At 40.3% G+C, this 512,852-nt stretch overlaps 7 protein-coding genes, 2 long non-coding RNA genes and 3 pseudogenes across 51 annotated transcripts, besides 32 other annotated features; 6 read left to right on the top strand and 6 right to left on the bottom strand.

Moving 5' to 3' along the window:
• Nucleotides 1–10,076: 10,076 nt before the first annotated feature.
• ECPAS (Ecm29 proteasome adaptor and scaffold) lies at nt 10,077–133,775 on the bottom strand. Of its 11 annotated transcripts, none has more exons than NM_001364929.1 (50): nt 133,508–133,775; nt 122,289–122,392; nt 100,817–100,947; nt 93,770–93,886; nt 91,698–91,816; nt 89,764–89,913; nt 86,332–86,500; nt 82,625–82,764; nt 79,939–80,020; nt 77,434–77,553; nt 75,135–75,220; nt 74,810–74,888; nt 72,591–72,640; nt 71,526–71,592; nt 71,313–71,435; nt 69,409–69,512; nt 67,275–67,398; nt 65,664–65,744; nt 63,821–64,043; nt 63,287–63,378; nt 61,406–61,540; nt 60,372–60,534; nt 59,433–59,605; nt 57,963–58,064; nt 46,422–46,545; nt 43,552–43,697; nt 43,072–43,126; nt 42,160–42,274; nt 41,148–41,216; nt 39,376–39,493; nt 38,948–39,115; nt 35,769–35,848; nt 34,729–34,834; nt 33,914–33,961; nt 32,603–32,724; nt 27,972–28,122; nt 25,868–25,933; nt 24,505–24,594; nt 23,364–23,430; nt 22,707–22,798; nt 22,562–22,628; nt 21,821–22,012; nt 21,013–21,221; nt 20,114–20,157; nt 19,827–20,019; nt 18,427–18,565; nt 15,914–16,019; nt 15,631–15,719; nt 12,980–13,051; nt 10,077–11,561 (listed from the first exon to the last, which is right to left on the bottom strand). In NM_001364929.1, the coding sequence occupies exons 2-50, from the start codon at nt 122,308–122,310 to the stop codon at nt 11,422–11,424; spliced, it is 5,520 nt and encodes a 1,839-aa protein (NP_001351858.1). In that variant the 5' UTR covers nt 122,311–122,392; nt 133,508–133,775; the 3' UTR covers nt 10,077–11,421. The 11 variants fall into 11 exon arrangements, with proteins under 11 accessions (NP_001351858.1, XP_005251910.1, NP_001351859.1 ...); XM_005251853.4 differs by lacking the exon at nt 133,508–133,775 and adding an exon at nt 133,377–133,449; NM_001364930.1 differs by lacking the exon at nt 133,508–133,775 and adding an exon at nt 132,896–132,954.
• Nucleotides 48,735–49,261: an enhancer, noted in NCBI's record as "H3K27ac-H3K4me1 hESC enhancer chr9:114161623-114162149 (GRCh37/hg19 assembly coordinates)". NCBI's record gives its function as "activates a minimal SCP1, AML or CMV promoter by ChIP-STARR-seq in primed H9 embryonic stem cells {active_cell/tissue: H9 hESC(primed)}" and the evidence as "EXISTENCE:reporter gene assay evidence [ECO:0000049][PMID:30033119]".
• On the bottom strand, nt 61,036–61,134 carry RNA5SP294 (RNA, 5S ribosomal pseudogene 294; annotated as a pseudogene).
• Nucleotides 120,141–120,640: an enhancer, noted in NCBI's record as "H3K4me1 hESC enhancer chr9:114233029-114233528 (GRCh37/hg19 assembly coordinates)". NCBI's record gives its function as "activates a minimal SCP1, AML or CMV promoter by ChIP-STARR-seq in naive H9 embryonic stem cells {active_cell/tissue: H9 hESC(naive)}" and the evidence as "EXISTENCE:reporter gene assay evidence [ECO:0000049][PMID:30033119]".
• Nucleotides 132,405–132,824: a silencer, noted in NCBI's record as "silent region_20177". NCBI's record gives its function as "represses an Ori minimal core promoter by ATAC-STARR-seq in GM12878 lymphoblastoid cells {active_cell/tissue: GM12878}" and the evidence as "EXISTENCE:reporter gene assay evidence [ECO:0000049][PMID:35858748]".
• Nucleotides 133,095–133,214: a silencer, noted in NCBI's record as "silent region_20178". NCBI's record gives its function as "represses an Ori minimal core promoter by ATAC-STARR-seq in GM12878 lymphoblastoid cells {active_cell/tissue: GM12878}" and the evidence as "EXISTENCE:reporter gene assay evidence [ECO:0000049][PMID:35858748]".
• Nucleotides 133,335–133,874: a silencer, noted in NCBI's record as "silent region_20179". NCBI's record gives its function as "represses an Ori minimal core promoter by ATAC-STARR-seq in GM12878 lymphoblastoid cells {active_cell/tissue: GM12878}" and the evidence as "EXISTENCE:reporter gene assay evidence [ECO:0000049][PMID:35858748]".
• Nucleotides 174,474–174,823: a silencer, noted in NCBI's record as "silent region_20180". NCBI's record gives its function as "represses an Ori minimal core promoter by ATAC-STARR-seq in GM12878 lymphoblastoid cells {active_cell/tissue: GM12878}" and the evidence as "EXISTENCE:reporter gene assay evidence [ECO:0000049][PMID:35858748]".
• Nucleotides 174,571–227,528, top strand: ZNF483 (zinc finger protein 483). Of its 8 annotated transcripts, none has more exons than XM_047422864.1 (7): nt 174,571–174,654; nt 175,078–175,185; nt 176,660–177,199; nt 180,267–180,355; nt 183,131–183,257; nt 183,653–183,745; nt 225,757–227,528. In XM_047422864.1, the coding sequence occupies exons 3-7, from the start codon at nt 176,788–176,790 to the stop codon at nt 225,804–225,806; spliced, it is 771 nt and encodes a 256-aa protein (XP_047278820.1). In that variant the 5' UTR covers nt 174,571–174,654; nt 175,078–175,185; nt 176,660–176,787; the 3' UTR covers nt 225,807–227,528. The 8 variants fall into 8 exon arrangements, with proteins under 8 accessions (XP_047278820.1, XP_016869826.1, XP_016869827.1 ...); XM_017014337.2 differs by lacking the exon at nt 225,757–227,528 and adding an exon at nt 191,049–204,809 and having other exon boundaries at nt 174,969–175,185; XM_017014338.2 differs by lacking the exon at nt 225,757–227,528 and adding an exon at nt 191,049–204,809.
• Nucleotides 174,924–175,123: an enhancer, noted in NCBI's record as "active region_28793". NCBI's record gives its function as "activates an Ori minimal core promoter by ATAC-STARR-seq in GM12878 lymphoblastoid cells {active_cell/tissue: GM12878}" and the evidence as "EXISTENCE:reporter gene assay evidence [ECO:0000049][PMID:35858748]".
• Nucleotides 175,235–175,734: an enhancer, noted in NCBI's record as "H3K27ac hESC enhancer chr9:114288123-114288622 (GRCh37/hg19 assembly coordinates)". NCBI's record gives its function as "activates a minimal SCP1, AML or CMV promoter by ChIP-STARR-seq in primed H9 embryonic stem cells {active_cell/tissue: H9 hESC(primed)}" and the evidence as "EXISTENCE:reporter gene assay evidence [ECO:0000049][PMID:30033119]".
• Nucleotides 179,116–179,740: an enhancer, noted in NCBI's record as "OCT4-NANOG-H3K27ac hESC enhancer chr9:114292004-114292628 (GRCh37/hg19 assembly coordinates)". NCBI's record gives its function as "activates a minimal SCP1, AML or CMV promoter by ChIP-STARR-seq in naive and primed H9 embryonic stem cells {active_cell/tissue: H9 hESC(naive and primed)}" and the evidence as "EXISTENCE:reporter gene assay evidence [ECO:0000049][PMID:30033119]".
• Nucleotides 194,421–194,590: an enhancer, noted in NCBI's record as "experimental_105867 CRE fragment used in MPRA reporter constructs". NCBI's record gives its function as "activates a minimal promoter by MPRAs in K562 erythroleukemia cells, with activity observed for both the introgressed and non-introgressed 9:114307394 variant alleles {active_cell/tissue: K562}" and the evidence as "EXISTENCE:reporter gene assay evidence [ECO:0000049][PMID:34662402]".
• Nucleotides 194,654–194,823: an enhancer, noted in NCBI's record as "experimental_105871 CRE fragment used in MPRA reporter constructs". NCBI's record gives its function as "activates a minimal promoter by MPRAs in K562 erythroleukemia cells, with activity observed for both the introgressed and non-introgressed 9:114307627 variant alleles {active_cell/tissue: K562}" and the evidence as "EXISTENCE:reporter gene assay evidence [ECO:0000049][PMID:34662402]".
• PTGR1 (prostaglandin reductase 1) lies at nt 199,114–249,039 on the bottom strand. Of its 8 annotated transcripts, none has more exons than NM_001146109.2 (10): nt 248,995–249,039; nt 246,709–246,824; nt 243,614–243,659; nt 242,318–242,374; nt 235,390–235,557; nt 232,864–232,981; nt 228,188–228,343; nt 224,126–224,234; nt 219,483–219,601; nt 199,114–199,191 (listed from the first exon to the last, which is right to left on the bottom strand). In NM_001146109.2, the coding sequence occupies exons 2-10, from the start codon at nt 246,812–246,814 to the stop codon at nt 199,165–199,167; spliced, it is 906 nt and encodes a 301-aa protein (NP_001139581.1). In that variant the 5' UTR covers nt 246,815–246,824; nt 248,995–249,039; the 3' UTR covers nt 199,114–199,164. The 8 variants fall into 8 exon arrangements, with proteins under 8 accessions (NP_001139581.1, NP_001139580.1, XP_011516696.1 ...); NM_001146108.2 differs by lacking the exon at nt 199,114–199,191 and adding an exon at nt 211,959–212,623; NM_012212.3 differs by lacking the exons at nt 199,114–199,191; nt 248,995–249,039 and adding exons at nt 212,359–212,623; nt 248,731–248,823.
• Nucleotides 220,155–220,324: an enhancer, noted in NCBI's record as "experimental_105889 CRE fragment used in MPRA reporter constructs". NCBI's record gives its function as "activates a minimal promoter by MPRAs in K562 erythroleukemia cells, with activity observed for both the introgressed and non-introgressed 9:114333128 variant alleles {active_cell/tissue: K562}" and the evidence as "EXISTENCE:reporter gene assay evidence [ECO:0000049][PMID:34662402]".
• Nucleotides 222,245–222,414: an enhancer, noted in NCBI's record as "experimental_105891 CRE fragment used in MPRA reporter constructs". NCBI's record gives its function as "activates a minimal promoter by MPRAs in K562 erythroleukemia cells, with activity observed for the non-introgressed 9:114335218 variant allele {active_cell/tissue: K562}" and the evidence as "EXISTENCE:reporter gene assay evidence [ECO:0000049][PMID:34662402]".
• Nucleotides 243,301–243,470: an enhancer, noted in NCBI's record as "experimental_105923 CRE fragment used in MPRA reporter constructs". NCBI's record gives its function as "activates a minimal promoter by MPRAs in K562 erythroleukemia cells, with activity observed for both the introgressed and non-introgressed 9:114356274 variant alleles {active_cell/tissue: K562}" and the evidence as "EXISTENCE:reporter gene assay evidence [ECO:0000049][PMID:34662402]".
• Nucleotides 248,890–249,462: an enhancer, noted in NCBI's record as "H3K27ac-H3K4me1 hESC enhancer chr9:114361778-114362350 (GRCh37/hg19 assembly coordinates)". NCBI's record gives its function as "activates a minimal SCP1, AML or CMV promoter by ChIP-STARR-seq in naive H9 embryonic stem cells {active_cell/tissue: H9 hESC(naive)}" and the evidence as "EXISTENCE:reporter gene assay evidence [ECO:0000049][PMID:30033119]".
• On the bottom strand, nt 252,223–262,945 carry LRRC37A5P (leucine rich repeat containing 37 member A5, pseudogene; annotated as a pseudogene). Its single transcript, NR_034087.1, has 3 exons — nt 262,390–262,945; nt 258,406–258,661; nt 252,223–252,505 (listed from the first exon to the last, which is right to left on the bottom strand). The product of NR_034087.1 is annotated as a leucine rich repeat containing 37 member A5, pseudogene (transcript).
• Nucleotides 266,163–266,896: an enhancer, noted in NCBI's record as "NANOG-H3K27ac hESC enhancer chr9:114379051-114379784 (GRCh37/hg19 assembly coordinates)". NCBI's record gives its function as "activates a minimal SCP1, AML or CMV promoter by ChIP-STARR-seq in primed H9 embryonic stem cells {active_cell/tissue: H9 hESC(primed)}" and the evidence as "EXISTENCE:reporter gene assay evidence [ECO:0000049][PMID:30033119]".
• LOC107987116 (uncharacterized) lies at nt 276,313–280,595 on the bottom strand. The gene is made up of 2 exons (XR_001746897.2): nt 280,432–280,595; nt 276,313–276,840 (listed from the first exon to the last, which is right to left on the bottom strand). It is a non-coding gene; the product is annotated as an uncharacterized LOC107987116 (long non-coding RNA).
• Nucleotides 280,590–280,679: an enhancer, noted in NCBI's record as "active region_28794". NCBI's record gives its function as "activates an Ori minimal core promoter by ATAC-STARR-seq in GM12878 lymphoblastoid cells {active_cell/tissue: GM12878}" and the evidence as "EXISTENCE:reporter gene assay evidence [ECO:0000049][PMID:35858748]".
• Nucleotides 280,726–303,737, top strand: DNAJC25 (DnaJ heat shock protein family (Hsp40) member C25). Of its 2 annotated transcripts, NR_037148.2 has the most exons (5): nt 280,726–281,135; nt 292,249–292,486; nt 296,499–296,651; nt 298,845–299,315; nt 302,492–303,737. NR_037148.2 is itself a non-coding variant. In NM_001015882.3 (4 exons), the coding sequence occupies exons 1-4, from the start codon at nt 280,800–280,802 to the stop codon at nt 302,612–302,614; spliced, it is 1,083 nt and encodes a 360-aa protein (NP_001015882.2). In that variant the 5' UTR covers nt 280,726–280,799; the 3' UTR covers nt 302,615–303,737. The 2 variants fall into 2 exon arrangements, 1 of the variants encoding a protein (NP_001015882.2); NM_001015882.3 differs by lacking the exon at nt 292,249–292,486.
• Nucleotides 280,726–319,618, top strand: DNAJC25-GNG10 (DNAJC25-GNG10 readthrough). Its single transcript, NM_004125.4, has 3 exons — nt 280,726–281,135; nt 316,207–316,338; nt 318,664–319,618. The coding sequence occupies exons 1-2, from the start codon at nt 280,800–280,802 to the stop codon at nt 316,330–316,332; spliced, it is 462 nt and encodes a 153-aa protein (NP_004116.2). The 5' UTR covers nt 280,726–280,799; the 3' UTR covers nt 316,333–316,338; nt 318,664–319,618.
• Nucleotides 280,770–281,059: a silencer, noted in NCBI's record as "silent region_20181". NCBI's record gives its function as "represses an Ori minimal core promoter by ATAC-STARR-seq in GM12878 lymphoblastoid cells {active_cell/tissue: GM12878}" and the evidence as "EXISTENCE:reporter gene assay evidence [ECO:0000049][PMID:35858748]".
• Nucleotides 281,410–281,459: an enhancer, noted in NCBI's record as "active region_28795". NCBI's record gives its function as "activates an Ori minimal core promoter by ATAC-STARR-seq in GM12878 lymphoblastoid cells {active_cell/tissue: GM12878}" and the evidence as "EXISTENCE:reporter gene assay evidence [ECO:0000049][PMID:35858748]".
• Nucleotides 284,439–284,583: an enhancer, noted in NCBI's record as "145 bp enhancer 227 fragment used in the MPRA reporter construct; PK_construct_1320". NCBI's record gives its function as "activates an SV40 promoter by MPRA in HepG2 cells {active_cell/tissue: HepG2}" and the evidence as "EXISTENCE:reporter gene assay evidence [ECO:0000049][PMID:23512712]".
• Nucleotides 284,505–284,516: a transcriptional cis regulatory region, noted in NCBI's record as "FOXA motif; enhancer activity is reduced when this motif is scrambled". NCBI's record gives its function as "necessary for full MPRA enhancer 227 activity {active_cell/tissue: HepG2}" and the evidence as "EXISTENCE:site-directed mutagenesis evidence [ECO:0005528][PMID:23512712]".
• Nucleotides 286,181–286,475: an enhancer, noted in NCBI's record as "tiled region #12797; HepG2 Activating non-DNase unmatched - State 19:H4K20, and K562 Activating DNase matched - State 8:EnhW". NCBI's record gives its function as "activates a minimal TATA promoter and a strong SV40 promoter by Sharpr-MPRA in HepG2 and K562 cells {active_cell/tissue: HepG2 | K562}" and the evidence as "EXISTENCE:reporter gene assay evidence [ECO:0000049][PMID:27701403]".
• Nucleotides 287,030–287,199: an enhancer, noted in NCBI's record as "experimental_105958 CRE fragment used in MPRA reporter constructs". NCBI's record gives its function as "activates a minimal promoter by MPRAs in K562 erythroleukemia cells, with activity observed for both the introgressed and non-introgressed 9:114400003 variant alleles {active_cell/tissue: K562}" and the evidence as "EXISTENCE:reporter gene assay evidence [ECO:0000049][PMID:34662402]".
• Nucleotides 310,578–310,637: an enhancer, noted in NCBI's record as "active region_28796". NCBI's record gives its function as "activates an Ori minimal core promoter by ATAC-STARR-seq in GM12878 lymphoblastoid cells {active_cell/tissue: GM12878}" and the evidence as "EXISTENCE:reporter gene assay evidence [ECO:0000049][PMID:35858748]".
• Nucleotides 310,818–311,267: a silencer, noted in NCBI's record as "silent region_20182". NCBI's record gives its function as "represses an Ori minimal core promoter by ATAC-STARR-seq in GM12878 lymphoblastoid cells {active_cell/tissue: GM12878}" and the evidence as "EXISTENCE:reporter gene assay evidence [ECO:0000049][PMID:35858748]".
• On the top strand, nt 310,997–319,618 carry GNG10 (G protein subunit gamma 10). 2 transcript variants are annotated; one of them, NM_001017998.4, is made up of 3 exons: nt 310,997–311,107; nt 316,207–316,338; nt 318,661–319,618. In NM_001017998.4, the coding sequence occupies exons 1-2, from the start codon at nt 311,027–311,029 to the stop codon at nt 316,330–316,332; spliced, it is 207 nt and encodes a 68-aa protein (NP_001017998.1). In that variant the 5' UTR covers nt 310,997–311,026; the 3' UTR covers nt 316,333–316,338; nt 318,661–319,618. The 2 variants fall into 2 exon arrangements, with proteins under 2 accessions (NP_001017998.1, NP_001185593.1); NM_001198664.2 differs by having other exon boundaries at nt 318,664–319,618.
• Nucleotides 311,298–311,417: a silencer, noted in NCBI's record as "silent region_20183". NCBI's record gives its function as "represses an Ori minimal core promoter by ATAC-STARR-seq in GM12878 lymphoblastoid cells {active_cell/tissue: GM12878}" and the evidence as "EXISTENCE:reporter gene assay evidence [ECO:0000049][PMID:35858748]".
• Nucleotides 311,708–311,807: an enhancer, noted in NCBI's record as "active region_28797". NCBI's record gives its function as "activates an Ori minimal core promoter by ATAC-STARR-seq in GM12878 lymphoblastoid cells {active_cell/tissue: GM12878}" and the evidence as "EXISTENCE:reporter gene assay evidence [ECO:0000049][PMID:35858748]".
• Nucleotides 312,008–312,057: an enhancer, noted in NCBI's record as "active region_28798". NCBI's record gives its function as "activates an Ori minimal core promoter by ATAC-STARR-seq in GM12878 lymphoblastoid cells {active_cell/tissue: GM12878}" and the evidence as "EXISTENCE:reporter gene assay evidence [ECO:0000049][PMID:35858748]".
• Nucleotides 327,641–327,935: a silencer, noted in NCBI's record as "tiled region #3205; K562 Repressive non-DNase unmatched - State 23:Low". NCBI's record gives its function as "represses a minimal TATA promoter and a strong SV40 promoter by Sharpr-MPRA in K562 cells {active_cell/tissue: K562}" and the evidence as "EXISTENCE:reporter gene assay evidence [ECO:0000049][PMID:27701403]".
• Nucleotides 327,641–327,935: an enhancer, noted in NCBI's record as "tiled region #3205; HepG2 Activating DNase matched - State 8:EnhW". NCBI's record gives its function as "activates a minimal TATA promoter and a strong SV40 promoter by Sharpr-MPRA in HepG2 cells {active_cell/tissue: HepG2}" and the evidence as "EXISTENCE:reporter gene assay evidence [ECO:0000049][PMID:27701403]".
• On the bottom strand, nt 335,563–444,329 carry SHOC1 (shortage in chiasmata 1). 16 transcript variants are annotated; one of them, NM_001378211.1, is made up of 28 exons: nt 444,292–444,329; nt 440,766–440,846; nt 435,304–435,427; nt 430,322–430,409; nt 425,183–425,367; nt 408,087–408,240; nt 407,476–407,587; nt 405,717–405,870; nt 397,484–397,591; nt 395,626–395,734; nt 390,868–390,962; nt 387,672–387,914; nt 377,025–377,441; nt 373,184–373,303; nt 371,801–371,977; nt 367,576–367,680; nt 363,837–364,015; nt 362,492–362,564; nt 357,247–357,316; nt 355,960–356,138; nt 354,639–354,756; nt 353,273–353,384; nt 351,497–351,618; nt 349,346–349,439; nt 343,623–343,754; nt 343,191–343,340; nt 340,943–341,903; nt 335,563–336,262 (listed from the first exon to the last, which is right to left on the bottom strand). In NM_001378211.1, exons 2-28 carry the CDS (start codon nt 440,808–440,810, stop codon nt 336,162–336,164), a joined length of 4,527 nt encoding a protein of 1,508 aa, NP_001365140.1. In that variant the 5' UTR covers nt 440,811–440,846; nt 444,292–444,329; the 3' UTR covers nt 335,563–336,161. The 16 variants fall into 16 exon arrangements, 15 of the variants coding, with proteins under 15 accessions (NP_001365140.1, XP_006717038.1, XP_016869829.1 ...); NR_109816.2 differs by lacking the exon at nt 353,273–353,384; XM_006716975.3 differs by lacking the exon at nt 367,576–367,680.
• Nucleotides 433,051–433,220: an enhancer, noted in NCBI's record as "experimental_105998 CRE fragment used in MPRA reporter constructs". NCBI's record gives its function as "activates a minimal promoter by MPRAs in K562 erythroleukemia cells, with activity observed for both the introgressed and non-introgressed 9:114546024 variant alleles {active_cell/tissue: K562}" and the evidence as "EXISTENCE:reporter gene assay evidence [ECO:0000049][PMID:34662402]".
• Nucleotides 444,330–445,609: 1,280 nt separating the features above from the next.
• LOC124902249 (uncharacterized) lies at nt 445,610–451,456 on the top strand. The gene is made up of 2 exons (XR_007061734.1): nt 445,610–445,764; nt 449,005–451,456. It is a non-coding gene; the product is annotated as an uncharacterized LOC124902249 (long non-coding RNA).
• Nucleotides 489,220–489,326, top strand: RNU6-1013P (RNA, U6 small nuclear 1013, pseudogene; annotated as a pseudogene).
• Nucleotides 490,389–490,558: an enhancer, noted in NCBI's record as "experimental_106030 CRE fragment used in MPRA reporter constructs". NCBI's record gives its function as "activates a minimal promoter by MPRAs in K562 erythroleukemia cells, with activity observed for both the introgressed and non-introgressed 9:114603362 variant alleles {active_cell/tissue: K562}" and the evidence as "EXISTENCE:reporter gene assay evidence [ECO:0000049][PMID:34662402]".

Here is a 512,852-nt window from a genome sequence, read left to right on the forward strand (position 1 = left end):
GTGGTCTTTAAAGCTGACTTCTTTCCCTTATCATATGTTTTCAAGATTCATCCAAGTCATAGCATGAATCATTATTTCATTCCTTTACTTGCCAAATAACATCTCATTGTATGGATATCCATATACAATGAGATATTTGGCAAGTAAAGGAATGAAATAATGATACATGCCAAACATCTCATTGTATAGATATGCCACATTTAATTTTTATCCAGTCATCAGTTGAGCATTTGGGTTGTTCCCAGTTTTTGGTTTTTATAAATAATGTTCCTATGAACATTTATCTATAATTTTTTGTGGGACATATGTTTTCATTTCTCTTGAGTATATGTTACACTTTGTTTAAACATTTGAGAAACTGCAAAACTGTTACCCAAAGCAGCTGTATCATTTTACATTCCCACCAGCAATGCTTGAGGGTTCCAATTTCTCCACTTCCTTATCAATACTTATGTGTCTTCTTTTTATATAGCCATCCTAGACAGTTTATAGTGGCATCTCATTGTGGTTTGCATTTGCAATCCCCGAATGGTTACTGATTTTTAGCAATTTTTATGTATATATTGGCCATTTATATATCTTCTTTGGATAAATGTCTATACAGATCCTTCACCCATTTTAGAAATTAGGTTGTCTTTTTGAGTCATAAGAGTGTTTTTTTTTAATATATTCTGAATACAAGTTCCTTATCAGGTATAGAATTTGCAAATATTTTATCCCAATCTGTAGGTTGTCTTTTTACTTTCTTGATAGTTTCCTGTGAAAACACAAAAAGATGTTAATTTCAATGGAATTCAATTTATATTTTTTTTTCTTTTGTCACTTGAGCTTCTGGTATCATGTCTAAGAAATCTTTACCTAACCCAAGGTTAGGAAGATTTACTTCTAGATTTACTTTCAAGAGTTTTACAGTTTTAGCTCTTACATTTAAGTCTGATCCATTTTGAGTTCATTTTGTGTGCAATGTGAGGAAGAAGTCCAACTTCATTCATTTGCATGTAGATATCCAGTTGTACCAGCACCATTTGTTGAAAAGACTATTCTTTCCTCATTGAGTGAATTTGACACCCGTGTTGAAAGTCAATTTGCCATAAATGTAAAGGTTTATTTCTGGACTGTCAATTCTATTCCTTTGAATTGTATGTCCAGTCTTATGCCAGCACCACATAGTGTTGATTACCATAGATTTTTAGTAAGTTTTGAAGTCAGGAAAGAGGAGTAATCCACTTTTGTTCTATTTGGTTTTTTTTTTTTTTTTTTTTTTTGTGAGACAGAGTCTCGATCTGTCGCCCAGGCTGGAGTGCAGTGGCCCCATCTCAGCTCACTGCAACCTCTGCCTCCCAGGTTCAAGCGATTCTCCTGCCTCAGCCTCCCAAGTAGCTGGGACTACAGGTGCGTGCCACCATGCCCAGCTAATTTTTTGTATTTTTAGTAGAGATGGGGTTTCACCGTGTTAGCCAGGATGGTCTCAATCTCTTGACCTCATGTCCGCCCACCTCGGCCTCCCAAGGTGCTGGGATTACAGGCATGAGCCACTGCGCTAGGCCTACTTTTGTTCTTTTTCAAAATATTTTAAGTATTCTGGGTCCTTTGCACTCCACATAAATTTTAGAATTAGTTTGTCTATTGAATCTGTAAATCAACTTGGTCAGTATTGTCATCTTAACAGTATTAAGTATTCTGATCATAAGCATGGATGTCTTTCCATTTACTTAGCTCTTCCTTAATTTCTTTCAGCAATATTTTGTAATTTCCCAGAGTGTAATTTTTGCATGTTTCATTAAATTCATTCCTAAAAATTCATTTTGAACAAATAATTTTCTATTGCAAATGAAACAGTTTTCTTAATTTCATTTACAGGTTGTCCATTGGTACAACATAGAAATAAGTGATATTTGTAATTAACTTATAAATTCAATTATTAATTGATCCTCAACCTTGCTGAACTCATTTATAGTTCCAATAGGTTTTTAGTGAATTCATTAGGATTTTCTATATACAACATGTTATCTGAAAATATTGTTATTTTACTTCTTTCCAATCTCGATGCCGTCTGTTCTGTTTACTTGACTAACTTTCCTAGATGGAACTTCCAGCATAATGTTTAAAGGAAGTAGCAAGAGTAAACACCCTTATCTCATTCCTGAGCTTAGAGGGAAAACATTTAGTCTTTCTTCATTAGGTATCATGTAACCCTATTAGGTACTATCATGTAGTCTTACAGTGTAAACTATGTGTTTTTTGTAGATCCCCCTTATTAGCTAATGAAGTTCCCTTTTATTCCAAATTGTTGAGTGGGGTGTGTGTGTCTGTGTGTGTGTGTGTGTGTGTGTGTAAAATGAAGGGGTATTGGATTTTATCAAATGCTTTTTCTGCATCTATTGAGATTATAATATGGTTTTTCTCCTTTATTGGTATGAGGCATTATATAATTTGATTTTCATGTTAAACCAACCTTGTATTCCTGAGATAAATCCCTCCTGGTCATGATGTATAATCATTTTTCTATATTGCTTCACTCAGTTTCTAGTATTTTGTTTGCAAGTTTTGTGTCTATACTTGTAAGAGAAATTTCTCTGTAGCTTGTTTAGTTTTTTCATCTATGTCTTTGTCCAATTTTGGTACTAGGGTAATACTGGTCTCATAGAACAAGTTAGGAAGTACTCCCTCTTCTATTTTTCTGAAGAGTGTGTAAATAATTGATATTCTTTTGATACAGGCATAACTATTATGTACCCATAATTTAAAATTAAAAAATTAAAAATTTTAAAAAGAACTGGCATTCTTTAAAAATGTTTGGTAGAATTCACCATCTGGGCCTGGACTTTTTGTTGCAGGTAGCTTTTTGAGTACTAGCTCAATTTCTTTACTTGCTGCAAGTCTATCCATACTTTCTATTTCTTCTGAGTCAGATTTAATTTTTTGATTTGTAGCTTCCTGGGAATGTGTCAATTTCATCTAAGTTATCTAATTTGTTGCCATACAGTTGCTCATAGTATTCCTTTATATTTTGGTTTATTTTTTAAGATTAGCAAATAGCAATATCTCTTTCATTCCTGTTTTAGTAATTCAGGGGGTTTTGCTTTTGGTCAGTCTACCTACAGATTTGCTGATCAACAATTTTGTTGATCTTTTCAAAGAACCAACTTTCAGTTTCTTTTTTTTTTTCTTTCCTATTCTCAATTTCATAATTTCTGCTCTGATCTTTGTTTCCTCCCTTCAGGTTTAATTTGCTTTTTCTTTTCCAATGCTTTAAGAGAAAGGTTTGGGATAGGTTTTTTGTTTGGTTTGGTTTTTTGAGTCAGGGTCTCACTCTGTCACCGAGACTGGAGTGCAGTGGTGCAATCATGGCTCACTGCAGCCTCGAAATCCTGGGCTCAAGCAATCCTCCTACCTCTGCCTCCCAGGTAGCTGGGACTACAAGTGCATGCTACCATGCCTGGCTAATTTTTAAAATTTTTCAGAGAGACATGGTCTGGCTACACTGCATAGGCTGGTCTTGAACTGCTGGCTTCCAACAATCTTCCCACCTCAGCCTCCTAAACTTCTGGGATTACAGGCATGAGCCACTGCACCTGGTTTTTATTACTATTATTATTATTACTCATACTCTAGTAAGATGGCTTTTTTTCAGTTATAAATTCCCCTCTAAGCACTGCTTTAGCTGCACTTCATAAGTTTTGGAATTTTGTGTCATTTTCATTCATCTCAAAGTATTTTCTAATTTCTTTGGTGATTTCCTCTTTGTTCCCCTGGTTATTCAGAAGTGTGTACTTAATTTCCACGTTTATAAATTTCTCAGTTTCATTCACTTATTAATTTCTATTTTCAATTCATTGTGATTATAGAGTATATTTTCTACGGTTTCAATACTTTCACATTTTGATAGGAATTGCATTGAATCTGTAGATCAACTTGGGAGTTGTGGCTGGTTTTACGGCCCATGGACTGTTAATCCCTGCCCCAAGACACGTGATAACTATATGTCAATGTAAGTTCATCAATTGCAACAAACACACCACTGTGGTACAGGATGTTGATAGTGGGCGAGGTTGTGCATGTGTGAGGAAAGGGAGTATATGGAAATAAACCTCCCTTTTTGAAAGAAATATTCTAAAGGTGTTTTTCATACTTTTCTTCTTCCCTTACATTTTTTATTTCTGGAGAATAGTTCTCAACAATGTAAACCTTCATTTCAAAACTCTATTTCTAAAATTCCTGAAATGGCCAGAATAATTCAATGTCAAATTAGAAAGATCATATCAGCAAAGAATAAGCTAGAATCCAATACCTAGGAATCCAAATGAGAGAAAGCAGAAGTTACAAGTGCAAATAAATATACCATATTCCACACTCCATATTTGAAGAACTAACTTTTAAAAACCTGAACTCTCTCATTTTTTGACCAGAGGCAAAATTACCTACCCATATTCTCCTCTTCACTTAAAACTCAAATGTATTCCAGGTGCAGTGGCTCATGCCTGTAATCCAACACTTTGGGAGGCCAAGGCAGGTGTGTCACTTGAGCTCAGGAGTTCGAGACCAGCCTGGGCAATGAACATGGTGAAACCCCATGTCTACAAAAAATACAAGAATTAGCTGGGCACAGTGGTGTGCGCCTGTAGTCCCAGCTACTTAGGAGGCTGAAGCAGGAGAATCAATTGAGCCCAGGAGTTTGAGACTGCAGTGAGCCATGATCATGCCACTTTACTCCAACCTGGGCAACAGAGTGCGACCCTGTCTCAAAAACAAAACAAACAAACAAACAAAAAAAAGTGGTTCAGGCCTTAATCCCAACACTTAGGGAGGCCGAGACGGGTGGATCACCTGAGGTCAGGAGTTCGAGATCAGCCTGGCCAACATGGTGAAACCCCATCTCTACTAAAAATACAAAAAATTAGCTGGATGTGGTGATGGGCACCTGTAATCCCAGCTACTCGGGAGGCTGAGGCAGAAGAATCGCTTGAACCCAGGAGGCGTAGGTTGCAATGAGCTGAGATGGCACCACTGCACTCCAGCCTGGGCAACAGAGCGAGACTCTGCCTCAAAAAAAAAAAACCTTGTTTTTTTAAGATTTATCTAAAACATAATTCAAACAGGCATTACTTTTTAGAGAAGTTTCAGGTTCAAAGCAAGATTGAGAGGAAGGTACAGAGTTCTCATATGCCCCCTACCCTCACACATGCACAACCTTGCCCACTGTCAACATCTTGTACCATAGTGGTAAGTTGGTTGCAACTGATGAACTTACATTGACATACAGTTATCACCTGAAGTTCATAGTTCGCCTTCGGGCTCACTCCTGGTGGTGTACATTCTATAGGTTTGGGCAAATGTACGACGACATATATTCACAACCGTAGTATTATACGGAGTATTTTCACTGCCTTAGAAATCCTCTCTGCTCTATTTATTCACCCTTCCCTTCCCCCAACTCCTGTCAATCACAGATCTTTTTACGGTCTCCACAGCTTTGCCTTTTCCAGAATGTCATATAGTTGGAACCATACAGGATGTAACCTTTTCAGATTGACTTCTTTCACTAATATAAACGTATGTTTTCTCCATGTTTTTAATGGCTTGATAGCTCTTTTTAGCACTGAATAATATTCCATTTTCTGGATATATCAGTTTATTTTATACTTTACCATTCACCTACTGAAGGACATCTTGGTCGCTTCCAATTTTTGGCAATTATGGATAAAGCTGCTATAAATATCCACGTGCAGATTTTGCATCGACACAAGTTTTCAATTTGCCTGCATAAATACCAATGAGCACAATCCAATGGTAAGGGTACGTTTAGCTTTGTATAGCTTTTTAAAAACAACAAATATTCTCAAACTCTATGTCCAGTATGGTGGAGTAACTTCCCAGAAGACTGCCTTGCATATAGAAACTATAAACACTGCATTCAAAACAAAACAAAACAAAAAAAACCCAAACAATTTTCTTAAGGCTCTAGAGTCGGAGTCGGGTAGATTTCGGCGGAGAGCCAAAACATGGAAGGGGCCGGCAGGGGGTGAGTTTTGGGGCTTTGTGGCTTTGTCCTTAGGGTAAAGCACAGTCAGCGTGGCACAGAACGGTGGAAGCTCCCACTGAAAATCACCCTCTCTCCAGCCTGAGGCAGGCAGAGCCCACTACAAAGTAAGGGGAAAATCCTGGATATAAAACAGCAGAGAAGAAGAACCCAAGTTTCTGTGTGTAACTCTGCCCAAGTCTGTGACTAATCTCTGAATCACTTACGTTCACGGCAGACTGCAAAAAGCTCAGCCAAAAAAAAAAAAAAAAAAAAAAGAGCTGAACTGAGATCTGAGCCACCTACCAAAGGGGAGATAGTTGGCAGTTTGAGTTTAACCATGTTCACTGCCTGCTCAAATTGAAAAGCAGCTCTTTGGAGGAACAGTCCAGAGTCTCCACGACATAACATGCACAATGTCTAAGAATGTTGGGTTACAGTCCCAAAATACCGGATATACAAAGAACCAGGAAATGATGTTGGAGGCCTGGGGGAGGCAATCAAAAAAGACCAAAGCCAAGATGATCCAGATGTGTAAGTATCAAATAAGAACTCAAAAGCAACTATAATTATGCTTCATGATGTTTTTTAAAATGTGAGAAAGATTAGAAATTGAAAATTTTAAAAAGAACAAATGGAAACCTTAGAATGGAAAATTAAAATATCTGAAATAAAGACTCACTAGATGGGCTTTAATATCAGAATAGACATGGTAGAGTCAATAAATTTAAAGCGAATTTTTAAAAAATGACTAAGACCTGTGGAACAATATCAAAAGATCTAACATATGTTTAACTAGAGTTCTAGAAAGAGAGGAGAGAGGATGGCACAGGGAAAAAAACATGTGGGTAAATGGCCAAAACAAAACAAAATTCACAATTCAGTAAAATTCACACATTTAGAAATTCAAAAATCGAAGCAAAACTTGAGGATAAATATGAAGAAAAGCACACCTAGGTACATCATAGTCAAAGTGCTGAAATCCAAAAATAGGAAAAATCATGAAAGCAGACAGAAAAAAACTACACACCACATCTAGAGAGCAACAATTTGCTCTGAGAACCTCAGAAATCATAATGGAAACCCTGAAGGCCAAGAAACACTGGGGCATCTTTACAGTGCTAAAATAAAATAAATACTCAAAAATACTGATGTTCAGAAAAGATATTGTATTTGAAGACTGTTCTGGAATCAAAAGTAGCGTAAAAGAATTATACATCTAACCACTAATACCCAACATTGGTCTTAAGAGTACTCTTTTCAAGAATACCCAAACAAACACAGATGTTCCTATTACCTGTTTTCTCACTGTCCTTTATCTTTTTCATAAAGGTTTTTTCAATACTACTTGAATGTAAAAGAAATGTATCATTTTTAAAGGTAAACACTTAAAACTTTGAGAAACTATCGTTTGAAAGGCTGTTTCCAACTTTTGTAGCATTATGGTTCACTTAAAAAAAAAGTTACTCTAGCTCCCTGGCTCCCACCTGTAATCCCAACACTGTGGGAGGCTGAGGCACATGGATCACCTGAGGCCAGGAGTTTGAGACCAGCCTGGCCAATGAGGTGAAACCCCATCTCTACTAAAATGCAAAAATTAGCTGGGTATGTTGGCAGGCACCTGTAATCCCAGCTACTCAGGAGGCTGAGGCAGGAGAATCCCCTGAACCTGGGAGGCAGAGGTTGCAGTAAGCTAAGATCGCACCATTGCACTCCAGCCTGGATGACAGAGTGAGACTTCGCATTTTAAAAAAAAAAAAAAAAAAAAAAAGTTACTGTAGTAAGCTAATTTGGAACCTGCTTGAAAGGAAAAAGAAAAGCATACCAGGAGGGAACGGCATAGGCTTGTTGGCTGCTCCAGAGAATAAGCAAGGTAACTCACTTTCACAGTCTAAATATTAAGATACATGGCTATGAATGTAAAATGTCAGAGGTACAGGCATATCCTATACTGTAAACTGCCAAGCAAATACTTAGCCATCTTCCACAGTCTAAACATTTGCTTGGCAGTTTACAGTATAGGATGTGCCTGTACCTCTGACATTTTACATTCATAGCCATGTATCTTAATCTTGGTCAAAAGAACTGTCTGTTGTTTTTGTATGTTCCTTAGGGGTTACTTTTATGAGAAAATCAAATGTTTCCATGATACCTTTCCTCCAAGCATCTGACAGCAGTTGTTCAGGGAGTCTTCCTTTTGTTTCTGCTTTGTCTTGCAGCTCCTAAACACTTAAGCCAGCAATTTCTACTTACCGGAGTTAGCTCAGAATATGGCAGGCAGTTGGGTTTTTAATTGTTTTTTAAGTATAACTAGTCAATGCCTTGGCAGTTGAGCTATTTTCCTGGAGAATTAATAAAAATTAATGCACTACTTCAAAAGAACAGATCATGCAGCTTTTATTTGCCATTTAATATCTTCTTGGGCATGGATGGGATTTTCCTTTCAAATATCTATCAGACACTTAGCTAGCTGGGACATACTGCAGACGATTCTGTGAAAGTCACATATAAAATACAAAATTCTGTTACATATACATCCATTTAACAATAGTTTGTACATTACAATAAGGCCAATGTCAAAGTAACTCCCTGGACTTAACAAGCAGCATGAATATATTGTGGCAGCAGCAGGTAGAAATGCCCCATGAAGGGCAGACAGTGTGCGCGCAGTGCAGTTGCTACCAGAGCGAAGACCAACAAGGGCACATCTTTTTTCTTTTCTGTCTTGTTAGTAAGTACGCAGTAAAAGATGGAAGGGGGAAGCAATGGGAATGCGGTGGCAGTTTTGCTGTGCAGGTAGACTGTATTACAGGGAGGCACATGGAATTATAAATTCAACACAAACTTCATTAAGGAAACAGCTGCTCTTTATCACCAAAAAGACAATTATATACTACTTTGATGATTCTGATTTCCAACTTGCCACACTCTGGGTATCTCCTTTTCACATATCAGTACATTTAAGACGATACATCTTGTGAACTAATTCCAGGAATAAGGAATTCAGTAGTAGACCCTACCAATCAGTTGCTTGTATGACAGGTAACACTATTTCTAGGGAGAAAAGAATCAAAATCTGTTTGGGGGAGCTCTGGAAAACAAAGGCCGATGATATAAACTTGCGTGAGTCCTTCTGCCATTTGTTCACCAGCGAACATTCCACAATTACAAGCTCTGTTATTAACCCTTTTAAATAAATATAGGTACACATGCACACCAAAGATAAGGGGCATTGTGAGACAATAATTTAGCATTACTAGCTGTGTGAATGATTAGGCTGGTCAAGATGAAGGCATTAAGTGTACAAATTAGAAATGTGCTTAGAAAGCTAATGTACAGGAATTCAATAGCACGAAGCACAAAGGTTCGAGTGCCTCAGCACCATTCTTAGCACCAAGGGAAATTCCCAATATTAAAAAACAAAAAGCTTAAAAAGCGTAACATTTGACAAGGTGTTAACATTTGATATAGACTAAGAGCGTAATTCTTGCCTTTATAATCCTACTTTCTGAAAACATCCAACCTGCATTGTATTCTTGCCAAGGAAGAATATCCCAGGTACCATAAATGAAAGTCAGGGAGTACTTGGTGGAGGGGGAAATACTGATATGAAAAACACCAAGTCCTAAAAGACGCCATAAGCTTTCTAAAAAACATCCGAAGTTGATTTTTCCCCAAGCAATAGCCATTCTCAAATGAAAATCCGAGATAGATTCCTTAAAATTCATGATGCTACTAAAACTGACGTTCAGTATCAGCAAAGAGGATGTTTTTGTAATAAACACTTAAATTTTTATTTGTAAACTCCCTTTTCAATCAGAAACAAATCCCCAGCATATTCAGCCAAGTCTAGGTGCTATCTACGGCAGTGTTGTTTAAACTGTAAGTAGCAACCCCGTTGTGAGTCAGGAAATGAATTTAGAGAGTCTGAAGAGCATTAAATCAGGGGGCCGGGAGCAGACACTAAAGGGTATCACACAGTTATGTATTATTTCATGAAATGTTTTAAAGATTTTGTATTTAGGCATGCACATATATACACACACAAACACACATGTTCTGGGTCGTGATGTAAAAAGTTATTTTTATTATGACTTGCAGTCAAAAAAGTTTGAAATACATTGGTCAATAGAGACCACCAAAAATAATAAACATGGAGTTTCCACGAAAAATAATAAACATGGAGATTCCTGGTGTTAACGTCAATAAGGATGAGTACTGAATGTAAACCAGTCTTCTGCTCTGGAATCCAAGGTAAGCTACAGAGTTCTCAGTTTACCATCAACACTAAGGTTTTACTTGTTTTTCCTCTTACCCTACACTTTCAGGCAGGGGCATGGGCAACAGAAGGAAGGAGGAAAACCCCTAGTGGCAATGATTTACTTGGAGTGGTATCATGTTCTTTTGAGAAAAGGCATTTTTTAAAAGAGTAATTCCCAGGTGGCTAATTAAAAGGCTTTCCTTCTCCCCTATAAAGTCATACTGGTAGCATAAAAGTGAACAGAAATTTGTCATTACAGTTTTGACATTATAAATGGTCTAAACCACGGCAGTCTGCGATTTTGTTTCTGGTTTTGCAAAATATGCAGCCACAGACACAGATAGAATGTGTGATCTTGTCCTAATCTACTTTATCCACCTGTAAAAGGAAGACGATTGGAATTATCCGAAGGAGACTGACTCTGTCCTCTCCATCTGTAAAGATGCTAAACAATCATTTTCTCCAAATCAACCACCTAAACACATGACAAGACAATGTTTAGCTTCTGGCTTTCAGAAACCCAATGGTAAGGGTCAGTTTAGTTCTGGCACAAAGACTGCTGTGTGCCACCCTAAACGTACCTCATCTTGGAAGTTTCTTGGGTAAGCCGGGGTTAGCACTGATTTGGCAGATGGCCATAAAAGAAAGTATCCAGGGCCAGACATTAAACACCTGGGTTCTGACTTTGGCACAGGCCTCAGAAAGCCTCTGAGATGACACAGCTTCCTATTTCTTCAGGTGTAAGAGGGAGGTTAAAATAAGTTATTTATAGGGCCCCTTCCTGAAATAACTAATTTGAATGCAGTTCTAAGATTTTTATCCAGCTTGCTCTGCAACTCTGTCTATTAATTCCTTTAATAACAGCTTGAACTCTTTTAGTAACTATTTCTGCCAGTTTCCTTTACAACCACCCCTCAAACATCCAAGGTTCCATTAAGCTCACTCAGCCCAGATACTTTAAAAACATAAAGTAAAATAAAGCTAATAAGGAACAAAATTTAAGGCTTTTTCTTTTTATTTCAGCCAAGGAATGATGCATGCTACAGATTAATCTTTACTTTTTCCCACTTGGTTTTTCAAAGAACACCACCACTTCAACCCCCAATGAACATGGCACTTGTTTGTTTCTTCCCCTTCTAATTTATTCCAGATTTTCAAGTGTTTTCTTCAGTAACGCTGCTTTCTCCTGCAGTTCAGGTCTGCTGTCTGGCTCCATAGTAGCTAAAGACTCAATTAGGAGCACTCTGCATTCAGATGTCAAACATTCCCACTGTTTAGATTCTGCATGAAAAAAAAAAAACAAAAACAAAAAAAACAAAAAACAAAGCAAAAAGAAAAAACCCCAAAGAATCCTTATAGAACAAGCAAGAAAAAAATTTAAAAATATCCTATCCCCCAAATAAATGCAAAGCAACCTCTTGATAACAGATCAGTATATAATTATCATTACATACTGTCAATATGTGTCTCAAAACCTAATTCTTGACAGTAGCGTAGAGGCACATCAGGGAGTTTCCTCTCCTTCCCCCAGTATCAGTGGGAGTAAGAGAAATAATTACACTGAAGCATAGTAGGAAGAAGGAATTATCAGGGCAAGGCACACTGCAGCAAAAAAGTCATTTCAACAACACCATCGCAAGACCATTTCATAAGATACGGTCAGTTAAAAAAAAAAAACTTCTAAGAAATGTCATAATTGCAAGGTCAGATAAATAGATGACACTCCCTTTTCTTCGAGGAAAGCATCTGAGAACTACATGCACATTGAAATTTTTAGAAAATAAGAAAGTATATCAAATCTTAAATCTTGTTTACAAGGTTCTGTCACTTCCTAGCAATGTGGCTTCAGGCAAGTTTAGCTTGCCTTCAGCCTTATTTTCCTCATCTGGACTATATTAGTACATATCTGGCAAACTGAGAATTCGGTAATACGACTAAGTGCCTAGCTCTTTTATCTCAACAAGGAAAAAAGGGATTAGGAGATGTTTAGCGTTACTCAGTCTAAAAGTTCTGTTTGATGGAGCCCTAAGAGAGGTGTTTTAATTGCTAAGCAAAGATAGAGAAGTAGAAAGAGCAAATACACAAGGTTGCAGGAAAAACGTTTCCATCTTCTACATTCTTAATCCGTGAAAACAATTTGAGAGAGAGAGAGAAAAAAGAAGAGGGTCCTCCTTCTGAAGTCAGTAACAGATACACCACTGGAGAAAATGCTAACAGTTCCCCCCCACCCCACCCACTGATAGACCATTAGAAGAAAAAGAGGTTAGGGGAGAAGAAATAGGATTAAGAAAATTGCTACTGTCAGATTTGATGACTCAGGTAGATAACTGTTAAAAATGTTTTTCCAACTCCACTTTTCAGTGTGTCGTTCTGCTTATTTACATGTACACATGCCACTGTCAACCAATTCCTGTAATTAACCAAGATTAAATCAGGATTCACGATGAAAACAAAAACTTTATTACTTTAAGACAACTATAGCTTAATAATATATTAAAAATATATAAAAGTGTATCAAATTTAAATATTTAGTAAAATTTAATAGTTTTGGCTTTGTCCATTCTTCTTGCATGTGCATACATACTGATTTGTATTTCAGAGTATATGCTTAAGAGTATAAGCAAAAACGAAACAAAAAATTTCTAAAACATATGCCACATGGCTTTATGGTCCCCCAGTCAGAACTAACAACAACTTACCTTCAAGTTTTTTAAGCAGCAATTCTATCACAGATAAAGCTTCTGTTCTCACAGATGAGTAGGTCTTATTTTCTAAAAAGAAATATCATACAGTTCATATGGCCTGCCTGAAAAACACAACCTCCAAGATTAAATTTGTGTTGCTGAAAGAAAGATGTCCAGAAATTACAACTCTAGGGAAGGGTATATCTGATTTTTTTTTTTTAAAGGAAGCTTCCCTTTGCTAAGTATCAAATACTTGAAATGTGTGCTAATGTCCACAGTCTTTACTTTGGAAAAACAAAAACCTGTCAGCCAAGTATACCAATCACCACAACAAATGGCAATATTTAAATGATCCATTTTAGAAGTGGGAGATGAAAAAACTATCTCAAACACAAAATCATCTTCGTATCACGGATAAGAACGATCCTTAGGTCTACATGACCCTCCTCATTTTACCAAAGAACATTATATGACCCAGTGTTTAAGCCGATCAGGGACACCTGGAACTCAGCAAAGAGAGGTCTGTTGGCTGCCTGTTCTTTATCCATAAAAGGATGCTGCTGCCAACAACTGCGAATGAAACATGCTTCCTTGGCATCCACTCTTTGACACGGCGTCTGGTTCATGGTGAAATTGTCTACCAAAAAAATCAACACACAACCAAGCCCAAAGCAGGGTAGGCATGAGATGGGCCTTATCATCTTGTTATGCTACAAAGTACAAAAGTGCTACAAAGAGTGACGGTGACCTGTCAAAAGGACACAGGAGGCAGCTTGAAAGGGCTTCCACTGGCCAAATCTGGGACAACTGGAATAACGAATTAGATTTAAAAAATTAAATTATAAACCATTTGAAGGGGGAAAGATTCCATGAATCAATGCCAGTAACAGATAAATAAAAACATGGGCAGAAGAGAAGAATCTTGCTTACAACAGAATTCCAACTATCAAATGGTGAATGTGGACAAAGTGCTAGAGTTGCAAAATCATCTTAGTAAAAATTGGTTCAGGGAAGAATCATCAATGCATGCTAAATATAGAGAAGAAATTTTAAAGAAGAGAAACAAATTACTTGAATGATCTTAAGATCTGTTCCCACAGGCTACTTATTAGACACAAAAAGAAAACATAGTAACTATCCAGTAGAGAAAAACTGATAGTACCTTGACCAGGTAATCAAAATTAACATCACAAATGATGACAGATGGACACTGTGTGCCTCTTAATGTGAGGACACATCACTTATGTATGTATCCCAACTGGGAATTCACAACCTGGATATAATCATGAGAAAACATCAAACACCAAATGAGAAACATTCTGTTTTTTCAAAAAGGGAAGTCGGGGGGACTTTATTCTTCAAAATTGTCAATGTCCTAAGACAAAGAAAGGCTGACGAAGTATTCCAGATTGAAGGAGACTAAAAATATATGACAATAAAATTCAATAAATAATCCTGGAGGCCAAGGCGGGCAGATCACTTGAGGTCAGGAGTTCAAGACCAGCCTAGCCAACATGGTGAAACCCCGTCTCTACTAAAAATACAAAAATTAGCCAGGCATGATGGCACACACCTGTAATTCCAGTTACTTGGGAAACTGAGGCAGGAGAATCACTTAAACCCAGAAGGCAGAGTTGCAGTGAGCCAAGATCACGCCACTGCACTCCAGCCTGGGTGACAGAGCAAGACCCTGTCTCAAAAATAATAATAACCATTATCATCATCATCATCATCATCATCATCATCATCATCACCTGGACTGGATTCCCTAATGGAGGGGAGGGGGAAAAAATCCTATAAAGAACATTACTGGCTGGGTGTGGTGGCTCATGCCTATAACTCCAGTACTTTGGGAGGCCAAGGCAGGTGGACTGCTTGAGCTCAGGAGTTTTGAGACCAGCCTGGCCAACTTCGTGAAGCCCTGTCTCTACAAAAATACAAAAATCAGCTGGGCGTGACAGTACACACTTGTAATCCCAGCTACTTGGGAGACTGAGGCAGGAGGACTGCTTGAACCTGGAAGGTAGAGGTTGCAATGAGCTGAGATCACACCACTGCACTCCAACCTGAGTGACAGAGCGAGACTCCAACTCAAAAAAAATAAAAATAAAAATAAAGAACATTACCGAATCAACTGAACAAACTAGAATATGAACGATAAACATTTGATTTAAAAAACTGCATCCATGTTTACTACCTAAAGTTGACAACTGTACCGTGGCACACTAAATAATTGAGGAACAAGGGGGCCTGAAGTAAGCAACATACTTTCAAATGGTTCAGGAGAAAAACATGTATATAGAAGTCCAAATGACAAAGCAAATGGCACAAAATGTTAACAAATGATTCTGCATAAAGTGTATACATATTGCAGAGTATTACATGTACTGTCGTTGCAACCATTCTGTAAGTTTGAAATTACTTTCAAGTAACAATTTTGTAAAAATACTTGTCACGAAGGTTTTTCTAAACTAGATGCTAAAATCCTGTTATAGTTCCAGATTTAAATATTCCAGTTAAGGGGTACACATGGAGTATAATAAGTAGCAGAGTCCAGTAGCTATTTCAGAAATTTAGTTCCTAAGACAAAGTAGGAAATATTTGAAGCTCAGCTCCTTAGCTTTAAAATTAGGACTCCCTCATCAGTTTTAGTTTACTACACTCACCTAAAGAATATGTGATTGATTTACAAGTTTCAAGCAGAATTTCAGCCAAAGCCTCAGGATCGGCATGTTCTTCTTCCAAAAGCATTAACCTATACAAATCAGAAAGCAAGGTACAAATGCCAATTATTAAGAAACAGTCTAAAACTTTCCTGTCACAATTTCTATCTGTATGTATCACTGTCACTTTAGCTACCAGTTTTTAAATGTATAAAAATTCCATTGATTATACATAAAATGCTGCGGGGAGGAACAAAATAAAAAACTGAGCCATGAAGCAATTTACCCCTGAAAAAAGGCATTCATTGATTGCAGGACTCCTAGCTGCACTTTCCACGTGCTGAGTTTTAGCCGTTCACACATCAGTTTGCACAGCTCCTGACGATAACAACCTGGGAAAAAAAGACAAGGTGGGACAGAGCAGGAGACAGTATAAAAGAACAAGAGATGGAATAAATGAGGGACAGGCAGAGAGAGCAAGAGAAAGGAAGAGGGAAAGAGAAAGAGAGAAGGTGGGGAGGATAAGAGAGAGAAAAGCAGGAAAAAGAGAAATAAAACAATAAATACTTTTAATTAAAGCCATTGAAATTTCCCCAAAAACTTCAGCATGACTTTGTACTCAATCCCCAAACAAATTTCCTTGATCAGAAACTGCCCCCACAAAGGTGCAATATAATTGTTCACAAATATTCACTTTCAAGGCATATGGTTCTCCATGGAACTGAGAAAGCACTTTAACCACACTCCCTTTGCCCCTCAAAACTCCCTGAATGACAGCCACAGAAAGAACTCTGGAGGCCAGAAGCTCCTCTCTAGATGCTCACAAGCTTCTGCAAATTGCAGGTTTACCAAGAGTCAACAGTGCTTTATTATAAACCTGTTATGCCAACTGCAACTGTAATTATAACTATATAATTAATATTATGCCAACTGATGAATCAGCAGAAAACTCAACAACGAAGTTATTTTTAATTACTGTAGGATTTAGTAGGGCTCAAACAAATGTAAAAATGGGGGGAGGCAATAAAAAATCTAGAATTCTGCACTAGGATTGTCTCATAAGAGCTTGAAATTTCTTTCTCTGTTTTAAAGAAACAAAACCCAGAAATTGTAGATATATATGAGAAGCCAATGTGTAACAGTTAAGTTCCTAAAGAAAAGGCCTTGGTTCTCAATAAATGCACATTTCTATTAACAACCTTCTATGTCTTATATTAAAATAAACTGCTTTATGTTTGTATCATCTTTCTCATATAATTCCCTACTTTAGCTTTCTCTACCTATCAAGGAAAAGTTAATACTCTTTATGGCATCATATTAGTGGACTTCCATGGCAGTCTATAACATAATATTAAGAAATAAAACCACCTGCAAATTTGTATCTTCTGGGAAACCCTTCCTATAAACATAGCAAATATATAAGTTCACACAAAGGATGACAGGGCTCAAAGAGAACCTTAACTGATTCTAGACATATCCAATCACAAATAATCAACAGTACTTTTTATAACATTCAATAATATTGTCGCTGGGCATGGAGGCTCATACCTATAATCCCAGCACTTTGAGAGGGAGGCCAAAGTGGGAGGATCACTTGAGCCCAGGAGTTTGAGACCAACCTGGGCAACATAGCAAGACCTCACCTCTTCAAAAAAAATTTGCTGGGTGTCGTGGCATGCACTTGTAGACCCAAATACTTGGGAGGCTGAGGCAGGAAGATCACTTGAGCCCAGGAGGTAAAGGCTGCAAGAACTGCACCACTGCACTCCAGCCTGGGCAACAAAGCAAGACCCTGTCTCAAAAAAAAAACAAACAAAAAAAAAACGAATACTAAGATCTTCAGCAGGATGCACTGTAGGACCCAACACAAGGCAAGCTTAAAGGGTAGCATCATCACTTCTTGGCCTTTTGGCTAAGATCAAGTGTAAAGGGTAGTATCATCCCAAGGTTAAGGCCCTGTCAGGGGACTCCAAACTAACTGCAACCTCATCCAATAATAGAGGTTTACTGTTCATTTAATCTTTGGGAAATACATGTCCAGTTCTGAAAATTGTCCAAATAGTAATGAGTTTTTCACTGAAACAGGGATTTCAGTTGCTTACTGAACACTTGGTAACAAGACCATTCATTTCAGGATAAAGAGACCCTGCTAATAAACTTTGTGCATTCCTCTGAATAGAGCTATGATCATCAAGAAGATCAGTAGAACTCGTCTATCAAACTATCTGCATAAAATGTATCATGGTTATTATAGGTGGAACTGTGCCCCCAAAATTCGTATGTTAAAATACTATCCCCCAGTACCTCAGAATTTGACTGTATTATTATTAAATAGAAGACAGAGCCTTTAAAGAGGTCATATGAGTGGGCCCTAATCCAGCGTGCCTGGTGTCCTTATAGGAAGAGGTGATTAGGGCACAGAGACACCAAAGACCACGTGAAGACACAGGGAGAAGACAGCCATTCCCAAGCCAAGGAGAGAGGTCTCAGGAGAAACTAACCCTGCTGACGCCTTGATCTCGAAATCTCAGACTTCTATCCTCCAGAATTGTGAGAAAATAAATTTCTGCTAAGCCACCCAGTCTGTGATACTTTCTTACAGCAGCCCTAGCTACAGCGGTACAATGATCAGTGAGATCACAGACTCATGTAGACAAAAAACTTTCACTGGATAATTCTCATTATTAATCAATCAGGCTCGATAAGAAACAATAACTATAATTTGTCATAGAGAAAATTCTTCGCTCTCATTAAGTAACCTCTGGTTACAGCACTTCAAATGCAGTTTCTGGTGCTTACGTTGGGTCTCCGCGTTTCGCGGCCAGGCTTTGCCCAGGCTTTCAAAGGCACCCAGCAGATATTCCAGCTGGAGCTCCTTTTCCTTTTCATTCTCCTCTTCATTTTTGGTTGTCCGGACCCCACTGCTTTCAAGTGAGTTCTAGGATATATCAAAGAAAAGAAAATGTAATATTTTCTTCTTCAAAGTTACAGGTATACTATTAAAGCTATCAGGGTACCAACCAAGGCAGGAGATATTAACCAAGAGTTAAATGATAAATTCTCTACCATAAGTTTCCCTATTTACAACAAGAATTTATAACCAGAATACTGTATCTCTAATAAATTTAGGCAATACTTTACAGGCATCTGTAAACAAAAGCTAAAAAATACTGCATATGTAGTCTTTTGAGCATAACATGAAAAGACTTGCATTAGAATCAGATTTTAAAGATGGAAGAAACTCAGTAATGATCTAAATCCAAACTCTTTCTTGATAGAGAAACAGAGGCTAAGAGAAGCAACTGGTCCAGCTTGCTAGTGATGTAATCAACTTAAAACACAAGTCTCCCAAATCCATATGCTATCACTATGTTTGTAATGGAAATTATTTAAATAGCCTTATTACTGAAAGAAAACAACTGCAATTTAGGAGCAATAAGAAATAAGAATGTTACTTAAAATATTTCATGTTTCACAAATAAACAGGGAAACCACACCCTTTTTTTTGGGGGGGGGACCAGTGCCCAACTTTTAAAAATGAGTATTCCATTTTCCACATGAAACTTGAGTCTTTTTTTGACCCAAATCCTCCACTATATGGCAGAGGCAATTCACATGGCACACTGAGCTTCTTGCCTTTACTCTAGGATGGCTGGGGTGGCTTAGCTTATTAGCCAAGGCAAAGCTTATTATGACATAAACTGTTCATTCACTACCAAATCCACTCTCCCCTTCTCCCATGGAGGGCAAATGGACACCCAGAATGAAGACTCAGTCTGCTGCCAGGTGTGGCTAAGTACTGACCAACAGGATGGCTATAAGTCAAAGTGCCATCTAGCGGTGCCCAGGAACTCTCCTCAAGAGAGACATGGCATGCCCACTGTATCCTTCATCCTTGCTTCATCTCCTCTGCATTCCTGCCTAGAACACAAACACACTGTGGACCATGAGGATGATGACCACACCCTAGAAATGGCAGAGTTCAGAGCTGTAAAGAGACGGAATACCTGAACACTTTGTGATGCTCCCAACGCTTTGTGAGAAACATAGCATTGACTATCTTGTTTAAGGCCGTATTTTGGAATTTCTCTGCTACTTGCAGCTAAACTAATCCTAATAATCAGGACATAGGGGAAAACAATTTTTTAACTTTTTCTTTTTAAAGTATAAACCAGAACTGAGGATACAGGTGGTATTACCTTCTTGATGAGAGGTATGACAATGTTAGAGAACTCCTGGAATCTGTCCTCTTTGGTGGCCTTCAAGATATCAGCTGCACAGCTGATTGCTACAATCTTGTATTTGACATTCTCTTTGCTACATTCCTTCAGAACAGCTTGAAGAATTTCATTTGTGCTGGGTTGATTGGGCACAGACTTTTCCAGCTCTGCACTACAGGGTCCATACAAAAGCATCAGAAGTTAATAAAGGCTGCAGTTTTCGGGTCCAGTTTAAGAAATGGCATCTTCATTGAAAGAACATTTACCTGCAAGCTGTCACCACACAGGCAATGGCTTTCAATAGCTCCTCCTAAGGGGTTGAAAGATGAGGAAATACTATTAAGCCCAAACATGTCATTTACACTGTCTAAACCATGATTACAATTACCTTAGGAATTTTTGATAACTATGACAACAAAAATTAACAACAGTCACCTTATCTTTAATGCATAATTTTAAGCACATCCACCAAGTTTTACTCCAAACCATGGATGTAGGATAATTATCTTCACCTCCATTTCATAGAAGCCTAAAGAACTGATTCGACCCAGGTCTCACAGAAAACAGTGTCAACCACAGAATTGGAATGATGTCTGACTCCCAGTCCGGTACTACTTCATTCCTGCATGGGCCACTATTGACCTTTACAACATAAAGATCATTAGGTTACCACAATCTCATGTTCCCCACTGAGTGTTCACTGTTAAGAATCCTACTAAAGCTCTTGTGTAAAAAAATAACTGTTACTAATTCATAGGTCCCAGAGATGGGCATCTTCAGCCCCAGGTTTAGAGGCAGGCTACCTTGCTACTCTATTTCACATATGCCCAATCCTGATCTTTCTATGCCCAATCCTGATCTGTTCATGAGGTCAACAGGTACAAAATGCTGACAAGTTGGTTTAAGACGTAACTTGGAAGGCTGAATATGGAAAATGTATCTATCTCCAGCATTACTGTCCATTATGCAAGGCCACACGGGTTGCAGTTTGAGAGGAAATACCACAGTTAATCAGGCAAGGTTTACCCAAAGCTTCCACTGTCTAGGAAATCTAGTTCACAAAAATAATCCATTGGAAAAGTTACACAAAACCAGATCGTTACTATTATGCAAAATGAAAGATGAAGTCAGAATCCCTTTAACTGGGTATGAATGGTTCCTTTACCTTTCCTGCCCACGTTCTTCCAGCCAGGCCTTGCAGCAATGCGGTCAGTATCATTCCGAGATATGGAGGTACTAGAGAGCTAGTCTGTTTTGCAATTGATGCCATGGCAATTGCACCCTGGGCTTTCATTTTCCAGGACTGAGACTGCAAAGCCTTCTGGGTAATAGTAATTAACTCCTGCAGGTATAATCGAATGCCACCAAAGGATCCTAGGAAAGCAAAATTAAAACAACTTTTAAGTGACAAGAAAAATTAACTGATTTTTCTAAACCTGAAAAAAAGTCAGTGACCAACAGTCTAAAAGCAGTGACTCTCAACTGTTAAAACACACCACTCTCTCAAAGGGAGAGAAAGTGTGTTGGTGTTGTGACTTATTCTCACAATAGTAGAACTTTACGAACTTGGGTGCCCACAGGAACGTATCACACAAATGGGCATCATCAATTAATATGCGACAAGGTGAAAAACACATTTAGAAAACTACTCTAAAATACTCTAAGGCCACATAAAATCACACTCTTAATTAAAAATGTAAAGCTCTCCTTGCTCACAGGGTTTATATTCTCTCATGTGGGCAGTGATGAATGAGTAAAGACAAAAATCCTGAGTGCCAACCTTGAGAACTCAGCAATTTGGATGGGTTCAAAACTAAATGGGATGAGCAATTTGGATGGGTTTAAAACTAAATGGGATGCATATTAAGGTCCTGGGAAAGTAACTTCAGAGGAGTTTATGAATAACGAATGCAAGTAAAAAATTCTAGCTGTGATTCCTAAGAAGCAGGTTTAACTCAGGCCACACTACTAACCAGGTACGTTTTCCTGCCACACTTCGGTCCATAAATTACATTCTTCTTTTTCGGATTTCTCCTCATCAGCAATTTCATGCATGCCTAAAAATGCCAGAGGCAGGACTTCTTTTGCATGATTCTTTAATACATCAGGGCTGTATCGTCCAATAGCATGAATAGTCAAAGCACAAGAGGTCTTGTAGATAGGTTCTGAAAAGGAGAAACCAAAATCTTTACGATATTTATTGTTTTTAAGGGTAACTGATCTAAACAGGCTATTGTTCAACTCATATAATAGCAAAACAAACAGGTAAAATCAATTAGAAATGTTTCTAGCAGGCTGGGTTGTGGTGGCTTACACCTGTAATCCCAGCACTTTGAGAGGCCAAGGTGAGCAGATAGCTTGAGCTCGGGAGTTTAAGACCAGCCTGGGCAACATGGCGAAACCCCACCTATACAAAAAATACAAAAATTAACCAGGCGTGGTGGCACGTGCCTGTAGTTCCAGCTACTCAGGAGGCTGAGACACAAGAATCGCTTGAGCCCAGGAGGCTGAGGTTGCAGTGAGCTGAGATAGCACCACTGCACTCCAACCTCAGCGACAAAGCCAGACACCATCTCAAAAAAAAAGAAAAGAAAAGAAACAAATGTTTCTAGCAAATCACATAAAATCATGGAGGGTAAGACCTAATTTGTACTGTTTTACTGGGCTGTTAACATCTAAATTTAAAATGACATAAAATAGAAAAAGAAAGGTACCTTCTTTCTCCATATACCACCCATTGAGCTTCTGCAGGAGTTTTTCAGTGCTGCTATCCCGTGAGGTCTGAAAAAGAAACAATCCTAAGTATTTCTTTATAACTGTCAAAGAGTTTTATTTAACTAAGCAAGAAATTTAACTCACCCGAACTAAATGGCCCATAGCAAATGCACAAGATTTCTGAATCACACTGTTCCGATCTGTCAGGCCACTCAGCAAAGCACTCATAAGTTTACCTACCAGAAATAAAGAGAAAAAAATCTGATACTTGGTTGACCAAATGTTCCACTCTGTTCCCAGAACCCAAACAAACCTAACCCTGTAATTAACATCTGATTTACTCCACAGTAGTTTAGATTTCTGGATGTTATATTTATATATCCATTTGCTTCCTTTTACATGATATAAAGTTAAAATTAAACTAGAATATCGTGGAAAAAGATGCAAAATAAGAACGAGGTATATAAAGAACACTAGTCCAGTCTAGAAGCCAATCTAAGAAGAGAAAAATGCTGATGTAAAATCAGCTATCAATGGTAAGTCCTGTGGAAAAGAGGATACTTTTACCTCCTTATACCACTAAGGAATAATCAAATGTTTATGAACAGTGAAAAGCTGCTAAACTTGATAAACTCTGCACCTCCTGCAGACAAAGAAATGAAGGAGTCAGGGGACTGAGGGGAGAAAAGGCACACAGCATCACAAGCAGGTCTGAATGATAAGTATTTTTCCTTTTTAAAACTCTGTCACACAAGACAGGGCTGTGCAAAAATATCACCACACATCCCTTGACAAACTCACCTGAGTAAGGTGTTAGGTCCTGAGGACACTGAGTAGTTAATGACACAATGACACTGGCACAGCCACCCTACAGGGTTACAAAAGCAAAGGTCTAAATCTGATGGTCACAATGTTCTACCTACCAAACCATTGGCTTAGGTGCCAAAAATTTAAACATATAAAATACATGAAGCCTAATACCCCCTCCAGGACTCAATATAGAAAAAGGCAAACTCTTAAACTAGTAATGCAGCGATTTTTTTTAAACCTCCAAGAGAAAGATGGGTGATCTCAGACATTGTGAAAAAGAAAGAAAACTGGTACAATCTTCTGGAAAAGCAAAATATGTCATCTTGTCCATCACTGTGCTAACATTTCCATTTCCAGAAATTTAACCAAATATCTTCAGGTGTGCCTGAAGACACTCATCACAGTGCTTTACTATTTTTTTCAAAAACTGAAAACAAATCAGATGTTCCTTGATGGAGTAAAATAAATGATGTTACATCCATACAGTGGAGTATCATACGGCCATTAGAAGAGGACACTGCAGAAGATACATGTGCAGAAAAGACTGGAAGGAAACACTTCAAAATATTAACAGCAGTTATCTCTGTATGGCAAAATTCTGGACAATTTTTATTTTAACTTTCTCCTAATCTATAAATGCTAAAATTTTAAAATACCAGCAAGTGTTAATTTTGTCATAAGAAAAAATGTGAGTTATTAATTTGTTGTTAAAAGGGTGGTAGGGGGGTGTCTGATCCTTCAAAGATCTTGAAAACTAGGACATTTTTCTATTCAAACACTGCTGACCCCTCTGTGAAAAATGCAATTGCCACCTAAAACAATCCATGCCCTAATAACTGGATGTGCATTTCCATGAACTGCTAATGAATGACAACCCAGAGGGTATGTACACGGCAACCAGAGAACAGAAATGATTCCACTAAATAAGTTAATACTTACTGGAACAGTTAGATGTTTTATTTCTTGAACCAGTTACATGTTTTCAGTTATCAGTGCAACCACAGAAATAAAATGGTTAGTGTATAATATTAGATTTTGTGGTAAAACATGAATTTCAAACATGATGGCTGTTATATCCTTATGGCCAGAACTAATGAAGATGCACATTTCCTCTTGTGGAAAGTACACTTACCTTAGTTCCAAGACCTACACCACTTCTGATCAGTTCACACAACCTAGGAACTAGCTCGCCCAGCACTGACACATCAAGGTATTGCAGGCACTTTTGAAAAAGGACAAATATAAAGGTAAGCCTTGGCAAATAAGTCAGGACCACATCTTCAATTAAAAACTGCCCTTGTCAAACGTGTACCAACTGGATTTGACATGAAGTTGAAAAATCACTGCTTGCTTCTGCTCTGATTTCAATATTAAAACCACTATTGTACTACAAACAGAAAAATTATTCATCAGTGATTCAACACTAAAAACAAACAAAAAAATGAAAAACATCAATTTGCTAAAAAAGAAAAATAATGATTACTCAAGAATGAAGAATCTTTCTGGGCCTACTTCCTCTTTATCAATCCATGTTTAGTATAAAAAACCTAAACTAAATATTGATCTTCTACAGTGGGCCTACCCTACCAAACCCCCTCTAATGAGTCAACTTCTTAGATGACTTTTCCTATAAATTGCTGGCCTTTATTTTTGAAAATGCAATTAACATGTTTTCTATTACTAATGAATATAACTAAATGGTATTCACTAACTATTCCTATTTCTTTAAATTTTTATTTCCCCCCAATAATCCAACTAAGACATAACATTCTTAGACCAAATTTTGGTAATACTCCCCCAGCAGGCACTAAAAAATAGCTACTTCTCTTCACCAGTTTAACATAGTTTTTTGTACACTTCAGTTTTTTTAGGGGTTGGATCTATACCTTCAGAGTCCTGCTAAAGGTACAGATCTGCTTAGCAAACTAATTTCCAGTAAACACAATCATAGCTAACTAACCATTACAGGGAATGCACAACAGAGTAACTTTACCAAGACTCCAGGAAGTTTAGAAATCAGAACCTCAGAATGCCAAGCAGCCCTTTACTGCAAATGCCTTCCTATGACTAAAACAACATATCGACATTGCCCAATCTCTTCACATACCTTTATGTTACCTACTTCATTAAATACCTCCACAGCTTATAACTTTCCTAGTTCCTCCCAAAGATAACTATTAGGCACAGGCACAACTCTGAACCTTTCTAAATAGGCAGATCAAAAGACTACAGATGTAAATTTATAGAGAGCTCTTGATATGTTGTTGTCTCTTGTAATACAAATTTGGACCAACTGTTTCTGGTATTTGGGGAATTATTTATTCCACTTAGTAACAGAGAAGAAAAGAGAAATATACTAAGAAAAAACTGGAGTCACAACAGCTGCTTGACTCATCCCATAAGTCTCTGCTTCATTTAACATAGCCTGAAGACTTTGAAGAATTACACTTTCAGGTAAGCAAACAAACCCTCTCATTATTATTTAAGACACTCACCATGTTGATTGTTTCCATCATTGGAGAAGATTTGGCAGCACTAAGCCGAGCACTATCCATCGCAGCCTAAAGAAGAGAAATTAAAGTCACCCGGCACATTCAATTAATTAGGAATAATCCGCACAAACACCCATAAAAGACTTTCACTTCCAAGCTAAAGAACTTTAAAAAAAAATAATCCGTAGCTATAACAAAGGCAAACATCAAGTCTAACTCTAATTTCTTTTGACCTACACTCAACAATTTACCAGGGGAACCAGCACCACACTACAGGTGAGAAATTCAGATAACAGTTAAGAAATCAGCATAGTATGGCTCTGGGCAAGTCATCCAGCCTTCTTGAGCCTGAGGTTCTCCATCCACTAAATAAAGGAACTGACTAAACAAATTTCTAAGGTTTTTAAAATTGTGTCTAAGCAGTAGAAAATTTTATACGTGCAGTTCTTTAACTTTGTAATTACCCTTCGTATCTATGAAGGTATTTTAATCTAACAACTGTGCTGAAGGAGAGGTTAACACTATCCAGATATGATAAGGGAGAAAAGTAAGGCATACACAAGTGACTTGCCTAGGGCTACAAAGTTTAGACTAGAATTTATGTTTCCAAATTCTCAATGCTTAGTAAACATCCTATGGGCACCCAGGAAGGTGCAAGTCTACTGCTGAAAGAGGGAAAAATAATGAATGAAGAAGAAACAGCAATATTAGAGGCAAAGGGTAAAGAGAGTAAGTTATTAGAGAAGTTTAGGCAAGTTAAAGATCAAATAGTGAACAGAGGAAACATGTTGTATATAACAGGGTTTAACAGTTCTAATAAAAATATATAAATTAAAAAAACAGTCAAATAGAAAAATAGACATGGAACATAAACACAATCACAGAAGAAATATAAACGACTAATACAATATTGAAAAGGCAATGGACAATGCTAGGAAAAGAGTGCAAATCAGAAAAATGAGATTCTTGTTATCACACATACGTTATTCAACAGTGCCAAAGGTACGGAGAAAAAAAGAACACTTAAAACCTTTGATGTTGCAAAACCTCTCCATCAAAAATTCAAAATCACCTCACTGTAGAACACTATACATACATTAAAAAGAATAAGTGTATATATAGACACGATATACTGTTAATTTAAAAAACAAATCACAGAACAACATTCACGGTCTGATACTATTTTTAAATTAGTATGTTTGTTTGGTTTGGTAGCCTATGACTAAAAAGGAATTTGAGAGAAGGCACAGGAAACTTTTGACAGCAGGTGCTCCTCAGGGAATGATACTGTGGTGATTGGGAGACCTTCTATGGGATTACTTTCTATCCTTCTGTATTAACTTTTCACAATAAATATGTTTCATCTGAAGTTTTAAAAAATGACTCTGATCAGGCTGGGTGCGGTGGCTCACGCCTGTAATCCCAGCACTTTGGGAGGCTGAGGCGGGTGGATCACGAGGTCAGGAGATCAAGACCATCCTGGCTAACATGGTGAAACCCTGTCTCTACTAAAAATACAAAAAATCAGCTGGGTGTGGTGGCGCTCACCTGTAATCTCAGCTACTCGGGATGCTGAGGCAGGAGAATCGCTTGAACCTGGCAGGCAGAGGTTGCAGTGAGCCGAGATGGTGCCACTGCACTCCAGCCTGGGTGACAGAGTGATGCTCCGTCTCCAAAAAAATAAAAATAAAAATAAAAATAAAAATGACCCTGATCAGAGACCAGGTGACTCCATTACACCTAAAAAGCAGAACAATTTTGAGATATGCCAAAGTCTAGGTGCAAATACTCTTTGCTTACAGGGCGAGGGAGCCCATGGAAGGACTCTGAAGGTATAGATCCAAGCCCTAACAAAATTGAAATATACAAAAAACTATGTTAAACAAATGTTAATTCATTTTTTAGATGGAAGTGTCAGTTTTCATCCAATTCACAAGACAGTGTATGAGCTGACAACCTCTCTCCAAAAAAACAGTAAAACACTGCATGTGGTGACAGAGGGTGAGTTCTGGTAACAGTAGTGACAGTGTCATTCAAATGAACCTTGGTATCTTAACAGGGCTCTTCCCTCATGATACTTACCAATATGCCTGCGCTATCCACTCACCTTTTCTTGCTCTGTCGCCCGGAGGCTCAAATAATTGAGAACTTGGGGCTCCAATACACTTAAGGACTCTAGCAGAGCTGGAATGAGTTTTGGTGCATGCGGTTTCAACATGGCTCCTGCACTTTTGCTGATCTTCACAAGGGTGTTAATGCTACAAACATATGGAACACAACTCCTGAGTCCTTTTAACAAAAGTGAGAAGACCTACAAATCTAACCATGAGGATGTTCTGCAGTTCACTGCATTAAAGCATATTTTCACATGGTTGCAGAGCCTGGTCTGGGCATTACTTTTTTTAACTTTTATTAAAGAAACCTTGAAGCATATATAGAGGTAGGTAGAATGATAAATGAAGTAGGAAAAGCCTACCTTCATTAATAGTAGGAATGAAGTTCCATGTATTTATTTATAGTAGGAATTTATATTTATAGTGAAATTTTATGGTAGGAATTTATAGTAGGCATGAAATTCCATGTATTCTCCACCCAGTTCAACAATTAGCAACATTTGACCAATTTTGTTTCATTTATACCTCCTCCATACATACAGCCGCTATTCCCCCCTGCCACTGTATTACAGTCATGTGCTGCATGAGACATTTCAGTCAACAACAACAGACCACAATGTCCAGCAGTAGTCCCATAAGATCATACAAGAATACCTTGGGGATACTGCAGGTTCTGTTCCAGACCACCATAATAAAGAAAGCCACATGAATTTTCTAGTTTACCAGTGCATATAGAAGTTTTGTTTACACTATATTGTAGTCTATTAAGTGTGCAATAGCATTATGTCTAAAATAAAGTACATTAGTTAACTTTAAAATATCTTAATGCTACTGATCATCTCAGCTTTCAGCGAGTCATTATCTTTTTGCTGGTGGAGGGTCCTACCTCAATGGTGATGCCTACTGACTAATCAGGGTGGTGTTTGCTGAATGCTGGCGTGGCTGTCGTAATTTCTTAAAATAAGTCAACAATGAAGTTCGCTGCATCAATCAACTCCTCCTTTCACAAAATAATTCTTTGTAGCATGAGATGCAGTTTGATAGCATTTTGCCCACATTAGAACGTCTTTCAAAGTTAGAGTCAATCCTCTCCAACCCTGTTGTTGCTTTATCAACTAAGTTTATGAAATATTCTAAATCCTTTGTGGTCATTTTAACAATGTTCACAGAATCTTCACCAGGAGTAGCTTGCATCTCATGAAACCACTTTCTTTGCTCATCGATAAGAAGCAACTCCTCTTCTGTTCAAGTTTCATCAGGAGATTGCAACAATTCAGTCACGTCTTCAGGCCCCACTTACGATTTCCACCACATATGCAGTGACTTTCTCCAATGACATCTTGAACCCCTCAAAGTCATCCATGAAAGTTGGAATCAACTTCTTCCAAACTATTAATGACATTTTGACCTCCTCCCATGAATCATGAATGTTCTTAACAGCACCTACAATGGTAAGCCCTTTCCAGAAGGTTTTCAATTTACTTTGCCCAGATCCATCAAAGGAATCACTATCAATGGCAGCTCTAGCCTTACAAAATATACTTCTTGAATAGTAAGACTTGAAAGTTGAAATTACACCTTGATCCATGGGCTTCAGAATGGATGTTGTGTTATGCTAACAGCCATGAAAACATTCATTTCCTTGTACCTCTCTATCAGAGCTTTTGGGTGACCAGGCACACTGTCAATGAGCAGTAATACTTTGAAAGGAATCTTTGGGGTTTTTTTTGGTTTGGTTTTTGTTTTGTTGTTATTTTTTTGTTTGTTTGTTTTTTGTTTTTGTTTTTTTAGCAGTAGGCCTCAACAGTGGACTTAAAATACTCAGTAAACCATGCTGTTAACAGATAAGCTGTCATCCAGACTTTGTTGTTCCATTTCTAGAGCACAGAGCAGATTTAGCAGAATTCTTAAGGCTTTAGGATTTTCAGAATGGTAAATGAGCACTGGCTTCAACTTAGTCACCAGCTGCATTGGCCCCTAACAAGACAGTCAGCCTGGCCTTTGAAGCGTTGCAGCCGGGCACTGACTTCTCTCTAGCTAGGAAAATCCTACATGGTATCTTTTGCCAACAAAAGGCTATTTCATCTCCATTGAAAATCTGTTGTTGAGTGTAGACACCTTTATCAGTGATCTTAGCTAGATCTTCTGGATAACCTGCTGCAGCTTCTGTATCAGCAACTGCTGCTTCACCTTGCATCTTTATGTTATGAAGACAGCTTCTTTCCTTAAACCTCATGAGCCAACCTCTGCTAGCTTCCAACTTTTCTTCTGCAGCTTCCTTACTTCTCTTAGACTTCACAGAATTGAAGAGAGTTAGGGCCTTGCTCTGGATTAGGCTTTGGCTGAAGGGAATTTTGTGGCTGATTTGATCTTCTATCCAGAATATTCAAACTTTCTCCCTGTTAGCAAAAGGCTGTTTTGCTTTCTTATCATTTGTGTGTTGGCTAACATAGCACTTTAAACTTCGTTTAAGAACATTTCCTTTACATTCACAACTTGGCTGTTTGGCACAAGAGGCCTAGCTTTCAGCCTATCTCAGCTTTCATGACATCCCTTCCTCACTAAGCTTAATCATTTCTAGCTTTCTATTTAAAGTAAGAGACAGGCAACTCTTCCCTTCATTTAGACAGAGGGCATTGTGGGGTTATTAATTAGCCTAATTCCAATATTGTTGTGTCTCAGGGAATGAGACATTTGAGAAGAGGGAGAGAGATGGGGAACAGCTGTTCAGTGGAGCAATCAGGACACACACAACACTGACCAATTAAGTTCACCATCTTAAATGGGTGTAGTTCATACAACTCCAAAACAATTACAAAATAACATCAAAGATCACTGATCACAGATCACCAAAACAGATATAATAGTAATGCAAAGTATGAAATACCGTGAGAATTACCAAAATATGACATAGAGATATGAAGTGAACAGATTTGTGGCAACCCTGCATCAAGCAATCTAACTGCACCATTTTTCCAACTTCATGTTAATGTGTGCACAACCATGAAATCACCTAACGACACATTTCTCAGAAATATCCTTGTCACTAAGTGACGTGTGACTGCATTTGAAAGCATATCCCTTAACTAAACTTCACTATGAATATCTAAAAGCAAAGGCTCTTTATCATAATCATAATACCATTTTCACACTTTAAAAATATTAATGATTTTTTCATATCAAGTATCCAAATTTCTCTGTTTCATTAGCTTCTTAAACAGTTGGCATGTTTGAATCAGGATCCAAGCTCACTCACACATTGCAATCTACTGCATTTCTTAAATCTTTTTTAACAGTCTCCACTCTCCTCTTTTTTTCTTCTTCGTCCTCTTTGATTGTATTCCAGTCATGTCATTTAACATGTTCCTCTTTCCCCTGCACAGATCTACAGGCTAAACTGAGTTCACGTTCAATTTTGTAAAACACACACACACACACACACACACACACACACAAAGAATCCTTCCTAGGCAATGCTGTGTGTCCTATTCCTCCTATTCCATCACATCACCATGCACTGGTTGTCTTTTTGTGCTATAAGGAGTGATTGGTAGGTTCAGGTCTGGTTGCCCTGAATCATTATAAAGTTCTCTTCAGCCATTCACCCAGTGGATTTAGGGGCATCTAATGATCACTACTTAGATTATTTTACTGAGGAGAGCAAAAAGTGATACTTTTTTTTTTTTTTTTTTTTTGAGACAGAGTTTCGTTCTTGTTGTCCAGGCTGGAGTGCAATGGCGCAATCTGGGCTCACCGCAACCTCCGCCTCCTGGGTTCAAGCGACTCTCCTGCCTCAGCCTCCCAAGTAGCTGGGATTACAGGCATGCACCACCACACCCGGCTAATTTTTTTTGTATTTTTAGTAGAGATGGGGTTTCTCCATGTTGGCCAGGTTGGTCTCAAACTCCCAACCTCAAGTGATCCGCCCACCTCGGCCTCCCAAAGTGCTGGGATTACAGGCACCAGCCACCAGGCCCAGCCAAAGTGACACTCTTAATTGCGTCATGCCTTTGCATTTGTTAGGTGAGTCCTTCTAAAAAAAAAACTCTTTCATCAACTATCTACTTGCCATGAAATACCACTGGCAGTATTATTAATAATTTGTTCTACTCTTAAGAGTGAAATAACAATGGAACAGATAAAGTTCCTAGACAGCACTGTACTTTAAAAACAAACAAAACATACAAACTAGAATCCTACACTATTGGTTTTAACTTAAAGTAGTCATATATTATATCAAAACGTGTAAGTACATTTTTTGAATATTTCATCGTTGCAGGTGGTAAACAGCTTCTCTTAAATCTAATAATCTGTGAAATATTACTAAATATTATAATGAACAAACATGCTCCTGAGGACCTACAGTGTAACAGGAAGACGTGCTTGTTGGGAGCAGAGGCTGATGACAACAGAACAACACGCTTGACTCAGAATGCTAGGCAAAAATAAGGTCTCATGAGAATGTTTCTGTGAAAATATTGTGACTCACAAGTTTTCACAAATGACCCAAGGGTCATTCTCCTAAACCTCTTTCTCCATATTTTCCAGAATCTAACCTTGAAAGAAACACAATTTCTAGGAACTGAGCAAATCCAATACATTCATTTCATCAACGGATGCACACCTGAGGGCTCGAACTTCCGTCACGGTGCTCATCATTCCTTTGTCCAGAAGGCAAGGCAGAAGGGCAGCGATGGTTCTCTGGCCAGCTGCTCCTTTGGCAGGGTCACACATTTTCACACAGACCTCACATACAAAGAGCATGGACGTTAGTGAAAGTGACCGCGCATCCAATAAAGAATTCATCTGACAAAAGACTTTCTACTTCACATATCTACAGGGAAGAATAAGTGAATCTACTTTCTCTGACACTACAGAGACACAGAGGAATGAGATCGGAGATTGAGTCCTAGGTCTGCCAAGAACTAAACAGAAAATTTGGTAATGCATTTCACTCTCTAAGCACTGGTCCTCCAATTTGTGAAATACAGAACAAAACAGATGATGATCAAACCAGGAAATATGTAAGAAAGCACTTTAAAAAAGGTTTAGGGCTGGGTGCAGTAGCCGGCGCCTATAAAGCCAGCACTTTGGGAGGCCGAGGCAGGCGGATTGCTTGAGCCCAGGAGTTTGAGACCAGCCTGGGCAACATGAAGAGACCCTGTCTCTACAAAAAGTATGAAAAATTAGCCAGGCATGGTGGCATACACCTGTGGTCCCAGCTCTCCAGGAGGCTGAGGTGGGAGGATCTCCTGACCCCGGCAGGTCGAGACTACAGTGAGTCGTGATCACGCCACTGCATTCCAGCCTGGGTGACAGAGTAAGACCTTGTCTCAAAAAAAAATTAAAATAAAAAATTAAATAAAGAAGTTTTGAAGTGTTATCATCATCATCATCATCATCATCATCAATAACGCTGGGTCACAGCACAATATAGTGGTCAAGATCACATGTGAAACAGGAAAACACCTGTATTTAAAACCTGGTTTTACTATTTATGTGACCTATGGCAAGGTTTGTGCAACTAGAATGTAAAGTTCCTGATATATCACAAAATCAAGTTCAAGTGGGAGATAATTTAGTTTCAAAAAGCTTTCCAACCTCACAAATATGAAAGGTAGCTTTATATATAAACACAGCAAAAGCAAGAGAAAAGACAGGTGTTGCTTGATCTGAGTGATGTGCTCTTCAGGGTTAAGTCGAAGTTTTATCTTAATTTCACCATTTAAAGAGACCACAGTATACTCTGTTCAACACACTAGTACTGCAGTGTTTACAGCACTCACTTTCTCATTCATTCTAAGAGCAGTGAACTACAACATGAAGCCAATTATACTGCAACTAAATGTCTTTTCCTATGACAGTAAGTAAATCATTGTCATGGTCACCCAGAACCCTGCTCCACTCCATTCCCAATGTAAGACGGGGTTTTCACCTTGCTCAGAGTTTTCAGAGCTAGTTCTGCCGCTTTTCGTACAGATTCCTAAAAATGACAAAAGTGTGACATCATACAAGTTAGAGAGTTTCACTATCATCTACTCTACAATTTGCAATTTAATTGCCTCAGGCCCTACAGAGATTTGGTGGAAAATCTTACATTTCATATCATGTTAAAAAAATTGGTATCTCATCAGACTCTCTGCCCATCAAGGAACACATTACCATGCCATACTATTAATTTTTAAACATTAACTGTAACCTATTTTGACCTTAAAAAATTTAGCTATTAACAGTTGAGAAACTAAATGTATTATAAAAGTAAATACATAAAGATCTATGTGAGAATTCTGAAACACTTAAAAGCCTCCAATAAATAAAGCAAAAAGAAAGGTAAAACTGAAGTGCCTAATTTTAATGGTAAAATACCAAAATACCTAAAATTAAGATTGCCCAAGAAAAATTCAGAGGAATTGGCCACATTACTTGAGAATAATTAATCCCATTTACAGAACTGATCAAAATACTGTTACTATGTCCAAAACTGTTATTTGTCCCTAATCCAATAGAATCATGAGATCTCTATTGAAAGAAGGTATACAGCCACCTTTTTTTTCCCTAAGTCTATTTAATTTAGATCTAAGGATACCCAACCTTGCAACTTCACAGACACATTAAGACTGAAACTTTGGGGGAAAACGTTGGTCTCTTAAAATTATCTGGAAATGGAATTTTGACATACACAACATAAATATTTTAATAATTCCAATTTAACTTTTTGTATATATAAATGCTGATTTATTTCTATAATACCTTGATATCATCTTGTACTCTAAAAAGCGTTTCCCAAATTTCTGGAAGTTTATCAATGATGTCATCTAAGGGTCTTCCTCTCAATAAATCATTCAAAGCTAAACAGCTGAAAATCAAAATTTCATTTCAATATATGATGAAAAAGGTCAGTATTTTACTATGAAACATTTATACTAAAAAAGAATACAGATTCTGCCTCTAATTCGAGTTCTCATCCCCTCACCCCAAAACAGCAATGACTTCTCTCCAGGTCCCTCAAATATACCATATATATATGTAATTTACAATTATAAAATGCTTGTTTCCCACAACTATAATACAATCCCTTTGAGATGACACATCGTTTTTTATTCACCAGTGTGCCTCCAAGGCCTAGCACACTGCCACATACACACTGGGCACCGAATGAATCTAACTTGTATACAGAAATGCTATACTATAAAGTCATGACAATACAAAATACATCTTGGTGTCTACCAATTTAACAGGTAATCTTCAACTTCTTTGATTTCATACTTACATAAACTATGACAATTTAGGAAAATCATTGACCAAAGCTTAAACAGTTAAAGAAAAATAACTAATGTAGCCAACAAGAAATATGCTTTTTGGTAGTTTTTTGTTTTGCTTTGTTTTGAGACAGAGTCTCATCTCATTCTGTCGCCCAGGCTGGAGTTCAATGGCACAATCTCGGCTCACTGCAACCTCTGCCCCCTGGCTGGGTTCAAGCGATTCTCCTGCCTCAGCCTCCCATGTAGCTGGGACTACATGCACATGCCACTGGGCCCAGCTGATTTTTGTATTTTTAGTAGAGACGGGGTTTCACCATGTTGCCCACGCTGGTCTTGAACTCCTCACCTCAGGTGATCCACCCACCTCAGCCTCCCCATGTGCTGGGATCACAGGTGTGAGCCACCACGCCCGGCCAGCTTTTTAGTAGTTTTAATTTATTCCTTTTGCACAAAGTATAAAACCTAGAAATTTTGAAGGGAAAAAAATTCAGTTTTATTTGACTAAACTTATATTCCTAAAAACGGTACCTGGATTCTCGAACTCGCCACATATTGCTTGTAAGGTTCTTAACCAAATCTTGAAGAATTTCTTTCAAATATTTATCCACCTAATGAAAGCAAAAGGATAAAATTTAAAATGCAAAATCCATCAATAATCAAATTACTCAACTCTTAACCACACTGGTTAACCACACTTAACCACACTGACCATGTTTCTATATTTTACGGCCTCCATGTCTCTCTAGGCCACTCAGCCCACAAATCTCTTCCCACTTTGGTCACTATAAAGCTGCCAGGTGATCATTCTAAAATGTACATTTGATGCTTTTATTTTCCTCAGTGCATGAGAATGAAGTCCATTCACCCAGGCATGCACACAAAGCCTTCCATGACTCATCCAGACCCAAAAGTACCATATTCTGTCTCACCTCCATTCCTTGGCACATGCCACCTCTCCCTACAATCCCCTTCCCAGGTCCTACTTGCTTGGCTAACTCCTACTTGTCCTTCAAGGTTCATATTAGCCATCCTTTCCCAGAGAAGATTAGCTTGGGTACTCTCCTCTCTGTTCCCATAGCACCTTCTGAAGAAGCATCACACAAAATCATACAATAACTGTACTATTTCACTATACTGCAGACCCTCAAGGGGGTCGGGTGCAGTTATTGTACAGGACAGTGCAGTTACTGAAGGACAGAGTCTCACTCATCGTCAGTGCAGTTATTGAGGGACACAGTCTCACTCATCATCAGTGCAGTTACTGAGGGACAGAGTCTCACTCATCATCAGTGCAGTTATTGAGGGACAGAGTCTCACTCATCATCAGTGCAGTTATTGAGGGACAGTGTCTCACTCATCATCAGTGCAGTTACTGAGGGACAGAGTCTCACTCAACATCAGTGCAGTTACTGAGAGACAGTGTCTCACTCATCATCAGTGCAGTTATTGAGGGACAGAGTCTCACTCATCGTCAGTGCAGTTATTGAGGGACAGAGTCTCACTCATCGTCAGTGCAGTTATTGAGGGACAGAGTCTCACTCATCGTCAGTGCAGTTACTGAGAGACAGTGTCTCACTCATCGTCAGTGCAGTTATTGAGGGACAGTGTCTCGCTCATCGTCAGTGCAGTTATTGAGGAACAGAGTCTCACTCATCATCAGTGCAGTTATTGAGGGACAGAGTCTCACTCATCATCAGTGCAGTTACTGAGGGACACTGTCTCACTCACTGTCAGTGCAGTTACTGAGGGACACAGTCTCACTCACCATCAGTGCAGTTACTGAGAGACAGTGTCTCACTCATCATCAGTGCAGTTACTGAGGGACAGAGTCTCACTCATCGTCAGTGCAGTTACTGAGAGACAGTGTCTCACTCGTCAGTGCAGTTATTGAGGGACAGTGTCTCACTCATCGTCAGTGCAGTTATTGAGGGACAGAGTCTCACTCATCATCAGTGCAGTTATTGAGGGACAGAGTCTCACTCATCGTCAGTGCAGTTATTGAGGGACAGAGTCTCACTCATCAACAGTGCAGTTACTGAGGGACAGTGTCTCACTCATCATCAGTGCAGTTATTGAGGGACAGAGTCTCACTCATCTTTTTATCCCCAGTACCTTACCCAGTGCCTGGTTCATGACTGTTCAGAATGAAAGATGAGTTTTACTTTTTAAGCCTCTGTTCTGTTTTGATATACACTTAGCAACTTGGTAATAATGACAAAATAATGGTAGAATCAGTCTTATACCAATGCTGACATTCTCAAAAATTTACGGCTTTTCCACTTTTGTAGGTAGGAAAGGTTTTGTTATCCTTACTTACATGTAAGAAAACCAAGACAAAGAGGTAAATAACAAACTGATGTCTTCCTATGTCTGCTTCTCTCAACATTCTCCATGGATGATCTCATCCACACTTGTGGCTTAATCCTTTCACTTATAGAGATGACACTCACGTCTCAAGGGTCTAGGCTTGTGTCCTGAGCTCAGACCTACAAAGCCCACTGGCCTACTAGATCTTGGCTGACCCAAAAGTGCCACATGTTCTCCTGGAGCAAGCAAAACTCATTGAGTCTTCAAAGCTGAACCCTCAAGTACCTACCACCAAGAATAGAAACATATTCAGCCTAGTACCAGACAGGAGAGACAGGAAGGGGCCACATTACGGGCAGGGACTTGTAAGACATAGTAAGGATCATGGAATTTATTTAAAGTGAGCTGTAAAGCTACTAAAGGATTTTAACCCAAAATGGCACAATCTAACTTGCATTTTTAAAAATTACTTTTGCTACTATGTAGATAATTAAATGAAGAACGGCAAAGAGGAAAAAAAAAGATGATGATGACCTATTCATCAGTAAAGAATTAGGGAAAGAAGAGAGTAGATTCAAGGAATACTTTGGAAGCAGAATCAACAGAATTTGCTACTAGATTCAATTGGGGGTGGTGGTGAGACACAGATCAAAATAAAGTATGACACCAAGTTTTCTGGCTTGGGCAAATAGGTAAACAGTGAGAGTAGAGGGGGAAGGTTATTTTTTAAGTCCTGTTCTGGGCATGTTGGGTTTATGGTATTCTGAAACAACACTGAAGTGAAATTTTCAAGTAAACAGTTACATATGCATGTCTAAAGTGCAAGTGACATCTGGACCAAAAGTGTAAGGTTGGGAACTTTCACAATAAAGATGACATTTACATGCCTTGGAACTGATTGATATAGAGAAGGCTCAGAGAGCAAAAGATACTCAGAGACAAGCCCTGAGAAATCTTAATATCTAAAAGTGGGACAGAACATGATTAACAGCCAGATGAGAGGACACCAACAGAGAAAACAAAATGGCAATTGCCTGCTTCCTTGTCTGTCTCCCCAGCTAACTGAATTCATTGGAGATGGGACTATGACCCATTCTCCATTCCATCAACAGTCCCTATCCACATTTACTATTCCATTTGTGTGAATACATAATCATTTCCTTAACCATCTTCCCAGTGGACATTTATATTGTTTCCCTTTTGGAGATTTCAATAAATGTTGCCATACACATCTTTGATACCTTGAAAGAAGGAAGAAAGCATGGAATGAAAGACAATTTATTTGTTTAAACAAGTAAACATAAAAAGTAGAAAGGAAGATGGACACTGGGTTTAAATCCTATGCATGACCCTGGACAGTCTACAGTGTTTTCCTAACACAGGGGTTCACAGACACTTACCATGGATTTGTCAGTGACCAACGCATTCCAAATACTTGTCATGGCCTGTCGAATGCCAAGGTTGGGATCAAACTGGTAACGATAAAGTCGAGGAACTAGCTGAGGCAGAAAAGGAGCCAGCTGCTCTCCAGCTCTGGTAGCAATTACATTAAAACCAAAAGCAGCACCCTAAAAATAATAGGCTGAAGTGACTCAGATGCACCATTATAGTAAAATATTAACATAGCAAAAAATTCTCCCTCCAAACTTATGCCTAAATACAGCCTGATTTATTGGTCTTTCCAATCAACAGCATTTGTGGGGTTCAGCTTTCTCATCAGGCACAGACTTTCACAAAATGCACTACATACCATTTGCCACTGTCTGCCAATGTAGCATGTTTGGTTTGCATGAAAAAAATAAATAATTGTCCAGTGATAGCAACTTACCTTCCTAGAGTTCCACATTGCATGATGGTTGGCTAAATTCATAAATTTATACACCAGATCTGGCTGGCTAAGATCACTTGCCAGAGAACAAAGTTCCTTGTAAGTAGAAAGGCCCTGACTTGGAAACAAAGAAAAAGAGGTAGGCAATAATACACTTCTCTCTCTCCAGCCTAAAAAATTACATCATCAATATTACTAGGACATACTAAAATCAAATTTTCACTCAATTTCTAATACTGAGTTATCACCATGGAGACAGAACACAAGTTAGTAAGAATATAAAAAGTCACCTAATTCAACTATTAGCAATTCCTAAGCCCCTCTACATTGCTGCTGATAAATGACCTAAATGCACCTCTAAGTCCATAGCCACGGTCCACTCACCACCTGGAGATGCAACTCAATAATTCTTCATTATGTTATGCATAATCTCACGTGATCATAAGAGAGTCATTGGAAGACAACATCTGTCTTCCCTAAGTCTTTTCTAAGCTAGACCACCCTAATTCTGATTGAGTCTTGTTAACTTTCCTCTGAACAAATAATATTGGCTCAAATATCTAATTGTTTTGTTATTTTGTAAAATGTAAGCACTTTTTTAAAAACTTAGAAGGAGTCTACAAGGAGAGTTAAGTACAATGAAAACAACTTTTGATGTGATAACAGTGTACTGTGGGGGAACGTCAACGATGGAACAAACTGCAGCTTTCTCCTGCTGCAGACAACAATGAAGCAGGCTCGTGTGTGACACCACAGCAAGGCCCTGCAACCAGCAAAGATTTGCCTAACGATCCGTAGAAATAAAGCATGATAAAATAAAGGCGGTCAAGCTCAAGGAATTTATTTTAAATGCTAAAGTAGTGGCCTCTAAGATAAAGAATTACACCCACCCAAAACTAGCGGCAGTGGGTGCACCTAGCTATGCTTCCAGGTGTTCTGCAGGACTCAGCTGCCTGAGAGCTGACAGCTGTTGGCCTAGTCAGTCTCCCACAACTGCCCTGAGAGCCCAACATCATGGGCTCCCACGCAGCAGCCCACCACCAATGGCTGGTCACTGAGAGGACATAAAGGGCCAGGCTCCATGCCTCAAAGCAGAACAACTCCGAAAGGCCACCTGTGCCAGCTCAGAGCTCCTCAAGAGGCTGGTATCCACTGAAACGATGGTAGCAGTTCCGCCCCTCCCTCAGTCATAGGCCCTATCCTGCCTCCTCATCCCCCCAGAGTGACCCCTAGGGCACTCCCCAGTAAATTTCCCACACAGAAATCTAACTCAGAGTTTGTTTCCCAGGACACTCAATTTAAGACGTCAGCCTGCCAGGCACAGTGGCTCACGCCTGTAATCCCAGCACTTTGGGAGGCCGAGGTGGGTGGATCTCCTGAGGTCAGGAGTTTGACACCAGCCTGACCAACATAGTGAAACCCCGTCTCTACTAAAATACAAAAATTAGCCAGGCGTGGTGGCAGGTGCCTGTAATCTCAGTTACCTGGGAAGCTGAGGTAGGAGAATCTATCGCTTGAACCCAGGAGGCGGAGGTTGCAGTGAGCCGAGATTACTCCACTGCACTCCAGCCTAGGCAACAAAAGTGAGGCTCCATCTCAAAAAAAAAAAAAAAGACATCAGACTTTTTTCCATGTAAGTTTTCTTCTTCCACCAATAGATAACATTTCCTAAGAGGGTAGAAATCAACTTCATGACTGCTCTATTTACCAGACTAATAAATGCATATATATATTTAAAGATGTTTACCATTCAATGGATTTAGCATACTTACCCATCTGGTGTTTTGCCAAGAGCTCCCCCTTGAAATACCACTGTCTCTCCAGAAACTTCATGTTTAACTCTAAACCAAAACAATAATTTCAATAAGCTTCAAGCTTTTCATACCAACATTCAACTAGCCAATACGATTCATTTACAAAGTGATAAAACTTCCTATCAAGCATTTACTGTGTACAAGATATAAAAGTCCTTTCCGGCCGGGCGCGGTGGCTCACACCTATAATCCCAGCACTTTGGGAGGCCGAGGTGGGTGGATCACTAGGTCAGGAGTTCGAGGCTATTCTGACTAACATGGTGAAACGCCATCTCTACTAAAAATACAAAAAATTAGCCGGGCATGGTGGCACGCGCCTGTAGTCCCAGCTACTCGGGAGGCTGAGGCGGGAGAGTCACCTGAACCAGGGAGGCAGAGGTTGCAGTGAGCTGACATCGTGCCACTGCACTCCAGCCTGGGCAACAGAGCAAGACTACAACAACAACAACAAAAAACAGCCCTTTCCAACAGGCTGCAAATTTTATAAAATGAATTCAGAATGAACAAATTAACAGATGAAAAAGACATTTCACATAATTTCCACTGAATTAAATGTGGTAGCACATGAAAAACTATCCTTCCTACAAGGGAGGCAACATGAAGCAGCAATCCCTTACACAGATGATTTCCCCTCACACTCTTCACGGGTTAGACTATGAATGATATGCAAGCTTCTTCTCCGTATCTTAACTTCCATTTAGCCAACAGTAATTACGGCATTTTTCTAACCCAATACATTATCTGAGACCATTAAACTTTCGACGCTTGACCTAGTGGCATGCTCCTAAAGTTAACAGTATACCCTGGAATAATTGTGCTATCCACAGCACAACAATTATGGACTCGCAACTTAGAAAAGGCTTCATAAACCAAAACATGGAAAGCCGAATCTTCCTTCTCCAGCATCTTCTCACTATGTGTAGAGACTTCCTCTATGGGCTTGAATCTAAAATTTTCAAGTTCACCATACCTTTTGCCAGTCATAAGTGTTTCCACAAGTGTAGAAACCAATTCCTGTTGATCTTGTTCATTGCCTAGTTCATAAACCAACCCAAGGCCCTTTGATGCAACATCTTGGCTAAGTTCTACAAGAAAGTCAGACAAGATTGTATCACTTTAAAAAAAATTTTGTCTACTTGCTATGAAATCAAAATTTTTAAAGTTATGTTGACACTGACCCAAAATGATATCAAAGTAAAGATATAAAAACAGAATCAATATGCCTATTTTGTTAAAAATAATAATCATTTCAGGGGACATGGCACCACACAAGTTACTGTAAATGAGAACCACATTCACAGAAGATCCAGTTCACAAATCTAGACAATACTGATGGACCTATACAGTGTCACTGGACAGTGCAGCGACAGATTATCCATGGGCTGTAAGTCATACATCAGAGATAAAACAGCCTCACAAGATCTCAATACACTCAGACCTAACTTTTAAAAGTCAATGCAAGACCATATGTTTAAAACAAGTTATAAAACAAAGCTTAGTACTGAAAGATTTAACACATATACGTTCACTCTCTCCTAGCTTAAATCAGAGAGGAAAAGTAACCAGAGGCAGAAAAAAGCTATTAGGAGAGATACTAATGTTAAAGAAGGCCTCGGCTCCATTTTAAAATGCAGAGTTGAGGAACATGTTCTAATGTATAAACCAATAAATGAGAAAGAATCTAAGTTTCCTGTATCCTAACTAGAAATTTTGGTTTCTAAACATTAACATAATGCTTATCCTTACTACTAACAAATAAGGTTTAATAATTGTTTTAATCACACAGCTCAAGAAAGTTTTCTTTCATGTTCATTAATCCAGGTTTTTGAACATTTAAAATACAAGTTCAATTAAGTTTAGAAATCAAATATTAACAACCTACCATCATTTTCTGATAGAACTGAAACAAATGCACTTTGAATTTCTTTAAGATGAGACTGAAAGAAGAAAAAAGGCATTAGAACACTGAAACTCTACCTCTTTGAGAGAATAAGAGTCTTGCTCTCACCGTGTACAAAATTTGTAGTCTTATTATCCAAGCCAGTTACAATCGCTGTTTTGCTCTCATCTTTACAGGTGGCCCAAATCACCTGGAGCTGCACCACTTACACGTAGTCTAACACATGCAAGCTGACCACTGCCCCAACTGAGCCTTCCTATCTCAAGCACTTCTGACTTTATTCCTTCAAGGCTAGAATCATCTTCCAGCCTATATACATCAGGCCACCATCCTTCATTCCTTCATGTACAATGTATTTCAAAATACCTACTATTGGTTAATGACCTTCACCCTCATATGCTTTCCTTGCTACTTATAATACTGTGGTTTCCAACAGGGCTGACCACATACAGCATGGCTCACCTTCACTTCTTTGTGGGTACTTAGCTTCCTGACAAGGGAAAGGAGCCAGATGCAGGCTGCTTGCCTCACGTGTGGGTTGGGGCTGATGATATGTTTATTTAAAATCACATCCAACACCCATGGAACCACATCATTCACTTTGGCTCCTGGGGAAAAGCAAAGAAAAATAACAAAGAATTAAAATAACTCAACATAGTTTCCTGAAAAAATTAAATTCAAATCAACATTTACTCAACAGAACAATCCTATATAAAAATCTAAATGGCTAAGGTGTTTAAAGTTGCTGAAGGAATCAATAATTATCCACTCTAGAACCTAGTGTAAACAAAATTACATTTCAAAGGTACTCGAGTAACTTTTTAGTTCCTGAGAATGAAAACTTATCCCTAATCTCTCTAGTGTCAGCAATTTTTGTCTACTAGATGTTTCTCATCTTCCATCTAAAAACTAACAAACTTATTTTGCACTTACTTTCCTCCTCCAGCTACCATACTGTTTTTCTCCTTTCCTTTATTACTCCAGGGTTTCTCAACCTCAACACTACCGACATTGTGGCTGGATAATTCTTTATCATACAAAGCTGTGCTATACACTGCAGGATGTCTAGCAGCATCCTGTGCCTTCACCCACTAGAGACCAGTGGCACCCACCCTCCCCAGTGTCTAGACATTACCAAGTGTCTAGGGGGAAAAATCTCATTCCTCCAGTGACAAACCAATGATTTACATTAAGACCCTTCAAAATAGTTGTTTAAACTCATGTTCAAACTTTGCTCTTCTCTTTTTTGAGCCCACTCCAAATCAGCCTTTTACCTTCTCTTCTCCATAGAAATTAGTCATAGAAATCACGAATGACTTTCCTGTTGCTAAGTCCAATGATGGTTTCTCAATTCTCACTTTAGTCGATCTATTGGCAGTACATGACATGGTCAATTCCCCTCCGCCCCTTGTCCCTTCATAACTCCTCATTGATCACATTACTCCAGTTCTCAGAGTCAGAATCCCTTCTTTTAATTCCTGTAACCACAACTCTAGCTGCCAGCAGTTCTGCTATCTGGGCATCTACAATTATAAAACCAACAAGTCCTTACTAGATTCCCATAACATGCCCAGGATATTATGTAGAGATGTTAAGACGGCTAAGACCTGGGCCCTAACTGGCTTCTCAAATGCTGTTCATTCTACTCACAGCAAGATTGGTACACTGTAACCAACAATGACATCCAAAGGCTAAGAAGCACTCAGATGAGAATGACATAGAACACGCATGATCAAAATTCACGTCAGAGATTCATCATCCCTCCCTTCTCCACAATATTTTATGTTTTCCTTTCCCAAAACAGACAAAAATAGAACTTCAACATTTAATGGACAATTGGAGATTCCTTTGCATGAGTAAAAAGCCAAGCAGGATGCAATCTTCCAAGAAGAGTTTGAGGCAATACAAGAGTTCAGAGGATGAAGACTGGCACAGATGCCTCTCTACTAACCTCTACTTGCTTAAGTCACTAGGTAAAAAACCCATGGAGTCAAAAACATGCCTCTCACAGCAAACCCACTCCTCAGTGTGAGCCCTCCCTGTTGTCAAGCCTCTGTTACCACCTCTCACATGCAACCTGAAAATTCCCACTTCAGGTTTGGTTGTCTTCTTGTTAACAATGTTGCTTCCCTTCCTTACCTCCTTCCTTCTATACAAACTGCTCCTTGCCTTGCTTCATGTGTGTTCAAAGAAAAACCTCAAAGAACTGACTCTGATTCAGCTTCCGTCAATCCACAACTCTCATTACAGTGCAAGCAAAAGTGTGTTTTTCTATTTCCTTTAAATCTCTTTAGGGTGGCTAATGAAATAATAGGTGAACGCATTACCGTGGAGTTAAATGTTAACTGTAACACTAAGTGCAATAACTAAATTAATGCATTATTCATGATGGAACACAATATACAATAAAATTGTTACCATGAGAATACTCTCTTTTAATTTCCTCACTTGAGAGGATAAAATATAAAAATGTGGTGACTTTTCCTTCTGTTTAAATTTTTTTTTATTCTAGCTCAAATACTAAAATATATTTTCAATTCCAAATTCAAATCAAACCACAACAAACTTGAAATCATAATATATAAAACATAAAGTCAGAAACCACATGTTCCCTCAACTATATGCTGTCACTAAAAGCCAGTGTACCTAGAGCGCTAGCAGAAGGCACTGAGGCTTCATTATGTAATAAAGGATTAGAGGACACATCATCTGGAAACAACTATACCTTGAATTCTGAAACTGGCTAAATACATAAATCCTCGTGAAAAGAGCACAAGCTTCAAGGTAATCCAAAGCTGACTCCCCTGCTTGCTTGCCAAAGGGTCAGAAAAAGAAGTTAACTAATTTCATGCTGTCTGCTTTTTATTTTTTGAGACAGAGTCTTACTCTGTCGCCCAGGATAGAGTGCAGTGGCATAATCTCAGCTCACTTGCAACCTCCGCCTCCCAGGTTCAAGAAATTCTCAGGCCTCAGCCTCCCGAGTAGCTGGGATTACAGGCTTGTGCCACCACGCCCAGCTAAGTTTTGTATTTTTAGTAGAGATGGGGTTTCACCATGTTAGCCAGGCTGGTCTCTAACTCCTGACCTCAGGTGATTCGCTCACCTCGGCCTCCCAAAGTGCTGGGATTACAGGCACTCATGAGCCACTGTGCCCAGCCTCATGCTGTCTTCTTCACTCAACTATTTTTCTTGACTGAATGAAATTGGTAAAACAGATATAAATATTTGAAAACAGTAATATGGAATGTGTAATGTTTTTGCCTCAAATGTGATAAAGAGAACAAAAAAAGGTTACTTGATCATTATAAATCGATTAGCTGAATATTTGGTACCAGCAGGTGGAGTATATTCCTCTTCAGTCATTTGCCAGGCATCTCGGGCAGCCACAGAACTAGTTCCTATTGCAGCACTGGTAATGGCTTCGCCAATAGTGAACTGAAGTTCTATCTGCTTGGCCTGCAACGAAGGAAGTAAAAACCATGAATGAGAAAACACATTTCCCAAAAACATCCATTTCTACAGAAAGCCTGCTTAAAAGTGTGGTTCTGAGCATGTTTTGTTTTCACTCTTTGCCCTAGTTTGCTTTCGGCTAATTCAATGGCTCAAAGGCCAGGGATGGTGAGGGAGTGGAGGATATAAGAATCCCTTGAAGATATTTTTCAAAGTCTTTGCTGCCCTCCTCACCCTCAGTAGAGAACCACTAAGCAGTGATTTATGATCTCTGGAAGCATAATATGGTTCACCTAAGGAAGACAGAAAACCCCATCAACTTTGAAGCCATGTAAGTCTCAATATAAATTCTAGCTATCTCTCACCACCTATAAACCCTTATTTAAACTTCTATGAGCCTCAAAAACTTCATTTGTAAAAGGGGCATAATATCGTCATCCACAGCATTAGGCTTTAAGAATTAAATGAGGTTAATGTACATAAAACTATTATATAGGATGCTTGATTGTGGTTACTCCACAATAAATAGTAGCCATTATATTTTATTAACATTTATTTAACAATTATTTAACTCTTTGCACTCTTAAATTATATGATATCTTGATGTTACTTTTAAGTGGCTCAGAAAAAAGAGAATAATAAAGCATATGTGAAATGTTAAAATTTGGTAAATCTGGATAAAGGGCACACAGGAGTTCTTTACACTATTCTTACAGCTTCACTGTAAGTTTGAAAGCATTTCAAAAGTCAAACATTAGAAAATTCTATATAGTACCCACTCAAGTGTTTTAAAATTTTATTCAGAAATGTTGACATGATTCACTAGTAGGAGTCACTGACCCAACATGTAACTACCTAGACCTGCATTTTCCACTTTTTACTGTGAACCGGAAGAAATTTAGGAGGAAAAGGAGAAATAAGGGAATGAACAGACAGCATGTGAGGGCTATAAACACGCTACTCTTCAAAGCACAAAGACAACAGCTGAGACTTTCCTACGCCAATCAACAAACGCTCTAGTTGTGATGAGGCATCACGTACTAATGCCACAAGCTTCCTAGTCTGAGGAAAAAAGATTTAAAGGCTTTAGTCCTACAGCTTCCCTGGTTAAAAGCTTCTCTTGGCAACTTCAAGCTGAAAAAAGGTATTTCAACATAATCCTTATTAGGGGTTCATTTTATGTACCTGTACCTGTTTTTGCATGTTTCCTGTAGTTAATAACAACACAGCTGGCATGAAAAACAAAAACAAAACTCCACAGCTACATTTATGAATAATATACTATCTGGACATTGCTGTAAATAATCCAGAAATAAAGGGGGGTTCAATAGAGAAAATATGAACAGATACATGGGGATTCATTATATTATTATTCTATTTTTGTGTATGTTTGAAATTTCCTATAATAAAAAGTTACAAGAGGGAGCAGGCGGCAGGGCAAAGTGGCTGAACGGGGAGGTGGAAATGGTTAACAGGTACAAAAAAATAGTTAGAAAGAATGAATTCAGGCCAGGTGCAGTGGCTCACACCTGTAATCCCAACACTTTGGGAGGCCACGGTGGGCGGATCACCTGAGGTCAGGAGTTTAAGACCAGCCTGGCCAATATGGTGAAACCCCGTCTCTACTAAAAATAAAAAAATTAGCCGGGCATGGTGGTGTAAGCCTGTAATCCCAGCTATTTGGGAGGCTGAGGCAGGAGAATCGCTTGAACTCAGGAGGTGGAGGTTGCAGTGAGCTGAGATTGCACCATTGCACTCCAGCCTGGGCAACAGAGTGAGACTCCGTCTCAAAAAAAAAAAGAATGAATGAGACCTACTACTCTTTGATAGCAAACTAGTGTGGCTATAGTCAATAATAATTTAATTGTACATTTTAAAATAGCTAAAAGAATATAATAGGATTGTTTGCAACTCAAAAGAAATGCTTGAGGGGATGGATACCCTATTCTCCATGATGTGATTATTAAGCATTGCATGTCTGTATCAAAACACCTCATGTACCCCATAAATATATACACCCACCATGTACCTACAAAAACTTAAAATTGAGAAAAAAAAAGCCCAACAGAATCTCATCCCCTCCCCATCTAATGCAGGAACATCAAACTGAACTATCCACCAAAAAAGCACCTTCATAAAAACTAAATCAGGTGAGACATCACAGTACCTGGCTTCAGCATAATAACAAGAGGAGACTGACTGAATAGAGTGGGAAGTACACACTGCCTATACCACCCCTCCCCGAGTCCCAGGCAGCACAGCTTGGAAAGAGAACCTGTGTGCTTGGGTGAAGCAGAGCAAAATGAGTGTGATACTTCACATTGCAACTCAGTAACACCCGGTCACAGCATCAGGCAGAATTCTGCCAGTGCCCAAGGAGGGAGCACTTAGACCAAATCTGGGCCAGAGGGGAATCAGCTTCTTCACTGAGAGGAACCCAAGTCAGCTGACTAAAATGGCCTCAGGCCCACAAATAAATTTCACCAGCGGCTAGACCACACTTGGAGGGAGGAAAAGCAAAAATACAGAAGACTTTGTCTCGCAACCAGGCACCAGCCCACCCACAATAAAACAAAGGACCAGGCAGAGTCCGAAAGCCCCACTTCCAGGATGCTGCTGTGGAAGAGCACTTCTAGACCCACCCCAGGCAAGAAGGGAATCTGCTCATGTGGCATGAACAACCTAAGTCCCAAGTCCTGGTTGGCTCCAACACCTGCTGACTAAAGCAGCCTCATCTTTGAAAAAGCATCAGCGGCAGTCAGGTGGCCACAGGCCTTGGGTGAGCCCTGGTACTGTGCTGGTCTGGGAGGCCATGGGCTTTGGGTGTAACCCAGCATGGTGCTAGCTGCTGTGGCCACAGGAGTGCCCACATTACCCTCCCCTAACTTCAGGCAGCTTATTGTGGAGAGACACTCCCTCTACCTGGGGGAGAGAGAGGGAAGAGAGCAAGAAACTTTGCCTGGGAACCCAGAGAATGTTCCCTTATCTTCCCCAAGTCCATCAATGCTGGGTATCTAGGTATCTGTAAGAGTTGCAGCACACCTGGGCTTAGGGTGCCCTCTAGTGCTGAAACAACTGCAGTGACCACAGGCTTAGGGAACTCAACACTCAGTCATATTTGAATTCTTGGAAGGCCCTCTGAAGGACAGGTACAAACAAGGCCAGACTGTGAAGACTGGAATAAATATTTAACTCTTCAATGCCCAAACACTGACGAATGTTCACAAGCATCGAGGACATTTGAGAAAACATGTTCGAAAAAACATTCACCCTAAACAAACAGACTAAGCAGGCACCAGTGACCAATCCTGGAGTGGTGTAGATATGTGACCTCTCAGACAGGGAATTCAAGATAGCTGTTTTAAGAATGCTTAACAACTTCAAGAAAACATGGAGAAGGAATTCAGAAACTTATAAGAGAAATTTAGTAAAGAGATTAAAATGGGGGAAAAAAATCAAATCTTAGAGCTGAAAAATATAATGGATGACTGAAAAATGCTTCAGTGTGTCTCAACAGCAGAACTGATCAAGTAGAAGAAAGAATTAGTGAGCTCTGAGACAGGCTACTTGAAAACACACAGTCAGAGGAAAAAAATGCAGAAGAATGAGATACACTTACAAGATCTGGAAAACAGCTTCAAAGAGGCTAAGAGTTATTTGCCTTAAAGAGGAAACAGAGAAAGAAACAGGTTAGAAAGTTTATTCAAAGAAATAATCAAAAGAAAACTTTCAGAACCTAGAAAAAGATGAACACCCAGGTAAAAGAAGGTCAAAGAACACCAAGAAAATTCAATCCAATTAAGATTACCCCAAGGCATATAATAAACTCACAAAGGTCATGGATGAAGAGAGGATCCTCAAAGTACCAAGAGAAAAGAAGCAAGTAAGATATAAAGGAGCTCTGATACGTCTGGTGACAGAAACCTTACAGGCCAGGAGGGAGTGAAATAACATATTCAAAGTGCTAAAAGTAAGAAAGAAAGAAAGAAAAAAATCCTTGCAACTGAGAATACTGTACCCAGCAAAGCTATCCTTCAAATATCAGGGGAACCAGCCCCCAATATTTCAATGTAGGTTCTTTTCTATTTTCCCTAAGTGTCGGTTGGTCTGAGAAATAGAAAGAGTAAAAAGAGAGAAATTTTACAGCTGGGCCTGCGGGGGTGCCGTCACATATTGGTAGGACCGTGATGGCGACCTTGAGCCGCAAAACCAGCAAGTTTTTATTAGGGATTTTGAAAGGGGAGGGGGGTGTACAAACAGGGAGTAAGTCACAAAGATCACATGCTTCAAAGGGCAATAAAAGATCACAAGGCAAGGGCAAAATTAGAATTACTGATGAGGGTCTGTGTCCCGCTGTGCACACATTGTCTTGATAAACATTTTAGCAGGAAACAGGGTTTGAGAGCAGACAATTAGTCTGACTAGAATTCACCAGGCTGGAATTTCCCAATCCTAGCAAGCCTGAGGGCACTGCAGGAGACCAGGGCATATTTCAGTCCTTATCTCAACCACATAAGACAGACGCTCCCAGAGTAGCCATTCATAGACCTCCCGCCAGGAATGCATTCCTTCCCCAGGGTCTCAATTATTAATATTCCTTGCTGGGAAAAGAATTAAGTGATACTTCTCCTGCTCACACATCTGTCTACAGGCTTTCTGCAAGAAGAAAAATATGGCTCTATTCTGCCCGACCCTGCAGGCAGTCAGACCTTACGGTTATCTTTCCTTGTTCCCTGAAAATCACTGTTATTCTGTTCTTTTTCAGCGTGCACTGATTTCATATTGTTCAAACACACGTTTTACAAACAATTTATACAGTTAACACAATCATCACAGGGTCCTGACATACATCCTCAGCTTACAATGATGATGGGATTAAGAGATAAAGTAAAGACAGGCATAAGAAATTATAAGAGGATTGATTGAGGAAGTGATAAATGTCCATGAAATCTTCACAATTTATGTTCAGAGACTGCAGTAAAGACAGGCATAAGAAATTATAAAAGTATTAATTTTGGGAACTGGTAAGTGTTCATGAAATCTTCACAATTTATGTTCTTCTGCCACAGCTTCAGCCGGTCCCTCCACTTGGGGTCCCTGACTTCCCACAACATTCAAATATAAAGGATAAATGAAGACTTTCCTGGGTAAACAAAAGATGAGGGAATTCACTACCACCAGATGTGTCTTACAAAAAATGCTACAGTTCTTCAATCTGAAAGAAAAGAATTCTAGCATGCAACAAAAAATGTAAATACACAGACAAATTCAAAATACTCTAATACTTTATAGAGTATTCTAAAGATACTAAAGACACTCTAATACTGCATTTAAAGATACTCTAATATTGTGGAGTATTAAGAGTATCTTTGTATTAGAGTATCTTCAGTATCCTTATCTAATACTCCATAGAATCTTTAGTATGAAGACTAAAACATAAACTTTTCAAAAATAATGACCACAACAATTTGTTGAAAGACTGGCAATATAAAAAGATACAAGTTGAGAAAACAAAGAGCCAAAAAATGGGGGTACTGGAATTAAAACAGAGTTTTTAAGTTTTTTCTTTGCTTGTTTTTGTTCTTTTCTTGTGATCAAAGTGAAGTTGTCATCAAACTTGTTATATTTTCTGAACCCCTTAGGGAAACCACAACTCAAAAAAGTCTAAACAGATAAACTAAAAATAAAAAGTAAAACATACTATGAGAAAAAATCATTTATCCACAAAGGAAGACAGAAAGAAAAAAAGAGAGGACTTCCAAAACAACCAGAAAACAAAAAACAAACTGGCAGTAGTTAAGTCTTTACCTAACAATAATAAACTGACTGTTGATGGACTAACTTATCTGATTAAAAGATACAGAATGGCTCAATGAATAAGAAAACAAGACCAACTATATGCTGCCTACAAGAAATTCACTTTGGCTGGGCACGGTGGCTCACACCTGTAATCCTAACACTTTGGGAGGCCACAGTGGGCAGATCACTTGAGGTCAGGGGTTCAAGACCAGCCTGGCCAACATGGCAAAACCCCATCTCTACTGAAAAAAAAAAAAAAAAAAATTAGCTGGGCATGGTGGCTTGTGCCTGTAGGCCCAGCTACTTAGGAGGCTGAGGCAGGAGAATCTCTTGAACCCAGGAGGTGGAGGCTGCACTGAGCTGAGATTGCTGCACTCCAGCCTGGACAATGGAGCGAGACTCCATCTCCGAAAGAAAAAAAAAAAGACTTCACCTATAAAGACACAAATAGATTGAAGGTAAAGGTATGAAAAAGATACTTCCATGCAAATGAAAACCAAAAAAGAATAGAAGTAACTATACTTGCATCAGATAAAATAGATTTCAAGTCAAAAACTAGAAAAAGACCTAGGTCATTACATAATGATAAAGGGCTCAATTCAGCAAGAGCATATAAAGGTTATAAATATATATGCAAACACTATTGGAGCACTCAAACGTATAAAGCATAATAGATTTATTAAAGGGAGAGACAGACTGCAACACAATAATAGCTGAAGACTGACTTCAACACCCCACTTTCAATAATGGACAGGTCATTCAGACAGAAAATCAAACAACCCAAATCAAAACTGAACTACACTCTAGACAAAATGGACCTGACATTTACAGAACATTTCATCCAACTGCTATAGAATACACGTTTTCTCATCAGCACATGGAACATTTTCCAGGATAGACCATATGTTAGACCACAAAGCAAGTCTCAAGCAATTCAAAAAAAATCCAAATCATATCAAGTATCTTTTCTGACCATAATGGAATAAAACTAGAAATCAGTAATAAGTAGAACTTTGGAAACTACAGAAATACATGGAAATTAAACAACACGTTCCTGAACAACCAATGGATCTATGAAAAAATTAAGAAAGAAAAATTTAAAATTTCTTGATAAAAAAGAAAATAAAAACACAACATACCAAAATCTATGGGATACAGCAAAAGCAGTGCTAAGTGGGAATTTTATAGTAATAAAAGTACAAAGTACAGAAAAGTACAAAGACTTCAAATAAACAACATAATGATGCACTTTAAAGAACTAGAAAAGCAAAAGCAAAGCAAACCCAAAATTAATAAAGGAAAGAAATAATAAAATTCAGAACAGAAGTAAATGAAATTGAGACTAAAAAAACTACAGAAGTTTAATGAAATGAAAAACTGGGTTCTTTAAAAGATAAACAAAAAAATTATTAGAACTGATAAAGTAAGTTACAGGATACAAAATCAACATACAAACAGTTGCATTATATGTGATATGCTTTGGATTTGTGTCCCTGCCCAAATCTCATGACTGAATCGTAATCCCCAATGTTGGAGGAGAGGCCTGGTGGGGGGGTGACTGGATCTTGGGGGTGGACTTCCCCCTTACTGTTCTGACAGGGAGCGTGTAGCACCTCCCGCTTTGTTATTTTTCTCCTGCTCCTGCCATGTAAGACATGCCTGCTTCCTCTTCGCCTTCTGCCAAGATTGTAAGTTTCCTGAGGCCTTCCCAGCCATGCTTACTGTACAGCCTGCAGAACTGTGAGTCAATTAAACCTGTTTTCTTTATAAGTTACCCACTTATAGCAGTGCGAGAACAGACTAATATGCCAACGGCAAACAATCTGAAAAAGAAGTCAAGAAAGCAATCCTGCTTATAATAGCTACCAAAAAAAAAAAAAAAAAAAAACCTAGGGATAAATTATAACCAAAGAAGCAAAAGATCTCTGTACTGAAAACTATAAAACATTGATGAAAAAAATTAAAAAGAACACACAAAAGAGAAGACATAGCCCATGTTCATGGATTGAAATCGTATTATTAAAATTTCCATACTACCAAAAACGATCTACAGATTCAATATAATCCCTATCAAAATATCAATGACGTTCATCAAAGCAGAACTAGAAAAACAATCCTAAAATTGCTATGAAACCACCAAAGACCCTGAATAATGAGCAAGAAATACTGAGCAAAAAGAATAAAGCCAGAGGCATTGCATTACCTGACTTCAAAATATATTACAAAGCTATGGTAAGCAAAACAGCATGAAACTGGCATAAAAACAGACACATACACCAATGGAACAGAATAGAGAACCCAAAGATAAATCTACTGATTTACAGTCAACTCATTTTCAACAAAGGCATCAAGAACATATATTGAGGAAGGAACAGTCTCTTCAATAAGTTGTGCTGGAAAAACTAGATATCCACATGTAGAATAATGAAACTGGGCCCCTTTGTCTCACCATATCAAACCAAAATGGACTTAAATCTAAGACCTGAATTACAAGACTACTATAAAAAAACACTGGAGAAACACTTCAGGATACTGGTCTGGGCATAGATTTCTCAAGATCATAAAAGCACAGACAACTAAAGCAAAAATTGACAAATGGGATTATATCAAGCTAAAAAGCTTCTGCACAGCAAAGGAAACATCCAACAGAGTGAAGAGACAACCTATGGCATAGACGAAAATATCTGCAAATTATCCATCTGACAAGAGATTAAAATACACAATAAGTAAGGAATTCAACTCAATAGCAAATAAACAATCTGATTTGAAAAGGGACAAAAGATCTGAATACAGTTATTTCTCAAAAAAAGGTATATAAATGGCCAATAGGTATACAACAAAAAGTCTGGCATCACTGATCATGATAGAAATACAGAGAAAAACCACAATGAGATCTCATCTCACCCTAGTTAGAACAGCCATTATCAAGAAGACAGAAAACAACAGCTGATAGTCAGAATGTGAAGAAAGGGGAACATTCATACACTGTTGGTGGGAAAACAGTATGAAGGTTCCTCAAAAAACTAAAAATAGAACTATCATATAACCCAGCAATCCCAGTATGTATCCTGAGTATATATCCAGAAGAAAGAAAATCTGTATTCTGAAGAGGTATTTGTGCTCCAATGTTTACTGCAGCACTATTAACAATAGCCAAAACAAGAAATCAAGCTAAGTGTCCAGCAACAGATGAATGGATTTTTTAAAAGTGGTATATATACACAATGGAATATTATTCAGCCATAAAAAATAATGAAATCCTGTTGCTGACGGCAACATAGATGGAACCGGAGGACATTATATTTAGCAAAAATAAGCCAGGCACAGAGCAAATATCCTATGTTCTCACTTGTATGTGAGAAAACTGATCTCATGGAAGTAGTGAACAAATGGTGGTTACCAGAGGCCAGGAAAGGTACTGGAGAACGGGGAAAGAGAGCTTGGCTAATGGGAACTAAAATACAGTTACAAAAATTAAGTTTTAGTGTTTGGCAGCACAACAGGGCAACAATAGTTAATAAGAATTTATTGTATATTTCAAAATAGCAAGAAGGGAAAATCTGACATGCTCCAAACACAAAGAAATGATAAATGCTTAAAATGATGGATATCCCAATTACCCTAATTTGATCATTACACATTGTATGCTTGTATCAATTTAAAAAATTAAAAATGGGCGAGGCACAGTGGCTTATGTCTGTAATCCTAGCATTTTGGGAGATCCAGGTGGGAGGATCACTTGAGCCCAGGAGTTCAAGACCACCCTAGGCCACACAGGGATACCCTGTCTCTATAAAAAATTAAAATATTAGCCAGGCATGGTGGCGCATGCCTGTGGTCCCAGCTGCTTAGGAGGTGAGGTGGGAGGATGGTTTGAGCCTGGGAGATGTAATGTACTCCAGCCTTGGTGAGAGAATGAGATCCTATTGTAAAAATAAAATAAATAAAAAATAAAAACAGTTAAAAGAAACCAAAAAAACCTTCAGCACTGTGTCCTATTCGACTGTGAAGATATTCTGCTTCCGTTTCATGCTTTTCATTATTCTCATCATTTAATCTCTCTACCTTATTTCCATATTTCTAGCTTTTCATGTATTTCTAAACTCTTAAAATAATGGCATTAAAAGTAAGTTAAGAATCCAGACGAGCCTTCATTAAAAAAAAAACAAAACAGGCTGGGTGCAGTGGTTCACATCTGTAATCCCAGCACTTTGGGAGGCCGAGGTGGGCGGATCACCTGAGGGCAGAAGTTCAAGACCAGCCTGGTCAACATGGTGAAACCCTGTCTCTATTAAAAATACAAATATTAGCCAGGTGTGGTGGCGTGCGCTTGTAATCCCAACTACTTAGGAGGCTGACGAAGGAGAATCGCTTGAACCCGGGAGGTGGAGGTTGCAGTGAGCCAAGATCACGCCACTTTACTCCAGCCTGGGAGACAGAGCAAAACTCCATCTCAGAAAAAAAAAAAAAAAAAAAAAAAAAAAAAAAAAAACCTAGAAGAAACCCACCTCACTCAGGGATTCAAAAAAGGAAAAAGATGAGAAAACCACTATCATAAGTTTCTCTCCAAGTGGTTACAATGTTAATGACATCCCAGGAGACGTAGATTGTCTAAAAAAATTCACTTTAAAAATACTGAATTCAGAATCCAGACTAATAGCAACTCTCTTACTCGGGTGCCTCAGCCCTTAGCCTCAATTATCTCTTCTCCCTCCCATCATTTAAGGCCCAGCAGAAACCTCTCCTCCAAAGACATACACTAACTCTTCCTGATAGAATTACACCTTCCTTTGTGATTCTACTGCCTTACATGCAAATGTCTCTTCATCCGGTTACTTAGTCTGCCAATATTTACTGAGGTCCTACTATTACCAATCACACTGCTAGGCACTTGTTTTACAACAGTAAGCAAAACAGAGTCTGCATTCAGTCTGGTGGGCCATTAGAAACTGTGATAAATGCTGTGAAGAAAAAGAACAAGAGACATGATGGCACAAGTAACTAAAGAATCTACCCTAGTATGATGGGTCAGGGAAGGCTTTTCAAGGAGCACAGCAACAAGCCGAGAAGGAAGTAGGCGGCTTTCAAAAGCTCAGTGCAAGGCGGCCAAAGAGGCTGGTATACAGAAAGTGAGTGAATGTCATGAATCAAGGCTAGGAAAAGCAGGGCCAGATCAGGCCATGCTGAGATACTTAGTACAGTATCTTGGCATTTGCCTACTTGTAGGTCTTCTCCACTACACACTAGGCATCTAGAGGACAGAAGCTAAATCATCAGACTTGAAAACAACTGAAATACCAACTGAAACACTCAAGAACTACTGTTTTTTAGTGGCTCACTCCACACATCTGGCTGACGGGCTATGTGGATATGTTTCCCCTTCTACCCACACTGCACCGCACTTTGCTCAAAAATTTTAAGAAAAGGTCTTTCCCTCATAGGTGATTTAGTCAATGCTATACCTAGCACAGTGATGAGCACAAAACTAGTACTCAAGTATCTGGTGAATAAACAAGTAAATGCTTAATTAAAAATCTCACAGCATGCAAAACTGCACCTAAAAAAAAAAAAAAGACCAATGCCTTTTCTCTGAATAACTAACAATCAGGTAGCAATATAAATACCTCCACAGAATCCATCAGACCTTGCAAGAGGAGTTTCTGGTGAGGAAAATCTCCATCCCCAACTGGAAAATATCCCAGTGTTTGGATTGCTCGTTCTTTCATCTGGAAGAACACCAAATTTTTTTCTTTTAAACAGAGTATATAATAGCTTTACCCCAGTGCAGTATTTCCAAAATGAGATGACAGGGAAGCGCAGTCTATCTAACACATCAACGCAAAAGTTTTTACAAAAGCATCAAATTTTACAGTCGTATGTCTGTAAGTCATTGAAGGTAGAAACACACAAATGTGAGTCCACTAAGGATCCACAGCTGCAAAAGAAGAAGGAAGAAAGCCTTTAACTAGGCTTATTACCTTTCAAACTATAACGATTTAAAATGTGGGTTCTGGGCCCAGAGGACCTAGGACCAAATCACATCTCAACCATTTCAGCCTATACTGGTGTGCGACCTTAAGCAAGTTATTTCCCCTCTGTGACTCTGTTTCCTCATGTTATCTCACATAGAGATGACAACTGTGCCTATTTCACTAGACCTTTTAGAAGATTCAATCAATGCATGCAAAGCACTTAACATACTCTCCGGCACATTAGAAGTGCTTAACAATGTTTGGCAATGATTAGTTAATAGCTAATAAAAACTATACTGTATATCTTCTCAGAAAGTTTTAAACAGTAGCTAGACCAAGATTAAGATTATAGGAATTAGGCCAGGCTCGGTGGCTCAAGCCTGTAATCCCAGCACTTTCGGAAGCCGAGGCAGGCAGGATTGCCTGAGGTCAGGAGTTCGAGACCAGCCTGGCCAACATGGTGAAACCCCATCTCTACTAAAAATACAAAAATTAGCTGGGCATGGTGGCGTGCGCCTGTAATCTCAGCTACTCAGGAGGCTGAGGCAGGAGAATCACCTGCCTGAACCTGGGAGGTGGAGGTTGCAGTGAGCCGAGATCACGCCATTGCACTTTAGCTTGAGCAGCAAGAGCAAAACTCCATCTCAAAAAAAAAAAAAGATTATATCAATTAAACTTGTAGTAGTAAACTGATATTTCTGCTCATTAAATCATCTTACACCTCAAAATTGAGGTGTTTTGATCACAAAACTGGCTTTAGGAGGTTAGGATTTATATTTGGCCTAAAATAAAAAAAAAATCACAAAATTACTTAACATTTTATTATACACCTTTTGCATGACAAAAGATATTTCCTGATGAATTTAATACTTCACTCAAATCTTAACAGTTATAAAGACCTAAATTGGAATGACTGGGCCAAAAGATGTGCACACTAAGATTGTACACAGATAACCTCTAGCTCAAAAGTAAACACTTAAGACTTGCTTCTTTATCACCCATTTTTACATTAAATCCTTCCTCCAGCTGTAATGCCATCTATTCTCATTATAATCTGTTTTTGCTCATGTATGCATAGAAAGACCGAATTCCAGAAAGGGAAAAAATAAGAAAAAAACTTACCTTATTTGTTTCTTTACTGGAAGGTATTCTACTTAGTAAGCTTTCTACAAGATGCAATTTGGTAAAGCCAGATCCCTCACTGGGGATTGGAAGTGGACCATTTCTGCCAATTTCACCCAGGGCTGTGCAGGCAGCAATTGCCAGGAGGGGTGATGTACTGTCCAAAAATGAGCCTGTAAGCACATTTAGCCAAAAAGAGAATTACATACCATTATCCTTACGACCCAAAGCAACCAGTGATGTACTCAAGGTTTTTTTTAAGACGGCAAAATAAAATCAAAGTGTACGATATCTTCTAGTTGACAATTTGCCAACATTTATTCAGTGGAAAGACAACATGGTAACAGGGGATAGAGTAGTATTTTTTTAATGTATAAATTTGTTCCCATAATAGGATCATCTCTGTTTATAAAAACATGTAGGAAAAAAATGTAGAGAAAAAAAATAGAGTGCTTTCATTGCTTTGTTTTTTGCTTTGTTTGTTTTGGTTTTTTGAGACAAGGTCGAGCTCTGTCACCCAGGCGGGAGTGCAGTGGCATGATCACAGCTCACCGCAGCCTGGACCTCCCAGGCTCCAGTGATTCTCCCACCTTAGCTTCCTCAGTAGTTGAGGCTACAGGTACACGCCACCATACCAAGCTAATTTTGTTTATTTTTTTGTAGAGGCTAGGTCTCACTATGCTGACTAGACTGGTCTCAAACTCTTGGACTCAAGTCATCCTCCCACCTTGGCCTCCCAAAGTACTGAGATTATAGGCATGAGCCACCACACCCAGCCTTCGTTGTTACTAAAAATACATTATTTATCAAGTAAGTTTTTTGTGAAAAAGCTTGTGTCTTTTCAAATACAATGCCATAAAAAGAAACTGAAACGCCATATTAAAATTTAACATAATTCAAAAACTGCAACACCCAAATCGACATAAAGACATTAATTACCTATTGTTTCTGTAGCACTCTGAATGAGTTCCTCTTGATCAGGGAGGGTGTCAGCATTTCTCTCCAGGTCTTGTTGCTCTGACATTCTCATTTTCTTTTTAGCCAAATACCTTCCCACCGTGAATCCCAATGCAAGCAAGGATCCATGCTGTATCTCCGGGCTCTGAATTTAGCAAAAACAATAGCATATCTCTGGCTCTCTCTCATATACGCAAGAATACATGGCAGTAACTGTGTGTCGATTAGGATCATCTCTCCAACAAAACATAAGGCTAAAGAATAAAGTGAACACTCGAGGTTTCACTGGATGCTAATGCATCGAGCTTAGGGAACAAGAGAAACCTTGAGTTTCTAACGGAATTTTGAGAAGCTGAATCTTGATTCACTTTAAGATTTACATTCTGTAATTCCATGCCCACTCCAATTCCGGGTGAGATGACTTTCCTACATGCTCCTACATGCTCCCACGCCACTTTCCAGCTTACAGCACTTATGTAACTAGAATATCATAACTTTCACACATAATGTCTTCCTATTGCCAACAAAAGACAATAAACAGATCCTATTTCTAATTGCCAAAACCTCCAAACACAAGGTAACCAACAAACTATGTGAAGTAAAACTTGTTTTTTCACTGGCAGCAGTAGATGAGGAAGAAAAAAGGAGCTAACATTTCTCGCTTTCAGTACTCATCAGGCCCGACCCTGCTTAGTTTCCAAGATCAGATGAGATTAGGTGTGTTCACGGTGGTACGGCTGCAGGCTCTGAGCATCCTGTTGTACCAGGGATTCTCATGTATTTATGAATCACTGTACTCCTAGCACCTAAAACAGTGCTTATCAGACACAGCACCCGTATCTGTTAAGTGAGCTGACTGAACCAATGTATCACCTATCTCATTTACTCTTTATGGTCATAAAAGCAAGGAATTTGTAAGTTCATTTTACAAATGAGAACATAAAAGTCAAAAATAAGTTAGATCCTTTTATAAAACCCTATCTCCCACAAAAAAGAATGAAAACAAAATAACATACGTGATTGTCTTTTGTAGTCTTTATAAGCTGTTCTATCATTGATTTCAACTCATTCCCCGACACTGTTGATACCACTACAGAATAAAACAACGCTGCCAGTTCGCGCATTTCTTCTTTACTGTTATTCATCAGACTCTGAGCAGTATAAAAAAAAAACAAATATATACATGACACAGAACCACGTGCCTGATGACAACATCTTTTAAAATTAAAAGAACGTTCAATCTGTTGATGGATATTGAGAAAAAAACAAGCCATTATTTGAAAACAAAATGAAAGCTGAATGAATTAGATAACAAAATCTTAGGTCCATTTTCGTCAAAGATACACAAGTACAAAACAGGTGAAATTTATTCACAGATGATCTAAAACAAGGGTCAGCAAACTTCTGTAAAAAAACAAAAAGGCTTTATGGGCCATTTGGTCTCTGCTGCAACTACTCCACTCTGCCACTGCAGTACAAAGGCAGCAACAGACAATACACAATGAATGAGCGTGGCTGGGTTCCAGTAAAACATGGACACGACAATGTTTGTGTCATGAAACATTATTCGTTTCTTGATTTTTTTTTCCACATTTAAAAATGTAAAAACCATTCTTAGCTTGCAAACCATACAAAAACAGGAGGCAGGCCCTATTTGGACCTTTGACTATAGCATGACAACCTCTCATCTAAAACATCAAAGTTCAATAAAATCATTTTAAAATCAGTCAATATTCATAAGAAATAAAAAAACCTTTTTAAACTAAAAGCAATTTCATAAGACCAGACTATCCAGAAATGTGCAAAACTCACACCTCCTGGCAAATTTCATTCATGTTTTCACACTTAAAGACATAATTTTTACATTTTTACCATCATTCAAGCTGTATTTTCCAAAAAAAGAACCGCAATATGTAGCACATGGAGATACAGAAAACTGTATGGGCCAACACTTATACAAAAAAAAAAATTATTCATTATTTATCTGAAATTCAAATTTAACTGAGTATCTTGTATTTTTATTTTCCAAACCTGGCATCCCTTTTGGTGTGGCCATGGGACAGGGACACCCTCATACATGACTGTTAGAAGTGTACATTGGTACCACACACGGAGGGTGTGGCATTACCTATGAAAATTACAAAAACACATGTCCTCTGATACAGCTATTCCACTTCTAGGGAATCCATCTAAAACATATACTTCCTCAATATGCAAGATGATAGATTATTCATTGCAGCAGAATGGAAGTACTCTAAATGACCATCTATAAAGATCTAGAATACATGATAGTACATTCATACAATAAAAACTGAGGCTGTTAAAGAAGATGCTCTCTCCATAGTTGTAGTGGAATAGTTCTCTACTATTAAGTGAAAGAATGTATAAAACAGTATGAATAGTATGCTGCTTTTGATAAAAAGATGGGACAAAAATTTTAAATGCATGTTTTTATGTGTATGTACATAAGTAAACTCTAGAAAGCATGCCATATATAAGTGGTCACTTATATATGTTTGTCAGAGGGGAGAGGAAAGGACAAAAATTAGAAGGCTTGGGTAGGTTGGAGATGGTTACGGAAAGGAGACATTTTACATAGTTTTTATTTAAACTACACAAATCTATTGCTTATTTTTTCAAAAAAAAAAAACTTTTGAAACAGAAAAGGAACTTTTTTTTACTCCTATGCTTCTCAATTCATCTCCCAATCTCCTCCAGATGTGTCAATGAGACATAGTGACCTACATGCTTCCCAGTAAGTGTCTGATGATAAGAGAGTTTTCAAAACGACCTAAAGGCAGAAAAGGTCATAGGGATCCCGCTGGCAGGAAAAAGAAATCATGAAGTTAAGGTCTGAAATAGAATTTTTTTTAAAAAAAGGTACATGCAGAACATACCTTTATCCATTCTGTTTTGTCTACAAATTTGGTAGCCAGCTTTTCTGGATACACTGACACAGCTTCCAATAGACAGTACATAACCGGCAAACCTAAATAAGAATTCAGAATCACCTTAAATTTCAAGAAAAGTAATGAACATACAGGGATCACTAAATTCCTTTAAAGTATAAGGCCACTGCTTTAGCACACATTCTTTCGGTTCTATTAAAAAAAAAAAAAAGAAAACCTACACAACCTAAATATAGTATGTGATTCACTACAGCAAATTTACAGATGAGCTATCTATAAAAAGGATATCCTGTTCTTCACATCCACTTCCGAAGTAAAAATGTATTTATCTATTGTTAGCATTTCTTTCCGAAAAAAGAAGTAGTGTATCCAGAATGAATCAGGTAAGTTTAAAAAGAAACAAAGGCTAATGTTCAGTTACAGAAGAAAAAGAATAATTTTGCTATAAATTCTTAGCAAAGTTTAAAATTAGATTTTTGCTTAAGTGCTTCAGTATCTTTCCTTCGCGTCACATATTCCTACCTCCAACACCTGCTAACAGCTGCTGAAGCAGGCCAATGTAGATCTGGACAGGGTTAGTCTCCCCACTCTTGTTAGATGATGAGGGTGCCATCTGCCCGCTTGACATTAAAGTCCGTATGTAGCGCCCAATGGCTGGGGCATGATCCTGCATATCAGCCAAACTCTGAGAGGTGGGCACCACCCCCGCACTGTGCGCAAGGCACATGCGCAAGTACAGAACGATCTACAAACAGAACGGAGAGGAAGACTGCATAAGCTTCTCGAAAAGTCAGTGTGGGAAGGTACTCTTCAAAGTAACAATTTCTAGTTTTGATTCACCCACACTTCTTTATAAAGCTATTCCAATCCTCATGGAAGGCAGAAAATATGCCATAATGGAGCAAAATTTGTATAATAAGGTTTGCAAATCCAAAGAATTTTTTAAGATTGTTAAAATACAAACTGAACTTTTAAAGTCAGAAATTGGAGCTGGAGGCTGTTATCCTTAGCAAACTAACGCAGGAACAGAAAATCAAATACCACATGTTCTCACTTATAAGTGGGAGTTAGATGATAAGAACTTCTGAACGCAAAGAAGCAAACAACAGACACTGGGGTATACTTGAGGAGAGAGGGTGGGAGGAGGGAGAGGAGCAGAAAAGATAACTATGGGGTATTGGGCTTAATATCTGGGTAATGAAATAGTATATACAACAAACCCCCATGACACATATTTACCTATATAACAAACCTTCACATGTACCCTCGAACCTAAAATAAAAGTTAAAAATTATAATAAAAATCATTATTTTTTAAAAGCCGTGTGTGTGTGTGTGTGTGTGTGTGAGAGAGAGAGAAAGACAGAGAGAGAGGAAAGAAATCTGAAGTAAATGGCCTATTACTCCTGCAGAATTCCAGTTGTGTTTACTCCATTGACACAAGAATCTGAGAAAATGGGTTCAATTCATCTACAGAAAAATAGATATAACACCATAAAAACCTCTGATATAGACCAGACACAGTGGCTCACGCCTGTAATCCCAACACTTTGGGAGGCTGAGGCAGGAGGACTGCTTTAGCTCAGGAGTTCAAGACCAGCCTGGGAAACATGGTGAAACCCATCTCTACCAAAAAGATAACAGAATTAGCCAGGGGTGGTGGTGCACGCCTGTAGTCATGGCTACTCAGGAGACTGGGACGGAGGTTCACTTGAGCCCAGGAGGCAAGGTTGCAATGAACCGAGATCACGCCATTCACTGTACTCCAGCACGGGCAACAGAGTGAGACTCCTTCTCAAAAAAAAAAAAAACCAAACAAACAAAAAAAACAACCCTTACATAAACAGGCTGCCAAGGAGTCCATCCTCTGGAAGCTTTTTCATTGATCGTTAAAATAGGATAGGCAGCAAATTCACTGTGAATATTCTTAATCCGAACAAGATCACCTCTTGTAATTTACCTAGAGCAAGTCAATAATCTAAAAAACAGAATTTCCCTTAATAAGTGTGATCAATTTAATCCTCTCCAACCTTCAAAACTAAATAACCCTAACAACCTCAACAACAGGTTGGCTTTAAAACCCAAATCTAACTTGCTGCAAAATCCCAATAGTAATCACTACAGAACATCCAGTTTTTTCACAAAAAGAATCTCACTGAGATAAATATATTTACATACTTCACTATGAATTAAAATAATACCAATTTCCCAATACTTTTTTTTTAAATAAACAACCCGATGAAGAACAATGACACCACAATATGGGTTTACCTAAAACACAACAAAATGACAGACCCCTCTTTGGGTGTGGTGTGATCTTTTTAGAACACTTACAAAAAGTAAATAGAAATATATGAAAGTTCTACCTCTCCAAAGGCTGCTGGGTTAAATGGAAGGACAGTGGTCCCGGTCATGTACTTGACTGGAGTTTTCATTCGATGAGAAGCCTAAGTTTAAAAAGTCCAAAACAGACACAATTACTGAAAAATGAAGCATACCTGCCCTTCCTCAACTCAAAAACAACTGTGTTTCTAGCTACATGTCCTAAGTTTGCTTCTTTTTCTGATCAAACATTTTCCACTTTCCTATTAACCATGCTGATCGTGCATGTCCCTCACACACTAAAAGACAAGTGTATTGCCCTTTTTCCATGTTTGTTCTGGTTTGTTTAAAAATAATAAACCTATTCCAGACATCTACTAATATGGTCATCTCAGGTCACTGCATGCCAGTTATTTTCATTAATAATCAAAGTAGGAGGAAACTACAAGCAGAGAATCTTCTGACCACAAATAGACTGTGCTGCTATGTGGAAAACAGAATCATGGCCGCTGCATACTGACCTTCAACTCCCTTAAGGTGCCTACCTAGCAAAGAGCTAGGATCACCAGTGGAGGTAAAAGGTAGGAAGGTGTCCTCCGGCAAAGTGGGACAGAGTCAAGGCCTGGAGGGGGTGGATGGTCATTACTGCCAATATCCTGGATCTACTAGCAGAAAACACTGTGCAAAAGCAAAAACTTACAAAAGCAGATGGGATGCTCTCTTATGAACACGGTGGGAAGAACATGAACTGTTCCCTGAAGCATCCTTAAACTTACACTACCCTAAAGCGTGCCCTTAAAAATAAAAAGGAGAACCAGCGTGGGCAATATAGCAAAACTCTGTCTCTACAAAAAATAAAAAAATTAGCCAGGCACGGTGGTGCACGCCTGTAGTCCCAGCTATCGGGAGGCTGAGGAGGGTGGATCACTTGAGTCTGGGACGTGGAGGTTTTAGTGAACTGAGACCACACCACTGCACTCTAGCCTGGGTGACCAGAGCAAGACCCTGTCTCAAAAAAAAATAAAAAAATTTTAAAAAAAGGAGATGTATTTTTAAGCATGTCATATTAAGGGAAAAAATATTTAACACAGCCAAAATGTTGCCAAGCATGAAAGGAATTATAAGTAATTCAAGTTTAGGCAAAACAGATCAATTACAGGTGAGGATTACAATTTTTTTTCCTCACTTTGTATCTTCTTCTTATTGTAAGTATTAATGCTAGAAACTTTATGAGTCAGCTGGGCATGGTGGTTCATGCCTGTAAACCTAGCACTTTGGGAGGCCAAGGCAGGTGGATCACCTGAGGTCAGGAGTTCAAGACCAGCCTGGCCAACATGGTGAAACACTGTTTCTACTAAAAATACAAAAAATTAACCGGGCTTGGTGGCAGGCGCCTATAATCCCAGCTATTCAGGAGCTGGGGCAGGAGAATCACTTGAACCCAGGTAGTGGAGTTTGCAGTGAGCCAAGACCGTGCCATTGCACTCCAGCCTGGGCAACAAGAGCGAAGCTCCATCTCAAAAAAAAAAAAGAAAAGAAAAGAAAAAGAAATTTTATGAGTCAACATCTAGTGATTACATTTTTCACTTTAAAGATGTTTTTATTTTCATCATCCATTATGATTTAGACTAATTACCTTAAGTTGCATGCCATACCTTTTCTTGGATGTAATAAACCATTTCTGGGAAGGAAGGCATCTGCTCAGAAGTACTTTCTTTTCTGTTTCTACCTGGAAGACACCTTAATACGCGTTGTGCTTCTCCATGAACTTCTTCACGTCTTTCAGAAAAAGACAAATAAGAATAAAAAATAAATGTCACCAATGGGAAATGATCATTTGAAGAATAAGAACAGCAATTTTATTTGGCAGCTAGAGTTCTCAGAAAATGTCTTAAATACATTCTTGGCTATCTAAGCAGAGTCAACATAACACATTATAAGAAATCACTTCTTTTCAGAAATTGCATGAGGTCCGGGGACTCATCTGGCTTACATCTTTGAATTTGACTCACATTAAAAAACAAGATAGGGTACTTTAAGTAAATTATTATGTAAATATCTATGTGTATGCTTTACCTCGTAGAGTTAAACCATAAACAACTATAATACATATTTTAGAAGTCAGTGACTATCCAGTGGTCTACACACTCCACCCAAAGTCTTACATCTCTATGTATTCAGCTACAATTCTGTACAACTAATAACTCATAAGTGACATTAAAGTGTAAAAATATAAACCCAACCAATTTCAGACCACCTAGAGACTGATCTCAGCAATAGTCTTATCCAGATACCACATAAAGGCCTTTTAATTCTTCAATTGCCTCTGATTGTGTCTCATTTTCCAAACAACACATAAAGGGCCGAAAAGAAAGAATTAATAAATAATTCCTTAAGTTGTCAGAGGATTTTCATTTGACCTGAATGGTTCTAACCTAAGAAGGAAAACTGTTGAATTAGTTATGCTTTGTTTTTGGTTTCTTAAACAAAAACAATTTTCAGCACTTACAGAGTAAGATACAGCAGTTAAGAGCTCTATTTGGAAGTCCAACTCCCTAGACTTAAATCCTTGCTCTAACATGAACTGACACCTTGGCTGCCAGGCCCCAGTACATCTGGCCTTGGTTGGGAAACTAACGTAAAAAAATTAAGAAGCAACAGAGCACCAGAATCAACATTAACAATCCAAAGCCACTTTAACCAGATTGAAATGTGCTCTATGAGAAGCAGCAGCCAAGATCAGAAGTCAAAAACCAGCACCTGGTAATAACTTGTGATGTCCAATTAAAATACCAACCAAATAAATAACAGCAAAATATATACAACTTATAGTAAAGAAAATAAATGGCATGAGGGGCACACAGCTGGCCAACTAGAACACTGAAACAGTTATCAAGGAATTACCCATTTTTAAAAAATGGACCATAAAAGTTTATGGGCAAGGGTGTTCAAATCATCACAGAATGCATAATTTTATTTAAACTATTCCTCAGAATAAATGAAGCTTTTCATCTCCCCAAATAAGGCTATCCCTGATAACAAAAAAGAAAAACATATACAAGAATCTCACTTAAGGGATGCAAAAATTCTAAACGTTAAATGTAGTAATGGTTTATTATGAAATAGATTAGAATGCTGCATGGATTTTAAGATGGCATTGACTGTAAGACATATAACAGATTTGAAAAGAGTTGTTTTAATATGTCCACATATATTTCATTATATGTACATGACTTTTAAAGGCATGTCCCAATTTCAAAACCATTTAAACATTCTTTTAAAAAGCATTACACACTCTAGAAAATGCAGTAGTATAATTCATTAATATAAAATGCAACTTATACCTCATTTAAAAATATATTAGATATAAAATGATACTCCATATTTAATAAAATATTAATACATATGTCAAACCATCAACATCAGCCTTTTTTCTCCTTACATAGGGCTTGTTTTTAGATATATAATTATATTACACACGCAATCATATAATTTGCTTTATTTACACTTGACCATTTCATAACCATTTTCTGTATTAGCTATATATCATATATTACACATATATATCTACATAATGTATATTATATAGATATATACATGTAATATTTATATTACTATATAAATATATAGGTATATGAGTACAGGTCTATATCACATCAAGAGCCATACTTTCTTTAATAAATAGCTTCTAAATTTCATAGACCAACATTGTAAACAATACAACTTTTAGTAATTTTCAAATAAATTCAAAATAAACCAAAATTCAAATTAACACCTTTTGAAACTTACGGATCTCCTGCAGCCAGTAGCAGCAAATATCTGGAAGGGATATGATCTGAGGGAAACACCGTACTGGCAAATTTCACAGCCACTTGTCGAACTTGAACTTCAGGCTATTTCATGTGTAAACATACACAGACCACCCCGATCCGAAAAAGGAAAAAAAAAATCAATTACCAGCCATTCATTCCAATCAAGATGAGTCTTCCTAACTGTAAACAATTCAAAATTCTAAGGTGACATTTTAATAAACGTGTATCTAAATTAAATAAATCATTTGTTCAAGATCTTTAATCATGTTGTTTAAGTCTTTTGGATGGTGGCATTACTTAAAGAGTATTCTTATAATTTTAGAGGATCCTCCAGGTGAAGTAGGAAGACCTCCAAGGACCATAACTAGAGAATCTCTGCGCATCCTCAGCCCAAACCTTGGGACCACGGTCACTGTGACAGTTTCTAGCCATCACCTCCGCCACCCCAACTCTCAAACTGTCAGTCACATGAGTGAAAGTCAGGTATTTGGCAGAAATTACAAACAGAGCCTACTTGGAATCCCCACCAATTTGAAGCTAAATACTTCAAATTGAGCTTCTCAGATTAGCTCAAAGCAGTTTCAACTACAGAAATATATTCAATTAACTAAGATTAATAATCTGTAACTACAAAGTTCAACCAGAAAAGTAGTTTTAGAATCTACTGATCCTGAAGCTTTATTCTTACGTACCTTCCCCAGGTCACTCCTCTAGCCACAAACATAAGTGAAATAAGAGAGACATTAAAAATATATATATTGTCCCACTCATTCTGGCATTCTTGCTATTTAGCAGTCCTTGAACTACATTAAAGAGTGAGGATATTAAAGACTAGCCTAAATTACATAACTAACCTAGAGTTTGGTTGCTTTAAATGTTGTCTGTGAAAAGAAATTAGCTTTGTCTTGGTAATAGTGTTACATGATTTGATCTGTGTGCGTAGAACCAGTATCTGTGTTTATTCAAGCATCACACTTCCTTGTAAAGTTACCTAGAGAAAGTTTAAAGTATTCTGTTCTAATGAGCTTCCAAATACGCCTACACACCTTTGTCCATAACATATGACCATGAACCACATGCACTGCACACTAAGAGCACTTGACAATAGGACTCCATCATAGTAAGCTTTCTGAATGTATATAATAGCACATTTAACCCTGTCATATTTTAATAGGAAGCAGATACCTTTCTGAACATTTAAAATTCCCTCAAAATATTAAATCATGTCAGTCTAATTCCATTAGGACACAATTTATATTAATCTGACTGACACTTTTTAGTATCATTCTGTCTTCCAATCTCCCTTTCTACTCCTAAAAATGTGGGACAAAGAACTGACTAAAGCAAATATATATTACATATTACATATATGTGTGTGTGTGTGTGTGTGTGTGTGTGTGTGTGTGTGTGTATCTACAGATATTCAAAATCCTCCTACAAATTCCCATGAAAACCAAATAAAGAGGAAGAAGAGCATGTATGATAGTACTGGCTCACTTCCTAAAGACTCACTTTGACATATGGAATTTGTCTTTCATCCCTTCTGCTTTTCTCTGAAAATGTTACCTATCAAACTCTACCCCAGCGGACAGTAGTGCTCAGCTACCAGTTACAAAGACAAAACACTTCTAACTCGGAGGACATGGCATTAAGAATAGTTTTCCCACATGGAAAGCTCTAAACATAAGCATCGCTATGAATACTACCACTCCTTCTCCCCTAAAGTCAAATTTTCATCATGAAGAATTAAAAATAGATCCTAAATCACAGCCCAAGTGAAAGCAAATACTCCTCTTATCAAAAGTTAAGTAGCAATTCAAATTTTGTTCTTAAAAATGTAAACCGTATACTACCCAGGCTTTGTAGTTCACACGGACCTACCTTTATTAAGTACGAAGCCACAAGTGCCTCCATGAGAGTTCGCTGTGCCCCTTCCAAAGTACTATACGCTCCAACCATCATAGATAAAGCTTCTTGAATAGCAAGTCGAGTCTCAGGCTCTTCCTATAAAGATGATAAAAATGTTTCCCTCCTTGTTGGGTTCCCAGGGGAACATCCAAACACAAAGCATAAACTTAGCAGCTGTTTCCCTACCTTGCAAAGGGCTTCAAAAAGCTGCTGCACAAGCGCTATATCCTTAGTGAATAAATGTGGCATCCGACTGCAAAAGAATGTAAAAATATTGTTACTATCATAAATTTCCAAGAGATGAAAAAGGGAAAAAATGAAACTAAACACAAATTTTCCTGAACTCTCTGAAGACAATGTCAGCATCATTACCCGCTCTGAGAGCCAAAAATTTTTCCAAGTATTTAATTCTTTAATCCAAATAACCCTTGATTAACACGCACATCTTCCAAATATCCCCTCTATAATATTCCATGCATTCAGTTAACATTTCTGATTTTAACATGAAGAAATTAGGTAAGACCAAACTGTGATCTAAACTAATGACTGTCGTGGAAAGGGGCTTTGTTACTTCATGCCAACAGACAAGGGACAAGGTTGGCTGACAACCCTGCACTATATCCACTGATCTGGGGTGGCTTTCTTCCAAACCCCAAAGCTCCTTTCACTGTAGAGAAGAGCAAGACCTGGTCTACACAGGCCAACACAAAACCTGCACTGGGCGTGGAAGCAGCACATGGTGCCACTGAGAATGCTTCATCTCTATCTCCCTGCTTTCAAATACAGTGAAGGAAGATGAAGCCAGGAGGAACTGGAATGAGGAAATCACATTGAGAAGAAAAAAAAATCTGTCAGGGCCACTCAGAATCATAAACACCATTCTCAGAAAAGAGAATCACTAGAAAAACCTTGATCACTGGGTTTATAAAGATTAGTGCCAAGTAGCAACAAAAACACTTAAGGTCAATCAAAAGTCTCTAGGGTACAAAAAAAGTAACCCATTATGACACAATTAAGTTCAAACTCTCATTTCAAGACCACCATTTAATACAGTAACATACCTTCAAATGTAAATTAAAATGTCTCACATCTTTTTCCTTCTACACAGAAGACATTTCTAAACAACCTATGACCATTAAATACATTCCCTTTCAGAATCACGACAAATTTATTCTCCGCCATTATTAAATGCCACATAATTTTTCTCTGTTTACCAACACCATATCTCTCACTAAAAAAGAGTTTACTCACCTGGAGAGTTTTCCAACAGCTGAATATGCCATTGACAGTAGTTTAGGGTCCTTGAAATTAAAAAAAGAAAAGAAAGAAAAGAAAGAACAAAAAACAGACAAAACAAAAAATACAGTAAACAGTAAAACCTTTTCGCTGCAATTACATGCATTATTTTACTCCTTATTAAACCTAGGTCTCACTCTGTCTAACTACATGGTGTTAGCACCTGAACAACAACAAAAATGTCCAAACCCAGAATCCATCACACTAACTAAAAGGAAAAACAAGACAAAACCTTGCATCCCCAATCGCTCCAAAAAGAAAATGCAGTGGTCATAGATATGAAAGGTTTCTCTTAGCTGGTGCTGAGTTCAAGATATTTCAACACTATGTAACCTCCAAACACCAAAGTTCATCTTCAACACACTAAAAAACATTAACTCATTAGAAAATACATCACCGGTCCAACAGACTAGGATCCTCCGTCTCTCACCAAAATTGCAATAAACTGTAGTGTGATCTTCTAAAAATCTACACTGTAATGAACAGCTTTCTATCATATTTTCTACCATAAAAAATTAAGAGGGTCATAATCACCAGGTGAATTAGTGAGGTTCTCTCCTCAAGATACAGATAGAGTTTTACATGGTTTTACAAAAACTAATAATCTGATTACTCAGAACACAATAAACTTCTACCAGTTAAAGTTTATGTGTTTATCCTAGGATTTGCCCTTCCACATCTAAATGGCTACTCTTATGGATTCATCTGTTGGGAAGACATGCAGATGTCACCTGCAGGTAAGGGGACTCACACCCTGTGGTTTGTCTGGCCTCTCTAACTTACATTTAAATATACAGCTTCTCCCCAAGAGCCCCAGAACATTTTCATTTCTACCAATGACTCTAAAGCATTTCACCATCTATGCCATAAAATAATCTGAGTGGTCCCCTAGATCTTAACCATGCAAGCATCACTCAATAGGAGAAAGAAGCTATGAGAACCAGGCCTACTTACCACCCCAAAGCACAGCTGCACAGTAAATAAAGTGCCTTTCACTAATAATACCTACTAACGTGCCTTGACTATGGTGAACAATTTAGGTAGATTAACTCATTCAATCTTCACAGTAATCTAATCAAGCAGTATTATTTTCATTTTTCTAATAAGAAGGTGCAAAGAATTTAAGTAACTCACCAAAGAACAAAACTAGGATTCAAACTCAGTTCTAATTTCAGATGTAAGATCTTGATCTCACTATACTACTGCAAACATGCATTCATGTTTAGCTTAGACTGGGGAAAATAATGCTAATGAATTCTTGAAATATTACCTTTTTAAGCAAATTCCTTTTAAATATTGGAGATATTATAGTAAGAGAAATACAGCAGGGAAAGGGATTCAAAAATCCACAGTCCAAGGAATCCTCATCCCATTTAGCTTAAGGAATCAAAAATTTACTGAATGCATGTTTTGACAGAATTTTGAATCATTAAAATCTCAGCCCCATTATTTACCAGAGAAAAATATAAAAGAAAAAAAGTATCTTAGCCCCTGAGAATTAACAGTTTCCCAACACAAGCCAAATCCAAATAGTCACATAGGGAAATCAACATAAATTTCAATTCCTTTAATTCCATTTTTGCACAATAGCTAGAAGTAGCACAAAAGGTGCTGGCTGAAAAAATGCTATTTAAAGATACAGCAGGCTGGGCATGGTGGCTCATGCCTGTAATCCCAGCACTTAGGGAGGCCGAGGCAGGCGGATCACCTGAGGTCAGGAATTCAAGACCAGCCTGGCCTTGAGACGGCCAGTAGAGATGGCCAACCCATCTCTACTAAAAATACAAAAAATTAGCTGGGTGTGGTGGTGGCAGGTGCCTGTAATCCCAGCTACTCGGGAGGCTGAGGCAAGAGAATCACTTGAACCAGGAGCCGGAGGTTGCAGGGAGCTAAGATCATGCCATTGCACTCCAGCCTGGGCAACTAGAGCAAAACTCCATCTCAAAAAAAAAAAAAGATATAGTAAGACCTCATATCAGTTTTTAACAGTTATTTCCCCCCAAAAAAGCAAAAAAGGGCAGTAATTTCTGAAATTTGTACTATTTCAAGTAAAATGTTAAGGAACAGTGAAACTTTAACAAACTTTTAACTAACTACATTGACAGACCAGAAATATTATAGAAAATACTTTAAGATATAAAATGTTGATAAAATTTAAAAGACAAGTCACTTACCTCTTTGTATTCATTGATTAGCTTGGTGAGGCCATTCAAAAGCATTGGACCTAATGGCTTAATCTTGATTTCTGGACAGCTTTAAATAAAACACACATACACAAAGCAAGATAAGAATCTCATGACTACATATCTTTACGGATGATTACATAAAATAATGAGAGACATAACCGAAATAAGTTAAATAATCTATTAAAATACAAAAATTTTTAAAGATGAGCAAACATGTTTTCTTTCTAGGTAAGATGAGTAAAACGATACACTTGAAGCACTCAATCATTCCAGCAGCTTGAAAACTTTATAGTTAAAATAGTTAAAGACTTACGTTATACAAATATGATGCACAAATTGCAGGGATAATGTTCTTAACTTTGAATTTGTATTTGTACCAAAAAGTCCATCATACACCACCTATGTAAAATGAAGAGTTGAGAACATCAATTAATAAAAATAAGAATTTAATATTTTTGAATAGTAATCAGAATTCAGCAGCAGACCTTTCATACTACATCTCGTTCTTCAACATTAATGCAGATACACATTATTAGCTGACCAACTTAGAAAGCCAATCAGAAGCTCCTATAAATAGTCTGTGGAGTAACAAACACAATGGTTGATCGCACAAGTCTGCAAAGATTGTGGGTCTACCACAGTGAGGAAACGAAGAGTACACACTGCAGTGGGTCACCACTCAGCTATTCCCTATGTTTCTTAATTATATGATTCAGGACAAATTCTAATAAAAGCTTCAGAGAAAACATACAAATGGAAATATTCTACAAGTGTCCCATTGGGGTAAAGGTGCTTCAAGTATTATGGAACCACATCTAGAAGGCAAAAAGATCATGCAGATGAGTCCTGTGCAGCATCCAGCAAGTTCAATATTAACCAACAACATCAAAAATATCTAAATCCCTCAAGTTCCTTTTTATGACAAAGATTACTTACACTAAAAAAAAAAAAAAAAACTCTATACTCTTGTTCCTAAAACTGCCAGCAGTATTCTGATCTTATTTAACAATAACATGTGAGTTACAGACTAGTATTGAGTATCTGCTTTATAATTGCCACTGTGCTAGGTACTAAGAGATATAAAAAAGAACAAGCACTCAATCTTGTTGAAGAGTTAAGAGATACACACATTAAAATGATACATAGCCAAGCATGGTGGCTCACACCTACAGTCCCAGCTACTAGGGAGGCTAGGACGGGAGGATCACTTGAGCCCAAGCATTCAAGGCCAGTCTGGGCAACATAGCAAGATCCTGTCTCACTTCAAAAAAAAAAAAAAAAAATCCCAGCACTTTGGGAGGCCAAGGCAGGAAGATCACTTGAGCCCAGGAGTTCTAGACCAGCCTGGGCAACATAGTGAAACTCCATCTGTACAAAAAAATACAAAAATTAGCCAGGCATGGTGGCACATGCCTGTAGTCCCAGCTACTTGGGAGGCCTGGAGATGGGAGAATCATTTGAGCTTGGGAGGCAGAGGCTGCAGTAAGCCTAGATCACACCACTACTGCACTCCAGTCTGGGTGGCACAGAAAGACTCCGTCTCCAAAAAAACCACAAAAAGATATGGGACAAAATATAATCAAGTGCTACATTATTTGAAACAGACTTTTTTTTTAGCTACTCGGGAGGCTGAGGTGGAAGGATCACTTCAGCCTGGGAGGTAGAGGCTGAGTGAGACAAGATTGTGCCACTGCACTCCAGCCTGAGCAACACAGTGAGACCCTGTCTCAGAAAAAAAAAAAAAGCAATGAAAAAGAAAACAGACTGAATGTGGGCCAAGACTAGAGGCAGGAAGGTAAGTTAAAAGAATACTGCAATAACCAAAACAAGAAGTAATAGTTTGAATTAATAGCAGCATTATAGGCATAGAGAAGTGAAGACATTAAGATGAAATCAAGAGGATTTGGCCACTGCCTTCAAGTGAGCTTTCAGTTAAGGATGACTCAGCTTTGTCACTTAAGTGACTAAGTTGCTAATGATACCATTTTTGGAGAAAAGCCACACATAAAAAAAAACCTTGTCTGAAAGGGATTATTACCATACATTTAAGATAAATGGAAGCCAATATAGCATAGGTTAAGTGTTCCTTACTGGAAATGCTTAGGATCAGAAGTGTTTTGAGATTTCAGATTTTTTCAGATTTTGGAATATGTGTACATACATAAAGAGATATCCTGGGGATGAAACCCAAATCTAAAGATGAAATTCACTGACATTTTCTATACACCTTATGCACATAGCCTGAAGGTAATTTATACAATATTTTAAATAATTTTGTGCATGAAGTAAAGTTTTGACTGTTTTAATGCAATCCATCACATGAGACCAGGTATGGAATTTTGCACTTGGAGCATCATGTCAGTACAAAGTTTTGGACTTTGGAGCATTTAGGATTTCAGATTTTCTAATTAGAGATGCTCAACCTATATATATTTTCTGATAATTTTTTTAAAATCATATTGCAGCAAATTTAAGATAGAAAAAAAGAATCTCATTAATCTTGTTATATACATCAACCTACCCACTGAATATCCATTAACACAGTTCTTTCTCTAATTAAATAGACATAAAAGTTGCAGACAGGCCAATATTCTCTGGAAAAAACAAATTACCTGAATGTTGGCTGGGAACGTTTCAGCAGCTTGTCTAGAGCGGAGGAGATGGGGGACAATCTTTAACTTGACTCTTGTACTGACAGGGTCCCTTTTCAACTCTGGCTTCAGAACTGCACCCTGTTGAAAATATGCTTGATTATAACTCAGCAATTCAAAATTATTTTGAACTGAAAATGTCATGAGAATTCATCTTAATCAGTGGTCTCTCAAACTTTGTTTCAAGATCCCTTTACACTCTTAAAAATTACTGAACTCTCCAAAGAGCTTCTGTTTATATCTGTGTAACCTATCAATATTTACTATACGGGAAATTAAAACTGAGAAATTTTAACATATTTGTTTACTCACAATTATTAATAAACTCATTATTTTCAAAACTAACATTTTTATAAAAAATAACTATTTTCCAAAGCAAAAAAAATTGTACTGAGGGAGAAGCACTGTTTTACATTGTCTACTAATCTCTTCAATGTTCGCCTTACTACAAGAGAAATGAATTTTTATATATTCTTCTGTATTCAATCTGCTATAATACATTGTTTTGGTTGAAATAAGTAACAAAAACCTCGCTTGCACAGATATGTGTGGTTGGAAAAGTGGAGATGATTTTAGCTTTCTTAGGTAATTGTGGACATTCTTTTTTCATACTACACCAAAACTTGACAAATAATAATTTCTTAACAGTTAATTGCTTATTTTTAAAAAATGAAAAAAAAAAGGTTAGTTGCAATTTGGAGTTGAAACCATATCAATGAACTTTTGTATACTCTTATACTATATTCCACTGGTTATCTTACTCTGAATGGCTCCCTTGTCCTTATATGCTTTTGTAACATCATTCTTCATGTGCACAATACTGGCTCACTGAGTTAAGCAAATGTTTCTTCATACATACATTTTTTTTCACAAAGCCTGTGCTCATATCACCTGTGTTCTAACGGCATCAGAAAAATCTACTAAGTACTGATAAGCTATCAAATCACTGTGGTGAATACAAGTTTCTCAAAACTCTAATTTTTGCTTGAAAGCTAACTTTTATCATTGCCAATAAATCATGTTGTTTTTCTTGAAGTAACAAGCTCATTTTTTTCCCTTTTAGAGAAAGTATGCACCAAATACCCATCTCGGTAGCTATAATTTGCCTGTCTACTCTTCAAGTAAAGTCATTTTTACTGCTTCATCAAGGATGTTCTTAAGTAAAGCTGAGTTTTATTCTCTTTTTTTTTTTAAATGAGTACATAACACTGAAGAATAGAATAACTGTTAGTCATCTGGTGACATGGCTTTGATATGTGGTAGGAACCTAGCAAGTACACTCACCATTGCTTTTGTACCATGAGTGCAAATATTGACACAGTACAAAAAGAAAAGGCCTTCACAGACTGCCTAAAAGGTGTTTTGTGACCCTAAAAAGGTCCATGGACCACACTGTGAGAACCACTAATCTAATCCAACCCCTTCATTTTCTACATGAAGAACATGAGGCCAGGAAAAGTTATGTGATCAGCCAAACCTTTCCTCCCCAGCACATTCATGTGTACAGCCATTTGGGGCTAGAATTCATAGGTCCTGATTCCCAATTCATTGTTATTTCTGCTTTACCACACTCAATCTAATCTAACCAGGGCTAATATTGATTTTTAAAACAAGTATTTATGGTTTAAAAAGCAAAAAGGCAGACAGGTGCAGTGGTGTGCACCTGTAGTCACAGCTACTCAAGAGACTGAGGCAGGAGCACAGCTTAAGCCCAGAAGTTCAAGTCCAGCCTAGGCAACATAGCTAAACCCCAACTCAAACAAAAAAGAGCAAGAATGCAAGCATGCAAACAAATAATCCTTGTATATCTGGGTTTGGACCTGGAATACTTTTAAACACAGTGAACTAAAAAGAACTCACGTTAGTAAGGCAAAGGTCTTACTTTGAGGCTTTAGAAGGACCTATCTTTTGTTCTAGATTCTAGACCAGAAGTCTGCAAACTATAGCCCACAGTCCGAATCTGGCCCACCATTTATTCTGATAAGGTCTATGAGTTAAGCATCATTTTTACATTTTGTAATGGTTAAAAAATATCAAAGGAATATATTTTGTAATATATGAAAACTACACAAAATTCAAACATCAGTATCCACAATGTTTTACCGGCACACAACCATGCTCATTCGGTTATGTATTGCCTATAGTTGCTTTCATGTTACAAGAGTTCAGCAGCTGCAACCTGAGAGACCATAAGGCCTGCAAAGCCTACAAAATTTACAGAAAAAATTTGTCAATCCCTACTCTAGACAGTTTGTCATTGTTATTTAGGAATCTGAATTTACAACACAAGATCCAGTAAACTAAATTACCAGGTTTTAATTCATCTAAACTAGCATGACTTAAAACTAGCATTTTGTTATAGCACAGATTCAGCTTAAATGAAACTAGAAGAAAATGTATAAATACGCAGTTCATGTCAACAAACTACTTTTTACGCTGATGTGAGAATAAATCAAAACAACCTACCTCTTTTGTCTTCAGTGGTATATCTCCAAGGTACACCTTGTACATCTTATTAATGATGGCAGGATTATTCCAGTCAATTAAGCTATGGAAGGTTTCAACACAGGTTGTTAAAATTATTTTTCCCCCTCCTTCAGTGATTTCAAAAAAATTATAGCCCCAACATTTCTTAACAAAAGAAAATGTTAGAAACACACAAATGAAATGGGCAATTGACATTGTAGAAGAGAAGGAAAAGAAAGGGACTAATTTCTATCAAAGTATGTTTTTAAACCAAAACAAATACAAATCACTTATCCCACCCAGACTCAACAGATTATTGTATCCAATGGCACAATTTGGTACCACAAGAACACTGGACACTGTTCCTACATAGATGGGTTCTCAGGCCAATGGCATGGAGCAACTCCAACAGAGCAGAGCTTTACTACACTTGTTCAAAGAGGCCTGGGGCAGGGTAGGATTCGTCTGTTTAACCATTTGGCAGTTCAAAAGTGATAAGGAAAGTGACAAAAAAATTTTTACCCATGAAATTAAAGCCACATCTAGGAAGCTTGCAAGCCACCGTATTTCTCTAACGTCACTGTGATTCCCAGCATCCCCCTCCTTCCTTATCTACCAGTACACACTTGCAGTTTTAATTCTGCAGAGTAGTTATGCTATCAGTCACTAAGACTTAATTCTATTTGGGCCCCACAATAAGGTGAATTCAGATATAAGGTGATTGGTGACAGCTGGGCATGGTGGCTCACACCTGCAATCCCAGCACTTTGGGAGGCCGAGGCGGGTGGATCACCTGAGGATAGGAGTTCAAGGCCAGCCTGGCCAGCATGGCGAAACCCCATCTCTACCAAAAATACAAAAATTAGCCGGGCACGGTGGTGTGCACCTGTAATCACAGCTACTCAGGAGGCTGAGGCACGAGAATCACTTGAATCCGAGAGGGGGAGATTGCAGTGAGCCGAGATTGTGCCACTGCACTCCAGCCTGTGTGACAGAGCTAGACTCTGTCTCAGAAAAAAAAAAAAAAAAAAGATGATTGGTGATTCGTTCCCACCCTCTGCAGCAGATCCCACCCACTCATTTCATAAACCTAGCAATAATGTAATCCTTCCTTTCATTTGACTGGTTTACCATACTATATTCTCTCTGCCCTTTGACATTGGTTCTGCTTTCAAGCTATCCTGTGTTTGTGCAAACACAACAGATGAAGCTACTTTAACTGCTTTTTGGATTTATCTTCTTTCATAGTTTATAAATATGCTTCTTCTTAGAATAGCCACAATTCCGCTATCCTCAGAGGCATTCTACAATTCTGTTTTAGATATGATTCACCTACATCTTTCCTCAGCTGATTGCTACTAACTAATCCTCAAGCTCCGCCGTTGCTTTTCTTTCATAATACTTGTGGTTTAGAGATTTCAGACAAAACAAACACTTTAGTAAAACAAACTAAAAACTTAGTAGTAATTAACTTCATTCATATTTTGGCAAATATATAATATTCCATAAAGATACATACAGTAATTTACTTAACTATATCCCCATTATGGAAAACTGAATTTGTTTTCATATTTTAACAATGATAGAAAATGATATAATGAACAAATCTATAAAATTTTTCTAAATCTCTTTCTGCTTTTGAATAATTTCCTTAGGATAAATTCCCAGAATATTGAGATAAAAGGATAGAAATATCTTTATGATTCATTACTTATTGCAAACTGCTTTCCAAAACTTCATTTCAATTTATAATGCCAATCAACAGGGTATAAAAATAGCAGTTTTGGCCAGGCGTGGTGGCTCACGCCTGTAATCCCAGCACTTTGGGAGGCCAAGCTGCGTGGATCACCTGAGCTCAGGAGTTCGAGAGCAGCCTGGGCAACATGGTGAAATCCCATTTCTACCAAAAATACAAAAATTAGGCAGGCATGGTGGCCAGCACCTGTAGTCCCAGCTACTTGGGAGGCTGAGGCATGAGAATCGCTTGAACCTGGTAGGTGGAGGTTGCAGTGAGCTGAGATCGTGCCACTGCACTCCTGCCTGGGCAACAGAGAGAGACCCTGTCTCAAAAAATAAATATATAAATAAAAATAAAAATCGCAGTTTCAATAGAAACGTAAATGGGTTTAACCACTGCTACTGGTATCCCATTCATTTATTTTTCATTGACTTCATTCATTTATTTTTCATTGACTTTATTTCTTATACAGAATATTTTCTATAAGTCTATTTCCTATCTGTATCTCCTCGTGTGTGAATTAGAATCTATTCAGCAACTCTTTTCATGAATGTAATTTTCACTGTATTAACCATAATACATACATAGTCTTTATTAAAAGTAATCTCGAATGGTTTGAGACACAGAAAAAAATAAAAATTAGTTTCTTGGAACTGACACTTTTCTTAACATCAATTCTTTAAGTTCATCTACCTAGCCAAAAGTCTCATTGATTGTGATGACATTCCTAACCTATTGCAGCTATAAACAGCATCTCCACACAGATTTTCTTCTCTGTCTTACACAGAATTCAACTCTTTAGCAAACTTGATTACAAACTAGGTATATTTAATAATCTCCTCTAAGTTGAATGCCTCATTACAAAAAATCCTTAAACAAAAAATGTGTCAAGTAAGTTTTTAGAAATGTAGTCCTTTCAATCTTGAAAGTTTACAGGGAAGTAGTTACCTCTGTTTGCTTTTCAATTCCAGGTCTGCTGCCGTTGCCACACTGTGGCGTGTATCACTAGAGGCAATCACCAAGTGGAGAACAGCTTCAAGTTCAGGCACCTGTTCAGCTTCTATGAATTTCACGATTCCCAATTTGCACTGTAGATAAATGAAGGGAAGGAGAAAGAACAGTCAGGGGAGCAAAGGACACCCACTGAAAGTACTGCTTAACATATCAGTGTGGTCACAAGCCAAAGATGAGCAGTAACAACAGTAGCAGCTCCTACTTAGGCTTACAATGTGCCGGGGACTGTACTAAAGCACATATATTCATAATTTCACTTAATCCTCACAATAATAAATCAATCATTATACCCATTTTTTAGCTAAAAATACCGAGGCAAGGCTTAAAAGATTAAGACACTGGTAAACGACGATGGCAGGATTCAAACCCAAGCCTCTCTGACTCCAAAATTATTATGATACACAGCCTCCCTAGTGAGGTTACACAGCCTCTCTAGAGTGATGAAGTCTTGAAGTCCAAATTTGGGGCCTCCAGATAAGAGGGTGGTACACTAGGAATATAGTGCTCCATGGATTTTTCTGACAGTTCAAAAAAGAACTAAACAACTCACATTCCATGGAGTTTCACTCTATTGCTTACATACAAAGGATATGACTTCAAATGTTAGCTACTCAATGCAAGTGAAATTCTAATCAAACAGTTTTCAATTTAATTGACTGGCTGAAATGAAACAGACTAGAGAGATTCTGCTTAGAACTTCATGCAATGTGAAGATGCTATGAATTTCACTACAAATGACTCTATTTAGGATAAATACACCTGAAAAAATAAAGTTTCATTTTCATCTTAAAAAATCAGTCACATAACAGTTTTTACATATACTAGGATTAATAAAGTTTACAATTATTAAATGAGAAAAAAATGCAACTTAAAAAAGCATAACAGATCAAAAAAGGGCCTGCCTTCCCTCCCCTGCTCGATACAACTTACTTTTAACAACAGCTACAACAGAAAAGATTCAAACATTTGTACAGCCACAAAAAGGACACATGGAAGTCAAGTACACAAAGATATAAACTAAACAAAAAATGTGTAAAGAAAACTGAAAATGATACAGATGTCCATCAATAGGAGACTGGTTAAAACATATCACATATAATTGTAAACAAACATTAAAAAGAATTACTTTTTTAAAAATCCAAAATATTATTCAACATAAAAAGCAAACTACAAATAATGTATTACATGACAAGTAGAAATGTATTGTTTAAAACGGTGAACACACACACATGCACAGAGCAAAACTGTAGACAGATGACAAACTAGTGTGACAGGATTCCAGTTAACTTTTTTTTTTTTTTTTTTTTTTGAGACAGAGTCTCCCTCTGTCGCCCAGGCTGGAGTGCAGTGGTGCAATCTTGGCTCACTGCAACCTCTGCCTCCTGGGTTCAAGCAATTCTCGTGCCTCAGCCTCCCCAGCAGCTGGGGCTACAGGCACACACACCGCCATGCCCGGCTAATTTTTGTTTTTGTTTTCTTAGTAGAGATGGGGTTTTGCCATGTTGGTCAGGCTAGCCTCGAACTCCTGACCTCAAGCGATCTGCCCAACATGGCCTCCCAAAGTGCTGGGATTACAGGCATGAGCCACCACATCTGGCTTTTTTTTTTTTTTTTTTTTTACACAGAGTCTTGCTCTATCGCCCAGGATGGAGTGTCATGGCACAATGTCAGCTCACGGCAACCCCCACCTCCTGGGTTCAAGTGATTTTCATGCCTCAGCTTCCCAAGTAGCTAGGGTTACAGGCATGCACCACCACGCCCAGCTAATTTTTCTATTTTTAATAGAGACGGGGTCTCACTCTGTTGCTCAGGCTGGTCTCGAACTCCTGACCTCAAGTGATCCACCCACCTCAGCCTCCCAAAGGGCTGGGATTACAGGCCCGAGCCACGACACCCAGCCCCTTAATTTTTAATTTCTCTACTATTCTTAACTACTTGAATATTTACATTGTTTATAATTGGAAAAAACATGTTTTCCTTGGAAGAAAAAGTATAAAACAAAGAGATATTTTAAAATTAGAGGAAAATAGCTTTCATCCCTGAAACTAAACTGTTCGTTTCAGCACTAGATTATGAAACTGACAAAACACATACAGAGGCATATTGGCAAATAATGACCAATTTAAGATTGTAATTGAACAATAACAATTTTTCTCCAGCATTTGTAGCTTTAACCCTTAGATAATCCTAGGTTCAAAGCCTGGTACTAAAAGTGAGACCCTGGTAAATCTCAAAACCTCCATGCCTTTCAGAAAATGGAACTAACAATTTCTATACCTTACTGGGTTGCTCCGAGGGTTAAATGAGATATTGTATTCAAAGTACCCGGTACGGTGCCTGTCACATAGATTGCACTCAATAAAGAGTAGCTTCAGTAAATCTTTTTTTTTTTTTTTTTTGAGATGGAGTCTTGCTCTGTCGCCCAGGCTGGAGTGCAGTGGCACGATCTCGGCGCACTGCAAGCTCTGCCTCCTGGGTTCACGCCATTCTCCCACCTCAGCCTCCTGAATAGCTGGGACTACAGGCGCCCGCCACCACGCCCAGCTAATTTTTTTTTTTTTTTTTTTTTTAAGAAGAAACAGGGTTTCACCATGTTAGCCAGGATGGTCTCGATCTCCTGACCTCATGATCCGCCCACTTTGGCCTCCCAAAGTGCTGGGATTACAGGCATTAGCCACTGCGCCCGGCCTCTGTTAATTCTTTACCTTTCTTACTTACATAATAGTTTAAGGAGGAAAAAAAAAAAAGATCCATAAAACATGAAGAAGGAAATCAAATCAATTATATCCCTCACTCAATAAAACATTCTATAAATTTGTGAATGGCAAGAATGCCCCACTTGCCTCTTTTCCCCTCTCCTGGGAATACTGTTTTAATCAATGGTCACTTACATTTCCCAAAAAAAAAGGGATCAAATCATTTAGACTGCCATGGAGAAATAAAGGAAGGATTAGAAGACTAACCCATGTTGCTTGAATTCCAAAATAATTACATACTGATCTCATCTGTTCTTCCCTGAAGTGCCTGATGACACAGACACAGTAAGGCACCTTCTCTGTAGAGCACCAGTCATTTTTAAAAGCTGCTCAGAGAACATCTGTGTCCTGTTTAAATCCAGAATAAAATCCTTAATGCCAATTTTTAAATTCCCAAGAAGTAATATAACAGGGAGTCATGCTTTTCCCCACATTGTCACCTGTGAAGTGCTGGGGCTCCTCACTTTACATAAAACGTACAGCCCTTAAAAGTTGAATAATGTAAGAAAAATTGTATTTTAACTGCACCATAAAAGCTAGATGAAAATTAAACCTATAATTAAAAAATTAAAATTACAAAAGTTAAAAAATAAAAAAAAATAAAATGACAAAAGTTAAACATATTCAATTTATAAGTGAGTTGTGCTTTATACTTGACATATGTAAGCAGTATTAGAAAAACTAAACAGTATGTCCCACTCCTCCCTGCCCCTAGGGCTTAATAAATAACTAGCATGAAAAGAACACATTACATCAACTGCTTCTTTCAAACATATTTCACTGGAGAGCCTGAATATACTAGAATTATGTTTTATACGGTTCATGAACTTCATAGGGGAAAGTGTCCACAATCAACTACTATTATGAGCAAGCCTTGTGTGATACCTGTTCCAATTGTTCAGGTGTCCATGGGTTATCACCAATAACTCGTTTGGCTGCATAAAAGCTCATTCCCGGAGGAGGCTGTGGGATTCCAGAACCTCCGCCACTGTTTGAAGAAGAACCCTGTGCTGAAGATGAATTTTGGCGACTCTGGGATTCATTTAACACGTAACTGGAAAGGAAATAACACTTTAACCCTCTATAAATACAAAAGCATTTACAACTATATATGTATACAAAACATTCAATCATATACTGTCCTCCTACTGTATTTTACTAGAAGAATGAACACTTGAAATTAAAATTTCATCATAAAAAAAATTTTAAGGTATCTAAAAAAGATGTATCTTCAGCAAATTAACCAGAGAGCACGTCATTTAACTTGGTTACAAATGAACTACAACCATTACCAACAATGAATATAAATATTTTCATCACTCTCAATCTATAAATGATTGCTCTAATGGCTACTCCAGAATCACATTTTGAGTTTTGAGCTGCCAAATATGAGGAAAAGTTTGTTGACAAAGGGGACTGGGAGGAGCTATTGCACTATACCCAAAGGAGAGTATTTTTACAGTCATTCTCATTTCTACGAAGTTGTAATTCACCTTCAATCCTCCCTGAACTGAGGTCTTTATCCCTACATTAGAAAATCCACTGAAACCTCCAAACGGCCACATAAGCACATAAGCACGTACCACATAAGCACATAAAGTCCCTAAAATGAAAAAACTCAAAAGGGCCCAAAGAAGAAAAGTTACACAAGAACTGACTTTTCCCATTACATGTTCAAAGCCCTTTGCACTGCCTTGGTTAATTTATCATCCCTATTTCATTTTAGCTTCTATAGAGGAGAAATAAGACCTCTAAGAAATTCATTTTGATCCAATTAAACTGGTATTACTCATCTACAAAATGAAGTTTTTGATATAAATATTAATTCAAATCTCTTAAAACTAAAGATCTATGATGATAAATTCCATTATCATATTGGATATTATAATAAAATATCCACTATAATAAAAGTTCAAGAAAACACTTAGAACCTGATAGGATAGTAAGTTATTCCACATTACTTACATGTCATATTCATTCAATTCCTAAATTTATCTATTTTTTAAAAATCTCTTAAGGAATCGCTTTAATGTTATTATATAAATGACCCAAGTTCTCATTAGTAAGAAAAATGTGAGGAATCACTGGCTTGGTTACATCATGTTCCTAAGGTAAATCTGAATTTCAAGGTTTATCTACCAAAGCCATCATCACCTGTCATTCTGGCTGCCTCCTGATTTAACAAATATAAAAAGAAGTTTTTTTATTTCTAAGTTATAGCAAGACTGGTGGCATTAAGTAAATCAATCAATAAGTTAATACATCTTAATACTGCATAAAACACCCTAAGGCTGGGTGTGGTGGCTCAGGCCTATAATCCCAGCATTTTGGGAAGCCAAGGTGGGAGGATCGCTTGAGTCCAGGAGTTTGGTGACCCCCTATCTCTACAAAAAATACAAAAAAATTAGCTGGGTGTGGTGGTGCACGCCTGTAGTCCCAGCTACTCAGAAGGCTGAGGTGAGAGGACTGCTTGAACCCAGGAGGTCAAGGCTGCATTGAGTTACCACTGCACAGTAGCCTGGGCGACAGACTGAGACCCTATCTCAAACAAACATCATCCTAAACACAAGACAGAGGAATATAAGGAGATGTAAGATCGAGTCTCTGCCATCTGGAGTAAGCTGAGACAGTAACAACCTAACACATGTAATAGCATCTGCCATTCTATCAGATGCAAAGAAACTGCTGAGAAATAAGAAATGATATAACAGGTGGTGACAGTGAACATGGAGTGACTGAAGGCCCAGAAAATTGGGCTTCCAAACAAGAGGGGCAGGAGGAGAACAAATTTGTTCATCACACCGCATGAACTCTCATTTCTGGATTGAGAAACAAATGATATGGAGCCCCACATGCCTAGCTTACCATGTACACATACTTTTGTGATCAGGAAAGAAAGAAGATGAAAACAGCATTTTGGAAAAATTTATCTGGCAGATGGACAAAATAAGTAGACCAGAAGTAGATCACAATCTGGGCTCCATGCCAGAGACCAAAGCTACATGAAATAGGTCTCGACTACAAGGGGCTCACCATCTACTAGGGGAGATGGAAATGTCTACAATGCAGCAAAAACACACAGTGGCCATATAGGCGGGTGTTTTGTGTTTTTATGACACAGAAAATAGTGCAGTTATATCTGTCTAAGGCAAGAAATTTGTCAGAGACAAACGGAGTTGACCTTTAAGCCAGTTTGGGATGCTTTTTTCTTTTTTCCTTTTTTTTTGTTTTTGAGACAGGGTATTTGTTCTGTCACCAGGTTGGAGTGCAGTGGCATGATCATAGCTCACTACAGCCTCAACCTCCCAGGCTCAATCAATACTCCAGCCTCAGCCTCCCAAGTAGCTGGGACTATAGGTGCATGCCATGAGGGCTGACTAATTTTTGTATTTTTTGTAGAAATAGGATTTTGCCATGTTGCCCAGGCTGGTCTCAAACTTCTGGGCTCAAGGGATCTGTTCGGCCCCCCCTTCCCAAAGTGCTGAGATTACAGGTGGGAGCCACTGCACCTGGCCAGGATGCTGTTTTTCAAAGTGTCTTTTTGTTGTTTTCTTTCTTTCTTTTTTGAAGAAGCATTCTAGGCAGACAGAAAGGCGTTCTCTTAAAAATAAACAGCAAGGACACATAAGCGTGCATGAAATGCATGAGTGTATTAATGACTGGATATGAGAAACCAAGGATTTTAAGGTGTTGCCTGATGAGATCTGTGTTTTGCAAATCGGGAAAAGCATAGAGAGGGGGTGTAGAGAGATTTGAAGAAGTGGAGCCGCTGGGAAAGAAATTATGACAAGAGTTGAAAAGAGGCAAAACTAGATGATAGCAGTGGGAAGAGTTCCAGACACAGCAAGGAGAAGGAAGGAGGCATTATGCAAATGATATTGCAGCAACAAAGAAGAGAAAAGCTGGAGACAATTTATCATTGTATGGCTAGGTGGCAAAGAGAACCATCATAGCATTAATAGTAAATTTAAAAGAGAAACTTTTTTTTTTTTGAGAGAGAGTCTCGCTCTGTTACCCAGGCTGGTCTGAAACTCCTAGCCCCCAGTAATCGTCCCACCTTGGCCTAACAGGAACTATTTTTATGGGGAAAGACTGATTTCATCTTAGGCAGGTAGAGTCTAAAATCACAATGGCAACTCAGCATTTGTAAAGCCGATAAGCAGTGGAGCTGAAGTTTAGAAGAAAAAAATCTTTGTAAACGTAAATGGATGTTGAGATGCATTCATTTACTAGTGAGAGTTTAATCATTTAAAATAGTACTTAACTCCCCGTAGTAAAAGCAGTCAAGAACAAGGTTGCTTTTATTTTTTAACTCACCCATAAGGCATCAGAAGGACATCTAGCATGAAGTCCAAAAGCAGCTGCACAGTCTTTGGTTTCTCAGCAAGATTAAATGGAGAAGCTGATTTTGATGATTCAACAGGGTATTTCATGTGAAAAAGGGTTGGTATTAAAAGATGCATTAAGCTGAAAAAACAATTACATTTATTGCAACTACTTAAAAAATGAGATTTTTATACATGCAAAACACAGACAAAACAAAAATCACGTAACAAAAACTGGCAGTTTTAAGCAAGAGACATTCCTTTTCAACACTACTAATTTACAAAGTCCTAATCTAGGGACTGGCCTAGAATTCTTTTTTATTGAAAGCTCAGTATATTGAGTGATGATTAGCATTTAGCCAATCTGGCTCATGACTAAAATTACCTGAAAAAAATACATCAAATGGGCTCAGTGTTAATATCTGAAGTTTCCACAAGAGATTTTATATGAAACCTTAAGTAAAGTTCAACTTACTTGTCTTTTCAAAAAGAATTATTTTCCAGGCTGGGCGCGGTGGCTCATGCCTGTAATCCCAGTACTTTGGGAGGCCGAGGCGGGCAGATGACGAGGTCAGGAGATCGAGACCATGGTGAAACCCCGTCTCTACTAAAAATACAAAAAATCAGCCAGGCGCGGTGGCGGGCACCTGTAGTCCTAGCTACTTGGCAGGCTGAGGCAGGAGAATGGAGTGAACCCGGGAGGCGGAGCTTGCAGTGAGCCGAGATCAAGCCACTGCACTCCAACCTGGGCAACAGAGTGAGACTCCATCTCAAAAAACAAAAATAAAAATAAAAAAATAAAAAATAAAAAATAAAAATTAAAAAAAAAAAGAATTATTTTCGGTCAGGCACAGTGGCTCACACCTGTAACCCCAGCACTTTGGGAGGCCAAGGTGGGCAGATCATCTGAGGTCAGGAGTTCAAGACCAGCCTGGCCAACATGGTAAAACCCCATCTCTTCTAAAAATACAAAAAGTTTGCCGGCCATGGTAGCAGGCATCTGTAATCTCAGCTACTCAGGAGGCTAAGGCAGGAGAAACACTTCAGCTCGGGAGGCAGAGGTTGCAGTGAGCCAAGATTGCGCCATTGCACTCCAGCCTCGGCAACAGAGTGAGACTCTGTCTCAAAAAAAAAAATTATTTTCCACAACTAAAGTTATTCTAAAAATTAAAAATCAATCATATTAATATTTTGAATACAACATTAAAATTTCCACTGCATGAATTTAAGTAACAGGTCTCAGTAATTCCTTTCATTAACACCTTTTGATACTCTTAAAACATCTGACAACAATTACAAACAGTACTTGTAATGTCTATTAATTTTACTTGTAAACTTCTTCTGTATTACAGTATTTTTTAAAAAATGAATATGCTCTAAAAGGTGAACTGAAAACATGATCTAACTCCATCTCTTTCCTCTACATTTCTGCACTCTTCATCATGATTCTCACTATGACAGAGCTAGAACAAAGAACTTTTGCCTAAGCCTAGAAACAAATGATGTTATCTAAAACCCTTTTCACCGCACCACTTCCCAAAATAATACAAACGAGTGCTCTGTTCCTTAGGAAAACCACTGTGAAACTTTATATCTTCCAAGATAGAATTGTTTTGATGCAAAGGATTTTTAATTCTAATTTTTGCAATCACATAAAATTAACTGCTTCAAGATAACTAGCCAAAAAAATGCACAGACTTAGATAAATGTTAGTTCTGCACATTTTTCAATGTTCACATCAAGAAATTTTATGATAGTATTAACAAAACGGTAACTTTGAGGTACCACGGAAAATTCTATTATTTGTCAGCTAAAACAGCTCAAGACCTCCCATTTGCTCAAGTAAAACCAAATATGTGAATTAATATTTGAAAGGCAGTTGTTGACTCCTGTAGGAGGGAAATTAGTTAATTGAGGAAATCATACCTATCCTGCTGTGGCTGAGGCTTCCCTTCCATGGCAGTAAGAAGCGTAGGGGCCAGTTCACATTGTTTTTCCACTGGTAGGCGAGGATAGCCCATTTTAACATAAATTATAGTAAAATTCTAATGCAATAAGAGAAAAGCAAGTGAGTGTGAAGGAAATACTCTATGATTTCAATGAAAATATATGATTGATAACTTAGAGAGTTATGGTTACAACAAAGACATTGTAAACGTGACTCATCCTCCCTCCACGTTTATTGCACCTTTACCAACTACTGTATCTCAGAGGAAAAATTCCAGTCCAACTTAATCAAAATGCTTGCTTTAAAGTAGGCCTAATGTGAGGTAGCATGGACTAATCTAAAGCATTCATATATGCAATTTCTTATCATGAAGAAGAAAGAAATAATCAACCTATTTACACCTACACACTACATATTAGCACCAGATCTCCCAGTCTGTTGCATTAATCCTTACAAGCTAGGAGGAGATCAGGTGTTGACAAATCCTAGGCTGCCATTTCCCACTGGTCAAATGACTAAAACAAACTTAGTATACTGCAGCACTCTGTGGTTCCTCACTCCAGTAACTCACCAATGCATGATGAACCAAAGGAAACTGAGTACTGTGTGTTTCTGCAAGGTCAAGCATCCCAAATTTGAAAATCTGAAATTCGAAATACTACAAAATCTGAAACTTTATGAGTGCCAACAAGACACACAAAGGAAATGCTCCTTGGGGCATTGCAGATTTTGGATTTGGGATGCTAAATCAGGTAAGTATAACGTAAATATTCCAAAATCCAAAACATTTTTGATCCCAAGCAATTCAGATAAGGGATACTCAACCTGTATCACTATAATCTGTGTGAATACTGGATTTTAAGCAAACCCATAAATACGTATCTGGATTTACAGATAAGATTAAGATTTGCTTTTCTGAAGCTTTTTCATTTTTTTCCCCCAAGACAGAGTCTCGCTCTGTCACCCAGGCTGGAGTGCAATGGCACAATCTCAGCTCACTGCAACCTCCACCTCTGAGGTTCAAGTGATTCCCCTGCCTCAGTCTCCCAAGTAGCTGGGACTACAGGCACGCGCCACCACGCCCAGCTAATTTTTGTATTTTTAGTAGAGATGGGGTTTCACTATGATGGCCAGGCTGGTCTTGAACTCCTGACCTCATGATCAGCTGGCCTCAACCTCCCAAAGTGCTGGGATTACAGGTATGAGCCGACGTGCCTGGCCTCTGAAGAATTCTTTACTAAAGTAAATGGGCTTCATAAGATTACTTCTTCAAATAAATTATATTTGGCATTTTTATTGGCACACAGTGTTCCTATTTGCTTAAAGAAAGGAAATGTATAATTGAGCCAAATATCCAGAACAGACATGGACAAAATGACGTCTGGACCAATAACAGGCTCCAAAAGGTTTGTGACTCCAGATGTTAGGTAAGATTCAATCGATTCTGCCTCAGTGCTAGGAACTACAAGGACCAGGAAAAAAAACATCACCTGCCATCACACAGCATCAACATATTTTACATTTAATTTTTATGAAGACAACACTTTAAAAGGAATGTTTCTTACCAGACTCAGATTTACTCCACTTTATAAAAAAGATCTTTCTGAATATACACATCAAAAACACAAAAGATTTTTTTAAGTTCACTTTCATGTATCTTCTTGCCATTTTACTAATTTTTTCTTCCATTAGGCTTTATTCGTGCCCAAGCCGTATAACATTTCCCTCTATTCAGACCCATTTCATACAGTCTCCTACCAAAAATCAAATCATTCTTTTATATAACAACATACCTGACAAGTCATTTCACCAACATTCCTTTGCCCAAAGTAAATAGCCATTCATTACCCTGCTACTGTAAAGCAGCATTTCCTCTGGATTGGTACTCAGTGGAAAAACAGTGTGTCATTTAAAAAAAAAAAAAACTCATGTTTCATTTAGAAGTGGTCTAAGGTGAAATTCTAAACTTGCCAATATGTTGATGACATCTAATAAATGTTAGGAAAGAAAATTTGCTGTAAGTCAGAAAATATTCCAATACAACACTCACTGTGACAAAGGAAACTGCAGCAGGGTCCTGGTACTGAACCAACAGTGTCTCTACTGGAAGTTGTATTTTGGGGCGGCTTTTTATACGTTTATTCAGATGGACCAGCAGTTCCATTACCTAAAATACAGAGAGATGGGAACTAAAGTTATTGATCATATCTTAAAAACCACTCATCTTAAAATTCATTTATCAGATGTTATCTATGTTAGTGAATAGTAGCTACTTTGTTCTTTTAAAGGGTATAAATTTTACATCCCAGAAAGGGAGTATACACTACATGAATCTTGTTCAAAAATACTGTCTCCCAAAAATCTATGCACTAGTGAATTTCTCTTTTTCTTTTTATTTCCCAAGACGGAGTCTTGCTCTGTCGTGCAGGCTGGAGTGCATTGACACAATCTTGGCTCACTGCAACCTCCGCCTCCCCGATTCAAGCAATTCTTCTGCCTCAGCCTCCCAAATAGCTGGGATTACAGGCGCGTGCCAGCATGCCCGGCTAATTTTTGTATTTTTTCACCATGTTGGCCAGGCTGGTCTCGAACTCCTGACTTCATGATCTGCCCACCTCTGCCTCCCAAAGTGCTGGGATTACAGGCGTAAGCCACTGCTCCTGGCTTTTTTTTTTTTTTTTTTTTTGACATGGAGTCTCGCTCTGTTGCCCAGGCTAGAGTGTAGTGGTGCGATCTCAGCTCACCGCAACTTCTGCCTTCTGAGTTCAAGCAATCCCCCTGCCTCAGCCTCCCGAGTAGCTGGGATTACAGGTACCCGCCATCACGCCTGGCTAATTTTTGTATTCTAGTAAAGATGGAGTTTCATCATGTTGTCCAGGCTGGTCTCAAACTCCTGATCTCAAGCAATCCGCCCACCTCGGCCTCCCAAAGTGTTGGGATTACAGGCGTGAGCCACCGCGCCTGGCCAAGTGAATTTATTTTTACAATGTCCTTTAGTTAAAGTTGAGATCCAAGTTGGGCCTAGACTGAAGCATGTCCCTCAAGAAGAACAGATTATTGCAACACACCATGAATACTATGAAAAGAGAGACATACAAGATACAGTGGGTTTCCAGAAGACAAAAGTATCTGCTATATCAAGAAAGACTTCACGGAGGAAGTGACAGGAACACTGAGTCCTTAAGATTTAATGAGTTCCAAGCAGAGTATCAGTTATAAGAAGGTATGGGGCACACTGCATCTGACTGAAGCCCAGAACGATAAGAGTTCATAAAAGCAAGGTCTGGATTACAAAAGGATTCTGGCAAAATACTGAGGCATTTTTATTTTTGTCTGGGAGTTGTTTTTTGTTTGTTTGTTTTTATTATACTTTCAGTTTTAGGGTACATGTGCACAATGTGCAGGTTTTTACATAGGTATACACGTGCCATGTTGGTTTGCTGCACCCAACAATTCATCATCTACATTAGGTATTTCTCCTAATGGTATCCCTACCCCAGGCCCCACCCCCCACAACAGGCCCCAGTGTGAGATGTTCCCTGCCCTGTGTCCACGTGTTCTCACTGTTCAACTCCCACCTATGAGTGAGAAGATGTGGTGTTTGGTTTTCTGTCTTTGTGATAGTTTGCTTAGAATGATGGTTTCCAGCTTCATCCATGTCCCTGCAAAGGACATGAACTCATCCTTTTTTATGGCTGCATAGTAGTCCATGGTGTATATGTGCCACATTTTCTTAATCCAGTCTATCACTGATGGACATTTGGGTTGGTTCCAAGTCTTTGCTATTGTGAATAGTCTGAGGCATTTTTATTGTATTCTGAATATCATCTGATACTATCAAATAATTTGTAAGAAATAACAAGCTTCCTCTCCTTTAAGTGGGAAAAGAGAGCAAAATAGGAATTGACAAGTCAACAGTTTGCATGGATAGAAAGGGATGTACAGAGGCTCATATCAAATGGCCTCAATTATACTACAATAAAAAGATTTCTGCCAACAGAAAAGAAATCGAGCATTGAGAAATAAGATTTTTAGAAGGCCTTGCCTAAGAAAGACTCAAGAATTTAAGATAAATATTCTGCAGGGCCAGGTTTACACTATTCTCCCTCATTTCTGAAATTCGTGCTCTAGCCTCAAAGCATGCATAAAGAAAGCTGTAGAGATGTTTGACACCGACAGCAAAAAATTCCAAGAGATCTACAGCAATAATGAAATAGGTGAATTATGTTTAAGAATAATAACAACTCTGTAATCAATGTTTGTTGAATGAATGATAAATAGTAATATTAAAATAGCTAATATTTATCACAGTTTCTATGCACTCTTCCCCCAGGCATTCCTTATCTAATACGATTCTCACAACAACCAGTGAGGTGGTGTCATTCCCATTTTACAGATGAGGAAGCAGAAGCCTCAAGTAACTTGTCCAAGGATACTGGGCCAGCAAATAGCAAAGTCAAAATATGACTCCAGAGCCCATTTTTTTTAACCTTTTCAAACACTGATATTTGAACTCACATCAGCGAAAGTGTTTGTCAGTGAGACATGATACCTTCCAAGAAGCTAGAAACTTGCATTGTCATCCATACTTCATCCGAGCTTCCTACCTGTCCTGGATCTGTGATACCGCTAGGCGACAAGAGAAAACAATCAGGAGGAACTAGTCTAAAGGAAAGAGCCCTCTTCTGACATTGTAATCTAGGCTGATTCCTAGAGGGACTCTATAGAAAATTATTATCGATGGAGACAGAGAATCTTGCCCACAATTGCATGCTTTTTTTTAATAATAAATTTATTTTGATTTTTTTTTTTTCCGAGACAGGGTCTCACTCTGTCACTCAGGGTGGAGTTCAGTGGCATTATCATAGCCAACTGCAGCCTCGAACTCCTAGTCTCAAGCAATCTTCCTATCTCAGTCACTGCAGTAGCTGGGACTATAAGCACATGCTACCATGCATGGTTTTTTTCTTTCTTTTTGGCATAAATGAGATCTTGCTATGTTGCCTAGGCTGGTCTCAAAAGATCTTCCAACCTCAGCCTCCCAGAGTGCTGAGATTACAGGCATGAGCTACTACTGCACTCGGCCTATTTTGAATTTTAAATGGATTAATTACTTAATTTTCTAGTAGCATTATTGTCATGTTAAATATCGGCGAATTTCCTAAATATGGTTATATCTTGTCTGGAATCCTCCATAAACCAAGAAAGATTTAAAAATAACTTGTGGAATTCAGATAACATTTCAAAGGCTACTGTAAAGATTAAATGAAAAGATAAGTCAAAGAGTTTAGCACAATGCTTAATATATAACAGGCTATTTTAGCTGTTTGATTCCATTTCCCCTATTCCAAAAGTTTTCCAACTTAACCAATTTGACATGCACAAATAAAAATGCTATTTTATTAGTATAAATTAAATATATTAAATATATTAAGTTCAAAATGATTACATTTATCCTTATTACTTTATTCTGCATTGCTTTTTAAAGTTATAATAGAAAGATACATTTATAATAATAAATCAAGTGGAAAATCTAAAGCATCCCTTTTCCCTTGTCCTTTCACAGCCCCTTGAAGACACCAGTGTTGACAGTTTGATAACGAGAAAGTGAGAGAAGGAAAGAAAGGCAGAGAGGGAAAGGACAAACAGACCAACTGATAAAACAGGTTAATAATCATGTATATTTCAAAAGAGCTAGAAGATCTAAAATGTTCCCAACCCAAAGGAAAAATAAATAATTAGGTGATGAGTATCCTAAATACTAAATTATTTGATTACATATTACATGCATGTATCAAAATATCACATGTACCCCCATAAATATGGTATAATTATGTATCAATAAAATTTTTTCTTAAAACTTTAAAAATAGGTTAATAATCACAATAACTGATGTAAATGCCCTCAACTCAAATCTCAAAAATATGTGACATTTCCATTGTACTAAGAGATACAGACAAAGTAAATAAGGTTAAAATTGCAGGCTGGGGCAAATATTTTATCAAGCAGACAGAAGGAAAACAATGGTTAACAATACTAATTTTGGATAAAACAGGTTTTGGAGAAAAAAACCTTAAATGGAATTCAAAAGATAAAAAATAAACATAAAATACTATAATTATTAATAAAGACAAGATGTTAAACTTGTACATCAAAATGCAGCAAGCCAAGATTATTAAAACTGAAAGAAAAATCAGAAAAACTGTAACAGCAGTAGGACATTATACTTTAGTACTACCAACTTATAATAGGACTGGAAGACAGGTTCAAGACATGAATGCACAATGTTACTAATGAATGGCCTTAGCGCATGCTGAGCTCCATATTCCACAAACAGGAAGTATTCTTTTTATCTTCTGAAAGGCTTTTCTTACAAACATTAGAATACACTTTGAAGGACTGTAACATTTGCACACTATGGTCTCTGACCAGAATGCAATAAAACCAGGCAAATTTTATATCAAATATTTTGAAACTAAAAACAACACTCTTATAAATAAGTCAAAGATAAAATGACCAAACTGCACATCAACATAACTATTACATATAACTAAAATAGTCATCAAAGAGAAATTCATAAGCTGAGGTCATTTTTGGTTCTTTTTTTTTAACATACTATAAATAAAGAATAAAGCATTTAACTTGATGACCAAGCTTACCTTTTGAAGTTCAAAAGCCCTGGGTTCAAATCCTGGCCTGACCATTTGTTATTTGACCTTAAACAAGTTCATTAATCATTCCAAGCCTCAGTTTCATCTGTAAAATGGGGATGCCTACTTCACATAATCTCATGAGGATGTAAGTCCTTAGCACTTTTCTTGACACATAAGAACCATTGCCAGGTTATTATATAAATTAAAACTTTACACAAGAAAAACTTATCTAAAAAAAGAAATAATTTGAATAAAAATAGAAAAAAATACAGTTAAAAAGGGAACATTAATCTAAAAGCTGAGTTTCCTTTTAAAATGACCCATTAAAAGGTTAAAACTTTGGTAGTAATAAAACCAGAAACAAGAATAGAATTTCCCATTTGAAATAATGATAACAGAATATTAAGAATAGCATAAAATTATGTGAGAGAGATATGCTCATTTGCTTCAGTAAACATTTAAAATCTGTATGTATTCCATAACATCATGTTGTAAACGTCAAATATACATAATAAAATTTATTTTTTTAAAAAAGAATAATAGTATGATAGAAGTGAATGATACACAACTGAACATTTAAAGTAGATGGACAGAGATGAATGACTTTCTATAAAAAAATAAAATACAAAGAAACAAAAAAAAATCTAAGATAAGTAAATGAGTTAAAAACTACTGACGATACTAAGCCTGGACTAATGCAAAAGTTCCCTGTTTGCTCTCCAGGTCTCCACTCTTGGCCCCTACTCCAAGTCTTTCTCCAGCCAACAGCTAGAGTGATGGAGGCACTACCATCAATACCCTTTCAAATCAGTGCCCCTGGAATACCTCTTTCCTCCTATCAGGCTTCGTCTCATGCACTGGGGACATCACTGTGGCCTTCTCCAATTTCCTGAAGGCATCACACTCTGTCCCAGCTCAGAACACCTGCACAGGGTCTATCTTCAATGGTCTCCCCCACCTCTTGGCCTGGCTACTTCCTGCACACCACAGAGGCCTCCCCTTATACCCCACACTTAGTCTAAATTATATCCCAAATATATTCTTTCATAAGAATATATTTCCTTTTCCATCTTGGCATGTATCACAAATTTCAACTATGTACTATTTGCCTGACTGTTTTATACTGATTTCCCCAACTAGGTGTTGTCATCATTCATCACCATATCCCCAAGACCTGGCATATAGAAGGCACTCAGTAAATATTTGCTAAATAACAAAACTGATAAGGCTAAGAAGTATACAGAAATCAACTCACGAAGGGCCTCTTAGACCTTGCTATCCTAATAGTAAGAGAAGGCCACAGAAGGGTTTTAAATAGAAGAGTGACATAATCAAATGCACGTCTATCTCAGCAAAGAAGGATTAACTGCAGACATGCCAAATATATGACAAGAATGCCCATTCCCTCCTGTAAAGAGATATAAACATAAAAGACATTCCTAAAGATTCTCTTTCTGCACTGAACCCAAATCAGACCTTGGAATCCCTCTCAGGGCAGACCTCCAGGAAGTCACTGCCAATTACTGTGGCCCAAGGAATAAAACCTGACCATAGCTCAAAGACTGGATGACCTATTATAAATATACTGGAAGACTAATGAAATATTCTACAAATCAAGGGGGAAATGTTCCATGTAGAACAGTTTCGTTAAAAAATGAAAATACTGGCCAGGCACAGTGGCTCATGCCTGTAATCCCAGCACTTTGGGAGGCCGAGGCAGGTGGATTGCTTGAGCTCAGGAGTTTGAGACCAGCCTGAGCAACAAAGCGAAACCCTGTCTCCACAAAAAATTTAAACATTAGCCAGGCATGGTGGTCTGCACCTGTAGTCCCAGCTACTTGGGAGGGTGAGGTAGGAGGGCCTAAGCCCAGAAGATCGAGGCTGCTGTGAGCTGTGATTGTGCCACTGCACTCCAGCCTGGGTGATAGAGTGAGACCCTATCTCAAAAAACAAAAAAAGAAAGAAAATGAAAATCTGATGTGACAGTTATCCAACTTTTTGTAAGAGTACTTTGCAGAATCCTGAAACAGGAGCTATAAAATTATTTTGCTTAAATTTTTTTTTATTTTGCTTACTTTTAGTTAAGGTTATAATCATTGTCAACAATTAACTAAAGAATATTTTTGCCCCATTACCACATGCCTTTCATATTGGAATCAATGGCATGGATTTCAGATCATGCCTCCATACATTCCAGGATAATTATCTCAATTATATTATCTGACACTGATGCCAAGTAGACAGTTGGTGCTAAATGCAGCTGTGCTAAGGATACAAGAGCTACTTTTAAATCATAAAAGCTGGTTCTAGACTTACTCTCCATTTTGAAAGGCCATAATTAAGATCACAAACCTAGAACTCAATAATGGGAACAGAAAACTCACTTGATAATGTATATTCATTTATTCATCATTTAATTCCCCCAGCTGTCCCAACATGCTTACCTTTTTACGTACTCCTTCTTGGGTGCTAGAGAGTTTGAGCAAAACAGGAGGAAGGAATTTAGATATAATATTCTGTAATTGTTCATCTGTTTCAGCATGGCCAAGTCGTAAAAAGACCCGTTCAAGCTGATCTATAATATAAAAAGAAAAAAAGAGAGAACTTAGCAAGCCAAACACAACCAAGACCAATTATTTTTATAGCTTATTCTTTTTTTCTGTACTGCAATCCTTCAGTCAGGACTTTAACCACAGCTAGCCCTATACAGATATTTTGACACAGCAACAAACCACCACCAAAAGGTTAACTGTTCTACCCTGGTCTACCCTTTAGAATGGAAGAAAACAAAACCAAGAACAAAAAGTTCTCTCCCACATGCAACGTTATTCAGTTTTAACTGGATACTGGAAAGGATACAAGATTTCTAAAGGCATCTTCTGGAACTAGTTAGTAGAGCAAGGCAGCAAAACTTTAATCAGATACCATCAGTTATTAGGGACAATATATCTATCCCTGGTGAAATCATCTTACTGATGAAGTTTCTCCAAAGACAGGATCACTGCCCATTACTGTATTAGGGTTACCTAGTTAGAAAAATAGCCAAGTTTCCCCAAGAAAGCCACTATGAGAGACATATGTTAAGTGACACCATGGGGATACTCTCAGCAAAACCCAGACTGTGATAAACTTTAGACAAGGTAACTTCTTCAACCAGTACACTGCAGCGGCAAGCAGGAAGATGGGAATGAAAGGGGAGCCTATGCAAACAACTAGATATTTGATTTTAAGGAATTACTGTTAAAATTGTTTTAGGTACTATAATGGTATTGTGGTTAGGTTTGTTTTTTAAAGGTCCCTACAAAAACTGTCATGGGAATTAGGGAGTTTTCTAAAGAGCTAAAAATGTTCTATATTTCGATCTGCGTGATTATAGAGATAAATACATTTATAAAAATTCATCAAACTCTACACTTTCATACCTTCTACTGTATCTACTATACTTCAATTTAAAATATATATTTAAAGGAATCTTTTTTTAGAGATAAAGATGGAAATATTTGCAGGCGAAATAACAGCTAGTAGAATTTTCTTTAAATAATGAGGAGACACTGGGGAGGGGTTATGTAAGTAAAACCAAAATTGCCACTAATTGATAATTATTCAAGCTTCATAACAGATACTGAGAATTACTATTGTGTTTGCCAGAAATTTTCCACAATAATTTTCTACAGGAAGATAGATTAGATAGACATAGATCACTCAATAGATGGATCAATGACAGAGACGTAGATAGATACATGGATAGACAGACAGACAGATCAACAGATTGATCGATCAATCCTGAGAGGGGCAGAAGCAATGACATCCTAGTAGCAACAAGCATACCTAACACCCAGAATTGATCTTGTTTTTCAATACCATTCTCCAGGAAAAGGAACCAAGCTCCTTGGAAAAAGGTCTGAGTTTAGGGATTGGGGCAGGTCAAAAACAAGATGAGCCTGAAGCGTCTTGTAGTGCCTAAAAGGAAATGGAACATGGGGTCGAGCACAGTGGCTTATGCCTATAATCCCAACACTTTGAGAGACCAAGGAGGGAGGATTGCTTGAGGCCAGGAGTTCAAGACCAGCCTGATCAACACAGAGACACCCCCATCTCTACAAAAAAAAGGAAAAAATTAGCCAGGCATGGTGGCGAGTGCCTATGGTCCCAGCTACTCCAGAGGCTGAGGTAGGAGAACTGCTTGGGCCTGGGAGGTTGAGGCTACAGTGAGCCATGATGATGCCACTGCACTCCAGCATGGGTGACACAGTAAGACCCTGTCTCAAAAATAAAGAAATGGAACATGGAACAAGTCAAAGGGATACAGGAACCAACCTGAAAGAACGTCATTGCCCAAGCAATGACGATAGAAGGAACAAAATAAATAACAGCATTGGATTATAAGCCAAAATGTCAATCTACATGAGTCCATACTGATGGAAATAATTATTGAATGATGAAAGAAACTGGGGGGGAAGAGGCAAATTTTTCTTATAGGAAGAATTCAAAATAATATATGTGGCTATTTCCCCCTACAGGAGGTGGAGCTTAATTCCTGCCCACCCTCCCCCTTGAGGGTAGACTAGATTTAGTGACTACTTCTTTAGAATACAAAAAGGGAGAAATGTTAACTTCACAGTAGAGAAAACTGTCAAATACTATCTTAGTCCAGTAAGAAGGTAAACCTCATGATGTCGTGCAGATATCACGTGTCCCTGAAATGATGTGACAAGAAAGGCATTTTACCCCTCTGGTATTCATAACAAAAACCCATAACCCAAATCTAATCATGAGTACAACAACAGAAAAACCCAAACTGGGGGACATTCTATAAGACACCTGGCCAGTACTGCTCAGGACGTTCAAGATCATGAAAAATAAGAAAAGACTAAAAAACTGTCTCAGACCAGAGAAAGCTGGAAAACATCACAACTAAATGGTCCCTTGCACAGGATCCTGGGGGGGAAAAAAGGACATTAATGAAAAAACTGGTAAAATCCAAATAAAGTCTCAAGTTTAGTTTAAAAAATTAATAATAAAAAGAAAAAAGGGAGGGAGGAAAGAAAGGCTCAATCTGAGACTACCAGTGATTCTATTTGATAAATGCTGAATGCTGCTGTAAAAGAAGTTCTCAGGAATGCTGAGTTCAACCCACAGTGTTTGCAGAAGTTACAGGTAAAGGAGCAGCTCCTTAGGGCCTTACAGCTTTTAGGCCATAGAAACTACAAATCTGAGCTACAGAAACTGTAAAAGAAGTGTTCTGTGGACAAAGGCAGAAAATTAAACTCTTCATAATAAACTGACCTAGAGAATCTCTGTCAAAGTTAAAGAAAACGGTGGGGGGAGATGGGGGGGTGGGGTGCGGCGGCAGGAGGGTGTGGAATATCCAGTCCCTGTTCCTTTTCATGCAATCATTTGGATGCTTCTATGTATGCCCAGCATAGCACCTAACATCTTCTCTCCCTCACGAGACAGGCAAATATAACATCCTAAACACAATAAAATTATGAGAACATGGGAATGGGAAGAAAGAGCACCAACCACCATGTGAGAGGGTCCTGCTAAAACAGGCTGGCTACACCAGAGGAAAAGGTAAAGCCTTCTACCTTTGAGGTGAATCAATCTAACACTGTTACGTCATCTTTACAGACCCATCTATACTTAAATAAAAGATAAGCTTGTTCAAGTTTCACAAAAAAGAAGAAAGGTCAACATCTACAGATATAACTGCTATATTTTTCTTTTCCTTTTTTTTTTTTTTTAAATAAGACAGGGTCTTGCTGACACCCAGGCTAGAGTGCAGTGGCGCTATCCACAGCTCACTGCAGCCTCAACCTCCTGGGCTATTCTCCTACTTCAGCCTCCCAAGTAGCTTGGACTACAGGCATACGCCACCACACCCAGCTGATTTTTTTATTTTTTGTAGAGACAGAGGTCTCTGGTCTTGAATTCCTGGTCTTGAATTCCTGGCCTCAAGACAGAGGCTGGTCTTGAATTCCTGGCCTCAAGCGATCCTCATACTTTGGCCTCCCAAAGTGCTGGGATTACAAGTATGAGCCACTGCACCCGGCCTAAGTCTTTTGAGTATAGTTAAACTTACCATTCCTTCCCTATATGACTTCGGAGTTTCTAGGCATGCTTAGAAAAGTCATTTTCACTGCAAAATACTTTTAAATATTATATTGTGCAGAGAAGAGTTTACACAGACCCAGGACTGCTACCTGTAGAAACACTTGCTTTCGGCCTGGCACATGGTTCACGCCTGTAATCCCAGCACTTTGGGAGGCCAAGGAGGGCAGATCATGAGGTCAGGAGATAGAGACTATCCTGGCGAACACGGTGAAACCCCATCTCTACTAAAATTTCAAAAAATTAGCCGGGCGTGGTGGCGGGTGCCTGTAGTCCCAGCTACTCAGGAAGCTGAGGCAGGAGAATGGCATGAACCCAGGGAGCGGAGCTCGCAGTGAGCAGATATCGTGCCACTGCACTCCAGTCTGGGCAATAAAGCGAGACTCTGTCTCAGAAAAAGAAAGAAAGAAAGAAAGATGTGCTTTCTAGCTGAGGCTGGCCCATGGCTGATATCTGGAAACCTGGATTTCAGCAGGGTTCCCACCATTCCCAGAACTGCTAAGAGTGGTTCATTGTGCCTGTCTGTGCAAATAATATTGTTTATGCTGAACATCAGCTTCCCTTCAGGGCGGAATTTTGGTACATTTTAGGAAGAAGGTACCAACATGACCAGCCCCAAATAAAAACCTGAGGCACTGAGTCTCTGATGACCATCTCTGGTGGATACCATTTCAGAGGTGCTGTCACAACTCACTTCTGGAGGAATCAAGTATGTGCTGTGTGACTCCACCAGAAGATTCTTGGAAGCTTGCACCTGGTTTCCTCCAGATTTCACTCACATGACTTTTCCCTTTGGTGACCTTGCTACACTAAATCTTAGCTGGGAGTACAAATATATGCTGAATCCTGTGAGTCCTACTAGACAATCACTGAAGCTAGGGGCGAACTGGGAGTCTCCTGGCAGGTATATTTACCTATGTTTTCTTTCAAGTACACTTATGATTTTGCTTTCTGCATTCAAGTCTTTGATCCATCTGGAATTTTCTTTTGGTATATGGAGGGATGTAGGAAACAAGTCTTTGGTGGGTTTTTAAAATCTTCTTAACTATGTAATAATACATACAGAAAATCATTCAAAACATAAATGCATGGTTTAATGAATTATTATAAACAATCTTGTGACTACCCCCCAAGTCAAGAAGAAAATTAATTTTGAAGCCTGCATAAAGAAAGATTTGTACTGGACTGAAAACAGAACTGAAGAAGACTGAAAGATTATATAACGTAAAAAAGCACAGTGAGTTTTAAGGACTTGCCCAAGGTCACAGATTAATTAGCAGCAGAGTAAGAATAAGAATGGAGTCTTCTGACCTTTAGTCTAAAAATCCTTGCCTATACCATACAACTGTCTCCAAGAATGACCCTATTTTCTATCAGGTACACATACTGTACATACTACACCTTATACAGGAAGTTTTATTTGAAAGAATATCCAAACGTTCACTAGAATGTGTCTCATTCAGGCAGTATTTATTACAAAAATGGAAAAACATACAAATTCAAAGGTCAGAAAACAACACTAGAGGGAACTCACTACTATGAATAAGAAGCTAACTCCATATGTGACCAGCTGCAGTTCAACCTTTCTCCTCCTCCTTCCTGCTCATCAAAATTCTCTCCTCCTTCAAGGCCCAGCACCCTCCCAGTTTCACAGTCAAGCACTCATTCTCCTATCTAGGTCACTCATTCAAGTATCTACTGAAACTCTACCATGCGTAAGAGCTTGGTGGTCATGGGTAAAAAGAGTGGAGAGGGAAGAGGCATGGATGTTGTCCAGGCTTACCTCACAAGTATATGATAACTGCATGTAGAAAGAAAATAACAGAAGGCCTAGGACAGACTGTTTGCGAACAACAGCATTTAAATGCAGGAGAAGGAAAGTCTGAAAAAGGGAATGGTAGGCAACAGACAAAAATAAAAAGAAAACGTGGGGTCAGAATAATTAAGAAAGATTTTCCTAGGAGACAGCAGTCAACCATTTCAAATGATGCAAAAAGATCATGCAAGATAAGAATTGAAAAGAATCCAGTTAATTCAGCAATAGAGTTCACACCTGACCTTGGCTCAAGCAGTTTCAATGAAGTGGTAGAGAAAAAAGCAGACTGTACAGGGTAGAGGAATCAGTGGAAGATTAAAAAGGATGTGAGGAATACAGTAAATGACAACTCTTTAGAAACTTTTAGTTATGAAAGGGGAGGGGAACAGTTATTTTTCATTATTTCAATCAAATAAGAGCTCTGAGCACATTTAAATAGCAAAAGGAAAAAGCCACTAGAGAGAAAGAAACTGAAGAGGGAAAAAATTATTAGACTGTGACCCTGAGAATATGGGAGAGATTAGGATTCAGCACAAGGTCTGAGGAATTACCTTAGATAGGACAGGAAGGCCATCTCTGCCATTGTAACAGGAGGGAAACAGGAAGACTGCTGTTGATAAAATCAATCTTATAAATTTTATGGAAGGGCCTGAAAGAATTCCCTTCTGATGGTTTCTATTATTTCTGTAAAATAGAAGGCACAGTCTTCTTCTGAGATTTGGAGAGCAGAGGGCAAGTGGGCAGCGTGACAATGGTAGGAAAAGGCTTGCCCCAGAGTGAAGAAGAGAAGAAAATTGACTGGTAAAATGAACTACAAATGTGAAGAAAGTGTAAAGGACCCAATTGAGGTTAGTGAATATAAATTTACAGCAGCATTAATCCACACAGTCAAACAAATAAAAAATAAATCTCCTATCCTTTCTTCCCCCTACCCCTATAGCATTTATATCAGTGTCTAATCACTGAAAAAATACAAACATATACAGACAACGTTTTCCAAACCTTCAGTTATAAATGTGATTTAGGAAAATATCCTTTATTTCACATCAACCAACTAAGGAGAATTTCTGCTAAAAGAAGTATCTAGATTTTGTGTGCATATACATACACACATGAGAAACACACATTAAAAAAGTATAAAATTCCTCCTTTGCATATATTATGGGGACAATTCTAAATGGGCTATTATTTATAAACTATACATTATTAATATAGACTTGTGAAAGCCCAACTAATGATTCTCTCCGAGAGTCTAAGATATAAAGGAGCCAACGGACCTATATTTTCATGTCAGATACATTACTGGTTTTAGTTAGTAAACTAAACCTCTCTAAGGTTATTAATGAACTTGTCTATTAGGAACAGCATAAGATTGCTTCATAAGAATGTTGTGAAACATTATATAATGTTATATACGGCTATCATATTACAGATGTAGCTTTTATATTCTTGTGTAATAAAGAATTTAGGTGACCTCTGTCCATGTTCCTGAGAGGAAAGCACTAAACCCTTGGGATTTCCCCAGTAACTGAAGTGCCTTTGTTATTCATGGTGGGACCCTCTAATCACATTTGATAACTTACACTGAGGAAGTAACTCATAGTGGGCCCCAGATTGTTTACGCTAAGAGATAACTCAGGATGGGGGTTGATCACACTAGAAAGACTAATCATCTTGCAGGTTTTCAGCCAGGTGATTAGGGGAGGTGGACAAGGGGAAGGGTTGGAGAGGGAGAGGAGGGTGGGGGGGGTGTTAGAAATTGAGTCACATGGGCAATGATCCAATCAATCAATCACACCTGGTCAATAAAACCCTGGACACCAAAGTTCAGGTGAGCCGGTGAGCTTCTATGATCAGCAGTGCATTGTGTGTATTATCACACATTGCTATACTGGGAAAGTACCCTGACACAACACAAGCTTTGCATCTGGAACCCTCTCAGGCCTTGCCCTACATGTCTCTCCCTTTGGCTGGTTTTAACTTGCATCCTTTTCTATAAAACCATAACCATAAATACACGGCTTTCCTGAGTTCTGACTCGTTCTAGCTAATGATTAAACCTGAGGGGGTCCATGGAGACCCCCAAATCTGTATCCAATAGGTCAAAAGTGAGGGTGGCTCTGGGATAACAGGAACTTGTAGGTGGCATATGAAGTCGATTCAGTCTAGTGGAGGGCTATGCCCTTAACTGGTTAGGTTTGGCAGAGTAATTATATATGATATAAAATATTTTCCATATGTTATATAAATATTGTATATAATTATCTCTCAGAATACATTATTCCTTTAATTTTACCTTTTTCTTTTTTTTTCCCCTTAAGCTCAGTGGCAAGAAGAAATTATTATCTTTTTCTTTTTTGTATTTTTTGTAGAAATGAGGTCTATGTTGCCCAGGCTGCTTGTGAACTCCTGGCCTCAAGCGATCCTCCTGCCTCAAACTCCCAAAGTGCTGGAATTACAGGTATGAGCCATCATATTTGGCTAATTTTACCTCCTTTTTAAATAAAGCTGACTACTACTACAAAAATAAGTATTTTAATAAATCAGAAGTCTACGAAATATTTGAGAACACACATTCCATCAGCTGGGAGCAAAATATGAATTATTAGTAGAATCCCACCTAGAGTAGGAATCCTATGCTAGGTATGTTAATAACCCCATTTACTACCACCAAAGGAAAACTGAGCCAGGCCAGAAAGCTAAAAATCCCATGTGACAATACCTCAGAGACACAAGAGCTCATCATACGGAGGCATAACTTAGTACAAAGTCATAATTACATGATTTTAAGGGGCTTTTTTAATTACTTCTAAAGACAGACCACAATGATACAACTCACAATTATAAATTCTGCTTTAAAAAACTGGTTCATTCTAAATTACCACAAATATGAACTGTATTATTTAAAAACCTCCCCACACAAAAAAATGGCAGGACCTTATGAATTCGCTGGTAAATTCTCCTTCATAACTTCTTCCAGAGAAGAGAAAAAGGTGGGGTAAAGGGATGGCAGGGGAACACATCCCTGAATGTTAAGAGGCCAGAATAACCTTGATACCAAACAAGGGTATCCCCAGAAAGATAAAAGCAAATAAAAGATATTTCTCATGAATATAGACGCAAATGAGATAATAAAATAATATTTAAATCATAATACATAAAATAAGTAAAAAATATGAGTCAAATCCAGCGATACATAAAAAGGATAATACATCATACAAAAATTGGATTTATTCCAAAGATGCAAAGTTGGTTTAATATTGAAAATCAGTGTAATCTGCCACATTAACACAATAGAGAATAACAATCATATGATCATCTCAATATATACAGAAAAGGCATTTGATCAAATTCAACATCTCTTCATGCTAAATAGATGGGAACAAACTATTCATGTTGAAGAGACAAGGAAGAAAAGAGAACTTCCTTAATCTGATAAGAGATTTTTATAAAAACTTACAGCAAACATTATATCTAAAGGTAAAATACCAAACACTTTTCCTCTGAGTTCAGGAACAAGGTAAAGATGTTCACTATTACCAATTCTATTCAAATTTGTACTGCAAATTTTATTCAGAGCAATAAGACAAAGAAAAATAAAATGCATTAAGATTACAAAGGAAGAAATAATATTTTCATTATTTAAAGATAATGATTGGTACACAAAAAATCCAAAACAATCTATGGAAAAATTAATAGAATAACAAAATACACAAATCAATTGGTTTCCTATATAATAGTAATAAACCATTAGAAAACAAAATTTGAAAACACCTATTACAATGACATCAAAACACATCGAATAGCTGGGAATTAATCTAGGGAAAAATGTGTAAGACCTCTACACAGAAAACTAAAATACACCGCTACAAGAAATTAAGGAAAACTTAAAAGATACACCATATTCACAGATTAGAAAATATTAATAAGATGTCAATTCTCCCCAAATTGACCTATAGACAATATAATCCAAGCACAATCCATCAGATAACTTGGGTAACACTAAAAAGCTGATCCTAGAGCCAGGCACAGTGGCTCGAGCCTATAGTGGTTCCAGGCCAGCCTGGGCAACACAGGAAGATACTAACTATCTCAATCAATGAATGAGTGGATGAATAATCTTTAAATGTGTGGATACCACTAGAAGAAAAAAAAAAGTTGATTCTTTCTATAATTTAAAGAAATGCAAAGGACCAAGATTTGCCAAAACTATCTTGAAGAGGAAAAACAGCTAGAAGACTTTGGTCAAATTTCAAGGCTAACTACAGTAGGCTGGGCACAGTGGCTCAGCCCTGTAATCCCAGCACTGTGGGAGGGCAAGGCAGGCTGATTGCTTGAGCTCAGGAGTTTGAGACCAGCCTGGGCAACATGGTGAAACCCCATCTCTACCAAAAAAAAAAAAAAAAATTTAGCTGGGCGTGGTGGCGTGCACCTGTAGTCCCTGCTACTTGAGAGGCTTAGGTGGGAGAACTGCTTGAGCCCAGGAGGTAGAGGTTGCAGTGAGCCAAGATCATGCCACTGCACTCCAGCCTGAGCAAAAGAGCAAGACCTTGTCTCAAAAAAATAAACACATAAAATAAAAACTACAGTAATTAAAAGTATACTATGCTAACAAAAAATAAGTAGACCACTTGAACAAAATAGAAAATGTGTAAAAGACAAACAGGTATATAGTCACCTGGTTTAAACAGAGGTGTCACTGCAATGTAGTGAGTAAATGATGGTCTTTTCAATAAATGGTGTTAAATCAACTGTATTCCAATATGGGAGAACAATATTTAATCCCTACCTCACACCATATCTATTAGTCCGTTTTCATGATGCTGATAAAGACATATCCAAGACTAGAGAATTCACAAAGGAAAGAGGTTTAATGGAGAACTACAGTTCCATGTGGATAGGGAAGCCTTTCAATCATGGCAGAAGGCAAGGAGGAGCAAGTCACATCTTAACATGGATGGCAGCAGGCAAAGGGACAGCTTGTACAGGCAAACTCCCGTTTCTGAAACCATCAGATCTCCTAAGACCCACTCGCTATCACGAGAACAGCATGGGAAAGACTCACTCCCATGATTCAATCATCTCCCACTGCATCCCTCCCACAGCACATGGGAATTATGGGAGCTACAAGATGAGATTTGGACGGGGACACAGAGCCAAACCATATCATCAAACAAAAAGAAAATCAATTCCAGATGGATCATAAATCTAAATGTCAAAGGTAAAACAATAAAGTTTCTAGAGAAATAAAGAATATTCTCATTACCTCGAGATAGGAAAAGATATCTTAAAACAAGAAGCTAGATGGTAAGGGAGTCTGAAAAATATGATTAGCAGAATCTGTCCCAAAGAGTAGTTTATAACTGTGGAGCTGGAAATAACCGTCACTGAAAGAAACTTTCATAATCTGACAAAAAGCATCTATGTAAAATCTACAGCAAATATATCTCATACAAAATCAGAAACAAGATGTGCACTATCATCACTTCCAAGCAAATTGAACTGGAACTGCTAGAAAATGCAATATGGAAGTAGGAGATACTAAAAACTGTCAGTATTCACAGATTACATGATATTTATGGGATAGGGTATGTAAAATAAGAAAGTTAATTATGTTGCATACAAGATCAGAGTACAGAAGTCAACTGAGATAAATGAGAACAAAGTATCAATGTAGTTTTTAAAAACATATAATTAACAATGGCAATAAAACTACAAGTTATCTGGAAATAAATCTAATGAAACATGTCATAGTCCTTTACAGAGAAAATTATAATCCTAACTATAATTCATAAGATCTAAATTAATGGAGAAGCACAACATTCATGGAATTTTTTTTTTTTTTTTTTTTTTGAGACAGAGTTTCACTCTGTCACCAAGGCTGGAGTGCAGTGGTGCAATCTCGGCTCACTGCAACTTCTGCCTCCCAGGTTCAAGCGATTCTCCTGCCTCAGCCTCCCAAATAGCTGGGATTACAGGCATGCGCCACCACACCTGGCTAATTTTGTATTTTTTGTAGAGATGCAGTTTCGCCATGTTGGTCAGGCTGGTCTCAAACTCCTGACCTCACTCAGGTGATCCACCCACCTCAACCTCCCAAAGTGCTGATACTACAAGTGTGAGCCACCACACCCAACTACATTCATGGATTTCCATGTCAGGATAGGTTAGTGATAATAACCCCCAAATTTCCATGGCTTAAAAACAACCAACATTAGTTTCTCACTTAGACCATGCCTCAGTCATAGATCAGGAGGAGGGCTCTGCTCACTACAGTCGGCTGATAGAGCCAACACCATCTCAAACACCGCTAGTTAGTGCCATATCCTCAATCCTTCTGGCTCAATTCAACCCTTCTGTGGTGAAACTTCTGTGGTGAATCACATGTCTCTCACTGTGTCCCCAGCACTAAATTCTATTTTGTGCCCAAAAGAGAGAACTAGAAATATCTGGTAAACAGCACTAATGCTCACAAATAAACTCAATATTGCAAAGATGGGAAGCCCCCAACAGTCAAACATTCTCTACAGAAAACAGAGTGCTTTGTGAAAGCTGAAAAAAATTATAAAATTCCTTTGGAATATGAATGGAACAGAGTATGAAACAGCAAAGAGCCAAGAGTAACTGTCAATTTTCCATAAAAGTGCAGTAGGAGTGGCTCAATCAGATTTCAAGACTTATAAAGCTATGACAATTATTAAGATTGAGTGTGACAAAAGCACCGGTCAGCAAATAGACAAATCAATAGATTAAAACAGAGAACACAGAAAGAGAACTGGGAATACATGAAAACTTGAGATTGACAAAAATGCCATTAAGAATCAGAGAACAATGGACTACACATCAGAAAAAAAAAGATTCAAATCTAACAGTACCAAATGTTGGCAAAGATGGGAAACAAACCAAGAACTCTGGTCCACTACTGATGGGGTACATATTGATACAATCTCTGAAGAGCAATTCTGCAGTAAAGACATCTCTAGCAAAGTTGAAGAGGAACATACCCTTCCACCTAGCAATTCTGCCATTCAAGAAGCCCATCTACAAACTGTTTATCACCAGTCAGCAAAGAGATAAGGAACACTTTTTATTGAAAAAGTGCTTCTAGAATAAGAAGTGTTAAATAAATTAACAGTGATAGTTGATTTACATTTTGATGCAAGTTCCTTATTTGCAAGAAATAACTCCCTAATGCTCAGACAACACTTTATGTAACACCGTCCTAGAAAAAAACTCTCCCAGGGGCTGAGTGTGGTGGCTCACACCTTTAATCCCAGCACTTTAGGAGGCTGAGGTAGTCAGATCGCTTGAGCTCAGGAGTTCAAGACCAGCCTGGGCAACATGACAAAACTCCATCTCTACCAAAAAAAAAAAAAAAAATTAGCCAGGCATGGTGGTATGCACCTGTAGTCCCAGCTACTCAGTACTCGAGAGGCTGAGGTGGGAGAATCCCTTAAGCCTGCAATGAGTTGTGATCGTGTCCCTGCACTCCAGCATGGGCAACTGAGCAAGATCCTATCTCAAAAGAAAAAAAAAAAAAAAGAACTCTCCCAGGAAGAGACAAGCACAAGGACACATGTGTGAAAGTGTTCACAGCCCAGGATTAGTAAAAGCAAAAATATAAAAACAATCTAAATATCAGTCAACATGAGAAGGAATAAATTATGCAGAGTCACACAACGATGGAAATAAATAAACAAGGATTACATGTTACATGAGCCAACAAGACCATATCTGAAAAATCTAAGATCAAACAAAATAAGCTGCAGAAGGATATGTACAGTTTAGTCCCATTTATGGAAAGTTTTTAAACACAAAACATATTGGGTACGATACATCACAGTAATGACAATCTCTGAATGAAAAGGGAGAGGGAAGGAGGGGAGGAGGAAAGAGAGGAAAAAAGGGAAGAAAAGAAAAATGATATGATAAGGAGTAACACAGGGGGTTTGAATTGCATCTGCAATGTTTATTTCTTTAAAAAAATAAAATAAGGCCGGGCGTGGTGGCTCACGCTTGTAATCCCAGCACTTTGGGAGGCCAAGGCCAGTGGATCACCTGAGGTCGGGAGTTTGAGACCAGCCTGACCAAAATGGAGAAACCCCGTCTCTACTAAAAATACAAGGAGGCTGAGGCAGGAGAATAGCTTAAGCCCGGGAGGTGGAGGTTGTGGTGAGTCGAAATCATCCCACTGCACACCAACCTGGGCAACAAGAGCAAAACTCTGTCTCAAAATAAATAAATTAATTAATTAAAATAAAATACAAGACCTGAAGCTGATAGCAGAAAATGTAAAAATTTGACAAAGATGAGTCAGACATACATAAATGTTAATAAGATTACTCTCCAAGGCCGGGCACAGTGGCTCATGCCTGTAATCCCAGCACTTTGGGAGGCCGAGGTGGGTGGATCACCTGAGGTCAGGAGTTTGAGACCAGGCTGGCCAACATGGTGAAACCCTGTCTCTACTTAAAATAAAAAAATTAGCCAGGCATGGTGGCGGGCGCCTGTAATCCGAGCTACTCGGGAAGTTGAGGCAGGAGAATTGCTTGAACCTGGGAGAAGGAGGTTGCAGTGAGCCGAGATCGTGCCATTGCACTGCAGCCTGGGCTACAAGAGCAAAAAAAACTCCATGTCAACATTACTCTCCATACTTTCCTTCATGGTTGAAATAATTCGTTATTTTTAAAAGAATATATATATATATATATTCCATGATAATTTTATTTTATGATATAATTATATAAAAAGTGAAAGAAAATACATCAGTAATTTTTCTTAATACTTTTCAAATATTTTTCAGTGAAAATACATTTTTTGATTAGAAAAAAACAGCATACAGGCCAGCATATGCAGTGGCTCACTCCTGTAATCCCAGCACTCTGGGAAGCTAAGGCAGAAGAATCACTGGAGCCCAGGAGTTTGAGACCAGCCTCGGCAACACAGCAAGACCCCATCTCTACAAAAAATTGAAAAATGAGCCAGGCATGGTGGTGCGTCCCTGTAGTGCCAGCTACACAGGGGGCTGAGGTGGGAAAATCGCTTCAGCTCAGGAGGTTGAGGCTGCAGTGAGCTAGATCATGCCTCTGCACTCCAGCCCGGGTAACAGAGCAAGACCCTGTCCCAAAAAAAAAAAGTATACAGAGCAAATATTTTTCAAAAATCAAAAATCCATGTTTTAAAGACAAGAAAAAAAATTTTTAATCACAGAACTTTGAAGCTTGAAAGGAACCTTAAAGCCTATGAAAGAACAAAAAGAGGCAGGGCACGGTGGCTCACACCTGTAATCCCAGCATTTTGGGAGGCCGAGGTAAGTGATCACGAGGTCAGGAGTTCAAGACCAGCCAGGCCAACATGGTGAAACCCATGTCTAGTAAAAATACAAAAATTAGCTGGGCATGATGGTGTGCATCTGTAATCCCAGCTACTCAGGAGGCTGAGGCAGGAGAATCGCTTGAACCCGGGAGGTAGAGGTTGCAGTGAGCCATGATGGCGCCATTGCACTCCAGCCTGGGCGACAGAGCGAGACTCCGTCTCAAAAAATAAAAAAAAAGAAAGAACAAAAAGAACATTTGATCTCAAAGGAAAAGTATCAAAACCCTGAGAATCTTAAAATTCCAAAACAAAACAAAAATCCAGTTTAGCTCATGTTAACTATGACATTCTTGTAGGAGGAAAAAAAATCTACTAAAAATATAAATAACTAAATACACACACACACACACACACACACACACACACACACACACGTTTTTATTTTGGAGACAGGGTTCTGCTGTTGCCCAAGCTGAGGTGCAGTGATGCAGTTACAGCTCATTGCAGTCTCAAGCCATTCTTCCACCTCAGCCTTGGAAGTAGCTAGAATCACAGACATATGCCACTGCACCCAGCTAGTTGTTTTATTTTTTGTAGAGATGAGGTCATCCTATTTTGCCCAAGCAATCCTCCCACTTCAGCCTCCCAAAGTGCTGGGATTACAGGCGTGAGCCACCACACCCAGCTCATTTATTTTCCTTTAAATAATTCAAATTTATCTTATTCGCCTGTCTTTAGTTTCTCTATCTAAAGACGAAGAAGGAACACTCCCTCCTCCTACCCGCATAAAAAGAAAACGACCAGTAAAGGTTTAAAGACTTCAGCACATTCTTCAGATCTCTCTCAAAAACACAACTTTAACTTCTAAATTAGGGAGGAAAAGCTATTTTCTTACAGGACTAGAAAAAACAATAAACCTACAATTACTTATTTTTCCCTCACATCATTATTAATGGAAAAAGCATGTTAAAAAAGAGAAGAGAAAAAAGAAGAGAAGAGATGAGAAAAAAGAAGAGATGAGAAAAGAGAAGAGAAGAGAGAAGAGAAGAGAAATCAGTTTCCTTTCAGGACAACCTGAACATCAAAATAGTCCTTTAAAATTATACAAGAAAAGTATACTATCAAAAGGAATAGAGAAAGGATTCTATTTAAGGCAATGTTATCCCTGTTTGGTTGAATTTCAGAGGATTCTTTCTGGTTTGTTTAATTATGTGTCATTACTAACTTACTTCATGAGCACGAATTACTTGCGTGAATTTCTGAGTGACAGGTTTCAGGTTTTTTAAGGTTGCTTAAATTTTCTACAAAAAATATTTTTTTCCTGAATATGAAAGTAAATTTTAAAATACAAATCAGGTTAGAGGTCTTAAGTAGAAGCTGAAATTGAAGAGAAAGCTGAAAATACCTAAGACCACCGCTAACACCACACGATATTTTTTAAAAGATCTATCAAGTTACTACAGAAATATATTACACTATAATAGACGATTTCAGAAAGAAATATTCTCTCTAATGGTATTTACTTTCTTCTGATTCACAGATATAAGTATATAAAATACATCACAGTCACAAAGCAGTTTCACATGGCCTTCTGAGCCTCAGAAAAATGTTGTGAGGTGCACTTATAGATGCATTTATAGACTCACCACCTAACTGACCTGCCAGAGGTCACCATGTGAATGATACACAGATTCAGAAGCTGAACCCAGGACCTGAGGTCAGGAGTTCAAGACCAGCCTGACCAATATGATGAAACCCCATCTCTATTAAAAATATAAAAATTACTCAGGCGTGGTGGCATGTGACTGTAGTCCCAGCTACTAGGAAGGATGAGACAGAACTGCTTGAACCCAGGAGGCAGAGGTTGCAGTGAGCCGAGATCACGCCACTGCACTTCAGCCTGGGCATCAGAACAAGACTCAGCCTCAAAAAACAAAACAAAACAAAAACAAACAAGCTGAACCCAGAGAGGGCTTTACCCTCCAAGCGCACACTGGAACACAGTACCTGCCTGTAAAGAACTTCTAGTAAAGCAAGTAGTATTAGCTCCAATTTACAGTTGAGGAAACAGAGCCTTGAAAACATTCTGTTGACCAAGATTCCAAAACTACTAAGTGGCAGGGCTGATTCAAACCCTAGACAGTCCAATGCTCCTTCTAGCACACTAAATTATAACATGGTTTAAGCGAGAAAGTAGGTGGAGAAGATACTAAATCTTACTAGACAACTGTATACGACGTGACTCCAAACCAGCAGAGATGCAGCAGTTACTGCCGAGAGAAGGAAAGGAAGAGAACAGAAAAAGATGAAGAGGAAGGGGTGAACCAGTAAAAGGGCAGAAAATCAAGCACTCTTAAAACAAGGCCTTTTCCTAGGACATACCAATTCTGGGCAAAGAGAGTGAGTGAGAGAGAGAGAGAGAGAGAGAGAGCGAGCGTGTGTGTGTGTTTCATGTCCAAGCTCAAACGTGTGTGTGTGTGTGTTTCACGTCCAAGCTGAAACATTTTCAGAAGTGGGAGCCCAGAAACTAAGAAAAGAATAAGAAACTAAAGTATAGGGAATTCACAAAAATTGGAAATATCAGGCTGGAAGGTAGGGAAGAGAATGGACTCTGACAGTCAGTACAATTAGGAGTTTGAGGCTAAAACTATGGAAAAATAAGGAAGCCCTAGTTGGCATCTAGATTTTGTGTGTAATACTAGTATTTTCTGGTAGATCAATCCTGTGAATTATAAATCTAACCAGATACTAACCGGAAGTTAAAGTCCACTTCATCTATCTGAAATATCATCTCAATTCCCCAAAAGCCACGCTAATACTTGGCAAAACCCAAATGAGGCCAGCAGGATGCTTCTTTAAGAATTAATTAGCTGAGCGTGATGGCAGGCCCCGTAATCCCAGCTATTTGGGAGGCTGAGGCAGGAGAAATCACTTGAACCCAGGAGGCAGAGGTTACAGTAAGCCAAAATTGTGCCACTGCATTCCAGCCTGGGCAACATAGCGAGACTCTGTCTCCAAAAAAACAAAGCAGCCGGGTGCAGTGGCTCACACCTGTAATCCCAGCACTTTGGAGGCCAAGGCAGGTGAATCACGAGGTCAGGTGAATTTGAGACCAGCCCGGCCAACATGGTGAAACCCTGTCTATACTAAACATACAAAAAATTAGCTGGGCGTGGTGACGGGCGCCTGCAATCCCAGCTACTCGGGAGGCTGAGGCAGGAGAATGATTTGAACCCGGGAGGTGGAGCAGTGAGCCGAGATCCAGCCACTGTACTCTAGCCCAGGCGACAGTACGAGACTCCGTCCCGCCAGGCGCGGTGGCTCACGCCTGTAATCCCAGCACTTCGGGAGGCCGAGGTGGATGGATCACAAGGTCAGGAGATCGAGACCACCCTGGTTAACACAGTGAAACCCCATCTCTACTAAAAATACAAAAATTAGCTAGGCATGGTGGCGGGCGCCTGTAGTCCTAGCTACTCGGGAGGCTGAGGCAGCAGAATGGCGTGAACCCGGGAGGTGGAGCTTGCAGTGAGCCGAGATCGCGCCACTGCACTCCAGCCTGAGTGACAGAGCGAGACTCTGTCTCAAAAAAAAAAAAGACGCCATCTCAAAAAAAAGAATGTCTAGAAATGTGATCTCTACTCCTGTTTGTAAAGAGTTACCCCCATCCCCAGCCTTTTTTACAGAACTCAACAGATGCAAATGTACTTAAAAGGAGAATGTCAGGCAGTCTAGCAGAAAACATAAATATAAGTTGGGAGTGGGGAGAAGATCCATTACCAGAAAGAGACAATCCATCAAGGTTCCTGCAGGAGCTGCCTCTCTCCAGCCAGGGCCCAAGAGGTGGCAATGAGTACCTTCACAGGCAACAAAGTCCTGAGCAGGAGGTCCCTGCTGATGGAGTCCTTTGCTAGTAACTCTGCCCACCCCAGAATTAAGGCAATCAGACAGATTATCTTTCTGTTCCCTAGTCCACCAGTCTGTCCCCCAAGGGCCCAGGCAGATACCCTAATCTGGAAACCCTTGCATCTGGATCTACTACAGGCTAGGCTCTTTAAACAGGGAAGAGGAAAAGAGTCTTTCTTTCCCTGGCCTTTTTTTTTTTTTTAGTGAAGTCTTGCTCTGTCACCCAGGCTGCAGTGCAGTGGCGCAATCTCTGCTCACCACAACCTCCCCGTCCCGGGTTCAAGTGACTCTCCTGCCTCAGCCTCCCGAGTAGCGGGGACTATAGGCATGTGCCACGACACCCAGCTAACTTTTTGTATTTTTAGTAGAGATGGGGTTTCACTGTGTTACCCGTGATGGTCTCAAACTCCTGACCTCGTGATCCGCCCGCCTCGGCCTCCCAAAGTGCTGGGATTACAGGCGTGAGCCACTGTGCCCAGCCTTTTGCATATGATTCCAGGCTACTTCAAACTCCCTGCCAATCCAGCATAGCCCAAAACAAGGCTACCCCTCCCTGATCATATTGCTTACCACCCCGCACCCACTTCCCCACAACCCCATCATGTCCTCTCCTCCCGCCACACACACACACACACACACACACACACACACACACACACAGAGGAAGGGGAGGAAATCATAGGAGTAGCTTGGCAAGACTGGGCCAGGTGACAAGACAGAAGCCCTAGATTTAATGAGTAAGTGCTAGACTCCCAACACTGAGGTCCACAAGGCCCTTTCCCCCAGAGACAGCAGCTGGCAGAGATACTCAGTTAGAAATCGGTTTTAGGAGGTGACAAGCAGGAAAGATTACTTCAGCTTGTGAAAGCTAGCTTAGAGGAAATAATATATACTATGCAAGAGTTCAGACTGCATAAAAGTCTAATGTACGATCGTTAAGATCCACCCAAAGCAGCTAATTACTTAGAACAATGCTCATATGGGTGTGTAAGCCCTAGAATGTTCTTTATTTAAATCACTATTTAAATCCTAGCAGTTGTAGCTTCACTTTGCCTTCAGTATATCATAATGACATTAACACATCAATCACAAGCCCAAAAGCTCTAGGAGTTAAAGAATCTAGGAGAGAAGAAACAATGTCCTCACTGCTCTTCTAAACAATTCTTCCCATCTCCCAATTTTTCATTTCTCTAAACGCCCAAGGAATAAAGATTTGTGAAAACAGCAAAAACAGGCCAAAATTTATTTTAAAGTTGAATTCTGGTTTTAAAATTATCCCATCCCTCAAAATTTCACCTAAATGAATAAGACATTTTGTATCATCAGCAGCAATATATATACCAAAACATAGTAGAATGCATAGGAGGGGTGGGGAGAAGGGGTCTAACAGTTAAATTAGAAGATAGCAACAAAAAGCACTTTTGGATTGAAGCTACAAAATCCCAGGAACTCACTGGATATTGAGTCCATGATATCAGAGAATTACAATCTGAATTTACAGAGTTTCAATCAAAAGACCATCTGATATCATCCAAGAGTGAAAATGACACCATACTCTTATTCTGCCTTAGAATGAAGTAGAATTAAATGGCTTTTCTCAAAATCACAATGCATGACAAAATGGCAGAATTAGAAACATCCAATTACCATGAAGATGCCTCCTTCATACCTCTTCTCACAAATAGAACAACTGGCTGGGCATGGTGGCTCACACCTAAAATCATGACACTTTGGGGGGCCCAGGTAGGAGTATAGCTTGAGCTCAGGAGTTCCAGACCAGCCTAGGTAACACACAGAGACTCTGTCTCTACCAAAAAAAAAAATTAGCCAGGCATGGTGGCACACAACTATGATCCCAGCTACTTGGGAGGCTGAGGTGGGAGGATCCACTTGAGCCCAGGAGGTCAAGGCTGCAGTGAGCCATGATCGTGCCACTGCACTCTAGCCTGGGCAACAAAGGAAGACCCTGTGTCAAAAAATAAAAATAAAACAAAATGTAGTCCCAGCTACTAGAGAGGCTGAGGTGGGAGGATCGCCTGAGCCCAGGAGATCAAGGTGGCAGTTAGCCATGATTGTGCCACTGTACTCCAGTCTGGGTGACACAGCGAGACCCTGTCTCAAAAAAAAATTAAAAAATTTAAAAAACAAAAACCTCCATGATGGCATTCCTCGAGCATGTAAAATGACTTTTTGTGATTGTGGCACACAAAGTTGTTTGTAAACGATCACCCATCGTCTTTTCCTTGTGCACAGTGCTAAATAACATCTCCAAGGGAGGCTGAGGTAGGTGGATCGCCTGAGCCCAGGAGTTCGAGACCAGCCTTCATGGCAAAACCCCATCTCTACTAAAAATATAAAAATTAGCCAGGTGTGATGGCATGCACCTGTAGTCCCAGCTACTCGGTGGGGCTGAGGCAGGAGGATCACTTGAGCCTTGGGAGATCAAGGCTACAATGAGCCATGACTGCCCCACTGCACTCCTGCCTGGACAACAGAGTGAGACACTGTCTCCAAAAAAAAAAAAAAAGACTTCAAGTTTTATCTTTTTCTTCTTTTTGCAAATTATTTTTATGTTTAGCATTACAGAGAATAGAGGCTTCAGGCATTTGTAAATTAACATGAACTTCACCAATTTTCTCAGGCTAGCTAGAAAAGGAAAAAAAAAAAACATGAAGATCTTGGGGGGAAATTGCTACCTGATAACCTATGCATTTTTAAATGCTGCTACAAAAAAAATGCACACATCCTAAGGAACTAAATCTACTAACCTCTACAATCAATGTGATACATGGTTTATCCAATCTTGACAAAAATCCTCGGGATCACCAATGGTACGTTCATCCACTCGTACATATGCAATTGTATAAAGAATCTATTATTTAGAACACCAAAAAAATACAATTAACAGATGTATATGCATAGCTACAATTTTAAGAAAAAAATAAGCACTTTTCATTTCTTGTTAGATCTTTGATGCCCTGCTTTGCAAATTCAGTATGAGGAAAAAAAATTATAATGACTATCAAATTTGAGAAAGAATAAGGCCTATGTCCACAAACCAAATTTACTGAGAACATGCTAATACTTCAAAAAATACACTGATAATCATTTGCTGAAGACTTAAAATCTCTAATACCAATGCAACATATTTTATCATATATGTATATGTGTGTATATATATCATAAATATATAAACTGTTACATTAATTAGAAGTGTTTCAATTACATAATAGTTTTATAAGAAGTGTTACTAAACATGTATACATGTTTTTAGCACATTACATATGAGAACGCAAATGGCTGACAGACATAACCCCGGCCACCGCTGACCTCTCTTAGCACTCTTCATCTCCTTTCTCTGATTATCTTCCTCTCGCTCTTAAATACGTATACACGTGGCTCCCAGTCAGCTGACTGTGAACAATATGCCCATTCCCACAGCTCTACCATGGGAATCATTCCCACACTGTCTCCCTAGCTTCAGAACCAAGGTTCCCACACACCCGCAATCCATGTGCCAAGATGTGCTATCTCTTCCCATTCTTAAAACAATCCTGGCCAGGCACGGTGGCTCACGCCTGTAATCCCAGCACTCTGAGAGGCCGAGGAGGGCAGATTGCTTGAGTACAGGAATTTGAGACCAGCCTGGGCAACATAGCCAAACCCCGTCTCTACAGAAAATACAAAAATTAGCCAGGGATGGTGGTACCCGCCTGCAGTCCCAGCTACTCAGGAGGCTGAGGTCAGAAGATGGATTGAGACCAGGAAATTGTGGCTGCAGTGAGCCGAAATCACACCACTGTACTTCAGCCTGGGTGACAGAGAGAGACCCTGTCTCAATAAAAAAGAAAAGAAAAGAAAAAAATCTTGTAAGTTTTATTATCTCATTTTACAGATGAGAAAACCGAGGCCTACAAGTTAGGTCCCTTGTTCAAGAACACATTAAGAAGTATCAGAATCAGGATTCAAAACTGTCTCTGATTCCAGTTCCAGAGGTTTTAGCCACTACTCAAAGCAGTCTCCCTGAACAACATGGGGGCTCAATAATTCAACCCATTCATTCAACAAATAATCTTTCTGCTGAACACAGACTACCTATCTGTTGAATCTGTTCTCTCTTTCCTTCACTTTCCTAAATCTGTCTAGAGGCTACACTCTCTGTTACTCCTCCACCTTCTAGTCTCAGGTCAGATTTAGATTCATCTCTAACTCCTCCCTTCTTCAACAACCCTCATCTCGTCAGCCAACAATTTCTCCCTATTTTAGGGATTTTACATTATATTAACTCCTTGCCAAATCCACTTCCACTGTCCCAACTCAGACCCTAAGTTTCTTTTTACTTGGCCATTGTGATACCCTCCTAATTAGTCTTGCTGCTCTTGATCTCCGGATCCTTGCAATCAGTGTTACACCAATGCCACCTGTTACCCGTACAAAACAGACCTACTCATGTTACGCTCCTGCTTAAAAGCTCTGATGGTTCTCTACTGTCTACAGAACAAAGTCCAAACTAGTTCTGTTGGCATTCCTACAACATGCTGGTCCCAACCTATCTCCACAGCATCATCTGCTATTACATCCCACACCAAAAATAATAATAATTTATAAGAGCTTAAGTGTTTACACAGTACATTTTCACATACATTAATCCTAACAATACTATGAGTGAATCTTGTCATTCCAATTTTATGAGGAAGAAACTGAGACTTGCAAAGGTAAGGTAATTTGTCCAAGATCTCAAATCATAAAGGCAGCATGGGCCAAGTCTCAAACCACACAGCTGATCCCCTTTCCCAGTACTTCACACAGCCGTAGCACCCCCATTCCCATCATAACAGACTTACTCAGCTTTTTTTGTTTTGCATAATATTTCCCTATCTCCAAGTCTCAGCTCAAGCTATTTTTCCTTTAGCCTCAAATACCATTCTCATTTCTTGAGGTTTCCAAAGAACTGTGTTAGGCAGTTTACTTACCGTGCTTTGTGTATGTTATTTACATTTGCACATAAATCTGTCTCTGCACTGAATTATAAGCCCTCTGAGGACAGCACCATACATTATTTACTCAATTTTAAAAGTCTGCTTATTGAATTGAAAAAATACATGGGCAAAACAAGCCATATAAAATGGGAAGCATCAAGGCCAGGTCTGAAACGAGAGCTCAGCAACAGGGATCAAACCATCTGAGAACACTGGCAGTGACTTCAATTTTAACATCTATCTTCTGAACAAGGTCAATGCTCCTGTGCCAACTATTCTCACTGACAATGGCCTTGATCACATATTATAGTTTACTGAAAGCATAATTCAAAACAGAATGTGGTGGGCCAGGTGCAGTGGCTCAAGCCAATAATCCCAGCACTTTGGGAGGCCGAGGCAGGCAGATCACTTGAGGTCAGGAGTTCAAGACCAGCCTGGCCAACATTGTGAAACCCCATCTGTACTAAAAATACAAAAATTAGCCAGTTGTGATGGTGCACGCCTTGTAGTCCCAGCTACTCAGGAGGCTGAGACAGGAGAATCACTTGAACCTGGGAGGCAGAGGTTGCAATGAGCCAAGATTGTGCCTCTGTACTCCAGCCTGAGTGACAGAGTGAGACTCTAGTTTCAAAAAAAAAAAAAACCCAGAATGCAGTGAAAGTAAAAAAATCAGAATGGAAATTAATAAAAAATAGAAATATCCGTGGTCATTTTTCCATCTTAACTTTCCTATTTGGTTAAGTAACTAAAATTTAAATGATACAGGCTTGCCTTGGCCTTTCTACAAAGATCAGCTTGGAAGCCTGTATTCTGGTCATTTAAGCAATTAGCTCTTAGGGGCTATTTCAGTATGGTCACAGAATCATGTTCAACACACAGCTTCCCAAATCTCATCCTCTAAAAGAGCTACCAGGATTCCCAGCACTAGCAGAGGCTCTCTCAGAAGACACCTGACATGCTGATTATCTGGCCAACTTTTGCAACTGAAGTTTCCCATGGCTATGTCAAATGGTCAAATTGAATAGTGCATCCTTCAAGATTATAGGCTGTTGCTCCTTCATGAGTTGCCTTTATCCCAACGAAGATCAGATTCTAAGGATGCCTTATAATTATAAAGCCCAGAATACGAAACCACTAAACAGCTGACCAGGTGAAAAGTCTCAAATGCTTCCTTCCCTGTTGGAAATCTCTCAACCCACTCCTGAAATATTAACTATAATGTCAACTTTTCCATAAAGTGGCAGAAGATAGTATTAGCAGAAAAACTAGCCACATGTCTTGCATTGAATTTCATTTCATTTGCAATAGTTATAATCACTCTAAGCATAAGGAAAGAAAGCTACAGGCTCTGACCTAAACTAATTTACAAACTAGATTTCAGAACTGCCTTTAACAGTCAAAACTAATGGTTTTCTTTTTTGGCAACATACCCAAAAATCTACTATGTTCTGTTCAGTAACATCAGAATTTTTTTTTTTTTTTTTTTTTTTTGAGATGGAGTTTCACTCTAGTTGCCCAGGCTGGAGGGCAATGATGCAATCTCAGCTCACCACAACCTCCGCCTCCCGGGTTCAAGTGGGAGTCTCACTCTGTCACCCAGGCTGGAGTGCAGTGGCACAATCTTGGCTCACTGCAATCTCTGCCTCCCAGGTTCAAGTGATTCTCCTGCCTCAGCCTCCTGAGTAGCTGGAACTACAGGCGTGTGCCACCACAACCAGCTAATTTTTGTATTTTCAGTAGAGACAGGGTTTCACAATGTTGGCCAGGCTAGTCTTGAACTCCTGACCTCAAACCTCAGGAACTCTAAACCTCAGCTTCCCAAGTAGCTGGGATTACAGGCATGCGCCACCAGGTCTGCCTAATTTTGTATTTTTAGTAGAGATGGGGTTTCTCCATGTTGGTCAGGCTGGTCTCGAACTCCCAACGTCAGGTGATCCACCTGCCTCAGCCTCCCAAAGTGCTGGGATTACAGGCGTGAGCCACCGCGCCTGGTCCTTTTTTCTTTTTTTTCTTTTTTTTGAGATGGAGTCTAGCTCTGTCACCCAGGCTAGAGTGCAGTGGTGCGTTCTCAGCTCACTGCATCCTCCAGTTCCCAGGTTCAAGCAATTCTCCTGCCTCAGCCTCCCAAGAAGCTGGGACTACAGGTGCACGTCCCAACACCCGGCTAATTTTTTTGTATTTTTAGTAGAGACGGGGGTTTCATCATGTTGGCCAGGCTGGTCTTGAACTCCTGCTCTCAACTTATCCCCCAGCCTCGGCCTCCCAGAGTGCTGGGATTACAGGTGTGAGGCACCGCTCCAGCCCTGATTGCCACATCTTATACACTACAGAAGGTTCTTTCTGGATACTGCGCCTGGCCCCGATTGCCACATTTTATACACTACAGAAGGTTCTCTCTGGATACTAGTTAGACACACACACACACACAAAAAGCCATTTTGATCTTGTTATGAACTATATATTCTCCCATGCAGGACAGGAATAACACAGTAGTAGTAGGGCAGAATTAATACAAATTTTGCAATCAGAGAATCTAAGTTCAAGTCCTAACTGTCTAATGAGGGTAGCTCTACCCCTGAGACAGTACCAGTACCAAACTCACAGGGTTGTTCTGAGGATTCAATTAGTTGATACATGCAAAACAATTAGAACACACGGTAAACACACAATAAATAAACAGCTTTACTATTCTTCTATTATAATCACTGACTCAAACATGAGGTTTGTGAAAGGATAACAAATGCTAACAATAACAAGTCTCACCCCAAAATTAACCTGCCTATTTTTGGCAACTTTTTTTTTTTTTTTTTTGAAACAAGGTCTCGCTTTGTCACCCAGGCTAGAGTGCAGTGGTGTGATCTCAGCTCACTGCAGTCTTGACTTCCTGGGTGCAAGCCATCCTCCCCACTCAGCCTCCCAAGTAGCTGGGACTACAGGCGCATGCCAACACACCCAGCTAATTTTTATATTTTTTGTAGTAACAGGGTTTCACCATGTTGCCCAGGCTGGTCTCGAACTCCTGGACTCAAGTGATCTGACCACCTCGACCTCCCAAAGCGCTGGGATTACAAACTTGAGTCACCGCACCCAGCCTTCTGGCAACTTCATGCTCAATGGTATTACTCAAAAAAAATAAATAGGCCGGACACAGTGGCTCACGCCTGTAATCCCAGCACTTTGGGAGGCAGAGGTGGGTGGATCACGAGGTCAGGAGTTCGAGACCAGCCTGGCCAACATGGTGAAACCCCGTCTCTACTAAAAATACAAAAATAAGTCAGGCGCAGTGTCGCACACCTGTAATCCCAGCTACTCAGGAGGCTGAGGCAGGAGAATCGCTTGAACCCAGAAGGCAGAGGTTGCAGTGATCTGAGATTGCACCACGGCACTCCAGCCTGGACAACAGTGCGAGACTCCATCTCAAAAACAAAATAATAAACAAATAAATAAATAAATAAAATAAAAGAGAACCCTAACAGTCAATTTTGCTTCTCCTACAAAGTGTGGTAGCAGATATAACTGAAAGTTGCAGATTTCATTTAAATTGATATGACGTAAATTACTTCAAATGCAAGGCAGAAAATGTTCATTTGAAATCTATAGAAATGCAGTTTTACCAGCTACACATCTCAAAATAACAGACCTGGGAATCACATATGATATTACTTTAGTATTATCCATATCATACAGTCATATTTTGGTCCTTACTTATCTGTTTACACATATTCTTCCTCTTCCTCAATAGTATTGTAATTCCTTTGGTGGGCTTTGGTGTCTCTTTTGTACCCAACAGCAATGATAAACAACAGTCAAATGGTTGGATTAAGGTAACATCTAGCTGAGAATCTGGCAATGCATCTGATTTGAACTGTTCATCATACACACTCTGACTATGGTGCAAAGAGGTAAGATGGCCTCAAGGATGGCTGTGAGTGCATACTAGAGACTGAGGACACTGGGACTACTTTCCAGCTGCAGGACCCAGGGGACCTAAGAAGCCTGTTTCTCTCTCCATAAAGCAGCAATAATAATGTTACCTACCTTTCAGGGTTATTCTGAGGAATAATACATACAAAGCATTTAAAACAATGCTGGTGCTGAAATATTTAGGGGGAAGGTGTGTTGGTGTCACCAATTTACTTTGAAATGCATAAAAAAAGATGGAGTAATAAGTACTTAATACCACTGTACACTTAAAAACTGTTAAGGCAGGCAGGGCACAGTGGCTCACACCTTTAATTCTAGCACTTTGGCAGACCAGGAGGGGCGGATCATGAGGTCAGGAGGTCGAGACCAGCCTGGCCAACACGGTGAAATCCTGTCTCTACCAAAAAAAAAATTAGCCGGGCATGGTGGCGCACACCTGTAATCCCAGCTACTCGGGAGACTGAGGCAGAAGAATCACTTGAACCCAGGATGTGGAGGTTGCAGTGAGCCAAGATGGCGCCATTCCACTCCAGCCTGGGCGACAGAGCAAGACTCCGTCTCCAGAAAAAGACAACAAAAAAAATTGTTAAGGTGGTAAATTTTATGTTATGTGTATTTTACTACTATTTTTTAAAAAATAAAGTAAAACTAAAAAAGTTTAACAATTGGCCAAGCATGGTGGCTCACGCCTGTAATCCCAGCACTGTGGGAGGCTGAGGTGGGGGGATCACGAGGTCAGGAGTTCAAGACCAACCTGGCCAAGATGGTGAAACCTCGTCTCTACTAAAAATGCAAAAATTAGCTGGGCGCAGTGACAGGTGCCTGTAATCCCAGTTACTCAGGAGGCTAAGGCAGGAGAATTGCTTAAACCCAGGCGGCAAAGGTTGCAGTGAGCCGAGATCGCGCGCCACTGCACACCAGCCTGGGTGACAGACTGAAACTCCGTCTCAAAAAAAAAAAAAAAAAACTTTAACAATTTTTAAAAATCTACTGAGATGGACAAATGACAAAGTTTGCTATAATAGTAAATATGATAAAGTTATTTGACTATCAATGATAGAATCTAAGTGGTGGGTACACGAATGTTCACTTTCAACTTTTCTGTGTGTTTGAAGATTTTTTACAATAAAATGTTAGTGGAAGAGAACAATGCTGGCATCTAGTAGTTTGCTTTTACTATCATCTACTAGTCATAAATGATAGAAAATATTTGGATAATTCTCTCCTTTTTTTTTAGTGGAATTCTTAAAAGCACCTTTTCTTTTTTTTTTTTTTTTTTTTTTTGAGACAGAGTCTAGCTCTGTTGCCCAGGCTGGAGTGCAGCGGCACAATCTTGGCTCACTGGAACTTCCACCTCACAGGTTCAAGTGATTCTCCTGCCTCAGCCTCCTGAGTACCTGGGACTACAGGCACGTGCCGCCACACCAGGCTAAATTTTGTATTTTTAGTAGAGACAGGGTTTCACCATGTTGGCCAGCCTGGTCTTGAACTCCTGACCTCAGGTGATCCACCCATCTCGGCCTCCTAAAGTGCTAGGATTACAGGTGTGAGCCACCACACCTGGCCAAAAGCACATTTTATCAGCATCTGCTATTTTATTATACCCATTCTAAAACTAAAAGTGGTTTATATGAAACTTCTTAACCAGTGTACATGTATATGCTTTCAAGTTAAATTATTCTAAGGTATCAACTGCAACGTATTCAGTCTCTCCTGAAGAAATACAGAAACCAAGTCCACCGATATCTGTGGCTGATGACTGACAATTTAACTGAACAAAACAAGAAGAAGGCAAGGATTGGAATTATTTGTTCCTAACTTTCCATTAGGTACTAGAGCCAGGAAATCCCTTAACTATCAGCATCTTAACCAGTACCTGAATGTATGGAAGCACACTGCATAGACACAAATACTTCAGCCACTTCAGAATATCCAATTCTTCCTCTAGTTTTGTTCCCATTCCTGCTATCAATTCAGACTTTAATGTGTTTGGTTCTACAACAGGAACTCAGATGTCATACAGCATAGCAATTGAAAAAAAATCAGACCACCTCACACCCAACAGGATGGTTACTACTGACAATATAGATAAGTGTCGGCCAGGATATAGAGAAATTAGAACTCTGTGTATTGTTGGTGGTAATGTAAAATGGTACAACCACTGTCAAAAACAGTACAGTGGGGGCCGGGCGCGGTGGCTCACGCCTGTAATCCCAGCACTTTGGGAGGCCGAGGCGGGTGGATCACAGCAGATCACAAGGTCAGGAGATCAAGACCATCTTGGCTAACACAGTGAAACCCCGTCTCTACTAAAAATACAAAAAATTAGCCGGGCGTGGTGGCGGGCGCCTGCAGTCCCAGCTACTCGGAGGGCTGAGGCATAAGAATGGCGTGAACCTGGGAGGCGGAGCTTACAGTGAGCGGAGATCGCGCCACTGCACTCCAGTCTGGGCGACAGAGCAAGACTTGGTCTCAAGAAAAAAAAAAGAAAAAAGAAAACAGTACAGTGGTTCCTTAAAAATTTAAAACTAGAACTATCACATGATCCAGCAATTACATTTCTGGGTATGTACCCAAAAGAACTGAAAGCAAGGTCTCAAAGGGGTATCTGTACACCCATGTTCACAACAGCATTATTCCCAATAGCTAAAATGTGGAAGCAACCCAAGTGTCCATAGACAGATAGATGGACAAGGAAATGTGATATATACATACAAGGGAATATCATTCAACCTTTAAAAGGAAAAGAAATTCTGACACACGCAACAACATGGATGAACCTTGAGGACATTATGCTAAATAAAGATAAAACCAGTCACAAATTCTGTATGATTCCATTCACACGAGGTAGGAAGAATACTCAAAATCACAGGGACAGAAAGTACAATGATGGTCGCCAGGGGCCGAAGGGAGGAGGGAATGAGGATTTGTTGTTTAATGGGTATCAAGTTTCCGTTTTACAAGACGAAGAGTTCTGGAAATGGATGGTGGTGATGATTACACAACAGTGTGAATGTACTCAATCCCACTGAACTGTACACTTAAAAAATGGCTAGGACGGGAAATTTTATGGTATGTGTACTTTTCTTCCAATTAAAACAAAACATGGAACTGATCTCAGAAGGCCTGGTGGTGCTTCCACGTGGAACCGACAGAAGAGCAATCTGTAGCCCGCTTCTCTCTCTAATCGCACCATGAGACCTTGTCTCCTCCGACTCTCCAATCTGCTCAGGATCACACCAAGTGTTTACTTCAGCTTCAAAAAAAGCAAACAGTACTCCTGCTCCACCAGTTCTGTGTCAAAGCAGCAAGGAACTTAATCTCTCCAAACCTGCCTCCTCTTTAAAACAAGGATAATTCCTACCTATCTGCCTCACAAGGTTGCTATGAGGGCAAAAGTGAGATCATGTATATAAAAGTGGCTTTAAACTGACAAGCACCAGAAAAACATACATTACGTGTATAACTACTTTCATATGGAAATTCAGAAGCGGCTTTAACAACGTAAGCTTCATAAAGCTTGCAACACCTCACCCATGCTTTATTCCATTTAAAACCCACATCATCTTCAAATAACACCTTTCTTGTTTTTGCCATAAACTGAAGGGCAGCATTGGGAGAAAAAAAAAAAGGGAAAGAAAGAAAACCCTTGGGGGGGAGAACACTCAAAACGCAATCAGAAATTATCTCACATGTCCTATGTCCTATGAAACTTCGGTATTTATGACCCCAGCGTGGGTCCGCGGCGCCCCGGAACTACACTTCCCACAAAGCATTGAGGCGAACCCCGGCGGCGGGCGGGGCGGCCTGGGATTCAGGGTGACCACCGCTCTCCCCAGACAGGGACCGCCGTCCCCGGGAAGGCTGCACCGCGTACGATCGAGGGGGCACTAACTCTCCTTTCTGAAAGCGCTGTCACCCCGTGGTTTCTCCTGCGGTTCGACCGGCGACCCTCTCCGCCCTCCCTGCTCCATCTGAGGGTCACCGCCTATTCGTGACCTTTCGGCTGATTACTAGAGTGTCACAAAAAGGCACCTTCTCCCCCTTCCCGAAAGCTCCATTTCTATAACTCAACCAGCCGTCGGGGACCCGGGGCCAGGCGGGGTCAGACGGGACGGGCGGACACTGCCCGTCACCCCGGGGCTCCGGCCCTCCCGCCAGCCGAGGCTCAGTGGGCAGGGGGCTGGGCTCCCCCGACCCCGGGCCAGGGCGGATCGCGGGCAGAGGTGGCTCCGCCCGGGGCTCCGGTTTCAATTTCGCAACGTGACGGTGCAAACCTGAGGCCTACAAACGCCAGCGGCGACGGTCCGCGCCCCGCCCGTCCGCCAGGCCCGGGCTCCCCAGCTCCCCGTACGCCGCGGCCGCCGCCCGCCCACCGGGCCTGGCGCCCCAGCCCTCATGCGGCCGCCGGCCCCCGGCACCGCGCGGCGCCCGTTCCGGCTCGCGGCCGCAGGTTCGGCCGCGGCACTTACTCAGCTCATCCTGGGAGGCGGAGGCGGCGGCCGCAGCCATGTTGCGCCGGGGAGGGAACGAGGGAGGGGCTGGGGGGGCAGGGCGCGGCCGGGGGGCTCGCGGCTCGCGGTGCGGCAGGGGCCGCGAGCCGCCTCCGTTCACTCGGCGCGGACCGCGCTGTGCCCCGAGGCCCGCCCGCCGCCGCCGCCTGCGTCCTCCGCGTCGCGAGCGTCGCCCTTCGCTGCCCCCGCGAGCTCGCGACTCGGGCGCTCCCGCAGCCTCGCGCCTCTGCGGAGCCGCTGCCGCTGCCGCCGCCGCCGTCTGTGCGGCCGAATCCCCGTGCGCCAGGCCCGCGCGGCGGCTCTGCGACTCCGCGCCGCGCTCGCCCAACTCACGCCGGTTTTATATTTAGAAAGAGCTGAGCCATCCTCCCAGCGGCCCCCCCGCCGGGCCCCTCGCGCGCCCGCCCGCCCTCGCTCGCTCGCGGCTCGTCCTGCCCACCTGTCGCCGCCCGCCCCGCGTGCGCTCCCCGCGCGGACTCGACACGCGGCGGCCTGTGCGGGCGGCCCGGCCTAACCGCGCCGCCGCGCGCGCAGGGCCAGTCCCCCGCGGCCCGGGGGCGGGCCTCTGACCTGAGTCGGAGCCGGTCTCCATGCCGCGGACGCTGCGCTCGGCGCCGCGAGGTGAGGGCTGTAGAGCGAGGCGTTCGGCGGGCCGGGCCCCGGGGAGCCGCGCGCCGCAGTCCGTGAGGGGCTGGGCCGAGCGGGCCCGGGCTGCCCTAGCGGCCGGGGGAAATCCTCGAGGCGGGGCCGGAGCGCCCTTTTCCGAGGTCTGCGGCTGTCACGTTGGCTGGGCCCGACCTGGGGAAACACGCCTGTCCAAAGGAAGAGACGTGGACTCAGAAAAGTAGAGCCGGGCTCGGAGTCGGCGGGAGGAAGCCCCGCCCTGCGCCTCCCGCCGAACTTCTCGGCCCCGGCGCTGACTCAGTCCCGGACGAGCCCCTGCGCCGCAGCGGCCCCCGACAGCCCAGTTCTGGTGTGGAGGTGGCTGGTGCTCCCAAAACGGCTAGCGGGAGCAGGGGGTCCACTCAGCCCTGCAAAAGTTAGATAAGGCAAGATTCCTAAAGTTCACATGGAAGTATCTATGCCTATGTGAGCTCTGAGATTTTGTTCAGATACCCTATGTTCTTTTCGGTAACTAGAGTGATTTATTTTCGATATGCTGATTTTAACTTTCTGCCTTCGCTTTGTCCGTGAGGTCATGTACACTTGCAAAATGAAATTCAAATTCAGGGGTTGCATAATTGCTGTACTTTAAGTGATGGTACTGTCATAACAAATTAGATACAAGATCAGATACTTTTTTTATATAAGAAGAAATCAAGTCTTAAATAGATTGAAATTGCATTTATTCCTTAAAGCAGAAATCTATAAAGCCCTAAGTAATGTCTTAAAAATGGAATATATGTCATTCCTGTTGTAACATAGGCCAAGTACAAGGTACAACACTGAAGACATTTTTATTTCCTTTATTGTTTTTGTTATAGAAATTATACATGATCTTGGGCCGGGCGCGGTGGCTCACGCCTGTAATCCCAGCTCTTTCGGAGGCTTAGGCGGGTGGATCACGAGGTCAGGAGTTCGAGACCAGCCTGGCCAACATGGTGAAACCCTGTCTCTAATTAAAAAATACAAAAATTAGCTGGGCGTGGAGGCGCGCGCCTGTAATCCCAACTACTCGGGAGGCTGAGGTAGGAGAATCGCTTGAACCCGGGAGGCGGAGCTTGCAGTGAGCCGAGATCGCACCACTGCACTCCAGCCTGGGGGACAGAGCGAGACTCCGTCTCAAAAAGAAAAAAAAAAGAAAAATTATACATAATTTTTGTAAAAAAAAAATGCAAATGATTTGGAGTATCATAAAATTAAAAGTGAAAGTCCTTCCTCCTAGCCCCACCATCCCACTCTGCAGAGAAATTATGACTAACAGTTACAGTTAAGTGTGCAGAAGACCTTTTCTCTGGACATATATATACAGCCCCATGTATGGCTTTGATGGGGACAGGTTTCTACAATAAAGTTCTGGATCAATTATTCCTTCACACACATTGTTCCATGTTAATTCAAAACACTGCACTACCATCACCCTTTTTTGTTTGTAACTTCATACTACACTAAGTTAACCAACCCCTTTTTTCATGTATGCTCCTCTTTTATTTGATGTTGCCTCCAAAATAAATACACAATGAACTACTTACAAACAATAGAGAGGTGTATACAGGTCTTCTCCCAACTGCATACCCACCATCCCCCCTCATCCCACTCATGCCCATAAATAATCCCTATTAACAGTTTGGTGCATTCAACCTTTCCTTACTGTTTCCGTGACTATAGAAAGTAGCTGCACCAAAGACTGGTTTGGGGAAATTTGACTTCCCATAATTTCAAATGGATCCTTCCAAAGCCACCCCAGATAAATACAGAATCTGAGTAAAAAACAATGGGTTTGTTATTTTATTTTATTTTTATTCATTTATTTATTTATTTTATTTTATTTTTTGAAACGGAGTTTCGCTCTTGTTGCCCAGGCTGGAGTGCAATGGCGCGATCTCGGCTCACCGCAACCTCCGCCTCCTGGGTTCAAGCGATTCCCCTGCCTCAGCCTCCCGAGTAGCTGGGATTATAGGCATGCGTCACCACGTCCGGCTAATTTTGTGTTTTCAGTAAAGACGGGGTTTCTCCATGTTGGCCAGGCTGGTCTCCAACTCCTGACCTCAGGTGATCCACCCACCTCGGCCTCCCAAAGTGCTGGGATTACAGGTGTGAGCCACCATGCCTGGCCGTTAGGCAATTTTAACCTCCAGGCAAGACTAGTTAACAAATCCTTAGTTCCTCCTATGAAGAAATTCCAGGTTCTCTGCGTGTACAAATCACATGAATGTGTGTACACAGATTTTTGTTAGTTTTGACAAAAATGGAACTCTACTTCCCATATTATGTAACGTTATCTTTTCACCAAATAATGTATTACAGGTGTCCTTTCATATCAGTAATGATAATAATGGCTAATGGAATAATAATTATGCCAGACACCATTCTAGTGTTTTACTTGGATGAATTCATCTAACCCCCACAACAATCTTATGAAATAGGGATTTTTATGGCACTGGATGGTTGAGGAACACATCTAATGTGCCACAAACTGGAAAGTAAGTGGTGGAGCTGGGATTTGAACCTGGGCAGTGTGGATTCAGAGTCAGCTTGCTTAATCACTAGGATCAGTATGTACAGAACTACCTCTTTTTTTTTTTTTTTTTTTTGAGAGGGAGTCTCGCTCTGTCCCCCAGGCTGGAGTGCAGTGGCACGATCTCAGTTCACTGCAACCTCCGCCTCCCGGGTTCAAGCGATTCTCCTGCCTCACCCTCCTGAGTAGCTGGGATTACAGGCATGTACCACCACGCCCAGCTAATTTTTGTATTTTTAGTAGAGATGGAGTTTCACCATGTTGGCCAGGCTGGTCTCAAACTCCTGACCTCAAATGATCCACCTGCCTTGGCCTCCCAAAGTGTTGGGATTACAGGCGTGAGCCACTGTGCCTGGCCTCATTTTTTTTTTAAATGGCTGCATGATAAGTACCAACAAAATGTATTTAACCATTTCCCTATTGATGAGCTGTTAGGTTGTTTACAGTTTTTTACTAAACAATACTACTGTAAAACATTCTTATACATATCTTTATGTAATCACATATTTCTAGATGTAGATGTGGAATTGTTAGGCAAAAAAAGATCTTAAAGTCTCATTACATACAGTAGTTTATAGCAACTTACAGTGCTACTTCTGATCACTACTGTGTAAAGCTCTAAGCTTTTTTATACTTGCTTCTTCCATCAAACTACTTGTAGTTCATTTTTCCCACTAAATAGCTTCATGTTCATATGAAACACTTAGGTTTTGAATAACAGCAGCCTTGAGATAGTTCCTGTCTAGAATTCACTTCAGCTGTCAAAAACAGAGGCAAGAAGGAATTGGGGTGAGGAGGAAAACAGGAGCCAGAGAAGAGGCTACTGAGAAACCAAAATAGGATATCATAGAATCCAAGAACTAAAAACCTGTCCCCTCTCCTCTCATGTAGGCTGTCTTCACATCAAACACATATACAGTTCTAACAAGATTTTTAAAAATCTTGTTTCCAGCGTTAAAGCAAAATATTTGAAAGCATTCTTCTTCTGGGCAGATACATGGATGACAAGTGCTAACAGACACCTAAAAACAAAGAAGCATACAAATTATTAAGCTAGGCTGGGCCAGGCACAATGGCTCACATCTGTAATCCCAGGACTTTGGAAGGCTGTGAGGCAGGAGGATCCTTGGAGGCCAGGAATTCAAGACCAGCCTGGGCAATCTAGCAAGACATGGTCCCTACAAAAAATCAAAAAGTTAACCAGGTGTGGTGGTGCACGCCTGTGGTCCCAGTACTGGAGAGGCTGAGATGGGAGGATTGCATGAGCCTGGGAAGCAGAGGTTGCCATGAGCAGAGATGGCACCACTGTACTCCAACCTGGGCAACAGAGTGAGACCCTGTCTCAAAAAAGAAAGGAAGGAAGGAAGGAGAAAAGAGAAGAGAAGAGAAGAGAAGAAAAGAAAAAAAAGAAGAAACAGCAGCTAGGCTCACACCTGTAATCCCAGCTACTCAGGAGGGTGAGGTGGAAGGATAACTTGAAGCCAGGAGTTCGAGACCAGCCAGGGCAGCATAGCAAGACCCCATCTGTACAATAAAATCATAAATAAATGAACATATAAGAACTCAAAATGTAAATTCTGGGTCGGGTGCGGTGGCTCACGCCTGTAATCCTAGCACTTTGGGAGGCCAAAGCAGGTGGACCATCTAAGGTCAAGAGTTCGGGACCAGCCTGGCCAACATGGAGAAACCCCGTCTCTACTAAAAATACAAAAAATTAGCTGGGCATGGTGGCACGCACCTGTAATCCCAGCTACTCAAGAGGCTGAGGCAGGAGAATTGCTTGAACCCGGAAGGTGGAGGTTGCAGTGAGCCGAGATTGCGCCATTGCACTACAGTCTGGGCGACAAGAGTGAAACTCAGTCTAAATAATTAAATAAATTTAAAAAATTAAATTCTGGGGGTATTTATAAAGTACGAAATGCACTGAGTCATTTCTCTTGAATAGATGGTATTCATGGTGCTAATCCTAACCTTATAAAACAGTAAAATTACGGCCAGGCACGATGGCTCACACCTGTAATACCAGTATTTTAAGAGGCTGAAGCAGGAGAATGGCTTGAGGCCAGGAGTTCAAGACCAGCCTAGGGAAATATAGCCCCTGTCTCTACAAAAAAGGAAAAAAAATGTAGTAAAATTATGTCAAGTATATTAGCATCAAAAAACCAAGTACGGAGCATATTTTAGTAAGCTTTTCATCTAAAACGATTGTAATAAGAAATTTTGGGTGCCTAAAAGGATTAATTCTAAACTATCTAGAAAATTAAATTATCCCAAGTGATTCAATTTGGAATTGAATTCAATTTGGACCTCCAGAGTTCCAGACAAGCCAAAATTCTACATAAATAAATCTCACATGCCATTTGTTTTGGTTGCTGAAAAAGTCAGGGACTGGGTCCAACCAGCCAATGTAGTTCAAACCTAAGATCTTCATCTCTGCTCTTTTCAGTCATTTATTAAAGACATATTTCACTGCACATAAAGCCATGTCATGACTTAAAATATTGCACTTTCTAAAAAAAATCACACTCAGAAACATCCATCTCCAACCATGATTAGAATCCTTCCACTATTTTACTCTCTAATTCCTGTGAACTCAGAGTACATTTTAGAGTCTCATCGTCTGAAATGTTTCAACTACTTTCTGGTCCATGTGTCCTCTCCTGAATATCACCTGCTCCAGTCTTAAGCTAAAACCCAGGGATGGCAATGAGTTCTTTTTCTTTCCTTTTTTTTTTTTTTTTTTTGAGACTGAATTTCGCTCTTGTCACCCAGGCTGGAGTGCAATGGCATGATCTAGGCTCACTGCAACCTCTGCCTCCTGGGTTCAAGCGATTCTCCTGCCTCAGCCTCCCAAGTAGCTGGGATTACAGACGCACACCACCATGCCTGGCTAATGTTTTGTAATTTTAGTAGAGACAGGGTTTCATCATGTTGGCCAGGCTGGTCTCAAACTCCTGATCTCGGGTGATCCACCTGCCTCGGCCTCCCAAAGTGCTGGGGATTATAGGCGTGAGTCACTGCGCCAGGCCTGGCAATGAATTCTTACTAGAGCACCTTCAAGTTCTTTCCCCTGGGTTTTTATCTTACACACGGTGCCAGTCAATTCCCAATCTTGGGCAAACCCCACCATCCACTTTATTTTCCCTCTCAAATACCATTGGAAAAAAAGGAAAAAGCTGACCTGGTCCAATATAAAACTAAACCACGGCTACTAGGAGGCAATCTTCCCCCTTTTAAAAATGTAGCCCTAGGCCGGGTGTGGTGGCTCACACCTGTAATCCCAGTGCTTTGGGATGCCGAGGCAGGCGGATCACAAGGTCAGGAGATCGAGACCATCCTGGCTAACACAGTGAAACCCCGTCTCTACTGAAAATACAAAAAGAAAAAAAAATTAGCTGGGCGTGGTGGCGGGCACCTGTAGTCCCAACTACTCGGGAGGCTGAGGCAGGAGAATGGCATGAACCCAGGAGGTGGAGCTTGCAGTGAGCCGAGATCGCGCCACTGCACTCCAGCCTGGGCAACAGAGCGAGACTCCATCCCAAAAAGAAAAAAAAAGGAAAGAAAATGTAGCCCTATACCAGAATATCCCTATCTCTTCTGGTTTCCTTTAGACAATGACTTCAAAGTTCGTGTTCCCCTAAAAGAATTTTGAAAAACACTGTAATCCAATAATGCATTTTTATGTTGGCACCTAAAATTTTTTCTCATAACTTAAATAATTGAAAAGAGGAAATTTTGACAACAAATTATATTGTAAATATCAGCATTTTAAAATAAAGACCATTTTATCACTTTTTAAAATGTATCTGTAGAATCTAAATAAGATTTTTTCTAAATACATTTGAATTTATTTTGAATTTATTTATTTATTTATTTGATACTGCGAGGTTAAAAACACAAACTATTTTTTTCTCTGTGCTCACATCGCAATCAAAACAGACTTTAGGCTGAGCATTGTGGTTCACGCCTGTAATCCCAGCACTTTGGGAAGTTGAGGTGGGCAGATGACTTGAGGTTAGGAGTTCAAGACCAGCCCAGCCAACAGGGTGAAACCCTGTCTCTACTAAAAAATACAAAAATTAGCTGGGCATGGTGGCACATACCTGTAATCCCAGCTATTCAGGAGGCTGAAGCAGGAAATCGCTTGAACCTGGGAGGAGGAGGTTGCAGTGAGCTGAGATTGCGCCACTGTGCCCTAGCCCGACGACAGAGTGAGACTCTTTCTCAAAAAACAAACAAACAAAACAAAACAAAACAAAAAGACTTCTGAGACCAAATGGAGGCGGGGGGGTAGGTTCTTCCCATACAACAAGCAAGCAAGCAATACTGTAGCAGACACCTACTAGATAGCCTCTAATTCAATTCCAACACCATCTACCTAGAGATAATGTCAGATCACACAGGTGGAGGGTTCAGTCCCACAAGACTGCCCCACAACTTACAATGCCAATTGCAAGCTCCAGGTTATTTAACCTGTGCTTTTGACTAAATGGCTATAAACTGAGGATCCATGACCCCCTCCTTGGTTCGACTGATTTGCTAGAGCAACTCACAGAAGTCAAGGAAACAGTTTACTGGTATATTATGAAGTATATCACAAAAGATAGATGAAAAGCCTCATGGGGCAAAGAATGAAAAGGGGTGTGGAGCTTCCATGCCCTCCCCAGGGATGACACCCTCCTGGAACCCCTATTTGTTCAGCTACCAAGAAGCTGTCTGTACCCCCATCCTCTTAGGTGTTTTATGAAGACTTCATTGCAGAGGCATGATTGAAAGATGGACAACCTTGTAGAAATGTGACTGGACAAAAAGGGTATGACCTAATACTAATAGACTGAGTTGAAACCCAGCCAGGCCTGTCTGTTCAGATTCTTCTTTGCCTCTCTGTGTATAGCATTATTTCATCCAGGTATGGGGCAGGACCCCTTCTGAAATGAGAGTCTTTTTTTATTTTTATTATTTTTTTTATTTTTAGTAGAGACAGGGTTTCTCCACATCGGTCAGGCTGATCTCGAACTCCTGACTTCAGGTGATCCACCCACCTCGGCTTCCCAAAGTGCTGGGATTACAGGCATGAGCCACCATGCCCAGCCTGAAATGAGAGTCTTATGATCTACAATTAGACAAGGCAGGTGAGAGAATTTTTTTACTGCCAACCTCCAAGACGGAATGGTACGGGAAGAAGATTCCTGCTTTGGGGAAAAAAAGGAGAGCAGGAGAAGGTCAAAGAGAGAGACAGATTCTGTTTTCTTTTTTCTATTTTTCTTTTTTCTTTTTTTTTTTTGTGACAGAGTCTCACTCTGCCACCCAGGCTGGAGTGCAGTGGCAAGATCTCAGCTCAGTGCAACTTCTGCCTCCAGGGCTCAAGCGATTCTCCTGCCTCAGCCTCCTGAGTAGCTGGGATTACAGGTGCCCACCACCATGCCCGGCTAATTTTTATATTTTTAGTAGAGACAGGGTTTTGCCATGTTGGCCAGGCTGGTCTCAAACTCCTGACCTCAGATGATCTGCCCGCCTCAGCCTCCCAAAGTGCTGGGATTACAGGCCTGAGCCACCACACCCGCCCGAGATTCTGTTTTCTGAGGCCTGCTTCTGAGGCCTAAAGCACCCCAACATTATAACAAGGGCTATTGGAGTCATAAGCCAGGAACCATAGAAGCAAACATATATATGATTTCACAGATATCTACCATCATCATTATTTTAAAAATACATGAACAAGACATGTTACATAATTGCTCTTTCTCCTTGAACTTGTGGTTTGACTTGACTTCCCTCACAATAATTTAAATGAATGCAATACAGTTTTAACCTTTAAAGTTTTATTCACTTCATTATTTTCTTCAACAAAAATACATATATAAATTAATTTTTTTTTTTTGAGATGGAGTCTTGCTCTGTCACCGGGCTGGAGTGTAGTGGCTCAATCTCAGCTCACTGCAACCTCTGCCTCCCAGGTTCAAGCAATTCTCCTGCCTCAACCTCCCGAGTAGCTGGGACTACAGGTGCACGCCACCATGCCCAGCTAATTTTTGTATTTTTAATAGAGACAGGGTTTCACCATGTTGGCCAGGATGGTCTCTATCTCCTGACCTCGTGATCTGCCCACCTGGCCTCCCAAAGTGCTGGGATTACAGGCGAGAGCCACCACACCCGGCCAAATTATATTTTTAAAAAAATTTTTCTATGACCATTTAAAAAATTATTTTAGATTGAGTAATCATAATTAGTTGCAGTACACAATTTATCAAAACAACATATATATATATATATTACAACCTTCTTAGGCATCGAACTATTAATGAATAATATTTTTTTTCTTAGAGATGGGATCTTGCTATGTTGCCTAGGCTGGCCTTGAATTCCTGGCCTCAAGCAATCCTCCCACCTCAGCCTCCTGAGTAGCTGGGACTACAGGCACGCACCACCACGCCCCGTGCAATTTTTTATGTTACAGCTTTTGAGAGTCATTATACATAAAAAGAAGATTTTATTGGAAATGTCTCTTTTAACAAAAAGGATAGACCAGCCTAAGCAACATAGGGAGACCCCATCTCTACAAAAAATTTTTTGAAGATTATGTGGGCATGGGCTGGGTGCGGTGGCTCACGCCAGTAATCCCAGCACTTTGGGAGGCCGAGGTTAGTGGATCACGAGGTCAGGAATCCGAGACCAACCTGGCTAACATGGTGAAACCCCGTCTCTACTAAAAATACAAAAATTAGCTGGGCGTGGTGGTGTGCGCCTGTAATCCCAGCTACTCAGGAGGCTGAGGCAGGAGAATTGCTTGAACCCAGGAGGCGGAGGTTACAGTAAGCTGAGATCGTGCCACTGCACCCCAGCCTGGGTGACAGAGCAAGACTCCATCTCAAAAAAAGAAAAAAAAAATTAGGTGGGCATGCTGGCACACACTTGTGGTCCCAGCTACTCCAGAGGCTAAGGTGGGAGGATCATTTGAGCCCAGGAGGTCAAGGCTGCAGTGAGCCATGATCATGCCACTGCACTCCAACCTGGGCAACAGAGTGAGACACTGTCTCAAGAAAAAGGAAAAGAAAAAAGAAAAGGATATTGCTTTTTGCAAAAAAAAAAAAAAAAAGAAAGAAAGAAAGAAGGAAAGAAAAAGATACCCAGTTATTTAAGTCATTTACATCCTCATTATCTAATTTGATACGTCAAATTGTCCCTTTGGGGCCAGGCATAAAGGCTCACATCTATAATCCCAGCACTTAGGGAGGCCAAGGCTGGCAAATCACCTGAGGTCGGGAGTTCGAGACCACCCTGGCCTACATGGTGAAACTCCCTCTGTACTAAAAATACAAAAATTAGCCAGGTGTGGTGGCAGGCACTTCTAGTCCCAGCTACTTGGGAGGCTGAGGCACAAGAATCGCTTGAACCCGGGAGGCGGAGGTTGCAGTGAGCTGAGATTGCACCACTGCACTCTAGCCTAGGCAAGAGAGCAAGACTATGACTCAAAAAAAAAATATTGTCCCATTGATATTGGACTCGGAGTTTTTACTCTAAGGGCAATGAACCATAATTAGACTAGAGATGACTGAGATGTATGGCTTGCTTTCCTAAAGCTAGACAAGGGTCTCTTGTGAAGTAGGACACCTTTCACCTTGTGAAACAGTACATCTTGACCTTGAAGGTGTTCTTAGGCAAATTAATTTGAAGAAAAAATATACACAAACTAGAGATTGATTGCCCTAATATTATCCATGGCCATGTATCCTAAGAAAATCTTTGGGGGACATTTGTTCCAAAACAGTGTATCTCCCATGCTCTTTCTTCTCATCCTATTTTGTTCCAGTCTCTCCTTTAAAAAAAAGAAAAAATAACCTATCTGAACCTTCTTCCATTTTTTTTTTTTTTTTTGAGACGGAGTCTCACTCTGTCGCCCAGGCTGGGGTGCAGTGGTGTAATCTCGGCTCACCACAACCTCTGCCTCCCGGATTCAAGCGATTCTCCTGCCTCAGCCTCCCAAGTAGCTGGGATTACAAGCCCCCGCCACCACGCCCGGCTAATTTTTGTATTTTTAGTAGAGACGGGGTTTCACCATGTTGTTCAGGCTGGCCTCGAACTCCTGACCTCAGGTCATCTGTCAATCTCAGCCCCCCAAAGTGCTGGGATTACAGGCATGAGCCACTGCACCTGGCTTTCTCTGCCTCCCCTTGAAAGTCAATATTTTCTGGGTTTCAGCTGCAAATCACTCTACCTGCTCTTTCTTTGCAATCTCCACTCCCTCATCTTCAATTACTTAAATGACTCTTTCATTTGTCTCTCCAGTTAGGTCTCCCGGACATCACCTACATGTCCCATTTGTGCTTCAAACTTAATGTGTTTCCAGCTGAATTTAACTTCCTTCTCAAACCTGCTTCCTGTATCCTTCAGAGTGCGTGGAACCAGCATCCAGTCGACCGAACCAGAGACCTGGGAGCAGTATATAATTCCATCCTCTCTCACCTTTACTCACTATATATGCTGATGGTCACTGGGTAGTATCAGTTAGGGTTTCTCTGGTTCCTAGCACAGAAACCAACTCATGTAAACACAACAAGGTTTGTAGAAGAGTACTAGAGAAGTTCACAGAAACAAAGGAAAATTAAAGAACTAGGCTTCATGAAGGGTAGAAAGCAGGCAACTGTGGGGTTCTCCCCAAGAGGAGCTGGAAGACCATCCCCCAGAGAACTACACCCACATAATTCGGCAACAATACAGCCTTTCATTTTCGGATGAGGTGGAATAAGAATTATAAACTCCAAACTTTTGATTCAACCTTGGTTAAAATGAAAAGAAACCATTGGTTGCAATGCTATTGGATGGGAGGTAAATAATCTTGTTGACGTAAATCTTCAAGAATCCAAACTACACTGCTGATCCCCACATTTCTCAACAACAAAAGAAGGAGATGATTAGAGGAAGTTTACATTCTGATGACTACAGGAACACAATGAACAAGATATTGGCTCTAAGAGACGAAGGTCATACTTAAGTTTCAAATCTATGCATGCTCTATTTCTTATTATCATGACCATGCCTTCTTTAATGTTTAATAAAGAGCAACAGACTCCTGTTTTAAGTAAATTTTCTCATTCACGCTATAAATGAGTTGACCAGCCTTGTATTCACATATATACTGTGTAGATTCTTTTGTCAGACCAAGAGTATTTTGAGTGACCCTCTCCCATAGCTGTAGATATTAAAGTCACCTCTGATACAGCTGATTTCAATGCAATACAAAGCTGATTTATACAGTAGTATCAGGATCAAACTCCTGGGAGGGTTGGAATTGATTGATTTAGTTTGGATCACATATCCATCCTGTCAGGGGGAGTTGAGAGTATTAATATAGGAATGGGGATAGGAAAGTTGAACAATAAGGTAAACAATAATAACCACATCTGATATGGTTTGGCTCTGTGTCTTCACCCAATCTCATCTTAAATTGTAATCCCCACGTGTAGAGAGAGGGACCTGGAGGAAGTGAGTGGATCATGGGGGTGGTTCCCCCCATGCTGTTCCCAATAGTGAGGGAGTTCTCACAAGATCTGGCATTTCCCCTGCCCTCACTCTGTCTCTCTCCTGCCGCCATGTAAGACGTGCCTTGCTTTCCCTTCACCTTCCACCAAGATTGTAAGTTTCCTGAGGCCTCCTCAGGCATACAGAACTGTGAGTCAATTAAACCTCTCTTCTTTTTAAATTACCCAGTCTCAAGTAGTATCTTTATACCAGTGTGAAAACGGACTAATACAATATCTCGCTATACAGCAAATATTCAGTCTGCTTAAAGTGGCCCTAAACTGTCACTTTATCTCAATGCCTCGCCTTAGTCCACTTTCTCTAAGGCATATTTCGGTAAAAATAAGTTCTCAGTCTTTAATCCCTTGCATTTTGGCTTCTGGCTTCTTTATTTTATTATTATTATTATTATTATTATTATTATTATTATTATTATTATTATTTTGAGACAGAGTCTCACTCTGTCGCCCAGGCTGGAGTGCAGTGGCGCAATCTCGGCTCACTGCAACCTCCACCTCTCGGGTTCAAGGGATTCTCCTACCTCAGCCTCCCAAGTAGCTGGGATTACAGATGTGTGCCACCACACTAGGTTAATTTTTGTATCTTTAGTAGAGATGGGGTTTCGCCATGTTGGCAAGGCTGGTCTCAAACTCCTGACCTCAGGTGATCTGCCTGCCTTGACCTCCCGAAGTGCTAGGATTACAGGCATGAGCCACCATGCCCAGCCATCTTCTGGCTTCTTTATCCTGATGAAGGTCACCACTGTTACTCTTCTTAAAAAAAAGAAAAGAAATTCTTATCTGAGGAATATGAACCCCTTTAAATCATCAGGCCCTGGCTGGGTTCAGTGGCTCATACCCATAATCCCAGCACTTTGGGAGGCTGAGGCGGGCAGATCACATGAGGTCAGGAGTTTGAGACCAGCCTGACCAACATGGCAAAACAATGACTGTACTAAAAATACAAAAATTAGCCGGGTGTGATGGCCCACACCTGTAATCCCAGCTATTTGGGAGGCTGAGGCAGGAGAATTGCTTGAACCCAGGAGGCAGAGGTTGCAGTCAGCTGAGATCGTGCCACTGCATTCCAGCCTGGGCCACAGAGCAACACTCTATCTCAAAATAAATAAATAAATAAATAAATAAATAAATAAATAAATAAATAAATAAAATCAGGCTCAGAGAAGCACTGGAATAAAAGAGCAGTCACATCATCCTCCCTTGAGCTAAATAATTACCTCTTGAAGCCACTTGCTGTGTGGGCTCTAGATTCTAACTGATGCCAAAAACCCATTAAATGGCATATACCCTATAGCTGATATGTAGCCAAACACTAACCAATGTTATTTCTGTAAACCAATAGGAATTCCTAACAACTTCTGTAATCACCCCCTTCTCCTGATTTGTTCTTCTTTCTTTAGAAACTTGAGCCTCTTCTTTCTTCCCCGGAGCATTCTCCAAGACAACCTGGAAGTATGTTCCAGACTGCAGTCCTAAACCTTGGCCCAGATGAACTCTCTATATATTAATTATCCCTCAGCTTCTTCCTTTGAAGTCGACACTCAAAGTTTACCAGTGACTTCTCATACAATGTTTAGTGATTTTTCAGGACAGCTTAGTCTTGCTGACATCTATCAAACATCAGACACCTCATGCAACTCTTCTTGTTGGCCTTGACTCATTTTTCTTCTTTCTAAAGTCTATCTGTTTGGCTAGGTCCAGTGGCTCACGCCTGTAATCCCAGCACATTGGGAGGCCAAAGCAGGTGGATCACTTGAGGTCAGGAGTTCCAGACCAGCCTGGCCAACATGGTGAAGCCCCATCTCTACTAAAAATACAAATGTTTGTATTATTTGGACAGAAAATACAGTAAAGCATGGTGGCACGTGTCTGTAATTCCTGTTACTTGAGAGGCTGAGGCGGGAGAATTGCTTGAACCTGGCAGGCGGAGGTTGCCGTGAGCCAAGATAGGAGGTTGCTGGAGCCACTGCACTCCAGCCTGGGTGACAGAACAAGACTCCATCTCAATCAATCGATCAATCAATAGTCTACCTGTTTCCATTCTTCTCTCCCCTTCCTGATAGCTATGTACCTCATTTAAGTTTTTGCTTAACCTTAGAGCAATGGGGTGCTGAAATGATCAAATGTGCATTTCAAAAAGATTACACTGGCTGCAGAGTTCAAAAAAATATTATTAAAGGGAGAGCAAAAGTGAATGAATGTAATGACATGTTGAGAGTCTATTTCAGTAATTCCAGAGAGAAATAGAAATTTGAATTATGGTGGAGGGATTTGGATGAACACAAAACAGATTTAAAAGTCAAAACCAAGCCAGGCGCGGTGGCTCATGCCTGAAATCCCAGCACTTTGGGAGGCCAAGGTGGGCGGATCACCTGAGGTAGGGAGTTCAAGACCAGCCTGACCAACATGGAGAAACCCCATCTCTACTAAAAATACAAAATTAGCCGGGCATGGTGGCACATGCCTGTAATCCTAGCTACTAGGGAGGCTGAGGCAGGAGAATCGCTTGAACCTGGGAGGCGGAGGTTGCAGTGAGCCGAGATCGTGCCATTGCACTCCAGCCTGGGCAACAAGAGTGAAACTCCGTCTCAAAAAAAAAAAAAAAAAAAGTCAAAGTCAAAACCAATGATGGACTAGATAAGGGAGATGAAGGATGACTGCCATGCTCCTGACTTAGAAAATTGTGTGGTACACAGGAAAACCAGGTGTGTAGGGGAGGATGCTGGAATTCGTTTTGGGGCACATTGGGTTGGAGGTGACTTTGAGATATTCAAGAAGAGATGTCCAGTAAACAGATAAATGAAACTGGAGGTCATATTGCACTGTAGTGGAGATGAATATAAATCTGTGAATTATCCTGGTACATGTGGTATTTGAAGCTAAGATTATGAATGAAGTCAGTTAAGGAGATAGTATGGAATCAAGGGAAGGTAGCATAGGACAAAGATTTGGCTCAGCAGAGAAGAATGAACTGGCAAAGAAGACAGGTGGACTAGCAAGAGAAGGGAGAAGAGAGCCTTAAGCCACGGAGAGCTTCAAGAATGGAATTAGGGCAGGTGTGGTGGCTCATGCCTGTAATCCCAACACTTTGGCAGGCCAAGGTAGGAGGATCACTTGAGCCCAGGAGTTTGAGACCAGTTGAGACCAGTCTGAGCATTAGAGTGAGACTCCTGTCTCTACAAAAACACAAAAACAAAAAACAAACAGAATGGAGTCATCACTCCCATCAAAATGTCCTGAGAAGACAAAGGATAGAACTTTAAAACCTGTTAGTTAAACCTGGGTGCAGTGGCTCACACCTTTAATCCTAGAGCTTTGGAGGCAAAGGCAGGTGGATCACTTGAGCTCAAGAGTTTGAGACCAGCCTGGGGCAACATGGCAAAATCCTGTCTCTACAGAAAATACAAAAATTAGCTGGGAGTGGTGGTGCACATCCGTAGTCCCAGCTACCTGGGAGGCTGAGGTGGGAAGACTGCTTGAGCCCGGCAGGCAGAGGTTGTAGTCAGCCAAGACTGCGCCACCGCACTCCAGCCTGTGCTACAGAGAGAGACCCTGTCTCAAAAAAAAAAAAAAAAAAAAAAAAGCCTGTTAGTTTGAAAAGTCTGTTAGTTTTATGCACATATACATTTGATAACTTTCTTAAATTCTGATTTGATATTTTCTTTTCATCTCTGTGTGCTTAAATTCCCTGGGTTTTTGGGGAGTGGGATAGGGGATATTTAAATAATACTTGGTTGTCTTTTCCCCTAGTCCTCAGCTCCCTAACTGAGGTTAGTGGAGGAACAGTCTCAGGGTGGCTCCTGGAATAATACAGTTTCTCCAGGGATGCCAATAGTCTTAGCTCATTTTGGCAACTATAACAGAATACCATAGACTGGGTGGTTTATAAACAACAGAAATTTATTTCTCACAGTTCTGGAGGCTAGTAAGTCCAAGACCAAGACCCAGCAAACTTGGTGTCCAGTGAGGGCCCACTTCCTGGTTCACAGACAGCCACTTCATTGTGTCTTCACTGGCAGAAGGGTTCAGGGAGTCCTCCAGAGTCCTTTTATTTCTTTTGACCAGGTCTCACTCTATTGCTCACTCACACCATTCAGGCTGGAATCCAGTGGTGTGATCATGGCTCACAGCAGCCTTGACCTCCTGGGCACAAGTGATCCTCCCACTCCCACCTCAGGCTCCCAAGTAGCTGGAACTACAGATATGAGCTACCAAGCCTAGCTAATTTTTTTTTTTTTGAGACGGAGTCGCCCAGGCTGGAGTGCTCTGTCGCCCAGGCTGGAGTGCAATGGCGTGATCTCGGCTCACGGCAACCTCTGCCTCCCAGATTCTAGCGATTCTCCTTCCTCAGCCTCCCAAGTAGCTGGGATTACAGATGCCTGCCACCAGGCCCAGCTAATTTTTGTATTTTTTAATAGAGACTGTGTTTCACCATGTTGGACAGGCTGGTCTCGAACTCCTGACCTCAGGTGATCTACCCACCTCAGCCTCTCAAAGTTCTAGGATTACAGGTGTGAGCCACCATGCCCAGCATGCCCAGCTAATTTTTAAAATATTTTTTGTAGAAATGGGGTCTGACCATGTTGCCCAGGCTTGTGTTTTTCGTGTTTTTTTTTTTTTTTTGAGTCAGTGTCTCAATGTCACCCAGGATGGAGTGCAGTGGCACAATTATGGCTCACTGCAGCCTGGAACTACTGGGCTCAAGTGATCCTCCCAAGTAGCTAGGACTACAGGTGTGCACCACCACATCCAGCTAATTTTTTTTTTTAGAAAGAAGGATCTTGCTATGTTGCCCAGGCTGGTCTCAAACTCTTAGCTTCAAGTCATCCTTCCACCTCATCCTCCAAAAACACAGGGATTACACGTGTGAGCCACTGTGCATGGCCTCATAGGCTCTTTTATAAGTGATGGCAGCGGCAGCCCACCCAGAGCGGCCACTGTGAAGACGCCTGGCTGCAGCGGAGGGAGGTGCGGTGGGGGCTGCATCCTCTGTGGAGCTGGCTGGGAGCAGGCAGAGGTACTGGGAACACGCGGGAGCCCCACCCCCTTCTGAGTTGGTGGCGCCTTCCCAGGTGCCTCTGCCACCGCCCAGCCCCACTGTGGACCAGGGCATCCCTGCACTCTGGGGGTCCAAGAAGCCCCCTGTCCCCACAGGCTCAGAAGTACCTGCTTCCGCTGCCTGGCCTCTCTGTGCTCCCAGCGCCTGCTCCGATTTCGGAGCAAAGTTGAGGCCAAGCCCAGGCACTGTCGCAAACTGGCCACGTGTGCAGGTACTTGCAATGCTGACATGCCAGCCTCCTGCAGCCTTGACCCCCTCCAGACTTTGAGCACCCATAGGAGGGAGGCTGAGGGAGAACTTGGGGCAGCTCAGCGTGGGCCTGCAGACATCCCACTGCATGAACATCCTGGGCACAGTGGGTGCTGTGGATGGCAAGTTGATGGCAGTAGGAAGCAGATAGGCTCCTGGGCGGAAAGGGGTGGGTCCCCAGTGAAACCCCGCCTTCAAGCCAGGGACAGCCTAAAGCCTGGGGGCCAGGCTATCGGTTCCCAGTGGTGTGGGTGCCTGGAGTCAGAGCTTATGGTGCTTTTTCTGGGCCACCCATGGCTGCCCATGGACCAATCAGTATGCGCTTCCTCCCTTCTGAGTCCATAAACCACCTCCCCCCAATCTGTCCAGACTCACACAGACGTCACGAAGACTACCAGCTGTTGGAAGGAGCTACTAAATTTGGGTCTCCTTAACTCCTGGGGATGACCAGCTGTTGGAAGGAGCTACTAAATTTGGGTCTCCTTAACTCCTGGGGATGACCAGCCTGTGGATAGGAGCTACCCACTCCAGGTCTCCTCTCTGCTGAGGGCTGCTCTCAGCAGCACTACCTGCCTGTGGAAAGCAGCTACCCACTTCAGGTCTCCTGAGAGCTGTTCTGTTGCTCAGTAAAGCTCCTCTCTGCCTTGCTCACCCTCCAGCTGTCTGTGTACCTCATTCTTCCTGCATATAGGATAAGAATTCTGGATCCACCAAATGGTAGGACTGAAAAAGCTGTAACACAAACAGGACTGAAACGCACTTCCCCCTCTCCCCAACCCACCCCCCACTCGCCACATTATAGGCGACAAGAAAGAAAGAAGAGCAGTGGCCCACCGGGGAGCCCAGGCCTAGGGGATCCCTGAGCCAGGGATGTGACACCCTCTCTGGGGCTCTGTGGTTTCTGGTGTCTCCAAGCTTCTGGGCACCACCATGTTCCTCTGTCCAGATGCATGTGCCCACAGCAGAAGCTGTTGGTGGTGCATCAGATCCAGCTACAGGTTTGCACGGAGCTGGCCCCTGGAGCTGCCCACCCTGCTGCAGCAGCCAGTATGCCTGGCTGTGTGCAGTGGCAGGACCCTGCGCTTGCTCACTCATGCACCCCTTGCTGCTCCAAGCGTGGCTTGCCCTTGGCAGGTGTGGGATCTGGGCCAGTAGTGTGAGCCAAGCACAGCCTGCCAGGCCATGTCAGCAAAACAAGCCCAACAAGCCTGAGCAAAACTCAGGCAAAGGCATCACCCACCACAGAGCTTTTCTGGCATGAAAAGAGACACCCAAGGGATCCTGTGACATAAGGGCACTAATCTGATTTATGAGGGTAGAGCCCTTGTGACCTCATCACCTACCAAGGCCCTACCTCCAAATACCATCACACTGGAGGTTAGGATTTTGACATGAGAATTTTCAGAGAACACAAACATTCAGACCATCCATGAGATATATGTTCAAGAGGTATTTCTTTCAGACTAATAAATTGCTTTTTGTTTTTTTCTGACATGGAGTCTCACTATGTCGCCCAGGCTGGAGTGCAGTGGTGCAGTCATGGCTCACTACAACCTCCGCCTCCCAGGTTCAAGTAATTTACCTGTCTCAGCCTCCCGAGTAGCTAGGACTACAGGTGCCTGCCACCATGCCCGGCTAATTTTTGTATTGTTAGTAGGGACGGGGTTTCACCATGTTGGCCAGGCTGGTCTCAAACTCCTGACCTCAGGTGATCCACCCACCTCGGCCTCACAAAGTGCTGGGATTACAGGTGTGAGTCACCATGCCTGGCGTAGCTTTTTTTTTTTTTTTGTCACCCAATACTCTTCTTCTCATGATAAGAAGTGCAGTTGATATTTTGGGAAGTTGAGAACTATTATATCAGTTAGGATGCTAGTAATAGGAAACCCAAATCAAAACTGCTTAGACCTCAAAAAGAGACACACAAATGGCCAATAGGTATACGAAAAATGCTCAACATCACTAATCATCAGGGAAATGCAAATCAAAACCACAATGAGATATCATTCATGATATTTAAAATGGCTATTAACAAAAAGACAGAAAATAAGAGATGCTGGCAAGAATTCAAAGAAAGGGGAATGTACTTATATTGTAGGTGGGAATGTAAATTAGTACAGCCATCATGGAAAACAGTATAAAAGTTACTCAAAAAACTAAAAATAGAACTTGTATGATTCAGCACTCTCACTGCTGGGTATATATTCAAAAGAAAGGAAATCAGTATAGCAAAGAGATACCTGCACTTTCATGTTTATTGGAGCATTATTCACACTACCAAGATGTGGAATCAACCTAAATGTCCATCAATAGATGAATATATAAAGTGTGGCATATATACAAAACGGAATATTGTTCAGCCTTAAAAAAGAATGAGGCCAGTTACAGTGGCTCACATGTGTAATCCCAGCACTTTGGGAGGCTGAGACAGGCAGGTTGCTTGAGCTCAGGAGCTTGAGACCAGCGCGGGCAACATGGCAAAACCTTGTCTCTACAAAAAATACAAAAATTAGCTGGGCACTTGAGCCCAGGAGGTTGAGGCTGCAGTGAGCCATGATTGCACCACCGCACTCCAGCCTGGGCAACAGAGTGAGACCCTGCCTCAAAAACAAACAAAAGAAAGAAAAGAGAAAAGAATGAAATCCTGGCATTTGCAACAACATATATAGAACTGGAGGTCATCATGTTAAGTGAAATAAATCAGACACTCAGAGACAAATATCACGTCATCACTCGTATGCGGAAGCTTAAGAGGTAGAGACACGGAAGTAGAGAGTAGAATGGTGATTACCAGAGGCCAGGAAGGGAAGAGGAGAAAGCTGCATAAAGAGAAATTGGGTAATAGCTACAAAAATGCAGTTAGATAAAGGGAATAACTTCTAGTATTTGATAGTACAGTAGGAAAATTATAATTACAATTATTTATTGTATATTTCAAAATAGCTAGAAGAGAAGAATTATAATGTGCCCAAAGTGAAGAAAAGTTAAATGTTTGAGGTGATGGGTATCCCAATTACCCTTATTTGATCATTACACCTTGTATACAGGTATCAAAATATCACATGTATCCCAAAATATGTAAAACGCTTATATAGAAATACAAAATAAAATGTAAAAAATAGAAACAGCTGGCCCGGCGCCGTGGCTCACGCCTGTAATCCCAGCACTTTGGGAGGCCAAGGTGGGCGGATCACAAGGTCAGGAGATCGAGACCATCCTGGGTAACATAGTGAAACCCCGTCTCTACTGAAAAAAAAAAAAAAAAAAAAAAAAAAAAATATATATATATATATATATATATATACACACACAAAAATTAGCTGGGCGTGGTGGTGCATGCCTGTAATCCCAGCTACTTGGGAGGCTGAGGCAGGAGAATCTCTTGAACCCGGGAGATAGAGGTTGCAGTGAGCTGAGATCATGTCACTGCACTCTAGCCTGGTGACAAAGCTAAACTCCGCCTCAAAAAAAAAAAAAAAAAAAAAGAAACAGCTTAAACAACAAATGGGATTTACCGGCTCATCTAATTCAATAGTGCAAAGATAAAGGTGATACAGAGACTCACATAATCTCTGATTTTCTTAGCTTTATCCTCCTTGGTGTGTTGGATTTGTCACCTGGCAGTGGCAAAAATGGCTATAGCAGTTCTAGAGGTCATATCATTACACCACATGGCGCAGATAAAGAAAGTATCTTTTCTGTTACATCTCTTGTAAAACAGGGAAGCTTCAGGCCTGCAATCAGGAAGCGTGGTGGCTCATGCCTGCAATCCCAGCACTTTGGGAGGCCGAGGCAGGTGGATCACCTGAGGTCGAGAGTTCGAGACCAGCCTGACCAACATGGAGAAACCCCGTCTCTACTTAAAATACCAAATCAGCCGGGCACTGTGGCACATGCCTGTAATCCCAGCTACTTGGGAGGCTGAGGCAGGAGAATCACTTGAACCCAGGAGGCAGAGGTTGCAGTGAGCCAAGATCACGCCATTGCACTCCAGCCTGGGCAACAAGAGCAAAACTCCGTCTCAAAAAAATCGAAAAAAAAAAAAAAGAAGGAAGCTTCTATTCTATAAATAAAAAGTTATATTTGTTGTTTTTTCTATTTGCTTAGGTCTCTTTTATGTTAGATGTTTTCCTCAAATGTTGGATGATCCTCAACTCTCCATTCATATTAAAGACTGAGGCATTATAAAGCTAATTGCAATCTGTAGACACAAGGACAAGGTTTTTTGACTGATGAGTCTTAGAATGCATGATTTTCCTATTTATTTCTTTGGGAGATTTACAATGTTGGCACATCTAGGTATTTTTCTTGGACCGGTAGGTTTTCCCAGAGAGAAAACTCCCAAACTTTTGCTTAGGAGTTATTATAAACATGTTAACCAGGATTCTAAAGGTAGGAAGTAAAGGGGGACTGGGTGTCTCACCATTAATTATTAATACCTGGTTTCAATAAGTTGCTTTATTCCTTTTTTTTTTTTTTTTTTTTGAGACAGAGTCTTGCACTGTTGCCCGAGCTGGAATGCAGTGGCATGATTTCGGCTCACTGCAACCTCCACCTCCCAGGTTCAAGCGGTTCTCCTTGCCTCAGTCTCCCAAGTAGCTGGGATTACAGGTGCCCACCACCATGCCTGGCTAATTTTTTTGTATTTTCAGTAGCGATGGGGTTTCACTATGCTGGCCAGGCTGGTCTCAAATTCCTGACCTCGTGATCCGCCCGTCTCGGCCTCCCAAAGTGCTGGAATTACAGGCATAAGCCACCGTGCCCAACCCAAGTTGCTTTATTCTTGCCTTCAGTTATGCTATGGTGACCAGAGACTTTGTACCCTTTAGGGAAAAGATTTGGAATCTAATTGGTAGCTAATTCTAATTATCTTGTGTTAGCCCCTGCCCTCAGAGATAAATTATGTCAAATGGATTATAACACATTGAATTTTTTTCAAAGAACTCATGAGCCCATAATTATATGAAAAATGAAAGGAAGCAATAGAGTTGGAAAAAGTTTTTTTAATAGAAGACTGCCAGATAATAAATATAGAAGAAATGATAGAAATAGAAAAATTATTATTTTGCAATCTCCAATGCAGTCACTGATTTAAACAAAGAATATCAATGGCTACAAACCCTATCGGGTGAAAGGTAAGTGAGAAATAAGATATTCAAACAGCCTCAAAATATCACCTCCAAATTATTTATTATGTACAAAGGGGAAAGACATTACCTTAGCTGAATGATCTAATTTAGTATTTCCCATAATGAGATAAACTGATATCATATGCCTCCTGATGCAATGCAAGGGGGAGTACAAAACATCACCTCGGTGGTATTCTTGACAAAATATTTAACCTGAATCGAAACACAAGAAAACAATCAGACGAATCAGTTTATGGGACATTCCACAAAACAATTAGACTGACTCTTTAAAATGTCTGTCGGCTGGACATGATGGCTCACGCCTGTAATCCCAGCACTTTGGGAGGCCGAGACGGGTGGATCACCTGAGGTCAGAAGTTCGAGACCAGCCTGGCCAACATGGTGAAACCCCATCTCTACTAAAAATACAAAAATTAGCCAGGCATGGTGGCAGGCACCTGTAATCTCAGCTACTCGGGAGGCTGAGGCAGGAGAATTGCTAGAACCTAGGAGGTGGAGGTTGCAATGAGCCGAGATCATGCCATTGTGCTCTAGCCCAGGCCGACAACAGCAAGACTCCATCTCAAAAACAAAAAACAAAAATTAGCTGGGCATGGTGGCACACACCTATAGTCCCAGCTACTTGGGAGGCTGAGACAGGAGAATTGCTTGACCCCCAGAGGCAGTGGTTGCAGTGAGCTGAGACTGCACCACTGCACTCCAGCCTGGGCAACAGAGCATGACTCCATCTCAAAAAACAAAAATAGGCCAGGCGCAGTGGCTCACACCTGTAATCCCAGCACTTTTGGAGGCCGAGACGGGTGGCTCACGAGGTCAGGACATCGAGACCGTCCTGGCTAACACAGTGAAACCCCGTCTCTACTAAAAATACAAAAAAAGTTAGCTGGGCGTGGTGGCAGGCACCTGTAGTCCCAGCTACTCGGGAGGCTGAGGCAGGAGAATGGCATGAACCCGGGAGGCAGAGCTTGCAGTGAGCCGAGATCACGCCACTGCACTGCAGCCTGGGCGACAGAGTGAGGCTCCGCCTCAAAAAAATAAATAAATAAAAATAAAAATAAAAAAAGTCAGTGTCATGAAAGATTTTAAAAAACAAAGTAAGCTGGCAGTGGTGGCTCACACCTGTAATTCCAGCACTTTGGGAGGCCAAGGTGGGAGGATCGCTTGAGCACAGGAACTCAAGACCAGCCTGGGCAACATGGCAAGACCTCATCTCTATTAAAAAATATATAAATAAATAAAACAAAATGTGTGTTTTGGAGGGGTCTGTGTTAGGTTGACTAAAGAGGCAACCAAATCCTGGACTGGACATTAGAAAGCATCTCTAAAGACCTTTCTGTGGAACCTGAAGAAATTTGAATGAGACTATGTATTAGGTAATAATATTGTATTCATTCTAAATGCCTTATATGTGATAGTGATACTTTGGTTATGTCAGAGAATGTGCTTGTTCTTAGATAATAGAAAAAATGTTTAGGGAGCAAATGTAATAACGTCCACAACTTAATTTAAAACGTATATGTGCACAAAAACCAAAAAAATGCAAAATGTGTGCAAAAAATGTGTGCAAAACCAAAAAAATGTTTCTGTGCAGAAACAAATGTGGATGTGTGAAAAACCAAAACGTGTATGTGTGGATGTGTGCGTGTGTGTGTGTGTGTGTGTGGCTGTGTGTGTGTGAGAGAGACAGAAAGAACAAATGTCACAAAATGTCATCATCTGGCAAAACCAGATGAAGGGTATTAGAGTATTATTTTGTGCTATTCTTACTACTTTGCTGCAGGATTGGAATTTTCAAAATAATGAATATTTTACTACAAAAACAAAATGAAAGGCTTATTTACAATCATATCCAATGCTTGCAATTATGAGATTACACTCCCAAAGAATTATCACAAAACAACTGCATTAATAGGCTATATTTGTTTCCCTTCTTATCTATTGATTTGATCAAGTGACCACTGTAAATTGATAGGTCACGGTTGAAAATATGCCATGAGGCAGAGTCCTGGATATAATTAAGTCATAATAAGGCAAGCCAATATGGAAGTATATACGGCATTGTTTCCTCTATCACCCCCTTCTTTCCTTCCTGAAGGTAGAAGTTATTGGCAAAACAAAGTAATAGATAAGTAGATTTCAGTAGCATAATAATGCATCAAAGTTAGTAAGACAAAAGTCTGTTTTAAAGATGCTCTTCTCTGAGGAATCTGAAAAATCTAAGCTTTCTGCTATGGAAAGAAGAATCTAGGCCATCAGCCAGGCGTGGTGGCACACCCCTATAATCCCAGCACTTTGGGAGGCCGAGGCAGGTGGATCACCTGAGGCCAGGAGTTCGAGACCAGCCTGACCAACAAGGTGAAACCCCATCTCTACTAAAATATGAAAATTAGCCAGGTGTGGTGGCATGCACCTGTAGTCCCAGCTACTCCGGAAGCTGAGACAGGAGAATCACTTAAACCGGGGAGGTGGAGACTGCAGTGAGCCCAGATGGCACCACTGCACTTCAGCCTGGGCAACAGAGCGAGACTCTGTTTAAAAAAAAAAAAAAAAAAAAAAGAATCTAGGCTATCTTTCCAGGTAAGAACCAGAAACAAAGTTCAACTTGACCTACAGAAACTTTGTGGCATACCCGCAGAGTGGAAACTGTGCCCTCTGGGAATTTCCATTCCCTTTTACCCAGTTCTGTACTTCCTCTCCTCCTCAAGAGATCATTTATTAGCAACATAATGCATCAAGTAGCCAGGCGTGGCTGGGCGCGGTGGCTCACACCTGTAATCCCAGCACTTTGGGAGGCTGAGGCGGGCAGATCATGAGGTCAGGAGATCAAGACCATCCTGGCTAACACGGTGAAACCCCGTCTCTACTAAAAAAATACAAAAAAATTAGCTGGCTGTGGTGGCGGGTGCCTGTAGTCCCAGCTACTTGGGAGGCTGAGGCAGGAGAATGGCGTGAACCTGGGAGGCGGAGCTTTCAGTGAGCCGAGATAGTGCCACTGCACTCCAGCCTGGGCGACAGAGTAAGACTCTGTCTCAAAAAAAAGAAAAAAAAAAAAAAGTAGCCAGGCATGGTGGCTCACACCTGTAATCTCAACACTTTGGGAGGCTGAGGCAGGTGGATCACTTGAGCTCAGGAGTTCAAGACCAGCCTGGCCACATGGCAAACCCCATCTCTACAAAAAATATGAAAATTAGCCAGGCATGGTCATGCATGCCTGTGGTCCCAGCTACTTGGGAGGCTCAGGCTGGAGGATCACGTGAGCATGGGAGGTGGAGGTTGCAGTCAGCTGTGATTGTGCCACTGCACTCCAGCCCGGGTGACAGAGTGAGACCTTATCTCAAAAAAATAATAAAACAAATGCATAAATTATAATGGACAAACCTTGCTATCTGCAAGACAAAAGTGAGTTTGTCTCACTGTGAAAGACCTAAGCCTTCTATCTGAGGAGAGGAAACATCCTAGGTTGCCCTTCCAGGAAGAAAGGTCATCTTGATCTCATGAACCTTGTGGCTACCCTGCAGAGAGGCCTAAGGAGTAAAAATCCCAGAGGAGACTATGGTATTAAGAAATAGAGAAAGAGCGTAGACTAGAGAGAAATAGGGTTCCCTGTAGGGTTAACTGAATGTTCAGTGAAGAGAAAACTTAAAAAAAAAAAAAAAAAGAAAAAGAGAAACAGGTTGGGTGTGGTGGCTCACATCTGTAATCCCAGCACTTTGCGAGGCTGGGGTGGGCAGATTGCTTCATCTCAGGAGTTTGAGAGCAGCCTGACCAACATGGCAAAACCCCATCTCCATGAAAATACAAAAATTAGCCAGATGTGGTGGTGCATGCCTGTAATCCCAGCTACTTGGGAGGCTGACGTGGGAGGTGGAGGCTGCAGTGAGCCATGATCACACCATTGCACTCCAGCCTGGGCAACTGAGCAAGACCCTGTCTCAAAAACAAACAAACAAACAAACAAAAAAAACCCCCAAGCCATCAGACAACTATGTGGTATATAGTGGAACACAGGTTCAGGAGCTGTGCTGCCTGGTTTGGAATCCCAGTTCTACCTCTTTACTAGTTGTCCAATGCTTACTAGCTGAACTGTTACCAGAAACACTGTAACACATGCAGTAAACACTATACTCAGCTATTTGTCCTATAGACTCCATATATGTTTTTTGACTTTTTTTTTCTGATAATAGTATCTGCACATCTTCCTGGCATAAGTAAGGTGTTATATATGAGTAAGTGGAATTTCTGAATGAGAGAAACACAGGGGAAGGAAAAGAATAAGTCATTTGGTGGTTAAGAAAGGATTAAAGAAACTTGGGGCATTAAAAGATTTGTATGAGGCTGGGCGCGGTGTCTCATGCCTGTAATCCCAGAATGTTGCAGGAAGTCAGGGACCCCAAATGGAGGGACCAGCTGGAGCCGAGGCAGAAGAATATAAATTGTGAAGATTTCACGGACATTTATCAGTTCCCAAAATTAATACTTTTATAATTTCTTACGCCTGTCTTTACTGTAATCTCTGAACATAAATTGTGAAGATTTCATGGACATTTATCACTTCCCCGACCAATACTCTTATAATTTCTTATGCCTGTCTTTACTTTAATCTCTTAATCCTGTTATCTTCATAAACTGAGAATGTACGTCACCTCAGGACCACTATTGTACAAATTGATTGTAAAATATGTGTGTTTGAACAATATGAAATCAGTGCACCCTGAAAAAGAACAGAATAACAGCAATTTTCAGGGAACGAGGGAAGATAACCATAAGGTCTGACTGCCTGTGGGGTTGGGCAGAATACAGCCATATTTTTCTTCTTGCAGAAAGCCTGTAGACAGACATGTGAGTAGGAGAAATATTGCTGAATTCTTTTCCCAGCAAGGAATATTAATAATTGAGACCCTGGGGAAGGAATGCATTCCTGGGGGTAGGTCTATAGACGGCCACTCTGGGAGTGTCTGTCTTATGTAGTTGAGATAAGGACTGAAATATCCCTGGTCTCCTGCAGTACCCTCAGGCTTAGTAGGATTGGGAAATTCCAGCCGGGTAAATTCTAGTCAGATCGGTTCTCTGCTCTCGAACCTTGTTTCCTGTTAAGATGTTTATCAAGACAATGCGCACACAGCAGGACATAGGCCCTCATCAGTAATTCTAATTTTGCCTTGCCTTGTGATCTTTATTGCCCCTTGAAGCATGTGATCTTTGTGACTTACTCCCTGTTCGTACACCCCCTCTCCTTTTAAAATCCCTAATAAAAACTTGCCGGTTTTGCAGCTCAGGGTTGCCATCATGGTCCTACCAATATGTGATGACACCCCCGGAGGCCCAGCTGTAAAATTTCTCTCTTTGTACTCTTTCTCTTTATTTCTCAGACGGGCCAACACTTAGGGAAAATAGAAAGAACCTACGTTGAAATATTGGGAGCTGGTTCCCCCGATACCAGCACTTTGGGAGGCCAAGGCGGGTGGATCACCTGAGGTCAGGAGTTCGAGACCAGCCTGGCCAACATGGTGAAACCCAGTCTCTACTAAAAATGCAAAAAAAAAAAAAAATTAGCTGGGCATGGTGGCAGGCACCTGTAATCCCAGCTACATGGGAGGCTGAAGCAGGGAGAATCGCTCAAACCTAGGAGGTGGAGGTTGCAGGGAGACAAGATTGCACCACTGCACTCCAGCCTGGGTAATAGAGCGAGACTCAGTCTCCAAAAAAATAAAATAAAAATATACAAATACAAATATTAGCCGGGCATGGTGGCATGAGCCTGTAATCCCAGCTACTTGGAGGCTGAGGCAGGAGAATCACACTTGAACCTAGGAGGCGGAGGTTGTAGTGAGCCAAAATCATGCCACTGCACCCCAGCCTGGGAAACAGAGCAAGACTCTGTCTCAAAAAAAAAAAAAAAAAAAAAAAAAAAGACTTGCATGAGAGTGAGGATCCACATACTGGTCCTATCTCTGGGTATAGGCAGTTCTATTCACAATACTCATAACAGAGTGGACATTACCACCTAATCATTTGGTACACTATGGATTTCTTCAATCAAAAGCACATAAGATCCTCCCTTGAGGCATTTGTCTAAGAACTCAGTCTTGAACAGATTACACACATCAAATGCATATTTGTAACACCTTCTAGTAAAATACACAGAATGGAATACATGGGCTAATTGTTCACTAAGTTCCATTAAATTCAGCTCTGGGTATATCATTTTTGGGAAATTTAACTTGTCACAGACTAGATTTCAATGCCTCTTTCCTTCAGCTAGCTCCACTAGCTTTCAAAGGTAGGGCTTTGCCTTAGGTTTTACTTAGGCTTGCAGAGCTGTTTTGCTTCAGTACTGTTTTTCTTTTCTTTTTCAAGAGACAGGGTCTTCCTCTGTCGCCCATGCCGGAGAGCAATGGCATGATCATGGCTCACTGCAGCCTCGATCATACTACTGGGCTCAAGCAATCCTCCCAAGTCAGCTTCCTGAGTAGCTGAGACTAGAGGTGCATGCTAACACACCTGGTTATTTTCTTTTTCTTTTTTCATAGAGACATGGGTCTCTCTCTGTTTCACAGGCTGGTCTCCAACTCCTGGGCTCAAATGATCTTCCCACTTTGGCCTCTCAAAGTGCTAGGATTACAGGTGTGAGCCACCTCACCTAGCCTCTTTCTATTTAAAGATGGGTCTCAAGATGTTGCCCAGGCTGGTCTTGAACTCCTGTCCTCAAGCAATGAGCTGTCATGAGCCATCACAGCTAGAAATGTTTTAAAATTTCTAAAAAAGGAAATTCCTGGCCGGGTGCGTTTGCTCATGCCTGCAATCCCAGCACTTTAGGAGGCCAAGGCGGGCAGATCACTTGAGTCCAGGAGTTTGACACCAGCCTGAGCAACACGGTGAAACCCCATCTTTACCAAAAATACAAAAATTAGCTGGGCATGGTGATGCATGCCTGTAATCCCAATGACTCGGGCAGCTGAGGCAGGAGAATCGCTTGAACCCGGGAGGCAGAGGTTGCAGTGAGCCCAGATTGCGCCACTGGACTCCAGCCTGGGCGACAGAGCAACACCCTATCTCAAAAAAGAAAATAGAAGGAAAACCCCTTGAAAAAAATGACGAGTATGTTTTCTACTGGTCAATTTAACCAAGGAATAGCTTTTTCTAGAATCTAGTGCCAGGAAAAAGTATGAATATCAGGAAAACTTCAATAATTCTTTTTATGAGACAATAAGAATTATGTAATCCACTGTGATTTGTTTTTATCTTAACTGTTAGTGTCCAATTGCATTAAACTGTCATACCATATTTAATTCATCTGTATACTCAAATAAATGTGAATGGAGGAAAGGACAATGGGAAAACAACTACGCAATATTCCAGATGAAAGTAACAGAGACAGAGAATTGGATTTCAAATTCAAGAGACAATTCATTTCCTTTTTTTTTTGAGACAGAATCTTGCTCAGTCGCCGAGGCTGGAGTGCAGCCTGCAACGTCTGCCTCCCAGGTTCAAGTGATTCTCGTGCCTCAGCCTCCAGAGTAGCTGGGATTACAGGTGCCTGCCACCACACCCGGCTAATTTTTTGTATTTTTAGTAGAGACAGAGTTTCACCTTGTTGGCCAAGCTGGTCTCAAACTCCTGAGCTCAGGCAATTCACCTGCCTCAGCCTCCCAGAGTCCTAGGATTACAGGCATGAGCCACCGCACTTGGCCTCAAAAAACAATTCAAAGACAGATAAATGTAGGAATTCAGGAGCAGGGAAATCATTCCCAAGGTTTCCAGTTTAGAGAACAGAGTAGATAATGCCACTAACCATGGGAGAGGAAACTAGGGAAAGGCTAAGATGGGTTTTGGCAATGTTGGGCTATCTAAACAAACATTAATTATTTATCATCTCCCCTCTCCCAGCCACTTATTTTCAAAAACTAGTGGATGTGTCTTATAATAAGAGGAGTGATAGAGAAGGAAAAAGATTACTCATAAAGACAAAAGCCAAGTTGTAAAGCAAATCAGAACATGCCCAGCTAGGACCAAAGCAAAGGTGAACATTTCTAAGCCAGCAAGGACATCAACTGTGACTTGGTAAGGTTGACACACTTAGAAAATCATTTGGCTAAATTGCAGCCTGCCCTTGTCTCTTGTCCCCAGGCAGATCAGGACCCAACAATGAGGACTTTTGGGGAGGGCTGGCATCCAATGTTGAGCATGGAAAATGACTCCCAGGTCATGTGGCCTCAAAGGAGACTGAGAGAAAGTGGGAGCAACATAAGTGCCCAGTGTGTTTCATGGGGAGGAAGGGGCCTCAAAGAATTCCAAGGCCCCCACCCATAGCCATCCACTGTGCCTCTGCCTAGATTAGCTTTGTAATTGGACTGGGCCAGTATCTACAAGGTAAGAAAGATCTGTAGGCAAACAATACTATCAATATGAGAAAAGAAAGATGGCTCACAGCAGTCTGAGCACTGTGAGGTCTGCAAGAGAAACATGAGTCAGCCCCCACACCCATACCTGGTGGCAACTGTTTAAAGCCTGACTAGCTGTCTCACCCATTATTTTCATGCTCCTGAAATTTGTGATACAAAAAATTATGTATAGCCAATCAATATGTTATTTTAATGTGAATTATTGGTAAATAACTTAGGAACTACCTCTTCTTTTCCTTTAAAAATCCATCTGGGCAAGGTGGCTCACATCTGTAATCCCAGCACTTTGGCAGGCTGAGGCAGGAGGATTGCTTGAGGCCAGGAGTTTGAGACCAGCCTGGGTAATGTAGGGAGATCCCACTGAATTTAAAAATTAGCTGTGCAAGTGGTGGTGCATACCTGTGGTTCCAGATACCTGGGAGGCTGAGGTGGGAGGATCACCTGAGTCCAGGAGGTTGAGGTGCAGTGAACTGCGATCACACCATTGCACTCCAGCCTGGGCAACAGAGACTGTGAGTGACACCCTGTCTCAAAAACAAAACAAAACAAAAACAAAAACCTCTTGTAAGTGCTGCTAATCAGAGTGTATAAAAGGCAACATGAATCTGTGCTTCCTCAAACTTGGCTCAAATAAACTCCCTGCTTATATTAATTTTGCCTACGCTGCTTTCCTCTAGGTCAACAAATATCAGGCAGAGGGAAAATAATTGCTGGAATCCAGTTTGAATTTACCCTAGACTAAGAAATGCTTTGTCTCTCTGATAATCCCAGTCCCTTTCTGCCCCTGCCCTCCTGCCCCAAGAGAAGGTGGGATACTTCTATTCCTGTGCTAGAAACCCCACGCTTCCATGCATTCTTTCCAGGCTGACCCACCCTCTCACAACCACCCTCAAACCCTCCACTGAGGCCTCTGGAACCGATTTAGTCTTCACAAATTCCCCTGCATCCTCAACAGCTTCACAGAACGGATTGTTAAACTAAATTTGGCCTGAGGCTGCCTCTGTACCTTGAGTCCCTACATAAGGAACTGCAACCTAGCTTGGCATGTAAACAAACTGAAAGCCTAACTTGGGAGCATACTTTTGAAACAGATAGCTGAATTGCAGCCAATCACAGCAGCTAAGCTTCAGCCAATCACAGGCTGCCAACTGATCAGACCATGGCAAAGTATAAGGCAAAGTAGAGCTGTAAGCAATCCAGCAGTGTCTGTACCTCACTTCCATTTTCTGTCTATAAACACTGCCGGCCCACACTGTGTTCTCTGAACCTTTTCTGGTTCTGAGGGCTGCCCAGTTCATGCATTATTCTTTGCTCAAAAAAAACTCTGTCAAATTTAATTTGTCTAAAGCTTTTCTTTTAACACTATTAACACTTATCTGATGTTCCTACCTTATCTGATGCTTTTCCCTGTGCAGCCCTCACTAGTATAAACTGCTAGATCTCTCACACCTGGCCTGCCACTGGGACAGGTGTTAGGCTCAGCACCCTTGCTCCTCCAGTTGCTCCCATATCAGTGCTCACTTAGCTTACATCTTCCCCTACATCCCAAGTCTTGGAGTATCTTGGATGCTGACATCCATCCATGGAGCCATCCCGCACTTTGGCCTTTCATTTCCTTGAACGTTTTTTCCGTGCTCCCCTTCTTTTCCCAAAGTCAAGTTTATTGCCATATAATTTTCTAAAGCTTTATCTAGGCTTAATTGATGAACAATAAACTGCATATATTTAAAGAGTACAGAGCAGGTGCGGTGGCTCATGCCTGTAATCCCAGCACTTTGGGAGGCCGAGGTGGGCAGATCACCTGAGGTCAGGAGTTCGAGACCAGCCTGGCCAACATAGTGAAACCCCATTTCTACTAAAAATACAAAAATTAGCTGGACATGGTGGCACGTGCCTGTAATCCCAACAACTCGGAAGGCTGAGGTGGGAGAATCGCTTGAACCTGGGAGGAGAGGTTGCAGTGAGCCGAGATCATGCCACTGCACTGCAGCCTAGATGACAGAGTGAGACTCTGTCTCAAAAAAAAAATTAAATTAAAAATTTTAAAGAAAGAGTACAATTTGATGAGTTGCCACTGCACCTGGCCGATGAATTCTGACATACTTGTACACTCATGAAACCATCATTGCAATAGTATAATGAACATATCTGTCACCTCCAAAAGTTTTCTGATGTCCCTTTGTAATTTCTCCCTCTCTCCACCTCCTCCCTTTACAGGCAACAACTGATCTATCACTACAGATTAGTTTATATTTTCTCAAATTTTCTATAAATGGAATGTTATACTATACGTTTTTCATTCCTTTCACTTTGAGATTTCATCCCTGTTGTGGCATGTATCAATAGTGCATTCCTTTTTATCAGTGGATAGTGCAGTATTCCATCGTGTGGATGAACCACTATTGTTTATCCACTCACCATTTGCCGGACATTACAGATAGTTACAGGTTTTGACTATTTTAAATAAAGCTGCTGTGAACAATCATATCTAAGTCTTTGTGTGGAAATATGCTTTCATTTCTATTGAGGTAAAATTCACACTTTTAAGGTGCACAATTCCATTTGACAAATCTATACAATGCAATATTCAACTGGACAGGTAAATACAATCATGTAACCACCATTTTCATTATCCCCCAAATTCCCTTGGGCACTTCTCTACACTCCCATCCCCTGGCAACCACTTATCTGATTTCTGTCCCTATAATTCTGTTTTTTTTAGAATGTCATAAATGGAATTATACAGGGTCTACCTTCTTGCATCTCGCATCTCTCACCTAGCATACTGCTTTTGAGATTCAGCCACATCATTGCATGTATCTGTTACCAAATCAAACTGGGTCTGCTTGCCCAGCAAGTAAGGCCAAACATCCACACTGAGGTTTGTAGCTGGAGAAAGGAGGGTGTTTATCTCCAGGGCACCAAGCAAGGAGAACTGAGCAGCTCATGCTTAAGACCCAACCCCTTGGATGGCTTATATGTAAGAGTTTTTAAAGGCAGGGAGCAGAAGTTACAGGCACTATCATAAATCAATATATGGAGGCTACACATTGAGTTGACTTAAAAAGGCTAGACCTCTCAAAACAGAAGCCCAGAAGTCATAGGTGGATTCAAAGGTTTTCTGATTTCTGATTGGTTAAGGAGGTAAAGCTTTAATTTTGTTTTAAAGTGGCTAGACGCAGTGGCTCACGCCTGAAATCCCAGCACGTCGGGAGGCCAAGGCAGGATGGATCACCTGAGGTCAGGAGTTCAAGACCAGCCTGACCAACATGGAGAAACCCCGTCTCTACTAAAAATACAAAATTAGCTTGGTGCGGTGGCGCATGCCTGTAATCCTAGCTACTTGGGAGGCTGAGGCAGGAGAATCGCTTGAACCCAGGAGGCGGAGGTTGTGGTGAGCTGAGATCGCGCCATTGCACTCCAGCCTGGGCAATAAAAGCAAAACTCCGCCTCAAAAAAAAAAAAATTTTTTTTTCTAAAGTCTAAAAATTTGGGATCAGCAGAAAAGAATGTTAGCTCTGGCCCATGGGTATGACTTCCTTTATGCCTCTCAGGAAGAAATTTAGAACAAAGAAGAGCAGTCAGAATTTAGTCCTCAGTTCCCGCTTATCTGAATTCTACAAGACAGCAGATCTGTTTGGTGGGGGTCTGAGTTTCTGAAAAACAACTCAGGAACATATGTTATGATGTTATCTTTAGTTTCTATAGGGAACCAAATATCTTGTGATTCTAACTTCCTTGGCTATTGTTTTACGCTACTATTACCCCCTTCTTGCTTATCAAGTGGTTCACTTACTTCTCAGGGCTAGCTAAGTGCCTGGAATTTCCCTTGAAGGAACTCAAGATTTTCCTTTATTTTCATGTGTGAGGGGGGCCTGCAGGCCCATAAGAGGGGTCCCTGCTCCCTCATCAGTAGTTCATTCCTTTCTGTTGCTGAGTAGTATTTCATTGTATGAATGTAAGACAATTTATTTATCTGTTCACTAGTTGCTACACATTTGAGTTATTTGCAGTTTTTGGCAAGTGTTAATAAAACATACATAAGCATTTCCAGACAGATATTTTTGTGGACATGATTTCATTTTTCATGAGTAAATACCTAGAAGTGGGATTGCCGGGTCATATAGTAAGTATATATTTAACTTTATAAGTACATTATTATTATCATTATTATTATTATTATTTTGAGACAGAGTCTTGCTCTGTCACCCAGGCTGGAGTGCAATGGGGTGATCTCGGCTCACTGCAACCTCCGCCTCCCGGGTTCAAGCGATTCTCCTGCCTCAGCCTCCCAAGTAGCTGGGATTACAGGTGCCTGCCACCACACCTGGCTAATTTTTTGTACTTTTAGTAGAGATGGGGTTTCGCCATGTTGGCCAGGCTGGTCTTGAACTCCTGACTTCAGGTGATCCACTTGCCTCAGCCTCCCAAAGTGCTAGGATTACAGGTGTGAGCCACAGCACCCGGCCATAAGTACGTTATTTATTAAGCTTTGATGCTTTGATTTCGCTTGTCCTTTAATCTCTCTACTTTCTTCTTTTTCATTCGTTCATTCTTTTTTTTCTTTTTTTGTTTTAGAGACAGGGTCTCACTCTGTCATCCAGGCTGGAGTGCAGTGGCACAATCAGAGCTCACTGCAGTCTCAACTTCCTGGGCTCAAGAGATCCTCCTTCCTCAGCCTCCTGAGTATATGGAACCACAGTCATGCACCACCATGCCCGGCTATTTTTAAAATTTTTTATAGAGATGGGTCTTGCTATGTTGCCCAGGCTGGTCTCAAACTCCTGGCTCAAGTGATCCACCCACCTCGGCCTCTCAAAGTGTTGAGATTACAGGCGTGAGCCACCACACCTGGCTCATTCTTTCTTTTTTTAAGAGACAGAGTCTCACTATGTTGCCCAGGCTGGTGTCGAACTCCTGGCCTCTGGCAATCCTCCTGCATCAGCCTCCTGAGAAGCTGGGACTATAGGCGCATGCCGCCATGCCCAGCTCTCTTTTCTTCTTTTATGTTAACTAACTCTTATCTTCATCTTCCTTACCTAAATTGGACTCCATCATAAATCATTTTAAACAAACTTTTGCTCATATCCTCAACTGGTTATCCCACTGTCCTCCTGTCAAACTTATGCTACAACCCCCATCCCCTGGATCAATTCAACTGTCCCTCTTCCCTGTACCTATTCTGGAGCTATGTTGTGTACCTTGAGAAAAATCATTTAATGTACATATTGATGTAACATAAAATGGGGGTTTCTAACCTCAAATGGGCCCTTAACACTGCAGGGAAATCCTTCTGTGTTTTTGTGATCAACTCATATTCTCCCAGCAGCCATCTACTCTTTTTTTTTTTTGAGATGGAGTCTCGGCTCTGTCACCCAGGCTGGAGTGCAATGGCGTGGTTTCAGCTCACTGTAACCTCCACCTCCCAGGTTCAAGTGATTCTCCTGCCTCAGCCTCCCAAGTAGCTGGGACTACAGGCGCGTACCACTATGCCCGGCTAATTTTTTTTTTGTATTTTTAGTAGAGACAGGGTTTCACTATGTTGGCCAGGCTGGTCTCGAACTCCTGACCTCGTGATCTGCCTGCCTTGGCCTCCCAAAGTGCTGGGATTACAGGTGTGAGCCAGCACGCCCGGCCAAACCTAATCTACTCTTATCAAGCTTCAGATCCCACCCGTATCTCCCTTCTGGGGAGGTCCCAATAGTGGATCTCAGCAGGATCCATTAGATACCAGTTCCAAATCCAACTGCATCTACCCCCTTCTTTGCCTCCTTCCCTGCTATTACAATGAACACTGCATGCTGGCTCTGGCAGTTTAAAGCTAATTTCTCCACTTGTGCTTCCCCCTAGTTTCTCAGTCTTCACTCTACAGCATATTCCCACACTCTCTGTCTTCATCCCCTTTCTCTCTAGTGGATCCTTACGGGAGCTTCGTAGCTCACTTGCTTGCTATTTCTTTTTCTTTCTTTCTTTCTTTCTGGAACATACCACCCTCTGTGGCTCTACAGAGCCAGGCAGGAGGAATTTTTTGTTATTTCTTTTCAGGAGAGGGTCAGCTCCCCTAGAGTGGCTCTGGGATCTTTGGAGTCCCAGTTAAACCAGGACTGGAGGCACCTGGAAACAAGGACTTGGTGTCCTTGAGGCAGCTCAAACCTTTAGAGCTCAGAGGCCTCCAAAGTGGATGCACAAGAGCCCTGAGGGTCTTAAGGAGATAACTCCAAAGCTGCTAGGTGGGGAAGCCAGGACTTCAATCAGGAATGCACCTCTTTCATCTGTAATATTTCTTTTGGACAGTTTGGCAATTAACAACTAGTTTTAAAACACCTGTTTTAGATCCTTGATCAGAGTCCCAGCCTGTCCTCCTCCCTCTAGAGATGGGGAAGATGTGCTCCTTTCTCCTAAAAGCCTTGGGCTCAGAGCCAGTCAGTTTCCAATCTACCAGTTGAGTGACCTTGGGCAAGCCCCTCCCTGCGCTGGGTCTCATTTTTGAAAAAATAGGATATGGGGAGGGGTGGGCAGGACCTTGGGTCTTCAGTTTCTTTAAAGTGGAGTGAGTCTAGAAAGAAGACAGGGAAGCCGGGCGCAGTGGCTTACGCCTGTAATCCCAGTACTTTGGGAGGCCGAGGCGGGTGGATCACGAGGTCAGAAGTTCAAGACCAGCCTGGCCAAGATGGTGAAACTCCATCTCTACTAAAAATACAAAAATTAGCCGGGCGCAGTGGCAGGCGCCTGTAATCCCAGCTACCTGGGAGGCTGTGGCAGGAGAACTGCTTGAACCCGGGAGGCGGAGGTTGCAGTGAGCCGAAATCGCACCACTGCACTCTAGCCTGGGTGACAGAGCTAGACTCCGTCTCAAAAAAAAAAAACAAAAGAAAAAAAGAAAGAAGACAGGAAAATTAGACAGACTCTCCCCTTCAGATACACAAACAATCATACATACTTCCTCCCCAACTCTGTGTACGGGAACAGAGGCTGGGCAAGGGTCTAAGAAAACAGGAAATGTTAATACAAATAACAGGTCAGGCCAGGAGCAGTGGCTCACCCCTGTAATCCCAGCACTTTGGGAGGCCAAGGTGGGCAGATTACCTGAGGTCAGGAGTTTGAGACCAGCCTGGCCAACATGGCAAAACCCCATCTCTACTAAAAACACAAAAATTAGCCAGGTGTGGTGGTGAGCCCCTGTAATCCCAGCTACTCAGGAGGCTAAGGCAGGAGAATTGCTTGAACCTGGGAGGTGGAGATTGCAGTGAGCTGAGCTGAGATCACACCACTGCACTGCACTCCAGCCTGGGCGACATTCCGTCTCCAAAAAAAAAAAAAAAAAACAAATACACACAAAAAAATCATAGGAGAACACTATGCAGCAATGAAAATAAACACTGTATAATCACATGCAACAATATTGATAAATCTCACAGACATAATGTTGAATGAAAGAAGTCATAATATATGAAGAATATGTACTGTAGGATTCTACTTTCTTTCTTTTTTTTTTTTTTATTTTTGAGATGAAGTCTCACTCTGTCGCCCAGGCTGGAGTGCAGTGGCGCAATCTCAGCTCACTGCAACCTCTGCCCCCCTGAGTTCAAGTGATTCTCCTGCCTCAGCCTCTTGAGTAGCTGGGATTACAGGCAGGCGCCACCATGACCGGCTAAGTTTTGTATTTTTAGTACAGATGGGGTTTCACCGCGTTAGCCAGGATGGTCTCAATCTCCTGACTTCGTGATCCGCCCACTTCGGCCTCCCAAAGTGCTGGGATTACAGGCGTGAGCCACCAGCCCGGCCCTTCCATCACCTTTTAAACCACCTTCATTTTATGTCACCATCATGTTACCTGGATTATGATAAGACAAAGTCTTTTTATCTCTGGTGTTACTTCTTTCTAATCTACTGTCCATACTGAAACCAGAACAGTTAAACGAACAAACAAACAGCTCACTTAAAGTTCTCCTAAGTATGTTTTCCTGTTTAGAGATCCCACCAGCTTGCTTACCAGTGGAACTGATTTGTAGTTTCCTGCTTCCTTCCTGATGCACAGTCCATCACTCCTTACCATGATGGTTACTTTTAATCAAAAGTTATAGTTTGACTACCAGTTCCAAAAAGATGCCATTCTTTCCTGGTAATTTATTCATAGGTAGCATGTCATTTACTTACAGAATATTTCAACTAGTACTGTGTTTCTCAAAATACAAGATCACCTGCAACAAGTTGATGGGTGGGGAGGGCCAGAAGGTTCCAAAATCTGTATTCAAATAAAGAACACCATGTGATTCTAAAGTACAGTAAAGCTTGAGTAAGCTTTACTAAGTAAAGTGCCTCTGACTTGCCTGGTTAAAATAATGAGCCAATAGACATTTCCTATTCCTTTGCCTTCTCCAGCTTCTTCCTGATGCGTCTAAAGCCAGCCAAGGGGAGGTGGGTAAAGGAGAATATGCCATGGGACTCGGGACTGAGAAAACTTTTGTCTTCATTCTCAGCCCTGTTTCTTTTTTTTCTCTTTTTTTTTTTTTGAGACGGAGTTTCACTCGTTACTCAGGCTAAAGCGCAATGGCCTGATCTCAGCTCTTCACAACCTCCACCTCCCGGATTCAAGTGATTCTCCTGCCTCAGCCTCCCGAGTAGCTGGGATTATAGGCATGTGCCACCACACCTGGCTAATTTTTTGTATTTTTAGTAGAGACAGGGTTTCTCCGCGTGGGTCAGGCTGGTCTCAAACTCCCGACCTCAGGTGATCCACCCGCCTCAGCCTCCCAAAGTGCTGGGATTACAAGCATGAGCCACCGCGCCCGGCCATTCTCAGCCCTGTCTCTTCAGCTTGACTTGCTGCCTGTGATAAGCCCACTCCTTTTGAGAGGAGTGGTTCATTTAGTTGAGCTTGCTCTGCCCTTTTGAAGTCTCAGGGCCTTGAATCACCTTGCTCCTTCAGTCTAGAATGAATCTAGTCTTTCTCTCCTAACTCCACCCCTTCAGGGATCATCCAGTTATTAGAACCCTCCAAACAATTTTTCTGGAGTTCTTTGGCCCTTTTTGCAATGCCCCCAATAATCCATGCAAATACTCATTCATAAGCTCAACAAATATCTATTGAGTGCCTGCCATGGGCCAAGTCCTGTTCCAGGACCTAAACACACAACCTAGAACAAATGAAATAAAAATACTTACTCTTCTGAAATTAGTATTCTACTGGAGAAGGCGGACAAGTAGTAAAAAAAAAAATTAACAAACCTATAGGGCATGTTAGAAGAGGAAACAAGAGTAAGGTGGGATTCCTATTTAAGTGGAATGGTGGGAGAGCTTCATTGAGAAGACCTGAAGGGATGAGAGAGCGGGCCGTATGGCCACTTAGGGAAGGAGCAGGTCAGCCGGAAGTACCTGGCAGGTTACAAGAAGAGGAAGGGGTCTATCAAGATTGGAGCAGGAAAGTGGGGAAGAGGTGCGGGAGGTTACAGGGGCTAGATTCCATCAGGCCTTGTAGGCCACTATAAAGACTTGGGTTTTAACTCTGAGTGAAATGGGAAACCATTGCAGGGTTTTAAGCAAAGGAGGGTCATAATTTGACGTTTTTAAAACGTCCGTCTGGCTGTGGAGAATAGCCAAGAGAAGTAAGGTATAATCAAGAAGCTATTGCAATAATCCAGGTGAGCCATGAGGGTGGACTGGACCATGGGGGCAGGTGTGGAAGTCATAAGATTAATATGTGTTTAACTCAAGTTGTGGCATTAATTATGGCTTGCATTAAATGCATCGGTAATATGCTTCTGCGGTGGATTTTTCCACCTTAGATTTCAGGGAATGGAAGTGATGGGAGCGGGTAGGGAAGGTCTGAGGTTACTAAACAGATGGAGCCTCCTGGATCTGCAAACCTCATACGATTCTAGGCCTCTGAGCCTCTGGCGCAGCAATAATTCTGCAGCCGAGCCCACTAGCCGCTTCCCAGTGACCATGCGCAACAGGCAGGTGGGAGCCTATGGAAAGCGCGGACTTTCGGAAAGCTGCACGAGCGCGTTCGGGGAGTCCGGTTCAGCGCCTCTGCGCAGGCGCAGTGGTTCCCGCAGGCTTGCGCGCGCACTCGCTGCGGGACAAGCTTCTGGAAGCTCTTTGCGGTGGCGTTGGTGCTGTTTGCGGATGCTGATGCAGGTACTGGTCGTCCCGGGCCCCGAGTTTCGGGGCCGTGGCCGGGTCGCCGGCTCCGAGGGCGCACTTGGGGCGGGATGGGGGCCGGGAGCAGCCTACCAACGGGCTGTGCGCTGCGCTGCTGCTGCTTCTGTGGGAGGTGCGCACTCCGCTGCGGGATGGGGCTGTTGGCTTCCCTCCATCCCTCCCTGCGCCACTTGGGCACTGTTGACATTTTGGGCGGGATAATGCCTTGTTTTGTTTGTGGTGTGGCGGTGAGGGGGAGGCTCTCCCGTTGTGGCAGGATGTTTAACAGCGTCACTGGTTCTGCCCGTTAGATAACAGTACCACCTCTCGTCCTAGTCGAGCTAACCAAAAATGTGTCCAGACATTGCCAGAGGACCGCTGGGGGGTGAAATCTCTCCTTTTTTCTTCCCTCTGGTTGAGATCCTCTGGCTGCGTCACATTTTCACCGGGCCTCCTATGTAAACTCCCTGTAGACGGAGCCGAGTGTCTTAGTCATCGCGGAGCCCCAGGTGCTCAGCACGGCGCCAGGTACGTGGTGGGCGCCTAATATTTGGCAGAGGAATAAATGACGTCATGCTGCTGTGTGCCGGGCGCTGTACTCGGAAGTGGGTTGTTATTGGTATGGTAGTTGCAATGCGAGGCTGTCACATCCTTCACTTGTCGCATTGTAGTCCCGCTCCGGCTGTATTGTCATTTCCTGGACCCTCTGTGAGCGTGAGGACCCTTTCAGGCCTGTCCACGCCTGGCCCCGCAGCTCATGGCCCCTGGTCTCGTTCCAGCTCATTGTAGTTGCTCCGTCACTTATAGAATGAATGAATGAATGCAACACAGGGCAGTCTGTGTGCAAAGGAGTGCTTTGGGATCAAGCAGAGCATCACACCAGAAGTGACAGTTGAAAGGAGTCAGGCTTTAAAGACGAATAAAAGTTTGGTAGGAGAAAGAAAGCAACATTCCGAGGAGAGGGAATAGCCTTGGTGCAAAGGCTAGGAGAGTATGTAGAGAGAGAGGAGATACTAATTTATGGCTGTAGTGTCAATCGGGTAGCTAGAGCTCAAGAGGTGAGGTCATCAGACAGTGTCTCTAGATCACAATGCCATGGTCCCTGCATGTGAACTTTATCGAGAGACAGTTCGGTGGCTGGTGAGGGACTGTAAGCCGGGGAGTGATAAGATCATATTTTGCATGTTAGAAGGAATTTTTTGGCCACAGTGTGAGACTGGAGTGAAGAACCCTGTACTTAGGCAGTTTCAGAAGGATAGAATGGAGAGGTTCTTAGGAAATAAAATCGCCAGAACTTGGCGATTGATGGGAGAAGTAAGGAGGAAGAGAAATTTGAAAGTCAAATATTAAATTGGGCTTCTGAGTTGAGCAACTAGTGAGAAATGTGTGCCCTTTCATTAAGAAAGGGTAGGAGTTGTTAAATAGCTTTGTGACTGGGTCCCCTTGTGAACCTTTTCTGATAACATTTTGTTTAGGAGGAGTATTCAATCTAAAGCAACTGTTTCCTTAACCCTTAAGTAGCTCCCTGGTTTTTGACTATAAAGAAAATTATGGCTGGGCACAGTGGCTCACGCCTGTAATCCTGACACTTTGGGAGGCTGAGGTGGGTGGATCGCCTGAAGTCAGGAGTTCAAGACTAGCCTGGCCAACATGGCGAAACCCCGTCTCTACTAAAAATACAAAAATTAGCCAGGCATGGTGGTGGGCGCCTATAATCCCAGCTACTCAAGAGGCTGAGGTAGGAGAATCACTTGAACCCAGCCGGGGCAGAGGTTGCAGTGAGCCGAGATCGCACCACTTCACTCCAGCCTGGGCACCAAGAGCGAAACTCCGTCTCAAAAAAAAAAAGAAAGAAAGTTATCCTTTTAATTGAGCAGGGCTTTTCTAGGCCTTTGCTGGTATGTGTGTGGATATATTTCTCTGAACCAAACCAAGAACGATGTTTTTAGGACTAACAACAGTTTTTTTACTTATTTAATGCCTTAATATTTCTTCTTGACAGTTTCTGCAGGACTGTAAACTGGATTCCTGGAACCTTTGATATTCCTGGCTGTGTATAGTGCCTGTTGGTGGACTGTACTGATACTCAACTAGAGTGTGAAGGGACTGGATTCCTGCCCCTGAGACACAATGCAAGCTGTAGTGCCCTTGAACAAGATGACAGCCATCTCACCAGAACCTCAAACTCTGGCCTCGACTGAACAAAATGAGGTCCCAAGAGTGGTTACTTCTGGGGAACAAGAAGCTATTTTAAGAGGAAATGCTGCTGATGCAGAGTCTTTCAGACAGAGGTTTAGGTGGTTTTGTTACTCAGAAGTAGCTGGACCCAGGAAAGCTCTGAGTCAACTCTGGGAGCTCTGCAATCAGTGGCTGAGACCAGACATTCACACGAAAGAACAGATTTTAGAGCTTCTGGTGTTTGAGCAGTTCCTGACCATTTTGCCTGGGGAGATCAGGATTTGGGTAAAGTCACAACATCCTGAGAGTAGTGAGGAAGTGGTGACCCTAATAGAAGATTTGACCCAGATGCTTGAAGAAAAAGGTGAGATTTATAGATGGAGGGAGGAAGCGGGAGACATTGCCTCAAAGTCCGAAAGTAAATTCCTCAAAAGAAGGCAATTTACTGCTAAAGAGGAGTCTGAGGTTAGAAGTTGGGACTGGGTTTGAATCAGCCCTGCCATTTACTGTGTGATTTTGGGCAAGCTGTGTAAACTCTCAGAATGTAAATATTTTTATCTGTTAAAAAGGGATTTTATCTTTCTTGTAGTTTTCTTGTAAAGGTGAGACAAGATAGGATATAATATATGGTGGATGCTCAAGAAATAGTAATTTCTTTCCCATCCCCTTCAAGAACACAAGTTATCTGTGAAAGTGTTTGGAGTCACAGGCAAATCAACCAGCTCAGGCCCTAATGCCTAGTTCCATTGTGTGGACTAGCACGTTGCTAGAGGGTGGCTGTGAGTGTCTTTGCTGATGGAAATGTTTCTGCACTGTTTTGCAATTCAAGTACATGAAAAGCAGCTAGTGCAAATAAGGAACTGAATTTTTTAAATCAAATTTAAAGTTTAAATAGCCACATGCGACTAGTAACTATTTTATAGTGCAGTTCCACAGCCTTAGGGCAGGAAAACCTGGATATATGTATGTAATTACATATTATAAATACAAATGTATAAACTATAAACTGAATTACGGTGATATCATTATAAAATATTGATGTAAAGTCTTCTAGGGTGAGTAGTCCTTTCAGGGAATGTGGCTCGCCTTTTTTCTCAAATTTGTAGCTATTTATGTTCTCAAATATGATACAAATATTTGTATTTTGCAGTGTAATATGCTACAAATATTTGGAATATTTGTAGTATATTATTTACCATAGGGCTCCTGACATATGTGTGACAGTTTGTATTCTGGAAGAGTTCTGAGATAGGGAAATAAATAGTATTTACCTCCATACACTTAATTCGCCATCACGCAGCTAATTAGTGTATCTCAAATTTGGGTTTCCTGACTCCTCTGTGATTTGTCACTGCAGTGTCATGCTTCTACAAAATTAGGGCCTCTTTGTGGAGGCCCCTGCAATAAAGAATTGATTTCGGGCTGGGTACGGTGGCTCACACCTGTAATCCCAGCACTTCGGGAGGCCTAGGCGGGTGGATCACCCGAGGTCAGGAGTTTGAGACCAGCCATACCAACATGGAGAAACCCCGTCTCTACAAAAATACAAACTCAGGCAGGTGTGGTGGTGCACGCCTGTAATCCCAGCTACTCTGGAGGCTGAGGCAGGAGAATCGCTTGAACCGGGGAGGTGGAGTGAGCCAAGATCACGCCATTGCACCCCAGCCTGGGCAATAACAGCGAAACTCCGTCTCAAAAAAAAAAAGATTGATTTCTAGGATTCTGTAGGGTGTAACAGTTTTCTTAAATTCACCCCACTTTTCTCTTTGATTACGTAATTCTAATTCTTAATTTTTATTGATTGTCTAATCACTAAATTTGCCTAAAATTCTTTTCATAAGAAGGTAGAGTATGATTTGAAAAAATAATTTTTCTTAATTGAAAAAGAGCTGTTGACATCCGAGGGTTTTTATGTATGTATTTTTTACTGCTCCTTGTGGAGCAGGGATCACTCATAGGCAGTATGCCCAGAATGGGCCAATCTGAAGGTACTGCATACATTTAGTTCCTATGAGTTTATTAGATGCCTCTTCTCTGTCTTAAGGAATCTGGTGGAGTCAACTCTTGAGACTAACCTGGTGCTTTCATTCAGTTAGCAGGTTTGAGCAACTCTTGAGCAAGGCTTTGTACTAGGACTATGAAGAATACACAGTTTTACCTTACTACATCTTTTAAATTAGGATACTTCACAATTCATTATTGTTCAAATTAAATATTTTTAAACTGAGGGTATACAGAAAGAAGTTTTCGTGAGCTTAGGATTTGAAAAGATTTTTATATGAGCTAAGAGGAAATGCCTAGGTTTTCACAGGAAACTTTTATCTATGGCTGTTCTCTGTTTTAAAGAGTGGGACAACTTTTTGTTTCTTCTGACCTTTTTATCCAGAGAGGCTCAGAGCTCTTAGAACCCTTGTAATTTCCTGGGTGATTAGAACAGTAAGAGTATCTTTTGTTAAAATATTTGGCCTTTTGTCCGTGGTTCCTGAAACAGCTCCTGAGCTATAAAGGAGAAAGACAGTCTTTTTGTTATTTATAATAAGCTCCTTTTAACCACACTTGAGTTTATGTTAACGAGGTGATTTTTGGAAAGTCCTTAGATAACCCTGGAATTGGGGAAGGGTGCTGGTTGCCAGGGGAACCAACCCAGTTGCTTAGAGGGTTGGAACTCAGCTCCACCCCCCAACCTGTCAAAGGGGAGAGGGACTGAAGGTTGAGTTGATCACAGGACCAGTGATTTAATCAGTCATGCCTGTCTATGAAGCTTCCATAAAAACCCAAAAGGACACAGCTCATGAGAGTTTCCAGATAGCTAACCACGTGGCAGTTCCTGGAGAGCTGTGTACCCAGAGATGGCATGGAAGCAGCAAGCCCCTTGCCCTATGCAATGCCTCATCCATCTGGCTGTTCATCTGTATCCTTTGTAATACCCTTTACATTAAACCAGTAAACGTAAGTAAAGTGTTACGTGAGCCACTCTAGCAAATTATTGGAACCCAGGGAGGGGCTCATGGGAACCCCAATTTGTATCTTGTTGGTCAAAAGCCCTGGAGGGTCGGACATGAGACTGGCATCTGAAGTGGAGGTCAGTCTTGGACTGAGGCCTTAACCTTTGGGAACTGATGCTATCTCCAGGTAGATAGCATTAGAAATGAATTAGAGGACACCCAGCTGGTGCCTGCTGGGGAGTCCAACACAGAACTGCCTGCTGGGTGTGGGGGAAACACCCCCACATATCTGGAGTCACAGAATTATTTTGTGTTGTGAGTATAGTAGGAGAAACTGACTTAGTTTTTTTCCTGTTTATCACTTAGAAATATATATATATATATATATATATATATATATATATATATATATACATATATATATATAAGATTTTTAGTCTGAGGAATCTGTATGAACGACTGGACTGGTTTTCTCCCCTTTCCTAGATCCAGTCTCTCAAGATTCTACTGTTTCCCAAGAGGAGAACTCAAAAGAGGATAAAATGGTCACTGTTTGTCCCAATACTGAGTCCTGTGTAAGTTTCCTTTGATGGTTTTTATTCCTAAGTGAATACTTAATTGAGCTCCTACTGAGTGGTATAAAGATATAAAAATAAAAGGCTAGGCACGGTGGCTTACACCTGTAATCCCAGCACTTTGGGAGGCTGAGGCAGGAAGATCGCTTGAGCCCAAGAGTTCAGGGTTGCAGTGAGCTATGATCATGCCACTGCTGCCTTCCAGCCTGGGCAACAGAGCAAGACCCTGTCTCTAAAAAAAATAGAATAAATGTAATCTCCCTTTCAAGGAACTGACGCCTCATTTTCCACATGCAATTTTGTTTCAGTTCACAGAATGCCATGAGTCTGATTGTAATGAAACAAAAACACTTACTAAAATTCAGCAGTTACCACTATTAAAATTAGTCAAGTGAAATAGAAGTTCATTTCCTTCTTTTTTTTTCTTTCTTGAGACAGAGTTTTACTCCGTTGCCCAGGCTGGAGTGCGGTGGCGGTATCTCGGCTCACTGCAGCCTCTGCCTCCCAGGTTCAAGCGATTCTCCTGCCTCAGCCTCCTGAGTAGCTGGGATTATAGGCTCCTGCCACCATGCCCGGCTAATTTTTGTATTTTTAGTAGAGACGGGGTTTCACCATGTTGGCCAGGCTGATCTCAAACTCCTGACCTAGGTGATCCACCCACCTCAGCCTCCCAAAGTGCTGGGATTACAGGTGTGAGCCACTGCATCCGGCCTTGCTTTTTTTCTTTTTAAGAGATGGGGTCTTGTTCTGTCATCTAGGCTGGAGTGGAGTGCAGTGGTGCAAGCATAGCTCACTGCAACCTTGAAGTCCTGGGTTTAAGCCATCCTCCCTCCTCAGCCTCATGAGTAGCTGGGACAACTGGCGCACGCCACTGTGCCCAGCTCATTTTAAAATATTTTTTGTAGAGTTGGGGTCTTGCTGTGTTGCCCAGGCCAGTCTTGAACTCCTGACCTCAAGCAGTCCTCTCCCTTGGCCTCCCACAGCATTGTGATTACAGGCATTAGCCACTGTGCCCAGACAGAAATACATGTCCTTAAATCTTAACATGATAAAGAACATCCTTGGCTGGGTACAGTGGATCATGCCTGTAATCCCATCACTTTGGGAGGCCGGGGTGGGAGGATTGCTTGAGCCTGGGAGTTCGAGAGCAGTCTGGGCAACATAGCGAGACCCTCGTCTATATAAAAAATTTTAAAAATTAGCTGGGCATAGTCACATACCTGTGGTCTCAGCTACCCGGGATCTGAGGTGGTAGAGCTGTAAGGGGGAAAGACAGTCTTTCACTTGAGCCTGGGAGGTTGAGGCTGCAGTGAGCTATGATTACGCCACCGTACTCCAGCCTGGGTAACAAAGTGAGACCCAGTCTCACAAAAAGAAAACAAGATGAGGAATTTATTCTGGATTATATAGGTGGGCCTTAAATGCCATCCCAAGTGTCCTTGCTAGAGAGGCAGGAGGAGATTGAAAACACAAAGAGAAGGTGTTGTGAAGAGTTAGGCAGAGTTTGGAGTGATAGGGCCGTAAGACAAGGAACTGTGGCAGCCACCAGAAGCAGGAAGAGGCAAGGAACAGATTATCCCCCAGAGCCTCTGAAGGGAGCACAGCCCTGCCAACACCTAGATCTCAGACTTCTGGCCTCCAGAACTGTGAGAGAACAAATTCCTATTTTGAGTCACCAAGGTTATGGGAATTTGTTACAGCTCCCAGAGGAAGGTAATACACGTACCAATAGCCATTTGGCTCTACTGCCTTATAAAAAGCATGCAGAGAATGCTATAGAAAGTGTATTTCAAAAATTAGCTGGGTGCGTTGGTGCATGCCTGTAATCCCAGCTACTTGAGAGGCTGAGGCATGAGAATCGCTTGAACCCAGGAGGTGGAGGTTGCAGTGAGCCGAGATCATGCCACTGCACTCCAGCCTGGGCAACACAGTGAGACTCCGTCTCAAAAAAAAAAAAAGAAAAAAAAGGAAAGTGTATTTTAGTGAGTCAGTATTCTTGTTTGTAATTGTGAAGTAATTGCAAGTGTCAGTATGTTGTTGAACATAGATTCTCTGAATATGATGGAAGATAATTGCTGCTCGTAATTGGAAGTTAAAATTTGGAATGTAGTTGCAGATATTATTGTACAGTTATTACCTGTAGTAAGCTTACATTAATTCTGCAAATTTAGGGTTCAGGAATGTAAATCATACCCTTCATTTAATATTTTAGTCCTAGAAATCTATGTGTTAGGGTGAACTTGATCAATGTTACACATTCCAGATAATTCTTGTACAGTATTTAACACTAGAGACTGAATGGAAGAGGCAGGGATTGTGTAATACCCTTGTTCTGAATCACTTATAACAGTCATAGAATGATTAGCCGCTCCGTAGCTTTCTTTGGAATTCTTAAAAACTTGCATGCTATCCAAACCATTCTTTATATCCTATCCAGGCTGGGCACAGTGGCTCAGGCCTGTAATCCCAGTGCTCTGGGAGGTAGAGGACAGAGGATTACTTGAGCCCAAGAGTTTGAGACCAGCCTGGGCAAATAGTGAGACAATGCCTCTACAAAAAATTTAAAAATAAGCCAAGCATGGTGGCACGTGCCTGCAGTCCCAGCTACTGGTGGGAGGATCACTTGAGCCCAGGAGGTTGAGCCTGCAGTGAACCATGAAGCACCACTGCACTCTAACACGGGCGACAGAGCCATAATAGCCTGTCTCAAAAAAAAAAAGTACTTAGGTTCTATTTGGGAATAATCCAATACAAAAGAGCTGTTTGGTGTTCTAGGAATCTATAACATTGAAGGATGTAGCTGTGAACTTTTCAAGAGGAGAGTGGAAGAAGCTGGAGCCTTTTCAAAAGGAGCTATATAAGGAAGTGCTACTGGAAAACCTCAGGAACCTAGAATTTCTGGGTAAAGACACCTTTTCTTCATTACCTAGCGTTTAACCTTGGGTCTCTTTTTGTTCCCTTTTATTGAAAGGTAAGTGCTGTGTGAAGTACTTGGTTTTGGCTGGGGACCCAGGGACTGATAGGACTAATCCTAAAAACTGGTTCTGAAAATGTGCTTTTCTGCAGCGTATCTTCTAGAAAAGGTCTTTGCTTCATTGAATTGGAAATGTGAAGCATCATTTTGATTTCATCAGTGGAATACCTTTTCCCATTTTTGTCTCAAGTTCCAGTATTTATGTCTGTGTATTTTGGTAGCATGTTTTTATCTTCCTTGGAGAACCAGAGGCTATATGTGAATGCTGGGATATCTTTACTCTATGCAAAACAGCAATTTTCTGTTCTTTTCTCTATGAGCAGACTTTCCAGTTTCAAAATTAGAGTTGATTTCCCAGCTAAAGTGGGTTGAATTGCCATGGCTGCTGGAAGAAGTCTCAAAAAGCTCCCGACTAGGTGAGTTGGTGAAAAATACACAACGAAATTAAAGCAGTTGTTTAGCAAGTCTGTTGAGAAGACTCTTTGAAATGTTGGGCTGCCTAGATACTAAAATACAAAGATGATTAGAATAGAGCCCTTGCCTTCCTGAAATGTTCATTTTAGTGGGGGAGACTTGGTTTGGGTCCTCTGAATAGATGCCAGGACATGATTAGCCATGTAAGATCTTTACTGGAGAAAGATTCAGTGAAGGAAAATGAGGAAGGAACTAGAAGAAGCCGGAATAGCCATCAGAGCATAATGCTGGTCTAACCCCTGTGAATGAGAACAGGAAGGAGGGCAGATTGGGTAGGAAAAGTCTTAGACTAAAGTGTCGTTCTATCTTTTTTTTTTTTTTTTTTTTTTTGAGTCGGAGTCTCACACCGTCTCCCGAGCTAGAGTGCAGTGGCGTGATCTCGGCTCACTGCAACCTCCGCCTCCCGGGTTCAAGTGATTCTCCTGCCTCAGCCTCCTGAGTAGCTGGGATTACAGGCGCCTGCCACCAAGCCTGGCTAATTTTTTGTATTTTTAGTAGAGACGGGGTTTCACCATGTTGTCCAGGCTAGTCTTGAACTCCTGACCTCGTGATCGGCCTGCCTCGGCCTCCCAAAGTGCTGGGATTACAGGTATGAGCCACCACGCCCGGCTGCAGTGCAGTTCCAAAAAAGTTTAGGCAGGGCCAAACAGGAGTCCTTGCCATAGTTACCTATCAGAGGAGTCCTGTGTCTCAAAGAAATGGGCCTGTGTAAGTATCCTGTACTCCATCATTGACTGGGAGCAACTCGTGGGAATTTGTGTGAATGCAGTGTTGGATTCATAGAGCAGCAGCAGGGGTTGTCAGGTAATATCCCCGCAGGGGGAGGTGTGAGTGGTGCATTTTTATGGACACTAGAGGACGTATCGAAACAAGAGTGTTAACACTGATGCATACTATATCAAGCACATGTATAAGGAGCTGTGGGAATATACAGGAGCAAGGTTTTAATTCGCATTTGAGTTGAATCTTGAAGGATGAGTAGGAATTCATCCAGTGGACAGCATGCATAATAATTCCATTTTTGTTAAAGGGAAAAAATGTACATATAAATACATGCCTGAATACATAGAGTATATGGATTTTTAATATCTGGAAAACATTCATGTTAACACTGGTTATCTTTGAAGAATTAGGTTTTGTTTTGTTTTCTTGAGATGGAGTCTTGCTCTGTCACCAGGCTGGAGTGCAGTGGTGCAGTCTCAGCTCACTGCAACCTCTGCCTCCCAGGTTCAAGTGATTCTCTTGCCTCGGCCTCCCAAGTAGCTGGGACTACAAGCATGTGCCACCACGCCAAGCTAATTTTTTTTGTATTTTTAGTAGAGGCGGGGTTTCACCATATTGGCCAGGATGGTCTTGATCTCCTGACCTCGTGATCTTCCTACCTCGGCTTCCCGAAGTGCTAGGATGACAGGCATGAGCCACCGTGCCCGGCCAGGATTAGGTTTTTTTATACTTACCTATATCTTACAATTTATATATATTATTATTCTTTTTTTTTTTTTTGAGACAGAGTTACCCAGGCTGGAGTGCAGTGCCGTGATCTTGGCTCACTGCAACCTCTGCCTCCTGGGTTCAAGCAATTCTCTCCTGCCTCAGCCTCCCAACTAGCTGGGACTATAGGCACGCGCCACCACGCCCAGCTAATTTTTTTTGTATTTTTATTAGTAGAGATGGCGTTTCCCCATGGAAAGGAGGTGGATCACTCCTGACCTCAAGTGATCCACCCGCCTTGGCCTCTCAAAGTACTGGGATTACAGGCATGAGCCACTGTGCCCGGCCACAATTTATATATATATATTAAATTTACATTTAAAAAAATAAAAATAGGCCAAGCGTGGTGGCTCACACCTGTAATCCCAGCACTTTGGGAGGCTGAGGCAGGCAGATCATGAGGTCAGGAGATCAAGACCATCCTGACTAACACGGTGAAACCCCGTCTCTACTAAAAATACAAAAAAAAAAAATTAACCAGGCTTGGTGGTGGGCGCCTGTAATCCCAGCTACTCTGGAGGCTGAGGCAGGAGAATCGCTTGAACCTGGGAAGTGGAGCTTGCACTGAGCCGAGATGGCGCCACAGCACTCCAGCCTGGGCGACAGAGCGAGACTCCATCTCAAAAAATAAAAACAAAAGTAAGTTATTACATGTATCAATACCTTGGTTTATCTTAAAAGAAAGAAGCAATGATCCATCTTGCTCTATTCCATCTTCTCAAACATTTATTGTAGTCAACTTATTGGCTGTTTCCAGTATACAATTGACCCTTGAACAACAGGATTAGGGGCCACTGACCGCACCCCCCCCGCCCCCGTACAGTTGAAAATCCATGTATAACCGTTAACTCTCCAAAAACATAACTACTAATAGCCTACTGTTGACCTGAAGCCTTATTGATAACATAAACATAATTACATATGTTATGTGTTTTTTATACTGTATTCTAGTAAGCTAGAGAAAAATGCTATTAAGACAAGAAAGAAAATAACATTTACGGTACTGTACTGTGTGTATCGATCACTAAATTTATGTTGTTTGTCTGAAATGGCAGACAATTGCAGCTGCAGACCTCAGTCTATGGTACATATCAAGCAGTTCAGCTTTTTCTTGAAGTATCATGACTATTCTGTGCTTGTTGGGAGCACTTCCAGCATTACTAGCAGCACTTTGTATGGGTCCCATGATGTTATTCAAGATTTACAGTATTGCACTAAACACAGTGAAAAATAGGAGGGAACCGCAAGAGATCCATTTTTACGGTGATAGGCAATTTCCTGGAGACATAAACTGCTTATGTGGAGATGATTAGCATTACGTGGCTTTTTTTTTTTTGGAGACAGAGTCTCACTCTGTCACGCAGGCTGGAGTGCAATGGCGTGATGTCAGCTCACTGCAGCCTCCACCTCCTGGGTTCAAGTGATTCTGCTGCCTCAGCCCACCAAGTAGCTGTGATTACAGGCATGCACCACCATGCCCAGCTAAATTTTGTATTTTCAGTAGAGACGGGGTTTAACCATGTTGATCTCGAGCTCCTGACCTCAAGTGATCTTCCTGCCTTGGCTTCCTAAAGTGCTGGGTTTACAGGCGTGAGCCACAGCGCCTGGCCTACCTGGCATTTTAAGTGGATACTTAGAGCAGACATTTGAGCTCATTGCAATACCAACAAGAGGTGCCTATGAAATTATTACAGTGTATAGTATGTACTACAGTTTTATGCAGTTATTATTATTATTATTTTGTGACAGGGTCTTGCTCTGTCATTCAGGCTAGGGTGCAGTGGCATGATCACGGCTCACTACAGCCTCCACCTCCTGGGCTGAAGCGATCCTCTCACCTCAGCCTCTTGAGTAGCTGGTATTACAGGCACATGCCACCATGTTCAGCTAATTTTTGTATTTTTTGTAGAGAGAGAGTTTTGTCATGTTGTTCAGGCTGGTCTCCAACTCCTGGGCTCAAACAAACTGTTTGCCTTGGCCTCCCAAAGTGGTGGGATTATGGGGGTGAGCCAGTGCGCCTGGCCCAGTTATTATTTAATACTGTATCTTTACATTTGTTTACATTTCTCTTGACTGTGAATGACACCAAGTACGGCCTGTAAGTGTGTGTGTACGTTTTGATAAATTTTAACTTGATAATTTGTGTACATTTTATAGTAGTAAATGACAAAATAGACTAGTATCTATATATCTTAAAAATACATGACATACATTTTTGGGGTTGTTTTTTTTTTTGACATGTCTAGGCTACACAGTTTGTCTGCAAGTTTTTTCAAATTGTCACAAATCTCCAAAAATTTTTCTAACATGTTTATTGAAAAAAATCCACGGGCTGGGCATGGCGGCTCCCACCTGTAATCTCAACACTTTGGGAGGTCAAAGCAGGAAGACCACTTGAAGCCAGGAGTTTGAGACCAGCCTGGGCAGCATAGTGAGACCCTGTTTCTACAAAAAATTTAAACATCAGCCAGGCACAGTGGTGTGTGCCGTGGTGAGAGGATTGCTTGAGCCCAGGGGTTAGAGGTTGCAGTGAGCTATAATCATGCCACTGTACTCCAGCCTGGATGACAGAACAAGACCCCATCTCTTAGAAAAAAAAAAAAACCACCTGTAAGTGGACACTTGCAGTTCAAATCTGTGTTGTTCAAGGGTCAACTGTGATTACATAAATAAAGGACAACAGTTGTTTTATCATATTTAAGTAGCATTTTGGAGAGGAATTTAACAAATGGATTCTGAAAGTGTTTTGTGTAGTTCTAGCAGCACTGGTATAAATATATGTCCCTTCCCCAATTATCTTACATAAAAGAAAATGCCTCATGTTGATACACAGCTTGTTTTAAAAGTTATTTACGACACACCAGAGAAAAAAGTTTTGACAGATACAGCAGAGTCAATGGCAATAATTAAAAAACAAACAAAAAAACTCAGCCAGGTGTGGTGGCTCACCTGTAATCCCAGCACTTTGGGAAGCCGAGGCAGGTGGATCACCTGAGGTCAGGAGTTCGAGACCAACCTGGCCAACATGGTAAAACCCCATCTCTACTAAAAAATGCAAAAATTAGCCAGGCGTGGTAGTGAGCGCCTGTAGTCCCAGCTGCTAGGGAGGCTGAGGCAGGAGAATGGCGTGAACCCGGGAGGCGGAGCTTGCAGTGAGCTGAGATCACGCTACTGCACTCCAGCCTGGGTGACAGAGCGAGACTCCGTCTCAAAAAAAAAAAAAAAAAAAAAAAAAACCTCATTCAAATCAATAAGGAACACTAAGTCTGTTAGGAAAATGGACTAACTTGAATGGATCACCAACAAAATTTAAAATTTAAATAGCTTGTGAACATGAAAAAAATGTTCAAACTCACTGGCTAACAATGCAGTGTACATGTAAAGCAGTAATACTATTTATTACGCATTAAATTTGCAAAGATTTAAAGAATATTTGACCAGAGATAGTACTCAGGGGCTTCTGCTCCTCATGTGTCATTTAAAGCAGTATAACCTTTCTACCCTTTGGTTTAGTAATTCTGCTTTTATGACTCTGTTTTTTAGGAAGTGTGATTTGATAAAGGTTCAATAAGAGAATGAGGCTGGGTGTGGTGGCTCATGCCTGTAATCCCAGCACTTTGGGAGGCCAAGGCAGGTGGATCACCTGAGGTCAGGAATTGAAGACCAGCCTGACCAACATGGAGAAGCCCCATCTCTACTAAAAATACAAAATTAGCTGGGCGTGGTGGTACATGCCTGTAATCCAGGCTACTTGGGAGGCTGAGGCAGGAGAATCGCTTGAACCTGGGAGGCAGAGATTGCGGTGAGCCAAGATCGCACATTGCATCCAGCCTGGGCAACAAGAGCAAAACTCCGTCTCAAAAAAAAAAAAAAGAGAATGAACAATTATATCTATATGATGATCATCATGTCACTAATTAAAATTATCTTTATGAAGAATTAATGAGTTGCGTGCAGTGGCTCATACCTGTAATCCCAGCACTTTGGGAGGCTGTGGTGGGAGAATCACTTGAGGTCAGGAGTTAGAGACCAGCCTGATCCGCGCAGGGAGACCCCATCTCTACAGATAATTTTTTAGAATTAGCCAGGTATGGTGGCACCTGCCTGTGGTTCCAGCTACTTGGAAGGCTGAGGTGGGAGGATTGCTTGAGCTGGGGAGGTTGAGGCTGCAGTGAGCTGTGATCATGCCACTGCACTCCAGCGTAGGCAACAGAGTAAGACCCTATCTCTAAAAAATTTTAAAAAATTTTTTAAAAAGAAAAATTAGCAGTAAAATGGGAAATAATCATAAAAGAGTAACAATACAAAGTGAAAAGAATAACAATACAAATTATGCAGTTTTTCTGTTTTAAACTATATAGAAACATTGAAGGAAATACACAGAATTGTGTATTGGCCATTAGTTAACTTCTAGGTAATATGATTTTGAGTAATTTTGTATTTTATAATTATCTGTTGAAAAAATAGTTTCGTAAAAGTGACAGTGTGACCTCATGGTAAAAAGCCAGGATGTAGTTAATTAGTGAATTCAGAATTCTGAGAATAGCGTAATCAGTGAGAGTATGGTATTGGAGAAAGCTCTGGAGATTGTTGGAATTGAACTCTAGGCCCTGTTGAATTTATGTTTGTGATAGTGAGGGTGCTGTGGGAATGCATTCTATGTAGTAGGAAGTATGCAGGTCAGAAGAATAGTACTGGAACTGCAGCAGTGTAGGAGAGACTTAAAATGGATGCCTGATTAGTGTATCTGTAAGGCTGATAGGGCCAGCTGTGGTAATCTTTGAAAGTCTATATTGGTGGTGCTGCATATCTGTGATGTATTTAACGTTTTCAACAAAATTAGTGTTATTTGTTTGCTTTGGGGAGAGGTGATAGGATATAAGGATCAAGAGCACGGGCTTTGGTTTCAGACTAAGTTAAAAATCTGGCTCTATCGCGTATTATACATGTGACCTTGGGCAGGCTACTTAATACTCTGTGTTCCCAGTTGTCACATCCATAAAACCGAGATGGTAATAAAATGTACTCCATAGGGTTGTTGTGAAGATTAAATGCAGTGTATTGTACTTACTTGTATTACACCGTGCTTGGTGCGGGACCTGGCATTTGGTAAATATTCAACAAATGTTTGTGCTATCATTGTTGGAAAGAGAAAAGTTAGGATATAGGGACAATAAGTTTGAACCTTTTTTTTTTTTTTTTTTTGAGACAGAGCCTTGCTCTGTTGCCTAGGCTGGAGTGCAGTGCCACAATCTCGGCTCCCTGTAACCTCCGCCTCCTGGGTTCAAGTGATTCTCCTGCCTCAGCCTCCCAAGTAGCTGGGACCATAGGTGCATGCCACCACACCCAGCTAATTTTTTGTATTTTTAGTAGAGATGGGGTTTCACCGTGTTAGCCAGGATGGTCTTGATCTCCTGACCTCATGATCTCCCTGCCTTGGCCTCCCAAAGTGCTGAGATTACAGGCATGAGCCACCGTGCCCATCCTAAACCTCTTAAAAAAATTCAAAATGAGGGTGAGAACTTGCATCTAACTATAAAGCACAAACTTTTCATCTTTCTCAATGTTTTTCTTAACCCATGTGTTTACATTGTTTCCCTATATTGCCTTTTCCTTTTCTATTTTACAAAGCTCTTTTTGAGAACCATCGAAACTATATTCCTTATAGTTATTAATGTGTTCCTATTTCAGACCCAAAATACAACAGCTTCCTTTCTTGCAAACAGGAAATATTCTATTTCTTATATCTTTTAGATGAATCAGCTTTAGATAAAATAATAGAAAGGTGCCTCAGGGATGATGATCATGGCTTGATGGAAGAATCCCAGCAATATTGTGGCAGCTCAGAGGAGGATCACGGTAATCAGGGAAATTCAAAAGGAAGAGTCGCACAAAACAAAACTCTTGGGAGTGGCAGTAGGGGTAAGAAATTTGACCCAGATAAAAGCCCCTTTGGACATAATTTCAAAGAAACTTCAGACTTAATTAAACATCTGAGAGTCTACTTGAGGAAGAAATCTCGGAGGTATAATGAAAGCAAGAAACCCTTCAGTTTTCATTCAGACCTTGTTCTGAACCGCAAGGAGAAAACCGCCGGAGAAAAGTCACGGAAATCTAATGATGGTGGGAAAGTCCTGAGTCACTCTTCAGCTCTTACTGAACATCAGAAACGTCAGAAGATTCATTTGGGGGATAGGTCCCAAAAATGCAGTAAGTGTGGGATAATCTTTATTAGAAGATCAACTCTTTCTAGGAGAAAAACCCCTATGTGTGAGAAATGTCGGAAAGATTCATGTCAAGAAGCAGCCTTAAATAAAGATGAGGGAAATGAGAGTGGAGAAAAAACTCATAAATGTAGTAAGTGTGGAAAAGCCTTTGGCTATAGCGCCTCACTCACCAAACATCGGAGAATTCACACTGGAGAAAAACCCTATATGTGTAATGAATGTGGAAAAGCTTTTAGTGATAGTTCATCGCTCACACCACATCATAGAACTCATAGTGGAGAGAAACCCTTCAAATGTGATGACTGTGGGAAAGGTTTCACCCTAAGTGCTCACCTCATTAAACATCAGAGAATTCATACTGGAGAAAAACCTTATAAATGTAAAGACTGTGGGAGACCCTTTAGTGACAGTTCATCTCTTATTCAACATCAGCGAATTCATACTGGAGAAAAACCCTATACATGTAGCAATTGTGGAAAATCCTTCAGTCATAGCTCATCCCTTTCCAAACATCAGAGAATTCATACTGGAGAGAAACCCTATAAATGTGGCGAATGTGGAAAAGCCTTTAGGCAGAATTCATGCCTTACCCGGCATCAGAGAATTCACACTGGAGAAAAACCATATTTGTGTAATGATTGCGGAATGACTTTTAGCCATTTTACGTCTGTGATTTATCATCAAAGACTTCATTCAGGAGAAAAACCCTACAAATGTAACCAGTGTGAGAAAGCCTTCCCAACCCATTCACTGCTAAGTCGTCATCAGAGAATTCATACTGGTGTAAAACCTTATAAATGTAAAGAATGTGGGAAGTCCTTCAGTCAGAGTTCATCTCTTAATGAGCACCACCGAATTCATACAGGAGAGAAACCCTATGAGTGTAACTATTGTGGTGCAACCTTTAGTCGAAGCTCAATCCTTGTAGAACACCTAAAAATTCATACCGGAAGGAGAGAATATGAATGTAACGAATGTGAGAAGACATTTAAAAGTAATTCAGGCCTCATTAGACATCGGGGATTTCACTCTGCAGAGTAATCCTGGAACTACATTAAAGTGGGGGGAATTTAATTCAAATTGTCAGTTACTGAAACCCTGGGATGTAAACTTACAGTATTGATCAGTAGCTGCAGCTTTCGTAAATTGGCAGTTAGGAAAAATATCCTTTTGCCCATTCATCCCTCTTCTTTTCAAGGATGGCAACGACTGGTAAACAGTAATTAGTTGGTAAAGTCACTGGAAAGGGAAGAATGCAAAATGATTCTGAGGCCAGACGAATTGGAAAAGCTCTTTTCTTCAGGGGATTTCTCTCTGATTTCTTCTACTACCATGTAGTGTGATGGAGAGAACTTGACTGCAGTCACATAACTTGGATTCTGTCCCAGTTTGCCAACCAACTTGCTGTATACACCTTGGACAAGTCATTTGACCTTTCAGAATTTTATTTTCGTCACCAGCAGAATGAAGGGATGGGATTAATGATTTTTGCCTTTTTTGGTTTTTTAGTTTTTTATTGGTATCCTGATAATCTCTGAAGCTGTGGACATAAGTTATTTTTTTTTATTTGTCATTACTTTCAAGTTTCTCTAGTAAAAAATACAATACCACTATTCAGGATGCTGGACTTCTTTTCTTTTTTTTTTCTTTTTTTTTTTTCAATTTTTCTTTTTTGGGATGGAGTCTCACTATGTTGCCCAGACTGGTCTTGAACTCCTGGGCTCAAGTGATCCTTCCATCTCACTTTCCTGAGTAGCTGACATTACGGGTACACTCCATCAAGCCTGGTTCCTAGGATGCTGGACTTCTAGCTTAGTGAGAATGCAGTATACTTTTTGAAAACTTCGTGCAGGAATCCCTCAAATGCTGTAACTAGGAATGGGTCAGTGAAGTTCAAACGACTTTTCCTTGAGGGAGTATTTTAATCGGACAAGGGAACTCTTTTTCTTTTGGGCATTGGCCAACAGGACTGAGAAGCCAGAGAGCTTGCACCTGAGCCATCTCAGCCGTGAGAGTAACAGTCCTAGGAAAATAGATGGGGGCTGGGGGTAAGGAAATGTGCTGAAGACAGAGCTATTCTGGATGGATTTTGGTTTGCAAAAATTCTACTTTAAAACAATTTTGCCTGTAGCAAGTACATTTTTTTGCAATTGGAGTGTAAACATTCTGTGTGGCAACAGTTAAAAGCTGTTATAACAATTTGCTTGGGTGTGTGTGCATGTGTGTGTGTGTGTGTGTGTGTGTATACATTGTTGCCACTATCTAAAATTAGGGCATTTCATACTAAAAACAAAGCTTGTCTTAAAAAAAATTATAAGGGCTAACAACACTGGGCTTTTATTTATGTAAAGCACTCAGCTGGTCCTGGGTAGCAGCTGCCACCTTTTGATGGGGAATCAACTTTCTGACTTAGCTAGTTCTCTCATGTATGTCACCTGACTTTCCCACTGTATGAATGTTCTATTATAACCCCTACCATTTGGAGAATAGATACCCTAAAATCTAAAGAGACTGCACTGATAGCAAGTAAAGTTCAGGGAATGAATGTAGAATTGATACAGAAAAAATTTTCAGTTAAGTTTTCTTTTGTGAAATTAGACCTCAGAGGAATGGAATATACGGGTATTGGTGGATTATTCCTTATAAATTTCATTGGTGGAGTCTGAATAATAATTTCCAACTGAAAAAGGAACTTAAGGCCCTGAATGAGTGAGGTTTTGGCTTCAGGTCATAGGGTTCTGGAGGAACCCCATGGACTCAACAGTGGTCTAGAAATAAGTTCCTAAAGTTGAAATTGTGGGCACCTCCTATAAAAAGAGAGCTAAACCAGAAAACTCTTCACTTATGGAAGTAAAGCGATCCTTAATGCTAATCTTAGACTCAGGAACATTTACTGTGACTAATGTATGTAGGTGTGAAATGCTACCTCTGGGAGAAGGTTTTTGGTGCCTCCCCAACCCCAAGCCTGCAGTTTAAATATTGCCGTGTGATAAATTGGTCCGCATAGTTATTGCTAAGCAGACCAACGAATCACATCCTAGCCATGAAAGGAATGTTTATTATGAGAATCATTCATAATGGTTTTAAGTTTTTTTCTGAAAAGACAGAAAACTTGTTGTAAGTTTTGTTTTCTGAAAAATATAATTTATAGAAAGTTGAAGAAATAACGTAAAAGTCTTCAGAAGAGGCTTGTTCCAAGATGATTACTCTTAGACTCCCTAACATTCATAACAATGTTTTATCCCAGTATCCATTGGGAATCTGGAGTATAAACTTTTTTTTTAAAGGAATTTATTGAGGTACAAATTACATATCATTAAAACCATTTCAAGTGTACAATTCAGTGAGTTTTAGTAAATATGCTGAGTTGTGCAACCATTACCATAATCCATTTTTTAGAACATCATCCCAGCAAGATCCGTTATTCCAGTTTACAGTTAATCTCCCGTCCAACCTCTAATCCCAGGCACCCACTACTCAGTCGACTTTGTGTCTCTAGAGTTGTCTTTTTCTGTACATTTTATGTTATATGTGATCTTTCTGTGTTTTTTTCATTAATGTGTTTTAAGTTCATCCATGTTGTAACATACTAGTACTTTATTCCTTTTTATCATAAATAATATTACATTATGTGGATGCTTCGTGCATTCACTAGTTGAAGAACATTTGAGGTTTTTCCAGTTTTTGCCTGTTAGGAATAATGCTGCTTTGAACATTGGTATGCAAGTGTTTTGAACGTTAGTGTACAAGTCTTTGTGTGGACATGTTTTCATTTTTCTTAGGCAGATGCCTGAGGGGAGTTGCTAGGTCATACGGTAAATTTTCATTTAACTTTTTTAGGAAACTGCCAAATTGTTTTCCAAAGTGACCGCATTATTTTACATTCTGACTAGTAATGTGTGGGGCTTCCCATTTCTCTACAGTCTTGCCAGTCATTGTTGTCTGTTTTTTAAAAATTATGCCCATCCTAGCGTTTGAAATGATATTCCTTTGTGGTTTTAACTTTGATTTTCCTGATGGCGAATAATGTCAAAGCATCTTTTATGTGCTCTTCAGCCATTCATGTATCTTAGTGAAATGTTTATTCAGATTTTTTGTCCATTTAAAATTGGAGTTTGCTGATACTGTGTTGTAGTCCTTTTTATTCTGGATATAAGTCCTTTATCCAATATGAACTTTCTAAATACCATGTACTAGCTACAGAGAGCAGCCCAAACTCTGTTGGATAATATTTATCAAAGTCTTGATTTCAGTAGTTAAGTCTGTATAATTGCCTGCAGGACATTCAGTCTGGCCCATCACCCAAATATTTAAATTCACTTTTGGATTAAGTCAGATTATCAAAAGGCTTTAAACGTCTTTTGATTCATTATAGGATTGCTTTTATGAAGAGCACTGTGACACATTTTACTTTAAAATGAAGTCCTTGCTTTAAATAATGTTTCCTCTTAATGAGCGTGTATAAATTTTTTTCATGTCACAGGACAAGGCAAGGTTTTGGTCAATAAAGTCATTTTATTTATTTTAGAATTATTTTTTAATGTAGTAAGATACATATAGCTTAAAATGAACCATTTAAACACTTTTTGGTTATACAGCTCAATAGCATTTAGATAGATGCACATTTTGTGCAGTCATCACCACTATCCATCTCCAGAACTTTTTCATCATCCCAAACTGAAACTCTGTACTCCTTAAACAGTAACTCCCCATTTTCTCCTCCTCAGGCTCCTGGTAACCACTGTTCTACTTCCTGTCTGTACAAATTTGACTGTTCTAATTACTTGGTATGAATGGAATCATACAATATTTGCCCTGTTGTGTTTGGCTTATTCCACTTAGCATTATGTTTTCAAGGTTCGGCCGTGTTGTAGCACATATCAGAATTTAATTCCTTTTTAAGGCTGAATAATATTCCATTTTACTTGTATACCACATTTTGTTTATCCTTTTATCTGCCAGTGAACATTTAAGTTGTTTGCACCATTTTGGCTATCAAGAATAACATTGCTATAATCAGTGGTGCTTTCTGTTCTTTTAAGTATATGCCTAGAAATAGAATTGCTGGATCTTATGATGATTCTATATTTAACTTCTTGAGGAAGTGCAACTACACTATTTTAAATTCCCACCAGCTATGTACAAGGGTTTCAGTATCCCCGCCCTTGCTAACACTTATTTTCTATTTCTTTTTTATAATAGACATCCTAATGGGTTTGAAGTGGCATCTTATTCTAGTTTTGTTTTGCATTTCCCTAGTGATTAGTGATGTTAACTGTCTTTTTATGTGCTTATTGACCATTTGTATCTCTTCTTTGGAGAAATGTTTATTGAAGTCCTTTGCCCATTTTTTAATTGGTTTTGTTGGCGTTGTTGTTTAGTTGTAGAAGTTCTTAATATATCCAGAATATATAAAGAACTTTTCAGATAAATGATTTGCAAATACTTTCTTCCATTCTGTGTGGGTTGCCTTTTCATTCTATTCCTAATGCCCTTTGAAAGAAGGTTTTAATTTTGGTGAAGTTTAATTTTTCTATTTTTTCTTTTGTTTCCTGTGCTTTTCTGGTCATACCCAAGAAACCATGGCCAAATCCAATGTCATGAAGCTTTTCTCCTATTCTAGGAGTTTTATAGTTTCAGGTCTTATGTTTAAGTCTTTTAACCATTTTGATTTTTATGTATGGTAAAGGGTCCATCTTCATTCTTTTGCATGCGAATATCCAGTTTTCCCAGCCCCATCTGTTGAAGAGACTATCCTTTCCACATCATGTATTCTTTGCACTCTTGTCAAAGATCATTTGACCATATACATGCATGTTTATTTCTGGCTGTCTGCTCTGTTTCTTTGGTCTATATGTTTGTCTTTATGCCAGTACCATGCTATTTTGATTACTCCAGTAATGTTTTGTAATCAGGATTACACTACGTTTCCTGTAGTATGTTTTTGAAATGAGGAAGTGTGAGGCCTCCAGCTTTGTTCTTTCCCAAATTGTTTTGGCTATTTGGGGGTCCTTAAGATTTCAAATGAATTTTAGGATGGTTTGTTTGTTTTTGTGGAAAATGGCATGAAGATTGGGCTTGCATTGAATTTGTAGATCGCTTTGGGTAATGTGGACATACTAACAATAACAAACATTACAGTCTGTGAACCCCAGGTGTCTTTCCATGTATTTGTGCCGTCTTTAATTTTTTCAGCAATGTGTTACAGTTGTCATTGTACAAGTCTTTTGCCTCCTTGGTCAAGTTTATTCTTGAGTATTTTATGTTTTTGATGCTGTTGTAAATGGGTCTTTGTTAGTGAAGCATAACTGAGTTTTGAGTGTTGATTTTGTATCTTGCAACTTTGCTGAATTTGTTTATTAGTCATAATAGTTTCTTGTGAAATTTTTGGGATTTTTAAATATAAGATTATGGCATCTGCAAATAGATAATTTTTCCTTCTTCCTAATTTGGATGGCTTTAACTTGCCAATGGCTCTAGCTAGGACTTCCAGTACTGTGTTGAATACAAGTAGCAAAAGCAGGCATCTGTGCCTTTTCCTGAAATGCTTTCTATTTTATATCATTCCGTATGATGTTAGCTGTGGTCTTTTCATATTTGACCTTTATTATGTTAAGGTAATTTCCTTTTATTGATAAATTCTTGTTTGAAGGACAGTTTTGCTGTATATAGAATTCTCAGTTGACAGTTTTTTTTTTTTTCTTTCTGCATTAAGAGTATAACAACGCCACAGCCTTCTGGCTTCCAAGGTTTTTGATGAGCAATCAACAGTCTCACTGAGGATTTCTTTTATGTGATGATTTGCTTCTCTCTTGATGCTTTTGAGATTCTCCTTTTGTCTTTGGATTTCAGCAGCTTGATTATAACTTGTCTTGGTGTCTCTGTGGGGTGAGGGTAGGAGTCAATTGCAGTGCTTGTTGCCATAGTTCAGAACCTGCACCACAAAGACCCTTCCAGTTCTGTAGAGTGGTTTATTGCTTTATTATCAGTGCAATAGAGAGTCACTGAGTCACTGGAGGTTCTCTGTGTGTGTGAGTGTATAAATAAAGATTTAATTTTGTTTTGCTCTTTTGTTTTCCCCTCGGAATAGTTTATCAGATGAGGAATTTCTTGATCACTGGGGAGAAATATCTTACAATTCTGAAAACACACTGTCAAAATGCTTTTCATAAAATGTAGCACATTTTAGGGTTTCTCCCTTGTGTGGAAATGTTAGTGTCTATAAAGGTCTGAACTAAGAAAGCTTCTCTCAAGCCACAACACATGTGAGGTTCCTCTGCTGAATGAATCTTTTGGTGCTCAGTAAGTTGTGATTTCCAAGCAAAGTGTTTTTCACCCTGAGAAATTGGTGAGGTATCTTTCTCTCAGAGTCTTTTTTATGAAGTCTGATGTTGAGAGGTTCTTCCAGGTTGGAGTTCTCAGGTCTGTCTCCCTTGTAGATTATCAGAGTGGGTCGATAATCTACAAGCTTTGCTAAACCTACCTGTAGCTCTTCTGGGGCAGCGGTCGTGGTGGTGGTGGCAGCGGCAGCAGGGTTCCCCATTGATTTTCTAAATGTTTGTAGTCCTTTTGTAAAGTGGACCCTTGCCTTCTAAGGTAATGGTGAATGATACATATTCCCTTCATTTTTCTGCTTTGAAGCTTCAATCTTCTTCATTTTCTCTTTTGATCTGTCAACACAATCAGAACATTTAGCTCTTTGAGCATCTTTAAGGCAGTTGCTTTAAAGTCTGTCTAGTGAGTCAATGTTTGGTCTTCCTCATGTCCATTTTTTGTTGGTTTATTTTGTGCCTTTGAATGGTCAATACTTGTTTCTTTGTATGCATCGTGATTGTTTTTGTTGACAGCTAGACATTTGAATTTTATAATGTGGCAACTCTGGAAATAAGATTATTCCTTTTTCCCCAGGGTTTATTTTTTGTTGTTGTTTTTTGTGTTGTGTGTTTTTTGTTTTCGTTTTTGTTTTACTGTCATAGGCTGTCTCTGTGCTAGGGATCAGCCTGTGTTGAATGCCTAAAGTTGTCTCAATTCTTTACAGAGCCTGCGTTTTTCCCTGGGCGGGAGCAATGGCTTTCTGAATTCACCTAGATACACAGTTTTTTGAATGTCCAGAAAAACAGGTTTCATCCCTTTTTTCTCCTGGAAGCCACTTTAGCCAGTTGGGGGTTGGGAGAATGGTAGCTTGCTTCTTTGTCTGCTCTTTCTCTGTGATCAGAAGTAGATATCTGCAATCAGAACCCTGATATTTGGAGGAAGTGGCTATTATTGTCCACCCTGGCTGCAGCAAGCTGACCCAGAAATGTGGGGTTGTGTCTCCACAGCTGCCTGCCATGGAGTGGGTGGGGATGGGTAGCTGCTACTTCACTGAAGGCTGAAATCCACCAATGTTAACTGCAATTTACCACTCAGAATTTCCCCTAGAAGCTACAAGTGTTCAGATGGACTCATGTGCTCCCAAAATAATCACTTTAGGAACTTTCTGCCGATGTAATTATTATCTAGGTGGAGAGGTGGATTCCTGGGCCACTCTATCCATGTCTTTGATTTTTCCTGCTTTCTTGAAGATTTCTTCAACTTTATCTTCCAGCTCTACTATTAAATGTTGTGAATGTTTTTATCTCTGCTGTCATATTTTTATTTCCAAGTGCATTATCTGATTCTTTCTTCCTTTTTTCTAATTGGTTTTGTTTCATAGGTGAAATATTTTTTCTCTGAGCATGTTAATTATAGTGTCTTTCTGTGTTATTCTGCTCCCTGCATTATCCCTGTTTCCTTTGAGTTGTTTTCACCTGTTTTCTGTCTCTCACACTGGAGGCTTTCCTGAAGCCTCTGATGATCTTTGACTATTTATATTTAAGAGCAGGGCTCTAAAAAGCTGATTGGAAGGTGTTTTAGGTACTTCAGCACCATCCAACAGTAATATAATGTGAGCCACATACATAATTTCAAATTTTCTAGTAGCCACTTTTAGAAAATAAAACAGGTAAAATTAAAAATGTATTTTACTTCACCCAATATATCCATAATATTATTTCATCATGTAATCAATGTAAAAAAGTATTGAGACATTTTGTTTTTTGCACTATTTTTGAAATCTGGTATGTAATGTGTTAATCTACACACAAAATTTTCATTTGTAATACATAACTCACATTTAGATTTATAAAACGTAGAGTTGATAAGTAGATTCACATAGTTCTTCCAAACATACTTTGTTGTTGTTCTAAATATACTTAATTTTCCAATAACTGAATCAAGTATCCAGTTTTTGTTTTTTTTTTTTTTTTTTTTTTTTTGAGATGGAGTCTCACTCTGTTGCCCAGGCTGGAGTGCAGTGGCGCAATCTTGGTCCACTGCAACCTCCGCCTCCTGGGTTCCAGCAATTCTCCTGCTTCAGCCTCCCCAGTAGCTGAGATTACTGGTGCACACTGCCACGCCTGGCTAATTATTTTAGTAGAGGCGGGGTTTCACTGTGTTGCCCAGGCTGTTCTCCAACTCCTAAGCCCAGGCAATCTGCCTGTCTCGGCCTCCCAAAGTGCCGGGATTACAGGTGTGAACCGCCACACACAACCCCAATTTTTGTTTAAAATTTGCATCCACATTAACAAAACTTTTATTAGAAAAATTCATTTAATATCTAGGCAAAATTATATCACTTTCAAAACTTTTTAAGTAAATTCAGTAACATATCAATTCAGTTTATTAGCATCAAATTTGATGAAGCAGTGCATAAATGGAAACAAAACAGTTTATCAATACAATATATCATTCTTCAGATTTTGCTTATTTTTTGCAGCCATTTATTACATTTAAAATTTTGTGCATATTGTCTCATTTGAAAAATGTGAGTTATTCTGTTTTATTTGTATTATGAAATGTTTCTATTGTAAATAAATTCTTTTACCTGTCTAGCCAGGTCACAAGTTTTTCCCATTTTAGGAGCTTCAAATTTAGCTTGTTCATATGCAGCGTGATATTAGGGAGAAAATGTGAATCACAGTGCTACTTTTTGTCTTTGATTGAATATTTGGTAAGCATTTCTTTTGTTTCAAGGAAATCTTGAATTGGATTTTCTAGTACAGGAAATCCTTATAAAATTCTTTTGTAAGTCATCCAGGTAACATTGGTAAAGAAACAAGATCATTAGATACATTGTCTTTTTTTTTCAGAAGTTTCATAAACTGTCAACATTCTATAGCTTTTGTGCATATGTACTGAAGAATTATAACACATGTATCCGTGACTCGTTTCTTGGAGTCTGCTTCAGAAAATTGAACACAAATATTTTCAGTATGTATCATGCAATAGAATAGAGCAATGAGGGAAAAGTTATCCTCTTGCTTTAAAATTCCAACATGGATGGTCTTTTGACTTAACTTAGCTGGAGTTCCATCCTTGTGATAGAAACTAACTTTTCTGTCTCTAACTGAAATTCTTTGACAGATGGAAGATTGTCAAAAATATCTGCCATGAGTTTGAGCCTTTAGGCAATGAATTCACATTTCATTGCCTTTACATGAATCGACATTGTAAATTTGGAGGTTCTTTGAGACAGAATATACCCAGAGTTTTCTTTGGGCAGTGTCTTGTATCAAACAGTTCATCTAAGGCTAAAGAAAAATACTTGAAATTTTTCAAGATTTGAATTAATTGGTCTTTATTATTAAAATATAAATATTCTATTAGCAAAAATATATTCTGTTCATGTATATCCAAGAGCAAAATTGTTTAATGGTTTCATTGACGTTTTCAGTTTTCATGAATGTCTTTTAAGGTCTTTTCCTCATAATTTTCTAAATACGATAAAGTGATAATTTCTTCATCTCTCCATCTAAGGTTCTTTGTAGATGCATGTGTAAGAAGCTATTTTATAGCTTGCCAGGTTTACAAACTCAGACCCTTTTAAAAGTTGTTTAAATTGTTTTGTTAGAAATTTCACTCGCAGTTCATATGAGTAATTTTGTGTATTCTTTTTTGACTTACACTCACTAAATGGTTGCTAAAAATTACATGTCTTAAATATTGTCTTAAGTATTATCTACTATGTATCTTTAACACTTTTGAATAGAACAAACAGCTTTTCCATTTTGCTCTGCTGCAGTAAATTGCAATTGCCATTCATCATTAAATGTGCACTATACTGTCTCTAGTCTTCTTGACTATGCCAGTTGTAGTACCAGCTTCTGTATCTGCACTGAATTCTGCCTCAGTAATATGCCTTTGTTTAAAATTTAAATATTTTTTCATTTTTTTAACCTAGAAAATAATTATAATGAAAATATTAAGTATCTCATTTTAGGATTCTGATTTACATAGGTATCACTGTAACTTGTGCTGTTTGCATAGGTATACTCTATCTTGTGCTATCTGCATAAAATATCCAAGTAAACACATTGTGATTTTACATCCGTGCATAGAAAAAAAAATCATCTGAACTCAAATCAATCTGTTGATACTGACTAGATTGGTGACGTGTTTATGTGTAACACTAGTGATAATGCACGTTCCTGTACAAGCATTATAATACAACAGTGTCCTATGCAATGCAGTGGTTAAAGTGAATTGTAGTTCTATCAAAATAAAGATACGTTTAGTGGAAAAGTATTTGACTCTGCTTCTGTTTTTAAAATTGTGAAATGTGGCACTGTGTGGATTTCCATTTCTCACTAGCCTCAAGTGACTACCATATTAAGTTGCTCTACGCAATCCTAGCCACAGAGAACCCAACAAATTGGAGTAGCTTAACTGAATGAAAGTTTATTCCCCAGGGGTCTTTCCAGCATTTTGTTGCTTTCCCATATTTTGTAGTCATGCTGTGTGGAGCACATAACTTCCAACGTCCCAGAGGCAGGGAAAGGAAGAACTGGAGCATTGTGCAGTGTTTTTAAGCACTAGCCTAGAAACAGCTGAGAACCACAGGTTTCAAACTCGGTGCCAAGGTTTCCCATTCCACTCTAGAGATCTCACACAGGCTTCCCAGGATATTTTAAAATCTGGAGATTATCACAACTACAACTATTGACATCACAAACTACTACTATTATGTTATTGGAACTAACTACTTAGCAAATGGAATTGATAGTTAATGGGTTTTTTGTTTGTTTGCCTGGGAGCATTGTGGAAAAATGGCCATGGTACTACAGATCCTGTAACTAAGAAAGTCAACCTCTGTCTTAGAAGTCACTTCTACTCTTCCGTTGCCCAGAGATCAATCATATAACCCTAACCTAACTTAAAGGGAGGCTTGAAATACAGCTTTCCCCTCATTGTGGTGAGCACATAGATTATTTCTACCACAGTCTGTTCTTTCGGTCACCAAACTCTTTCTTCCCACACTTAATGCATACAGTAGCCCCCTTATCCATGGGGGATATGCTCCAAGACCTCGAGTGGATGCCTGCAACCTCAGATAGTACCAAACCCTGTATGTTCTATGTTTTGTCAGTCTGATAACCCAAGAAGGCTACTAAGTGACTAACAGACAGGTAGTGTAGATGACATGGATATGCTGGACAAAGGGATAATTTGTGTCCTAGGAGGCACGGAGCAGGATGGCAAGAGGTTTCATCAGGCTACTCAGAACATACTGGAATTTTTTATTTCTGGAATTTTCTATTTAAAATTTTGGGGCCAAGATTGAGGGTAACTGAAACCACGGAAAGTGAAACTTTGAATAAGGGGAGACCACTGTATTTTACCCAAGGGAGACAATCCAAAGTCTAATCTGCTCAGGGTCTACAACTGAAGTCCAGGGTCTTTGAGTTAGATGCTTTGAGTGTGACCTACTTTTTGCCTTTGGGACCCTAAATGTCAGTGCCTGTTAATTTTTCTTTGAGAAGTGTAATTTCTCCAGAGGTCTGCTCTTTAATTTCCCCAGAGAAGGATGTTCTAGTCAGCATGGGGGATATAAGCCTGGCTACCATTACTGGCGAGCAGGCAGAGGCACGCCACATGGTGGGATAGGAGTTGGAGTTCATCCCCTTTTATTCAGACTTCCACTTAGTATCCTGTTTTTAGTCTTCTATCTTATTTCCATCCTCCTCCAGGCCCAGGGTACCCAAGTTAATAGCCTATCAAGTTCTATTTGGCAAAAGATAATGCCTCTCATTTCCTGTGGGAATTGTGGTGAATTGATAATCACCTGGCAAAATAAGGTAGGAGTGGCATTTTGAGCTCAAACTGTTCTGTGCACATTTTCAAACTCTTTAGCCTCTGATTTTCTCCCTACTTCCAGAAAACCTGATGCCTCCACCTCCTAAATCTTTCCATATTTCATTAGTACCCCATCAGAAGGCCGTTGTGCTATTTTCTACTGTGCTCTGTTAATAAAATTTTTCCTCTAAACAATATGTGTATTAGTCTGTTCTCACACTGCTATAAGGAACTACCTGAGACTGGGTAATTTATGAAGAAAAGAGGCTTAACTGACTCACAGTTCCGCAGGCTATACAGGAAGCATGGCTGGGAGGCCTCAGGAACTTACAGTCATGGCAGAAGGGCAAAGGGGAAGCAAGCACATCTTCACATGGCAGCAGGGGAGAGCAAAAAGGGGGAAGTGCTACACACTTCTAAACAACCAGATCTCATGAGAACTCACTATCATGAGAACAACAGGAGGGAAATCTGCCACCATGATCCCATCACCTCCCACCAGGTCCCTCCTGCAGCATTGTGGATTATAGTTCAACAGATTTGGGTGGGGACACAGAGCCAAACTATATCATTCCACCCTGGTCCCTCGCAAATCTCATGTCCTTTCTCACATTTCAAAGCTAATCATGCCTTCCCAACAGTCCCTTAAAGTCTTAACTCATTCTAGCATTAACTCAAAAGTCCAAGTCCAAAGTCTCTTCTGACACAAGGCAAGTCCCTTCCACCTATGAGCCTGTAAAATCACAAGTCAAAAACAAGTTAGTTACTTCCAAGATAGAACAGGGGTACAGACACTGGGTAAATGCTCCCATTCCAAGGAGGAGAGATTGACCAAGACAAAGGGGCTACAGGCCCCATGCAAGTCCAAAACCTGGTGGGGCAGTCATTAAATCTTATAGCTCCATAATAATCTTTGACTCCATGTCTCACATCTAGGGCATGCTGATGCAAAGGGTGGGCTTCTAAGGTCTTGGGCACCTCTGCCCCTGTTACTCTGCAGGGTACAATTCCCATGGCTGCTCTCAAGGCCTGTTGAGTGCCTGTGACTTTTCCAGGTGCATGGCACAAGCTGTTGGTGGATCTACCATTCTGGGGTATGGAGGATGGTGGCCATCTTCTCACAGCTCCACTGTGTAGGGGGCTCCATCCCCATGTTATCCCTCTGCACTGCCGTAGTAGAGGTTCTCCACAAAGGCTGTGCTCCTGCAGCAGACTTCTGCCTTGACATCCAGGCATTTCCATACATTCTCTGAAATCTAGGCAGAGACTCCCAAACCTCAACTCTTGTCTTCTTTGCACCTGCAGGCCAACACCACATAGAAACTGCCAAGGTTTAGGGTTTGTATCCAATGCTGCGGGAGGGACCTGGTGGGAGGTGATGGGATCATGGTGGCAGATTTCCCTCCTGTTGTTCTCATGATAGTGAGTTCTCATGAGATCTGGTTGTTTAGAAGTGTGTAGCATTTCCCCCTTTTTGCTCTCCCCTGCTGCCATGTGAAGATGTGCTTGCTTCCCCTTTGCCCTTCTGCCATGATTGTAAGTTTCCTGAGGCCCCCCAGCCATGCTTCCTGTATAGCCTGCGGAACTGAGAGTCAATTAAGCCCAAGCTATACCTTCACCTGTGATAGCCGTGGCTGGAGCTGGAGTGGCCACAATGCATGGTTCCATGTCCTGATGCTGCACAGAGCAGTGTGACCCTGGGCCTGGCCTGTGAAACCATTTTTTATCTCCTAGGCCTCCAGGCCTTTGATGGAAAGGGCTGCCGCGAAGATCTCTGAAATGCCCTGGAAGCATTTTCCCCATTGTCTTGGCTATTAACATTCAGCTCCTCATGCAGCATTTCCGCAGCCTTCTTGAATTCCTCCCCAGAAAATTGGTTTTTCTTTTCTACCACATGGAATGGCTAACGGGGTGAAACTGCATCTCTACTAAAAATCCAAAAATTAGCCGGGCATCATGGCATGCACCTGTAATCCCAGCTACTTGGGAGGCTGAGGTGGGAGAATTGCTTGAACCCAGGAGGCAGAGGTTGCAGTGAGCCGAGATGGTGCCACTGCACTCCAGTTTGGGCGACAGATCGAGACTCCATCTCCAGTAAAAAAAAAAAGATGACTTGAACACATGGAAAGGTACCATGCCGTTGAACAGGAAAACTCATTATCTTTTTTTTGCTTTTTTTTTGGAGATGGAGTCTCGCTCTGTCTCTCAGGCTGGAGTGCAATGGCGTGATCTCAGCTCTCTGCAACCTCCGCCTCCCGGGTTCAAGTGATTCTCATGCCTCAGCCTCCCGAGTGGCTGTGCCACCATGCCCTGCTAATTTTTGTATTTTAGTAGAGACGGGGTTTCACTGTGTTGGACAGGCTGGTCTTAACTCCTGGCCTCAAGTGATCCGCCCACCTCGGCCTCCCTAAGTGCTGGAAATACAGGTGTGAGACATTGTGCCCGGCCCATTTGTCTCATTATGGATGATGTTAACCTTGACCACTTGATTCAGTGGTGGTAGGCTTCTTCACTTTAAACAACTTCTTTACCCTTGGTAATTAAAAAGTATTCTGTGGTGAAGTATGTTAAAACTATGGAAGTAGGGCTGGGCATGGTAGCTCATGCCTGTAATCCCAGCGCTTTGGGAGGCCAAGGCAGGCAGATCATGAGGTTAAGAGTTCGAGGCCAGCCTGGCCAAAATAGTGAAACTCTGTCTCTACTAAAAATACAAAAATTAGCCAGGCATGGTGGTGCGCGCCTGTAGTCCCAGCTACTCAGGAGGCTGAGGCAGGAAAATTGCTTGAACCCGGGAGGCGGAGTTTGCACTAAGCCGAGATTGCACCACTGCACTCCAGCCTGAGTGACAGAGCAAAACTCTGTCTCGGAAAAAAAAACTATGGAAGTACTCCATTCCTCATCAAGTTTTCAGTGTATTCAGGTATTTGTCTCAGTACGGACTCATGGTTTCCCTTTTTAATTCAATAGTATATAATCTGTAATTATCATTATCTACATGGAGCTCAAATTTTCCATGATTTGTCTAGTGGGAGCCCTTTCAAATTGGCTGTGTTCTTTCAACATGACTTCATTATTCTTTGAGCACTTCTTTGATTTATGGTATAAGATGCTCCAGGCTGGGCATGGTGGCACATGCCTGTTGTCTCAGCTAGTTGGGAGGTTGAGGTAAGAGGATCTCTTTAGCCTGGGAGTTTGAAGTCAGCCTGGACAACATAGCAAGAATCCTCTTAAAAAAAGAAAACTGAAAATGTTGCAAGCTCATCTTGTATCTTCCCTACCCCAGCCCCAGAACAAACCATTTCTGGTTCCTTTTAGTAGAGAATAATATATAAAATCCACAATCTGGAATTTAGATAAGTTCATTGCTATTGGAGTGTCACTACTTTCAGGCCCTCTTAGTGGGCAGAGTTATATATATATGTGCACACACACTCATTTATATGTGTGTCTATGTACATATGATATATACACACATACCTATTTTTTTGTCTCATACACATTGAAATTCATGAGTTCATACCAATACCTCCAATTCCAATCTAACACCACAAGGTTCTTCCCATGTTTGTAACTCCCTTCTCTGACAGTGAGAAACTCTGGCTTCCCTTATCTTTAATTTACTTGTTTGATCAAACCTTCTGTATGTAACCATCTTCTATCACCACCACTACCCCCTCTCCTGCAGATGCTCCTCCATTCCTCTCAAGCTCTGACATCCTGCAGCTCCTGGCCCCTACTCTTGCCTCCCCATGTGGTTAGTCTTTCCTTCCCAAAGCTCTGTCTGCTCATGCTGGGCCATGCTGCCAGGTAGAAGCTCCCCTCAGGCTCTGACCTCCCTGCCAAGCTATCCATGCATCAGCACCTCCTCAGCCTCCTTGGGATCCAACCGCCCATACCAGGTCACTCACTCGCACGTGATACCCTCCTACCTCTGCTAGGGATCACATACTTCACACCAGGCCACCCCTTCACGTGCACACCTTCCTTACTTTGGGCCCTTAAACTCCATGCCAAGCTGCCCCCAGGCACGATGCCCTCCATACTGTGTGGACTTTGACTCCTCACACCAGGCAGCCCTGCGATTCCAATGCCCTTCTCACCCTACTTGGACTCTGACACCCTCAATCAGGCCCTGCTGCCCCTGCCCTACCCACACGGATGACTTCACTGTTGTTGGGCTCTGATACACCATCTGGGAAACCCTGCTATGACTCAAGCCATGTTCATTTTGCTTGGGCTCCAACTCCCCTCATCAGGCCACAACACACTGCCCAACCCCTCCTTCTTCCTGCTCACCAGTGTCCACACACACACACTCACACACACACATATACAACATACATATATAACACACACACACATACAGCACACACACACACAGCTCTGGGCTTTGACTCCCTGTGCCAGGCAGCCAGCCTCGGTGCATGACCTCTTTGCTCTGCTGTGGGCCATAGAGGTTCTCCCACCCCAAACCCCAGCAGACAGTCACCTTGCTTGGCTCCTTCTAATGTCTTTAGGATTGAATAGTTTGGTAAGAAAAGAGGACACGGGCAGTGACTTTTTTTTCTCTTATCCCTGTCCTTCAGGCATTCCTTAGTTATCTTCCTTGAAGACAAACCATATTAGAAGTGTATTACATCTTTCCAGAGTTTTTGTACAGACACTCTTCTCCCCATTGTTTCATTGTACTACAATTTATTTAACCCCTTATCTCTATGATGGCAGAATTGATCAATAGAATTGACATCTTTCTGACTGATACTGAATCTTCTGGCCGGGCATGGTGGCTTATGCCTCCCAAAGTGCCTCATCCCAGCACTTTGGGAGGCCTAGGTGGGTGGATCACCTGAGGTCAGGAGGTCGAGACCAGCCTGGCCAACATGGCAATACCCATCACTACTAAAAATACAAAAATCAGGCTGGGCATGGTGGCTCACGCCTGTAATCCCAGCACTTTGTGAGGCCAAGGCGGGTGGATCACGAGGTCAGGAGATCGAGACCATCCTGGCCAACACAGGGCGTCTCTACTAAAAATACAAAAAATTAGCCAGGCGTGGTGGTGGGCGCCTGTAGTCCCAGCTACTCGGGAGGCTGAGGCAGGAGAATCGCGTGAACCCTGGAGGCGGAGGTTGCACTGAGCCGAGATCAGGCCACTGCACTCCAGCCTGGGTGACAGAGCGAGACTCCATCTCAAAAAAAAAAAAAAAAGATCAGCCGGGCATGGTGGCAGGCGCCTGTAATCTCAGCTACTTGGGAGGCTGAGGCAGGAGAATTGCTTGAACCCGGGAGGCGGAGGTTGCAGTGAGCAGAGATCATGCTACTGCACGTCAGCCTGGGAGACAGAGACACCATCTCAAAAAAAAAAAAAAAAAAAAAAAGGCACCACGCACGGTGGTTCACGCGTGTAATCCCAGCACTTTGGGAGGCCGAGGTGGCCGGATCACAAGGTCAGGAGTTCGAGACCAGCCTGACCAACATGGTGAAACCCTATCTCTACTAAAAATACAAAACACTAGCCAGGCATGGTGGCTCATGCCTGTAATCCCAGCTACTCAGGGGGCTGAGGCAGGAGAATCGCTTGAAGCCGGGTGGCAGAGGTGGCAGTGAGTGGAGATCGCACCACTGCACTCCAGCCTGGGCAACAGAGTGAGACTCCATCTAAAATATATATATATATATATATATATATATATAGAGAGAGAGAGAGAGAGAGAGAGAGAGAGAGAGAGAGAGAGAGGTGGCAGTGAGTGGAGATCGCACCACTGCACTCCAGCCTGGGCAACAGAGTGAGACTCCATCTAAAATATATATATATATATATATATATATAGAGAGAGAGAGAGAGAGAGAGAGAGAGGAGAGAGAGGGAGAGAGAGAGAGAGAGAGAGAGAGAGAGAAAGAGAGAGAGATTCTTCCTGTCCAAGAGTATGGTACCTTTCCATATGTTCAAGTCTTCTTTTGTGTTCATCAGTAATGTTGCTTTTGTTGTTGTTTTGTTTTTAATTTTTTTTAGACACAGGGTCTTACTCTGCTGCCCATGCTGGAGTGCAGTGGTACAGTCACAGGTCACTGCAACCTCAGACTCCTGGTCTCAAGTGATCCTCCTGCCTCAGCCTCCCAAGTAGCTGGGACTATAGGCACACACCATGCCCAGCTAATTTGAAAATTTTTTGCAGATGTGGGGTATTGTCCAGTCTGGTCTCAAACTCCTGGACTCAAATGATCTCACCTTAGCCTCCCAAAGAGCTGGGATTACAGGTGTGAGCCACTATGCCTGGCCCTTCAGTAATGTTTTAAGTTTTTCTTCATATAAATCTTGCACATTTTTGTAGATGTATAGACATTCCTGTGTGTTATCTTTTGTGCAGCTCTGTGAATGACAGATTCCTTCTTTGGTGTGTTGAATAATTAGACTCATCTGTAGAGGACCAGTATGGACTGGCCCTAAGACCCCTATATGCCTGCAGTGATTATTTCTTCTGGCATAATCACAAGCAATAGGGGTGGTAATCTTAAGACTTCAAAATCACTGATATCGGCAGGGAGGTAGCTAACACTTACCTAATATATGCCAGGCATTATGCTGTTGTTTTTTTGTTTTGTTTTGTTTTGTTTTTTTCTGAGATGGAGTTTTGCTCTTGTTGCCCAGGCTGGAGTGCAATGGCACAATATCGGCTCACTGCAACGTCTGCCTCCTGGGCTCAAGCGATTTTCCTGCCTCAGCCTCTTGAGTAGCTGGGATTACAGGCACCCGCTACCATGCCCAGCTAATTTTTGTATTTTTAGTAGAGACAGGGTCTTGCCATGTTGGCCAGGCTGGTCTTGAACTCCTGACCTCGCCTCCGCCTCCAAAAGTGCTGGGATTACAAACGTGAGCCACCGCGCCCGGCCTATGCTGGTGTTTTAAATAAATGTATAACATGTATATGAAAGATGTTATTATCCTCACTTTAAAGATGAAAAATCAGAAGTCTAAGGTCACAGAAGCAGTAAACTTTTTTTTTTTTTTTTTGAGATAGAGTCTCGCTCTGTCACCCAGGCTGGAGTACAGTGGCGCAATCTCAGCTCACTGAAACTTCCGCCTCCCAGGTTCAAGTGAGTCTCCTGTCTCAGCCTCCCAAGAGGCTGGGATTACAGGCATGTGCCACCACACTCAGCTAATTTTTGTATTTTCAGTAGAGACGGTGTTTCACCATGTTGGTCAGGCTGGTCTTGCACTGCTGACCTCGTGATCTGCCCACCTCAGCCTCCCAAAGTGCTGGAATTACAGGCATGAGCCACCACGCCCGGCTAACTTTTTTTTTTAATTTAATTTTATTTTATTTTCAGTTCCGGGATAATTGTGTGGAATGTGCAGGTTTGTTACATAGGTAAACGTGTGCCATGATGGTTTGCTTCACCTGTCAACCCATCACCTAGGTATTAGCCCCCGAAGGCATTAGCTATTTATCCTGATGCTCTCCCTCCCTCACCCCGGCTTCCACAGGCCCCAGCGTGTGTTGTTCCCCTCCCTATGTCCATGTGTTCTCATTGTTCAGCTCCCACTTATGAATGAAAACATACAGTGTTTGGAAAATTTTCACACTTCAAAGCCATTATTTTCTACCACAACTCAGAAGAAGCTGTAGTGAACAGTGAGGTGACTGGTTGTTGTTGACTTTGAAACTTCCATCCTCCATCACTAATTACATACCACTTAAATGTATTTTATTAAGTAGCTCAAACTCATTATGAGTACTATTTCTTAAGACATTTAAGGTAGTATACATTTTTGCTAAATGGTGAAAAACAAATTAACTAATCATCTAAATGGCCTCCAGATTCCATGTGTCCTCTTTTTCATGCTTTCACTATTGTCTTCCCCAAATTATCTCCTTTCAGCATTCCCATAAATGCAGCTGGCATGTTTTCAAATCCTTCAATGATATATTCCTTGTACTGGATTTTACCCTGTATCAAAGCAACAACAAATTTTAAAACTTAATTTAATATTCTCAATGATATACTGTTCTCATCCTAGCAACAAATTTATCAGGTACATCATTGGAAACCTTGAAAATAAGAGATGGAAGTCCTGTCCTCCATGAACTTGAAGTCAAGGTGGGGCAAGATCCACTTACACAGTACATGTAAAAAAGATTACAAAGTACACCTAAGAAGAAATAATAGGTGTCGGATCATAGTGCGAAATGTCATAAGGCAGTGATTAAGCAATCTCTTTTTCTTTCTTTTTTTTTTTTTTGAGACAGAGTCTCGCTCTGTTGCCCAGGCTGGAGTGCAGTGCCGCGATCTTGGCTCACTGCAAGCTCCGCCTCCCAGGTTCATGCCATTCTCCTGCCTCAGCCTCCCGACTAGCTGGGACTACAGGTGCTCACCACCATGCCCGGCTAATTGTTTTGTATTTTTAGTAGGGACAGGGCTTCACCGTGTTAGCCAGGATGGTCTCGATCTCCTGACCTCGTGATCTGCCTGCCTCGGCCTCCCAAAGTGCTGGGATTACAGGCGTGAGCCACCGTGCCCAGAGCGATTAAGCAATTTCTAAATAAGATGCATAGTAAAGTTTAATAACACAATGATCTCAGAGGAGGTACAAATAGACAGAGAAAAGAGCACCCTTCATTACCTCTGGCCCCTGAAGAGGCAGGTCCTATTCAGGAAATATAAATGGCAGGACAGTCTAATAATCTGTCTCCCCTTTAAGCCAAGGTTCTTTTAACATGTGTTTAACCTTTATCTGGGAGTGTGGGAAGGAAGGGTTCATGTTAGTGAGAAAGGGTCTTCATTTCTCTTTCTCCTACAAGGCACAGCCTACTAATGGGAACTAATTTACATTTTCAGATTTTTTTAAGGGGTCTTATATAGAGACCTGAGTTACCTGATACAAGTTTTTCGCTAATGTATTCCAGTGATGGCTTAGCACTCTTCATGGATTTATAGACAAGATTATTTGCTTGAAGTCAGTCAATTACAAAGTAGGGAAGCTGAAATTTAAACTTTTATTATTATTATTATTATTATTATTATTATTATTATTATTATTCTGAGACAGGGTCTCACTCTGTCACCTAGGTTTGAGTGCAGTGGCACAATCATAGCTCACTGCAGTCTCAACCTCCTGGGCTCCAGTGATCCTTCTGCCTCAGCCTCCTGAGTAGCTGGGACTACAGGGATGTGCCACCATGCCCAGCTAATTTTTTTAGTTTTTGTAGAGACGGGGTCTTGCTAGGTTGCCCAGGTTGGTCTCAAAGGCCTAGGCTCAAGTGATCCGCCCACCTCAGCCTCCCAAAGTGCTAGGATTACAGGCATGAGCCACTGCGCCTGGCTGAGATTTGAACTTTTGACTTGAAAGCCCCAACTCATTCTTATTCTTGAAGAAGCAAGGAATCTGGATAGGGTGGAAAGGTAGAATCCAGTTCAGAGGTTATAAATAGAGAACGAATACTGTTATGGACTGAATTGTATGCCCCCAATCCAAATCCATATGTTTAAGTCCTAATCACCAGTGCCTGACAATGGGACTATATTTGGAGATAGGGCTTTTTAAAAAAAGGTAATTAAGAGGCCGGGCGCAGTGGCTCATGTCTGTAATCCCAGCACTTTGGGAGGCTGAGGCGGGTGGATCACCCGAGGTCAGGAGTTCGAGACCAGCCTGGCCAACATGGTGAAACCCTGTCTCTACTAAAAATACGAAAATTAGCCAGGCGTGGTGGCGTGTACCTGTAATCCCAGCTAGTCAGGAGGCTGAGGCAGAAGAATCACATGAACCCGGCAGGCGGAGGTTGCAGTGAACGGAGATCGCACCATTGCACCCCAGCCTGGGCAACAAGAGCAAAACTCCATCTCAAAAAAAAAAGTACTTAAGGTAAAACAAAGTCACACAGGTGGGCCTTAATCAATATGACTGGTGTGCTTATAAGGAGGTTAGGACATAGACACACAGAGAGAAGGCCACGTGAAGATGCAGGGAAAAGGAAGCCATCTACAAGTTGAAAAGAGAGAGGCCTGCAAAGAAACAACCCTGCTGACACCTTGATCTTAGACTTCTAGCCTCCAGAACTGTGAGAAAATAAGTTTGTTGTTTAAGCCACCCAGTCTGTGGTACTTTATTTTGGTAGACCTAACAAACTAATACAAATACTAATGTAAAATGTTAATAATAGGGGAAATTAGGGTATAGGATGCAGGGTATATGGGAGCTCTCTGTACTATCTTCCCAATTTTCCTATAAATCTAAAACTTCTATTTTTATTTTTGTTTTTGAGACAGGGTCTTGCTCTATTGCCAAGGCTGGAGGACAGTGGCACATTCAGAGTTCACTGCAGCCCTTGAACTCTTGGACTCAGGTGATCCTCCCACCTCAGCCTCCCGAGTAGCTGGGACTACAGGTGTGCACCACTGCACCCAGCTAATTTTTTAACTTTTTGTTTTTTGTAGAGTCTCATTATGTTGCCAGGGCTGGTCTTGGACTCCTGGGCTCAAGCAGTCCTCCTGCCTCACCCTCCTAAAGTGCTGGGATTATAGCTATGAGCCACCGCACCCAGCCTAAAACTTTTCTAAAATAAAAAGTGAATTTTAAAAAATAGGGAATGAGATTAAAAAGGGAGTATGTGAAAGAAATTAGGCCAACTCACGACTTAAAACCCACTAGGGCTGGGCGCGGTGGCTCACACGTATAATTCGAGCACTTTGTGAGGCTGAGGCAGGAGAATCACTTGAGGTCAGGAGTTCAAGACAAGCCTGGCCAACATCGTGAAACCCCATCTCTACTAAAAATAGCCGAGAATGGTGGCGGGCACCTGTAATCCCAGCTACTTGGGAGGCTGAAGTGGGAGAATCACTCGAACCCAGGAAGTAGAGGTTGCAGTGAGCTGAGATCGCGCCACTGCACTCCAGCCTGGACGACAGAGTGAGCCTCCATGTCAAAAATAAATAAATAAATAAATAAATAAACACCTAACTAACTATGATCAGCTTCACTTTGTTAGAGGGAAGCACTGGGGACACCAGCACAGTGGTTTCCTGTTGTCAACTGTGATCACAGATGGGTTACATTAGATTTCACCAACTGGGACAACTTAGATTCAGCTCCCTGGTGACAGCCCAGCCCGGCACTGCAAGTGCTATACTGGGAAGAGTGCCAAGCTCCAGTGGCTGCTGGAGGAGCAATCTATTCTTTGGAATTGGGAAATGATCATTGGCCAGGGATTAGGAAACATGATGTCATTTTTCCCCTGTAAAACTAAAATAATGCAACTTGATTGTTCAGATTTCTGTTGACTAAAACTTACATGGTGTAAGGTTTGAAAATTATCACAGCACAGGACTAAGGGATTGTCTTATTTGCTACTTGGGACCTGGAAGAGCTGTGGCACATGTATGCACCCCTCTAACATTCATTTATTCAGCAATATTTATTCAGTGCCTACATTGCTTCATATACTATTCTGGGGGCTGGAGATACACCAGAAAGCAAAATGTATGAATATGCTGTCTTCATGGAGGTTACATCCTCAAGAAGGGAGATGTGCAATAAATATAAATGAATAAGTAAATTATAGTATATATTATGTTAAAAGATGATTAATTGCTATGGATAAAAGTAGGATAGGAGCCTGGGCAACATGGTGAAAGCCCTTCTCTACGAAAAACACAAAAAAACTAGCCAGGTGTGGTGGCACATGACTGTTGTCCCAGCTACTCAGGAGGTTGAGGTGGGAGAATCCCCTGAGCCTGGGTCAAGGCTGTGGTGAGCCATGATCACGGCACTGCACTCCAGCCTGGGTGTCTGAGACCCTGTCTCAAAAAAAAAAAACAAAAAAAGTCGGGGGGCGTGGGATATGGAGGATCAAGAATGAAGAGGGAATGCAACTTAAAATAGGGCCATTTAAAAACTTGCCTCACCTGGAAGGCACTTTTTGTTTTTTTGAGATGGAGTTGTACTCTGTCACTGTGCTGGAGTGCAGTGGCACGATCTTGACTCACTGCAACCTCCGCCTCCCAGGTTCAAGCGATTCTCCTGCCTCAGCCTCCCAAGTAGCTGGGACTATAGGTGCACGCCACCATGCCCAGCTAATTTTTGTATTTTTAGTAGAGACAGGGTTTCACCATGTTGGTCAGATGGTCTCGATCTCTTGACCTTGTGATCCACCTGCCTTGGCCTCCCAAAGTGCTGGGATTACAAGTGTGAACCACCGTGCCAGTCCAGACGGCACTTTTTAGCAAAGGCTTGCAGGACGTGAGAGAATTCAGCAAGCAGTTACAGAGGGGTGGAGGAGACTGGGCCAAGTAAATAAGAGGATGAATACTAAGAAATGAAATCAGAGAGATATCAGGGGTCAGATTTTGTGTAAGCTTACTGAATATTAGCACTTTGGTTTACTTTAAGTGAAATGCAGAGCTTTGCATGGTTTGGATCATAAGAACGGCAGGATTTGATTTGTGCCTTAACAGATCGCTATGGCCACCACATTGGGAATTGTCTATAGGGATGCAAAGATGGGAGGCCAGGTAGAGTCCACTACTGTTGCGGGAAGTCAGGGACCCCAAACGGAGGGACTGGCTGGAGCCATGGCAGAGGAACATAAATTGTGAAGATTTCATTTTAATATGGACATTTATCAGTTCCCAAATTAATACTTTTATAATTTCTTACGCCTGTCTTACTTTAATCTCTTAATCCTGTTATCTTTGTAAGCTGAGGATGTATGTCACCTCAGGACCACTGTGATAATTGTGTTAACTGTACAAATTGATTGTAAAACATGTATTTGAACAATATGAAATCAGTGCATCTTGAAAAAGAACAGAATAACAGCGATTTTCAGGGAACAAGGGAAGACAACCATAAGGTCTAACTGCCTGCGGGGTTGGGAAAAACACAGCCATATTTTTCTTGTTGCAGAGAGCCTATAAATGGATGTGCAAGTAGGGAAGATATTGCTAAATTCTTTTCCTAGCAAGGAATATTAATAATTAATATCCTGGGGAAGGAATGCATTCCTGGGGGAGGTCTATAAATGGCTGCTCTGGGAGTGTCTGTCTTATGCATTTGAGATAAGCACTGAAATACGCCCTGATCTCCTGCAGTACCCTCAGGCTTATTAGGGTGGGGGAAAAACTCCGCCCTGGTAAATTTGTGGTCAGACTGGTTCTCTGCTTTCGAACCCTGTTTTCTGTTGTTGAAGATGTTTATCAAGACAATATGTGCACAGTGAACATAGACCCTTATCAGTAATTCTGATTTTGCCCTTGTCCTGTTTCCTCAGAAGCATGTGATCTTTGTTCTGCCTTTTGCCCTTTGAAGCATGTGATCTTTGTGACCTACTCCCTGTTCGTACACCCCCTCCCCTTTTAAAATCCTTAATAAAAACTTGCTGGTTTTGTGGCTCAGGTGGGTATCACGGTCCTACTGATATGTGGTGTCGCCCCCAGCAGCCCAGCTGTAAAATTCCTCTCTTTGTACTCTTTCTCTTTATTTCTCAGCCAGCCAACACTTATGAAAAATAGAAAGAACCTATGTTGAAATATTGGGGGCAGGTTCCCCCGATACACTACAAGCATCCAGGCTAGAAGGCATGGTGCCTGGACCAGGGTGGTAGCAGGGAGGTGGGAGAAGTGTTCAGATTCTGTATATATTTTGAAGATAGAACCACCAGAATCTCCTTAGAGATTAGACATGGGTACGACAGAAAGACATCAAAGATGACCAAGGCTTTTGGATTGAGAAACTAGAAGTATAGAATTGTTATAACTGAGATAGTAAAGTCTGAATATGGAGCATGTTGAGCAGGAAAGATCAAAATATATTTAGTTTTCAAGATGTTATGTCAGAGATGTGTATCAGGCATCCAGGTGGACATACTAGCCTAGAGTTAAGAGGAGAGCCAGGCTGGAGATAGAGATGGGAACTCCCAGCATACTGAGCCCAGACGAGCTAACTAAGGGATAGCTCAAGCGTAGATAGAGAAGAGCAAAGTCCCAGTGACCATGACCTGGGGCACTCTAATATTAATTTGGAGTAAAGAAAAGCTAGCAAGAGTCTGAGGAGGACCAATCAGTGAGGAAAACCAAGAGTTAAGGGAAGCCAAGGGAAGAAAGCATATCAAGGAGAGAATGATCACTATGAAATATTTCCCATAGCCAAGTGAGGCTAAGAATCAACCAGTGGATTTCACTATGTAAGGGTCCCCTGTGACCTTGACAAAAGTTAATTTTGGCCAGGTGCGGTGGCTCACAACTGTAACCCCAGCACTTTGGGAGACTGAGGCGGGCGCATCACTTGAGACCAGCCTGGCCAACATGACGAAAACCTGTCTCTACTAAAAATACAAAAAGTTAGCTGGGCGTGGTGGTACACACCTGTAGTCCTAGCTACTCGGGAGGCTGAGGCATGAGAATTGCTGGAACCCAGGAGGCGGAGGTTGCCGTGAGCTGAGATTGTGCCACTGCACTCCAGCCTGAGCAACAGAGTGAGACTCTGAAAAGCCTCATATGTGGGTTTAAGGAAGAATGGAAAGAGAGGAATGGCAGACAGTGAGTGTAGACAGCACTTCCAGGTATTTTGTTATAAAAGGGAGAGAAGGGAAATGGACCTGCATTTGCAGTGGAAATGAACTTTAGAGAGGGTTGTTTTGTTTTCCTTTCAAAGATGGGAAAAGTAAGAATATTTATACTCTAAGCACAATGACCCAATAGGGAAAAACTGACGATGCGGCAGAGATGGGGAAGAATTGGTAGAACAAAAGCCTTGAGAGGCAAAGGGAGTGTGACCTAGTGTACAATTGGAAGGGGTGGCTCCGGAGCTCCTTACCTCTAAGACCCATTTCAGCAAGTCCTTCAGAGCTTTTTGGCGGGCATCTCCTTGCCAGCGGTAGACGACAAAAGCTTCCATGCGAAGCTCCTGATAGATAACAATCTCTGGGGGTGGGCCTGTGAAGAGAAGGGCACATTTGGGTGGCAGGATCCAGGGAGGTGCCCATGGTGAAACAAGCAGTACAGGTCACTGTCACTGTGCTTGGTGCTGGGAGTTTTTTGGTGCTTCTCCCCTTCCATTTCCTCACTCCTTTCTGATCCACGGGACTGCTGGCCAATCAACATGCACTCTGCAGCCAGGCAGAATAATGGCCCCAAACATGTTCATATCCAAAAACCCCAGAACCTGTTCCTTACATGGCAAAAAGGACTTTGCAGATATGATTAAGAAGTTTGGGGGTGGCGCGGTGGCTCACACCTGTAATCCCAGCATTTTGGGAGGCCAAGGCGGGCAGATCACAAGGTCAGGAGTTCGAGACCAGCCTGGCCAACATAGTGAAACCCCCGTCTCTTCTAAAAATTAAAAAAAAAAAAAAATTAGCTGGGCATGGTGGCGGGTGCCTATAGTCCCAGCTACTTGGGAGGCTGAGGCAGGAGAATTGCTTGAACCCGACAGGTGGAGGTTGCAGTGAGCCAAGATCGTGCCACCGCACTCCAGTCTGGGTGACAGAATGAGACTCTGCCTCAAAAAAATAAAAAGAAAAAAAGAACCTTGAGATGGGAATATTATTCTCCACTATAAAGATGGACCCAATATAACAGCAAAGGTCTTCGTAAGGGAATGAGGGATACAGGAAAGTTACAGTCAGGGACAGAATATGGGGTGATAGAAGCAGAGATGAGAGAGAGGAGGAGGAGGAAGAGCCTATGCCCCTGGCTTTGAGGACAGAGGAAGGGGCCACATGCCAAGAAATACAGGCAGCTGCTAGAAGCTTGAAAAGGCAAGGAAGCAGATTCTCCTCTAGCATCTTCAGAAGGAATGCAGCCCTGCCAACCCATTTTACTTTTAACCTCTAGACCTACAAGAATAAGTGTGTGGGGTCGGGTGCGTGGCTCATGCCTATAATCCAGCATTTTGGGAGGCCGAGGCAGGCAGATCACTTGAAGTCAGGAGTTTGAGAGCAGCCTGGCCAACATGGTGAAACCCTGTCTCTACTAAAAATACAAAAATTAGCTGGGCATGGTGGCACATGCCTGTAATCCCAGCTACTCAGGAGGCTGAGGCAGGAGAATCGCTTGAAGTCGGAAGGGGACTGCAGTGAGCTGAGATTGCACCACTCCACTCCAGCCTGGGTGACAGAGCGAGACTCGGTTTCAAAAAGAAAAAAAGAAGTAAACAAACAAAAGAATAAACATGTGGGTGTTTTTGTGTCTGTGTGTTTTGTGGTTGTCGTTTTTAATTTGAGACAGGGTCTGGCTCTGTTTCCCCAGGCTGGAGTAAAGTGGTGCCATCACTGCTCAATGCAGCCTTGACCTCTTGGCTCAAGTGATCTTCCCACCTCCGCCCTGCAAGTAGCTGGGACTATAGGTGCATGCCACCACACCTGGCTAATTTTTTTTAGTTTTTGTTTGTTTGTTTGTTTGTTTGTTTTTTCTGTCAGAGATGAGGTCTTACTCTATTGCTCTGGTTTGAAACTCCTGGGCCAAGCGATCCTCCTGCCTCAGCCTCCCAAAATATTGGGATTACAGGCATAAGCCACTGCGCCTGGCTAAGAATTTGTATTTCTAACAAGCTCCCAGGAGATGGTGATGCTGCTGGTCCTTGGCCCACACTTTGAAAACCAGCACCCCAGAAAAAGCACACAGCTCTCCTGCAGCCTGTAAAGAAGATACTACCCTTCTGCGTGTAAGGAAGAAAAAGTTTTTTGGTTGCCTGGTTGATTTTCCCAAGTGTCCTAATTGACTAGAAACTGACAGAATGACACCTCAGCATAGGCTTTCAAGTTCCAGGAAGTCAGGCGAAGATGCCTGGTGTGCTAAGACGAGTGGTGGAATCTAGCTTCAGCATCTTTGACCACTGGCACCACTCAGCCTAAAGTTCCCACTGATTACTTTGAGGAAAGTAACATTAGCAGTTGGAAATATGAAGCTTTGTCCTGAACCAAAAGAAACTAATGCAAGAGAATGAGACAGAAAGAGTGCTTCTTCAGAAGACCCACATCAACTATTCTTTGTGAGTTAGGGATTGGAACTCTCATTTCCTCATCTTAAATGAAAGTGGGATGGGCATGGTGGCTCATGCCTGTAATCCCAGCACTTTGGAAGACTGAAGGGAGCAGATCACGAGGTCAGGAAATCAAGACCATCCTAACACAGTGAAACCCTGTCTCTACTAAAAATAAAAAAAATTAGTCAGGCGTGACGATTTGTGCCTGTAATCCCAGCTACTCAGGAGGCTAAGGCAGGAGAATCGCTTGAACCGGGGAGGCAGAGGTTGCAGTGAGCCGAGATCGTGCCATTGCACTCCAGCCTGGGCGACAGAGTGAGACTCTGTCTCAAAACAAAACAAAAAACAATAGCCAGGTATGGTGGCACATGTCTGTAGTCTCAGCTACTCGGGAGGCTGAGGTGGGAGGATCACTTGAGCCCAGAAGGTGGAGGCTGCAGTGAGCCATGATTGCGCCACTGCACTCCAGCCTGGGCAACAAAGCGAGACCCTGTCTCAAAAAAAAAAAAAAAAAAAAAAAATTAAAAAATTAAAAAAAAAATCTCCAGTCTGGGAAACAGAGCAAGACCTTGTCTCAAAACAAACAAACCAATAAACAAAAAAGCAAAATGAAAGTGAAATGCTGTTTCTGGATTTGTGCGTGTTGATGAGAATGTTGGTTTTTGTTTTTTTACTGAGAGCAAAAAAGCATATGTAGCATTAAACCTGGAGGAAATCATTGCTTGCCTCTGAGCTATCCTAACAGTGGAATATGTTAGAATTTCTGGGGCTCTGTGGCAGGGCAGAATTCCATCTGATTAAAATGGAACGGACAAGGCCAGCTGACATCTCAAAGTCCTGTCTGAGCAGCTGAGCTTCCAAAGACTAATTGCTAAAAAGACTAGATCGAGTTACTGTATCCAAAATATTTGGCTATTCCTAATCGGACTGTGGTTAAGAAAAGGCCTCCTGCAGCTTTGCTCAGTTGGCAGGCAGACAATTTCCCATGATTCCAGCTTAGCACCAGTTAGAAAATTATAGGGGGAAAAAAAAGTCCCTAACAATAAGATTGCCAAGTAAATCTGGAGTTTCCTTCTTGGTAATGATTTTGATTTTTCACAACCTGAGAGGGAATCTACAAGTTGCCCTTTGTCAGCCCCTTCCTTTCTAGCCCCCCCATCTCCATACAGTTGTGTGGTGGTTAACCAGTGGGGCTATAAGGTTTCATTCCCATTAGTCAAGCTCATCATAGAATAAATAACCATTGATTTATGGTTGCCTGGATCCTGATTAGAGTCTGGAAGATTCCTTTTTTTCCTACTTTCTCGTACTTTCTCCTTTTTTGGGGGGGGACCATAGGTAATTTGTGATCTCTCTTAATAGCACAGAATCACTGTAGCAGAAACAGACTCTGTATGAGGAGCTTAGAAGACTGGTCTTTGTTTTGAGTCTGTTGCCAATAGGAGTTAAAGAGTCTCTGGTCCTCTTGGCCATTCCTCTCCACACCCATAAAATGAGAGGCCTGTACAAGGCATCTCACAGGACTGGGATTTAATGAATATGGTTCTCTGGTTGATACTGCTTTTGGACCTCAGAGTGTGGAGCGGGAGGGATGTGGTTTCAGCATAAGAGAGTAGGGAGTGGGGAATGGAGCGCATGGCAGGGCACCAGAGAAATAAAACAAGGACAATCAAGGAATGGAGGGAAGCTGCTGCTCCCTTCCCTTTTAGTGGCAATTGTCAGCCTGCTGAGGCCAAGACGCCCTACTGCTCCAAGAAGCACTGCCCAAGATTTCTGAAGGGCATGGCAGTCTGCTCTTCCCTTCACCCACAGCAAGTCACACTTTATTCCTCTCGCACCTCCAGCAATGTCTCTAATATCCAGAGGAACCTGAATATTTTACCAGCCAGACCAAGGTGTTCTGTTTCTAAATCAAATCATCACTGTCTTTTTACAGTTTTGCATTAAATGATAGGTAAAAACTAAAACTTTTAATAACTGTTTCTTTTATATTTGTAGATCTTGCTGTTTCTCTACATAAAAATCTAATATAAGCTGATTTAGCACAAAATATGTGAAATTATATATATTTTTATTTCTTTTGTTATTGTTTTTGTTATTATTATTTTGAGACAGGCTGTCACTTTGTCACCCAGGCTGGAGTGCAGTGGCAGGAACACAGCTCACTGCAGCCTCGCCTCCCAGGCTCAAGCAATCCTCCCACTTCAGCCTCTTGAGTAGCTGGGACTACAGGTGTACACCACCACACCCAGCTTATTTTTGTATTTTTTGTAGAGACGGCATTTTGCCATGTTGCCCAGGATGGTCTCAAACTCCTGAGCACTCACAAAGTGAGACTCTGTCTTAAAAAAAAAAAAAAAAGAATATATGAAAATCTTTCTAATAATTTCAGAGTCACTGGCCTATGGCATATCTGTGAATTTTCTCCTTGTCCAGCCTTGTGACATATGGGATCGTGTGCATGTGCTCATTACCTGGGGGAAGTGGGCCGGTTCTGTTATATGTAGAGATGGCTCCACATATGGCAATCCTTCCAAATTTCTTCATCTGGCCGATAACAGTGTTTGAAAACTCTCCACCTACCTAAACAGATAGCAAAGACAAAATGTTAAATAATCTAAATACTAGAGATTCAGGAGAATCATTAAGTCACAAGCATTATTTTACAATACCTGTTTTAGCAGCAACAAAACTGACTGAATTAGCCCAACAGTGCAGAAGACTGCAGTTAGAAAAAGACATTAGAAACAGGCATTTTCGGCCGGGCACGGTGGCTTACACCTGTAATCCCAACACTTTGGAAGGTTGAGGTGGGTGGATCACCTGAGGTCAGGCGTTCCAGACCAGCCTGGCCAACATGGTAAAATCCTGTCTCTACTAAAGATACAAAAAATTAGAAGGGCATGGTGGTGGGCACCCATAATCCCAGCTACTTGGGAGGCTGAGGCAGGAGAACTGCTTGAACCCAGGAGGCGGAGGTTGCATTGAGCTGAGATCACACTACTGCACTCCAGCCTGGGCAAGAGAGCAAGACTCCATCTCAAGAAAAAAAGAAAAATAAATAAACAGGCTTTTTCATTTGATTCTAAGACCATACCTTTTATAACTTATACATTTTCCTTTATTATATATTGAGGTTCTCTGATCAGTCCAATAACCTCATTGTCTTATAATTTAAAGGTATGGAAAAATACTCAAAAGGTGTATAGAGAACAAAGTTGGAAGACTGGCACTTTTCAATTTCAAAACTTAATACAAAGCTAAATTAATTAAGATAGTGTGAGAGTAGAAATACAGATCAATGGAACTGAATCACGAGTCCAAAAATGAACCCTTACATTTAGGATCAATTGGTTTTCTACAGAAGTGCTAAAGCAGTTCAATAGAGGAAAAATAGTCCTTTCAATAAACGTGCCGAACAACTGGATTTCCACATGGAAAATAATGCAATTGGGCCTCTTCCTTATACTACACACAAAAATTAACTTAAAATGCATCGTAGACCTGAATGTAACAGCTAAAACTATAAAACTCTTAGAAGAAAACACAGGAATAAATATTCATGACTCTGAGAAAGGAAAAGCCTTCTTAGACATGACACCAAAAGCTCAAGGAACAAAAGAAAAATAGATTAATTGGGCTTCATCAAAATTTAAAACTTTCATGCTTCAAAGAATACCATCAAGAAAGTGAAAGCCAGCCTGGGCAACATAGTGAGACTCCATCTCTACAAAAAAAAAATACATAAAAATTAGCTGGGTATGATGGTGCATGTCTGTGGTCCCAGCTACTTGGGAGGCTGAGGCAGGAGGTTGGCTTGAACCTGGGAGGTCAAGGCTGCAGTGAGCTGTCATCACATACTGCACTCCAGATTGGGAGACAGAGTGAGACTGGTGAGACTGAGTCTCAAAAAAAAAAAAGGGCAAAAACAAAAACAGAAAGAAGGTTAAAGGCAATTCACTGAATAGGAAAAAATATTTGCAAGCCATATAGAGTTGGTCCTCATTATTAGTGGATTTCATATTTGCATATTGTAAACTACTTGCTAAAATTTTATTTGTAACCTCAAACCAGTACTCACTAAGCTTTCCCTGGTCACTTGCAGACATACATGGAGCAGTAAAAAAGATGCAGATGTTCTCTGAGGCTGAATAAGACCATGCTCTGCCTTCTTGTTTCAACTGTTACACAGAGATGACCAGAGGATGGGGCCACTGCAGTGCAGTTCAAGAGGCTCTGGTTCGGGGAAGAGCTGGATGGAGTATGAATCCCAACTCTGGGGGTATTAGCTAGTGGAGTGGCCATAGGCAAGTTACTTAACACTTCTGAACCTCCTTTTGTCTTTCATAAAATAAAAGCTACTAGGATGAGTTGTTTTAAGGATTTCAGATTATAGTCTATGTGAGATATGTGCAAACATGTACATATTTCCCCTAGAAGCAATGGTTTTCAGCCTTGGTGGTGACCTTATAGAACATAAATATTGTGAATAATGAAAATCCACTGAATCTAATAAGGGACTTGTATCGGTAAGATGTAAAGAACTCTTGGCCAGGTGTGGTGGCTCATGCCTATAATCCCAGCACTTTGGGAGGCCAAGGCAGGTGGATCACCTGAGGTCAGGAGTTCGAGACCAACCTGGCCAACATGACGAAACTCCGTCTCTATTTAAAATACAAAAATTAGCTGGGCATGGTGGTGCATGCCTGTAATCCCAGCTACTCGGGAGGCTGAGGCAGGAGAATCACTTGAACTCGGGAGGTGGAGGTTGCAGTGAGCCAAGATCGCGCCACTGCACTCCAGCCTGGATGACAGAGCAAAAAACTGTCTCAAAAAAAAAAAAATCTTACAACCTCACAAATAACCTAGTTCAAAAATGGGCAAAGATTTTGAACAGATATTTCTCCAAAGAAGATATACAAATGGCAAATACATACGTTGAAAGATCCTTAATATTGTTAGCCATAGGGAAATGCAAGTCAAACTCAAATCAGAATGAAATATCACTTCAAACCTACTAGGATGGTTATAATAAAAAAGACAGACAATAGCACGTGTTGGTGAGTATGTAGAGAAGTTGGAACCCTCATACACTGCTTGTGGGAATGTAAAGTACTGTAGCCACTTTGCAAAACAGTTTGACAGCTCCTCAAAATGTTAAACATGAAATTATCATATGACCCAGCAATTCTACTCATAGGTATATACTTAAAAGAAATGAAAAATCCACACAAAAACCTCTGCATGAATGTTCATAGTAACATTATACTTCATAGCCAGAAAGTATAAGCTAATACCCATCAGGCTGGGTGTGGTGGCTCACGCCTGTAATCCTAGCACTTTGGGAGGCCGAGTTGGGAGGTTTGCTTGAGCCCAGGAGTTCCAGACCAGCCTGGGCAACATGGCGAAACCCCATCTCTACTAAAAATATAAAAATTAGTTGCGTGTGGTGGCACATCCCTATAGTCCCAGCTACTTGGGAGGCTGAGGTGGAAGGATTGCTTGAGCGAGGGAGGTCGAGGCTGCAGTGAGCCACGATCACACCACTGCACTCCAGCCTAGGTGACAGAGTGAGATCCTGTCTCAAAAAACAAAAAAAAGGAATAAAGCACTGATAAATTCTATGATATGGATGAAACTTGAAAACATTTTGCTAAGTGAAAGATGCCAGTCATAAGAGACCACTTTTAGTGGGGAGGAGGGTGGTAATGGAGAGTGACTGCTAATGAGTAGCGTTTTTTGGGGGGGGTGATGAAAATATTCTTAAACTGGTTGTACAATTTTGCCAATATAGTAAAAAACATTGACTTCTACACGTTAAATGAGTGAATTACATGGTACATGAATGATATCTCAATAAAGCTGTTTTTTAAAAAAGGCATATATACTTTCTTCATGTACCCCAAAATGGAAACTCTAGGAATATATTCCCTTGTATCAGCGGTCCTCAACCTTTTTGGCACCAGGGAGCAGTTTCATTGGAAGACAATTTTTCCATCGATTGTTGGGGGGATGGTTTCAAGGATGATTCAAGTACATTGTGTTTATTGTGCACTTTATTTCTATTATTATTGCAATGTAATATACAATGAAATAATTATACAACTCACCATAACCATAGAATCAGTGGGTGAGTTTTCCTGCAACTAGACGGTCCCATCTGGGGGTGATGGGAGACAGTGACAGATCATTAGGCATCAGGCATCATCAGGCACCTGAGTAGTGCGATCTCCATAAGGAACGCACAACCTAGATCCCTCACATGCATAGTTCACAACAGGGTTTACACTTCTATGGGAATCTAATGCTGCCACTGTTCTGAGAAGAGGCGGAGCTCAGGCAGTAATGGGAGCAATGGGGAAGGGCTGTAAATACAGATGAAGCTTTGCTTGCTCACCTGCCCCTCACCTCCTGCTGTGCATCCCAGTTCCTGATAGGCTATGGACCACTAACCATCCATGGCCCAGGGGTAGGAGACTCCTGCTTTATATAGTACTTCCATAATAAATTAGATATTAAGTCCAGTTTGTACTTACATTATCAAAATAACAATCATAACCATCAGGAGACGCTTTCTTCAAGGTTTCTTCCAAAGACTCTACCGTCTTGTAGTTAAAGACGACATCAAATCCAAGCTTTTGAAGGTAGGCAACCTTTTCATCAGACCCTACTGCTCCAACAACTTTGCAGCCCTAAGTAGAAAAAAAAAAAAAAAGGAAACCATGAATAAGTCACAAGCATGGACCAACACTACTTTCCTGGTCTCGTATGCCTAGGTTCCCTAGGAACACTCTCTTAGGTGCTGAGCCACATATAAAAGGAATACCATAATGGGCCAACAGATCCCATAGGTGAAATCAGTCCCCGGACCATCCTACAACTCAGCTTCAGCTTGCTTCTGACCACCCAGCAGGTCCCTTCTGCATTTATTTGGTTCATAGTTCCACCAGCTGGTTTCACAACCGATCCATTTGACTTCCTTGGTTCTTTGTTTCTGGGCTTCTCTTCCTTGCAATGCAGTGTATGCCATCTCTTGGTACAGTCATTCTTCAGACTATTATTTTGTCTCAGCTCTGTGACTCCCACATCACAGACAGCCCTCCTAGTAACTGCCCCCTTATCCTTTTTTGATTTTTTAAATGTTTATATTTTTTTGAGACATGGTCTCACTCTGTTGCCCAGGCTGGAGTGCAGTAGCACGAACATGGCTCACTGCAACCTTGACCTCTTAAGCTCGTGATCCTCCCACCTCAGCCTCCTAAGTAGCTGGGACCACAGGTGCATACCACTACATCTGGCCTTATATTTTTTAAATTTTCACAGAGACAGGGTCTCACTATATTGCCCAGGCTGATCTCGAACTCCTAGGCTCAAGTGATCCTTCTGCCTTGGCCTCCTAAAGTGCCCAGGCTGATCTTGAACTCCTGGGCTCAAGTGATCCTCCTGCCTCAGCCTTCTAAAGTGCTCGGATTACAGGCATGAGCCACTGCACCAGGCCCCCTTTATCCTTTGATTTAGTCCAAAGCACCAGACTACACGCTTCCTAATCACAGAGGAGCTAGGAAGCATTCTGAAAAGCACTTTCAGGATGACACTACAGATTATAGTGGTTCATAGAAACTAGCTTTTCAGAAAGCTCCCTTATACTCTAAATGTATTATGAAGACCAGAATATGTGCCACTGTGCATTTTCAATCGAGGAAAAACCCCAGTTGGATTTACATGAATCTCTGTACAAATAGTGACGGCCACAGGCTTTTTCCATTCCTTCATGATTCCAGAAAAAACTATTGCAAGAGAGCCCTCCTTGGTCCTTTTTCCTTCTAAGACTATAGACTATCATAGGATGATCTCTTTCACTCTTATGACCTCCTTTATGCAGATTATTAATTAATCTATTAATTCTATCTATTAATGTTAGCCCATTTTTTTTCTCCTGAGTTCCAAATCAGTATTTCCAACAACCTATAGATGTCCTCACACTTGGATGTCCTGTAGGTCCCTCATAAATAGTGTGTTCAAAAGGGAATATACTTTTTTCCTTGCTTCTTACTTATTTCTTTTCTATCCACTATTATAAGAGAATGATACCACTCAGTTATCCAAACCTGAAACATGGCTCAAAGGAGAAGCTTTCCTTTGTCTTATGATCCATGTCCAATCATCTGGTTTTCTTCCTCTTTTTTAACCAAACAGCCTTAAAATCCGACTCTGGGCCAGGCGCGGTGGCTCACGCCTGTAATCCCAGCACTTTGGGGGGCTGAGGTGGGTGGATCACCGGAGGTCGGGAGTTCGAGACCAGCCTGACCAACACGGAGAAACCCCATCTCTACTAAAAATACAAAATTAGCCAGGCGTGGTGGCACATGCCTGTAATCCTAGCTACTCGGGAAGCTGAGGCAGGAGAATAGCTTGAACCTGGGAGGCAGAGGTTGCGGTGAGCTGAGATCGCACCATTGCACTCCAGCCTGGACAACAAGAGCGAAACTCCATCTCAAAAAAAAAAAAAAAAGCTGACTCTGACTTCCAATCTTTGTCGATGCATCAAAATTTTCATTTGAATTATTGTAAGAGCCTCCTAAGTGGACTTCTTGTTTCTAGCATAGCGTCCCTAGGAACTATTCTCCTACCAAGGCCTAAGTGATGTTTCTAAAAAGCAGAACCAATCATGTTACTTCTTTAAGGATTGAGTATAAATTCCTTAGCATGGCAGTCTCCAGTGGAATTTCTACAGGGAAGAGAAGATATTTTAAAAGATGTGTTCATACTGTTTCAAGTTTCTCAGTGAAATTCAAAAGGATACTGCATTAGTCAACAAGTGCAGGTTATGGGGAAAGGAAGCAATCCTAGAATATGAGGAGCCTCAGCTATGAAAAACTTAATTGCTAATCTAGAAACTGATGCTGCTGCAAGTCATGTAATTCAATTGGAGGACCAGATTAAGAAAGTACAGAATTCAGAGGAAAAAGTACAAAAGATGTAATTATGAGAGCAAAGAGAGCATACAAGAATAGTCCTAAGGGAAACAGAATGAACATATACCATTCCTCATGAAGAAAACAGAATAGATGAAAAAAATAATTAAATAGAAGAAGAAAACTGTTCTTCATCTGAAGAAAAACGTTGGTCTTCAGATTATAATGGCTAACTAAGTTGCAGGCAGGATTAAACAAAGACAGATATAGACATTTCCTGGTGATATTTCTAAACTCAAAGAATAACAAGAAATGCTTATAAGCACCTCAAAGAAAAGTCTAATTACCTACAAAGGAAAGAGAATCAGATTGGCTTTGAATGTCTCATCTGCAACCCTAAATAGAAATTGAAAAAGTAGAGCAATTTTATAGAGCTCTGAGAGAAAGGGATTGGGTCCTTTGAATTTTTTTTTTTAATTTAGAGACAAGGTCTCACAACATTGCCCAGACTGGTCTTGAACTTCTGAGCTCAAGGGATCCTCTTGCCTCAGCCAGAATTCTGAGAAGCTGAGATTATAGGCACACAGCACTGCACCTGGCAGGTCCTTTGAATTCTATATGCATCAAAATTAAAAGGCATTTTCAGATGTCATAACCAAAAAGTTTTAATGATAATGAGATTTTTATTATTTATTAGATTATTGAATAAAAATCTAGGATGTAGGGTAGAATATGGGGAAAAAATATACTGTTTGAAGTTCATATACATGTATATGTTTATTCTGGAATATAAAATATGTATATGAATAGTAGCAGGATATAAATAAAACAGATTTTAAATAATTGGTAAAAAGGTAAACACTAGCAGAATGTAAATAAAACTTAGGTTCTCAGTAATTAGAGAAAAAAGAACAAAGAAAATATCACAGAAAGAAATAACCAATAAATGGAAAACAAAGTAAGATAATATAAATATGACCAAACATTCCAGTTATGACAATTAATAAGAATGACTTAAATTTAACTATTACAACACTGAGACTTTCAGATGGGTGAAAAATGCAAATAGCTGCATTTTACAGAAACACACATAAAATGGACAGAAAGGTTGAATATAAAAGAATAGGTTTAAGCGCAAGTCCTATCAAACTTACGGGATAAAAGCCCCTTGTGATTTAATAGGATATTTGAAATTGGAATATTTAGAAATAATCCTAATTCATTTTGTAATTTTAGCACAATCCAAGCCTAGCTAAATTCCAGAACAAAAAGTAAACTTTAAACCAAACTCACTTGTGACTATAGATGCAAAAATTCTATTTTAAATGTTATCAAGTCAATTCCAAAGGTAGCCCATAATATACCATACATACGTAAAGCTTATTCTGCAAATGTCAGAATGGTTCGACATTGGAAAACTAATGTAATTCATTCACTGAAAAGTGAACCTGATAAATGCCGCAATGGCATTTGATAAAATTTAATATCTATTCCTATTTATTTACTTACTTAAACAAATTATTCTACAACTTCTATGGTAGCCTCACATTTGTATTCCAAGCTTCTATTAGCACTGGAGACCAGTCCAAACCCTTGGCCGTTGGTTGTAACCCTGTACTCATCTGTACTCCATCTAACTTGTCCCCTAGGACCTAGGTCCTGAATCCTGCATCCCAGCCTTGGGCAAAGGATCAGTTGAGCCAGATCACCTTCCCACTATGTAATAACAAATCCATACTGTGTCTGAGTTGTTGCCTACTCTATACACCCACCATCAGATTGGATCCCTTGAGCAGACATCTGCTTAAATCAGAGCCAATGTTTCCTTGTCTTAGGTACCTCCCAGGAGTTAGTTCCCAAGCCATGGCCCCACTGCTCTGGGCTGAATGCCCATTTCCTTCTAGTACAACAGCCTTGGCAGTGGGGCCACGTGGGTGATGACTCTTAGCTGGCTCATCTCAAGTCCCTTCTTCTATTGCTAAGGACAATCATGAAGAAAGAAGATTAAGCTGTAGCGATAGAATGTTCAGTAAAAAATATGAAAATGATAAATGCCGATAAACTCACTACTCTAGACAGAGGCCATTTCTGACTTGATTATCTGCAATGTTATCAAATAACAATGTTCAGCTTATCTTTGGTATAGTTTTCCCCATTCCTCCAATTTCTCAATCTCCAACTTCTAAAGAAGACAACTAGACTATAAACTCCCTGAGGCCAAGGAAGATTTGCTGTGTTCACTGTTGCATTCCCAATGGGTTTTGAATAAAGGCTTGTTACTGGAGAAAGGCACTTACCTTGAGCTTTGCAATCTGCCCCACGACTGAGCCCACAGCTCCAGCTGCTGCATTAACCATCACTGTTTCTCCACCCTTCACACCACAGATTTCAAGTAGGCCAAAGTAGGCAGTCAGGCTAAAGGAAGAAAATTAAGGATATATGAATAGAGTTGTTTCTTTCCTCTATAACTCATTTATATATATCTTGAAAGCCTTCTCAGTGGCCCAGTGCCATGGGTCCAAGTAAAAGACAAAAATATGGAAATAAATATTGCCAGCCACTGTTGCTTTACTTCCTCCATCTCTACTGTCAGATAGGAATAAAGGTGATGTGAACTAGGGAGGGAAGGGAGAGTTGGCTAGAAAGGGGCTGTATCCTGTCCATTCACAGGCCAAATTTCAGGGGCAAAAGATGGAATATCTTTCTCAAACTTTGGGGATTCAAGAAGAGAGAGCTGTGCCTCATTCCCATATAAGTTCTATGTAGATGATGAGCTTCATGGGAGAAGCCCCCATGTTATCATGGCGACATAGCCACAGAGTAGCTACAATGCTGTGATATTAGGCATGAGAGGGTCACAGGGAGCATCTGGAGCTTTCCATGGCTCCAAAGTGGTATGGAAGACCTTCTGAAACTTCCCCGTATTACCCCAAGTAAGATGTCAAAGTTAGCTTGCAGGAAAAGAGCTACTGGACCTACCAAGATGCAGCACTGGCAGTACTGATGGGGACTGGGTGAAGACACCACCGCATCTCATTGGATTGCGAGTTTGGAAGGTGATATGATTGAAGACTTTCTTCACAACCAAAGTTTCCTCGTGTCTCCCTTCACCTCTTCTCCCCTACACCTGGCTCACAGTCCAGAGGGAATGACAGGTAACAGAGGAGAATAGAGAGGAAGAGCTCTCATCCGTAGAGGGTACAGGGCGGGCAGGAAAGACCAAGAAGTGCTGGAATTGTTTAGTGCCCACTAATTGAATGTAAGAAGGTATTAAGCATCCTCTACTTTCACAATGATGTCCTTGGCAGTGGCAATTTTGAGGAGTTCAAATTCTGAGTGAAATATGAATTTGGGGTACATAGGAGTTGTTTTTGTTTAGAGGTGACCATTTGGCACTGTATATATATTTCCATTTCATTCCTCAGAAGACCTTCAAAGTTGTAAAAAAGGAAAGGGAAGGAAGGGTGGGAAGAAGGAAAGGGGGAAAGGATCTCAAAACTTAGAGAAAGGAAGTAACTTTGAGCAGGAGACCAGCTTAAGACCAGTATAGATCAAGATCAAGAAGTTGTTGTTGTCCCCCTTCTACTGACACTGAACTTGTATTATCCCTTGGAGCTTTGCAACAACCGCAGGGAGAAGAAAAAAGAAATCCTGAGTTTTAAATTTGAAATGATGTGAGAAATCACTGAATTTAACTGAGGTTTTCTCTTATTACACTAGCCAAAAGGAGGGCTTGAGGTAGAAATGAAGTTCAGTAGTGGAAAATGTTAAGCTATATTTTTGCAGACCTGAATCTCAGCCAATAAAATCCAGACCCATTATAGTGATTGTTAAGCCACTTGCAGAATTTCAGACAAATTCATGTAAAGTTATTTCTGCATTAAAAAAAAAAACTACATGTTGACATTACTTAGCTTACACAGCCTCTGACTATATTTGGGGCCCATGAGAGGCTGGCATTGAATAGAAGGCAGTGAGAGGCACAGGCAGCATTTTTTTCTAAGAATCCAAATATCTAACATGCATTCCTTAGTGGCTTGGATCAGATGAATAAGAAATATACATAAGTGAATAAATTATCTTCTCTTTCAGGAGTCAGGATCTCCTAATATATTACAAATTACCTTCTCAACAACCAAAGTTTCCTCATGTCTACCTTCACCTCTCCTACCCCACACCTGGCTCACAGTGCAGAGGGAAGGATGAGCAGGATAACGAAGGAGGAGGAAGAGCTCTCACCCATAGAGGGTACAGGGCAGGCAGGAAAGAATAAGAAGTGCTGGAATTATTTAGTGTCCACTAATTGAATGTAAGAAGGTATTAATTTTAGTAAACATTAATTACTAAAATGTTTATTCATGCCGGGCATGGTGGGTCTAACTGAAATTTTGTATCCTTTGACCAACATCTCCCCAACCCTTCAGCCTCCCGGCCCCTGATAACTATCATTCTACTCTCTAATTCTATGAGTTCAACTTTGTTAGATTCCACACTGAAGTGAAATAATGTGGTATTTGCCTTTCTGTGCCTGGCTTATTTCACTTAACATAAAGTCCTCCAATGTTGTCACAAATGACAAGATTTTCTTCTTTTTTAAGGCTGGATAGTATTCTGCTATGTATATAGACCACGTTTTCTTTATCCATTCACCCATTGATGGACACTTAGGTTGATCTGCCATCTTGGTCCTGCCCTCTTCTCTGATCAGCCCCTGAGCCTATCATGCATCAAATATCTTCCTGTTGACCAAGTTCTGAACAAACCATTTTGGAAAATCAGAGTGTCAGACATTCAAACAAATGGAATATATCCATGAAACTCACCCTGGCATGCCAACTGTCCCCAGAGCCAAAGACAGTGGTATTGTGTCTGGCCACTCTGTCAGCAGCTTTTCCAGATCTTTCCCATCAGAAATGGAGTGCGTTGTCCAGCCTGGAGAAGCCAGTACAATAGTTCCTTTTGGTAGGGCTACATTTTTACTTTCCACAACTCTGAAAGATAAAGCACATTAAGGCATTAAGGCATGTGACATGTCTTCCCTTTCAAGGGAGTCAGGATGCTGTGTGGTTAGTGTTGACAAAAGTGCACTGAGGTTGATATTCCACAACTGATAGTCCACCACCCCTCTCCATCTTAATTCTTAGCCATCGGCATAGGGGTCACCAGAGAACTCTCAACTGGCCCAGCCACTTGAGGAAGGAGTGGCTCATGGGGTGAGGAGCGCCTGTTCTCACCCACATCTCTTCCTTTTAAGCAAGAGGCCTCTGTCCTGTGGCTCAAGGTGACCTGGACACTAGCCTTCTCTTCTTCAGGTGTCGCTCTCTTTCCCTTAGCCTTCCACTTTCCAGAATCGTTGAGATTTTCCTCTCTACTGTCCCTTTCACTCAAAATATAAGCATGCTCAAGTCTGCCATCTTATAATCCCATCCCTCCCCTAGCTCCTTGCCCCTTCGTCTTCCTTTTTCAGCCAAACTTCTTCACTTCCCATTCATGTGCTAACCCGCTGCAACCTGCCTTCCACCCCTACTACTCCACTAAGGTCACAACAACCTCCTGAGCACAAAATCCAGTGGATATTCCTTAATCATTGTCTGATTTTACTTTTCCACTCTCTCTCTCTCTCTCTCTCTATATATATATATATATGCATACTTTTTTTTTTTAAGATGGAGTCTTGCTCTTGTCGCCCAGGCTGGAGTGCAGTGGTGTGATTTCAGCTCACTGCAACCTTCACTTCCTGGGTTCAAGCAATTCTCCTGCCTCAGCAGCTGGGATTATAGGCGCCCACCACAACAACACCAGACTAATTTTTGTATATTTAGTAGGGACAGGGTTTCACCATGTTAGCCAGGCTGATCTCGAACTCCTGACCTCAGGTGATCCACCTGCCTTGGCCTCCCAAAGTGCTAGGATTACAGGTGTAAGCCACTGCGCCCAGCCTACCCTTTTCCACTCTATTAACACAGGGTCACCCAAAAGTCTTCCCTCATTGGTTCCCAGGGTACTGATCTCTGCTGGCTTTTTGCCTCCTCCTCTAAGCTGCACCCTTTCTGTCTCATTTACTGATTCCCTTTTCTTCATCCAACTCTTTATCCTTCTTTACCATCTTTCCTTCCCAGATCATAAAGTTATATAATGCATATTTATTCTAGAAAATTTTAAACATATAAAACAAAAATATCAGTTCTAATCTGACAGCACAAAGACAACTGCTAACATTTGGGTGTATTTTCTGTCAATCTTAATGGTATATTTAAAAATGTATACTATATGTATGTATTTATTTATTTATTTTTTGAAACAGAGTCTCGCTCTGTTGCCTGGCTGGGTGCAATGGTGCCATCTCGGCATACTGCAACCTCTGACTCCCGGGTTCAAGCAGTTCTCCTGCCTCAGCCTCCCAAATAGCTGGGAATACAGGCGCGTGCCACTACGCCCAGCTAATTTTTGTATTTTTAGTAGAGACGGGGTTTTGCCATATTGGGCAGGATGGTCTTGATCTCTTGACCTCGTGATCCGTCTGCCTCAGCCTCCCAAAGTGCTGGGATTACAGGCGTGAGACACCGCGCCCGGATGTATTATACATATTTACATAATTGAAGTAATGTTATATGTTTTATAACCAATAATTTATCTGTCAACATTACGTTGGTCTATATAATTTATACTTTTTTCCATGTTAGTAAGAATCCTTCAAACAATGTAATGAATTTAATTACACCCCCATTATTAGGATACTTTCAGTATTTTTCCTAATGTTAATTATTTTTTTCCTTTTTTCTGAGTCTGCTTGCTAGGAAATATATTTTAATTAATATTCATAAACGTGATTATTATTTTTTCTTTTTTTTTTTTTTGAGACACAGTCTCTCTCTGTTGCTCAGGCTGGAGTGTAGTGGTGCGATCATGGCTCACTGCAACCTCAACCTCCCCTGAGCTCAAATGATCCTCCCACCTTGGCCTCCTGAGTAGCTGGGACCGAGTAGCTGGGACCACAGTAGCACACTACCACATCCAGCTAATTTTTTTTTTTTTTTTTTGAGACGGAGTCTCGCTCTATTGCCCAGGCTGGAGCACAGTGGCGTGATCTCAGCTCACTGCAAGCTCCGCCTCCCCGGTTCACACCATTGTCCTGCCTCAGCCTCCCGAGTAGCTGGGACTACAGGTGCCCACCACACCAAACCCGGGTAATTTTTTGTATTTTTAGTAGATATAAATATACATGTATTTGTATATTTAGTAGAGATGGGGTTTCACCTGTTAGCCAGGATGGTCTCCATCTCCTGACCTTGTGATCTGCCCGCCTCGGCCTCCCAAATTGCTGGGATTACAGGCGTGAGCCACGTGCCTGGCCAATTTTTTTTTTTTGAGACAAGAGTTTCAATCTGTTGCCCAGGCTGGAGTCCAATGGCGAGATCTCAGCTCACTGCAACCTCCGCCTCCCAGGTTCAAGCAATTCTCGTCCCTTGGCCCCCTGAATAGCTAGGATTACAGGCGCCCACCACCACGCCTGGCTAATTTTTGTATTTTTAGTAGAGACGAGGTTTCACCATGTTGCCCAGGCTAGTCTTGAACTCCTGACCTCAGGTGATCCACCCACCTCAGCCTCCCAAAGTACTGAGATTACAGGCGTGAGCCACTGTGCCCAGACTTTTTTGTATTTTTTTGTAGAGACGGGGTTTACCACGTTGTCCAGGGTGGTCTCAAACTCCTAGATCCACCCACCTCGACCTCCTGAAGTGCTGGGATTATAGGAATGAGCGACTGCACCTGGCTCAATACTGTTGCCTTAGTCAGGATTTCTATAAATGGTATTACTAGGTCAAAGAGTATTAAAACATTTGTAACTCTTGCTGCATATTGCCAAATTCCCAAATTCCTTTCTAGAAGGTTGTGCCAACTTCCACTTCCACCATCAATGTATGAGTGTATTATCTCCATTACTATTATATTTTCAAAAATAGTTTGCCAATCCAGCAAACACAAATACATGTTCATTTCTTTAATTATTAGCAAGAAACGTATAAGACCTATATGAAGAAAACTGTTAATGGGATATAAGACAAAATGAATAAATGGAGAAGCATACCTTGTGTTTGGAGAGAGAAATTGTAAAGATGTCAGTTTCCTCTAAATAAATCTGTAAGGTCACTGAAATTCCAGTAAAGATCCATAGACGATTTCTACCAATGGTATTATAATAACTGGCTAGTCATTGAGACACAAAATTTAAAAAAATAAAGAATGAGATGTTTGGTTTTTTTAAGAGACAGGGTTTTGCCATGTTTCCCAGGCTGGTCTTGAACTCCTGAATTCAAGCAATCCATCCACCTTGGCCTCCCAAAGTGTTAGGATTACAGGCGTGAGCCACTGAAGCTGCCCCCACTCATTATTCTAATATAAAAGCTAAATGACTCAAAATTTTTGTCATAAAAAATTAAAGTATAAAATACAGAAAACATGAATACTTTTTTTTTTTTGAGATGGAGTCTCACTCTATCATCCAAAGCTGGAGTGCAATGGCGCGATCTCTGCTCACTGCAACCTCCTCCTTGGTTCAAATGATTCTCCTGCCTCAGCTTCCCAAGTAGCTGGGATTACAAGCGCCCACCACTGTGCCCAGCTAATTTTTGTATTTTTAGTAGAGATGAGGTTTCGCCATGTTGTCCAGGCTGGTTTTGAACTCCCGACCTCAAGTGATCCGCCCACCTTGGCCTCCCAAAGTGCTGGGATTGCAAGCGTGAGCCACTGCCCCCGGCATGAATAAATATTTTAGTAATTATGGAGTGGGGAACCCCTTTCTAAGCATGAGATGAAACCAAAGGACCATAATTATAAATACTTACAATTTTATCACATAAAATTTTAAACTGTAATTGGACACAGAAGAAATATCAACAAAGGCCCAAACATTTGCAACACTAATATCCTGAACATACGAGAAGCTTTTACAAATCAATATAACGAATGATAAGACCTAAAGGAAAAGGGCAAAGGATATAAACAGATAATCCACAGAAGAAAATTGAGAATTAACTTACAAAAAGAAGGTCAACATCACTAATAATAAAAGAAATGCAAACTAAACTAAGCATAAAGTATCATTATATTTATCTCAGGTTGCCGAGACTGATGATGAACAGTATAAGGGAAACAGGTTAATACTATTTGTGGGAGTGAACATTCATACATTTTTTTTTTTGAGACCAAGTCTCACTCTGTTGCCCAGGCTGGACTGCAGAGGTGTGATCTCAGCTCACTGCAACCTCTGCCTCCTGGGTTCAAGCAATTCTCATGCCTCAGCCTCCTGAATAGCTAGGATTACAGATGCCCATCACCACACCTGGCTAATTTCTTTATTTTTAGTAGAGATTGGGTTTTGACATGTTGGCCAGGCTGGTCTCAAATTCCTGACCTCAAGTGATCCTCCTGCTTCAGCCTCCCAAAATGCTGGGATTACAGGCATGAGCCACTGCGTCCAGCCTTCATGTAATTTTTCTGAAGAACAATTTGTCATCACCTTTTCAGTTAAAAATATACATTTCTTTGGGTCTAGAATTTATACTTCTGGGAACTTAATGTAAAGCAATACTCATCCAAGAGGGTAAAGAATACACAGATACACACGTATACATACATACATGCTCCTGGAAGAATTATTTGTCATAGAAAAAATTGAAAACAGTTGTTATCAGTAGTAGATTAGTTAAAAATAACTTGCAGCTATTAAAAGGTAGGTGGTATATTCATATACTGTCAATGAAAGATATCCTTAACATAATAATTGATAGCAGTTTTCTGAAGGTCATATAATTCCATTTAAAATTTATATATAGGCCGGGCACGGTGGCTCATGCCTGTAGTCCCAAAACTTTGAGAGGCCAAGGCGGGCGGATCACCTGAGGTCGGGAGTTCGAGACTAGCCCAACCAACATGGAGAAACCCCATCTCTACTAAAAATACAAAATTAGCCGGGTGCGGTGGTGCATGCCTGTAATCCCAGCTACTTGGGAGGCTGAGGCAGGAGAATCAGAATCACTTGAACCTGGGAGGTAGAGGTTGCGGTGAGCCAAGATTACGCCATTGCACTCCAGCATGGGCAACAAGAGTGAGACTCCGTCTCAAAAAAAAAATAATAATAAAATAAAATGAAATTTATTTATAAAAGTATGTACACTGGACAATTTTTCTTTTTCTTTTTTTTTTTTTTTTTTTGAGATGGAGTCTCACTCTGTCGCCCAGGCTGGAGGGCAGTGGTGCAATCGGCTCACTGCAACCTCCACCTCCCAAGTTCAAGCAATTCTCCTGCCTCAGCCTCCCGAGTAGCTGGGATTACAGGCATGCACTACCACACCCAGTTAATTTTTGTTTTTTTAGTAGAGACGGGGTTTCACCATGTTGGCCAGGCTGGTCTCGAACTCCTGACCTCAAGTGAACTGCCCACCTCAGCTTCCCAAAGTGCTGGGATCACAGGCGTGAGCCACTGCTGGCCCACAATTTTTGAAATAATAATATATTAACAATAGTTGTCTTTAAGGTTCAGATGACAGGGGAACTTTCAGTTTCTAAGATAAAAATTTTGTTTTATTTGAATTTTTACAATAATCATTGTAGGCAGACCCCCTGAAACTATTGCTACGGAATAAAAGATGAAATGCTCCTGATTATTGTGAATACAAAGTTGCATGCAGGATTGTGTAAAGACAATGCCAGGTTGGACTGCCAGAATGAGCCAACAGCGTGTGATGTGCTTCCCCCTGCAGAGAGCCTATGACCAGACATGCAGTCAGGGAGGTTTCACATCACCAAGATTCCTATGCCAGAAATGCAGATTTTCATAGCTCTGGGAATGGAATGCAACCCTTGTGGAGAGCCTATAAATGGACGCATGTGGGGGCACCTGTCCATATGGATAAGATAGGGCTGTAAATGCCCTCATCTTGCCACAGCTCTTCTAGCCCTCTTTACGGTTAAGGCATACTCCCTTCTGAGAATTTCTGGTCTAACTGATTGTCTAGCTTCACCTCCTGTTTCTATGGATTGTTTGTAACCAGCTTTTGCTGCAACTGTTACTGCTGATTAATATCTTGCTAATCATAGGTTATGGAAAGACTGTGTTTCTGTTTTAAGGCTCTGTTAGAAATTACTGATGCACACACTATATTGTAAATTCTTATCTCTGTATACTGTACTTCTGCATACAGATGTATGTTAAAGAATTACTTCATCCCCATGTGACCATCTCACCTCATAATCAAATGACCCTAAATCCCTCACTAACCTACCCCCGCCCTCACTAAACTTAATAATAAATGCGGGTATATTCAGTGCTTTGGTGGCACCACGGAACCAGAAGGCGGTGACGCCCCTGGACCCAGCTTTCACTATCTTGTGTGTGTCTATTATTTCTCAACCTGCCGATCCACCTGGGAACAAAGAGAGAACCCTGTTGCATTGTGGGCTGCTGGCCAGATCCCGCAATAAATCATGACCTGGACAAATACTTTTTTTTTTTTAGTAATTAAAAGTAAGGATGGCAAAGTGAAGCTGAAAAAATGACAATTTCACATCCTTCCCTCCTTTCCAGCTAGTTAGGAAGGAGACAGAATTTCCCAAGTTGATTCCAAGATCACACAGTGAGTCAACAACATAGGCTGAAGAAATTGTAGGAGCAATGGACAGAGACAGGACCCAGCAGGAGGTAAAGAGGAGACATATTTTCCAAGCACTGGGACAAATGGAAATAATTACTTGGCCACTTGCTGCCCCATCATTGTATCACCTTCCTTCAATCTTTTGGCTGCCACTCTGCAAAAAAAAAAAAAAAAAAAAAAAAAAAAAAATAGGTAAATAAATAAAATTCCATTCTTAATACATAGGAGCATCGGGGGACTGTTTTGAGTTTCAAGCCAAATGAAAAACTGCTGGATAAGTGTATGCGGCAATAAAACCCAGACAGATGAAGGGCTACAACTAGGTGAGATACAGGAGGAAAGCTGTTAGAGGAAGTTCTGCTCTGTGACCTCAGATAAGCACTCTGATTGGATTTTTTTATGAGTGAACACAAAAGTCTTACTGCCATGTTCAAGTAAAGATGAATTTCTACCAATGACTTTAAAAATAGAACCCAGGCACCACTGGGTAGTTATTACCCAAAACACTAGCTACGCAAAAAGATGCCAATTAACATTTTTAAACTGTATTTTCCACTTAAGATTTGAATCTTTATCAATCAGCTATGAAAAAAATGTAAAAGAATGATGGCTATGTTATTTACCGAGGCAAAAAAATACTGAGGACTTAGTAGTCAATAAAGGCTTTTGATTTCCTCCCCTCCCTGAGTTGTCTGCTGAGTATATAAGTTTGAGTCAACCACAGATTCACCTACATTAAAAGAATACAGGTAAATGGAAGGCCAGAAAAACTGATTTTAGTCTTAGCATCTTCCTCTATCCAAATTACTTGCCAGTAGTGAAATGCACAAATTGGGGTTTGGCTTCTTTTTTCTTTATGAGACGGGGTCTTGCTCTGTTACCTAGGCTGGAGTGCGGTGGCAAGATCTTGGCTCGCTGCAACCTCTGCCTCCCTGCAACCTCTGCCTCCCAGGCTCAAGTGATCTTTCTGCCTCACCCTTCTGAGCAGCTGGGACCACAGGCCTGCGCCACCAGGCCTGGCTACTTTTTTTGTATTTTTAGTAGAGACAGGGCTTTGCCATGTTGCCCAGGCTTTATTTTTTTCTTTTAAGGTTTTTTTTTTCCTTCTTTTTTTTTTTTTTTCTGGAAGTAATTCTGTTGAGCAGTGAAAGGCAAATTGTGCAGAGCAGATAGGAGATGGTTGGGACAAAGGGACTGAGGTGATCCCTCACTAAGCTACTTAGACCTTTGCCTGCAAAAGACGAGCGTGCATGAATCTTATCACTGATACTGGCTGGGAGAAACAGAAGGAAAGTGACAATGTTTTAAGTCAGTTGGATATTTTAGAAGATGAACTACTTCCAGATAGCATTTAACACAGCATTAGCATTTTGAGGGGCGAAATAAATAATACCTCATGTAGGGATCCACGGTGAGGAACAAAGCTTCAAGCAGGACCTCTACAAAATAAAGCATTCCATAGGCAATTAGAAACTCAAGGCCTGAGAGGAACAATAGACACTGAGCACCACTAGACAGGAGGGGTGAGACAGGGACAAGGGTTGAGAAACCACCCATGAGGTACCATGCTCACTGCCTGGGTGACAGGATCATTCGTACACCAAACCTCAGCCACATGCAATTTACCCATATAACAAGCCTGCATATGTACCCCTAAAACTAACATAAATGTTGAAGAAAAAAACGGAACTCAAGGCCTGATGCCTTCGTTTTTGGCATTCTTTTTTTTTTTTTTTTTTTGAGAGGGAGTCTCGCTCTGTCACCCAGGCTGGAGTGCAGTGGCGTGATCTTGGCTCACTGGAAGCTCCGCCTCCTGGGTTCATGCCATTCTCCTGCCTCAGCCTCCTGAGTAGCTGGGACTACAGCCGCCTGCCTCACAACGCCCAGCTAATTTTTTGTATTTTTAGTAGAGACGGGTTTCACCGTGTTAGCCAGGATGGTCTCAATCTCCTGACCTAGTGATCCATCGTCTCGGCATCCTAAAGTGCTGGGATTACAAGCGTGAGCCACTGCGACCGGCCTCTTTTTTTTTTTTTTTTTTTTTGAGACCTAGTCTTGTTCTGTTGCCCAGGCTGGAGTGCAGTGGCTTGATCTCTGAACACTGCAACCTCCATCTCCCAGGTTCAAGTGATTCTCATGCCTCAGCCTCCTGAGTAGCTGGGATTACAGGCGCCCACCACTGCACCCAGCTAATTTTTGTATTTTTAGTAGGGACGGGGTTTCACCATGTTGGCCAGGCTGGTCTCGAACTTCTAACCTCAAGAGATCTGCCCACCTTGGCCTCCCAAAGTGCTGGGATTACAGGCATGAGCCACCATGCCCAGCCTGTTTTTGGTATTCTAAAAAACCACAGATAATACTTCTGCTTCAGGAATGTCTTCCCATCTGTGCTTCTATCGCAGAGACAAGAAGGGGTTCTCATTTTTGGCCCAGCCCAGTTAATAATAATAATAATAATGGTAATGCTATTTACTCAGCACTCATTCCATGCTTTACACGAATTATGTCATTTGATATTCAACAAATATTGCTTCCATTTTAGGTTAGGCTTAGTTACTTGCCCAAGGCCACATTTAAACCATTATGTTACAGTGCTCACCATATGGCTTCATCGCCAGCCCCAGTTGGTGTGAGAGAACATGCATTTTGCTGGAGTGACTCTCATGTATTCATTCTTTGGAATTTTGAATTTGAGTCATGGCCATCATAGCTTAGATGGGACTGATCACTTTGTCATGCTACTTGATTGCGTCCCCTTTTCTCAAATGCTTACCTACCTGTAAACACTCCTTAGAGACTCATCTTTATTTATTTATTTTTTTTGAGATGGAGTCTTGCTCTGTCGCCCAGGCTGGAGTGCAGTGGCGCGATCTTGGCTCACTGCAATCTCCACCTCCCGGGTTCATGCTATTCTCCTGCCTCAGCCTCCCAAATAGCTGGGAGTACAGGTGCTCACCACCACACCCAGCTAATTTTTTGTATTTTTAGTAGAGATGGGGTTTCACTGTGTTAGCCAGGATGGTCTCGATCTCCTGACCTTGTGATCTGCCTGCCTCAGCCTCCCAAAGTTCTGGGATTACAGGTGTGAGCCGCCACACCCAGCCGAGACTCATCTTATAGTCTGAACTCTTCGTATAGCTACTGGGCAGTGCTTACCTCACTGCCATCATCAGGCTTATGAGGATAGAGAGGACATCCTCCCCATAGTCTGGTCAAAGCCATGAAGAGTAATGCACTCAAGCATGAATTTCAGTTATCAATGAAAGCAGGGGAATCCTGCCATGTGACATCGAGGATTCACACTGAGAACCCTGGAAAGGTCTTTGTGGCAGATTGCAAAATGGCCACAAATAACTCCCACCCTTGTGTGCTTGTCTCCTTGCCACTTCTCCCATCAAGAAATCTATTTTCTGCCTCTCGAATCTGAGCTTGGTTTTGTGATTTGCTTTGACCATGGGATATTAGCAAACGTGGCACAAGTAGAGGCTTGAAAAGGGCTTGCACAGCGGGGCATGGTGGCTCACACCTTTAATCCCAGCACTTTGGGAGGTCAAGGCGGGCTGATCATCTAAGGTCAGGAGTTCAAGACCAGCCTGGCAAAGATGGGAAACCCCGTCTCTACTAAAAATGCAAACATTAAGGCCGGGCACTGTGGCTCACGCCTGTAATCCCAGCACTTTGGGAGGCCGAGGCAGGTGGATCACCTGAAGTCAGGAGTTCGAGACCAGCCTGGCCAACACAGTGAAACTCCATCTCTACTAAAAATACAAAAAAAAAAAAAAATTAGCCGGGCGTGTTGGTGGGCGCCTGTAATCCCAGCTACTCAGGTGGCTGAGGCAGGGAGAATTGCTTGAACCTGGGAGGCAAAGGTTGCAGTGAGCCGAGATTGCTCCACTGCAATCCAGCCTGGGTGACAGAGCAAGACTCCATCTCAGAAAAAATACAAAAATTAGGGGGGCATGGTGGCGCACACCTGTAATCCCAGCTACTCAGGAGGCTGAGGCAAGAGAATCGCTTGGACCCAGAAGGCAGAGGTTGCAGTGAGCCAAAATCATGCCACTGCACTCCAACCTGGGCAACAGAGCAAGACTCTGTCTCAAAAAAAAAAAAAAAAAAAAAAGAGAAAGTGCTTGCACATTGGAGCTTGCCAACTACTGCTGCTCTAGATCTATGGGGCCACTATAAGAATAGAGCTCAAGCTAGCCTGCTAGAAAGGCCACATAGATGAGAACTAAGGCATGCACCCCAACAGAAAGCCTGCTAATCAGCAGACATGTGAGCAAGGCCCATCCTAAATTAACCATTTACCCCAGATGAGACCTAAGAAGAACCACCCAGCTTAACTCAGCCCAAATTGCCAACCCAAAGAATTGTGAACTAATAAACCGTTGTTGCTTAAAGTCACTAAACTTTGGGGTAGTTTGTTATGCAGCAAAAGCTAACTGATACAGTCCCTTCCAACTCTGAAATATTTTTAGTATGACTTACCTCCATTTTTTAAGGGTGGGAGCTCAGCTGTCTTCAACTCAAAGTCACTATTAGTAGGATAGCCAACAAAGTGCTTCTTCAGGGTCCATGTCTTAGTACGAACCATCCTGAAGCTCCTAGAACACAGTAAATATGTAGTCAACTGCCATGAAGTGACTGCATTCTAACAGTTCTCTAGCCGTCAAACTGAGACCAGACAGCACAATTACAATATCCTCAAATCCCATCATTATCATATCATGCCAACCACATTCATTTAACATTTACTATGTTTCTGGTGCTGTGCTAAGCACTTCATATAGATTACCTCATTTTATCCTTATAACTTCCCTATAAGATAGACATTAGTATCATTGCCAGTGTACGGATGAGGAAACTGAGGTTTAAAGAAATCTTCAAGACAAGGAAAAAATATAAAACAACAAAGAAATTCTTCCCAGCCACTGCTAGGCTAGAGTTTCTCTACGGCACTGAACAGTTACCGGAAGTGCGAATATTCCATTCCGTTTCTCATCTCACATGGAGTGAATTCTAAGAAAAAGCATCAAACACAAAGAACCCAATAGATAGAAGTCCATGCACCTCTTTCAGATGGAAACAGCCACGCATTTCAAGGCAGTCTCAGAACTCCTGAAAACCACCGGAGGGCGCCGCTGCTCCGCCCCATTTTCAGGTGCGTTTTTTTTTTTTTTAAATACTTTTTTTTCTCTCTTTTCTTGTAGAGAGGAGCCTCACTGTGTTGCCTAGGCGATCCGCCCGCCTCGGTCTCCCAAAGTGCTGGGATTACAGGTGTGAACCACTTGCACTCAGCCATCGGGTGCGAATTTTCTTTGGCCCAGTAGGGATTTGAGTTTAAACTCCACACCAAACCGATTTTGAGCTGAAACGCTGCACCAAAGCAAGGGAAGATGATGAAGGCTGCCCCGAGCTGGGGGTTCAGGATGTTCTGCTTGGACTGAACTCTGCCGAATCACTTGGGACCTGCGCCTTCCCGCGGGTGCATCCGCTACAAACAATCCAGTTACGAAACCATTTGGAGCTGCCAGTGATCTCCCCAGCTCCCCTACCGGTGCCGCGGGAGGGGACACGGTGACCTGGAGGGAGCACTCCCGCATTGCGAGGGAGCCAGGGGGGCGGTCTGATCTGCAGCCCGGGGTTGTTCCTTCTTTTCTTTTTTTAAAATTAAGACTTTTTTTGTGACGGAGTCTCGCTCTGTCGCCCAGGCTGAAGTGCAATGGCGCGATCTCAGCTCACTGCAACCTCCGTCTCCCGGGTTCAAGCGGTTCTCCTGTCTCAGCCTCCTGAGTAGCTGGGATTACAGGCGCCCGCCACCACGCCCAGCTAATTTTTGTACTTTTAGTAGAGACGGGGTTTCCCCATGTTGGCCAGACTGGTCTAGAACTCCTGAGCTCAAATGATTCGCCCGCCTCGACCTTCCATAGTGCTGGGATTACAGGCGTGAGCCACCGCGCCAGGCCCTACGTATCATTTTTACGGTGAGACATTTGCAGTTTACTCTGTTATTTCGAAATACACATTATTGGCTCTAGTCACTCTGCTGTGCAACAGATCTCAGAACCTACTCCTCTCGTCTCTGAACTTCGTACCCTTTGGCCAACAAGCCCCCATTCCCCCCCGAACCCGCTCCCAGCCTCTGGCAACCATCATTCTAGTCGTTATTTCTATGAGTTCAACTTCTTTAGAGTTCACACATCTTTGTCCCTTTCCCCAAAAAAGCAACCGCTGGGCTTCCAAACTCGCTACAAGTCCAGAAGCCCTCCTGGAAAGGGTCTGGCCGCAGAGGGGCCAGGTCCCGGGAAAGTCTCGCCCGCCCGAGGAGGGGGCCTGGCGCGGCGCCCGGCCTTTGCCCGCTCGCCCTTTGCTCCCACCCTCGCCTCCCGCCGCCCGCCGCCCGCTTGCCCATTCCCGAATCCCCACCCCGATCTTTCTTCTTCTACCCTCCCCCAGTTGTGCAGTCCAGCAAGTTCCCTGGCCAGCCCCCTCCCGGGTGCAGGAAGCTACCGGGTGTCCCGGGTTGTAACCAAGCTTTCCTATTCCCTCCGGCGCGCGGCTCCAAGCTCTCCAAGGAACTGCGGGGGCGGGAGGCGTCGGGACGTCGGCTCCCAAGATCCTCCGAGTGCAAGACCCAGCGGTCATTTCGACGTAAGGGGAGGAGGTCTAAGAGCAAACCTCCTCCACTGGGGCGTCTAGAAACTTGGCAGGAAGAAAGCAAGGGGGTTAGAGGAGGGAGAAAAGGGAAGGAAAGAAAGCAGGAGGTCTACTTACAGGAGCCCGAAGGTTCCACTGCCTGGGGAAGGCGGCTGGGACTGCGCAGCCGGGCGCCCGGGGTCCGACTTATGACAGGTCCCAAGAGAGGGTGGGGCCACCCCAGGGCGGGGCTGCTTCTTTAGGGTGAGAGCCCGGCCCCGAAAGGGTCACAGGAGGAAAACCAGGGTCCGGGAAATCTGAGTGCGTTTGTGTGTGTGTGTGCGCGTATCTCTGTGTGCCTATGTGCATGTGCGCGCGCGTATGTGTGCATGTGTGCGTGTGTGTGCGTGCGCGCCCGCGCGCCCGTGTGTGTGCGTGTAGGGGGTTAGGGACTCCTGATAGGAAAATTCCTAACAGAGCTTTGTCCAGCTGACACTGGACCTCCGCCTGGGGTCCTAAGTTGGAGCCCGGCGGAAATATGCCCCGTGGGGGAACCAACCGTGGCATCTGCCAAGCAGGCCGGAAGGGTCCAAAGGCAGGGCCTGGGGCGGCCGCAGCCCTAATAAGCCCCCGGTGCTGGCTCCGATCCCTGGGCTCCCCGTCAGCCCTGCCGCTTGCCCGCAGTGCAAGCTTTCGCCCAGGGCTGCGGTGCAGACACCCTGCCTGTCTGTCCCCAGTCCGCCTGCTGAACACCTACTCGCCTTCCACCAGCCAATTCAAGGTCACCTCTGTGAACCCTTGCCAGACTCCCCCAGGCAGGAGTGAGCACTCTTGCCACTGAGGCACCCCACCCATCACACCCTAGCAAACATCAGGCCTTGACCTGGCTTCTGCAAGGAGAGGTGGTCTCAGGCAGGGGTTGAACGTGAAGCTAAGTCGTTGGTATTAGACGACTGCAGGTTCGAAGCCTGCACCTGCCACTTACTAGTGGTGTAGCTTTCAAAGACTTACTTACCTTCTCCTTGCCTCACTCAGTTCAGCCATCTGCAAGATGGGGATAAGAAGAATGCCTAACTTCCAGTCATTGTGAAGATTCAATGTCTTTAATTTATTTATTTAATTTTAATTATTTTGAGGTCTTGCTCTGTCACCCAGGCTGGAGTGCAATGGTGGGCATCATAGCTCATTGCAGCCTTGAACTCCTGGACTCAGGTGATCCTCCTTCAGCCTCCCTAGAAGCTGGGATTACAGGCCCACCACCACACCTGGCTCAATGTCTCTCCTTGTAAGGATACCCGCCATATTGGATTAGAGCCCCACTTGTCAGCCTCCGTTTAACTTAAACACGTCTTTGAAGGCCTTGTCTTCAAATACTGTCAAATGGATTAGGGCTCACTAATATGGCCTCATGTAACCTTAATTACCTCTTTAAAGGCCCTATCTACAAATACAGTTACATTCTGAGTACTGGGACTTGGGGATTTTAACACATGAAATTGGGGAAGACACAGTTCAGCCCATAACAGAGTGTGTGGACCAAGCGTGGTGGACGCATGCCACAGGATATACACAGCATCAGAAGCACTGGGTTCCATGTACATAAAGCAACTTGGATGGACCCTAAAAACACAATGCCGAGAGTTGAATTCTTCACACTAATCAGAGTTGGTGGCACTTTATCCCCACTGGTCTGCCAAATTCTTTCTTTCTCACTCTCTCCCTTCTCATTAATTTATGTAACTTAATATAAAACAAAACTCCATTCCCAGGCTGGGTGCTGTGGCTCATGCCTGTAATCCTAGCACTTTTGGAGTCTGAGACAAAAGGACCACTTGAGGCCAAGCATTCAAGACTTGCGTGGGCAACATAGCTTTAACCTGGGAGGTGGAGGCTGCAGCGAGCTGCGATCGTGGCACTGCACTCTAGACTGGGTGTCTAAGTGAGATCCCGTCTCAAAAGAAAACCAAAAAAACTCAATTTCCTGCTTTTCTCCTCCTACTATAGGTAACTACTGTGATGTATTTGATTTGCATACAGTTTTTTTTTCCATGTTCTTACATAATGTGCACTGTGGTCATATACATTTAATTTATAGAAACGGTATTGGGTTACATATCGCATTCTGCTTCTCTCTTTTTTTTTTCTTTTAAGATAACTTGTTACAGAATCACTGTTTCTTTTGGATATTAGAAGTGTTAATAAAATTGCAGGCATAAAAAGTCTTTGCAAAGTAAGAATAAGAGAAAAAAGTGCCAGAAACACAGAGTGGCTCACATATTTACTCACTTGTCCTTAAATTGAAGATACAGATAAGATTGGGCCGCACCAGGTCAAACAAAATCTGTTTCCCAAACTTGATGACTCAGTCAGTCTCAAAGGCTGCAGCTTGTCAAGTCATGGTGATTAAGTTAAATCACGGCTGTTACATACTCGCACACAGAGAGTTAGAATATGGAATAAAGGATCAAGGAAAAAGATTTTCCTTTGCTTTACCCCAAGACAAAACTCTACTCAATTCAGTTCTCTGATCTTAGGTTTCAATGAGTTCTGATCTAACTGTGGAGGGAACAGTTCACTTAAAACAATAAAGCAGTAACAAACAAGTAATTAAAAAATGCTTTTTTATCAAATAATTCAGATGATACAGATGTGTACGCTATAAAAAGCAAAAGTCATTGTTATCTGTTTGGTGGAAATTTCTTTTGGATTTTTTTTTTGTACTTCAAAAACAGACAGACTTAGTCAGGGGTGGTGGCTCATGCCTATAATCCCAGCACTTTGGGAGGCCAAGGCGGGTGGATCACTTGATGTCAGAAGTTCGAGACCAGCCTGGCCAACATGGTGAAACCCCATCCCTACTAAAACTACAAAAATTAGCTGGGCATGGTGGCGGGCGTCTGTAGTCCCAGCTCCTTGGGAGGCTGAGGCTGGAGAATCACTTGAATACAGGAGGTGGAGGTTGCAGTGAGGCAAGATCATGCCACTGCACTCCAGCCTGGGCGACAGAGCAAGACTCTTTCTCAAAAACAAACAAACAAACAAACAAAAACAGACAGATTTGTCCCCCACTTTTTTCTCTACAACTTCCATTTCATTGGTCTGGTGGGATAATGCTTGAGAAATAATTATAACAACAAACAGTAATATTTGTCTCATAATTGCAGGAATTCCTGAATATATGTGGGACACTGCGTTTGAAGAGATAGTGATTATCCTCTCTGCACAGCACAGAGGAGATGCAATCTTGCACTAGAATAGCCCTTGGTATCCAGTATTTCTAGTCCTCATGATGACCCAAGGAGGGGTCATCAACAGGTTTGCATGCCCACTGCATAGTATAGACCAATTACACTAAGACAGCAGGGATGCAGCAAAGAAAGAGTTTAATGATCACAGGCCACCCAGCAAGGAAGTGGAAGGAAACCCTCAAATCTGTCTCCCAAGAAGTTCTGGCCTGGGGCTTTAAGAGGATTGTGGAGAGTGAGGGGCTGGAAAATTGGGGTTGCTGGTCGGTTGGGGCAAGGGGGATAAAATCATCGCAAAGTGGAAACTGTATTTTTTGATGAGGTAGCTCCTCGGGGAGTCCTTCAGGACAGCTGCATCAGTGTGGTCCTTCAGCTGACATCAGTAGTTTCTTCCATATCAGGACCTGAAGGAATATCTCAAAGTGAAAACAACATTTCATAATGTTCGAGTTGCTATTTAAAGAGCAGTTAAGGTGAACTATAATCTTGTAACTGGGTCTAGTGATTCTAGAACAATAGGCACCAAAGTGTGAGGAAGCAGATGGGAGAGTGTGCCGAGTTAATCATGAATGCTGAACCTGCTGCCAGCTTGGTTTGTTTTTGTTTCTCCCTCCCTCCCTTCTTTCCTGATTAATTTTATGTATTTTTTGAGATGGAGTCTTGCTCTGTCTCCCAGGCTGGGGTGCAGTGGCATGATTTTGGCTCACTGCAACCTCTACCTCCCGGGTTCAAGGAATTCTCCTGTCTCAGCCTCCTGAGTAGCTGGGCCTACAGGCACACACCACCACGCCAGGCTAATTTTTGTATTTTTAGTAGAGACAGAGTTTCACTATATTGGTCAGGCTGGTCGTGAACTCCTGACCTCAGGTGATCCACCCGCCTCAGCCTCCCAAAGTCCTGGGATTACAGGTGTGAGCCACCGTGCCCGGCCTAATTTTATAAAGTTTATAGGGGCAGTTTCAGAAGCAAATATTACCATCATCTTCCTTGGAGCCTCAGGAAACTGAAAGTCTGAGAGGTAAAACAACGTAGACAAGATCACATAGCTAGTCAGTAGCAGGGTTGAGATTTGAATCTCAGTCCATGTCAAAGTCCTACACTTTTGTCTGTTCCATTCACGTTGACAGCCCAATTCTGTTGCTGTTGGGGGTGCCACTATGCCGCGGATCTATTGGACTGAACAAAGGGGGCAAACGCGGGAATAAAAGACAGTAGACAAAAGAGTATATTTGGAAGAAGGAGTCAGGGGGAACCTAGCGTCTAGTGGACAAGGGTCCTGAGCTTTACACAGCCCTCCGTATTTATTAGGTAAAAGAGATAGCGAGAAGCAGGGGTGATTGTTGAGTAATTGTCAGTCGGCCGTCTGGTTCACAGCAGGCTTGCGAGACTGCATCCTTTGAACAATAGGCCCTAATTTTCTCAGTAGATAACTATCGGGGGAATTCACACCCAATATTTCCACGTAGGTTCTTTCTATTTTCCCTAAGCGTCGGCCGGTCTGAGAAATAAAGAGAAAGAGTACAAAGAGTACAAAAGAGCCCGGCGCCAGGGAGTGATATCCCTCAGCAAAGCTTTTGGTGGCAGGGCAGTGTGAGTTTGCCCACATCCTGCATTCATGATAAACAATTTGCTGTTTGATCATATAGCCTCCAGCGGAATGCTGAGTTGGTCATGTCCCACGGGCCTTCGGCCCCCTGCACTTTCAGCTTTCCAGTACAGGTGAAGTAGATTCCTTTTGTAGGTAAGAACAAACTTAGGGAAGGTTACTAATGAGATTTCTGTAAACCCCTATCAGCGATGTCATTTCTGGCATGCAAACATGCTGCACGTCTTGGAATGTCATCTCATCCTAGCTTCCCCTTCCAGCCTCTCCTTCTACCCTCCTGTCTCCACTTGGGTAGCGTCTGCTGTAATTCTGTGGTGGGACTTCTGCCTCTTGATGGATGGCTGGGCTGAGACAAGGGCAACGAAAGTACAAAAAAACCCTGAAACATCCTTTTGCGTCAGTCAGTAAGAAAGTGTGCAAAATATGATGGAAACACGAAAGAGTAAGGGATGTGTCAAAAGGAACACAGAAACCACCTTAAAGGAGCTTCCATTGGCCAAATCTAAGACAATCTGCACATAAAAACCGGCAATAAAATTAGCATTTTATTATTGTAGCACCCTACAATTAACGATAGCAATTAACATGTTAATGGTTAACCCTTAATAGTTTAAGGTAAAAATCAATCAATCAATAAGTAACAGAAAATATGTTAATGGATGAACATATTTTATCACCCCTAAAATAAGTTACCAAGAGTTCATAAACACAGAAGTAAGAAAAGGAGGGCTGGGCTCAGTGGCTCAACGCCTGCAATCCCAGGACTTTGGGAGGCCAAGGTGGGTGGATCACTTGAGGCCAGGAGTCCAACACCACCCTGGCCAACATGACGAAACCCCATCTCTTCTATAAACACAAAAGTTAGCCTGGCATGGTGGCACACAGCTATAGTCCCAGCTACTATGGAGGCTAAGGCACGAGAATCGCTTGGGCCTGAGAGGCGGAGGTTGCAGTGAGCTGAGATCGCATCGCTGCACTCCAGCCTGGGTCACAGAGTGAGAGAGACCCTGTCTCAAGGAAAAAAAAAAAAAAAAAAAATTCCTGACAGTAGAATGCCACAGTTTTGAAACCATTTATTAATAATTGACTCAGGCAAGAATCATGAAAGCTAAAAGAAGGTGAAAGTTTAATAAGGAACAGAGTGTCTACATGTTCTAAGCGTATCTCTTCACAGATTGTTTATTAAAGGGGAAAAAGGTAACTTTACGGTGGAAAAACCTGACAGATAAGAGGTCAAAGTCAATATCATCAATGAGACCAACAGATATTATCTGTGCTTTCTCATATTATGCCTTGAGAAGGACACAACATCAATTCTGTGGTTTCCTGACTGAAATACATAATCTGGATTTAGCCATGAGGAAACAGCAGACAAACTCAAATTGGGGGACCTTCTACAAAACAGCTAGTTTGTAAGTTTCAAAAGTGTCAAGGTCATGGAGTCAAAGAAAGATTGAGGAACTGTTAAAGAGATATGATAACGAGATGAAGCTGAATTACATGGCTGGGGAGAGGCGCAGATAATTATAAAGATCATGGTTGAAACAACGGGTAAAATCTGAATATGAACTAAAGATTAGATCAGGAGTTGGCAAACTGGCCAAATCCAGCCTACTGCCTATTTTTGTACAGCCTGCAAGGTAATAATGGTTTTTACATTTTAAAAATATTATAGTAGGCTAGGTGCGGTGGCTCAAGGCTGTCATCCCAGCACTTTGGGAGGCTGAAGCACGCGGATCACGAGGTCAGGAGATGGAGACCATCCTGGCTAACATGGTGAAACCCCGTCTCTACTAAAAATAAAAAAAAAATAAAAAAAAAAAACATTAGCAGGGTGTGGTGGCGGGCACCTGTAGTCCCAGCAACTCAGGAGGCTGAGGCAGGAGAATGGCATGAACCCCGGAGGCGGAGCTTGCAGTGAGCCAAGATTGCACCACTGCACTCCAGTCTGGGCAGCACAGTGAGACTCCATCTCAAAAAAAAAAAAAAAGAAATAGCATGAAGATCAGAGCTATCTTCTTGCACCTGCCATCTTTCAAGTGCATTTAGCTTAACTACTCTGTGCACCAGACTAGCATATTTTAACCTCATCAGTGGTAATAAAATGTTAAGAAGCTTGATGTAGCCAGTCCACAATGTACACAGATATCAAAACATCATGTTGTACTCCATACATATTTATAATTTGTACTTGTTAATTAAAATAAATTTTAAAAATATAACTAGGTGCAGTGTTTCTGTGTCCAGGCATTTGTGGGATGAGAGGAAGGTAAATTTAAATTGAGAGCCTCCCTGTGGTTCTAATCCACTTGGGGCAGAATCTCTCTGAAGCAGCCTCTGACTTGGCAATTTTCTAGGAAAGAATTAGGGAATGGTGGTCGGGTGCAGTGGGTCACTCCTGTCATCCCAGCACTTTGGGGGACCAAGGTGAGAGGATTGCTTGAACTCAGGAGTTGAAGACCAGCGTGGGCAAAATAGTAAGAAACTCATCTCTACCAAAAAATTTTAAAAATTACTTGGGTGTGATGGGGCATGCCTGTAGTTCCAGCTACTTGAGAGGTTGAGGTGGGAGGCTCACCTGAAGCTTGGGAGATTGTGGCTGCAGTGTGCTATGATTGTGCCACCACCTTCCAGCATGGCTGGCAAAGTGAGACTGTCTAAAAAAAAAAAAAAAAAAAAAGGAAAAAAAAAGATTTAGGGAATGAATCAGGAATAAGATTAATCAAAGTTTTTTTGCTTTTCTTTTTTTTTTGAGATGGAGTTTTTTTCTTGTCGCCCAGGCTGGAGTGCAACAGTGTGGTCTCGGCTCACTGCAACCTCCATCTCCTGGGTTCAAATGATTCTCCTGCCTCAGCCTCCCAAGTAGCTGGAATTATAGTCACTCGCCACCACGCCCATCTAATTTTTGTATTTTTTGTAGAGATGGGGTTTTGCCATGTTAGTCACGCTGGTCTCGAACTCCTGACCGCAGGTGATCCACCAGCCTCGGCTTCCCAAAGTGCTGGGATGACAGGCATGAGCCACTGCACCTGGCTAAAGATTTTTTTTTTTTAACTGCCCCCCGACCCGCCACAGCCTTATTAATTTGCTTATTTTAAGTTGTGAGTATATGCAAATGATGTTTTCTTTTCTTTTTTCTTTTTCTTTTTCTTTTTTTTTGAGACATTCTCACTCTGTAACCCAGGCTGGAGTGCAGTGGCACAATCTCGGCTCACTGCAACTTCCACTTCCCAGGTTCAAGCGATTCTCGTGCCTCAGCCTCCCGAGTAGCTGGGATTACAGGCATGAGCCACTATGCCCAGCTAATTTTTGTATTTTTAGTAGAGACGGGGTTCCGCCATGTTGGCCAGGCTGGTCTGGAACTCCTGACCTCAGGTGATCCGCTTGCCTTGAGGTCAGGTCGTGAGACACCTGTGGCCTTGTAAGAGCACTCAAACCGTATTCTCAGGAGGCTGTTTTCAGCGTTCCTTATCACACCACACGCTCCACTCCCTGTCCTGTTTTCAGGGTCAAGGAGTTTCATTCTCATGCACAAATAACATACACACAGTGCCTCAGTATTTTTCCATGTCCCAACCTCAAATGCCTTCTACATAAGCTTGACTATGTTGCTGTGCGCCCCACACACACTTTTTTTTTTTTTTTGAGATGGAGTCTTGCTTTGTCACCCAGGCTGGAGTGCAATGGCACGATCTCGGCTCACTGCAACCTCTGCCTCCCCGGTTCAAGTGATTCTCCTGCCTCAGCCTCCTGAGTAGCTAGGATTACCGGCACGCACTACCACGCCTGGCTAATTTTTGTATTTTTAGTAGAGACGGGGTTTCACCATGTTGGTTAGGCTGGTCTCAAATTCCTGACCTCATGATCCACCCGCCTCGGCCTCCCAAAGTGTTGGGATTACAGGTGTGAGCCACCATGCCCGGCCCCCGCACACTATTATAGTCACAGTTGAACGCAGTGCCAGCGGAATCTGCCTCAGCAGGATGATTGTAGGTTGTGTTTTCAGAGATGGTGCCTTCTGGCATAGTAGTGTTTTCCATAAAAATGTTTTTCTCGAGATGAGTGTGTTGTTATAGCCATATCCTGGAACTTTTTTAGTGAGAAAAAAAAAAGGAAAGAACATTTTTAAAAAAAAACAAGGAGGATGAAGAGGATGAAAGCTAACTATTCAAAACCCCAGTATTACAGGTGAGTAGCTTACAGGTTCTTTTTATTTCTTTCAGACAGGGTCTCACTCTGTTGCCCAGGCTAGATGGAGTACAGTGGTGCGATCACGGTTCACTACACACTCTACCTCCCTGGGCTCAGGTGATCCTCCCACCTCAGCCTCCCAAGTAGCTGGGACTACAGGCACTTGTCACCACACTCAGCTGATCCTTGTATTTTTTCTGGAGACAGGTTTTCACTATGTTGACCAAGCTGGTCTCAAACTCCTGACCTCAAGTGATTGATGCACCTCAACCTCCCAAAATGCTAGGATTACAGGTGTGAGCCTTTGCACCTGGCCTACAGTTTATCTTGTGTACTAATCTATTTCACTCTCTAAATGAGTAAAGTGGGAGATCATTGTCATGGTCAAAGTTACATGGCCAAGACAAGCTATGCTCTGGGAGTCCCAGGTTCTCCTGTGTGGGCACTTTCCTGGCATATGCTAAATGATGGGAAAGTCTGGGTCTCATGTTTCTGTGTGGTCCTCACCTCATTCGACTTCTGCTCTTTCTGTTCATTCTGGGCTTCCATGCTGTCATTGATACAGTTCTCAATTCTTGCTGCTCACTGAGAAGCTTCATTAGGAGGCCTGTCCTAGAGATGAGCTTGGCACAGGCCAGTTGCAAATGGGTCTCAGTGCAGTCCGTCTTCAAGGTCCGGATAACATGAGAAACAAGCCTTCTCACATCGTTGTTGGGGATGAGGGACCATAGCTGCTGGTTTAGCTGAATTTCAAACTGGTCACCTGAGGATGAGAGCAATGGGTAATTGAAGCTTTTGGGTTCGGGGGACAGGTCAGTGCCCACGTTGTTGTATTCCAACTGTGTTTCCCTGGTTTGTTTAACAGTCGTCTCTAAGTTTAATGCAGTCCCAGCGGAATCTGCCGCAGGAGGATGATTGTAGGTTGTTTTCAGAGATGGTGCCTTCTGGCATAGTAGCATTTTCCATAAAAATGTTTTCTTCAAAGGCATTTCTTGCAGTGGTGTTTTCTACATTAGTGTTTTCTATAAAAGGTTCTGAAAAGGCAAATACTTCTGGAAAAGGATTTTCCTGAGGACTCAGATCCCCTAAAGACTTCACCCTCATGACTTGATCACCTCCCAAAGGCCCCACCTACTAACACCATTATCTTGGGACTAGAATTTCAACATATGAATTTTGTGGGAACACAAACATTTAGACCCCAGCAGCAGGGAACCCAGGGATCTCGGTTGTTAGTGGTGATCTAGGTGTGAGGGTGAATGTGTGTGTACCTATGTGTAATCGAAATGGTCTTGTATTCCCTAATGCCCCACTCTGCACACATCACTGAGGTCCCGGGACTGTACTCCATCATCTCAGAAGTGTCTCCCAGCCGCAACTCCTGCCTGGCATTCTGAGACCACACAATGTATGTGGAGGGCTATGCTTGCTATCTCATGATCTCATTCCAGGTTATCATCTCCCCGATACTGACTTGTGTGCACCACACACTCCCATCTTGCCATCTCCTTGCCTCCACACAGACATCAGACAATCTCATTTCACATGTACCCCACCAGCCCCATGTTGGCTCCCCAAGATTCTCTTTGTATGGGGCGGGGGTTTGACAACAACAAACCATTTCCCTGCCAGAGTACTACCTGCCCAGCTAGAAGCTTTTGGCAGGAAAACGGGAGTCAGGAAGTGAGTGGTCTGTAGTCTTTGATCTTTCTGAAAGGCTGGGAAGAAGAAACGTTTCCTGGTTGGGTCCCCAAAGCTGAGGCTGAGAGCTCTGCCTGGACACTTCTGGGCATGCTTGTTCTGGCTGGCGCTAAAATGCAATGCTGGTGTTTGCTAATTCGTTCACCACACTTGCCAGGCCTCATGAAAAGATTCCTGCCAGGAGAGGAACCAGGAATCATGAGTTGGCTGAGTCGACACAGCATAAAGCTCAACTTAAACAGTTTATGGGTATTTTATTTCTGTTCTCTTTTTTCCTTGGTTCTGGTTTTCTAGCTTTGTATTACTATTATCAGAGTGGGCATAAATTTCAGTTCAATTTAGTTCAGATAGGATTCCAGCTGGGCGCAGTGGCTCATACCTGTAATCCAAGTACTTTGGGAGGTTGAGGTGGTGGATGGCCTAAAGCCAGGAGTCTGAGACCAGCATAGGCAATGTGGTGAAACCCCAGCTCTACGAAATTTTTTTTTTTAATTAGCCAGGTAAGGTGGTGCATGTCTGTGGTCCCAGCTAATTGGGAGACTGAAGAGGGAGGATAACCTGGGCCTGAGGAAGTTGATGCTGCAGTGAGCTATAATCATGCCACTGCACTCCAGCGTGGGTGACAGAGACCCTGTCTCAAAAAAAAAAAAAAAAAAAAAGATTCCAAGGTGCTTTGTTATAATCACTCCCTGGCAAATGCTTTCAGCTTCCTTGCTTTTTTCTTCCTCCATCAGTCACGCCTGGCATAACCCTAACCCCGAGTAAAAGCAATCACTGACTTTTCCACGCCTTCCCATGAGCCCCTGAACATTGTTGGCGAAAATTACTTAACTAGACTGACTGGTTTTCCTCTAATGATCACAAACAACACAAAGGCACACACGACACTGCCCAGTAACCCCAGAGATTCTCCAGGAAATTTCCTTACTCGCAAAACTTGATGACAATTTTATCCTTTCACACGGTTCTCAAGCCTCACCCCTCAACTATTCTTACCTGATGCTTCACTGAGAGATTAAAACAGATTAGACCAGAGACTTTGTCTTTTTATGGTCAAGACTACAAACTTTTCTGCATATGCATCCATCTTCACTCCTTTCTTTCTTTCTTTCTTTCTTTCTTTCTTTCTTTCTTTCTTTCTTTCTTTCTGTCTGTCTCTTTCTCTCTTTCTCTCTCTCTCTCTCTCTCTCTTTCTTTCTGTTTTTGAGACAGGGTCTCACTGGGTTGCCCAGGCTGGAGTGCAGTGGCACAATCTCGGCTCACTGCAACCTCCGCCTCCCAGGTTCAAGCCTTTCTCCTGCCTCACCCTCCCGATTAGCTGGGACTACAGGCATGCACCACCACACCGGGCCCATCTTCACTTTTCTTTCTGTGAAAATGGAGGCAGCTTCTCTCCTCCTACCAAAGGTTAATGTACTTGGGATGCATTTCTCCTAACCTTCCTAGGCTACCTGGATTATTTCTTTTCTCCTGCATAACTAACCTCTTCTGAATCAACTAGGACACTTTCCACCGCAAGTAAAAAGACAAAGGCCATCAGCAGACTGAACACTCCCAAATTTATATCTCCTGCCCAGGATGTCTTCCAGGCTCCATCGATTAATGGGCTGAAGAGCCTCCTGTGTCCAGCCTGGGCAACATGGCAAAACCTCGTCTCTACGAAAAATACAAAAATTAGCCAGGTGTGGTGGGGTGTGCCTGTAGTCCCAGCTACTCGGGAGGCTGAGGTGAGAGGATCGCTTGAGCCCGGGTGGTTGAGGCTGCAGTGAGCTGAGATCATGCCACCGCACTCCAGTCTGGGTGACAGAGCAGAGGGAGACTCTGTCTCAAGAATTAAAAAAAAAAAAAAAGTCACCTGGACATTTTCCCCATGGCATCTTAAACTTAACATGTTCTAAACTGAACTGATTTCTACCTGGAACAGATGCTTCTAGCTGCATTCTCTCTTGGTTCTTTGCTAGCAAGTATCCCCACGTTGTTTAGAATAGTAACATGTCTAGCTAAAAAATTGCTAGCCAAGCTCCTTTATTGTTAGAAGTGATCACATGACAATTCTGCCTGGAGGTATGAGCAGAAGTTACTGGATAGGGCCTCCAGGAAAGCTTTTCAAAAGTGGGCAGAACACACTCTCTCTTTTTTTTTTTCTGCATGGAACATGCACGGAAGTAGAGCAGCGACTTCATGATCGTGAGGTCCACAAGCCGAGAGTGAAAAAGCAGAAGGTTAGAAGGACTCTGGGAAGCAACATCATGGGATCCCAACATTAGTTCTGGGATGTTACAGGAAAAAAATGATGCCCTACTTGTTTTTTTGTTTTGTTTTGTTTTTGAGATGGAGTCTCACTCTGTCGCCCAGGCTGGAGTGCAGTGGTGCAATCTAGGTTCACTGCAACCTCCGCCTCCCAGGTTCAAGCGATTCTCCTGCCTCAGCCTCCCGAGTAGCTGAGTCTACAGGCACATGCCACCACACCTGGCTAATTTTTTGTATTTTTAGTAGATACAGGGTTTCACCGTGGTAGCCAGGATGGTCTCGATCTCCTGACCTCGTGATCTGCCCGCTTCGGCCTCCCAAAGTGCTGGGATTACAGGCGTGAGCCACCGCACCTGGCCGCCATTACTTGTTTAAGCTACTATGTATAGCAGACATTTTGTTACAAGCAACTGAACCAAGCCTTAGCTATACACCACTCAAACCTACTTCTCCCTAGCCTTCCCCATTAGTAATTGGGACCTCCAGCGCCAAATCCAGAGGTGGGCAAGTTATCCGGGATTCTTCTCTCTTAACACCCACCTACAATCCAATCTATAAGCAAGTACTGCAGCATCTCCTCCAAAATATTCCTATTCATGCACTTGTCTTTACGAGCTTTGCCACTACCTGGTTCAAGCCACCATCATCTCCTAAAATAACCTGATACTGGTCCCTTTGCCTATCCCCTTGCCTCCTTTCAGTCTTTTCAGCATCTAGCAGCTAGAAGGAGCTTTTAAAATGCAAACTGGGCATCAGTACTGGCAGATACTAAAACTTCCAGGAAGGACATGAACTGCTTTGCCTAAGAGAGAGAGAGAAAAAAAATTTGGAACTCCCCAATTTAGAATGAAAAATTAAGAAAATGGAACTCCCCATTTTAGAAGGAAAAATTAAGAAAAGAGTAGAGAGAATGGCTCTGGGTTACATAATGGATTCCTTAATCACTGGCTAAGAAATAAAAAAGGAACCTCTGAATATTGGAATGAATTAATTTTCTTGTGGAAATTGGTGAAGGGGCTAAATATCCTAATGATCTTGGAACAAAATAGAGCTCACATTTAAAAATAGCTAGCAGGACGCAGGAGGAGGCAAGCCCAGGGAGCTCACAGGCATTGTGGGAGAACTTTGGACTATCATGGAACATAGAACTTGGATTTGTTCCAATTTAATCAGACCTCGGAAGGGCAGAGGAGCCACCCACAGATGGCTTTGGGTTATGTTTGGGTTTTACTTGCCAGCTTGGGGGCATTGTTTAGATATCAGCTGTTGGTCATGCTGAACTGTGAAACAGGCGTCATTCCTTATTTGAGGTCTTATTACCTTGGTTTGTGAATTATGTGGGAAGGGTAAGGGTGAGTAGGACCTGCTGATTTGGATTACTTACCTGGATTTATAACCAGATGCATCCATCTGGTGGCGCTTAGGAGGAACTTTTTAGCAACTCTCAGTGGTGTCCTAATTTTTTCATTCAAAAGAATCTGAAAACAAGCCTGGGCAATATAATGAGACCCCATCTCTACTAAACTTAAAAAAAAAATGAGTGGGGCATGGTGGTGCATGCCTGTAGTCATAGATACTCAGGAGGCTGAAGCAGAAGGATTGCTTGAACCCAGGAGTTGGAGGCTGCAGAAAGCTATGATCACACCACTGTACCTCAGCCCAGGTGACAGAGTAAGACTCTGTCTCCAAAATAATAATAATTTTATATATATGTATATATATATATATATATTTTTTTTTTTGAGACAGGGCCTCACTCTGTCGCCTAGGCTGGTGTACAGTGGCATGATCTCAGCTCACTGCAACCTCTGCCTCCCAGGTTCAAATAATTCTCCAGCCTCAGCCTCCTGAGTAGCTGGGACCACAGGTGCGCACCACCAAGCTCAGCTAATTTTTGTATTTTTAGTAGAGATGTGGTCTTGCCATGTTGCCCAGGCTGGTCTTGAACTCCTGAGCTCAAAGTGATCCACCTGCCTCTGCCTTCCAAAGGGCTGGGATTACAGGTGTGAGCCACTACACCCAGCCTAACAATAATAATTGTGTTTTTTTGTTTTTTGTTTTTTGAGATGGAGTCTTACTCTGCTGCCCAGGCTGGAGTACAGTGGCGCGATCTTGGCTCACCACAAGCTCCACCTACCGGATTCATGCCATTCTCCTGCCTCAGCCTCTCGAGTAGCTGGGACTACAGGTGCCCACCACCTTGCCCGGCTAATTTTTTTGTATTTTTGGTAGAGACGGGGTTTCACCGTATTAGCCAGGATGGTCTCGATCTCCCGACCTCATGATCCACCTGCCTCGGCCTCCCAAAGTGCTGGGATTACAGGCATGAGACACCGCACCCGGCCAATAATTTTTAAATATTTATATGAGAGGCAGAGAAATTTTGTAGGAAAGGAATGCTTTGTATGGAAGAGAGTTAAGATGCACAAAGACAGTAAGTGGTTCAAGATCAAGGGGAAAAGTGAGTGCTCAGCTCAGTGTTGGTTACTTGTATCTTACTTCAGCCCAGACTCTTGGGCTCATGCCCAAGTTCCAGCTCAGGGGGACACCAACAAAGAAAAAAGTAAGAACTTAAACAAGTGGCTTCATTAAACTCTCTGTGACATACTGAGTAGCTTTGTTACATAGATGGGAGATGGCACCAGTGACTTCGACCCTATCGGAGACATTGGGATTCGTCAATCTAATTACTCATGTGGAGGGTGCCCAAGGATACCTTATGTTTGGAGAGTCACTGGAAGGGCTCACGGGACCCAGACTATAGTTGTATTCATGGCTAAGGTTTATTACGGCAATGTAATGAGGAGGGAGAAAGACTCAGGTGGAGCCTGGGGAAATCCATGGGCAGGCATCCTACTGCCCCCTCCCTCCACGAGGAATTGCACAGTGCACTCTTCCTTCAGCAATGAAAATATATTTCCCCAGCAGTAAGCATTCAATGTTTCTGCTTATTAGAGGGAAACCCATTAGAGTCTCAACATCCAAAGTTTTACTAGGGTCTAGTCACATAAGGCACCCTCTGCCTAGCGTGTACCAAAATTCCAGACCCCCCAAAGGAAGGCAGGTGTTCAGCATAAACCACACTGTTTGTATAGTCTAGGCAGAATGGGCCACCCTTGTCAGTTAGGGAATGGTGGGGACACGCTTCAAATCCAAGTTCCCAGACACCAGCCCAAGGCCAACATCGCAATCAGGCTTGCTATGTTAACTCTTCTGTACATCAGTAAAACCTCTAGCAATAGTGAAGTCATTAAGAGAAATTTCGTCCTGGAAATTTTCCACCAGAATTTCTAATGTTGTATGGTGTATGCACAGAAGTTAGGATTAAATATGTTAAAGCTTGGCAGCTCTTCTAACTGGTCTATATTCAAGAAATATATTCAAGGCAGGGCAAAAGAAAAAGAATATAGCCAATTGCAAATGAGGAGGTAATTGGTTCTTTGACCATTTGTCCCTGAAGCACAGCTGCAGATTAACACTTCCTTGTGGGTCGTTCTCATCTCAGGAGGACAGCTGATGTACATAGACACACAGGGAGGTGGGCACTGAGGGTGGGCTGTAAACCTGGCACAACCTAGCTATGATATCCACTGTGACATCTAACCTGCTAGTAGAATCATGCCAAGGAATGGAAGTAATGCAAGCTGACAGAGGTTTGGGCCCAGGAATTTCCTCCCACAGTAGAGGAATGTGGTAGAGACATACGTAGTCACAGAACCAGAGCTGTGGACCAAAAGAAGGTTCGAAGATGAATATTTCTGGCAGAAAGCTAACAGTAACTATTTTGAATTTACCAGGCACCTCCCTAAGGAAAATTGCTTTCAGAAAACACTGGAGCAAGAGAATACATGGAAGATAGTTTATACTCCTGCATCCTCCAACCTAGAATTCTAAAAGAAAAAAAAAGAGTACCTAAAAAAAGAAAGAAGCTGAGGACCTAGGACAAATTGAACAGAGCAATGCAGCCTGGGCTGCAAATAGCCGGATACTAAAACTAGGATTTTTGCAGAGCTATCTCGGGGGTAGAAGAACCTGAACTACAGGTTAAATGTGCCAGGTGATGTTCCGGAATAGAAAGTCAAGGAGAATGAGAGTCAGATTATGCAGTGTTTGGGGTGAGACTGTATGAAATGAGTGCCAGAAGCTATAACACTTGTGTGCTTAAATGCCAATTTTGGAGTAAGATTTTGTCAGGGTAGAATCTGCTGTGGAAGCATGAGCTGAGCTTCCCACCTTTCCCATCCAACAATGAATTAATCCAGTGAGACACTACCTTTTCTCCATCAATCTGTATCCTTGATCCTGAATATGAGGACAATGGTAAAATTGCACAATGTGAGTTACAATTCTCTTGTGCTCTTTGGATGATGTTTTTCTTTTTATTTATTTATTTATTTATTTATTTATTTTATTGATCATTCTTGGGTGTTTCTCGGAGAGGGGGATTTGGCAGGGTCATAGGACAATAGTGGAGGGAAGGTCAGCAGATAAACAAGTGAACAAAGGTCTCTGGTTTTCCTAGGCAGAGGACCCTGCGGCCTTCCGCAGTGTTTGTGTCTCTGGGTACTTGAGACTAGGGAGTGGTGATGACTCTTAACGAGCATGCTGCCTTCAAGCATCTGTTTAACAAAGCACATCTTGCACCGCCCTTAATCCATTTAACCCTGAGTGGACACAGCACATGTTTCAGAGAGCACATGGTTGGGGGTAAGGTCATAGATCAACAGCATCCCAAGGCAGAAGAATTTTTCTTAGTACAGAACAAAGTGAAGTCTCCCATGTCTACTTCTTTCTACACAGACACAGCAACAATCTGATTTCTCTATCTTTTCCCCACCTTTCCCCCTTTTCTATTCCGCAAAACCGCCATCGTCATCATGGCCCGTTCTCAATGAGCTGTTGGGTACACCTCCCAGACAGGGTGGTGGCCGGGCAGAGGGGCTCCTCACTTCCCAGAAGGGGCAGCCGGGCAGAGGCGCCCCCCACCTCCCGGACGGGTCAGCTGGCCAGGTGGGGGCTGACCCCCCACCTCCCTCCCGGGCGGGGTGGCTGCCGGGCGGAGACGCTCCTGGCTTCCCAGACGGGGTGGCAGCCGGGCGGAGGGGCTCCTCACTTCTCAGACGGGGCGGCTGCCGGGCGGAGGGGCTTCTCACATCCCAGACGGGGTCGAGGCCGGGCAGAGGCGCTCCCCACATCTCAGACGATGGGCGGCCGGGCAGAGACGCTCCTCACTTCCTAGATAGGATGGCGGCCGGGAAGAGGCGCTCCTCACTTCCCAGACTGGGCAGCCGGGCAGAGGGGCTCCTCGCATCCCAGACGATGGGCGGCCAGGCAGAGACGCTCCTCACTTCCCAGACGGGGTGGCGGCCGGGCAGAGGCTGCAATCTCGGCACTTTGGGAGGCCAAGGCAGGCGGCTGGGAGGTGGAGGTTGTAGGGAGCCGAGATCATGCCACTGCACTCCAGCCTGGGCAACATTGAGCACTGAGTGAACGAGACTCTGTCTGCAATCCCGGCACCTCGGGGGGCTGAGGCTGGCGGATCACTCGCGGTTAGGAGCTGGAGACCAGCGCGGTTAGGAGCTGGAGACCAGCCCGGCCAACACAGCGAAACCCCGTCTCCACCAAAAAAATACGAAAACCAGTCAGGCGTGGAGGCGCGCGCCTGCAATCGCAGGCACTCGGCAGGCTGAGGCAGGAGAATCAGGCAGGGAGGTTGCAGTGAGCAGAGATGGTGGCAGCACAGTCCAGCTTTGGCTCGGCATCAGAGGGAGACCGTGGGGAGAGGGAGAGGAGAGGGAGGGGGAGGGGGAGGGAGAGGGAGAGGGAGAGGGAGAGGGGATGTTTTCAACTTTAGTTTTTTTTTTGTTTTTTTTTTTGTAGAGTTTCAGAGAGAAAGAGGCGTTTGTATTGATTCAAGAGGATTGAATCAGATGGATTTTCCATTTAGAAAGCAAAAGGTAAGAAAAAAAATAGAAACAATACCTTTGTGCCAAGAGAAGAGCAAATGGGAAAGTTAGATATAGAATTGTTATCAGTATGTCTTCTTTTTCAGTACAAAATACCTTGAAAACTTAGTTAATCTTGTACATTCAACAGACTATGTTCTGGAATGTTCTATTCACATGTTTCAGGAAGACTAACCTTTCTCTTTCTATTCTGTAGAAAATCAAGACTTCAGCATTGTGTTTAAAATGATGAAGGCAGCCGGGGGCGGTGGCTCATACCTGTAATCCCAGCACTTTGGGAGGCTGAGGTGGGCGAATCACGAGGTCAAGAGATCGAGACTATCCTGGCCAACATGGTGAAACCCCGTTTCTACTAAAAATACAAAAATTAGCTGGGCATGGTGGCATGCACCTGTAGTCCCAGCTACTTGGGAGGCTGAGGCAGGAGAATCGCTTGAACCCAGGAGGTGGAGGTTGCAGTGAGCTGAGATCGTGCCACTGCACTCCAGTCTGGCAACAGAGCGAGACTGTGTCTCAAAAAAAAAAAAAAAAGATTAAGCCATCAACACGATTTTATTTTATTTGCATAGCCTTCAAATAGGAAAGTCTAGGTTCATAATTAGATACCTTTTCCTGTCTGGCAAGAGACCTTGTACAGTTTATATACTGGTGAACTAAATTATACAAAACCTGAGAAGCCATGGTCAGAGATGATTGCGCACGCGTGCGCACACACACACACACACACACACACAGAGTTGTTGTTTTGAGATAGAGTCTTGCTCTGTTGCCCTGGCTGGAGTGCAATGGGGTGACTTTGGCTCACTGCAACCTCAACCTCCTGGCTCAAGTGATCCTCCCACCTCAGCCTCCGAGTAGCTGAGGTTACAGGTACGTGCCACCACACCCAGCTAATTTTTTTGTATTTTTTGTAGAGATGGGTTTTCGTCATGTTGCTCAGGCTGGTCTTGAATTTCTAGGCTCAAGTGATCCACCATTGAGTGCTGGCCATGTATGCAGTAGCATCAGTACTTGTAGTAGCAGCAACAGTGATCCTAATAGGGGTATGGGTGGCATCACTAAGTTTCTTGGTTAATGCAGCCACAGAAAACATACCAGAGTATAGAGGAGCAGATGCTGGGTACCCAAGACAACCTAGTGATACAACACAAAGCTTTACTGGCAGCTGCAGGCCTCATGGAGCAGACTGGGACAGTTAGAAGCATGCTTTTTTTTTTTTTTTTTTTTTTTTTTTTTTGAGACGGAGTCTCGCTCAGTCGTCTGGGCTGGAGTACAGTGGCGCGATATTGGCTCACTGCAACCTCTGCCTCCCAGGTTCAAACGATTCTCCAGCCTCAGCCTCCCAAGTAGCTGGGATTACAGGCATGAGCCACCACACCTGGCTAATTTTTGTATTTTTAGTAGAGACAGGGTTTCACCATGTTGGCCAGGCTGGTCTCGAACTTCTGACCTCAGGTGATCCACCTGCCTCGGCCTCCCAAAGTGCTGGGATTACAGGCGTGAGCCACTGCGCCCAGCCATAGAAGAATGCTTTTATTGTTATTATGTTGACCTCATTTGCAACTCTAGATTGGTGTGGCCTGGTAACACATATATAGTGCCAGAATAAACATCTTTGTGCATACATCCTTTTCCATATTTTGAATTCTTTCCTTAAGACAGAAAAGTATTGAGTCAAAGGGTATAAATACTTTCTGGGAGTTGAAACAATACCTGGGCTCTTCTAGTCTATGTATTACAGTCACCAAATTGCTTTACAAAAAGTTGTCTCAATTAGGAATTTATGCAGCCCTGAGAAAAGTGTCAGCTGTCCTCTTCGATCGGTCTTGCTAAAATTGGCTATTGCAAGTTTTAGAATCATTGCTAATTTTGTCAGGAAAATGATAATTTGTGGTTAATGTTTGCATTCCTGTGATTACTCATCAAATTAAGTCTTTCCATTTATCCTGACTGGTTTGATTTCCTTTTCTGAGAATGTCCATTCAAGATCATTACTATTTAAAATGACTTTGTTTTGTTTTGTTTTGTTGTAAAGAGTCTTGCTCTGTCACCCAGGTTGGAGCGCAGTGGCGTGATCTCGGCTTACTGCAACCTCTGCCTCCCGGGTTCAAGTGATTCTCCTGCCTCAACCTCCCTACTAGCTGGGATTACAGGTGCCTGCCACCATGCCCAGCTAATTTTTGTATTTTTAGTAGAGATGGGGTTTCACCATGTTGGCCAGGCTGGTCTGGAACTCCTGACCTCAAGTGATCCGCCCACTTCGGCCTCCCAAAGTGCTGGGATTATAGGCGTGACTCACTGCACCTGGCCTAAAATGATTTTAATTATACCTTTTAATTTTTAAAATAAAGTATATAAATATTTATGTAAAATATACTAATTCTTTGTCAAATTTACTATATCTATTCCCAAATTTGTCATTTTTTCTTGAATATTATGAGTTTTAATGCATACCCTTAAATTTCATGTAAACAACTTCATGAAAAATTTCCATCTTTTTTTTTTTTATTTTTTTTGAGACGGAGTCTTGCTCTGTTGCCCAGGCTGGAGTGCAGTGGCGCGATCTTGGCTCACTGCAAGCTCCACCTCCCAGGTTCAAGTGATTCTCCTGCCTCAGCCTCCCGAGTAGCTGGGACTACAGGCGCTCACCACCACACCTGGCTAATTTTTTGTATTTTTGGCAAAGACAGGGTTTCGCTGTATTGCCCAGGATGGTGTCAAATTCCTGAGCTCAGGCAATCTGCCTGCCTCAGCCTTCCAAAGTGCTGGGATTACAGGTGTGAGCCACCACGCCCAGCTCATTTCTTAATTTAAAAAGCCTTCTCTGCATCAACAATTTTGTTGAGTATTCACATCTCACATCTTTATTCTTCTAGTTTGTGCTTCATTTTGTTTCAGTGGGACACAGTGGTGCGAAGCTGGAACTCTGAGCCAGGCAGACCTGCCTGGGGATTATGCTAATTAGCAGATGGATATCTCCTTGAGCTTCCTATATAAAACTTTATCATAGAGAATATTTCTGAAATGCCTGTTTACCCAACTTCACAGATTATTTAGACAAAAAGTGAATAGGTGTACACTGGAGATCTTCATCTGCAAATGTTTTTCCTCCCTGACAGAACCAACTGCCAGGTTTTAAAAAGTAGGTTTAGCTTGCTCAAAAGTCCCCTTTGAGGATCACGTGAGCCCAGGGGTTTGAGACCAGCCTGGGCAAGATAATGAGACCCTAGTTCTACAAAAAACATACAAAAATTAGCCAGAGATGATGACATGAGCCCGTAGTTCCAGCTACTCAGGAGGCTGAAGTGGGAGAGTTGCTTGAGCCTGGGAGGTTGAGGCTGCAGTAAGCCATGATCCTGCCTCTGCACTTCAGCCTGGACAATAAAGGGAGATCCTGTCTCAAAAAAAAAAAAAAATCCCTTTCACATCCATCCTTATAGGAAGTATGCCAGAGGAACAGGTATTGGAGCTTTTTTTAGTTTTCCCCATTTGTCTATGCAACCAATCATACAGATTTATTTTCCTTTCTTGGGTTCTTGGTTTTAAAAAGGTGCTTCATTCATGAATTCTGAGGATAGCTAGGGAAAATTTAAACCATTATAAACTGGGGAATTTAGCTTTTAGACATCTCCAACAGGCTGTGCAGAAGTGGGTAGCATCCTCTGGTGGACAGTTTTGGAACCGGTATGGTCTCTGATGGGTGCACTGGAACCAGTTGGGGAGATACAGATCCAGGGTGAATCCTCTCCAAAATCTCTCCTCAGCATTTTTCTGTGGCTCTCTGATGGTCAGCAAGTAAACGGCTGCTTTGTATCCCTGATGACCTAGCAGGTCCAGTATTAAACCCACTATGAGTGGTTTGTGTGAGCCATGTGAGTTTTCTGCTTGCCCCAAATAAGAATGCCAGAGGAATGGGAGAATTGTAAAATGAGTTTCTCCACAAAAGTGACTGAGTGGGCTGAACAGTAAAGGGCAGTGGATGTGGAAAACAAAAAAAGGGAGTGAATACAGGCAGAATCCACCCATCCTCTGACTCCCTGCCATTCTTCAAGTGGACAGATTTTAGGAGAGGTAAGGAAGAAACAGATATTAATTGCCTTAAGTAATTAATTAATTTTATTTTTAAATTTTTTGTAGAGGCAGGGTTTTGCCATGTTGCCCAGGCTGGTCTCGAACTCCCGGACAGGCTCAAGCCATCCACCCGCCTTGGCCCTCCCAAAGTGCTGGGATTACAAGCATGTGCCACCACACCTGGCTCAGATATTAACTCTCAACAACAACAAAAATATAGACATACACCAAGAAGGCAGAAGAGAAACTATAGTCATACAAGCCTGACAAAATTAGAGATGGAGTTGGCAATGAAATTGGTGGCATTCCAATGCCATGAACCGTGACTCACACTAGTGGGTTGCGACACTGGTAGTCCACTTGCAGTGAGAAGGACAGATTTGTAAATGTCATCAAAGGAAGTTCAAAGGCAATGCTGGTTTTGAATTAGCTTTTTAAACTGTAATATTATTTTTTAAATGTATATGCATTAAGTACATATGCATTGAAGCATTTCTTTCTCCACTTTGAAAGGAAGGTGTATTCATCTGTTCTCATGCTGCTATAAGGACATACCCGAGACTGGGTAATTTATAAAGGAAAGAGGTTTAATTGACTCACAGTTCCACATGGCTGGGGAGGCCACAGGAAACTTACAATCATGGCTGAAGGGGAAGGGAACACATCCCTCTTCACATGGCGACAGGAGAAAGAAGTGCCGAACAAAGGGGAAAAAGCCCATTGTAAAACCATCAGATCTTGTGAGAACTCACTCACTATCATTAGAACAGCATGGGGCTAACAGCCCCCATGATTCAATTACCTCCCACCAGGTCCCTCCCACTGGGTCTCTCCCATGACACGTGGGGATTATGGGAACTACAATTCAAGATGAGATTTGGCTGGGGACACAGCCAAACCGTATCAGAAGGATTTTAATTTTGAGACTTCCTGTGATGTGCGTGAATTCCCTACAATTTGCAAATGTGCCTATTCATCAAGACTTCTATTTTGGAATAAGTATGGGTACTCTGTCTTTGACAAGTTATCATCAAAGGAAACAATGAAAATTAAGTTTATGGAAGTCACAAGTCCATGTTGATACAAGAAAATGTTAATTGTCTTCCATATAAATTTCCAAAGCTGTTTATCAAAACTTAGAATGCTGTACAGACCAATCCCAATTACAAGAATCTTAAATATAGTTGTGATCAAGTTGCTAATCATAACCTGTTGCAAACCCACAAGTCCACTGATTCACTGAAGTAATTTAGCTAAAAGTTATCTGTGAAGACACTACTGTTTGCTGTGCTTCTTAGTTCTCCTTTTACATACCTTATATGAAGAAATTCAATGGCTGGGTGTAGTGGCTCACACCTGTAATCCCAGCACTTTGGGATGCTGGGGTGGGAGGATTGCTTGAGGCCAGGAGTTTGAGACCAGCTGGGGCAACATAGCAAGATCCTGTCTCCACAAAAATAATTTTTTTTTTTTTTTGAGACAGGGTCTCACTCTGTTACCCAGGCTGGAGTGCAGTGGTGCAATCACGGCTCACTGAAGCCTCAACCTCCCGGGCTCAAGCGATCCTCCCACCTCAGCCTTCTGAGTAGCTAGGACTGCAGGTGCACTCCATTATACCCGGCTAATTTTTGTATTTTTTGTAGAGACAGAGTTTTGCCATGTTTCCTAGGCTGGTCTCAAACTCCCGGGCTCAAGCAATCCACCCAGCTTGGCCTTCCAAAGTGTTGGGATTCCGAGCGCCTGGCCCAAAAAATTTTTTTAAAAAGAAATTCAAGGTGCGGATAGATAATTAAGGAATGGAATGTAGAGGCTATATCTCGAAATCCATCTGTGATCATCTAATCTTGACCTTTGGGCTAAAGAAATATAATCAAAAGCTAGATTTCAGGTAATAGGGGTTTTTTTTTTTTTTTTTTGGCTTAAGATGTTATTACTCAAATAATTATACTGGTCAAAACAACCTCCCCAGAAGATTGTTCTGACTGATTGAACATGTCCATCTAAGCAATTGGACCAGAGATAGTAAAGAACCCTCAAACCTCAGCGTTTGCCTGGGTTGTAGTATGAAATGAACTAATGAATGATAAGCCTCCTGATTCTTCTATTCAGCCTTGGGAAAGAAAGCCAGAAAGAAGATAGTTTTGCTCTGTGGGAAGATATTGTGGGGAGAACATTATAAATGATATAGCCCTGCAGCTGCAGTTAGAGGTACATCCAGACTAAACCCTGACTTCCCTCAGACTGCAAAGGTGGAGATTCATGTAGTAAGTAGTCCAGGAAGAACCATGAACAGCAAGTTCATCATAAGCCACATTCACTTAGACATTCAACAAATGTTTATTAAGCACCTACTATATACCAGATGCTGAATACATAGTAGTGGACAAAATATATTCCATTTTATAGTTGGTTATTGCCAATAGAGATCAATGCTATTAACTTTTCTGGGTTGAATTTGTGTGTTAATCTTGCTAAACTCTAATTCTAATAGCTTGATTGTTGATTCTGTTAGTTTTTCTAGATGCTCATATTATTTGTAAATATCAGCAGTTTTATCTCTGCCTTTATAATGCTTACACTTTTTTCTTTTCCTCATAATGCAGACAAGAACCTCCAGTATCATATTAAACAGCAACAAGGGTATTCCAATGGCTTGTCTTTTTCCTGATCTTAAAGTATAGTTTGCTATAAGTCTAACTTTGCTGTAGATTTTTTATATATAAACTTTTCAAGGTAAGAAAAATGTCCAGCATTCCTACTTTGTAATTTTAAAAATCATAGTCATTAAACATTATAAAACATTTTTTCTGTATCACCTGTGGGAGCATGTGGTTTTTTCTTTAAATTTATTAATTATGAATCCATTGATAAATTTTCTGATTGTAAAACATCTTTACATTCCTGCAAAGACTTTTACTGGATCAAGATGTAGGACTTTTTAAAGACATTGTTGTTGGATTCAAATAGCTGTTATTTTCTTGTATTGCCCTTATCTGATTTTGGAATCAATATGACAATAGCCAATAATAAAATGAATGGGTTGATTTTGAAAATCTTCTATTTTCTATAGCAACTTGTCTTGTTTTGTTTTGTTTTTTCAGGAGAGACAGTCCTGAATGGCTTTTAAGTTTCTTTAATATTAATACAAGCATGAATTTTGATATTTTATATTTTTTAGGAACTTTTGCATTTCATCCAAATTTTCCAATTTCCTGTCCATATGATGACTATGTCAATATTTTATTTCAGATTCTGGTTCATAGGGTTTCCTATGGTGAGAGAGATGAAGTGAGATCTGGTTCAGGCAGCACTTTTCAAGCATGGTGTTCATTTTTTTGAGTAGGATGATTCTATAAAGGATGTGTCCTTCCATGATTAGTCTGACATCTGATCTTGGCCTGGATGAGGCCTTTTGTGATTCTTCCTGGCTCCCCTGTAGTCTGCCTTATCTTCCTTCAGGCTGGGCATGCTCCTTTATGGTGCTGGCCATGGTTAGCTACTAAAAGGGAGAAAAGAGAACCTTAAAGGAGTATGGAGCAAAAGATGCAGTAACTGCATGCTTAGTAGATACAGGATTTCTATTTGGAGTGATGAAAATTTCTGGAACTAGACAGTGGTGGTGATTGTACAACACTGTGAATGTACTTAATGCTACTGAATTGTATGCTTTAAAATAGTTAAAATGGTAAATGTGATGTTATATTAATTCACGATATAAAATTTTTTAAAAAATAAATAATGAGGCCAGGTGCAGTGGCTCACACCTGTAATCCTAGTACTTTTGGGAGGCCTAGACGGGCGGATCACCTGAGGTCAGGAGTTTGAGACCAGCCTGGCCAATATGGTGAAACCCTGTCTCTACTAAAAATACAAAAATTAGCCAGGCATGGTGGCAGGCGCCTGTAATCCCAGTAACTCGGCAGGCTGAGGCAGGAGAATCGCTTGAACCGGGAGGCGGAGGTTGCAGTGAGCCAAGATCGTGCCATTGCACTCCAGCCTGGGTGACAAAAGCAAAACATCATCTCAAAAAAATTAAATAAATAAAGAATGCAGAGAGCAGCTAATTACTCCTAAAGTGGAGGGAAAAGTAAACAAATATGGAACTTAGAACTCAGAGAAAGCTCTTCCCTGATCTGAGATTTTTAAAAATTGTGATAAAATACACATAACATAGAATATACTGTTTTAACCATTTTAAAATATACATTTTAAAGGATATCCAGTACCTGTCAAGCATGCATTTACTACTTCTTTTGCTCTGAGGGGAGAGTATGGTTGCCCTAGGAGCATGCTGCCTGCTTTCGTGGGGAAGAAACTGGCCTCTGTTGAGAGCTAACAGCTGCCACCAACCTGGTGACAAAGTAACTGACTCAAGCTGCATTAGTGTCCTAGGGCTGTTGTAACAAACAAAGTACCACACACTAGATGGCTTAAAGCAGCTAGAAATTTATTTTCTCACAGTTCTGGGGGTGGGAAGTCTAAAATCAAGGTATTAGCAGGGTTGGATCCTTCTGGGGCCTCTGAGGGAGGAGGGGTTCCACGCCTCTCCCCAGGCTCCTGGTGGTTGCCAGCAATCCTTGGCATTCTCCGGTTTGTGGTAGCATAACCCCAGCCTCTGCCTCTGTCTTCTGTGGTCATCTTCTCTTGTGCCTCTGTTTTCTCTTCTTTTGATGACATGAGGCCGGGCGGTGGCTCACGCCTGTAAACCCAGCACTTTGGGAGGCCGAGGCAGGCGAATCACCTGAGGTCAGGAGTTTGAGACCAGCCTGGCCAACATGGTAAAACCCCGTCTCCACTGAAAATACAAACATTAGCTGGTGTGGTGGTGCATGCCTGTAATCCCAATTAGTCAGGAGCCTGAGGCAGAATGATCACTTGAACCCAGGAGGCAGAGGTTGCACTGAGCAGAGATTGCACCACTGCACTCCGGCCTGGGCAACACAGCAAGACTTGTCTAAAAAAAAAAAAAAAAAAGACACCGTCATTGGATTAGGGTCCACCCTAAGCCAGAGTGACTTCACTAATTTACATTTACAAAGACCCTATTTCCAAATAAGGTCATATTCACAGGCACCAGGATTTAGGACTTGAACATATATTTTTGGGGGGACATAATTCAACCCACAACAAGAGCCATCCCCAATGTGGCAGCAAATAAACTGGTGCTGAACAGGGAAACCTGCACATCGATCTGTTTGCTTTGAGAAGAAAATATCCCTTTCTTTTTCCACGTTTGTAGTGTCCTTCAAGTACCCTCTACTGGCAGAGTTTAACATCCAGCCAGCTGGCAAAGGGGAATGGACTTTGCATCGTTCCCTGGGGCAAGGAAGGATGGGTTCAAAGCTCAGAGGCAATAAATTAATAACTGCCATATCAGGGGACCAAAGTTCTCTCTGCTTTGAAGTGAGCTTCAGCTAGCCTCATTCGATCTTCTTCATTTTATTTTATTGTGGTCACAACACTTAACATGAGATCTACCCTCCGAACACATTTATTTTTTTTCTTTTCTATGGCTGAAATAGAACTCGTTGTTGTTGTTTGAGACAGTGTTTTGCTCTGTCGCGGAGGCTGGAGTTCCCTGGTGCAAACTTAGCTCACTGCAACCTCCACCTCTCGGGTTCAAGTGATTCTCCCACCTCAGCCTTTCGGATAGCTGGGATTACAGGCGCCCACCACCACGCCCAGCTAATTTTTGTATTTTTAGTGGAGATGGGGTTTCACCATGTTGGCCAGGCTGGTCTCGAACTCCTGACCTCAAGTGATCTGCCTGCCTCGGCCTCCCAAAGTGCTGGGAGTTGTTTTGAGACCAGGTCTCACTTTGTCACCCAAGCTGGAGTGCAGTGGCCTAATCATATCTCTGCAGCTTCAAACTCCCAGGATTAAGCAATCCTCCCACCTCGGCCTCCCAAGCAGTTGGGACTACAGGTGCAAGCCAGTGCACCCAGTAAATTTTAAAATTTATTGTAGAAGCCGGGCGCGGTGGCTCATGCCTGTAATCCCAGCAGGCACATCCATTCAAACCATAGCACTCAGGGGTTTGAACTCTAATCTAATCTGAGGGGAAAGTTGAGTAAAAGTTACATCGCCAAATTTGCAATATGGGAAATTTCCTCTATCTGAAGGCAGCGTGGGAACTTCTTCAATTTGGGAAGAAGAGCCCTGAACAAGTAGCAGTGAGCATCTATAAGAGGAGCTTGCATGGAGGAAATGGACTGGGTAAGCTGCATATCTGAAAGGCCTCACGGGAGGCAAGGGTCAATGAGAATCCTCAAAGGTTTCAAATTTGGAAACGACATGATCCAATGTGGAGATGGTTGGCATCTACAACACAACATGTTTCAAGCAAATGCCCCATTCTACTCCATAAGTCTACTTTACTTCTGTGTTCCCTGTTTCCAGAGTGGTACCTGGTTGCCCAAACTGGGAACCTGGGCATTATCATGACTCACTCATCTCCTTCACTCTTCCAGAGCCAACGACTAAATACTGTCCATTTTGCTGCATAAATATATTTTAACTTTTTTCTATTTCTTTTCCTTTCCCAGAGCCACTACCTAGAAATAGACCTGTAGCATCTGTTACTTGGACTTTTTTTTTTTTTTTTCCTTTGAGACAGAGTCTTGCTCTGTCGCCCAGGCTGGAGTGCAATGGTGTGATCTCGGCTCACTGCAACCTCTGCCTCCTGGGTTCAAGCAATTCTCCCAGGCTCAGCCTCCTGAGTAGCTGGGATTACAGGTGCCTGCCACCATGCCTGGCTAATTTTTGTGTTTTTAGTAGAGATGGGGTTTCACCATGTTGGCTAGGCTGGTCTTGAACTCCTGACCTCAGATGATCCACCCACTTCGGCCTCCCAAAGTGCTGGGATTACAGGCTACTTGGACTCATAACTGTCTCCTAATGGTCTTCCTGATACATCCCAACTCATTTTCCCAGGCAGAGTAATGGTTCTGAAATGTCAATCCGAAGGTGTCACTTTTTGCTCAAAGACCCCATATTGGCCTTTCCATTGCTCTTAAGATAAGGAACAACTTCTTTGACATGGGATAAAATGACCCTTTGCAACTTGGCTTTCTCCAGTTTCATCTCCTACACTCCTTACCTCTACTCCTAGTCATATAGGTTGTCTTTCATTTTTTGAAAAGCTTTATTATTATTTTTTTCTTGCCCATGGCTCGTTTCTCTTCTTGGTACTTATTTCACACTCCCTTGTCCCCAAACTCCTCTCTAATTCACATCCTTCAAGCCATTCTCTATTCGTCCTCCAAAGTCAGTTTAGCTGTCAGCTCCTACTGGAATTGATGCTTGTAATTGATCCCGATCCTAATAATTTCAGGAGACCCTCCCATGTGTTTCCATTCATTTTATCTTTCTCATTATATATATATATAAGCATATATATAAGCCATATATAAGCATATATAAACATATATGAGATACAAATGTAAATAAGCATATATGATACACAAAATTGTTATTATATATATAACTTTTGTATCTCATTACATATACATGTATCTCTCTCATTACATATATAACTGTATATGTTGCTATATAGTCCCATGCAATATTTAGTGGGCTGAGGTGAAAAATAGACACATATATGTTATATATGTAATGACAGAGACATATATGTGTAATGAGATTATATATATTATATATGTAATGAGGGAGATATATGTAATGAGAGATATATATTTATTCAATGAGAAATACAAAATTATAATGTATATTCATTATGTATTATAAGTATATAATGCTATGTATCAGTATTTGATTTCACTTTATTAAAAGAGTTGATTATATCTGAACGTTTATTTATTTGTTACTGACTGTCATCCTCCATCAGAATATATGCTCTCTGAAGTTGAGCTTCTTGTTTACTTTGCTCACCACTGTATCCCCAGTGCCTAAGTAACAGTGCCCGGCTCAGAGTAGAGACTCAATAAACATTTACCAGATGAATGATAGAAACAGATTTTTTGAGGCAAAGTTTTTCATGTTGCCATATAGTCCCATGCAATATTTTGGACATACTTATACTAAAAAATTATTATCTGAAATTCAAATGTAGGCCGGGCACGGTGGCTCACGCCTGTAATCCTAGCATTTTGGAAGGATCGCTTGATCCTTCCAGCAGGTTGTCCCGGGAACGCGCAGCCCAAGGTGGACGCACAGACCCGCGTACAGAGATTTTTTATTGTCATGACTGGGGGTGGTGGCACTACTGGCATTTAGTGTGGAGAGGCCAGATATGCTGCTAAACATCTTACAATGCAAAGGGCAGCCCCTCAAAGGCAAAGAATTATCTGGTCTAAAATGTCAATAGCGTGGAGGCTGAGAAAAACTGAACTAGATGGCTATGAACTTTCAGGGTCCCTACCTAGTACACAGGCAGCGCCTAGAATTGCTAAGTTCATCTTCCGTTTGGAAAGGCAGCATGGGGTTAGTGAGAGGAAGGCGCCCGGGGCTGGTGGCTGGCTTTAAAGGCCTACGTGCAAATCTTCTTGACGCTGATAACGGGATGCGAGAGAGCCAGGTAGGTTACCTATTGCAGCAGGTCAAGTGATGATGTCGAAAAGGATGCGTGTGCCGGACACTGTGGAAGGTAAAGCGCTCCGCACAGCCCGCCTAAGTGCGCCCGGGACAGAGCCATCCCCCAGGTGCTACCAAACAAATCCTCCAGCTGCTGGTACGGGGAAGGTGTTCAGTGACACACCGGAAGCAGCCTAGTGGCTGAGGCGTCCTTCTCCCTACCAACGGGTTGCGAAGGAAGTAGTTGCTGTAGCCGCGCCCTGTGCGCCTGCGCGGAGGCGTCGGCTGCTGACGTGTAGCTGGGGCCAGACGGGACTAGCCGGGCGCGCGGCTGAGTGCTGCAGAATCGCTGGGGTGGCAGAGCCGCCAGCGAGGCTGGGGATGGGGGCGCCGCTGCTCTCTCCCGGCTGGGGAGCCGGGGCTGCCGGCCGGCGCTGGTGGATGCTGCTGGCGCCCCTGCTGCCGGCGCTGCTGCTGGTGCGGCCCGCGGGGGCCCTGGTGGAGGGGCTCTACTGCGGCACGCGGGACTGCTACGAGGTGCTGGGCGTGAGCCGCTCGGCGGGCAAGGCGGAGATCGCGCGGGCCTACCGCCAGCTGGCCCGGCGCTACCACCCTGACCGCTACCGGCCCCAGCCCGGAGACGAGGGCCCCGGGCGGACGCCGCAGAGCGCCGAGGAGGCTTTCCTGCTGGTGGCAACCGCCTACGAGACACTCAAGGTGAGGCCTGCGGGCGTGGAGGGGCTTCGAAGACTGGCCGCGGGAAGCCCACGGCGCCTTCCGACCCCGGTCCGCGGAGCGTGGGCCTCTGTGACCCCGAAACTGAGCACAGCCACCACCGCGACCTTTAAGATACTCACGTTTCCCACGTGGCCCTGTGAAAGAGCCGAGTCGGCCCCACGGGGCCTTGGGGGGCACAGCTAGCCTCCTTGCCCTCTTCCTTTTTGTGACATTGTTATGCAAAACTTTGGCCATCTTACGATTTCGTGAAAATATTTTAATAACGTGCATTTCACATTCGAAAAGCAGGGTGATCATTATTAGTAGGATCTGGGGTAGCCCACAACAGGGAAAGTCTCGAATATCAAGTGACAACTGTGATCGCATCAGTTTGATATGACAGAAAATTGGTTTCTGGAAATAGTGTTAATGGTGACGCTTAGTTTGGGTTTAAGGAACTAAGAAAACACTGAGAAGAACAATGAACACCAGTCAAAAGGCTGGATGTGAGTCTTTGCTGTGACACCCCTGTATGACCTTGGATAGTGACTTATTATGTTGAAATAGCTGTTTCTTCATATGCAAAATTAAGGCCATGATACCTCCTCTCAGAGTTATTATGGGGATTAAATGATAAGTGTGCGAACCGCCCCCCTTTCCATAGGATCCATAAATAGGTGCTTAATGACTTGGGTACAAAACTCTGAGAATTTCTAGTAGGAAATATTTTGTGAATATGTATTTGTATTTCATTTGACAGGTTTTATTGAGTCTTGTGGGGATGAGAGATTTAGCCCGATGCTGTTTTCTTCTACTACTGCAAAAAATCAAACCATCTAGGACATCACGAAGTATAAATCGTACTTGATGGTGGTATTACTGCTTGAAGGGCCCCATCATACTAATGCGTCAGCGATTGTAGTTGTAAAGTATTTCTTTTCTAGCCTTTTTTTTTTTTTCCCGAGGCAAAATTTTCTATGTTGCCAGGTAGCCTGCTTTTAATGATTGTACTTTGAGTGGATATAATTTTACCTTGGATTGTTCCTCCAGATTGTTTTTCCAGAGCTGAAAATAGTCAAGGAGCTAACAACTTTATTGATGCCTTCCAGAGCAGTTTGGATAATTTGGAGTCATAAAATGAGTGGTGGAGGGGCGGGCCCTGAACTAGGTAAACTAGGTGAATTGAACTAGGTAAAATTTAATTTACCTAGTTCATTAAATTCTCACTAGCGTTAGTGAGATTGTAATTTTTATTGGCAGTTAACTGAGGGATGGCTGGGGAACTGGGAAAGTGCTGAGGCCCCAAAGGGCTTTGTTGCCGATTATGTAAAAAGTGATGGAAAAAAGACTCCAGAAAAAATAGGAAAGAACTCTCCATCCAAGGCACTTCAGCATATGAAGCTCCAACCTCTGTTCCTTGTAGTCAGCCAGAAGCCCTGCTGGTGCGTGAGGGAGCCCTGGACCAGTGTGTGAAATCATAATGGGATTTACTAGGGATAGTAAAATTGATAGGATTAGGGATGTTAATCATGTTAATTTGTTTCAGGCGCGAGATGGTAATAAGGTTGTGGTGCTTGAATTTAGGTTGAGTGTCAGGAATGCAGTAGTTGTTAGGATGATATAGATAATTAGGTTAAAGATAGTGATATTTGGATTGTATATCAGTTATCCCATTATGATTTCACACACTGCTTTATAAACTAAGACCATGCAATAGTATTTAGTGTGTTTGACTTTTGGGGATTTAGGGAGTTTATGGACTTTGGAAGTTAAACAAGTGGACGCTTACCCTCTGTGTCAACCCATCTTCTGGAAGATGGAGAACTTCCAGAAGAGAGGGCAGCAGAAACACTGCCAGCTGTTGCCTTCTGCTGGGCTTTGTAGGAGTGGAGATGAGTAGTTTTGGCATGAGAATGGTGAGCATGTTGGTAAGAACTTTGAAAACAAGTGCCATGATTAGAGGGTAGAAATAGTGATGGTAGAGATTCCTGCTGGGAGGGCCACCAGGAGAGACTGATCAGTGCCCCCATCCCGGAACTGATCTGATGAATCTATATGGTTGCCTCTAAAGGTTTCTACCCCTAAAGTTTACCACTCATTGTCAGCTAATGAAAAGCTAGATAAAATAAGTGATCCACTCAAGATCAAGGAACGTTTAGGCAGTTAAAGACCAGTATGTCTGGAGTAGGTAACACTTGTACTCTTGACTCTGACGGGTTTGTGATAGCTACAAATATCTTGGAACAGGGGAGTGGAAGTGGAGTTGTACTGGTGGAGGAGGGAATGAGGGGAGTGTTCTGTAGCTCCCCCAGAACGCCCACTGTCTTACTGTGGAAATTATCTGTGAGACAAAAGGGATGTCTGGAGATATTTTGGACCCTGGAAAATCAGACCCAGCAGAACTCTTTGAAAACTTGCATTTTAAATTTATGGAGATGAACATATATTCATCTTCCAAGTGGAGCACCTCCAAGAACTATTTACCTCATTGAAGATGCTCTCTCTTGGAATAAGGATAAGGACTTTGACTTGCTGTCTGTGGGAGCAATTATTACAGGGTGGTCTGCTTTAACTTCTGTCATAACGGAGAATTGTGAGGAAGTTGCCAAAGAATATGTTTTCTGGGTAATGCAAGGTTTTAATGAACTGAGGTCATCCAATTTGGAGGGCTTCAGCCTTGCACATTATCCGTTGAGGCAATGGAGATGTAATGGCTGTTTGTTTGGATTGTATCCTCCGGCTGTAAAAAGGGTTTGTGAAGGATAAAAGGTCCAGGTGGCGTTTGCTAAGAGCAGGTCAGATAGAATAGTGGGAGAAGCTGAGTTCCAGTGGCTCTGGAATAAAAACGGGATGCAGAAGCCTGTATCTGAATGTTGATAATAAATGCATCACCAAAATGGAAACTATAATTATGTAAAACATCAGTGGATTTATGATTCTGAGGTGGTTTTGGTCAAATAAATGCCCTTTTGAGGGGGTTTTGTTTTTTTTTTTAGGTGGTGGTGGTTAAAAAATAAGTACACTAACATGACTTAAATACAGTTGGTAAGACAAGAAGATATGACATTTGATCATCACTATTTTAGCAAAAAGATTTTACCTGTGCATGGAGAAATGGAGGAAAACCAAAAAAAAAGAAGTGTGGGTAATAATGGAAGGCAAAGGCACTGGCCTCATGCTTTCACCAAGTCATGCTTAGTTCAGATTCCCAAATAAATTACAGTTCCAGATCTCAGCAAAACTTCAAACCATTATGATTTCACACACTGCTTTATAAACTAAGACCATGCAGTTGTATTTAGTGTGTTTGACTTTTGGGGATTTAGGGAGTTTATGGACTTTGGAAGTTAAACAAGTGGACACTTACCCTCTGTGTCAACATTGGATCTCATGAGGTAGAATAATCTGGTCCCACTTACATGTTTTTAAAGTGGCTATAGCACTTATCACACTGCATTTAAGTACTGAGTAGGTCTCTCTTTCCTACTAAACCATGCTCCTCATTTTTTGTGCGTATATCCATAGCACCTAGCACAGTGTCTGGCACATCAGAGCATTAATGTTATAAAAACTCTTATCTGGAGGCATTCAGATAGAATGGAAATGGAAAGTGGATTTCTGGCATTTTGACATTGGTATGTGCAACGCCCTCTGCCATTTCACTCAAATTAATTGCAGTTTTAAAGAGTGGTATAGATAAGTAAATTGGACGGTTATGAGTGAAAAATTCCTGCATGAGAGAAAAATTGCACTTCTACTTTTAATGTTCTGAGGGTTTTTAAGTGAGAATGATAATTTTTGAATGTAGATAAAAATTGGATAATACATGAAATATGAGAAATGGCATAGAAATAAGCAGATGAGAGAACAACTTGAAAGGATGCACTTAGAAAAACTATGATTGGTAAAAAATGCAAAAGCGTAGAATTTGATGGCATTTTGCAGGATCACAAGAAAAGAGCCTAGAAAAGGTCTTGGGAATATTTCTGGCATGAAGGTGAAGGCTATTTGATAAGTTGAAAGGATGTGTAGAGAGGTCATTCTACTCCAGACTTGTCTTGGAAGGGAAGCGTTACAACAACACTTCAGTTTCCTTTTACCAGTCTGATGTGGCAGGGCTTTAGCACTTAGGAAGAATTTAGCAAAAAACGATTCTGAACTCCCTGCCCTGTTACGTTTCTGTTTATTGTTCGTTCCTTATATTCTCTTACTCAACCCCTTCTTTAACTGGGACTGACATAGGGGCTTGGAGGAGACCATAACAAAGGAAAAGACACAGTTTCTGACTTAAAGTTTTTAATAACAAGGGAAACAGATACTTATTGTTCAGTTATTATATAAGTTATATAATACAAGTCTGTGCAGATTATATTGCTGTGCTGAGAGGAAGTGATTATGTCTTCTTGGATTAGAGAAGAATGTACCCTTTGAGTTGATCAGGAACGAAGTCACCAAGGTTGATGGTGAAAGGACATTTCTGGTAGAGGGGAAACTTGATCAACAGAAACATAGAGTCATGAGTGTGCAAGGCTTGTTCCAGGAATGAGATGTAGTTTCATGAGGTATTATAGTAATGAGCATTTTCTCCACCAAGGATCAGTTTTATGGTATTTGTCCCAGGGACTCTGTTTTGGGGAAAAAATGAACTGCATGTATTACTATTCTTTTTCAACATTTCCCAGATTGTATTTAATCAGTCATTCATAGTAATCGAATAATCATAAAAATATTTTATAATTATATAAATTGCTTTCTTTTTTGAGACAGGGTCTCACTGTGTTGCCCAGGCTGGTCTTGAAATCCTATGCTCAAGCAGTCCTCCTGCCTCAGTCTCCCAAATAGCTGCGATTACTGGCACATGCACCGAACCCTAAAATTATATAAATTTCTATTTTAGGTGTGATGCTGATAAACAACCAAATTAAGTTAATTTATAGTCCACAGATGGCATATAGTTTCCATTTCATATGCCAATCCTGATTGGTCATGATTACCTGGAACAAAACTCTTACCTTTTAAGAGTTTTGAGACCTTTTCTGGGTTTAGTGGGAAAGAGTAACATATTTGATAGTAATGTTTCCCATGGCCCTGGAAAAATGATGTGGTAGTGTATGTACCACATTTACTATTTCTGCTGTGAACCCGTAAATGTTAGTTTTTACTGGTTCGTTAATTTCAGTGGTTACTCCCTACTTATGGCCAAGGGTGATTATATACTAGCTGTGTTTGATCCTGGTGCCATGACTGGCTGACATGATGTAATCAACAACCAATCAGAGTTCTTAATCAACCTGAAAACTACTGACTTGATATAATACTAGCCAGAAACTGAGTACTAGACATTTTAATTTAGCTTGTACAGATTTATCGTAGGTAAATGGAACATTTTGAGATATTCACAGGAGTGCAAAGACCCTTACTGTTTTTCATAGACTTTAGGGGATCTGCTATTTCTAGGTTGGGAGCCTGCGAGGTGCCGTGGGAGGGAGAATGTTGCAGGATACTGGAACATAGTTTGGGATCAGATGATGAAGGACCCCTTAAGTTGTGTTCAGGAATCGGAACTTTATGTATTGAATAGTTACCAGAAGTTTTAAAGTGGAGAAATGACACAATCTTACGTTTGTTTTAGGAAGAAAACTCTGGGAGCAATTTTGAGAATGGTTTGGGGAGGGCAAAAAGGTATTCTTGACTGAACTCATTTTACTTACACTGTCTTCTTCTGTCATTCTTCTTCTGGAATCTTCTTCTGTCATTCCTCTTTGGCAACTTGAAAATCTCCTACTTGGTTCATTTCCCACTCCTTTCGCTTCATTTTGCTTCCTTTAAAACTACACTTACATTTTTTCCTTTCTTTGGTGTTCACTGTCTTTACTTTCTCATCTCCCTTTCATTCAAGCTGTCATAGACTGGCGTGTGCAGCAGCACATGTGTTGGAACTGTTCTTGTTGAGGTGAACAGTGACACTCTACTCACCAGATCTGATCAGATTGACTGCTCTTCATTTCTTCCTCCTCCTGGAACTTTGTGTCATGTGATATTGCTGACCATTTCGTTCTTTAAGGTGTTCTTCCCTGACTTCCTTGACGTGATCTTTGTCTGTTTCTCCTGTCCTCGCCATTTCTTTTCAGTCTTTATCGTCTTTTCTACTATCTACCCCTTAAGCATTGCTATTCTGTTGAGTTCTCCTTTGTGTACTCTTTTCTTTTTTATTTTCTAAGCTCTTCCTGATGAAACTCAACTGTATCCTTGACCTAAGCCACTGCTTTTAAGCTGACAGCTCTAAAACCTGCATGTTCTCCAGGCTCATATTTTCAGCTGCCTCTCCTCTGTAGCACAGGTACCCGCAATTAAACATGTCTGAAATCAGTCTTATCTTTGTGAAAGCATAAACTTCAAAAGAAGATATAATTATGACTCTCACAAATACAGAATGAACATGTGTCAGAGATTTTATTTAACATATTAATCAATGAGGGAACCAGTAAGATACTAAAACTAGTTGAAAGAGAAAAAGTGCCAACATTTTTAATCAGATAGGGAATGCTGAAATGCCTGTAAAACTGGAAAATACCTACCAAGCAATAATGTGTTGCATTCCACGGACATAATTTGTCTTTCTGTGAATAGGAGTCATTTGCATTATTTCCAGTTTTCTACAAGTTACTTCTGTCTCTAGAGTTAAAATAGGTTAGTCAAAGACAAAGGTGCACTCCTCTGCAGGAATAGATAATCCTTGAGGATCCAGAAATTGAAAGGATAGCTAGTAATTTTTTTTCTTCCTAGTTCAAAATCTTCCACAAGTTTTCCTTGCATCTTCTCCAAACTTGCTGTTTTTTTTCCTGTATTCATTATCTTAGTGAGTAACATTGTCTACGTAGTAACTCTAATTAAAAACTTTGGTATCATGTTCAACATCTCCTTTGATTCTTGTGTACCCCTTTACTTACCAAGTCCTATTCTTTTTCTTAGCTGCTAAAATCTGTTTCTCCCTCATTCGACTTTTTGCAATACTGCCAGAATTGTCTTTCAGAAATATATACTTCTACATAATGCTATTGTTCTCATACTTGGAAACATTTTTGTTTTTGAATAGCACAGTTGATAACATCCTAACTCTTTGGTGCAGCATACAAGATCCTCAACAGTCCTTATCCAAACTTGCCTTCCTAGCTATATTTACTACTCGTTTCTTCCTAAATTTCCCCAATGCTCAAGCTTCCCTGAATCCATGATATTTTTTGATACTTTTATACCCTTAACACTTGCTGTTTCCTTTGCCTGAAACAAGTTTCATTATACCTTACTTGTTTCCGAGATCCAGCCCCCATTTCCCTTCTGTTGTGAATCCCATTGCTAGTGTTTTTAGACAGTCAGCCCCTTGTTCCTTAGCACACTCAGTTGTGCTTTTCTTGCTTGCTAGATTCTTCTTCTAGATGGAGGGTTCTTGAGGCCACGGACCTGTCTTGTCTTTTATTCTCTTTTTGTGCTCAATACAAGGCCTAATGCCCTGCATCATCATTTTTGAAATGAAAACAACTAAAGTTTTTAAAAGCTCAAGTGACTAAGTAGATGCTGATAGTATTAACTGATACACAGAGGGATAGATTGGTTTTTGAGCATGTTGAGTTTGAGATATTTATGTTGCATTTAGAAAATGTTCAGGACATAGTTGAGAATAGGAGGAGGCAAGAAAAACAGTTACAAGCATTACTAGTATGTAGGTAATATTCCAAATCATGGAAGTTTTTGAGACTATGTGCAGAATGAGAAGAGAAGATAGAGAAGAAGATAAGTTGCACTAGTGACTAGTGGGCAGGAAACAAGAAAAAAATGAAATGGGTAGCAGTTAATTTTCTCCCTCTTTTATAGGATATAATGGCCTGGAAAAAAATTTAGACTAGAGGTTGTTTTTTTTTTTTGAAGGATCATTTCAAAAAAATGTGTGTGTGTGTGTGTATGGGTGTGTGTGTGTGGATTTAAAAAAAAATAGTAAGATTAATATATATTGAGTGAATACAGTAATACATTTTCATATATCATTGATTCCTGACCTTCACCACCCCAAAGATGGTTTTTATACTCTATGTAATAGAAAGTTTTAAATGTAAAACTAGGACACTCAGTGGGAGTCACTTTAAAGGCAAGGAGGAGCTCTCCCTCTCCCTCTCCCTCTCCCTCTCCCTCTCCGTCTCCGTCTCCGTCTCCGTCTCCGTCTCCCCATGGTCTCCCTCTCATGCGGAGCCGAAGCTGGACTGTACTGCTGCCATCTCGGCTCACTGCAACCTCCCTGCCTGATTCTCCTGCCTCAGTCTGCCGAATGCCTGCGATTGCAGGCACGCGCCGCCACGCCTGATTGGTTTTGGTGGAGACGGGGTTTCGCTGTGTTGGCCGGGCCGGTCTCCAGCCCCTAACCGCGAGTGATCCGCCAACCTCGGCCTCCCGAGGTGCCGGGATTGCAGATGGAGTCTCGTTCACTCAGTGCTCAATGGTGCCCAGGCTGGAGTGCAGTGGCGTGATCTCGGCTCACTACAACCTACACCTCCCAGCCGCCTGCCTTGGCCTCCCAAAGTGCCGAGATTGCAGCCTCTGCCCGGCCGCCACCCCGTCTGGGAAGTGAGGAGCGTCTCTGCCTGGCCGCCCATCGTCTGGGATGTGAGGAGCCCCTCTGCCCGGCTGCCCAGTCTGGAAAGTGAGGAGCGTCTCCGCCCGGCCGCCATCCCATCTAGGAAGTGAGGAGCGCCTCTTCCCAGCCGCCATCACATCTAGGAAGTGAGGAGCGTCTCTGCCCGGCCGCCCATCGTCTGAGATGTGGGGAGCGCCTCTGCCCCGCCGCCCCATCTGGGATGTGAGGAGCGCCTCTGCCCGGCCGAGACCCCGTCTGGGAGGTGAGGAGCGTCTCTGCCCGGCCGCCCCGTCTGAGAAGTGAGGAGACCCTCTGCCTGGCAACCACCCCGTCTGAGAAGTGAGGAGCCCCTCCGCCCGGCAGCTGCCCCGTCTGAGAAGTGAGGAGCCTCTCCGCCCAGCAGCCACCCCATCTGGGAAGTGAGGAGCGTCTCCGCCCGGCAGCCACCCCGTCCGGGAGGGAGGTGGGGGGGGCCAGCCCCCCGCCCGGCCAGCCGCCCCATCCGGGAGGGAGGTGGGGGGTCAGCCCCCCCGCCCGGCCAGCCGTGCCGTCCGGCCAGCCGTGCCGTCCGGGAGGGAGGTGGGGGGGTCAGCCCCCCGCCTGGCCAGCCGTGCCGTCCGGGAGGGAGGTGGGGGGGTCAGCCCCGCGCCCGGCCAGCCGCCCCGTCCGGGAGGTGAGGGGCGCCTCTGCCCGGCCGCCCCTACTGGGAAGTGAGGAGCCCCTCAGCCTGGCCAGCCACCCCGTCCGGGAGGGAGATGGGGGGGTCAGCCCCCCCACCCGGCCAGCCGCCCCATCCGGGAGGGAGGTGGGGGGGTCAGCCCCCCGCCTGGCCAGCCGCCCCGTCCGGGAGGGAGGTGGGGGGGTCAGCCCTCCCCCCGGCCAGCCGCCCCGTCTGGGAGGTGAGGGGCGCCTCTGCCCGGCCGCCCCTACTGGGAAGTGAGGAGCCCCTCTGCCCGGCCAGCCGCCCCATCCGGGAGGGAGGTGGGGGGGTCAGCCCCCCGCCCGGCCAGCCGCCCTGTCTGGGAGGGAGGTGGGGGGGTCAGCCCTCCGCCCGGCCAGCCGCCCCGTCTGGGAGGTGAGGGGTGCCTCTGCCCGGCCGCCCCTACTGGGAAGTGAGGAGCCCCTCTGCCCGGCCAGCCGCCCGGTCCGGGAGGGAGGTGGGGGGGTCGGACCCCGCCCGGCCAGCCGCCCCATCCGGGAGGGAGGTGGGGGGGTCGGCCCCCCGCCCGGCCAGCCGCCCCGTCCGGGAGGGAGGTGGGGGGGTCAGCCCCCCGCCCGGCCAGCCGCCCCGTCCGGGAGGGAGGTGGGGGGGGGGTCAGCCCCCCTGCCCGGCCAGCCACCCCGTCCGGGAGGTGAGGGGCGCCTCTGCCCGGCCGCCCCTACTGGGAAGTGAGGAGCCCCTCTGCCCGGCCAGCCGCCCCGTCCGGGAGGGAGGTGGGGGGGGTCAGCCCCCCCGCCCGGCCAGCCGCCCCGTCCGGGAGGTGAGGGGCGCCTCTGCCCGGCCGCCCCTACTGGGAAGTGAGGAGCCCCTCTGCCCAGCCAGCCGCCCCGTCCGGGAGGGAGGTGGGGGGTTCAGCCCCCCGCCCGGCCAGCCGCCCCGTCCGGGAGGGAGGTGGGGGGGGTCAGCCCCCCTGCCCGGCCAGCCGCCCCGTCCGGGAGGTGAGGGGCGCCTCTGCCCGGCCGCCCCTACTGGGAAGTGAGGAGCCCCTCTGCCCGGCCACCACCCCGTCTGGGAGGTGTGCCCAATAGCTCATTGAGAACGGGCCAGGATGACAATGGCGGCTTTGTGGAATAGAAAGGCGGGAAAGGTGGGGAAAAGATTGAGAGATCGGATGGTTGCCGTGTCTGTGTGGAAGGAAGTAGACATGGGAGACTTTTCATTTTGTTCTGCACTAAGAAAAATTCCTCTGCCTTGGGATCCTGTTGATCTGTGACCTTACCCCCAACCCTGTGCTCTCTGAAACATGTGCTGTGTCCACTCAGAGTTAAATGGATTAAGGGCGGTGCAAGATGTGCTTTGTTAAACAGATGCTTGAAGGCAGCATGCTCGTTAAGAGTCATCACCAATCCCTAATCTCAAGTAACCAGGGACACAAACACTGCGGAAGGCCGCAGGGTCCTCTGCCTAGGAAAACCAGAGACCTTTGTTCACTTGTTTATCTGCTGACCTTCCCTCCACTATTGTCCCATGACCCTGCCAAATCCCCCTCTGTGAGAAACACCCAAGAATTATCAATAAATAAATAAATAAATAAATAAATAAATAAATAAATAAAAAATAAATGTAAAACTAGCTGCAATATCAAATTATTACAATTTATGTACTGAGATCAAACAATTCATGATTTCCTTCAAGGGCAGGAACATAATATATTTTTGCCTCTGGGGAGGGGGGATGACCCTTTAAGAGAAGGAAGGATTCAGTACTTTCTTTGCTTGTGGGTTTCCTCTTGTTCACTTTTGATCTAGATATTGGTTATGTTCCAGTCCTCCTGCATATGCCCAAGAGGATTGGGAGTGGAATGGACACCAGCAGAAGCACCACAGTTATTCCTGTAGAGATTAGAAACAAGGAGCTTATTGCCCTGCTTGTCAAGGCTCAGGACAGACAGGAGGAAGAAACAAGTATAAAGGTTTTGGTTTTGGAAAGAAGTTGGAATCTCCAGACCCTGGGACCTTAAGATCCACAAAATTGCTGAAAGAAAAAGTACTACCTTATTGAAAGGTAAGATATTAAACTGTTTTAAGGTTTAAGCTATGTTAGCCACAGTAGCATATTTTCATAAACTATGAATTCAAGCAGTCACTTCTGCCAAACTGAAGTTTTTATGACATCGCCACCCATCCAGCCTTGCTGGTGAGATGGAGACCTATGTAGTGGAGAGATGCATATTGCAAGGAAAAACCTTCACAAAAGTTCACTCGTTTTTGAAATAATGTTTACTGAATGCCAGGCACTGTACTAGGCCTTGGAGTTACCCTACCTACTTTCCAGAACTTCTCATTCTAAGAAAAGAAAAAAACTGATGATTACAATGTGATAAGTGCTATAATAAATAGGTACCAAGTGTAATAAGAACGATCCAACTGTCTGGGGCAGTAATGTTTACATTCTAAAGGATTAATAGGACTCATGAGGTTCAAATTAGAGAGAAATAGACATTTGAAGACATAGGTATGAAAAGGAACATTGTGTTGGAATAACACACCAAATTCCAGAAATTGCTGTCTGAATGTTTGCTATGGGTAAAAGAGGGGAAACTGATAAGGGATGTTGCTAGGTAGGTAAGTTTGGACCAGTTGTGAAGGCCTGGTGGCATGCAAAGGAAATTTTAACTTTGGCCATGGGAAAGCACTGGAGATTAAAAAAAAAAAAAAAATTGTGTGGCTACCTTAGTTCAAGATGAGTACGAAAAAAATAAGAATGTACCTTAGCTTTCTACTTGAGTCCCAGAAGGATGGTCCTTCTTATTATGTCTTTTCTTTGCTAATATTCTTGGTATCCTCTTGTTCTTACTAGGTTGATTCTAAACTTTGTAGGTTACTAAAGAGCAGAATTTTGACTTAGGCTGTTGAGAACTCCTAAGTTTTACCTATTTGTGCTGCTCTTGATTCTAAAGTATATGCATGCCTCACTGATCATCATCAGTATGCATGAAAACTGATCATTTTCTTCATTTTGGAGAGAAAGCTTTAAGCCCTAGAATGGAGATAAAATAAGTTGAATAAATGCTGTAACGAGGAAGTGGCCAACTTTTTAGTCTAATCATGGCCAAAACAGGGTCATAAATTTGTGGTGACCCTAAAGAAAAGAAAACCATCCAAAGAGAAGTCAGACTTGACCCTGAGATGTCTTGCAGGAATTTGGTAGTTTGAGGACTCCATTAGGGGACCTTGAACAGATTGCACAGGCTCTGCTTGCAGTAGAGAGGCCAGACACAAGGTATAAATTTTGGAGTTGCTTGTGTTGGAGCATTAGTTGACCATTGTGTTAAAGGAATTCAGGACTTGGTAAAGTCAATAATCTAGAAACCAGTGAGAAAATGGTGACCCTGGTGAAAGATCTGAGTGAAATGTTTGAAGAGGGATGATATCTACGTTCTGTAGAACAGAGATAAGAGAACAAAAAGAGAAGATAGTCACTGGACACATGATGTCCGCTTACCAGATTTCAACGACACTCCAAGACCTTACTCCATATACTTCAACCAGGAGGAGTGCAGACAGCCGGGGCAAAGGGCTGCACAGAGACAATGAGGCTCATAGGAGTCTGATCTCCGTGTGGCATTTCGTTTAAAAGCTACATGTAATCTAGTTGTAGCAAGAAGAATTGTACTTGAAGAAATACGTTTCAAAAGGCATCTGTCATGATTGGGATGCCGAGTTAAAGTCAAGGATTTAAGGCGCCAAAACGGCATTTCTATAAAATTAGCCCAAAAAGCAGAGGGAGAATGGGAAAATTCTCAGATGATTTCTTGAGGTACTCAAAAGGAGACACATGAAGAGACACAGGCTTTAGTCTTCAGCGCTGTCTGTGTGATCCTTATATAGGTTTACCCTTTCTAGGTTAGGAGCTCTGGAATAGGATGATGACTTAAAGAAGGAGTCACGGATTGACAGTTGAGGCATATAGCAGCTGCCACAAGAAAATCCTTTTTGACTGAAGAGAACATACAAGGAGTGAATCTGAAAATAATACTAGCTTGAGCTCACACCTCGTTGTATAACTGAGAGTTTTCATATTGGCCCTCCATATAAATATATTCGTATCTAATTAAGCTAGCTACTAGTTTACATCGTTTCATATACTGGTGAGAGGTAAGAAATTGTTTGAATGTAATGAATATGGGAGAACTTACTGAGAATGATCTCACACAGATTCAAAATTTTTTTTTTTTTTTTGGAGACAGAGTCTCGCTCTGTCGCCCAGGCTGGAGTGCAGTGGTACAGTCTCGGCTCACTGCAACCTCCACCTCCCAGGTTCAAGTGATTCTCTTGCCTCAGCCTCCCGAGTAGCTGGGATTATAAGCACAAGCCACCACGACTGGCTAATTTTTGTATTTTCAGTAGAAATGGGATTTTGCCATGTTGGCCAGGCTGGTCTCGAACTCCTGACCTCAAGTTACCTGCCTGCCTTGGCCTCCCAAAGTGCTGGGATTACAGGAGTGAGCGCCTGTGCCCGGCCCAAAATTCTTAATAGAAAATACGTAATGATTTTAATGGATACAAGCAAGATTTAGTCATTAACAAATTTCTTACTTTAAATCTAAAAAACTACATGTTGGAGGACTCAGAAGGTGATCCTAAACAGACCCCAGAGAATCTGTCTGCAGTAGCAAGGCACTAAGTTTAGATTTTGAAATGCCTTTAGCTAGGAATCTGCAGTTAATAAATGTTGAATAATTCATTCCTCTAAGATAAAAAAAACTTTTTTTTTTGGAGACAGGGTTTTGCTGTCTTGCCCAGACTGGAGTGTGATGGCATGATCACATAAGTGATTTCCCACCTGGGGAACATCCTGGGAAGCTGGGACTATAGGCACATGCCACCATGCCCTGTGCAAATACAATTTTTTTTATTTTTTGTAAAGACAAGGTCTCACTATGCTGCCCAGGCTGATCTCAGACTCCTGGGCTGAAGCAATCCTCCCGCCTTGGCCTTCCAAAGTGTTGGGATTACAGGCATGAGTCACCACACCTGGCAAAACAGACTTTTGTTTTTGTAATGGTTTTTATTATACTCATATATAGAGATTAAATAATTTGTTTTGATTTTATAATAGTTTTTATCTTTAATTTTTTTGAAAATGGGGCAAGTTGGAAAATGTAATAGGTTTCCTGTGAGATAAAGAACAAATCGTGACCTGGTTTAATAACTCTGCAACCTGCATAGCTCAGTACAACATTGCATTTATCCCTGTTAGAAATTGATTAGAATCAGAGAATATATTTTTTTAAATGTTTTATCTGTGAACATACAGAGCAGCATTTTGGAATGCTATAATTCTTTCAAGGAGTTGGTATCGGTAAGGAAGATCTATATGTTACCTCATTTGTGACCTGGGCTGGACAACATATTATAGTGATGAAGTACTACATGTTTGTAACATGTTTTTGTATAATGTTTGTTATTTGATATTCACAACAACAGGGATTGTTAGCTCTTTTTGTGAATGAAGAAGGAGGAGGCTCAGAGAGGCTAAATATTTTATCTAAGGTCATAAAGCTAGACTTTGACCGTTGGGCTGCATGGGTGTCTCAGTGTTTCTTTGGGATGGGCATAATTCAGTTTTGTAGGCACAGACTGGCTTCACCTAGTTTTTGCTTTTAGCAGAAAACTATCTATACAAGGCTGGGACGTGATTGTGAATATATACAAGAAATAAGCATTAAAAAAAAATCAACAGTTAAGAGTAGTTGTGAACAGGCTTTTATTAGCACCAAGCATCAGCTAAAAAGGCTGAATGGTTAATAAGTGTTTTTATTTTTCCAGGAGGACTAACAATACTCAAGAACTTAGAGAAGTATTTTTGTTATGCTTTTATATCTAACATTGAAGTTCTGAAAATTTACATGGCTTTGAAGAGCAATGGGAAATTTTTTGATTTTGACAATTTCAGTATTTTTACTCAGATTAACCTTACATAATTATAAAATTCTATATGTGATTTAACAGATTATAAACTAAGGCCATTTAATGGACTGTCCTATGAAGTTGGATATCTTGTCATTTTACAGGATGAAGAAACACGAAAAGATTATGATTACATGCTGGATCATCCAGAAGAGTACTACAGCCATTACTACCACTACTATAGCAGGCGCTTGGCCCCTAAGGTGGATGTTAGAGTAGTGATTTTGGTCAGCGTGTGTGCTATTTCGGTGTTTCAGGTATGTATCAATGGATATTTTTATCTACATTTATGTGCATTGAGTGCACATTGCCTAGTGCTAGTCATTAAAACCTAACTGCGAGTATCTTCTTGTAAAATTTTACTTCTAGTTGAGATCTGTTTTAGTCATTGGCAATGTTGGAATCTTTGTCAGTGGCAAATCTAAGAAATTGTTGAAGAATGTCATTACTACTACAAAACAACCCCTCAAAAATCCAGACCCTTTTTCATTGTTCCCTCTGGAGTATTTTCTACATAATAGCCAGAGTGAACGTCAGCTAATTCATATCATTTACCTCTGTAGGACTTTTCCATGACTTACCATTAAACTTGGGAGAAATCTGAATTCCTTAACCTGGCCTAACAAGTCCTGGCACCAGTCACCAAATGCCAGTAGTGCTTGCCATCATTATTGTAACAACCAGAAATGTCCCATGCATTTCTGTGTGCCCCTTTAAGGGTGCTTCTGCTCAGGTTGAAAACCACTGAAATAGATTAAAAGAGGCATAGGAACTTTCTGTTTTTGTTTTTGTTTTGAGACAGAGTCTCGTTCTGTTGCCAGGCTGGAGTGCAGTGGCACAATTTCGGCTCACTGCAACCTCCGCCTCCTGGGTTCAAGCGATTCCCCTGCCTCAGCCTCCTGAGTAGCTGGGACTACAGGCGCGCACCACCACACCCGGCTAGTGTTTTGTATTTTAGTAGAGACGGGGTTTCACCATGTTGGCCAGGATGGTCTCAAACTCCTGACCTCGTGATCCTCCTGCCTCGGCCTTCCAAAGTGCTGGAATTACAGGCGTGAGCCACTGTGCCCGGCCAGGAACTTTTTATGTTGTAAAGTATCACAAAAATTTAACTTCTGCCTGAAATAAGTTTTCCCTGTTATTAAACTAGCCATTCCTATCACATGCTCCTTTAAAGGAAATGAACAAGTCAAATGACTAGAATGAAGCAATCTGCTTGTTTGAAAATTACTTCTCCAGTTTCATTCCCAGAAACGATTCAGTTTTTTTTTTTTTTAGAGATGGAGTCTCACTCTGTCACCCAGACTGGAGTGCAGTGGAGTGATCATGACTCACTGTAGCCTTGACTTCTTGGGCTCAGGCGATCCTCCCACCTCAGCCTCCTGCATAGCTGGGACTACAGGCATGTGCCACCACACCTGGCTAATTTTTGTATTTTTTTTTTTTTGGTAGAGACACGGTTTTGCCGTGTTGCCCAGGCTGGTCTCGAGCTCCTGGGCTCAAGCAATCCACTCACCGCAGCCTCTCAAAGTGCTGGGATTACAGGCATGAGCCCCTGCACTTGGCCGACATTCAATTTTTATGAATAAAAACTACATTGGAAACTAAGGTGGTATGTTTAAAATGTGTCAGCATTTGTAGAACGATTTACCCTTTCAAAGGGGAGAGCAGGGATAATTTTACTTTTTTGTTTTAAACAATCTAATACTGTAGTAACTTTTAAAAAAATATTCTTAATAGATTGCTACTATTGCAGGGTATTATTTGTATGTCTGCTATATTCATTCAGTTAATCAGGAGCTGAAATTTATGGAGGTACTATGTGAGGAGCAGGGCATTTTCTGACAAATGCTTTATGGTTGAATACATTTATGAAGTAAGTTAATGTTCTCCTGTCCAAATAGGTAGAGTTCAACCATATTTGAGTCTCGCATCAGAATAGGATGAGTGCCACTGTGATATATGCAGATTGGCTTAGGAAAAGAGATGGGAATGAATGTAGTTGCCTGAGTCTATACACTATGAGTTTTTTAAACAAATTCCTCACCAGCTAGATTTTGCCATTTAACTCTTTCTCTAGTAAGTAGGTTGCTGTTTAAAAAAAAAGAAAAAAAATTTTTTAAAGTGATCTAGGGAAGAGCCAAATGGTAAAGATACGAACCACAGGTGTGGTATGATACATTGATTAGCCTTTGACCTTGGGTCACTGACTGCAGCAGTGATTTTTGGCTCAGCTCAGAGTTTACCTTACTTATCCAGCCTTCAGATCCTGTGTACGCATGGGCTTCGTTCAGTTGTGTCTTTTACTTACAAAGTAAGATCTTTGAGATCCCTATTTTTAATTGTAATGGTTTCTTGGGAGATGGTATTCACCGAGACTCTATCATTCCTTTAATTTAGATGAATTTGGGTAATGAAAATGACTCATTGTTCTCTGTTAATTATTCTAGTTTTTCAGCTGGTGGAATAGCTACAATAAGGCAATCAGCTACCTAGCCACAGTGCCCAAGTACCGTATCCAAGCTACAGAGATTGCCAAGCAGCAGGGACTGCTCAAAAAAGCCAAAGAAAAAGGCAAAAACAAAAAGTCCAAAGAAGAAATTCGTGACGAGGAGGAGAACATCATAAAGAACATTATAAAAAGTAAAATAGATATAAAGGGGGGCTATCAGAAACCCCAAATCTGTGATCTTCTCCTGTTTCAAATTATCTTAGCTCCTTTTCACCTATGCTCATATATAGTTTGGTATTGTCGGTGGATCTATAATTTTAACATCAAAGGCAAAGAATATGGAGAGGAAGAGAGATTATACATTATACGTAAATCTATGAAGATGTCAAAGTCTCAATTTGATAGTCTAGAAGATCATCAGAAAGAAACTTTTCTTAAACGAGAGCTCTGGATCAAGGAGAATTATGAGGTGAGTAGTCACCCTGCTGTGATTTAAGTGTCATCCACCTGACCAAGTTAAAATCAGGTGTATTATAATGAGGGATCACAGAAGTGTGCTCACATTTCTGAAATCCTAGAGTTAAACAATTAGTAAAGACCTTTTATTGAAAGTAGGACTCTATTTGGTAGTGAGACGGTGGGTTTTTAACCTGTAATTTCTCTTTTTAGAGGATGAACTTCAAATACTTTAATCAACAAATTATGAAAACGTTTTAAGAATGTTAAACTGCATTGGAATGATATGCATGTTTGCAAGGGTGTTACAACAACTTTTGGGTAACTGCACTAAAATTTGGCCCTTCCCAAGTTTTCTTCCAATACTGTAAACCTAGCCACAGAGACTTAAAAAAAAAAAAAAACAACAGAGTAAGACGTGGAAATTTTGTTGAGATGACTTCATTTCAAAATAATTGAGCACAAGATATTCTGCGTAATAACTGACATCTATAGAAAGTTACTTTTGTTTTACTTTTAAATTAAATCGAATTACTGTAATGCCTCTAAACTTTCAGGCATTTTAATAAATGCTTTATGCTACAGTTGTCACCTACAAAAATTACTTCGAGGTGATCCGCTACCTAGCCATCATGTTAAAGGGATTAGCAGTCTCATTATCATAATGACACTGTTTTAGATTCAGGATAAAATTCATTGGCTATTATGTTAAATATAAGAATAGAGCACAGTGAAACCTTTTTGTTTTCTTTCTTATTTTTATCATATAGTGTTGGGGTTTTGCCATGTTGTCTAGGATGGTCTCAAACTCCTGAGCTCAAGCAATCTGCCCACCTTGACCTCCTAGAGTGCTGGGATTACAGGCATCAGCCACTGCACCCAGCCAAAACCTGCTTAAGAAGTCTGAGATACATTAGTTTTTTTAGTTTCATAGTCATTTCATTTTGTATGTGATGTCCTAAATAGATTTCACTGAAATTAAAGTTTTGGTCTGAATTATATTTATGTAAATTAACTTACTGTGAATTGCCCGATGTTTTACCAAGTATACCTGTTCATAAAAGTGTTATTTAGGGCTGGGTGTGGTGGCTCACACTTGTAATCCCAGCATTTTGGGAGGTCGAGGCAGGTGGATCACTTGAGATCAGGAGTTCAAGACCAGCCTGGCCAACATAGTGAAACCCTGTCTCAAAATACAAAAAAATTAGCTGGGCCTGGTGGTGCGTGCATGTAATCCTAGCTACTCGGGAGGCTGAGGCAGGAGAATCACTCGAACCAGGGAGGCAGAGGTTGCAGTGAGCCAAGATTGTACCACTGCACTCTGGCCTGAGCAACAGAGTGAGACTCTATCTCAAAAAAAAAAAAAAAAAAAAAATGTTATTTAGTTACAGCGTACCAGTTAGCCAGTTAGCTCCTAAACTATTTGAAAAGCTTGTTCTTTTAAGTACTTTTTTAAAAGTTTAAAAGTTTTCTTTTTTAAGAAGGTAAAGCAGCTCAATCTGCAAAACTGTGTCTTTCTTAGGGTGCTATTGTGGGGTGAATTATATGTTATTGTATGAAGTTGTCTTAGTCTTTACTTCCTAATATTTGGAAGTAAAATAATTTCTTTCCAAAATTTGATGTGGCTGTGAAACTGGCTAAGACAGCTTGTTCATTTTGCTTTAGTTGACAGCATTAAAAGTTACAGAATTGCAGGCTAGGTGCGGTGGCTCATGCCTGTAATCCCAGCACTTTGGGAGGCCCAGGCAGGCAGATTGCTTGAGCTCAGGAGTTCGAGACCAGCCTGGGCAACATGGCGAAACCCTGTCTCTACCAAGAAAATACAAAAAATTAACTGGGCGTGGTGGTGCCTGTGGTCCTAGCTACTCGGAGGTTACAGTGAGCCAAGATTGTGCCACTGTATTCCAGCCTGGATGACAGAGTGAGACCCCATCTCAAAAAAAAAAAAAAAAAAGTTGCATAAATGCAGATGTTCTGTGTTCTCACAAGTTTTAACTCTGTGGTTTATTTAACCTTCTTTGGAAACTTTAATTTAAAAAAATGAAAAATTCATAATTAGATGAAAGTAGGTGTAAGTTCAGTTTGGAGATAAACATGTATGTAAGGTCATTTTGTTCCTTGGTTAAGATCACCAAATCTGAAAGTCATCAGTTAAATTTACAAAGACTATATTAAAAAAATAAAGTTTTGATTCTTTAATATTAGACATTAGTTGTAGAGAGGAAATGTTAAGCCCTTTAAACTCAGTCAATTTTCATTGAGGAAAAGAATGTATTCCTAGGTTACAGAAATCAGTGACAAAAAATTACTAGTTCTAGGCAGGGTGCAGTGGCTCACGCCTGTAATCCCAACACTTTGGGAGGCCGAGGTAGGTGGATCACTTGAGGCCAGGAGTTTGAGACCAGCCTGGCCAACATGGTGAAACCCCATCTGTCCTAAAAAAAAAAATACAAAAAAATTAGCCGGGCGTGGTGGCATGCTCCTGTAGGCCCAGCTAGGGAGGCTGAGGCAGGAGAATTGCTTGAATCCAGGAGGCAGAGATTGCAGTGAGCTGAGATCACACCACTGCACTCCAGCCTAGGCAACCAAGAGAGACCCTGTCTCAAAAAAAAAAAAAAAAAAAGTACTAGTTCTTTTTTTTTAAATTTGAGATGGAGTTTCACTCTTGTTGCCCAGGCTGGAGTGCAATGGCATGATCTCAGCTCACTGCAACCTCCGCCTCCCAGGTTCAAGCAGTTCTCCTGCCTCAGCCTCCCAAGTAGCTGGGATTATAGGCATGTGCCACCACGCCCAGCTAATTTTTTCTATTTTTTTTAGGAGAGACGGGGGTTTCACCATGTTGGCCAGGCTGGTTTTGAACTCCTGACCTCAGGTGATCCACCCGCCTTGGCCTCCCAATGTGCTGGGATTACAGGTGTGAGCCACCACGCCCGGCCACAAAATTACTAGTTCTTATACAGGTTGTTCTTTCATGTTTAACACTGAATGTTAAAATGGTAAATTGCAAATAAATAAATAAATAAATAAATAAAATGCTTAATTGTTTAGTATTTTAGGTGAATGGTTATCAATACATTCACTGGAAACTTTTTACCTAACATTATGTTAGAAAAATGTAAATATGCCATAAAGCTAATGGCAAATGTTCCTCTTTGGATTGTGAAGTCATCTAGTTATTTATACTTACAGGTCTACAAGCAAGAACAAGAGGAAGAATTAAAGAAAAAGTTGGCAAATGACCCCAGATGGAAGAGATACAGGAGATGGATGAAGAATGAAGGGCCTGGGCGGTTAACATTTGTGGATGACTGAAGATTGATGGAATGCTACTATGCCAAACCTTAATTGTGATATTATTTTCATAACTGAATTATTTTAGAAATGTATCAATTGACTGCTGCTCAGCAGTAACTAAAATTCCTCAAGTATTTGATTAAACAGAATAATGTCAAAATTTAAACCTTCCCTTAAAACTTTATACATAAGACATTTATGATTGTTCAATTTTTATAATCTATTTGTGGATTTTGTTAAAAGATTTCACATGAAGATTTATTAGTTGCCATTTAAAATTTTTATATGTTTAGTTAAAAGATTTGACATGAAAATTTATTAGATACCATTTAAAAATTTTATGTGTTATGTGTTTATTCTTTGAGAATGTTACCTTACTGTTTGTAATAGTGCTACATTTTTCTGCTTTCATGGCCTCTGTATTTTCACAAAACACCAAAAACAGCATTTAATTATATTATCATGAGTGTGTTTCTGGACACAAACTTCTGCAGTAGAATGACCTAACATGTCGTTTTCATTGCAGTCATTATAGGATTGAAATACGTTCAAAATAACCTCTCTAGGAAAGTCTTCTGCTAGAATTTCTCCCCTCTATTCATTATAATATTCTTTGTTTTTAAAGCCAGTCAAATATAATAGTCTTAATAAGATCAGAAACTCTCCAGGAGAGTGAGTCTACCCTCACGTCCTTGTAGGATGATCTTGATTATAGTCTTATTATAGGACTATAACTGTATTCTCAACATTTCTCCAGAAAGGACCTTGTAAAAAGGTCTTTTGTACCACAGTATTGGTTTTTTCCCCTCTCTCTTCACTTAAAAAAAAAAATAGCAAGGCAGAAATAGTGTATTGAAAAGTTGTTCATCTATTATGAAGTCCTTGAGTGGTGAAAAATCCGTTGTACATGAGAACATTTCTATGCATTTAAGCCAGAAACGAGGTACATGGCTGTGTGCTCTTCTGTCAACCAATGAAATGTGTTTTCACATGTGTGGCAGTGCAAGTAAATAACACATTATTTGACTGAATCAGGCATGATACTGCACCAAAGTGTTGGTACATATTCACGGTAGTAAATCAGTACCCCTGTTAAAGGATTTATCCCATTGCTTCATATTAATAAAATGGTTACAATATATCACAAGTTTGTTGATATGACGTTTTAAATGAAACATTAAAATTGCTTTTATATAATTTTTAAAGATTAATATAGCATAGTTGATATGCAGAGTCTGTTTCTAGCTAAAGTAAGCTAGTTGTTTTGAGAGCTTAGCCCCAGTCAATGTGAGACAGAGCAGGAAGGCTCTTGCTAACGTAGACAAAGACCTGAGGCAAGGTAGTTAATCTGCGAGGACTTCAGTTGGCTCAATTATAAACTTGGGGAAGAGTCCGACCAGATTATCACTAGGGCCCTTTTGCAGCTCTAAAATTATTTATATTTTTGTAAACTTTAGATGAAAGTGTTTTATGCATCTATTCTGTTGGAGGAGTGTGGAGAAGGTACAGAGCTGAATTACAGGTAACTGTTTTTTAGACTTCAAACGCCCACCTCTTAGCTATAGACAAAATGCCTTTCAAAGATGCTGTGGTTGCCGGTAGAGTCAGCAATCCCTGTCCTGGTGAATGTATTATATAGTTAACACACAATGGTATTTACCACCTAAAAACATAAGTACGTGACATATATTATGAGGACCAAAAAGAAATGTCAGTACTCGACTCTCAAAATTTTTGAATGCCTCTATTAACCTAGCGACGAACTGTAAGAGGACTGGACATGTTAGCATTCATAAGGGTTGGCTGATGAAAACAGTTCATCTTTTGATATTCTTTTGCATATGTGCTAGATTACTGTATTTCTTCCAGTCTTCCTAGAAATGTTTCCGGAATTGTCCCCAGTAGCCTGCCCACTTGGTAATGTTTGGTCAGTCTTTTGGAATCACAGTCATTGCGTGAGTCTAGATGAATGGGCCGTGCTCGAGAGAAGAACTGATTCTTCTTGCCTTCCCTCAACAGATGGACCTTATGCTTCAAAATCCTAGGGTGAAGGAAGAGCCGTTAGTTGTCACAAATGTCAGTCATGTCTTCTGGGTGTCCTTATTATCTGTACCCTGCCCATCCCTCACCAAAAACCCAAAAGCCTCTCCATTTTAGAAACATCTGGAGAAAAATCCTGGGTAGAGAACCCCACAACTCCACTAGTTAGAACATTTTTCTCGAACTTCATTTTAGGGCTATTCCCATTGCCTTTTTGGTTGGTATTCAAGGGTTTATAGAGCATAGCTGTTCAATGCTATCTATTCGTCATTGTGTTACATAGTTGAGGTCTGCTAAGATTACCCTTCAGGTTATATGCATAACAGATATTCTCATAACAGATTCCATGACTAACTCTTCATTGCCTTATTTATGAATTCTAAGTTCTACAAATCATAGGTTACAGTTTCATAACATGTATTAGGTCTACTCTTAAATAGGACCATTGAGATACAGGATTTTTAAAATGTTACATGAAAGAATGGTTCAGTTTAGAGAATTAACTAGTACTATTTATGTTTAGAAAATAATAATTCATTACTTTGAGGGGTTTTTGTTTTTTTGGTTTTTTTTTTTTTGAGATGGTGTCTCGCTCTGCCACCCAGGCTGGAGTACAATGGTGCGATCTTGGCTCACTGCAACCTCTACCTCCCGGTTTCAAGTGATTCCCTGCCTCAGCCTCCCAAGTAGTTGGGATTACAGGTGCCTGCCACTATGGCTGGCTAATTTTTTGTATTTTTAGTAGAGACAGGTTTCACCATGTTGGCCAGGCTAGTCTTGAACTCCTGACCTCAGGTGATCCTCCCGCCTCAGCCTCCCAAAGTGCTGGAATTACAGGTGTGAGCCACCGCGCCTGGCCTAGTAGTAAACTTTTTTTTTAGATGGAGTCTCACTCTGTCACCAGGCTGGAGTGCAGTGACAGGATCTCAGCTCACTGCAACCTCTGCCTCCTGGGTTCAAGTGATTCTCCTGCCTCAGCCTCCCGAGTAGCTGGGACTACAGGCACCTGCCACCACGCCCGGCTAATTTTTTGTATTTTTAGTAGAGACAGGGTTTCACCATGTTGGCCAGGATGGTCTGGATCTCCTGACCTCGTGATCCACCCACCTCGGCCTCCCCAAGTGTTGGGATTACAGGCGTGAGCCACTGCACCCGGCCAGTAGTAAACTGTTAATACCCAAACCTTGGAGATATTTTTCTTGAGTGGAGGCCAATTGCTAGGGTATCACTCAGCTAGTGTGAACCAGACTGCTGGCCACAAACTGAAAATAATGTGGCTTTTATTAGATAGTATAAATGGAATCTAGCTACTTTAAAACATTAAATCAAACCTGGTCTCTTTTGACTTAGAATTATACACTTGAAGCAAATAGATAAATGTTGGTATTGATACAAACTAGTTGTGTATGGATGAATTATAATTATTTATAAAATGTGATGTTAACATTTAAATATTGGCAAAGGCCAAATCTAGAACCTAATAACTAAATTAAATTTACTTCATAAAATTATTTCAGTAGAAACCTACATAATTAGTTGTAAACTTTAGCCTCTTAATTCTTTTTTAATTGATATATGATAGTTGTACATATTTCAGCTTTTTTTTTGGAGACAGCATCTCTTGCCCAGGCCGAGTGCAGTGGCTTGATCATGGCTCACTGCAGCCTTGACCTCCTGGGCTCACATGATCCTCCCACCTCAGCCTCCTGAGTAGCTGGGACTACAGGGACTCATGCCACTATGGCTGGCTAATTTTTTGATTTATTTTTATTTTTATTTTAGTCGGGGGTCTTACTATGTTGCTCAAGCTGATCTTGAACTCCTGAGCTCAAGGGATCCTCCTTTTAAAGTGCTGGGATTATAGGCATGAGCTACAGGGTCTGGCCTTAGCTTCGTAATTATTAAAGGATTTAGGATATCCTCAACAATTGTGTATGGAATGGATCATGTGGTCTCAGATCAGTGTCACAGATTCCTCCTTCCTGGTTTCATTCGGGGGTGGAGAAACTTCTGTCATCTGACAGTCTCTCCTTTATAACCTCACGAAGCACGACATAGTGGAATGACTCTGGCTTTATAACCGGATAGAACAAGGTTGACTGGGCAGGTTACTTTAACCTGTGAGCCTTGTTTTCTTTCATGTAAAGATACTATTTCAGACAGTTCTTAGACGATAACAAGGGTAAAATGCCTGGCATATATTAAGTGATCAGGAAATGTGAGTTATTTTGCCTTCAGAGGGAATAACAAAGAGTCTCATTTGTTAAAAAAAAAAAAAGCATGGTAACAGGAGTGTGTTTTGTGATGATTACAAACCCATTGTTTATTCTTTTAATACATATTTTAATCCCTTGTGCAAGGCACGGTGCTAGAGTGAAGGAGTGATGCTCCTTAGGGTTGGAATTGTGTATTTTAAAAAGCAGCTGCCTGCCCTGTTGCCACCAGTGTGCAAGGTGGAGCAGCCGAGATGACGACTCAGGAAAGAAAGAAAAACTTTCAGAGATGACAGAATGATCAGCAAGTTGCTAGTCTAAGGCCTACATTTAGTGAAGGGACATTTTCAATGTAGCAAACAGATATGCTTAGAATGGTTGCTCAAAAAGACATCTAATAGCCCTAAGTTCTGCCGTCTCCCAAAGTCTCAAAAGTACCTGTGAAAATCTCTCCAGAAAAGCCATTCTGAATCTACAAACCTGCTGGTGATTCTTTCAGCTCCTGATTCATTATTTCTGGGTTCTAAAAATAATGTAATAGGCAAAAAGAAGTAAAATAATTTTTATAGTACATGATACTGTGTCACATTAGATATAGTTATTAATGTGTTTTCCTACTCTTAATCATTTTGGAAACTATAGATGGTATATATTATTGTCATTTTGATATAACATTGGCAGAAATATCTTCCCATTATGTCATTATTTTTATGGAGAAGATTGACTCACAAACCCCTTTCCTGGAAGAATAATCCACTGTTAGTAGACAGGTGATAAAATACAAGTCAGAGGAGTGAAGAACTGTAGCTCCTAACAGGGAAACAAATGAAACATTTGTCATTACAAGGGTAATGACATTTCTAGAAAGTTTCTTGGAAATGAGATAAGTTTGTGCTTAACCAGGGAAAAAAATGTGTGACAAAATTTGAAAGATATTCTACTGGTTACCCATGCATTTTAGCTGTAGTGAGAAGGAAAGAAGGGTACTCTGTCTCCATCCCTCACCTTCCAGAGCTCTGGAAATCACAGCACATGTGGGAAAGGCCTCTGGTCCTCTAGGTAAACCTTGAGTTCTTTGTTTGAGACGGAGTCTTGTTCTGTCGCCCAGGCAGGAGTGCAGTGGCGCAGTCTCACTGCAACCCCCACCTCCCGGGTTCAAGCGATACTTGTGCCTCAGCCTCCCAGGAATCTGGGACTACAGGCATATGCCAGCACGCCCGGCTAATTTTTGTATTTTAAATTAGCCAGGCGTGGTAGAAACCCCGAAGAGACGGGGTTTCACCATGTTGGCCAGACTTGTCTTGAACTCCTGACCTCAAGTGATCTGCCCGCCTTGGCCTCCCAAAGTGCTGGGATTACAGGTGTGAGCCACCGCGTCTGGCCTGAATTCTCTTGAAAGCTAAAATGAAATTCTTTTCCCTGCTCCCACTTTCTGTGATACTGGGCAAGTCACTTCACTTTCCTTAGTGGATCTGTTTCCTCATCTCTGAAATTGTAGATGCGCCGCACTATCTGATGGTTCCCTTCAACTTTGAAGTTCCATGATGCAAAAATAATGGATGAGAAGTCTTGTGGGGAAAGTGTGGAGCATCACACAGATGGTCAGCCTTCCTCAAGTACAAGTGGCGCCCGGCCTGCTTATCCATGGATCACAGACCATTCCTCTTGAACGGTGCAAAGTAACACTGAGGTGGGCGGGGCAGTGGGTGTGTAGGGCATGAAGGAGGCAGACACAGCACACCCCTAGACTTTTCCTGCTACCTCGTGGCTGATACAGTATGACATGGCTGACGTGTGTCCCTTCATTGAGGGCAACTCCAAAGCCTTCATTTCTAATGATTTTGAGGTAATCTCATTATTTCAGCTGCCATTGCTGTGGAGACATCTTCACATTAACATCTTGGCTACTAAACATTTTCAGCAGCCTAAAGGCATGTAGCAATGCCATGGAAGTCACTTCGTTACTCCTAAACCAAACCCCACATTATTTTTTACTCATCTCAAGCCAAGTCTTGTTTCCTAATTTCTGTTTTGGCATTAGTTCTGGCCCACTCTCTGCTACAGAACCCTTTGTCCTCTTTTCTTTGCATTTCATAACCACCATGAAGTACCACTGATTTTGTCTTCTAAATTTGTTCCCCCTCATTCCTACTCTAACAGTCCTACCCAGGGCCTCATTCCAGCTACTCCCCCACCATCAGCCATTTATCTTCTCAACTTCAGTTCATTTTGCACATTCATCTCAGATTAATATTCCCAAAATGCCTTACCCTGTGGCTATCCCACTGTTTACCATAAACTTTTGTGTGTATGTGAGGTTTTCTATGACTTCTGGCCCTAGCAACTTTGTATCTGCTATTAGTCACTAGAGCTTCCTCTATTTTTAAATTTATTCACTCTACATGTGTGCATCGCCTCCAGCTGTCCTCCATACTGGACTGTTCTTCCTTCTGAGCCATCTGCAAGACACGTATCTCCAAAGTCCAGCTCTCACGATCTATGATGAGCCTTTCCTAATCCAGTATGTATATCTTTGCACTGAGTTCTTTGCCATATCTTTTAAATATGAAATCATTCTATTTTGTCCTATTCATCAGTCTCAGAATTGATTGTTGAATGTTCCCAACATGTACTTTCATCTCTTTACTAAGATATATATTAATTTCTTTGTGGTGAGGAAATTGGCCACTAGAGAGGGCTTTCAAATGTGCAAGTCTCCCTTTGGCCCAGGCACAGCTAATCTGAGCACGTCAATGCCACACATCCTTGCCTTCAAAGAGTAATTGGGCCAGGGGTGGGCCCATGACTTAATACCAGCCAGTGAGGTTCATTATGGGGATTTTTGCTGGAACGATTAGAAAGAAAAGAGGTACTATTTTTCCTGGGTTTGCTAGATGGGGACAGTGAAAGTGTGGTGCCTTCCTTCATACCACTAGAGAAGTCCATCTACCACCAAGGAAAATGAGGCTAATCTCAGGAAAAGCAGAATCAAAACAAGGAGGATGAGAGCCCCAAAATTATTATTTGGGTAATTGAATTCACTAGTTTAAAGTCCCTGGACTTTTCAGTTACACAAGCCAATATATTACCTTTTGCAATATTCAGTTTAAGTGAGTTCTGACAAATACAATGGTGTACAAGAATAATGACGTATTAATGATACATGGAAAAAAGCAACACAAAAATTTTAAATATAGTAACGATCCCAGTTTTGTAAAACACTTATTAAAAAATGCAGTAGGCCTATAATGCCAGCACTTTGGGAGGCTGAGGTGGGAGGATCACCTGAGCCCAGGAGTTCAACACCAGCCTGGCCAACATCGTGAAACCCCGTCTCTACTAAAAATACAAAAATTAGCCGGGCGTGGTGGTGTGTGTCTGTAGTCCCAGCTACTCAGGAGGCTGAGGCAGGAGGATCACCTGAGCCCACGAGGTGGAGGCTACAAGGAGCTGTGATCACGCCACTGCACTCCACCCCGGGTGACAGAGCAAGACCCTGTCTCAAAAAAAAAAAAAAAAAAAAAAAAAGCAGCAGAATAGAAACAATGATGACAGTTAAATGGTGAGATGAGAGTGAGAAACGCTGAATTTAATTTTATTCTGTATGTTTCACAAAGATGTCAGGGTCTGGGATTTTATCCAATTTACCATACTCCACCAAATCAACTGGTAGGATCTCCGTGAAACAGTAACAGGGTCATTTAGAAACCTGTTGCTGCCTCATGAAAATCCTATGAACTCTCCTTGGTTCCCCGGTGATACTGTCTGGCAAGGCCCCTTATCTCTCCAACTCATGTCACACCTTGGCTCCAGTTCTCATTTCTCAGGGGTGCGTGTTTGCTGCCGCCCACTCCATCCTCGCGTCCCACGCCCTCGCGATTCCTGCTCATCCTAGGGGCGCCAGCTTCGCTGGAGGACGCCGCGCTCTGCGGGTCCCCGCCTCGGTTCCAGGCCCAGCTGCAGGTGCCACCCAGGTTTCAGGCGCTGAGGAGCGGAGAGCACTGCCAGCTCGCTGGGGTCCCCGCTGTCTCTGGCAAGCGGCTCCGCGCCGGGTGGGCTGGGGCGGCGGGGCGGGCGCAGCTGCTTCCCCGCCCCGGGGCGGCACCCGCGCTCGGGGCTGGCGGCTCCTCCCCGCCCGGCCGGGCCCAGCAGCCCCTAGGAGCCCAGCGCCGCCGCCATGTCCTCCGGGGCTAGCGCGAGCGCCCTGCAGCGCTTGGTAGAGCAGCTCAAGTTGGAGGCTGGCGTGGAGAGGATCAAGGTGCGGGCCCCGGGTACCCACGCTCCGGTCCTTCCGCCCGCGGGGCGTGAGAAGAGGAGGCCGGCGGCCCGGACCGGGCGCCAGCGGGGGACTCGGTGGCGGCGGCGAGGCCTCGGCGGGGCGCGGGGGCGGTGGGGTCCGCGGTGAGGGAGGGCGCGGGGCAAGCCGGGGGCCCGGGCCTGACGGGAGGAAGCCGCGCCTGGGGGGCCCCGCGGTCGTGGTCGGTCCCGGTCCCTGGGGGTGCGCCCACTCCAGAAGGCGGCCGTGGTCAGTTCCTCGGAGGGCGCAAGGGATGCCGGCGACGCGCGGGCCGGGAGGGTGGACCCAGGGCTGGGGAGGCCACCGCAGGGCGGCGAATTGGTGATGGATTGGTAGGATGAGAGCGAGAGGGAGGAGAGCCAGGATGCTCGGGTTTCTGTCGTCGTGACAGGGTGGACGGCGCTGCCACCCGCCGAGGTAGAGAGGAGGGGGAACAGGTTTGGGGAAATGATGAGTTCGGCTGCGGACCTGGGGACTCCGGGGAGTCATCCGGGAGGTATTTGTCCTCATGGCCTGAAGCTCAGCGCCCAGGGCTGAAAGAGGTCATTCAAGTGCATTGGGGCGAAAAAGCCTCTTCTATGAAGAGCAGAGCTCAGAGCCTGGGACCCGGGGACCAGCCACACCGATGGCCGGTGGCCGAGAGAAGAGGAAATAAGAGACAGCAAGGTTTCCGAGCAAGGCCTAGAGAAGAGGAAATAAGAGACAGCAAGGTTTCCGAGCAAGGAAGTAGGGATTTCCAAAAACTGGGGGCTCAGTCAACATGTCCAGCGTTTAGTCAGTTGGCTAAAAGGCGTCTGTTGTAGAGCTGTGTTTAGCTACGAGTGCAGCATTATTTGCAGAAGATCTGTAAGAAGGAACACAACCAGGATAGTCCCTGTGCCTCAGTTTCTCCTTTGCTGTGTGCCTGGCACTGCTACAGGGAATAGGGTGGTTCTGGAGGGGAAGGTAAACAGCAACTTAACGGATACATAGCATCGCTTCATGTACTAAGTGGAGTGAAGATAATAAACAGGGTAAAGGGAGAGAGGGCTGTGGAATGCAGAGGTCTGGTGGCTTATGTGTTAGTAAAAGCAGAATCTGGACTGTCATAGGGTAGGCAGACGTTTTTTCTTTTTAAAGAAACCTAGTTTTAAAGAGGAAATAACGTGTTTTTTTAACTTAGGAAATGAAAAGCCATGTTTTAGGGTTGAGAGGAAGTAACAAATTATATTTTTAGGTTCCAGGGAAGAAACAAATGGAAGCCAATTGCTGGTAGAGGAGACAGGGCTACGGGGGGGTGGGGGATTGGTGGCACAGCTTCTGAGACAGGAAGAAAGAAGGTAAGGGTGTGTGTAAAGATAAGTTTCTAGATATGGGCTAAACTTGTATGGTGACACTTTTCTTTGTGAAATAGGAGGCCAGGTTTTCTTCTAAGGCAGAGGAAAGGGGACTAAGGGAGTGGCCCCTGAGCAGGCACGCAGATGCGCTGTGACTGAAGACCCAGCTGCTGTGACAAGGGAGACTGCTGGTCATATTTGTGATTTTTTTTTTTTCCTGCAGCAATCTTTACCATCCTGGAATGTGAGTGCTGAAGGTGAACGGTAGTTGAAAGAGGAGTAAGTTAGCAGGGGAGGTATGCCAGAAAGGTGGAGGTGGGGCCGGAGGGCAAGGCGTGTGAAGGTCTGGCCAGAAAGAGGCTGAGCCTAGATGGATAGAGAAGGAATGCAGCCAGCCTCCTGGTGATAGGTGAGACAGAAGGGGAGGAGGTGATGCCTGGTGATCTCGGTGAGGTCAGAGCAGAATAAAGGAAGAATAAAGGAGGCAGCACCCTGGATGGGAAGGAGAGATTGTGATCAGAGAGTAGGATACTGGAGTGTAAAATTTCAGAAGTGGAGCAGTTACAGGTGTTGTAACTGTATCTGTTGGCATTGAGGAGAAGGCTGTTTGAGGGGAAGAAGTCAGGGAACTGAAATGAGGGTTGTTGGAAATTCACAAAGACAATGTGGGGACATGAGGTAGAAAGGAAAACTGTGAGCCAGTCAGATGCCTGTCTACCCGCCAAGTAGCTAAGAAAGAGGAAAGATATTCTTTTTTTTTTTTTTTTGAGATGGAGTTTCATTCTTGTTGCCCAGGTTGGAGTGCAATGGCATGATCTCAGCTCACTGCAACCTCTGCCTCCCAGGTTCAAGCGATTCTCCTGCCTCAGCCTCCCGAGTAGCTGGGATTACGGGCACCTGCCACCACGTCCACTAATTGGCTTTTTTTTTTTTTTTGTATTTTTAGTAGAGATGGAGTTTCACCATATTGGCCAGGCTGGTATCGATCTCCTGACCTCAGGTGATCCTCCCGCCTCAAGCTCCCAAAGTGCTGGGATTACAGGCATGAGCCATGGCACCTGGCCGGAAAGATGTGCTTATCTACCTTTTAAAAATGATGATGAAACTGAGAGCCATATAATTCAGGTGAATTGCCTGAGCTCGCAGTAAGCTTATTTACAAATAGGATAATAAGCCTATTTAAGAGGTGCGCTCATGGAAGTATGATCTGGGGTACTTGGCAGGGCTTCCCTCAGACAATACCTTAGAGAGTCACAACCATTCCAGGGTCTGGTCTACCTCACATCCTCATTCATTGTTGGATGTGCTTAGCATAGCCAGAGGTGTCTTCTCTTTGACAGACTTGCTATCTGAAAAATAAACCAGGACACCAATTTTCTAGCATATAATAGAGGACATCCCTTCCCAGCTATAGGAATGCTTGGTATCCTTCCAAGAACTCCTCCTTTAGAGGAGCCTCACAGAAGTTGCTGGGTAAACATGGGCTCAAACCAAGGAAAGTCAGGTAACCTGGGTGGAGGTTATCCCACCACCAATGGCAGGGGACAGCTTGCAAGTATTTGGGCTTATAGTCTCCCAGCCCACAGCCTCTCTCCCTTGCTAGTGTTAGAGAGATGCTGATCACGTTTACTCTTCTCTTATTTTCTCTGCGTATCCCCTTACCTTAACTTTTTGACCATGTTCTTGAGCCTAGAGTTCAGTTAGTCTCATTTCTCCAGGAGTCCTGGAGACAGTGTCCTTCCACCTACCATGTGTGGAGTTTACCTGCCACCCCAATGCAAAGATAGTAAGCCTGAGCATAATTGATTCTCGATTTCTTTTGAATTAATAACTGGTATATATAACCATTAATTCCAATTATAATTCACATGAAAATGTCAGAGCTTCTATTGAGAGCAAAAGCAAACTTTAGCATTAGCCTGGTAATATTATATTATGGTTTTATATTCATATAATATGGAGTAAACTGTCATTACATTAATGCAACCAAAATTCCTGGAGCTGTCCAGAAACTTGGTAGCAATTGTAACATAAACAGTTAATTTTCCAGTTATTTGGAGGCTTGGAAAATTAACACAAACTAGTAGTAATACCTGAACAGCAATTGGAACCATTTTTGTACAATATGGGTGAATTGTATTCAAAATGCCTTTTAATGCAAAAAAAAAAAGTACAATGAGGAAAACCTCCAAGTAGAAATATGCATCAAATGGAAGATAAGAAAAGGGATAATGATATTGTATCAGTTAGTTTTTGCTGCCTGACAAACCACCCCAAAATTTAGTGGCTTAAAAGATTTATACTCACAGTTCTTAGATGGACAATTTGAGCTAGGTTCAGGTGTACAGTTCTGCTGATCTTCTGGGCTCTCCCATGCATCTGCAATCAGATAGAGTGTTAACTGGTGTTGGCTGGTGTCTGGGTGATTGAGAATGGCCTCACTCACAGGTCTGCAGGTTGATAGGCAGGTGCTGGTTGTAGCTTACCAGTTCTCCTCTACAAGACCTCCAGGAGGCTATCTTGGGCTCCTTCAGATGGTTGTCTTACAGTTCCACCTGCACCAAGAGAGATAGGTGCAGAGACTCTTGAGGACTAGCTTGGAACTTGCCCTTTATTTCTACCACATTCTACTGGTCAAAGTCAGCCCAGATTCTTTTCTTTTTTTGTTTTTTTGAGACGGAGTTTTGCTCTTGTCACCCAGCTTGGAGTGCAATGGTGCGATCTCGGCTCACTGAAACCTCCGCCTCCTGGGTTCAAGCGATTCTCCTGCCTCAACCTCCTGAGTAGCTGGGATTACAGGTGCACGCCACCACACCCGGTTAATTTTTTTTTTTTTTTTTTTTTTAGTAGAGACAGGGTTTCACCATGTTGGTCAGGCTGGTCTCGAACTCCTGACCTCGTGATCTGCCCCCGCTTGGGCTCCCAAAGTGCTGGGATTACAGGTGTGAGCCACTGCGCCCAGCCACAGTCAGCCCAGATTCAAGGGGTGCGTCAATAGACTCTACCTCTTCGTGGAAGGAGCTGCAAACTATTGTGATCACGTTTGCAGTCTACCACAAATGTATTGCTATATGTTAGCGCTATTCTAATAGCTTTATATGTGTGAACTCACTTAATTGTTACAGCAACCCAGAGAGGTGAGTTACTATTTCTAATTATTTCTCAGATGAGGAAGCAGCTACTGAGACGTTGAGTAACTTGCCCAAGGTTATATAGGTAGTGGCAGAGCTGAATTTGAGTCCACGCAGTCTGGTTCCAGAGGCTATACTCCCAAATAATAAGCTATACCGCCTCAAAAGCAAGGCGGAAGAACTTTATCACTTGTTTGGAGCAGACTGAATAAGGCTTCAGACTTGTAAACATTAAGACAATTTGCTCATTTGGCAAACTTGGATATATTGATGCATGTTTTATATAAGTAAAAATTTGTAAAGGGAATGCTAGAATGAGCTATTTCTTTACCCGTTCAGTCTCAAAACTAGATTTCTAAATGGATCAAAGATACAGCTTTTTCTTGTCTTCGTTGAATAAGCAACTAAACCAAAAAATATCTAAATTGACGTTCATGGAAATTGTAACCTTTTCTCTTTGTAGTTCAAGTATTAGAACTTTCAGCAGAAAGAGACTTTTGGAGGTCACAAAAAGTTGATATTTACCAAGTTGGATGATCGTTTTCAGAATATCCTTGACTGCCGGGTGGCTTGGCTGTGAGCAGGGTGCCATGTTGCTGTCCCTTTGTTTCAGGTCTCTCAGGCAGCTGCAGAGCTTCAACAGTACTGTATGCAGAATGCCTGCAAGGATGCCCTGCTGGTGGGTGTTCCAGCTGGAAGTAACCCCTTCCGGGAGCCTAGATCCTGTGCTTTACTCTGAAGACTCGTGAGTAATGATACACCATGATGTCTTGGGCCCATAGCATTATCACAGGGCTTCCCAAAGGACTTGAGCAACTGAGTTTTGAATGTCTCCTATTCTTGGGGAAATTAAAACAAGAGCCAGCAAAATGCACAACTTTCCCTGAAGTGTGATTCTAGTGTATATTTACCTTGCCTGTAGAATACATCTAATCAGGACAGTCTGAAGTCTCTCTGGCACTAAGTCATGAGATGCCAACATCCTTCTGTACTTGAGCTCTTTGAGTTGGCTGGTAGTAATTTCTTCCTTTCTTTCTTTCTTTTTTTTGAGACAGTCTCGCTCTGTCACCCAGGCTGGAGTACAGTGGCATGATCTTGGCTCACTGCAACCTCCATCTCCCAGGTTCAAGCAATTCTCTTGTCTCAGCCTCCCGAGTAGCTGGGACTACAGGTGCCTGCCACCACGCCCGGCTAATGTTTGTATTTTTAATAGAGATGGGGTTTCACCATATTGGTCAGGCTGGTCTCGAACTCCTGACCTCAGGTGATCCACCCGCCTCGGCCTCCTAAAGTGCTGGGATTACAGGTGTGAGCCACCACACCTGGCCAGTAATTTCTTGACCTTAAGCCCACCCTCTCTGTCCTTATAGCATCCAAGGGTTGGGATTTGCTACTTAGTGCTATCAACTGACTTGCTACTCTTGGGAATAAGGACTCCCCAGAGTGGGAGATGTGTGCCTACCACCCGCTGTGATTTCTTTCCCAATGGTTTTCAGAATATATCTCTGTTTTAATGGAGGAAGAAATATAGCTATTGGGAAAAAGTGTGAGTGGGGTTAAAAGAGCTTTAAAAATTGATAAATGAAAACACCTCTCTGGTGGCATATTAGAAACTTCTTGGGTTCGAATGCTTTGTATTGGGGTCATTTTCACAATGTGTTTCCCCCCTCATCGCCGAGACATCTTGCTCTGTCACCCAGGCTGGAGTGCGGTGGCGCGATCTTGGCTCACTGCATCCTCTGTCTCCTGGGTTCAAGCAATTCTCCTGCCTCAGCCACCCGAGTAGCTGGGATTACAGGCGCATGCCACCATGCCCACCTAATTTTTTTGTATTTTAGTAGAAATGGGGTTTCACCATGTTGGCTAGGCTGGTCTTGAATTGGCTGGTCTCAAACTCCTGACCTCATGATCTGCCTGCCTTGGCCTCCCAAAGTGCTGGGATTACAGGCGTGACACAATGTTTTTTTAAGAGGACAAGGGCATGAATTATTAGAGTCTTTTGGGACCAACATATTTCAAATGATGTGTTCTAAGGGGTGTTTATACAGTGAGTAATTATCTTAGGTCCTTCTTCACAAGTAGCAAAAGGAAATTGTTCACATTTAAAAGAAGGAAGCAATCTATCAAATCTTATTGTACTTTTTAATGGAAAATGTTCATATTTATGGTGTTAAGATAATAGTCTTATGTTGGCATAGCATTTTTCTTTTTACAAAGCTTCCTTCTTCCCTCCCCTCCCCTCCCCTCCCCTCTTCTTCCCTTCCCTTCCCTCCTTCTTTCCTTCCTTCTCTTTATTAAATTGAGATGGAGTCTCACTCTGTCACCCATGCTGGAGTGCAGTGGCACAATCTTGGCTCACTGCAACCTCCACCTCCCAGGTTCAAGTAATTCTCCTGCCTCAGTCTCCCGAGTAGGTGGGACTGCAGGTGTGCAGCACCATGCCTGGCTAATTTTTGTATGTTTAGGAGAGATGAGGTTTCACCGTATTGCTCAGGCTGTTCTCAAACTCCTGACCTGAGGTGACCTGCCTGCCTCGGCCTCCCGAAGTGCTGGGATTACAGTCGTGAGCCACTGCGCCCGGCCTTACAAAGCACTTTCATGGGTGCTGCTCATTCAGTGGTGTGGTTTAGATGTCTTTTGTATTCACCTGTTACTTTCATTTTTTTTTTGTTTGAGACGGAGTTTTGCTCTTGTTTCCAGGCTGCAGTGCAATGGTGCGATCTCAGCTCACCACAACCTCTGCCTCCCGGGTTCAAGCGATTCTCCTGCCTCAGCCTCACTAGTAGCTGGGATTACAGGTGCCCGCCACCATGCCCGGCTAATTTTTTTGTATTTTTAGTAGAGGCAGGGTTTCTCCATGTTGGTCAGGCTGGTCTTGAACTCCCAATATCAGGTGATCCACCCACCTCGGCCTCCCAAAGTGTTGGGATTACAGGCGTGAGCCACCGCGCCTAGCTCACCTGTTGCTTTCTATTTCGTGAATACTAAAGTACCCTATTAAATGATGACTAGTTAATTTTATAAAGAAATCTTACTAAAGTGAAAACCAAACAAACTCTTTTTCCAGTAGGAGAGAAGTTTGCTGAGGAATGCCTTCAAGCACAAAGTGATGAATGACTGCCTTCAAGTCTCAAGAAAACACTTTTCCCTAACTTTTAGAGATATTTCAGCCCTTTCCTGTGGCCTGGTCCTATAGCCAAAATCACAGATATTCATGAGTTTCTACTTGAGTGAGAAAACTGGGTGAAGGAATAGAATTTTAAATAGTAATAACTGCTTGTTTTTTTTGTGCAAGTACTTTTATACATAAGATAAACAAAAACCTTACCACCAAACATACCAAAATGCACCTCTTTCATAAGTGAGTTACTAAGATTTCTATACCTGGAATATCATGTATGTTTCATTTACTGGATGTTTACATTTTAGGAAGGAAAATAGTTTTGTTTATTTAAACAACTGAATACTTATAAACTGTTGTTCCTGGAAGTTATTTATTCCATAAAAAATTTGTTCTTTTGTCATGAATTTATAATTCCTAAATGAAGACCAGAAAGTACAAATTGCTGGGAGGAAGAATAGGCTTTATTAATCAACTGATGTCTTGATTTTTCTAAATGGGAAGATTGCTTTATTTTTAACACTAATTATGGGAGCAGATTCTTAGCAAACTTCTTTGGAAAAGTTAATGTTATGATGTGCATTAGGCTGCCCCATCGTGTATATAAATGAAGCAGATTTGATTTTTGTATTCTTACGTTTCTCTGCTTTGTAGTTGTGGCTGTACTTAAAGAAATACAGAATTTCATATATTTAAAAATGTTTAAAATGTGACCCACAGAACATTGTAAATGATTAAAAACTAACATGAAAATATTACAACCTAAAAGAATTCTTAACTTCACAAGTGTTTTACTTCGACGATGTGCCTTTGATTTAATTTGGGACACTTTTTTAGAAGGATACATTATTCGTGTTTGCAACGGTCTTTGAAGAGCTTGGAAATAAAATTTCTGCTTAATTAATCATTTTTCTATGACAGCAATATTTTGTGTCTGATTTTGTATTAAGGACTCAAGGATTTCTGTTTGCCTGTGAGATTGAGTGCTGGAATGAGAGAGTGAAATTGTTGTTTTTAAGTCTTTGTAGAATTTTGCAAATGTCCTGAAAAATAGATAACTGTATAACATGAAGAAAATATCTCTATTAATGGCAACATTTGTTCTCTGAAATAGCTATATATAAACTCATAAATAAACAAAAATATCTGTGAGTGTAAGTAGTGTTACAATAGAGAAAATAGAAGTTATTAGATGGGAACTCCCTTAACTTTTAGCTACTAAACTTCTAGATCTAGTGATTGGAATCCCTTCCATTCAGTCATAATTCAGGCATCCCTTTTATAACCTATTTGTTCTCTGGATCTGTTTCACCTTCTCTGAAATTGCACACTACCAGTGATCCTTTCTCCTTCATCTTCAAGTTCTCTGCTGGATGCTTTATTTTCTCTTTTCTTCTCTTCTCTTTTCTTTTTTGAGACAGGGTCTCACTTTGTCACCCAGGCTGGAGTGCAGTGGCGCTATCTCGGCTCACTGCAGCCTCAATCTCCTAGGTTCAAGTGTTCTTCCCACCTCTGGCCCCCAAGTAGCTGGGACTACAGGCGTGAACCATCACACCCGACTAATTTTTGTATTTTTTGTAGAGATGGGATTTCGCCATGTCGCCAGGCTGGTCTTGAACTCCTGAGCTCAAGCCATCCACCCACCTCAGCCTCCCAAAGTTCTGGGATTATAGGCGTGAGCCACTGTGTCTGGCCTCCAGTGGACCCTTTCTATCACAATTTAGCATGTTCCATTCTGTCTTAACAACAACAGCATTTTTTAAAATCCTCATTGAAAAACAAAATTCTTTTTTGATTCCACTTTCCCCTTTCAGCAAACATTTGGTAAGATAGCACAATGAAACTATAAGCATCTCACTTATAGATGAATATAGATGCAAATGTCCTAGATATAAACAGATAAAATTCAGTAGTTAGAGAAAGTACAGCCGGATAAAACTACTTTAACATAACTAAATCTATCAATGTAATTCATTACTTGAATCACTTAAAGAAGGGAACCTATGCCAAAAAGTCATCTGATAAAATTCAATAGCTGTTCTGGGCTAGGTACAGTGGCTCACGCCTGTAATCCCAGCACTTTGGGAGGCCAAGGCAGGCAGATCATGAGGTCAAGAGATTAAGACCATCCTGGCCAACATGGTGAAACCCCGTTTCTATTAAAATTCAAAAATCACCTGGGCATGGTGGCACGCCCCTATAGTCCCAGCTACTCGGGAATCTGGGGCAGGAGAATCGCTTGAACCTGGGAGGCGGAGGTTGCAGTGAGCCGAGATCACACCACTGCACTTCAGCCTGGCAACAGAGGGAGAGACCCTGTCTCAAAAAAAAAAAAAAAAGCTGTTCTGAATAAAAACTAAGTGGATTAGTGAAATGAGAGTAGAAAGAAATTACTATGATGATAAAGACAATTTTTCAAAGCCAACAGCCAATATCATACTACATGGTGAAAGGCTGACACATTCAGATTATCAGGAACAACACAAGAATACCTTTTATCACCACTATTATTCAGCATTGCTTTGGAAGTCTTAGCTAATGCAGTAAGCTGAAAAAATGAAATGATGTAAACATTTTAGAAGAATTATCTGTATTTATGGGTTATATAATTGTACACCTTGAAAACTCGTGAGATTCTCGTACAAGAAATACTTGAATTTATAATAGAATTTGGGAAGCTAGCTGGATAAAAAAGACAGAAAAATAACATTTTCTATACTGACAATAGCTAGTTTAAAATGGAAATGGAAGTTATATTCCCTTTCTACTTTAATGATACAACTATAAAAATACTTGGGAATAAACTTAACAAAAGTGCAAGGTCCCTAAAAAAGATTTTATTGATGTTATAAAACGGAGTGTAAATAAATGGAGGGACATGGCAATTCTAGGATATTAAGACAATTTTGGCCAGGTGCTGTGCTCACACCTGTAATCCTAGCACTTTGTGGGGCCGAGGTGGGTGAATTGCTTGAGATCAGGAGTTCGAGACCAGCCTGGGCAAGATGGTGAAACCCCATCTCAACAAAAGATGCAAAAATTAGCTGGATGTGGTGGTATGCACCTGTAGTCCCAGCTACTTGGGGGACTGAGACAGGAAAATCGCATGAGCCCAGGAGGTTGAGGCTGCAGTGAGCTGTATTCACGCAACTGCACTCCAGCCTGGGCAGCAAAGTGAGAATCTGTCTCAAAAAAACCCCAACAAAAAAAGACAATTTCATTAAAATGTCGATCTTACTAAATAAAATTTCTGCTTAATTAATCATTAATCGTGTGTGTGTGTGTGTGTGTGTGTGTGTGTGTGTGTGTGTGTGTAAAACATGAGGAGGGGGTGGGCATGGTGGTTCATGCCTATAATCCCAGCCTAGGCAACATAGTGAGACCATGTCTCTATTTTTTTTTAATTAAAAAAAAAAAAAAAAACCTCTTGTAAAAATCATTACAGAGAAAAAAAAAAAAAAAAGCAGAGCCAGGCATGGTGTTGTGCACTTGTAATCCCAGCTACTCGGGAGGCTGAGACAGGAGAATCGTTTGAACCTGGGAGGCAGAGGTTGCAGTGAGCCAAGATCGCACAACTGCACTACAGAGAAAACACCTGCCATGTATAGGAGAGATAATGGGCTAATATCCCTAATATACAGAATATTCTGATTGCATGATGAGAAAAAAATGAGTAAACGGTGTGAAGAAGCAATTCACAGAGGAGAAAATCCAAACAAAAGAGCACATAACTCCACTAGTAAGCAAGGGAAATGTAAAGACGGTGATAATGAGGTATCATTTTTCAATCCCTCAAATTAGAAAACAAAAAATAAAAGTGCATATTCATTAAGAACTTACATGCCATGTTCTGAGTATTTATGTGTATTAGGTCATTTACTCCTTATTGGTGTGACCTTGAACAAATCAAATTCTCTGGGTCTCAGTTTCATCACCCATAATTATTTTTTAAATTTGGATAAGAATATCTGCTTTATCTCCTTTGCACAAATGTGGAAAGTGAGGCGCAGGTGAGTTGAACATCGTCCGTAAGCCAACAGTTAATAGATGATAGAACTAGTATCCAATGTCGAGCAGTCTAGCTCTAGAGCCCACACCCTAAACCACTGTGCTGTGTACCATTGCTGGTAAGGATAAAGGAGACTGGGCAGTTTTATACCTTATTAGGGTGTAATGTGCTACAACCCTTTGGGAGAGGAATTTGGCAAAATCTCTTTAAATCCCAATCAGAAAGAAATAAGATTTGAGGAGTCTGAGATCAGATTAACCCTCATGGCTTCAACTTAACTGTCATTCAGGTTTGGAGAAGCATGGTACAAGGAAGCAAAAATAAATAAATACAGAAATTAAGGATGAGGATTATGTCTATACAAGAACATTGGATGTAGTTACTGGTACATGAAACTCACTGGAAACAAATAGATCAGAACCCATCAAATTTTTGAGGGGATTTGAGAAAATGGCCCTAAAACTGTTGAAGTCGAGTAAACTTAACTTGAGGCCCTTAAACTTACATTTCAGAAAGTAAGAGGAGAAAGCTTTGTAGTCCCTAAGGAAGACACTCTCTTAAGGGGTCCAAGGAGAATAATGGATAAGGGAGGACTTCCAGAGGGAGGAGCTGAGGATGGGGTGAGGATGGAAAACCATGGATAAGGGTTTCTTCCAGAGAGTAAAATGACGACCTACCAGAGGAGGGCCTTCACATCTGCACGGCTGGATTTCAGAATGCTGACCGCTGACTTCTATGTGTCTCTCATTCTTTCCCCTTCTACAGCGAAGTTCATTGAGTCTCTGCTCCGCTATTGTGTTTTTAATATTGGTATGTGAGAGTGGGGGAAATGACAATAGACAACCAAAAAGTTCCTAGGTCACTAGACTTTGAGGAGCTATATCTAGCCCCGATGGGGAAAAATGAGCATTACCTCATAATCCTGGTCTTTGAGCTGCCTGCAGTGACTAGCTTTGGTTTTCCTCTTTTGAGGTGGGACTCACTGTGTTCTGCGTGTGAGAGGATGAATGAAATGGCTATTTGGGGACCAGAATGGTAGAGTGCGGTAGAGAAGAGACTTTCTAGCTCTTCACCAAATCCCATTTGTTTTTCTTTCTGGGCACCCTGCTAGATAGATTACAATTTGCAGCCTCTTTTCTAGTTAGATGTGGCCATGTGCCTCTGGCCAGTGGAATGTTTTTGCTCTTCCCTTGTTTGCTGTCTGTTTGGAAGTAAATACCCTGGGTGGGCTGGCAACCATATGTTGAAGATGACAGGCTCTCTCTGTGACTCTGTGGAGTGGAGTACTCTCCTTGCCCTAAGCAAGTGATCTCAGATGATCAAGAAATAAATTTCTCAATGTTAAGCCACTGAGGTTTCAGGGCTTTTCTGTTACAGCACCTAGTATTACTGTAACAAATACAACCTAGAAAGATATCTATGATATAGTAAGTACAGTCTTCCCTTAATATACATGGGGGATTGGTTTTAGGATGCGCCCCCTCCACCCCATTCCAGTTTACAAAAATCCACTCATACCAAGTCTGGCTGTTGGCCCTGCAGAACCTGTGTATATGAAAAGTTGGCCCTCCCTATAAGTATGTTTTGCAACCTGCAAATACTGTATTTTCTTCCTTCCTTCCTTTCTTTTCTTTTTTCTTTTTCTTTCTTTTTTTTTTTTGACAGAGTTTTGCTCTTTGTTGCCCAGGATGGAGTGCAATGGCACAATCTCGGCTCACTGCAAGCTCTACCTCCTGGGTTCAAGCGATTCTCCTCTCTTAGCCTCCCGAGTAGCTGGGATTACAGATGCACACCACGATGCCCAGCTAATTTTTGTATTTTTTAGTAGAGACAGGGTTTCACCATGTTGGCCAGGCTGCTCTTGAACTCCTGACCTCAGGTGATCTGCCCGCCTCGGCCTCCCAAAGTGCTGGGATTACAGGTGTGAGCCACCCCGCCTGGCCAAAATACTGTATTTTCTATTCACATGTTATTGAAATAAATCCACCTGTGAGTGGACCTGGTAGTTCAAACCCTTGTTGTTCAAGCGTCAACCATATAACATTAAAGAAGTGGTAGCTTCAGCTTAGCTGAGTTGACATCGTAGCCATATACCATGTCTCATATCCCCATATTCCCCATGTTCAACATAGTTGATATTTACAGCTTCACAGATGATAGTCAGCTGTCATCTAAATCAAATGGCTTAGTTTTTAATTTCCTACTCCTTCATATTAAATTCATTTTTCTTCATAGTTATGCTAAAACTAAATAGGCTCAAGTCATCACACCAGAATCCCTTATCTAGCTTTTTGATTACTAAGTTAAGGTGCTTCTATTTAGTTGCAGGGGCAGACAAGAATGGTGGATTGGTTATGTTGACACTTTGGGTGTAGGTAGATGGTGGTCAGTTTAAGAGGTTCTGAGAAATTATGGCAAAAATCTTCACATGGGAGCTGAGATGTGCAGAAACTGCCATAGAGATGGTTTTTCTCTTTGATGAGAAGCAAGTGGGACTGATAATGACTACCATTATTTTTTTTTTGAGATGGAGTCTTACTCTGTCACCCAGGCTGGAATGCAGTGGCATGATCTCGCCTCACCCCAACCTCCACCTCGCAGGTCCAAATGATCCTTCTGCCTCAGCCTCCTGAGTAGCTGGGATTACAGGTATGCACCACTACTCTTGGCTAACTTTTTTATTTTTAGTAGAGATGAGGTTTCACCATGTTGGCCAGGCTGGTCTCGAACTCCTGACCTCAAGTGATCTGCCTGCCTCAGCCTCCCAAAGTGCTGGGATTACAGGCATGAGCCACCACATTTGGCCATGACTACTATTCTTCAGTAAGGTATACTGCGTTCTTTCTGCCCCTTCCAAAAATTGCAGTCTAAAGCCTTTTGTTCGAAATTTGTTTGGATTATTGTCCTGTATCAAACAGATATTTATTAAAAGTTCCTTTAATTTTTATTTATCTAGTTATTTACCTAGAAAAAGCTTGTCTCAGCATTTCTAAATAAGATTTTTAAAAAAAGATTGTGACTGGAATATCACCATAAATCGTCTGTGGAAACAAAACAATTCCATATATCATGTTAAGTTTACCCTAACTGATTGAGGGATGGTATTTGCCTATAAAATCAAACAGTTCCAAAATACTTTCTATCAACAGGATGGTTTGGAATCCCATAACAGTGGGATTCCATCCTATAGAAGTAGCATAAGCTTCCCCTCACAGCTCCTTTAATTCTAGATTGTTACAGGATGTAATGCACATTTTTTTTTAACCTTCTCATTTTGCAGGCCCCTTAGTATTACCAGATAATTCTGCAAATACACTTTCTCCTTTTTTGCCATTTAATATAGATCATGGATCCAAAATGGACCCCCACATTGATCCTTTTCTTTATGGGTATTATGTTTGAATTAGGAATAAGTCCAATAATTGCCTCAATACATGCCATTTTTTTCTCAGCTCTCATTTTGGATTACTATAGTTTGCACTCTTCATCCCCCTCAACCCAGGCTACTCTACTTATTAAAATTGTTGGATCCCTTGTTTTAGGGCAGGCCTAATTATTGGGTGTAGTTAAGGAGTCTTCTATTGTGAGAGGCAAGGAAATGGGACATCCTGGTATTTTTCCCCAGTTATCTTCTGAGTCTCAGTGGCAAGGGAAGGAATATCTTATGCCCATCCATAATTGGAAGAGACAGCTGATGTTTGGTGAGGCCTGCAGACTTGGGCTGGGCTTAGGGACTTGGAGTAAAGCCCCTCAAAAGACCTCAGAGGTGAGCATCACTATCACCAGCAATGAATTGAAGGGCCAGCAATTCCCATTAGAACCCTATGCGGATGTTATATTTTGTGCTGTATTCTTACACTGTATGCAGTATTTTATACTGTATTTTTACTGTATCCTTCTATGTTTAGACACACAAATACCTACCATTGTGTTTCAATTGCCTACAATATTCAGTACAGTAATGTACTGTACAGGTTTGTAGCCTACAAGCAATAAGTTACACCATACAGCTTAGGTGTGTAGTGGGCTACCCAACCTAGGTTTGTGAATTACGCTCTATCATGTCCACAGAATGATGAAATCGCCTAATGATGCATTTCTGAGAATGTATTCCTGTAGCAAGCATGCATGACGGTGAAAGTGTAGTAGAAAGAGGAAAGTAGGATAGGCGGTGTTAAGTCAAGTTAAGCTTGTTTAAAAAAGGAAGAAGTATCAAATGCTGAAGAGAGGTCAATTAAGGTGATGTCTGAATGTCCTTTGGATCTAAGAAGGTAGAGGTTAATTATGGTAGTGATAGGGTGATAATTTCAGAAGTCAGGAAATAAAGGTGGATTATACTTGTGGTCTTCAAACATTTTTGCTTATATGCAACCTAAATGAAATAATGTCAACCCTGTGTACCTCCATTTTACAGTCGGCATCTAAATGTTTATCATAAGTTTAAATATATATAATATATATCATAAGTTTATATATATCATCGTAAGTTTAAGTATATATTTTAATATATAATTTTATTAAAAGTCTAGCATTTTAACATGAAATTATTTCATTCTTCTTTTAAATATATTCAATGGAATACAAATACCATCATCATTTGAAACCTACCATCATCCATTTAAAAATATACAAACCGTACTCTCCTTTAGTCAGAAATTTTACATGATTCTTTTTTTTCTCTAAAATCATACTTCCAATTTAATTTCCCCACAAAATTTAATCCTGTCTCAATTACCCTTTTGTTGCCTCTCATCTCCAAAGTCATACTTCATTGGTTTTGTGAAAATGGATCTGGATCCTTTAAATATCTTTTCTTTGCCAACTGGCATAATGCTGATTTGTTCATAGAAGGTGTTGGAGAGATATTCCAGGAGGAAGGAATGGGTATGTCTTCCTGGGTCTAACGTGGTTTTCTCCAATGCTAGGCAAAGCGCAGCTTTTTTTAGCTCTTCATGAAGGCAGTAGTGCTATAGCTGGGAGCCTCAGACAATGTGGCTCTGAGTCTTAGCCCATTCTGCTGCTCCTCATACCCTATCCTCAGCGCCTCATGCGTACTTGCTGGGGCCCTGCAGTGATGGCCATTTAGCAAGCCAGCCAACTGACCTTTGCTCTGCACCAAAGCCCAGAGCTTTCCAAGCCCAAGCTATACACAGAAGTGTGTTAGGTTTCGACAGAGGGCAGTCTGTTTATCTCCTGGTTTCAGCAATGCCCACAGTGGTGCCACAACTCTCTCCATGTCCCCCACCTCCATCAACTCTGGCTCTCCTGTGTGCAAAAGGTTTTTTCCCCACAGCCCTCCTGTCATGAACATCGTGTGCTCCAGGCCTTATCGGGCCTACCAGCCTTGGCTTGCCAATGCCCCAAAGGGTTGTTCTTGTTTTCCCAGCAATTATGGACCAATTCTGGCTTCAAATAAAATAAAATTTCTTTCTTGTCCAGTGGGCTACAACCACACCTTCTTCAAAGAGGTCTTCAAATAGGTGACCAGGTTTGTCTTTCTTTTGGGCTCTCCCTCAACTTTAGGGTACCCTTAGAGTTCTCATTCACAGCTTAAAAATTTTTTATATTAAATTTCCCCTATTTAAATTACTGTGCAGTTTCTCTCTTGGTTGAACCCAGATTGATGCAAATCCTAATGTAATGTTTATGCTTGAAAGCCTTTTATGATCAACCTATCATACTTCTCTGTAATAGGGTATAAATTGAAATAATTAAAAAATATTTCTTGTGACCTTAAGACTCTAAGTTAAATCGTTTTTCTTAATTACTAATTCAATTTATTTAAGTACAAGTATTCAAAACCACATAAATATATTATAAATTTTGATAATATAAAAAAAAAATACATATTACAAATGCATGACATAACTAAGAGGGTAGAGAAAGGAGGGGCTGACTTTGGAAATGACTGGAACTCTAAAGACAAATGGATTGTTCATAAGCATTGTACACTAGTTGGTGAAGTTGTTTCTCATGGGGTATGGGTTAACAAATCTGAACCTACCATAGATGTATATTGGGATTGAACAAAAAAGTAAATGGATAGAGGATGGTGGGAGTTAAGTGTCTCACTGTTGGAGTGGGGTGTGGGTTTACAGATAAGCAAGCAGGGAAGCTATAATGAACCATGTGGTACTGGATTAGAATACAAACGTAAGAATGAACGAACTCATGTTTATCTTTCTTTTTTCTTTATTTTCTTTTTTTTTTTTTGAGATGGAGCCTGGCTCTGCCGCCAGGCTGGAGTGCTGTGGCGCGATCTCGGCTCACTGCAACCTCCGACTCCCTGGTTCAAGCGATTCTCCTGCCTCAGCCTCCTGAGTAGCTGGCATTACAGGCATGTGTCATCATGCCCAGCTCATTTTTTTGTATTTTAATAGAGACGGAGTTTCACTATGTTGGCCAGGATGGTCTCGATCTCCTGACCTTGTGACCCACCCGCCTTGGCCTCCCAAAGTGCTGGGATTACAGGCGTGAGCCACTGCGCCCAGCCAAGCTCATGTTTATCTTAATATAGATACTGATGGATAGATGTAGATAAACTTGTAGATATGTGTCTATACAGAGATAACTATAACACATCTATTTCTAGCTCTGTTTGCTCAGAGGGCCTTAGAGCAAGGACACTCCAGTAGCAATGAGCATATCCAGTGCCCAGATTTTGGTTGCTAATACCATTCTCCAATAAAGGGTACTAGAGCTCCTTGGAGAAATGACTGATCCTAGAGCTGGGGCAATGAATATACTAGATGAGTCTTGATATCTTGTAATGTGAGAAAGTAAAGAAGTGGTCAAAACCCTAAATGGTGGGGATTTATCTAAGGAACATAGGAGCAAACTGAAAGAGCTCCCAGTGGCTAAACCTGGAATAATTTTAACAATATTTTTTCTTCTTCTTCTTTTTTTTTTTGAGGCAGAGTCTCACTCTGTTGCCCAGGCTGGAGTTCAATGGCACAATCTTGGCTCACTACAACCTCTGCCTCCTGGGTTCAAGAGATTCTCGTGTCTCAGCCTCCCAAGTAGCTGGGATTACAGGGGTATGCCACCACACCCGGCTAATTTTTGTATTTTTAATAGAGATACGGTTTCACCATGTTGGCCAGGCCGGTCTGGAACCCCTGACCGTAAGTGATTCACCTTCCTCGCCCTCCCAAAGTGCTGGGATTACAGGCATGAGCCACCACGCCTGGCCAATAATATTTTTAAAATGTCATATTGGATTATAAACCTGTCTTAGTCCATTTTATGTGGTATAACAGAATACTACAGACTGGGTAATTTATAATGAAGAGAAATTTATTTGGCTCACTGTTCTGGAGGCTGGGAAGTCCGAAAGCATGGCACGAGCATCTGGCAAGGACCCTCTTGCTGTGTCATCCCATGGAAGAGACAGAAGGGCAAGAGAGTGCAATAGGGCAATAGAGAAAGGGGGCTCAACTCATCCTTTTTATCAGGAACTCACTCCTATGGTACTAACTAACTAACTCCTGCAATAATACCATTAATCCATTCACGAGGGCAGAGCCTAATAAGCTCTTAAAAATCCTTCCTCTCAAAACTGTTGCATTGGGAATTAAGTTCTTAACACTTGCCTATTGGGGATCATGTTCAAACCATAGCAAACGCTTAGTATACATAAATATCTATGAGCAAGTACTATATAAATAAATAATTGAATAAGTAAATAAATTGGGGGAGAAGAGATAAATCTCCGGTATAGAAAGCTTCCAAATAATTTATATAGATACTCTTTCCTCAAGGAGGTGGAACATAAATCCCTACCCCTTAAGTGTGGACTACACTTAGCAACTTATTTCCAAAAAGTACAATATGGAAAAGGGTAGGGAGTAACTTTTTAATGGGAAACCTGGCAAATGGTACCTTATCTAGGTGACGAAATTTAACATAATCAGTGATAAGTCATGTTGATAACATGTACCTTTGATATGATGTATTGAGAATGAAACTTTAACTCGTTATGTAGTTTTCCTCCTCAAAGCACATAACCCAAGTCTAATCACGAGGAAAACATCAGACAAATCCAAATTGAGCAATATTCTATAAAATACCTGACCAGTATTCCTTAAAACTTCAAGGTCATAAAAAAAAAGGCAAGTTTGAGAAACTGTCACAGCTAAGAGGAGCTCAAGGAGATATGATGACTAAATCTAACGATATATCCTACATGAGGGTATATATATCCTATATAAGGATATATCCTACATGAGATCCTATAACATAAATAGGACATTAAAGAAAAACTAATGAGTTCTGAATAAAGGATGGTGTTTAGTTAATAATAATGTATCAATATTGGTTCATTAGTTGTGACCAATGTACCATAGTAATAGTAATGTAAGATATTAATAATAGGAGAAATTTGGTGTTTTATATTTGGGAACTCTTTATACTATTTTTGTAACTTTTCTGTTAATCTATTCTAAAATTGAGAGTTTATTTAAATTTTGGCTGGGCATGGTGGCTCACGCCTGTAATCCCAGCACTTTGGGAGGCCGAGGTGGTCGAATCACCTGAGGTCAGGAGTTCGAGACCAGCCTGACCAATATGGTGGAACCCTGTCTCTACTAAAAATACAAAAAATCAGCCAGGCATGGTGGCTTGCGCCTGTAGTCCCAGCTACTCGGGAGGCTGTGACACAAGAATTGCTTGAACCCAGGAGGCGGAGGTTGTAGTGAGCCGAGATCACGTCACTGTACTCCAGCCTGGGTGACAGAGCAAAACTCCGTCTCAAAAAAAAAAAAAAAAAAGAAAAAGAAAATTTATTTAAATTTTAAAAAGTAGATGTAATGGAAATGCATCTCTTAGTGAGATGAATGGGATGTTACAGTGGTTTAAAGGAGATTTTGCTGATCCCAGTATTTCAAATTATTCCTTTATTTATTGCTCTGGTAGTATTTAGATCTTAGGTCTTGGCTTAGTAAGATTCAGGATGGGTGACAGATATATATTTATTTCACAAAGTGGAAGGACAATTGTAAAAGTGGAGGATAGAAAAAAAGAACCCTTGTGATGGGTAGGTCTCAGGTGTGTTCTCTGGCTTGGGAAAGAGTGCCTGTGGAAATTGAAGCACTGGAAATTTACTCTTTTAAAACTGTTGGTGCCCATGTACTCACTCCTTGAAATGTCTTTGTAATATGCCCTAACGGTAGGTGTACCTCAGTCTAAAGACTTCTGATATATATCATCTTGAGAAGTTCAGCTGTGAAAGAGAACAGAGCAGGAGTAGTTGGAGAGGATATGAAGTCTAGAAAAGCTTCCTTCAGAAGCTTAAGTACATTTAAATGTCAAGGGGAAGGCCATTGTTGAGGGGAGGAAGGAAGGGAGACCCCATGTGGACTTCAGATTTAGCCTCAGAGTTTTGAACATGGTTTAGAGAAAGCTCTATATAGGGGTTATATGCACAGCTCAGTTTATAATAAAATGTACTTTGTGTCCCATTTACAATGTTAACATTATAACATTATCATTATTATGGTCACTGCCTTGCATACTTTGTCAACTCCCTTGCCCCACTCTCACTGTTGCTTCCTTACACAGTCTTGACTAAGCCACAGCCCTTTTTTGTTTGTTTGTTTGAGATGGAGTCTCACTCTGCCGCCCAGGCTGCAGTGCAGTGGCGGGATCTCGGCTCACTGCAAGCTCCGCCTCCCCGGGTTCACGCCATTCTCCTGCCTCAGCCTCCCGAGTAGCTGGGACTACAGGCGTCCGCCACCACACCCGGCTAATTTTTTGTATTTTTAGTAGAGACGGGGTTTCACCGTGTTAGCCAGGATGGTCTCGATCTCCTGACCTCGTGATCCGCCCACCTCTGCCTCCCAAAGTGCTGGGATTACAGGCGTGAGCCACCGCGCCTGCACCACAGCCCTTTAAATGCAATTCTCTGTCTTTGTTTTCCTCCTTTCTAGTGGGCACCCCTCCTCCATTTGTGACCTACTTAATGCTCTCACTTTAGAGTCATGATCACTAATTTAAGAGGATCTTTATATTTTCGGGCAAACATACCCTATAGTTCCCCATTCCCTTCACTCTCTCACTCTCCTAGATGACTGTTTCATGATTTATTTCTTCTCAAATCTCCAATACCTTCTCCTTCTTCACTCTCAGCTTCCTCGCTTTCATATCACTGAGGTTGAAAGTGACTCTAGTTTGTCCTGGCAAGTTCCAGTTTATCTTCCCCATTTTGCTTCCAACTCTCCTGACAATGAGCTTGGCTGACCTGAAGTGACTTCAGGCCCAACACCAGATGCAAAGACAACTGTCTTACATAACTTTTAAACCAGTTCCCACATTTGTACAAGGCCTAATCCTTATAATAAACTCTTTACTCTATAACTCTCAGTGGTTCTGCTTTTCTGATCAAAGAAAACAGAAAAGTAAAGAGGAAAAAAAATGGAAGCAATCAGAAGAGAATGGCCATAATCTCCCATCACATCTGCCTGTATCTCTGCCCATAATCTCAATGGTTCTTCTTATGTCTGTGGATCAACTCTCTATGGTCCTAGCCAAGACCAACTCCCTCCTTTTCTGCACTATATCCCATCTCTTTTCACCTTCCCAGGGACTTGTGTCCAGCACATCTCTCTCTATCTCCATTAGCATTTGCTCCTGTACTGGAATTTTCCCATCCATTTACAAACACTGTGAGATTTTTCTACTTTAAAACTACCCTGTCTTGACTTCTTCCTCTAGCCAATACCCCATCTCTCATCTATACAGCAAAAGTCTCAGAAAGAGTTGTCTAAACTCCCTATCTCCTGTTTTCCTTTCCTGTGCTTTCTGGAATCTATGATAATCAGGCTTTTGCCCCCACCTTTGCTCCGAACACTGCTCCTATCAAGATCACCAAAGAGCTCCACATTGGTAAATCCAGTGGTTCTCTTTCCTCCTCTCACTTGATTTGTCAATAGCAGTTGACACAACCGATTACTGTCTCCTCTGGAAACATCTTCTTCATCTGGCTTTCAGGAAATCTCCTGGTTTTTCTCCTACATCACTGATCCCTTCTTCTCAATCTCCTTTCCATTTTCTTCTATTTCTGTCTAATGTTGTCCCATGGCTTGGTGGTTGAAATTTTTCTATTTTCTGTTTATATTCACTACCTTGGTAATCTTATCCATTTTTATAGCTTTAAACATCATCTATACTCTGATGACTCCCAAATTTATACTTCCCAGATTTATATTTTCTATTGAACTTGAGACTTACATAATACAAATACCTACTTAGTAACTCCACTTGGAAGTCTAGTAGGTATTTCAAATTTAACTTGCCCAAAAATTGAGCTCCCAAGCTCTGTAAATTATACCTTTCTCATAATCTTCCCCATTGCAATAAATGACAATGTCATTCTTAGGCCACAAACCTTGGTGCTATCCCTGATTCCTCCGCTGTACCTTCAAAATATATCCAAATGTATAAAGAATGACAACCTTTGTATTTACTACTCTATCTCCCACTGTTGAAAGTTTGAGAATATATCTGTCCATATATTTTTCATGCCAAAGTTGGAGTCAACCTAAATGTTCATTAGTGAGAGAATGATTAAATATATTATGGCAGATTATATTATGCAGCTGCTAAGAAGAATATGTATTCAGTAGTGCTGCTATAATATGACACAGGCATTCCTAAAAATCACCAAGTTATATCAAATCACACAATAACCACCACAGGGCCTATGGGAAAATGGAGTTGGGACTTAATATTAAAAAATTTTGCCAGTGACAGTAAAAAAGACAGAAACCTAATGAAAATGATAGCACAGTTTTAAACATGTTAAATGATTAAGGAATACACAAATACTATAATACATATGGCTCCTTACCTTGAAAAATACTCAAAGTTTGCTCTTGAGCCTGTAGGCCCCACTGTCCCACTGGCCAGCCCTGCCTAGCGACCATGGCCGGTACCCTTTCTGCTCAAGGAAAAGAACAAAAGAGAGATAGAAAAAGAGTGAGAGAATAAATAGAGAAAAATGGCAGAGACCTGAGAGGAAAGTAGAGAACAATTAAAGAAAGGGGAAGGTAGGAAGCTGCTTAGCCAAGTTGCAACTGGCGAGTTACTGTGAGATGGTAGCAGGTGGACTATCTAGCCAAAAGTTGAGACACCAAATGTGGCATTAGCTACATTGTGTGGCTCAATGACCCTGTGAACTGTGGTGTGTATGTGTGTTTTGTGTATTCCTATGCAGCTTATTTCAGTTGGGTGTCATTTTTTAGTTCACCTAGTGTTTCTTGTGAACAAAATTGCATATAAGAATGTGAAATTCATCTTATGCCCACATTGTTCCCTGATATGGTGATTATTTTGGAAAATTTTTGAATTTTCAAAGGTCTATTTTTAAAAAACAGAAATGGAGTTGTGCAACATATAATATTTTATATATTGTTTTTCCCTTTTTTTTTACTTTATGTTATGGGCATCCTGCCTTGTCAGAGCACACGGACTTACTTTCTTCTAATGGTTTCATGATATTCTACAGTCTAAGTTGTTGATCTATTCCCCTACTGCTAGCATTTTTATTGTCTATAATTTTTAACTATTACAAATTATATGGCATTTCATTGTGTAATTGGATATTTCTTTAAGACAGATTCCTGGAAATGTGGTTGTTGAGTCAAAAGATAGGAGCATTTTTCCTCTTAGTGGGTTTACACAAACTGCACTAAAGAAGCTGTACAAACAATATAGGAAAGTGTTCTTTTCTTCAATATGTAGAAATTGGATAGTGTGAATTTTCAAAAATGTTGGCACCTGATAGGTGAAAAAACAGTAACATTGTTTTAATTTGCATTTGTCTAATAAGTAATGAAGCTTCATTGTGTTTCAAATGTTTATTGACAATTTTTGTTTTTTTCTGAGGAAATATCTGTTCATATATTTTGCCCGTTCTTCTATCAGGTTGTCTTCTTTCTATCAATTTGTAGGAATTCTTTATATATGAGAAATGTAAACTTTTTTTCCTATTATCTGGGTTGCAAATATTTCCTCTTAGTAATTTGTTCTTAAATTGTGTTTACAGAAAATGATACTTTAAGTTGGAAGTTTTCTAACTTCAATTTTGTCCTAGGTTTTAACTTTCTTGATGTGGGAGGGTTAACTGTGATGATCTTCACTTCCTGACTCAAAGGGTCAGACTGTGATGGAGACTCATTTAAATGGCCTGTGTGCAGGGGTGTCTGGAAGACATTTTGGATCTTATGATAATTATTCTGCTAATTGATAAATTAGAATATTTAACTTACAAAGATGCAAACCATAGGGCAGAATACATATTATGAATATTTAATACAGAAATACTGAGACATATATGAACAATTGTGTTTTCTTTAGTGTATGAGCAAATCTAAATAATTGCGCTAGTGGATTAGCATCAAAAACAGTGGAATATGGCATGTAACATTGCTCTTCTCCTCCTTCAAAAAAACCTCAGCCGAGTCTGCCCATCAACTCTACCAGGGACTTTTTCATATGCTAGACGTCGTTTTTTGAATTGTGGTAGTTGTGAGCACATAAAACCTGTTAAAAGGAGAAAAAGGAAAACCATTTTATTGCTTACAATAGTAAAGTATAGGTTTTTTCTTTTCCTTTTTTTTTTTTTTTTCTTTTTTGAGATGAAGTTTTGCCCTTGTCGCCCAGGCTGGAGTGTAGTGGCGCAATCTCGGCTCACTTGCAACATCTGCCTCCTGGGTTCAAGCGATTCTCCTGCCTCAGCCTCCCGAGCAGCTGGGATTACAGGCACCTGCCACCACGCCCGGCTAATTTTTTGTATTTTTAGTAGAGACAGGGTTTTGCCATGTTGGGCAGGCTAGTCTCAAACTCCTGACCTGAGGTGATCCACCTGCCTCGGCCTCCCAAAGTGCTGGGATTACAGGCATGAGCCACCATGCCCGGCTGAAGTATAGGTATGTTTTCCTCACTATTCAAACGGATTTTGTGTCTTCATCATCTACCTAAAAAGTGTCAAAATTTCCAAACTGGGATAAAATAATAACTATTAAAAAGTATGTTTTTAACATAAATGCCTCTGTACCTAATGGCCCGGTATTAAAAATTAGTGATAAATGCATATATTTTTATGCTCATGCCTTGTACAAATACTTAAATCTCCCTTGGTTTCAATTTTCTCTTCTGTGAAATGAAAAGTTATAATTCATAATCTCTAAATTCTCTTCTAACATTTTTAAGTAAAAACAACCCAAAATGGTTTGGGAAGCACCTCAGGCCGGGCTTCCTAATTCTTGAAAGTTTCCAATAAGTCCTCATTAATTAGGATATAAGTTAGAGGCTCATTTTGACAGACTTTGAACCTAAAACAAAGACATATTGCCTGGTTTCCGTGTACCTTGTATCCATCTTTGTGGTGAGAGTGTATACAATTCTGTCCGGTTTTTCTTCTTCTTCTTTTTTTTTTTCTTTTTTCTTTTCCAGTTTGCCCTTCCTATTCCTGACTGTGGCTTTTTTTCACTTGGGCTAATTTTCTTCTCATGAACATACACCCTTTAGGGGGATATCATTTTCACTAAGGACATATTTCGTTTCAGGGAGAGGTTATGTGTTTAGGAATCTATCTGTAAATTCATGTCTTTAAAGGCATGTCTGGAAAACAAATCTTTAACTCCAATTAAGGAGCTAAAGAATCCTTAAGTAAACAATTAGATGAAATACAGGGAATATTAATGACGACAGGACCTTGGTTCTTCACTGTAAAGCTGTGGGAGAGCCTGGACTACCAGTAGCATTCTGGTAAACGTTTAACAACCAGCTCTCGAAACAAGGAAAGGCCTGGTTTGTAGCATCTGCAAATTTTTGTGGTATGAAGACACCCACCATGGCTGATTTTAAGCTACCAATGTGATAGAAACAATGTTTTTTTCTGGATATCAATCTCTCACAGCCAATTCTAAAATTTCTAAAAATGCTTAAATTTCTTTTTCTATAGCTGCCAGGAAGCTTTCCCATGAAATAAATGTATATTTTGCACCTATTTAATAACTCCAATTTATTATCCATATATTATTTATATATGGATATCCATATATAGTTATCCCTATATTAGTATCCACATGTGCAATTATAAAGCACATACAAATTTCCAGTTAACCAATACAAAGTGTCCCAAGTACATTCACAGATGAAAACAGTTTTGAAGAGATTACCAGCATTTTGGACATTATGAGCAAAATTCACTATATCCTTGCCAAGTCAGATAAAGAATCATCATTAATAAGTGGAAGGAGTAAATAATAAACTGATAACAATGCAGTTGTCAGAAATAACAAAAGTTCAAAAAAACCAACAACATGAGAAAAACCCCACTCTTGGCTCAAAGAAAAAATTTATAATAGATCAATTAAGAAAAAAATAAAAATTAAAATACCATATTTAAAAATGGTATTAGTAGCTCATATTCAGCTTCCATTCTAGAGTCTTTAACATGCCATTTTCAATACTCTTGCTTTTAAGTTTTCCCTCATAGCTTGATCCTTGACCCACAGCTGTAATGTGAAATTTATTCTGAGCCCTGATGAATGATAGGTGGTGATTATATAAGAACTCACCTTATATGGCTTTTTAAAATATGATACATTAACGTGAAAAATCCTAGATTTGGATACTTACAGAGGCTGATTATGAAATCAGTAAAATGGAAAACTAAAAATTATAAAACAGTTTTAATAATTATCCCTGGGGATATAATCTCATAATTGCCAAGAGTTAGGGTACCATTATTTAAAAGTTTAAAAGGCAGGGTGGGGTGCAGTAGTTCACACCTGTAATCCCAGCACTTTGGAAGGCTGAGGCAGGCGGATTGCTTGAGCCCAAGAGTTTGAGACCAGACTGGGCAACATGGCAAGACTTTGCCTCTACAAAAAATACAAAAATTAGCTGGGTGTGGTGGTGCGTACCTTTCGTCCCAGCTACTCAAGAGGTGGAGGAGGGATGATTCAGCCTGGGTGACAGAGCAAGACTCTGTCAATAATAATAATAATAATAATTATTATTATTATTTTAAAAAGCAATGTATTTTGTCAAACAGACATGCCAAAAAATAAAAATAAAGCAATGTAGTAAGTAATTATATCATAGAGATCCCATATATACACTTCGGGACAAATGGAAAATTATCTTGAGGTTATGGGTTATGCTAATGGCTTTGGATAAATTTTCCAGGGCTGTGCCAATATTAATTCAAAAAGTGTTGTATCTTAAACAATGTATTTGGAGGTAATGATGTACTATGGAAAAATAAATTTTTTTTAATTTAAATAAAATTTGCCATATTGAATGTAGATACTAGTATCAAAGAGTCATGTGAACTGTTTGAATAAAATTATTTCATGGAAATAACTTGGAAATTGGAAGAAATTAATATTTCTAAACTGATATTATTTTATAGAGTATGTGATTTAAAAATATATAACTAAATTAATGAATTAAAATATAGGTAGCTGTTTGACTATTCTACTCATATACCTAAAAGCTTTAAGCTTTTTCTAACATTTAATGTTAGAATTTATTTAAAAATGACTTCTGGGTCTTCTCATTGGAAAATGGGAGGTTATATATTGGAGTGCCCTGTGTTCAAGAACATATAGTAATTCACATGTGTATTTTGTTTCAGAGTAGAAAAATATGAAATTTTCATCCAGTTTATGAAGTTAGCATAACTTTTATGTCCAAATGTGATAAGGCACAAATAAAGAACACAATCTAATATCATGAATGTAGACATGAAAATCATAAATATTAGCTACCATATTTAACAGCATATTAAAAGAATCTCTTAGGCCGGGCCAGGTGGCTCACTCCTGTAATCCCAGCACATTGGGAGGCCAAGGCGGGTAGATTACTTGAGCCGAGGAGTTCGAGATCAGCCTGGACAACATAACAAAACCCTGTCTCTACTAAAAATAGAAATGAATTAGCCAGGCATGGTGGTGCATGCCTGTAATCCCAGCTACTTGGGAGGCTAAGATGGGAGGATCGGTTGAGCCCGAAAGGTGGGGGTGGCAGTGAACCAATCATGCCACTGCACTCCAGCCTGGGCTACAGAGGGAGACCTTGTCTTAAAGAAACAAAAAATCTCTTAGACAAGGTAGCATGAAATATTAAATAAAACAAAAATATAAAAATAAAGAATCACCCCTCAAAAACCAGTTATGTTTATCACAGAAATGGCATAGATATTTTAATATTAGTAAACCTGTAAATATAATCTTTGACATGAATAGGTCAGTAGAGAAAACACATTTGATTTTTCCCAATATGTACTAAAATGAGTTTGAATAAATTCAGCATCTATTTTTCACAGAAGTTTTTACAAAACTAGACACAGAATACTTCCCATTAAAGTGAGGAACAAAACAAGTTGTAAGTATTAAATAAGAGCAAATCCAAGCATTACAAGTCCTGTAGCTTATACAATTTGGGAGCCCTTTTTAAAACAAAACAAAAAATACAAGATTTTCTTGGCCCCTCTCAGGCCTCACAAAAAAACCTATGAAAAAGAGAAGTTTGAAACTTAAGCTTCCCCCCGCCCTCCCCTTTTTCTCCTATCCTGGGGAAGGCCACCTTTGTACGGCTGTTAGAACTTAATATTTTGTTTTAGATGCTTGGGCCAATGCAGTAAGAAATGACACTGAAAGAAAAGCTAGAATCACTAGAAACAAGAAAATTAAATTGTGCTTTTAAAAATTTGATATGCTTAAATGTTCAGACAACTCAAAAACATCCACCAGAATGGAGCTAATAATACTGCCTATTTAATAGAATTGTTAGAATTAAAGTAAATAATCCAATAAAGCACTTAGAATGGAGACTGGCACCTAATTAGGCTCTTTTAATAAACGTTAGTCAGTTAAATATACCTGCTCCACAAAGAGGTTAATTTTCTAATTCACTGATTCCTCTGTTTAATCTTTGTTGATTTTAGTCTCCTGCTTTACTTAGAGTTGCACTGCTTTTATTTTTAACTTCTTAAGTTGAATGCTTAGTCCACTTAAGGTTATAATAATTTAACACAATATATTTTCTCTGCATTTATTTTAGAGTTTAGATTTTCTCTTTTACCCAACAGTTATTAGAGAAGTTTTTTAAATGTAGTAATTAAAACAAAAAAAATGTTAAATTTGGAGATGATTTTATCTTTTAAAATTAAATTTGAGAGTAGTTTTATCAACTATTGGATAGTGTTACCTGTTAATGATTCCTTGTCTCCTGAGTTAAATGAAGATTCATGGTGCCTTTTCTGTCCTAAACTTTTTCCAGCTCTTTGGTAGAAATAAAGGCTGTTGAATTCTTTTTGATTTGCATTAGAATCAGAAGCACGAAATAAATCCAAACTGGGGACAGATGGTAATTCTCTCCAGAAAGTCTCATCTTTTGAACTTTCACATGTGAGGCCTTCAGACTCATCTGATAGACATTTTTGCTGATCAGTGAATAAATTACCTTTCTGAGAGTACAATTTGTTACATGCAGTCTGCTGTGCACCATATTGTAAGTTGAACGGGTGATTCTCTTGTTCCCATATATTTTTCTTAAAGTTCCAATGAAGAGGAGATTGAGTGCCCTCTAGTGAAAAGATAGGGTCCGATACATCTTTATTTATGAAACCTTTTGCTTCATGTGTTCTCCTTTTCTGAGAATTTATAAAACGGGGGACAACTGACACTCTCTTCTGAGTGTCAGTTGGTGATTTTATAGTTTCACAGTTCATTTGTGTTAGACCCAAAGAAAAGACATCTGACTCTGAATCACTGTGGTTTAGAAAGGAGTTATAAGCCGGTCTCCTTGATTCTATATTAATTAGAAAAGGAGTATTCTGCCCTATATTAGATTTACAGCTGGAGTCTTTCCAGTAGCTGGTCTGATTGTATGAAGTCACAGGTGGTAAAAAACTTGAGATTTCTTTTAGTTCCATAATGGAAGAGTTGTCATTCAAAATGGTGGTTTTGTCTTCCTGCACTGTCTCTCCTAATCCTAAATACTGATAATATTCATTATGTTCTTGAATGACAGAGTCTAAATCAGAAGCTGAACTTTGAGAAGACAAGGTACTAATCTGATTCCTATTTTCCTGAGGTGACGAAATTTGCGGTGATTTTGTTATGGAAGAAGAACCAATCTTGAATAGGGAAGTGATGCTACAAAAATGCTAAAAAATGAATTAATATAATGCAAATGTCAGTTTAGTAAATATAAATAATGATGCTTATCTATATGGAAAGAAGGCAAAATATAAATAGGTAGTCTATTCATAGATATTACATTGATCCAGGTATTAAGAACATGAAATCATTAGGCTCTATTAAAAGAAAAATTCATTGTAATTCATACTTATTTTCTAATCACTTGTAATAGAATTTTTAATAGTCTATTTTTCAGAACAATTTTAGGCTCACAGCAAATACAATAGAATTTTAGTTATACAATTCATACATGAATACTATTTCCTTGATAAGAATTTTAAAATATTACCAGTAAGGCTAAAGTTATCTTTACAGCTAGAATTAAGGGTATGTTAGGACTGTTTGGAAGAGGTAACGTAAATACATGTGAATAGGGTATATAACTGAATTTTCTATGAGCACAATAATATTCCAAAATGATTTAAAGCTGACTATATTGAATTTATCTGTATAAAATAGCTTTAGAATGTATAATATAGGCTGGGGTTTATGGCTCATGCCTGTAATCCTAGCACTTTGGGAGGCCAAGGCAGTTAGATCACTTGAGGTCAGGAGTTTGAGACCAGCCTGGCCAACATGGTAAGACCCTGTCTCTACTAAAAATACAAAACTTAACCAGGTGTGGTGGTGCACAACTGCAGTCCTAGCTGCTCGGGAGGCTGAGGCACGAGAATTGCTTGAACCCAGGAGCTGGAGACTGCAGTGAGCCGAGATCAAGCCATTGCACTCCAGCCTGGGTGACAGAGGGAGACTCCATCTCAAAAAAAAAGAAAAAAATACTGTAATCCCAGCACTTTGGGAGGCCAAGGTGGGTGGATCACCTGAGGTCAGGAGTTTGAGACCAGACTGACCAAGATGGTGAAACCCCGTTTCTACAAAAAAAAAAAAAAAAAAAAAAAAAATCAAAATTAGCCAGGCATGGTGATGTATACTTATAATCCCAGCTACTTGGGAGGCTGAGGCAGGAAAATCTCTTGAACTTGGGAGGTGGAGGTTGCAGTGAGCTGAGATTGTACCATTGCACTCCAGCCTGGAAAAATAAATAAATAAAATAAAAAATAAAATAAAATGTATAATTGATAGCTAATGAAACGTCTATATGAAATTTAGTTCAAGTAAATTATTTCCTTGCTATTTGAAGTCCAAAACAATTAAACTTGGATACCTTCATTTTAAAAATCCTATTGTAAAAATAGATACTCAAATCGAAAGGAAATAAATTCATATCATAGTACAGATCTCAAATAACTAACCTTTAACACTTTTTCTGGGACTTCAGGTAGGAGTTCCTGAAGTTGACACAGAGTTGCTAATAATATCCAATGCAGTGAAGGTCCTTTATTTAGCATGAGCTGAGCCACCAATGGGTTAATACATGGAAAATCAAGTAAGTACATTTCTTCCTAGAAAAGAGTTTAAGAAATAATCAGTCAGTAGTCTTTTGAAAGTGAGCCATTTTATTCTACAAGTAAGTACATTTCTTCCTAGAAAAGAGTTTAATAGTCAGTAGTCTTTCGAAAGTGATCCATTTTATTCTACTCGTTGCAGCAGATTAAAACTTTTGTTATTGCACCTACCACTCAATTTGAGACATTTGGGGGAAAAATGTTACCAGAAAGTAAATTCAAATACAGGTTTTTATATTTGCTTTGCAATTATCTATTTTACACATTTAGAAAATATACCTCAGATGGTGAAACTTTAAGCCAGGATTTATCCAACCATTCATGAGGATCTCTCTTTGAGGTCATTAAACTGTGGTCAGCAATTTGTCGAATTATCAAGGCAGTTGCTTCTACTCCTGGGGCAATTATAAGCTAAAAAATATTTTTTATGTTAGATTATAGGAAATACTAGGAAGCAAAATATAATATTTTTTAAACAGTTTGTAATTAGAAGATAAAATTAAACAACAGCAGATTCTATCTAATTTTAGATAGAAACTATTGGTTTATCTATGTCCAGGACATTTTATTTATGAGGATAACCAATTTTCATTCCTTATTTAAATGTGATATCCTTGTATTTTTAATTTTTGGAACTAAATCATTTTCATTTCATTTGGCATTTATTAACAGAGTCATTAAAATATAGTGTTATATTTCAACTATATTAGAAAAATCAGCAATTTGAATATCACTAGTAATATTACTATTTTGCTGTTTCCAAAAGTTAAACCTAATAGTTGTCAATTAAAATAAGAATTTTAAAAATATAGTGCAAGATTTTTCAAAGACAAAGTTAAAAAATAAGGATACTTATAAATGAATTTGATGTTGTATTCAAAAAAGAAAAAATAAGGTTTTGATTTAGAGTAGTCATCATTCCCAGCATTTTGGGAATTGCTCATCTAATATTGGCTTACTGATTCTAAGATACCCCTGCCAAAAATGTGGTGTTTGTGTATATTAAATTTAATTCTAAAAAATAATTTTTTCCCATTAGCACAGTAGTAAGGAAAAAAAGTACAGAAAAAATAATTTCATAATATCCTCTGTTTCCTGTCTGACACTGTTTTCCTCCATGCCCTTCTCTCTTCTGAAATGTCAACCTTCTTTTTCTGCTTTCATTTCTTTCTTTTCTTCTTCATCTTTTAAATTTGATTGAAGGAAAGATAGTTCATGAGTTAGCAGTTTAACGTGAACAGAGAAATACTGCCCCAAATAATCATATCCTGGAAAATAAATATCCTGTACTATAGTGGAAATTTAGTAAACTGTAGAAATCTCACAAAATAATTATGACTTTTTTTCTTTTATAAGAATAGCAAATACAAAACGGTTAGTACACACCTGGGGAGTATATGCATTTTAAAGGATTTTCTTTAAATTACATTATATAGGGAGAATACACAGAAATATATTGTTCAATTCCAAATGTACTTTATTGCTAGTTTTGGGTGTTTTGAGAAGATATGACACTTTCATTTAAATATAAACTTTATTTTAACCCTTTTCCCATTTAGAAAAAAAAAGTACAGCACTCATTTAATTTTACATAAACACGCTCTTTGAGGCTGAAGCAAATCTGACTGATTTTCGATGTGAAAATAAAATATAAAAACTGTGCTTGGAGTTATTTCTAAACAGAAATAACATCAGAATCATCTGAATCATCAGAATTTTCTATTTCAGAAAAATCAGATTCATCAATGGAGTCTTCAGCCAACAACTGTTTGAGAATGATGTTAACATCACGAGTAGGAATACTATGTTTTCTAGGATTTGACATTTTCAGGGACTGAGAATTACTATATTTTGTAATGGAAATACCACTACTAAAAATAGAATGCTATAAATAGAAAGATATCTTTTGTTTCCAAAGTTGATATGCTACAGCGATGCAAAAACAATAATAAAAACGAGATATTTCGTGGCAAAGTTGTCTCAGGGTAAACACTGCAGCAACAAGCCTGGCTGGTGAGGATTCTCAGGGCAAATGGGAAAAGGGTTAAAAGCCATAATTTTATGATGGCGATAATGACAATTAATTTATTAGGGCAGGAATTCTGGGGCTCATGGCTAGATTTGGGAATTCAGGAACCTACTTAATTTGTTTGCAAAATTTTGCATGTGTGTATTTATGCATTTTCCTGCAAAGATGGTTCATAAGAAAATTACAGAACTTTTAAAAAATTGGAATAACACTTAGCATAACACTAGTAGCAGTATTTTCTTTTAATTTAAGAAAATGTTCTTAAACTTCCTAATACTTCCTTGATTTTCAAGTTCTTCAGATGCCTGAAAATAAAAAGGTGCTAATGGTCCTGATGTGCTCTAAGAGATCAAAAGCCATGCTACTAAATAAAGTAAGGTAAAGCAACAATATGTTCTAAAATAATATGAGTCCAGGGAGCCTCCTTTAATACAACAATGTCATCAAGTCAGGAAAACAGGAGGCTTATGAGTACTGAGGACATACTGATAATAGAGTAAGAGCAAATTGACCATAGTTGCCTCTCAATGTCCATTGAAAAAATGACCTGCTTTTTAGATTATTATGTAAAACCTGAAAAGCTTTTAGAATAGTTTGATCCAGGTGGAAATAGACTTGTTTGGAATGGATTGTTCCTAGGCGGTACTCCTATTTCATCCCCAAATGCCTTATTTGGATCATGCCCTCCATGGGCCATGTTGCTGTATTTGAATATAGTATCACTCACTGGTATCATATGCCCCATGCATAGAGGAAAAAAACTTTCTAAAGCATATTTTGCCTGTAATGGTTTACCCTGAGCTGGGAAGAGAAGAAGCTAAATAAGTGGTAAGACCTCACTAGAGACAAATTTACATTTGTCATTCACTTTAGGTAACTTTTCTAAGAATTTTATTTCTGTTTAGTATGCAGCACAGAAACAAAATTATCTGGAATTCCAGTTCAAACAGATCATTTGTTGATTTTCTTAGCAAGTGGTACTTTGAATTCCACTTAGTAGACATTTATTGAATGTTTTTGCTTTGTGCAAAGCACTATGCTAGCTGCTAGGTTTTACAAATAAAAAGAGCATCATTCTTACCCATCAGGGTGGAGGATATATGAATAAATATCCCCATACCATAATAAGATATGAACTGTCAGCAGGAGAATGGGAGGAGAGATGATGCATCCTGAGAGAGTAGGATTGGGGCAGGTTTCTTTTCTCTCCTTTTTTTTTTTTTAATTATACTTTAAGTTCTAGAGTACATGTTCACAATGTGCAGGTTTGTTATATATGTATACATGTGCCATGTTGGAGTGCTGCCCCCATTAACTCGTCATTTACATTAGGTATATCTCCTAATGCTATCACTCCCACCTCCCGCCACCCCACGACAGGCCCCGGTGTGTGATGTTCCCCATCCTGTGTCCAAGTGTTCTCATTGTTCAATTCCCACCTATGAGTGAGAACATGCAGTGTTTGGTTTTCTGTCCTTGTGACAGTTTGCTCAGAATGATGGTTTCCAGCTTCATCCATGTCCCTGCAAAGGACATGGACTCATCCTTTTTTATGGCTGCATAGTACTCCATGATGTATATGTGCCACATTTTCTTAATCCAGTCTATCATTGATGGACATTTGAGTTGGTTCCAAGTCTTTGCTATTGTGAATAGTGCAGCAATAAACATACGTGTGCATATGTCTTTATAGCAGCATGATTTATAATCCTTTGGGTATATACCCAGTAATGGTATGGCTGGGTCAAATGGTATTTCTAGTTCTAGATCCTAGAGGAATCGCCACACTGTCTTCCACAATGGTTGAACTAGTTTACAGTCCCACCAACGGTGTAAAAGTGTTCCTATTTCTCCACATTCTCTCCAGCATCTGTTGTTTCCTGATTTTTAATGATCGCCATTCTAACTGGTGTGAGATGGTATCTCATTGTGGTTTTGATTTGCATTTATCTGATGGCCAGTGATGATGAGCATTTTTTCTTGTGTCTGTTGGATGCATAAATGTCTTCTTTTGAGAAGTGTCTGTTCATATCTGTTGCCCACTTTTTGATGGGGTTGTTTGATTTTTTCTTGTAAATTTGTTTAAGTTCTTTGTAGATTCTGGATATTAGCCCTTTGTCAGATGGGTAGATTGTAAAAATGTTCTCCCATTCTGTAGGTTGCATGTTCACTCTGATGGTAGGTTTCTTTTGCTGTGAAGAAGTTCTTTAGTTTAATTAGATCCCATTTGTCAATTTTGGCTTTTGTTGCCATTGCTTTTCGTGTTTTATTCGTGAAGTTGTTGCCCATGCCTATGTCCTGAATGGTATTGCCTAGGTTTTCTTCGAGGGTTTTTATGGTTTTAGGTCTAACATTTAAGTCTTTAATCCATCTTGAATTAATTTTTCTGTAAGGTGTAAGGAAGAGATCCAGTTTCAGCTTTTTACCTATGGCTAGCCAGTTTTCCCAGCACCATTTATTAAATAAGGAATCCTTTTCCCATTTCTTGTTTTTGTCAGGTTTGTCAAAGATCAGATGGTTGTAGATGTGTGGTATTATTTCTGAGGGCTCTGTTCTGTTCCATTGGTCTATATCTCTGTTTTGGTACCAGTACCATGCTGTTTTGGTTACTGTAGCCTTGTAGTATAGTCTGAAGTCAGGTAGCGTGATGTGGGGCAAGTTTCTTAAAGGAGGTAGCGCGTTTGAACTGGGCAGTGAAAGACAGGTAGAACTCTGACAGCTAGTGGTAAGAGAATCGGGGAATAGTATTCCTGGGGGAAGGCAGGCCAGAATGACATGTTTGTGCAAAGGCTGAGAGGTGACAGTATGGAGGCATACTCAGTAAATGGTGAGTAAAATAATGTTAAAGAAGGAATCACTAAGGGCCACATTGTGGAGGAGTTTGAATCCAGCTGAGTTTGAACTTTATGTTGACTTAAGTGGGAAGCTATGGACAGTCTTTGAGCAAGAAATTCAAATCAACAGCAAATTTTTATCAAGAGACTACTATGTACCTGGCATTGTGCTAGGTTCCAGGAATAAAAAAAAAGAATAAATATGTTTCCTTACCTTTAAGGAGCTTATAGTCTAGTGAGTGAAATATTCACAGCTGTATTTCGGAAATGTAATTGGTGTCTATATGTGATGAAGTGGGGAAAGAGTAGAAAAGGGATATTAGTTAGGAAGCTACTTTAAAAATCCAAGTGTGAGGTGGTGAAGGCCTGAATTTAGGCCTAGAAGAAGTAGAAGGAGAGACATACTCTAGATACACTGCAGAGTTAAAAAGAAGACTTAGCTACTAATTAAATTAGAATAGTGATACCATAAACTAAGCTTGTGGGAGGATGAGAAGCTGTGTTTTGGACATGTAGAGTTTGAGGTACTTGTTGGATATTCACGTGGAGATTCCCAGTAGTCTGCTAGAATACAGGTGCAGACCTTAAGAAATGTCAGGAAAAATTTAAGAATTATACTCAGAAATGAAAGCAAAATCTGTGGGAATCTCTAAGTTTATAAAGAAAAGAATGTAATGTGATAATGGAACAGTGCTGAGCCCTGAACTTGGACAAATGTCTAAATTTCAGAGTGGGACACTGAAAAAGGGGGCCAAGGGAAGAGACTGATTAGAGATCACCAATATATTACCCTAGTATATGTCTTAAGAGTTCCATTTACAGCAGATACAAGCTTAGTACATCTTTCATAAGGAACATTTTTAATCAAGGGATATTTATTTTTATTCATATCCTGCTATGTTTAGAGAACATCTGAGTAGTAATAAAGAGAAGAAACATGATTTTAAATTCATTAAATTAAAGCCTTTTGGAACAGAATAATGATAAAATGTTTATTAATTTGAAAACTATTCTTTATTTAGCTTTTAAACAGTTTTTAATTCATTTGCTTAACACTTTTTTCTCATTGGGCACTTAAGTTTGAGTATAATTTTGGTTTATAAAAAATACTTATGAAGAAACACATAGGAAAAGAATACCTTTACATCCAGTTCTTCAGAGTTTAGCCCAAATGAAACCAAAGCTGCATAAATCAGTGCTAGGTGATGAAGTGTCTTTTCTGTAAGCAGATACCTACAAAGAATTATATTACTATATTTCTATTCATTTGATATCAGATTATATTTATTAAAAATTCATTTTGTTTTCCACATTTCATAATATTTTTAGAATAACCTAGCTAAGACAATACTAGTGTGGCAAATTTGTGGGGTTTTTTTTTCCACTCTGTACTCTTGAAAAAACATCTCCATCTCCATTATTTAATAATACTGTCAAATCTACGGGATACATGTGTGTTAGGGGAGGTGTGAGTTGTGGGAAGAACTTAACCCATCCCTTTCCTGACTCCAGGGATGGCTTTATGACCAAATCCTAGCCAACTAGAATACTCCATCCCCCTGGTCAAAGTAACAGGTTCAGACATGGACACATGACCAGAACCAGGATACGTGGAATCCTCCCAGAATTCCCTAAACTGTTAGAAAATGCATCTTTTTCTTTTCCTTCTGTGGTTACTAAGCAGGTCAGATGTAAGTGCTGAATGGTGGGTAGATATTTCTACTACCTTTACCCACTTTATGTACCCTAAGCAACAAAGAGGAAATTACTAGCTTATATTATGAAGAAGTCCAGAGGAAGCCATTGTTGGATTCTGGGACTCAAAACAATACCATCAAGATAATGGCTCTCTTTATTTCTCGGCTCTTCTTTCCTGTTTTGGATTCTTTCTCAGATTAGCTGTTTCCATATAAGAAGCTGATAAGAACACTGTGCCTAAACTGTTGACAAACAATGTAGTTTCTGTTGAACATCTGCTTTTCTTCTTAGAGTCTAGAACTTTGATTAAGTGTCAGGCAGAGGGTGCCTACTTGACCAGCCCTTAAAAAAAACCCTGGGCAATGTGTGTCTAATGAGCTCGTCTGGTAGAGAAAATTTTACAAGTGTTATAACTGTTTGTTGCTGAGGAAGTTAAGCACATCCTGTATGACTCTACTAGGAGAGGACTCTTAGAAGCTTTCTCCTAGTTTCCTCTGGACTTTGCCCCATGAGCTTTTTTCCTTTGCTGACTTTGCATTATAGGCTTTGTATTGTAACTTTGCACCATAATAAATCATAGCCATGAATACAGCTATATACTGAGTCCTCCTAGCAAACTATCAAACCTAGTATGGTCTCAGGGACCCCTGACACTCTTACTCAAACAAGAATTAATGGCATGAACACTAACATAATTCAAACAATTTCTTTTGTATTTTCAGTTTTCCTAATTTGGTCAGTTGATTAAGATACTTCCTAAATGTTCTAATTCTCTAAAAATATGAATCTGAGATATCTAGAGGTCTGAAATCATTATATTTTATAATATATGATTGTGAATATTTATTCACTCTTTACATCTTGAACATAAAACTATCTCAGAATATTAGATAATTATTTTCATGAAAATCTGGGTAAAAATAAGTTTGAATCTCCTTTTATTCTCCCTTGTACCTCAATTGCACTACTAGAACCATAGGTAGACAGTAATCTAAAACAACTTTTAAAAATTTCCAAATAAGTTATTTATCCAGAACACTTCCAAGTTCCAGATAAAGCTTAAAATGCTTTACAAGAAAGTTCAAAGCTTAAAATGCTTTACGCCCTTTATTATTCTTCAAAATGAAGGTTTTAGACCGGAAATATTATTTTTCAGTTCTGGTAGAAGGGAAAAACCAGGCTAAATCACTTGGTAGAAGTTATTTGTTAATAGAAGGAGGAATAAAAAACAAGGTATTTAGACTCTTACGTTCGAACTTATACCAACCTGATAACAAGTGTATACAAAAAATTTAGTACAGTAGTTAGACAGAAATCAGACAAGTCCAGAATTACAAAATAATAAAATATTAAAGCAGCAATTCTTAGTGAGATGGGGGAAAGGGGGATGGCTTTCACAGAATGTCCAGGGAAACGTATCATCTCCAAAATTCAAATTTGTTTTCCTGTGATCATACCTCCAGCTTGAAAATCCTTGACTTAAAGCAAACTAGATGAGCATGCAGAAAATTGCATAGCCATTTCCATTCAAATAAGAGGACTTAGGATTAAGAAATACGAACATAACTTTGGATGAAGAAATGTTTACCTACTCTGAATTTAATGTTTCTTTGGTATATAAAATTATCCAACAATATCTGTACTGTAATGATAATGCCATCAGCCTCATAATGATATTGTCTGATGCCTTCTCATAATTCAATTCTTCTAGATCCTATCAGAAAATAAAGAAAATGTAAAAATTCATTAGGTTGAACAGTTATTATGAAATTATGTTATCATTATTTCAAGAATCTATGACATATAAATAAGTTGAAAAGAGGCATGGGTATGAGCCCCCATTTCATGGAAAAATTAAAATCATGCAGGAAGTAGTAGGAGAAAAGCTATAGTAGACATAAAACACCTAATGACAGCTTCAGCAAGGAAGGCTCCTGAATCTCCCGAGGTCCTAGATATGAAGAAAGTAGCCTATGGAGTGCCCCTAGTTTGGCACGCCATAGGCTAGTCCAATTTTCTATTGCCTTTGGAATAATCAGATCCTAGTCCTTTGTGGATGCAAGTCCTTTGTGGACTAGGATCTGGTCATTCTAAAGGCAACAGAAAATATGTTTAAAACCTATGAGATGATGTGCACTGCATGGTTATTCAGAGGAGATGAGAAAGCAGCAGTTAATGGACTTTCTGGGAATCTCTACCTAATGGTATGGAATCTCCTTTTCCTTTAACATAAGTAATTTTTGATACATTAAGGAATTCAAAAAATGACCTTCCTCTAACAATAAGTTATATAATTGGATTACAACAGTTTTGCCAGCCAGGCACAGTAGCTCATGCCTATAATCCCAGCACTTTGGGAGGCTGAAGTGAGAGGATCACTTGAAGCCAAGAGTTCAAGACCACCCTGGGCAACATAGCACAACACTGTCCCTACAAAAAATTAAAAAGTTAGCTGGGTGCAGTGGAGCGTGCCTGTAGTCCCAGCTACTTGGGAGGCTGAGATAGGAGGATCACTCGAGCCCAGGAGTTCGAGGCTGCAGTGAGCTATGATCGTGTCATTGCACTCCGGGCTGGGCAATGGTGTGAGACCCTATCTCTAAAAACAAACAAACAAACAAACAGTTGTGCCAAACAGAAAAATATTGTTTAAGAACTTTAAATATACAAGACACAGTATCTCTTAAAAATCTCTAATAGAGTTGTGTTTTTCCATCATATAATTCTTATAACATTTGCTTATCAAAACACATATTGGCCATTAATATATAGCAATATTTATACTGCATATCATCAAACCTGGTTTCTGCTCCCACTCCCACCCCAATAAATTAATTTCTTTTCAGTTGGTTCTCCGATCAAGCAAACATATCAGGGAGATTCACCCAAGAATTTATACATAGAAAATTCCAAACTATATGAATTTTTGAAGAGAAATTCTCTTTCTAAAAACTAGCTTACTTAGAGACAACTCCTGTTTACACTGGAAATGCAATGAATGATTGGAAATTCAATATTATCAATCATCAATTAATACACTATCTCCTTGTAATAAAAGTGGCTGGAAATTGCTTTTTTAAAGCTTTCAATACTATAATTATTCTATAAATATACTTAAAATAGGTTAATATACAATATTAAATATTCTTTATTTGCCCTATCTTCTTAAAGTATGTTAAAAAGCTATAAGGCATCAGAGAAGTTTGATAATAGTCATTTTCCACAGTGACGATTTTAGCACTTGTGGCCCATTTGCAAAATTTAGAAGAAATCACTAATATAGTTAAACTTCCTACAGAAAAGATAATAACAAATTACATAGCCATATATTTTAGTCTATTTTAGTTTATATATTTTCTACCTAGTTTTACCTGCAAAATTATGGCAGTGTGTTCATCAATTGTCACCACTACATAACACTCTGAACTTCCAAAGAGTTTCAATGACTCACTGCAGCCTCTCTCTACTAGTGAGATGTTATAGCTGTAAAATACAATATTCTTGAGTGAAAAAATGAAATGCTAATAAAATTATTTAAGAAAAGTTGTAGTTCCCTCCTGCATGTTAAGTTATTTGGATTTCTATGCTTTTTCTTTTACATGTCAATTTGTTCTACTTTATAAAATTTGAAGAATAAAGTTATGATTTTTTCAGTATATAAAACAAATCAGCTGAGATGTGTGTTGCCTTAGGCATTGTGCTAAATGTTACTGCACGTAACACTATTACAAATGTTTTGACCAATTTATTCCAGCTCTTTAAATAATAATTCATGAAATCAAAACATTATGGGACTAAAATATTCTGCATTTATCAGAATTTCCTTTTTTTATTCCTTAAAAATGGCTTACATTTTAAGCACTTTTTATTTTATTACTGTATATTGTTATTATTTTTAGAGACAGCTCTGTTGCCCAGCCTGGAGTGCAGTGGTGCTATCATGGCTCACTGTAGCCTTGAATTCCTGGGCTCAATCGAACCTCTCATCTCAGCCTCCTAAGTGGCTGGTACTACAGGTACATACCATCATGCCCTTAACTACCTTTTATAAGCTCATAGTTTCCTATGAATGCTCCACAGCCTTAATGCATAAAAACAAAAGCATGGAACATACATCTGCATTTTAACTAAGGTAACAGTACAATTATCCTTCCTTGACATGGAGCCCAAGGTCCAACATTCCTGTGACAACTTGTGTGTTATGATAAAGTGTTTTACGATTTTATAACATCTAATGTTGGTATGACCTTAGATCTAAAGATTTAAAACCTTGAGAATTCATTTAGAACTTCACGGTCCTGTTTCCCAGGCAGTAAAGTTCTATAAACAAGAATACTCATTCTCAATATTATCAATGACTCAAAGACATGAACATATAATTCACAGAAAAAAGCACACAAAATGTTCATATTTGCTGGTAACAAAAGAAATGCAAGTAAAACATGAATTTAAACAAAAATTAAATATTATTTTTGTCCATAAAATTGATATTACCCAAAAATATAATATTCAATAATTATGAGGGTGTAGTATAGGGAAAGAAGTATACATTGATATAAACTCTCTGGAAAACTATTCTTTTGTGATATAATTCCAGGCTTGAATCACAGACACATGGAGACACATATACAGCATAATATTTAGCCTATCAGAATATATATACACACACACACACACACACACACACATATATATATAATGTACACTTTTGTTAAAATTGTGAAATCAATAACTTACTTGGATTCTAGCAGCTGAAGTATGTCTGGAGTATTAAGAAGTCCTTCAGATGCAAAAAACACATATGGAATCTGAATTTCCAAAAGAAAACCTCCAAATCTATCCAGCAAGGTGCTTCCTAAATAAGAGAAAATTTATAAATATTTCTCTTTTATTCTCATCTCCCAGCTCTTTCTCTTTTTTTTTTTACTAAACATGAGGATAAGTAGGAGTAGTATAAAAATAATATTCAATGTAAAAAATCAGAAACAGAATAAAGACAGGCTTGAAGAAGAAAATAAAAACCATGTTATCCTACCGAGAAATAAGTTAATAGAGTTTACTAATACCACTATACACTAAAAACAGAGTTTTGCATATATTTCCAGACTTTTTTCAGTATATTTTCTTGCTTATACTCACACATGTACACTCACTTCAATAAAGAGAAAAAATAGGGTCATTCTCTACCTGAAATGTTGAAACTTGCTTTATTCACTTAAGTATATATTGGGCATGTGCTGTATTAAATATATACTGATTTACATAAAGATTTTAAATTATGTGCAATAACCCATAGGGAAAACATTTTACAGATCAATAAGAAAAGAATAAATACCTCAATAGATACATGGTCAAAAGATATACACAGGTAATTTATAAAAGAATAGTTACACAAGATCAATTCCAAATAAACCATTATGGTGACCGTATTGTTAGAAATGAGTTGGAATGTCTCAGAATCTATTTAGACTTCCCACTCATATTTGAGGTGAATAGAAAATAATCGATGGCAAGTACTGAGAGAGATGCACTCTCACACTGAGTGCATTTTATACTCAAAATGTATCAGATTTATGGATCTGAGAATTCACAGCCTTAGTCATGACTGACAAATACAAAGAAATAAAGTGATGTATGAAGTGGTTTAGACTTTCTTCTAAGTATTTGTAGATAATTTGTTTTACACATTAAAATTTTCTGAATCAGTTAGCATACTATTACACAACTGTCCCCTAAAAATCAATAAAAATACTATTGCATAAAAGCTATCAGATTAAGATTGGATATAAATGTAATAAAATTGTGCTATTATAAGTAAAATTTAGAAGTTAGATAAAGGAATGAAAACATATAATTAGTAAAGCTTACTTTACAAATGAGGACTACGAGGTAAGAGACAGTTAAAGGACTACCCCAGGTCACACAGATAGTGGTGGGGTTAGAGGTTGAACTCAAGGCTTCTAATGTCACAGCTTATTTTTATCTATAAATCATAAACAAAAAATAGAAAATTTTCATTCTAATAAAGCAAAAAAAGGATTTTGGCTTATATTCTTACTTTCTAAAACTGTGTCTGGAAGAATCACTTTAAAGGCCATGTAAGGAATATTCAACTCTTTGCAGTGTTTAGTCCAACAAGAGTCTTCCACATAATTGTATTCCACCACAAATGAGAAATTACTCCAGGGGAAATCTGCTCCAATATATTGATTATGTACAACTACACAGGAACTTGTACTAAAGACAAAAGAGAGCCAAGAAAATGGCATTATACTTGTGTTATTATTTTGTTGAACTATTAAAAGATGACTGTTTTCTGGCTGTTCCATCCTTCTCTAATCTATGCCTCATCTTAGAAAGGCACTGGTGCGTTTTCTGTTGATTTGCTCTTCAATAGTGTTAATTTCTTTATATTTTTCTTCTTAATGATCATACATTTTTATACCAGGATATAAAAACCTGTAACCTATTTCATATCCTCAAATGGGAGACAGCCTGATTTTATTACCTGAGTACTATCAATAAGAGAAATCAGCATGAAAAATCAGTCTCATTTTCTTACAAATATAAGGTCTTAATCTTAGATAATTACATAATAGGATATTATCTGGCAACTTTAAAATGGGATTTTTTTTTCTTAATGGGCTTCATAAATGATTTAACAACAACAAAAAAGATGGACACTTAAATATCATAAATTTAGCTTTCTTTTCTAATAAAATTTCATAAACATTTTCAAATCTCATAAAACATACCACCTACTATAATTAAAATTCTCTATTGCTGCTATCTAGAGCAATCTAGAAGTTAAAAAGTACCTATGTCCAGTTTTTATGGGCTTCTATTTGATTTACATTTTTAAAATTATTTGGATCCCAATATTTGAAAAAAAATAATTTCTATGTAAAATGAGGCAAAATAAAGAGTTTTACACAATTCAACACTTGATTTATTATTAGCAGGCCCTTACTGAAAGAATTTCTAAAGGATATACTTCAGGAAGGAGAACCCTGAAGAAAGAAGATGTAAAAAACAATGCTGAGCAAAGAAACTGGTACAAATATACTCTAAATAGGCACTTCTGTACTACAATAACAATATTATTATTATTATTTGGGGATATTAAAATAAGATTGAATTACATTTCTGGACGCCAATAACATATAATACACAGGACAATGATCAGAATTAAAGTGCCCTATGTAAAGCATTTTTCAGGAAGAGGGTAGAGGCATTGCTTAATTTCAGATTTTGTTAAATTTTTAAAGTTAACTTCTAGGAAGATTTTGCTTTTCCTGTGAAACTGGTACGTTTGTTCCTCACAGATGAAGGAATGAATTTTTACCCCCTTAAAACACCTTCAGATTCCAGAAAATCTTTTCTTTCATTTGAATGAAGGACAGTCAGTGTTAAACCTGTTGGAAAAAAGAATAATTTTTTTCAGTGTCTTGTTCAGATACATATTTTTGGTATGTCATATATTTCACTACCATAAAAATGAATTAAAAATCTGTGAATAACAAAACTGCTTAAAATACAATTTGCTAGATTATTTTTCTAAGTTTAGCATATCAGAAACTTTGAACCATAACCAATATTTCTCTTGCGTGTATATATAGAGCATGGAAATTCTAAATTTATTATATAAAATAATAAAATTGATTAAAAACTTATTTTTGTTAATTTTTATTTTTTATTTTTTATTTTTTTTGAGACAGAGTCTCGCTCTGTCGCCCAGGCTGGAGTTCTGTGGTGCGATCTTGGCTCACTGCAACTTCCGCCTCCTGGGTTGAAAGAATTCTCCTGCCTCAGCCTCTCAAGAAGCTGGGATGACAAGTGCCTGCCACCACGCCCAGCCAATTTTTGTATTTTTAGTAGAGACAGTGTTTCACCATGTTGGTCAGGCTGGTCTTAAACTCCTGACCTCAAGTGAACCCCCACCTCAGCCTCCCAAAGTGCTGGGATTACAGGCACGAGCCACTGCACCCCATAGAAACTTAATTTTAAAGTAAGCAAATTAAACACTCACCAATCCTGTGCAGTTAATTTTGTTTTGCTAAATATCAGGGTGGATTTTATCTTTGTTCTCTAGCCAAAAATTTAAGTACATAACTAAATAAGAGACTGTATTTCAATGTAATAGGAATGCCTTTATTCTCTTTCTACTGAGTATTTAGAAGCAGAACACTTATTGGGAACTGTTTCTTAGATTCACTCTTGCTTCTCATACTTTAAATTTCTTATTTTACTAATGTTTAAACAAAATATAATAAATTTCAAAATATTCTGTACCCATCCACACAATTTATTTTTGGTAGACATAATTGATTCAAGAATGGCTAATTCTAGTTCAAATAAATTATATACTCTATTAGTGTATTTTTTCAACCATAAAGTTGACGAAGGTGTGATATAATAATAATGAGAGTAATGGTCAATAATTTCATATAACTTTACTTGACATGACAATAGTTCTGGTAGTGATAAGAAGTGAGTACTATTTCTCTTTTATAATTCATAAGGTGATTCTTCTATTTAAAACCTAATTTGGCTGTGTGCAGTGGCTCACGCCTGTAATCCCAGCACTTTGGGAGGCAGAGATGGGTGGATCACCTGAGGTCAGGAGTTCGAGACCAGCCTGGCCAACATGGCGAAGCCCTGTCTCTACTAAAAAAATACAAAATTAGCTGGGCATGGTGGCGCAGGCCTGTAATTCCAGCTACCCGGGAGGGTAAGGCAGGAGAATGGCTTGAATCTGGGAGGCAGAGGTTGCAGTAAGCCGAGATCGTGCCATTGCACTCCAGCCTGGGCAACAAGAGTGAAACTCAAAAAAACAAAACAAAACAAAAAACAAACAAACCTAATCTGCTTAAATGATTGTATTCGCTATGATCCCAAAGCAGATTAATTACTTGGTAAGTGCAGTACTAGATCTTACAAACGCATAGAAAACAGAACTACGTTTTTACTTTCCAACACTAGGCAGAAAAATAAAAGCCTTGCTTCCAGAAACTGAAGATAATTGCCGTTCTGAAAAAGAGTAAAAACATCTTCCAGTTTATAGACTCAAAATTTTTGTGTCAGTAGACCTTGTTGAAATGAAGATAATAAGCTCATTGATTACATAATCCTGAATGCCAAAAGAGACAGGAGTATTCAGCATGAAACCCAGATATGCGATACAGAGTAATAATCTGTCAATAAGGGTGACTATAGTCAGTAATAACTTAATTGTACATTTTAAAGTAAAAAGTGTAACTGAGTTATCTGTAACTCAAAGGATAAATGCTTGAGGGGATGGAGGGGATTCTCCATAATGGGCTTATTTCACATTGCATGCCTGTATCAAAACATCTCATGTGCCCCATAAATTTATACACCTACTATGTTCCCACAAAAACTAAAACTAAAAAAAAATCTGTCAGTGTATCTTCAGTAACATCAAAGGAGAAGGTGTCCCACTGAGTAGGTTTAAATATTCTTCTCTGTGGAGCAGGCATATTTCCTCAGGTTCTTCACAAAAATATTCCTTTGGTTATCCAAGTCCCTTTCTTTTATAGTGCAAACATTGCTCAGCACTTTCCTGATTTTTTAAAAAAATGTTTCCAATTACCCTGATTACAGACAACTGTGGTAGTCTCAGCCCCATAACTGTTAACTATTGCTCTAACATTTTGGTACTAGTAAGGATCTTATGAATTTGGTGGATACAAATCATCTTCCCAGGATTGGAAAACTGAATGAAATAATAAGATCCAAGTTTACAAATCTAGACTCTAGATACATGATAACTTTGTCAAGAAATAGCACCTTATAAGACTCTGCTTGAGAGACCTTTCCATTCTCACATTACCATAATTTAAAATATTAGTTAACTTCCTGCACCGATGAGCAGATCTATGTGGCTATATTTGTATATTTCGGTTCAGTCTTTTTCACTAGTTCTAGTGTGTACTACGTATATAGAGAGGCACTAATTGGCACATTCATTTGTTTAATAAACTTTTATCGAGTGCCTTCTATGTTGTGGGCATTTTCCTGAGTGCTGGGAATAAAAATTAGGGTATGATCTGAATCCCCCAAAAGCAGACATTTTAGTGAGGAAAACAGATAAGAGGATCATTTCTAAGGGTGATAACACCCTTATAGCCTGGGGTGGGAAGTGGTGCCTTAGAAGTATGCACATAATGGCCTGAGAGCACAGAGGAAAAGCATTGAAATCAAGCCTTCCTCAACAAATGTTTTAATTAATTTTTTAAAAATGTGTAGGAGTTAGCTTCCTAACAAAGGGGGAAGAATATTCTTATAGCAGGAACAAGAGGTATAAAGGCATAGAGATATGAAACAGCATGATAGTTTGGTAAGGTAAGAGTAAAGAACTATTTTAGGAGATGAAGATGGCAAAAGATGCAGCTTATAGAGGGAAGAGAAACGGTAACCAAAGGGTGACATAGGTTGACAGTGGTGTTTTATTTTATTTTTAAGACTGAAGGGCTTAAACATTAAGGAAAAGAGTAATTAGAGAGAAAGGTTGGGCTAGGAAATAACTGATGGAACAAAGTGCTTGAGACTGCAGGAGGAGATGGTATCCAAAGCACAAGTGAAAGATTGGTCTTCAAAGGGAGGTTCATTTCTATAGAGAAAAGAGGAAAGGATAAAGAACAGAGAGAAATGCAGGTAAGTGGTAAGTCTGTAAATGGTGATAGAGACAGGAGGCAGCCAATGGTCCCCCGGCGAAACCCCTTCTTCAAGCCTAAAGCAGCCTGAAGGCTGAAAAACCAGACTGCTGGTCCTGGATGAAGCCCAACCTTTCTTAATTGATTCTTTCTGAATAATGCACACCTGCGCACTGGGAAGACGGGATGAGGCCTTGGGAAGTTCCTGCCACTTGCAGGAGGGAGGATCCTCTCCTGTCCTCTTCCTGTGTGGTAACCTGGGATTCAATCTGTGAGATGGGGGTCTATTAACAGGAACCCCTCTCGCTTTGCTGAGTTTTTTCTTTTTTACCAAATAAATTCTGCTCCTTACTCTTCAAAGTGTCTGCGAGCCTAATCTTTTCTGGTCATGTGACAAGAGCCTGGTTTTTCTACAACAATGGTAGGGAAGGAAACTGAGGAGGATACTTAAATGATTAATGAAAATTAGAAGGCACAATTCCCTTCCAAAAAATGAAAGGATGGGTAATATAGTAGGGGTTTTTTGTATAGTCATTCAGAAAATAGGAGTGGAACTAAGAATATATAAAAAGATTGTTAAGACGTCTTAAGAGCCCAGGTAAATTTAGAGGGCATGAGTTTGTGAGTTTGTAGTAGTACCAATCTATATGACTATGTGATTCTCTCCAATAGCGCTCAGCATCTCAGGTGTAGGAATAGAGAAGTTAAATGAATTGATTGATTCAGGGTTGAGGTTTAAATGAAAAGTACAATAGAAGCATAAGACTGATTAAAGTGATGGGTCAAATCACTGAGTCTGGAAAGAAAAGGAGATGAAACAAAAAAGTAGCTAGTGGATTATAGATCTCTAAGATGTTGAAGATCATGAAAGAGCTATAGGTATAGACAAAGAGCAATGTATCAGAATTTAAAGTTCAGAGGTAGGACCGTTCTGCATTATCACAAGTTCAATGGAATAGCCAAGGAACTGAAGATGAATATAATTTTTGTTGTGGAGGCCAGTGAAACTATAAGGCCAGGGTGTTGAATGAATCATTCACATTAGAAACATTAAAGACACCTAGAATAATGACAGGACTAGAAGTGTAAAGAATACCATGAGCTAGGTACACAATTGTCCATGGATGATGGGAAATAACCAGGTGGTTAGTAGATGATAAGTGGTAGAGAATGGTATGGCAATATGGCACAGCCTCAAAGGAGGAGGAATAATGTTTTGAAAATGATAATGGAAGGTAAGAAATGGCTTTCTCATCTCTATGCGGTATATATGTAGAGAAAATTATCAGCTTTTATATGAGAGGAAGTAGTATCATGCGGAGAAAGTTGGGCTTCAGTTAACACAAAGGAGATGAAGAAAGAGCAGAGTTTGCATAACAAGCAATGGATTCTACAGCACCAAGTGGAAAGGGTTGACAGAAGGGGCAGTAGTGGGTAGAAAAGTGTAGTAAGTGAGGAAAACAGACAAGAGAACTGAAGAATTGAGAATTGAAGAATGATACTAAAACGAGAGTCCTAGGTTCAAATCCTGACTCCCTAACTACCTGTGAGATTTGGCATGCTACATCACCTTTAGCATGAACTTTAGTTTCTTTATTTGTAAAACTGAGTTAATAAAACCTATTCATAGAATTGTAAGTAGCTAATATTATTTAGCAACTAGTAGGCAATCAATAAAAGTGTCAATTATTAGTAATAACAAATACATATAAACACCTTGTAGTGTATTTGTACTGCAAACTTATAGTCCAGATTGATTTAAAAGCTGGTTAGATCCCAATGAGTTATACGCTTTCTAAGGGTGAATTTCATGCTATGTTAATTATGTCTTAATTTTAAAAGCTGGTTAGATCAATACACTTTTATAAGTTCAAGCATTTGTTATCAAATGAAGCATAATTTAAAACTGCCTACCTTCTATTTTGTTAAGAATTTTAATGAGAAAATGTTTTTCACCGTCTGAGTCCATTCTTATTATAATCAGTACCTAGTCAAAAATAAAAATTTCATATATATGTGGATGATTATTCTTTTTCACAGTTTTGATACAGTGACAAAATAACAAACTTTAATTGGTTCTATGAAACTAATGACAATAAGATTACAAAGCAAATATTTCTGTTGTAAAAAATGTCAATACTTAAACTCAAGGAATATATTCTGGTAAGATCAAATATCAGTGAAGAAAATATTTTGGGATAGGGCATTCTTAGCATTCTTCAAGTATTCCCACATATGTGACTATCAATACATAGGTTGTCTCTGTTAGTGTTAAATTCAACTCACATGTTTAAATTTGTTGGAGAAAACCCGTGATCTGCTGCTATATTTTGCTACTTACCATTACAGTTTTGTGGGGGAGAGGTGGGAGAGCAAATCAGTTTCGATTTAAAATTTCTCACTTAGATTAAATTATTTTAATGACTTAAGAAAGTTATTACCCAAGAGACTATAAAGTTGCGGTTAAGAAATAGGAGGCACAGAACGAAAAATCAGAAAAAGGCCACAGTTTATATCTGGATTTTTAGTGTAAACTATTTGAAATGCTTTTCTGCTTGATAAGATTTTAAAAAGCAATTTCTGTTAAAACTTCATTAATGCAACCTTTATATGCTTGATGTAGGGTAGGCAAATAATTGTGAATGTAATCCAAGGCATAAACTAAATATTTGTTTTGGTGGAATCATATGAGATTCTGGCTTGGTATTTTAAAATAAATCATTGAGTTCTATTATTATGTATACGTTCATGGACTTATATAAGTACTAGACAAAATTTCTGACAATTGGAGAACCAATCCTTAGGAAAACTATGCATAATAAAAATTAAAGTTTGTTTATTTATTTAGAGACAGGGTCTGGCTCTTTTGCCCAGGCTGGAGTGCAGTGGAACAATCATGGCTCACTGCAGCCTCACCCTCCTGGGCTCAAGAGATCCTCCCACCTCAGTCTCCCTAATAGGTAGAACTACAGGTGCACACCACCACGCCTGGCTAATTTAAAAATTTTTTTTATAGAGACAAGGTCTCACTATGTTGCCCACACTGGTAAAGTATTTTTAAATTTGAGACATGAATAATGATGCAAATCATCCTTTCTATGGGTCTGATTCTGTTCTGTTACCTTATTCAAGGACTAAACCATCAAGGGACTAAGTAGTATAGACTACTTCATAATTTTAAAGTTAAATGCAAAAATGTATCTTACATCCAATTCTTACTTAAACTGATTATTTTACCGGCTTTATTCCAATACTTAACCTTAATTTGCTGTTGACTTTGCATCCAACTTAGTATCTGACATTGCAATTCTTGTATCTTGTAGTTGGTTTCAGGCTTTTTCCCCCTAATAAACTGTACAATCTCCAGCTGTCTCCAAATGTCACCCAAATAGGGGCCTAAAATGCTGTTGTAGATATCTTTTGCCTTCGACAAATATCCTATTGAAGCAAAATTAGAAAAAAATTGTCTAAGTATTTGTTTTTTAAGAAACTCCGTGGTAAAAAAGGCTTAAAGAAAATAAGTCAAAGCAGAGACAGTTAAAATTTCCTTTAATTGTTTTCTGATTTTGATCAAAGACACTAATAAAAACTTTAAAACTGAGTGAAGCTTAAAAATATGTACCACATACTCTTTTTAAGCTGCATATGTACATTAATATATGCTACACACTCTCTAAATACATAACCTATCCTGCCTCCTGGCTTGTTGAATGCTATTGCACTCTTCCTAAATCCCAGGATCTATATTTACATGGAAGTCCTGTTGAACTGCTACTTAAGTGGAATTTTCTTGGTATTTTATCCGTACAACTTTTGTACTTGATATCTGCTTATTTATGTATATCACTTAGCCTATAAGCTCTTTCAGGGTAGAACATGTGGTATTTATACATATTTAATTCATATGGCTGCTAAAACAGCAGTGCCTCATTCAGGCTCACTAAGGGCATTTTTAAACATAGATTCATCCTTGAAGGTTCATATTCAGTACATCTAGATTATGTCCTAATGATTTCTATGTCTAAAAAGCTCTCCGTGTGATTCTGCTGAATTTCACCAGAGTTACCACCAGAGCACCTGGCATGGTAACTTATGTAGATCAGGTGTTTAATGAATATTTGGGTAACAAATGAAATAATAAATTTGGGTAACAAATGAAATAAATTTAAAAAATTTAATGTCTATGTACAAGTTTTATGTATGTGTGCATATTAATTCTATTTTTATATTAAAATTGCTAGACTGATGGGCAACTTAGAGACTGACTTACGTTCTTTCTGCCTCATCTTCAGACCTCCCCCTGATTCTCCATATTGCCATGAGAATTAACCTTTTGAAAAATAAATGTAATCCAGTAGCATCCCTGAAATTCTTTTGTGTAGCTTAAAGGGCTCTCCATGATTTGGCTTTTTCTTATTTCTCCAGGCCTAGCTCCTGCTTGCCTTCTAACTTGTCCTCTTCAATCTAACCACATGGAACTGTTGGCAACATTTCCACTGGTACATTCCTCTGGGCTCTTAATTCTGCCTAGAATAGTCTTTTATACTATATCTACTTGGCAAACTTCTACTTATTTTTTTAAAAACATACCCATCTTAAGGATAATAGTCTCCATCTTTTGTGCCACTACCATATATCTCTGTTGTAATACCTATCACATTCCATAATAAATACTGAATTTATTTCTGGGTTAAAGCCCAGAAGAGAAACGCTATTATTTGAACCTAAAACTCACTACCTTGCCAGCTTGGGAGAGGGAGCAAACTGGAAGCTAGGAGAAAACACAGAATTCTGGCAGCCAGACCTCCGTGGATTTTTTTTTTCCTCTGCCATTATACAGAGAGAAAGAAAGGACAACCTAACTTGATCTTGGCTTTCAAGAGGTATAGAGGAAAGAGAAAGCCCTCTACTAAAAATGTCCAAAGCAACTACATTATTCGTATGGCTGGATACCTGGAGATTAAGAAGTTAGTTTTCCAACAAGAATCTTACTTTTATGGTATTCCTTAAGGTAGATAAATAGTAATGCCAAAGTATGATTTAGTAACTGCATGTCTTAGAGGAACAGAAAGAATTCAGTCCAAGTATAAAGCTCTCAGTGGTCTCACTTAACTAGGGTAAATTATAGACTACACTACTTAAAGATAAATATTGTTTAAGCCAACCTCCATAAATATTATTTCTTTCTTTTCTCCCTTTTTTTTTTTTTTTTTTTTTTTTTTGAGACGGAGTTTCACTCTTTTTGCCCAGGCTGGAGTGCAATGGCGCAATCTTGGCTCACTGCAGCCTGTGCCTCGCGGGTTCAAGTGATCCTTCTGCCTCAGCCTCCTGAGTAGCTGGGACTACAGGTGTGCACCACCACGCCAGGCTAATTTTTGAATTTTTAGTAGAGGCAGGGTTTCACCATGTTGGCCAGGCTGGTTTTGAACTCCTGACCTCAGGTGATCCGCCCACCTCAGCCTCCCAAAGTGCTGGGATTACAGGCGTGAGCCATGGCACCCAGCCCATGAATATTATTTATTTAATCCAAGGCTTTGGTAAGTATTGAGCATACTGTACTTGTCTAGATTATGCACTTGGCCAAGTATTATTACTAAACTACAGCTATCTTTAGAAAGCCCAACATGGTGCTATTCTTTTCTTCTTCAATTAAACCACTTGAATGTTGATACTGGACCAGGTTGTCTTGTCTCCATCCTCAGACAAGTAAGGATTGGGGGCTAAGAACCCTACTTTACAGTACCTAAACAAGCATAAGTGTGTAGTGTCACATGCCCTTTTATTTAGTCACCTGACTTCATTGTGCTTCTCAGCTTCTATAATAGATTGCTAGCTCTACAAACAGTGAGATTGGTTATTACTCATGATATTAAAACAGAATTTCAGAATCTAGAATATCTGAGGTCCCACTGCTTTAGAGGGAGTACATTTATGATTCACTGCTGTTCAATATTTACCAAAACTTTGGATTAGAAAAATAATATTTATGTCTGGATCATAAATAAGAGAAAATGTCTGGGTCTTAGATCAGAGGAAATTTATTTTTACTTTATGTTTGAAATAGGTTCTAGGAACTCTAAATTATAAAACATAATTCCATAAACATACCATTGTTAAACAAGTCTAGGCTGGGTGTGGTGGCTCACACTTGTAATCTCAGCCCTTTGGGAGGCCAAGGCGGGTGGATCACCTGAGGTCAGGAGTTCAACAGCAGCCTGGCCAACGTGGTGAAACCCTGTCTCTACTAAAAATACAAAATTAGCCAGGCATGGTGGCGGGCGCCTGTAATTCCAGCTTCCTGGGGGGCTGAGGCAGGAGAATGGCATGAAGCCAGGAGGCAGAGGTTGCAGGTTGCAGTGAGATCACACCTCTGCACACCTACCTGGGCAACAAAGCAAAACTCTGTCTCAAAAAAAAAAAAAAAAAGTCTAAATAATCTTGCAATAAGGGGCCTAAAGCAGTAATGTAGTAAGACAGACATTTTAATTTGATAGGTTATAAAAAATTCCAAAATCTTAGAAATTCCAATATGTTCAAAATAGTTTGATTTTATTACCCAAGTAATTCATATACTAATATAGACATGACTAAAAAAGAAATTGGAAAAGATCTTACTCCTTATAGTTATATTTTACATAGCAAAGACTCAAAGCCACAAAAATGCAATGAGGACCCAAAATGTTTATGACAAAATGTCAAATCTCACATTAAAAAGTCATGCATGATAATGATTATACAATCAAATCTGCTAGATTAGAGAATCCTAAACCTATTTTTCTAGGTGATGACAGTGTTAAGGACAATTTCTTTTAATGAATACAAGCAGAATAAAATGTATATATTTCATTAGAATTATGTCAAAATGTATGTAATGCTTAGTATAATAGAAAAGAAGGCTACATCATTTCTTATAAGGTGTATCTTTTTCAGAAAAGTAAGTTATTTCAGATGAAATATTTAATAGGAAGAAAAGAGGAAATAAAATATTCCCCACCAACCCAATGCTGTGTCCAAGCTGCATGTTAAAAGGACATCTCTAATTGTTACCAGAAGATGTAAGAGAGCGGCATGCTTGAAAGTCATTTCTCTTTCATCAATTGTACCTAAGTAAGCAAAAATGTATTTTAAAACATAGACTATACATTACAGTTTTAGAATATGTATCAGAATCTGCCTAATAATGGGAGCTAACATTTATTATTGAGTGCTTACTATATGCCAGGCTGTATATAAGCTGGCTATTTCATTGAATCTATAACAACAATCCCATCAGACAAGTTTATTATGATCCAAATTTTATGAATGAGGAAATAGTATTAATGAAGTTAAGTAACTGTCCAAGGTCAGTGAGTGAGTAAATGGTAGAGCTGTCATTTAAACTCAGCTAACCTGAGAATTCATGCCCTTGTTGCTTCCAAAGAATATTCAGCTATTTCTACTGCTATTGGGAAAAAGAGTCAACGCTTCCCAGTTATGAAACAAGAATAAAAATAGATTCATAACTTGCCAACTGATTAAGATAAAAGTAGAGGATCATAACATGAAGAAATACCTTGAAATGGAGGTAGACACCTAGGAATATTTATTCAAAGGTATAACTCAAACAAGAGATAAACTCACAGGGACAGCCTTATTGCCTAATTGTGTTCCATTTAGTTCCAGAGCTTTTTTGGACGATAGACTGGATTTTTCTGCATATAAAAGTGAGACCAAGAAGATGGGATTCTAGACCCCCTGCCCCAATTTAACCAGAGAAGCTCTACTTTTCTTTTTCATATATTGAGATCTCATGAAATTTATTTGAACAAAGAATTCTGCTAAAAAGTTTGCAAATTGATGATCTATTCAATGAAGATCAAGGCAAATATGTAGTAGGGAATTAAGAGGGAAAGCCAATTATGGGTAGTATATTCAGCCCCTAGAAGGACTTGTGGGAACAAGTCAATCATGACCTGCAAGAGATGAGAATAGGGCAGAGAAAACATATTTGGGGAACTGGAAATGTAAAAATGCTTGGAAAATGGAGTACAGACTAGGAAACTAGTGTGGGAAATGGTCTGACTTCTTTTAATCTAGGTTTACTTAATTGTTACTTGTAGGCTTAGTTTTATCTCAACTCTGGGGCCAATGAAAGAATATTAAGTATAACAACTATTCACTTGCTCGGGATTAATGCAATATTGTTCCAACTGGATACCCAAAACCATGTCCCTTTTTTGTCCTCTATTATACTTCATACATAGTTATGCTGTATATTTTATAATAATCATCATTCTGCTCAATGATGTTCAAAACCTTTAGAAGCTCAACCCATATTCAGCTAATTTAAAACCTGAGAATTACAGGACTGAAACTATATCCAGAAGACATGAGTTTTTATTTTATATAAGTCTTGTCTTCTTTCATAAAGGCCAGTTTGCTGACAATTGTTCTTTTCTATCCAGTATAATCATTACCAGAATGCCAGCTCCCCAAAGTGTTGATCTTGATGCCTTTCTGTGGCTCAGGTATTTCAAGTAGTAAACTATGGATTAACACCTTCCTCTCAGATCAGGTATTCTATCTCAGTACTACTACTGTGACCTCGCGGTTTTGGTGACTAAAATGTTGCTCCCCTCAAAGACTGGGCACTCTACATGGAAGAAGATGAGATTCAACTTGTTTTTCATTTGTAAAAGAGAGTTAACCTTTAAAAAATATATAGGACATCTAAGTTTAATGAATTTAGAAAACAGACTTTAAAAATAAATTAAGTAGATTCCAGGTAAGATGGAGTAAGTACACTCCACCCTGTCTCTTCCACTGAATACAACTATAAACACAAAACAGAATACATGAAACAGCTATCTGAAAACTCTAAAAGGTAAATGGTAGCAAGTGGACTGGGGAAGGAGACCAGATTTCAAAATGCCACCAAACAAGTGGTGAGTTTCCTATTTTTTCCGCTTCTTGTATTTACTGGCTTAGACTAAAACAGCCCAAGGCCCAGAAGTGATTACCACCATGTGGACAGAAAGAGCTCTAAGAGAAGTCCTCATTTTGTCTAATATAGAAAACTAGGTTGATGTGTTTTGCTTTCAGCATTTTCAAAATGTTACTCATTGTCTTTGCATTTATATTATTTATGTCAAAAAATCTCATGTCACCCTTATCTTTGTTTCCTGCATGTGGCATGTCTTTTTGTTCCTCTGGCTCCTCCTACAGTTCTCTTTTTATTATTGGCTTTGAGTAATTTGATTATGTGGACCTTCTTTGTGTCTCTTGTACTAAGTGTTCATTGAGATTTTTGCATCTGTGGGTTTGTAGTTTTCATTAAGTTTAGAAAGATTTGTCATTATTTCTTCAAATATTTTTTCCATTTACTCTCTTTTCTCCTCTCTTTTGAGAATGCTAATTACAGTATGTTAGGCTACTTTAAGTTGTTCCACAGCCTACTGATGCCTTCTTTTATTTCTTTTTCATTCTTTCATGCTTTACAGTTTTTGCAGAGTGATTGTTTCTATTACTGTGCTTTCAAGTTAACTTTTTCTTCTGCAATATTTAATCTGCCATTAATTGCATCCACTATATTTTTCATCTCATGCATTGCAGTTTAGTCTCTAGAAGTTTGATCTAGGTCTTTTTAAATGTCTCTAACTTTTCAAACATACAGAAAACAGTAATAAGAAGTGTCAGCGTCCTTTTCTGGTCATTCTAATATCTTTGTTGATTCTGGGTTTGTTTTGATTTATTATTCTCATTATGGATTGTACTCTCCTGCCTCTTTGTATACTTCATGATCTTATTGGATGCCAGACATTGTGACTGTTACCTTGTTGGGTATTCTTGTATTCATATCAATCCTCTTGTGCTTTATGATGGGATGCAACTAAGTTCCTTGGAGATAGTTTGATCCTTGGGGTATTGCTTTGTGATTTGTTAGGCAGGTTCACAGCAGTGCTAAGTCTAGGGATAATTATCCCCCACTACTGAGGCAAGATTTTTCTGAGTATTCTCCTTAATCCTCTATGAATTACGAGTTTTTCTAGTCTAGCTGGTGGGAACAGCCACTATTCCTGCCCTGTGTGAATGCAGCATAGTAGTCCCTCTAGTCCTTTCAGATGGTTTGTTTCTCCAACTCCAGGTAGTTTCCTCACATATATTCTTTGTTTGTTTGTTTTTGTTTTTGTTTTGAGACGAAGTCTCACTCTGTTACCCAGGCTGGAATGCAGTGGTGTGATCTCAGCTCACTGCAACCTCTGCCTCCCAGGTTCAAGCGATTCTCCTGCCTCAGCCTCCCAAATAGCCAGGATTACAGGTGCCCGCCACCACACCAGGCTAATTATTGCATTTTTAGTAGAGATGGGGTTTCACCATGTTGGCTAGGCTGGTCTCGAACTCCTGACCTCAGATGATCCACCCGCCTTGGCCTCCCAAAGTGCTGGGATTACAGGCATGAGTCACTGCACCTGGCCACCTCACATATATTCTTTGATCAATCATCTGCTGAATACTCGAGGGAGAGGCTCTGCACAATTCTATACTCTCTGTGCGAAGCTCTCTGCTCTCTAACATTCTATTTTGAACTCTTATCTGTCTTGGTCTCCCTGGACTCTTACCTCCTGTTTCCTCAACTTAAATTGTCTACCAGGCTCTGCCTCAGGTAACTCTCCCTACACCACAGCCTGCCAATTCTTTCAAGGCAGTTAGCTAGGGTAATGGTAGGGCTCATTTCACTCATTTCCTCTCTCTCAGGAACCACTGTTCTTCATTGCCTGATGTCCAGGGTCTTAAAAACTGGTTTAATGTATTTTATCTTTGTCTTTTTTGTTGTTATTTCTGGTAGGAGGGTAAATCTAGTCCCTGTTACTCCATCTTGGCAGAAATAAAAAGTCTAGGATTGACTTTAATTAATCTAGTTTTTGACCTCCTTTTTTGGGAGGAGACTGAGTGGTTCATATGCTGACAATAATAAAGTTAATTTAATTTCTGCAATAGGAATCTGTCAAGTAATATATGTCAATTAGGAGCTTCACTGAGAAGTAATGCCAGGTGATATTTCTTACCTTTTTCTCTACTTAGCTGATCCTCCAGTATTGGTTTGGCTGGGTATCACAAGCTGAATTACAGTCATGCCACCATCTATGGCTAATTTCTGAATCTTCTATACCCAATTTTTACTAATTTGATACAATAATTTCTAAGCATATCTTTTTAAATAACGTGACTTTTATTTGTACTCACCTTGGCGAACAGCATCACTTACTACTTTTTCTTGTTCCTTTAAGAGAAACCTTGTTTGGTCAAAAATAACAGTGGCAAATTTCCAATTAGCAGTAGGGAGGGTACACAAGGATACAAGGTTTTTTAAGATAGGAGAAGCTGCTGCTTCGAGGAGGCAAAATGCTTGGCACTGGCTATCTGCAAAAATAAAAGCATTAATGGCAGTGTTTTAATAAAGATGGTATGCTCTTTTTGATGAACCAATTAAATGTTATTTCGTGGAGATCCGAACTTCTATCTGAATTATTTTCTGAGTTAAAAATAATGAGATTGTATAAAAACTTATTTTAAGATATTTATTCTAAATAAACTAATAAAAACAAACATGGAATTATATAATTTTATGGCTATATTATTTATTTATTTATTCATTGAGACAGAGTCTTGCTCTGTTGCCAGGCTGGAGTGTAGTGGCGCCATCTCGGCTCACTGCAACCTCCGTCTCCCGGATTCAAGCTATTCTCCTGCCTCAGCCTCCTGAGTAGCTGGGACTATAGGCGTGCACCACCACGCCCAGCTAATTTTTGTTTCATCATCTTGTCCAGGATGGTCTCGATCTCTTGACCTCATGATCCGCCCACCTCGGCCTCCCAAAGTGCTGGAATTACAGGTGTGAGCCACCGCGCCTGGCCTATATTATTTATTAGAGAGGATTTATTCCATAATTAACTTGACATGGCAAATATAAAGACCCATATAACATGAACTGCATTTTTTTCTTTGCCATTCTCCACTGTTAGCATATGATCTTAAGCCAAACAATGAAAAATTTTTTCCAGTTATCACTAGAATAACATTATTTAAAGATTTGCATAATCATCTAGAGACCAAAAGAATGAAAAGATACTTGAGAACCTGGGTCATATTTCCTTACTGATTTTAATAATGAATCTGATGTTCTTAAGCAGGTTGTTCTTTAGGAGTCAAAGAATACTCTTCTTTATAGCATAACAAAAAAATCAATATAGGAATCAATAGAAACTTATTTACATCACTCTGATAGCAGGTAAGAGAACAGAGAGAGCATGATTAGCAGTTCATTTTCCAGACTGGGCAGAAGAGTCCGAGGAGGTACAGTTGTTCTCAGATTGATATAGGGAAGCAGCAGCAGTTTAAATGAAAGAAGAAATAACACTGAGTCGCTTGGGTAGGGCAATGGGGAGAGGCAGGGGTAGTGAACAGGGCATTCCAGATTGGGATATAACTTGAAAGTAGGAGTGGAATGAAGAAATATCTGAAACAAGTGAAGAAAATGACATGGAAAATGAGGTATGTCCTAGCTATCTAGGAAAGGACTTTCAAACTAAGCAAATCTGAAATGCATTTTAAAAGCATATAACATACCTGACGCTTGAATTTCAATGACACTATCTGTTCCCCTTTCCTGATTTATTTCCTCCAGGGTTTTATTAATATGAACAATAGGACTTTCTTCTTGAAGTGTCAAAGAACATGCTTCTTTATCTTGAAATTCCAATAAAAAATATAAATTTTTGTTGTTCAAGAGAAACTTAATGTTGTTTTACCTTAATTTTTTTTCTAAAATATGATCACAGTTGTTAAATTTCTTCATTGAAACACATCAGTATTAAAGTGAACAACTATTCAGATCAATGGAACTAACACTGCTAGGTAGGAAGATGAATGGTAAAAATGGAAAAACCTTTGGTATCAGATCAGTATTTTGAACTCAGTTCTGACTCAGTTTCCTCATATGTAAAATATGGATAAATATATCTGCTTTAAACACCAAGTACAGCTTCTGACACAGAAAGTATGTACCGTTCTACTTAATTTCTCTGTGACTTTCCACATACCCTTTCTTCTACTACTAACCCTCTCCTCTGTCCCAAACCTTCCCTATTTCCATCTTTTTTTAACCAGGCAATTCTTTTTCTTTTCTTTTTTTTAAGACAGTGTCTCCCTCTGTCACCCAGGCTGGAATGCATTGGTATGATCAGGGCTCACTGCAGCCTTGACCTCTTGGGCTCAAGCAATCCTCCCACCTCAGCCTCCCAAGTAGCTGGGAGCACAGGCATGCACCACCATCCTGGGCTAATTTATTTTTTAAATTTATTATTATTATTATTTTGGTAGAGATAGGGTCTCCCTGTGTTGTCCAGGCTGGTCTCAAACTCCTGGGCTCAAGGGATCTGCCTACCCAAAGTGCTGGGATTACAGGCATGAGCTACCATGCCTGACCTGGGCCTAGTCTTACTGCTGCACCCTGCAGGTCTCAGGCATCTTCTAAAAAAAGTCATATATAACTGCCCACCCTACTTCCAGGCCAGCAAAGGGCTCCTCCTTTTGTTTCTTCAGCATTCTGTGAAGACTTCTTTACTGGTACTTGCCACATTGAATTGAAATGATCTATCTGCATATCTGACCTACTTTATTATACTGTGAGCTTCTCAAGGTCAGCAACAGCATCATATTTATCTCTAATATGTAATTTAGTGCCAGGCACAAAGTATCTAATAAATGTTAGTTTTTTTTTCTGTCCTAGGTATTACAGAGGATTTCTTCTTTCCTAAGTATTATAGAGGATTTACACACAAACACAGATATACATAAAAATCTAGTTATTTTAACCATATAGTAGTATTATCCATCAGTAATATGATTACAAAATAATTCCAGAAACACATTACCATCTTTACATACATGGTTAAAAATATAATAATGGACTATATTCTAAACTAGATTAAAATGCTATTTTCAAGTAATACTTTCAATTAACCATAACTAATTAGAATAGATATGATCAAATAATATTAATTATTAAAATTTTTGAGGGGGTCTAAGAATTTATAGTATTTCTTGCCTCTGAGTTAAGTGTAAAATAAGACAAAAAGTAAAATATACACCAAAATATTAAGGCAGGGTCTCCCTCTGTCACCCAGGCTGGAGTGCATTGGTATGATCTATTAAAGGCTAAGTTGGGGAATAGAATTTAGTTTGAGAGTCAAATGAGCTTGCTAACTAAACACCAGAATTAGACAGAGTTACCCACCCAGTCCTAGGGTATGCTGGACTGGGATAGGATACCCCACTGGGTCCAGGGAGGGCGGGGGAGGTCAGGGGCACTGCCCAGAAAAGAGTCATGACATAGAAAAACCAAGGAGAATTCCTGTTCTTCTTGGGCAACCATTCCCACAGCTTATGTCCAATTTATTATTTTGACTTACAATTCAGATCATTCTTTCCATCCCCTCTGGAGAGATGTATAAAAAGGCAAAGAGGCCAGGAACTTAACACTTAATTGAGGAAACATCAGGAGTACAGAAGCATTCCCTCATAACATTAATGTTCTTTTAATTGTTTAGTAAATGAATGGCTAATTTTTTAAATAAGAAAAGATAAAATAATATTTAAAGATTTCAGAATTTTGTGATCTTTTCAATTTTTATTCTTTTTTACATTTCCTCATTTCTTGCTGCTTTCCCTCACTTTCTGTTGATAATATACCCTATCATAAGCCATTATCACCACTATGGCAACCAGAAGATGTCAGTGTTAATTTTGGGGTGGATTCCTTTTTTGTACCAAATATAAATAGAATCAGAAAACATGAAGAAATCTGAGAATAACAAATCTTTGAAAAATTCTTATTTTTGTATCACATTTATAAAATAATTATTTATATTTTGCTTATTTTTATGCAGAAGCGATGCTTGAATTATGGTCCAAATATTGGTTAGAAAAAGCTCAGTTACATACAGAATCTGGTAAGGTAAGTTATAAGGTGGCCAAACTATTACATAAAAAGTAACTTTAAGTTGAATATGTAGAAATAGAAAAGATCACAAAATTCTGAAATCTTTAAATATTATTCTGCATTTTTACCATGAGAAATGCACTGATTGACACAGTAATATTACTTTTTAAAAAAATGACAGCTCACCATAACCTCAAACTCCTGGGCTAAGGCATCTGCCCACCTCAGCCTCCTGAGTAGCTGAGATCACATGTGTGTGCCACCACACTTGGCTAATTTTAGAGATGCGGTCTCATTATGTTGCTCAGGCTGGTCTCAAACTCTTGGCCTCAAACAATCCTCCTGCCTCGGCCTTCCAAAGTTCTGGGATTAGAGGTGTGAGCCACCATGCCCAGCCCCAGTAATATTACTTTAAGCAGATTTATAAAAGGCTGTCACATCTTTTGGAAAAATAAATATACCCATCATGACATTAAGAACTGAAGATCTTGTGTCTATTAATAGTATATGAGACAGTAAGACCTAACTGTCTCTAAGTCACATAAATATTTTTGTATTCTTTAACTGTGAAATGCGGTAATACTACCTACTTTGATTCCTCAACAATGTTTCTAAACAGATCAAAAATGACAATAGATGTAAAAGTGCTTTATAAAGCATAAAGATACCTGTATTTATGATAATATTATTAACCTTATGAAGAAAGAAAGAATAGGATTTATCAAACAAATTGATCATTAGAAAATATTTCTGGTGTTTCTGAATGTAACAATATATAAATATCAAAAGTTTCCAATATCCCTAGTCATTAGGTTGCATCAATGTGTACTGGATTTTAGGAATAAACAATAGCAGCCAATAAAAAAAAATATTGTTGTATTTATTTCATCAGGGTAACCTATGTCAAACTTATTCTGGAATGCCTATTTTATTTTTATGAGAAGTAAAATGATATGACACATTATATTACCTTTGATGTGGCTGTAAGCAGTGAATATAAGACAGTTACAACTCAAACAGAAACTGTTAGGTAATGTTAGAAAGAAACAATTAAGTAGACAGAAAGTTTTCTTTCAAGTACACATAAAAATATAATTTAAAATACTGAGACAGGACTGACAGCTAAAAGAGAAAAAAGAATGCAGAATTGACCAACAAAAGTTAGAGATACTATGAATTTGTAAGGCCATGTTGTAGAAAGCAAGTTTTACAAATAGTGGCTTTTGTTATAAATTCAAATGCATTTTTAGACTTTTTGAAACATATGTATCTGTATCTAAATCATGCCTATATATCCATATCTATCTGTAAACAAGAAGTTATCAAGAATCAATGACATTTTCCTTGACTACAAAAAATAACATAATTTTATCTAGAAGAACTTTATCTCCTTGCCTTCTATAATAAATTATGTACTTAGTCCTTGAGCCTACCATATCTACGGCAAAATATTATTAAATTACTTACCATGTTTTTCATCACTGTTTGTGACTTCAGTCTTTGAGGTGCAAGTCTTATATTTATTTCGCAGCATAATAAAGTCGCTCAAAAGGTCCAAATCATTCTCTTGTTTTTTGCCATGTTCAAAAGATGCTTTTTTAATTATTGAAGAGGAAGGTGATTTAATAGATGGTCCTGTGCAGTCAAGTTCAAAGTGATCGTTATTTTCTTTCTTTTGGATTATTCTGTTTACTGGTTCTTGGTCATTCTTTGGTTTTTCTTCTTTTGCTGCTCCTTTATCAGAGAAATAGTCATCAGAAAAACATAGATCTGGTACTTCTTTTGCCAGAGATGGACTCTTTTGTGGAAGTGATAAATGAGCATTTGTAGATTTTTCATCAATAAGTGCAATAGGTGAAGAATGACTTTTATGTTCTAGACATGCTGAAAACAGAAAATAACAACACACAAGTAACTTCCACACCTAAACGAGTGTTCTATTAGGTATTTGAATAACTTTTAGTTGTGGTTTCTTATTAATGTAATTTGATCTTTATGAGCACTTTGTTTACTGCTTTGAAAATCAATTTTTGGTCTGAATAAAATAAATTTTTAAAAAGGATCAAAATTTAGCACCCTTCTTCTTACTATAGGAGCTAGTTTACCAAGCAAAGAAGACATTCCAGTAAAGCCCTTTTGCTCATAGGCTTATGAATCATACCCTTGCAGGTAACAGTTACTCCATGGGTCAAACACTTACCTACCAGGAAAGCCACAATGGAAAAAAATACTTGCAATACATATAACTGACAAAGGACTGTATCCAAAATATATAAAGAACTCCTTATAACTCTATATTTGAAAAGGAACCCAATTAAAAATTTGGCAAAAGACTTGAACAATAGTTCACATAAGATATGCATATTCTACAAAATAGACGAATCTTGAAAACATGCTAAGTGAAAGAAGTGTCACAAAAGGCCACATATTGTATGATTCCATTTATATAAAATGTCCAGAAAAGGCAAATCTATAGAGAAAGAACAGTGGTTCCAGAGCTGAGTAAAATGGGGAGTGACCACTAATGGGTACAGGATTTCTTTTGGGGATGGTACAAGTTTTCTAAAATGGTTTGTGGTGATGATTGCACAACTCTGGGCTTATATTAAAAACCATGGAATGGTTTACTTTAAATGAGTCAATTGTATGGTATGTGAAATGTATCTTGATAAAGCTGTTACAGGAATACCTCAGAGATATTGTGGGTTCAGTTCTCGACCATCACAATAAAGTAAATATGTTAAGGTGAGTCACACAAATGTTTTGATTTCCCAGTACAAATGTAAAAGTTATGTTTATGCTATACTGCAGTGTATTGTGTACAATAGCATTATGTCTAAACAAACAAGTACATACTTTAATTTTAAAATACTTTATTGCCAAAAAATGCTAATGATCATCTGAGCCTTTACTAAGTCATAAACTTTTTGCAAAGGTGGGGGGTTCTTTTTTCTTTTTTTTTCTTTTTGAGACATGGTCCTCCTCTGTAGCCCAGGCTGGAATGCAGTGCCACAATCATAGCTCACTGCAACCTCCAACTCCTGGGCCCAAGCAGTCCTCCCACCAGCTGAGACTACAGGTGCGTACCACCATGCCAGGCTTTTATTTTTATTTTTATTTTTAGGAGAGACAAAGTTTTGCTATGTTGCCCAGGCTGATCTTGAACTCTTGGGCTCAAGTAATCCTCCCACATTGGCCTCCCAAGTGCTGGAATTACAGGTGAAAGCCACTGTGCCCGGCTAGGGGGTCTTGTCTCAATGTTGACAGCTGCTGACTGTCAGAGTGGTGGTTGCTAAAGGTTGGTGTGGCTGTGGAAATTTCTTAAACTAAGACAACAATGAAGTTTGCCACACTGACTGACTTTTCTTTTCACGAAAGATTTTTCTGTAGCATGTGCTGTTTGACAGCATTTACCCAGAGTAGAACTTCTTTCAAAATTGGAGTCAAGGTCAGGAGCGTGGCTCATGCCTATAATCCCAGCACTTTGGGAAGGCCGAGGCAGGCGGATCATGAGGTCAAGAGATCGAGACCATCCTGGCCAACATGGTGAAACCCATCTCTACTAAAAATACAAAAATTAGCTGGGCATGGTGGCGCATGCCTGTAGTCCCAGCTACTCAGGAGGCTGAGGCAGGAGAATCGCTTGAACCTGAGAGGCGGAGGGTACAGTGAGCCAAGATCATGCTACTGCACTTCAGCCTGGTGAGAGTGAGACTTGGTCTCAAAAAAAAAAAAAAATTGGAGTCAATCCTCTCCAACCCTGCCACTACTTTATCAACTATGTTTATGGAATATTCCAAATCCTTTGTTGTCATTACAACAATGTTCACAGAATCTTCACCAGGGACAGATTCTATCTCAAGAAACCATTTTCTTTGCCCATCCATAAGAAACAACTCCTCATTTGTTCAAGTTTTGGCATGAGATTGCAGCAATTCAACCACACCTTCAGGCTCCACTTCTAATTCTAGTTTTCTTGCTATTTCTACCACATCTGTAGTTACATACTTGCACCACTAAAGTCTTGAACCCTTCAAAATCATCCATGAAGGTTCAAATCAACTTTTTTCTATCTTGCTAATGTTGATATTTTGGCCTCCTCCCAAGAATAAGGAATGTTCTTAATGGCATCTAGAATGGTGAATCCTTTCTCAAAAGTATTTCAATTGACTTTGACTAGATCCATCAGAGGAATCACTATCTATGGCAGCTCTGGCCTTATGAAATGTATTTCTTAAATAATAACACTAGAAAGTAGAAATGACTCCTTGATCCATGGGCTGCAGAATGGATGTTGTGTTAGCAGACATGAAAACAACATTAATCTTCTTGTATATCTCCATCAGAGCTCTTGAATGACCAGGTATGCTGTCAATGAGCAGTAATATTTTGAAAGGAATCTTTTTTTCTGAGTAGTAGGTCTCAACAGTGGCCTTAAAATATTGTAAGCCATGCTGTAAACAGATGTGCTATCATTCTGGCTTTGTTGTTCCATTTATAGAGCACAGAAAGTGTAGACTTATCATAATTCTTAAGGGCCTTAGGATTTTCAGAATGGTAAATGAGCTTTGGCTTCAACAGTCAACAGCTGCATTAGCCCCTAATAGGAGTGTCAGCCTGCCCTTTGAAGCTCTGAAGCCAGACATTGACTGCTTCCTACTGGCTATAAAAGTCCTAGATAACACTTTCTTCAAATAGAACGCTGTTTCATCTACATTGAATATCTGTTGTTTAGTGTAGCCATCTTCATCAATAATATTGGCCAGATCTTCAGGATAACTTGCTGCAGCTTCTACATTTGCACTTGTTGCTTCACCTTGTACTTTTATGTTACGGAGATGACTTTTTTCCTTAAACTTCATGAACCAATCTCTGTTAGCTTCAAACTTCTGTAGCTCCTTACCTTTCTCAGCCTTCATAGAATCAAAAGGAGTTAGAGCCTTGCATTGTACTGGGCTTTGGCTTAAGGGAATATTGTGGCTGGTTTGATCTATCTAGACCACTCAAACCCTCTCCATATTAGCAATAAGACTATTTAACTTTCTTATCATTTGTGTGTTCACTAAAGTAGCACTTTTAATTTCCTTCAGGAATTTTTCCTTTGCATTCACAACTTGGCAACTGGCCAAAAGCAAGAGACCTAGCTTTTGGCCTAGGTCAGTTCTCAACATACCATTCTCATTTAATCATTTCTAGCCTTTGATTTAAAGTGAGAGTTGTGCAACTCCTCCTTTCACTTGAAGACTTACAGGCCACTGTAGGGTTATTAATTGGCCTAATTTTAGTACCGTTGTGTCTCGACAGACATAGAGTGGGCCAAGGAAAGGGAGAGAGATAAGGGAACAGCTGGTTAGTGGAGCAGTCAGAACACACACATTTATCAATTCAATTCACTTTTTTGTATGGGCAGGGTCTATGGCACCCCAAAACAATTACAAAATTAAAATCAAGGTAACTGAGCACAGATAACTATAACAGATATAATAATAAGAAAAAAATACTTACTATTGTGATAATTACCAAAATGTGACAGAGACACAAAGTGAGCACATGTTCTTCAAATATCCATATAATGTATTAAATCTATAAAATTATGTAAAGTCTTTATTGTGATATATAACTAATGAGATTAAAATAAAACATATCATTCATGTTTTATATTTTTGATATCTAATAAATTATGATAATTCTAAAGTTGGAAATGCTGTTGGGAAATGGCTGCAAAAGAATTGCTTGATACAAGATTGCCACAAAACTTCCATTTGTAAAAGACACAATTATCTGTGAAGCACAATAAAGTGAAGTACAATAAAATGAGATGAGCCTGTATTTTTAAAAAAAAAATTATATACAAATGGCCAATGAACATGTAATAAGATGCCCAACATCATTAGTCAGCAGGGAAATAGAATTAAAACCACAATGAAATAACCACAACACACCCATTAGAATGATTAAAATTTAAAACACTGCCAATACCAAGTGTTAGCAAGGATATGGGGTAACTGGATCTCTCACACATTGCTGGTGAAAATGTGCAATGATGAAATTACTTTGTAATTTATAAAAGTAAACATACACATAAGACTCAGCAATTTGACTCCTAGATATTCATTCAAGAGAAATGATAATGTGTGGCCTGGCATGGTGGCTCACACCTGTAATCCCAGTACTTTGGGTGGACCAGATGGGAGGATTGCTTGAGACCAAGAGATTGAGACCCCATCTCTAATTAATTTTTTAAAAATAAAAAAAATTTAAAGAGAGAAATAACATGTTTCCACAAAAAGACTTGCACAAAAATATTTATAACTTTTATTCACAATAATAAAAAACTGGGGGAAAAGCCCAGGGGAATTGATAAACAAACTGTGGTATATCCATACAATGAAAAATTTTTTAACAATAAAAATAAATGAACTAGTGATACACAACATCATGAATGAATCTCAGAAACATTATGCTCAGTGGAAGAAGGCAGACACAAACAAACTTATACTATTTCATTCCATAAGTGAAATTCTAGGATAGGGGAAACATATAATACATAGTGACAGAAAGTATACCAGTGGTCGTCAAGGACCAGGGGGGTAGGTTAGTGAGGAGGAGAGGTGGGATGGAAGGAGAATGACTGCAAAGGGGCATAAAGAAACGTTTTTATGATAGAAATACTCTGCATCTTAATTGTAGTGGTAGTTTCACAGGCATATACTTGTCAAAATTCATCAAACTGTACAGTTAAAATAGGTGCAGTCTTCCTGCATTGGCAACATTTGTGTATATTATGATGTATCAGTGACAAAAGAGTAGTGCATCCTGGGGACAATGAAATCTTCACATTTGGAGCCTTCCTACATTCCATCATAAGCATCTCTTTTTTTTGGCTCATTCTAATATGTGTCCTTTCCCTTAATAAACCATATCTGTGAGTGCAATAAAAATAAAACAGGTGCAGTTCATTTTATGTAAATTATACTTCATAAAATTGATTTGGAAAAAAAACAAATGCCTATAGGGCCAACTAAATAATGTAAATTAGTAAAATGTATGGCTATGGCTTAAATCACAATCTTTGCTTGTATAGATGAACTTTGTATTATTTCCTTCCAAAATGTAGTTTATAATTTTTTTTTTGCTTTTATTAGAGATATTGGTATAAGAAACATTTTACTTTCCTCTTAACTATACCTAAATGTAAGACAAAAAGGTCAGATGTCAAGTAACAACAGGACTCAATTTGTAAGTCCTGGGAACTACAGCGAGCTGGAGAGTGCATGGTCTGTCTAATGTGGTAAGCTGCTAACACCTCCAGCCAATTGTTGCCATATCAGAATCTGAGTCCAGTTTTTGGAATTTAAAAAATAAGTTCAAAATACAGATTATATATGTGAAATCTGCCAAATTTTAAATGTTGGTAACTGGCTGGGCACGGTGGCTCATGCCTATAATCCCAGCACTTTGGGATGCCAAGGCGGGCGGATCACCTGAGGTCAGCAGTTTGAGACCAGCTTGGCCAACATGGCGAAACCCCATCTCTACTAAAAATACAAAAATTAGCCAGGCACGGTGGCGCGTGGCTGTAGTCCCAGCTACTTGAGAGGCTGAGGCAGGAGAATTGCATGAACCCAGGAGGTAGAGGTTGCAGTGAGCTGAGATCACGCCAACCTGGGCAACAGAGCAAGACTCTGTCTCAAAAAAAAAAAAAAGTTGTTAACTAATTAAAACACCATATGAGTCAATAATATGTGGGCTGAATAGGATCCAAGTGCCACTTTTCAGATATTCTCTAGTGGTAATCTGGTATGTTCAGCAGGTGAATAGAAACTGTTTATTATTTCAGTTTTCTCATTATTTTCCTTTATTATTCTCTCTTTAAGCACCCCTACCCTGACCGCTTGGCATGGGTTCCAGATATAGTTATTGCTACTTAAACTTCAGAATTATACTGCTATATATTTAATTATACTGTTAAACATTCATTTTTTTACAAATTGAAGTTTTGTGGCAATCTTGCATCAAGCAAACGTATTGCTATCATTTTCCAACAGCATTTCCAACTTCGGAATTATCATAATAATTTATTGGATATCAAGAATATCAAATATGAATATGTTTTATTTTAATCTCAAATTAGTTACAAATCACAATAAAGACTTTACATAGTTTTATAGATTTAATACATTATATGGATATTTCAAGACCTCATAAAATCTTCTCCCTTTTCTTTGTCTACTAACCTGACCTAATCTTATTTAACATTCTTATTCCACCGTGGGTACCATCTAGGCCTAAGATGGACTGGTGTGTATTTGCTTGATATTGTCTGTTTATCTGTTCTCTTTCCTAGCCAACCAAATATCTTTGTCTTCTGTCTTTCTAAAAAATTTATTTTACATCCCTTATTGTTCTTTTTATAAGGAATATTCAAGAAGTAAGAAAGCAGATTTTCTTAGGTTACCGTTGAACCTGGAATTTGTGTTACCACTGTGGTTATATTACTAGTGAGCCACAGGAGTACACTATAGAAATGAGTGGAAACAGAGACAGGGATATGATGACAGTTAATTGTCTATCATATATTTATCCCAAGGAGCACTTATACATCTGTTATATATTTTGGTATTTGCTATTTGTAGTTTTTTTGTGATTAAAATATAATTTGAACTTTTAATTTTAGATTTAGGAGTACATGGGCAGGTTTGTTACCTGGGTATATTGCATGATGCTGAGGTTTGGGCTATGACTGATCCCATCACCCAGGTATTGAGCATAGTACTCAATAGTTAGTTTTTCAACCCCTTCCCCCACTTCCCTCCTCTAGTAGCCCCCAGTTTCTATTGTTGCCATCTTTATGTCTATGAATACCCAATGTTTAGCTCCCACTAGAACATGCAGTATTTGGTTTTCTATTCCTGAGTTAATTCACTTAAGATCATGGCCTCCAGCTGCATCCATGTCACTGCAAAGGACATGATTTCATTCTTCTTTATGGTTGGGTACTATTCCATGGTGTGTATGTACCACATTTTTTTTTTATACTTTAAGTTCTGGGACACATGTGCAGAACGTGTAGGTTTGTTACATAGGTATATACATGTTATGGTGGTTTGCTGCACCCATCAACCCTTCATTTATGTTAGGTATTTCTCCTAATGCTATCCCTCCGTTAGCCCCCAACCCCACAACAGGCCCTGGTGTGTGATGTTCCCCTCCCTGTGTCCATGTGTTCTCATTGTTCAACTCTCACTTTTGAGTGAGAATATGTGATGTTTGATTTTCTGTTCCTGTGTTAGTTTGCTGAGAATGATGGTTTCCAGCTTCATCCATGTCTCTGCAAAGGACATAAAACTCATCCTTTTTTATGGCTGCATAGTATTCCATGGTGTATTATGTACCACATTTTCTTTATCCAGTCTATCATTGATGGGCATTTGGGTTGGTTCCAAGTCTTTGCTATTGTGAATAGTGCCGCAATGAACATACGTGTGCATGTGTCTTTATAGCAGAATGATTTATAATCCTTTGGGTATATACCCAGTAATGGGATTGCTGGGTCAAATGGTATTTCTGGTTCTAGATCTTTGAGGAATTGCCACACTGTCTTCCACAACAGTTGAACTAGTTTACACTCCTACCAACAGTGTAAAAGCATTTCTATTTTTCCACATCCTCTGCAGCATCTGTTGTTTCCTGACATTTTAATGATCGCCATTCTAACTGGCGTGAGATGGTATCTCATTGGTACCACATTTTCTTTATCCAATCCACGTTAATGGGCACCTAGGTTGATTTCATGTCTTTACTATTGTGAATAGTGCTGTGATGAACATATTAGTGCATGTATGAGATAAAAGACCTCTACAAGGAGAACTACAAAACACTGCTGAAAGAAATCATAGATGACACAAATAAAAGGAAAAACATTACATCCTCATGGATTGGAAGAATCAGTATAGTTAAAATGACCAGACTGCCCAAAGCAATGTACAGATTCAACACTATCCCTATCAAACTATCAACATCATTTTCCACAGACCTAGGAAAAACTATTCCAAAGTTCATATAAAACCAAAAAAGAACCTGAGTAGACAAAGCAATCCTAAGCAAAAAGAATAAAGCCAGAGGTATCACATTACCTGATTCCAACTATACTATAGGGCTAGGGTAACCAAAATGCCAAGGTACTGGTACAAAAAGAGATACAAGGACTAATGGGACAGAAGAGAGAACCTAGAATTAAAGTCGCACACCTACAGCCATCAGATCTTCAACAAAGCCAACAAAAATAAGCAAGGGGGAAAGAACTCCCTATTCAATAAATGGTTCTGGGATAGCTGGCTAGCCATATACAGAAGACTAAAACTGGATCGCTATCTTTCACCATATATAAAAATTAACTCAAGATGGATTACATATTTACATGTGAGACCTTAAACTATAAGAATCATAGAGGAAAACCTAGGAAACACCATTCTGGACATCAGTCTTGGGAAAGAATTTATGATTAAGTCCTCAAAAACAATCGCAACAAAAACAAAAATTGCCGAGTGGGACCTAATGAAACTAAAGAGCTTCTGCACAGCAAAAGAAACTATCAACAGAGTAAACAGACAGTCTACAGAATGGGAGAAAATAATCACAAACTGTGCATCCAACTAAGATCTAATATCCAGACTCTACAAGGAATTTTAACAATTGAACAAGCAAAAAACCACCCCATTAAAAAATGGGCAAAAGACATGAACAGACACTTCTCAAAAGAAGACTTACAAGACTTACAATGTATGAAAAAAGTGCTCAACATCACCAATCATCAGAGAAATGCAAATCAAAGCTACAATGAGGTACCATTTCATATCATTCAGAATGGCTACTATTAAAAAGTTGAAAAACAATAGAGGCTGGTAAGGCTGTGGAGAAAAGAGAATACTTATACACTCTGGGTGGGGGATGTAAATTAGTTCAGCCACTGTGGAAACTGTTTGGAGATTTATCAAAGAACTTAAAACAGAACTACGTTCGACCCAGCAATCCCATTACTGGGTATATGTTAAAAAAATCGTTCTGTCTTCTGTGTTTGAAACACTCCTTGCTGATAACAATTCTTATTCAGATTCCTTATCTCCTTAGACCAATCTCCCAACATAGACAGTAATTTCTAAAATTTATTTCTAAATATGTTCATTATCCTATAATAAACTATAAACTTTCCCAAATCTGGCTGGGCACGGTGGCTCATGCCTGTAATCCCAGCATTTTGGGAGGCTGAGGCGGGCAGATCACTTGAGGTCAGGAGTTCGAGACCAGCCTGGCCAACATGGTGAAACCCCATCTCTACTAAAAATAGTGGCGGGCATGGTGGCGGGCACCTGTAATCCCAGCTACCTGGGAGGCTGAGGCAGGAGAATCACTTGAACCCGGGAGGTGGAGGTTGCAGTGGGTCGAGATCATGCCACTGTGCTCCAGCCTGGGCAACAGAGTGAGACTATGTCTCAAAACAAACAAACAAACAATAAAAACAAACCCCCCCCCCCACACACAAAATATATAATTCATGCTAAATATGTTTAATTTACTATTAATATAATGCTGTACATAGCAACCCAAATAGCTCAAGACATACTCAAAAGACATTTTTGCCTTCTTAAGTTGTACAGTAAAAAATGAATTAGTATACTTTTAAGTAACAAACGAAGATCCTCTATTGTTAAAGAGTGATATTATTGAATGCTAATGTTCAGCTGTTAGGTCAAAAAACAGTTACTGCAAAATGCTGGTTTGCGTCTAGGCCAATGTGAACGGAAACTGCTAGCAATTTAATCATTTATAAAAGGAAACAAAGTCACTTTAAATGAAAATGGCTAGAAATTTAAAAACTGAGACTATAGAATTTTAGGACATAACAAGATTTTAGGGTTAGCTAGTCAAACTTCATCATTTTTTCAAGAAAATGGGACCTAGAGAAATCCAAAGTCATAAATTCTGGCAGAGCCAGGGCCTATATGGAATGCTAGAACCTAGTGATTTTCCCAATTACCTAGAGGAAATCCAGAATCTAACATTTTCACATTCTGAAAATGTTTACATAACTAATATTTACTGTGATGTACTTACATTCTAATTGAAGCACTTTCGTAGGCAAAAATATCTCAATTTTAGTGTCATTAGAAGACAAATTATCATGACATAAATATGTATTCAGATGTTCCAATGTTTCCATCATTTTCAGATTTAGTCCTGCTTGTTTCCACCACTCTGCCTTTTCCAGATTAATCACAAGGCTTTCTTCTTTAACAGAAAATATCTTTTTCAAATCTGTAACTGAATATTGGCTGTGGGGCTCTTGAATTCTTGGCACTTAAAAAAAAATAAAAAACAAATAGTTAGAAACAGTCTACAAAGCAAAAGAAACAAAACACAATAAACAGAACCACACTGGAATTTCTTTATGAAATGCATTTTTATGCATTAGAAAATAAGTGAAACTTGAAGTTATAGCTGGTATTTTTGTCTCAAGATGCTAATATTTGTAAAAGTTTAAGCTATTGTAGCAGTAGAAGTCACATAAAGGATTTATTTCACTCTTTGAAAATATCAAAAAGTTAAAATTATTCTGATATTTAGTAGAAGGAAATCTTATTTTGTTTGACCATTTTCAATTATTAAATTAATGTTTAACATTTTGAAGTAATACAAGCTTTATTAAATTAGAAATTCTAACTCATTATAATAAGCCTAAACAAGAAGAAATATTTGTTCAGATTTTATGATGACTATATCATCTTAGATATTGTGGTACAGCGCTTACTGCCTCATTACTTTCTAGCCTAAACGGGAGAAATCATAACATATGGAGGAACTGAAGTAGCACAACTACCTAATATTATTATCTGCATTATAAACATCAACCTGAAATTAGGATTATAAATTTTGAAACTCTAATTTTGGAATGGTGCTTTTATAATGACAGTAATATTAAGAAGAAATTAAAACTTAAAAATACTAATATTAATAATAGTAATTACAAGTTACTAAAAAACATCTGGCACTATGCTAAGTGCTTTCTTTACATGCATTATTCTTAATTAATCCCTAAATAATTCTATAAAATAGGTATAATTTTTAATAGTTTTATTAAAGTATAACTGACATGCAATAAACTACACATATTTAGAGTGAAAAGTCTCATAAGTTTTGACATATTTATACATTCATGAATCCATTACCACAATCAAGGTAATGAACATATCCATTCCCTCCGAAGTTTTGTATCCCTCCTGCCTCTTTATACCTCCCTTCTAATCTTCCTCATCCCCCAACCCCTGTCCCACTGTTCTGCTTCCTGACACTATAAACTACATTTTCTAGAATTTTATATAAATGGAATTATACCATATGAATTTTTTGTGGTTTCTGTCATTCTGCATAATTATTTTGAGATCATCTGTGTTGTGTATATCAACAGTCCATTCCTTTTTTTCAGGTAGAAATAATTGTAGATTCACATGCAGTTGCAAGAAATAATACAAGACGTCTTGTTCCCCCCTTTTTTTGCTTTAAAAGTATATTATACTATGTAACTGATAATTTCAATATATGATCTGATTTTGATGTCTAATGTTTCTGCTGTATCTCACTGATCATGCCAATATATTTTGTGATTGTTGTCTATTAGCATGTGTTTCTTTCAACTTTGTGGAAGGTCTTTGAAGCACGAGTTGAAGTACATTCTTCCAGAAAAAAAATTTATTTTCCTCTAGAAAGGATTTACTTTTGTCTCTATGTGTTTGGGAGGCACTGTCAACCTGGGACCACTTTAAATTAAATCACCACTATTTTTAAAAGTATATAGGTGGTTTGAATTCAGACTGCAACCAGGCATGATGGCTGCCTTCTGGTTAGCAGTACTTAAGAGAAATTTTTTTTCTTTTCCTCTCTTCCAGCTCCAAGGTAGAAATATGCAAATTTATTCGGAGTTCCCTTCTATATATGGTGGTTTACTTTTGTATGCTCTTATTTTGATGGTAGTTTGTTGAATTCCCAGTTTTATGTAGGGGTCCCCTATCAGACCCTCCACGTAGGATATTTCTTGACTCTACACTACATGTCGACCTCAAAACAGAAGTTCAAAGTCTCCAAGGTTTAATAGAAAGCTTGGAGTGAAAGCCAGCTTTGGTGCTTACTTGCTTCCCAGGATTCCTGTTTTCACTTTGTTTTTGGCCTCCAAATGCAACTCAGTGATTCATTTAAAAATTTTTTAAAACAATACCTTATCCAAAGTTCCATTTCCGTGATGGAATAGTTCAGACACAGACAAGAGTTTAACTTACTCAGATAAATTTTGAATATACATGTGAAATGTATAACCTCAAAATTATTTTGTTAAACTATAAACAAGTTTTGCTAAAATGTTATTTATTTATTTTTGAGATGGAGTCTCACCATGTTGCTCAGGCTGGAGTGCAGTGGTGATCTCAGCTCTTGCAACTTCCACCTCCCTGGTTCGAGCGATTCTCCTGCCTCAGCCTCCAGAGTAGCTGGGACTACAGGCGTGCACCACCATGCTCAGCTAATTTTTGTATTTTTAGTAGAGAGGGGGTTTCAACATGTTGGCCAGACTGGTCTCGAACTCCTGGCCTCAAATGATCCGCCCGGGTCGGCCTCCCAAAGTGCTGGGATTACAAGTGTGAGCCACGGTGCCCGGCCATTTTTTTTGTTTTGTTTGTTTGTTCGTTTGTTTGAGACAGAGACTTGCTCCTTCACGTAGGCTGGAGCGCAATGGCGCCATCTCGGCTCACTGCAACCTCCGCCTCCCAGGTTTTCAAGTGATTCTTGGGCCTCAGCCTACCGACTAGCTGGGACTAAAGGTGCGCTCCGACACTCCCGGCTAATTTCCGGCCGTTGTTAAAATGTTTTTAAACGTCTTTTTTGGAAAGCTTGGGCAACTAAAACTTTTAACATTAGATGAGATTTTTTTTTATTTTTATTTTTTTTTACAAACAACTCACAACTTTGGAAATACAAATTACTTGTATGGGACAGTTTTATGTACTACTTGTATTTCATTTCTTTTCTTTTCCTTCTCCCATGTATAGGAATTACCCAGAAAATCAGCAAGATCCGGATCTTGTCATATACTTCTGCACCTAGCATAATGAACCTTATGGAAGATATCTTGGTATTTTAGCTTTAGGCGAAGTTATATATTCTGTTAAGAAATGGTCAAAGAAAAAGGATATCCCACATTTCTACTCGTTGTACCTTTTTACCTATACTTTCTATTTATCACTTAAAGGCAATTAATCTTTACCTGTAAGCAAAAATGGGTTCAAAGGGCTTCTACATCTTTCTAATTGCCACATCATGTAGTATTCATTAGCTGATTCTTCAGCAGTAAGCAAATTACTGAAAAAAAGAGTTAAAGTTTAATACATTAATAATATTGAGTCTTTTGTATAATAAAATTTTATTTTATTTTATTTTTTTGAGGCAGAGTCTCGCTCTGTCGCCCAGGCTGGGGTACAGTGGCACTATCTTGGCTCACTGCAACCTCCGCCCCAGATTCAAGCGATTTTCCTGTCTCAGGCTCCCGAGCAGCTGGGATTACAGGCGTCTGCCACCATGCCTGACTAATTTTTGTATTTTTAGTAGAGGCGGGGTTTCACCATGTGGGCCAGGCTGGTCTCCAGCTCCTGACCTCAAGTAATCCGCCCACCTTGGCCTCCCAAAGTGCTGGGATTACAGGTGTGAGCCACCGCGCCTGGCCCAAAATTTTATTTTTAAAAAGTATTTTTAAAGTACTTTTACACTCAAAATCAAGTGAAAAATTGACTTTATAAATGTGTAAACTGCAGTCGAGTTCTACAGACCAAATATCAAACACAGTACTCACTTCCTCCATCCTTGGGAAAGTTTGGTAATTTGTAAACTCAATTGTTCCTACTTGACTGTAAATTACTCCCACCTCTACCTCCCTCAATGGAACCTGGAGCCAGAGAGGGCTGACTTGGGAGAGTTTTAGCACTTCCCTCCATAAACTATGCTAGCGTCAACCTTATACGCCACCAAAAATAAAAATACAATCTAAGTAAAATTACCATGCTTACCATGCACATAGCAACCTCAACAAAAATTTTTATAAAATTGCTGTCCCCAAGTCCATTCCATATAGAAATTCTGGATCCTCTACTGGCTGAGGATCAGAACTGTGAAAAAGTCCTTCTCTGGAGATGGCAGAGTCCTAAAGTTTAGTTCAAGACCTTCAATCTTGGTGGGTTTGTGAGTGAGTGATGTGTGTCTGTGTATGTGTGTTTAGGGGTACTCGGGGGGAGAAGGGAGAAAATAAGCATGTCAATCAGTGTAAATTACAGCTCATCTGTAGCTATGATGCTACTAGCCTTCGTAGGGGAAAGACTATTAATTCATAAACCCCTTAATCTGTGTCCCAAGCTCCCTGCTACCCTGAGTGAGAACTGATTGTATTCTGTTTCTCTGTTCATATGGAACATATATGAGCATGCTAATTATAAGTATTGCCAGTTAAATTGACAGTCTAGGGCAGTGGAAAGCTAGGTTTTATGTCTAAGGCATCCAGTTTACCCACATAATCCAAAAATCTGGTCATGTGATAGAAAATTTGAGAATCTAGACAATTCCTGAATCTTACCAAGGTTTCTTTGACAACACCTCAGATTGTAAGCAACTATTTTAAAGTGAAAGGAACGTGTTATATTTAGCAGGCCATGTCCAATATAGACACACATTTTCACTCTTAACGGAGCTTTCTGAAGGCATGTCTGAATCTGATACATTGTTCATAAAAATATATTCACAAGTCAGCAGTCAGTTAGTAGCTTAATAAAATCTTATGCCATACAGACTTTTCTTTTTTAGCCCATAAAATCTAGCATAGAATCTTATATGTGGTAGGCACTAAAAATATTGTTAACTGGGTATTATTTTCAGCCAAAATGTTGTGCTCTGAAATAAAAATAATTGGGACCATAAAAATAAGTTAAAGCTACAATAACATTCTTTGTTATTTTTCCTTCTTTTTTTCAAAAAAATTTTAACACCTTTTCTCCTTGTTTTTAGTTTTACAGTTGAGATATACAGTAGTTCCCCCTTATCCATGAGTTCACTATACTCGGTTTCATTTATCTGTGTTCAACTGCAGTCCAAACTATTAAACAGAATATTCCATAAACAATTCATAAGTTTTAAATTGCACTGTTGCGAGCAGTGTGATGAAATTTCATGCCATCCTACACCATCTCGCCCAGGATGTGAATCATCCCTTTGCCCAGCATATCCACACTATATGTACTCACTACCTGCCCATTAGTCACTTAGTAGCATTCTCAGTTATCAGATCAGCTGTTGCAGAATCACAGTGCTTGTGTTCAAGTAACCCCTTCTGTATTTAATAATGACTCCAAAGCACAAGAGTAATGAGGATGGTATTTGTTATGGTCGTTCTATTTTACTATTTTACTATAGTTATTGCTGTTAATGTCTTACTATGGCTAATTTATAAATTAAACTTTATCATAGGTATGAATATATGAGAAAAAACAGTATATATAGGGTTCAATAACATTCGCAGTTTCAGGCATCCATTTAAGGTCTTGGAATTTATTCTCCCGGCATAAAGGGGGACTACTGTAAACTCATTTTTAAAATATGGATTTTTAAGCTTTTACAGTTGCCAAACAAATGGAAGTGATTTATCTCTTGCTGGTAAATGTAGTAGTGAGGGGAAAACTTCTTTCAGTTGTTTCAAATGGCTCTAAAACCATTAGCTAATTTGAAAGCCTTTTTTTTCTAACTTTGCCAAATCGTAAGTCATTAGTTAAGATTTGTTTCATAAATTCTTATTAGATATTTGAGTTATAACAATAGACATATAACTTGTGATTAAAAAGAGCTTATTATGGTTTAAATACTTCTAAAATCAAACTGAAATTAAAGATCATACTAATTTCTGCTAGTTTCTGTTTCTAAAAATGCCAGTCTGTCATAACAGATGGATTAGGGTGTATGGACTAAATAAAAGAGTAAAAGGGCACTAACAAAAACAGTATATGTCCTGCAAATAAATATCTTGTACCTTATCAAGAGAACTAAAAGTATTTAAACAAAGTGTATGTAGTTTCCATACTTGTCCTATGCTCTTTTTAGGGCTCATATCTGATATGGACAATTCTTAGTTCATGATAGAACTCTGTATAGCACAAATTTACTCTAGAAATGTAAATAATTCTTAGCCAGAAGATAAAGATATATTTAGGGCCCTCAGTCTTATGCTTTGACACTTTCCTGAGACCATTAATAGAAGCCTAAGCAGCCAGTGATGAATTATACAGCCTTGACTCCAGCTGGTCCCAGTAATCCAAATAGCACTCTCCTCTGGCAGATCAGCTAATTATAACAAGAATTCAAACCTAACACACACAGTTCCCACAGTTTCCAGTCCTGGAATAATTCATTAGAGACTTGTAGACTTTACTGTCATCTTCCTGAAAATATGTTATTTTAGGACACATTAAGTTCTAGGTTTACAGTAGACTAATTGTACTGGTTATGTTCCCAATTTTTTAACTGGCGTAAGAAGCAGAGGAATGGAATGGCTTTATTCCAGGATAGCAGACTAATCAATCTTAGAAAACATTAAGCTACATGTGTGCTGCATGGTTTAAGACAGCAATGAAAGCTATCTCAGACTCTATCAAAGGGCAAGGATGCTGGGCTATTAAGCTATGCAGTTTTGGCTCAAACTAGAATATAATGACCTAGCCCTGCAGTATCAATTCTACAATTTCAGACTATTCTGTGCAATAATGATGGGGTATTGAACAAGTTTACGAATCAAGCCTTGGTTCTGTATGTCTGGTCCACCCATTACTGAGACCACATTGACAAGAGGTGAACAAGGTCAGTGGCTGTCCTCTGTTAGAGATAGGACATCCATAAGAGAGCAAGGACTCTTGCACTCTTAATGGGAATAAACTGATAGCCAAATCTATTGATCAACGATTGTCCACACTGCTCTGTGATCTTTGGCTACTTCTGGCCACAGACCTATGACAAATCTTTTAGTAGACCTCTTAACAACCTTATAGATACTATTATTATCCCAGTATTGTAGATTTAAAAAACCTGAGGCACAGAACAATTAAGGTTGCAGTTAGAAAGTGATAGAGCTAGGCAATCTGGCTCTAGTTCAGAGCTTCTAACCACTTATTATGGGCTGAATTGTGTCCCCACAAAATTCTTATGTTGAAGACCTAATCCTCAGTACCTCAGAATGTGACTGTATTTGGAGACAAGGTCTTTAAAGAGGTAATTAAGTTAAACAGGGCCATTAATACAATGTGACTGGTATCCTTATAAGAACAGGAGATTGGGGTATAGACAATGATAGAGGAAAGAATATATGAAGGCAAAGGGACATCTATAAGCCAAGGAGGGAGGTCTTAGAATGAAACCAACCCGGCTGACACTTGGTTCTTTCACTTCTCACCTCCAGAACTGTGAAGGAATAAATTTCTATTGTTTAAGTCATCTAATCTGTGGTATTTGTTAGGGCAGCCCTAGCAAACTAATACACCACTACATTGCCTTTCATGGCAGTGACTGCCAGTAGAGACAGTGCCATTAGCAAGTGTCCAGTGGCAATGTCCTAAGCATACTATTCCAATGCCAGGATCTTCAAAATTTTTTAAGTTATTTATTTTTAATGATAATATATTCACATTAAAAATACTGAAATGTATAAAAGCCATACTGTGAAAAATCTCCTACACACATTGCTAGGTTACCTAGTTCTTTTCTGGATACAAGCAATATTACTTGTTTCTTGGGTGCCCTTCTAAAGATACTCTTTGCATATAAAACCAAATATATACATAAATTTATATATTCCTTTTAGTTACTTATTACAGACACTGTACTAGCTCTTAAATTTTTTCATAGAGGTATCTTGGAAATTGCTTTTATATGGAGAGATTTAAATAAAGACTGCTTGTTCTGAATTGCAACATGGGTTCTAGATATAATCTTTACTTACATTTTACAAACCGGAGATAATGGAAATGTCTGAAGTTCTGTACGTAATGAATTCACTGAAGAATGTTGGCATGTTAGGAATAGAGGAGTTAGTGGCATTTCTAACTCTCCTGGAATATATGAAAATTAAAGTTATGTAAACATTGAATAATATTAAGTAGGCTAGGCGTGGTGGCTCACACCTGTAATTCTAACACTTTGGGAGGCTGAGGTAGGAGGATCACTTGAGTCCAGGAGTTTAAGACCTGGGCAACATGGCAAGATCAGTCTCTACAAAAAGTACAAAATTAGCCAGCAGTGGTGGCACATGCTTGTAGTCCTAGCTACCTGGGAAGCTGAGCTGGAATGATTGCTTGAGCCCAGGAATTTGAGATTGCAATGAGCTGTGATTGTGTCACTGTACTCCAACCTGGGCAACAGAGCAAGCCTTTGTCTCTAAAAAAAATAAATAAATAAAAATTAAGTATAATTTAGAACATTTTGTAAGCAACTATTATGTTTGGTCATCTGTTAAAACAAAAATATTTCAATAAAAAGAAATTTGAGTTGAGATATAAAATGTCTTAAATGTCTATCTATATAAGGAATTACATATATATAACATTGTGTCTCAATTACAACCGTGGTGATTTTTAAAACATACATTAATAGCTAAACTTTATTGAGTTTACTGTGTTTAACATAAATTCCAAGAGCTTTATATGTATTAAGGCTTTTGATTCTGACAGCTTGTGTTGTCAGTACTTAGGCAATAGAATTATTTTTATTTCCAAAGAAAGAAAAAAATTATTATTTTTATTTCCATACTAATTATTAGTGATGTTAAACAAACTGTATTATAAAGAGTAATTATTCACCTTAATGACTCTGGACTCTAGATGGCCTAGCACAAAATTATATATCTATAGGGCGGGCTTGAAAAAGTGATTCTCATGTATTGCTAACTAGTAAGTGTGGTTTTATTACTTTCATAAATAAAGCAGTAAACTTTCAAATAGATAATTCAGAAGATCCAATTATAAATGTAATTAAGTATCAGGGCTATCAATATAGTTAAGCAACATACTTTGGCATTGTACTGGAACAAAAGATGATTCTAAGATTCAAAATTTGGTAGAATAATATTAACAATAATGATGACATAGAGAACGATAACATTGCTTTGGGAGATTAAAAATTCAAATTTAAAAAAAATGTGACAGTGGTCAGCAAGATTGCTAATATTGAGATGAAATATGAAATTTTATTTACTGAGCTATAATATTTTAAGGTTTCTACTTTTAATATTAATGCTATTTCCTCCATTCCTCTTCTACACTCTTTGTAACTGCCATCTTTTTGTTATTCAGGGGTTTTTTTGTTTGTTTTGAGACAGAGTCTAGCTGTTGCCCAGGCTGGAGTGCAGTGGTGTAATCTCGGCTCACTACAACCTCCACCTCGCCAGTTCAAGCCATTCTCGTGCCTCAGCCTCCTGAGTGTCTGGGATTACAGCCATGTGTCACCATGCCTGCCTGGCTAATTTTTGTAATTTTAGTAGAGATGGTGTTTCGTCATATTGACCAGGCTGGTCTTGAACTCTTGATCTTAAGTGATCCGCCCACCTCAGCCTCCCAAAGTGCTGGGATTACAGGCGTGAACCACCGCACTAGGCCTATTATTCAGTTTTGATGCCAGTAGAATTCTAAGTTAATAATAGTAATAAATATAAAGGAGCAAATAAGAAAAAATGACAGGATTATAACAATCCAATTTTAAACATGGAAACTGACTCACAGTACACTGTATATGTGAATGTACTGTACTTTTACATCATAAATAGGTAATCCCCAATAAGCTCAATGATTTATCAAAATTTCTACCTGGTTTACTGCACTCTTCTGGTTCACTCTGGCTTTGAATGGTCAAAATCTCTGTGGAGCTGAATTTTATATCCCCGATATCCTCAATTCCATGCTTGTTAGTAAGATCTGAAAAGGAAGAAACTCTGTTATTAGCAAATGTACCATTAAATTAATTTTCTGTAACCTTGTTCAGTGGCATTTTCCTTTTAAAGTATCTTTATTGTTTTATTGCATGTCAATTTTTCCTTTTAGAGAGAAGTAGAGATTTATACTTCTGAAGAAAATGCTAACTTAGGTAAATAACTATTCCCCCATGCACACTCCTTGTTGCCCTTCAACTGTCAATCAGAATTACCCAAGGAAAATAAAAATGGCAAAATCTACATAATCACTGGAAGGTAAGATAGGGTGGGCAATCCATAAGCCACAAACTTCAAAGAATGAGGTCGCTTTGAAGGGTTTCATCTCTATCAATATATGATGACTTTCTATGCCTTGCTTAGCTGGAACTCTACTTGTCTATATGAATACTGCCACTTTGGCTTTCTTTTTTCTTTCTTTTATCTCCCTTCTTCCCTCCCTCCCTCTCTTCCTTTTTTCCTCACTTCCTCCTTCCTTTCCAGCTGCCTGACACATTTTACCTATCCCTTTTTTATCTTTTGCCTGCCTTCCTTTTTTCCTTCCTTCCTTTCCTTCCTTCCTTCCCTCCCTCCCCTCCCCCCCTTCCTTCCTTCCTTCCTTCCTCCCTCCCTTCCTCTCTCCCTCCCTCCTTTGTTTCCAGCTGTCTGACACATTTTGCCTATCCCTTTTTTATCTTTTGGCTTTCTTTCTTCCCTCCCTTCCCTCCTTCCTTCTCCACCCTAGATGTCTGACACATTTTGCCTATCCTTTTATTTTCCCCTCCCTCCCTCCCTCCCTCCCTCCTTTCCTGCCTTCCTTCCTGCCTTCCTGCCTTCCTTCCCCAGCTGTCTGACACATTTTGCCTATCCCTTTATTTTTTACCTTTTGGCTTTTTTTCCTTCTTTTCTTAAGGCTCAACTCTTGAAAACAACATACTCAGTGGTTCTTTATTGAAAGACATAGACTTTGTATTTTGTTTTTTGAAATTATGATGCATCTTATAATCTGTATGTGCATTTAGAATGTTTCTTTCTTCCCTAAAAATTCTTAAGTTGATAATACATCTTGCAGTTGGTAGGATCTTTGAATCAGACATATGGTCATTATATTTGCTTTTTAAATTTAATCTAAGAATTGATCTCTCTTTTAATAGAGAAGCTTAACCAATTTATATTTACTCAAACAAAGGTGATACTTTTATAATCTTATTTTATGCTTCCAATGCCTTTTCCTTGCTTTGCTCTTCTTTATTTCCACAGAATTAATTCTATTGCTCAAAGTTTTTTTTATTTTTTTTTTCTCTGTTAGTTCAGAAGTTATACATGTTATCAACTTTTAAGTTCAGGGGTACATGTACAGGATGTGCACGTTTGTTACATAGGTAAGCATGTGCCATGGTGGTTTGCTGCACAGATCATCTCATCACCGAGGTATTAAGCCCAGCATCCATTAGCTATTCTTCCTGATGCTCTTCCTCCCCCTACATCACCCCCGATAAGCCCTAGTGTGTGTTGTTCCGTCCACCATGTGTCCATGTGTTCTCATCGTTCAGCTCCCACTTATAAGTGAGAACATGTGGTGTTTGGCTTTCTGTTCCTGCATTAGTTTGCTGAGGACAAGGACTTCCAACCCCATCCATGTACCTGCAAAGGACATAATCTCATTCCTTTTTATGGCTGTATAGTATTCCATGGTGTATATGTACCACATTTTCTTTTTCCAGTCTATCATTGATGGGCATTTAGGTTGGTTCCATGTCTTTGCTATTGTGAATAGTGCTGCAATGAACATACACATGCATCTATCTTTATAATAGGATAATTTATATTCCTTTGGGTATATATATACCCAGTAATGGGATTGCTGGGTCAAATGGTATTTCTGCTTCTAGGTCTTTGAGGAATCGCCACACTGTCTTCCACAATGGTTGAACTAATTTTCACTCCCAACAACAGTGTAAAAGCATTCATTCCTTTTTCTCCACAACCTTACCAACATCTATTGTTTTTTTACTTTTTAATAATAGCCATTCTGACTGGCATGAGATGTTATTTCATTGTGGCTTTGATTTGCATTTCTCTAATGATCAGGGATGTTAAGGTTTTTTTTTCATGTTTGTTGGCTGCATGTACGTCTTCTTCTTTTTCTTCTTTTTGAGACAGAGTCTTGCTCTGTCACCCAGGCTGGATGGAGTGCAATGGCGTGGTCTTAGCTCACTGCAACCTCTACCTCCCAAGTTCAAGTGATTCTCCTGCCTCAGCCTCCCCAGTAACTGGGACTACAGGCACTTACAACCATGCCTGGCTAATTTTTGTATTTTTAGTAGAGACGGGGTTTCACCATGTTGGCCAGGCTGGTCTCAAACTCCTGACCTCAAGTGATCTGCCCACCTTGGCCTCCCAAAGTGCTGGGATTACAGGTGTGAGGCTCTGCACCTGGCCATATGTCTTCTTTTGAGAAGTGTCTGTTCACGTCCTTTGCCCACTTTTGGGGGTTGTTTGCTTTTTTCTTGTACATTTGTTTAAGTTCTTTGTAGACTCGGGATATTAGACCTTTGTCAAATGGAGAGATTGCAAAAATTTTCTCCCATTTTGTAGGCTGTCTCTTCACTCTGATGATAGTTTCTTTTGCTGTGCAGAAGCTCTTTAGTTTAATTAGATCCCATTTGTCAATTTTTGCTTTTATTGCAATTGCTTTTGGCGTTTTCGTCATGCAATCTTTTCCCATGCCTATGTCCTGAATGGTATTGCCTAGATTTTTTTCTAGGATTTTTATAGTTTTGGGTTTTACATTTAAGTCTTTAATCCATCTTGAGTTAATTCTTGTATATGGTGTAAGAAAGGGGTCCAGTTTCAGTTTTCTGCATATAGCTCCGCCAGCTCCCCCAGCACCATTTATTAAATAAGGAGTCCTTACCCCATTGCTTGTTTTTGTCAGTTTTGTTGAAGATCAGATGGTTGTAGGTGTGTGGTCTTATTTGAGTTCTCTATTCTGTTCCATTGGTCTATGTGTCTGTTCTTGTACCAGTAACATGCTGTTTTGGTTACTGGAGCCTTGTAGCATAGTTTGAAGTTGGGTAGCATGATGCCTCCAGCTTTGTTCTTTTTGCTTAGGATTATCTTGGCTATTTGGGCTGTTTTTTGGTTCCATACAAACTGCTTGCCTGTTGTTGGTGTATAGGAATGCTAGCAATTTTTGCACATTGATTTTGTATCCTGAGACTTTGCTGAAGTTGCTTATCAGCTTAAGAAGCTTTTGGGCTGAGAACATCTTATTGTAAATCAATGCATTATCATTAATTTTATAATACATGTATTTCAATATTTTTTCTATCAATTAAAAAAGGCTACGTCTCAGTTCTCCTATTTATAAAATAAGGAATTTAGCATATTTTTTCACCAAAACTTTCTCCCTTTCAAACAGATTAATCTAATTAAAGCTGAGATCTTGAGGATCTTAGAGATCGCTAAGATCTTAGCTTTAATTAGATTAGCCTATGTTTCAAATGAGGTTATAATTGATTTCTTTCAAAATTATCTGGCTTTTGTTTTAAGAAAGCAGGAAACACATATATTAGTTCTCCCCTCTAAATCCTATAGAATGACAGTAGCCATCTATAAAATACATAAAGTGAGGAGAAGGGGAAGGAATATTCATCTACATTTCAGAGATATTAATAGAATCCTAGGAGATAAAAAGAAAATTTAAAAACTAGTATATAAAACAGAATGGAGTTTTACTTCTAGCAATAGCTCCTATTGGACCAATCTTCCTGTAGATAGCATTTATAACTCTCAACAAACTATGTAAAATGACTATCTGAAGGTACTACAGTCTAAAGCATGCAGAAATGGGAAGGGAATTGATACTGAGTGAATTTCCCATTTTTACAGCTTTTCACTTGAAGGGATGACATATTTCGTACTAGCTGGGTCAACTAGAACTTGGATAAAAATCTGTGGTCTTATTATCTTGAAGAATGAGAGGACAGTTCTACATGAATTAGAGTTCAGGGTTACCACAGCAGCTGGAAGATAAAGGAAGAAATCCAGGAAAAGAGAGAGCAACAGAGGAGGAGCCCCAAACTCTATGTATAAACTCTGCTTAAAAAATCTCTGGATGATCCCTGAACTACACATGTATGGGGCAGATTGAAAGCATATCAGCTAAGGCTATATAAAGATTTCAGCTCTTTCCCACCATAGTAGAGACAAAGTTTATAGTTTGAGTTCAGCCAAGTTAACAGCCTATTAAAACAAACAGAGAAAGTCGACTCTCTTCAAAGGAAGATAGCAAACTACAGTTTCTGTAATGTATCAGGTGCAATGTCAGGATACAATCCAAATACAGTTAGTAGAATGAAAAAACAGGAACATGTGACTCATTCTCTACAAAAAAATATGTTACTGGACACTAACCATGAGATGACTCAGATTTTGAAATTAGTATCCAAAGATTTCAAAGCAGTAATAACATAACATAGTAATCACTATGCTAAAAGATGTAAAGAAAAATATGGTTGTAATGAATGAGCAAATAGAAATTCTCAGCAGTGAAAGAGAAACTATAAAAAAGAACAAATGGAAATTTTAAAACAATATCTGAAGTAAAAAATTCACTGAATGAGCTTAACAGAAAATTAGAGGTGACATAAGAGTCAGTGAAATTGAAGACAGAGCAACAGAAATTACACAATCTGAAAAACAATAAGAAAAAAATTGAATAAAAATGAACAGAGGCCAGGTGTAGTGGCTCATGCCTGTAATCCTAGCACTTTGGGAGGCCAAGGTGGGAGGATCACTTGAGCCCAGGAGTTCAAGACCAGCCTGAGCAACATAGTGAGACCCTGTCTCAACAATAAAAAAAGAAAGAAAGAAAACATGAACAGAGCTTCAGTGACTGTGGAACAATTTATCTACCTAGTTTTTTAAACTATATATCTTTGTATTTTTGTCATAAAATATAACTCTGTGGTAATCAAGAACTACTCACAAAGCAATACGCTTGCTCAGTTGCCTTCAATGATGAATTCCACTAAACATTTTAAAAAAATCAACATCAATTACTTAGCTCCTCCTAAAAATAGAAGTAAAGTTAATGATGCTTAAGTCATTCTATGAGGCCCATATTATTCTGATACTGAAACCAAAGACATCACAAGAAAATAAAACTACAGACCAATATTTCTTATGAATATTGACACAAAATTAATAATCTAGTAAAAAAGTGGGATTTATTGCAGTAATGCAAGGTTGATTGAAAATCCCAAACTCAATGTAATATACCATATCAAAAGGATAAAAAATTTTAAAACCATGATTATTCAATAAAAAATAAGAATTCTAAAAAAATTAAAAATCTTCAACAAAATACTAGTAAATTGTATCTGACGGCATATTACAAGGATTATATACCATGATCAAGTGAGATTTTTTTCCCCTGAGATGCAAGGATAGTTCAACATATGCAAATCAATAAATGTGATACACTACATTAATAGAACGAGGGACAAGAACCATATGATCATCTCAATAGATGCAAGAAAGGCATCTGACAAGATTCAAAACCCTTTCATGATAAAAACTCTCAAAAAATTAGGTATTGACAAATCTGCCTAATATTACCACTTCTATGTGGAATCTAAAAAGCCGAACTTATAGAAACAGAGAATAGAAGAGTGGTTACCAGGGGCTAGGGTGTAGGGGAAATGAGGAGAAGTTGGTTAAAGGGTATACACTTTCTATTATAAGATGAACAGGTTCTAGAGACCTAACATACAGTATGGTGACTATAGTTAATAATAATGCATTGTACACTTTAAATTTACTAAGAAAGTAGATCTTAAATATTCTCATCACATACAAAAAAGTAACTATGAGATGATGATAAGTTAATTAGCTTTTTTATGGTAAATATTTCACAATGTATATGTATATCAAAATATGTTATACACCTGAAGTATGTACAATTTTGTCACAAAAACACTTCCTTAAAAAATTCAAGTAATCCCAAAGAAGGCAGAAAAGGAGGAATTGAGAAACAAAAACAAATGACACAAGCTTACAACTCAATAATAAAAAGAAAAATAACCCAACTAAAATGGGCAAAGGATCTGAGTAGACATTTCTCCAAAGAAGATATACAAATAGCCAACAGTATGTGAAAAGGTGTTTGACATCCTTATCCATCTGGAAAATGCAAATCAAAACCACAATGAGATATCACTTCACACCTAGTAGGATGGCGATAAAAAAGTTATATAATAACAAGTTTTGGAGAGGATGTAGGTAATTTGGAACCCTCACACATTGTTGGTGGGAATGAAATAGTGTAGTTACTTTGGAAAACAGTCTGGCAATTCCTCAAAAAGTTAAACATAGAGTTACCATTTGATCTAGCAATTCCACTCCTAGGTATATATCCAAGAGAAATGAAAACATATGTGTGGACAAAAACTTGTACATGAATGTTCATAGCAGGATTACTTTTAAGTTAAAAGGACAGCCCAAATATCTATCAACAGATGTACAGATAGACAAAATGTGCTATAGCCATACAATGGAATATTGTTTAGCCATAAAAATGAATGAAGTACTGATACGTTGGATAATGCCAATAAACTTGAAAATATTATGCTAAGTGAAATAAGTCACAGATGACATATTATATGATTCCTTTTTTATTGAATGTTCAGAGTAGGCAAATCTATATAGTTTTACTTACACTTTGAGCATGGGAAATAGGAAGGATGTTATGGCTTGAGATATCCCTGTAGCAGGCAACTTTATTGCTGTACTAAGCACTTTTATTATTATTGTTGTGACAACCCAAAGGTACCTGGGACACTGCCTACCCCCTGACCTTTCAATAATGTGTATAAGTTTCCTTGTTAGAAGTCCTCTGTGGCAGTGACTCTGTTTTACTTAGTACAGCAGCCGAGTCAAGTGAAGGCTGGGAGTTTAACAGTATAATCACTCAGTAAAGTCATTTGTTGTCCTTTACATTTGATTTACGGAGCTGAGATTTGTGTCCTGCCAATAAGCCTATGGCCCACCCTGCATTTTGAGATCTACTATATTTGCAAGTTCTGGTATGGATTTGATCTACTTTCCCAGGTTGGCTTTTCATTCCCTTGCTTTGATTTGCAGGCAGAACAGTAATTCCCTGATTTAGTTTTAATCGTAAGAATTCCTTCAAGTCTGTGGTCTGTTCATGGCAAGCATCCCTGTTCTCAATGGATATCGCAGATCCCCCTTCCTTTCCTCCATGATATTATATATCTTTGATCATTTTAAATGAAATTTATGAGAGGGCAGTTAAATATTTGGGCTTATACTGTCATTAAAAATAACTCAATAATATTTACTAAATTTACTAAGACTAAATGGGATGAAACCATCTAAGTTCTAAGTTATGACTCTCCTAGTCATTGACTCCACGAATCCATACTCTGAGCTCTTTATGGTGAGCCTCTCCATAGTTAACTAATGTCAGTATAGAAGTTGATAATGTTTTTATTGTTTATAAGAAAACAACTCTTCAAAAATTTGTATAGTCATAGGTGTTTTAGTTTTATTTGTATAATTATCTTGAAATGGTTAAATTTCAGAGACGTTTTAAACCTGAAAGTCATACAAAGAGAATGACGGCTGGGTGCAGTGGCTCATGCCTACAATCTTAGCACTTTGGGAGGCCGAGGCGGGCAGATCACCTGAGGTCAGGAGTTCAAGACCAGCCTGATCAACATGGAGAAACCCCATCTCTACTAAAAATACAAAATTAGCCAGGTGTGGTGGTGCATGCCTGTAATCCCAGCTACTCGGGAGGCTGAGGTGGGAGAATCGCTTGAACCTGGGAGGCGGAGGTTGTGGTGAGCTGAGATCTTGCCATTGCACTCCAGCCTGGGCAACAAGAGCGAAATTTTGTCTCGACAACAACAACAACAACAACAACAAGAAAATGACAATGAGAAAATAATCTCATCAAAAATAATCCTGAGATTTCAACATGTAACTTGCAGAACATTTTTGCAAAATCTGGAGGTTCAGAAAAATTTTAATAAACAAGAACCTATGTAACAAACATTCTTAAGTGGTTTTTACAAGTAATACATTTTACAATTAATTCTCACCTCTTTCAAAAAGCTTTTCCTTTTCATCTACATAGTTTATTATTTCTGGCACTGGGTTTAATAACTCCTTCAGTTCTGAGAGTGATGGAATATCAATTTCTGGTTTGAGGCTTGGAGGTATTAAGAATTCATACTCAATAAGAAAACTTGACGGCTGAAAAAACATAGTTTAAAAAAGTTTTTAGAGAGGCTTTCCAAATAAATATTTTCGAAATCATAAGTGGACAAAATTTGCTTAAATGATGTGCCAAATTTTAAACTAAATCCACATTCAAAATTGTTAAAGCTATATATACTTTAAAAAAACAGAAATGTAGCAGCTAAAAATACGTTCTATTATAAGCAATGTTCTCTCTGAGTATTGTATTTTATGGTCACTCATTACATTAGTGGTGTACAATATCCCTAGATGCAGAAATAGCTTCTTTTTGGCTAATAGCAAATTGTAAACATTTTAAATTAAAAACAGTCACTGCAGTAGATGAGAGATAATAAATGGTGAGAAGTGAAATGAGATCATGGAATGGAATAGATCTTTACTGTGATCCATGGAGTATGTTTCTCTTTCATTCCAACAGAACTTGACTCCTCAACAAGAGAGACTAAGTCCACAACTCTCAGGGTTAACCTGGGAAGCAAGAGGTACTGGAGGAATGGGGCCTATTGGTGAATTAACCTTTTTACCATCATGTTAAAATTTTTATTGTAAGGAAACCCCTTAAGTGCTTTAAGTCCATTAAAATCTCCAAATATAAAACATTTTAAGTTGTCCTAAAAAAATGTTTTTTGTGTTTTGTTTTTGAGATGGAGTCTCGCTCTGTCACCCAGGCTGGAGTGCAGTGGTGCGATCTCACTGCAAGCTCCGCCTCCTGGGTTCACGCCATTCTCCTGCCTCAGCCTCCCGAGTAGCTGGGACTACAGGCGCCCACCACTATGCCTGGCTAATTTTTTGTATTTTTAGTAGAGACAGAGTTTCACCATGTTAGCCAGGATGGTCTCGATCTCCTGACCTCGTGATCTGCCCACCTCGGCCTCCCAAAGTGCTGGGATCACAGGCGTGAGCCACCGCGCCCGGCCAAAAAATGTTTTTTTAAAGTAGCTTTGTGAACGCATCTAATCAATATGGGCCTAGATTTCTGAGCTTGTCCAGCTGCAAAAAGTTATTGCAATCGCAATAGCTAGAATTCTTTACATACTGATATTATGACCATTTTGTGTGCTATTGAAACTAAATGCATCTTTGAGAAGTTTGGCCTTTAATATGCAAAAGATGCTATCATCCTTGTTAAACACTGGCAGAAAACTAAAATTCAGTCTTGGACCCTCTATATTCTTACTCTTGCAATATTCTCATTAGCTCAAGTACTATTTTTTGTGTATAACTCACAAATCAATATTTCTAGTTCAGGTGTCAATTTTTAAACTAGACATGACTACTTAATTTCCTATACCAGGTATATTGATTACAATTATTGGAAGAGATTTTAAAGTTCCCTATGACTGGCCTGCACACCAGACCAATTTATCAGAATATATCTCAGGCTTCAACATTTTTTTTTAACTATTCAGGTAATTCCAACATACAGCCAAGGCTGAGAACCACTATTTAGAAGTAAATTTGACTTCTTAATTGATACATGTTCATTCCATTATAAAATCTTTTTAATTTGACAATTGTAGACAATGTATATTACACAAATTTTACAAAAATGTGCCTCACTACTTTTACTAAAATATTATTGAAAGCCAGTATTACAACCTCATTTAAACATATTGTATCTTCTAGTTTCTCTTGACAAAAGTTCACTTTATCCATACAAAAATCTTCTTTCACAAAAGCTTCCAAAGTTTCTTGAAGAGAGAAACATTCCCTTAAAAAAAAATACATTAATTAGTGTTTACTAAAAGCAAGTTACATACTAAATGTAGCCAACCAAAACACATAATCATTAAAATTAAAGTTGAGGTAAAACGATGATAAAAGTTATTGGCCGGGTGCAGTGGCTCACGCCTGTAATCCCAGCACTTTGGGAGGCCGAGGCGGGTGGATCACCTGAGGTCAGGAGTTCAAGACCAGCCTGGCCAACATGGTGAAACCATGTCTCTACTAAAAATACAAAAATTAGCTGGGCACAGTGGCGCACGCCTGTAGTCTCAGCAAGGCTGAGGCAGGAGAATCGCATGTGCCCAGGAGGCGGAGGTTGCAGTGAGCCGAGATTGCGCCATTGTACTCCAGCCTGGGCGACAGAGCAAGACTCATCTCAAAACAAAACAAAAAAAAACATTGTTGATAACATCTAAGCTTGTGATCATACTAAAACATTTTCACCTCTTAAAAATATTTACAGCATTGGTCAATTAAGTAAGTACCTGGAAAAATTAGCTTCTGTGAAGATCTGTCCTTTGAAATCTAAAAGAGGATCCTTTACCAAAAACAGTTTTAGTCTACTCAAGAGAGTAGGCAAAGTTGGTAGGTGTTTTCTACTACTTACAAAAAGTATTCCTTTATCATCAATAAATAAATCTGAAAAGAAATAAGAAATATAAAGGAATAAGAAAAAAACAAAAAGTTATCCAAAGAGATCTAGATAGTTAATGTAATCAGTCATTAGATACAGCTGGGTTTTTCAATCACATTTTAAACTCTGTAGCTCTTCATTGTACTGTGCATATAGAGCATGTAGCATAGTTCTGGAACAAAGGCAAAAGTACAATAAATTTTAGTATTATCTAGGACACCGAGGAATAGCCAAATATCCCAAAAGAGCTGTAACGGCTAATACTTTATCAATAAAGATTAATCAATGGAGGAAAATATCTTATGGACTTACACTTCAAAATAGCCAGGCGTAGCCTAAGCAAAATTTTAAAGAAATAGAAGTATTTGACTTCTGCTGACCTTGGTCTTCTCTGCATCATTTTACCTCTTAATATCTCCAATTCATCCCCCAGAGTCTCTGACATGTAGGGAATGGAGATGGTCTACAGTGCCTACAAATGAGACTGATTCTATTATTCTTAAGTTATTCACATGGTTGCTATAAAATTATTTACAGTGAAAGTTTTAAGCAAAGAATCTACTTGAGGAGTATGATATAGCTTATGTATTAAGAAACACTACTGCTAACAGTTAATTTCTGGAATAAATTTCTCCTCTCGGTCTCCACCCTGCCTTGTCTGGGTTTCTTTAGAATCTTGGCTAGCTGTCTAACAGCTTTAACAGTTTCTAAGTCACAGGAAGGAACATAAACTTGCCCCCAATTCTTCAATAAGTTTTTGAGTAGAAAGAGAAAAAGAAAAATATAAGCTCAGATGAAGAACTACTCAAAAAGCCAAGTTCCCAAAAAAGAAAGCCATCCTGAAGGGAGAGCAATGGTTTCTCATCCTGGGTATTGACTTTTCGGTTAAGTGACGCTGAATGGCATAAGAAAAGAATAGTACGGAGTTTTCAGGTAGTAATGTCTCCCACGGTTAACTACATAATTGGTATGCAGGCAGCAAGGGAACATCCCTTTGCTTGGTGCTAACTTGATATGCCTTAAGAGAACTTGTGGTATGAACTAGCTTCCTAAAAGAGATTTATCTGAACTTAAGTTCCTGACAATCTCATGGCCAAAAGCTTCCCATGACACACCAAAGGAAGTTAGTCAATCAATTCCATGTCTAAGGAGGGCTTATCTGAGACAGTTAAATATGGTTTACTGGTATAATCCATTCTGTAAGTATTAATGAAATCACATTAATAGTAAAAACCCAAACAGCATTAATTTATATCCTATATCCACCTTCTGCTTCTAAACAGATCCTCCAGCCATCTTCCCTATCTACAGCCTCATTCTGGATATTTCTGGAACTAAATGGCTGACATCTGAAGTCAGTTATATGGTCTTGTTTTCCATCCACCCTTTTTTGATGAAACCACTTGAGGGCAGCATCACACCACAACTAATATTCTTTGTAATTCTACCAAGGTTGTTTATAGCAAGAGTGCCACTTCCTTACTTTCTTTGAGTTATACAGCATGCCCTGGAGTTCTTATTTTACTACAGCTAATACATGTACTATACAGATATAAGGAGACTGTTTTCTTCTATTGTAGAGGAATATTAAATTGTCACCAGGAAACAAAATTTTGGCTAGTTAACTATGAAAAGAAGCAGAAAAAGGTCTACTAATATGAAAGAAGAGAGGTTTATTCTTTACAAAGGACACTTTTGTCTCCCTAGAAAATTCAAGATAATGAAATGAAAACAAAAGAGTTCACTAAGTTATCTGATAAAAATTATACAATTAATGTTTTTTTTTAATATATAAAAACTTGGTCATAAAAATTAATGGAAAAAACATAAAAATACCAATTTGTGAACTATCAAGGACTAAACATAAAAATATTCAGAAAGTATATGCAGGAAATGATAGAACTTTATTGAAGATCATTTTTTTAAAAATTTGAAAAAAAGGCAAGATAAAAAACACTTTCCTAGCTAGAAAGACTAACTATGGTAAAATTTTAAAGGATCCCATTACCATTTCAAGAGGTCTGTTTTAGAACTTGGAAAAGTGATTACAAAGTAAATCTGGAAGAATATAGTTATGAGAGTAGAAAAAAGTAATAAAATAGGAGATTATTTATATATTATAATTATACATTTAATAGTTAAAATTATATGATACTGACACAATAATAGGCAAAATAGATCATAATAGAAAATCCAGAAATGAATTCTAATGTGGTTAAGGATTTAATATATAATGTGAGTGGCATTTCTAATCAGTGGGAAAGAAAGGACTATTTCATAAATGATATTGGGGCAATTATCAAAAACACTTGGAAAAAGATTTTTATTCCTACTTTTAAACATACATCAAAATCTAAAATAAAACTAGGCACCTTCAGCTGGGCCTGGTGGCTCATGCCTGTAATCCCAGCACTTTGGGAGGCTGAAGTGGGCAGATCACTGGATGTCAGAAGTTCGAGACCAGCCTGGCCTACATGGCGAAACCCCCTCTCTACTAAAAATACAAAAATTAGCCGGGCTTGGTGGTGGGGACCTGTAATCCCAGCTACTCGGGAGGCTGAGGCAGGAGAATCACTTGAACCTGGGAGGTGGAGGTTGCAGTTAGCTGAGATCACACCACTGCACTCCAGCCTGGGCCACAGAGCAAGACTCCATCTTAGAACAAAAAACAAACAAACAAACAAACCTCATGCACCTTCAAGAAAATACAAACAAGTATTTATCTAATTAAGAAAGAATTTTCTAAGTATAAAAGGAATGAAAGAAACCATAAAAGAAAACAATTGGCAGAATTGGTTAGGTTCAAGTTAAATATATTTGGAGTTAATACCTTTACATATAAAGATAAAATATATGTCAAAATATAAACAAAAGAGAAAATCATTTCACAAAACAAAAAGATGCAGATGGCCAATAAAGACCAGTAATTCTATTAATTTACTTTTTTATGCCCAGCTTGTCAATAACAGAGATCACCAGTAATTTTAAAGATGTAAGTAAAAATATAATTTTTTTGCCCATCACATTGGTTTAAATGTATTACCACAACATCAGCAGTAATATATTCAATGATGATAATACTGGCATAAACAGGGCATTCTCATACCATACTAGTGGACATATAGCTAAAAAAGCACTTATACTAAATAGATCAATTTCTAGGAATTCATGCCAAGGAAATAATTGGAAATAAGAATACATATTTATATACATATTTGAAATTAAAAACATTAGTGGTCTCAAATTTGGAAATGTGTGATATGTACATAAGATTAAAAACTGCAGTCATTAAAAGCCATGCTTTTGTCTAGCACGGTGGCTCACACCTGTAATCCCAGCACTTTGGAAGGCTGAGGTGGGAGGATTGCTTGAGCCTAGAAGTTTGAGACCAGCCTGGACAACATAGGGACATCTTGTCTCTACAAAAAAATTAAAAATTAGTCAGGCATGGTGGCACAGCTATGGTCTCAGCTACTTAGGAGGCTAAGACAGGAGGATCACTTGAGCCCGGGGGTTTCAAGGCTGCAGTGAGCTGTGATTGCACCACTATACTCCAGCCTGAGAAACAGAGTCTCAATTTAAAAAAAAAGAAAGAAAGAAAAAGAAAAAGACACGCTTTTGTGGAAAAATCAAGCATAAAATAAAATATTCCCAAGATCATGTTAATATTTAAAAATAATATCATGTATATATAGTATGATCACAATAGTAAAACAATTTATCTTTGAATTATAGAATTATGAGTTTTTAGTAAAGGGACATTCTATATATTTAAGATGTAGATATCTTAACCTATGTAGAAAAACATAAAATTCAATCCTCATTCATGATTAAAAGCTGTTATCAAACTAGGAACAGAAGGAATCTTCCTCAACCCACTAAAGGAAATGCTTCTAATATTTCACCATTGAAAATGACATACACATGAAATGTTAGAAGCATTTTCTTTACCATCAGAAATAAGATAGCAACCATCATGCTTCTACCGAACAAAGTTCTAGCGGTTTTAGTCAGTATAGTCAGACAAAAAAAAAAGATTAAATATTGCAAAGGAAGAAACAGCCATCATTCACAGACAATATGATTATATATACTAGAATTAGTTATTGGAATTACTATGACAGTTTAAGAGGTAGATAAATATGATAACACTATAAAAATCAACTGCCTTTTGTTATATACAAGCAATAAACAAACTTATATTAGAAATATAAATAGTAATGGCAGCTAAAATAGAGTACTTATGGATAAATCTTGGATACATAACCTATTTCTGAAGAAAATAAAAAATATATAAAAAATAAATGATATATAAAATCTTTATGAAGAAAAATTTTAAACTTTTTTGAAATACATTAAAGACCTCAATAAATGAACAATAGGAGATTCAGGAGAGAGAACAAGAGAAAATTATCATCAAAGAAATAATTCTAGAAAATATCTTAAAATTGAAGTGCATAAAAGTATCTACATGGAAGGATACACCATGTATCCAGCCTAATATATAACAATAGACCCACAAAGCACACGCCATTGTGAAATTTCATAACACTGGAAGAAAAATATCATTAAAATTTTCAGGATGAAAAGATCTTATAAAAAATATTTAGGAATCAGAATGGCATTGGACTTCTCAACAGCAATATTGGAAGCTAGAATCGAATGGAACAATGCCTTTGAAATTCTGAGAAAAAAATATAATCTGGAATCTATAACTAGTCAAACTATCAATTAAATGTGAGGATAGAATTAAGACTTTTTGGATATGGAAGATTAAAAAAAATTTACTACCTACATTCCTATTCTCAGGAGGCTGTGAGTGGAAGTACTGTACTAAAAGGAACGAAAAAACTGACTAAACTGGCAGCTACAAGGTTGAAGAAACAGGAGGCCCAATACAAGAAAGAAGTGAACAGAATCCTCAGGGATGATGGTGATAACGACTTGTTCTAGAACTAAAATCCCCAAAGATAAAACTATTGGTACACTTGATGCTTCAGTGTATTAAGAGGAGATTTAGACAAACAGGGGAGAGTTTCAGGATCAAGTTCTATGTACTAAATACATAGAAAACAAAACAAAACAAAAAAACAGAAAACAAGCATTAACACGGAGTACAGTAATCTCCTCTTATCTGAGGTTTCAGTTACCCACAGTCAACTGCAGTCCAAAAATACTATATTGAATGGAAAATTCCAGAAATAGACAATTTATGCCTTAAATTGCACGGTGTTGTGAGTGGCATGATGAAACCTAGTGCCATCCTGTTCAGTCCCACCAAAATGTGAATGATCCTTTTGTCCACTGTTTCCACACTGATATGCCACCTATTCATTTGTCACTTAGTAGCTGTCTCAGTTATCAGAACGATTGTCCCTGTATTGCAGTTCTTGTGTTCAAATAACCTTTGTTTTACTTAATTCTCCAATTTTATTGTTAGCTATTTATTGCTGTTAATCTCTTACTGTGCTTAATTTACAAATTAAAATTTATCATTGGTATGTATGTATAAGACAAAACATTGTATATACTGTATAGGGTTTGGTACTATCAGTGATTTCATGCATCCACTGGTATTTTGCAATGTATCCACTGTGGATAAGGGGGGACTATTGTACAATAAAGAAATTATTGAATAACACAATACTATTTTCAGCTACAAATAGTATTTATGCATTCATAATTCTGTAAATACAGAATACTGATCTAACCAAAGTTATAACTACATTGGGAGAGTAGACCATAGGAAGTATGGGGGGAACGTGGTAGTGAGGGTATAAAAGATTGAGGACAGCAACATCTTTATTTTCATGGTGAGAGGTCAATATATAAGGTCTAAAACTAAAAACATCAGGAAATAGCAGTATAAGCATGTCATGCAGATAAACAAATGACAAAAGGAATATAGTTTCTTTTAAAACTGTTTCAAAGAGTTAAAAGTGGTTGCCTCTAGAGAGTGAAAAAATAAGGGGTGGTTGATGAAGTCAGGAAATTACTGCTTTTAAGAAAAGTGTTGGCCATGCACGGTGGCTCACGCCTGTAATCCCAGCACTTTGGGAGGCCAAGATGGGCAGATCACCTAAGGTCAGGAGTTCGAGACCAGCCAGGCCAAAATGGCGAAACTCTATCTCTACTAAAAATATAAAAATTAGCTGGACATGGTGGCGCATGCCTATAATCCTAGCTACCTGGGAGGCTGAGGCGGGAGAATCACTTGAACCCGGGAGGCAGAGGTTGCTGTGAGCCGAGATCACGCCACTGCACTCCAGCCTGGGCAACAGAGCAAGACTCCGTCTCAAAAAAAAAAAAAAGTGTTATACAACCATTTTAATTGATGGTGTGGAAAATATAAAATGACACAGAAAAGTGTTTATAAAATCTAAGTAAAAAACACTAAAAAGCATACAAATATTACCTTTGGCTGAAGATAACAAAGAATTATACCAAAGATTAACTCAAAACTCTGGGTTTTGGCTGGGCACAGTGGCTGACGCCTGTAATCCCAGTGCTTTGCGAGGCCAAGGTGAAAGGATCACTTGAGCCCAGGAGCTCGTGACCAGCCTGGCCAACATGGGGAAACCCTGTCTCTACTAAAAATACAATGGGTGTGGTGGCATGTGCCTGTAATTCCAGCTACTCGGGAGGCTGAGGCACAAGAATCACTTGAACCCAGGAGGCAGAGGTTGCAGTGAGCAGAGATTGCACCATTGCACTCCAGCCTGGGCGACAGGGCAAGACTCTGACTCAAAAACAAAACAAAACAAAACAAAAACAAAACAAGCTTGACAATATTTTCAGGGACCCAAGTTCTTTCCATCTTTCTTTTTGTATTTTTATATTTTGAGGTAAAATATGCCTATTAAAATTTACCATCTTTACTTTTTTTTTGAGACAGAGTCTCACTCTGTCACCCAGGCTAGAGTGCAGTGGCACGATCTCGGCTCACTGCAACCTCTGCCTCCCAGGTTCAAACAATTCTCCTGCCTCAGCCTCCCAAGTAGCTGGGATTACAGGTGCACACCACCACACCCAGCTTAGAGGCAGGGTTTCACCATGTTGGCCAGGCTGGTCTCATGATCTGCCTGTCTTGGCCTCCCAAAGTGCTGGCATTACAGGCATGAGCCACCGTGCCTAGTCCATCTTTACTATTTTTAAGTGTACAGTTCAGTGGTAATAAATACATTATGTTCTTTTTTCCCCCTCATCCCCCTTCCCTACTACCCTTCCCTGCCTCTGGTAATCACCATTCTACTCTCTAACTTCATGAGATCCACTTTTTTAGCTCCCACATGAGTGAGAACATACACTATTTGTCTTTCTGTGCTTGGCTTATTTCACTTAACATAAAGGCCTCCAGTTCCATCCATGTTGCTGCAAATGACAGAATTTCATTCTTTTTTGTGGCTGAATAATATTCCATTGTGTAGATATACCACATTTTGTTTATTCATCCACTACTGGGCACTTAGGTTGATTACATATCTGGCTATTGTGAATAGAGCTGCAATAAACATGGGAGTGCAGATGTCTTTTTGATATAATTTCCTTTCTTTTCCAGAAGTGGAACTGCTGGATCATATGGTAGTTCTATTTTTAGTTTTGCTGAGAAGTCTCCATACTGCTCTCCATAGTGGCTGTTCTAATTTACACTTCCACAAATGGTGTACAAGAGTTCCCATTTCTCCACATCCTTGCTGGCATCTGTTATTACCTTTTTGATACAAGCCATTTTAACTTGGGTGAAATTTCATTGTGTTTTTTTTTGTTTTTGGTTTTTTTGTTTTTGAAATGGAGTTTCGCTCCTGTTGCCCAGGCTGGAGTGCAGTGGCGCAATCTTGGCTCACTGCAACTTCTGCCTCCTGGGTTCAAGCAATTCTCCTGCCTCAGCCTCCAGAGTAGCTGGGATTATAGATGGCTGCCACCACGCCTGGCTAATTTTTGTATTTTTAGTAGAGACAAGGTTTTGCCATGTTGGCCAGGTTGGTCTCAAATGCCTGACTTCAGGTGATCCGTCCAGCTTAGCCTCCCAAAGTGCTGGGATTACAGACATGAGCCACCACGCCTGGCCAGCTCATTGTGGTTTTGATTTGCATTTCTCTGATGATTAGTGATGTTGAGCATTTTTTCATAAATCTGTTGGCCATTTCTTCTTTTGAGAAGTGTCTGTTCATATCTTTTGCCCATTTTTAATTGGATTTTTTTTTTTGCTATTCAGTTGTGTGAGCTCCTTGTATATTATGGTTATTAATCTGTTGTCAGATGGATAGTTTGCAAATATTTTCTCCCATTCTGTGGGTTGTCTCTTCACTTTATGATTGTTTCTTTTGTTGTGCAGAAGCTTTTTAGCTTGATGTAAACCTGTTTGTCTATTTTTGCTTTGGTGGCCTCTGCTTTTGAGATCCTATACAAAAAATCTTAGCTCAGACCAATGTCCTGGAGCATATCCCCAATGTTTTCTTCTAGTAGTTTCACAGTTTCAGGTTTTAGATTTAAGTCTTTGATCCATTTTTATTTGATTTTTGTGCATGGTGAGAGATAGGGATCTAGTTTCATTCTTCTGCATATAGTCTTCTAGTTTTCCCAGCACCATTTATTGAAGACTATCTTCTCATTGTATGTTCTTGGTGCCTTTGTCAAAGATGAGTTAGCTGTAAATGACTGGATTTATAGTGGGGTTCTCTATTCTGTTCCATTGGTTTATATGTCTGTTTTTATGCCAGTACCATGCTATTTTGGTTAATATGGCTTTGGAGTATATTTTGAAATCAGGCATTGTGATGCTTCCAGCTTTCTTCTTTTTGCTCAGGATTGCTTTGGCTATTTGGGGTCTTTTGTGATTCCATTTAAATTTTAGGGTTTTATTTTTCTATTTCTGTGGAGAATATCATTGGTATTTTGATAGGGATTGCATTGAATCTGTAAATTGCTTTGGATATTGTTGTTATTTTAGCAATATTAATTCTTTCAATCCATGAGTATGAAATATGTATCTTTCCTTTTTGTATGTCCTCCTCAATTTCTTTCATCAGAGTTTTATAGTTTTTCTTCTACAGGTCTTTCACTTCTTTGGTATTTTGATAGGGATTGCACTGAATCTGTAAATTGCTTTGGATAGTATTGTTATTTTGGCAATATTAATTTAGTAATATTCTTTCAATTCATGAGTATGAAATATTATATCTTTCCTTTTTTGTGTGTCCTCCTCAATTTCTTTCATCAGAGTTTTATAGTTTTTCTTATATAGATCTTTCACTTCTTTGGTTAGAATGATTTCTAGGTATTTTATATTTTTTGTAGCTATTGTAAATGGCATTGATTTCCTGATTTCTTTTTCAGATTGTTCACTGTTGGTGTATATAAATGCTACTGATTTTTGTATGTTAAATTTTTTTTTTTTTTTGAGATGGAGTCTTACTCTGTCACCCAGGCTGGAGTGCAGTGGTGAAATCTCAACTCACTACAACCTCCGCCTCCAGGGTTCAAGTGATTCTCCTCTAGCCTCCTGAGTAGCTGGGATTACAGGTGCACACAGCCACACCCAGCTAATTTTTGTATTTTTAGTAGAGACAGGGTTTCACCATGTCAGGCTGGTCTCAAACCCCTGACCTCAGGTGATCCACCCACCTTGGCCTCCCATAGTGCTGGGATTACAGGCGTGAGCCACCGCGCCCAGCCATTATGTTGATTTTGTGTTCTGCAACTTTACTGAATTCACTTATCAACTCAGTTTTTTGGTGGAGTCTTTGGGTTTTTTAAATTTTTGTTTCCAACTATTATTTTAGGTTCAAGGGGTAACATGTGTTACATGGGTAAATTGCATAAATCTTTGTTTTTTCTAGCTATAACATCATGTTATCTACAAACAAGGCTAATTTGATTTCTTCCTTTCCAATTTGAATGCCCTTTATTTCTTTCTCTTGCTCAATTGCTCTGGCCAGGACTTCACGTTTTATGTTGAATAAAAGTGCTGAAAATGGACATCGTTGTCTTATTTCAGTCCTTAGAAGAAAGACCTTCAATTTTTTCCCATTCAGTATGAAGTTAACTATCATATATGGCCTTTATTGTTTTGAGGTATGTTCCTTCTATACCTATTTTGATGATGGTTTTTATCATAAACAGATGTTGAATTTTATCAAATGCTTTTTTCAGCACCTATTGAAATAATCATACGGTTTTTATTCTTGATTCTTTGAATGTGATGTGTCACATTTAATGATTTGTATATGTTGAACCATCCTTGCATCCCTAGGATGAATCCCACTTTATCATGGTGAATGATCTTTTTTATGTGTTGTTGAATTCAGTTTACTAGTATTTTGTTGACGATTTTTGTATCTATGTTCATTGTTGATATTGGTCTGTAGTTTTCTTTTTTCTTGTTGTGTCCTTGTCTGGTTTTGGTATCAGGGTAATGCTGGCCTTGTAGAATGTGTTTGGAAATACTCCCTCCTCTTCAATTGTTTAGAAGCATTTAAGTAGGATTGCTATTAGTTCTTTAAATGTTTGGTAGAATTCAGCAGTGAAGTCATCAAGTTCTGGGCTTTTCTTTGATGAGAGGCTTTTTACTATGGCTTCAATCTTATTACTCATCATTGGTTTGTTGCGGTTTTCTATTTCTTCATAGTTCAAACTTTTTTTCCTTTTTTTGACATAGGGTCTCACTCTGTCACCCAGGCTGGAGTGCAGTGGCATGATCACAGCTCACTGCAGCATTAACCTCCCAGGCTCAATCAATCCTCCCACCTCAGTCTCTCAGGTAGCTGGGACTACAAGCACATGCCACCACAATTGGCTAATATTTTTTGTAGAGGTGAGGTTTCACCATGTTGCCCAGGCTGGTTTTGAACTCCTGACCTCAAGTGATCCACCCACCTCAGCCTCTCAGAGTGCTAGGGCACAGGCATAAGCCACCATGCCTGTGATTCAATCTTGATAGGTTGTATGTGTCCAGGAATGTATCCATTTCTTCTAAGTTTTCCAATTTGTTGGCATATATTTGTTCATAATACTTGCTAATGATTCTTTGTATTTCTGAGGTCTCAGTTATTATGTCTCCTTTTTCATTTCTGATTTTATTTATTCAGGTTTGTGCTCTTCCTACTTAATCTAGCGAAAGGTTTTATCTTCTGTTTTTTTTTTGTTTTTTTTTTTTTTTTTTTTTTAGTCTTAGTTTCATGTATTTCTGCTCTGATCTTTATTGTTTCTTTCCTTCTACCAGTTTGGGGTTTGTTCTTTCTTTTCTAGTGCCTTGAGGTGCAACATTAAGTTATTTTATTTGAAGTCTTTCTACTTTTTTGATACAGGCATTTATTGCTATAAACTTCCCTCTTGGTACTGGGCTCTTGCCATACCCCATAGATTTTGGTATGTTTTATTTCCATTTTCATTTATTTGTTTGAAGAAATTTTAAAAGTTCCTTCTTAACTTTTTCATTGGCCATTTAAGACCATGTTGTATAATTTCCATGTGTTTGTGCATTTTCCAAAGTTCCTCTTGTTACTGATTTCTAGTTTTATTTCATTGTGGTCAGAAAAGCTACTTGATATGATTTCTATTTTGAAAATTTTTTCAGATATATTTTGTGGCCTAAGATATGGTCTATTCTGAAGAATATTCCATGTGCTGATGAAAAGAATATGTATTCTGCAGCACAAAATACACAGTATGAAGTTAGCTATCATATGGGTGAAATGTTCTGTAAATGTTAGTTAGGCCTATTCTAGTGTGTAGTTTATGCTCTTTGTTGATTTTCTGTCTGGATGATCTGTCCATTACTGAGAGTGGGGTGTTAAAGTCCGCTACTATTATTATATTGCAGTCTACCCTTTTAGATATTAATGTTTGCTTTATATACCTAGGAGTTCTGGTGTTGTGTGCATAGATATTTATAATTGTTATACCCTCTTGCTTAATTGACCCCTTTCATGATCATCTTTGTCTCTTTTTACAATCTTAGATTTGTAGTCTATTTTATATAAGTATAGCTACTCCTGCTATTTTTGGTTTCCAGTTGCATGGAATATCATTTTTCACTGCTTCTCTTTCAGTCTGTGTGTCTTTATAAGTGAAGAGAGTTTCTTGAAGGCAGCATATAGTTTGGTCTTGCTTTTTTAATTCCTTCAGCCATTCTAAGCTTTTTATTTGAAAATTGAGACCATTTACATTCAGTGTTACTATTAAGTAAAGACTTACTACTGCCATTTTGTTGCCTATTTTCTGATAGTTTTAAGACTCCTTTCTTTTCTTTCCTACTGTCTTCTTTGGTGGTTACTTTCTCTGATAGTACGTTTTAATTTGTTGTTTTTTATTTTTAGTGAATATATTGTAGGTTTTTGGGCTGTGGTTACCAGGAGGGTTACAAAAAACATTGTATAGATATAAAAAGTTATTTTAAAGAGATAATATTTTGGATTACAAAGAAAGGAATAGAAACAAAGACAAACACACATACACACAAAATGCCACATTTTGACTTAGTTGTCTCAATTTACATATTTTTATATTACATCTCTTAACAGGTTGCTATAGCTATTGTTTTTGATTGGGCTTCATACTAGAGTTATGAGTGCTTACACACCACAATTATTGTAACAGAGTATTCTCAGTATTCTAGAGAATTCTTAAAATTAAGTATTCATGTACTTAATTTTACCAGTGGGTAAATAAAGGAAAGTTTTCTTTTTGTATGTTAATGTTGTTTTTTTTCCTTTCAGATTGAAGAACCCCCTTTACCATTTACTGTAAGATGATGGGTCTGATGGGGGTGGATTCTCTGAACTTTAGTTGTTTGGGAAAGACTATTTCTCCTTCATATTCAAAGGGTAATTTTGCTGGATACAGTGTTCTTAGATGGCTTTTTTTTTCTTTGAGCACTTTGAATATGTTGTTCCACTCCCTCCTGTCTGTATGGTTTTTCATTGAAAAGTCTGTTACCAGAAGAATTGGAGGTCCTTTATATGTTATTTGCTTCTTTTCTCTTGCTGCTTTTGAGATCCTCTCTTTGTCCTTGACCTTTGAGAGTTTGGTTATTACATACCTTGGGGTAGTCTTATTTGGGTTGAATCTCTTGGGTATTATCAGACCTTCCCGTACTGGAGATTTATATCTTTCTCAAGCTCTGGAAAATTTTGTATTTTTTCTTTCTGCCCTCTGCCTTTGCTCAGCTCCCTTTTGAACATCAAGAATTCTTAGATTTGGTTTTTGAGGTAATTTTCTATATCTTGTAGGCAGTTTTTGTTCTTTTTCTTTCTTTTTTCTTTTTTCTCCTCTGACTGTATTTTCAAATAGCTGGTCTTTGAGCTCACTGATTCTTCCCTCTGGTTGTTCCATTTGGATGTTGAGAGCCTCTAATTAGTTGTTCAGCTCAGCAAACGTATTTCTCAGTTCCAAAATTTGTTTGAGTTTTTAAAGTTAACTTTAAAAATTTAACAAATTCTCTTTGTTAAATTTCTCCAGCAATTTTCTGAATTGCTTTTCTGTATTATTTTAGAGATCACTGAATTTCCTTGAAACTGCTCTTTTGAATTTTTGGTCAGAGAGCTCACAAATGACTGTCTTGTTAGGGTCGGTCACTGGATTTTTCCTTTGTCCTTTTGCAGAGGTCACATTTCCCTATTCAGTGTTGTTTCTTGTGGGTATATGTCTATGTCTTTGCATTGAAGGATTGGTTATTTATTCCAGCTTCCTCTATTCAACTTGTCTTGGTTTTTATTGGATATATTTTCTTAGCAAATCTTCACTACTATTGCCTTTTTCTTGGCTATAGGTGATATCTTAAGCCCAGGTTTGCCTTGCCTCTAGCAAATGGTCAGGGCACTGTCTGCCCCAAATGGGAGAGTCTGAAAATGATTATCCCAACAGTGACAGAAGTCTGGCTAGAGGTTCGTGCCCAAGGGACCTGTGGCACAAATTAGCTATTGTGATTTGGCTCCTTTGCCTGAGTTACCGAGCAGAGTTTCCAGGGCTGGGGAAGGTAGTCCCTTCTCCCCTCTTTGTCTCTCCTTTCAGGCAGTCATGATGCTTTCCACAGGTTAAATAAAGAAGTCTCCTGCCAGGGAATCCAAGATGGAGGGAAAGCTAGTTGACTATGCCACTCTCACTTTTTCCAGCATAGAAACCATGAGTTTGGGGAAGATTTTCCATGTGGTTGTTGTCAGGCAGAATGGGCAGGGTGGGGCATCATGGATATGGAAGTTGGATTCTCCTACCGTCTGCTTGAAGTTTTTTCACTTCTCTGTGTCCCTAGGATCTGTCTCATCCTCATATTTGAGATGTGAGTTGTTGCTAGTGAAAATTTTGGCATTGTATATTTGTTTTTGGTTTCCCATATGAGCAGTGAAGCCAGCTTGCTTCTGTGCCACCATTTTAAAACGATAAGTCAGATTACTGCTTTTTATTGTAAACTTTAACAAACTATTTGACTCTCTAAACTATATGCATATGCAACTTTATTTATTTTATTTTATTTTTATTTATTATTTTTTGAGATGGAGTTTCACTCTTGTTGCCTAGGCTGGAGGGCAATGGTGTGATCTCGGCTCATGGCAACCTCTGCCTCCCAGGTTCAAGTGATTCTCCTGCCTCAGCCTCCCAAATAGCTGAGATTACAGGTGCCTGCCACTACGCCCAGCTAATTTTGTATTTTTGGTAGAGACAGGGTTTCACCACGTTGGCCAGGCTGGTTTCGAACGCCTGACCCCAGGTGATCCACCCGCCTCAGTCTCCCAAAGTGATGGAATTACAGGCATGAGCTACTGTGGCTGGCCTAACTTTATTTTTTAAAATAAAAATAAAAGCTACATTTATATTTGTTTATATGTTCCCAGGATACCTAGAGAGATGCTTAAGAGTTTCATGTATTAACAAATAATATGTGAACATTGTAGAAAAATTAGCAAATATCAATAAACCAACAACCATAAAAGAAAACCAGCCACTGTTTTATGTTTTAAAGATATATGTGTTTTGAAATTATAATTTAGTAATTATTTATAATTCTTATAAGACATAGCATATTTACAAATCCCCAAATATACTATGTTCCTTTTGATTTAGACAATAAGACCAAATTATCTACAAATCTGGCAGCAATCAATATAATTGCAAAGAAAATAAATAAAATTAAAAATCTAAATTTATAAAGTGATGTCCGGTGACACAGGACACCTGAGGAAATATAGGATATGGACAATGTGTATGCATTTGGGAAATTCAAGCATATTTTCTCTCAGTCAATAGTTGATTCTAGCCGACAGTAGCTTCTAGTTTGCCACATTTATACTACTATGTTTGTGTAACCCATTAGTTTTTATAAGCCATCTCTTTAAATATACTTATATAAACTTACATATATTAGTTTATCCCCACAAAAAATTATTAAAAAATAGAAGAATATATAATAGAAATAAATTATAGAACAAAATTTAAAAATCTTAAAAATTTTCTCCCAAATCTCAAAACCACTTTTTCTCCAGACAGGGTCTCACTCTGTCACCCAAGCTGGAGTGCAGTGGCACGATCATGGCTTACTACAGCCTTGAACACCTGGGTTCAAGCAATCTTCCCACTTCAGCCTTACAAATAGCTAGGACTACAGAACTGCCACCACACCTGGCTAATTTTTAACAATCTTTTTGTGGAGACAGGGTCTTGCCATGTTGCCCAGGCTGGTCTCAAACTCCTGGCCTCAAGTGATGTTCCACTTTTTACGAGTAGACTTGGACTGAAAATTCAAGTCTTCTGACTCCAAATTCAGGCTCTTTCTACTATATCATGCTCTCAAGTTTTAGTTCTTAATGCAACTAATCTCTCTATCTCTTCCAACTATAAGAGGAATTTCTCTCTCTCTCTCTCTATATATATATCATCACACAGCTATTTGCCAATGCTAAAAATTTTATACATAATTTATATATCTACATAAAAATAACAGTAAAAGAATCAAATTATTTTTCATGTTGAAGCTGTAGCATTTCTTAAATGATAGTAATAATCACATAATAGAACCTTAAGTTCTATAATTTAAAAAAAGAATAGGCTGTTATACATACAAGAAAGGCAATTTTCAGCAAGTTTTTACATGGTTGAAAGAATTCAACATCCTCTAGTAAGATGAGACATTTGGAATCCAGTTTGAATAAAATATACTTAAAAAAAAATTTTTTTTTTGAGATTCAGTCTTGCTCTTTTGCCCAGGCCAGAGTGCAGTGGCGCGATCTCGGTTCACTGTAACCTCCGTCCCCTGGGTTCAAGTGATTCTCCTGCCTCAGCCTCCCAAGTAGAGGGATTACAGGTGCCTGCCACCATGCCTGGCTAATTTTTGTATTTTGAGTAGAGATGGGGTTTCACCATGTTGGCCAAGCTGGTCTCAAACTCTTGACCTCAGGTGATCTACCCACCTTGGCCTCCCGAAGTGCTGGGATTACAGGCATAGTAAGCCACCGTGCCCGGCCTACTTTTAATTATTTTTGAGAGTATGTTTGTAAAACTGAGTATATTTCCTAACTTAATACTGGAACTATTCCATCTCCACTTTGAACCTTGGTTTCACATAAATTAGATGAGACTGAAAACATTTATTATGTTTTAAAAACTAAAATATAATCATCACTTCATAATATAGTAATTTAATATTACACTGGATTGCTATATCATGGGATCTTAAAAAGATGCCAATGTCATTATAGCAGTATGTTGAAGGCATACTATGATCAAATCTCTGCAGGTTGTTTTGAGGCCCAGCAAATTAAACTCCAAAAATAACCCAACTTACAAAGAGGATTAATATGAATGAGGAAATACTGCCCTAATGTGGCAAAGCTTAGAGTTATGCAGGTGGATCTTTAATAAAAAATTTTTTATTCAACTCAAACAAAAAACTCACTGAAAAGAATATGTGTATATCAGTAAGAAATGTTTTACAACAATATAAAATAAACGTTTTACCTTGGTTCTGGTTTTGAAGTGCTGAACATTTTTCTAAACAACTGACAGGGGTAAAGACTTCATTGTAGTCCATGTGGGTGTATAAACTGACCTCCTCTACTTCAATTTGGGAGTCTGGATTTGAACTTGGAACAACTTCCTCAAATTCACAATTAATCTGGGTCACCATTCTTGTAATTGTTTTTCTGTGACAATATAAAATTACTAATGTTATGTATGTCCTATTTTAAAACACTTTTATTAGTAGATAATATATGTCCACTGTGGAAAAAATTATCAAATTCCAACAGACACAGAGAAGAAACATCTATATTCCCATCATTCAAGATAAATATAAAAAGTATGTAAATTTCTCAATTAAAAAAATCTTTAAACAATAGTGGACTAATGACAACAGTATTCTATAACCTGTTCTTTTCTGTAAAAAAAATGAAGAATGAACACATTTACATGTCAATCAATGTACATTCACCTAATATTTGAATGGATAAACAGGGTATCAGTAAATCATAATTTATTCAACCAATTCTCTATTGTTGGAAATTTAAGTTTGTTATAATTGCTTGCTATTATAAGCAACAATGCAAAGAACATCTATATGCACTAATAATCTGAAATATATTTCTTCAAAACAGAAATGATAAAGTTAAAAGTATACAGATTTTTAGGTTTTGCCACACATTGCCAAACTGCCCTTGTGCTAGATATTCAATGTCGTTCCTCAATAAAATTACCCAGCCTTTTATGTTCTGTTCCGTAACCTGGGAAGCTAACCTCTATGAACTAACCAAGATTCCTTGTTCTCTGGCTTCTAGATGGGTTCAGCCATGGAAAGCACTGGCAGAAGATCAAAGGTGAGGGAGACAGGTTGGAATATTATTCCTCCCAAATACTTCTCTGTTAGGCCACAGCTTGGAATTGGCTGCACTCTTCCACCAAAAGTTACATCTTTTGTCAGACAGCCCTACTCCTGTAGTTCTTACTAGGTTGGTAACTGCCCAGGCACCTTGTTCCTTCAACCTTAGGGTGGTAACAACTTTGTAACCGCCCAACGGGTTCACCTTGCCCGCTGCCTAGACAAAGCTGATTTATCAAGACGGGAATTGCAATGGATAGAGACGCAGAGCCAGCTGTGCGGGACACCGGTCTTTTATTATTACTCAAATCAGTCTCCCTGAGCATTTGTGGATCAGAGTTTTTAAAGACAATTTGGCAGGTAAGGGCTTGGGAAGTGGGGAGTGCTGACTGTTCAGGTTGGAGATGGAAATATAGGGGGTGGAAGTGAGGTTTTCTTGGGGTCTTCTGCTCCTGGGTGGGATCGCAGAACTGGTTGAGCCAGATTACCAGCTAGGTGGTATCAGCTGATCCATAGAGTGCAGGGTCTGCAAAATATCTCAAGCCCTGATCTTTGGTTTTACAATAGTGATGTTATCCCGAGGAACAATTTGGAGAGGTTCAGACTCTTGCAGCCAGAGGCCGCATGACTCCTAAACCAAAATTTCTAATCTTGTAGCTAATTTGTTAGTCCTACAAACGCAGTCTGGTCCCCAGGCAAAAAGTGGGTCTTTTCAGGAAAAGGCTATTATCAATTTTGTTTCAGAGTCAAATCATACACTAAATTCCTTCCCAAGGTTAGTTCAGCCTACACCCAGGAATGAACAAGGACAGCTTAAAGGTTCGAGGCAGGATGGAATCAGTTAGGTTTGATCTCTTTCACTGTCATAATTTCCTCAGTTACAATTTTTGCGAAGGCGGTTTCAACTTCCTACTGTTGCTAGTCCTGAGGACATCTTTTTGGCTCTTTTAACCTTGCCCTTACCTGTTTCCTGATTGATAACAGGTATATCTGTATCATACCATTAGAATGGCTGGCATTACAAGAGATCTTCCAATAGATAAATATATTATTGGCAACTTAGTTATACATCCTAATATATGTTTTTCCTAATATCCTGGAATATTTCAGCCCTAATAATACCCTTGTACAGACTGAAAGAAACAAAATCAATATAACTCTCCAATATAATTGGAGAAAAGACCAATTGTGTCATATCTTAAAATCATAGGTGGAGAAAGCTTTAGAATTTATCCTTTACTCTAAGAAAATACAAAGTAGAAGAAAAAATATTTTAACTCTTCCATGTCCATATTATTCATTAAGATCATTGATTCCTATGTGGATCGTTATATACTGAACTTAGTGCTTACATAGGTGCTGTCTTTTTAAAATAAATGTTGCTGACAGGGTCAGCACTCTATAGCAATAATTGGTACTACAGTTTTGAGACTACCTAGTCAATTTTCTTTCTGTAGATATACAAGATCTATGAAGATCAGTGTTTCCTGGCTCTCCTCATCCACCTCCCTGTCCAATATATTTATTCTGTTTTCACTGGTGCCTCCTCCTTTGCATAACCTGTGGACACTGGTCTTTTCCAGGTTTCTACTCTAAATTATCTTTGCTTTTCTTCTATATCATTCTTTTTGAGTAAGTTCATCTACTCCTATTCATTCATTTGCAAACTTAACAAAACTATTTATTGAGTGTCTACAATGTGCTAACACCATTCTAGATGCTGGGAATGGGGTGGTAAACAAAACAAAGTTCTTTCCTTCATGGAGCTTATCTGCTAAAAGGAAGATAGACAAATAAGTATATAATATAATTTCAGGTGGTAAAAAAATGTTATGAATGGGCTGGGCACAGTGGCTCACGCCTGTAATCCCAGCAGTTTTGAGAGGCTGTGGTGGGTGCATCACCTGAGATCAGGAGTTTGAGACCATCCTGACCAACATGGTGAAACTCCATCTCTACTAAAAATACAAAAAATTTAGCTGGGGGTGTTAGTGGATGCCTGTAATATCAGCTACTCGGGAGGCTGAGGCAGGAGAATCACTCAAACCTGGGAGGTAGAGGTTGCAGTGAACCAAGGTCACACCACTGCACTCTAGCCTAGGTGACAGAGAGAGACTCTGTCTCAAAAAAAAAAAAAAAAAAAAAGAGACAGAGAGAGAGAGAAAGTACTGGTGGGGAATGGTGGCTCACACCTGTAATTCCAGCACTTTGGGAGGCCAAGGCGGGTGGATCACTTGAGGCCAGGAGTTTGAGACCAGCCTGGCCAACATGGTGAAACTCCATCTCTACTAAAAATACAAAAATTATCTAGATGTGGTAGTGCATGCCTGTAATTCCGGCTACTCAGGAGGCTGATGTACAAGAATCACTTGAACCCAGGAGGCGGAGGTTGCAGTGAGTTGAGATTGCACCACTGCACTCCAGCCTAGGCGACAGAGCGAGACTCTGTGTCAAAAAAAAAAAAAAAAAGAGAGAGAGAGAGAGAGAGATGAAGCACAGATACATGTGACAACACGGATAAACCCTGAAAACATTATATTAAGTAAAAGAAACCAATCACAATAAAAGCACATATTGTATGATTCCACTTATGTGAAATATCCAGAATAGGCAAATCAACAGACAGAAAGTAGATTCTGATTCAGTTAGTCCGTTTTGGAGCCTGAGATTCTGCATTTCCAATCTATTTCTAGGTAGTGTTAATGCTGCCAGTCCAAAGGCCTACTTTGAGTAACAAGATGCGAGATGATCTCTAAGATCTTTTTTCACCTTATGAAACAATAATTTAGTTTTCACCAAACTAGCCTAATTATTGCCTTTGCTAAACACTTATTGCATATTCCTGTGTCTATGCCTGGAGACATGCTGTTTCCTCTGCCCAAAATGCTTTCTCTCAAGTTAATTTCTCTTTGATTGCCCAGCCCAAGCTCAATTCCTACTTCTGTGAAGCTGACCTCTCCTAGTTATAAATGCACAGCTCTACCAATCTAACTCATAAGGTGAAAAGACATCTTAGAGATCGTCTCGCATCTTGTTACTCAAGGTAGGTCTTTGGACTGGCAGCATCATTACCACCTAGAAATAGATTAGAATTGCAGAATCTCAGGCTCCAAAACAGACTAATTGAACCAGAATCTGCATTTTAATAAGATCCTCAGGGGATTCATATGTACAGTAAAGTTTGAGAAGCACTGATCCATCATCATCATACTGATAAAATGAGGGTCACAGGTAAAATGACCAGCAAAGTAGTTAGCACTTGACTTTTCCAGTCAAGGCTTAAAAGCTACATATTTTAATTCATAGTGCAGAGCTTTTTTCACTATGCCTTTCTGCTTCCTCGCTGCTAGGAGTTTACTCATATGATACATACTTCTAATTGGCTATATGCCTTGTAATAGACTTTATGTTGGTCATCCTATATTACCATTTAATTCTTGCATTGTTAATTTTTTCTATGTTTATCTATTATTTTCCTAACCTGACTTTAAATTCCTAGGTGACAGAGATGGTATATTGGGCTTCACTGTATCCAGAGTCTAGACACCTTTCAATGTTTTTTTGTTTCTTTTAAGCACAACTAAGGAAAATTTAAATTACAGAAACTTGAAAATGTGAATAATAACAAAATCTCTCCTAGGCTGGATCAGCGTTCTGTGCATGAAGTGAAGCAACAGAGTAAATTATTAAATTGCACCAAAATCTCTACTTTATGCCTACGTTTACAATGTAGAACAGGTTAGATGTTCCTCCTCATATTATGCTCTGGGTGCCTATCTCTGTCATTGTACTTTGCACATTGTATTGTAATTATTTCTTTATAAAACTCTATTCTTTGTTTTCTTGTGTTCTTTGAAGGTTAAGACAATGTCTTATTCATTTTTATATCTGTATCTAATATATAGGATGATAATGAATATTTGATGAATGCTTAAATAATAAATAATGTTTTGACCAAATATATTACAAAATAGCCTTAAATCTGTATTTATAACATAGGTGGAAAAAAGACTAATTTTAATATAAAGGACTTTTTATAGCTACTTTCTACAGAAAGTTTACTAATTGATAAACTAATTGAAAGTTTACTAATTAAAAAAGAAGATATAAGTCACTCTTATTAACCACTCCTTTGTGGTTCAAATTAGGACCTTTTCTTCAGATAAAAGAAGAAAATCCATGAAGAGATAAAGGAAGAGATTTTCCCTCTTTAGGTATCTGGAGAACTTACTGTTTATCTTCTACTAGATGTAAAAGAGAAATTTGAGATTAAGGATACATACTTCTCAAGGAAATCCTCCACAAAGAAACTTGCTTTCCATTGGTCCAAGACTGAGGTATCTGTCATTCCCGGAACTGAAACAGCTGAGACTAGAAAGGATAATAGTTAACATTAATGTCTAGAATTTTCTTTTACACTTAATTCAAGGAAGCCAAACATTCACCTTTTACATTATGATTTTATCTTTATTTATTCACAAATGTATTTTTTCAAAGTGATACCTGATTCCAAATATTTGAATAGTCATCCTCATTATCATCAACCTACCCCCGCCCCTCAATCAACTACAGTTAGAACAATATCACCTGAACATATCACCCTCATTTTATAGCCTCTCTTTTGCTTATACAGCACTACCATCCCAAATAGTCCCTTTCAACTGCTCATGCTATACCTCATGAAGCTTCTATTAACCATTCCAGCTCAAGCTGATACATTCTCCTTGAAGGGCCATAATATTGTCAGTAGCACTTGGGTACTCAACCATATACAGTCCTATATTTAAAATTGTAGGCGGCACGTAGTGGCTCATGCCTGTAATCCCAGCTCTTTGAAAGGCTGAGGTAGGCAGATCACTTGAGGCCAGGAGTTCGAGACCAGCCTGGCCAACATGGCAAAACCCCATCTCTACTAAAAATACAAAAATTAGCCGGGCATGGTAGTGCATGCCTCTAGTCCCAACTACTTGGAAGGCTGAGGCAGGAGAATACCTCGAACCTGGGAAACAGAGGCTGCAGTGAGCAGAGATTGTGCCATGGCACTCCAGCCTGGGCACCTGGGTGAGAGTGAGACTCTGTAAATAAATAAATAAATAAATAAATAAATTTGTATGTGTACATAGCTTATCTCCCAAATTAGACCTTTGGTTCCTTAAGGAGAAAGACCATGTCATATACTACTGTCAGAATATACAACTGAGTATTCCACCTACCACCAGTGTTACTTCTTACTAGTTTTGTTACCTTGAACAAATCATTTAACATCTAAGCCTGTGCCTCATTGAAAAACATGAAAAAAAATACAAGAGTTTAGTGGTACTTTGGGAGGCTGAGGCAGGTGGATCATGAGGTCAGGAGATCCAGACCATCCTGGCTAACACAGTGAAACCCTGTCTGTACTAAAGATAGAAAAAAATTATCCAGGCGTGGTGGTGGGTGCCTGTAGTCCCAGCTCCTGGGGATGCTGAGGCAGGAGAATGGCATGAACCCGGGAGGCGGAGCTTGCAGTGAGCCAAGATAGCACCACTACACTCCAGCCTGGGAGACAGAGTAAGACTTCATATCAAAATAAAAAAAGAAAAAAAGTTTAGTGGTTAAGAGTACAGGTTCTGGAAACACTCTGCCTAGATTTTAATCCTTGGACTGCTACTTATTATCTATATGATCTTGGGTAAACATCTCAACCTTTTTGCACCTCTGTTTTTTTTATGTACAAACTAGGAAGAATAGCCTTTTCAGAGTGTCGTTGTAAAGATTAAATGTAATGTGGCATGCAAACTGCTTAGAACACTTTAGGTTCCATAGCCAGTCCCATAACCATTGCTTTCAAAGAGTCTTGATTCTCTTGCCTCTCTTTCTCTTGTACTAACTTAGAACAACCCCTACTCTACACTTTCTGTGTATGTACACTAAAACAGTTGAAAATTACTGGAAAAAAAATCACCCAGCCGTGCTAAAGGAACTCATTCCAAATTATGACTACAAATTTCAAATGGCCACCCAACATTGACAGATGATAATAGTATACCCCTTAATAAAACTGGCTTTCTTGACCACAGATGAGGTCTAAAAAAAAAACAAAAACAAAAACAAGAAACAAAAACAAAACTGGCTTTCTTGCTCTTTAAGACAGCTAATTCACATATTACCCCTTCAAATCTTTAGTGTCCATTCCATTATCCACTTTCAGTGTATGATCTTACCTTCACATAGAAAACTGATACAGAGAACTACCTCATTTTCCACCACCAATTCTACCAACTTACTGGCATAAGTACCTGCAAACTCTATCTTCCTATCTACACAGGGGAAGAATTATTTTAGTTCCTACTGAATACTAACTTCTCTAACTGTGCTCTTGATCCTATCCCCTTTTACTCCTGTTATCCTTTTTCTTTCCTGCATCATCTTATTCTCTTTTTACCAAAATTGTTTCCATTGGCAAACATTTTACAGTCTCTCTCATCATGTATTTTTTAAAAATCACACATAAAAAACAAAAAAGAATAACTCTTTACTCCACTTCTCCCATAAGTTAGTCCATCATTTAAAAATTTTTCTTCATAGCAAAATTCCCCAAAATATTCAAATTCACTCTCTCACTTTCCCACTTCCCATTATCTTCTCAACATACTCCAATCATATTCCAATATATTCCTATCACACTCCAATTATATTCCAATCATATTAATAACCAATATTCCAGGCAAACCACTCTTATCAAAGTCATCAATGACCTACATTTAGTCAAGCTAATGGTCAACTCACTATCCTCACATAACTTGAGCTTTTAACAGGAGCCCAACACATTGGACTACTACTTCCTTCTTGAAGCACTTTCTTCTTTAGAATTCTATGCCAGAATCATTTGATTTTCCTATCTCGCTTCTTAGGTAACTCCTTTTACATCAGACTTTTAACTGTTAGAGTGTTCCAGGGCTCTGTCCTAGGTCTTCTAATCTATTTATACTCATGCTCTCAGTGACTTCATCTAGTTTCACAGGTTTATGTGTAATTTACATATTGAAAACTCCAATTTGAAGCTCTAGCTTGAGAAGCAGGTTCACTGTATACCGATTACCAACTTGTTTGAGTATGGTGAGACAGAATACCCATACACAGGAAGTTACATGAAGTAGATTTATTACTTACAGATAGGTAACAAGGGACAACAGAAGCCTAGGATTCATTGTGAACTGGTCCCGTAAGGCTCAGGAAAGCTGCCCAGGGCAAATGAAGTCTTCATATGCCACACTTGCACAGCAGCTGAAGAACCCCAGAAAGCAGTCCACCTGGGTTTGATGTTCTGAGATCAAAGGACGTGCTAGGCTAAAGCACTGAAGGACATCCTGTTTTGTGGGTGGGGGAAGACTGGCACAGAGAGTAGGCTGTTCTGGCCAGCTCCTCCTTTATCTCAGAATGTTGCATTCCCAGCACATTTTATAGTTATTCTTAAGAACTTCAAGTGAGGAAAGGAGGCCAAGGCCACCCAGAAAACTGTCCTGAGCAGCTGTGCTCAAGATTAATGTAACCAATTGCCTTCTTAATGATCCATTTAGATGCCTAATAATCTGGCCGAAGCACAGCTGTTGACTCTGACCACAAATTGGCTTCTCTATAAGCCTTTCCCTATTTTAGGAAATGGCACTGTCATCTACCTGGTTTCTCAGGTCAAAAACCTAGAAGAAAATCTTTATTCTTCTATTTTGTGACCCCCTCACTGTTGACAATTTGTAAAATAAGCTAGATTTTAAGTACATCTCACATCTCCGTTACTATAAGCCTTGTCCAAGACACTGTAATATTTTATCCAGAGTTTAGATTCTGGGCTACTACAATAGCTCCCTGATAGATTTCTCTGTCTCTCCTCTTGACTTTTAAATCCCCACCCTTTCTATTCTCCAGACAATCATAACTATCTTTCTACAGCATAAATCAGGTTATATCATTCCCTTTCTTAAAATTGTCCAGTGACTTCCCATATCCACAATTGTCTTAGTCAGTCTATATAGCTATAACAAAAATATCATAGACTCGGTGGCTCAAACAACAAACATTCATTTCTCATAGCTTTGGAGGCTGGGAGGTCCAAGATTAAGGCACCAGAAGATTCAGTGTCTAGTGAGGGCCCACTTCCTGGTTCATGGGTGGCTGTCTTCTTGCTGGCCTCACATGGCAGAAAGGTCAAGGGAGCTCTTTGGGGTCTCTTTTATAAGGGTACTAATCCCTTTCATGAGGACTCCATCCTCATGTTCTAGTCACCTCCCAAAGGCCCCACCTTCAAATATAAATTTGGGGGGACACAAACATTCAGTCTATTGCAGCTGTAATCAAAATAAACAAACAAACAAACTCACTGTTATGGCCTACAAAGCCTTATTCGGAAATTGCCTACTTCTCAGTCCCTTTTTCATTACCCAGTCACAATAGCTTAATTTTCTGGTCCTTACACACATCAAGTTCGTTCTTGAGTCAGGAACTTTGCATTTGCTTGAAGGGCTTTTCCCCCATATTTTTCATGGTTGTTGCTTTCCCATGATTCAGGTCTCAACTCAAATGTCCTCCTCCTGAGAGAGACATTTCCCTAACTATCTTAGGAAATAGCACTCCCTACTCCCGCAATTTCATATCACTTAGCATTACTGTCTCTTCTCTATACATTTATCAATATCAGATACTAGTTTATATATTTAATGGTTTTGTTGCTGTATCCTCCTTACCAGTCTAAAACCCACTGAGAGCAGAGACTACTTCTATGTCTTTTAAGTACTGTGTCCTTAGTACTTATAACAGTGCTTGGTACATAATATATACCAAGTAAATGCTGTTAACCGACTTGACTCCTCCAAGGATGCTACTTCTTTACTAGTCCATGACTTGATACAAACAAAAAACTATTTTATACATATATGCTTAAAAATAATTTTATATTCGGTGTGCCATTACAACTTGAAGTAGGCCTCAGATAGTCAAGAAAAATTCTATTATAATAAAACAAATGTTTACAATGTTAGACTATTTTAAGTCTTCATCATCTACATATCTTTTATTTGGTTTATTCATATCAAATATAAGCTTTCCAATTCCTTATTTAGTTACCTAAATTCTATAATAAAATACTAAGTTGTTAACTTCTTGGAATTCTGACATGAGTAGATGCAATGAGTTTTTAATTAGTAAAACATTGCATATTCTTAATAATTTGCTGTGCTAAACTCTGAAATGGCTTTTAAAACACATTTTTAAGAAATGAAAACAAACATACCTCTCGTCCATGGCCTCCTAAATTTATTATCAGTAACTGCTACATGGTAACTTTCATCTTGATATAAACATGAAGGGATTCGAAGCAATAAAGCATCTCTGTAAAACTTCTTTCTAACCACATTCTGTGGAAGAAAGAAAGATTAGAAAATCTTTTAACATGTACTATTTATCAATATTCAGAATATATTAAAATTCTCTATACTTTGAAACTTATATGATTTTTCTTTAAAAGTAATACATGCTCCTTATAAAAAACAGGCATACCTAATCCCAGCACTTTGGGAGGCCCAGGCGGGCAGATCACAAGGTCAGGAGATTGAGACCATCTGGCTAACACGGTGAAACCCCATCTCTACTAAAAATACAAAAAAATTATCCGGGCGTGGTTGTGGGCGCCTGTGGTCCCAGCTCCTCAGGAGGCTGAGGCAGGAGAATGGTGTGAACCCGGGAGGTGGAGTTTGCAGTGAGCCGAGATCGCGCCACTGCACTCCAGCCTGGGCGACAAAGTGAGACTCCGTGTCAAAAAAACAACAACAAAAAAAACAGGCATCCCTCACTTTATTGTGCTTTATTCTATTGTGCTCTGCAGATTTTTTTTTTTTTTTTTTTTTTTTTACAAATTGAAGCTTTGTGGCAACCCCATGATGAGCAAATCTGTCTCTGCCATTTTTCCAAAAGCATGTGCTCACTTCCTGTGTCACATTTTGGTAACTGTCCCAACATTTGAAACTTTTCCGTTATTATTCTATATGTTATGATAATCTGTGATCAGTGGTCTTTGATGTTAGTTACCATTGTAATTGTTTGGGGGTGGCATGAACTGCACCATATAAGACAGCAAATTAATTGATAAATGTTGTGTGTATTCTGACAAAACAGCCTTCTGTTAGAAGAAGATGCCAACGAGGACTTTCATAGCTAGAAAGAAGTCAATGTCTGTGTTCAAACTTCAAAGGACAAGCTGACTCTCTTGCTAGAAGCTAATGCAGTTGGTGATTTTAAGTTGAAGCTAATGCTCATTTACCATTCTGAAAATCCCAGGGCCCTTAAGAATTATACTAAATCTACCCTGTCTATGCTCTATAAATGGAATAACAAAGCCTGGATGATGGCACATGTATTTACAACATGGTTTACCGAATATTTTAAGCCTATTGTTGAGACCTACTTTTGGGGGAAAAAAAAGATTACTTTAAAAATATTACCGCTTGTTGATAATGCACCTGGCCACCCAAGAGCTCTGATGGAGATGTACAAGGAGATTAATGTTTTCAAATATGTATTCTGCAGCCTATGGATCAAGGAGTCATTTCAACTTTAAGGTCTTATAGAAATAAATACATTTTGTAAGGATATAGCTGCCATAGATGGTGATTCCTCTGATAGATCTAGGCAAAGTCAATTGAAAACCTTTGAGAAGGGAGAACCATTCTGGATGCCATTAAGAACATTCGTGATCATCAGAGGAGGTCAAAATATCAACATGAACAGAAGTTTGAAAGAAGTTGATTCCAACCTGCATGGATGACTTTCAGGGATTCAAGACTTAAGTGGAGGAAGTACATAACTATAGAGGTGATAGAAATAGCAAGAGAATTTGAATTAAAAATGGAGCCTGAAGTTGTGGTTGAATTACTGCAATCTCATGATAAAACTTGAACAGATGAGGAGCTGCTTCTTATGGATGAGCAAAGGAAGGGGTTTCTTGAGATGGAATCTGCTCCTGGTGAAGACACTGTAAACATTGTTTAAATGACAACAAAGGATTCAGATTATTCCATAAACTTAGTTGATAAAGCAGCAGCAGAGTTTGAGAGGATTGAGTCTAATTTTCAAAGAAGTTCTGTGAGTAAAATGCTATCAAACAGCACTGCATGCTACAGAGAAATCTTTGGTGACTGAAAGAATCAATGTAGCAAACTTCATTGTTGCCTTAAGAAATTGCCACAGCCACCACTCTGATCAGTCAGCAGCCGTCAACTTCAAGGCAAGATGCTCCACCAGCAAAAAGATTATGACTCACTAAAGACTCGGGTAATTATTTATTATCATTTTTTAGCAATAAAGTATTTTTCAATTAAGTTATGCCCATGGTTTTTTAAGACATAGTGCTACTGCACTTAATGGACTATAGTATAGCATAAACATAACTTTTTTTTTTTTTTTTTTTGAGACAGAGTCTCGCTCTTGTCGCCCAGGCTGGAGTGCAGTGGCGTGGTCTCGGCTCACTGCAACCTCAGCCTCCCGCGTTCAAGCTGCACTCCAGCCTGGATGACACAGCGAGACTCCATCTCAAAAACACAAAAACAAAAAAATGAGAATAAAAAAAAAAAAGCTATTCTCCTGCCTCAGCCTCCTGAGTAGCTGGGATTACAAGCGCCCACCACCATGCCCGGCTGATTTTTGTACTTTTGGTAGAGACAGGGTTTTGCCATGTTGGCCAGGCTGGTCTCAAACTCCTGATCTCAGGTGATCTGCCCGCCTCAGCCCCCCAATTATAAACATAAATTTTATATGCACTGGGAAACCAAAAAATTCTCATGACTGACTTTATTGTGATATTTGCTGTTGCTGAGGTATGCCTGTATCAGATAACACAGAACCACATAACTGAGAAAGTCAAGGCCCCTTGTAATATCAGTAGTAGTTTGATGTATTTTCCTACAGATATTTTTTCTAGGTTAAGCTAAAATATATGTGTAAGTACTTGACAAAAAACGGGATGACATCATTTACATATCACTTAGCAATGTGCTTTTTTTCACTAAACAGTATAATGTGGATGCTTAACTTTCATTTATCTTTGCATTATTTCCTTTGTTACAACCAGCAAATTCATTTCTAATTTTTAAAAATATATCTAATAAAGGGAACTGTTTCTTTAAAGGAATGTTAAATCAGTTAATAAGTTTGTAAATGAGTCAGTGTTCTCTTTAATTTGGCTCTGCCTTTACTTTCCAACTTTATCTTCCATTACTCTAGTCTCTCTAAATAGACTAGTCTCTTCACTACCTCCCTTAACGTTCAGTGGTCACTCGCTGGTTAACACCATGGTCTACACTGTACCTCTGAAAACGCCCTGTTATTCTTCTCTATCAAGATCCAACTCATCTTTCAAGGCCCATCTTAAACAATATCTCTTCTATGAAGCCCTTCCCCAGTGATTCTAATTTCTCACATAATTCATTATTCTATGTATTTGGACAAATGATAATTTCTTGCATTATTCTCAAGACTTTAATGTTTGCTGAAGGTGTTATAACATATTAAATAAGAAGTCCTTATTATCCAAGGATAAGTGGTAAAGAGAAAAAGATTACTTAAGGTAATTTATATCAAATAAGGACCAAAGATTCACAGTAAATAGGAAAAAAAAGTTGATTAGTATTTAATCTAAAAAATGAAAGTTATAAAAAGTTTTATAACAAAATTTCATTTATAGTTATAAATATTACTTTTTGTTATAATTTTCCCACAAACTGTATTATATAATGATATGCATGATACTACTCATTGCTTCACCTTTGATCATGAAAAAGATATTTTTAGAAAATGTTTGAAGATTTTAAGTTTTTTTAAGTTTTTTTTAAGATTTTAAAATTTCAAGGCATCTCTGACTCCTTTGATATTCAAACCATTCTCTTCCTCTTGTCTGTCAACTGATCTAATTTTGCATGAACTTCATAATATCTTTACTTGTTATTTGAGCGGTTCCTCAACACCATTTTCATGAACTTGACCAAGTCCTGCATCTTTTGCAAGATTTGCCATTGATTAGTATAGCGTTTGTATTATATCACGGACTGTTGGATACCAGCAGAAACCAAAATATCGTGGGCAAAAAAAAGTTTCAGGATGTTTGAATACAGACTAATTTTGCAAGTGGCCAATACACATATTTTGTTATGATGACTTTTGATTCCTACCATGGATATCTTTTAACTACACATTTGCTTCTCTCAGTTATGAGGGAATAATAAAACCAGAAGATGCCTGCATGTCTTTCTTATTTCCTGTAAAATGTAGCACAGTTTTATTATACTGGAGTAATTTTTTTCCTTGGTAGATGGGGTCAGTGTTACAAAGAAAAAAATTTAACTTGTCAACTAAGATCATAAGAACAACAGACTGTTGCATGACAATTGTTCTAGTTAGTTTCCTAACAACGTGTCTGGGCTTGAAATTTAGCTCTGACAATTATAAAAGCTATTTAACTTATCTGGAAACTAGTTTTCTAACCTATAAAATTGTAAAACCTGTAAAATAATAGTATCTGCCTCATGAAGTACTTATGATGATAAAATCATAGTAGGATGGTGCAAAAGTAATTGTGGCTTTTGCCATTACTTTTAATTAACTAATGGCAAATTAACGGCAATTACTTTTGCACCACCCTAATATAATCCATCAGAAGGGCAAAGTATCTGTCCCACAGAAAGTGGTCAATGCATGCTATTAGTATGATTTTATAGAGATAACTGGGATTCTTTTTTCTCCACTCATTTCAAGAAAGATCATTCCAGATTGTTAGCAAAATCACCCCACACTTGTCAAGAGTTTCCATTTTTTTCTCCTGACAGCTTTGGATTCATTTTAATTGTTTGATTATTTTAATTTAATAATTTCCTTCCAAAAGTGGCTTTTTTTTTGAGACGGAGTCTCACTCTGTTGCCCAGACTGGAGGGCAGTGGCGCAGTCTCGGCTCACTGCAACCTCCACTTCCCAGATTTCAAGTGATTCTCCTGCCTCAGCCTCCCAAGTAGCTGGGATTACAGGCGCCCACCACCATGCCCGGCTAATTTTTTTGTATTTTTAGTAGAGACAGGGTTTCACCATGTTGGCCAGGCTGGTCTCGAACTCTTGACCTCATGATCCACCCGCCTCGGCCTCCCAAAGTGCTGGGATTACAGGCGTGAGCCACCGTGCCCAGCCAAAAGTGGCATTTTAAAGACATTAAATGTGGAAAATAATTTTCAATAAATCTAAAAGTAATTAGACTAATAAACAATCTAAGGATTACTGCAAAATTATCATATACAAGTTGAGCATCCTTAATCCAAAAATTTGAAATCCAAAATCCAAAACTTTTTGAGTGCCAATATGATGCCAATGGGTGGTGAAGATACTGGCACTTTTGCTTTTTGATGGTTAGTTCAGTGTACACAAACTTTGTTTCATGCACAGAGTTATTTAAAATATTGTATAAAATTACCTTCAATCTATGTGGATAAGGTGTATATAAAATATAAATAAATTTTGTGTTTAGACTTGGGTCTTATCCCCAAGATATCTCATTTTATATATATAAAAATATTCCAAAATCTGAAAAAAAATCAGAAATCTGAAATACTTTTGATCCTAAGCATTTCAGATAAGGGATACTCAACCTATATTGAATGTAGTTAACACTTCTTACATCATAATTCTCAGTAAATAGACAGTAAGCCACTAACACTCTACCTCATATAAATAGTCTATTGCATGATATTTCAATGCTGAAAACATATCTTCTTTCTTTCAAAGCAGTGTAAATTTCAACATCTGGAAATACAAAAATTAAAATTAAACACTGGTAAAATAGCAAGTCAAGTGCAGAAAATCTCAATCACAAAACTTTGGTTTACTCATTTTTAAAAAGGCTCTGAATGATAATCATTGGTAAAAATAATATACATTACTATAATTTTAAATCTAATATGAAAATAATGTATATTGATAGAAAATTGAATAATTTCTTATTGTTTAAATCATATAGCTGTTAGTTGGTTGGTGGAAATATATTTAATGTGATCATTTTGTTGCAAAAGAGGTTGAAATTTACAAGATTGCCGGAGTGGTGTAACCATATTTCTCAAGTGGTCTTGAGAATAACCATATTTCTCAAGTGGTCTTGAGAATAACCATATTTCTCAAGTGGTCTTGAGAATAACCATATTTCTCAAGTGGTCTTGAGAATAACCATATTTCTCAAGTGGTCTTGAGAATAACCATATTTCTCAAGTGGTCTTGAGAATAACCATATTTCTCAAGTGGTCTTGAAATTGGGTAACCAAGGGCAGAACTCTGTGCTGAAACAGTGGAGGATTTGGAAAATTGGGAAACAATTTGTGAAACTGTTTCCATTCTCTTACTTAGAAAATAAGAAGCCTAAAGTTAGAATTTTCTAGTAGCTAGCTCATTTGGAATAAAGCAACTATGGCATATTGGTAAATCAGCAAATCCATCTAATGAAGCAATAAGTAAAATCTAGAATGCTTAACTAGTCCGGGATGGTTCTCATTTACTTGAGAACTCAAGGAATTACAGTTTTGAAGTTACTCTAGGACAGAGTAACTTCTGTGTAAAACTTTTAGTAAAAAACTAAAAACAAACTTTTAAAACAATCCAGGCCAGGCATGTTGGCTCACACCTGTAATCCCAGCACTTTGAGAGGCTGAGGTGGTGGATCACTTGAGGCCAAGAGTTTGAGACCAGCTTGGTCAACATGATGTAAAATACAAAAATACAAAATTTTTGTATCTCTACTAAAAATACAAAAATTAGCTGGGCGTGGTGGTGTGCACCTGTAGTCCCAGGTACCCGAGAGGCTGAGGCACGAGAATTGCTTGAGCCTGGGAGGTGGAGGTTGCAGTGACCCAAGATCACACCACTGCACTCCAAACTGGGCAACAGAGCCAGACTCTATCTCAAACCAAAAACAAAAACAACCCAGAGCACAATTATTTTATTTGTTTAATGACTCAGAAGGATTTTTGGATATTACAATATGTTTTCCAATTAAAATGAGACAAATATGTTATCTGAATTGTCTTTAATATTGTTAGATTCTGTGGTGTGGAGAATATATAGTGTGGCCACCCTCTTTCACTCTTAAACAGGACCAACGTGGGCATTATTTTACTGGTGGTTACTTTTCTGAGAATATTTCCAATCATTGCACCTCTATGTCTTTTCCACCCAGTGTATCACTGATCTTTTTTTTTTTTTGAGACGGAGTCTCGCTCTGTCCCCCAGGCTGGAGTGCAGTGGCCGGATCTCAGCTCACTGCAAGTTCCGCCTCCCAGGTTCACGCCATTCTCCTGCCTCAGCCTCCTGAGTAGTTGGGACTATAGGCGCCCGCCAACACGCCCGGCTAATTTTTTGTATATTTAGTAGAGACAGGGTTTCACCGTGTTAGACTGGATGGTCTCGATCTCCTGACCTTGTGATCCGCCCGTCTCGGTCTCCCAGAGTGCTGGGATTACAGGCGTGAGCCACCGCGCCCGGCCTGTCACTGATCTTTCAAGCAAATATTGATTCTAGAACTTCCATTTCTTGGTGTTGCACTTTCAGAAAAAACTGATTGTCTCATTCTAAAAGCCATTGCAAAAAGTTAACAACAAACTCAACTTTACTGACTTTACCCATTCAGCTTATTGTCAGCATTTATATTAACTTTTCTTTTCTTGTGAAGCCTAGTATTTCTATCACTCTCACCAATTACCTTAAGAAATAATTACTTTTGTATTGAAGTCAACCACTGAAATTCATGCTAAATATGTACTACTTAATAAGATGCCATATGTTATATACATGCTTAGAATCCCGTTTATCAAGTTTATTTCATTGTAATACAGATATCGAATCCATCTAATAGTGGTGGGTGGAAGCAAAAACGATACATTGCTCTTATTTCTAAAACCAAAGATATGAGGAAATGAACAAAATCATGGTTAGAGAGAGGGTAATTTAAAATTATCAAGTTTTGAATTGCAGCAATTCTCGAATTTTTTTTTTTTTTACCTTTTTCTAAAGATTTTATTTCTTTTGTGCTACTTCCTAACAAACATCTACTGGACTACTGGACCAAAATGGAAATGCACACGATAATGAGGTCAGGCACAAGGCCAGGAAGTAAGCTTTCCCAAGATGATGATGATGATGATGATGATTTAATTAATTAATCAAATAATTTTTTGAGACAGAGTCTCCCTCTGTCCCCAGGCTGGAGTGCAATGGTGCGATCTTGGCTCACTGCAACCTCCAGCTCCCGGGTTCAAGCGATTCTCCTGCCTCAGCCTCCCGAGTAGCTGGGATTACAGGCGGGTGCCACCATGCCCGGCTAATTTTTGTATTTTTAATAGAGACGGGGTTTCGCCATGTTGGCCAGGCTGATTTCGAACTCCTGAGCTCAGGCAATCCTCTCGCCTCAGCCTCCCGAAGTGCTGGGATTACAGGCCTGAGCCACCATATGCCAGGCCCCAAGATTATTTAAAAGCACTCACAGGTGAGTGTGAATCTTCGGGCTGGCTTCCCACCTCTCCCCACCAGCCTAAGGCATCAGGAGCTTTCTGCCTTCTTCACTCCCTCGCATAAAAACCCACTTAAAAAAAAAAAAATAATAAGATCCGCCGGAAGTGGTGGCTCACACCTGTAATCCCAGCACTTCGGGAGGCCGAGGCGGGTGGATCACTTGAGGTCAGGAGTTCGAGACCAGCCGGGTCAACATGGCAAAACCCCGTCTCTATTAAAAATATAAAAATTAGCCAGACGTGGTGGAGGACGCCTGTAGTCCCAACTACTCTGGAGGCTGAGGCAGGAGAATCTCTTGAACTCGGGAGGCAGAGGTTGCAGTGAACCGAGATCGTGCCACTGCACGCCAGCCTGGGCAACAGAGCGAGACCCTGTCTTAAAACAGACAAAAAAACGTAACATGGCAGAGAAGGCGAGGTGCACCTATTTTCCCTTATTGTTTAGCCCATACAACTTCTAGTTGATGGGCTGAAATCCCACCAGCATCTCTGAGACCTTCACACCTTCTATTCTCAGGTTAAGTGGACAGTGGGTCTGGGGTTTTGTCTCTACAGAGCCACATCGGCCGGGCCTCACAGATGCGTTTTCCAGAGATTCCTGAGCTGCCATACTTCTTTGGTCCCATACGACCTTTTCCTCCCCTCAGCCCTCAAAATCACCCTCTCTCCTGCCTCCAGCCTCTCAGGGCTCTTACCTGAGGTAAAAATCGCCTCCTGCATCTCTTCCTGGGGTAAAATTCCCGCCCGCTGGACACGTGACCACTGAGCCTGCACTCTGTGCTTCCATTGGCCAGACCAGGCCCCGCCCCTTGGGCTCCGGGCACTTCCGTCCGCGAGTGGGCACAGCCTAGGGAGGTAAGGATTGTGGGGATTCGAGGCTGCAGCCTGGGCAGCGCCGAGGTCCTCGGGAGTGAGCAGAACCCTCATAACACTGGGCGGAGTGTGACGGTGGAGAAGTCGGCGTGAGGCTAGAAAGAGCTGGTTGTGAAGGGTTGGGAAGACCCGGCAAAGCAGTCCGGACTTCTTTGGGAGTGGCGGCTCCCATGTTGTTAGCGAGGCCGGGCAAAACGCGGCAGGGTTAGCCGGAGGGCGAGGGCAGAAGCCTTTCAGAGGTAAGGGTGGGAGGATTTAGCAATCAGACAGATTCAGGGAAAGAGGAAGGCAAGAGAGAGGAGGCAAACGTGCCTCAGGGGTCTGGCTAGGTGTGGGTCATGGCTTGGTAGCAGAAGAACTTTTGAGGAGGGGCAGGAAGATACTGCTTTTCAATTGGCACATGTGGATTCTATACCTTAATTAAAGCCACTCCCTTACATACACACATTTAGGTATCGCCAGACTCGCCTGATGAGGAATAATTATTCTTTCCTCCATATTTCTTAACTCCTGTCTTTTCCATGAAACGGCTTGGCATTAAACTCCTTCCCAGAAGATTGCAAGAAGTAACATGCATTTATTTACTTTACTAACACATGGGTGTCTTTTGAGTTGATTGTTCAAATACTAATTGTGAAATGTCAGTGGATAAGTCACTTTATTTTCTTAAGTTACTTCCTTTATTTTGTACAGGTGTGTGCAGTTTGCTTCGGTTATATGGATTTAATGTTTGACAATAATCAGTTTTAAAGATATTCACCTAACATTGAAGTGCATTAATCATCCTGTGTTCTTGGATGTCTACCTTTTATTAAAATCAATTTTAAATTAAATATCTTTGTAAAAGTTACAAAAATTGGCCGGGCCTGGTGGCTCACGCTGTAATCCCAGCATTTTGGGAGGCTGAGGTGGGTGGATCACCTGAGGTCAGGAGTTCGAGACCAGCCTGGTCAACATGGTGAAACCTCATCTCTACTAAAAATACAAAAAAAAAAAAAAAAAAAAAAATCAGCCGGGTGTGGTGGCATGCCCCTGTAATCCCAGCTACTTGGGAGGCTGAGGCAGGAGAATCGCTTGAACCCGGAGGCGGAGGTTGTAGTGAGCCGAGATCATGCCACTGCATTCCAGCCTGGGGGACAGAGCAAGATTCCGTATCAGAAACAAACAAACAGAAAAACCAACAACAAAAAAAACCAAAAAACAAAAATAACACATGCTTATCCTTACTATAAACAGGAAAACCATCCAAAGATGTATACAGAGAAAGTAATCGCCATTCCCACCCCAACTCCCAGGTAACCAATATTAACAATCTGGGTTGATTCTTTTCACACTTTGTTGTATGTTCATACAAATTTATTCAGATATGCATGTACAACGTTGATTGGCTAATTATATTTAAAAATTATTACTTTTAAAAATAGCTGCATAATATTTTATAGTAACTACGTGCCATGATTTATCTAAACATTCCACTACTGATGGATTAACAGATTGTTTCCAATTTTTTGGAAACAATGACAAATAATGCTGCAGTAAGAATTCTTGGACATATGCTCTTGAATACTTTCTGTGGCATAGATTTGTTTTGGCTTGCTGGCTGAAATTGTAAGAGCATTTCAAATTTAATAAATATTGCCAATTTTTCCTTCCAAAAATGTATAGCAGTTTACATTAACAATACCAGAAAGGGGTCATCATTCTCCTGAATACCCAACAGTACTGAATATATTGCTCTTTAGAAATTTTTGCCAGGCTGATGCATGAAAAATTCTATCTTGTTTTAGTTTGCATTTCTCTGACTACTGCTGAGATTAAACATGTTTTAGATGTTTATGAATCCTTTGGATTTCTTCTTCCATGAATTGTCTAATTATGCATGTGGCTGTGTATGTGTGTATATGTGTATGCATCTGTATGTTTGTGTGTGTATGAGATCAAGTGATTTTCCTATTGGGTAGGTTGTCTTTTTGAAAATCTAGTGTAAAGGTGCATTAGTTAAAATCAGGCCTAGCTGTATAAATAACAGAAAATTCCAAAATAATATTAAATATATTTCTCTTTCATGTAAATGAAGTCCAGAGGTACAAAGGTTAAGGACTGATATGGCAGCTCTGCCCCACTAAGTCCTCTGGGTCTTAACTTCCTACCAGCTCATTTTTCTGCTATTTCTGTGTAGTGGTCCTTGTTTTCATGGTCTCAGGTGGCAGCTTCTGTTTCAGGAAGCAGGATGGAGGAAGGACTGTAAAGGAACAAAGGCCAAAGGCACAATGTCTCTTTATATATATGTAACTTAAATTGTAAAATATAATGTTCACATAGAAATATAATGTTTACACAGAAACTGTACCACAATGTATAGTTATAAAAATTATTTTAAGGAAATGTCCATGGAGCCTCCCCTCAAGTGAAGAAACAGAGCATTGGAATTTCAGAAGCCCGCTTTTCCTTTCTAATCACAACTCTCCCTAGAGGAAGTCTCCCTCTAGACCTAGAGATTACTATAATTCTGACTTTATGGTAATCATTGCCTTGCTTTTCTTTAAAGTGTTTCACCCAAGTATGCATTTCTAAATGACATAGTTTGCCTATTTTTGAATCTTGGTGTTTGTGTTACTTTGGTTCTTGCTTCTTCTATTCAGTGGATGTTTATTGTATATGATGATTCAATTTCATCAATTTCATTCGATGTATTATATATGATGATTTCAGTTATATATGATGATTATTAAATAGGATACAATAGTATCCTGTTGTATAAACATACTTCAATTTATCCATTCAACTGTTGATGGACCTTTGGATTATTCTAATTCTTGTATATTACAAAGAATGCTGCTACAATATCCTTGTACATGTATCCTAGTACACATACATGTTTCTCTGGAATATAGATTTAGGAAAATGTTTTGGATTATTGAGCATACATATCTTCACATTTATTGACTAACACCAAACTGTTTTCCTAAGTGATTATACCGATTCACCCATCAGTAATGTTTAACAGTCTGTACTGCTCTATATCCTCACCAACTCTTAGCAATTTCATACTTGAAAATGTTGAGATCTAGTAGATGTCTAGTTGCAGCAAAGGCTGGAAGATGCAGTGTTCATTCTGAACAGTTATGTGCATAGTTACTATTTGGAAATTCTATTATTAATATAAGAAAAAAACATATATTGGGAAATACACAGCAATCTCTGCCACATTCAGAATACTAACTTAAAAATAGCTGCCAGGCTGGGCACCGTGGCTCACGTGTGTAATCCCAACAATTTGGGAGGCTGAGGCAGGAGGATCACCTGAGGTCAGAAGTTCAAGGACAACCTGGCCAACGTGATGAAACCCTGTCTCTACTAAAAATACAAAAATTAGCCAGATGTGGTGGCAGGTGCCTATAATCCCAGCTACTCAGGAGGCTGAGGCGGGGAGAATCGCTTGAACCCGGGGGCAGAAGTTACAGTGAGCCGAGATTGTACCATTGCACTCCAGCCTGGGCAACAGAGTGAGACTCCATCTCAAAAAAAAAAAAAAAAAAAAATTAACCAAGTGTGGTGGCACGCACCTGTAATCCTAGCTACTTGGGAGGCTGAGGCAAGAGAATCACTTGAACTCTGGGGGGCAGAGGTTACAGTGAGCGAGATCATGCCACTGCACTCCAGCCTGGGTGACAGAGTGAGACTCTGTCTCAAAAAAAAAAAAAGAAAAAAAAGAAAAGAAAAAAAGCTAAATTTTTTTTAGCACTCATTATGTGCCAAGCACTATTCTAAACACTTTGCAACAACTCATAAGCTAGATAAATTTACAAATATTACAAACTCCAGTTTACATAAGAGAAACCTGGGGCATTGACCACTTAAGTCTCTTATCCAAGATGAGCTTGAAAGTATGAGACAGAGTTGCAAATCCAAGTAGCATGACTTCAGAGCCCAAACTCTGAATGAGATCATACACTCTCTAAAAGGAATATTTGCTCTTGAGTCATCCATGTTTTGTAAATGTTTTGTGTTTATTTTGGTGAATTTCTAAAGATAGTTTTCTTTCTATATTTACAGATAATTTTATCATATCCAAATCATGTTTTTTTCTTAGTAGATAATGTTTCTGCATCATTATTTCTAAAATTGTGCATATGATGAGAATCTTAGAACAACTGCTTTTCCCTATAAGTTTTAATTCACCATTATTTGCACCATTGTTATTTTGAACCTAAATGGAAATAAAACAAGTTGAAATAAAACACCCTTCAATATAAACTAAGATGAGGATGGGAAGGAGGAGAAAAATTCCTCTACTGTCCAGACCAATTCGACACATTTACGGAAATCTCTTGTAATAATATCAAACTTCATTATTGTACTCACACGCTGTGCTGTTAAGGCTATAGTAATAACATTTAATGTTTATTGAGAACATACTTTGTGCCAGACACAATACTAGGCACTGATGATGCAAAAAATAGGGAAAACAAATCTTTGCCTCCAAGAAGCTCACAAATCCTTGTCTGAGTTGCTCTTATTTTTCTTCTCTTTAGGTGATTCTAAACACTGCTGCCAGGATGATATTTCTAAAACAGCTAACTGTTTTTGAGTGGTATTCACTTCCCTGCTCAAATTGTTTCAGCTGTCACCACAGCATAACATCTGAAATCCTTAGCATGGAACAATACTCACTCAACCCCATTTATTGTGGAATCCTGAACCATTGGCCATTCTCTGAAAGAGATTCTCCCACTCCTAAGTCTTTGTTCCTGCTAATTTATTTTGTACTCTGATCACATGTTGAAATCCTACTTATTCTATACATTTTAGTTTAAATATTTCCTCTTCCCACTGACACTGTTAGTGAGAATCAGTGGTTACCTTTTGTCATTCCTACAATTTTTGTTAATATCCCACTTTGGGCACTTTTCATGTTTTGCATTATAATTTTTTTGTTCATGTCTGCCTTCCCCACCAGCCTTCAATCTTCTTGAGATTGTGGGCCATGGACCATGTCTTAATTATGTTTATGTAAGTAGCACAATGCCTTATCCAGAGTAAGCACTGTGATGAATATTTAATTTAATTCACTTCTTAACATCTGGCACTAGGTCATTTTGAAATAATGACTATCAATTTTTTTACACTTCCTGTTAAATGTAGGCTTTCAGTGTTTTTGCAGGAGCAATTGTGTGTGAAATATTACACACACACATATACATGCCTATGCAAAATGAACATGGTATGAATATAGCAGATAATCAGCTCAAGATAGAATTGCAAATTAGCTCAAACCAGATCATGCAGAAAATCTGGATATATGGAATGAAAAGTATTGCACAAATGTGTTGCATAAGTAATTTATTGTCTTCTGGCTGCTAATTTATAGGTGTAACCTCACATACTATCTTTTGATCGCCATTAAGGGACTGTTTTGCACCAATAGACTGAGAGCAAACATTTTAATACAACATATTCAGTCTAATTAAGCTGGATAATTACTGCTGGAGAAGAGCTATGGTAGCAACAGCATGTAAATAAATTTTTGCAAGTATAGAAGGGAAACCTAACATTTCATATTCATGTAGATTACCTCTTTTCAAATACAAGAAGACAAATGTTATTCTAGCCCGTTTTGGCAGTATTCATCTCCGTAAATACTATTACTTTTCTCTGTCCCGTATGTTCAACCCTTCAACATTTTTCTGGTTATGAACCATTTCACATATCGTATGCTTATTGGATCTTTTACACACATTGAAAAATTCAGGTAAGCTAAGATTCTTGCTGTAAACTTTACCCATGTGTAGACTTCACTTTGTAACCCAGAAGAAAGAGTGGTAATTGGGTCACCATTTCCATGGGAAAAGTAGAAGTACTAACGCCATACTTTCACCTCTCCCTGGGTAATATTTACCCTAAAACCCTGCACATTATATGGTTCAGTGAAGTTAAGCAATTTGCCCAGAAATACATAGGCAGATCGAGAACTCAGCTCTTCTGACTTCTATCCTGTGAGTTGTAGTTGTTTACTTATTGATTTATCCATCAATTATTTTTAAGCATATATTATGTGCAAGGAAATATGCTAGTTGGGGAGAGCAAATTGACTCTACTCTTTCAATGTGATAGGGAAAATAAACCATTTATATAAATATTATTCCCTAAGAAAATTAATGTTATAAGAGTATGGAAATTTTAAAAAGTACTTTATTATTTCCACAAATAAGTTACAGAGAAGCAAAAATTTGATCAGATAACTCATTTATTATTTCACCAGATTAACCACACCAATGGGAAGTCTAGCTGTTTGGACCACAAAAGCCACAACATAGCACCACTATGTACTTAATGGAAGGTGAACCAACTTGCAAAACAAATAACATCCAAAGGTCTAAACTGCAAATTCAAACTAGAATAAGTTATAATAAATGTCTCAAATATCCAGGGTAACAAAACATTATCCTTATAAAATGTGGAAAAACTATTATTTCTTTCTCTCACCAAAATAAGGCTTAATGTTGTTTAAGGTATCCTTGATTGCTTTTATGCCTTGTATTTAAAAATGAAGGAGATGGGCATTGGACTAAACTTGGGAAGAAGGATGTTACATTAATAATAATTTCATGGCCGGGCACAGTGGCTCATGCCTGTAATTCCAGCACTTTGGGAGGCTGAGGCAGGCCGATCACAAGGTCAGCAGTTCAAGACCAGCCTGGCCAACATAGTGAAATCCAGTCTCTACTAAAAATACAAAAAATTAGCTGGGCGTGGCGGTGGGCGCCTGTAATCCCAGCTACTCAGGAGGTTGAAGCAGGAGAATGGCTTGAACCCGGAAGGCAGAGGTTGCAGTGAGCGGAGATTGTGCCACTGTGTTCCAGCTTGGGCGACAGTGCGAGACTCTGTCTCAAAAAGTAAAAATAATAATTTCATATGCAAGAAAAGTCATTTTACGAAAAGCTGAAGGTAGACCTTTCCCATAAATAAAATGATTTTGTAAAACAATTCTCATAATTTTATATTTTTAATTTAGACTTAATCTTGTATCTCAGAATGTAAACTAACATGATTTTTGAATACCTACTATGTGCTCAGTATGTACAACTTCAGGAGAAAGACAACTTGTGTTGTCTCTTACAGGAAAGAAGAATAGCTAGAAACAGTAATGTTATTGACCACCAACTGACCATCTATTGATCATTTAATATACTATTGACCACCTTCTTTAACCTTCTTCTTTGTTTTCTGGCTTCCTGGATTATTTCACCTGTTCTGTGCCTGGGCTCTTTATCATCTTGGAAGAAAATAGCAAAACCAGGAAATCAGGCTCGTTAGTTACACTACAAATATATGCTGTGCATATATTTAGCACAGCATATATTTGTAGCTAGACCTTCAATGCCAGTTGTCAATCATTATTTCCCTTCATTTGTTATAGAGAGAGTGTGTTGGTATATGCCAGCAATATTCTAGGTGTGAGAAATAGAGTCTCAAACAAGACATTATCTATGTATTTATTTATTTAGAGACAGAATCTTGCTCTGTCACCCAGGCTGGATTGCAGTGGTGCGAGCTCAGCTCACTGCAACCTCCGCCTCCCGGGTTCAAGCGATTCTCCTGCCTCAGCCTCCCGAGTAGCCTGGCTAATTTTGTATTTTTAGTAGAGTCGGGGTTTCACCATGTTGGCCAGGCTGGTCTCGAACTCCTGATCTCAAGTGATCCGCCAGCCTCAGCTTCCCAAAGTGCTGGAATTACAGGCATGAGCCACTGCGCCCGGCCCTATCTCTATTTCTAAACAGCCCCTTATCATATTCTAACAACATCTAGACCAGTGGTTCTCAATTGGAGGTGAGTTTGTCCCTCAAGCGGACATTTGGGCATGTCTGAAGATGTTTTTCTTGTCAAAACTCGGGGAAAGCCAGCCTGGCTATGCGGCCCCCACCTGTTCCTGCTACTCGGGTGCGGCCTTCACCTGCCAGGCCCTTCCCCGCTAGCTTGGGGCAAGCAGAGTTGCATCCAGTGGAAATAAAGCCGTTCCAGGATTATTGAAAACTGAGTAGCAACCTTGGGGGTCCTGGGTCATCACATACTCCCCCAAATGGAAGGTCCTTCTCTGGCATCAATTCCCGTCTCAAGGCCCCGCCTTCAACCTACGGTGGTCCTCCCCTGAGTAAGGGTCTTCAGGCTCTATCACGGTGGTGGAGTCTTCCGCACCCAGCGCATCGACCTTCACCAGCAGGCCTCCCCACCAGATGTCCTCCGCTGGATGCCTAAGCCTTGGGAGCAACAGGGCCTCCTTGAGAAGAGCCTTCCCGCCGGGCAGAGGAGCTTGGGTCCCGAGGGGACAAGGAATCTGGGTTGCCCTCATCCCCAGAGCTTGTATATAGATTATAAATATGTAAGGGGGAAAGGGGTGGGTTGGGAGGGGTTGTAGGGCTGGAGACCCACTTCCCCTCCTCCCCGTTCCCCTGGTCCCCTGTCTCTGGGGATGTTTGTTAACAAAGAGTAATAAAATGATTTAAAAAAAAAAAAAGGGCCAGGTGTGGTGGTTCACGCCTGTAATCCCAGCACTTTGGGAGGCCGAGGTGGGCGGATCACGAGGTCAGGAGTTCAAGACCAGCCTGGCCAACATGGTGAAACCCCGTCTCTACTTAAAGATACAAAAAATTAGCCAGGCATGGTGGCACACTCCTGTAATCTCAGCTACTCAGGAGGCTGAGGCAGGGGAATCGTTTGAACCCGGGAGGCGGAAGTTGCAGTGAGCTGAGATGGTGCCATTGCCCTCCAGCCTGGGGGACAAAGCGGGACTCCGTCTCAAAAAAAAAAAAAAAAAAAAAACTGGGGGAAAGGGTCCTGATATCTAAATAGGTAGAGGCCAAGAATGTTACTAAATGCCCTGCAATGAACAGAACAGACTCCATGCTCCCGGAGAATGATGTGTTCCAAAATAAGAATAGTATTTACTACTGATTAAAGGAAATTTAAGAAATCTTGATCTAGACTAATCTAGTCCCATACTCTTCACACTCTTCTAGTCGTATATATGAAACCTACCTCATTTCCTGCAGGTGACCTCACATTCTGCTTGAGTGGGAGGTTGTCTCTTTTTATCTCATAATGTCTATTTAGCCTCATTTGGCATTTTCTTACTCTCTTCTTTCTGTTTTCGTTCTAAGATATTCTCTTTCAATCTCTGTGACTTATCTTATTCCCCAAATTATTTATACTGACAAAAATGCATTCTGTATCACAGAATACAAACAGATAAAAAGGCAGAGTACTATTTCCCTTAGATGCAATATCTCATCCCCACTCACCTCCTCCAGAATTTAGTTCGTAGGTGTTTTCCTGTCATGTACATCTTCATTTCCTCTCCTATAATGGATTTTCTGTGTCTAAAACGTGGTTCATTATATTCTATCCTAAAATATTTTCTAACACTCTTATTTTGAACCTTCTACTTTTAAATTTTTCTGTATTCCCTATGACTCCACTACCTCTTTCCTAGACTACTGTAATTTTCTCCTAGCTGTTCTCCCAGCCTCTAATCTAGTGTACATAGTGCTGTAGAATAAAATTATATTCACTACTCTAATTAAAGTCCTTCAGTAGTTAACCAATAATAACTTTGATATGTCAAGCATCTCCTATTTTCAAGGTACTAAGCTTGGTACTTAGGTTAGTATTAGTCTCTCTATTATATGAAAGAGGAAACTGAGGTTTAAAGAGGTCAAGTGGCTTGCTCAAAACTGCATAGCTAGGAAGTGAGGGGCCAACCCAAGTCTAATGCCAAAGTTTGCACATTTCATACAACTCTATTTCCTAAGGAATGAATTCTAAACTCCTTAGCGTGGTCTTCAGGACTCTTTGTGATTTGGTTCCAAGCTTTTTCTGGCTACTGCTGACCTTCGTCCACCCCACACTATTGTTAAATTACTGTTGTTTTCCCTATACTATCTTTGCTTTCATTTCTCCTGTTTGCCCCTTCTCATATTGTATTGTCTTAGTCCATTTTCTATTGCTTATAACCAAATACCTGAAAATGAGTTATTTATAAGAAAAGGAACTTATTTTTTAGTTATGGAGGTTGAGCAGTCCAAATCAAGGGGTCGCATTTGGTGAGAGTCTTCTTGCTGGTGGGAACTCTGCAAAGTCCCCAGGTGGTACAGGTTATCACATGGCCAGGGGGATTAGCATGGTAGATCAGGTCTCTCTTCTTCTTAAGAAGCTACCAATCCCACTCCCATGATAACCTATTAATTCATGAATGGGTTAATCCATTCATGAAGGCAGAGCCCGCATGATCCAATCACCTCCTACAGGCCCCTTCTCTCAATACTGCCACACTGGGGATTAAATTTCAACATCAGTTTTGGAATGAACAAATATTCAAACCATAGCATATACCCTCTATCTACATTATCTTTCTCACACATCCCCATAGGTCCAAGCACTTACCCATCTTTCAAAGCCCAATTCAAGCTTCCCAGCTAAATTCCCTGATCTTCTCTGATCGGTTCTTTTGTTTTTACTGGTAGAGCTTTTCTCACTTTCAAATTTTGTTATCATTAATTGTATGTATGCTCTTTTGTCCTTCTTCTACTCAGGCCTCCTTTAGAGCAGGGAATTTGTTATGTGATGTAACATTTTTGTGTAGCATTTTACAAACACTCTTTCACGTGTGTTAAGAACGTGGCAAAGAGTCGGAGCTCAGTAAATGTTTATTTGGTTCTAATCTTCATAGCAACTCTCCAAGGTATTATTATGCTTTACTAATAGTAAGGAAACTAAAGCTCAGAGATGTTAAGTGACCTGCCCAAGGGCATAAATGTTCCAGGATGACACAAGCTCCAACTGGAAAGTTCTGTCTCCAGTTGAAAGTTATTTCTACTACCTTACCTATGGCATCAGAGTTTTGTTTCCCCATGTATATCCTATCTCGATACCGTGGTAAATGTATGAGTAAATGTCTGTTAAGATTCTTTCATGAGAATCATGAGAGATTTATTGGTCACCAAAAAGAAAAGTATTTGAGGATATGACTCATTCTCACACGTAGTATTTATTATTCACTTACACAGAAGGAAAACAACCCTCCCATTCTGATAAAATATCTTAGGCAACATTATGTTGAGGTCTGTATTCTCCACGTAAGAACACCAGTGTTTACACACCTTTAACAAACAAGCTCTTATATTTCATTTAAAATCAGTAGCTAGTAAGAAACTTGAGGAAATAATTTTTTCATCTTTTTTCATTTTTACGTAGCCAAATTATCATTCTCTTTCTTATAGTTTCTGCCTTTAGGGCCATATTTAGAAACTTTTCCAGCAGTGGTGTGAGTTGCCAGCAACTCAATCACTTTGCAAGTGTACAGCTGCCTCCCTGTCTCTGCTAATAGAATCTTCAGCTATACAGACAACTCTATGATGAGCAGAGGGCCTCTAATAATCTCTAGTCCTAGTTGTATTGTATAAAATCCTTGTCCTTGGAGAGGGCTGAGCATTCTGTAGGTCCATGCCAATGGGAAGAACCTCTTACCAAAGACTTACAATAATGTGGATATCAAGGAAGCATAAAAAGCCAACGGTAGAGTGAAGAGCCAATGTGGATAAGTTTGAGGGGTTTAAAATGTCATCAAATCCAAAAGGCAGGCTAGAAATAGATTTCCAAACACTGGATATGCAGACCTAGTGATCACCAAAGTGTGATTACTTAAAACTATGCCCTTGCCAGGTGCAGTGGCTTATGCCTATAATCCCAGCACTTTGGGAGGCCGAAGTGGGTGGATCACTTGAGTCCAGGAGTTCGAGACCAGCCTGGGCAACATGGTGGAATCCTGTCTCTACAAAAAATACAAAAATTAGCTGGGCATGGTGGCGCATGCCTGTAGTCCCAGCTACTCAGGAGGCTGAGATGGGAGGATCGCCTGAGCACAGGAGGCAGAGATTGCAATGAGTCAATGTCGTACCACTGCACTCCAGCCTAGGTAACAGAGCAAGATCCTGTCTCAAAAATAAAATAAAATTATACCCTCAAATTCTTTGACATTCCTCTGATTTAGGGGTAGATCTGTCCCTTCCTCTTGCATCTAGGTAGGCTTAGTAATGCATCAACCAACAGAGTATGGTGGGAAATGAGGCTGTGGATATTCAAGGCTGGGTCAATGCAGTTTCTGATTCATTCACTCACTCTTAAAGCCTTGAGCCATACAAGAAGCCTGACTAGCCTGAAACTAACAAGCTGTAAGAAGCCAAGTTATATGGGGCTCTGGTTCTTAGCCCTCATCTTCAAGTCATTCCAGCCAAAGTGTCAGACGTGAGCAAAACAATTTTCAGATTATTCCAGTTTGGTCATTTTGCTCCTTGTAGGGAGGTTCCTCAGTGACTAACACAAATGTCTCTGGATTGGTTCCTTCCCTTTCATATCATTCTGGTCCAGAGGTTGGCAAACTATGGCCTGTGGGCTAAATCCAGCCTGCTGGCTGCTCTTTGTATAGCATACTAGTTAGGAATGATTCCTACATTTTAAAATTGTCATGATCATTTGGAGGAGAAGAGGCACTCTGGCTTTTTGAGGCTCCGGCGGTTTTTTCATTGATTCTTTCTCATCTTATGAGTTTATCTACCTTAAATCTTTGAGGCTGCTGACCTTTAGATGGGGTTTTTATGGGGACTTTTACTTAAAATTCAGTTAAATTAAAATTGTTACATTTTAAATGGTTACACAAGTACCTTCATAATATCCTTGATCTGTCTCTTTGGCCTGCAAAACCTAAAATATTTGCTATATTGTCCTTTACAGAAAAAGTTTTGGCTGGGAGTGGTGGCTCACCCCTCTACTTCCAGCACTTTTAGGCAGGAGGACCACTTGAGGCCAGGAGTTTGAGACGACCCTGGCTAACATAGTAAGACCCTGTCGAAGAAGAAGGAGGAGGAGGAGGAATAAAAAAAAAGCCTGCAACTTCCTGATTTAGTCCCCCATATAGAAGAGGGATGGAATAAAATAAGAGATTATTGTGAGGCCTATCTAGATAGTATTGACTTCAGTACCCCAGAAACAGAAATTAGACAGATAGGAACTATTGAGACGAATCTCTCTAAGTGTGACATAATGCTCAATAATCTACTTTAAACTTCTGTATTTCTTTCTTCAAGTCCTAATTTCCCAAGGAAAATGACATCCTTCTTGCTCCTTAAGGAAGACTTTGATATTCCAAAGAGATGTACGTCCTATGTTGCTGAATTATTTCATAATTCTAGAATGCTGGAGCCACAGGGCATTTAGGGATTTTCTAGTCCAACCCCTGTTCCATATTGAAGGAGGCTAGGCTAAATGGCCTAAAGAACATGACTACTGTGAAAGGAAAATTAATCTTGGGACCCCCAATCACTAAGCTAAAGGGAAAAGTCAAGCTGGGAACTGCTTAGGGCCAACCTGCCTGCCATTCTATTCAAACTCACCCTGCTGCTCACTGAGATGAATCCACGTCTGATCACCTCCTTTGGAGAGGCTAACCAGAAACCCAAAAGAATGCAACCATTTGTCTTCTATCTACCTATGCCCTGGAAGCCGCCTCCCTGCTTCAAGTCTTCCTGCCTTTGCTTTGAGTTGTCCCACCTTTCCAGACCAAACCAGTGTTCATCTTGCATATGTTGATTGATGTCTCATGTCTCCCTAGAATGTATAAAACCAAACTGTGCTCTGGCCATCCTGGACACATGTTGTCGGGACCTACTGAGGCTGTGTCACAAGTGCACGTCCTCAACTTTGGCAAAATAAACTTTCTAAATTAACTGAGACCTGTCTCAAATTTTCAGGTTCACACTACTCATCTAGAGTAAAAGTCCTCATGAATTCACTGCAAGACAAGAACACAGGAAAGCAACTACCACACAGAAGAGATGTGGACCCCAAAACGTTGGTCTCTTACATCCAACCAGGTGTAATTGGCAAGTAACACAGAGCCAAGCACTACACCTGAGACATCCTCATCACAGTCACAAAGACTGAATCTAAAACTTTGTCAGTACCCTGTGACTTATGGATGACTGTATTTGCTATACAACAGTGTGCTGGTATAGATATAGGGGTGGTGTGGGTGGGCGTGGGCACTAAGTTGCTAAGTAGTCTGCGCTTACTGTCCCTAATTGTTCCTGCTAAATTCAGGCATCCTTAAGGTCCTCTGAGAGAAGAAAACCCTCAAATCTTATTGAAGAGAGGCTCTTATTTCATATTCTCCTTCTCTTCTTGCATCTTTTCCCCCATGCTTTCTTCTCTTACTATCTTCTGTAAAAAAATTTTCTCTCTACTTCTATTCCTGGTCTTCCTTGCTTTGACTCTTCCTCCTCATATTCATGCCAAACTGTTTTTATTTAATTTATGCCTATAATCCCAGTACTTTGGGAGGCCGAAGTGGGTGGATCACTTGAGTCCAGGAGTTCGAGACCAGCCTGGGCAACATGGTGAAATCCCATCTCTACAAAAAATACAAAAATTAGCTGAGTGTGGTGGCACATGCCTGTAGTCCCAGCTAAATATTAATATTTAATATTAAATAAATTAAATATTTCTGTATTTATTTAACACAAATGATGGGTTGCTTCTAACTGGAGTAGCAGGTGAGAGTTTGGACAAAGGGAAATGATCTGCAGTAACAAGGCAGAGACATCTGAAAGTCTAGGGAATATATTGAAAAATGTGATGAAAAAAATTCATTGATTTACCAATACATATCATGATGGCTGAGATGAGAGGAAGTTGAGAAGCGTATAGCTCTTCCCAAAGGAAATATATACAAAATATCCCAAAGGATATGCAGCAGACTCATCCTTTTAATAATTTCCAAGTAAATAGTCAAAAACCCTGCTTAGGAAAAACTCAGAAAATATTGCTTCCACTGGCTTCAGATGGCCTGCTGAATTCCTATGACTCTGTAGACTTCCACTAAATCCAAAATTGAGGAAATTTAAGGGACACTGCATTAATAGTATAATCACCCCATGCTTTCTGATACATGCCAAGGTTCTTCTTAGCTGAAAGTAATTTGACCTGGCTATTTGCTAAATGGTTCAAGTCTGAATGCTGGAAGATTTAACTAACTGCCTTGTGAGAACTACCTAAAGCTGATGCCATGTGGGTAGGCTTGTCCTGTAAGAATTGTTGAACCAGCCTGCTTACTGCTGAAACCTCCTTTGCAAAAATTATAAATGAGGAAATTATGGCAGTGAAAGAGATCAGACCTAATCCACTCCATCCTGCTTCTAACCTTTAAGCCATCTTTGTTCATTCCTAGCTGTAGGCTGAACTAGCCTTGGGAAGGAATTCAGTTCATGGTTTGACTCTGAAACAAAATTGATAATAGCGCTTTCCCCAAAAGACCTCCTTCTTGCCTGGGGACCAGTCTGCCTTTGTAGGACTAACAAATTAGCTACAAGATTAGAAATTATGGTTTAGGGGTCATGCAGCCTCTGGCTATAAGAGTGGGAACCTCCCCTATTGCTTCTAGGGATAACATCACTATTGCGAAACCTGAAATTAGTGCTTGAGATATTTTGTAGACCCTGCACTTGATGGATCAGCTGATACCACCTAGACTGGCAATCTGGCTCAACCAGTTCTGTGATCCCATCCAGGAACAGAGCACAGCAAGAAAACCTCACTTGATCCCCTGTGATTCCATCTCCAACCTGACCAATCAGCACTCCCCACTTCCTGAGCCACTACCTGTCAAATTATCTTTAAAAACTCTGACCTCCCCCTTCCATGCTCAGAGAGACTGATTTGAGTAATAATAAAACTCTGGTCTCCAGCACAGCTGAGTCTGTGTGAATTACTCTTTATTGCAATTCCCTTGCCTTGATAAATCGACTCTGTCTAGGCAGTGGGCAAGGTGAACCCACTGGGCGATTATACTACTACCCACTTTTTTGCTGCTGAGCTCAGCTGTCTGGTTGGGCTTCTATCCAGTGCCTCCTCTATTCCAACAGATGTATCCGTCTTACATAATAGGACTATTCTCAACTCAGACCATCCTACCTCTACCAATGAGTTGTGAAGGCAGAACACGTGACCAAAAGAAAAAAAACAGAAGCAGAAGAAGAAAGTTTAAATAACCCCTACACAATCTGATTTTGGATTTCAACTAAGAAAATAGCATTTTATCTGATAAAATGATATATGATTTCAAAAATCCTACTGAAGCTAATTTCTCTAATTCAACTAATTTGAGAATGCTTGTCAGAACCTTCTTAGAGTGGTGCCAACAACATTTCTATACTCACTTGTATATGAGAAAGTTTAGGCAGAAATCAGAATTTTGATTTGCTAAAATGTAATCTTTGATGGTTAAAAAAATTCATTGTTTTTTTTTACATAAACATTAACATGAAGCCAGACTTTGGAGGACTAGATTATGAATAAGGTGGCTTTTTAAACTTATTGTTTAAATCTCACACTTTTGAGAATGAAAAAAGCAAATTAATAATCATGCCAGGGCAATGGGAAAAAACTGAGGCTGTTGCAGTCAAGTCAGGAAGTTCAGTCACTCTAATTATCAGCCACATTTTGTGAGAACGTATTCAGAATTTCCCGTGTGGTAGGAGAAGGGATGCTGGAGAAATTTTCTCCCTGCATCTGCTTTCTCACTTCCCTTCCTCATTTCCCTAGAGTTCCCTAATGTCTCCTCCAACATCCTCAGCTACTTTTTCTCATCTTTATTCACTAGAATGTGAACTGAATTTGACATAAAAATGAAGCATCAAAACTAGTTTCACAGCCAGGCACTGTGGCTCATGCCTGTAATCCCAGCACTTTGGGATGTAGAGAGGGGCAGATCACCTGACGTCAGGAATTCAAGACCAGCCTGACCAACATGGCGAAACCCTGTCTCTACTAAAAATACAAAAATTAGCCAGGCATGGTGGCCCGTGCTTGTAGTCCCAGCTACTCGGGAGGCTGAGGCCTGAATCTGGGAGGCGGAGGTTGCAGTGAGCCGAGATCACGTCACTGCACTCCAGCCTGGGGAACAGAGCGAAACTCTGTCTCAAAAAAAAAAAAAAAGAAAAGAAAAGAAAAGAAAAAAAAAACATCTAGTTTCACATATACTTGAACTTCAGTGGCTGACTATCCTTTGCAGCAAAACAGGTGTAATTTTTAGGAAACTCAAGAGTGGCTACCAGTGTGGCTGCAGATGGTACAGCATTAATGTAAAAGATACATCTGTATATCCTATTTTTCTTTAGAGAAGAAATTTCATACCCCCTTTCTGGCATGTAAAAAAGCAACAGTATTAGAAGGTTAATTAGAAGTTGAATGAAGTTTCATGCAGACTAGCTTGTCGATCAACAAACTTGACCTGATTCTATCTTATCTATGTGGCACTCACGTGGATTCTCATATCTCCCCCAAGCAAAAGGAGAACAATCTGCCTTATTCACAGCATTTGTGCTGAATGCCTGAGATGCACATGCCATGCATGTCACAAGGCAATCATGTCTTCACAAAGTTAGAGAAAGAGGTAAACCTATGATGGCTGGCCCAGTGACCCCTAGGGACTTCAAGAAATCCCAAAGGAAATGCAGCAGACTCACTCTTTGAATAAGATGTCACCCTTTGAAGAAAATGTCAGCAACAGAAAAGTCAGAGGTAGAGCAACGATGGGAAGAAGATGTGCTTTCAAAAAACTTTTGAAAAGTGGCTTTTAAATAAAGTGGGAAAAAGCATGTCTTTACTTACAACTTAGACAAATACCAGCTCTCAAGCTTCTATGTGAACAGGGTCTGTTAATGAAGTTGTCTTCAATGTGTCTCCAGATGTGTCTCAGGCACATGAGAATCATCGTCAGAAGAAAGAGGGAGCCACCCTTTTGACAGACGTTGCAACGTAATAATAATGACAGAATTATAAATAAGTAAGTTATGATAAAGAATAGCCAATACTTACCTGGAACTTACTATGAATCAGGGACTGTCTTGAGTACTTTTTCTGTATTATTTCAAGAAAACCTGGGCTTAGAGTCATGCAGGCCTAAGTCTGAGTCCTGGTTCTGTTACTTTTTAGCTGTGTGGTCATGAGGAAGGAGTTTCTTAAACTTCTTTAATATTAAGTTTCTCCAAATATAAAATACTCTTAGGGTTGTTGTGGAAACAGATTAGATCAGGTATGCACAAGCACCAATAGGGTCCGTTTCCTCTTGTGTTGGACATTGCAAGCCTTCAGATGATAAAACTTGGGTGTTTGGGGAACATTGTCTGAAGGTCATTGAGTAGTTAACCATTCTAATATCACATGGTATGGAACATTCACATTAGTGCCCATTAACTTTGAGAAGATTGTGTGCCTCTTTCTGCTCATTTTTATGACCTATTTTCTACAAACATTGAGAAGTGTGGGAGGAAAGAGCCCGATAGGATTCATCAAAACCAAAGAAGATATAACAAGAATGGCAAAGACGGTATCATGAAAGTGATGGAATTAATTTGCATTTCCCTTCAGGGTGCGAGATTTCAGATTTTTTCCCCAGAAGGGTATTCATGGAAAGGTACTACGTGTCTGCACTACCTCATCAGAAATGTTTATTTCTCTTTTTTTGAGACGGAGTCTCACTCTGTCATCCAGGCTGGAGTACAGTGGCGCCATCTCAGCTCACTGCAACCTCCACCTCCCACATTCAAGGGATTCTCCTGCCTCAGCCTCCAGAGTAGCTAGGATTACAGGCACCCACCATCACGCCTGACTAATTTTTGTAGTTTTAGTAGAGACGGAGTTTCACCATGTGGGCCAGGTTGGTCTTGAACTCCTGGCCTCAAGTGGTCTGCTTGTCTTGGCCTCCCAAAGTGCTGGATTTACAGGCATGAGCCACCACACCGAGCCAGAAATGTTTATTTCTTGTGAACTGGTGCTCATTAAAATAGAGTGCCCCCAGCCAGGTGTGGTGTCTCAGGCCTGTAATCCCAACACTTTGGGAGGCTGAGGTGGGCGGATCACTTGAGGCCAGGAGTGCAAGACCAGCCTGGCCCACATGGCGAAACTTCGTCTATACTAAAACTTCAGAAATTTCCCGAGTGTGACAGGCGTGCCTGTAATCCCAGCTACTTGAAAGGCTGAGGTAGGAGAATCACTTGAACCTAGGAGCGGAGATTACAGTGGGTCAAGATGGTGCCACTGCACTCCATCCTGGGCAACAGAGAGAGACTGTCTCCAAATAAATAAATAAATGCATAAATAAAAATAAACTACCCCTTACATAATTTCCTCTTGTCAAAAACTTCAGATACACAATATTTGCAGCTCCACCCATTGTGAATAAAGAGAGTAGATAGTTTATGTTGCTAATTGTTAGTACTAAAAGACTTGCTAATTAAATAGTCAACAACCACAAAACTGCTTTGGGAATGAGGCTGGTCCTTGTAATTAACCTCATTTTGTAAGTGAAGGAAGGAACATGAGCACAGAAAAAGACTATGGGACCTAGCCAAAGCCACAGCTAGTAAAGGACAAGGATAAAAACTAGAATTGATGAATCCTGAATCCTAAATTACAATGCCTTGTTCATCAGCTTTTGTCAACCTTCAGCAATTTTAGGTGCTTTCCTGTGGTTGTACTTGTGGGATTCAAAACTGGATTTTGTTATTGTTGTTCCTTGGCAAAATAAATAAACAAAAGCAAATTGTATTTAAAAATAAACACACTTTTATACATAAACATGCACACACATGTAAAAATCTATTGAGAAAATTACTTCTTAAATAGTGGCCTACTAATAATTACTTTTAGGATCAGTGTACAAAGTACAAAGGATCAGTGCCTCTGGGTTGCGGGGAGGGCTTGCAGGCTTAGACGCTGTATGAAGGGGTGCTAGAACACTGTAAATGTAAAGTGGTTTACTTCCATGCTCTGTGATGCTATTCCTGGCTCTTTCAATTCAGCCAGCCCAATCATGTTAAAGCCAGCCACTAGTACCAGCTATTTTTTTTTTTAGACAAAGTCTCGCTCTGTTGCCCAGGTGGGAGTGCAGTGGCGCAATCTCAGCTCACTGCAACCTCTGCCTCCCAGGTTCAAGCAATTCTCGTGCCTCAGCCTCCCAAGTAGCTGGGATTACAGGCATGCACCACCACACCCAGCTAATTTTTGTATTTTTAGTAAGGACGGGTTTCACCACGTTGGCCAGGCTGGTCTTGTCAATTCCCAACCTCAAGTGATCCACCCGCCTTGGCCTCCCAAAGTGTTGAGATTATAGGTGGGAGTGAGCCATCGCCCTGGACAAGTACCAGTTCTTAATGCTGGTATTTGCCTAGGATCTTGACATTTGCCTGTGATCCCCTTCCCCCCTGCATAAAGATCCTGTAATTTGAGCTCAGTTCCTTGAGCTCTTTGATACTCTCAGACTATACTATGATTATAAGAAACTACTTAAGTCCCTTCTCTGGCTGACTGGTCTCATATTCCCACTAATAATAAATAACATAGTTTGTATTCATGATCTGGGTTACACCCAAGCTAGCAGCTATATAATACTTTTGTAACCATAATAGGTTCATTGCCAATGTACACAGCAAGTCAATACACTGAGACAATAGGTTGTGTGTTGCAGAGAAAGAGGTTTAATCATAGCGCCACTGAACGAGGAGATGGAAGTAAACTAATATGTCTCCCCGAGAAGTTTGGGGCTAGAGTTTTTTTTAAGGCTTTTGGAGTGGGCCAAAGAGTGGAGATTGATTGGTTGAAGAGTGCAGGGTGAAGTCATGGGACAAGGAGATGAAGAAGCTGTATTCTTTTGCTGATCCCGTTCTTCTGTGGGGTTCTTCAAACTGGTTTCTAGAATTCGGGGTCTGAGAAAGATCATAAGTAATCCTTAAACAAAAGCCTTATTATCCTAATGTCGGAGATCCTATCTGTAGGAACAATGGAGATGCCAATGAGTCTTGAACAGTCTTATGACCCTAATGTCAGAGACCCTATCTATAGGAACAATGGGGATACAGATGGTCAGCATCTAGTGCTGCATGACTTTTACCAACAAGGAAGTGGACCAAAGTGCAGCCTGATTAATGCTTAATTATAACTATATTTCTGTCCTGAACCTGGCATGCAATTCTTGTCAACCCTGTGGGAGTGGCTTCATTTTGAGACATAGAGAGCTTTTTTCCTGTTGTGCTTTCTGGATCAAGCTAACCCCTCCAGGTCAGTGGGGTGGCAGCAATGGTTTCTAAAGGTACTCTCTATGCAGCGAAGAACAAAAAGTCATATTCTTTTTTTTTTTTTTTTTTGAGAGGGAGTCTAGCTCTGTTGCCCAGGTTGGAGTGCAGTGGCACCATCTCGGCTCACTGCAACCTCTGCCTTCTGGGGTCAAGTGATTCTCCTGCCTCAGTCTCCTGAGTAGCTGGGATTACAAGCATGTGCTACCACGCCCAGCTAATTTTTGTATTTTAGTAGAGACAGGGTTTCACCATGTTGGCCAGGCTGGTCTTGAACTCCTGACCTCAAGCGATCTGCCTGCCTCGGCCTCCACAAGTGCTGGCATTACAGGCTTGAGCCACTGTGCCTGGCCTCCAAAAGTCAAATTCTTGGCTTTGAGTTCTAAAGTAGACTCTTGAAATTCATAGCAGAGACAATAGACTGGAAAGCAGAGATTTCTAAATTGTGAGAGTTGGGCTGTTTGAAAGAGAAAGTATTTTTAAGTTCAGAAGCTTGGCTTTGAAAATCAAGAGTCAAAGTCCAAATATAAACTTTAGACCATAATTATCAGACTCTGGAAGAATATAAGATGAGGCACAAGCAGTTTTCCTAAGCCAAAAGGAAGTAAAATTTCTACCACTAGGCAGGAGAAAGAATTGGAGAGCACATGAAGGAACTTGGCCTCATGGATGTAGTTTCTCTCCTTTATGAACTTCAAGCTGAGTCCTAAGAAGGAGACGGGGAAACACATCAGCTATTCTGCTGAGGATTAGGGGGCCTCTCAGAGCAGGAAAATCATCATCAAGCTCCCCAGGTGTTGCTTGGTATGATGGCACATTTGGCAGTGAAGCCTGTCTATAGCAGGGCACCTGATCTGAGGAGGAGCAATGACTAAATGTGCTGTCCAGGTAGACGGGCCTCAGGGCAGCTCCTAAGAGGCCTGCACACCTCTGAATAACGTGGGAACATAACTGCCCAACGGGTTCTCCTTGCCCACTGCCTAGACAGAGCCAACTTATCCAGGAATACTGTCTAGGCCCGCTGCCTAGACAGAGCCGACTTATCAAGAAATTTCAATGGAGGAAAAGTATAATTCATGCAGAGCCAACTGTACGGGAGACTAGAGTTTTATTATTACTCAAACAAATCAGTCTCCCTGAAAACCAGAGACCAGGGTTTTTCAGGATAATTTGGTGGGTAGGTGGTTGGAAAGCGGAGAGTGCTGATTGGTCGAGTCAGAGGTGAAATCATAAGGAGTCAAAGCTGTTCCTTTGCACTGAGCCGGTTCCTGGGTAGGGACCACAAGACCAGATGAGCCAATTTATCGATCTAGTTGGTGCCACCTGATCCACTGAGTGCAAGGTCTGGAAAATATCTCAAATGCTGATCTTAGGTTTTATAATAGTCTTGTTATTCTCAGGAGAAATTTGAGAGGTTCAGAATCTTGCAGCCTCCAGCCACAGGACTCCTAAACCATAATTTCTAATCTTGTGGCTAATTTATTAGTCCTACAAAACCAATCTAATCTCTAGTCAGAAAGGGAGTTTGTTTTGGGAAAGAGCTGTTATCTTCTTTGTTTCAAAGTTAAACTATAAACTAAATTCCTCTCAAAGTTAGTTTGGCCTCCACCCTGGAATGAACAAGGACACCTTGGAGGTTAGAAGCAAGACGGAGTCGGTTAGGTCAGATCGTTTTCACTGTAATAATTTTCTCAGTTATACTTTTTGCAAAGGTGGTTTCAGAAAAACCTTCAAAAGTTCCCAGTATGGCGGCTCCTCATAAAATGAAAATAGAATTATCATATGATCCAGCAATTTCACTTCTAGATATTTACCCAAAAGAATTGAAAGCAGGGACTCAGATATTTGTACATCCATGTTCATGGCAGCTTTATTCACAATAGCCAACAGCTGGAAACAATCCAAATGCCTATCAACAGATAAATGGATAAATAAAATGTGATGTATCCATACAATGGAATAGTATTCAGCCTTTGAAAGGAGTGAAATTCTGAAACATGCTAAACATGGATGAACCTATAAAACATTACGCTAAATGAGCTGGGCATGGTGGCTCACACCTGTAATCCCAGCACTTTTGGAGGCCAAGGCGGGTGGATCACGAGGTCAGGAGATCAGGACCATCCTGGCTAACACGGTGAAACCCCGTCTCTACTAAAAATACAAAAAATTAGCCGGGCATGGTGGCACGTGCCTGTAGTCCCACCTACTCTGGAGGCTGATTCAGGAGAATCGCTTGAACCCAGGTGGTGGAGATTGCAGTGAGCTAAGATCGCGCCACTGCACTCCAGCCTGGGTGACAGAGTGAGACTATGGCTCAAAAAAAAAAAAAAAAAAAAAAAATTGTGCTAAGTGAAATGAGCTAGATGCAAAAGGACAAATCCTGTAGGATTCCACTTATGTGAAATATTTAGAACGGTCAAATTCATACAGACAGAAAGTAGAAAAGTGGTTACCAGGGGCTAGAGGGAGGAGAGAATACAGAGCTATTCTTTAATAGGTACTGAGCTTCAGTTTGGGGTGATGAAAGTATTGCGGAGATGGATAGTGATGATGGTGGCTCAACAATATAAAGACGAGCAAGAATGCCACTGAAATGTACACTTTAAATGATTAAAATGAAAATTCTTATATATATTTTACCATAGTTTTAAAAAATCTAATTAAAAAAAACTAAAGAAGGACAAAAATGACTGAAAGTGAGGCCAGTGGACCTGGAGAGGTCAGGATGAGGAAGACTTAGAGTGACTTGTGAGGTCCTGGGGACTGATGAGCCAAGTGGGCACAGACATTTCAGCACCGTTATAGGGGGGATAGGCAACCAATACAAAAGAAACAGATTATTCATCTTAGAAGAAGCCAACTAGGTGGTTTGCTGAAGCCCATAAACCATGTTCCTCTTTCCCAAAGTCAGGATGATAGACCACCCAGGAGGACTTGGATCATTCAGAACCTAGATGTTACACCCCAAGAAGGGAGAGAAGGAAGTAAAAGGAGAAAATCCTAATTTGACTATTTAACCAAAAAAGATTGAGTTTAAACTGCAAGTAACTGAGATTACTTTGGATTACAGAGTTAGGTTTTCCATTATCAGTGAAATAACCCATGAGCTAAAGTGAGTTATAAGGAAATCATTTACATTTTGCACACATGAATGTGACTGAGAAATGTATTTCCATTGTGTTGTTATATACCTTTTCTAAACCTAAAACTAAGGTGTTTCTCAAATCTGTGGCAATAATGGGGCACTTTGGTGTGGAACAGGGAGTTCTTGGTTCAAGATTATTGCATCTTCTTTGCACTCACCATCTGATACAACCACATAGTCATATTGATGGTCATCTTCTAGACCAACCCCAGAACATGGGTATTTATGAAGCTGGATCTTTGGGGTACCTACAGTTAAAACAATGAACAAACATGGCTCTTCAGGTCCCATGTGGCACCTAGGCCTTTGAGAACATCTCTCTTTTTTTTTTTTTTTTTTTGAGACAGTCTCGCTGTGTCGCCCAGGCTGGAGTTCAGTGGCGCGATCTCGGCTCACTGCAAGCTCTGCCTCCCAGGTTCAGGCAATTCTCCTGCCTCAGCCTCCTGAGTAGCTGGGACTACAGGCGCCCGCCACCACACCCGGCTAATTTTTTCTATTTTTAGTAGAGATGGGGGTTCACCGGGTTAGTCCGGATGGTCCCAAGCTCCTGACCTCGTGATACAGCTGCCTCAGCCTCCCAAAGTGCTGGGATTACAGGCGTGAGCCCCCGCGCCTGGTCCCGAGAACATCTTTATACTGTTTGGATAACCCTCCTACCAGCATCTTCCAGTGGTTAATGATAAGGATCAAGAAGGGCCTCCTAAGCTAGTAGCTATTAATAATTGTAAACATGTATTATATACTTAATGCTCACACTGTGTTGAGTACTTTACATGATTATCTCATTTAGTCCTCACAACAAATCTTTGAGGTAAGTATTACTATTAATTGCATTTGGCAGAAAAGCAAACTGAAGTTTAGTGAAGGCAAATAACTTGCTCAAGATGACACTGCTGGTAAGTAGCAGAGCTAGAAGGAACCTGGAAACCTGACTTCCCAGCTCAAGTGCTAATGATGGCATTACTTTGAGTATTGTTACTGGGACATCCTCCTGATCTACTCTAAAAATCTAGATCACCAACATATATATTCCTGGATGCAGTATTGCTAAGAACTGGTTTTAACCTCTAGATCTGTGTTTGAGGACTCACAGATTCATTACTGGTCCACATATACCAGCAGGGCTTCTGCATGATACCCAGTAGGACTTTCTTAAAATTGTGGAAAGCATTCAGTGTATCTTGAGATGTACTAGTCTTATGGATAATTCATCTCTTCAGTTCTATCCAGACCACCTCATAAAGGAGAATATATTAAGCATTGCCAGGCTGCATCATCAAGCTATGAAAAATAGCTTGCCTCTCAAGCCTTCCCTACTTCCCCATATCATTGGAAGCTTTACTTCTATCCCTGTGGTATCAGGGAATATCTTACTCCTAGAGGAGCCAGACAACAGTGACTTCCACAATAGCCTCATGTGGGAGTGAGAGTTAATAACTTGAAAGATGGCCGGGTACGGTGGCTCACACCTGTAATCCCAGCACTTTGGGAGGCTGAGGCGGGCAGATCACGAGGTCAAGACCATCCTGGCCCACATGGTGAAACCCTGTCTCTACTAAAAATACAAAAATTAGCTGGGCATGGTGGCGCGCATCTGTAGTCCCAGCTACTCGGGAGGCTGAGGCAAGGACAATTGCTTGAATCCGGAAGGCAGAGGTTGCAGTTAGCTGAGATCACACCACTGCACTCCAGCCTGGCGACAGAGCAAGATTCCATCTCAACAAAACAAAACAAAACAAAACAAAACAAAACAAAAACTTGAAAGACTGCCCAAGAAAGGTGAAGGTTAGATCTCAGGGGATGATCTTGAAGCAACTGAGACAGACCTAGAAACTTGCCTCATATGATACAAGAAGACCCAGCTTCTTTGTCTCTACCCTGTAGGCACTGGGTAGACAGGTAGGTGATATTTTACTTCACAAACAAGGGAACTAAAAGTATGAACATTTCTCTGTTCCTCATTATCTCTGCCCTAAAATATTTTGGCTATCTAGCCCCAGTTAGAGCGGACTGGCACTGTCTGGTACAGGAGGTATGCAGCAGATGTTCTGCATCTGAGCTCCATTATGACTGTCCCCCAACAAATCATCCCCCAGCCAGCCCAAGGGAACGTGGAATTCAGAGGGGAACTGTTCTAACCAGGAGCAGCCAATTAGATCCAGGCCAGAGAAACCCATATCCAGGCACTTTATCTTTGTCCTAAAATGAACCTAGCTAACCTCTTCAGGCTATCCAAAACCCTGACCACTCCACATAGAGAGACATTTGCTAGCCTTACATGTCACTTTCCACTGTACACATACCAATGACACCTGAACCAGATATAAAGACAGACCCACAAAGGTTCTGCTGAGCCTAAGGATCTGCTCACCTATTTCTGATCCCGAATGCCCCTGGGACATCTTCCAGAATGTGTGCCTCCAAATAAAGTCTAGAAAATTGGAGGAAAATTTAAATGCAGATGAATCGAGAAGGAATAAAAGCCATTAGAAATTCTGGGAAAACAAGAAATATAGAAGAAAGTCACGGGGCTGGGTGTGGTAGCTCACGCCTGTAATCCCAGCACTTTAGGAGGCCAAGTCGGGCGGATCACCTGAGGTCAGGAGTTCGAGGCCAGCCTGGCCAACATGGAGAAACCCTGCCTCTACTAAAAATACAAAGATTAGCCAGGCGTGGTGGCACATGCCTGTAATCCCAGCTACTCAGGAGGCTGAGCAGGAGAATCGCTTGAACTGGAGAGGTGGAGGTTGCGGTAAGCTGAGATCGCACCACTGCACTCCAGCATGGGTAACAAGAGCAAAACTCCATCTCAAAAAAAAACAAACAAAAAAAAACAAAAGTCACAACCCAAATATGAAGCAAACAAACTTTCAGATGATGATGGTACAGTGTGTTTATAACACTAACAACTCACTTTTCTCCCCACACATAGCAATCGTAAAAATAAAAACAGCCAGGCACAGTGGCTCATGCCTATAATCCCAGCGCTTTGGGACACAGAGTTGGGCAGATCACCTGATGTCAGGAAATCGAGGCCAGCCTGGCCAATATGGCAAAACCCCGTCTCTACTAAAAATACAAAAAAAAAAAAAAAAATAGCTAGGTGTGGCGGTGAGTGCCTGTAATCCCAAGTACCTGAGATGCTGAGGCAGGAGAGTTACTTGAACCCAGGAGGTGGAGGTTGCAGTGAGCTGAGATCGCAGCATTGCACTCCAGCCTGGGTGACAAGAGTGAAACTCCATCTCAAAAAAATAAATTAATAAAAAATAAAACAAAACAAAACAAAAACAAAGGCTTGGGCACAGTGGCTCATGCCCATAATCCTAGCATTTTGGGAGGCTGAGACAGGATTGCTTGAGTCCAGGAGTTCAAGACCAGCCTGGACAAAATAGCAAGACACTATCTGTACAAAAAATTAAACAATTAGCTGGGCATGGTGGCATGTGCCTGTAGTCTCAGCTACTTGGGAGGCTGAGGTGGAAGGATCACTTGAGCCCAGGAGATTGAGTCTGCAGTGGGCTATGATTATGCCACTACACTCCAGCCTGGGAGACAGAATAAGACTCTGTCAAAAAATAATAATAATAATAACAAAAAAGGAAAAGAAAAAGAAAACTAAAAGATATAGTCAGGCTCAAATACCAGATAAAGATATCCAAAATCCAGAGAGCAATAGAAACTGTGAACAGCGAAAAGGACTGAAACTGGGTAGCTGGTAGTTTGGCTTTTGTAGGGCAAAAGGGATTGAAAATGCTTCATAGGAGATGGGAGACTGGAGCCAGGCACAAGCTCAAAGACCTGAACAGTGGTGGGGCACCCTCAATGTTATGAAGAGAGAATGAAAATGAGCTGCTCCTAACTGCTGCTTGGGACCGTAGGTTCTAGTGAGCTGTAGGCCTAAGGTTTACAAGGCCATAGCCTTGCAACCAAGAGATAAGTCAAACACCCAATGTTTATGACTAGATCTGCCCTGCTCTTAATATCTTCTTTGATTCACTGCTAGTAGACTGTGTTCTGATTTAGAGACCCGGACTGTGGAATAGAAGCAATAAAAAAACTGATGGGCAAGGGAAGGTAAGGAGAGGGGTTGAGAAAGACAGAAAAAGAGGCTGGGCAGAGTAAGATTCTGTCAGGAAAGAAAGAAAGAGAGAGAGAGAGAAAGAAAGAAAGAAAGAAAGAGAAAGAAAGAAAAGAAAGAGAAAAAGAAAGAAAGAAAAGAAAGAAAGAAAGAAAGAAAGAAAGAAAGAAAGAAGGAAGGAAGGAAGGAAGGAGAGGGAGGGAGGGAGGGAAGGAAGGAAGGAAAGAAAGAAAGAAAACGGAAGAGAAGGGAAGGGAAAGTAGGGAGGGAGGGAGGAAAGGAAGGAAGGAAGCAAGGAAGGAAGGAGAAAGAAGAAAGAAAGAGAAAGAGAGAAAGAAAAAAAGAAAGAAGAAGGAAGAAAGGAGGGAGGGAAGGAAGGAAGGGAAGGAAAGAAAGAAAACAATATATTTTCACTAAAAAACCCATACACCAAAATCCCAAAACAAATATATTGCTAATAAAGATAGCCAATAAAATCAACAATTGGAATAGTAATCCAATCCAGCTGAATGCTTTACACAATGGTATGACAAAGCCTTAAACATAAGTATGCTGAGGATGTAAAAAAATATATAAATTAAGATATAACTTCCCTAAAACAAAATGGGGAAAAAAAGGAAACTCTTTTAGATGGGTATCTAAAAGAACCAATTCGAAATATGGAAATCAAAAATAACAATCATTTGAAAAAGGAATGAACCACTCATACATACAACATGGATGAACCTCAAAAACATTATACTAAATGAAAGTAACTAGATGCAAAAGACCGGCCGGGCGCAGGGGCTCACACCTGTAATCTCAATACTTCGGGAGGCGGAGGCGGGAAGATCACCTGAGGTCAGGAGTTTGAGACCAGCCTGGTCAACATGGTGAAACCCCATCTCTACTAAAAACACAAAAATTAGCTGGGCATGGTGGTGGGCGCCTCTAGTTCCAGCTACTTGAGAGGATGAGGCAGGAGAATCACTTGAACCCGGGAGGTGGAGGATGCAGTGAGCCGAGATTGTGCCACTGCACTCCAGCCTGGGCAACAGAGTGAGACTCCATCTCGAAAAAATAATAATCTTTTTGGGGTGATGGAAATGTTCTAAAACTGAATTGTGTTGAGGGAGCCACAACTCTATAAGTTTACTAAAAATATTCAAATTAAACACTTTAAATGGGTGAATTTTATGGCATATAAATTAAATCTTGGCCGGGCACGGTGGCTCATGCCTGTAATCCCAGCACTTTGGGAGGCCGAGGTGGGTGGATCACCTGAGATCGGGAGTTCGAGACCAGCCTGACCAACATGGAGAAACCCCGTCTCTACTAAAAATACAAAATTAGCTGGGCGTGGTGGCGCATACGCCTGTAATCCCAGCTACTTGGGAGGCTGAAACAGGAGAATCGCTTGAACCCGGGAGGCAGAGATTGTGGTGAGCCGAGATCACGCCATTGCCCTCCAGCTGGGGCAACAAGAGTGAAACTCTGTCTCAAAAAAAAAAAAAACAAAACATAAATTACATTTCAATGAAGTTATTAAAAATTATATTATCATTGGAATAAAAAAGTGTTATAGTTAAGGATACACTCTAAACTGGACATAGTTGAAAATTAGGAATTGAAGACAACACTGGGGAACTCTCAGTATGCCATGCAGAGAGATCATGAGATTAAACATGATAGAGCATTAAAAGACAGAGAATAGATTTTGAGGCTCCAACAATTATCTAATAAAAGTTCCAGAGAAAGAGAATGGAAGTTGTTTAGAGAAGCAACATTTGAAGTGGAGATTGCTAAGGATTTCTAAAAAACGGAAGAAACACTAATTTATTTATGAAATATTCATCAGGTGTCTGTTTTGTGCCAGGCACTGGGAACTGAACTTAGTGAACAAATTAGATGTGCATTTTCAGTGCCAAGCAGGATAAATAAAAATACCAAGCTACATAATAATAAAACTGCAAAGCTTTAAGGAGATTTTAAGATTCTGTCTTAAAGATTAAATCTTAAAGATTTAAGACATAATCTTAAAATCTCCCAGAGACAAATGAATGATTATCTGCAGAGTAATGACAGATCAACAGCAAATTGAATATCAGCAATAGTGGACGTCAGAAAACAGTAATGATAGTGATGAGAAATAACCACGTGCACAGAATTTTTTTTACCCGGACATACTATGATTCATTAATGGGGGTGGGGGGAAAATATGTCCAGATATGCAAAAAAACAAAAGAACTCACCATCCATAGAGCTTCATTAAGAGGCCAGGCATGGTGGCTCATGCCTGTAATCACAGCACTTTGGGAGGCTGAGGTGGGAGGACTGCTTGAGTCCAGGAGTTCAAGACCAGCTTGGGCAACATGGTAAAACCCCATCTCAACAAAAAATTAGAACATTAGCTGGGTGTGGTGGCATAGGCCTGTAGTCCCAGCTATTTGAGAGGCTGATGATTGCTTGTGCCTGGGAGGCAGAAGTTGCAATGAGCAGTGATTGTGCTCCTGCACTCTAACCTGGGTAACAAAGCAATACCCTGTCTCAAAAAAAAAAAAAAAATAAAATAAAATAAAAAAATAAAAAGAAGATCCATTAAAGATGTCCTTTAGCAAGAAAAAAAAAAGAACACAGAAAGAAGACATGGAATACAAGAAACAATAAATAAAATGTCAGTAAGTTTATTTCCTGTTTTAAAAATACTAATTTCTGTGTCTTTTCACATAGATCGAAGCCCAGTAATTTTAGGGGGAGAAAAGAAAGAAAAGAAAAAATAGAATTAAAGCTATACCTCTAAATTACAGTAAGAAGACAGAGCTAGTATTTAATGGGTTGTTAAGCATCCTAAGACCTGTGTTTCGGTTAAGAGCATAATACAAATACTGAATTATTATAAACTAATAAGAAATATGTATAACTCATGATGTATATACAAGTTTAATTTAAAAATAGAAATATCAGCCAGGCACAGTGGCTCACGCCTATAATCCCAGCACTTTGGGAGGCCAAGGCAGGCAGATCACAAGGTCGAGAGATCGAGACCATCCTGGCCAACATGGTAAAACCCCATCTCTACTAAAAACACAAAAAAATTAGCTGTGCGTAGTGGCACCCACCTGTAGTCCCAGCTACTTGGAAGGCTGAGGCAGGAAGATCACTTGAACCCAGGAGGCGGAGGTTGCAGTGAGCCGAGATGGTGCCACTGCACTCCAGCCTGGCAACAGAGGGAGACAACATCTCGGAAAAAAAAAAATAAAAAACTACAATAATTACTTAATTAAGGGAAAAAAAGAGAAATACCAGAAATTTTATCAAGTAGGAAAAAAAGAAGAAAAGAAAAATTATAGTAAACAGAAAACACAAATTAGGTGGTAGAATTAGGTTAAAATATATCAATCACAAAATATATAAACGAATTAAATTCCCCTATATAAAAACAAAATTACCAAATTGAGTTTGTAAAAATTCTAGCTCTGTATGTCTGGGATACACATCTAAAACAAAACTACCCAGGCCAGGTGTGGTGGTTCATGCCTGTAATCCCAGCACTTTTGGAGGCCGCGGTGGGCAGATCACCTGAGGTCAGGAGTTCAAGACCAGCCTGGTCGACATGGCGAAACCCTGTCTCTACTAAAAATACAAAAATTATCTGGGCATGGTGGCAGGCGCCTGTAATCCCAACTACTCGGGAGGCTGAGGCAGGAGAATTGCTTGAACCCGGGAGGCAGAGGTTGCAGTGAGCCGAGATCGTGCTACTGCACTGTAGCCTGGGCGACAGAGCAAAACTCTGTCTCAAAAAAACAACAAAAAACACCGAGAAAAGTTAGAAATAAAAGGATGAAAAGAGACAGGTACTTTAACTGTTACCCCTGCAAAAGCTGGGGTAGCAATATTAATATAAGACAAATATTATTTAAGGCAAACAAACTAAAATGTGGCATAATTTTAATTGGCTGATAGTGTAAGAAAATAGATGCCATCTGACCTTGATGTTAGGAACAATTTCTTTTATATAGTCTAGGCATAATGACATTGAAGAAGAAAATGTAGTCCTAATATGCTACCTGGCCCAGCATTGGACAATATTTACATGGTCATACTAATGGAAATGTTGTTTGGTTTGCAACTTTTAGAGTCATCTCAGGGAAAAACCAAGGATGTCTTGGCAGGCAGAATGAATATGTTATCAACTTGACAAAGTAAAAATAAAAGTATGTGGACATTAGAGATTAATGGCACATGGAAGGAGGAAGAAAGTACAAGAATTAATATAGTGTACAAGAGTTAATATTCTTATATAGAGTAGGAGTCAAGAGGCCCCGTCAAAAGTTGATGGAATGAGAAATTGGAAGTTTAAGCCCGAGCACTGTGGCTCATGCCTGTAATCCCAACACTTTGGGAGGCCGAGGCAGGAGGATTGCTTGACTTCAAGAGTTCAAGACCAGCCTGGGCAAAATGGCAAAACCCTGGCTCTACTAAAAATACAAAAAATTAGCCGGGCATGGCGTTGCATGCCTGTAGCTCCAGCTACTTGGAAGTCTGAGGTGAGAGGATGGTTTGAGCCCGGGAGGCAGAGGTTACAGTGAGCAAGATCTCACCACTGCACTCCAGCCTAGGTGACAGAGCCAGATCCTGTGTCAAAAGATTTATTTAAAAAGAAAAATCAAAAACAAAAACAAAAAAACCATGCAGCCTGAACAAATTACTGGGGATGTAAACCAGAGCCACTGAGTGTGTGTGTCTTGAGAGGAGCTGTATCTCCGTGGGGTTTCTGTGACTTTTCTTGGCATTAGCTTTGACACCGGAATTTTGGTTCTACCATTGTCGATTAACAACCATAAATTCTCACATCCACTAACACTGAGGTCATTGGTATTGTAGTCCTTCGTGCCTTGAATGGCATATCTGAATTTCTGCTTTCCTGCTGGGGGCAGCAATCAACAATTATTAGTATTTCTTCCTGAATATAAAGAAGCCTGGCCAGAAAAGGATGGGTAGCCTTGCAAAGATTTTGACTGAGGTTCTGATTATTCAGCTAGAACCCTTCTCTTCCTTTCAGATACAATTTTCCATAAGGAGTGAATACCTTTTGGAAGGAAGTTGGAAGTCTAGGTGACAGGGTAAAAGGAGGACTTACTTATCTCAGTACACACTTTGGTACCTTTCAAATTTGAGGCATGAATTTTATTTTTTTTATTCAAAAGGTCTATTAAAACATACCTACTTTAATCTTTAAATGCTGAATTGATATGTTATTAAGCTTTTAAGGCTCTCTCTGCAAGGATTTTTAAGAAGAGCCAGCCTTTTGGAGCCTAAGCCCAAAGATCCTGTTGACAATTTTACAGGGAAGAAACCCAACAAATTTTTAATGACGTTGGCGGTGTTATTGCAGATAATAATTATGAGAGTGCCAATGATAAACAGCAACCCATTGCATCACCCCACAACCCAAAGCACTGAAGCTTTGTGAAGAGTGAACACCCTGATTGCCCCAGAATGGCATGTCGGTAATGCCACTGCCAACTTCCCTGAAGGCTGGCCCTGTTCTTGACATGGCTCCACTTGCTCTCGAGAGTTTCTTCTCTCTACTCTCTCAGCAGATCATTCTGTCCTTCATCACCGGATTTGGTAACCCTGACTCTAGGAATTTTCTCCACTCATTGTCGGATGCTGTGGTTGAGAATAACACATGTATTTGGGAAGAACCTACCTTTCAGTGAATTATAAATGCTCACTAGTCAAGCATCATGCACGGAAAGCATATTATTAAATGATGTGTTCGTATCTCTCAGGTGCCAAGCACGTCCACTAAAGCATTGTCTGACAATTGCAGACCTGCAGACAGGGATTGTGGGGAGAGACATATGAAAATCATTGCTACATAGACATACCACTTAGCCCAATTAATCACACATCAGCTGTCTGAATGCTGCCTGGCCCAAGGCAGACGCTGAAGTTCCATATACCTCATCGCATAGACTTGATCTTTGTCACAGAGGATTCACCATCCCTGCTGCTCCCTCCCTCCTTCCCTCCCTCCCTGTCTTCCTCCCTTCTTCTCCTTATCTTCCCTTCACTCACCAGACATCCTTTGAGCTATGTGTGCCAGACGCTCTTCCAATAAGAAGGTGTCAAGAATCCTATGCCAACTTTAAATTTAGGAAAGTCTGAAAGATGCTAACATCAGGAGATGAGGTGGGGTTTTTTCAGACTCTATCCTAGAAACAAGTGGAACAAACTCCATTTGAAACTGAGCAATTCGGCTAAGCGCGATGGCTCACGCCTGCAATCCCAGCACTTTGGGAGGCCGAGGTGGGCAGATCACTTGAGGCCAGGAGTTCAAGACCAGCCTGGCCAACATGGTGAAACTCCACCTCTACTAAAAATACAAAAAATTAGCTGGGCATGGTGGCACATGCCTGTAATCCCAGCTGCTTGGGAGGCTGAAGCAGGAGAATCTCTTGAACACAAGAGGTGGAGGTTGCAGTAAACCGAGATCGCACCACTGCACTCTAGCCTGGGCGACAGAGTGCGACTCTGTTTCAAAAAAAAAAACAAAAAACTGAGCAATTCTCATAAGAGTTGCATCTGCTTGAGTAACTCCCTCTCCTGTAGCCATACCTGATTTGGTTGGTGGGATTCTGTGGGCAATCATAAGTGTGACAGATGGAAAGATTCCACTGCTTCCTCTGAGTTCTTGGAAGGAGGAATAGAAAGGGTTGATGCCTCGTGTGGTTGTGCAAGTTCGGCCATGCAAAGAGATGCCTGGAGAAGGTAAGTCAGGGCAGAAACCTAGCACCTGCTCTGCTCGCTGAGCTATGAGGCTAAGGACCCAGAGCACAGGGCACCTTTTTCTTATTTCCACAGAGGTACTGTTTGTTCTAGGAAGCAGACCTGTGTTCTCTGATTGTAATTCTCTGATGGGAAGGTCAGGAAGTTTACAAATCAGAGTGGAAACCCACTGCAGAGAGACCCAAGTTTTACAGGGCAAGGTACAGAGTGGACATCACCATCCACATCAGGTTCCCTACTTTGAAACACCCTGGGGCCAGGATTTTTCTGGATATGCATTTGAAAGTCCTGACACATTTCTAACTTGTGATCCAGACTTCACGATGGTTCTTCTGTTTTCTACCCAATCACTCTTTACATTAGTCTTATTGATTTTTTTTTTTATTTTTGAGACAGAGTTTCACTTTTGTTGCCCAGGCTGGAGTGCAGTGGTGCGACCTTTGGTCACTGCAACCTCCACCTCCTGGGTTCAAGCGATTCTCCTGCCTCAGCCTCCCAAGTAGCTGGGATTACAGGCACGCGCCAACACGCTGGCTAATTTTTTGTATTTTTAGTAGAGACAGAGTTTCACCATGTTGGTCAGGCTAGTCTCAAACTCCTGACCTCAGGTGATCCGCCCACCTCAGCCTCCCAAAGTGCTGGGATTACAGGCATGAGCCACCACACCAGGCCAGTCGTATTGATTTTTATTTCCCAAATAAACATATCTCCTAAATGTCAATGTGTGTGCTTCATCCTAACATTTTCATATGGGAAGCTTCTAGAGCATTCCCCGGAAAGAGCCAACTAGACTTCAACTCTAGGAATTTAGGAGATGAGGCATAGAAATGCTGATTTCCCAAGACCAGCCTCATTGTCTCCTAAAAAACCTGCCTGGAAAAAAGAGCCAGGTCCCACTTGTGGTTGTGATCCTAACTCTGTACCTGCTCTTGAATAAGTCTGTAGATCTCTCTGGGCTCCACTGTCTTGATCGGTAAGCTAAGAGGATTGGGACTTTCTTGTTCTGGGAAGTCATGGTTATATCTTTTGGCTGCCAGAGGCTGGAAGCGCAAAATCAAGTTGGCAGCAAGCCCTGCTTGTAGCCCCCTGGACCCTGCATCTAGGATAAGAAGGAAAGTGTGGTTGGGAGAGCTCATGGCTGAGCTACCAAGGCACAAGAGCCCTGTTCCTCTTTCCCTATGCAGTTCATGCCAAGAGGATCGAGGATATAATTAGCCTTGGCATACTAAATATGACTGTTCTTACTTCACCTGGAGCTTCTCCTTTTGTTCCTTAAGCCCATGTGGAAGTTGCCATGCCTCCCACCTTTACGTGGGTATGCAGGATGCTACGGTAAAACATGAGGTGTTTTGAAGTCCCGGTTCCACCCTTTATTAGTTAGGTGACTGATTCCCAGTTTCCTAATCTGTAGAGATAATAATGCTTATGTCATGGAGTTGCTGTGAGGAGGAAATTAGATTCTATATAAAATCCACACCAAACAGGACCTGGCTGATCCACGTTAACTTCCTTTCCCCCACTCCACTCCCCACCTCTGTTGTTCCCTCATCCAGTGTACACCCACCCATGTCAGTAGAAACTATTATAAGTTTGCACCCTAGAGGAGTGGATTGACTGGCTAATGACACAAGCTCAGGCATGAAATAGATATGCACTTGGCTGTTTGTGGCTTGAAAAATCTCACCCCTGACATTTTTTCATTGTGAGTTTCATTTGAAGGGAGGTCTTACTAGAATGACAAAAATATGTTTTTCCCTTTGAAGTGCTGGGTGCCTCCAGTTACATTATATATAATTGTCCTATGTGTGTGCTTGGAAGAGCTTAGCATCCAATGGGTCTGCTCAAATGGCATTGAGAAGTTCCCTGAAGTTTCAACCTGAGGCTCTCTGATAAATTGATTTTTCTCCCACCATTCATTTGTGATTTGAAGCCCAACTATGCTGTCCCATCTGTCTCTTTTAGTGAAATGTACAAGCTGCAACAACCATATACTGTCTCTATCTGTATAAAACAGGAGAGTGGGTATAATATATATTGGTTAAGTCCATATTTAGAGTGGCTCAGCTGTTTACTAGCTTTGTGACCTTGAGTAAACTAGTTAACTCCAGTTTCCTCATCTAAAAAAAATGAGGTCAACCTGATAAATCTGTTGTGAAGATTAAAAGACTCAATATATATAAAGTGTCTGGTACGTAATAAGTTCTCATAAATAATAATTATTAATAATGTTGATGATCTCTTCTCCACATGATAAGTACTCATATCTTAGAACAAAGCCAAGAATGGTGCAGTTAATTACAATAGAATAGGGTCGGTAGAGAGGAGCCAGTACCTAGAACTTGAATGAGCAATTTCAGAAATATACCCAGCTACTGGTCCTGGAAACCTTATTGTGAGTCACATCATTGTAACTGGAAGGAGACCCAGTGGCCTCCTTGATGGAAGCAGATGAAAGATATGACTATTCAATATGAAGGGTGGCATTCTGCCTATTAATCTCATTTATTTATTTATGTTTCTTATTTTTTGAGGCAGAGTCTTGCTCTGTCACCCAGGCTGGAGTGCAGTGGCGCAATCTCAGCTCACTGCAGCCTCCGCCTCTCTGGTTTAAGTGATTCTCATGCCTCAGCCTCCCCAAGTAGCTGGGACCACAGGCATGTGCCACCACTCCTGGCTAATTTCTGTATTTTTAGTAGAGACAGGGTTTCACCATGTTGGCCAGGATGGTCTTGAACTCCTGAACTCAAGTGATCCACCAACCTCAGCCTTCCAAAATGCTGGGATTATAGGCATGAGCCACCGTGCCCGGCCTATTTTTCTTTTTCCTTTTTTTTTTTTTTAATTTTCAAAGTAGAGTCTCACTCACTCTGTCTCCCAGGCTGAAGTGCCGTGGCACAGTCTCAGTTCACTGTAACCTATACCTCCCGTGTTCAAGTGATTCTCCTGCCTCAGCCTCCTGAGTAGCTGGGATTACAGGCATGTGCCACCATGCCTAGCTAATTTTTGGTGTTTTTAGTAGAGACAGTGTTTCACCATGTTGACCAGGCTGGTCTCGAACTCCTGATCTCAAGTGATCCACCCTGCCTTGACCTCTCAAAGTGCTGGGATTACAGCTGTGAGCCACCACACCCGTCCTATTTATTTATTTTTCTTTAAAAATGTGTTAAAACTAATAGAGATAAAGTCTTACTCTGTTGCCCAGGCTGGTCTTGAACCTCTGAGCTCATGTGATCCTCCCGCCTCAGCCTCCCAAAATGCTAGGATTACAGGTGTGAGCCACTGTGCCCGGCCTATTCTGTTGCTTCATGATGTAAGGGAGCCCACGTCTCTCTTCCTGCCAGGTGGGCCACCTGAGCACAGTAAGGTCAGAATGGGTGGAATGATGGAATTCCTGACCATCTTTGCATCATTGTCTTGATGATCATGACCCAGCCATCCCCTGGAACTTCTGCATCACAGCCTTTAGCTCAGTCTGCTGCTGTGAGCAGTATATGAAACTTGTATCCGTGATAACTTGGCTCTGCCAGGACTTGGGGTACCTGATGGAGAGGATTTCTTGGAGGAAAAGGCCAAAGGGCTGCCCCAACTTTGGCCTCATATCTAAATCCTAAGAGTATACTTGCTTCTGGTTGCCAAAGGCCTGAATGCTCAGAAAGAGTACAGCACAGAACCTGTTGATAAGGATTCCTCTGGCTTTGCTTTACTCTGCCATGCCAAAAAAACAAAAAAAAAAAAAAAAAAAAGCAAGAATCAGGTTGTGTTAGGACTAGAAAGCCTTCTTAGCAGTCAGAGCATGCAATTACTGCCCATTCCTGATTAGCTTCAACTTGCTGGACCAGCTGAGGAAATCTAGGGTATTCACAAGGTCTGAAGTCAGGGAGTTTCATAACCTCATCAGAATCTAGGATGCGTGGACGACTGCATTCTACAATGACTCAGGCAAACTGAATACTGAGGGATGCCCTTTGGCTTCTGCATTTAAAGACATTAATTTTTACCAGTGTAGAGGATAAGCGATAGATAAAGACGGGATTGGTTGGGAAAAGTTCCCTAGAGGAAGTGGTCCACATATTCTCTGTCCACTTCTAAGAGCAGAGTCCCATTTTTTTTTTTTTTTTTTTTTTGAGTGAGTCTCTCACTCTGTTGCCGAGGCTGTAGTTCAGTGGCGTGACCTCGGCTCACTGCAGCCTCCACCTCCTGGGTTCCAGCGATTCTCCTGCCTCAGCCTCCTGGGTAGCTGGGATTACAGGCACACACCCCCATGCCCAGCTAATTTTTGTATTTTTAGTAGAGATGAGGTTTTGTCATATTGGCCAGGCAGGTCTCGAACTCCTGACCTCAGGTGATCTGCCAGCCTCAGCCTCCCAAAGTGCTGGGATTACAGGTGTGACCCACCACACCTGGCTAGCTTCCCACTTTTGAACCATTCATTCTGTGACACCTGAAGTCCTCTGTATCTTCAGCCTCTTTTTCCTGACATAATTGATGCAGGTTCTCCCCTGTAGACATTTCCCCCACAGTCCTTTCCATACTCCATCTACCACAGGACCAGAAATAAGATGAGCATTCATCTTACATCCCAATGCCTTCTACAGACCCTTGCTTCTATGCCCTCAAGTAAAAACTTTTCTTCTGTTGAATTTCAGGCTGCCACATTAAACCACAGCCCTCTTCCTTGACCTACTACCATCGTACTGGCCCCGATCCACCTCGGGTCCCACAATCACCATGAGTGACCACAGTGTCCATGTACATAACCCATCCAACAGCTCCTTGACCTTGTCAACCCTATGACCTCCATGTAACTTTAGTCACCCCCATTCTTGGATGAATCTTGGATCTCATTGATTGCCTCAAATTACTCCACCTCCAGAAACTTAAATTCTAGTATCCTATCCTCTTCAACTTTCCATTTCTCTCACTCATTTCTGCTTCTAGACTTACTCTTTGATCTTAACAAGACCTTCCTTTGATTTTTCCATTTTCTTCCAGCCTATGTGTCTCTCCCCTATCCAACCTAAATTCTTGGCTCTTCAACTCAATTACTGTGTTGACAAAACTGTCTATTTTTTTGTCCCCTCAACCTTCATCTAACCCAACTGGAAAAACAGCTAGACCTTCCATGAAGCAGATCCCTGGTCATTTCTCTCTCCTATTCCCCCATAGCAATGAACTCCTTCATTCTCTTTCAACTCCCTAGTTCCTCTGTATCCCATTCTACCTCCTCTTATAAGATGATCTCATTTAATACCTTACAAAGGAAATAGAAAGTATTGAAGAGTAATTACCTTAAGTCTCTGTTCCTCAACTCCAGTATGCAAAATTACCTTCATCTGTCCATATCTTTTTCTCTTTCCTCTCATCTAAAGCTAATCCTCTTACCTAAAGCTAATCTAAAACTAGAGCCACCTGTACTCTGAATTTTACCCTGTCTACCTCATCATGGGCCTGATTCCATCAGTTAACTCTCTGGTATCATTAGTGTCTCTGTCTCTACTTGCATCTCAGAAACTTCTGCCCCAAGTAAGCCCCTGCCCACTGGGCCTTCCCCAGGCCTGGGAAATACCCTCTTTGACCATATCTTCAGGAGCACCATTGACAGAAGGAAGAAAGCCAGAAAAGGTGAATGATTTTTAGGAATGGGAATTTGGAATTGGGACTTTACTTTTTTTTTGAGACAGGGTCTTACTTTCTCATTCAGGCTGGAGTGTGGTGGCACAATCACAGCTCACTGCAGCCTCGATCTCCTGGGTTCAGGAGATCTTCCCACCTCAGCCTCCCGAATACCTGGGACTGCAGGTGTGAGACAACACACCAGGCTTGTGTGTGTGTGTGTGTGTGTGTGTGTGTGTGTGTAGACGGGGTTTTGTCATGCTGCCCAAGCTGGTCTCGAACTCCTGGGCTCAAGTAATCCTCCTGCCTTGGCCTCCCGAAGTGCTGGGATTACAGGTGTGAGCCACTGTGCCTGGTCTTGGGACTTTACTTTTTCTAAGTACAGGGTTTGATGGGCCATTCCAGCAGAAATGTCAGGTGGGAAGTTTATAAATGCATATGTTATCTTTAGGAGAGAGATTAATCCCGGACATACACTGTCTTCCTTACTCTGAGACATCAAAGGCATGTACTTAGGTATTAACTGGAATGGGGAAGTGTCCCTGGCTGTTTCTTTTCCTGGAGTTTTTCCCAAAGGGCCTTTAAGTTTTCAGCATATAAACACATTTATTTTAAAGGCATTTCCATGACGTTGAAGGCACAGATGTTACAACTGAATTTTATCCCAACCTCCACATGTGGAATCCAGAAAAAAATTCTCTGGTCTTATGATTGAACAGGAAATGAAAGACAGTGTCACTCTAGGTCCTCATTAGGAATTCCTATATTTTTACACCATTGGAGAAACATTTAGGGAAAATGTGCAGCCATGTTTTTAAAAAGATTCCCAAAACTCTTGTTAGAGAATAACTTTGCTCTTTCTCTGGGAGTCACAGCAAACTATTCTAAAGATGCTTCCGCCTCCCGTTTTGAGCACCACCTTCTAACATAGTGCACGCTACAATGAGAGTAGGGAGCAGGAGAGGCTAAGAAATGCTGATTTCTTGGCTAGCATGCCTTTGGCCTTTGGTTGAAACTACTCCTTGGAAGGTTATTATATTCCAAATTCCCTCTGATGGATAATTGATTTGTCAATCTCAATTTTTTCATCGTATATTTTAAAAATTATCTTATGTTGTTTTGAACTACCAAGATCAGCACACTCTTTTTCATGATAACACACTTTGGTTATAAATATCATTGCAAAGCGCACTTGAACATTCATCAGAAACTTGAAGATTTTGTTAAACTATGAGGATGGCATTCATCAGGATGGCATTCATCAGATTTCATTAAACTATCAGGATGGTATTCACTGAATAACTGCAATGCAGCTCTGCCAAATGGTCATCTGTCTTCTCTTTGAATCATGGGTCATTATACAGGTAGATGAAAACCTGCAAATAAAAAGATAGACGAGAATTATAAGACTAGAAAAGTCTTTTAAAGATTGCCTACTCTTTTTCAGACGCTAAACTATAAAAGCCATTTCAAAGGATAATATTTTATAATCTATTCCTGTCTCTTTCCCTTTCTTCTTTCCTCTCTTCTTCCTTTTCCTTCTCTTTACACAAAACATTTCCTGAGCACTCATAACATGCCAGGTGCTATGTTAAGTATGAATGATATAGTAATGAACTATAATCAGTTTCTGCCTTTATTTATTTATTTTTGTTTTGGTTTGGTTTGGTTTTGAGACAGAGCCTCAGTCTGTCGCCCAGGCTGGAATGCAGTGGCGTGATCTCAGCTCACTGCAACCTCCACCTCCCGGGTTCAAGCAATTCTCCTGCCTCAGCCTCCTGAGTAGCTGGAACTACAGGCACCCGCCACCACGCCCGGCTAATTTCTTTATTTTTATTTTTAGTAGAGATGGGGTTTCACCATCTCTTGATGGTGAAAAGAGATCACAAGTTGGCCAGGCTGGTCTTGAACTCCTGACCTCAGGTGATCCGCCCGCCTCGGCCTCCCAAAGTGCTGGGATTACAGTAGTGAGCCATCGTGCCCAGCTGAGTTTCTGCCTTTAATATTCTGTTTAGAGGAAAGAGAGAACGTTACTACATCCAGAAACCCAGGTGGGATATCTATGTTTCTTAACTCCACTGGATGATCAGGCAATATGTTTATGGAGGTGAGGCTTGAACTCATTCTTTAAAGGACAAGTAGAATTAGGGGAAGCAGGCAAGGGGAAAAGGACATTCCAAGCAGAAGAGATATTATAAGTAACATCATGGAAAACTGAGAGCACATGGTGAAATTGTATAGGTGGCATGACTTGAGCAAATTGTGTGAATGCAGATACAGGAGAGTCCTCATCCGCCCTACTAATGATGACATTTACGTACAATAAAATTAGCTCTTATTTTTAACGCTCTTCTCTGGTAGAATTCTTAAAAAGCTGAGAAGAATAAAATCTTATTCTATGTCATTTAATCAGAACCAAATACGAGAAGAGGAAACTCAAAGGAAAATTTTCATCCATTCAATTCTTTCTTAGTAGTTATTATTCGCTAAGGGCAATGGTTGTTAATAGGAATAGTCAAGGAATAATTTCTCGATTATTCTCAGCTGATTTTCCTGGCAGTATTTCATTCAAATCAGAAGAGTGTTAATTCCATTTTTCATAAGATCGGGGAGCATGACCATCTGTGTCAAGAAGAAACGAAACCTCAAAGAGTTCCAAGTCAGTTTGGATCAGTCTCAGGAAATCCTGACTTTTATTTGATGTGGCCCATAAGTCCAATTATTGTACTCACAAAAAAGGCTCTTCAAAGACTGGCTATTAGCCTCATTTTACATTCAGGGACAGGAAATGATAAATCTTAAAACAAGGACACAGGACTTTTAGAACTGATGTCAATGAGAGTCTCTCTCTTATCTTTCTATCCTTCTTTTTGATCTGCTTCCTTCCTCTTTGCCTATTTTTTTTTTTTTTGGCTCCCTGTTTTCTTCCTTAATTTATATCTTATGCCTACCAGTGTTTCCCTAGGTAGTTTAATATTTCTAATGGTGATACTTGTATTTATAACATTTTCCCTAAAAAATATTTCAAATAACTCTTCAGATCATTCACGTCCCAAGGATTGTCAGATAGGTTCCTTTTATGACTTCTTACACACTCCTATGTTTGACAGAGCCACACCTGAAATGGTAGGATTATTGTCTTTGCGTCACTCAGATGCAAGTCTTGTGGAGGATTCAGTCTCTCCCTAGCCCTGCCCTGTGAGATAGTTTTAACAGAAATGTGTATGAAGACATGCATGGCAGAATTACCAGATCAGCTGGTGACTCAAAGCTAAGATCATAAATTACAGACTCTATATCCAAAATGATCTCAATTGGCTGGAATGCTGGTATGAAATCAATAAGACAAAATTTAAATCAGATGTAAAGCCCAGGTGTGGTGGCTCACGCCTGTAATCCCAGCACTTTGGGAGGCCAAGGCTGTCGAATCATTTGAGGTCAGGAGTTCAAGACCAGGCTGGCCAACATGGCGAAACCCCGTCTCTACTAAAAATACAAAAATTAGCTGGGTGTCGTGGCACATGCCTGTAATCCCAGCTACTCAGCAGGCTGAGGGAGGAGAATTGCTTGAACCCACGGTGCTGAAGTTACAGTGAGCCGAGATTGCGTCACTGCACTCCTGCTTGGACGACACAGCGAGACTCTCTCTCAAAAAAAAGGAAACCTGCTAGATCTCAGAATTATAGCAATAGTTTCAGTTGACCTCATCTCCTTCCTACATGTGTTCCCCTCTCTGCCCATGTCCTTCTGACCTTGTGAGTTCTGAAATGAGTCCAAACTTCTCCCATCACAGTCCCTCTCTCTAAGTATACAGATTTATCTTTCTATCATGACTGAGGTATGCACAGAGTTGACTTTATGAGTGTACGATCTGTGTTGCTGCACAGAGTCCTGCACTTAAAAGCACCCCATACTCAGTTTAATGTCTCCTTCTGGAAATTCTTCTTTTCTTTTCTTTGTGCTCACTTTGGCAGCATATACACTAAAATTGGAACAATACAGAGAAGATTAGCATTGTCCCTGAGCAAGCATGACACACAAATTCATGAAGCATTTCATATTTTTATTTATAAAAAATAAAATTTTTTAAAAAGTTAAAAGTAATTTTAATTGGCAAATAAAAATTATATATATTTATCATGTACAAAATGATGCTTTCATATATGTATACATTATGGAATGGTTAAATCAAGCTAATTAACATATTCATTACTTCACATGCTAATAATTTTTTTGTGGTGAGGACACTACAAATCTACTCTCTTGGCCATTTTTCAAGTATGCAATACACTATTGTTTACGATAGTCATCATGTTGTGCAATAGATCTCTTGAAACTTCTTGAAATTCTTAACAATTTAAAAATTTTTTTTAGAGACAAAGGATCTTACTGTGTTGCCCAGGCTGGTCTTGAATTCCTGGACTCAAGCGATCCTCCTGCCTCAGCCTCTTGTGTAGCTGGGATTACAGATGCAAGCCCCCATGCCTGGCTGTAACAACTCTTGAATAAAGAGTCTGGCATTTTCATTTTGCACTGAGCCCCACAAATTATATAGCCAGTCCTCGGTATAGGAAACATCCTTTTCTTCTCTGAGCAGTTGAAGTTTTCCAAAAGGAAGTTTTTCTATGAAAATGAGGTAGCAAACAAACAAGATGGCTACACCAAAAGTTAGCAAAAATAAAATTTCAGATTACAGGTGAATCCCAAAGTGAACTAGCACCAAGCCAAAAATGCAATTAGTCAGCACAGTAGAGACAGTCCATAGCGTTTGGCTCCTTTCCACTTCATTTGTAGCTGCCTAAAATGTTAAATTAAGATATGCACATGATCTGAGATGGATTTTGTTTGGCAGCAAAACCAAACTGTAGTATCTGTAGGATTCTGGCTATGCTAGGAATAGACCCTAGGTCACTGGCCCTAGCTCCATCATCACTTGCTAGTCCCATTTCTGACCCACTCCTTCTGTTCTTTCTACCCATTTCAGATCTCCAGGTCTCTGGCTTCTTCACTTTGGCTCCATTTACTTCATATCTGTTTTCTAGCCAATTGAAAAGGTCAGTTTGTTATGCAAACTGGAGAACCCTGGCTTCCTTACTTATTATTAGCAAAATGTAAGCTTGCCAGATTTAACTAATTAAAATGTAAGATCCACAATTACTTTTGAATTTTAGACAAACAATGGATGCATTTTTAGTATATGTTCCATATATTGCATGGCATGTACTTATAGTAAAAAATTATTTATCTAGCTTAAATTCAAATTTAATTGAATGTTCGGTGGGGTGCAATGGCTCACGCCTGTAATCCCAGAACTTTGGGGGGCTGAGGCAGGAGGATCACCTGAGGTCAGGAGTTTGAGGCCAGCCTGGCTAACATGGTGAAACCCCATATCTACTAAAAATACAAAAAATTAGCCAGGTGTGGTGGAAGGCACCTGTAATCCCAGCTACATGGGAGGCTGAGTCAGGAGAAATGTTTGAACCTGGGAGGCGGAGGTTGCAGTGAGCTGAGATCATGCCATTGCACTCCAGCTTGGGCAACAAGAGCAAAATTCCATCTCAAAAAAAAAAAATTTAATTGAATGTTCTGCATTTTACCTTGGGACCCTGTCATCATGGGCACCCATGGATCATGGGCTGCCCTGAACATACAGGAGATGCCTACTATCTAACCTCCTTGGAGGCCATTGGCATGTCTTCAGTTTTCTTGGGACCAAAACTCTCTCGGTCTCATCTGATGTCAAATTCTCTGCTCCTGCAGCTTCTGCCCCCTCTCAAGTTCCCACTTCAATAAAAGAGCAGAAATTACTAATGAATCCTGGGTTTATTGAGCAATCATACCTCTTTCTCAATTTACCTGAACAATTCTTCCCATTTACTCAAGTTCTCTTTCATAATTCTATTCCCAAGTACCCCCAGAAAAGTAACTGTTACCAGATTTTGCAATACAGATGTTGACCGGTTTTCTCATCCGTATATCTACGGTAGCCACTGTATTGCATGGTATACAGTGGAATTCAATAAATGTCTGTTGGGTGATTGAATTAGTTAATTAAAGCGTATATTCCCTATAGGTTTTTTTGTTGGAACAGATAGAACAGAGTGTTCTATTTTATTCCAGAGGGAAGGACCAGGGCCAATAGCGTGAACACTTAGGGAAATCATTTTGACTTCAACATCTGGAAACTTTTCTTAGCTCCAGAGGTCAAAGTGGTGGTGTTGAGAAGTCAAGATCTTCCTACCCTGGCAATGTTCAGAAGGAGGTCTAATTTCCACCACTATGGCATTGCTGTCACAAACAGAATTTCTGGACTAGGGGCAGTGAGAAGTAATTGTTAAACTACTTCCGAACCTAAGAATCAAGAACGTTAATGCACCCTCTCCACAAACACACTTTTATTTTTTCAACTTAAAAGTTGCACTTGATACTGAATTCTGCTCTTCTGAGAACAAGGACATATAACAGATGCACGCACACATTAATGATGTGCCAACTCCCTTTTGTTTCAAGTCTTATAGAGCATAAAGACAAAGAGGTCATTTCTAGTAATGGAGAGTAAAAAGCCCTTAATTTTTCAGTTTATCTTTGATTTATGTTTCTGTGTTTGTGTGTGGCCAGGCTCTCCTTGGCCTTTTCAAAAGGAACTGGCATAACCACTGAAAATGTGTGGTAACTGACTACATGTCCCTGGGGAGAAATCTTATGTTACTCAAAACACAGTTGCTAATGAACAGCCTGTGTTAGTCCCTCAACATAAGAGAAAAAAAGCTATTTGTAGGTATGAAGGTAAGCACAACCATTCCCCCAATAACCCTGGAATTCTTATATATCTCACCATTCTTTTTTTTTTTTTTTTTTTTTTTTTTTGAGGCAGAGTCTCACTCTGTCACCCAGGCTGGAGTACAGTGGCACAGTCTCAGCTCACTGCAACCTCCGCCTCCCAGGTTCAAGCGATTCTCCTGCCTCAGCCTCCACAGTAGCTGGGATTACAGGGACCTGTCACCATGCCCAGCTAATTTTTGTATTTTTAGTAAAGACGGGGTTTCACCATGTTGGCCAGGCTGGTCTGGAACTCCTGACCTCAAGAGATCCGCCCACCTTGGCCTCCCAAAGTGCTGGGATTACAAGCGTGAGCCACCACCCCCAGCCTCACCATTCTTTTAATGTTGTAATATGTGAGAGAAAGGGAGAGATATTCGAGGTGAAGTAATTGTGCATATTTGAGAAGCATATGCTGTGTATGAGGTGGGGGTAGGGAGATAGAAAGGTATCGTGGGGAGGGGACAAGATGTGTGATGTCCACAGGACTATGGTGGGGAGTTTATGATAGCTCAGCATGTTGCGTGCCTGTGAAGACTGAGTAGAGGCAGCTGTCACAGACTGTGTGTGTGTGCAAGTGTGTGTGCACACATGCATGAGTGTATCCATGCATGTGCAGTAAGAATAAAGATGGTTGATGGAAACCAAGTGTGTGTTGTGGGTAGGATGGTGGGCAGAGTGTATATATGTGTAATTGGTCAGGGTTTATATGAGGGTGAAGGTAGGAAGTGTGGTAACTGACTACATGTCCATGGGAGAAATCTTATGTTACTCTAAACTGTGTTTTGAGTAAGACAAGTTTGAGTTTTATAGAAGAGGAATAAGTCTGTGTGAAAGAACTGAGCACAAGTGCGTTTGTGTTTTTGTGTATGAAAGAAACTGTTGGTGGCAGCTAAATGTGAGGTATGGATAAAGTGGTGGGGACAAAGTCTGTAAATGTATATAACAGGGTATTGTGGGAGTAAGGATTGGCTGTAGTGTGTGTACGAGTGTGTACAGAAGTGAACAGAGTGTGTGTGAAAGAGAGAGAGAGACAGAGAGCAAGAGGGAGGGAGGGAGGGAGGGAGGTAGCTTTGGGAAATTTGTGCTTATTTATGGATGGGGTATATTTTTTGAAGAGTCATTTGTGTATGGACAGGTTATATGTTTATGTTTGAACAAAGTGTGACAGAGAAAGTGTGTACGTGAATGCACACGTGTGCATGAGAGTGTTAGGTCAGAGTATTCAAGTAGCGGATAGAGCCATAGTGTGTTGTCCAGTGGTAGACCAATGCATACGTGTTTGTGGCAAGTGTGCTTGTTTGGCAAATGTGTGTGTGGTGTAGGCCCCATGGTGACGGTGAGTGAGACCCAGAAAAAGGAAAGCCAAGTCACCATTTGCAGTTTTTCTGTCTGACCTGCTTATCCTGTTTCCATTGTCTCCAGAGACCAGGAAGGTATACTAAGCACAGGTTCAGAGCAAGCTGATTGTGAATAAAAGAAGACCTTTAGTCTCCTCCCTATGGATTAGTCATGCCTAAAAGACAAAAAGGCAGTGAGGTGCCAACACAGTGCTTCCTCAGCTATGCCCTGGGCATGGCCTTCCATGTGCTCTCTGAGAGCCCAGGGGAAAAGGGTACACCCAGGATGTATCCACCCTCAGGGCTTTGTGCCGTCATCCTCTCAGCATCGCCAAGTCCCAGCCACGTGACACACAGGCCTCTTTGCTTATATGCGGTATTAATATTTCATTCACTTCTGTCCCAGAAATTTGTAGACCTATAGAATGTTAGATCTGGAAAGACCCTCAGAGGTGCTCTAGATAGTGGTTCTCATTTGGGATAATGGGGGAAAGGACAGTGGCTACAACAGAATCTGAGAGTTTGATTGAAAGTGGGGATGACCGGGGTGGCTCAAATTCTAGGGAGCTTTAAACAACGTAATAGGGGAAATCATAAATATGCCACCTGAGTTTCAGTGCAAACTGAAAGATGAGCAATCGTGACCTTTACTAGGCACTGTGAAATACACATTTATAAGAGAATAATTTTATAATAGATAATGGACTAAAAATATCAAATGGTATAGAAAAACGTTTTAATGCATCAATGTGTTTCTTGAGAAGAGACTCTGGTCTTCTCAAATTATAAAGCTGTGTGCTTAAGAAATAGGAAACTCTGCCAGGCGCGGTGGCTCACGCCTATAATTCCAGCACTTTGGGAAGCCAAGGTGGGTGGATCACTTGAGGTCAGGAGTTTAAGACCAGCCTGACCAACACGGTGAAACCCCGTCTCTACTAAAAATACAAAATATTAGCTGGGTGTGGTGGCTGGCACCTGTAATCCCAGCTACTCAGAAGTTTGAGGCAGGAGAATCGCTTGAACCCAGGAGGCGGAGGTTATAGTGAGCCGAAATCGTGCCATTGTACTCCAACCTGGGTGACGAGAGAAATTCCCGTCTCAAAAAAAAAAAAAAAAAAGCAAGAAATAGGAAATCTTCCACCCTTTTTGCCTCCTCAATTTGCCTTCATTCCTAACATTGGCCTTCAGATTTAACTAGAGAACTTAGAGAAAATAACTTACTGAGGCTTTTAACAAATCTGTCATTTCCTTTTCCCTTTTCTTTGATCCCAAGGTTTTTCCTCTTACTGCTTAAAAAGTAGAGCAATAAAAAAGAACCCCTAATTTATGTTTTATTGATTTAATTTTTTTAATTTTTAATTTTTGTGGGTACATAGTAGGTGTATATATTTCTAAGGTACATGAGATGTTTTGATACAGGCATGCAATGTGAAATAAGCCTATAATGAAGAATGGGGTTTCCATCCCCTAAGCATTTATCCATTGAGTTACAAACAATCCAATTATACAGACAATCCAAATATACTCTGTTATTTTAAATTATACAGTTAAGTTATTATTGACTATAGTCACCTTGTTGTGCTATCAAATAGTAGGTCTTATTTATTCTTTCCTAAATTTTTTGATGCCCATTAACCATCCCCACCTCCCCTGCACTACCTTTCCCAGCCTCTGGTAACCATCCTTTTACTTTTTATGTCCCTGAGTTCAATTATTTTGATTTTTAGATCCCACAAATGAGTGAGAACATGTGAAGTTTGTCTTTCTAAGGACTCATAATTCAGAATCAAAGAGATCTCTCTTTAAATCTTGGCTCCATCTCTTACTGTATGACCCTGGAAAAATTGCTTAACCTCTCAGAGTCTCAGCTTTCCCATCTATAAAACAGTACAGGGCCGGGCGCGGTGGCTCACGCCTGTAATTCCAGCACTTTGGGAGGCTGAGGTGGGCGGATCACGCGGTCATGAGATCGAGACCATCTTGGCCAACATGGTGAAACCCCGTCTCTACTAAAAATACAAAAATTAGCTGGGCGTGGTGGCGTGTGCCTGTAGTCTCAGCTATTCGGGAGGCTGAGGCAGGAGAATCGCTTGAACCTGGGAGGAGGAGGTTGCAGTGAGCCGAGATCGCGCCACTGCACTCCAGCCTGGGCGACAGAGTGAGACTCCATCTCAAAAAAAAACAAAAAAAAAACCAAAAACAAAAACAGTACAATACTGACTACTATATATAAAAATTAAATAGTATATATATACTAAATGTATGACCCAGAGCAGGCCATAGGCAAATATGTGCCCCGTTTCCTTCTTCAACAGATGCTTTTACCTCTACCTGTTACGCTGACAAGTACCATTTGTCCAGTAGAGTCAATGAAGGCAGAAAACACCCGAACTTCATCTGCCAGGGGAACCCAGAAGGACCACGAATAGGATGAGATGAGTGAGGCACAGAATTTAAGGAGCTATCAAAGAAATTAGTAATCAAGAGAAATATTTAATGTAATATTTTTAAAAATAAAAATTAATGCTTTGGGTGATGAACATGTTCTAAAATTAGATAGTGGAAATAGTTGCACAACTATATGAATATACTAAAAACCACTGAATTGTACACTTTAAAAAGATGAATTTATGATACGTGAATTATATCTCAATAAAGCTATCATTTAAAAGCTAATATAAAAAATCATGATAAATTAAATGTCAAAATTTTAATGAAAGTAAGGATCAAACCAGAATCTACCCAAACCCAAGGACACCAGATTCCAGATCTCAGGACCACAAACACTGCTTGAGAAAAGTGTGAGAAGGAAAAAGAAGGGACCACATACAGTGAGAGAAAAAGAATATACATTCTGTTTCCTTCTTGTAGTTTGTTTGTTTGTTAGTTTTTTCTGAGACGGAGTCTCGCTCTGTTGCCCAGGCTGGAGGGCAGTGGCATGATCTCAGCTCACTGCAACCTCCGCCTCCCGGGTTCGAGTCATTCTCCTGCCTCAGCCGCCCGAGTAGCTGGGATTACAGGTGCCCACCACCACGCCGAGGTTAGTAGAGACGAGGTTTCACCCCGCTGACCAGGCTGGTCTCCAACTCCCGACCTCAAGTGATCCGCCCATCTCGGCCTCCCAGGGAAGTGCTGGGATTACAGACATGAGCCGCCACGCCCGACCCACAAAGACATTTTAAAGCAGGAATATCTGAAGTGGCTTTTAAAGCTTCTTTTATGTGTCCTGTGCTGTGTAATCTCTTCCGGATAACTCCCTGCTCTTTAAATGAAGACTATGTGTATGGGCGGCCATTTGTGTAGAAGCCAGCGGAGGGGCTGAGTTTCATGTGCAGATTGGCCTGCTCAGCATGGACAATGGAATGGAGGAAGCAGAAGCTCAGAACGCAGAAGAGGCTCTGAGATGTAAGCCCCCCGGACCGTCCGGAAGCCTAACAGTGGGCTCTGGACTCCTGCCAGCCATGGAATTAGGAGGGTTGAGGCCATTTTATCTCTAGCTCTCAAGGATCAAAGAGGCCGTATCTGAGATCCAGGTTAAGAGTAGATATAAATCCTGTTTGGAAGGTTTTCGTGATCCCCATGGAGGAGAGGCGGAGAATCCTGCCAGTACCTTCCATTTCTATCTAAAGGGGCAGTTGGAGGACGGAAGAATAAGTTGGATTGATACCAACTATTGCTTCAACAGACTCGTCCAAATGCTTGGGAGTCCAATTCTCCGAGGTCCATATCTAACTTTGTTATTTGACATATTTCAAATATGTCACACTCAGGAAATTAAAACCTGTATCAAGTTGAATATCTGAGCTAGATAGATATGTTTCTTACTTTGATAACAGATGTTCCAATGTAAGAGTAGATGTTTGCCATTTTACCTTGTATATGTGAGTCTCTTCTTTCCACCTGATCCCACATTAAATATTTCCCACTGGGGCCGGGCGCAGTGGCTCACGCCTGTAATCCCACCACTTTGGGAGGCCAAGGCAGGCGGATCACGAGGTCAAGAGATTGAGATCATCCTGGCCAAGATGGTGAAACCCCGTCCCTACTAAAAATACAAAAATTAGCTGGGCGTGGTGGTGTGCACTTGTAGTGCCAGCTACTCGGGAGGCTGAGGCTGGAGAATCGCTTGAACCTGGGAGGTGGAGGTTGCAGTGAGCCAAGATCGCACCACTGTACTCCAGCCTGGGCAACAGAGTGAGACTCCATCTCAAAAAAAAAAAAAAAAAAAAAAAAAAAAGATGTCCCATTGGGAAGTGATAGTTTAATGTGAACCACAATAGATTTTATAGTTTCATAGGATGCCATGTAACTGTTTACTGGTTTTTCAATCCTTACTTCATGTCAATAATCACTTTTATTCCCAAAACTTGCTGGTCATACCTTATATTCGTTTTACTTTGAGCAACCCTCAAAAACACTCATTCCAGCTCAAATCAGAAACTCCAAAGGTAGGTCTTGGCATACAGGATTTTTGTTTGTTTTTTGTTTTTTGAGACAGTTTCACTCCTTCACCCAGGCTGGAGCACAGTGGCTCAATCTTGGCTCACTTTCATCCTTCGCTCTCAGGTTCAAGCGATTCTCCTGCCTCAGCCTCCTGAGTAGCTGGGACTACAGGGGAATGACATTATGCCCAGATAATTTTCGTATTTTTAGTAGAGATGGGGTTTCATCATGTTGGCCAGGCTGGTCTTGAACTCCTGACCTCAGGTGATCCACCCTCCTTGGCCTCCCAAAGTGCTGGGATCACAGGCATCAGCCACCGCACATGACTGGCATAAATATTTTTTAAAAGCACCCAGGTTATTCTAACGTTCTAATTCAGTTGAGAATTGCAGAATCTGAATCATTGGAGGCATGTGTGTTTTGGAAAATCTTTATCTCCTCCTACCAGTTCAGATTTGTTTACTAAAGTAAGAGTTAAGACGGTCTAATTCTATGGATTGAATAATTCATTATTTTTTATTTTAAAAGTTTTTTCCACAGGTAAAAATCATACTTTTATTTGAGTCACCAGGAGAAAGATTCACTTGTGGTTAGAGTCAAACGTTCAGAATCACGAGCACAAGCCCATGAAGGAAGGGACCAAAACAGACCAAAATAAGAGACAACAGGCTGGGCTCGGTGGCTCATGCCTGCAATCCCAACACTTTGGAAGGCCAAGGTGGGCGGATCACGAGGTCAAGAGATTGAGACCATCCTGTCCAACATGGTGAAACCCTGTCTCTACTAAAAATACAAAAAGTTAGCTGGGCGTGGTGGCGGGTGCGCCTGTAATCCCAGCTACTTGGGAGGCTGAGGCAGAGAATTGCTTGAACCCAGGAGGCAGAGGTTGCAGTGAGCCGAGATCACACCACTGCACTCCAGCCTGGGCGACAGAGCAAGACTGTCTCAAAAAGAAACAAAAAATAAAAAAAAATAAGAGATAACAACCCCATACAAAAAGATGAATGAGTGGCTACACACACACACACACACACACACACACACACACACACACCCCACGGATGAAATGTTTGGACAGAAGCAAATTTCACATGGTCATTTTTGTTTCTTTTTGAATACAGGTTTCTGGGGTAGTAATTTCTTTTGTTTCTTTACAGCTATAAGAAAAAAAAAAAGCTTCAAAGTGTATATGTGAGAGGAAAAGGCAGAAATTAAGCAATAAAGTAGTTTTCCCTGGAGGGACATGATGTGGACAAAACAGGAAGCAGTGTTGGGAGAATTTAGTTTCCTTATCCCTTGGGCTTCTTGCCTTTCATTATTTGCATTTAATACTCTGTTTTTCCCCTTTCCATCAAAGCACAACCTAAGGAATGCAAATTTAGAAATTAACTTATTAATCCTGAAGTATTCTGATAACTTAGTTCCTAAAAATAAAATAATAATCATTTAAATTACTCCACTGAGACTCAGTAATTTCATTTATTTATTTGCTCATTAAATAAACATATGATTAAGAACCTATTGTGTGCCCATACTGTTCTAAGCACTGGGGATGCAAAAATGGACAAGATAGTCCCTGACCTCAGGAAAAATTGACAAGGCAACATACAATTACAATATACTGTGTTGCAAGTTAAGGAAGAAGTAAGCAAGCACTCTGAAGGCACGCTGAAGGGCATTTAACTGAATCTTGGTGGTCGTGAAAGGGTTAGAAAGTGTCTAAGCTGAGACTCAGTGGATGAGGACTTATCCAAATAAAGATAAGACACAAGAGAATTCTAAGTGCAAAGGCCAAGAGAAAACCGCAGAACAAAACCAAACAAAAAATACTCAATAATCTATAAGTACTTTCGTATGACTATAGCTTAAAATTCAAGGTGGGTAGTGATTAGATATGAGGCTGGACAGGTAAGCACAAGTTTGATTTTGAAGGGCCCTATATATCACATTATGGAGTTTGGACTTTATCCAGGTAGGGTATCATTGAAAGATTTTAAAAGTCACCAAAATGGTTAAAATTAAGAAGACTAACAACACAAAGAGTTGATGAGGATGTGGAGCAAACTGGAATTCTGATATACAATACCTACAAATGCTGTATGATGCAGCAATTCTTCTTTAAGGTTCTATGTTGAACAGAATGAGTGCTTGTGTCAACCAAAAAATGTACACAAAAATGTGTGTGACAGGTTTGTTCATAATATCTAAAAATCTAGAAATGACCCAAATAGCCACCAATGGTCGAAAGCATTAAAAAATTGAGATGTATTCATAGAATGAAATATTACATAACAATTTTAAAAAATGAGCACTTCTACATGCCACATACTGGATGAATGTTACAGATATCATTATTATTATTATTATTATTATTATTATTATTATTATTATTATTATTGAGACAAGGTCTTGCTCTGTTGCCCACGCTGGAGTGCAGGGGCGTGATCTTGGCTCACTGAAACCTCTGCCTCCCAGGCTCAGGGCATCCTCCACCTCAGCCTCCCGAGTAGCTGGGACTACAGACACATGCCACCACACTCAGCTACATTTTCATATTTTTTATAGAGACAGGGTTTCACCATGTTGCCCAGGCTGGTCTTGAACTCCTGGACTCAAGCAATCTGCCCACTTTGGCCTCCCAAAGTGCTGGGATTACAGGCATAAGCCACTGCACCCAGCCTATAATGTAGAGTGAAAAGGTCGTACACAAAAGAATATACTGTATGATTCCACTTACATAAATTTTTAAAGTCATAGATCTTTAGTCTCTAGTGACAGAATTCAGACTTGTAGTCACCTTGAGGGTAGAATATGACTCAAATGGGGGCATGAGGGAGCTTTCTGGAGTGCCAGAAATGTTCTACATCTGGATCTGATGTATATATCTAAAAATACATCAAAACATATATTTAAGATTTAGACACTTTACTATGTGTGAGTTATACCTCAATACAAGTTCAAATGAAAGGGGGAGTATTACATTTTAGAGTGACCACTCTAGTTGTAGAACAGACTGGAAGTGATGAGAAAAATTAGCATTTATCTCAGTAAGAGACGGTGGGGCCTAAAATAAGGGGTGGGCAAATTTTGCACATAAAGGGTAAATAAAAGGAAACTTGGTATTTCCTGTGTGTGGTAGATGAGGGAGAGGGAAGAGTTAAGAGTGATTCAGAGGATTCCGGCTTAGGCAAAGGGGAGGGGTGGGGGGAAGGTGAGGACATGCACTGAGATGGGGAACACAGCAGGTGGAGCAAGCTAGAGGTCATATTCAGTAACTGAGAAAAACTCCGGGAAGGGGAAGAACTGGGTGTGGCCACATGGACCATCCACTCTCTCCCCCTGGGCTAATGAGCTGTTCATAATCTCAATTTGAGTCACCTGCATTTTATTGGCACTGGAAGGACAGGCTCCAGCCAGTCAGAGTGGCTGGGGGAAGTATTAAGGAACCACTGTCACCTTATGAATGATAATCTGTGGTTTGAAAACAAATTTGTGAAAAATAAAAACGGATTTAAAGCAATGGCCCTCAAGTATCCTAAATGCCGGGAAATGGAAAAGTAAAGGCAGATTATGCCAGAGGAAATAAGTATGCTGACCGTCTTTAGCCATGTGATGAGGAACAGAGATCTTGGGCCTTGGAGAATGCATTTATGTGGTTGTGTGGAATGAGGGGTATTGGGGAAAAGCAAGGGCTCTGGGGCCCTACAGACGCAGGTTCAAATCCTGTCCCACTACTTATTTACATTATGAATGAGGGAAAGTCAGTCAAATGTCTGTAGTCACCATTTCTTTATTTGTAAAATATAGCAAATAATACCCACCTTTCAGGTGTGATGTGGAAGAAATTAATTCATTATGGGTATTCAATATATGGTTTTCCCTTCCCACAAAGTGTGCCTCCCCTGTGAAAGTCATATAATCAGTCATAAAGGCTAAAATGGCCTTCTCGGAATACTTTACCAAATACCACTGTACCTTCTGTTAATTGGTTTTCAAAATCCTATTTTGCAACCTTTCCTGACTAATTGCATAAATAGTCATTGTCTTCCTGTAATGCATGGTACAAAAGAAGCAATCCTTAAAAGCTATGGGAAATCTCTTTATCTTGTCTATTCCATCTCTGATCTCTCATGTTTCTCTCACTAAAACACAGTTAAAAATTGCTGCAAGGATCATGCAGTATACCCAGGTAACAAACCTGCACATGTACCCCTTGAATCTAAAATAAAAGTGAAAAAAAGAAAGAATAGGCCAGGTGCAGTGGCTCATGCCTGTAATCCCAGCACTTTGGGAGGCCGAGGCAGGTGGATCACGAGGTCAAGAGATCGAGACCATCCTTGCCAACATGGTGAAACCCCAACTCTGCTAAAAATACAAAAATTAGCTGGGAGCGGTGGTGCATGCCTGTGGTCCCAGCTACTTGGGAGGCTGAGGCAGGAGAATCGCTTCAACCAGGGAGGCGGAGCGTGCAGTGAGCCGAGATTGCGCCACTGCATTCCAGCCTGGTGACAGAGTGAGACCATCTCAAAAAAAAAAAAAAAAAAGGGAATAAAGAAAGGAAAAATATACCTTTTTTTTTTTTTTTAAGAGTTGCTGTACGGAACCCAGAGATTGAATAAAGGACTTTATTGCTAGTAGTTTAAATCATCCCTTGGCAAATGTATTAGTTAGGATTAGTTTGGCAGCATTTAATCAAAAGCCCTAAAACAATAGTGGCCCAAAAATACAGAAAGGCATTTGTCTGTCAAGTAAAAGAAATCAAGAAGTAAGTATTCCTGGCTTGGCTTGGCAGCTCTGTGGTAACAGAAGGGACTTAAGCTACTCTATTTCTATCCACCATCTAAGCACATGGTTTCCAACCTCAAGGTACCTCGTGGTTCAAGATGGCAGCTGCAGCTTTACCCATCTCATGTAAGTTGCAAGCCAGAGGAAGAGAAAAGGCAGAAGAGCAATAAGGGTACTTCCAGATAAGGCAGTTTTCTTTGCATGGTTTTTATGAAAGTTCTACAAAACACTTCCTTGACCACATCACATTTCATTGACCAAAACTGGCTGCAAGGAAAGTTGGAAAACATAATTCCAGATGGTAAGATGCCCAGACAAAAATCCAGATTCTGTTACTAAGGAAGGAGTAAAGAATCTGTGTTGAGGTAGGCAACTAGTACTCTCTTCTCAAGGGTTTTATTCATCCAACAAGTATGTATTACATAACTTTTATTTAGCACCAGATCCTATTCCAGATATTGAGGTTTCATCAAGAAAAAAAAAGACAAATTCTTATCTTTATAGAGCTTACATTCTATTGAAATAATAATAGATAGCATTTATTGAGTGACTATTCTATGCTAGGCAGGGTTTTAAGAATTTTACTTCTGGCACGACACAGTGGCTTATGTTTGTAGTTGCAGCACTTTGGGAGGCTGAGGCAGGAGGATCACTTGAGGCAAGGAGTTTGAGACCAGCCTGGGTAACATACTAAGACTCCATCTCTACAAAAAATTTAAAAAATTACCTGGGATGGTAGCATGCACCTGATGTCCTAGCTCTTCGGGAGACTGAAGCAGGAGGATTGCTTGAGCCCAGGAGTTCAAGGCTGCTGTAAGCTGTGATTGTGCCACTGCACTTCAGTCTGGGTGACAGAGCGAGACCCTGTCTCAAAAAAAAAAAAACAAAAAAAAAAAAAAAAGGAAAAGAAAAGGGCTGGGCACAGTGGCTCATGCCTGTAATCCTAGCACTTTGGGAGGCTGAGGTGAGTGGATCACTTGAGGTCAGGAGTTTGAGACCAGGCTGGCCAACATGGTGAAACCCCGTTTCTACTAAAAATACAAAAATTAGCTGGGCGTGGTGGCAGGTGCCTGTAATCCCAGCTACTCGGGAGGCTGAGACAGGAGAATCATGTGAACCCGGGAGGTGGAGGTTGCAGTGAGCCAAGATTGCGCCACTGCACTCCAGCCTGGGTGACAGAGCGAGACTCTCTGTCTCAAAAAAAAAAGAAAAGAATTTTATTTGTATTAATTTATTTGATATTTGCAATAATCCTTTGGGATAGGTACCATCATTACCCATATTTTGCAGATAAAGGGAACTGAGACACAGAGAAGTTAATTTGCCCAAACTGATATAAATTATAACTAGTAGAACCAGAATTTGAATTCAGATAGTCGAACTCCAGAGTGCATGCTTTTAACTTCTACACTATATTGCCTCTCCACCAGTTCCCCATATGTCTCATTTTGCTTTCTCTTCTGGGCATAAATAATTGTGTGTATGCTTTGGAGGCTTAAATAGTTGGGCCCAGTTCTCCCACTTTTGAACTGGGTGAAACTGGTGAAACTGGGGCAGTAGAAGTTTGACACCTGGCTACGCATCCTATCAGGAGTGGGAGAAAGTTGCCATATACAGAATCCAGGAAACTATTAGGATGCTTACCGACTTACAGTGCTGCTTAGATGCTATAGCAAGTAGGAAGTGTCCTCCTTCAGTTTTTGAAGAGCCATTACTTGAATTGAGGCCAATTATGGCATCACTAGTTGCTCAATCCAGAAACCCGGACATCATCTCTGGTTCTTCCTACTCCTTCACTCCCACATATAATCAATTAGTTCTTTTGACTGAACCTCCTAAACAGTCCTAGAATTTTTCAGCTTATCTCTATCTCCACTGTCACATCTCCAAATTCATGACATTACCATCTTCGATTGTGTAAATCAGTTGCCACACATGTGATGTTCCTGCCTCCAATATAGTCTTTTTGGGTCCATTCTTTGCACTGTAGCCAGAGGATCTAATACCCAAAGCTGATCTCATCCCATCCTACTTAAAACCCTTCAATGACTCCATATTGCCCTCAGAATGAAGTCCAAATTCTTACATGTACAAAGTCTGATTTACAAAGTCTTGTATTCCCAAAGCAGGCTGAAAGACTGTTGCAGGTTGAGTTTCCCAGGAAGCAGAGTCAGATGGAGATTAGCATGGAGGAGGTTTCTTAGGGAGTCTTCTTGGTGTCACACTGTGAAGGGGAGAGGAATGAAGCAGGATGGAATAGAGAAAGAAGTTGAACTATAATATAGTCTCAGTGGAGGCCTCAGCTGCCTTCATATCCCCATCTGAAACTGGGATGACCCATCAGAATCAACTCAAATTGGGGTGAGAGGACTGGGTCTTTATAGCTCCATATTGATCAGCCATTGGATATGGGTTGCCCTAGGAAGGGAGCATAACCCTGGATGAGGCCATTCACTCATTCTGCAGTCTCTTATGCTAACTCCAAGCCCTTTTTAGAACAATGACCCAAATTCAACACTTCCAGGTGCCATACCCTTGAATACTCAGGACCTCTCACCTAATTTTCCCAGTACACTGGGGAGGATAGGGTTCAGATGAGGCTGATGCCCTCAGGCTCATCCTCCCATTCAACGGCCTCTTACATCGCACACTGGACCCTTGGCTTTTTTATGAGCGTTGCATCTTCCAGGTTCCTGGGTCTCGCTGTCAGAGGTTTCTTTCCCTGAGCCTCCTCTTATCCCATCACAAGCAGGTATCATTTTAGGAAACTTCCCAGGGACTCAGGTAGTAGCTGAGTGCCCTTTTTCCTTCTATGCTAGTTAGTCAAATTCTTATTCTCTTTGGGTAGCAAAATAGCTCTTATATTAACCTTCACTGATCTCAAATTGATCCAAAAGTTGTGGGGTTTTTAAATTTTGTTTTATTTTGTTTTCAGACAGGGATCTCGCTCTGTCACCCAGGCTGTAGTGCAGTGGCGCAGTCACTGCTTACTGCAACCTCAACCTCCAGGACCCAAGTGATCCTCCCACTTCAGCCTCCCAAATAGCCGGGATTATAGGCACATGCCACCACTCCCAACTAATTTTTGTATTTTTTGTAGAGACGAGGTTTCAGTTTTGCCATGTTGCCCAAACTGGTCTGGAGCTCCTGGGCTCAAGCGATCCTCCTGCCTCAGGTTCCCAAAGTGCTGGGATTACAGGTGTGAGCCACTGCATCTGGGGGCTGATCCAAAAGTTTTATGGTAAAATTCTGTGCTTTGAGTCCCTGAACTTTGCCCTTATTTATTTATTTATTTATTTAAGACGGAGTCTTGCTCTGTCGCCAAGGCTGGAATGCAGTGGCACAATCTCGGCTCACTGCATGCTCCGCCTCCTGGGTTCACACCATTCTCCTGCCTCAGCCTCCCGAGTAGCTGGGACTACAGGCTCCCACCACCACGCCCGGCTAATTTTTGTATTTTTAGTAGAGACGGGGTTTCACCGTGTTAGCCAGGATGGTCTCGATCTCCTGACCTTGTGATCCGCCCACCTTGGCCTCCCAAAGTGCTGGGATTACAGGCGTGAGCCACCGCGCCCGGCCAACTTTGCCTTTATTTTTTATTTATTTATTTTTTTTGAGACGGAGTCTCGCTCTGTCGCCCAGGCTGGAGTGCAGTGGCGCGATCTCGGCTCACTGCAAGCTCCGCCTCCCGGGTTCACGCCATTCTCCTCTTTGCCCTTATTTTTTAAAGCCCAGTGTTTATTTTTTTTCTCTTAAGCATCAGGCTTGTGAAGTTGAAAACCATGACTTTCAAGATTATTGTCTCTTACAAAAGTCTACCTGAAGGCTCAAAATGCAAAAATTCAACTCATGTGTATGTGTGTGTGTATACAAAAATCTTTTCCTGTTCTTGGATAGTGGGGAGAATGATCTGAGCAAAACAAAGAAAAAAAAACCGGCCAGGCACGGTGGCTCACGCCTGTAATCCTTTGGCACTTTGGGAGGCGGCGGCGGGCGGATCATTTGAGGTCAGGAGTTTGAGACCAGTCTGGCCATCATGGTGAAACCCCGTCTCTACTAAAAATACAAAAATTAGCCAGGCATGGTGGCACGCGTCTGTAGTCCCAGCTGCTTTGGAAGCTGAGGCAGGAGAATCGCTTGAACCCATGAGGCAGAGGTTGCAGTGAGCCCAGATCACGCCATTACAATCCAGCCTGAGTGACATAGCGAGACTGTCTCAAAAAAAAAAAAAAAAAGAAAAGAAAAGAAAGAAAGAAAAAACAACATTATTTCAAATCAAATTTTACTCTGCTATACACAGGAACCTGTCTCATTCTACCTTCTCCCTGCCTCTTGCTCCCTGGGATCATCTCCCAAATAAATTACCTGTATCCATTTCTCTGTCTTAACTTCTGCCTTCAGGGACACTCAGTGAAGGGAAGTATATTCCTCGTTAATTCCTGAGCATTCCCCAGGGTATTGCTTCATGTGTGTTCAGGAACAGGATCTTCAAGATCTTGCATGCAGCCACCCCCTGAACTTCTCACCCTGCAGACTCTGCTACCTACAACTCTCATTAGATTCTGGCTGAGCCACTGACCGCAGGGTTCTCTCTTGGAGATTACACACCTGCTACCGTCAGTAGACCTTCAAGGTAAGGGACACTCTTCCAAAATGGAAACACATTTTGGAAATTGTGTGATTTACCATGGCTCAGAGGAGATCTGTCTATAAATTTTAATGGGATATGACTAATGGTTTGAGGATCATGGCAGGGTCACACAATAATGATTATAACCATCATACAAGTCCAAATCTGTCCTGGGGTTTCTTCCTGACAAGGCCAATTCTTGGCTCCTCATGTACTGCCTCCATGGTAGGAAGGTCAGTTCAAACCCTCTCTCTGGAATCATGGCTGGTACCTCCACATCCCAGAGTTCAGGCCAAACTGGCCCTCAGCCCTCAGAAAGAAGGGTTGTTTTTTCGTCCTACTTTATTCTAAAACCCTTATAAGTCCTCCATGTTCTCCGTTTTTTTTGTTTTTTTGTTTTTGGTTCAAAAAGATATCTTTTTTCCCAAGATAATTGTTGCTGGGATGTACATCACTTGCAGAGAAATTAACCCTTAGGCATGTGATCTGGTTCTATGGAACCAACAAGACACCAGCACACAGTATCTATAATCAAACACTCTCTAAATCTTGTATAAAATGTCATATTTAGGCAATCAATGTCCAGTTTAGGTTGAGTCTGATAGTTTCAACATCTGGGTCATCTCTGAGTCTATGTAAAATTTAGCTTGGTTCCTTTTCAGTCTCTTTTTATTGAATATTCAAAATTTTAGGGTCCAGTCTCAGACTTTGTTACAAATGTATATGAAAGAAGGTGGAAAATTGGACAATCTTTGGTTAAAAGTGACAGAAATATGACTTATGCTAGCCTAAGCAGAAAAGGAGAATTTATAAGCTCATGTAATAAAACCATGGTAAAGAGAGGAATAATGAGGCTGGGTGCGGTGGCTCATGCCTGTAATCCCAGCACTTTGGGAGGCCGAGGCGGGTGGATCACGAGGTCAAGAGATTGAGACCATCCTGGCCAACATGGTGAAACTCTACTAAAAATACAAAAATTAACTGGGTGTGGTGGCGAGTGCCTGTAGTCCCAGCTACTCGGGAGGTTGAGGCAGGAGAATCGTTTGAACCCAGGAGGCAGAGGTTGCAGTGATCAGAGATTGCACCACTGCACTCCAGCCTGGCGACAGAGCAAGACTCCGTCTCAAAAAAAAAAAAAAAAAAAAAGGAATGATGTTTGTCTTAAGGGTCCCTGGAACAAAGCAGTTGAATGCTTTTAGTACACTCTCCTGTCCCATCTCTCATCTCACTCCTTTACTCTTTACTGACTTTATTTTTTCAAGCTTCTCCAGTGAAGCTGAACAGCAGTTGTGGTCTTATGGCTTTTTAGCTTCTTGTATTAAAAATATTTTTACTCTGGGCACAGTGGCTCATGCCTGTAATCCCAGTATTTTGGGAGGCCAAGGTGGGAGGATTGCTGGAACTCAGGAGCTCAAGACCAGCCTGGGCAATATAGTAAGACCCCATCTCAAAAAAGAAAAAAGAAGTTAAATACATATATAATGTCTCTTTTATTTACAGTCTTTTTTCTCATTTTCATTATTCGTTTCTTTATATAGCTCCAGATTTCCATCTGATATCATACTCCTGCCTGAAGAACTTCCATTAGCAATTCTTAATGTGTAGGACTTCTGGCAATAAATTATTTCAGATTTTGCTTATCTGAAAAAATCTTTAGTTTACTTTATTTTTGAAAAATATTTTGGATGAGTATAAAATTCTAGGCTTCCAGCTTTTTAAAATTATTCTTTCTTTTTTTATTTTTTATTTTTGGAGACAGATTTTGCTCTTGTTGCCCAGGCTGGAGTGCAATGGCATGATCTCGGCTCACTGCAACCTCCACCTCCCAGGTTCAAGAAATCCTCCTGCCTCAGCCTCTTGAGTAGCTGGGATTACAGGCATGCACCACCATGCCTGGCTAATTTTTGTATTATTAGTAGAGATGAGGTTTCACCATGTTGGCCAGGCTGGTCTTGAACTCCTGACCTCAGGTGATCCACCCACCTCGGCCTCCCAAAGTGATGAGATTACAGGCGTGAGCCACTGCACCCAGCCTTTTTATTATTATTTCACTTCCTTAAAGATGCCACTCTATTGTCTTCTGGCTTGCACAGTTTCTAAGGAGAAAGATATTGTGATTATTTTTCATTTTTATTCTATTTTAAAAATTGATTTTATTGTGTATATTTAAGGTATACAATATGATATAATGGAATACATATAGATAGTAAAATGGTTACTATAATGAAGCAAATTAACATATCCATCATCTCACATTGTTACCTTTTTTTTTGTTTTTTTATGGCAAGAGCAGTTAAAATTTATTCATTTAACAGGAATCCCAAATACAGTACAATTTTATGACCTATAATCCTTATGTTGTACATTAGATCTCTAGACTTTTTCATCTTACATATTTGCAACTTTGAATCCTCTGAACTGCATCTTCCCATTTCCTCTCCTCACTCCCGCTTCCCTGAACCTAGTAGCCACTGTTTATTCTCCATCTGTGTATATTTGACTTTCTTTTTTTTAGATTCCACATATCAGTGAGATCATGCAATATATTTCTTTCCATGTCTGGTTTATTTCACTTAGCATAATGTCCTCCAGATTCATCCATGATGTGGCAAATGGTAGGATCACCTTCTTTTTTTAAGGCTGAGTAATATTTCTCTGTGTGTGTAACATTATCTTTATCCATTCATCCATCAATGAACACTTAGGTTGTTTCCATATCTTGGCTTTTAATGGGATATACTCCCAAACATATCCCATTAAAAAATTGTAAATAACACTGCAATAAACATGAGCGTGCAGATATCTTTATGAGGTGGTGATTTCATTTCGTTTGGGTATGTGCCCAGAAGAGGGATTGTTGGGTGATATTGCAGTTGTATTTTTAATTTCGTTAGAAACCGCCACACTGGTTTTCATAGTGGCTGCACCAATCAACATTCCTACCAAGAGGGTCCAAGAGTTCCCTTTTCTCCACACCATTTATTCCAGCGTTAGTTGTCTTTTCACTTTTCGTTAATAGCCATCCTAATGGGTATGGAGGTGGTATCTCACAGTGGTTTGATTTGCCCTTCTCTGATGATTATTAATGTTGATCATCTTTTCATGTAACTGTTGGCCATTTTTACATCATCTTTGGAGAAATGTCTATTCAAGTCCTTTGCCAATTTTTAAATCAAGTTATTTGTTTCTCTGTTATTAAGTTGTATGAGTTCTTTACAACTTTTGGACCCTAAATTGTTGCCAGATACATGACTTACAAATTAGTTGTCCTTAATCTATAGGCTATATTGTTGATTATTTTCTTTGTAATCCAGGAGCTTTTTAATTTGATGTAGTCCTGGTCATTGATTTTTGCTTTTGTAGCCTGAATTTTTGATGTGATATACAAAAAAATCATGCCAAGGCCAAGTCCAGGAGATTTTTCCTATATTCTCTTCTAGGAGTTTCATAGTTTCAGGTCTTAAATGTAGGTATTGTATCCATTTTGAATTGGTTTTTTTTTTTGTATGATGTAAGATAAGAGTCCTATTTCATTCTTTTGTATGTGGAAATGCAGTTTTCCCAGTACCATTTATTAAAGAGACTATCCTTTCCCCCATTATGTCCTCTTGTTACCCTTCTCAAAAATCAATTGACCGTATGTTTGGATTTATTTCTGGGCTGTCTATTCTGTTGCACTGGTTTATGTGCCTGTTTTTCTGCCAGAGCATGCTGTTTTAATTACTATTGTTTTGTAACATAATTTTGAATCCAGAATTGTGATGCCTACAACTTTGTTTTTCAAACAGTAATTTAAAAATATTTTGGGGACAGCTGCAGTGGCTTACACCTGTAATCCCAGCACTTTTGGAGGCCAAAGCAGGAGAATCGCTTGAGTCCAGGAGTTCAAAATCAGCCTGGGCTCTTAGGGAGACCTGCCTTCACACACACAAAAATTTTATTTTAATTAGCTGGGCATGGTGACACACACCTGTAGTCCCAGCTACTGGGGAGGCTGAGTTGGGAGAATCACCTGAGCCCAGGGGGGTTAAGGTTCAGTGAGCTGTGATTGCACCACTGCACTCCAGAGCAACAGCAAGACTCTGTCTCAAATAAAATAAAATAAAATAAAATAAAATAAAATAAAATAAAATAAAAAGCTGGGCACAGTGGTTCATGCCTGTAATCCCAGCACTTTGGGAGGCCAAGGTGGGAGGATCACTTGAGTCCAGGATTTCAAAACCAACTTGGGCAACATGGCAAAACCCCACCTCTACAAAAAAAAAAAAAAAAAAAAAAAAAAAAGTTAGCTGGGTGTGATGGCTTGCACCTGTAGTCTTAGCTACTCAGGAGGCTGAATTGGGAGGATCATCTGAGCCCAGGAGGTCGAGGCTGCAGTGAGTCATGATCGCACCATTGCACCCCAGCCTGGGTGATAGAGTGAGACCCTGTCTGAAAATATTTTTAAAAATAAATAGGCTGGGTGCGATGGCTCATACCTGTAATCCCAGCACTTTGGGAGGCCAAGGTGGGTGGATTACCCGAGGTCAGGAGTTTGAGACTAGCCTGACCAACATGGTGAAACCCTGTATCTACTAAAAATACAAAAATTAGCCGGCTGTGGTGGCAGGCACCTCTAATCCCAGCTACTCTGGAGGCTGAGGCAGGAGAATTGCTTGAACTCGGGAGGCAGAGGTTGCAGTGAGCTGAGATTGCATCACTGAACTTCAGCCTGGGTGACAGAGTGAGACTCCTTCTCAAAAATAATAATAATAATAGTAAATTAAATAAATAAACAATTTTTGTTGTTGTAATTCTTATTTTTGACTCTGAATGCAATTTTTTATCTGGCTGCTTTCAAGATTTGCTCTTTAAACTTTTATTCTCAGAAACGGTTGACTATGGGTCAATCAAACTTGGGTGATTTTGTTTTTGTATTTGTTGTTGGTTTTTTTTTGTTTTTTTGTTTTTACCCTGCCTGCAATTTTTCTGGGCTTTGTGGATTTATATCTTATGGTTTTTCATTAATTTTAGAAAATTCTTGACTATAATCTCTTCAAGCATTCCTTCTTCCTTGTTCTCTCTTCTCCTTCTGTTTCTCTAATTACACATATATTAGACTTTTTATATCATATTTTGAATACTCTCTTCTGTATTTTTCACTTTTTTTCTGTAAGGTTTCAATTTGGACAATTTCTACTGACTTATCTTCAATTCTCATTCTTTCCTTTGGCGTATCCAGTCTGCTACTGACTGTTGAAGGAATTCTTCATTTCTTTCATTTTTTTCTTAGCATTTCCATTTGACTCTTTATATTATTTAGTTTTTTAATGAAATTTACTATCTGTTCATGCATATTGTCTACCATTTTCACTAGATCTTTTAACATATTAATCATAGTTGTTTGAAAGTCCCTATCTGATAGTGTCAACATCTGGCTCATCTCTATCTGGTTCTGTTGAGTACTTTATCTCTGGGCTTTGATTTCTGTATAATCAAATTTTTTTATTGAATGTTAGACACTGTGCATAGAAAAACAGAAAAGTCTGAGTTAATAGTGTTTATGGCCAGAAATAGGTATAGCTTTCTATGGTC

Source organism: Homo sapiens, chromosome 9, assembly GCF_000001405.40.
Source record: "Homo sapiens chromosome 9, GRCh38.p14 Primary Assembly".
NCBI classification, from domain to species: Eukaryota; Metazoa; Chordata; class Mammalia; order Primates; family Hominidae; genus Homo; species Homo sapiens.

Excerpts from the sequence above, each read along its gene's own strand:
- PTGR1 (NM_001146108.2), bottom strand. The coding sequence starts at position 246,814 with ATGGTTCGTACTAAGACATGGACCCTGAAGAAGCACTTTGTTGGCTAT. Across the intron at positions 232,982-235,389 it reads GGGACAGTTGGCATGCCAGG|CCTGACTGCCTACTTTGGCC; the intron begins GTGAGTTTCATG and ends TTCTTCCTTTAG. Across the intron at positions 228,344-232,863 it reads GGCAGATTGCAAAGCTCAAG|GGCTGCAAAGTTGTTGGAGC; the intron begins GTAAGTGCCTTT and ends TTTTCTACTTAG.
- SHOC1 (NM_001378211.1), bottom strand. The coding sequence starts at position 440,810 with ATGTTTTCAGCATTGAAATATCATGCAATAGACTATTTATATGAG. Across the intron at positions 425,368-430,321 it reads GTGGAGGATTTCCTTGAGAA|AAAAACAATTACAAGAATGG; the intron begins GTATGTATCCTT and ends ATATTGTCACAG. Across the intron at positions 353,385-354,638 it reads CTTCAGCTGCTAGAATCCAA|CTATAACATCTCACTAGTAG; the intron begins GTAAGTTATTGA and ends TGTATTTTACAG.
- ECPAS (NM_001364931.1), bottom strand. The coding sequence starts at position 132,935 with ATGGCTGCGGCCGCCGCCTCCGCCTCCCAGGATGAGCTGA. Across the intron at positions 91,817-93,769 it reads CTGCAGTTTCCTTTGTCACA|AATTTTACTATAATTTATGT; the intron begins GTGAGTGTTGTA and ends TTATTGCATTAG. Across the intron at positions 11,562-12,979 it reads GCTGCTTAAAAAACTTGAAG|AATCTAAACAGTGGGAATGT; the intron begins GTAAGTTGTTGT and ends TTTTTCATGCAG.
- GNG10 (NM_001017998.4), top strand. The coding sequence starts at position 311,027 with ATGTCCTCCGGGGCTAGCGCGAGCGCCCTGCAGCGCTTGGTAGAGCAG. Across the intron at positions 311,108-316,206 it reads CTGGCGTGGAGAGGATCAAG|GTCTCTCAGGCAGCTGCAGA; the intron begins GTGCGGGCCCCG and ends CCTTTGTTTCAG.
- DNAJC25-GNG10 (NM_004125.4), top strand. The coding sequence starts at position 280,800 with ATGGGGGCGCCGCTGCTCTCTCCCGGCTGGGGAGCCGGGGCTGCCGGC. Across the intron at positions 281,136-316,206 it reads CCGCCTACGAGACACTCAAG|GTCTCTCAGGCAGCTGCAGA; the intron begins GTGAGGCCTGCG and ends CCTTTGTTTCAG.
- ZNF483 (XM_017014337.2), top strand. The coding sequence starts at position 176,788 with ATGCAAGCTGTAGTGCCCTTGAACAAGATGACAGCCATCTCACCAGAA. Across the intron at positions 183,258-183,652 it reads CAGGAACCTAGAATTTCTGG|ACTTTCCAGTTTCAAAATTA; the intron begins GTAAAGACACCT and ends CTCTATGAGCAG. Across the intron at positions 183,746-191,048 it reads CTCAAAAAGCTCCCGACTAG|ATGAATCAGCTTTAGATAAA; the intron begins GTGAGTTGGTGA and ends TATATCTTTTAG.
- DNAJC25 (NM_001015882.3), top strand. The coding sequence starts at position 280,800 with ATGGGGGCGCCGCTGCTCTCTCCCGGCTGGGGAGCCGGGGCTGCCGGC. Across the intron at positions 296,652-298,844 it reads GTGCTATTTCGGTGTTTCAG|TTTTTCAGCTGGTGGAATAG; the intron begins GTATGTATCAAT and ends TAATTATTCTAG. Across the intron at positions 299,316-302,491 it reads GGATCAAGGAGAATTATGAG|GTCTACAAGCAAGAACAAGA; the intron begins GTGAGTAGTCAC and ends TTATACTTACAG.